The sequence below is a fragment of the Ictidomys tridecemlineatus genome, chromosome 8, assembly GCF_052094955.1.
Source record: "Ictidomys tridecemlineatus isolate mIctTri1 chromosome 8, mIctTri1.hap1, whole genome shotgun sequence".
In the NCBI taxonomy this organism is placed as follows: Eukaryota; Metazoa; Chordata; class Mammalia; order Rodentia; family Sciuridae; genus Ictidomys; species Ictidomys tridecemlineatus.
The window spans coordinates 53,945,444-54,522,159 of NC_135484.1; the positions used below are offsets into that span (position 1 = coordinate 53,945,444).

General features: G+C 39.1%; 8 protein-coding genes, 1 non-coding gene and 2 pseudogenes across 37 annotated transcripts; 6 read left to right on the top strand and 5 right to left on the bottom strand.

Moving 5' to 3' along the window:
• The first annotated feature begins 4,318 nt into the window (after positions 1 to 4,318).
• On the top strand, positions 4,319 to 18,948 carry Mical1 (microtubule associated monooxygenase, calponin and LIM domain containing 1). Of its 3 annotated transcripts, none has more exons than XM_078019508.1 (25): positions 4,319 to 8,156; positions 9,181 to 9,912; positions 10,007 to 10,214; positions 10,496 to 10,600; positions 10,918 to 11,022; positions 11,133 to 11,288; positions 11,868 to 11,968; positions 12,595 to 12,852; positions 13,061 to 13,176; positions 13,378 to 13,504; positions 13,681 to 13,759; positions 14,303 to 14,450; positions 14,869 to 15,059; positions 15,206 to 15,294; positions 15,426 to 15,467; positions 15,683 to 15,766; positions 15,895 to 16,051; positions 16,364 to 16,449; positions 16,715 to 16,988; positions 17,129 to 17,223; positions 17,468 to 17,581; positions 17,684 to 17,777; positions 17,980 to 18,079; positions 18,173 to 18,246; positions 18,673 to 18,948. In XM_078019508.1, exons 2-25 carry the CDS (start codon positions 9,655 to 9,657, stop codon positions 18,819 to 18,821), a joined length of 3,210 nt encoding a protein of 1,069 aa, XP_077875634.1. In that variant the 5' UTR covers positions 4,319 to 8,156; positions 9,181 to 9,654; the 3' UTR covers positions 18,822 to 18,948. The 3 variants fall into 3 exon arrangements, with proteins under 3 accessions (XP_077875634.1, XP_077875635.1, XP_077875636.1); XM_078019509.1 differs by having other exon boundaries at positions 9,600 to 9,912; XM_078019510.1 differs by having other exon boundaries at positions 9,637 to 9,912.
• A 143-nt stretch (positions 18,949 to 19,091) lies between these two features.
• Positions 19,092 to 22,439, bottom strand: Smpd2 (sphingomyelin phosphodiesterase 2). 7 transcript variants are annotated; one of them, XM_005330157.5, is made up of 11 exons: positions 22,299 to 22,439; positions 21,837 to 21,941; positions 21,517 to 21,613; positions 21,321 to 21,397; positions 20,899 to 20,992; positions 20,689 to 20,778; positions 20,368 to 20,450; positions 20,117 to 20,249; positions 19,926 to 20,030; positions 19,588 to 19,741; positions 19,092 to 19,492 (listed from the first exon to the last, which is right to left on the bottom strand). In XM_005330157.5, exons 2-11 carry the CDS (start codon positions 21,884 to 21,886, stop codon positions 19,116 to 19,118), a joined length of 1,260 nt encoding a protein of 419 aa, XP_005330214.1. In that variant the 5' UTR covers positions 21,887 to 21,941; positions 22,299 to 22,439; the 3' UTR covers positions 19,092 to 19,115. The 7 variants fall into 7 exon arrangements, with proteins under 7 accessions (XP_005330214.1, XP_077875639.1, XP_013216161.1 ...); XM_078019513.1 differs by lacking the exon at positions 22,299 to 22,439 and adding an exon at positions 22,183 to 22,285; XM_013360707.4 differs by lacking the exon at positions 22,299 to 22,439 and adding an exon at positions 22,113 to 22,272.
• Positions 22,440 to 22,459: 20 nt separating this feature from the next.
• On the top strand, positions 22,460 to 57,975 carry Ppil6 (peptidylprolyl isomerase like 6). Of its 5 annotated transcripts, none has more exons than XM_040283196.2 (8): positions 22,460 to 22,594; positions 28,215 to 28,310; positions 32,238 to 32,426; positions 35,974 to 36,036; positions 36,141 to 36,288; positions 40,516 to 40,572; positions 48,314 to 48,449; positions 53,903 to 57,975. In XM_040283196.2, exons 1-8 carry the CDS (start codon positions 22,460 to 22,462, stop codon positions 54,012 to 54,014), a joined length of 936 nt encoding a protein of 311 aa, XP_040139130.1. In that variant the 3' UTR covers positions 54,015 to 57,975. The 5 variants fall into 5 exon arrangements, with proteins under 5 accessions (XP_040139130.1, XP_040139133.1, XP_040139131.1 ...); XM_040283199.2 differs by having other exon boundaries at positions 54,189 to 57,975; XM_040283197.2 differs by lacking the exon at positions 40,516 to 40,572.
• A 3,835-nt stretch (positions 57,976 to 61,810) lies between these two features.
• Cd164 (CD164 molecule) lies at positions 61,811 to 76,715 on the top strand. 2 transcript variants are annotated; one of them, XM_078019517.1, is made up of 6 exons: positions 61,811 to 62,204; positions 64,808 to 64,894; positions 66,865 to 66,939; positions 68,484 to 68,519; positions 72,577 to 72,633; positions 74,186 to 76,715. In XM_078019517.1, exons 1-6 carry the CDS (start codon positions 62,027 to 62,029, stop codon positions 74,350 to 74,352), a joined length of 600 nt encoding a protein of 199 aa, XP_077875643.1. In that variant the 5' UTR covers positions 61,811 to 62,026; the 3' UTR covers positions 74,353 to 76,715. The 2 variants fall into 2 exon arrangements, with proteins under 2 accessions (XP_077875643.1, XP_077875642.1); XM_078019516.1 differs by having other exon boundaries at positions 61,855 to 62,204; positions 64,805 to 64,894.
• Positions 76,716 to 83,676: 6,961 nt separating this feature from the next.
• On the bottom strand, positions 83,677 to 255,528 carry LOC101969599 (uncharacterized). Of its 7 annotated transcripts, none has more exons than XM_040283177.2 (47): positions 255,390 to 255,528; positions 221,097 to 221,261; positions 217,364 to 217,436; positions 217,018 to 217,128; positions 212,546 to 212,659; positions 211,493 to 211,687; positions 210,191 to 210,344; positions 208,953 to 209,110; positions 205,327 to 205,473; positions 202,054 to 202,155; positions 200,340 to 200,501; positions 190,927 to 191,039; positions 190,408 to 190,543; positions 189,925 to 190,128; positions 180,096 to 180,288; positions 177,926 to 178,053; positions 170,518 to 170,718; positions 169,529 to 169,650; positions 165,616 to 165,844; positions 162,247 to 162,449; positions 159,948 to 160,103; positions 157,775 to 157,868; positions 156,938 to 157,072; positions 149,252 to 149,400; positions 147,956 to 148,067; positions 146,567 to 146,616; positions 146,045 to 146,221; positions 137,459 to 137,576; positions 136,058 to 136,223; positions 131,644 to 131,782; positions 123,979 to 124,129; positions 122,070 to 122,165; positions 120,385 to 120,537; positions 116,330 to 116,559; positions 115,319 to 115,457; positions 113,699 to 113,819; positions 106,843 to 106,952; positions 99,725 to 99,874; positions 98,683 to 98,736; positions 97,824 to 97,991; positions 95,445 to 95,597; positions 95,082 to 95,213; positions 94,131 to 94,283; positions 92,536 to 92,745; positions 89,329 to 89,449; positions 86,678 to 86,805; positions 83,677 to 83,867 (listed from the first exon to the last, which is right to left on the bottom strand). In XM_040283177.2, coding segments are annotated over exons 1-47 (6,603 nt in total). In that variant the 5' UTR covers positions 255,392 to 255,528; the 3' UTR covers positions 83,677 to 83,741. The 7 variants fall into 7 exon arrangements, with proteins under 7 accessions (XP_040139111.2, XP_021585400.2, XP_077875644.1 ...); XM_021729725.3 differs by having other exon boundaries at positions 123,979 to 124,132; XM_078019518.1 differs by lacking the exon at positions 255,390 to 255,528 and adding an exon at positions 249,540 to 249,629 and having other exon boundaries at positions 123,979 to 124,132.
• Positions 229,620 to 295,491, bottom strand: Cep57l1 (centrosomal protein 57 like 1). 3 transcript variants are annotated; one of them, XM_040283184.2, is made up of 11 exons: positions 294,655 to 294,743; positions 271,135 to 271,321; positions 269,563 to 269,742; positions 268,005 to 268,126; positions 263,105 to 263,221; positions 261,908 to 261,985; positions 261,110 to 261,196; positions 257,847 to 257,924; positions 257,499 to 257,734; positions 255,390 to 255,534; positions 229,620 to 252,644 (listed from the first exon to the last, which is right to left on the bottom strand). In XM_040283184.2, the coding sequence occupies exons 2-11, from the start codon at positions 271,316 to 271,318 to the stop codon at positions 252,420 to 252,422; spliced, it is 1,452 nt and encodes a 483-aa protein (XP_040139118.2). In that variant the 5' UTR covers positions 271,319 to 271,321; positions 294,655 to 294,743; the 3' UTR covers positions 229,620 to 252,419. The 3 variants fall into 3 exon arrangements, with proteins under 3 accessions (XP_040139118.2, XP_077875652.1, XP_013216163.2); XM_078019526.1 differs by lacking the exon at positions 294,655 to 294,743 and adding an exon at positions 294,578 to 294,600; XM_013360709.4 differs by lacking the exons at positions 229,620 to 252,644; positions 255,390 to 255,534; positions 257,499 to 257,734; positions 257,847 to 257,924 and having other exon boundaries at positions 261,098 to 261,196; positions 294,668 to 295,491.
• On the top strand, positions 295,126 to 399,791 carry Sesn1 (sestrin 1). Of its 4 annotated transcripts, none has more exons than XM_078019525.1 (10): positions 295,126 to 295,149; positions 386,366 to 386,431; positions 387,308 to 387,508; positions 388,503 to 388,685; positions 391,087 to 391,329; positions 392,878 to 393,025; positions 394,114 to 394,226; positions 395,791 to 395,981; positions 397,541 to 397,685; positions 398,610 to 399,791. In XM_078019525.1, the coding sequence occupies exons 3-10, from the start codon at positions 387,338 to 387,340 to the stop codon at positions 398,694 to 398,696; spliced, it is 1,281 nt and encodes a 426-aa protein (XP_077875651.1). In that variant the 5' UTR covers positions 295,126 to 295,149; positions 386,366 to 386,431; positions 387,308 to 387,337; the 3' UTR covers positions 398,697 to 399,791. The 4 variants fall into 4 exon arrangements, with proteins under 4 accessions (XP_077875651.1, XP_005330208.1, XP_077875650.1 ...); XM_005330151.5 differs by lacking the exon at positions 295,126 to 295,149 and adding an exon at positions 295,752 to 296,463; XM_005330153.4 differs by lacking the exon at positions 295,126 to 295,149 and adding an exon at positions 378,575 to 378,777.
• Positions 358,038 to 358,898, top strand: LOC101959435 (small ribosomal subunit protein eS1 pseudogene; annotated as a pseudogene).
• An 8,302-nt stretch (positions 399,792 to 408,093) lies between the features above and the next one.
• Armc2 (armadillo repeat containing 2) lies at positions 408,094 to 525,301 on the bottom strand. Of its 5 annotated transcripts, none has more exons than XM_005330148.5 (18): positions 525,152 to 525,301; positions 518,810 to 519,070; positions 516,652 to 516,724; positions 507,058 to 507,226; positions 500,343 to 500,550; positions 486,560 to 486,636; positions 481,136 to 481,234; positions 475,817 to 475,992; positions 471,081 to 471,183; positions 468,298 to 468,521; positions 454,260 to 454,405; positions 442,813 to 442,912; positions 428,191 to 428,509; positions 419,842 to 419,964; positions 419,279 to 419,392; positions 417,118 to 417,250; positions 416,485 to 416,645; positions 408,094 to 409,215 (listed from the first exon to the last, which is right to left on the bottom strand). In XM_005330148.5, exons 2-18 carry the CDS (start codon positions 519,025 to 519,027, stop codon positions 409,058 to 409,060), a joined length of 2,601 nt encoding a protein of 866 aa, XP_005330205.2. In that variant the 5' UTR covers positions 519,028 to 519,070; positions 525,152 to 525,301; the 3' UTR covers positions 408,094 to 409,057. The 5 variants fall into 5 exon arrangements, with proteins under 5 accessions (XP_005330205.2, XP_040139115.2, XP_005330206.2 ...); XM_040283181.2 differs by lacking the exon at positions 525,152 to 525,301 and adding an exon at positions 524,868 to 525,116; XM_005330149.5 differs by lacking the exons at positions 516,652 to 516,724; positions 525,152 to 525,301 and having other exon boundaries at positions 518,810 to 518,941.
• Trnaa-agc (transfer RNA alanine (anticodon AGC)) lies at positions 439,113 to 439,184 on the bottom strand. Its single transcript has one exon. It is a non-coding gene; the product is annotated as a tRNA-Ala (tRNA).
• LOC101958686 (transcription initiation factor TFIID subunit 13 pseudogene) lies at positions 454,871 to 455,235 on the top strand (annotated as a pseudogene).
• Positions 525,302 to 576,716: the final 51,415 nt, after the last annotated feature.

A 576,716-nucleotide genomic window follows, 5' to 3' on the forward strand; every position in this document is an offset into this window, starting at 1 on the left:
TAATAATAATAATTTGATTCATGGACCCTAAGCCAGCTATGTTTATAGTTGTGTGATTTTTAAAGAATTTTTCAAAAGATAATATTATATTTGAATTAGGTTTTCAAGTTCAGTGTATTTAATTGAAGTCTTAACTGCTTTCTGTCACATAAACTGGTAAGGGATTTTTTTAAAAAAGGTTGGGTTTTAGTATCTCTAGGTTAACATAATGATGGTAGAAAGAAGACCCAAAATTAATAAGACTTCACATCAATTGTTTTCTTGTTCTAACATCTTTTATTTTCACCTGAATCCAGTAAGTTCTTTGGAGGTTAAAGTAATTGAGAATTCTTGAAGTTTGAGAGATAATGAAAATATTTTTGTTGCTTACTTGTCAAAGTTATATTTTATTACATATAATTAATAAAAGTTCCAAAATTATATAATATGCTTCAACCAAAATATTAGATTGGGCCTGACTGGAAAAAAGGTATAATTTTTACAAATACTTTCACTACTATTTAAGGTTCTTGATTTCCTCATTTAAACTATTTATTTTGTTCTTAAAGGGGTTTGTTTTGTTTTGTTTTGATGGTTGTGTGGACAGAATACCTTTACTTATTTTTTGTGGTGTTGAGGATTGAACCCAATACCTCACACATGCTAGGCAAATGCTCTGCCACTGAACTACAGTCCCTGCCCTGTTCTTAAAGTTTTTAACCAACTTTTCAAAGTCTCCTCATCCATGTTTTTTCCTGGGAATACATAGTTTTAAAGTAGATGAATGTCTGTTTACTCTGGATAGTTAGGTAATTATTCAGAAAATATGATTACATGATTGTTTATTATTTATTTGGTTTTGGTGCTGAGAATTGAACCTATGCTTGAGAGTGCTAAGTATAAGCCCTGAGTAAATTTACATGTTGTTGAGTTACACCCCAAGCCCAGGATTTATTTATTTAATTTTAAAATTTTTTATAGTGCTGGAGATATTACTTAAGACTTTGCACATACTAGGCAAGGTCTCCACCACTGAGCTACATACCCAGCCTTTTTTGTTTGAAACAGTTGTCTCACTGTTGCTGGGCTAGTCTTGAATTCTTGGGCTCAAGTGATCCTCCTGCCTCAGCCTTTCAAGAAGCTTATGGCTGTTTAGTCAAGTTTAACTAGCTTTATAACCACCTACTTCTGCACTAAGCAAAATATAACTGAGCCACATAGGTAATTTTAAATTTTCTAGTAGTCACACTTAAATACAAAGAAATATGTGGAATTCATTTTAATAAAATTTACTTAATCCAGTATTTGTCAAATATTTCAGCAGACAATATAAAAAGGTATATTAGTGAGATATTTTGCATTCTATTTTTTATGCTGAGTCTTCAAAGTCTGGTATTTTATAATTACTGTACATCTTGATTTGGATGCTAATATTCAGTGGATAGTACTTGATCTGCATTTAGATTTTATATAATTTACAATGGAAACCCTAGACTCACACACCAAGTAGTTCCAGCAAATTTTTTTTAGTAACTGAAACAAGTGTCAGTTTATAATTTTCTGTTAAAATTAATTAAAGTTAAAATCCACTTTTCAGTTACAAGTGCTTGATAGCCACATGTGGCTAGTGGCTCCTATTATGGACAGTACAGGCCTATTTCTAGGTTGGGATTCGGTCTTGGCCATAACTAGATTATCTGACCACCAGTCAAGAAAATGAGAAAGTGACAGCTTTGTCAATCCAACCTCCCTTTGTGTCCCAAATATCCAAATATACATTCTGCCTTTTTGGATGAAATCCCTTTTTTTAAAATTTAGTGACTTCTATACCCAGATTCTATGACCTGTACTACTGTTAATTCAGAAACTGGCAAGGGGCAGTTGGGGGCGGGGGGGGGGCGGGGTGAGAAAAAACACAGAAAAAGCAGGGACCAAGTGTCCTCTGATGGAGAAACAGTGACCCAGAGCTAGCTCAGCATGTAGATTTTATCATCTAGAGGTTATTTGTGGGAAAATTCCAGTAAAACAGATAGACTTGAAGGTCACAGAATTCTCTATATCCTGGAGGTGGTGCCTGAGCTCAAGGTCCAGACTGATATAACTGTGCACCTTTGCATAGAGCCTCCCCAGGCCGGCCATCACCATAGCAACTAGACCATCTTGACCTCACATTTGCACAGGAAGTTCCCAGCACAAACAGCCAGGAGGCAGGCAGAGACCATGGTTCAAGTCATTACTCTCCACACCCAAATAAAATGGGTACACAAAAATGCTTTTCATAAGTCCCTGAGTATATGACTAGCATAATGTTTCGCAATTCATTTTACACTACATGTATACAACTTTTTAAAAATTGTTATAACAAGTATAGAAATATAGCATGCATTTCTTAGAAAAGAGAATGTGTTTGGAGGCCACTGAAACACATCTGGCTTTGAAATGAATCTTTGATTTTCTCTTAAGAGAGTTAGTGTTGGAAAGACTCAAGTGCTTACAATGAAAACAAAATTATTCTTGTGCTTGCCTGATGTTTCTCAAAACTTGTTTCTACTTCTACTCCATATATTTTCCACTAATGATTCTTGTGTTGATGTGACCAACAGGTTAAATGATGCTGAGGGATTAAGAGAGATTTACATTATAGCTGCTTACATATGGTTTTTATGAATTGGAAAAGTATCTGCTACATGTGGAGTCCTTACTACAGGCCAGGAGTGAAGCCAGGTGTGTTAGGTCTAGATCCTATCTTAGTGTTTCTCAAACCTTTTCCATTTTATGACACACAACATTTTTAAGGCACCTTGTGGTTTGAGGACTCCAGTCCTCTCTGGCCATGACTGACGACGTATTAGTTTCCTAGGGCTGCTATAACAAGTACCACAGACTGAGTAGTATCAACAATAATTTATATTCTTACAATTCTGTAGTTCAGAAATTTGAGATTAAGGTGTCATCAGGGTTGGTTTCTGTAAGGACTGATGTCCTTGAAAAGGAAAAAATTTGGACACAGGCCGAAGGATGACTATGTGAAGACATCACATGTCTGTTGGATCAGCCCACCCTGATGACCCCATTTGTGACTTAACCTCTGTAAAGGCCCCATTTCCAAGTATAGTACACTCTGAGGTTCTAGGATTAGAACTTCAGCATGAATTTTGGGCAGATGAAGGCAGAGACATAATTTGGACCTTACACACCAGGTATCTGGGGTAAGAAAGGGAGCCATGACTAGGACACACCTATAACCCCTTAAAGCAGGTCTTAATCTTCATGCCATCCATGTGAAGTAAGTAGTATTGTTATTATTATGCCCATTTTACAGATGACAACATTGAGGCCCAAAGAGATGATGTCTGTTGCTCAAGGTCATATAGTAAGTGGTAAAGCCAGGACTGAGGCACAAGCCTGGCTGTTCCCACGACCCTGCTTCATCAGATGGGTTTAAACTAAAAGTGAGGGTCTGTGTCTAAAATTTTATCATGCAGTTAAACTTAGCTAAAACATGAAAGTTACAGTTAATGGATCAACTACCATTTTAATAATAATCACATTAATATTTCAATACTATTGACTTAATAAAAATTTACCAAGTGAGTGAAAGTTACTACCAAGGTGAAAATGTCTTATCTAACATGAACCACTATAAGTGAGCCCTTCTTTCAAACTCTTAGGAAATTTTAAGTTTAGGACAGATTTGTAAAGTATTAAGGTAGATTTTTATTCTATTTCCAAACTTAAGCCCAAATCCTTATGAACTGAAAACGCTTTGTCTTTCTTTTGAAAATAGGAATGAAGGAATGACCTCTAAAATATCCCTCTTGCCTGCCCTTGGTACATGGCAGTGTAGAGGCGTGACCTCCAAAGAAGCTGGGATATCATTGTGATAATTAATCTTGCTTTCAGGTTGTTTATACATAATTAAGCAGCAAAGATTAACTATAATATTCATGTCCTTCTCCCTGGAAAGTTACATTAAGAAAACATTCAGTCATTTTAAACATAAAATGTAGGAACTTCACCACATGTAAGTAACCTTTAGTAAGGAATCTTAACTTGTAAAAGTTTTCTGAAAAGCGATACTATATTATATGTGAAGTGTGGAAGAGGAAAAAATTGGAGCAGGAATCAGAAGCAGTGAGATTCTTGGATCCTGTATTTATTATTTATTTTGAATTCTTAATATCCATAATAAAACATTTTGAGTACAAATTTGGTCATGATTTCCAAAAGAGTAGTTTGACTTGTTATAGTTAATTCATATTATTATTATCCTTGTTAAATGAAAAACTGAAGTTCCTTAGGCTTAATTAGAGTTAAAACTTTATTTTTTTAAATCCACCTCAGAATTTTCATGTGATTAAGTCGTTTCTGGACAGATGTTTCCTTTATTCTTTGTGTTTGAAGGGCGAAAGCAGTCTCCTAACAAAACATGCAAATATTTAAACTGACCCTCAACCTGTCTTTTGACTCTTTGTAGCCTCTAAAGATAAGGTCCCTTGTGTTATCTTTGAGTCTATTAAATCATATTTTGTTTTTGAAAAAGACATTGAGTAAAAAGCAGCATTCAGGATACAGGATAAGGTTAGAGGGAAGTGAAGGACCCAAATTTGTAGTTCATCCATTCTAAGCTAAGAGAGAAAGCTGGGAGTCACTGAGTCACTCTTGATAGTCCTCCCTCATCCCCCACCATAAATCCATCATCATCCAATTCTGTCAGTTTTCCCTCAAAAGTTTTGAATCCATCCCCTGCTCCTGTCCACATTGTACACTATGTTTCTCCGTCCTCCCAAGGATCCTTACTGATCCTCTCTTCCTATGTCTCCCAGCCCCTACTCTACTGGAGTTGGTGGTCCATTGGAACTCACCTTTGTTCCCTTAGCATCAAACAGGATTCCTTGCCAAAGGAATGGGTATTCATTATTAAGACAAACACTTCTTGACCCTGCTCTGCTTAAAATCCTTCTGTGGTTTCTCACTGCATCTAGAATAAAATCCCCAACCCAGCTTCCCCTTGGGCCCCTCTTGCTCATTCTCACTTCCAGCAAACTCCCTTCCTAGCTATTGCCCAACACATACCCGTCTCTCTCTTGCCTCAGGGTTTTGGGGCAAGTGGTTTCTCAGTCTTGAAAGTTTTCTCCCCTTGCTGTCTGACTCATGACTCATCTCAGAATTAGAGGAGGCTTCTCTTACCCTCTAATCTTAATCAAGCCACCGTATCATAATCTTTCATGGCACAGTCTACACTTTGAATTCAGTTTGTAATTATTTTTACATCAGGAACTGTGTTTCTTCAAGCTCATACTGCTCTTGAGCAAGGACCATTGTTTGGTTGGAGGCACTGACCTGCAGGTACAAGGCTATATTATAAAGTGGATTAGACATGTCATCTGCAGTGCTAGGAACCTAGTTCTGACTCAGCCTAGGACAGAAGAGGTTGGGAGGTGGTGGCATTGTGGGAAGACAGAACATGGTGTGGGACAAAGGAAAGGGATTTTTGTTAGCTTTTCATCGTTGGAACCAAAATCCCTGACATGAGCAACTTAAAGGAGGGAAGATTTATTTTGATTTATCTTGATTTCATGATTGCCTATCCTTTGCTTTGGCCTTGAGGTAAGTGGGCATGGCAGCCAGGAAGCAGAAGGGAGAAGAAAAATCCTTCCAGGGCATCACCTTGCTCCTCAACCCCCCCCCCCAACTCCCCACACACATACTCTTGCTTCCTCATACTAGTTCCTACTTCCCAGTAGTTTATTCAACCATCATTAGATGAGTCCACTGATAAGGTCAGAGTCCTCACAATCCAATCAAAAGCCTACCTCTGAACATAATACTTTGGGGGGGACATTTCAGATCCAAATCATCAGAAATCCTTTTTTTGTTGTTTTTTTTTTACACTGATACATAATAATTACACATAATAGTGGGTTTTGTTACATATTTGTGCACATAATTTGGTCAATTGGGATCCTATTATGATTCAGGCTTTTAATGTAGGACACTGCTGACATAATTATTTGCAAAAAAAAAAAATCAGAATGGGATTCTCTTGAAATCCACATCATATTTAAGCTACTTACTTGATCCACTATGAACTGGCCATTGTGATTGTGCCAGTGTTTTTTTGTTCTATACAAACATAATGTGGATCATGACTGCAACGAGACTTTAAAGAGGGAAATGCTTATAAGTAAGTGCACTCTTTTTTTTAATCTTTTTTTCTTTTGAAGAAGTACTGAAAATAGACCTTGATTTGTTTCTAGTCTACATTTCATAGGGCCAGCAACATTGAATAATAGACTTTCAGAATTGAAATAGGCTGAGGAGGTTGAGTCATTAAAGTGCCTCCATTTGGAGATAAGAAGACTGAAATGTGGTTGTTGACTTTTTCACACTAGGCCTAGTGTGAAGCAAAGCTGGAATCTGACCAGACCTTCTAGATTCCTGACTAGTGTGTTCCCTGTGGCTATATGCTCCAGTGTATGGTATGTCTTTAATTAGCATAAGGAAAAACTCCAAATCAGCAGGATTTTTGGCACCAATGAACACACTATTGTTCTGTGATCTTGTTAAAACAAATTTTACTATTTGTTCAGAGAACCATATAACCCTGGTTGGCTGTAACTGAAAGTCACTGAGTCAAGTCAGACCCTATTGGACCTTTGTAAACAAACAGTTGAAGAAGCTAGCTGCCATTTGCTAATAAAAGTAAAACAAGATCCTTCTAAAAGCTTGGTAACTCACAGTAGGCTTTAGAGTACTTCTATTCTATGTATTTAAATGTGGGTGTGTCTGATATTCTGTAAATTCATTTTAAGCCAAATGATGTGTCACACTCAAGAGCTAGAATGGGCCCAGTTGGGAGGCTGCCCTAGTTTCCAGAGTGACCAAGCTGAATTGGCTAGCCTCTCCTGGCAGGCATTTCCTCCTGCTTCCCTCCAGGGCTTCATCTGGGAACAATAAGGTGTTAGGTCTTTCTGGATCTGAGGGTCTCCCATCTAAATGCAAAGTGTGAATAAACAGAAAGAGCCATATAGCCTCTAGCTCTTTCTGGTCCCTGGATCTCAAGGAGAGGGATTTTGCCATTTATTTCTGTTACGTTAGAGTTTCCAGTGTAGCAGAGTCACTTCCTCTTATATGTCAATCTTTGATTTGTCACGTGTCAACACTGATGATGTGGAGCCCAGAAAGACCTGGATATCAGCTCTGCTGCTTGCTGTGTAACTTGTGCAGGTTATGGAACCTCTGTGACCTTCAGTTCTCTTTTTAATAAAATGGGACTGTTGTGAACACTGAGATTAAGGTAATATTCATAGAATGACATTCAATAAATGAGAATTGATGTTTTATTAATGATAATTAGCTGGATGGTTTTGGACAAGACCCTTTACTTTGGGTGCTGTTGCCTCACGAGAGAGCCCACAGTTTTTTGTCAGCACTGACAGTTTCTAAAGCATTCTTGAGCGCTGAAGATCTAGCCTCTTTCCCATACACCCCTTCCACTGCTTTTCCCCCAACTCCCGATACACACACCCAAGCCCCCCTTGATTCCCTTACTGCCCATTCGGAAGCTGCAGATAGTTCCCAGGAAATTCAATTTGTGCTCTTTGCCTCTGGTCCGGGCCTAAGGAGCAGACTTGTCGCAGGGGAAGTGTATCCCCAAATTAGATCATCTTCTGGTGGGAAAGGTAAAGAAAATGCAGACGTCCTGGTGCCACTCTGAAACTGCCAGCTTCAACAAACTTATTGCAGAGGTGGAGCACCCTCTCGGACAGGGCTTGGCAGAATCAGTGCCGCAGGGGAGCGGGTGGTTCTGGCCTTGCCGGGGTGGAAGGGAGGCCAGGACTGCCGGCCGTGATCTGGCCGGACTGGCCCCGAGGTCCTGGAGCAAAACTGGAGTTTGCAGAGCCACGCCCTTGGGCGCCACCCTGCAGACGTGGGCGGGCCCGGGGCCGTCCCGAGTAGGGGGACCGCGGCCGGCTAGATGCTAATGAGGAGCCGATAAAGCCTCCGCGGGGCGCTGTGCCGCGTGCTGCAGTGGGCTCTGCGCTGGACTCCGGGGTCCGGGGCGCGCGGCATCCCGCGTTCGCCCTCCCCGCTTCTTCCCCCCCCTTTCCTTAATCCAGGCCCCGGGGCACCAGCGGGCAGGAAGCGGCCCCTCTGGGCTCGAGAGCCTCTGGGTAAGTTGGTCCGCGGCGCCAGCGGAGCGCCTCGCTGCCAGAGGTAGGGGTGGGGGAGCGCTTCCGGCGAAATGCCTCCCCGGGCGCTGGGGAACCACGCCTGACTGGTCGGCGAGTCCCCCAGCCACGCCCGCCCTACTCAGTCCCTCTCCAGACAACTGTCCAGAGCCTCGGCCAACCTTCACCCCTGCCGCCTGTGGTCCAGCTCTCATCCCTTAAGGCTGTTCCACCTCTCCCACATCCTTTGTCCCGGCGTTTCCATTCTGGGTCCCCCTTTCTTCCCCTTCGCGGAGGACCTCCTCCCTGCTATCCCCACCCCCAAGAGGGATCTTTGTCCTTTCTGAGGTCCTGTCTACCTTCGTTTGGGTGACTGTGGTGAGCGACTTTAGTCTCTTCCTGCCTTGGGTAGCACCGGAGAGACAGCCGGGAGTGGGACGGGGAACTTGCCCCACTGCTGCACGCAGCCCCCACTCCCTGCAAAGTCCTCTGGGAGCAACCCGTGCCCCACACCCTCTGGTCCTTTTCTGCCTCTGCGTGAGAAAGCCCCTCCGACTTCCACAAGCTGCGTGTGGGCCGGAGCGAGGGAGGGGGTACAAAGGGAGGCCTTGTCTCTGGAGATTCCTGGGGAAGCACAATGGGGCAGGGTGTCCATTGGGCTGAGAGGAACCTGGGAGAGGCCAATGTGGCAGCCGTTACCCTTATTTTCCCATGGCTTACTGAAGCTGCGACAAGACCAAGATCAGAGGGGGAAGTGTTTTGACCGCAGTGAGTCAGAAATGGGTGTCTGTCACATAGTCAGTAGCAATATCCTCCAGCTGTTTGTGGAGGTAGTTTTGGTGGTGGGAAGTGGAACCTAAGCAGGCAGAGGCTCTCTCTCCTGTCAGGAGGCAAGCAACAGTGCTGAGGAGGAAAACTTTGCCCTGGGCGGGAGACATATTCCACACCCAGCGTATGGCTGAGGCTGAGATGGGACAGTATGGGTCAAACAGCTGTGGTTGCCTACTAGGTCTGTCTCTGCCTACAGGAAGGGGAAAACCTTCTTCCTGATAGCCTGCCATCTCCAAATCTGAGAAGTTCCCCCACACCCCGTTTCCAGGGCCTGAGGAAAGCAGGCCAAGTTTCTGGTCCCAGGACTCCCAGGGATCCTGAATGCTTCAAGATCCCAGGACACAGAGACAACTGGAGTCTGTATGGCTTCCCTGTGCCCTCTGTACCCAAGACTGCTGATTTTTCATTTCCAAATTTGGCAAATTTCACTTGGAGTGAAGGATAGCCACTGTTTCTGGAGCAGATCCTGGCAAGGAAGTTGGCTGGGAAGAGCAGAGCCAGTCAGGGGTGGACCCTTGGCTCCCTGTGGACACCAGTCTGCTCTTTCCTTCTCCTCTTCCTTTTCCCTTCCTCCCTTCTCCAGCCTCCCCCCTTCTCTTCCCTCTTTTTCTCCAGCAGCCACTCAGCTCTGCTCAGCTTCTTCCCTCCTCAGGGGCCCCACTGGGATTCTATGGCTTCACCTACCTCCACCAACCCAGCACATGGCCACTTTGAGAGCTTCCTACAGGCCCAGTTTTGCAAGGATGTGCTGAGCAGCTTTCAGGGGCTCTGTGAGGCCCTGGGGCTAGAGCCTGGTGGGGGACTACCCCAGTACCACAAGATCAAAGCCCAGCTCAACTACTGGAGTGCCAAGTCTCTGTGGGCTAAATTGGACAAGCGAGCAGGTCAGCCTGTCTACCAACAGGGCCAGGCTTGTGCCAGCACCAAGGTGAATATATGGAGAAGGGGCAGAGTGGAGAATGGGGGGGCAGTCAGAACAGAAAGGTCAGATGCCAAGCCTACCCTCCCCTATGTGTTGGCAGTGTCTGGTGGTAGGTGCTGGCCCTTGCGGGCTTCGGGCTGCTGTGGAGCTGGCACTACTGGGAGCCTGTGTGGTGCTGGTTGAAAAGCGCACAAAGTTCTCTCGCCACAATGTGCTCCACCTTTGGCCCTTCACCATCCATGACCTGCGAGCACTTGGTGCCAAGAAGTTCTATGGGCGCTTCTGCACTGGCACCCTGGACCACATCAGTGAGTATGATATAGTGTGGCCTGGAGGGGTGGGTGCACCTGGGCCTAGAGACAGGCCAGTTTGGTTGGGGGACGGGGTGCCACTGAGCCAGCAGAGAGGCAGAGTGCACAGGATCCATTTCAGCCAGGTGACCTTGAAGACCTAGGTCATTCATCTGTAAAATGGACAACTGGATGGAATGATTTCTAAGATCATTCTTCAGTTCTGACTAAGCACACACCAGTGCTCCCAGAGACTGAGCAGCCCTGAGTCTCTATACCTGATGTCCTTTCCATTTCAGGCATCCGGCAACTTCAGCTGCTTCTACTAAAGGTGGCATTACTGCTGGGGGTGGAAATTCACTGGGGTGTCACTTTCTCTGGCCTCCAGCCCCCTTCTGGAAAGGGTGAGTACTTCTGTGCTTCCAGAACTCCCACCAAGGAGATCTTGGCCAGTGCATGAGAAAGGGTGGGGCTGGGAGTCAGCTGAGTCTTAAATGGTGAGGCCTGGGCAGACTTCTCAGCCTCAGCTACATTTGCAAAATGGGAACAGCGTTTCCTACCTACCTTCCTTGGCTGCTACAAAGATGTTATATGAGAGACAGTGTGTCACTGGTGCTTTCTAAACCTTGGAGTCCCTTACACATTTATTTCAGCTATTTCACTAGCTTAATAGCAGGAGCCCCTTCTGGCTTCCTTGTGCTTCTCATACACTCTGCCCTAGGGAGTGGCTGGCGTGCCCAGCTCCAGCCCAGTTCCCCAGCCCAACTGGCCAACTATGAATTTGATGTCCTCATCTCAGCTGCAGGAGGTAAATTTGTCCCTGAAGGTGAGTGCTTCCTTCCCTCAGAATAGCCAGCATCTTTGGACTCCTCCTGAGTCTTTCTAGGCAGTTATACTCCTGGTCCTCCTGCCATACCAGCCTACCCTTACTGCTAGGCTTCACTGTTCGAGAAATGCGTGGCAAACTGGCTATTGGCATCACAGCCAACTTTGTGAATGGGCGCACGGTAGAGGAGACACAGGTGCCTGAGATCAGCGGTGTGGCCCGAATCTACAATCAGAAATTTTTCCAGAGCCTGCTCAAAGCCACCGGTAAGGGCCCCCTTTCATTGTCTTTCTTTCCCCTTGCCTGACTGGGCCGCCTCCTGCCCTCTCCCTCAGACCTGTCCTTAGTCCAAGGAAGCCCACACTTGTCCATCTTTGTGATACAGGTATCAAAAGGGGAAAGAACTGCCCCCACAGGGCCTAAGCAGCCATAGCCCCACTTGGCCATCCAGCATGAAAAGTCTTGGAAATTTCTTACAAAATGCCTAAGTTTTATTTGTGCTCCTTCATGCCTTAGTATAAAAATGATATAAATTGAAAACAGAAGTGGCACTTGAAGAGGATGCCTATATTTACTTTGGCTTTATACCACCATGTGGCCATGTAATGCAGGTTTCCCATCTGCTACCCCACCCTAGTTTCCTTCTTTGTCCCAAGCTGTCAGGCCCTCTGAGCCAGGGACAGATGATCCTTTGTGCCACCAGGACTGTTTGGGCTCTGCGTGGAGCATTCACTACATCTAAGCTGTGAGCCCAACTCTCAGAGATTAGCCATGGTTGAGGTGTTTGGAGAGGTGTCAGATAATCAGAAGAGGACTTATCTCCTGCCCCTGCCCTGTCTCCCCAGGCATTGATCTGGAAAACATTGTGTACTACAAGGACGACACCCACTACTTTGTGATGACAGCCAAGAAGCAGTGTTTGTTGCGACTGGGGGTGCTGCGTCAGGTGCGGCCCTGGGAGACTGAGGCCAGGGATGAACACAGTCTACCCCTGGGTGTGAAGGCTCCCCATCCTCTCCTGCCTCTTCTCAGCATTAACTCTACCTCCACAAGCTCTGCTCCCCTAGGATTTATATGACAACAGGAATCATATTCAGGCAGGACTAAACTTTATGCCAGTTGTAAACCTTACACCAGCCATACTGTGACAAATGTGAGCTCCACGAGGACAGGGATTTTTGTCTCTTTGCTTCTTGCTTGCTGCTAATTTTCAGTGCTTAGAATGGTGTCTACCATGTGCTAAGTACTGTGTTGAGAGCTTAATTTGCATTTTCTCATCTAATTTTCATGAATACCTTGTAAGTTAAGTTATGTTGTTTCTAAAAGATGGGCTAACAGGCTCTGACAAGTTAAGGGCAAATGAAATGACAGTAATGATATTGGGCTACATGAACAGAGCAGGGCCGAGGACCCCTGAGGTGGGATGAGTGACAGAAGGCAGGCATTGGAATTCTATGCTACCTTTTCAGCTATTGTGTGGTCTGAGCAGCCCCTTCCTTCTCAAGGGGACAGGGCTGGCCAAATGACCCATCTCTCAGAGATCTCAGAGGTTCTGATCTGTTGTTCATGTAGGACTTGCCGGAGACTGATCGGCTTCTGGGTAGTGCCAATGTGGTACCCGAAGCTCTGCAGCACTTTGCCCGGGCAGCTGCTGACTTCGCCACACATGGCAAACTCGGGAAACTAGAGTTTGCCCAGGATGCCCATGGGCGGCCTGATATCTCTGCCTTTGACTTTACAAGCATGTTGCGGGCAGAGAGTTCTGCTCGTGTGCAGGAGAAGCACGGTGCCCGCCTGCTACTGGGACTGGTGGGGGACTGCCTGGTGGAGGTGAGGACTCCAGAGGCATAGGGATCCCAGGTTGGGTGGGGAGCCTGCCTGATAGGAAGGGAGATGGTAAAAAGAGCTTGTTGATGGAAGGAGCTAATGGCACAGTGGGTGAAAGCTCCTTCCCCAACTTTGACCTTGGGGCATATCTGGGCTTGGGATGCTCCCACTGAATTCTCATTGAGCTGTTTCCTTTTCCTCTGACCTGCAGCCCTTCTGGCCCCTGGGCACTGGAGTGGCCCGGGGCTTCTTGGCAGCCTTCGATGCAGCTTGGATGGTGAAGCGGTGGGCAGAGGGTGCTGAGCCCCTAGAGGTGTTGGCTGAGCGGTGAGGCCTGAGTTGGGAAAGTAGTGAAGGCAGGGTGGAATATGAGACAAGGTCAGAAAAAGGGGCAGGGGGCACTGAGGGAACAATTGAGGGTATGGGCAGAAGGGAATGCAAGAATGGTTGGCAGTTCTTGAGGCTTGGATGCTGACAGATGCCCTCCCCTTCATGCTCTTGCCCCTCCGACCACTCTCACACCCTCAGTGAGAGCCTGTACCAGCTTCTGTCACAGACATCCCCGGAAAACATGCACCGCAATGTGGCCCAATATGGGCTGGACCCAGCCACCCGTTACCCCAACCTGAACCTCCGGGCTGTGATGCCCAACCAGGTCAGACCCCCCGGCACCCCCACCAAACTTCCCAAGTCAGCTTTCTTCTCCCAGGCCAGGCCTTTCCTATCCAGTCATTGTCTCTGGGGGTCTGTCCTACCTCAAGTGGGTCCCTCCCTCCTGGGCTGAGGGGCTGTGTGGTCAGCTGCCTTGATACCTGAGGGGGGCTGCCTTAGGTACGAGACCTGTATGATGTGGTGACCAAGGAGCCTGTGCGGAAAAGTGACAAGACAGATGCAGGGAATCCAGCCATGGGTGAGCAGGCCATCTTCCTGGGGAATGTCAAAAATATGTCCCAGCTAGTGTGGTGCAGCAGCAACCTGAATGCTGCAGCCTCAGGACCAATGAGTGAGATGTGCTGGGATATTCACTGTTGGTGGGGCAGTTTGGGGCCTCTGAAGAGTTAGGCGGGCAGCAGAGCCCTGAGCAACCGTTGTTTGCCAGCTGTCTGGAAGTATTTCAGTATATTATCAAGCTGTACTACACTGCTCTTGGCCCTTCTGCCAGCCCCTCCCAGCCTTGCAAACCCCAAAACACCTTTACTGAGCCTCTGAGATTCCCTACCCACTCAGCTTGCAGATCTCTGTCCTCTATGTGGCCAGCAGTGATTTCACTTTATTCCAATAAGGAATGGGAAGGAGGTGCTGCTGGCAGTGAGTGTTAGGCTGGTGGTGCCCCAGGATGGGTGGGGGAGTCCCTGACTCTAGCTCCTATATAGATTGCCACACTCAGTAACTGGGCTATGTACCAGGTGTAGGGCAGAGGGGGCCTTGAGCACAACATAGTTTTCCCTTCCAGGGTCAGCGGGCACCCAGGAGGACCTGCTACGTTGGTGCCAGGAGCAGACAGCTGGGTACCCAGGAGTCCATGTTACTGACTTGTCTTCCTCCTGGACGGATGGTCTAGCTCTGTGTGCCTTGGTGCACCGGCTGCGGCCTAGTCTGCTGTGAGTTGGGAATTGGCATGCCTCTGCACCTCTCTCTGCCTCTTGATAGGGAGATCACCATGTGGGAGTTAGTAGCTGAGTCCCAGTTCCACTCCTACACATATACACCCCGCTGTGCATACCCTGCCTCCCTGGAGATAGTATTCCTACCTGACCTGCCTCCCTGCCTGACACAGAGCCAAATGTATTAGGTAGAGGTGGGTTTTCAGCGGTAGAGGAGGCCCCCAAGGCCAAAAATGGTTGTCACTGTTGGTGGGAAAGGTAGGTGAGGGAGAAAGTAGAGAGAACCACCTTATGTGCCCTCATCTCCCTTATGGATCCCCTGCCCATCCTGCTGGCCTTAACTCCCCATCCCTCTCCCGCATCAGTGGAACCAGGTTCTTTCCTCCCATTGGCTTCTCTCTTTGACATCCCACAGGGAACCTGAGGAGCTGCAAGGGGTGGGGGCTCTGGAAGCAACTACCTGGGCACTGCACGCAGCAGAGCATGAGCTAGGCATCACACCAGTGTTGTCTGCACAGGCAGTGGTGGCAGGCAGTGATCCACTAGGCCTCATTGCCTACCTTAGCCACTTCCACAGTGCCTTCAAGAGCATGTCCCACAACCCAGGTGAGCTGGAGGGTAGATGGGGTCAGGGAATGTGAAAGGGAGAGAGGAGGGGGTGACCTCTGAGGATCCACCTGGGTGGGAGAGTGACTATTTGGAGGTGCAGTATCAACTCCTCATCTACCCTGACACCCAAATTCTGCCTGCAGGTCCTATTGGCCAAATCTCTCCAGGTACCTCTAGTGCCGTACTATTCCTTGGCAAACTCCAGAGAACCCTGCAACGGACCCGGGCTAAGGTGGAAAACCTGGAGCAGGGTTGGAACTGGCTGGGGGTGTCCAGTGAGATCCCTGGGATAATGGAGAGGATTGGGAGAAGGGGAGACCTGGGACTAAGGCCTCATGTTTATAGCTACAGGATTTGTTGCAGGAAAATGGGGAAGATTCTGGTGGCAAGAAGCCTCGCTTGGAGGTAAATGCAAGCAGGGGTGGGATGGTTCCCTTCCCCATATCCTATTTCCCTTCCCTGACCTGTTCCTCCAGGTCTTGCCTTCCACCCCAGGTCCTGTAGCCCACCCCCCCATCCTGTCTCCCTGCCTAGACTCAGTCCCTTCCCTTCCAGCCCTTTCTCTTTCCATGCACACATCCCCTCCATACCTGATCCTGTCTGAGCACTTAACTCCTTAGGTAGAGGCTGAGGCTCCAAGTACTGAGGAGCTACCTGTCCCTGAACCCAGTGTCCCTCTGACACCCCCATCTCAACCTGAGGAGGTAAGAGCCAGGGTGGTGTCTACAGGCAGAGGCGTGGGGAGGGCAGGGAAGGAGTGTTGCAGGGAAAGGGAAGAACTTTGTAGCTAAGCCTTGGCTCCAGCTGACCTGTGTCCTGGGGATCTTTGCAGGCCAGTGCTGGGGACCTGTGTGCACTCTGTGGGAAACACCTCTACATTCTGGAACGCTTCTGTGTGGATGGCCATTTCTTCCACCGGAGCTGCTTCCGCTGCCATACTTGTGAGGCCACATTGTGGCCAGGTGACTACGGGCAGCATCCAGAAGATGGTGAGTGGGCCTGGGAGACTGCTAGAAGGACTTTGAGCCTGGTGGGGTTGGGGGTGGGGCTGCAGGGGAAGGAGCTTGAGGATGGAGAGGAAAACGGATGGTGGGCAGGAAGTGGAAATAGACTCAACATGGCACTTTCTTCCTCTGAGCTTGGAGACTTCTGTCCTCTCCAAAGCTCCAGATATGGGGTTCTAAGGAATCAGGAGGCTGGCAGAATGGTACCTGCAACTCCTGTAGCCTCTACCTCCCCTGATAAATTTTTGAACATCTGGGCACTGAGCTCTCTATTCCTGATGCCTCTACTCTTTTCAGGACATTTCTACTGTCTCCAGCATCTGCCCCAGCCAGGCCACAAGGAGGATGACAGTGAAATAGGACCTGAGAACCCTGTAAAAACTGTGAGTGTGGGTAAAGGGGGTGTCTCAGCCCAAAACTCTGCTGGGGGTTAAGTGAATGCTGTCCTTCACTGGACTGTAAGCTCCTCCAAAGCAGGAATGTTTGTCTGGTTGTATTTAGTGTTGTATTCCAGTATCCAGAGCACTACCAGACAATGTCTACTGGATGGTGTTAAGTAAATGCCAGGGCACACATTGGCTTAAAAGGAGTGGTTTCAACCTCTACACTATACAGATTCCTAACCAGATCACATGGTGGCTTTTCCAGGAGCTTCCCACACCAAGTGAGGACAACCTGCCAGGCCCGTTGACTCACACAACCCCACAGGAGGACGCCAGTCCTGTCCCAAGCCCCAGCCAGTCTAACCGCCGGCTGATCCGCCTCTCCAGCCTGGAACGCCAGCGGCTCTCCTCTCTTAACATTAACCCTGAACCTGAAACAGAGCCTCCTCCCAAGCCCCCCCGCAGCTGCTCAGCCTTGGCCCGCCAGGCTCTGGAAGGCAGCTTTATGGGCTGGGGTATGCCAGGCCAGAGTCAGCAAGGTGACTGACTGCTCATTCCACAATTGTGGCAACCTGGGGTGTGGATGGGTTAGGAGTACTGGGATTCCTACAAGGGGATTCTAGGGAATATAAGGGAGGTCATGAGGGTACTAAGCCATGTCTCCCTCTCATCTGCTCAGTTCTTAAGGACATAGAGAAGGAGGAAGAGAGTCCTTCCTCCAGTGAAGAGGAAGAGGAAGAGGAAGATGTGCCTTTGGACTCAGACTTGGAGCAGGTGACTGGCAGGAACTTGGCCACCCACTCTGTCCAAGCCAGCATACAGCCACTAATACTCTCCACTCTCACCACAGGAGAAACTACAGCCCGCTTCATCCTCTTGGAATGTCCTCTCACCTAGTCTAACATTTATACCTCTAGGTCTCCATCTTGTCTAGCAGAACTAAGCCCACTTCCAGTATCTTTTCTCCCCTTCCCAGTTTTACGCACTCCTACCCCTGACTGGCCCAACTCTCCCACAGGCTCTGCTGACACTGGCCAAGAACTCGGACACCATGAACAAGTACCCTACATGGCGCCGGACTCTGCTGCGCCGGGCTAAGGAGGAGGAGATGAAGAGATTCTGCAAGGCCCAGGTGAGGCCTAGGGGTTGCTAGAAGTTCTCACAGGGGTCACAGTTCTGTGTTTGGATCAGAGCTCCTCCAGCACTGTTGTTGAGTAATCTTGTATCCTCTCAGACAATCCAGCGGCGACTAAATGAGATTGAGGCTGCCCTGAGGGAGCTGGAAGCTGAAGGCGTAGAGCTGGAGCTTGCCTTAAGGAGCCAGAGCAGTGAGTGAAGCTAGGACGCCACTCTGTCTCCTAGAACTTTGTTTAGTCCCCAGCTGAACCCCAGAACCACCAGGCTCTGGTCCAGTCACACAGCTCTATACACACCAATGCCCTTTTTTTCTTGTCACCTCCCAAGCCCCTGAATCCTGTTTTCCTAGCTAGAGGCCTTGTGACCATCCCAACCCTTCTTCCTTCTTCCTAGGTTCCCCAGAACAGCAAAAGAAACTCTGGTTAGAACAGCTGCTGCATCTTGTCCAAAAGAAAAACAGCCTAGTGGCTGAAGAGGCTGAGCTCATGATCACGTAAGGCACACTGATAGTAACATTGGCACAGAGCTAAGCCCAGTCCTCTGGGCACCCTGTTTAGCTGTGCTTCTTCAATCCCTGACCCCACAGGGTACAGGAGCTGGACCTAGAAGAGAAGCAGTGGCAGCTAGACCAGGAGCTAAGAGGCTATATGAACCGTGAAGGTACGTGGGACCCCTCATGAACTTGGATCAGGCAACTCCTCATGTATCTCTGCAATAATCAGGAGAAAGTCAGGAGATGGGACTTGGAAGCCCCCACACTCTTGAACAATCAGGGCTGCACAGTTGGGTTTTTACAAAATTTCCTTCAAAAACAGTGCTGCTGAGCTGGGGTTATAACTCAGTGGAAGAGCACTTGCCTAGCATGTGTGAGGCACTGGGTTCAATTCTCAGCACCACATACAAATAAATAAAATAAAGGTCCATCACTCAAAAATATCTTTTAAAAAACGGTGCTGCTGCTACTAACACTAGAAAACCACTGGTGTGGCGTAACCTCATTTTGCAGGCTAAGAAGCAAAGCTGAGTTGTAGAAATCACACAGGCTAATTTAATTCCTTGTTCTCTAAGTTTCACCTTCTCTTTCAGAAACCCTGAAGACAGCAGCAGATCGGCAGGCTGAGGAGCAGGTCCTGAAAAAGCTAGTAGATGTGGTGAACCAGCGGGATGCCCTCATCCGCTTTCAGGAGGAACGCAGGCTCAGCGAGCTGGCCTCAGAGACAGGAGCCCAGGGCTAGAAGATGGTGGGCTACCTACCTTCTTCTCTACAAGGAAGACAACCTCATCCCAGGACAGTGCCATCCCTGCTCATCTAGGCTGTTTGGGAGAGGCCTCACTGTTGACAATAAAAATATTTCTGCTACAGACAGGGTTTGGATACATGCTGATGGGAGCAGGGGAGGTGTGCAGGCAGGGAAGATGTGTCAGAGCCCTAACGTCTACATTGTGACAATCAAACTGATCCTAGGTTCTCATCAATGCCACTACAAGGAAAAAGGCAGAGCCACTAAAATGTCAAGCTTTATTAATTCTCAGTTCTGTCCCCTCTCTTGCCCCAGGAGCAGAGCTAACTGAGGCTCTGAGCTCAGGTCCTGGGCTTCCCTTTCCCTTCCAAGCACATGCTGGAGCTCAGTCTGGACCCTACACAAGCCTCTGGCCTCCTGCGTGTGGAAGAGGTAGACTGCACCTGCCCCCAGCACCAGTCCTACATTGGGCGTCCAAAGCAGTATGGCCACTTCCCTGGCCCTTTCTTCTGCTACAAGGAAACAAAGCAACACCAGGAGAAGCAGCCCCACACCAATCACATTGCCAGCGAAGGCAGCCCACCAACGAGCCTGGGCTATACCCAGCCCCAGCTCTGTCCAGGCCTCCCTCAGCACACTGATCAACGGCAACCTCCCTGCTGGTCCTAGAACAAAGCAGGGCAGTGGAGTGAGAAAAGGTCAGAGTGGAGGGGCTGCCTTGAGATAGTGAAGAGCCAAGGGAAAGAGTAGGGTGACTCACCATAGGTAAAGCTGGGATTTTGCTGGAGGGGACTATGTCTCACACAGAGAGTAGCCATGAGGGCCTCATGATCAGAGAGGGGGGTGCCATTGTAGGGGCCATGGCCTGCAGTGGATTTGAGACTCTTACAGGAGATGCAGAATCCAGAAACCGCCTAGGAAAAGTAAGGGTCAAAGAGAATCTTATGTTGGAGGGCCTCCTCTCAGAGAACCAGCTTCTAGTATCCCATTCTCTAGCCATCAGTAATCTAAGACTAGACCAGCTGAACGAAGGATCAGAATAGGCTGGTGACAGTAATAGACACAGTAAGTGAAGGCATGCTGTGGAGAGAGCCTGACCTTGTAAAGCACGTAGTCAATGCGGATGCCACATGGAAATGGCTCCAGATCCTTCTGGCTGACGTAATGGTTCTCAGGTACCATGGTATAGCCTTCTTCAAAGCCCTAGGGAGTAGCTGGTTCATGGTAGGATATGGGGCAGAAAGAGAAACTGGGAGTATAGGTGAGAAAACAGCTAGGTAGTTTCTCACCTTAAAGTCCTGGGTCTCAAGGTAGGCATCATGCAGTCCTGTCCACTCCCTCAGCAGGCAGCAGCCCAGATCTTTTGGGTGCATGTTGAGGTCCCCACACAAAAGAACCACGTCTGCCTTCTTGGATGTGTGGCTGGTGAGCCAGGTCAGTGAGGAAGGAATTCTTCCCTCACCCCCATTGCCCTAATCCTAGCCACACCTCAAACCCTGGGTCCCAACCCACTTCCCCTGTCAAGCCTAGGCTCACACACTGGATGAACTGGGCCAGTTCCCAAGCTTGGGCCACACGATGTGCTAGGTAGATGTCCTTCTGTCGGCTGTACTCGGCATGGAGCTGAGTGAGATAGATGAGATTATAGCAGTAAGATTAAGGGTCCCAGGAGCCTGTGTAAATCAAGCTTGTGTCTGTCACTAGTTAAGGATCTGGTACACAATGGGCAAGTCTTGCCCTATTGCTACCTTAGGAAACCCTTACCCGATAGCTCCTCCTCAGATACATAGCAGAGAAATCCCACCTCAGTCCCAGGATTAGAATGCCTGTCCAAGCCCTAAGCACTGGTAGCTTCACTTACGTGGGTCACATAGGCATTGAGCACAAGTCCACTTAGATGGAACACCAGGAGTCCTACAGCCTTCCCACAGAACCAATCACCATGATGGATCTGCAAGCAGGAGGAGACAGGAACTCATAGCACTGCCATCTTCCATCTGCCCAGCCTCTGTAGCTCCAGGAAGTCTGCCTTCTCTACCTTGTGTTAGTGGGGGTGAGGAGGGAGGCTTACCATGTAGGGGTAGCCATTGAGGGTGTAGACATGCTGGATGATTTCCTGGATTGGGTGTTTGGAGAAGACACAGAGGCCACTGCCAATGATTCCGCTGTAAGCCAAGCCCTGCTTAATAACCAGAAAAGGTGGGAAACACCCAGCCCTCTTCTCTCTCCTTATTTCCCAGCTCTGATGAGCTCCTCTCTCTCTACTGCTGGGACCAGTCTCAGAACAAAGCTCAGGACAACAGCCTCTGCAGGAGGATGAGGGGGCTGCCCGATAATAGGCGGAGATGGGCTGAAAAGATAGGATGTTCCCAGTTCACCCTCTCCTGCTCCTTTACCCAGAGAAGGAGGTAGGCAGGTGCAGGGAAAGGGAAGGGTTGGCAGGGTCAAGAACCCTCTGATCTGAGAACAGGTTCAGGCCTGCAGGTTTCTCACCTCCTGAAGTAGTGTGCAGCTGGATAAGTGAAAGACAGTTTCTCTTTCAGGCACTGGAAGTCCTGCTCACTCCACACCTGAGGGAAGGATGAGCATGCCTGCCTGGCCTTTCCCCCAAGGGGTGGGTGTCTCCTCCAGTACCCCTTCCCAGAGCTCCTCCCAGCCTGGGATCCACATCAGAGATGCACAACCCCACCTCTTCCAGTAGAGCCAAGTCGAAGCTCTCCATATTCAGAAAGTCTCCCAGACGCTTCATGCGGTCAGAACGGTGCTTGCTCACGTAGGGAAGACCCCTAAGGAAGGGAAGAGAAAGGCGGGCCAGGGAAGGTGACTGCTAGTACCACTGGAGTTGGGGCCGATACGGCGCCCTGTCGGTTCGAGTTTCCCCTCCACCCGAGATCCCGGAGGCAGGATGGGGTCGTGATCCAGCTGTGAGGAAGGACTCCCTCCTCCCTCTGGCTGTGCGGGTGCGAATGGGAAGGAGGCCCCCAGGCAGCACTCGGCCGGCGAACTCACCAGCAGTTGAGGTTGAAGACCCTCAGGCGCAGAGAGAAGTTGGGCTTCATGGCGGGGATGTTCCGGGGCGGGAGTCAGGAGTCAGTTTGCTTCCCCGAGACGGTCCTGGCGGGGGCGAGAACAAGAGCAGGCGAGTGGTGCCTTCTCCCCGGGCGATGCGGACAGGTGGCCCGTCGGGACCCCGCAGTCCCCACACCCACGCAGGTCCGGCCTCGGGCTGATTCCCGTGTTACCAGCACCACCCGCCCGCTGGCCTAGATTAGGCTGCGCGCTAACCCGGAAAAGAGATCTGAGAAACCCGGCGTGCGCGGGCTGGAGAAGGATGCGCTCGAGGCCCCTGGGGTACCCGAGAGGGCTCCCGGGCGGGCGGCTCCGTGATCCTTTGCCCGGAGGCTGGTTCCCGGCAGCCGCAGCCCACAAATTCCTCGGTTGGCCCCCTTCCCGGCCCGGGGCCTGGCTCACCAGCAACAGGCTGCAAGTTGAGAGGCCCCGCCCACGCTGCCGGCCCTTGGCTCCACCCTGCCCCGCCCACTGCAGGCGTCGGGGGCGGGGCCGCGCGGTTGCCGTGGCAACGCGTGTGTTGTGTTTTTTTTTTGGCTCGGGGTTAGTCTACTAGCTCCGCCATGGACCGCTTGCAGAGGTTGCGGCCCACTCCCGCCCCATGCAGCTCTAAGTCGCCGCCCGAGCGGCCGCTGCAGGTGAAAGTGGTGGGGATCTTCAAAAGCTCCAGCTTTCAGGTTGCGAAGTCTACTGCTGAGGTAACCGCAGAAAAACCCCCAATGCGGCGACCCTCCAGGCTTCCCGGCCTCGCGGCGTGGATTACGCGCCTCGATGTCTGGTGCAGGCGGGTGGATGTTCTACTGGAGGAAGGACGGGCTGGCTGGGACCACCCCCACCCCTGGAGCGCAGAAAGGACACATTCGGGTCAGGGGCGGGCATTTGGCTTGGAGTAGGGCGACATGTAAAGGGAGATCCCAGTAAAGGAAGTATTCAGAACCTTCCTGGGAAAAATAGTAATTACTACTCCTACATGTTTACACATTTTATTCCACATTAATTTTAAAAATTGAATTACAGATTTACTCATGAAAAAAAAGTTTAAAGTGTTACTCTAACTCGTGGATTTTTACAAACTCCTTCCCCAAGTGATTTTCGAAAACTATTCATTTGGTAAGATTTTTTTTTTTTTAATTGCTATAACAATCACTACATTCCGGCAGAATTAAATGCCTAACGGATTTCTTAACAAATGGCCCCAAGTGTTTGAACAATCCCAAAATTTCTTTGTAAATATGCAAAATGGCATAAAAAGAAACCACTGAAAGAAACTGAAGAATTTGGCCATGTCACTCATATTGCCAATGTATGAAATGTTGAAATGTAATAGTCTACTGGTCTCTGGGGTTTGTTCCAAAAGTACTGTCCAAGCCAAGTTTCTCTTCAAAGCCTCACTAGACCCCACAAACATGTCTTAATAACTTGCAAAATAAGGAAAGTTTAAGTGAAGAAAACAGGTGTTGGGACATCTATGAATATGATACAGATTGATCAGAAGAAGTGGAAATTATGGGCTGATGGGGCCAGTATCATTTTATGTCCAAAATTTTATTTAATAAGAACATTCTTGTTTTTCTTAGCTCCTTTTCTGAAGGCCCATGTTTTCTATGCCTGGTAGTAAATATAAGTGGGCCATAGGGTCTCAGCCACAAGTATTCAACTTTGTCCTGATATTATAAAAGTAGCCACAGATATGTAAATGAATGGTGGTGTTCCAATAAAGCTTTTTTTTTTCATATTTATTTTTTAGTTCTTGGCGGACACAACATCTTCGTTTGTATGTGGTGCTGAGGATGGAACCCGGGCCAAACGCATGCCAGGCAAGAGCGCTACCGCTTGAGCCACATCCCCAGCCCGCATTAAAGCTTTATTATGAACACTAAATTTTCACATGACATGAAATATGACTTATCTTTTGATTTTTTCAATCATTTTCAAATCTAAAAATTAATCTTGGCTTTCAAGCCTTACAAAATAGGCAGTGGACCAACCCCTGCTAAGTCAAGAAAACAATATCTTTGATGTGTTAATAATGTAATTTCCCCTTTCTTAAGCTTTTGCCTACTGTAACATTATCAAATATGAAAACATATCAGTGTAAATTCAGTTAGTACTGTCTTAATAGAGGTTATGTGATTATATTCCTGGCATGATCATTTATGAGCAATCTCAGATCCCTGATTTGCTGTAAAAGATTAAGATTCATAAGGGGTAAGGATAAGTATATATATTTTAATTTGGACGTAGTTGATTCCAGACCAAATACTAAATTATAAAGAAAAGTATGATATGCTTAATTTGAATACTACTGGGTTTGCTGGTTACTCCAGTTAGTTGCTCAGTTAGAAACAGCAGTCATCCCGTAGGAGTTCATCAAATAGAGCACAGAAAGTGGAACTGAGCCACCAGACATTGTTGTTTTTGTTGGATACAGTAGTCTAAGAAGGAAATGGCCCTACCACTGTTTTCCTCTTCTGCTCTCGTGAGTCCCAAAGTAGGACGCACTTATGTCCTAGATTTCTTGCCCTTGGAATACTCACCCCGGATGAAGTGTGCCAAACTAGTGCCCTTTCAGTCCACAACAGGGTCTCTAAGCACCAGCCTCACTTGACAAGGTGCCTACTCCAGCAGCTGTTACTTTTTCCCAGTTGGCCCAACCACTTCTCAGACCTGCTGGGAAAGTGGGACCTAATTGTTGTTGCTTCCACTGCTTTCTCTTGCTTTAGGGGGATACAGTGAAACTAATATCAAGAACAAAACTTTTTTAAATTATTCATTTGTTTATTTTAACTAGGTATATATGACAGCAGAATGCATTTTGACTCATTGTACACAGCTGCAGCACAACTTTTCATTTCTCTGGTTGTACAGGATGTAGCGTTGTCCATATGTGCAGTCATACACGTACCTAGGGTAATGATGTCCATCTCATTCCACCATCTTTCCTGCCTCCATACCCCTGCCTCACTCCCACTTTGCCCAATCATATTTCCTCCATTTTTCCTATGCTCCCTAGCCCCCCTGCTCATTATGGATCAGCATCCACTTATCAGAGAGAACATTTGGCCTTTGGTTTTATACATTAGCTTCTTTCACTTACCGTGATATTCTCCAACTCCATCCGTTTACCTGCAAATGCCATAATTTTCTTTTCTTTTAATGCTGAATAATATTCCATTGTGTATATATACCACAGTTTCTTTATCCATTCATCTATTGAAGGGCATCTAGGTTGGTTTCAGTTTAGCTATTGTGAATTCAGCTGCTATAAATATTGATGTGGCTGCATTACTATAGTATGCTGATTGTAAGACCTTTGGGAAGAGACTGAGGAGTGGGATAGCTGGGTAAAAAGGTGGTTCCATTCCAAGTTTTCCAAGTAATCTCCATACTGCTTTCCAGATTGGTTGTACCAATTTGCAGTCCCACCAGCAATGCATGAGTGTGCCTTTCCCCCCCACATCCTCGCCAACACTTATTGTTGTTTGTATTCTTGATAACTACCATTCTGACTAGAGATGAAATCTCAGCTTAGATTTGCATTTCTATAATTACTAGAGATGTTGAACCTTTTTTCATATATTTGTTGATCAAATATATATCATCATCTGAGAAGTGTCTGTTCAGCTCCTTAGCCCGTTTATTGATTGAATTCTTTGCTTTTTTTGGTGTTTTTTGAGTTCTTTATATATCCTGGAGATTAATGCATGTGGCAAAATTTTGCTCTCAAAATGTAGTCTCTCTCTTCACCTCATTGATTTTTTCTTTTGCTGAGAAGAAGCTTTTTAGTTTGAATCCATTCCACTTATATATCTTGATTTTATTTCTTGTGCTTTAGAAGTCTTGTTAAGGAAGTCAAGGCCTAATCCATCGTGATGAACATTTGGGCCTACTTTTTCCTCTATTAAGTAGAGGGTCTCTGATCTAATTAAAAGTTTTTTTAATTTTCTTTTTTTGTAGTTGTAGATGGACAGAATGCCTTTATTTTATTTGTTTATTTTTATGTGGTGCTGAGGATCGAAACCAGTGCCTCAAGCATGCTAGGCAAGCACTCTGCCATTGAGCTACAGCCCCAGCCCTCCCCCATCTTTTTATGACAGAATTGCTAACCTGTAAGAGTTTTCTTTTTTTAAATTTATATATGACAGCAGAATGCATTACAATTTTTATTACACATATGGAGCATAATTTTTCACATTTCTAGTTATATACAAAGTATATTCACACCAACTCATGTCTTCATACATGTACTTTAGATAATAATGATCATCACATTCCACCATAATTAATTACCCCATGCCCCCTCCCTTCCCCTCTAACCCCTCTGCCCTATCTAGAGTTCATCTATTCCTCCCATGCTCCCGCTCCCCATCCCACTGTGAATCAGCCTTCTTATATCAAAGAAAAACATTCCGCATTTGATTATTTGGGATTGGCTAACTTCACTTAGCATTAGCTTCTCCAACTCCATCCATTTACCTGCAAATGCCATGATTTTGTTCTCTTTTATTGCTGAGTAATATTCCATTGTGTATATATATGCCACATTTTTTTTATACATTCATCTATTGAAGGGCATCTAGGTTGGTTCCACTGTTTAGCTATTGTAAATTGTGCTGGTATAAACATTGATGTGGCTGTGTCCCTGTAGTATGTTGTTTTTAAGTCCTTTGGGTATAGACAGAGGAAAAGGGATAGCTGGTCAAATGGTGGTTCCATTCCCAGATTTCCAAGGAATCTCCATACTGCTTTCCATATTGGCTGCACCAGTTTGAAGTCCCACCAGCAATGTATGAGTGTACCTTTTTCCCCTACATCCTCACCAACACTTATTGTTGTTTGTCTTCATAATACCTGCCATTCTGACTGGAGTGAAATGAAATCTTAGAGTGTTTTTAAAAAAAAATATTTTTATTAATTATAGATGGACACAATACTTCTTTTGTTTATTTTTTTTTAATGTGGTGCTGAGGATCGAACCCAATGCCCCACACATGCTAGGCAAGTGCTCCACCACTAAGCCACAATCTCAGCCTTTGGAGTGGTTTGATTTGCATTTCTCTAATGCTAGCGACGATGAACATTTTTTTCATATATTTGTTGATTGATTGTATATCATCATCTGAGAAGTGTCTGTTCAGTTCCTTGACCCATTTATTGATCTGGTTATTTGTTTCTTTGGTGTTTTACTTTTTGAGTTCTTTTTATACCCTAAAGATTAGTGCTCTATCTGAAGTGTGAGGGGTAAAAATTTGCTCCCAAGATATAGGCTCTCTATTCACCTCATAGATTGTTTCTTTTGCTGAGAAGAAGGTTTTTAGTTTGAGTCCATCCCATTTATTGATTCTTGATTTTAATTCTTGTGCCAAAGGAATCTTATTAAGGAAGTTGGGGCCTAATCCCACATGATGGAGATTAGGGCCTACTTTTTCTTCTAGTTTTATTCCTAAATCCTTGATCCATTTTGAGTTTTGTGCATGGTGAGAGATAGAGGTTTAATTTCATTTTGTTGCATATGGATTTCTAGTTTTCCCAGCACCATTTGTTGAAGAGGATATCTTTTCTCCAATGTATGTTTTTGGCACCTTTGTCTAATATAAGGTAATTATAATTTTGTGGGTTAGTCTCTGTGTCCTCTGTTCTGTACCATTGGTCTGTACCATTTGGTGTCAATACCTGTAAGAATTTTCTATAGCCTAATGTATATAAGGTTCTGAGGATGATCTCCAATTCCATCCAAATAAATAAATAAATTTTTTCTGTGATTCATACAAAAAATTGTATGTTCAACCAAAAAATACTCAATATTATACCTAAATTCTACACCTAGATTTATTTAGTATTTACTTCTCTTTTTCCTAAGGTATATAACCATAGTATCCTTGTGATCTCCTTACATCAATGAATTACAGCAGTAATATTTACTTATTTTCCTTCAAGTAAACTATAGAACCACTGAGATTTAGCAAGAGTTTAATTTAAGGAAAAATTAGTCCTGAAAGAAGCAGATCATAAAACTATTGGCATAAACTCATTTGTTTATTCAGTTGTCAAGAGTGATTGACATACCATGAGCCAGATTCGATAGTAGATGGGCTTACAGACATAGTTCTTGCCCTCAGGAGCTTATATTCTAGAAGTCAGAGACAAATAAGCTCGTGTCCTAGTGTGGAAAGAGAGCAGAACAGCGCATCTCAGTCAGACTGTGGCCTAGGTATGGGCTGCATAAAACTTCCTGGAGACTCCATAAATATTTGGGGAAATGATTTTGACTTTAAAAGAGAACTCACTTTAAACTAATTATTGTATTTTGAAACCTAGAGTCTGAAGATGAATTATCCATCCAAATTTGAAGATCCTATAATGGTTCCTCTTCAAGAATTTGCATGGTATCAATATCTGCAGGAGAAAAAAAGGGTAAAGGATATTTGGGACATGGGGGATGTTGACAACAAGCAAAATTTAGCCTGAATTATTTATCTGTGCATTGTTTTGGGAACAAAATGAAAGTTATTTTTAATGAAACTAGATTTTTAAAAAATATTTATTTTTTAGTTATAGGTAGACACAATATCTTCATGTTATTTTTATGTGGTGCTGAGGATCAAACCCAGTGCCTCACTCATGATAGGCAAGCACTCTACCTCTGAGCCACAGCCCTAGCCCTATGAAACTAGATTTTTTTTCTCTAAATGATTTCAATCATTTTACCAGATGGACTTTTTTTTTTTTTTACTAGAATATTTTCCAAATTTTCCTTTGGAGAACATGTGATAAAGGTAAGTTTAAAATCCTCCATGGTGTTATTTATCCCTGCTGATGTTTAACCCTCTCTTCCTGTGATACCCTGGCATTCAAGTTGCTGTGGCCTGGCTCTTACTCTGGAAGGAGCCGGTGTTGTACATCACACAGATTGCCGAGGGTTTGTGTGACACTGTTACACAGAGGCACTTGTATGACAGCCTGAAGCTCTCACAGGGCATCCTGTCTCAGTTGGTGCTTCTTTTTCCCCATTCTCCCTTCTGCCATTACCCTTGGAAAATCCCAGACTTCGGGGCTAGTGGAGCTTGTCCAGGGATGGTAGATAGGGCTCCTCTTTTGTGCCACCCTGGTCTCTCTATAGTTGTGCCTGGAGCATGTGAAAAAGAGAAAAGAAGGTGGTGATCTGGCTCAGCAATCTCTCATGTTGGGGCGTGTAGAAAGGGTTCTACTTCCTGCTTCTTTTTTCCTGGTTTAGTCCTGCACAGGATTCCCAGTCCTGGTTTCTGTGTTCCACCTCGTTTCTCCAGTAGATGATGAAATTTCCATTTCCCTGATCTGAGCAGTTTCAGTCATTCAATGCTTGGTTGCATAAGGATATCCTGTGATCTTGTAATTAGGTACAATGTAAATAGTGCTGCTTTATAAGACCACTTCACTCTCTCTTCAGTCACATGAATGGTGCAAGACTGAGTCAAGAATACCAAGAATAGGCTGGGCACCATGGCATATGCCTGTAATCCCAGCAGCTCAGGAGGCTGAGCCAGCCTCAGCAAATTATGGAGACCCTAAGCAACTCAGCAAGACCCTGTCTCTAAGTAAAAAATAAAAAAAGGGAGGGGGATGTAACCCAGGGGTTAAATGCCCCTGGGTTCAATCTCTAGTACACCCCCCGCAATAAAAGAATAGCATTTGTTAAGTCTCATCATACTTTTGTAGCCATTTTCATAAGAATTCATGAAGAACAATGGTAAACACATATATATGTGTATGTGTATACATGTGGGTGCGCGCACACATACACACACACACACACACACACACACACACACCCCTATTCCTTACACAACTGGGGTTACCAATGGTCCTAGTTTGCCTGAGACTGAGAGGCTTCCTGGAATGTAGCACAGTCACAGGCAAATTGGAACAGTTCATCACACCTAACATAAACAATACTTTTTCTAAATTTTTATTATCAAACATAATACTGCCTTCCAGTCTCATGCCCTCTCCTATAGGAAAACTGATGTTATGGTCTGTGGATTGCACCTGGTCCTCTTGTACATTCCCATTGTCCTCTTGAAAACCAGTTAGCCGGACACAGTTGTACATGTCTATAATCCCAGTGATTTAGGGGGCTGAGGCAGGAAGATCATAAGTTCAAGGCCAACCTGGGCAACTTAGTAAGATCCTGTCTCAAAATTAAAAAAAAAACAAAAAAACTAAAGAGGGCTGGGGATGTACTCAGTTGTAGAGAACCCCTGGATTCCATCCCATCCCCAGTACTACAAAAAAAAAAAAAAATGTAAATTTTACTCACCAGCCTCCTCCCTCTCCAATCTGGTCTGCCTGGAGGTGATTTGTGCTCTCCTGTTGTCTTTCTCGTTGAGGCTTCCTAGTTAATCCCGGCTGCTTCTTGCCACCTGTACTTTATTCCTTATCTGTACTTTCTTTCCTCTGCCACACTCATCCTCTGGATATCTGTCACCTTAACCTTTTCTTCCTTTTCAAGTCAGTCTTTTGGTCCTTCTTTAATGAGAGCTTTGTGTCTTATGTTATATGAAGTGCTTCTTAGTGCATGTGGTCTTAGTTCATTAGGCCAGCTGGCCTTATGCTTCAGCAGAATTTAATGCCCCTCTCAAGGGATGGCTTCAGGTCTTTGGAAGGGCCTCTCTCTCCCCTCTAAAAAAGGCTGCATCATAGGTCCTGGATGAAAAGTCCTAGAAACTACCAGGTCCAGTCTGCTACCTAGAGGCAAGCAAGGAGTCTCCTTATGTACAGAAGAGACAGAGATAAGGCATTTTCATCTTTAGCCTCTAAATAAAATGTACCATCTACTGCATTTCTCCCATAAGGCTAACTAAAATGTTCATGATTAGATTTTTTTCTCCCTTTTTGGGTTTTAGGTCTAGCAAAATATAATACTGATAAATTGAACATTCCAGGAACTATTGACACATAGTTTCTATCAATGATTTATGGTAGAACATGAAGAAGTTTTTCTCTGCCAGGAAGCAGGTTTTGAGAGGATCATGGGAAACAAGCAGCAGGATATTAAATCTTGTAAGAGAAGCTGGGAATGGCTAAGTTGGCAAGTTGGAGGCAAACTGTTCTCTCAAACTTATTTTTCTAAGTTCAGTCTCCAGACCAGCAGCATCAGCATCTCCTTGGATGTTTAGAAACCCAAATTCTAAGGCCCCATCCCACAATCAGAAAGTCAGATGGGCCTTAGGAATCTATGATTCCAAAGCCCACTACAGTTTGAGAATGGCTGTACAAAGATATTCATGGTTTTCCAGAGCTGGCACTTGGTAATCGGCAGATTTCAGAGGGGATGTAACTCAGTAGCCATGCACTAAGGATTCAAGAGGTTGACCAGCAGCATTTTGTGGATGAAGACACTGACACATTTCATTTTGAGGGGCTTCTTCATTGCCTGACTGGGTTTTGGAAATCCCTGCTGGCCTCCTAGGAGGCATTTTCCTAAAGGTGAGCCCCTCCATTTTTGCCCCCATACAAAAAAAAAAAATTCTCTTAATACTTTGCATTGAAAAATCATCCCTTAGCTGGACATCGTGTAATTCCAGCCTATAATTCCAGCAGCTCGGGAGGCAAGATTACAAGTTCAAAGCTATCTTTAGCAACTTAGTGAGGCCCTAAACAACTTAGCAAGACCCTGTCTCAAAATAAAAAAATTAAACAGTGCTGGGAACAGTGGTAAAATTAAACAGTGGTTAAAGCATCCCTGGGTTCAATCCCTAGTGCTAAAAAAAGAAAAGAAAAGAAAGAAAATCATCCCTTACCCAGAATCCTTAACCTTCCCAAGCATGCACACAGTAAAATGTGTTTGGTAAATGAAGAGACTGCTCTTTTCTTCTTACCCTCTGGTATTTAACCCAGGGACATTCTACCACTGAGCTACTCACATCCCTATCCCTTTACTTCATTTTGAGAGAAGGTCTCACTATAATGCAAAGATCACTCTCAAACTTGTGATCCTCCTGCCTCAGCACCCCAAATTGCTGTGATTATAGGTGTATGTCACGGTGCTTGGCCAGAGTTGCACTTTGTTTCTGAGTTAATAAGTATGCTCAGCATATAATGACTTTTATTACCAGAATTACTATCTATCTTCTATGATTACAACATTTTTAAGATTAGTTTTTTAAATCATTCTGTGCTTTCATGATGTTTGGTTACTTAAAATGTTCTTAAATTCTCTTTCACAGAAGACTTTTGAAAGGTGGTAAAAGCATATTTTTAAAATATTCAATCCTAGAGTTGATTCCAAACTCTGGCTTATGGATAGAAGTTGTTTGTTTGTTTTCTTTCCTTCATTACATTTTTTTTTGTCTTTTCCTATAGGAACTCAGGGATGAAACATGGGAATATTCTTCCAATGTGATGTGTTTTATTAATGATAAATTCCTCGGTGATGTATCTGATCTGCAGAAATGGGCCCACAAGGTGTGGGATATAGTTGATATTAAGCCCCCTGCACTTTATGAGGCACTTACTGTGGATTTTTCCACAAAATTCTTGAGAGACACCAAGGCAAGTTTTATATATGTATGTATATATATATTTTTAAGGCAAGTTATATTGATTTATTTTTTTACAAAGTAAAATAATGAATTTTTTGATCATTTATGTTGATTCAGCATTCATTATTCAAATTCTAACAAAAGGAATATAAAAAGTAGGAGCCATGGGTATAAGCCTTTGGTGACTATTAAGATTCACTTGCAAAATACTGTAGGAAGGCAAAGTTTGGCTTGGTGCTATAGAGAAAGCATTATTTCTCAGTAGGTAAGCTGGTTGGGGAGAACTCTCTGCTCAAACATTTCTCCTCCATTTTATAGATTTATTTGCATGAGTTATCCACTTTAAAATATAAAAACCCCTGTCTGCACTTCTTTTTTATTATTTATTTTTTAGTTGCAGTTGGGCACAATACCTTTATTTTACTTACTTATTTTTATGTGGTGCTGAGGATCGAACCCAGGGCCTCACATGTGCTAGGCGAGCGCTCTACCACTGAGCCACAGCCCCGACCCCCCCCTGTGTGCACTTCTGTAGCCCCATCAGCTATAGAGACTGAAGCAGAAGGATCTCAAGTTCAACACCAACCTGAGCAACTTATCGAAACCTTGTGCCACAGTAAAAAATAAAAGGGACTGGGGATGAAGCTTAATAATAGAATTCCCCTGGGTTCAATCTCCAGCATGCCAGAAAAAAAAAAAAAGAGAGAGAAAAAGAGAGGGATAGGGAAAAAGAAGAGAAAGAAGAAGAAGGAAAGGGAGGAAGAAAAGTAAGGAAGGGAAGAGGAAGGAGAGGAAAGGAAAAGGGGGAAAAGTGTCAGATTTTAAAGCATGACACATAGTTGGTGAGAGCAGACCTCACAGACACTGGCAGTTTCCAGTGACAGGATGGTGAGAAACATGAGGTCCAGGGAGGTGAGAGACAGGCACTAGGATGGTGATACAGGTAAAGATACTTTGTAATTTTGCTCTGAGACTTTGTTGTACTGACAACTATCACCTCCTAGAAATAATTTTAAGCCCATGGTGGCCTGTATACACAAAGTGACACATTGCTAGGATCTGAGGTTTTGCAAAGGCAGAGACCTTGCTTTATGGATCCTCATTTAACTACTACCTTGAACCAAAATAAAACATAGTGAGTGCTCAGTGAATGTTGGGTTGAATAAGCAGTGCAGTTTAAAAATGCTAGAAACTCTGGGGTGTGTGGAGGAATGTTCAAGGGTCAGAAGTCTGAAAGTACATGGTATATTCTGGGAATGATGGGACAACAAGGAAGCCATAATTAGTACGAAATGAGACAAGGAAATGAGATTATCAGCCAAGACCGTTGGTGCCAACAGCACCAAGCTACTTAAGGAAAGGAGGGTATGTATTGAAATTATGTTGGTTATCTGACAGTTGACAGGAAAGCTGGAGAACCTGCTTTGAAAAACAGGTAACCAAGGAAGGCCATATAGGTAAAAACATGGCAAGAGTTATGTGGCAGGAATGTGTCACCAGGATGTTGCTGCAGGCAGATGCTGCTGGCTTTAAATTCACAGAGCCACCATCATTGAGATGTGGACTGCCCTTTTGTCTTTGCACCACTCCTTGGAACTCCAGGGCCCCAGGCAGGAGGACTTGTCTGGCAAGCCCCAGTTTTATTGCCACAACCTGGTTGTCAAAGGCTAGGGTAGAGGGAGAATCTGGCCCCTTTAGGTTCTAGTGAGAGCAGTTGGGCCCTGCAGGGAGTTTCCCACCAGAAAGAGTGTTCAGAAGTTAAGAAAAAGGAGGAAAAAAAGTAATAGATAAAAAAGAAATTATAATTTCTCAGCCAGATTATGATTTACTGTCCATTCTGAACCAAGGAGCCAGATTTTATCCAGAAGGAAACCAAGCCAACAGAACTTTTCATCAAAAGAGTATGACATATTCTTTTTCCTCTTTTAGAAAAAAATTTAGGATCGTGCCAAAGCAGGCCGAGCAGGGTAGGTGTTTGGAAAGTTGCTATAGTAGCATGGGCCAGGAATAATGAAAGCCTGGATTAATTGGTGGCAGTGAGGATGGAAGTCCTTGATTCCAGAGAAGAGCCTGAGAAGTAGACTTTTCTTGCTGAGTCAAACCCAGGAACTTGTTTACTTCCAGGTTAGAACCATATGCTAAACAAGTATGTTTATATGTTTGGTTGCTGGTGACTAGGAAATTACCTGGTGTTGCATTTATTAGATCTCTTCATCAGCGTTTTCAGAATTATATACTCTTGACAATCACCAAAGATAACCTGTTGATGAACGTGGAAGTTTAATCATGCCTGAATGAACTTACTTATTTTCTCAATCAATCATGATTTCCATTATAGCCTTTTATTCCTCTTAAACTGTAAAGTTTACTATGTTTCCTATTCTTCATTTATAATATTCTCTTTTATAATTAAGAACTTGTACAGAAACAGAGAAGCCCTACCAAGTTAATTATAGTGACATAAATAACATATTTTAAGATGATATCATTTACGTTTCCCAGATTCTTAAGAAAGAGGTTAGGGCCTGGGGAAGTGGCTCAAGCAGGAGCGCGCTCGCCTGGCATGCCTGCGGCCCGGGTTCGATCCTCAGCACCACATACCAACAAAGATGTTGTGTCTGCCGAGAACTAAAAAATAAATATTAAAATTCTCTCTCACTCTCTCTTAAAAAAAAAAAAAAAAAAAGGCAGATCCGCACACAGGCTCGGGATCCCTTTTAAAGAAAGAGGTTAGGCCAAGTTATGCACATCATTTAAAAAAAAGTGGCACTTTGGTATATATGAATATGGTATCCAAGATTTAGAGCACTCCATTAGCTGTGCTGTGGCCCCCAAGTGAATGCTTTATTAATGAAGACTAGTGTTTTCAGTTCAGATGCTTCTTTAAAGGATCAGACAAGGTCTCGAAAATAGTCAACTCTACTGGAAAGGGTACTAAGTGAAAACAAGAGCTGGAGGCATTTGTGCATGTAAGAGAATTTTTGAAGATAACTCAACCTCCTTGTCTTCCCTACCCCTAGTGCCACACCTCCTGTAGATATAGAGGCCTCATTTTTTCCACTTGGAAAGCTAATCTGTGCTGTGCTTGGCTCTGGCTAACTAATCTGTGCTCTCTGAAAATCCAGAACACCTGGTAACCAAATCCATGGCACTCAGAACTATTCAGGAAAGAAAACAGAAGTAGAAAAGAATTCCCAGTCTGTTTCTTTTCCCAGGGGAACTGACCAGTTTCCCTTGCCTTGTGGAATTGTGAGGTAGTGGATAGCTAGGCCGTATGGGCCTGTGATCAGTAAACATTTTTCAAAGCCTCACTACTGAAAGGTTTTAAAAATATATAATGAAAAACAAAGTTTTAAAAATATGTCATGTGAGTTGTAAAGACTTGGTAAAAGAAAAGAAAATGAGCTTTGTCATTCATTTGATTTCTCTGTTGTTATTTATTGGTAATGCTATTAAAGTTTTATCACAGAAAACATGTCTGTTATATTTTTGGTCATTTCTATAACTTTCTTACAAGACATTGACCTGCATTATCTTTTTCTCCCTAATTTTAATAGCATGTTTTTGTATTCTTGGACATTAAGATTAATTTTTATCCAATTGGACGGTTGATTTTTGAGGTAAGAGGATGTTGCCTTTCTAAAAAAAAAAAGTTGGGAAGCATCTATGATTGTTAAGATGTTAAAATATTTCATCTTTGAAACCTTTTGTCTTTATTTTGTAGCTATATTGTGATGTATGTCCCAAAACATGTAAAAATTTTCAGTTCCTGTGCACAGGAAGAGCAGGGTTTTCTCAAAGTGGCATAAGGTTACATTACAAAGATTCAATTATTCATCGAGTGGTCCAGAATGGTTGGATACAAGGGGGAGGTGAGTTTAAATTCTTACATACAACTTAATTGCAAACCCAGAATTTTGTTTAGCTACTTTTATAAAATGCATATAGAATTAGATATTCTCTTATTTATTGGTGTATATTAATTACATAAAATAGTGGGTTTCATGGGTCATATTCACATACAAATAACAATAATAGGTATGTGCATATAAAAGAGTTTGGTAACTATTACTCTAATAATTAGATAGTCTTAATTTTAAATATGTACTTAAAGGATGTTTATATGGCTAAATGATAAATTAAGATATTTGTATTGCTTTATACAGATCACTAATTATTTTTTTAAAAACACATTGTCAGGAATATTCTAAATTAAAAAGTATGCTAACTTTTTTTTAAAATAAAAAAATAATTTTAAATGCTCAACTAAATACATGAAAATACCTTGAAACACAGTGCTTTTAAGAAATATGTTAAGGGTAGAAATTTGAAAGTAAAATAAATGGAAAATAATTTATTTTTTGCCAAACACATTACATTGTTACTAGTGAAAAGTATTATCTGAAGGATTTTGGTCTCCTTTTGTGTTTCTTTTCAGGTCAATCCTTTGGCTTTCCTCAGAATAGGTGCTTGATTAACAGTACAAAATTAAATTTTGAAGGGCTTTTGGAAGATATTCCATAAGGAGAAATCAGGCAGCAATTTAAAAATAATTGACTTAGTGTAGAAGGAGATTTGCTTGAACTTGATAACATATGCAGAAGCTTAAATTGATGTTTAATTTTTTAGTATGATCTGTAATATTTTGAGACTGATGAGGGGGGGTTATTTCAAGATTTATTCCAAGTCTTTTGCATGTAAAGCAGGTATTCTTTCCTTAATCTCTGCAAAATGAGATCATATCACAAATACTGTTATCTAACCTTAATTTTTTTCCCACTTTATATGAGGTATTTATCTTCCCAAAGAACATAAACACAGAAAATTTTTGGAGTCTTCCCAGTCTTTTAAATATTGTTAAATAATTTTAATTTTCCTACTGGTAAACATTTTGATTATTTTCCATGTTTTGTCTGTTTTGTTTTGTTAGTATGAAACAATCCTTAAGGGAACCAACATCAGGGTTCCTAACACTTTTTTTTGGGGGGGGGGATACCAGGGATTGAACCCAGGGATGCTTTACCACTGAGGGCTCCTGGTTCTGCGCCTGATAGTGACTCTCCCAGGCCAGGATCTCAGATGCTCAGAAATTTGAAAATAAAATAAATGGAAAATAATTAATTTCTTGCCAAAGACATTACATTGTTACTAGTGAAAAGTATTATCTGAAGGATTTTGGTCTCCATTTGTTTTTGATTAAACTCCCCCAGAGCAAGATTTGGGAAAAGTAGGTCATATTATTTGTTTGGGGTTTTTGCAGTAAAATTTCTTGGGAAAAGTAGGTCATATTATTTGTTTGGGGTTTTTGCAGTAAAATTTCTAAATAGTAAAGTGCACACATTTTGAGAATTAAGAACAGTTTAGGAAAAAATGAGATTGCTAGATTGAAATCTAAACTTTGATACATATAAGTTGTACCACCTTAGATATGCACTTAGCATCTCTGAATCAGTTCCTTAATCATAAAATGGGGATAATTTTAATAATATTAAAGTTTGTGGTAAGTATTCAGTAACATGGAGAACTGAAAGTGTCAAGCTCTGTAACAGTGAATCCTGCTATTACATATAATTATTATGCCCAATAAAAAAATATGGAAAAAAAAGTGCAAAGTCTGGACATTATCTTCTCCCTTCAGATGTTGAATTCCCCTAGAGCAATGTAGAATTGGGGAGCATAAGAGCTAAATTTGGTTTTGTGTCATGCCTTAAAATGCTTCTAGGTATTGTTACTTAAGCTTTGGGACCAACAGGCCTCACATTTCCACACTGCCTTCCCCTCCATCCCCGTCTTTTGACATCTCCCTCTTGCTCATTCGGCTCCACATATGGGCTCCCTTGCTATTTCTTAAGCACATCAATTACAAGTTGGCCTTGAAGTCTTTTGTTTTGACTGGGACATACTCCACCCAGCTATATCTCCAGATATCCCCTTCTTTCACAAACTTATTGGATTTTCCCTACAGTGAATCTCAGCAAGGACACCCTATTTAAAACCACCACTTTCTGGGGCTGAGGTTGTGGCTCAGTGGTAGGGCATTTGCCTAGCATGTGTAAGGCACTGGGTTCGATCCTCAGCTCCACATAGAAATTATATCCATCTACAACTTAAAAAAAAAAAACCCTGCCACTTTCTTTCTTTATAGTGTTTTTCACCATTGGACATATAATAATAGTATGTCCAATATTTCTTGGATATGCAATTATGTGAATTATAAGACATTTGTCTAATGTCTATTTCTCTTCACTAGAATATACATCCCATGAGGGTAGAGATTTTTTATCTACTTAGTTCACTCTTGTATCCCTTGTTCTAGCTAGAACAGTACCTAGCATAGTCTAGGTAGTTAACATTTGCTGAAAGAAAGAAAGAATGAATGAAGAAACACTTGAGTAGGAAGCATACATTGTCTTCATTTCAAAAGTACAAAGTTAAAGAAGATACCAACTCAATATATCACTTTGGTCAGATTCCCCTCTGTGACTCCCACAAAGCCTGACTTTAGAAGGGTCTCGGGATATAATTTAATACATCTTATTATTATCATCATCATGTTGAAAATTATGAAGATGATGATAATAAATGGATGCATTCTATATTCATGGAATTCTACACTGTAGTGGCAGCCACTGATGAATGAGCATACCACCCTGCCAGGTACTGCCCTTCATCATTTCACTTAATCCTAAGAGCCACCTGTGAGGCAGTTACTGGTATCTCTGTTTATACAGGCAAGGAAGAGGCTTGGGAAAAGTAACTAATGTCAAGATTTCAATCATAATCATCTGACTTCAAATTTACTTTTAGCCACTATTTGGCATCTCTAAATTTGTTGTCAGAGTTACAGACATAATATCATATACAAGGCTGAATTCAAGTGAGTGGGTTATGGCCACCAAAAATAGTAGTAAATACTAATTGAAATGGTGTCAACATAAAACATTCATCTGGGACATTTGACGTGGAGGACAAGAGGAACTTTGGGGAGTGTAAGGTAGATGAGGCAAAGGAGTATGACTGATGTTAGGTAAGTTAGAAGGGGAAAGTATCCAGCTGGGCAGACTTTCCTGAACAAAGTAGACTAGGATCCAAAGGATTGGAAATCAGAAACCTTAACTTCCCCATTTCCAGATTTAGCCTTCAGCCATTACATATCCATTTGGAATTTTAAGCCAAGTAGGGTTTTAGATTTAAGACTTATCGATTAACCTCTGAACCAGTTTTACGAATAGTATAACTTAAATGCTACATTTTCTTTTCCAAATAAATTCTCTCCACGTGCTTAATGTTGTATCAGATTTCTTTAAAATTAGCAGACTTTTATTAGAGATAATTGCTCTTACTTGGCTAAAATAGTCCTTCAAAAAAGGTTTATTTAACACTATTAGAAGAGGAGGGTGGATCAGAATACTGAAAGAATACTGATGAGGAGTCTGGGGTATAGAAGACAAACATGTCTTCCTTTCAATATATAAAATAACTTGTACCTGGAGTCTTTTTATAGTAGGAGCATTGCCTAAGCCAAAATATGCATGTCTTATAAATATCTAAGAGAACCTCATTACATTATAAGGAATTTTATTTCCAAAATATTGGGGAAATGAATGTTATCTCTACAGGGGAACCACAGGAATGAAAATTTGAACATGTATTCTTTTTAGAGCACGTATTTTTAGTTACACTCTAAAAAGAACTTACTCTTCCTATTTTATCCTCCTAGCTTAATCTCCCTATTTCTCTGAAAAGCAAGGAGGTCTATGGGATAACTTTTGAAGTAAGCAGAATTTATGTGAACACTTTTTAAAATCATGACCACAATGGTAACTTAATACTTCATTATTTCAAAGGTTTTGCACTGTAGTTTAAGCTACATCAGAGAGTTTTATAAGGATAAAATGGAATCCTGAAAATAAAAATCATTAAAAAATGCACATGAAGTTATTATGGTAAAATTTTCATGGTTTAGATATTAAACAGGTGACTTACTCTAGATATTGGTAAAAGTATAATCATAATTTAAAATATCTTTTCCCACCTATCATTACTACACTCTAACTTTTTTAACCTCAAAATTCTGTTTACTTACTGCTATTTCTTAGACATAGTAGCTGGAAGAGGAGATAATGGAGAGTCTATTTATGGACCAACATTTGAAGGTATGTGTTTTAAACATCTAGTTCTCTTAAATTTGAATAATCCACTAATACATTACTGACACATTTAAAGACACATAAGATTAGATTTTTCACAACTCCAAATAAGATAGTGTTAGGTATATATATATATATATATACACACACACACACACACATATATATCAGTATATATATGTTAATATGTATATATCATATATTCATATATATTATTATATTTATACATGTGCATATATATATACATATAGTTAAAAATTATGGGGATAAGCCTGGTCCAGAACAGTTTGAGCACATATTTTGTTTTACTTGCCTAATTATATTATTTCTTTATCTAGGATAAATCCCAGTTTATTATCTACCTCATGTTCTAACAGATGACAAGAACACTATAAAAGTTACTAAGGTCATGGCAAAAGGCCCCAGAGGTCAATTTGAAGAGGCTGTTATGGCCAAAGATGTAATAATTTGAACTTCAAAAAGAATAGTAATAGCAATTGACCAAAACTCGTCAAATATTTTAATCTATGAGTTCATAATTATATTAAATTATTAAATAAAACCTAATTGGTTACCTTTGGGAGAATGATAGGAAAAGAATTCATTATCCTGAAAACTGCTAAAAACAGAGAAAAAAATCAAACATTTTTCCTGCTTTTCCTATATGAACTGTATGAACTTATAGATAAAGGAAAACATCTATTTTTAAAAATGTTCCAATTAATAAATGAAAAGGAAATAATAGAATAGCACCCCCTTTGCTGCCTGCAGTGATATAATGCATGTAGGCATTTGCCGCATCAATATCTATTAATGTCCCAAATCAAAGACAAAAAAAATCAGAGACATTCTGTGCCTTCTGTTGAAAGAACACATTAGCGAAGGAACAGAACATGAGCCTGATTCTCTGGACCCAGCCAATGTTTAAGAAATACAGTCAGTTCAGTTATAATGTGATATATATTCCAAAGAAATATTTGCACCATATAACACCATGAAGTAAAAACCTCAGGCAAAAATTTATGGTAAAAATGAGGTTACAAAAAGGTCATCAGTGTCACAATAAAAAACAAGACAATAGGGGCTGGGTTGTGGCTCAGTGGTAGAGTGCTTACCTAGCATGTGTGAATGAAGTGCTGGGTTCAGTTCTCAGCACCATATATAAATAAATAATATAAAGGTCCATTGACAGTACACACACACACACACACACACACACACACACACACAGTAATCTAAAAAAAAGTAACACTATTTTACATGTATTAAATGATCAAGAAACAAGTACTATAATAAATTTTACCTTGAAAAAGACTTGAAGTTTGTTGTGGAGGTGGGCATAGGAAGAGTTGATGCTTTGATTTGGTCAAAGTGGAAGGAGAGCTTTTGGAGTTCAGAACACCAAATGTGGGTGGGTGGGTGTTGAGACCACAGCCCACTTGTGCTAGGGCAGTGGGATAGGTTGCTAAGAGACTAAAAAAAAAAAAAAAAAAAAAAAAAGAAAGAAAGAAAAACCTGAAAACAGCATATGAGATACAAGGCTTATTGAAAATGCTTATGCAAAAGATTCAGTGGCAACAGGCTGGACCTTGTCACCTCAGTCTCTCACAGTGCTTCACCAAATAGTGCCTTCATCCCTCAAAAATTACTTCAGAAAGTCCACTTGATAGGCTGGACAGAGATCACCTCCAACCCTCATGGTACTTTGTCAAATAGCACCTCTGCCCCTCGTGACACCTTATCCAGTGTTGGGGGGCTGGATGAATGGTACTAATCCTCTCCACAGTGCCCCCAGTTCTATACCAATTATCTCTGGGAGAGGTGTTTTGTAAGTTAGGCTACAGAAAAAGTGACATGATTAGTTTGCTTTGTTCCTTGTTTGACCAGCATTCCAAGGAATAGTTTCCTGGAATACATGCAAGAAAGCCATTCCTACAGATAACACTAACTTACCCTATTTGCAGTACACATGAGAAAGAGTCATTGTCCTTCAAGATAGTATTTATCTGGACATTCCAGTCCAGGCCCACTTATGTTGTTTTCTTAACTTGGTTAGGTTCTTGGGAATGGAAAGGGGCATTTCAGGGACACAGAGCTTCACCGCTCTCCTTTACTGTTAAGGATGACATAGTGGGGCTCATGATTCGCCCTGAGTTAGCTGGTAGATGATTGAAATGTGTTTGTTCCACCTGGATAGAGTTTTCATTCACCTTGTGTTTCTCAAGGAGGAAGCACAGTAAATGGGTGAAATCAAGTTGAAACAATTTTGCATTTTGAAACAAGTGTTATAGCAGAGGTGATAGGACAGAGGACAGAGGAAACATTCATCTTTCCACCACTATGAGAGAATATCTGAGATAATCAACTTAAAAGAAAGAAAGTTTATTTTGGCTCATGGTATCAAAGATTTCAGTTCATGGTTGGGGGGACCCATTGCTTTGGGGCCTGTGACAAAGCAAAACATTATGGTGGGAGCACATGGTGGTGCAAAGCTGCTCAGCTCATGGCAGCAGGAAGTGTGTATGTGTGTAAGAGAGAAATAGAGATATTGGACCTAAGATTCCACTATCCTTCTCAAGGCCATGCTTTCATATCCCCAACGATCTAAATTTCTCCTTCCTCAAAGATCCCACCACCATGGGGTGGGGGGAGGCGGGGACACTCACGAGGGACATTTGAGTTCCAAACTATAGTAATGGTACATTGCTGCACATGAGTGAAATCAGCAAACTAGAGACTTGAAGACATTCTAGGGGTTAGATAGCTCAGGTTCTTTAATAAAGTATAGAGAAATGACAGGATAGAGGTAAAACCTTCAGGTTAATAGAGATTTAAAAGGCATATCAAGTCTTTTTTTTTTTCTTCTTCTTATTTCAGTGCTGGGGATCAAACCTTGGGCTTTGTGGATGTTAGATAAATACTCTGTCCCGAGCTACATCCCCAAACTGACAAGTCTTTTAAAATGGGAAAGACCAAACTCTAGTGCACAGGGATGCACATTTGGATGATAAAACTTCTATATAAGGAAATGTTATGGGCTGGGATGTAGCTCAGTGGTAGAGTGCTTGCTGAGCATGCATGAAACCCTAAGTTTGATCCTCAGCACTTAAAAAAAAAAAGCGTGGTGTGGGGGACATTATGTTCATGATTTTACAATAGTCAAGGGAATGGTTATTTTAGGGGAGAGAGGGGTTTGACAAGGCAGTTTGGGGGAGGCTAGCAAAGTTCTTTTCTCTGCCAGAGTGGTAATTAAAAGTGTTTCATAAGTACTCTTTAACTAAACATTAGTTTTTCTTTGATCTTTTGTATTTGTATTTTATTAATAAAAAGTTTAAAAAAAATCTTAATGAACCAATGGCCACATTAAAAGGGAAAAATAATAACTAATTTTCTTCAAAATTTGTTCAGAGACACCTTTGTGAAATAAAAACATTCAAGAAACACCATTTATACATTCACACAACATTAGACTCCTAGGCCAGTGCCTGTATGATTCTAGAATTTGAGAAAACAAAGTCTATATGACCAAATTTCTTCCCTGAAATGTCCATGTTTTCATGTAGACAGATGTTTAATCAGATACAAATGCCACCCCCAGGTGCTGTTATGGAGGGTAGAACTGAATGCTGTGAGAAAGGAAAGAATAGCTGCCTGGGACTGTCGGAGGCAGCAGCACAGGGAAGCTGGTGGGTTGGGTCTTAAAATAAGACTGCAGATGGGAAAGGACCCTTTTGGAAGCTTTCCTGGCCTCCTTAATCCCTGATGAGAATTTACCATACCTCCCAACACCATGCCACAATCAGACCGCCCAAACTATGTGCACAGTGGCACAGCCTCAGAATGTGGACCTCTTGCTCCATGGGGAAATGGTCTCTGATAATCTCCTCACCTGGCACTCTAGACACTCCATTCTTAGACTGTTTGGTGTGCAGTCCACCCGTGGAGACCTTGCTGTCTTGCTGGCAGTTATGGAGGCTCAGTGTGCTCAGCAAAGCCTTTGTAACTGCAGCTGGTCTGGCAGCACAGAATTAGAAAATGTTCAATAAGCAACCAAATGAAAGGGAGCCATGTTCCAGAGGGAAAAATGAGTGTGAAAAAGAGAGCAAGGCTAATCATCAAAACAGCTAAAGCTGGGTTTCCTCTCCTTTTACCCCTGAGGAATATTAATATGGTGGACAGCCAGGCTTTCCATTGCTTTTCTCTGATTAGCCCTCTTTCCACAACATGCAGAATTAAGTCCAAAACTTGTTAAAACAACCCCAAGTTTAAAACTTAAGGAGAATTTAAAAACAATGAAATGATATATAATTTCAGTTCATTTTTGTATTAATGGGTTAATCTTTTTAAACTTGGAGAGTCTGTTTGCTTTGTTTGTTTGGTTTTTGTTTTTTGTTTTTTTTTTTTTTTGTGGTGCTAGAGATTGAACCCAGGCCCTTGAGCCTGCTAGGCAAGTGCTTTAGCACTGAACTGCATACCCTGTCAGGGTCACTCCAGGTGAACTGGGATGGCACGAAATAATTACACAAAGACACAGAAATACCATTTTCTTTGGGTTCTGTGATGGCTCCTCTGACCCAGCTCCCACAAAGGAGGCAAGGCAGGCAAGAAAGAGAGAGGGCACACCTCGAACCCAGTTTTACTGGGGAGAAGCCATTCAAATGAAGCAACAGGCAGGATTACAAAGGAACAGGTGAGTGTAACTCAACCCCACTGGGTAACACCTACTCCTGGAGCCTCATTATCCAAGCGGAAGTAAGGCCCAAGTTATAGTGGGGCGCAATTATTGTTCAGTATCTCTTGCTCAGGGGGTGTATTTCCAGAGCAGCTCCCGACAACTTTGTTTTGAAACAAAACTTTAAAGCCCTAAATAAATATCTTTGCTTAGGCAAATTTCATCTATTGGGTTCTCTCTCTCTCTTTTTTTTTTCTATTGGGTTCTCTCTGGTTGTTCCATACATGCTTTATCCTTGGCAGAAACACTCAGGGAGAAAGGACTCAATTCAAACCTATCTAAAGGCCAATGATCTCACTCCTTACCAAATAGAAGGTAAAATCCCTCTACTTGGGCTGCTGCCCTGTTTATTTAGGTAAGCCTAAAGAGGTTCAGCCCCCTTCAGCAGTGCCATTGATTGACATAAGACCTATTTTTCTTTCTTGGGTGTGTAAAGCAACGTTTAAACGATAAATGAAATTAACTATTTATATTAGGAAAAAGCCCAGGAACTTTACATCAATAAATATATTTTTTTAAATGTATGAATTTCAAAGTTTAGAGATTCATGGGAGCTTGTAGAAAATTATAAGGAAGCAGAAGGAAAGAAGAGTGGTTGATAAGATCGAAATATACAGAGAAAAAAATAAAAATAAAAACAAAGGGAAAAAAAAAGAGAAACAGAAAGGTGGGCAGATCAGAGAACCATTAAGAAATGTGGCAAAACAACACTGATCTTTGCATTGTGATACTTGATAGGTCTGTATTTAGGTCTAAACCCTATTTAGAGCAAACAGGATTCTTTCTTATACATAATTTTATTTTTAAAAAACTTTATAAACAAAAAAAATTTTTTTTTTTGAGACAGAGTCCTGCTATGTTGCCCAGGGTGATTTTTATTTTATTTTGTTTTGTTTTTGGCACCAGGGATTGAACTCTGGGATATTTAACCACTGAGCCACATCCCCAGCCCTTTTTAAAATTTTACTTAGAGAACAGTCTCACTGAGTTGCTTATGGTGCCCTAATTTGCTGAGGCTGGCTTTGGACTCTCGATTCTCCTGCCTCAGCCTCTAAAGCTGCTGGGATTATAGGCATGCGCCACCTCATCGGGCCCAGAGTAGTCTTTAACAAATGGGATCCTCCTGCCTCAGCTTCCCAAATAGCTGGGACTGTAGCCATGCATCACCACATCTGACCCTCACACATTATTTCATTTGATTTAGTCATAGTAATATAAAGTAGACCTGGCTGTGACATGACCACTGGGTAGTGCCTGTAAAGAAACAGCATAGCTTTAAGTCCCTAAGATTCATATAAGCATTTTGTATTAATACAACCCATAAAGTAGTCATATAGTTTCTCACTTTTTTTCGATTCTGTACATTTTAACTTTGTAAATCAGGATTTCCCTATATCTTATAAGAACATACTCTCTCTTGTCTCTTTATAGCAGTGGCTTTCGAATTATCCTCTAAAGAGTTCCATGGGGACCTAAGAAAATGTCTTCAGGCAGTGAGAGGGCTCTAGGCCCTTGTTTTTTGTTTTTTTAAATCTGTTTTATGCATGGGCTTCCATACAAGTAGCATTTTTTAAAATATATATTATGATTTACTGCTTTAAAACACCCCATAATCTCAGAATTTTTGATAAAATGTTACATCTCTATAAATTTTCTTTCCTGGTACTTACACAATATAAGGAAGATTAATCATAATTTCTGAGAGCAAATGATAAATACCAGTTTTTAAAAACACTCTGAATCTTTGCATTGGACAGATTTTCCATTCCATCTGATTTTCTATTAATGGATGATTTATTCCATTGAAATTAAAATGAGACATTGATGTAATTATATAGACTCACTTGTAAAAACTGTCTTATTTGCATTTCATAAGATTTCGGAAATCTTTATTCAGTTTAAAATTTAAGAAGCTAAAAGTCACCACCACCAACATTGCTGCTTTGCTTAGTCTGCTTTGTTTGGAACTTAAAAATAATAACAGTCAGCAAATGCAGTGTAATTAAATCATATTGATAATTAATATTCATATCCCTCAATTATCCTCAGAACTCTATGTAGTTATTGAGTGAAAACTCCTGAATTTATTATGTTACGTCTTTTTGTATAATTGAGCTTGGAGGCAAAGCCAGGAATGGTTCTTCCCCAAAATGGTAGCCTGAAGCCACTGTACATTCTTTTTACTTGTTAACATTACACTAAAAAAAAAAAAAAAATCACTTTCCACAAAATCTTATCAATCTATGTAAGGACTGAGATTAAAATTTATTGAAAGAGAAGTAAAAATAAGCCTAAATTAATTTCTGCATCTCAACATTTAGGGTCACACCTAAGCTGATTAATGTGCTAGGGTCCTACAGCAAAAGCTAAATAATGAGACAAAGGTCCTACCTTCCCACAGGAGAGAGGAAACACCTGGAAACTAGTGACTATGCAGAGTGTAGCAGGGCTGTCACAGAGATATGAGCAGGATGCCCAGGAGAGACTTCTCAGAAGTGATTCTTTTTCTAAAGTGATGTTTTTAATGACCACATTGGTCATTTGAATGAAATACTGCTGAGAAAACAATACAAGAAATTTTGTTGACCTGTATTTGTAAGCAAAAATGATTCCTCTTACATTATTAATTTCCTTAGCACACTTGATTTTAGCCATGGTAAAGTTCAAGTAGAACAAGTGCTCAAATAGTTCTAGTAAGATTTTACAGCTTAACTTTATTGTCATTTGCATGTTTGAAAATAATATGAAGGGCTGGGGTTGTGGCTCAATGGTAGAGCACTTGCCTCGAATGTGTGAGGCTCTGGGTTTGACCCTCGGCACCACATTAATAAATAAATAAATAAATAAATAAATAAATAAATAAATAAATAAATAAATAAATAAACTCAAGGTATTGTGTTCATCTACAGCTAAAACAAAACAAAAAAAATAGGAAATCTACAATTAAGATTGTCACCAAGGTTATATTTGTACCTTAATAGAAGTATTTTAATGACTTATTATTTTCTTTCCTAGATGAAAATTTTTCAGTTCCTCATAATAGAAGAGGAGTTCTTGGAATGGTCAACCAAGGCCATCACACCAATGGGTCACAATTCTATATCACCCTACAAGCAGCTCCCTATCTGGATAAAAAATATGTGGCTTTTGGGTATGTACATTATAGATGTCTATATAGTATATTTCACACACATATAAAAATGTCATTCCAAAGATTTTGATGTGTATTGTACATAATCTGTGAGTACCTAATACAGGGCTTAAAAGTAAAAGTAATGCAAAGATAGACAAACATGTTTAAAAGTAAATATTTATAAGAAGCTTCTACCCATAAAAACACAGAAACCCTTTAGACAAGTCATGGTAATATTCTATTTGTGTGTATAAATATATATATGGAAGGACATGGAATGCTAAGATATATATATTTTATACCAGGTATTGAACTATTGAACTCAGGGGCACTCAAGCACTGAGCCATATCCCCAGCCCTATTTTGTATTTTATCTTTTAATAATTTTTTAGATGTTGATGGACCTTTATTTTATTCATTTATTATATATGGTGCTGAGAGTTGAACCCAGTGCCTCACACATGCTAGGCAAATGCTCTGCCACTGAGTCACAACCCCAGAACCCCCTATTTTGTATTTTATTTAGAGACAAGGTCTCATCAAGTTGCTTAGCACCTTACCAGTTGCTGAGGCTGGCTTTGAACTCATAATCCTCCTGCCTCAGCCTCCTGAGCCACTGGGATTACAAGCATATACCACTGCACCTGGCAAGAAAGTATATTTTTATCCAAAAGATATCTTTAAAGATGATTTTACATTCATAAATGCATAACCTAAAATAATGAATTGTCTTCAGTTTTCCTTCACACTAAAAAAGCTGTAGTCTGATTTTGAATACACATTCTTGGATTAGTTTTGAATCCAAATAACCCTCACTTTTTCTTGGACTATTGAAATCTTTCTGTCATCTTGCTGACACTCTCTACCCTTTCTACTTAACGTTCCTTTTTCTCTCATTAAAGAGAGAACACGACTACTTTCTTTCTCAACACAAACACGACTACTCTAAAGCTTTTAATGCCTTCATCACCACCCTTCTCACCAATCCTTGGTACCTACCCACAGTCTAGCTTAGCATTCCATATCCCTCCATCTCTGACCCTATGCCTTTTTCTCAGTCATCACTTCATTACTAGCTTCCTGAATCTTTCAACTAGAATTTTATTAGGCACCTGCCACATGCCAGTCCTGATGCTCAGTGCTGGGCAGAGAGGGATAAGGCACAATTCTTGCTGTTCAGGGAGCTTAGAGTGCATTAGGAAAGACAGATCAAAACACAGGGACTGTATTACAGTGAGACAGGGTTGTACAAGTTCAGTAAAGAGGGCATCGGGAACATTTAAGGCAGGACTGAGACATCACCCCCACTCCTGTAATAAGAGTAAAAGTGATCCTTACAGAATGGCAGTGGAGTGAAATAGTGTTGTTCTTTTCAGGAATTCCTGGTCTTCATGACTGACCTTCCTTTTGGGGAAATCTCTAATTTTGTTGTCATCACCATTCTGGCCTCAGGGAGGCACTGCATCCCTTTTATTGTTCTGGCCCAAGTCTGCTCTCACTTGATCCCTTACATCTCTGAACCATAGTTGAAGCTCAGCTAGAATAGTTAAACCAGAACACTAAAGGAGATGTAGAAAGATAATGATGCAATAGGTAACTGGGTAATCTAGTTAAACTAGATGAAATATGACTCCTCCAGGGACAACTTCCTTCTAAGTCTCTTCTCTAGTGTATCTTAACATCTGGGGTGTACCTCAACTCCTGAAGTCCAGATGTGATTAGCAAAGTTTGGAGAGAGAAAGAAGTTTCTTCTCTATTGGAGACTGGTCTTTCCAAGCTCTAGTTACCCCCCTCCCCTCCCCTCCCCTCCCCTTCCCTTTTTAGTACCGGAGATTGAACCCATGGGCACTTAACCACTGAGCCACATCTTTTTTTTTGAGACAGGCTCTTAGGGCCTCGATAGGTTGCTGAGGCTGGCCTTGAACTTGTAACCCTCCTGCCTCAGCTTCACGAGCTGCTGGGATCACAAGCATGTACCATCATGCCCAGCTCCAAGCTCTAGTTTTTGGTACGTGAATCTGCTCCTTCTTCAGATGGATGGCACTGAGAATATACTCTTTAGGAAAGACTGCCACACTCCATAGAGTATGACCTTGCCTAGTGGCCTCACAGGGAAAGGATAACAAAATGCAAGCTTGTAAGAACTCCATTCATGCATATGGTTGGAAGAAGGGGGATATATCAGGGGGATGGGGTGAGGGGGATTAATTTCATTTTAAGAGGGCATTATGATGGGAAGCGGTCATGGAAAACTCTATGAGAAGGTGAGCTGAGAAGGGAAAGTGAAAGTAATAGAGAAAAATGGAAATCGCAATTAGTCAAATCAGTTTTAGGAAAAATTAAAGAGTCAGGCATGGTGGTGCATGCCTGTAATCCCAGTGGCTCAGTGAAACCCTGTCTCCAAATAAAATATAAAAAAGGGGCTAGGAATGTGGCTCAGTGGTTAAACACCCCTGGATTCAATCTCTGGTATCAAAAAAATTAAAAAAAGAAAAAAGAAAAATGAAGGAGCTCTTGCAGAGACCCTAAGGAGTTTCTCTTAACATCTGGAGTGTACCTAAGGAGTAAGAAGGACATCTTGTCTACAAGTTATCTGGTCTAGCTGGAGCTTCTTGCCCAGGAATGGAGAGGGTGGAGGCTAGAGAAGAGGAATAGCCAGGGCCCAGGGCTCAAGGTGATGGGGAACATAGAAGAATTTCAATTGTGAGCAGCTTCTCATTTTGAAAAGATCTTTTTAGAAGAAGTGAACAAATAATTGCAAAAGATGAAAATGAAGGAAGAGGGGCCAGTTAAGAAGCTCTGGTCATAGCAGACCATAAATGAAGTCCCGATGTAAGGTACTGGCAGTACAGATGAGCAAGGGTAAGTGGACAAATCCAGGCAATACTGAGATTCATAGGTCTGGATGACTGTTAGATGTTGAGGGGGAGAGCCTGGCAGGAATCCAGATCAGTGCTGACCAATAGAACTTTCTGTGTTGATGAAAATAGTTTATAATCTATACTTCCCAGGAGTTAGCCACCAGGCACACATGGTCATTGAGTACTTGAAGTTTGGCTCACGCAAGTAAGGAACCATATTTTGCTTGATTCTAAATAAGTATAAATAGTCACATGAGACTAGAGTCTAATACTGGACAGTGCAGGTCTATAGCAATCCTAGGATTTGCAAATGATGGATGGGGGGGGGCTGGGATTGTGGCTCAGTCAGTGGTAGAACACTTGCCTAGCATGTGTGAGGCACTGGGTTCAATTCTCAGCACCACATACAAATAAATAAATAATATGATATGTCAAAAGCTTTGTAATGTTTTGAACAACCAATAAAAAAAGATAAAAAACAATAAACAAATAAATAAAAGTTCATCAACAGCTAATAAAAATATTTAAAAAAAGAAAACAAAACAAAACCATGAACAGTTAGTACCATTCACTAAGATAGAGTATATGAAGGAGAAGGATTTGGGAGAGAAGATCAGGAATTCAGGCTGGACAAGTTGTGTTTCAGATCAAGATTCCTACATGAAAACCAGTTGGCAACATCACAGAGGTAGATATTCAAATGAGGTCAGGGCTGAAGATGTGTATTGGCAGGTAATCTATAGCCAGACCATAATACCATCATCCTGGGACAGACTCTAAGCTTTGCTCATCTTATTCCGTTTCGTCCCCCCCTTTCATCTTCCAAAATTCTACTCAAGGGTTAGGTCAGAAACCCCCCTAATTAACAAAATCAGATGGCTTTTTTGTGCTCTCTGGCACACTGTGAACAACTTAAAGCAGAGAACACGTCTCACTCTTATCCTACTCTTACATATAGCAAGTTCTCAATAATTGTGAAAAATTGACATGGAGAATACACTTCATGCTCTCTTTGAACAGGTGAATCTGTCCATTTATCCTCTGCTCTTAATTTCAGACTATACCTTGTATTGTCAGTGTCTAGGTCAATTTTCTGTTACTTTAATAGTACACCAAAGACTGGATAGTTTATAAATAACAGATTTTTTTTTTTTTTTGTTTGGAGGCTGGGAAGTCCAAGAGAATGGCATCAGCATCAGCTGAGGGCCTTCACACAATGTCGTAATATGGTGGCGGGCATCCCGTGGAAATGCTTATAAAGCATGAGAGAAACAAGAACAAGCTGGGGACAGAAAGGGGGTAGAATTCATCCTTTTATCAGGAGCTTACTCCAGAGCTAACAACCCATTCCTGTTCACTCATGAAGGCAGAGCCCTGGTGACCTAATCGGCTCTTAAAGATTCCACCTCTTAATATCATCACAATGGCAATGAAATTCCAGCATGAGCTTTGAAAGGGGCATTCAAACGCTAGCATGGACTCTGTTCCAGTTTCTGATTGGGATGGCAAAACAGAGCCTAGAGGCAGACTAAGAGAGGAGTATGGTTGGTATTGACACTGACCCCATCCCAGAAAAGGATCATGAAATGGAAATTGCTCCCTTTCCCTCAGCCACTGTTCCAACCCAAATACTATTAGAAGGCACTGGTTCTATGTCTAGGCCTTTCTCTCTGCTTCATATTGCTCTGTTTTAATTGAAAGAAACATTAAAAGTCTAGGTCTGCTCCTCATGGAGTTCTAGCTCACAGCTGGCAAGTGTCTATAAGAGATGTAAACCAGCATGACTTTAAGCTTTTATTCATGCACTTGATGTTGGTTAGGAGTCTAGAATGTGCCAGGCTTTGTGCTAGGCACTGAGCACTGAGTGAAAGTGGGATCCTTGCCCTTGTGGGAGAATCGGAAGTTAACCAAACAGGATACAAGTCAATAAATGTAATATTTCACCCTGGGAACTCCTCAAAAGGTGAGGGGGAATTTTCTAGAGACCTGGGAAACTTCCCCAAGGAAGTGAGGTCTGAGCTGATCTGAAAGAAGGCCAGGAGATGACCAGGTAAGGGGGTGAGGAGGACAGTTGTAGCAGGAAGGAAACATGGGGCTCTTGCAGTAGTGGAAGCCAATTTGGTTGAAGCAGAGAGCAAGAGAGAGACTTCAGCAAGACATCCTTGAGGGCCAGTGGGTGGCAGGCCACATAGCCCCTGGTAGGAAATAGTGGGAACTTTTGTCTATATCATATGATAATGGGAAATTACTGAAGTGTTTTAAGCAGGAAGATGACATCAGACTTGTATTTATGAAAGATCCCTTTGACTGCAGTGAAAAGGGATGGGACAGGTACCAGACCAGATGCAGGGAAGGCAAGGAGGAGCCTCTAGAGCAGGGCAGCCTATATACAGCGGGGGACTGCAGCCTGGGAGGTGGTGCTGGCTGTAGATGTGGCAAGGTGGACACATCTTAAATACTTAAGATATTTAAGATAAGCCACTTAAGATATTTATGACTGAAGTGAATTTAATTTGTAGGAAATAGCCTTAGCTATTGTTGGGTACATTTGGCAATGTAAGCTAAATGTGGAAATTTATAACTGACGACATTTTTTTTCCTCCTACATAGGCAATTGATTGAAGGAACAGAAGTTCTTCAACAACTAGAATCTGTTCCAACAGAGAATGAAAGACCAATATATATATGTAATATTTCTGACAGTGGAGATGCTTTTGTCTGATTTCCATATCATTATTTTCTATGATGATTTATGTCTTTGCATCTAAACAGCTGTTTCTAGGCTTAATTAAACAGTGCTTGATAACACTTAGTTTAAAAGTTGTGGCAGACACAATAAGTTGGCTCATTTAACACCCTATCCCCTCCATTTTTCCCTTTCTTACCTCTACTGTAGACTGTAAAAGAGAAATAGTTTCTCAGCCTCCTTTGCTGTCAGAAGTGGCCATGAGATAGCATTCTGGCTGTGGAGGCAGGAGCAGAATGCCAGGGGTCCAGTCCCCTTCATCTAGTCTTGACCGCAAACAGGATGGAGCTGGAGCTGTTGTCTTGTGGCCACAAAGCAAAGACCAAGAGAGTTGCTGAGATGTCAGCCCCAACCTTCTGAGCTATGGGACCAATATCAGTAACTACCTATCTACCTCTGAACTTCTTACTAGATGAAACAAATAGACCCCTGGTTTCTCTATGTTATTGACAGTTATGTTGTTACTTGTAACCAAAGACATTCTTAATTTGGTTATGTACCTAATGGACTTTGAACCCTAAAACATTTGTAATAGAATTATGTTGTGATTTATATGAACATTTCTACAATGAAAAACTTGATAAATAACCAGACTGGGTGCCGTGGCGCATGCCTGTAAACCCAGCAGCTCGGGAGGCTGAGGCAGGAGGATCCTGAATTCAAAGCCAGCCACAGCAATGGTGAGGTGCTGAGCAACTCGATGTCTCTAATAAAATACAAAATAGGGCTGGGGATGTGGCTCAGTGGTTTAGTGCCCCTGAGTTCAATCCCCAGTTCAAAAAAAAAAAAAAAAGGCTTGGTAAATAACCAAATAGGGATGATGTAATATAAAAATCAAAAAAAACAATTCAGTGTAACACTTCATTATTTCTAAATAGCAAGGCCTTATGAACTTTGCATGTTCTTATATGATGTCAGTGTAACTCATGGCTCTTTGAGCCATCCAACCATATGAAAATCAAGGGTTTGGTGTTTGACCCACATGATGTTAGTTGGAGAACCACTTTATCAACTGCTCCTTAATCTAACATTCTCAAACCCAAGTCACCTAACAACCTTTTTTTGGTGTGTGAGGGGCACTGGGGATTGAACCTAGGGCCTTGTGCATGTAAGGCAAGCACTCTACCAACTGAGCTATATCCCTAGTCCAGCCTAAGAAGCTTTTTAAATACAGACTATCCTTGAACTACTGAGTCACAGTCTCTAGGTGAGGATCTCTAAGTGTGGGATAGGGATTCTGTGTTTTTTACTTCTTTCCCTAGTGGTTCTTTCTTGGACAGTGGGGCAGTAGTCATTTGGGAATCACAGCAAGACAGAAGTATCTGGTTTTGACTCCTTTGGTAACAAAGGACTTGACTTTGTTATTGGTCATCTTGCTCAGCTCCTGTTAACCCGAACTACCCTTGTGTCCCTGCTCTGCCCAGAGCCTTTCTCCACTGCTTGTCCTAAACAGAAGGTGATTTATCTTTCAAGAATGATATTTGATATTTCTTTAAATCAATCTTTTTCTTTTTTTTTCCCTTTGGTACTGGGGATTGAACCCAGGGGCACTTTACCATTGAGCTACATCCCCAGGCATTTTTGTTTTTTATTTTGAGACAGGGTCTCACTAAGTCACTGAGGGTCTCAATAAATTGTTGAGTCTGGCCCCAAACTTGAGATCCTCCTGCTTCAGCCTCCTGAGTCTGGGGTTATAGGTGTCGGTCATCACGTCCAGCAATTTAAGCCAATCTTAAAGAAGACAGGTCTTTAATTGATTTTGGGGTTGCTAAAGATGGGCATATGTTTTATTTTTATGTATTTATACTTTAGCTGTAATTGGATACAATACCTTTATTTCACTTATTTATTTTTATGTGGTGCTGAGGATCGAACCCACGATCTTGCACGTGCAAGGCGAGCGCTCTCCCACTGAGCCACAACCCCAGTCCTTGTTTTATTTTTAAATAATTATGGATTTGCAGGAAATTACAAAAGTAGTACAGTGCAGTCCCGTGTACCCCCTAGCCAATTTCCCTCACAATGCACACAACTCTAGTGTAAAATCAAAACAAGGCAACTGACAATGGTACAAAAATGTGTGATGCCATTCTTTAAAAAAAATTTAAGATGCTAGTGGACCTTTATTTTATTCATTTATTTACATGTGGTGCTGAGAATTGAATCCAGTGCCTCACATATGCTGAGCAAGTGCTCAACCACTGAGCCACAAGCCCAGTCCTGTATGATGTCATTTTATTATGGGAAGATTTGTGTAACCATGCACGATGAAAATATCAAACTTTTCCAGCACCACAGAGACCTCCCTGTGCTACTCCTTAGTCTCACCCATCCCCTGTCCCCAACATCTCTAAATCCTGATACTTGGCATGTGCCCTTTGTGTGTGTGTGGGGGGGGGTCAGCTTTATTGCTATGTGCCATATGCTTTATACCAAAATTGGTGGTGGATGAGGAGAAAGCATACTGTCTGTTCCATTTTCAACTGAACCAGAAGCAGAAAATGTTAGGCATGTGTGTTTTAGAGCCAGACACCTGGGTTGGAATCCTGGCTCTGCATGAACTCAGGCAAGAGCTTCTCGGCCTGTTTTTGTAAGCTTTTTCACTGCTGTGGCCAAAACACCTGACAAGAACAATTAGAGGAGAAAAAGTTTATTTGGGGGCTCACAATTTTAGAGGTCTCAGTCCATAGACAGCTGGCTCTAAATTCTTGGGGCTCAAGGTAATGCAGAATATCGTGGCAGAGGAAAAGGGTCTAGTCTGCTGTAAGTGCCCATTAGATATTTAGTAAATTAGAAATTATGTATAACCTTTAGGGTGTGGCCTTAGAACCTGTACCTCTTTTTTTTTAAATGTGTGTATGTATTATTCATCAAGAATACTTTTTTTTTTAGAGAGAGAGAGAATTTCAATATTTATTTTTTAGTTATCGGCAGACATCTTTGTTGGTATGTGGTGCTGAGGATCGAACCCAGGCCGCACGCATGCCAGGCGAGCATGCTACCGCTTGAGCCACCTCCCCAGCCCAGAACCTGTACCTCTTAAAAGCTCTCCAATTACTGATCAACAGCCAAATTTGGGAAACACTGAGGCAGAGACATCTCCTCTTCCTATACATCGAGTTTTGGGCAACCTGAGAACTCAGGCTACTATATGAAAGCCTCTAGACCTTTTCTCTGGGCCTTTGGCCAGTTCTGAGGTCACACTGGGGACATCTCAAAGGGAGCAGAGCTTGCCACTGAGACTCAACAACTACCAAAGTAATTGGTAAAAGGAAACCGATACTTTGCAGGGATCCCGATGAAAACACTTTACGAGCGTTGGTCGTGTAGTAACAAGAAGCAGAGCAATTCTTCCTGGTGATGAAGCTGTATATTAAAGGCCTTAAGCATTTTTATCGGATGTTGTGAAAGAACTGGGATGTTTGCATGGGTGTAAGAAACTGGCTCCAGCTCCCTTGGTCTTTTTAGCACCAATGTAGAACTCTGTCAGTCTTCTCAAGGATGACAAGTTCCTGGTTTAGAAATAGGAGAGCAAAGGCATTCTGATAATTTATAGAAAATGTGAATTATGTGGCAAACCTTGTCCTAACTGATGATAGGAAAGTACATATACTGTATCTTACATTGGATCATGCAAATAAAGGAGTGTGGTTTCTAAACGTTTTTCTCATTTTGGGAGATCTGAGATAAACATTTAAAAGTCTGTCTAAGGAATCTGTTTGCCCCAACTGTGGACAGTATCATTTGTTAATAACCGGATAGTCTAGCAACCTTAGGATTCCAGACTTTTTTGAGTTTTTACACTTTGCATATATTTTAAGTTCAGTATATTTGTTTTAGAATTATTATCTAGCAATGTAATGGCTGAATCACTTAACCTGTCACTGTTTTCATTTGTTAAATTAATAGAAATAAATAAGTTTTTAGCTATCTACAAGCTCCAAAACGTTAGTGACTCTCTGGGCAAATTTATAAAATTCATTATAATATTATCATTTACTTTGGGGCTTCAATTTTATTAATAAAATGAGAGCACATTATCTCATAGTGTTTTGAGAGGTTAGATGGCAGATGAAGACATTTCTTTTTCTTCTCGGGGGGGCGGAGTGGTACTGGGATTAAACTCAGGGGCACTCGACCACTGAGCCACATCCCCAGCCCTATTTTGTATTTTATTCAGAGACAGGGTCTCACTGAGTTGCTTAGCGCCTCACTTTTACTAAGGCTGGCTTTGAATGATCCTCCTGCCTCAGCCTCATCATTGGGATTACAGGTGTGTGCCACCACACTGGCTAGGTGCGGACATTTCTAATGATGCCTGAACATAGCAACTGTCCAATAAAAATTAATCTCCCTTTTGAAATGCCTCCCTCAAAAAACCAGTGCAACTGCCACTGACAGATCATTTCAAGAAATATCAAGTCCCTATTATGTTTAGTATTAGCAGTTCTCAGTAACACTGTTTGAACTTTCAATTGACTGAACTAATTCAAAGGTATACCCCCAATGTTAAAATGGGTCTCTGCTATACTCAGCAACACTCTCACCCTTATGGAAACGTTTTTTTTGTTCTTTTATGGTTTTTTTGTGTGTGCGTCTGTGGGTTGTGTGTGTGTGTGTGTGTGTGTGTGTGTGTGTGTGTGTGTGAAGCTAGGGATCAAATCCAGGGTCCTTCACATGCTAGCCATGCTCTTTAAAACTGAGCTGTACATGATTCACAATTAAGAACGGCAGCAAGTTAGGAGGACAAAAAAGGCTTTACCACGAAGCTACATCCCTGGCTCTTTATTTTGAGACAGGGGTCTCACCAGGTTTCCCAGGCTGCCCTCAAATTTGCAATCCTCCAACTTCAGCTGAGGAGTCAGAGTCACTGGGATTATAGTTGTGCACCAGTACAAGATTTTGCAATTCTAACAAACTTCAAGATAATAAAAATGGTATTTATGCATGGGCCACACCCTGAGAATGGTAGGAGTATGGTGGGAGTTTTCAACTAGAGCTACAGATTAGAAACACCAGGAAAAGCTTTTAGCTGGGTATGGTGGCTCATGCCTGTAATCCCAGTGGCTCAGAAGGCTGAGGCACAAGGATTGCAAGTTCAAAGCCAGCCTCAGCAACTGGTGAGGCGCTAAGCAACTCAGTGAGAACCCTGTCTCTAAATAAAGTGCAAAAAATAGGGCCAGGATGTGGTTCAGTAGTTGAGTGCCCCTGAGTTCAATCCCTGGTACCAAAAAAAAAAAAGCTTTTAGAAATCCTTACTCCACTGATGAAGTCAATATGCAAACATCATTAGCTTTCAAACCCTTCAATGTGCAGTCAAGGTTGAAAACTAAGTGTAAGAGTAGTCCTAGCACAGTTAACAAAGAAATACCACAAAGTAGAGATCCTCCAAATATCTCTAGTATTTCATCATCAGTCCTAATATAGTCTGAATAGTTTTAGTTCATTATTAATCTGTTACAATCCTTCTCTACTTTGCCAAAACTGATTTAAATACTCAAGGTTTAATACATATTGTTATAATTGTATTATAGATGCCCATCCTTGCCTCCCACCCATACCTGGCTCTGAATGAATTTGGCCAAACCCACAGCTAAAGAGGGTCTGTTGGTTTGGATGAAGGGAGTTTAGCGGAAACAATTTATTTTTATTTTCTGTTTAAAAAATTAGAGGAAGCTTGTACTACTAGCAGATTCACAAGAGTCAAGCACTTCCTCTCACTGCTTTCAAGAAAAGAATGATAAGATAAAAAAGTAGCTCTAACAAACCAATAATTCAATTTCAGCCAAAATGTACCAGAGGAAATAACCTGGGTGATGGCTGACTTTGCAAACAGAATATGATTCAAACAGATGAGACTCTCAACTGGGGATGATTTTACCCCAATATTATCAGAAAGTGTTTCTGGTTGTCACAAATGATGGATGGGGGTGGGTGCTTCTGTTATTTACTGGGCAGAGGCCAGTAGCATCATAGGTCACTGAACAGGCAAGTTCGTCAGCCTAAAATCTCATAGTGCCAACGCTGAGAAATATGACAATAAAGACTGCTTCTTCGGGAACTGAAAATAAAGTTTTTTTCCAGAACAGTGAAGACTATTTTGGGCTGGATGCAGTTGCATAGGCCTATAATCCCAGCAGTTTGGGAGGCTGAAAGCAACTGAGTGAGATCCTGTCTTAAAATATATAGAAAGGCCTGGGGACATGGCTCAGTAGTAAAGTGCCCTTGGATTCAACCTCTGATACCAAAAAAAAAAAAAAAAAAAAAAAATTACTTTGGAACTCTTCCTTTATCTACTTCTATAGATGCCATGTAAAATAAAATAAGCCATCAGTTTTTGTCTTAAAAAAGAATGTGAAATGTCTCTTTATCAGAACTAATGGAAATCTGAGGACTAGAGCTAAACATCTAGATGACAAATTGTTAACCAATGGCCTCTACAATGGGGCATGTTCACCCTAGGGTGAAGCAAGAATATCCATTGGGTATGAGGAGAAAAACAGGACTTTTATATTTGTAATCATGAAAAAAAAAAAAAAGTTGCCTATGCTTTCATTTAGTCTTGGGTGTAGTCATGTGCCAAACATGATATGTGAATTCTGGGCAAAGATTGGACGTTTATTTGTTTGGAAGTCCTGATGGTGGTTCCTCATTTTCTAAACTGCACTCACACTTCTGGCCTGGCCATAGGTTGGATCAGCTGATGTTAGTTCACTGTTATGAGGGCACACAAGGGCTACACTGATTGAGATTCCAGGCAGGAATAAAAGCTTCTAACCTTAAGCAGAAAAAAAAAAAGATTAAATACTTCTCTGCCATCATCGTTCTGGGTGTTTGTGGCACAGTAAAACATACCTCATAAAAGCAATTAATATTATTTTATTAGAATAAATAGCGGAAACAGCGGCATTAAATACAGCTTTTAAAGTCTTAACTTTACCACTTAATAGAAGCCTATGAAGTACTGCATTTTTTGAGACTCAGCACCAGATGGCGCTCAAGCTTACTGAAAGACCAGCTCCAGAACTGGCACTGCAAAATCCAACTCGGATACCAGGCAACTCTGTTTAGGCACTGCAAAATCCAGCTTTGATGCCAGGCGATTCCTAAATCTCAATTTCCTTACCCATGATGTGCGGGTGGAAACCAACCCAATGGCCTTTCAACTCAGACCGCCTATGTTTCTGACGACAAAGTGGTAAAGTTGAGGCTGACTTGCCACTGCGTTTACTGACAAGCAATCCTAAAGTCAGGCTGCGAAAGCGAGACAAAGGTCGGCAGGAGGCTGTCTTCTGTGCAAAGTGGCTCCCACTACGTGGGCGACAGATTAAAAACTGTTTAACCACGTGATGCCTTCATTACCGCGGAGAGCCCCCAAACTGGGTTCTTCCAGCAAAAATCAATCAAGAAATTAAGCGCGGCTCCTTCTGAGGACACACATTAGCACTCTGGTGACGGGGCAGTACAGAATATAACACAAATTTATCCAAGTTCCACGTGCAAGGGACAAACAACTTCCGCCGGGTAATTCGGATCTCGGAGGCGCGGTCTAGCTGGTCACGTGGGGCCACGGAATGACGCCTCGCAGGACGTTCAGGTGGACGCTGCTCGCCACGTCACGTGGGTTGTTCCATCCAAGCCAGAGTGAAGGACTTCCATATGAGAAACAAACCAATTGCATTCAGTGTGGTAATCTGAAAATAAGGGAGACGATTTTCTGCGCATGACCGTTTTCACCCTTTAGTACGGTCTCACTGACGCTTCCATTGAACATCCCTGCTCCCCCCTAGAATTCCCGTTGGTCTCGCCCGCGCCCCGCCTCCGCTGCGGCTCGCCCCGCACGCCGTGGTCTGAAGCTCCCCACGTGACCCCAGCGCACTCCCGAGGGGGGCGAAGTCTTGGAGGCGGCGCCGCAGGGGACTGAGGGACCGGACCGACTGCGCGTTGTATGCTGCAGCTTTCTCCAGGACGCCACTGCAGAAGACACGATGTTCGGGTTCTCCAGCCGTCTGTTTTGGGCAGCCACCTGCCTGTCTGTGGTCTGCGTGCTGTCTTCGGAGAACTCGTTCGTGACTCCAACAGAGACTCAACCACACTCTTCAGCAACCACCAAGGTGGCCCCGACGCCGGCGACGCCTGCCTCGCCGGTCACCACTCTAGTACCAGGTGAGCGCCAGCCCAGTGGGCTTCCCTCTTTCGTCTGCGGAGTGAGCCCTCTCCGGGACGCACGGAGCCGGGGCCCCGCGGACAGCGCTCCGGGGGCGGCGGCGGCGACTTCGGCAACATGGCGGCCCGCCCAGGTCCGGTCGCGGTCGGGCGCGGTGTGGCCGGGCGGGTAGGGAACGCCCGGCGGGAAGGAGATCGGAGGGCCCTGGCGGCCGTTGGGCTGCTGTGATTCCCAAGCGTCGCAAGGAGAGGTGCTTTTTAAAAGTGCCTTGTAATCCCCATCCTTACCGTAGGCTCGGAAGAGGAAACGTGGCTTCCTTGCGCGGTGGCAACTGTGGGCTTCATGATGATGGGGCGAAGCGACGCGCCTCCGAAGTTGGCTGGGAGACGGAACTTCTCTCTCCTTGGAACTAGTCGTTTAACCCACCCCCACCAGGGCCTCTCTCCGTAGAGAGATTTGTCCAGAAATTGGTGAAAGAGGGAAGAGAAACTTAAAGGTTAATAAGCATTCATGTCTCAGACTTGGATCTGCGAAATTGTCTCCTGAAATTTCATCACCTTGATTTTGAGATAGGTAGGAGACTTAGTTGAGATCTGACCGTGTAACTAATGTAAGTAGGAGATGTAGCTGAGATCTGAGGTAGTAACTTGTGAAAAGTTCACATTCCATACTACGTGCAAAGGAAGAAAAGAACCCCACGAGTACTTCGTGTTTCGCATGGATGTCTTTTATACTTAAGGCGAAGCCAGAAGATGCGTGTTGATACTGAGCTAGATGGAGAAACCGAGATACAGGAACTCTCCGGGACCGAGTTGGATTGGAACCCAATCTGTAGATTTTCTGAAAGCCCCATCAAGGAACAGCTTTCCTTAAAAAGCTGTTTTTGTTAGTGAAGTAGGATTATTTAAGGCATACCCAGAATTTGAACCTGAAGTTGGCATATGCTGTGACTACACAAAAAAGAGGGAGGAGATAAATTTGAGATAAACAAGGCTGAAAAAATACTAGAGTTTAAAAATCTGTAGTCTACTAAATTTGGTTATTCCAGTTAATACGGGAGAAATAGGTAACTTGGCTTCTTAACCGAAGGATTGCTGAAGCAATGACTTACTGTGATGTTGATCATACTGTTCTACATTGTCTTCCCTAGTTTTAATATCTTATAAACTTTAATATAATGAAATATGTGATAATATCAACATCTTTTTTTGTTGTTAAAGTCAGATTTGGTAAAATACAAAGGTTTTTAAATGAGGAAAGTAAATTGCAATGCAGTACTGACAATTCTAACAGCACTATGTTTGAGATGATAGAGCAGATCTTTTTTTTTTCTTATTCTGCCTACTTGGCAGTTTCACTAGTGTGTGGTTTGTTTTTTGTTTTTTTAAAAAGATGCTTCGAAATAAGTTAATTCTTTTGTGTGATTGAGATACATGCAAAGGGGATAATTTGTATTTTCTGGAAATCATAGTTGGATAAGCCATAGTCTGAAAGGTAGCACATTCAGTTCATTATATGAATATCATTCACTCTGTTATTCCCACCATTAACCATAAAAGCTTTTTAAACAGTTGGTAAGCAAGTAGCATAGTTGTGAAGAACTTATTTTTACTTTGTGAACACCCCACACCCAGGGCACCTAGTTTTCAATAAATGCAAATAATGTATTGAAAGGCAGTGCCTCTGCAGAGCTGATTTTTAGACAAGGGGGAAAGTAAAAAGCTTAGAGGCATCTAGTTTCTAGATAATAAAGCCCACTATAATCCATTTGTTTATCCAGACATTAATTGTAATTACCCTTGGAGTTCATTTCTGGACCATTTGACTTAAACTCTTGGCAAACATCTTTCTAACTTCTTGAGCTGTTGTTTCCAGTAGTGAAGAACCCTGTGAACAGCGGATTCACATTTTGAATTGTGAATCTCTGGGAAATTAAGTTGTTTTCAGAATGGCACCAGCAGAGTTTCAGTTTAATCTGTAATAAATAATTTGTTAAAAATTCCTGTGTCATTTGATGTTTCAGGGCAGCAATTTTTTTCTGTTTCCTTAATGTTGGTCTCACAGCCTTTTTCCCACATCCCCAGCCCTATTTTGTATTTAATGTGGAGACAAAGCCTCACTGAGTTGCTTAGTGCCTAACCATTGCTGAGGCTAGCTTTGAACACTCTTTCCTACCTCACCCTCCGAGCAACTGGGATTACAGGCGAGTGCCACCAAAAAATGTTCTGCATTTTTTTTTTCTTATTGACAAAACGGCCTTTTTTTTTTTTTTTTAAACGGCTTCTTAAAATGCCTCAAGAAACCCTGAATAAATGTGGGTATCTTTTAAATAGTAGCCCTGTGAAAAAGAATTGTTTGATAGGTACCTCAATAGTGAGCAGGCCCACTAGATTGTGCTTCTTTTGAGTTAACTTAATGGCTTCATTAATGTAATTGAAATTTTTTAGTATACCAGTTTACAAAGTTTTACCGTTTTTCTGAATTATTAATTTGTGGTACTGTATATAATGTTCATTTGTTTTTTTAAAGATGATAAGGAACTCAAATTAGATACCAGTTCATTGATTTCATACATTTCTTCTCCTTTCCCCACCCCCAGAAGAAATCTGTGAAAGACAGAACAGCTGTGCTTCCTGTGTAAATGTTAGCATTAACAATACCACCTGCTCTTGGATAGAATGTAAAGAAGGTAAGAAAATTGGTGGGGGGTGGGGAGTTGTTGCTGTAATTTTGAGAATGCAAAATTGTTTTTGTTATATAACATTTTTAAAACCACTACAGTATATTCTTGAATATTTGAAGATCCTGTAGATCATTTATTATAATGTGTACTATTTATTTAGCAAATCCAATACTTGAAAATGCCAGTTGCTTAACACTCCTCTGAAAATCTCTTGTTTTCCATACCCCCGTAGATTTCTTCAACTTGATAATTAAAGCTCAATAGCTTTTAAAGGAAGAGAGATTTTAGGTCTTTGTATATGGTGCCTATTTATGCTGGAATTAGCTGTGAAAATTTTGTAATTTTCTTTGAAACCTGAGATGTATCTGTGTATGTCCTGCAAGGTGACTATAAAGAGACCTTATGAAACTTTGTTGGATGCTTAGATATGAGAGAGTAATAGAGAGTTGATTGTTTCTTGTTCTCTTAAGTTAACTTTATGAACATTTGTGGAATAAAGAGCTAGGTAGCAGTACCTTGAAATGTGGATAAAATTTTTGCTAGAATCATGGATTTATCCCATTAATTATTTATTTTATTTTTTAGTATAAATGTGGTTGCCATTTATTGTGTGTGGGGGTACTGGGGATTGAAATCAGCATCACATGACCACTGAGCCATATCCCCAGTCCTATTTTGTATTTTATGTGGAGACAGGGCCTCACTGAGTTGCTTAGTGCCTAACCATTGCTGAGGCTGACTTTGAACTCGAAACCCTCTTTCCTATCTCACCTCTGAGCATCTGGGATTACAGGCAAGTGCCACTGGACCAGCTTGCATATTTTTATCTTATCGACAAAACAGCCATTTTCTTTTTTTTTAATGAAAGATCGCATGTTACGTTGCTTTATTCTTCAGTGGAAATTTCATAGTTGAAGAATTTATGTCACATAAAGTTCAAAAAGCTATCTTAAACTAAGGTATTGATTTGGGGCTAAATTAACTTTTTTGTTACGTAAATCACTTTAGATTATAACATTAAATTCAAGGTTGTACCTGCTCTCTGTGTGTATGTGACACAGAGAGAAAGAGAAATGCTAGGAATTGAACCCAGGGCCTAGAACGTACTAATACGCTCTGATATGCTCTATCACTAAGCTATATCCCCAACATTTAAAAAAAAAATCTATTTTGAGACAGGATCTGGCTAAGTTGCTGAAGCTAGGCCCTGATTTACAATCTTTCTGCATCAGCCTTCCAAGTGGGATTATAGGCATTCACAGTGCAATCAGCCCCCTGTTGCTCCAAGTCTGTCGATACAGGAAAGCTATGTTAGGGAGTACAGAAGTGGGGCCGGGATTGTAGCTCAGTGGTAGATAGAGTGCTTGCCTCCCAAGTGTGAGACCCTGGGTTCAATCCTCAGCACCACATAAAAATGAATAAGCAAAAATAAAAATATTGTGTCCACCTACAATTAAAAAAATATTTTTAAAAAAAGTATAGAAGGGGCTGGGGATGTAACTCACTAAAAGAGCACTTGTCTAGCTTGTCTTGGGCAGGGCCCTTGTTTCAATCTCCAGTACCAGAGAAAGACATTACAAAGGAGTAAAGTGGGGAGGGCTGGAACAGAGGTTCCCTTGCTGCTATGGAGCACCTCCTGTTTACTTAATCCTTTATTAAAAGACCTTGACAACGTCTTACCAACTCCATCCTCTTTCGTAGATTTCTGACTGTCTCTATTGATTGTGTAGTAGTTTGTATCACAATTCTGAGATCTAATTGTTTCAGATTTATCTGTATACTCCTGAAGATTTTTAAAAAGGGTGAAATTTGGAGGGATCCTGTGTCGTATCTCTAAGAAAATTAGAAATGGAAAATAGTATTTATTAGTCTGTGGACTTTTAAAGTATTTATGTCAGGATTTTGATTTCTTACGGAGCTTAGTAGCAAATTCAAAGATGTGAGTAACTGGTGCTTTTTGTCTCTTTTTTCCATAGCAAATAAGAGCTACTGTTCATATAACCCAACAGTTAGTAATTGTAGCGTGGGGAACAGCACTGATTTCTGTTCTGGTAAGTCTTCACGTTGTCTGCTGGGGATAATGGCCACAGCGGGATAAATGATTATCTCAAAGCCTTGTTTCAATGTTTTGTTAGCATTGCTATAATTCTAATATTAGAAATTTGGTTATAAATGGCATATTCATATTGATTGATGAAATGGTACTTTGAAGCTTTAATGACATAACTATACTTTGGAGTGATATAAGTGTATAGATATTTTTACTCTTTTTCTTTTGTCCCCTCTCCCCTGGAATTCACTGAAGTTTAGCCACCCCATCTTTATTTGTATTTTGTAGGCTCTAGTAATGTCACATTTTAGTCTCCAGCATAGTTTGTATTATGATTAAATAAACTTCTGTGTTCATCTTTTTACAGTTTTACTTTGAAGAACTTGATTTTTCTTTGCCCTGCAAATCATTAAAATTCGTAGTTGAAACAGCTGTTTGTTTTGGGGTTTTGTTGTTGTTTTTTTTTTTTTGTATCAGGGGCACTCTGTCATGGAGCCACTCAACCATTGAGCCACAATCTCTAGCCCTATTTTATATTTTATTTAGAGACAGGGTCTCACTAAGTTGCTTAGCAGCTTACTTTTTGCTGAGGCTGGCTTTGAACTCACTATCTTTCTGCCTCAGCCTCCTAGCTGCTAGGATTACAGTTGTGCACCACAGTGCCCAACTGAAACAGCTGTTCTTTTAAAAAGAGTATAAATTAATGGGAAAGATTCCTAATTTGGCACATAGATAATTAATTTTGTGGAGTGTGTCAGTAACCTTCACAGACAGTCTTTGACAGGATTTCCCCATCACAACATGAATTTTATAACTGGGGCTTTCATTAGCATTAGGTGTGTTTTACTCTGTAAAATGTAGATTAGGTGGGATGCGCACATACATACATTTTAATAATTATTTTAATGTGTATTAGAAAAAACGAATTGTCAAGCCTTTGATTTCATAAACTGCTTGGAGACAAGATTAAATAAAGTATTTTTTTTTCTTAAGTAAAATATTTTTTAAACAATCAATTTAAAGAAAAATTGAAAAGGTAACATTTATTTGATAATGTAGTAGTTAGAACTATGTTTTGCTCTCTGGGACATAATCCCATCAAATTATAGTGGTTTAAGCAGGGACAAATTTTTTTCTCTGATGTAAAGGAAGTCTGGACTAGAGTGCAGTTAGAGGTCTAGAGTGACAGCCATTAGGGACCCACATTCATTTTAGTTTTCACTCTGTCATTCCTCAAGGTCAGTGCTCATATTCTAGCTATCATGTTAATTTTTCTGCTACCAGAAAAGGGGAAGGAAAATGAGAGCCTGTATCTACCTTAATTAAAGGTGCTTGGTAGAAGTTGGTTACTTAGTGGCAGGAGAGGCTAAGAAATGGTGGTTCTATTTGTAAAGAAGAGGATAGTGGTATTAGGCGGGGGAAATGGTCATTCTTTTCTAGTTGTATTTATATTGTAAAAACATATTTAAATTGCAGATTGTAAAATTGTGTTAAGATTATAATATTTTAGACAACTTTGAAGTATATTGTTTTTTATTTTTATAGTGCCTACTACGACTCCAGTGCCAACTAATTCTACAGGTAATTCAAGATGATTGATTCTTTTCTGACTTCATCTTTCAGGTTTTTTAAACTCTCTTGATGGGTAACTTTTTAATAATTAAATACCTAAAAGTTGTTAGTATAATTTTAAAGATTTATTTAGTGTTGGACCATAATAACTACATAAATATGTACTGTTTGTGACAGTAACATATTGCTCCAGTGTTCTACATACAGTGAATCTTATTAGATTTGCTATCCATACATTTTATGGATGTTGTAGATATCTTGAAAAATACAGGAATGCAAAGGAAGTTTAAATCTCCACAGTCATCCAGAGATACACCAGAAAATTTTCAGTGATTAATTTCTTCCTATCTTTTCTGTGTGTTTAAGTAAATATACTTGTTATGAAGTGGATGGTATGCTCATATACTTGCAATATAAGCACAGGAAGGAAAATAAGAGGAGACAATTTTCCCCAAAGCACTTGGGTTCATTTAATTTCTCCTATGAATCTGCTCTTAATGTAGTTTCTTTGCAGCTTGCTTCACCCTGGGTCCTCCTGTGAACTACCATGGATGGGCTCTTGTTTTATCTGTCTTTGGTTCTTTAGGCTAGGAGGAGGCCAGAGTTTGCTTACAGAAAATAGCCATCAGTTGGTGCTTACTAATTGAAAATCCTTAGGAGGTCTCTTTCCGTGGTTTTGTGTATATTGCTTCTGCTAAAGGGAGCAAGAGGTAAATTATGAGATAGTTAAGGAAACAGTGCTGCAAAGAAAACTTGATTTTTTTTTGTGTGTGTGTGGAAAGTATGCAGTTGGGTTAATTATAATACCCCTCCAGTACAAATAATATCTATTTTAACAATGGAATGACCAGATTATTTTGGAGATATATCTTCATTGTATTTTCTAAATTCTCTTTATCACCACTATGAAGTTTTTGTTTTATGGTGGTGTTCCCTACCCCAACCCTCCAACTCCAGGTACTGGGATACGAACCCAGGGCAGCTCTACCACTGAGCTATATCCCCAACCCAAATTTTTTATTTGAGACAGGATATTACTGAATTGCCTAAAACAATGTAGAATTTTCAATCCTTTTGCCTCAGCCTCTCAGATTGCTGGAATTACAGGCATGTGCCACTGTGTCCAGCTTTTGTTGTTTTTAAGAATATATAGTAGATCAATAGATGCGTATTCCCTAAGTATTGCCTTATTTTGTAAATATTATCAACATAGTACTGTTCTCAAAATTAAAAATGTGTAAATGTTTTGCTTATATCCAAAAAAGAATGTTTTACCATGTTCGAGAGCAGATCGTGAAAGTCAAATAGCAAATTTGCTGATTTTTTTTTTCCCCTTAACATTGTCAAACAAAATTAGTAAAGGTGTTTTAAGATTGAAAAGAAGTTATAACATCTTTAATTTGTAAAGCCTTTTATTGTTCATTTGTTTTGGTTATATAAAAGACATACAAATTAACAAAAAGCTTGAAGGATATAATAATTAGCCTTAAAATGACCATACCTTCTAATCTAGGAATCCTATATAAGTATCAGCCCTGTCAGAAATAAGACCAGATATTTCTCTCTAAGATGTTCACAGTCAGGAGGCTGACGCAGGAGGATAGCAGGTTCAAAGCCAGCCTCACAACTTAGTGAGGATTTCAACAACTTAATGAGACGCTGTCTCAAAATAAAAAGGGCTTGGGGGAGGGGTTGTAGCCCAGTGGTTAAGCACCCCTGGGTTCAATTCCCAGGTCCCCCCCCCCTCAAAAAAAATGGAGAAATGAGATAATTGTTCAGTTAAGAGCAAGTTGGATAAAAGTGTATACAGCATTGCTCCAGGCAAGAACAGAAAAGCTACAAGTGTGTATGAACATACCCATCCGTGGGACTAGCAATCATCTACTAGTTTCTCTTAGTATCATTACTAGTGAAAGAAACTTGGCTAGAGCTTTCAGAAACATTAATTAAACTCCCTGTTTACTTGTGGTTCTGTAAAAATTAGCACACCTTAACCTTCTAGGATCCTGTTAACCTTGGGATATGAAAAATCTGCCTGTGTGAGAGACCTGGTCTCTCTACTTCTGTACCTTTTAGTGATATTCTTTGTTTTGAAGCTGTCAAGCCCACTCTTGGTTTATAATTACTCTTCAAGTACAGAGCTTCCTCTTATGGGTGGAATTTGGGAGATAATTATTCCTATTGAGAAATTTTTGGTTGTTTTTAAAAGATAATATAATACAATAAAAAATTGCTTCATTTCTGTTTCTTTTTTTTTTACGTACAATCTCTTTCTTTTTTTTTAAAGAGAGAGAGAGAGAGAGAATTTTTTAATATTTATTTTTTAGTTCTCGGTGGACACAACATCTTTGTTGGTATGTGGTGCTGAGGATCGAACCCGGGCCGCACGCATGCTAGGCGAGCGCGCTACCGCTTGAGCCACATCCCCAGCCCTCATTTCTGTTTCATCAACATGTATTTGACACTCCTTTTATGGATTAAGCATATCCCTTTGAAGTCTATTCAGTTATTGTTCTTTTTTAAAAAAAAAAGAACATATTTTTAACCAACTTGAAATGTCCGTATTTGTGGGGTATAGTGTGAAATTTCAATGATTAGATTATGATACCCAAGCATTTGTCAATGAAATATACATGTTGCTATCAGGATGCAGTCTTTATGCCCTGAAAGTGTTAAGTGAGAATCATACTTTCTCAGTGCCAAACAGTAGAATATCAGTACCAAAACCCGTTCCAGTATTTATGAACTTTATTCTCTGAGATGGAGAGGGACACATGAATAAAAGATAGGAAAATTCCAAACTGCCATACATCCCAGTTTGTTTATTTATCTTTTCATCCCAGTTTATATATTTTAAAAGAAGGGAGCATTTTGATGTCATATTTTCTTTAGTTGTGAAATCCTTTTCTGAAACAGTGCAAAAACTATAGTCCCTTACATTTTTAAAAAACATAAGCCTCGTGTAATGGATCTTCCTCATCTGCCCTCCAGATCATCCTTAGCTGCCCAGCATGTAAGCACATCTTCATCTTGAAGCCCCTATATCATGAAGCCTAACAACATTTCTTGGGACATGATAAGGAACTCTTATTCCTGTAGCCTTTGCCTAGAGTTTTACCTTCTTTCCAAAAAAATGAAATTGAACCCTAACTTTTTTTAAAGACAACTTCACAAGTGGTCCAGTGAGCTTTGACAACCTTTCGGAGCTCTTGAGTCATTTGACTCTTAAGAAAATGTTAATTTTCATGAATTATGTTCAGTTCTTCCTTTCTAGTATTGGTATGTGCACCTTTGTTGATGGTACTTGGTAATAGGCATTAGTAGTTTGAAGTTCACTTAATAGGGTACTTAAGTTCCTGAAACAATTTTATATCCGAACTAATTCTTCTCAGTACATTTTTTTAGAGACGTCATCAAGTAGTATTTTGGTCTCCGGCAGTATGATAGACCATAGCTTACCCTTGAGCTCTTTCTAAATTTGGGCAACAAGGGCACCTGTTCTTACAAATAAAGCTTTATTGGATCCCAACATGCTCATTGATTTGCATGTTGTCTTAGGCTGTTTTGTGTTACACGGTGCACAAGGACTCAAATATTTACTATCTGCTCCTTAAGAAAGGTTTGTAAACCCCTGAAGTGAAGAGGCAAATCTTGGTTCCTACATAAGAAATACTAGATTGCGGTTATTTCTTACCATGATTAATAGTTTTTGTCGTAGAAGCAAGATTATTTTCAAAGAACCTCTTAATTCCCTCTCCTAAGTATTCTTGCCCTTTGTCTTTTTGCAAACTTGATGTATTTTATACTCATACATACATAGGTTTTAACTTAAATACAATTTTATGATTACTGGATGTTTTCAAATTCATTTAAATGCTAGTTTTCTTGGATGGATAGATTTGTTAGTAAACCTTTAACTGAAATTAGGCTTCTATTGTCAAAGAATTGAAAGCATTTTGAAATTGGTAGCATTACTTTTAAGAGGTAGATGTTAGACAATTGGGAATTTAGAAAAAAGTTTTTTGGTTTTTGTGTGTTTTTTTAATATGTTTTGTTTTCCTTCCAGCTAAAGTCACAACTCTGCCTTCCTCTTCTACATATTCCACCACAGTTACCACATCAGGTAATTGAAGCTTTTTAAACTAATAGTGATGTTAGGTGTGTATACAATGTTGCTTTTCACTTTTTTTGCCATCAGTTTTCAGTTTTATGGATTGAAACTCATCTCTTAACTAAAGGGCCACAGTAATCAGCTGTTTAAGCAATGATGATAGCTCTACTGGGAATCCTCTTCAAGTTTCTAAATGATTAATCAACATTTGGCCTGACACTGTAAGAATTAATAATAATGTTTTCCAAAACTTTTCAGTATAACTTAAAAAGTTGTGAAATCTGATTTGTAGCTACCAGTTAATTGAAGGGATTGTTTGTGTGCTATATTAGACCATCACAATTTAAGTGATTATACAGCACTATTATTTTTACTAAGAGTGGTCTAAAAAGCCACAATCACTACTGGTTATGCACCTTGCTGTTTTTTCTTAACCACCTTTTAAACTGCTGTTTTGAACTTTTTTTTTGTCCAGGGAATTTAACCTAGAGGCACTTTATTACTGAGCTATATCCCCAGCCCATTTTATTTTTTATTTTGAGGCAGGATCTCACTAAGTTACTTAGGGCCTCAGCCTCCCCAGTTGCTGGGATTATAGGCATGCACCCCTCTATCTGGCCTAAACTGCTGTTTTGGTGCTGAGAAATCTTACCTGTTTTTTGTGATGCCTCAAGCTTCATGCTTATACTTCCTTTCAGTTTCAGTGAGGGCATTCTGTCTTCACAAGAAACAGAAAACAGTTGTAATCAATTTTGGGTTTTGTTTTGTTTTGGTGCGAGGGATCGAATCCAGTATCTTGTGCATGCTAAGCAAGTACTCTATCAATGAGCTGTGTCCCCAGTTGTGATTAATTTTGAAAGTGGCCAACTTACATAACCACAAGAACCAGTTTTCCTATGATATTTTAAGAAAAAATTAAAGTTTATTTCGAGTATGAAATGCTTTTAATGGATGCTACTTTTTTCAGTTTCCTCTTGAAACATTTTATTCCTTTAAAAGAAATTCTGATTTTCATGTTCTTTTTCCTTATGGCTTGGTAATACTTATATTGCAAAACTGTTATTTAAGATGCTTTTATTCATGAATTATTTTGCTTATTGAAATTATAAATTAGGTTTTCATAACTTGAAGAATCAGAACTGAATTTTGTTTACCTTTGTAATAGGTAGTAAAACTCAAATATCATGAATTTTTAACGAAAACATTAGTATTTACTCAAGCAATTAGCCAAAAAATATTGTCTAACAAAAATTATTGTATATTTTGAAAGTATTTAAAGTTACCAGGGCACAATTTATATACCAGAAAAATTAATGATTTTATGTTTTTTCATATTTGAAGCATTATATAGCAGCATAACCGCTTGATATCTATGGACAGAATGAATGGAATTGAAAAGTAGTTGTCTTCCTCAGTTAGAGATAAGTTCTAGTGTACAGATTTGACCTGAAAGAAAATGCTTTATGGAATTTGACATGGCCAAACAGAAGCTCAGGTGGGTCTTGTAATTATGTTAGAGGATCACAAGACTTGCTAAGGATTGTTATTTCTTTTATCATATCAGATGCAACAAATACCACTTTGGCTCCAACCTCACAACCTGCACGGAAGTCTACCTTTGATGCAGCCAGTTTCATCGGAGGAATAGTCCTTGTTTTGGGCGTGCAGGCTGTAATTTTCTTTCTCTATAAGTTCTGCAAATCTAAAGAACGAAATTACCATACTTTGTAAGCAGACCCATTAGATTAACAAGGACTGGCAGTTCATTTGTGTAACTCACTGAAACCAAAATACTATCTTACAAGAAGTCCTCCATGGAAGACACTATTCCAGGATCTTTAAATTTCCAAAGGATGCATATAGGATATTTTGGAACATCATCCCTGAAGAAAAATCAGTTAATGTTTTACTTAACAGGAATATTTAAAAAATATTCTGCATGAATCCTTGTGGCTGTCGTCTTTTATTTTCAATGGCTGCTGCTGTGGGATTATGTTTCTGTTCATGCCAAATGTAACTTTCTATAAGTGATGGAGAATGTTGTCTGGTGCAGACAATCTCCTGACTCTTGGCAGTTTAAGTTTAGTTATCTTAAAGCCTGAAAGCTGCATTATTTTTATGCTAATTCAAGATGTAATTTAGTGGCCAGAATTGAGAAGGTGTGCCAAATGAGCATCAAATCAGTGGATTTTTGGCTATCATTTCAAAGATGGAATAAATTTATTAATTTAGTAGTACTAAACTGTATCCATAGAGTAAAATTTTGTGCTTGATAAGTTATTTTTTTCTACATTAGAAATAACATGCTACATGGGGAATTACATTCCAGATTTAAAGAAATGAATGGAAAGGATACAGACCATTAATGTTTAACAGGATATTATTCATACTTAAAAAAGCACCTTATATCACTGAGAAAATAAAGAACAGTGCCTTAAAAGACAGACTGAAAAGTAGGCTGAACTTAAAATCTGTGATTTGTTCTTTGATATTAAGGAAGATAAAAGTCGGTTTTGAGATTGTAACTGTTGATGTAAGCAGTAGTAAACCTGCTTTTAGATATCATATTGTTAATATTTAAATTAAAAGCATACCTATTTTTTTTCCCCAGAGCTGAGAAACTTAATGCTAATTACTATTTTACAAAGTTTAAAAGCTTCTCATTGAATTTCACAACATTTTTCTTTGGGCTGTTGAAAAGAATTGTGATAAAATTATGTTTCCTTTGTGTTCAAAAAAATATCTTAACACTATGAACCTTGAAAAGATTTATACCAAGCTTACCTGAAAAGTAACTACTTTCATGAAGTAAAAAAGAAAGAATCATTTATTAGCTCTTTAAATAAGACAATCATTTTAAGTTTTCAGATGGCAGATGTGATCAGTATAATTTCGGAAAATCTAAGGATTTTTTATCAGATTACTATAGATTTTTAATGATGCTTGCCCTAGATGTGTAGACTGTACTTCCACTTTTCCCCCTCCTCTTCTCCTTCTTTCTTTGTTTCAACTCCCATAATATAAATAAGCATACATATTTTTTGTTTCTACAGTTTCTTAAGCACTAGTTTTCTTACTTTTAGAGGGTTGCTTATCCCTTTTCTTTGACACATTGGATTAGTTCAGAGGCTTTAATTAGTTTAAAATGGGCTTTTGCTTTTTTAGGTCATTTAAGTGTGTTTCTTTTTAAGCCTTTAGTGGCTGAGTTTAGCACTTGATTTTCAATAGTTTATAGGGAAATGACAAATGCCTTTGTTCATTTCATAAACCAAAACTTGTATTTAGGTCATTATATTAAAGGTTCTTAAAATGAAGAGTTACTGGGCTTTTTTTTTTTTTTTTTTTGGTCACTTGTTGGTACAGCTGAAGTTTGTTTTACTTGCACATTTGTACATATACCTAATATTTTCAAGTGCCTTAATTGTTTAAAATCTCTGGCTTCAAAGATTTTTTGGAAAAAGGTAGATTACCTCACATTTTTGTGTTTCCATTAGTAGTAATATTTAGGTACCTCACAAAATTTATTATGGTGCCATGGCTGTTAGTTTTTAGTGAGTGCTGTAGAATTCATTTGAAAAATTCACAGAATCCCATTCCTCACAAGGTGGCAAAAACTAGCTACGGTGTATAATGATCATTTGCCTGGAATAACCTTGCCACACGTTAATTTCAGCATATGTAGCAACTTTGTGAAAATATGACTTGATTTGAAGCTTCTATAATTTTGAGCACTCCTCTAACAACAAAAGCATAATGTTGTTAGATTTTGCAAGTCTACAGATGAGCTCTAGGAACAGAACTCAGCCTTTTCTGACTCCCCCACCCCCTTCCTTTAGCAATGTAGTATCTTGAGCCATTAATAATTTTTGGGTTTTTTTAATCCAGAAGGTATATTATGAAATCTTCTCAGATTTTTCATCTGATTTGTTCATGCAGATGTAGGTCTATCAAATGCCTTATTTTACTTTATAGATATTTGTTGCACAGGCAGACACTGCTGTATTTAGAAATTTCTATTTCAGTTCATTTTAAACTGCAAAACCAATCTGTATCATGTACCAAACTGATTTAAAATAAATCTACGTGTTTATTGATTTTTGTCTCCTTTTTATTGACTGGAGTGTATTGTTGGATTTTGATTATGAAATTTAATGCTCAGTTAATTTAATTCAATTTAATGCTGTTGGGGATAGTCTAGTCTGTATTGCTTCTGTGGGCCAGCAGATAACTAAAATGTTAATTGGTCATTGGACAGAGCTTTAAAAATGGTAGTTGGAAGATGGGATTGACAGTTAAATTGGTCTTATACAAATAATAGAAATGAAGCTCCAAGTTTACCAGGAAGTTATGACAAGAATACCATTATGTTTTTTATCTCATAGAATGTTTTTCATTTCAGATATTGTCTTTATTTATAGTTCAATTGGTGTCATTTTAAATCTTCCATGTTTCTCGATTGTTCTGGAGTTTTAAAAGGTTATATAAATTGCCAGTAACAATTTTTAGTACCCATATTTGCTAATGTTCACATTTGGGTAAGTTTCTATTAATTGATTTTTCTGCACAGTATGGGTCACTATTTCCTACTGCTTTGCATACTTGGTAATTTTTTATTGGATGCCAAATGTAAGTTTGGTGCTGGATATTTTTGTATTCCTATAAATATTCTTGAGCATTGTTCTGTGACAAATAGCTGAAGACAGTTTGGGTCTTTTATGTTTTGTGAGGTGAGAACAAAACAGTGTTTGTTCTAAGAGTGATTATTGTGGTACTGAGTGAGGAAAGACTCTTCTGAATGTCCAGTGCCTCTTAGATTTTGAACTTTCTAGTATGGACTGGTAGGAACCAGCTCTGATCCCAACCTTGTTGAGCCCTGGTTACCATTTCCTCTGAACTTTTTCCTTGGAGAGTTCCTTGTGGATGTGTTAATTACTATTTGAGAGGCCCCCTCTGCAGATTTCTCCACTTATCTCTGCACCTGCCCTTTGGCCCTCTGCCATGGAACTCTCTACCTTCACCTCCAGTGATTTTCAGCTCCATCTCTTCAACTAAGGAAGACAACTGGGCCCTGCCTGGGCTCCCTGCCTTATTTTATGACTTGGAGATCACTATTATTTGCCTAATATCCATTGTATTGGGGGCGGAGGAGAGGGAACCTTTCATATGTTTAGTTCAGCTTTTTAGTTGCTTCAGAATGAGTCTAGTCTCACTTCATTTTAGCCAGAAGAAAAATTCTCAAGATGGGATTTTAGTTTTGGGTTGGGGATACTGGGAATTGAACCTAGGGGTACTTTGCCACTGAGCTACATCCCCAGTCCTTTTATTTGCAACAGTGTCTTGCTAAGTTGCTGAGGCTGGCATAGAACTTGAGAACCTTCTGCCTCAGCTTTCCAAGTTATGGGATTGCAGGCATGTGCCATTGCACTTGGCTTCAAGACAGGACATTTTTAATGTCTCATTTTCAGTTATCAAGCTATACATAAATACGCTTTAACTTTTTTTCTAAATATTGTAGGTAGTGTAAATCTACTTCAGCCATCCCTGGTCCCATCCACTTGCCCTCCTCCATTCTAAAGGTAACTAACTGATATTAACCCTTCTTCCTCCAAAAATTTGTACATACATAATTATACCTATCTTTACAAAATATATCATGTGAATTTTTATTTTAACATTCTGCAAGTTTTTATTATTTCCAGTAAGATGTTCAACAATTCATTGCCACAATATTATTTTCTCTTAGTTGTTTTCAACTTTTTGCTTTTTATATTTAAATTTATTTTTTAGCGGATACATAAATTTATATATTAATGGGATACTATGTGATGTTTCAAAACATGCATTTTGTGTAGATGTTTAAATCGGGGTAAACATCTATGTGAAACACAGTTCTTGATGGTGAAAACATTTATCTGTCTTTAAGTCATCCTAATATGCAATAGTACACCAGAACTTCTTATTCCTATGTAGCTGAACTTTGTACCATTGATCTCCCCTTCCCCTCCTGTACTCTCCCAGCCTCTTAACCATCATTCCACACCCAGCTTCTGTGAGATCAACCTTTCTAGATCCTTCATATGAGTGAGATCATATATGGTACTTGTCTTTCTATGTCTGGCTTATTTCACTTAACATAATCACTTCCATCCATGTTGCAAATGAAAAAGACTTCATTCCTAAGTGAATCGTATTCCATTGTGCATATGTACTGCATTTTCTTTCTTCATTCCATCAGTTAGACACAGTTGTTTCCATTTCTTGTCTATTGTGAGTCCTCCTACAAGTTTGTTTGTTTGTTCACTATGTGTGTGATGTCAAAATGCATTCTACTGCTGCTACTTGGAGGTCTTTTCAAGTTTCCAAATTAGTGTATGTAGCTGTACCAAATACTTAAATTTCTCTGTTGGTATACTGCTGTGGTTTGGATGACTGTCCCCCATGTGTTAAAAGCTGGATCCCCAACTTGTGGTGCTATAGAGAGGTTGGAACCTTTAAGAGGTGGGCCCTAGTTGGAAATAGTTCATTCATTGGAACATGCTCTTGAAGGGGATGTTGAGATCCCAGCCTTCCTCTTCTTTGCTTTCTGGCTGCCATGAGGTAAGCAGCTACCTTAGTTATATCCTCCTGCCATGATGTGCTATTTGGCCCAAAAGCAGTGTGGCCAACCAGCCATGGACTGAAATCTCTAAAACTGTGAGCAAGAATAAACCTTTCCTCCTTTAAGTTGATTATCTCAGGTATTTTGTCACAGTAACATTTCAACCAACACCCAACATTGGTACCAAGAAGTGGGAGTTTGTATGACTAAACCTGAGAATAATGGAGGAATCTTTGGATTTGGTTTGTGGGGAGTTTGGAGAAGCAGGTTAGAGAAAGCCTAGGATGCTGTATCCAGAACTCAAAGGGCAATTCTGGTGAGGATTAAGACCAGAATGCTGATTAGTAAAGGTTTCTCAAGAGGTTGCAGGTGAAAATAAGGAATTGGACAGGCCATACCTTTTTACACCATGGTAAAGAATTTGATTACATTTTAGACATCCTTGAGACTTGATGGGAAGCTGAACTTAAAGGTGATAGACCAGTTTACCTGGTGAAGGAAATTTCAAGGCAGCTCAATATTCAGGTAGCAGTTCAGGTTTTATTGCTTCCTTTTAGCTAAATTTACTGTGAAAATCAGAAGTGAAGAGGGAAAATTTGGAAAACTTGAGTTTGGCTCTCCAAAAAAGAAACATGTTTAAAGGTGCTGCCAAGGATGGTGCAGTTGCCAAATAGATCTGCGTCATTGAAAAGAAGCCATGTGAGAGCTGGGCATGGTGGCACATGCCTGCAATCCTAGTAACTTGGGAAGCCAAGGCAGGAAGATCACAAGTTTGAGGCCAGCCTCAGCAAATTAGCAAAACCCTGTTTCAAAAAAAAAAAAAAAAAAGGTCTGGGATATAGTTCAGTGGTAAAGTGTCCATGAATTCTATTCCCAGTACCAAAAACTACAACAACAAAACTAGGCAGTGGCCACCACCACTATCTTAAGCTTAATTCCAGGCTTCATCAGAGATGATGCAACCCTGGCTGTCTGCATAGTGAAGTTCATAGTAGCTACAAATCAATCTGAGTGGGTGCCAGGGAAGCCATCCATGGAGAGATGTCACACCAGTGGCAATCTGGGAAGTCATTCAAGGGAGTGTAGGGTAGTGACAGGAACATTGAGAGGTGATAAATGGAAAAGGGTCACAGTCCATCCCTCTGGCTATTAAGCTTCCATATGTGCCCTTCTGCACATTTCAAAACTTTGCAACAATGAGATAGTCCGACATTTCTTCCTGACCTATATTTTCTTACAAATCAACTTCACTTCCCTTTCTCAAAATAAGAAGATGCCCAGTACTGGCAATCATTTTCATTGTTGATTACATTAATGACTCCTCCAATTCTGTCACTGTTTCATCAAATATTCTGTATTCTAAAAACTAAATTGTAAATTTAATCTCCCAAAACTTGTATATAAAATTAAAATGAAAGAAGAAAATGAAAATGGTTAGAACATACAAATAAATAAAAGAGGAAAGTGGAAAATCCTCAAAGCTATTGCGGTCCCTGTTTTTTTTAAACCTGTGACCTCCTTTCTCTACCTCTTTGGTATTTCTTTTGCTCTTGGCCAGAACCTTAGCTGGTTAGGATTCTTTACCTGGTAAAGACCTAAATATTAGAGCCAAAGTTTCTGATTCTTCAAATTGTTCTACCTATTTTGGTTTTATAGTTTTCATTAATCTTTACTATTGACATGGAACTGCTTAGACACCCAGGGCATCCTCTGTGTTGCAAATATAGTCCTTTTTGCCTCCTTTATGTATTAGCAATACAATCTCGTATTGGCAATCAGGATTGATCCTTCCAGCCAGAAGAGATACACCTTTTTCTGCCTATTTGTTAGGAACATAAGGAAGCCCAGGTGGCAGTCTCATCTTACATAAGTGGAACCATTGTTGTGTCCCTGGTTGAAGCATCCCCTGAGGACTAAAACCTCCAATTTTTAGCATTCTCCAGATGCTGGGATAAGAAGTATAATCATGAAGGAACTCGCTACTACTCTGTGATTCTTGGACCCATATACTCTGGTTCAAAGCATGTGCTACACTTTCAGGGTGGTGTCCCCAACTGCTGTCAAAAATGAGTAGTGGATGATCCATTTGACCTTATAATTAGATCAGCTACTTCTCGGTGTTGGACCATGTTGATTTTATGGGCATGAGCTCACTGCAACATATTTTTTGCTGTGAAATTTATTTCTTGCTTAGAAGCAATGCTATGGAAAAATGTCATATAAGACCTTCGGTAAGTATATGGATTGGAGGTGCTGCTGGCAGAAGCATTATGGGAAGGAAGGTAATACATATACAGAATATGGATTCATTCTAATGAAGGTGAATCTCTGGCCCTGTCATGATGAGAGAAGTCCAGTATCATCAACCTGCTACCAAGTAGATAATGATTAATCATGGGGTTGGCATTATATTGTATAATATAATATTATATTGCAATTAATTATATTCATTAGTGGTCTCAGCTCTGGACAGAATAGACACTTGGCAGTAGTGATGTCGGCTTGGAAAAGGGGAAGTCTGTTGCTAAGCTGACATATGAGCTCCATCCCTACTACTGTGGGATGTTCAGAGTCCCATTGAGAAAGCAGGAAGTAGCTGGAAAATGATGCTGATACTCTCAGGGCATATTATTTTGTCAACTTGATTAATAAGAGCCTCCTTTGCTATAGATGCCCTTTGGTGAGTATTAACTTAAGACCCAAATGTGATCATAGTCTGTGTTCAACCAAAAGCTTCGTCCCGAGCCCATAGTGCTCAACCAAATCCACATATTCCATCTTTGTGGGCCTATCTTAGAACACCCCACTCCTGGTACCAGTTCTGTTTCAACCTTTGGACAATAAGGAGACAGAAATCACATAGTAATTCAAACATGGAATGTTTAACATAAATAATCATTAACTATACCCAAGGATCAGCATAATGGGGGATTGTCTGATATGTAATAAATTCTAAAATATATAAGAATTGCAAATTTAGGAGCAGTGACTACCTTCCAAGGCTCAGATCCAGACTTCATTAGAGACTACCTAGACAAGGCTTACAAGAGAACAGAGAATTTCTCTGAGGTGACAAAGTCACCCAAGGAGATGCTGGAGGGATCCCTTCAGAAGAGGTTCTGTGCCAGAGGCACTCCACCCTGAAGGGCATGCAATGCTAGAATCAGACTTGGTACAAGCCACATGTATTGTGAGAACTTGATGCTGCTAAAGCCATACACACTGAAAGGATGTGCTTAGAGGAGCACACCAGAACTTTGAAGAGAAATCCTTCTTCTTCCTACAGATTTGCTCCAATACTCTCTCCTGACAGAGTTTAACATTTGCCAATTGACAAAGAGGAAACATTTACAAGGTCCAGATAAGTTATCGCAGAACAGAAAATGAATCTGAGCTGACTTATAACAAATTGATAACTTGTATGGTATCTTATGCTGAAGCTTGAGTTTAGATATCAAAGTTATCAATCTTCCTCTTGTTCTTGTTTTTTATATTCTGTTTCTGAAATAAGCTTGTGTGTGTGCATTTAAATATTTAATCCATTTTGGCAAAAGATGATAACTTAATTTGCTTTGAATAGACCCAACCTTCTCCATAATTAGAAAAAACTCATATGTCATGTATGTGTTAGAGTTCCGTTGCCATAACAAATATCCTAGATAATTAACTTAAAAAGAAAACGGTTTACTTTGGATCACAATTTTGCAGTTTTCATTCCATGGTCAATAGGCCCCACTGGTTTTAGGCCTATAGTGAGGTAATACTTCACGATTGGAATATGCAGCAGAGGAAGCTGCTTACCTCACAATGCCTTGGAAACAGAAGAGAGAGGAATGACTTCCAATATCTCCTCTGAGGGCATGCCCTCAGTGACATAACTTCCTGCCACTAGGCCTCACTTCTTAAAAATGTTTCACCACCTCTCAATAACACTATGGGCTCTGGACCAGGCCTTTAACACATGGGTCTTTGGGGACATTTAGGATTCAAACTATTGAAATATATATTTTTGGTCTAATAACTAGTAGTAAATAACAATACAAAAATTTATGTATGTAAATATGTTTCTTAGGTCTGTTCTATTTATTTATTGCTTTACTCAGATTTTGAAAAAGAACAAAAAAAAACAGGTTAAGACTTTACTAAGTCTGAGGAGAACTTTGACATTTGTAGGAAGAATAAAAGACTGAAGAGGGATTGTGTTCTTAAGTGAAACAAATAAGATGGTGCTTTCAAGTTTATTTGGATGCAGCTCTATTCAAATACAGTGGTTTCACCTAGTAAAACATAACCCAGCAGCAGGACCTCTGTCTTGGCTATCCCACCTACCTGGTAACTCTCAAAGTCACATTGAGAGGCTACGGTTGGCCAGCAGCAAGGGAGAGCTTATAGGAATGTAAATCAGTGCAAACTATCTTCCAAGATAGTAGATAAGAAAAATGAGATAAAAGGCTTAATGGGGGTAAGAATCATTTTTATTTATTCAAATGCTCATAGAAATAAAATTTGGGAAAAGATGTGATTACCAATCAGATCCAAATGGGATTCTGGATGGAGCTGTTTGGACTTGAAAAGCTGTAAGTTGGACATCTCCTGCCACATTGGGTAGGAAAACCTCATCAGTCCTCTTTTTGGGTTTAATGGGTACCTGTAATATTAAGCACATCGTATTGTTTTTTTTTTTTTAATGATGGTGAATATTGCTTGGTATAGCATAATAAAAGATCACTGTTGTTAATAAGACTAAAATCTTTGGTTCCATCTGGGCTATGCCTTCAGTGTGCCTTCTCATACCTCCTTTGCCACTTGTTATATGGGAAATTTTCAAGAATGAATCCATCAGTGGAAAGCCATTTCCAGCTAAGGACAAAAAGACTTATCTGTCTAAAGCAAACCACAAATTCCTTAATATTTTGTTACTTATGTTAATGCCAAGGTATTTTTTAGAAAATCATTTGTGTCCCTACATTTCAGCCACTTCCTCTTCAGTCAGTATTTATCTGGCCTGACTCAGAGGCCTTGTTTAAGAAGCCAGACCTTAAGTTAGGTCTGAAATGGTTCCAACTAACTTTGTGTCTTTCCTGGCCTTTAGGATTTTTACTTGGGGTCCCTTTATTGTACATACCCTGACCATCACCCACCTAAATCTCTCAAATATTCACTCTCTCCACTTAGGCACTTAGTCAGCTACATGGCAGCCTTTTCTTTTTTTCCCCCCATTTATTTATTTATTTATTTCATACATGACAATAGTGGAATGCATTACATCATAATTATCCATTCACAGCACAATTTTTCATAACTCTCTATATAAAGTATGTTCACACCAAATTATGCCATTATACATGAGCTCTCCTATTGATTTTCTTTTGCATTACAATTCTTAATACACCTTTATACCACAATTTATCATATCTCTGTTTGTATATAAGGTATGTTGACACCAAATTCACATCTTCATACATGTATTTTGTATAATGATGAACACCTCCTTCCACCCCCTCCTATTCCCTATCTAGAGGTAATCTTTCTCCCTTGCTCTCCCTCCCTACCCCACCTTGAGTCACCCCACTTATATCAAAGTAAACATTTAGCATTTGTTTTTTTAGGATTGGCAGCCTTTTCAATCACAAGAGCTGTGATCACCAACACGCCCAAAGTATGCAGAGTCTTCAAGAGTGAAATAGAGACTAACTGAATCTTGAAAGGCCCTGTGGTCACACATACACAAACTGAACTTTGCTTCCTTTTAGAAAAGGCTTTCGCAGCCAGGTACAGTGGCACACACCTTTAATTCCAGCGGGTCACCAAAAAGGAAAGAAAAGGCTTTTGCAAAATGAATAGACATAAAGTTTGCCCTCATGTATCCATCAGCACTACATCCATAGATTCAACTGTGGATCAAAAAAATATTTGAAAAAAATTGCATCCCTTTTGAACATGAACAGACATTTTTGTCATTATTCCATAAACAATACAGTGTAACAAGTATTTCCATAGCGTTTACATTGTGTTAGGTATTATAGTAATCTAGAGGTGATTTGAGGTACATAGGCAAATGTATGTAGAAAATACTATGCTTTTGGGGTGCCTTAAAATCTATAATGTTTATTTCCACTGTTCATTCAAAAAAAGATGTTTAAAAGTGCCATAAGAAAGTTGAAGTAGTAAGACAACCTCTAGCTTCAGAAAGTAATTAAGTTCAATATCAGAAAATATTTTTAAGAATTTTTTTTAATTAGGGACTTCAACATCTATGGATTTTGGTGTCCGTGGGAGTCCTGGAACCAATCCCCATGGGAACTGAAGGTGATTGCACAAAGATTGGTGAGCCAAGCATTGGTAACCATTAACCACAAGGCTCTGACTTGGTTAAGGTGTCAGCTAGTTTGGTCCCAACCTGTTTCTTCACTTTCTTTTCTTTTTCTTTTTCTTTTTTTTTTTTTAATTGTTGATGGACCTTTGTTTTATTTATTTTTATGTGGTACTGAGGATCGAACCCAATGCCTGACGCGTGCTAGGCAAGTGCTCTGCCACTGAGCCACAACCCCAGCCCTCTCCCCTTTCTTAAGTTTAGAAATATCGCAGCAAACTTTTGGACTAATAACTAGACCATCAGTTGAAGAATTACCCAATTTAAACAACTTCTGAGAATGACATAATTTTCTTTGAAGAAATGATTACATCCTTTCTTCCTATTTTTTCTGAAAATAAGGGGAAGAATTCTTAAATGTGTTGATTAGATATGCAAATCTTGGGGCTAGGGCTCTGAAAGATATTGGAGCAAAAAATATACTAAAGAAGTGTAGAGAAGGTAGTAAAAGAGTATGTAAATGTTGTTTTATATCAAGTAAAAGCTAAAATATTTTTTAAAATTCTTTTTTTATTTATTTTTTATTTTTGGTACCAGGGATTGAACTCAAGGGCACTTAACCACTGAGCCAAATCCCTAGTCCTTTTTGTATTTTTTTATTTAGAGACAAGGTCTTGCTGAGTTGCTTAGGGCCTCACTAAGTTGCTGAGGCTAGCTTTGAACTAACAATCCTCCTGACTCAGCCTCCTTCTGGGATTACAGGTGTGTGCCACTGAGCCCAGCTCTCATGTGTTTTAAAATGACTTCTGAAATTCTTTATTTCTGCTCTATTAGGAAAAATCAACTAAGGGAGCCAATGCTGCTAATTAATTATTATGGATGGTTTAAAAAATAAAATCAGAGATAGAACATAGCAAGTTGTTGATACTCATTTTCACACCCAATGATTGACTTGTAATTGAGAAAGTACCATTGGACTTAATGATTTCAACATTAGAATTGTTTTATCCAGATCCAAATTACCTAGATAAAATCTTTGTATACAATTTTTCTAATGTAAGTTTGAAAACTTAAACCTAAAACCATGACATCAGATTTAAAATTTTCATTGTTTCATACATGTAAGTGAACTTATCATTACTTACAGTCTTGGGTCTTTGAATTCTTCTTGTTAATTTATTGCCCATAAGATTAGTCTTTAAAACATGTTGGTGGGAGTATCTGGATAATGTAGAAGCAGAACTTAGGGAGCAGTGAGCCTGGGATATAAGGCCTATAAAGTTCAAAATGTTATAAGTTAGATCTTTGGCTCCTATAGGCCCAGATTTAATTATAAAATTTTAGAGCTTAAAATGGGGATGTAATCCAACTTTATCCATTTTGAGTGACGATGTCAAAATTTGGATGGAGTTTTTTGCCTGAGGGTCACATGATCACGTAAAAGAGGTGAATGACAGGAGACGTGGAAGCCTAAGTAGCTAGACTGCGAGCTGTTCAAACTAACTGACAAAGGCAATGAACTGGATTTGCAGGGTGAGGAAGAACAGCTCACAAATTTCTGACTCAAGCAACTGGATATTCAGCAATACCATTTGCTGGGATGGTGCCTCCTCTACCCCAAAAGGAGTCAGGCCTGTAGGAGGAGAGGAAGATGGATTTCATTTGACCTGCTGAACTTGTGAGCTGGAGACACCTGAATGCAGACATCCAGGAGTCACTGGATATATGGGTCTAGAGCTTGGAGGGGAGTTTCGAGCTGCAGGTGTGGACTTGGCCAACAGTGATTAAGCCGTGGGAACACAAGCAATTATCCAGAAACCATGTGAGGAGAAGAGGCCAGACAGAGCCCTGGATAACTCTGATGTTTAGAGGTTGGATACCGGAGGAGGAATTGGAAAAGGAGATTTAGAAGCAGCAGCCAGAAGAAGAGAAAGAAACCACAAGCCCAGACCCTTGGACATAAAGGGAAACAGAAACTTAGGAGAAGGGTGTGGTCATGTGAGGCAGGAAGTGAGGACCGTGTTCATCCACTGTGTTTGGAGACATGGAAGTCTTGTTGATCCTGACAAGAGCCACTTCAATGAAGAGGTGGAGACAAAAATCAGATTGTTGGTAGTGTGACAGAGAACTGAGTGATCCCCAAGTGCCATTCTCCCCTTTCTTCTTGAGTAATAAAACTCCAAATGTTTTGTTGCACACACAGAATCTTAGAGTAAAAGCTACATTTCTCAGTCTCCTTTGTGTGGTCTTAGTGCTGGCTATGAGACATAAGCAGAAGTGTCCTATGTGCTTCTAGGAACCTTCCTAGAAGGCACACTAAGGGAGAAGTGGTAGTTCACTAGGAAACATTAACCCAAAGGGAATTAAAAAAGATGCTTGGCTAAGCTGGAAGCATCAGATTGGAAAGGAGAGAAAGAAAAATTCCAGAGACTGTGGTGGGCACAGTGTAAGACAGGGAGCTGCTCGGGGTCAGTGGCCAAAACAGGACCCTGAGTGTACTTGATGCTTTGTCTTTGGCTGGGGCAGAAGTGACAGTGGCCAGGCAGGGGACACCAGTGCCCATGGTGAGGGCTGGGTGGCAGGCATAGAGGCAGAGAGTGGGGCCCTGTGGGCTTTACCAGCAAGCCCAGTTCTTCTCTGAGTAAACCCACTGTAACTTGATCTTTGACTTTGTCTACTCCTGAAAGACGGTTTTCCCAGCTATTCACATTGGTAAATAGCCAAATGGAAACACAGATAAAGGACAAACACATGTATGAAACTGTAGTAACCAATATTTGCATGATTACCATCTTGAGACTATTCTAAGTGTCAGATATGCATTAATCCATTTAATTCTCAGAACAAGTTTGAGGTAAGTATTCCCATTTTACTGAGAGGCTAATTAACCTATCTAAGGTCACACCACTAGTAGTGACAACATTCTAGCTATCTTCTCCAAAGCCCACACACTCGTGTGCCCATGCTACAGAACAGGAAGGAAGGGACTTGGCTGGTCCTAAGGATAGGACAAGCAGGGTTAATGATATTTGGTCATATTCATGATAGATCTAGAAGAGTACTTACATGTATTTAGTCCTCCTCTAATGGAAGAGGAAGCTAGGTTAGCATCATCCCGGGGTCTGCTGTTCCATTCTGCCTGCTGCTTGCACTGCCCAGAGAGCTATTTTAGGGAGGGTATTGGGGACTGAACTCCAACCACTCCCCAGCCCTATTTTGTATTTTTTATTTAGAGTCAGGGTTTCTAAGTGTTGCTAACAGAGTTGCTAAGTGCCTCGCTAAATTGCTGAGACTAGCTTTGAACTTGCGATCTTCCTGACTCAGCCTCCCGAGCTGCTGAGCTTACAGGCATGCACTACCACGTCCGGCCAGAGAGCTATTTTGATTGCCATTTTCACTGGACTCCTCGAGCTCTCAGCACCCAAGAAGCATAAAGGACTTCATGAATAATATTTGAGAAATGCGGTCACTGGTGTCCCAACTCATTAGGATGCTTTAAAATCCAATGAAGTACTCAATATTCTTTAAGTGGCATATTCTCCCAGGACCAGTTGTTATCGATTGAAACCTTTTAGATGTCAGTAACAAGGTGGAGTAAATTAGAAAATTCTGACAATAAATGAGAATTAAGATCCATTCATCCATGTGCTGTTCATTCATCCAACAAATATCATGGAGGACCCATGATGACCCATTGATCATAGCCACTGTGTTGTTATTGCTAGTCACTGAGGCCCTCCTGCAGTTCAGACCCCTGAGTCTGGATGACTCTTCCAGCTGGGGAGGGCTTGCTTACCGCCTGGGGAGCTCCTCTGGATGGACAGCTGCTCAGTGTCAGGAAGCTGACTCTGTAACTCTTCTATGCGCTGGAAAGCATCCAGCTTCACGCTGCGCTCCTGGGCGAGTCGGCTTCTCGTCTGAGGGTAAAGGGTTTGGGAAGCAGAGAGGCTTTGTGGCGTTCTCTTTAGTTCCCTCAGTTCACAGTGGGGTCTGAAGGGCCCCGGCTCCCTGATGAGGTGCAACCAGGTCTTCTCAAAGTCCTGGATAGGCTGAACTGAGCCTTCTGAGAACCAGGGTCCAGTTCATACAAGACCTTGGAGACCAAGCAATGACATCTGCACCAAGGACCCGTAAAAACCCTGGATGGTTTGAAACAAGAAAAGAATCGTTCTCCCTCAGTCTCAGCTGGGCATCTGCTGGGAGAGCATGTCTCCTGGGTCTGAGAGAAGAAGGTCCCTCCCCAGGGCTAACCTTTACATTTTCTTGGGTAGCTGTCCCTTCGCGTGGCTGACTCATAGTCCCCCAGCTAAGAGGAGCTAAGGCCAAAGTACACCTCATCTGTATAGATCATAGGATTCTTTTTTTCCTTTTACATGAATTATATCCTAATTGTTTTTAATTATTAAAAAATAATACATGCTGTAGTGGGTTGAATACTGTTCTCAAAATTCACATCTACCTGGAACCTCAGAATGTGACTGTATTGGAAATAGAGTCTTTGTAGGCAGACGTAATGAAGTTAGTATAAGGTCATACTGGAGTGAGACCTTAAGTTATCCCTACATCCAGTGACTATTGTCCTCACAAGAAAATGACAGGGTAAGGATATGGACACACAGAGGAACACATAAAGAAGAAAGACATGGGATGCTGGTGCAGAAACTGGAGTGGTGTAACTACAAACCCCAGAATGCTGAGAATTGCCAGCTGTCACCAGGAGCTGAGAGAGAGAGAGACATGGAACAGAGACTTTCTCAGAGCCTCCTAACAGAACAAATGTTGCCAACACCTCGATTTTAGATTTCCTGCTGCCTGAACCATGATAAAATTAATTTCTATTGTTTTAAGCCATCCAGATTGTGGTAAACCATCCCGTTTGTGGTAACTTATTACGACAACCCTGGGAAACTAAGACACATGCTAATTTAAAAAATTCAGCCACACGTGTTTTAAATCCTACTCCTGCTGTTCTGACCCAATGAGGAGGCCCCTGCATGCTCGCAGCTGTCTGAAAACGGGGAGGGGGCTGGCCTTGTGTGCATCGATACTCTCAACTGGAATTTAAATTTCAGTAGATTATCAGAGCTGCAGAGTTAGGTCCAAAGTCCTTCAATGTATTCCAGATATTTGTGGAGGATCCACAATGGGAAACATGTCAAGATTTCTTGAGCCAGGCCAGGGTTAAATAAATCTGAGGAATAGTAGCAGAGAAAAGAAACATGCCTACTGAGGACATATCTTGTGTCGGCATCTCCAGTCCTACTTCACAGAGAAAGATACGGTGACATCTCAGCATCTCATCAGTCAACATCTATCAACCAGTTAGTAGCAGAGCCAGGCTCTGAGTCTAGGTCTACTACCTGTTTCTGAGGCTTCTCTGCCTTCCTACTCCCCAAATATATAACAGTCAACATTTATTGAGAGCTGCTGGTATAAGTGCTTTGAGCTACCTAACTTAATCTTTACCCAAATCCTGAGAAGTAAATATAGTATCTCATTGCACTGAGAGGCCACACACTTCTCCCAAAGCCACACAGCTGGAGGGCTGGGGGTACAAACCAGGCAGTCTGACCTGTGTTCTTTCTAATTGACCTCTCCAGGCACAGGAGACAGGAAAGGACACTGATGCTCTCTGAGGTCAGATAGTCATTATCTTCCCATAGAGGTGGAGGCTAGAGGTGTGGCAAAGAACCCACAAATGGCCACGAGGGCTCTTGCAGGTCAAGAATTGCTCTTTGCGGTGGGTTAGCCCAGGGGTCTGTGAGCTGTCAGAAGAGCTAGAGGAGGAGTTTAAAAAGGACAAATGGTTTTGACATACATATAGTGAAAATATGTATTTATTGAAACCTCAAAATATCTGTTCTGACTACCTCTAGCATCTCTGCCATTAAATAATTAACAATTAACTCTGGAATTTTGGCAAATGGAATCTATGAATCTATTTTTGAGGTAGCTTATAGAAAAGCATAACATGAAATGCCAACTTTTCTTATAGGTTCAGACATTTATTTATTTATTTATTTGGCACTGGAGAATTGAACTCACATCTGAGCTATATCTCTAGTCCTTTTTATTTTTTTACTTTGAGTCAGGGTCTCACTAAGTTGCCTAGGCTGGCCTCAACCTTGCCATCCTCCTGCCTCAGCCTGCCTAGTTGCTGGGATTACAGGCATGTACTACCACAGCTGGCTTATAGTTCAGTCATTTTAGTGTTCTTTCCAAGAAATAAATGTGAAATTCTAATTTTCTTTTATTCTAAAACTGCTCATTTCCTTTCTTCGTTTCTACACAATTTCTTTAGCAACCCTTGAATTCAGTTTCAACCATAGACTTTTCCTTATTGATCTTTTGAGCCCCTGAAACCCTTGACCAATAATTTAATTTTCCCATTACTTTTCTGACTCCTACTGTCTCTGGTGGATGATTAAGGGCTTTGATCACCCCGTGGGTATATGTGAAACACCTTTCCTGTAAGGTACCATTTCTTTGTCCTCTTCTATTGAATTACATCCTGTGGTCTGCTTTGTCAGAACTTGAATTAATCTACATCTACATTATAATAAACCTCCTCATCTTTTTTCCCTGCGGGATATATTTAACAAAAAATACAATTGTGTCTGCAAGCCATTTTTGCCTTTCATTTTTGTGTCTGCATTTCTAGAAGCACTTGAATAAAATCCTTTTATAATAGCTTCCATAATACTTGCTGCTTTTCCAGGTTACTTCTCAGAATTTTCCAAAGGATGCCAAGTTCAAAGGCTAGAGTTGGGTAGAATGTGCTTTTTAGGTGGTCAGTGGGTGCCGAGATGCTGAGCCTTGGGGCAGTTAGGCCCTCTCTGCTCATCCAAGCAATTATCCCAGTGAAGTCTAGATATGACCATTTCCCCTAATGTGCCTAGAAGTGGCAAAGGTGGCTGCTATGGAGGGCAGGAGAGAGATATGGAAAGGCAGGGGGAGTGAGCTGGCTCTTGGGGTGCCCAGATTGGCTTTCACCGGAGCTCACCTGTCGGAGGTCTCGCTCCATCTTTCTCCGCTGCAGCTGGCCCAGTTTCGAAGCCCTCTCAGCCTCTTCGGTGAGGAGCTGCAATTGCTGTTCTTTGTGGCCCACTTCTTCCAAGAGCTTCTCCATGCTGGATGTTTTTATGACATCTAGCTGCTGCCGGGTGAGAGCTTCCTGGGTCACTCTGTGTTCTAGCTCCTTCAACAGCTGGGCCTGTGGCAGGAAGGGCCAAGCCAGAAGACAGCAGAGGTGGGGCATGGCAACAATCATCCCCGCTACCAGGGCCCGGGGCAGGTCTACATGGTGCTCTGGGTGACATAGCCCAGGCAGCAGCAAGGGCACCAGAATCTAGCCTGGCTCTGAGGCAGCAGTCAGGGAAACAGAACAAACAAGCACGTAACATAATAAGCCAGGTAAGTGATAATGCCACCATCTGGCAATAACAGATCAAGTAACTTGGTCTTCTGAGAGCAACATTTGATGATAATGTGTATGTTAATTAGCTCATTAACCAAATAATCACATCTATCATAAACTATATTTTCATTGCCATGGAGCCTTTATCATGGGGGAAGAGCAGAGGGCTGGTTTAACTGCACAGACAGGAGCAGGCGTGGGATACAAGCAACTAGCTTGGAAGGGAAATTTTGATTTTGAAGGAAGGAAAAGAATAGTGATCATCTGGTTCTGTCCCAAAGTTTTTCAAATCAGCAGCACTTTAAGTACTAGGTGGTCATTCTTAGTTATGACATTAGCAATGATTATTCATATTGGTATGGCCACTTTACAGCTAACCAAGTAACTCACTGAGGCACAATCACAGAGGAAGTAGAATGCAAAATGCACAAGTCATATTTCAGGTTTTAAATATGTCCAACTTTCCCAGGCTGTTAAAACTGTTCTGACTCTAAACCTAAGAAAAATGTGGGGTGCCAATTTTTTCTTAGGAGTTCAGTCATATCTCAGTGTATTTTTCATGATATAAATGAGTGTCAACCTTGTATCTCTGTGCTTCATTCATACTCAGAAGGTTGACACAGTTAGGGAAAGTTTAGAGCTTATACTGCATGCTCCTTTGTTTTGGGGCCAGTCACCATGGAGAAGCAGCCACTCCTGAAAGGAAAACTTTGGATGTATCATCAGAAAGGACCCAAGTCTTTCCACTTGGGGGCTAATACTGAAGCTTGGACAAAACCCCCAGACTTAGGTTGCTGTGTATGAAGAGTGTACACAGACCACAAAAAGCCAAGTTCAAGGCAGAGACATAGGTCCCAAGACACCCTTTGATAAAATGATCCTCAGAGAAACACACACACACACACACACACACACACACAATGATCTTGCTTATGAAAAATATTTTATCATTATAACTAAAGGTTAGTAAGAAAAAAAAAAGTCTCTTGGCTACTGCCCTTGGTTTCTGGACCGAAGAGGAGACAGGAAGCTATCTTTTTCTGTCTAGGCCATCTGCTCAGCTTCACCCTGTGGAGCTCTGGTGATTGCTGCCGAAGCCACAGTGCCAGTTGTAGTGGCCACACTCAGCTTTGCAGAGAAAGTTCCAGGAGGGGGAGGAGGAGGGTCTGAAACTCAGATACCTGGTCATCCTGCCGCTTCCGCATCCTGGCATTGTCAGCCTGAGCGCTGGCCAGGGCCTGCCTGAGAGCCAGCAACTGTTGGCGAAATAAACCTGCTTCCCGCTCTGCCATCAGCTTGATGCGCAAACATTCTTTTTTACTTCGAATAGATTCCTGTAAACATCCCAAACACAGTAAGATAAGGAATAAGTTTCCATATTTTTTGTTTCACAAGTAGTGCCTAAACCATCCATCCTTTAAAACTTCCAGTAGAATGGAGTTCTTGCTGGACACTGCTTCCGTGATTGTAATTAAGAATAGTTCAAGAGCCGGGCGGGGTAGCGCACACCTGTAATCCCAGAGACTCGGGAAGCTGAGACAGGAGAATTGCGAGTTCAAAGCCAGCTTCAGCAACGGCAAGGTGCTAAGCAAATCAGTGAGTAAAATACAAAATAGGGCTGGGGATGTGATTCAGTGGTCAAGTGGCCCTGATTTCAATCCCTGGTGGGTGGAAGGAAGGAAGGAAGGAAGGAAGGAAGGAAGGAAGGAAGGAAGGAAGGAGCAATAGATCAGAGTAAATAGACTTTCAGGAACAGTCAGTGGAAGTTTCCAAACCGCTATCTATCAACATGTGCTTTGGCTTCAATTTGCTTTAAAGCAGATTTTCCATCTACTGGTACTTCATTTTCCTCAGATGCATCAAGCCCAAAGACATACAGTATTTTGACAAAGAGCTTTGAGCCCTTGTTCAGATCTCTCCTTCATCTTTTCACTTTCTTTGTGCTCAATTCTCTAACTGTTCTCCCTGGCCAGTTGCTTCTTTTCTGTTTCCCCCCAAGGCTCTGACGTTGTGGCCAACTGTCAGATTTTTCAGCGTGGCTGTCCCTGCCACATGACACCAGTACATCAGCTGCAGTGAGGCAGGCTGAGGAGGCCCCCTGGGGCTGCGGAGCCTCCCTCCCCAGCACTCACCTTCTCTGCCCTGCTCAGCTGGCCCCGGAAGTGTGTCTGCTGCACAGCCTGCCTCCAGAGGCCTAGGCTCCTCACTTTGCACACCAGGGCTGCCAGGCTGCGGTTGTCCTGCTCCAAGGCCAAAAGCTGCTCCTATCAAGAAGGCTCAGTTTCAGAAAACCCTGCCCCCAACTCTTTTCCCAGGAAGAGCATCAATTCTAACATCAAAAACATGACACAATTGTGCAGTGAACCCTGGTCCCCCTGGAAATGGCTGCCCAAATGCTTTCTCAGGGAAACCAGACTGGAAAGCAAGCCGGGTGAAGGGTGTGGCAGATGCTAGGAAGAAGCACTGACATCCCACTACTAAGTGAACTCATGTACCTTGGCTGCGTTTTCTTTTATTCCTTCATCAGGCCTGGCAGAGCCCCATTTCTTCCTTAGCTCCTTCATATTGGTGATCCCTTCTGTTCTCACTTCACTGATGAGCTCACACACTTTCTGGGTCAAATTAAGCCAATTCTCATCCAGCTTCTCCTACAAATTATAGACTCATGTCAAGAGAGTATAATGGGTTTGGGAGGCGTGAAGGACAGTGGAGAAAGAACTATTTTGCCTTCTGAAACCTAACTTTTGGAAATGATTCCACATTCAAAGATCCTCCACCCAGATAATTTTTCCAATGTGGATTCTATGGAAGTCACAACAGTGGCCCCTTAAGCATTAATCTTTCATCCACAGGGCTTCATCATTTGGACACCTTCATGTCCTAGAGTATGCCTTGCTTGTCAAGACCACGGCAACGTGAGTCAGGAGGACAGTGGGTAGAATGCGAGAGGTCAGAGGTAGAAATCCTACCGACAGAATCGCCCCCTGGGAAGGGTTACTTGGAACAATTGAATTTTGCTGTGAGGTTGACTCAGGGCAGAATCTGACCAGAAAAGACACTACAGATGACCCATCACTGAGGAACTCCATTAAATATGGATAAGTGGAGGAAGGAATCAGGCTGGCTGCCTTCCTATTTAGGTTCTGGCAGAAGCCTCATTATAAAACGTTCTGTTCTAAATGGCTTATGGCTAATGGCTTATGATGAAACAGCTCGATCAATGCTAAGTATAACTGCAGCCTTAGGGTTGTGGACTGAACTGTGTCTCCTCGAAAATTCACCCATTGAACCCTAACGCTCTTTGTGACAGTGTCTGGGGATCTGAGATCTTCAGGAGGGAAGTAAGGTTAAACTGAGGTCATAAGGGTGGTTCCCTATTTCAATAAGACTGTGGTCTGTCAGAAGAGGAAGACAGAAAGATAACTTTCCCTTTTTCTCTGCCATCTAAAGGCACAGCAAGAAGATGGCCAAATGCAAACCAGAAAAGGAGTCCTCACAGAAGCTGCTCTGATTTTGGGCTTCTAGAACCATGAGAAAATAAATTTCTGTTGTTTAAGTTGCCCAGTCTATGGCACTTTGTGATAGCAGCCTGAGCAGACTAAGATACCTAGACTCCTTTAGGATGAAAAGTAAGTGTAGGGGTGTCATCTCACTTCTGACCCACATCTCCAAAGAGGCAGGCAGGAAGGTAGTGCCAGCTGAGAGATATAGCAGGAAATCTGGCTGCTGATCACATGGTAGAAGCCTCACCATCCTCTTGGGACCCTGGAGGAGAACAGGGATTCCCTTCTTTGGGGGGGGGGGTTTCATGGAACTACTTTAGCTTGGGAAGAAGAGATTCCACTTCTTAATCTTGAAATCTGGTAAAAGCTAACAGGATCTGAAGAATTATTTCTCGATGATCTCATACCTGAATGATTACTTAGCAAATTTCAGCCTTCACTGTCTACTCATTCCTCTCCTGCGCACTAGAACCAGCTCATTTGGGTTTTGATCCTCTTATATTTGTAAGTATTTGTACTTTGCAAATTAGAGGAAATCTCTAACCCTCTCTGGAATGACTAGGCTAAGGCAGAGAACCGCAGGATCTCCTGTTAGGACCCTTCTAGAACGCTCAGGGAGAGATAGGGAAGCAAGGACCCACATGGGGCTGGCTCTGGAATTCATCCAATAGTAGAGATGGGGGCAGGGCCGGAGGAAGCTATGGATTTCAGGGTTGTAGGTTGTATTTGTTGGGCAGCTGGACCAGGCTTTCTGATAGTCCATTGTGGGCTGCGTATCTATCTCACAGCTGCTCAGACATAAGAAAGTGACTGGTTTCTGTAGTGCTGGGAGCACATGGGTATCCCATCACTCCTTTTCTGGATGCTTCTTCATTGACAGGTCAGCAGCTCCCTGACACTGGATGTAAGAGAAAGGAAGGTGGGAATACTGAGGATTGGAAAAAAAAATCTGAACGCCAGTTCACATCCCTCATCTGCCCATGAGCTCTCAAGAGGTACCAGCTGCTTCTTCCATTGAAGTCTGGCTGGGCCCAGGGGACTGTGCTGCCCCATTTGGGGAGTTACTCTCCACAGAAACAACAATGGTAGACACTGGTAAGGATTTGAACCAGAATATCCTCCTCTTTTCAACTGCAACAAGATGGCGACTGGCAGTAGAATACAAAAAATAAACATCTAACTTATCCAAAATTCAGTGTCCATCAGGGGAGAATAATGACAACCCATTGCTAACTTTCTCTCTGCAGCAAAAACTTACAGCGGGAAAATTCTTGGGCCCAAGAATGTCTTATTACCTTTAAGTCCATTCTGCCATTGACTCCTTGGTGTACAGCCACAGGGCTGCCCAGAAGACTGACATAGGATACTTACTTTTCTGTGTAAACAGGTCATAAACAAAGCTTGGACCAATGCTTCATATTCTTCTTGGACTTCTTCTCTAATTTGCTTTTTGAGATTTATGTTCTCCTCTTCCAAATCTGTGAGTTGGGCTCTCAGAGCAGTGATTTCCATGATCATATCATGACTGAGCTCTGCAACCTAGCAGCAGAAACACACACACACACACACACACACACACACACACACACACACAATATTTATGGAAAACAACTTAGGAATTCCAAAGTTCTACTATAAAAAAGTTCTTTATAGGTTACTGTAGAATTTGCACTTCTCTTTTGAATCTAAGGAAGAAGGTGAATATCCTGCTGTGTAAAGATGAACAGAAGAATCTCATCTTGATTCAAAGGTTTCACAATAGTGCCAGACACAGAGGACTTGCTCGGTAAATGGTTGCTGAATAAATGGGCCAAAGAACCGCTATTTGAGCAATTTTCAATTAGAGAAAATACCTGACCTATCTTGACCTTCATCTCCAAATTGACCTTTCCTTGATCCCTCAGCCCAAATACTTCTTCGTTTTGGGGATGCACTTTAACTGCCCTCAAAGGAAAACAAACACCCCCCTCCCGTGCCAAATAACAAGACTCCTAAAACAACACAAAGTAACAAAAAATAAATTAAAAACTCAAGAAAAAATAAAACACCCTTAAACCTCATTGCTTACAAAAAGTAAAAACACACTCCTTGGGTGTTTCTGCAGGGACCTTCATTGATGGGCCTTTCACAAGCAACCCATGCAAATGACGCTCAGAAATCTCACTTCTGGCAAACTCTGAGAGTGTAGATGTGAGAATGGAGAAGAGAATCTTTTTAAGAACTGACCTACCTGACCAGCATGGTCTTCAGGTGGCACTTGACGTCTTTGTAGCACATCTAGTTCCTGAGAAGAAAGCAGTGCACAACCAAACACCAATATTTACCCTCCTAACCACAGCTTGGTTCAGGAGGGCACATTCCCGACACCTCCTGTTTGTGTTCATGGAGCCTCATTTTGAGACCCTCAGCCTCATCCTGGAGCCGGGACTGTGCTTGCCATACCATTAGACTTTAGGATTTATAACACGGCATCAAAAGACAACATCCTCTCTCCACCCTGGTACAGGGAACCCAACCATGGGCATAGGCCCAAATGGATGGGAACAGGCCCAAATGGGACAATTCCAAGATTTATTATTTGATATTTTTGTGCTTCATTTTTTTTTTTTTGGCTAGTCTTAGATCTTTTCCTCTTTTTCTCAGATACAAACTAGAATTATACTGAGGCTCTGATGCAATCTATTTCTAAACAGTGTGCTATTTAGGACAGGAGAAGTGACTCTTCGATCCCACCAATGGGATTTCACAATTCTTTTTTTTTTTTTTTTTTTGCAGAGCTGGGGGTTGAACCCAGGGCTTTATGCATGTTAGGCAAGCACTCTGCCACTGAGCTATACCCCCAGCCACCAATGGGATTTCATTTTAAGGAAGTGGCATCAGTGAGATTGACCATGGTATGCATGCTGAAGACAGTTTTTTCAAGAATCTTGGCTTCTCTGCTAGACCAGGAATAGCCTTGTGTTTGCTGAGCCAGGAAAGGTCAGCTATGCACCTTCCAGCTCATGGCTTGGTCACCTCCTGCATTCCCCACTGGACACTCTCAAAGCACACAACTCAGTATTGCGGGGGCCATCACCTATGCAGTGGAGAATATCAGAACCCAAGAAAATAAGTTGATGACAAATTTGGAAAGTTCCTTTCCCCCTCAATTCTGGCATAAGAACTGGTCCCCTCCCCATACCTGTTCAGTTTTACTTTCTTGTTTGAATTACTCCTGGGCCTCCTGCCCATTGCCCTTCCCCCAACTTGTTCTCCTCTCTCTGGATACCTACCTGCTCCTTCTGGCAGAGCTTCTGCCTAGTGTGCTGCAACACATGCTCATAACACATGGAGTAGGTCTCAAAGTTGCTGCGTTCTCTTGTCATCACATCACAACCCAGGGAAAGGAGGCAGGCCTCAAGGTGGTCTTTCCTGAAGGTGATCTGAAAAAACAGGAGCATTATTCCCAGCAGCTCCAGCAGGGTTGAGCAGCCTCACTATGCCAGGGCTGGAGGCACACATTGCCTTGGCTTGCAGAAGGACATGCATATCCGATCCGTACCAAAACTCCAGGCTGGCAAACCTCTCTCACCTCTGAACATGTGCAGTGCCAGGGACAAGACAACAAATGGAGACTGCCTATCATGTGTCTAAGTATTTCAAGGTTATAAATCAAATTAATACACTATTAAAATGCAACGTTTAATTCTCCTACCTTGAAAGATTAGACCTTCAAAATGGTCTGAAAGTCCAGGTTTGAATTTATTATTCATGGACTACTTTGAGTTTTATGCTGAAGGGTGGTGAACTGGGGGCAGCTGGTCCCCAACCCAGAATTTACGGTATGACTCCATTCTCTTCCCACCTTGTGAGGGCCTTCACAGTCCTACTGACTGGACACTGCAGGCTGCAGGTTCAAACTCCACCCACACCCCTACTCAGCTGCCTCTTGGCCACCCCCCAGGCCAAGGGTGTGCACACTGGTGGTCCACTCTTGCTCCAGAGAGGAGCCCCATGTAGACCCCAGACTCAGGGAATTCTGGAAATCCCAGGTTCCTGCAATACAGTCTAGAAGGAAGGCCAGGGCTCTGTGTGGACATGTCCCTGTGGCCCAGAGGATTTATTACCTAGTAGGGAAGAGCAGGGCTTTAGGAGGCAAGAAGGGACCTTGTGAAGCACAAGGCATGGGACAGGGGCCCCTGCAGCTCTGTTCTAAGGACCCACATGGCTCACTTTCTCAGCAATTCCATTCATCCTCTTTCTCCAGGAGACTGGGCATACTCTTTGAAGAGGTGGCCATTAAAGAAGAGAGAAGTCTACCCCTCCAAGGCAGAAATGGGAGTGAATGGAGAGAAATGGGAGTCAATTTATGAAACACAGATCAGATCACCCAGTCAGGACCCACACATCCATGCAGGTGTGGGTGCATGTCCTGCTGTGTGTATCAGTGTGTGTGTGTGTGTGTGTGTGTGTGTGTGTGTGTGTGTGTTGGAGGTCTTATGTCACTAAGTCCAAGAGCCAGCTGGCACTTGAGCTTGATCTGTGATTCTGCCAAGGTGTGGCCAGCTCTTGGCTCCCTGGCAGACTGCTGTAGGTTGTCCTTGGAGACTGCACTGGTCCCCTGGCTCTGATTCACTTGTGTCGGGAGGTCCAAGATACTGTCCCATCAGTGCAACCTCAGGGCCAAACTGACCTTTAGAGAAAGTTCACAGTGGAATTTGCCAAGACAAGTTATTGAAGCAAAGTAGCAGAGGTAGCAAATAGTAAGAAGTCGTAGCATGGAGGAGGGAGTGGGGAGGGCGGCTCCTCCTGCTGCTGTGAGAGCGGGGGCACTTCTACCTCTCTTAAGGAGATCAGGCTGGCAGTATCTATGACAAGAGTGTGATGTGTTTGTGCTCTTTGACCCAGTGACTCCTCTTCTACAAATTTATCTTTAGGGGATAATAAAAGAATGTATGCAGACATTTTTTTTAAAAAATATTTTTTCCAATAGAAAAAAAAATGGAAAACAAAGTGCCTAACAAAGGAGTTAGGTAGAATCCATTTGGTTCATCTACACCAGGAAACACTGACCAGCCTCCAAAAATGGACACACATTTACTGACAAGGGTTTACAACATGTGGTTAAGTGAAAAGAACATGCTAGGAAACGAGTCATGTAGAATAATCCTACTATATAAAAACTTAAAAAGTGCATGAACAGAAAATAGGTTGGAAATAAAGTTTGGAAGGAAACACGCCAAAATAATAATAGAGGTTATTAATGAATCTATTTTCTAAAAAATTATATTTCTATTTTCTAATATAATTTATAATACATATTGTATATTTCTAATATAATATAATCATAATATGTAATTAAGTAATGATATACATATGCACAAAAATAACATAAATATACTAATTAAAAGTTATGCTTTTAAAAAGTCATGCATCAAATCAGCTTGACAGAATGGAATCCAACGTGGACAATGGAACCAGGACATGTCTGTCTGTGTGGAATCGAATGAACAGCCAGGCAGTTGGGCAGGAGCCCTGCCTCCCCTGACTCACTCTCCAGGGCCCTCCTTAAGGGGCCTTTCAGTGGGAGATGAGAGGGCAGGTCACCCTGCCCCTGTTCTGGTCCCACTCAGGTCCTGGAAGGTGAGCAGCAGGACAGCTGTAGTTCAGCAGCTGACACAAGGCAAAGGGAATGTCAGGTTCTTTGCCTAGACCCTGCCTTCTCTGTGGTGAAAGGGCCAGGCTACGTGGGCTTAGAATGACAAAGGAAACTCTTCCGGGGCTGACTGATGAAAACTTGAAGCCATGAGAAGTCATGAGACTGCACAGTGGGCCAGGAAGGTGTGGCCAGTGATCTCATCCAGGCCCAGCACTCAGAGCCAGCCACAGTGACTCACTCCTTACTGTCTGAGCATCACTGCCTGCACGTGGATGTGCCAACAAGGCCTCTGACAGCACTTTAGCAAGGCAGTTGTTTCTCATACTAATGCCGCCATAGCCCCTGCAGAATAGTATTGCAGAATTGAACCCCATGGCCCTCTGGCAGGCTCTGTTAGCCAATGTAGAACATGATCTACCCAGCAAGGATGAGGAGCCCTGTGGTGACACCCAGGAGCTGGGAACGGCCAGGACTCTTCTGTTTGAGCATTCCCAGAGGCCAGAGGAGTTATGTTGTTTCTTTCTCTTGGTGGCTTTGCTGAGGCCTCTGCAGATGAAGGATCAGATTAAGGGCCAGCCCAGAGGGCGTGGGTCTGGGAACAGGGAGAGGGAGTAACTGCGCAGGTAGAGCTTCTTCAGAGAGCCGTGGAAAGAGGGGTGTCCAGGTGGTGCACATAGGATGCTGTGACTGACAGGCAAGGGAGAGAAACAGGCAGACTCCTGGGGTCCTGGCTGTCCCCATTCTTCAGGGGAACTTCAGTCGTGCACTCGACCTTCCAGAGATAGCATTGGATGCTCCTTGAACAGTAATTGCTGGAATACTGCCGCCATGGCTTCTGATGGCACATTCCTGCAGCTCTTAGAGAGTCACTCTACAACCTACGGCTGCCTTCCTGGGTCACTGTAAATGTCACTGCGGCTTGAATGTAGTGTGAACAGGCTTCATCAGCCCACTTCCTTTCTGGGCAGCAGAAGAGCCACAGTCAGCCCTTTGGCCTGGTTCTGCCCAGTGAGCAGCCCTGCTCTCCTTGGGGCTGTCTTTCACCACCATTTAAACCTGAACTGTACCAGGCATGGTGTCACATGCCTGAAATCCCAGCAGCTCGGAAGGCTAAGGCAAGAGGATCACAAGTTCAAAGCCAGTCTCAGCAACATAGAGAATCTCTAAGCAACTTAGGGAGGCTCTGTCTCTAAAAAAATATAAAAGGGGCTGGGGATGTGGTTCAGTGGTTAAGCACCTTTGTGTTTAATCCCTGGTACCTAAATAAATAAAAATAAAAATAAAATAAACCTGAACTGAAATGGATGGTGCTGGCCAGAAGAGCACTGGCTTGCCCCACAGATTCTTCCAGGGAGCCAGCCTATGGGGAAGCATGGCAGGTGCTGGACCTTATGGGGAAAAGTCTGGTCTTATATCCTGCTGGGAGCATATGGTTCAAAAAACACCTCTTCCAGGAAGTCTTCCCTGTCATAAGGGCAGGGATTATTCTTCTCGCCTTTATATTTCTAAAAAAGTGCCTAGAAAAATAGAAATCTCTGTTATATAAATGGAAATGGTTCTGAAATCCACAAAATATGTAACTATAGTTCTGATTTGAAAAATGTCTGGTTTCTTGCTGGGTGAGGTGGCAGACACCTAAAATCCCACAGGGAAGACTGAGGCAGGAGGATCACAAGTTCAAGGCCAGCTTGGCAACTTATCGAGAACCTGTCTCAAAAAAGAGCTGGAGATGTAGTGGTAGAGCACCCCTGGGTTCAACTTCCAGTACCAGAATTTTTTTAAAAAGGTAGTTTCTTGCTTTAGTGTATTTGGTATAAAATTTGTACAAGAAAAGCTGGTTTTCTAGAATTTGGAGAAGGAAGCAAAGATCACAAGAAGCCAACATGGGTTCAAGAAAAAGTGGTCCGATTAATACTATTTTCTCAGGAAACACAATAACCATGGTGTATCTAGGTTCAGCAGGACATCTGAGAGGGAAAGTTGGGAGAACATGGGCTGTATAAAGTACAGCTGGATGGGCTTCTGGCTACTGAGAACCTGCGTCCAAGGAGGACCAGGCTACCCAGGACCTAGAGTGGGCAGTATGGAGCTAGGGGCCTGTCCTGGCATCCACTGCTATTAATTATTTGAATGAGGATACCAGATTTCAGGGTGGTATAAAACTAGGAGAGAGTAGTGGATGACAAAAATCCATATTTTTAAAACTCTCAAGAGGTCCAAAGAGTGAACCAAACTGAACAAGAACGAGGCTGATGATATGGCGGCATCAGGAAGTCTGAGTGCAACATGTGGGCTTCAGATGACAGCTTAATGTGTCAGCTGTGACGTGGCTGCTGAAACCCAACACACTCCGAGGCATTAATCCAAGCAAAATATCCAGGACAAGGTCACTGCTGGCCAGAAAGCCATGAATTTAAAGAAGATGGATCAAGATGGCAAGGGTAGTCTTAGAAAACCGCAGAAGGAACTGGGAACAGCTTCGTCTGAAGGAGAGCAGACAGGCGAAGGTCCTTAAGGCAAGCTCTTGCCATCTGTGCTCTGCCCAGAGGCGTCCAGGTGAAGGGGGAGCCCAGGGACTGCTCCATTTTCCAGTCCATGTTTCCTGGCACGGAGCTGCCCCATCAGAAAGAAAGGGTAATGATTTGTAATCCAACACCCAGAGGGACACCTGTTTTGATTTGTCCTTCCAAAGTTGCCCCTTGCTGTAACCGTCTTCACACATGCTAACCATGGCTCTACTGAACTGGCCCCAGACATCTAAAGGTTCATTGTCAGGGGTCAGAACCATGATCTGTGGCGTCTCAGAAAAGAGAATCCATGGTGGAGATGTGGGGTTGTGGAGCCTGCAGACCAAATCCAGCTCAGGAGGCGCTGACTAAAGCAAGAGCTGCCTAGGATTGGGGGAAGGTTCAGGAGAGACTGAGCTCCCTGTCACTGCAGATGATCTAGAAGAGTCTGGATGCTGGAGGGACCCACGCATCCTGAGGGCCCATGATTCCTAGACACTGGCAGACCAACACCAACCTCTTCCAGAGTTTCTGGAGTTTCAGTTGCACCTGCTATGGGTTCGCGCTGCCTAGCCATGCCCATATTTCTTCCCTACAAGATTTTATCCTGGGTGCTAAGCATACAGAGGAGCATACAGGGAGCAGAAATTGAACCACAAAATTGTCGAGGTTGTTTAATTGGTGCATTAAAATCATACATGATAGTATGTTGTTTGCTCTTATTGTGGTAAAATATTGATAAGGTAACATTTGTCATTTTAACTATCTTCAAGTGTACAGTTCAGTGACATGTTGTTGGGAAACTGTCACTACCAGCCATCTCTGGAAGTCTTTTCATCTTGTAGAACTAAAACTTTGTGGTACAATAACTCCTCTCCTCCTCTCCCTAGCCTCTGGCAACCACCATTCTATTTTTTGAATCTATAAATTTGACTTCTCTAGTTACCTTAAAAAAATGGAGTCAGATAGTATTTTCCTTTCATTTCACTTAGTATACATCCTCAATGTGTCTATATTGTAGCATGGATCTGCACATCCTTCCTTTTTAAGGCGAGCCACAGTTTTAATGCAAATATTTTTCTGAGTATGCCCTGCTCTCTCTATCTGTGTACCCGCTCATCACAGTGTATGGTCCCATGTTTGTGTGTAATGGAAAGCTGAAAAACTACGTCAACCATCAACATCTGAGGAAGAATGTATCGCCGACCAAGCATGTGAGTTCTTTACTTCATAATTAAGAACTGAAGTGTTTATTATAAAATGATGAAGAACACTTTCAGAAACTTCGAAAAATGTGTTTCAAGAAAGCATTGTTTAAAAATGGAGCACATTTTGCCAAAACAGATTTTTAAAATGATTGGATATTGGTGATTCATATCTACCCAAAACATTTATTAATCATCCTAAAAATTTTATGTCCAAACATCCACGTTTACTCTCTTATTCTGCTTTTTCAGTGGATTTTCTTGATTTAGCTAAGCACTTCCTGCCAAGAGTTTGAAATTCCAAGGATAGTGTGTGTGTGTATTAAATACATACTCCTGTTAAGTATAATAATATAGAGTGGTATGGACCCCCATATTTTTCTGGCAGGATGTACACACAAAAATTACTGGTGCCACTTCCCTTTGTGGAGAAGGAACCAGGTGGTGGATGGGATGGGGATGTCACTCAGTGGCAGAGTGCCCAGCATGTTTGAAGACCTGGGTTTGATCCCTGGCACTGACAAAAAAAGGAGGGAGAGGGGGAGGGGGAGGGGGAGGGGGAGGGGGAGGGGAGGAGGAAGAGAAGGAAGATGGAATGGGGAAAGAATGAAGATGTTACCTTTCTGTGCTGTTGGCTTTTTTTTTTTCATATTGTAGATTTTAAAAATGTTTTCTAATTAGTAGTGTTATAGGCTCTTTTGGTTTTTCTCTAAAATTTTCTGTACTAACAGATAAACAACAGGAATGAGGCAAAACATAAAAGTCAACACATAACAAACTCCAAAGTTGCTTTAATCACCTGACTAAATTCAAAATCAGCCAATATATTTTTTCTGTCTACTCAGATCTTTATAGACATCAGACTTTTTCCAATATTCATATTGCAACAAATTATTACAATTTGGGATTCAGATTCAGTTTTCATATCATCATTCTTCAGGAGTAAAGGAAACATTAGGAGCTGTGTTAAATGATGAAGTGTTCCTTTGGGTTTATATTTAAAAAAAAAAAAAACAGAATGACTAATTTTCAATACATACCTCTGGTCCACTATCCTGGTAATTCTCCATTAATTTCTGTATAAATTTCTCAACTATTTGTGGTCTTGCAACTGAAAAATTTTCTTTCATGACTTGATGTTTCCAAAGATCTAGGAGGGAAAACATGTCAACACTGGTATCGCAAAACACCAAGCGTCATTAACAGCTATGAAATGGCACCTCTCAGAGACCACCATGGGCACCACAAGCTGTCATTTCCACATGCACTGGGTGAGGCAGCAGAGGGGAGGTGGTAGTCAAGGACCCAGAACTCTCTGGAACATAGAATAAGGAAGATTCCTAATGAAAAGATTTAGAAAAGCATTTCTGGAATCCAGTAAACAAGGTTCTGTTACCATAACTAAAAAGCCTGAGTGAACCATTACTATTGGTCCTATAAGATGCCTATTTGCACTAATATCCTGTATGTGTCTGAGCAATATTTCTAGTCTAACACAGCTATCAGAAACAAATGAGCGACATGGCTGAGACATGTGCAACGAGGCATGTACTGTTGTCAGGGTAACATTGTTTATGGCAGCAAAAGCTTGGAAACTCCACAGGTGTCCCTCATTCAGGATCTGGTTACTTAAAATATTATAGGTCCTTTTGATAGAGTAGTATACAGCTATTGAAAAAAGAAAGTCTCCCTATACTTATGAGCAAAAACTAATAATAAAAAACAACTATAGATTAAGTTACAATAGCAAAGTGCAGAACAGTAGATATAAAATGCTATCTTTAAAAAAAATTTTTTTTGTACTTGTAGGTGAACAGCATACCATTATTTATTTATTTATTTTTATGTGGTGCTAAGGATTGAATCCAGTGCCTCACATGTGCTAGGTAAGCGCTCTACCATTGAGCTACAGTCCCAGCCCCTAAAATGTCATCTTTAATAAAAAGATATAATAAACACAATTGGAAAGATATGGCCTCAAGACTATTCAGGGTCATTGCTCCAGAAACTTCCTGGTCTTTCTCCTATGTCATCACTTCTCTTCTCTGGCCTGGGTCATTCACAGTGGCACATGCATTTCTCCCATTAAAATAATAAAAATCCTTCTCTTGAAACTACCCCCCACCTGACTCCATCAGCTGTGGCCTCATTTCTTTGTATCCTTTTATAGCAAAATTCCCAGAAAGAGATGTCTACACTGAAACTGTCCTTGGCTTGTCTCAAATTCCTTCTTAAACCCCTTCACCTGGTTTTCATTTCCACCAGTCTGCTGAAACCGATTTTGTCATGAGTGCCAACCATTTCCTCTGGTTAAAGACAGTGGTTTTACTTCCCTACCGGCAGCCTTTCACCCGATGTGTTAACTTCCTAACTGAGAAAGTTCCTTCGCTAGGCATTGGGACGCTACTCTGGCTGGTTTCCCTTGTACTTGGATGTCTGCTCCTTCTAGGTTTCTTTCACTGGTTGTCTTTCTCCCCTCCCAGCTCAGAGTGTCCCAGGGCTCAGGCCTTGGTTCAGCTCCTCACATACCCACTTTCTTCGCCAGCTCGTCTTGACTCACGGCTCAATCTCACATAGTGACAACTCTCAAAGTTAGACCCAATACCCACTGAGCCTCTCTTCTTGCAGTCTAAAAGGCATTTAAAGCCTAACTTAGGAGCAAATTCCCAGTTTTTCCTCCCTAACTTATTTCATCAACAGCCTACTTTGTCTCAGCTCAAGGAAATTCCATTTTCCCATCACTCAGGTCAAAAAAATCTTAGAGTCATAATGAACTCATCTCCTTCTCCCATCTCCAATAGTACCCAATCCGTTAGTGCCTCCTTCAAAATCTACCCAGAATCTGACCACTCACCTTTCCCTCTACTCCCAGCTCTGAGTCACCATCTCCTCTTGTTAGATTATTGCCACAGCCTCCAAACCAACCTCTCCCTTCTTTCATCCTTTCTTCCTTCGTAGTCTACCCTCAATATAGCAGCCAGAGAGAATCCGGTAAAACAGAAACCAGATCACGTCATTCAAAACCAGGGGCATTTTCAAAATAAGTGCTAAAGTCCTTACGAGGCTCTGCATGACCCGTCCTCCTTGCCCCAACCCTCTCTGACTTCATCCCCTCCTCTCTTCCCTCACACCCCTTCCTCCAGTCACACTTGGGGTTGCTGTTCCCACATTAGCAGTACATGCTTTACTTAGGATTTTTGATTGAGTTGTGCCTTCTGTCTGGGATGCTCTTCACTTGAACACCCTCTTACTAACTCAAAGAGGTCTACTCTGATCCAATGCCCCCCCTTCAAGCCTTTTCAAAATCATCCTCCATACTCCATTATTTTTTTTTAAAATGTGGTTTATTGCTTGCTGTCTCTCCTATTCTTGATTATAAACTCCACAAGAGTAAGAATTTTTTGCTTATGAAAGTAAGGATGTATCCCTACATCAGCACCTAATATGTGGTAGCCTAGAACATAGGAGATGCTCAGTACATCATGATCAAATCAAAGAATGAATTAACATGTGCATAAAGAAGTACATGAGATTTATAAAAATAATGAAATTGGTTATGGATATAGGTGGCAGAATGGTCACAAGGGGATCAATAGTGGCAAGGAGAATTCTATCGATTTTTATGTTGTTTGTGTTTTGAGCCCTGTGGATATGTATATTACCTACTAAAAATAAAATCAAAATTAAAAAAAATGATATCATTAGAACAATGTAAAACTATCCAGCCTTCTTAACTTCCATATGGGAGAGCAAGAGCACACGTGTGTGTTAATTACCTTGGTGAGACTGGCCTGGTAGGACTCAATTCCTCAGGCATGGTCTCAGAGGAGCCTTGGAATTGTTCACCAGAGCCAAGTCCCACTCTGCTCCCCTTTCTGTTATGGGGGTGCTGGCCAGCAGCAAGAATGCCCACCAGGCCTCTCCCTGTCCCCAGCTGTTTCTAACTTCAGATGAGATTTCCTACTTGTGCCCTCAAGTTTTCTGAGAGGAGTTTTCTGTGCACAAAAGAGGAGTATCCAGCACAGACTGCCCGGAAACATGGCTATGACAGCTGCAGCCTCTTAGGTTTGCTCATACTGTCCTATTTAATGAGGGGTGTTGGTTTTGAAGATGGGATTCCACATTTCTTTCTATAGTTGGCTGCTTTCCATAATAAACATATAAATCTGAGCTTGCTTTTCCTTTAGGAAATAAAGGTGGTAGACAGACGTATCGCCATCGTCCCAACACAGTTGAAGTAGAAAATTCCAGGGTTCATGTGCCCAGAGTTCATACTTCTTAAGACTTTAGTAAGTGTAAGCTTTGACAAGACAGGGTTCGCGTATATTAAAGAAAATTTTTCAGATAGGAATATGGATAACTTTTCCAGGGTACTGGTATGGCAGGTCTCTCTGGCTTGCTGAGAAGCCTGGTGAGGGACTTCATTTGTCATGCACCTCTAGTTTGGGGACCATCACCAGGGAAACGGCCCACTGAGCCAATGTGGGGTTTAGCTTTGGCTCAGCTGAAGAGGAAGTACTCTAACCAGATGTTGGGAAGGTTTCCCAGCACTCTTCCTGCTTGCAAAGTCAAGTTCAGACATGCACGTGTATCTGCAGGCAGGAGTGGGGGTGGGGGGAGCCAGGGAGAGTGAAATCCATCCAAGAAAACTCAGTCCTGGCAGAGGGGAGTTTGCTGTCTCCAAAAGTGTCTTATTCTCAGTGTGTGTGTGTTTGTGTGTGGTCATGGCTTCTTTAAGATGAAGCAGCAGTTTTTGACAGGGAAGTGGGAGGGCGACAGCACGCTAGAGGTTAAACTGGGATTTTGTTATCCCTTTTCACTCTCTTCCCAGGGTCTTTGATTTCCTGTGGGCCAAACCACTTGCCCTCCCTCCCTCTCTAAACTGCACCCTGGCCTAGCCTCCTCCCTTGACTGGGTAACATTTCACTTCCCTAACACAACTGCTTGTCCTCTGCACCTGAGGGGCCCCTGTGTCTTAACCCAGGGTGGAAGTGAAACTCCTCTCAACTGGCAGCCTCACAACTGCCAGTCAAGTCTGTTCTTCTGACCAGCCAGGGGGCCTGAGAAGTGGGCAAGTCAAAAGGTGTATTGTGTGAACTATACGTATGTGTCTTGTACGCCTGTTTTTCAAAGTGCTCCCCAGAACACTAATTCTTTGAGTTAATAATTAATGCTCCTAAGGGGAGAAAAGGGTTCTGTGGTCAAAGAAATTAAAAACCATTGTATTTTCTCTCTTTCCTGACCATAGGGTAATAATGCATGCTGGGGTAATAAAGGCCCTGAGGTCCAGAGTAGAGGAGACTTTTCAACATGATTTACCCTGATTTTTCCAAACTTATTTTGATAATAAGGAACTAGCACCAGGACCAGATCTGGAAGTCATATCTTCTGAGCATCCCTGACTAACTGGAAACTCATGTAGTCACTGCTTAAAAAGATTAATTTCCAAGACATGGTAGGAAGGAAGGGAGGAGGTAGAGGGAGTGAGGTATTCCAGGGTTCCATTTTGGCAGGTATAAATGTAGACACAAGAGTTGGCCAAGAGAGAAAGCAAAGACCCTGAGAGAAAGAACAAGAGCCTCTGCTTTCTGCCAGTTCTCAATACTCTCCAATACCACCTCCCTCTGGAGAAATCACTGGCCCCAAGCTAAACTTGACCAGTAGCTGGTCTTTGCACAAAATGGCCCCTGTTCGGAAGCTCCACCTTGCTGCTGAGATGAATGGTAGGTGGGTGGGAATTCCAAGGTTTTAGCGCCTTCTTTAGTGATTCCTGAGCCCACAGAGGTCTTGAAAAGACCAAACTGAAGAAATGCATCCAAAGTACCCTTGGCAAACAGTAGGGTGACAGTCACTGGCATTGGAGAAACTCAGTAAAGGAGGAGAGCCGGGTCTCCCTCTAGAGTCATGCCCAACAGACCAAAGGAAAAAATCAAAATAAAACAGAAGCAAAACAACAGCAGCTACAACAAACCCCCTTGTTGGCACTTATTTTAAAAATCTTATAAGTAAGGAATCCAAATAAGGTTTAGAACTGGTCAGGAAACTCCAGTAAAGGTAAGGTTTCCTTAGGTCAACCCGACCACAGTTAAAAATAACTCTACCCTTCTCCTCTACTTGGCCCCACTGACCCCTTATTGAAAGCCTTTTTCCAGTGCAACCACAAGCACCCTGAAAAGGACAGCCCAGCCACAAAGCAGACATGCTGCCCTCACCCCAGGGTGTCTCCTAAGAACAACAGCCGGAAACAAGCAGATGGCTGCACCTGCCCTGTGCTTATGGATTTTCTCCACGGACTCTGAAGGGAGCCGCCCAATGCAGCAAACAGCACAAACAACAGGAGCTTTGTGTCTTGCGAAGTGTTCCGTAACTGGAGCTCAGTCACACTCGGCTCTCCTGTGACATTTAGAGACGCTCAGTGGGGGAGTGGTTTGTCCTCTTATTGCACAGTCTTTTCCCAAAGCCCTGCTTATGAATTTAGTTGCTCAAGCACTGATAAAATGATAAAATGACAACGTCTTTATACAGGTGGGTGGGCGGAGGCAATATCTTAGGTGAGGACTGAGGTTATTATTAACATGGCAATGTCCATAGATTTCCTCTCAAAAGAAAAACCGAATTTGCTTCATGAGTCAGACAGCCCCTCCCTAGATCAAAGGTTATAGATTTTCCTGTAGAATTATAAGGAGCTAAGAGTCAGTAGGTAGTTGTAGTTCGGACAGGACCAGTTATATAATCTACACAGCCTGGTGCAATGAAAATTCTTGTTCCAAAAAAAAAAAAAAAAAAAGGAAAAGAGTAGCTTTAAAAGATATTGATATACCAAATTTTTCCTTTTCTCTGCAGTCCCTCTTGACCTGTCATGGTGTTTTTATTTGCTTTAATCTTGCCCTCCTTTGGAAATCCTAGGAGGACAAGGGAGAACTTCATGAGCAACCCATGGCCCCACCTGTGACTCAGTGCATAAATGCATGTGACCCAGCAGCTATCAGAACGAGGCACAGTGCCCTGATCAGGGTTGGAGAAGTTGAGCCAGGCGTCTCCCCTTCTCGTGGGTCCATTGTGACCTCTGACCTGGGATACTGTAGGTCCCCCTGGTGGGCTAGTGGATCACCTTTACTGGGTTACCCACTGAATACACCGTGATACTGCCTTTCTTGTGCCCAAGACAGTGCCAGCTTTTCAAGCCCGACCTTGGGCACCTGTGCCCAGGTCCCCCTGGGGGTGAAGAGTGGCAGTGATTGAAGGGTGAGGATGGAGGAGGAGGTTAGGGATGCCAGAGGACAGAGGAGCAGGCAGGTCAGGAGCACTCTGTGCACAGTGGGGAGGCAGCAGAAGGAGGTCTGAGCCAAGACTCCACAGGCTCAGTGCATGCTCCATGACTCACTGGACTTAAAAAGCACAAACTAAGCTGAGTTTAGTCCTCAGAGGAAACAATTTTGAATGCCTTCCCACCCTAAGATTTTCACATATATATGTCACGCATATGACACATGCATGTAAGAATGATTTTTGTACTTCTTTATTTCATTTATTCAGCTTAGTTGAGAATAAAGTATGAGCCAGGTTGTAGCTCAGTGGTTGAGCGCTTGCCTCGCACGCATGAGGCACTGGGTTTGATCCTCAGCCCCACATAAAAAAATAAATAAATAAAACAAAGATATTGTTTCCATATACAACTACAAAAAAGTTAAAAAAGAAAAGCTAAAGTACTTTTCCTATTTAAAGCCTTTTAAGTGGAAGAAAAGAAGCCTAGGTGTTAGTAGTATTTCTCTCTGGGTCAAGGTGTAAAAGGTAATTTTTGTATCATTGCAGCTTTTTAAAAAATAATGAATATGGACACATGGATGACTTTTATAATAAGAAAAAAGTTTAAGTAATAAAATAAAGATGCTTTACCTGTTGGGAGAGTAGACTCTTCCTTGGACTTTTCTGATAAAACCAGTGTCATCTCTTTATTAACTTTTCTTAAGACCGCCTGGATCATATGAATTTCAATATTTTCCAGAAGTTTCTGAAGCTAAAGTAAGCATAGGTTGAGAGTCACTCCACATTAAGCTTATCCTCTGGACTCCCAAGTCCAAGTCCTGCAGGGGGGTTTTGAGTTCAGTTCTATCCCACAGTTATTTTCTCCCTGGGAAGAAGGAGGGGTTCTTTTCTTTGGCTTTGGGGGGTAGATACACCTCTGAGGAGACCAACATCTTTTTTTTTCTGGCCCACACCCTGGTTGATAGAACACAACCCTTTTTACCAGTTCTGCTAAATTGCAAAAAGCACCATACCAGAGACGACCTCATGTCTTTTGGGGTCTGTCAAGGTGGCCATAAATGTTGTGAGCTGTCACTTCTTTAAGAGCCACCTTCAGGTTTGAAACTCAACTTAGATACCAAGGAGGATTTCATGAGAAGACTGAATGCTCCACACACCATGAAGAGAAAACTCTGCTCCAATATACATGAGCCCTCACCCTGTCCACTAAGCTCATAAAGCCTGAAGTATATGTAAAACAACAACCCCCAGGGAAAAAGGGGAACAGCAACCCCCAAGGAGAAAGGAGGACAAGGAAAACAATGGGCTCTGGACTTTCACCATTTCCCATTCTGACTGCTCAACATACACGTTCTGCTACGATTAAATCTCTAATGATTAAGTTACACTAAACATTCTGTTATGATTAACTCTCACTAAAATCTGTAAAACTCAGGTACTTATTGTAACCAGTTGCTATTTTCTCTTCTGAAAATGTGCTCCTCAAATGCTTAATAAATCATTGCTGGTCCATCAAAGTCAAAAATAACCATTTCGGTTATTTTTGCTTTCAAAGTCCACCTGTTTCCTTGATAGAAGATTCCAGGTGCTGGAGAGGAACCAAGGTTTAGAAGGATAAGTCATGATGCGCTTGGCCCTGGGACATGTGTGGGGGCTGAATCTACCTTGTGGCTTAGTGAACATCCTTTCTGTGTTGACAGCCAAATAACCAGGGTCTCTGCTTGCCTGTCACAATAAGCCCCACCACAAGGAGCTTGGATCCCAGGATCAGGCCAAGCAAAGACATGGAAAAGACTTTTCCATATAGATCTCCCAACACACAGAGTGGGCTAGTGCACACGTTATATTTTCTTATTTTCAGAAAAAAAAAATTTACAAGGAACTATATTCAATATTTCATTTTTGCATGGACACTTGTGTGCTGGATGTTGTGTTTAAGATAGTACTGATTATGCTATTGACATTTCTTCTGAAGGTGCATCTCAATTGGAGAAAAGTCAAAATAATGAAAATCTAAACATATAGAACTGAGACATTAAGAGGTAGTTCTTTGCCTGATCAAAGCCCCCAGATACATTTATTTATTTACTCCCCTCTTTCCCACACCCTGAAGCCTGCCCAGTGATTTCCAAACTTTCAATTTACCCCGAACTTCTTAGAAAAAATACCATATGGGTATATCTGTAGTTTTACATGCTAATGCCAAAAAAGCAAGCTTTCCAAAGCAAATTTAAAATAGCTCCTGCATACCTGCTGAGTTTTTATTTCAATTTCTGAAGCTCCTTTGAGGGGAAGAATAGACTGGCTATTTATTATAAGTCTTTCAAATTCATCTTCTTTCCCCATCTGCCTAGCTATAGCTTTCATGCTGGGGTAGAGAATGTCAGCTCTATCAAAGAAGAGAGACAGAAATTAGCAAACAAACATTTTTTTTTTCTTATTCTGATTCTCTGGCAATTATTTTCATTCACTTTATATTTCCTGCCATCAGGTACAAACCTCCCAGTCCATTTACAGACACATCAACAACTAAATTCACCACTCCCTCAGTCAATATTAAATCCTGAGGTCTTTTCCCATTTGGGTACATATAATTTCAGTCCTCATTTTTCAAAATATTGACAAGGCTTCTCATCCCTTGGTTACCAGGAATACTGACTGTAATAACATCACCAGATAGATGATTTCCTCCGTGCCAAAGTGAAATCTTCTGAAGCTCAGGAAGGTCTGGGGTAGTGGATGGATGCTTGTTTGGTCATACCTGTGGCAGAAGCACGTGCCTTTCTTGCCTGTTAAGTCATCCCAGCCAAGGCCTACCGCCAAGGCCTGCACCACCTCGCACACCTACAGCTTCATGCTACATATCCATATTACACTCTGCCTTCAATGCCTCAAATGTGCACAGACTCTAATGGGGCCAAGAGAGAGGAGGAGTAACTAGCAGCAGCAGCAGCAGCAGCAGTTGTCCATCTAGGATACTATGAGCTAAAAAACCTAAGAGTCAGCACTGTGGGGTCACTTGATAAATACAATTTCCTAGGGACAGGTAAAAGATAGTGTAGCTCAGTGGAATCCAGCTCCATCCTTGAAGTTAATACAACCCAGCTTTTCCTCTACTGCACTGTCTGTTGAGAGTGTTGCCAGCTGCCATGGGCTCAACAGAGCTGGGTGTACTAGGATTCATGGACCAAATCTCATCTCCCCATCAAGAGGCCCTTGGGCTCTACTCACTGACGTGAATTTCTGCCTCAGCACACTCACTCATAAAGCTCCGAGTACTGTTTGTGGAAGGAGACGGAGCTGATGTCCTGGTCTCCCAGCTTGAGCCGGCCCCAGTGATCCTTCAGTACTTCCAGCTGCTTCCACAGCATCAGAAATGATCTCAGCAGAGCAAATGACGTCACCACATCGCACTGGCCCTCCAGCAGCTTGGAAATCTTTGGGCTGCTTTGAAATTGACTTTTGACTCCTGGCACTTTGGACCACTCTGGCTGAAAGCATTACAGAAATCCTTTGATGATGGTGGACAATACGGCTCAGCTTTTTACATGCAGCCCCATGCAAAACAAAATTTTTGTGGAGACTGTTCTCCTCATTTACAGGTCTGTAGCACATGTCAAGCAGAGTGAGGTTCAGAATCCTTCCTGAGCAGACAGTGTACAGAAAGGATTGAAATGTCTCACTGAGTTTCAGCTTTCAGATTGGGACTTGAACCATTTATTTAAAAAATTCTCTTACTTGCATATTAAGATTTTATTTGGCTTAAATAAAAACAACAGTGTTTCATGTTTAGCCTCTGCATTCTTGAAAGTGTTCACCACATTTGAGATTCAAGTCAACACCATGGTGGAGCAGTAATATAACTAACTTTTCATTGGGAATTTTACCCAAGTTATGAGCATGGAGATGGAAACTTAAGTTTATCCTATCTCCTGTTCCTTTTCCATTCTGTAAAAGAACATTAGATAGAGAATATTTCTTTTCATTTGAACGTATTACTCAATAGGCAATTTTACTTTAAAATGATGATTTGTTCATTTGTTCACAGATGCTTTCCTTCAGTATTTGTTGAAGGGCTGCTGTTGGTCCTGGAGGAAGGGAAGGGGGAAAGGTGTTAGGCCTCTGTTCTCCTGCAGTTAATGGAGTGAGGGGGCAGGGCCACGCCGAGAGGGGCAGATAAAATGGGGACCTCGGTGCAAGTCCTCAGGCTGACCACAATGTCTCAGTCACAGAAAAAGCAGCTTTCTTTCACAGACCAAATGGCAAATCCCATGATTTGAATCAGAGAACATTCAGGTGACAGTATCTTAGACACTCAAGTTTCCTGCCTAGGAACAGAAAGAGCAACCCAGAGTTGTTGGATCCTAGATCAGTGCTGTTCACATATCCAAAGAAAGGTGTGTCTGCCAAAAGAGGGTTGGTCAGAGTACCCAAAGGAGAATTGGCAAGGCAGACCCAGGAGGGACTTGAGCTCCCACAGATAGCTGGCAAGCCCTGAGGCTTGTGGCCTCCTAAGCAACCAGCTTGTCCACGGATTTCCAGATTTGTCTTATGCTCAAAAATCCTTTCACCAAATAAAATCTTGGATAGTCGCCCAAAATATCCAACAGAACAAAGCTACAAACAGGGACACAGAGCGGCAGACTAGAGACCTCATCATTAGCCCCATTTGCTCAAGAAGCCCCAAGGTGTCTCTGAGAAAATCAAGGGCTCCTTGGATTATACTTTAAAAGACCTTGAGCTAATTCATCACCTTTGCTTTGGGGTTTTGGATACTGAAATCTGGAGAGATCACAGCATTGTTATATAGCTGGGCCAGGATTACCCAGGAGTCCTGACTCACAAGGTAATGTGGAGTCCAGTGCTTCTTAGTGTCTATAAATAGTTAAATACTCTTAAATAAAAATATAACATAAAATAAAAACTAATTAAAATTAATAATAATATTAAAGCAAGCCCACTTCTTTTTTTTTGTATTTATTTTTTAGTGGTAGTTGGACACAATACCTTTATTTTATTTATTTATTTTTATGAAATTATATGTACCCATTTGGGCACATATAATTTCAATCCTCATTTTTCAAAATAATGAATAGCCAGGATCAAACCCAGGATCTTGCATGTGCAAGGCAAGCGCTCTACTGCTGAGCCACAACCCCAGCCCCTAAAGCCCACTTCTTATTAAGAGTAAGTCGTTTCTATCTAAATGACTTTAAGGATGGGAGAAGGAAGAAGAGTCAGGATGGATAAAGAATAAAATGGAAAAGAGTAGGGAGTGTTAGGAAATGAAGGTAATCCATCAGAAACAGGGCCAGAAAATGGTAGATAGAGGGAGTGAAGGCCCCTGCATACTTCTTGATCTTGGCCTTAATTTTAGCACTACTTGGTCTACACTCAGGTCTGCAAAGGATCCCTCTTGGTGAAACTTCTATTTCTGTTGTAGAATTTAGATGGCACACAGAAACCCACCTTTCCCCACCCTGAGTGGACAAAGTGGACTTGTGACTCAGTTTTAACTGAAAACGCATAAGAGAAAACAATCTCCTGGGAAGCTTCTAGAAAAGAATTTTCTTCTTGATAAAAGGAGAGCTCCTCAAGGAGAAAGTGTGTTTGCTCCTGTTTTTATCTTGCAAGGCCAAGGGAGACATTTTGAGTCCTTTGGTAGTGGCTGTACCAACCTGAACTGCTTTCTTCTAGTCTCCATTATGGAAGATCAATATTCTCTTATTTAAGTCATGGCTAGTGGGACAGATGCTATTGTGGCAGGGGCACTCTAATTGGCACAGAGGAGCATCAGTTCAAAGGTGGAGGATCAGAAAAAGTTTCCTAAAGAGAGTGGTTTGGAAGTTGAAATCTGAAGAATAGGGGGCTGATTAGGTGATGAGGTCAAAAGTCAGAAGAGAGGAGGTTTTCCACTGGAGAGACCAGGATGCACGAAAGCACAGAAGAGAACATGGTGCATTTGACAAAATATAAGAGGCTAACGGTAGAAATACTGGCAGGAGCCAAGTCATGAAGTTCCAGTTAAGGTATATGGACTCTACTGTCAGGGTATTCAAAAGCCACCAGATGGTTGTAAGGAGAAAAGTGACATAATTAGGTGTTTATTTTAAAATATTACCCTGGTAAGTGGGCATGGTGGTGCACACCTGTAATCCCAGTGGCTCAGGAGGCTGAGGAAGGAGGATGGCAAATTCAAAGCCAGCCTCAGCAACTTAGCGAGGCTCTCAGCAATTTAGCAATATCCTGTCTCAAAATAAAAAAATAATTTAAAAAGTCTAAGGATGTGGCTCATTGGCTAAGCACCCCTGGGAAAATCCGCAGTACCTAACCTCCTCTCCCCACCAAAAAAAAAAAAAAAAAAAAAATATATATATATATATATATATATATATATATCCCCCTGGTAAATGTATTGGAAGGAGGCAAGATAAAGATAAAGTATATGGATTCTAGCAGATGGTTACAATCACAAACATCAACAGATCATGTTGATTTGGAATGGTAGAGATCTTAAAATAATAGGACTGCAAAACTTGGTGTCTGGTTGTGAAGTAGAATATAGAATGAGGATTGAGTTTTAGGAAAGTAAAGTAAGCTCAGCTTTGTACACATTGTCTGTGAGATGGAACAACAGGAGATGTCCAGGAGGCGGGTGAAGATATGAATCTGTGGCTTGAGATTTGGCCTGGACATAAAGATTTCAGAGTTGTTGCAGGAGTATCACCAGTAGATCGTTTGCCTGCAGAGAGAGTGACGAATATGTGAGAGCCCTGAGGTCAGACAGTTAGGTTGGAATCGGTTTTCCAACGGTGCATGCAGAATTGTTTCAAGTCATGGTATGAGGTGGGTAAGTGGCTCTTACCTTGGAGGGGTAAGCCCAAGGGAGGGAGTGCTGGTCTGGGGCCCACAGGTTTAGAGATGAAATAAGAGCACAAGCCTGAGAAGCTCACCTGGGGCTTCTGTTATGACCCTCTGGCTCTTTCTATTCTGGTCCTAAATGAGAGACTCTCAAGGAAAGCACTCAGCTGGAGTGTTTCAATGGATCTTCCATAACCTGGGTTTTATTTTTAAATTTTTTTTAAAAAAAGGAAATACAACTTAGATCATGGAACTAAGTGTGCAAGAATGTGCTTTGGAGTAGCTTTCACAGCTACCCATGCTTCATTGTTGCTTTCATGTGACATCAGCACAGTCCTGGGACAACTGGAAAAGGTTATGGGAATGATGTGGTTCTCTCATCCATTATCTAGACAGGAAATTTCTTCCGTACAACACAGCATGGGTTGATTATGTAGACTGTTCACCAAGAATACCTGTGTATTTTTGTCCAGTATGGCTTGCCATCCAAGGGGATCCTCCATGGTCATGTGACAGCTGCTTAGCACATCTTCCATTAGCAGTTGCACACCCACCAGCTCTCCATGAGCCACCTTGCGGTCACGGTCACTCAGCCCACAAAGGCACAGCTTAAAAAAAACAAAAAAAAACTTCCCATTTTGAAGGCTTCTATATAAACTTCACATGTGGTTTTGGGGAAGAAAAGTAGGTGTTCATAAGCTATCTTTTCAACTATTAGAAAATCCATAAAAAACAAAACACTTGTAGCTTAAAGTCCTGTCCTGCTTGAACATATCAGACATTTGGCTCTGTGCAGAAGTATCAAGTTTCCCAGTCCTTACAGCAGATCTGTATATGGCAAATGCATAGTGTGATACTGATTTTCCTTTAAAACTACACATACAAGAAAAAAGTACTGTGGGGAGGGAAAACCTCAAATTGTGAACTGCAATTGTCTGACTGTTAGAATTATAATTTTTCAACCATTCTTACTTTTGGTGTATTAAAAACCCTTATACTTATTAGGAATTTTGAATGTATAAGCAAAAAAAATAGTTCCCATCACCTGGCCCCACAACCATCGACTTAAAGCCACTCCTGACCCATCTCATTCACTCTCCACACCATATTTTGAAGAAAGGTTATGGTTGAATATACACACACACACACACACACACACACACAAACACATGCTCGGGTTGAATACACACACACACACACACACACACACACACACATCTCCAAGGGTCAAAAGTGTATAGGCTAATATTTTACCATTGAACTACATCCCCAGACTATTTTTCAAATTTTATTTTGGGACATGGTCTCACTAAATTGACCAAGCTGGTCTCAAACTTGCAATCCTCCTCCTGCCTCTACCTCCTGAGTAGCTCTTTTCTATATTTTTAAAACTAAAAATACAGCTGGGCAAGGTGGTGCACGCCTGTAATCCTAGCAGCTTGGGAGGCTGAGGCAGGAGGATCACAAGTTCAAAGCCAGCTTCAGCAACAGTGAGGCACTAAAGCAACTCAGTGAGACCCTGTCTTTAAATAAAATACAAAATAGGGCTGGGGATGTGGCTTAGTGCTCGAGAGCCCCTGAGTTCAATCCCTGATGCCAAAAAAAAAAAAAAAAAAAAAAAAAAAAAAACCCAAACAACTCAATATTTACTTAGATAATGAGAAAATATGCGATGATTAAAGGTAACTAATAATTTAAAATAATTAAAAGAAGTTGACAATGAAAAAACAAAACAATTAAAAGAAATTCTCCATATGACTCCTGCCTAAAAAAATGCCCTTCTCACTAGACAGGTCAGGAGTCACACGCCTCTGAGTTGCCAGCCTGGCAGTTTCTCTAAGAGGCCCAGACAGTGGGTAGTGATAGATGGCCACTCCTCTAGATCATTGCTGCCATGGGAACTTCAGCTGAGTCTACAACCAAGGTCAGTATCTGCTGAGAACATGATTCTCTTCCACAGGAACAAAATATGACTCACCTTGCAGGATCAGGTTTATAGCTTCATAATTAAGCACCTACTTATCTCATAAATTATCCACCACTGGCTAGAATACGGAGGCTCTGACCTGTGGACCTACTGACACCCTGCCTCTCAGTCTGCTTACTGTTCTCTTTCCAACAAGTTGGAAGATATACCTACCTGCATATTATACTCTAGGGTATCTGGGCTACTACTTATAACAGGAAATGGTCCTCCATCTTCCAGAAATGCTCTCCAGGGGAATAGCACAGATGCCTAAAAGAACCAAATAATAGACATGGTAAAGCTGTTCTGTAACTCTAAGTTAAAGACATCTGTTTACGAACAGGATTTCTGCATTTGTACTCCAACACACTGTTGGATGATTCATTTATTATGTAGAAATATTTCTTGGTGGAGAATGTTTGATGATGTAGAGGAGGGAGTAATAATAATTATTTTTAATTATTTTTGCAGCAGATGGTTTCAGTGTAACTAGTCAACACTGCTGTTCAGAAGTTCCATAACAGCATAGCACCAATGGACCTATTTATAATCAACAAAAATAAACTTGCTTAAATGCTCTCAATATTAGGAATCTTAAAAAGTGGGCCTCCTCATTATTGTGCTCTAATTTTGGATACCAACTCAAGACTGATGTCACAACTTATCACACAGGGGTCTCTGTCTTCTCCACATCACAGGACAACAGCCAAGGCATTGCCTATCCCCTATGACATCATGTGTGGCCCTGGATCCAGTGGCCCTACCTATGTAACCCTATTCTACACTTCTAGACCTGCTTCTGACTTCCGTCAATTCCCAGAGCTAGAACTGATTCTGGTAGCAAGGACAGGACACTGCATCCAGTTCATCCTAGATAACACCCAAAGGCAACCAGAGTGGTCCCAGTGGTCAAGGTCTAACTCTGTCTTCTAGATCTAAGTGAGGATCAAAGATTGGACTGAGAATCACTATCTCGTAGCTTAGAAGGATGGTACCTGCTTGGGGATGATGTGGGCATCATTTATGTTTAATGCATATAATGTCAAAACATTAAGTATTAGATTTTTTTCAAGTAAAAATCCTGGGTTTGAGAGGTGATTTTAAAGATATATCCACAAATTCTTTGATAGTTTTCCCAGCAAGAGATGGGCCTTAATTTCTCCTGGGGTGTGATTGGACTTAGTGGCTCACTTTTAGTGAATGGAATATGGGAGAAGTGATAAGATGTCATTTCTGAAATTAGGTAATAAAAAGGCTCTTACTCCCTCTTGGAGGGTTCGCTCTGGGGAAGCTGTCTGCCATATTGTGAGAAAGCCTTGTAGAGAAGTTCACGTGAGTAAGCATGGGAGTGGATCTTCTGATCTGTCTACCAACAGCCATATGAGTGAACTTGGAAGCAGATACTCTTCCAGTTGCACCCTGAGATATTGGCAACATCTCAATGGCAACTTGTAAGAATCTCTGAGCCAGAAGGACCTACCTAAGCTTCTCCCACTTCCTGACCCTCGGAAACTATGTGAGATAATGAATGAATGTTTATGGTTTTAACCTGTTAAACTTGGAGGATGGATTGTTCTGCAGCAATAGATAAGTAATATAGTTTGTAACTTGGTGTTGCCCTGACTCTTCAGTAGTCTAATATCCAGCTTTCCTAAGCCTTGACCCTTTTAGGAGTGGGAGGATACTGTTGTTCCTGTCTAAAAGCAATCCCAGTTGTCAGGGTGACATTTGATAACATTTGTTGTAACAAGAGCTATTCAAAACTCAGCTGTTGACCCAATTAATGTACCATAATTTCTATCGTTTATTTAATGGGTAAGATTATTTATTTTGCTACGAACTATGAGAAGATGAGCTCTTGCTTTTTTTGAGCATTTGCAGAAAAGATCCAGACTGGGAATAACAGCTGGCCACATAGACCCAGACTGCTCCACTGGGCCAGTGAAAGGGCACCAGCAGAGACTGAAGGGCTTTAAAGAATCCAGACTCCTGCAAAATTTAAACCAAACGGAAACAAAGTGACAAAATCCCCAGCTAACAATGTACCTCTTTCTTATAGGTATAAAACACCTCTAAAACATACCTGGAGGCTCCGTGGATCCAGCAGCTGGGGCAGGCCGAGCTGTGAAGCAAAAATGCTCTTCCTGAGAGAGTTGCTCAGAGGTGGCAGCCCATGGCACATGCTATCAGTGACAGACTGGTAGGCGGGAATATTTCCAGCTGCCAAAAATGTTCTTCTAACAAGACATGGGGGGGGGGACATTTCATTGAAAACGATTACCAAATCTCCTAAAGCTCAAAGTTTCTTCAAAGCTACTGTAGCAAGACAAGGTGGGAGACAGTGACAGGTTTCTTCCTCAGCCACATCACCCCCTGCACCCCTTCACACACCACCCTTCATTCACAGAGATCACAGCCTACAGGGAGAGCTTGATGCATCTAGACTGTTGGATAGAACTTTCTACAGTGGTAGAAATGTTCTAGATCTGTACTGTCCAATATACTTCCACAGGTGGCTATTGAACACTTGAAATGTGACTGCTGTGACCGAGGGATTAAATTTTAACTTTTATTTCATTTAAATTAATATTAATTTTAATTAAATAACCACATGCAGCTACCAAATTGGACAGTATACCTGCGGCTCTAGAACAAAAATATCAGTGTGTTTGTTAAACTATTTTAAGACCAATAGCTGAGACAACAGTTCTTGATATGTAAAATCAAATTTTAAACCAGATAAACAAAGCCAGGGGTTATGGAGAGAAAGGTTTTTGTTTTGTTTTAGACAAAACTTGGCTTTGTGTATCAAGAACCACAAACCCTGGAGCCGAGAGCATGAAATTTATACCATAAGTGTAAATCAAATAAAGTAAGGAAGTATGCATGATAAATTAGGATTATTTTCTTGCCCAAAGGAAATAAGAGATAGCAAGGAAGGAAAGACTGTTTCTAGAGTTCTGGTGGATGCCTAAGAAAAGTGCTGACTCAGGGTGGGCTGGGGGAGGGTACCCAGAGCACAAAGGACCTATTGCCTGGATCCTCCATGAGCATGGCCCAAGTCTCACAGACAGCAAACACCAAAAAGAAAAAAAAAAGGAGATTAGCAATTCCCCAGGGAGGTGTCAGTGCTGATGGAAGTGAGGTGGCCTCTAGAGACTACAGACCCTCAGAGTGTGGGGGAAAGAACTTGGGAGTGCCTGAGCCCCCCATAATGGGTGTCCAGGAAGAGCGCTGAACAGTAGGCCAGCAGAAGAGTCTGAGAGCGGACCAGCTCACACACACAGAGACGGCGATGTAGCTCCTTCTCCCCAGCTGCCAGGATGACTTATAAGCAGCCCCAAGAACTCAGATCACCTCTGAGGGGAAATGAAGAAGGAGAAGGGTGTGGCGTGAGGCAGCCTATAATTAAGGTCCAATATTACCTGCTACCTTGACATCTGGCAAATCAGAAGGGCCTCAAATGGCCTAACCACAAGGTCCCCTCCCATTCTGCTCCCAGCAGAAAGTCCCCCTTGTCCAATAGCCCTCCTTATCAAAGGCACCAGGTGCACCTCCTGCTTATCCCCCGAGTTGCAGTTTCGGTTTCCTGCCAGCGTGTGGAATTACTCAAACAAACCAATCAAAGCCTCCTGCGGGAACCAGGGAGCACGGCACCCTCTGGAAGCTCCAGAGCCTGCCTCCCACAGGCCCTGCCCATTCACACTGGCCCTGTGTGGCCTACAGGGCCTCTGTTCCTGGGCGGTGGGTACACATGCCTGATAAACTGCCATCCATCTCCCCTGTCCACTCTTGGGTGTCTCCTGTTCGGCCATCACCACAGGGAAGAAGCTTCCCTCACCAACAAAAGAAGAGGGGAAGAACTTTGAATCAACTGATTTTAAATTTCAAGATGGCCACTTTTAATTTTCAACCATGACTCAATGACATGGTACTGACAAGTTTAATGTTTTTGCCATCAGCAGAAGTAGAGACTTCAAAGGCAAATGAAAGGAGCTCTTTATTTGCACACTTAATTACACTAGTGTAAAAACTCTTTTTATATGTTAATAAGTATTAATAATAAATATCTGAATACTGAGACAATGGATAAAACTACTGATTTGTGATTTTTTTTTGTGGCAGGTTTGCTAGGGATTAAACCCACAGCCTTATGCATGCGAAGGCTGTGTACAGTTCATGTGCTTTGCCACTGAACTATATCCCCAGCCCTAAACCTACTGATTTATCATGATAGCTCAGAGATGGACCTTGGAGTTGCCCAAAGGATATAATAAACATTTTCTTCTGCTTCTTTTCTCATGGTACTCAATGGGCCCTGCTGAGGAACCCATGATTTACTCAACACCCATGTGACTGGTCTATCAAGCACCCGGTGTCAAGGTGCTGTGCTGGGGAGTGTTTGAGATGTAAGCAAGAGTCCCACACAGGCTCTGACCTTCCAGCCCAATAGAACCCAGTGAGGCAGAGATGCTGGTGACCGCCCTCTAAATTCCCAACGCCTTTTGTATATGCACACCTCTCGGTGTGTGTGCTTGCTTAAAATCATGGCATCCAAAAGCAGAACATTCTAACAGAAACAGGCTCACATCAAGAGCACAGAAGCAGAGTATCCTGGCACAACCTCTCCCCACATGGCTCCTCTCCTGTCATTCCTGTCCGTCTCTGCCACCAATCCACAGCCTTCTCTCTGTCCCAGCTTCCTCTGGGTCCTCTGTTCACATCTTACTTGCCTACTCTTTGACGTGCTCTCTTATCCTAGCAAATCTGTTCAGAACTTTTAAATGAACAATTGCCAGAAGTGATCACAATTCTTGGCAGAAATCTAGAGCCTCAGGCACAGCTTTGTGCTCATACGAGCTGAAATGGTTTGGATTTGGTTTAACTGTGTCCCGCAAAGTTTCAGTGTTGGAAGTTTGGGCCCCAGTGTGGCAATGAAAAGAGATGGTAGGACCTTTGAGAAGTGGGCCTAGTGGGAGGTCATTAGGTCATTGCAGTATGTCTTCTGAAGGCATTAACATACTTTTTCTCTGACTTCCTGTCTACTGATGTGATCTCTCCTGCCACTGTGATACCATGTACAACAAGGGCTTCACCAAAACTAAGTAGAAGCTGATGTCATGCCCTTGAGCCTCCAGAACTATAAGCTACATAAACTTTTTTTTTATTTATAAAATATCTAACCTAAGGTATTTCAATATAGCAATAAAAGTGAACTAATTCATTAGGTCTACTAACACATAGATGCTTGGAGATTATTAGAAAAAACTATCAATACAGTTCAGATATGAGTGTGTCTGTCATTCTGAGCTACAGAATCAAGTATGATGCACTCTCTAGAAAGACTCAAGCCAGATTATAGGCAACACTATTGATCAAATAGTGAATTATTCTTCCTTGCTCTCTCAATTCTTATCATGATCCTTCCTAAGATTCAACCCCCACTGTACTAGAACTGCTTATTTGAGAACTGTACAATGTGATGCTACATAAAGGAATAGCAAGATGATAATTAACATCTTTAGTACTACATCCTTTTTGTTGTCTTCCCTCTCTATTGAAAGGTTTTCCACCAAACATCTATTAAGTATTTTCCTACTTTTAAGTCAATTTATGTCAATCTCCAGCCCAAGCTCTGAGCTGCAGGAAGGGATAAAGAAATATGATATGAAGGAAGACACAGGGCTATGGAGTCACACAGACTACAAGAATACAAATTCGACCACAACAAGCTGTGTGTGTGATCCTGGGCAAGTTAGGCAACTTTTCTGAATTTTCTATCTCCTCATCTGTAAAAACAGATAAAATAATTCATTTGTACAAGATTGGCACACAGTAGTAACTAAACTAAAGCCAAGTCCTTGCATTCCCTTATCTCATGATGTTCTTATGATTCCAGTTAAAAATAAATAAAATAAAAAGATTGTGACATTTTCTTTACCCACAGAAGTTTTAGGTAAATATGTCTTTTTCCTTGGGGAAAAAAATGATAATGTTCACAAGACAATGTGATAACCCACTAAGACCCTCAGTTGGTGAACCCTGACCTGCATCTTCTGTGGGTGGGGTCTAACCAGTGCAGTGTGGCGGCAGCACCCAGGATGCTATGGGAAGCCATAGGAATGAAGGGCTGGCTTTCTGCTTGTGCACCTGCCACCGCCAGGCTTTAGTAAAGCCAGGTTTCCCCACAACCCACTAAAATACCTGAATTCCCCATACTGTCCCTAAGCAGTAGAGGGACAACTACCAACTGGCTCCTGTGTGACAGCCCCCCACAGTGTGATCTCAGGCAGGCTGGTTCAGGCCATAGGAACAGCTAACTCATGGGGTACATGCTGGCGTTTTCCTGGAGGCAAAGATGCAGCACAACCTGCAGAATGGTGCTGAGAAAGCCAGGAACAGTTATGGCTCTTTGGTTCTTAGATACTGGAGACTGTGGCCAAGGCCAGGAGCTAGACCTAGCTCCCACGAGGCCTTCTGCATGTCTCCCAGAAACTCCCAGATGACCCAGAGACACAATTTAGCATCCTAAGTGTTTAGAGACACTTCAACTAGGCAAGCATGAAAATAAGAATAAATTTTAAATAAAGAGAGAAACCAGCCAACAGTCCAGGACTGAGAGGTTTGCGCTACTCTGTGGCTTGCCCTTGAGGCCCTCCAGAGCCGGGCTTGCTGCAGGAAGTGAGAACGCCTTCAGGGTTTCTTCAGTTTTTCCTTCTTCCTTTAATCACTCAGAACATCAGCAGTACATTCTGACCAGAGGCACTTTCCATGCCACATATTTAATTCTGTTCTATGGGTAACTTTGAAGGAATTTTCCTCCTCCCTCTATTCCTGAATTGCAAAGGAATTCCATCCTTTATGTCAGAGAATGGCAAATTTTTGTTCAAAGGTCCAAATAATAAATACTTTTGGCTTTGTGGTGGACCCTATGGTCTTCACCGCAAATATTCAACTCTGTGATTGTAGTGGCAAAGTAGAGACAACCCATAGATACATGGGCATGGCTTTATTCCAATAAAAATTCACATATGGACATGGTGTATAAAATCCATATAATTTTCATGTGTCATAAATATAATTTTCTTACTTATTTTTTTTCCAACCATTTAAACATGCCAAAGCCATCTTTAACCTACAGGCCATGCAAAAACAGGCAGGAAACTATGGCACTGGTTTTTTTCAATTCCTGACCTAAATAAATGAGACTGGTTAGAACTGCAGCACTATCCTAGCATTTCCCTTCAACAAGAATGATCGGTTCACCTGGCATCACAGATCAGCTCAACCCTCAGGCATTTCTTGAATTAGCTAATAAATACCCCTGCAGGTTGGTGGTCATGCTCAGAGGTCAGTGATGAGCCCTGGGCAGTGGGATTCCAACCCATTCGTGGATAGGATGAATTTTCATCAGACCTTTGCCCAAGCTGGCAGAGAGCAGGTCCACAGGGGAAGTGTGAAGTGTTTTGTGCTTAGAAACACCTGTCCATTGGGCAACTCATAGAGTTGAGAGAAATGAGAGTCAGATTTTTGGTGACTCTACAGGGCTGTTGTCCTTTTGTCCTTGAGTCATATCCTCTTTCCTCTCCCCCCAATCCATGGAAGCATGTGTTGTTCTCATTCGAGGTAAGAGTTCAGTTCTTTTAAAACTCTAAAGACGTCAGCTTACATAGGCAGAAAGTTCCTCAGGCAAACAGTCTTGTTTGCTCAGTCTTGCTGAGCTCTGGGGAGGGCCAGGGAACTTCCCCAAGCTTCTAATCTTCTTTTGATTATTTAAGGACTTTCCCTTGTTTGCAGGATCAGTGCTAAGTAAAATGACCCAGAGTGATGACATTTATCTTTCTGCTTTTCTTTCTCTTCTGTTTCCTGTCTTCTTTTTGGAGTCCCCTTTTCTACTCAGGCCACTGCTCAGAATCCAGCTTAGTTCTCAGGCTTTGGAGGGAAACACCCTAAGGATCTAATGGTCACCTGCTGCTTCCTGGCTGTGCAATTCCAAACACAACCCCAAGAGCTCTAAAGAAGGAGGTCAGGGAAATGCAACAAATGAGGGCCTACAGGGGTATGTGTGCCGCCTGAGTGGTTCCCTCTGAAAGATGCTGGAAAAAGATACAGGACACAGTGCCCTTCATTTCTGTGGAAGGAGTGTGCCAGGACAGAGCAAGCCCTGGCAAAGCAATGGTACGGGACAGAATGGCTCCCTTGGGAATAGAGGACCAGACTGATTCCTCTGAGACTAGAACCCAAGCAGGACTTCTGGGGGGATATTTCTGTTTCTTCACCATAACTAAATCCCTTACAAAGGTTGACCTTGGCCTATGGAATGGGCTCTCCTTTAGTGAAGTCTACCTGCTTCCCTAAGCTGCAGCTCAGGAGCTGTTTGTTAATACGGAGACATTCATGCGATTTTTTTTTTTTTTTTTTGGTCCTGCTGAATTTACATCCTAAATACAAATTCTCTGACAGAGTAAAAAGAAAAAAAAGAAGCAGCAAAAAAAATATAGTTCATTCAGTATAATTGTCACATTTCCATTCTTGTTGGATGCCCAATGCTAATGACAGGAAAGAGTTATAATCCATGGGCAGAGCCCCTCAATACTCACATGGGGGAATTAATCAAAAGAAATAAATTTTGACGATTTAAAAATAAGCAGAGGGCTGGGGCAGTGGCTCAGCGGTAGCACACTTGCCTGGCATGTGTGAGGCACTGGGTTCAATTCTCAGCACCACAAATAATTAAATGAAATAAAGGTCTATCAACAACTAAAAAAAATATTAAAAAAAAGAAAAGAAAGAATGAGCAGAAATGCTCAGGTCCGAATCTCTTCCCCTCCCATATAAAATTTAACCTAAAAACATTGTAAATCTTTATCTAAACTCAATCCAAATCCAAATCCAAAGTTCATCAGAATTATGATTAAGGAGACATATAAAACATTCTTTTTTTAAATTCATAGTACTTAACAGGATAGTTACTACAAGAACAGAAGTAGATTTATTTACTTATAAATTTAATTCCATTAACTTCAGAAGTGCAGTGAAAATTCTGTCCCTTTGAAAGGTAAATAAAAGTTGGAAAAACTAAATAAGACTCTTAGAAATAATCTTCAGAAGTACAAAAATTTTACTCCCAATAAAACAACCTGAACAGTGAAAGTAGGAGTTGTTATATAAACTGCCTTGGAATTAAGTTTAATAAAATCAAAATACAACACCAGTGAAACTCCACGTCATGTACAACTGCAAGAATTTGAATGAAGTATACTTCATGTATGTATAATATGTCAAAGTACATTCTATAGTCATATATATCTAAAAAGAACAAAGAAAAAAAAAAGATTATTAAGCCTGGCATGGTGGCGCACACCTGTAATCCCAGCAACTCAGGGGGCTGAGGCAGGAGGATTGTGAGTTCAAACCCAGCCTCAGCAACTTAGCAAGGCCATAAGTAACTCAGCGAGACCTTGTCTCTAATAAAAAAAATATTTTAAAAAGGGCTGGGATGTGGCTTGGTGGTTCAATTCCTGGTACCAAAGAAAAAAAGAAGAAGAAGAAGAAAATTAAAACACATTCTGCAGGGACAGCCTTCACAGCAGGACACGTTTTGTAGCAAGCATTCTGGATCTGGTTGCACCCCAGGCTATTTTAAGCTCATTATCTAATCTTGCCAAGTGAATCCTCCCTAGATGGTCACTCGGCAAACACCTGCCCAGCAGAAGTTACTAGGCAAGAAGAGCCCTCCAGCCCTTACCGGATGAGATGCCTCACTGCAGCATCGAATTGCAGAAACATAACATCCCTGCGGAGGAGGAGGGCCTGGGCCACCTGGGTCGGGTCCTGGGGGCTCTTGAGGCTGTCAAGCATTTTCTGCAGCTCTTGAAGCTCAGACCCTAGATGATGGATGTTTGAGTCAGTATGAAATATAGGCTACCACTGCTAACCTAGGGAACCTTCATTTTACTCCCCAAAGTTAACCTGTCACCTGAACAGCCTTCCCTTTCTTTGTTGGTGGATGTACTGATTATATGTTTTGCAAGGTCAGCAAAGCATTGTGCTCTAGAACCTAAGGTCTCATTTATCTTTCCTTCCTTCCTTCCTCCCTTGGAAAGATAAAAACTTGCTTTGCTTTTTAGCACAGTAAGAATGTGCTGTTGAAAGAAAGTTTAAAACTTACTAGTCTATGGTCTCAAAACAGAATGAAAAAGAGAAATTACAAGCAATGGGAAAGTACAGTCCTCAGTATATCCATCAGGAACTTGAAATTATTATAAATTATAAACTAGCTCTTATTTTCATTGACATTTTATCCAGATCAGCCTTCTCAGTCACTAGCTCATGGACTAAAAAAGACTCAAAGCCATTCAAAGCAAGAAAGAAAAATATGCATATATACATATACACATATATACAGACACACCTACATACCTTTCTAGGGGATTCTAGCCATTTTAGGAATAGGTGTGGAAGACCTCTACTTGGCTACTACAAGAGTAGGTTCCATATAAATACGTCCATATATATTTTAGATGGAAGTTTAGCTTAAGGGCCCTTTGGAACACTCAGTGCCAAGTGAGGAACCTGGCCTGCATCCGGGGATTTCTGACATTGGCACAGGGAAAGAGCTGACCAGACAGAATGGGAGAACACAGAAAAAAATAATGAGCTCTTTGGGGGGTCCACACTTGCAGGGCTACCAGAATGTCAGTTGATATAAAATGCTGTCAACTCCCTATGAGGAGAGTGATAGCTCTCTACCCTGACAGGACATCCCTGTAATGGGAAGAAGGACTGAGGAAATTGATCACTACCCCTCAGTAGGCAGCTGAAAGCAGGAGTAATACGGAAGACCCACAGGGCCCTGCTGGAGTTGCCCTACCTTGGCAGCTCATCCAGACCCAAGCCGCCATGTTCCTAACCTGATGGGTACTGGGCCTCTTCCTGCTTTTACCCACTAGGAGAGTGGAGGACTGTGGCTATGAGGAAGCTCTCTATGATGGCTCAATCTGGGCAGATCCAGGGCTGAGAACTGTCATTGAAACTTGCAATGCATTCTCTTGGCTGTAGGAAAAGATGAGCACTATAGATTTCATATCCATTTGGTATTTTACACACAACAGAAAAATGATTTTAGGGTTGTTGTTTTTTTTTCCAGCCACCAAATAATTGAGTCCAAGCATCAGATTTTTCTTATGATTCCTCTAAATCTGATGGTCCTATTGGGCTGAATAGAAGTGTTACCAGAAGAAGAGTGGCATTAGAGAGAATTGTGCAAGAACTTTTGTGGGAGTTGGTGGGAGGAGGGGAGGTCATTTGTTGACCCACTCCTGGTGGTCACTGTTGAGGTGAGCCTCATTTGCTCAGAGCCTAGTGTGTTTAGTTTATAAGAAATATATACTCTTGTCAGGCTAAATGGTGACCAGGGGGAAACAGTTATAATCCTCTAGAGTGACACTGAGAAAAGAAGAATATAAAATTGCACATGCTTTAAAATGCTATAATATGTAAATGTAAAATATATTTGAGCAAGGGCTAGGTGGGAGTGAAGAGAAATAAAAATATTTTGCTTGTGAGATTGGAGGGATGATAGGTGATTTTCCTCTTACCATTTCCACTATTGTGCTGTTTATACCCTTTTGCATGTGATCACTCTCAGCAAAATAGTTATAAAAACTTGCTTTTTATTTTTAGCTGATATGTGGAATTATCATTAAAATACAATTGGGCATGTGGCAATACCTTTCCTTGGTTATATACTGATTTTAAAATATTCACTGTGAGCCAGGTGTGGTGGCACACACCTGTAACCCCTACAACTCAGGAGGCTGAGGCAGGAGGATCTCAAGTTTGAAGCCAGCCTGGGCAATCACAGTATCCCTGTCACTCCATGAAGACTCAGAGTCCAGTGTTCTTTGTTCCTGGTTTATCTTGAGAGTTCCTGAAATTCTAAATTCAGTGTGTCAGTATGTGGGCTCTAATTGGCCTCCTAATCCTTTACAAAGAAATCTCAGTGTCATCTTCCACATTCTGATTACATCCTGTTTCACACTGACTCCAAAAGGAGTTGCTGGCTTTCAGTGAAGGAGAGAATTTGGCAGGATCCACAGTGGTCCACAGCATTTAAGAGTTGCTTCTTTCAGAGGACCAAAAGATAAAATCCTGAGTATCCCTTTAAGAAATATTTTAAAGCATTCATGTCCATAAAAGTCATTTTATCTACCTCCAAATAGCTCTGAAAAGGAACAGATTCTCACTTCATCTTTCACCTTCATTCTCCCTGCCTGGGAATCAGGCCAGGAACTAATTAGCTCAGCCCGTTTAAAAAGATGATTATCTTGGTATGGGATCTCTCTCTCTCTCTCTCTCTCTCTCTCTCTCTCTCTCTCTCTCTCTCTCTAATTCAATTCAATATGCACTTTATCTATTTTTAGCAAATCAGAACATTCACAACTTTGAACGTTTTTCCTGGAGCACGAACACTTTTACTTTGAACATGCCAAGGTGCGCATCTCTAATTGCACATCTTGCAGAGCCTGAGCCCCACATATCTCCATGATTTCCAGGTTTACAGCATGTCAGCACAAGAGAACAATCTCCCTCATCCTGAAGTCCAAACACTGGATACTGGTGGCCCAGAAGGCTCAATTCTCTGGACTGGCCATGAGCAGTTCTGCCTGCCACCTTGGCCTGAGTCCTTTCCTTCTCTAGCCGGGACTGTCCCTCCTGTTTTCTCCTCTGATCCAAGTCAACTCCTCCACAGGTTGGGACAAAGGCCCCCAGATCATCTTCCTACAGGATCTGCTTGGGCACTCCTTGCTCCCAGCTGCTCCAGGACTTCCTGTGCTGGGACTTCACTTGGAAACAAGATCCTGGCTCTCTCTGCTTCTATCTTATCTCCATGTAATTACGGCCTCCCCATCTGCAGGGCAGGAAGGACTTTTTTTTTTTTTTTTTTTGTGGCCCACTTCCTTTCTCCTATCCCTTATGGGAGGCCCAGCCCACACAGCCTCCCAGAAAGTCCCTATGAGGGTAACAGAACCACAGTAGTAGGAAAAGATCTGGAGTGCTTTGGAAACTTTCTAATCTTTTGATGCTTATCTCAAAGACTTGCTAGTTCTTTTGAGAGCTTATCAGTCTGCAACAATTCTGTGTCTTCTGCTGAGGTGACACCAATGCCACCCACCCTTGTTTGCCACCCCTCTTCTTGCTGCCTCTCCTCAGATGGGTGTCCATCTTCTTCTCAGGTCACCACTTATGTCCTTCTCTGTGTCCCACGTGACAATGTTTACAAAGTCTGTTGTCTGTTAGCACAATGCAGATCCACCAGCCACCAGCTCCATGGTTGACCATATTTTTTTGTGTCGCACAAAGGGGAATAAAATCAGATTATATTACACTTGTTTTAAAAACCACTAGGTTTAAATGGGCCTATTACCTCATTTCTTAGGCCTTTCTCTACCTAGACTATGTAATAATATTCTGCTATTAATTGATTACTATTTCTCTGCTTCTGGTAAACCCCACTTACAAGATGCTATTTTGTAATATCTTAACATCCTAGTAAGATACTACATTTTATAACCTGGTGCGGAGTTAGAGTTCACTGATTAGCAGGACATTTGGCACTACAGCCTCAATCATTCTTATCACAGAACTATCAGGTGGTTGTTCACTCTCTGGGGCTGTCAGCAAGCTTCTTAACGATGAGTGCTTGGCTCTGACCTTACACTGTGAGTTCACAAAGAACAGGAAGGAAAAGAGAATGAGACAAAACTCATCTTTACTACAACCTTATACATCCTTCTAGAATGTTATAGACTTCAATCCAGAGAATATCTCTATGAGATAGGCATTATCACCCCATTTTATAGATGGATAAACAGAGACCCAGGGAGTAAAGTAATCATTAGCAAAGGCAGGGTGCAAACCTGAGCCACCAACTGACTTCGTATGCTCTATGGCTTAGCCCATAGATGTGGGCTTCATCAGGTGAATGTGAGTGTGGAGACAGTATATAAGGGGACTTTTCCTTTGCCCTTTCTTATTATTGCTGTTTGTGAGAAAAATGTTATGGTTCTGTATTCTTTCTTGTTCTTTCCAAGTATTAAGAGCATTGCAGAATTCCAACTGAATATTGAAGGTGATTTTAACCATCATTTATCACTTACCAATGTCCTCTGTTCCTCCCCAGTCTCCCCTCAAAGGATCAGGGCTTACAGGAAATTCAAAGCCTGCTGGACAATTGCCGAGTTGAACAAAACTGAAAAGGTAGGCCACAATGTCATGGAAGGAAGCCATCAGCTGTAGTGTTAGTGTTAAGGCTCTAAAAGCTTCCTGTGGGGAAGATCAGCATAAGAAAAGAAGTTTCAGGAAGTTTCTAAGAGGCATATAAAATATTTGAGTATGATGGGAACAGTATCTTTAAACGAGATGCATGCAGTCAACCCCCAGAATCCACAGGGGATTGATTCTAGGGCCCCTCTGGGTACCATAATGTGCAGATGCTCAAGTTCCTTATAAAAATGGAGCAGTTTTCACATATAACCCAAGTACATGCTCCCATAAATTCTAAATCATCTCTAGAATACTTATAGTACCTAATACAATCTAAATGCTATGTAAGTAGTTATGCTGTGTCATCCAGGGAATCAGGATAAGAAAGAAAAACTATATGTCTTAGTACACATGAACAAGAATATTTTTTATTAGTTCTTGGTTGAATTTTTGAATCCACAGATGCAGAACCTGTGGTCCAGAAGGCCCACTGCATTTAAATAAACATTTTCACAGTGTACACAGGATAATATCTGAGAAAGAAAACAATAAACCTATTCATAAGCCAGGATTATATGTTTTGGGACAAGGGCCCTCCTGTGAGGGGTTAAAGAAATTTGTTTCTTTTTGTTTAATGTTACTGGTGGCCATGAATACATCAAAATGTATTTGTATGACCATCAATGAATTATAAGGCTCACAAACAAACTCATAACATTGTCCTGAGTGAATACCTGTAAGCAGGTATTTCTCTAAACAGGGTTTCACTTACAAAGAAAAATCAAAATATTTCTGAAATGCCATTTCCATCATTGCACTTTTATTTGGCAAATGCTTACATGTTCTATGTGTTTCTATATTTACTTCTTTTTTTATATGATTACCAATATTATTATCTTATCAGTAAGTGAGGTATATAGATCAACCCCTCAAAAAACAGTAAGCAGCTGAGTTACTGTGTGAACCCAACCTTTCATTAGCTTCAGGGCATAAAGGTGGGGTTTTACTCAAGGATTTGGGAGGAAATTGAGGATTAATAAGGAATGTCAGAAACCTGAATTAATATTCATTAATGACCAGGGCTAAAGAGAATTCATGAAATAAAAAGGTTCTAGAAAAATTAAAATAAAGTAGTCAGAAGTATTAGTCGTGAAAAGATTTCTATTAGATGTCTTTGAAAAAAAACAAGAAATGTTCTCTCCAATTAATGTGCTTCACACGAGACATTAAAAACAAAACAAAACAAAACAAAAAAAACAGCCAGTTTCCATTCTGGTGCACGAAATAATACAGACCTTTTCTGGCAGAGTTTTGAACATAACCAGCACTTCGGAAGGATGGGGGATGTACCATAAATTGAGGAGGACTTTTCCATCCGCTGACAGCAAACATGGAGGCCGGAGCTGAGAACTCCTGTAGCATTAGAAGAAATCAGCCGAAGCAGAGCATTTCCCTCTAACCCAGAGGCACCCTGAACTGTTCAGACCACCACCCACAGACCACACAGGACTGTCACCACAGGCCCAGCGTCCAAGCCCAAGGCAGCAGCCTCCTTTTCCACTGGCTCCCAAGTGGCCAGAGTTATTTATAAACAACTCAACAGAAGAGGAGCAGTTGGGCTGATTTTAGCCTGAGCTGTGTGGGAGGAAAGCGTGGGTATGGAGGGCGGGAAAGGTGTGGTAAGAAAAGAAAGGAAGGGCAGGCATCAGACCGCAGGCACCATCCTGGGTGTAACACATTTTGTGTCCCTTGATGCTTCTGACAACCTTACGATGGATCTATTTTTGTTCCTATTTCACAGCTGAGGAAATTGAGGTTTTGAGAGGTTAGGGAGGTCCTGCCTCCTAAGAGATGGAGTTAGGATTTAAGTGTGCATCTGTCCATCATGTTTCTTGCCAGGTTTCCCAGCGTCTGGTCTTCTTTTCTTCTTTCTCCTGTCTGGTCTCCTCTAACTACTGAGCACTTGTTAGGCAGCAGTTTTGCTGTCTCTATAGCATTGCAGGCCTACACACAAACACACCATCCATCTATGTCTGGCTTAGGGATTCACACAAGCCCAGCATCCTTGAATACCTCCCTGCTGGTCCCCAGAGCAACCACCTGACATGAACATTAGTGAGTGTCTTGCTGTTCTTTGTAGTTTCACCATAAATGGACACACCAGTAAGAGAGATTTTGCTAGGTTTTGCCTGTCTTACGACTTTCATGCAGATGAAAGCTCTTGAACTGTATACCACAGCCTCAGGATGGAGGTGGTCTCCTGACCTGGTTTTTGTGTCATCTCAGAAGTGAGGCAGCCCCGATAAGCCCACTTGAATGGCTCTGGTGCCATCAAGTCTAAACAAAAAATAAATAGGGCTGGGGATGTGGCTCATTGGTTAAGTAAGCACCCCTGGGTGCAATCCCTGGTACCAAAAAAAAAAAAAAAAAAAAAAAGAGGTAGTGGTGCTTTACAAAGTTTGTTGTTATTATGCTAATGTGGGGTGTCTGGCATCTGTGGCCAGGGGTGAATGGGAGCCAGGGTGGATGGGAGCCAAGGGACGCACATGGAGCTCTCAGAGAAATTGGCTAGGAACTAAGGACCTGAACGCATTGAGAGGATGGCCTAGAATTGAGGAGTATGCAGGAGGACCAGAGACCAGTGCCATCTCAGAGACAGCAACTGAGGCAGGGTGCAGTGAGGGTGGAGGCCCTCCCTCCCACACCGCCCCCACCCAGGGTGCCAGGGGTCAGCAGTGGACATGGCGGGGAATAACAGATGAGCACTTGGTGCAGGGCCCTCAGCTCCAGAGATGCAAGGTGATGCAAGGCCACAGACTGAGTCCAGTCACACTTCTGGGTTGCAGCAGCCAGCCCAAGGCCCGCAAGCCCCTGGGCTGAGACTCAGACCTTTGGGCTTCTTAATTTCGATATTCAATGTTTCTTTTGGATTAAGCTGGATTTGATTTGTTCCAGGACTGGAATAATCTGAATGTCATTATTGAGAAAAGGAATTCTCCAAACTAAGACTGTTCTTTATTTCTGAGCTGAGAGTTAACTGATTAAAACCCTGAGACTTGAAAGGTAGACATAAGGCCAATGCTTTGTTTCAGGATGAGTTTTAATGATCTAACAACTCTCATCTTCAGAACATTTGAAACTGAAAACATTCAGCGCTTAGTTAAAATGAGCTACATTTTGCTTCAATAAGTGAGAAGGATCATCTGAATATCTCCAAGAGACCCAGAAGTAATTTTATTCCTCATAGGCAATTATCAGACAAGGCAACAAATGTCCCTACAATTTCCAAGGTACTCGCTAGAAGGTGAGACCCTCCCATTGAGTCTGGCTATGGACAATGGATATGGAATGGAAATTAAGTACAAATGTGAAAGAGGCTTAAGTAATGGGATCACTAGGGTCTAAGGAATAAGGAAAAGCAAGAATCTACAAACGATGCCCTGACTCTGGCTTTGGGGATGGGGTTAGAAATTGTGTGCTCCTTTAACACAATAGACACAGGATTGGGGCAGAAGAGGTGAGGAGCTCAGTTCTTGCCTTTCTTGACTGAGCTGGTCTGAGGCACTACCAGCTAAGGCGAAGCCAGTTGAAGCTCTGGAGCTGTGGGGATTCAGAAGTCATTGGCAAATGGACCTTAGCTACTGTCAGCAGAGTGAATGAAGTTGCTCAGGACTGTGGGGGAGAGGGAGCAGAGTGCAGATGGCAGAAGATTCAGGAGGTTGGGGCAGGGAAAGTAGCCTGACTCTCAGACCCACAGGGAGCCTTGCCCCTCCCCCTTGTGGATGGCCCATGGACTACCTGGCCTGCTCAACATGGTCCCCTATTACCTTTAGTTACTCTCAGCTGTCCACTCCTGGGCCACATCCTAGACTTTATCATCACCTGGAGCCATTTCACTTCCAAAGCCTTAGCTTTCATTTCTAGCGTTCTCCCTCATACAGTGCCATTAACTCTCCTTGTCCCCATATGCTCCTTGACATCACCCAGTCCTCTGGCCTCCCTTTCCTGTTGTCAGTTCTTTTCTGACTTCAATCCCTTCCCTTCCCAGACTGGATCTGACCGTCCATGAACAACATGAACTACTCTCTTGCCTGCACCTTTGATTCTCTATTTCTTTGTCCTCGTACCCCATCTACCTAGCAAAGCCCCAACTGTGGGTCCTTCCGACTCCTCAGCTGTCTGCTTCTACTTGCACACTGCTAAACACAGCTGGAGGAAATCACACTACTAATTATATTGATGCACCAACAAGAAAATGATTTCCAGCTTGAGCTATGTCACCCTGGGACAAACCTTTTTTTTTTTTTCCCCCTTTGATCAGTTGTCATGCCAATTTCCTTGTTCAATAATTCCAAGTCTTCTTTCAGCCCCATAACCAGTTCCTGCCAGTAAGTGATGGCATAGTTTGGTATTTCACGATTGAACTAAAGGCCACTGGCTAGAACTCCCTTCACTCCCTTCTGACCCATCCCCTCCCCAACTCCCCATCCTCCCTTTGCATCAGGGTCAAAGTCACAGAGGCATACCTGGGCCATAACATGAAAGACCACCTCAAGGATCTTACATTCCAGAGACAGCTGGACGTGCAAACATGACACGATGGTAGAGCTTGGCACAACAGAAATAGACCAAGGAGCAGAGAGCATCCAGAATAGATAGCCCCTGGGACTGTTGGGAGATTGGGGGAAGAAACTGACAGCCGAAGCTTCCGAGCTGTGATTTATTATCTCTTCCACATCTCAGCCCTCCCCTTTGCTTCCCATTTAAAGAAAATAGTGGTAAAATTCATATAGTGCCATTTTACCATTTTCCACTCTTGAGTGTATAGTCCAATGGTACCAAGGACATTCACATCCATACTACATCCATCTCCAGAACTTGAAAAAAAAAATCTTGCCAAACTGAAACTCTGTACCTATTAAACAATGATGGCACTGCTACCCTTTTATTTGCCCAAGCCAGAGTCTCTGGAGGAAATGCTAGACTCCTTCCTCCCTCATCAGTCTGGCTCCTGGCCTCACTGATTTCACCTCCTAAGCCTCCTGGTTAATCCAATTTCAGGAACTTCCTAAGTAGTGCCACTGATAATCATCCTGCTCTCCTTCTTACTGTGACCTGAAGGACAAACACCAGTGTTCTGGATCTTGTCCCACTTCCCATCGCCGTCCTCACACTGAGGTCCACAGACCATCTCACATCTCCGTGCCTTTATCCATGCAGCTCTTCCAGCTTATCATTCCTCAGGCCTCGGGTTAAGCATCCCTCTTCCCTGAAGCTCTCCTAGTTCCCATCCTGTTTCCCCAATCCTTCTGATAATCCTGTTCCCTGGTGATGCTTTCATTAAACATTTACTTTATTCTGTTCTTTATCACAGTGCACTGTTGCTGTCTGTCTCTTTCCCCTTGTTGGACAAGGATCTTGTCTATTACATTGTTCTACAGGACTTGGCACCAACATCGCCATGTGTTGTGCCTCCAGGCAACCAGCAGTGGCCAAGAGCCCAGCCTGTACCTTTCCTGCCAGGCTCTGCACCCTTGTGTGGAGCTACACCTGCCCCCAGAGGAAGGGCTGTCTTCCTCTAATTTGCACAAAGTAGCTGTATGTGATGCCAGCGCCTCTGCTTGTCACATGGCAAGGGTTCAATTAATGGTAGTGTTCTCTCTGGGGGCTCTCTTTGCTCTTTTAGCAGCCAATGCTAAAGCCCCTGGGAATGCGGCTGAGAGTCATCCTAGTCCTCTGATTCTAGCCTCCTCTGAAGTCTTGAAGGGAAAGGAAGCCTCGAGGGACTTCTGAGAACAGAGATCCCTCTGGCTCCTCCTCTACAGGGACTCTGGTTTAGGGCAGAGTCTCTGCTAAACCATATACAGTACATTACAACCTTCCAGGCATTAAGTTGCATCTTAGCATTTTAAATCTACAGAACTTCTGGAGCTCTTCCAGGGATGGCAAACACATACAGGAAGGCTACCTTTCTCCCTTTCCTGGACCATAGCAGACATTGCCAATCAATCACCACACTCTCACAAACATGAAACGTCTCAGAATCCTCAGCAGGGCCACTAAATTGTTGGAACTGACATTTCAAATAAAACTTACTTTTCTTCAATGTAGCCCAATCTGTTATTCTGTGAATGAGATGAGGGCCCCTTTCCTCCATGACCCTTGCTCTCAACTCTGTCCCTTTATCTCTAGTTAACTTCGCTGTAATGATCCCATTTATCACTTTACAAGCTGTCTTGAAACTGGCCCCTTTTGGAAAGTCTTTCCTCAGCAGTCCTATTTCTTGGAATCATCCTTTACATACCTTAGCACTAAGATTCCTAATGTGTTTAACTTCAGAGAGCTGCTTCAATGTCCTCACTTGAAAGAAACCAAAGTCCCAAGTTTGGAGATAAGTGATTTGCCTAAGACCTCAGTTCAACACTAGGGGAAAATCCAAATATTCTAACTCCAGGCTGTGGTTTTCTCTACGAGGACACCTTCTTGTGACTCACAGCTATGATTTGGATATGGTTTGAGCATGTTTCCCTAAGGGTTCATGTGTTGGAGGCCTGGTCCTCAGGGCCGTACTACTGGGAGGTGATGTTTAGTGGGAAGTCCTTAGGTCTGCTGAGGGTATCACCTCTGAAGGGATTATAGGGCCCCAGTCTCTCTCTGTCTTCATTTCCTATTGTGGAGAACTAGGGATTAACCCTGGGGTGCTCTACCGTTGAACTACATTCCCAAATCTTTTTATTTTTCTTTTATCTTGAGATAGGGTCTTGCTAAATTGTTGAAGCTAGCCTCCAACTTGTGATCCTTCTGCCTCACCTCCCAAGCTGCTGGGATTACAGGCATGCACAACCATGCCCTGCTGCTTTTGTGCTTTTTGATGTAAGGTCTTCCTCATACACGTACTCCTGCTATGATGTGGTGCTGCGAGAGGGCCCTCACCAAAACTGTGCTGTTGGTGTCGCGCCCTCCAAAACTTGAGCTAAATAAATTTCTTTAAAAAATAAAGTTAGACTGCCTCAGGTATTTTGTTATAATTACACAATATATTTATTTGTTTGTTTATTTATTTATCTTTAAATCAGTAGGTACCCAGAGCATGAAACCAGACTTTGAAGTTAGAAAGAATCCAATCGTACTTTCACCAAAGTTTCACATAAGAAAGAAGTTCCTTTCTCTATACTCCTATAAATATTCCTATAAATGAGTATATTAAAAGAGAGTTTAATATATCCAGAGAGTTTAGGAAAAGGAGGGGATTCAGTGGAGAAACAGTCTACCAGTCACAGCTCATCCACTGGTCACCCATTTTGCTCACACCTTCCTGGCCCAAGGTTCTACCCTGATGTTATCACACATCAACCAACCAGATAATTCAGGGACCAAGGCTCTCCAGAGTAAATGACTGTTTCCCTTAATCTTTAGAAAACATAGTCTCCTACAAGAAACAATAAAGAAATAGAGCAAGATCTAAAAGATAGATTTTTCCTCCTCTTTACATCCTGACCTTCTTATTTGGTTGCTGCAAATTAAACACATCAAAAACAAAAATAGGCTTCTTAACCCATTTCATCATAATCACAAATGCAGCGGATTAGATTTCTGGAAAGAACTTTAAAAGTTTGATCTCAAATGTAGATTAGCTTTATAAATGGTCAATGAGGTAAGAGGGTGATAAAATAATGGAATTAAGAACACTTAAAGGATTTATCTATGACACTTTGCATGACAAAAATGCTTTTCAACCTTACTGAGCAGCAGATATTCAGGCAAACCCTTTAGAAAAATAGCATCTTTGCCCCACGGTTCTCTCAAATGCATTCTTCCATTAGGTAAATCCTGTAATCTATGCAAATGAAAGCATTGGCTGAGCTCATAGAACAAAACACTGTTATCTACAAACTAATCCGACTTTTAAGTGTGGAGATGGACCTGGCCACTGTTTGGCTGGTCAGCTGTCAGTCAGTCAAGAGCTTGAGGATTTCAACCTCTTTCATTCTAGTCTAGCCTCTACCATTTTGTTTTCTTGGGGAACTCCAACATTCCTGTCCAATCCTCTTTGAATTCCTCCAGAGGCCCTGAGTAGTTAAACATTCCCTCAGAGGTCTTTGTACACACCTCTAATGTGTTATCTCTGGAGTTACTTGTTTGTTTACACAGCTTTTCCCAACTAGATGGAATTTATTGCCAGAACCAATGACTTATCCTGTAAATGCCAGTGCCTGGCATTTAAGTAAACACGGAATAAATGATAGTTGAATAGCACATGCATGCATGAATGAATGAATGAGTGCGTGAGTGAGTGATCTGATACAAATGATCTCTTAAATCCCTTCTATCTGTCCAGTCCATGATCATATTTTTGTATTCCTCTTACTCAAACTCCAGAAGCAGAAACAGAAGCAGAGGTTAAGCTCACCCTATAGGGTGTGTTTGCTTCTCCCTGGAGACTGTATACTATATAATACACACACACACACACACCTTTTTTTTTTTTTTTAAGGAAATGAGGTTACTAACTGCACAGGTATGCTAACTCCTCCATCCAGGAAGGGGGTGGGGGTGAACTCTTAAGCAGGCTGAGTTAAAGTCATTCAGAAAACCAGATAAAGCCTTATAAGAATATATGAAGCAGCTGTGCTCTGTCACTATACCTATATCTACATCTGTATCTGTATGTCTGTCCCAACAGAGGAAAACAGGACACTTAATTTGTCCAAGGCACTGGCATATCATTGTTTTTTCTGCGTATTTCTTCTAGATTATTATTATATAATTATATTATTATTATAGAATATGTAAATCTATGACAGCTCAAAATCAAACTTACTTTTTTGTTGACTTATTTTACATGTAAATGGTTGTGACTAATGAAAATGAGCTCCCCAGGAGAAAGCAAAACTATACTGATTAAAAAAGCAGTCAAACAGCTCATAAACAATGAACTTCTTTTGGATTCAAATACAAAAATGCTTTTTTTTCTTAGCATGCTAAACTTTTTCTTTTGTGCTTCTAGACCAGACTATCAAGGTCAAGTACAGTAAAAGGAGCAAAAGTGTCAGTAAGATTTTCATTACTGTAACAAACACCTAAGATAAACAACTTATAAATAGAAAAGGTTTATTTGGGCTTAACAGTTCTAGAAGTTTTGTTCCATGAACAGTTGGCCCCATTATCTGGGTGAGGCAGTGAGTCTTGTTGGAAGCACCTGGAGGAGAAAAACTATTCACCTCATGACCAGGAAGCAAAAGAAAAAGAGGAAGAGATCAAGATTCCATATTCCTTTCAAGGGCAAATCCCTGTTATAGTTTGGATTTGCAAAGGCTCATATGGTGAAGGCTTGTCCCCAGTGTAGCAAGGTTCAGAGGTGAAGCTCTAGGAAAGTGATTGATCTTGAGGGCTCTGACCTCACTATCGGATTAATCTGTTGATGAACTGATAATTTGAGGTCATTATTGGGAGGCAGTTGGGGAAGCAGGTCACTGGGGGTTGCCCTGGAAAAGAATATCTTATCCCCAGCCCCCTCCTCCCTCCCTCTTTCTATCTCTGCTTCGTAGCTGCCATGAGACAAGAGCCTTCCTCTGCTGTGCCCTCTGCCATGATGTTTATACCTTGGAGCTGGCTGATCATGAACTGAAACCTCAGAAACTGTGAGTCAAAATGATTCTTTCCTTCTAAGTTGTATTTCTCAGGTATTTTGGCTCATACCCCCATGGCCTAGGACCCATGCGACACTGGAAAGCAAGTCTTTATACTTGGATCTTTGGAACACACTGAAGATCCAAACAATAGCAGCAAAATATTTTCATACTAAACACACCTCTTCCTGGAGAAAGGTGGGGCCTTGGATGTAGAAAGACAAACTCTACTTTGTCTCTGATTTTACATACCTGGGGTCAGCCTTGAGGCCCTCCTTGGAGTCACTTGATCCCTTCTTTTCTTGTGGTTGCCCCACCATGAAAAAGGTATCCCTGATAGTAGGAAAATCCTCCAGGAGGGCTCTCAGGCTATTACAGTGTGCCATGATCTGACTCCGAAGAGCATAGTGAGACATGTGGCGGCTCAACCTGAAAGTCAGAAGAGATGATGTCCCAAAGGAAAATCCAAGTTGTTTCCCTTCTCATCAAAGTTTCAGCATCTACTTTCCTGGAGGAATAGAGCATCTGTGTCCAAAAGAAATTTCCATGTGGTGTTGCTTGAAAGCAGAGGTATGAACCTCTTTAAAGTACTTTAAAGTGTTCTCCTGGTCCTTTGCATATGAGAGGTCAGTTTAACTTGATTTTATCCAATAGCCATGTGGTTTGTTCAAACAAAACCAACCTCACTTATTGTCTGAATTTCTGCAAAATACCACTTACCGGTTCTTGCATTCAGAACAAATCAGCGTGTGTTATCACATATACAATACTTACTTTTGACAATATTCAATTATAACATCCCTCTTGAGTTTTCCAATTTCATCCTGTGGTAAAAGAAAATGATAGTTCTTCTATTAGATGGTTGGCTATAAGCACTACCCAACCTGGTACATGTATTCAAACAAACTTCAACTTTAAGCAGGAAAAGGCCACACAACTGAGACATTCTTTCTGGAGGTAAGCTTATTGGGATATCCTCTTCTGTGTGTCTCTTCTGTTCTTACGCATATTTCTAAGTATGTCAAGAATGCAAGGTCCTGATCATTCTACCTGGATCATTTCTCAGGGTTGTGTTTGCAGACAGCCCTCTTAAGGGATGAGTTAATGTCTCCTTCTAGGAAAATGAGCAGGCTTGCTATAAAAGAGGTGGGTTCCCCAAGCTTAGTGTTTTCAACTATGACACAAACCTAGTGGGCACGTGTAGGCTCCTCCTAGTTGTCTCTGTGGGATTTGGGAGGTAAAGACAACTGACACAAATATAGAACTCATGTTACCTGCTCTGCTGTAAGCAATAAAGTTCTTTGCCTCTGACCTGCAAGTCTTATGTCTTCTGCTAGCAGGCTAACTTATGAACATGCAAATAGGCTAAAATCCCAGATCCTAGCAAAACTAACTGATCATTATATTGCATAAATTATTTCTGATCTGTAGGTGTTGGATAAGCTGAAGTTAATGTAATATTTTCACTCTATCACTATTTTTTGAGAATTGCTTATTAGAAGGGGCCCTTTGCCTCCATGATTATTCATCAGTAGTTAAAATGTCTGGCCTTCATCATACCCATTTGCAGAAGTAGGTTAGGCAAATTTAAGTTGTTTTTTTTTTTAGTCACAAGTAAGGACAAAGCCTAGAGATAGACCTCTCATTTCCCATCATAACTATTCATGAGCATAAACATTTCCTCATCAAAATGAATGAATAATAAAATGCTATTCACAAAATGAAGCAATGGTTTTAACTAATTAAAGGTTTGAATTTTATAATATTTTTCAACTGATTAGAGTAGTATGAAAACATGTTGGAAGTATCTCAAAAACCAAGATAATAGGTATCAGAGCCCTGACCCACCTTACCTAAGCCACCCAAACCCAAAACCTACCTCAGGAGTAGCTAAATGTTTCAAAGCAGGTGCTGAAAACAGCCCATTTAGAAAATGACAAAACAAAATGTGGCCTTGAAAAAATGCAAGCATTTTTAAAAACCTGACTATAATAACCTGCTTGAATTTATTCGATTTCTATTGGATTTCCTTTATCAATTCCTTGTATTTTCAATAGTCCCATCCAAATAGGTTGAAAGCCACAGACCCCAAGTTCAGAAATTTTATTTGCTCAAATGCAAAAGGACCAGAACTGTAGGGAGCTCTTATCTCTGCGCACTCACAGGGCTGTTCATTCTGCCGGCCATGGTCTGTTTCCTGAGGTGAAAGGCGGTCAGCATCATGTCCCGCAGCCCCACCTTTTCTAGTTGAATAGACACAAAAGCCTCTGGAGCCCTGAGAAGTGAACAGAGGCATCTGAGCCAGGGTGGGAGGTAAGAGGACTCGTGACACAAGGACAACTCCTGTTCTGGGTGTCACAGCAGGAGGGCTCCATGGTTCTCTCTTGCTCTAGGTGTTTCTGTTTGTTCACCAAAGATGTTGATGTGCTCCAGGCTTCTCGGAGACATATAATGCCTAAACCATACGACAGCTGTCCCTTCTTGATTCCAAACATCAAGCCTGGCCCAATGTGACCTTTACCTGAACTGAAGTGGTCTCCAAGGGTCCCCTTGACTAAACACACTGATCTCAATTTCTACCCACACACTGGGGATGTGGACTGAAGGCACTTGAACTCTGGCCAAGTCAGTGGCATCTTGAGTAGTAGAGTTGCTTTGCCTGTTTTTTTGTGTTTTGTTTTTCATTCTAAATTTGCCAGTGTCTAAATTTGTGAGTGTCCTTGGTATGGCTCCAATAAAATACTCAGAGCAATCACAATTATTACAGAATGTAAGCATCATTCTTTCTTTGTCAGGGTGAAAAGAATTCAAGATATAGCAGGCCATCCCTGATTTATAGACATATCTCTGGAGGCCAGGCCTCTGTGACAAGTTACCATCTTATTGTATAAACAATAGCAAAATCTTGGTTCGAATACGGCGGGAAGTTCTGGGCTTCTCAATTTAAGAGAGATATGGAAAATTTAGAGTGTCCTATTATTATTCTTGCTTGCAAAAAGAGTATAAACAGGGATAAGGTTGTAGCTCAGTGGATGAGCACTTCTCTCACATGCATGAGGCACTGGGTTCGATAATCAGCATCACATTCATAAATAAATAAATATATGAACAAATATATTTTTAAAAAAGAGTATGAACAATTACAGAGAAAGAGGAGAGAGTGAAGGAAGGGAAGAGAAAGAGAAAAGAGGAGAGAGACAGAGAGTTAGAGGGACTGAGAGTAAAGAAGAGGCTTAAATTAAGACCAGGTGACTTTCTTTCATAGACTAGGGTATACTGGAAGGAGCTGAACCTTCCCAGTGTTCACTCAGGTCTTCATATGAGGTTCTTAAGGAAATAAAACACATACTAGTTACTCTGAGAGTTTAGGCTTCTTCAATCCCATAACACAATAGTATCAATTGAATTAAAAGAGGACAATTTTATTATTTTAAACAATCCTCCCATAAGGTACAATACCTTTTGGTCCTTTGAAATTTTTGCATAAGGTTGTCTGGGACTTTTGGAGTTGGGGATAACACAAAGTTTTCTGTGTCATTCACGATTCTGGAATTTCTTCTTCTGGTTGGACTCATTTTGCCATGATTTTCCAGTTCTGCACTTACTTCCTAAAATATTTTAAATCATTGTGAATTAAATTGGTTAGATGTATAAGTGCTCCCTATAAAATTACATCAGAGCCACAACTGACCGCAAGCACAAGTATATGCCTGAGTAAGTGGGAGGAGGAGAAGGGGAGAGGAAGAAGAGGAAAAGAGATACCACTTTGCACAACAAAGGGGCAAGGCACTAAGGAGGGCTATTTTCAGAATAGAGTACTGTTGTCTAAAGCGCTATAAGAAAAATTCTCCATTCTACAAAGTGGTTAGGAGTAGTGTGCTGTGTGGAGTAACCTTTCAAGAAATAATGCTGATGGATTTCACAGCTACAAGATCTGGAAGATTCCCTCAGGGCACCTAAGCAAATGGAGGTGGGATTTAAATGCTGCCATGCCAATCCTCAAGAATACAAGCAACAATAAATGTTGGCAAGGATATGGTGGAAAATGTACACTCATACATTGCCAGTGGGACTGAAAATTAGTGCAACCACTGTGGAAAGCAGTATGGAGAATCCTCAGAAAACTTGGAATAGAACCACCATTTGACCCAGTCATCCCACTCTCAGTTTATATACCCAAAGGACTTAAAATCAGAATATACAATGATGAAGCCACATAGTAGCTCAACTCACAATAGCTAAACTATGGAACCAACCTAGATGCATTTCAACAGATGAATGGATAAAGAAACTGTATATACACAATGGAATATTACTCAGCCTTAAAGAAAAATGAAATTATGGCATTTGCTGGTAAATGGATGGAACTGGAGAATACTATGCTAAGCAAAATAAGCCAATCCCAAAAAACCAAAAGCTGAATGTTTTCTCTGATATGCGGATGATAATTCACAATGGGGATGGGGGAGAATATTGGTGTTTTGGACTAGACAGAGGAGAGTGAAGGGAGGAAGGGGGCATAGGGATAGGAATGATAGTAGAATGAATCAGACATTATGACCCTATGTGTGCACATAAGATTACATGACCTGTGTAACTCCACATCATGTACAACCAGATGAATGAGAAGTTATACTCCATTTATGTATGATGTGTCAAAATGCATTCTACTGTCATGTATAACTAATGAGAACAAATAAAAAATATCTTAAAAATAAATAAATGCTGCCATGCACCCTGTGGTTAAGAAGGAGGGAAAGAGGGAGTGAGGGAGGGAAGCAGAAGGAGGAAGAGGTGAGGAAGGAGGGAAGGAGGAGTGGGAAAGAAAAAAGGAAAATGAGTATCTTCCAATGTTCCAGCTCCATTTGTTATGGAGCTGTGAGGCACAATGAACGGTATATTTTTCTAAACTAAAGAAGGTTAAATCTTCAAAGGAAAGTCCATTCTTCTTCTATGGAAGAATCAAGGAGATCCCTATATCAGAATTACTAAAGGAGATGGAAGAAGAGTGAGGCAAAAAGAAAAGAAAAATCCTAGGTAGAACATCTCAAGAGTTTCCAACCTTATTTTTTTCCTGAAAACCCTTGGAGTCTTCCAGGGTTTAGGAAGTCTCTACTTCCTAAATAGGAGTCTCTACCAGCTCAGGAAACTGGGGAGGTCCTACATGGTTGTGAGTGAGAAGAGAGGGAAGAGTCCTTACTCTGCAGGAGATTCTGATTGCTGGCACTTGGCAGGTGACATTGTCTCTCTTCCTTCCCCTCTCAGAATCTGCTTCCTCATCTGGAACCAAACCCATCCCCTGGGGCTGGAGAGGATTCCCTGAGCCCACGTAGTTCCATCGCTTAGCTTCCTGCCAGCCTGCCCACAGGGGCTCCTGATCGCCTCACGGCACTCTCCCTTCAGTTCCATCTTCAATTCCTTCCTCTTTATTCCAACTCCTTCCTACAAATGTGTCCACCTCTCTCATTGCTCCTTATTTCTCCTACTCCCTCAACTTTCCTCCTCAATTCTGACCAAACTTCTTAAAGAACTGCTATGGGCTGAGTGTTTGTGTCCCTCCAAAATTCACGTGTTCAAGTTTTAACCCCCAAGAGGATGGTGTTTGGAGATGGGGCCTTGGGCAGGTGGGAAATTTAAATGAGGTCATGGAAGTAGGGCCCTAATCCAACAGGGCTAGTGCCCAAATACAAAGGGCAAGAGATCTCAGCACTCTCCCTTCCTTGCTTCCCCCTGAGGCCAGGGGACAAAAAGACAGTCGGTGTAGGGAAGGAATATTTGGGTCAGAAAATTACCTCCAGAACACTTCCCCCTCCTCCTACTGTTGCCAAGGTGACCTGCCTCCAGAGAATTGCGCCTCCCTGCAGGGAGTTGTAGAAGTTGTTAATTAATGCCCCGTGGGCTGCTCCCTTCCTGCCTGGATCAATCCACCTTTGGCCCACCTTCTGGTCACCTGTCAGGTCACTTGTATGCAGGATGGTGGGAGAGAGGCCGTGAAAAGAAAAGAAAGGAATTCCAAAATGTATAAAAGGGGCAGGACACTCCCACTTCCTCAGGCAACCAGCTCAGGGGCCCCTTCTCCGCAGAGAAGTCTACCTTTGTCCCATCCTTTAATAAAACTTGCTTCTACACTTGCCTCTGCATTTTTTGGGTGTTCAGTCTTCACATCTGGGGAAACAGGACTTGACCCTGATGGATTCTCCTCACCCGCATCCCTACCACCTTCTTCACTCCTTAATAAGAGAACACAGCAGAAGGCCACCGTCTGCCAGCCACAAAGTCAGCTCCCACCAGAAACCAACCACGATGGCACTTTGATCTTGAACTTCTCACCCCGGAACTGTGACAAGGTAGATTTCAGTGGTTGAAGTCACCTAGTTTATAGTGTTCTATTGTGGCAGTATGAGCAGACTGATGCAAGAGCCATAAATACACACTCCTTGGACACTTCTGTCAGCTGCTTGCTCCTTAACTCTGGCCCTCTCTGGAGCTTTTACTCCAAAACAATTAGTAGACTTGCTCTGGCGTCAGCAGAGCAAGTTAATGACCTCATTTTAATCCCTAACCATCTGGGTTTTACCACTCTATTCAAACTTACAGAATTCTTTCTTTCTAAAATAATAACTTTATTGAGGAATAATTTACACTTAATAAACATCACATATTTAAAGTGTAAAATCAGATACGTTTGGACAAATTTATTCAACTGTGAAACCATTATCACAATCAAACTAATCACCAAAGCCATCCTTCCCACCTGCTCTCTTCAAGCAACCACTGGTTTGCTTTCTTTTCTTTCTTTCTTTCTTTCTTTCTTTCTTTCTTTCTTTCTTTCTTTCTTTCTTTCTTTCTTTCTTTCTTTCTTTCTTTCTTTCTTTCTTTTTTTAAATTTCGTACTAGGAATTAAACCCAGGGATACCTTACTACAGAGCTGCATCTCCAACCCTATCTATCTATCTATTTATTTTTTAAAATAGTTTTCTCAGTTGTTGAGGCTGGCCTTGAACTTGTGATCTTTTTGCCTCAACCTCCCAAGTTACTGTGATTCTGACACATACCTCTGCACACAGTAGCTGTTCTGCCTTCTGAAACTTTAGGTTAGAATGAATTTCCTACAATTTTGCATAAATAGAGTCATACAGTAATACTCTTTTTGGTTGGACTTCATCCATATTTTTGTACATATCAATGATTTCTTTTTATTGTCTACTAGTAGTCCATTGTAGGATGTATCACAATTTATTTATCCATTCCACCATTCATGGACATTTGAGTTCTTGACTATAATGAATGTAGCGTCTATAAACATTTTTTTTTTTTTTTGTACAGACACATATACTCATTTCTCTTGGTTACATACCTAGGGATGGAATGGCTGGATCACATTGTACGTTTATGTTTAACTTTTTAAGAAATTGCCAAACCATTTTTCAAGGGAGTTGTACCATTTTATTTTCCTACTAACGGTGTACTAGAGTTCCAGATCCTCAACATCCTTGCCAACGTTTGGGATGGTCAGTCGGAAACCTTAACCATTCAAATGGATATGAAATGTTTCTCAGTGGGTTTAATTTGCATTTCTCTAATGACTAATCATGTTGAACATCTTTTCATATTTGTCACCTACATCTTTGGTGACTCATTCTTTCTTGAAATATTTCCTTTGATTTTGTGTTCTCTCTCTCTTTTCTCCTCCTTCCCTTCCTTTTGTCCCCTTTTATTGTATCGAGAATTTATTCCTTCTGGTTTTGTCACCACTCCCCTTCTTGTCCTGTGATTATAAGAGAAGCTACACACATACTACCTGTGTATGTTATGTCTGTGTATGTCTGTGTATGTGTATGTGTGTATACACCCACACACCCACACATACACACACACTCATTCACAGTATACTTTTAAGAAGGAGTCACAAAATTCACTTTAACAGAGTTAAAATAGACATGAACACTTCCTGAAAGAAGTAATAACTGGGTTGAGTTGAATATCGGAGGATGAGTAGCATCCTATAAACAAAAGCAAAAGTGGTGGGCAGGGAAGATAGACTGTTGAAAGGAAAGGAAAAATATTATGGGGAAATCTGAACAGAACCATGGAGATGTGAAACAGCATAAAATATTTAGGGCCCTTAGAGTGCAGGGGAAGTGGCAGGATTGGAAGCCGGGGTTGGGTAGTGAAGACCATGCATACATAGCTAGGGAGGTTGAGCTTTGCTCTTTGGACTATACAGAGTCACTGAAGGCGTGGATTCTTTGGTCACTGTGTGAAAGGGAAATTTGACTGGAGGCAGATGTGGTGGTACAAGGCAAGGGCCCAGGAGGTGGAGGCTAGTTCAAAGGCCATTATAACCATAAAAATGAGATAATGAGGATATAGCTCAGTTGGTCGAGTGCTTGCCTCAAATGCACAAGGAACTGAGTTCAATCCTCAGCACCACACACACACACAAAAAAAAAAAAAAAAAAAAAAAGATAATGAGAGTTTAACCTAAAGCAATGCAGATGGAGAAAAGGGGCATATTCAATCAATATTTACAATATGATATTGGTAAGAGTTAATGATTGAGTGTATGATCCAAGGTAAGGAAACCAGAGACATTAAGGGTGATTGAGGTTTGGGGCCCAAATGACTATTCAGATAAAGATCACTTAACCAAGAATGGAAATACTAGAGAACCATATGGAGAGAAATTAGTTCCCTTTGTACATGCTGAACTGAGATGCCTATGGGATTCACTAAAGTTGTCTAACTAACGGGTACTTGGACACCCAAGTTTGGGGTTTAGTAGAGAGATTCTATGACGTGATGTACTTTTGAAAGTTGATCATGTATTGGTTTCGGATATACAGGTTTTAAATCACAAGAGGTGATGAGAATAGCCATGGAGGACAGATAAGGGAAGAGCCAAGGAGTTCTGAGGCACAATAGAGGGAAACACCAACATCTAAGAGCTGGGAGAGAAGAGAGGTCCCACTCCAAGAGATTGAGAAGGAACAATCAAAGAGACAGAAGAGAGCCAGGAGACAGTGGAGTCAGGCAAGCGGAGGAAGGAGAGCCTCAAGGATAAGGTGGTAGTCAACAGCATTAAATGGAGGAAAGAAGTCAGGTCAAGTTGCTAAACGGCATCTTCTGGGTTAATTAATAAGAAAGTTGGGCTGGGGATGTGGCTCAAGCGGTAGTGCGCTCGCCTGGCATGCGTGCGGCCCGGGTTCGATCCTCAGCACCACATACAAAGATGTTGTGTCCACCAAAAACTAAAAAATAAATATTAAAAAAAATTCTCTCTCTCGCTCTTTAAAAAAAAAAGTCAAGGCTGAATCTAGTGAGAGAGGGGTGATGGAGGAGGGAGTGCAGCTATAGTACCTAGGGTGTTAGGACAGGAAGACAAGGAGTTAAAAACTATCCTTTCAGTAAGCATAAATGTGAAGAAGAGATCCTAATCAGGGTACTGGCGAGAGAGGCACATAGGACAAGGACAACAAGCTTTATGGAGAGAATGAAAACAGTTCAGCCTGTCCATAATTGGAGAGTTGAAAGTGAAGTAGAGAAAGCAGGTAGCTGATTGTAAGGAGCATCTTCCATAGACATTCTGGGACATGCTGGTGGCCATAGGACCAGCAGCCATTGAACTGCTTAGTCCTGTCTGCTTGAAACTGATAAAGAGCTGTGAGGGGCACTGGCCATAGACATGCTTAGCAATGAATGGTTACAATTGATAGGGAGCACAGCTCCGTGGACATGCACAAAGAACATGTCCAGCTGCAATTACATCACCTCACTGGACATAACCAGTGGACACTGACTTTCACTATAACCAATCACCAACATACACCACCAACTTGGAACTGTATTTAAATTGCTGGTCCTGCCACATCAAAGAGTTCTGGCCAAGGACATCAGTGAGGCTGGCTGCTTTGCTGTCCATCTCTGGACTGGCTCCACCCTTCCCTGATGTCCAGCCATTGACTGGAGAGAACCACCAGACAAAGACAACATCTGCTCTTTGGCTAAAAGAAGTTGCATGGCATCAGAGGTATTTTGGGAATCTTGGTTGCCCTGGGATTGTGTGATTTGCTTATAGTGTTTAATTAGTGTGCTTTGAATGCTAGTTGAGGTGCTCCCGCACACCCAACACTTTTTGCATTAATTGTTTATATTTGATGATTGGCGTTATCAAATATATGCTTGCATTTAAAGACAATCCACCTCTGAATAATTATTAATAGCACCACTCGCCATACTTATGAAGCAAGGTCTCGGAAGAGTTGGGAGCAAATGAATCAAGAATATACCCTACAGGTAGGGCCCAGCACATGGTGCATGCCTGTAATCCCAGTGACTTGGGAGCCTGAGGCAGGAGGATCACAAGTTTGAGGCCAGCCTCAGCAACTTAGCAAGGCCATAAGCAACTTAGTGAGACCCTGTCTCAAAATAAACAATTAAAAGGGCTGGGGATGTTGCTCAGTGGTAAAGTCTCCTGGGTTCAATTCCCAGTACAGGAAATAAAAAAGAAAGAAAAAAAAGAATCTAGGTGATAAGGATCCAACTGGCAAAAGAAATACTTGAAACTCAGAAGGTGGAGGGAAGCAGGCATAATGTACTCAAACTTGGGAATGTGGTTGTGGGAACCCCAGTTTGTAGCCAGTCAGCCAGAAGTTCTGTTGGTCCAGACTTGTGACTGGATCTGAAATGGGAGCAGTCTTAGGACTGAGCCCTCACCTGTGGGATCTGATGCTACATTCAGGTAGAAGGTGTCAGAACTGAATTGAATGAGAGGATGCCCAGCTGGCGTCCTCTGCAGAATTCATTGCTTGCTTGCTGGTGGGGAGAAGTCCCCACACCTTTTGAGGTCACAGGGTGATTTGTCTTGTGAGTATATAGGATGAGAAACTGAATCTAAGTTTGTTTGTCCTATACAGAGAGGAAAGAGGAAAAAAGGGACTGAGAGGGGAAAGGGAGGAAAGGAGGAAGGAAAGGAAAGAACATGTCCAGCTGCAATTACATCACCTCACTGGACATAACCAATGGACATTGACTTTCACTATAACCAATCACCAACATACTAAGAAGGAGGGATGGGGGAGGGAAAGAAGGGGGAGCTGGTGATAGCGGCAGCGTGAGTCTGGCTTCTGCATTATGTAGGCTGACCTTGACCTCAGCAGGACAGCCCACTGTCCTGTGATAGAGGGATGCTTGTTGAACTGCCACCATCAAAGCATTTTTCTGAGCGGCTTGACATGCGAGGGTCACTTGCATATTTTCCACTCCAGACTGGGACAAGAGCTGAGGAAGAAAATGTGAAAGGCATTAGGAATTGCTTCCACAAATCGGCGAAGTTAAAGGTTGAGATCATCACTTATTCAACACATAAATTCATGTATGAATTAACTGCAGGATGAGCTGGGATCCTTGTTCCTCAGCCACGAGACTGAATCTGCTCTTTCCCCAACAGCATTTCATCCCAGCAAGGCAGTCCTTAGGCCTGGTTTGCCCTGTACCGGGACACCATGAGGTTTCTCCAGTGGTCAGGAGAGGATGGGCAGGCTCTGATGAAGTACAGTGGTGGGCTCTGGTGAGCCAAGATTAGATCCATGGTAAAAGAAAAGAAAAGAAAAATCCAAAAACACATAGAGAAGCAAAGAAATCCAACTGTTGGGGCGGGGGAAATCCATCCAGTTTAAAAAGGTCGTATAAAAACTCCAAATAATAAGTGTATATTTTAAAAGCCTGATGCAAAGATGGCCCTCTACATGTGTTTCTTTTTTCTATCTAAAGAAGCCATTATACGAGTGTTACAGTCTACATGGTTCAAACCAGGTCAATGCGCACAAGGACAAGGTGATACCATTGTTATTACCATTGAAGTAAAGCATTTCTTAAAAATGGAAGTCAATATATGTGAATTAAATATTGATTTAAAAAACACATAAGCAAATTCTTTATTTTGCTTCAGTTTCTTTTGGAAAAAATAAATAAATAACTGACCTTAAGGATGGCTTCTTTCGTATAAAAACTAAATTTGCCAACTTGGTTATCATCCACCTCAGAGATGGCTAAGGCAAGTGTAGTGGGAGAATATCTGCAAGAAGAAATATGAGGTTGTTTTTTTAAAATTTTTTTTAATAGGTACCATATGGTTTTATTTTTTTAATTTTTAAAAAATTTTTATTGTTGGTTGTTCAAGACATTACATAGTTCTTGACATATCATATTTCACACTTCGATTCAAGTGTTTTGATGTGACATAGTATGTGTCAGGAGATGCCCCTTCGGATGGCACAAATGGCATGAGATCAGATCTGGAACATCAGCAGCACCAGCAATTGCGGGTTTTATATAAGATATTTCAACCTTAAAACTGGAAGGGCTCACCAGGTGCAGTGGTGCACACCTATAAACCCAGTGGCTCAGGAGGCTGAGGGAGGAGGATCGTGAGTTCAAAGCCAGCCTCTGCAACAACGAGGCCCTAAGCAACTCAGTGAGACCCTGTCTCTAAATAAAATACAAAATAGGGCTGGGTGTGTCTCAGTGATTGAGTGTCCCTGAGTTCAATTCCTGGTCCAAAAAACCAAAACAAAAACCTGTAAGGCCTCTGGAGTCTTTTCAGTCCTTACTCTGCAGTTCGGTGGTGGTAACCATTCCATGTTTGAAATTCTTTTCTCCTGATCCCTCCTATTTTGCTCCCACCTTCTTGACCGCACCTGCTCAGGACACCTTGCTGACTTCCTCCTTGGAACACACCCTAAATGTTGTCTAATTCTCACTCTCTTGTGGTTCCAAAAGTCACCCAAATATTCTCTGCAGTCACATTTTCATCTTGGGACATGGTCTATTGTCTATAACTATGAGATTTTGTTGGGTAATTTAATATCAGTCAATTTTTGTTTCCTCCTGTAAATATGAGGATATTGCTCATCTCATAGGGTCATGGAAATACGAAACAGGGTAGTGTGCATAAATGTGCTTTTTAAAACGGAAGTCACTGTTCTCATATCTGGCTTATGCGGTTGTTACAGTGGCCCTCCAAAGTGATGGCTTCAGGGAATTAACATAGATAACATAATACAAACTCAAGACACAAGTGTTCTAGATGCATGCACCTCCCCCCTGGTGATTCAGAAGGCTCCTCTTGTCTTGTAGCATCTCTGGATCATCACTGGAGGACCAATCACCACCTGACCAGAGTACAGCACATTCAGGCAATTTGTGCTGATTGGTGGACTCCAGCTGAACAAAAAGGTCTCCTATTTTCAGAGCAGAAGGCCCTTGAGGAACCGGTAGATAGCCTGGCTTCTGACTTGACTTTTGTCAGTTGGAGACCTGAGTCTGACCACACTTCCTGCCTTGGCTTCCGTGGCATAGCTCTGTATCGTCAGTGCATTCTGGGTTTGGTTTAACTAGTGACAAAATAGAGTCAGGGAGATTTGCCTCCACAGCATTATTTGGCAATGTCTGGAGACATCTTTGATTGTCAGGAAGAGCCAAAGGGTGGGGGTTTGGGGAGGATAGAGTATGTGGTGGGGGTACTACTGTCATCTAGAGGGTGGAAGTCAGGCAGGCTCCTAAACTATCTAAGACACACAGGATGTCTCCCTCCCCCAACGAAGACTTATCCAGTCCAAAATTTCCACAGTGCCTTGGGTAATCTGGGGGTATTGTATTCTACCATCCTAACCCTTTTTGTTCCAGCCACACGCTGAGGAGTCCTTTAGCATGTCAGCATATCAGAGTTATAATTAGAGCAGTGATCCACATTAGCAAAACTAGAGTGATTCCCTCCTGGGAGTCACCTTTGCCTTCCCTGGGGCAGAGCCAATACCATAAACCTCCAGGGAGACAGCTGGGACCCCAGGGGAAAGGGCAGACTAGCAGAGAAGGCAAGAAGAGAGAGGCAGAAGTTTCTCCTCCCCACACATTAAAGGCTGCTTCTGTAGAAGGGAGAAGATTCCTTCCCCCAACTCAGTAGATTCAAGGTCTATAGCTGATAAACGGGGTTTATTTCTGGCAATGTGCTTGACATGGCAGATGGGGCATAAGAAAGAGAACTTAGAAGTGCAATTCATCTTGTTTGTCCATGGGTGAAATAATTTGTTCCCACTGGTTGTTTATTCCACCATTATAGTAATTTTTTTTTTCACTCCGGCCCTCCCAGGCTCACCTGTCTAGCCGACCACTGTGCTCCAGCAGAGATGTTATAAAGGCAGGAGGTGGCCGGTCCACCTTGTCCCTGGGTGATGCACATTCAAAGTGAACGGGCCTCAGATATAAATGGAACTCTTCAAACCCCATCTCCTCAGCCAATTCCTTATAGTGCCTAAAAGCAAAGGAGAGCCAAGGCCATGGGTTAATATTTTCTCCTGAAGGAAAGTAACCATAATAAAACCAAGACACTTAAAAAAGCACAAAAGCAAAAAGTCAAACAAAAGTTGGCCAAATACAGTGTGAGAAGTGAATGAGCCCCAAGGCCTTGCATTCTGCTCTTGCTGTGACCACTGTGGGCTGCAGAACACAGTCAAAGTAGAAGGAGATTCGCTTGGGCACTTCCATCACTCTCATTTCCTCCAGGTTGGTTTCTGTCTCCAGAGCCCTCACGAGGTCACCAATGTCACTCCCCATTCAACATTCACCATTTTCTCGCATGCGGTTCCTGGCTGGCCTCTCTACCCTGTCCTTAAAGAACATCTGTGCTGTCCCAGATCCAAGATCACCGTGCTCCTGCTCCTGCCCAATCTTCCTCATTTTCAAATTCTGGTGTTTCCTGAGTTCAAGACCTGACTCCCTTCTCATTTACTGCATCCCCTCCTTGAGCCGACGATCCAACCCCAGGCCCTAATATCACACCCTTGGATAAGACTCTGTGACTCCCATGTCTAACTTGACTCAACTCTCAGCCCCAGTCCCAGGTTTCCATGGCTTGCAGTGTGGCAGATGCCAGGTGGCCCTCTGGCATCTCAGCCTTACATGTCTACAATGTTCTCCCAGTCTCCATACCCCTGTTCTCACACATTTCTCATCTTGAGAAGTTGATGCCGGAAGTTCAATTGGCACCTGTGTCAGTCTGCTCAGGTTGCTGTAATGAAGTGCCACAGAAACACACAAAGTGCTTAGTAGCTTAAACAACAGAAATATATTGTCTCAGAGTTCTGGAGAATAAGTGTGTGAGATCAAGGGGGACAGTGGAATGAACCTGGCACAACCTTCTGATGTACATATATGAATACACCACAATCAGTCTCCATATTATGTACAACCACAAGACTGGGATTCCAATTAGAATAAGATACACTCCATGTTTACATAAATATGTCTACTGACATGTATATCTAAGACGAACAAATTTTTAAAAAGAAAGAAAAAAATGGAGTTCATATGAGTATATGACCAGCGTAACTCCAAATCATGTACAACCACAAAAATGGGAAGTTATACTCCGTGTATGTATAACATGTCAAAACACACTCTACTGTCATTCACATATATATATATATACATACATATATATATATATATTTTAATTGTTTTAAAAAGATGCCTGGCATGGTGGTGCACGTCTGTAATCCCAGCTGCTTGGGAGGCTGAGGCAGGAGGATCATGATAAGTTGCCAGCCTCAGCAACTTAGCAAGGACCTAAGCAATTCAGTGAGATTCTGTCTCTAAATAAAATATTTTTTAAAAGGGCTGGGGATGTGGTTAGGTGGTTAAACACCCATGGGTTCAATTCCTGGTACCAAAAAAAAAAAAGGCCCTCATCAGATGCAGATGTAGCCTCTCAACTTTGAACTTCCCAACCTCCAGAACCAGGAGAAATAAATCTCCATTCTTTAAAAATTCCCCAGTCTCAGACACTCTGTTATAGCAGCACAAAACAGACTAAGAGACCAGGTAATGGGATATCATGGTAAACAACGTGGACAGGGCTTTTTGCATTCAGGGAACAGATGCTAGCAGAAAAACTAGTAAACCAGTATTAAACATCAATTAAAAAGTCATGTGCTACGGATGGGTACGGCGGCGCATGTCTGTAATCCCAGCAGCTTGGGAAGCTGAGGCAGGAGGATCGTGAGTTCAAAGCCAGCCTCAGCAACTGTGAGGTCCTAAGCAACTCAGTGAGACCCTGTCTTTAAATAAAATACAAAATAGGGCCGAGAGTGTGGTTCAGTAGTCGAATGCCCCTGAGTTCAATTACCAGTACAAAAAAAAAAAAAAAAAAAAAGTCATGTGCTGAATAGAAAGGAAACCTAGGGGCCACTGGGAGGACTTAGCTAGTTGAGTGGTCAGAGATGTACATGCAGGTGAGGTTTAGAACATGCTAAGTGATCACTTTAACCAATTAGAAAACTCACTCTGGGGCAAGGCTTATAGATGGGGAGGCCCGGGGGTCCTGTCATTCATTCCCCTCATTTTGCCGTAATGCTCACGTCTCACCTCTCACCTGGCTCCTTGGCCCCCCTACTAACCGAGCTAGGTGTGCACTCTCAAGACTCATTGCGATCAGACGGTGGCGGAGAGTCAGGAGTTCCAGAAGTTTGGAAAATGTCTCCAGGAGCAGCATGTGAGGCTGTTGGCCCTGTTTCTGTCCTTCGTCTGCTGCGGATGTGAGTGCAAGCAGGCCTGTCTCCTCCACGAGAAAGGGATCTCCCATCACTCTAGCTGAAAACAGCTGAAAGAATGCAAAGTACCTTTCAAAACACACACACACACAAAAGACTTCATATATATATATTTTTTGAAATGCTGTCATTGCATGGACTCTGGGTCCAGATTTCCTGAGCTCAAGTCCCAGCCCTGATACCATCTCTGTAAAGTAGGGATAAAAATAATAACAATATCTACTAGATACTACCAGATAATGACTACCTAATAGGGCTGTGTTAACATACACAAAGACATTTGCTGTTATCATTATTGTAAATGTTTTCAGTCTAAATAAAGACAACAATAATCTAAATAGAAAAATAAGTCCCTGATCTTAAAAATTATTTTGGTGGCCAAGAATTTTTTATAAATCCCTCTAATTGCAGTTTCAAAATTTCAAGTATTTACACACATATTAACTCATTTTTATTTTTGCCAGACACTCTCCCACCCCAGGAATTAGGCACCACAGACACCATTATCCACCTTTGCCAACAAGGAATCAACATTGACGCTTTCCAGAATACGACAGCACTCATACACGTTGGCATCCGATTCTCTAGTTCCATATTTTTCCCATGTATGGAGCCTGTCACTTGATGTCTTACCATAATCTAGTGCTTATAATTAAAACATAACTCAGTAATCTCTCTCTTCTCCTCCCCTCTATACCAAGCCCAGGGGTATCTGGAGGAAACTGAGCTTCCTAATGCCGTGTCCAACGGTTTGACAGGACACCCAACGGTCCTCACAGGACTCCCTCCCCATACTTAGAGCTGGCCCTGGGTAATCTGTGAAGTCACAAAACGTCCTTTAATGCCATGTGGTGCTTCCCTCATGGGTAACTCTGCTCTGACATCTCTGTTGTCCCCTAAAGTACCACCCCCAACAAGGACTAAGTTTGGGGACTCTCTATCTGCCTTTCCTGGTTTGGTCCCCCAAGGTTCACCAGCTTCCTCATCTACCTACTTCTCTGCCAAAGGATGTGTGTACTCAAGGATGCCTTTCCTAGACCCTTGATGTCTTCTAGCAGGATACCTAAGACAGTATTAAATTCTTGCATGTCTTCTGGGAGTAACACTTCCCCCACTTTCTAACCTAATACAAAAAAAATCTGGCTGAATATTTAGCATTTCTAAGTACAGATTTGAACACGTTTCAAAAATGATTATTAAGGGCTGGGGGTGTCACTCAGAAGATAGAGCACTTGCCTATCATTTGCAAGGCCCTAGGTTCAGTTTCTGGTACTACTACTACTACTACTACTACTACTAATAATAATAATAATAATACATCAATAGGAGACTAGACAGATATCCCAGGTATTCATTATGATTTATGAGAAAATTTGAAATATATTAAAAAAACAGCACCATAAGACAATGTAGAAAGAATCTTCAGTAAATGATAGTAGAATAAATGGCTGATAATTTGAAGAAAAACTCAATTTTGATTCATACTTTACACACACACACACACACTTGAGTGAAATATTAAAGGAGTTAAATATTTTAAAAACAAAAGCAAACCTTTAAAATTAGAATAAAATAAGAAAATTTGAAACATCTGGAGGAAGATTTTCTCACTGCGTCTAGAAGGATAGAGGAAATCACAAAGGAAATGATCAACAGATTTGACTAAATGAAAATAAAAATTTTCTGTTAAAAGACAAATGGGGGAAATACTTGCAGAAAATATGATAGACATATGATAGAAAAGCTCATGTAAGTGGATAGGAATGGCATTAGGATTTCAACAGAAAAATCAACAAAGAACAGAAATGTCGCAAAGATTATAACTAATAACCAAACATTTGAAAAAATAATCTCAATAAATTGCAATGTAAATTAAAAGCATATTGCCATTTTACGTTTAGGTTAGATGAGCACATGCATTGTATGTTTTCACCAAATCCGGCCTTGTGAGCTATAGCTGAACTGGCCCTCTGTTGGTAGCAACATAAGTTGGCACAGCTCTTTCAGGAAATAATCTGCCAATTTGCATTTAAAGATTTAAATTTCATTTCAGCAATTCCACTTCCAAGAATCTATCAAAGGAATCAGTTCAAAATTCGGAAAAATCCTTAAGCATAAAGATGTACTTCTTAGTATTTTTAATAATGATGAAAAACTCAAATGCCCATCAGTAGGGAAATGGGTAGAGTGGTTATAATTCATCATGTAAGGGAACGATGTGGTCATAAAAGTGAGTGAAAAGACTAGTTAGTAACACAGGAAAATGTATAGTATAATATTCACTAAGAAAAATAGAAGATAACAGTGTATGAAAGATATGTTTGTAACTATGTCAAACAGGCATGTGAAAAATACATGAACTCAGAAAAATATTGAATGTATTTGAGTGGTTAAATTTTGTTTTCCCTCTTCTGCTAAATTCTCTTTAATTTTATATTATTTTATATTATCTAATCAATTTTAAATCACATCAAGTCTTAGTTTGGGAGGGGGAGGATAAGAAGATAAGACAGAAGCATGGAGCAGATGTTTTTTTCTATCATATAGCAAGTGCCCCACAGAGTAACATCAAATTGGAAACCCAGGCTCAATCTTGATAGACTTAATATAAAAGAAAAGAAAGAAAGAGATTAAAATCCAACTAAGGATACCATATAAATCATTAGGCCACAGTTAGAATCACTGGGCATTAGAAAAAAGGACTTTCAAGGTCATCCAGCTTACCTCTGTTAATTTCTCCCCAAATATACAAACATAAAATTTCAAGAAAAGTAGGGCTCAGAAAGCCTAAAATAGTTGCCCAGATTCAGCAGGTTAATGATAGGACTCAACTGAAGTCCAAAAACTCAGTATTCTCTCTCCTCCACCAGAGTTTGACTCAAGACAAACAGAGCAAATTCTAGGAAGAGTCTTAGAAGAAAATATGTAATTTTTAATAAAAACATGTTTTGTTGTAAATAATAAACCAGAAAATATTTTCCCATACCTACATAATCTCCTTTTTAATTTTAATTGTAGCAGCAGTCTTATAAACTAGAAACTTAGACCAAAAAAAGAAAATCACATAAAATTATTGGCAAGGCCTAGCACTGTGATCCATCTCTGGCCAAAAAGAAGGGTATAGAGCCAAGCAGAAAAACAGAGCTAAACAGTAACATCTGGAAGGAAGTGTTCTCTTGCCAAGAACCCAAACTACCCCCTGCAGAAGGAACCCACATCTTTCTGGAGCTGTTCGCTGTACCAGTTCTCGGGCTTGGTTGGTGCGAGCCACAGGTTCAGAGCCAGTTGCAGGATGTGTTGCTCCAGCGAGGCGAGGCCACTGGGTGATGTGGGCCTGCAGGTGCGGCAGGCCTCACTGAACAGGTGCTCCAGGGCTTTGGGGACCAACCCTGCCAGGCCGAGGGAAGGGTGGAACTCCAACAAATAAACGTTTTTCAAATCTGGGCTGAAAGAAGAGGAAAACTGAATGGTAATCTTATGCAACAAAGATATTTGAATTTTAGATTTTTAAAGACTAATGATATAGCTTCTATAGATCCAGAGCATTATAAAGAACTAGGAATCCAGAGGGACCTCAGAGGCCCATCCAGGGTTACATATATGTTCTTTGCTTTAACAGGTACCCTTTAAAAGGGAAAGAAATAGACATGTATTCTAAAAGCTCTAAAAGAAGAAGATTATGTATGATCCTGGTGCTGTTTCGTGCACGGATAGACCCAGGACTTGGAAGGCTGAGGAAGGAGGATCACTTGAATCCAGGAGTGCAAAACCAGCCTGGGCTACATAGTGAAAGCCATCTCAGAATAAAAGATGTCAAAACTGTCAGCCATTCAGTCATCAATATCTAGTCAGATATCTGAAAACAAAATAAAATTTAAAAATAATTTTCATGGTTATAAGTTTTTCTTTTTCACTTGAATTTTTATCTTCCCCTGCCAAAAATGTTAATGGACAAAGACAATTTTAAACATTTTTATTCAACTGCTGGAATTATTCATACTTGTGGCAAGAATGTTATATTTCAGAAACAGAGGCCAGAAACAATAAAATGCTTATCTGTGAGTTATTATTACTTTGGAAATAAAGGCTCTAGGACAAGACATTTACATAGAACCGAAGGACTTAAATGTTTTCCTTTAAACTCATACAAATGGAATTCTCCTTAGTCCTGGATCTTAAGAAAGAGCCCCAAATCCAGAAAGGATCCTCATCAGACAAGTAGCATTTGCATCTGAGATGATTCTGACAGGTTTTAGTATCCATATAACCTTAGCCAAAAATCATTTCCTGAATGGTAGATTCTCACCATAGCAAGCTGTATACACAGCTGGAGTCTCAAGTTCATTACAGTGAAGATATCAGTCCTGAAAAAGTACTAGGGAGAAAAGGCAGAGTTTTGCATCCGAAGCTCCCAGGGCTGTTTCTGAAGAAACGAGGTTAGAACCTCAGCTATTAATTCCCTCAGTACTGTGCCTGTGCCCAAGATGATACCATAGCCCATTATGGCAATTTCTTACATCAACTCTGTCATTCCTATAGACACCTCCCAGGAGCCTAGGGCTATGCCTGTGCTCACAGCTGTGTCCCCAGGTCCTGGCACACTGCCTGGTGCAACAAGTCTTTGTTGGATGTTGAGAGACGCTAGACAATTTCTCCACCCATTTGAAGGCAGTGGAGAGACTTTGATCTATGGATACACAGGTCAACTTGCAACTTGACACCCACTTCCCAGTTCCCTTTACCCTCAAAGACTGGAGGGCAGGAGGAGAGAGGGAAGAGTCATAGGGAGGAGGAGACAGAATGTGCACCCTCTCTGAGAAGTCTCAGGAAACTGAACTCTGCCTTAGTGAGTTCACAGTAAATGTTGGCAAGGATGTGGTGGGACTGAAAGTTGATGCAACTACTCTGGAAAGCAGTATGGAGATTCCTCAGAAAACTCGGAATGGATTCACCATTTGACCTAGTTATTCCACTCCTTGGTATATACCCAAAGGACTTAAAATCAGCATCCTACAGTGACACAGCCACATCAGTGTTTATAGCAGCTCTATTTATTTATTTATGTATTTATTTATTTATTTATTTATTTGGTCCTCAGTATTGAACTCAGGAGCACTCAACCACTGAGCCACATCCCCAGGGTCTCACTGATTTGCCAAGCACCTCAACATTGCTGAGGCTGGTTTTGAACTTGCGATCCTCCTGACTCAGCTTCCTGAACTGTTGGGATTACAGGCATGCACCACCGCACCCAGCTATAGCAGCTCAATTTATAATAGCCAAACTATGAAACCAACAATCTAGGTGCCCTTCAACAGATGAATGGATTAAGAAAATGTGGTATATATACACAATAGAATATTACTCAGCCATAAAGAGGAATGAAATTATGGCATTTACCAGTAAATGGTTGGAACTGAAGCTATCTTGCTAAATGAAATAAGTCAACCCCCAAAATACAAAGGCCAAATGTTCTCTCTGATATTTAGATGTGCTGACATACAATAAGGGGAGGAGGGAAAGAATACAAGTTCAGTGGATTAGATAGAGGGGAATGAAGGAAAGGGAGGGGGGATGAGAATAGAAAATATGGTAGAATGAATTGGACATAACTTTCCTATGTTAATATATGAATATATGACTAGTGTAACTGCACACCATGTACAACTGCAAGAATGGGGAGTTATACTCCATGTATGTATAATATGTGAAAATACATTCTATTGTCATGTATACCTAAAAAGAAGAAATAATTTTTTTAAAATGGGGTAAGTTCAGAGGTCTCTGCAGTGACACTTGTTAGAAGAGAAAAATTCCTTTTGAAAAACTTTCAAGCACATCCAAGTCAGATATGTAGGCTTATGTGCATTTCAAAAGCAGCTGCCTTTTCCCAAGGACTTTACAAGGGAATGGTGATTCTGCACCCAGTGATCTGCTTAAATCCCAGCTACCTAGTCTTTATTATTTACAAAGCAAAGGGACATTCAATATTCAAGGGAATACCTCTTCTGTGGCTTTTATTTTATTTTATTTTATTTTTTTATTGGTTGTTCAAAACATTACAAAGCTCATGACATATCATCTTTCATACATTTGATTCAAGTGAGTCATGAACTCCCATTTTTACCCCAAATACAAATTGCAGAATCACATCAGTTACACATTCACATTTTTACATAATGCCATATTAGTGACTGTTGTATTCTGCTACCTTTCCTATCCCCTACTATCCCCCCTTCCCTCCCCTCCCTTCCCATCTTCCCTCTCTACCTCATCTGTTGTTGTTCAGTTCTCTCCCTTGTTTCCCCCCCCCTTTCCCCTCACAACCTCTTATATGTGATTTCATATAACGTTGAGGGTTTCCTTCTGTTTCCATGCAATTTCCCTTCTCTCTCCCTTTCCCTCCCACCACTCGCCTCTGTTTTATGTTAATCTTTTCCTCATGCTCTTCCTCCCTGCTCAGTTCTTAGTTGCTCTCCTTAAATCAAAGAAGACATTTGGCATTTGTTTTTTAGGGCTTGGCTAGCTTTACTTAGCATAATCTGCTCTAATGCCATCCATTTCCCTGCAAATTCCATGATTTTGTCATTTTTTAGTGCTGCGTAATACTCCATTGTGTATAAATGCCACATTTTTTTTATCCATTCATCTATTAAAGGGCATCTAGGTTGGTTCCACAGTCTAGCTATTGTGAATTGTGCTGCTATGATCATTGATGTGGCAGTATCCCTATAGTACGCTCTTTTAAGGTCCTCAGGGAATAGTCCGAGAAGGGCAATAGCTGGGTCAAATGGTGGTTCCATTCCCAGCTTTCCCAGGAATCTCCATACTGTTTTCCGTATTGGCTGCACCAATTTGCAGTCCCACCAGCAATGTACAAGTGTACCCTTTTCCCCACATCCTTGCCAGCACTTATTGTTGTTTGACTTCATAATGGCTGCCAATCTTACTGGAGTGAGATGGTATCTTAGGGTGGTTTTGATTTGCATTTCTCTGCTTCTGTGGCTTTTATACATATATTTCTCATCTCTTCAAATACCTGAGAGGTGCTTCCTAGAGGAGTAGATTTAACATTATGCCCTTCATTAATCTACGTTAAATGCAAAATGTAAAGACAACACCAACTTACCAGCTGTTGTTGATGGAAATAAGTTGCTTACAAATGATGTTAAGGGGAAGTCCGAATTTTTTGCGATCATCTGGATGATCATCTCGCCAGAGCCTCTGGACATACTCCCGCTGGCACTCCATCTAAAATGTAGCATAAAGCGCCACAATGAGAAGAGTTAGACTTTCCTGTGGATGTGAGTTATGAGCCTTCACAGGAGAAGAACAACATCCTTTTGTGTCTCTTTATCATTTGACTAATTTTCATTGCAATGAGACATTCTGGTCTCTCCGTCCAAGCCAAGGAAAGCACAGGCAACCATGGTTCAGAGGCAAAAGAAAAACTTCTTTACGTCAAATATTTCACAATTTGGAAAAAATTCTACCCTTTGTTTCCTGCTTGCTTCATGCCCAGCTTTTCCCTAGAGGATGTACAATGGGATCATATCTTTCGGTGTCCTAAAAATAGTCACAAAAATTTTAAAGAGACACCATATTATATGTCTTGAAAAAGATGTATCATTAGTTATTTCTGCATTGATAAGCTCTATGATCTCATGAAAACTGAGGCACCTAATTAACAGTAAATAGGATTGAAGACCACCCTGTAAGACCCTAATTATGCCAGGCATTTTGGATATGCCTATAATCCCAGTGACTAGGGAGGCTGAGGCAGAAGGATGGAAAGTTTGAAGCTAGCCTGGGCAATTTAATGAGGCCTTAAGCAACTTAGCAAGACTGGGTCTCTCCATGCAAAAAAAAAAAAAAAAAAAAAGGCGGGATTGGGAATGAAGCTTAGTGTTAGAGTGCTGCTGGTTTCATCCCTGGTACCGCAAAAACCAAAAAAATTAAAAACCTGAGTTATGCTTGGAATTCAGCAATGCAAATGAGTTTACAAACAAACGTGCTAGAAAGCCCAGATTCTGCAGCAGCAATGAAAGGAAAACATTATCTTCCGGTTCATGTTTTCCATCTTCCCTTTTCATATGCAATATTTAAAACCCTACTCACCTGACGGTTGAGGATGCCCTTTATTAGCTGCAGGTGAAGCCTCAGGCAGGTGCATTCGTCTTGGTAGGCCTTAATGAAATAAGGGTGGCCAAGATCAAATTTGGGGCGCCGATGCATAATGTCAGTCATCGCTTGTGCTAAGGCAAACCTTTCCTCAGGGTCCAACGTGTGCTGGTAGGCTTCAAAGTAACTATCAAGAAGCTAAAAACAGGTGGACAGTCAGGAAAGAGCAGAAGACCCCTATGGGCCAGCAAAAGGGGAATCTCCTCCTGGGGCTTTGGCAAGTCCCAGGGCCTCAGGAGGAGAGACACAGCTCTGAACATAGGAATAGCCTGTGGCCCTGGTGTGGACAGATGCAGCATCAACACAAGCCGATGTAGTGAGTAAATCTGTAAACCAAGTCAGGGAGGAAAGGGAAAGAACATATGCTCCCCTCGCCCTCTGATACCAGGGATTGAACTCAGGGAAGCTTAACCATTGAGCCACATCCCCAAAACTTTTTATTTTTTATTTTGAAACAGGGTCTTTTTAAGTTGCTTAAGGCTTCATTAAGTTGCTGAGTCTGGCTTTGAATTTTCCATCCTCCTGACTCAGCTTCCCAAGTTGCTGGGATTACCAGCATGCACCACCACGCCCGTCAGAACACCTGCTTTGAACCAGCTGAGTTCAACCTTTGGCTTCTGTCCCTTCCTCCCTGATTTCCACAAATAAAAGGGGGCAGGTTATATATTTAACAAAATAATTCTGCAATAATGGTAAGCTCCAACAAGACCATGTGTTCTAAGGTACTTCACCAAAAGTTTACCACTCCTAGAAGCCTACCTGTCTGTCTGTCTTTCTTTTTTTCTTTCTTCTCTTCTTTCCTGTCTGATACTGGGGATTGAACCTGGGGCACTTTACTACTGAGTCACATCTCCAGTCCTTGGTGTTTTTGTTTTGTTTTCTTTTATTTTGAGACAGGGTCTTTCTAAGTTGCTCAGGCTGGCCTCAAACTTATGATCCTCAGGCTTCAGCCTCCCTAGTTGCTGGATGACAGGGGTGCACCATTGCTCCTGGCCTCTTATCTAGTTTCATCTTCATAATTCATTGCTCTTGTTAAAATGGTATAGAAGTCCTCCAGCTGTGTATTTGAATTTTCACTTCTTTTTTCAGAAGGCCTCCATGTGCAGACACAGTGTGATTTTCAGGGCCCAGGCACTGACTATAAGAGGGGAGAGGAGAAAGCGTTTCCTCCACCATGTTGGGGAGTTCAACATTCTGGAATGAACAGCCCACCGGGAATCCAAGCGTTCTCTATTAAGAGATGCCCAGTGTCTGAGGACTCAATGCCAAGGCTCAAGTAGGGACAGCCTGAGGTACTCTATTTAGTGCCTGATTTTTAGGAAATACTTTTTTGGGGAAATATTAATCTAAGGAACTTTGGATCAGCCTTGATATGAAAAGGAAAGCTCCAAAGGAGACTAAAAACCCAGGTCATGGAAGGCACTCCACAGGCTGGAAACCCTCATATCACAAGTGCACAGAAAAAAAAAAAAAAATGAAGGAAAATAATCCCCTTGACTTTAGGTGAGTTTAGGGAAAAATGAATGAAGCAGTGTAACGACCTAAATGACTTTGCTCCATGAACCTCAGATCAACCCTGGAATAATATTCAATTATTAAATAGCAGAAGGAAAAACAGAAATGAAGGGAGAATGACTTGATGGAGTAAGAAGGGTGTCACCCAGTCGCCCCAGGAGAGGATTAGGAAAGAAACAATGACTTGTCTAATTCATTCTGGACTAACCTGAACCCTTCTGGCTGGGTCAGGTCAATCCCAGGAGCTGGTTTAAATAGTATTGATACTTCCTTGACCTGTTTTTGGACAAAGAGCCCAGTTGTTTGGTTATTTGGCAGGAGATGCTCATAAGGAATTGTGGGGAAAGCTCTTGCTGGTGATTTTAATCTGGTGAAACCAGCTTGCTGAGGCCCACACTAATTGCACGCCATTGCTATTGATAAGGTTGTCAGATTTAGTAAATAAAAATATAAGATATACAGTCAAATTTGAATTTCAGATAAATAATAAATACCTTTTTTTAGTATAAGTATGTGCCAAATATTGCAGTATCTCATCTGATAGCCTTAGTTGTTTAAATTGATACGTCTTCAAATTTTGAACAGCCTTGAGAAGTTCTCAGATGGATCCTTGTATAATTTTAGTATGAATTCTTTCCCAACAGGGGTGGGACATGATTTTTTTTTCCTCATAGGTTCTATTTATTATCTGTTTGCTAACTGGCCCATTTCCATTTAAATCTGGGCTGGTATTTGTCTAAGAAGTCTTCCCAGCCTGTCAAATGTCACCTGTGTGTGTCAAGGGCCAACTTACCGGCAAAATAATATGCTGTACACACTGATAGTAGGCATCAAATATTAGAGAAAAATAAGAAATAGACAAAATGAATAAACTGAACCCTTGCTGCATTTATATTATTTTTATTTCAAACTTTTTTTTTTCCTTTGTGAGATTTTAAAAAAAGTTTTAAATGTGTTTTAGGTCAACTGAAAAGTGCCAAAACAGAAAACCAATGCTAGGTTCAACTTATCACATAATTCTTTTTTTTTTTCTTTTCAAAAGAATAATGCATGAAAATCTTTCAAGTGCTGCATATGCTAATTCAAATTATCCTCTGCGTGTATCTTTGGGGGACTATCGAGAGAATTAGCAGAAGATAGCATCACTTAGGAGCTAGTGCAGCATATTTGGCTTCTCTGTGCCTTTTAATCCACTTCAATTGACACCCGTTTTAATATGATGAATCTTAATACATAAAATGGTCATTTTAAGGGTTTTAAATAATCTAATATGTTCAAGCAATTCGTAAGTAGTGACACCAATATACTTAACAATCAAAAACAGCTGGGGAAACTTGGCAGTGGAATCAGTACTGGGGGGAACCAATTGTATTCAAGATAGAAATCTGGCTTAGCCATTGAAAATGGGCCCTTTGGACAGAATCTCTGGCATGGAGGCCATATTTTATAGTGTTGGCACAGATAACTCAGTTTCTATGGTGAACTTATTCTCAGGGTAGAAAGGAGGGAGATATTTTCAACAATTGTTTTAAATTAAAATAGTTTCATTTATTCTAGAAAGAACTAGTGAATAGCCCTGAGAGCTTAGCATAGAATGTACTGTAGGTAAAAGTGTGGACTCTTGTTTTTCTGTCCTCTCTGCCCTTCTATTCTTCTATTGCCTTTGATTTCAATTAGGTCAAAAGGAATAGAAAGGGAAGGTGGGAGAGAAGAGCAAAGGAAGGGGGTGAGGCATTTAAAATGCAGGCCTAGGGCTGGGGATGTGGCTCAAGCGGTAGCGCGCTCGCCTAGCATGTGTGAGGCCCGGGTTCGATCCTCAGCAGCACCACATACCAACAAAGATGTTGTGTCTGCCGAGAACTAGGAAAAAATAAATAAATGTTAAAATTCTCTCTCTCTGTCCCCCTCTCTCTCTCACTCTCTCTTTAAAAAAAAAAAAAAATGCAGGCCTAGACCAGTACACTTGGGGAGGTTAGGAGTTCTGTCCTGTTTACATTTAATACCACCTTTCTCAGTACTGCACTATGAATCTAAATTTCTCATTTACTTAGTTGATCAACATAATGTTCTAATTGGCAGTTAATGGTTGCAAGCTAATCTTACAAAGATAACAAAGTGTTGTCTTTGAAAAGAAGTACATTTTTCCCCCCAAGGCTCAAGACTTGCACCTCTTAAGCCCAGCCAGTTGTTTATAAAATAAAAATAAAAATCTGGTGACTTTCATCTCCACAAGTAACAGAGCAAAAGAGTAGGTGAAATGGTGAACTATTCTACTAGAAAAACAATTCAAAGAAAACACCCCACTTCCCTATCTTCAGACCACATCAAAGTGTACTGCAGTCTGGCTTCCACCCCCATAGCTCTTCCGAAAGAGTCCCACTCAGCTGCCGGTGACCCCCTGAGTGCTGACTCATTGCTGGTTTTGAGGTGCCATCTTTCTCCATGGGCCCCTGGGCTCCACACCAGCAACCATCCCCTCCTAAGTAAAACTCTTTGTTCTGCTGGTTCTCACTCTACCATTTCTTCCCTGCTTTTCTCCAACCTATTTGGCTACTCCTTGTTCCAGGAATTTCCCCTGGAATGGACTACTCAGGGACTCATGCAGACCACTCTAGCTTTTCCTGCTTGTTTGGGTTTATTACTGGGGTTCAGCTGCCACATTCACACCCCCAACTCACAACTGCTATTGAACTTCAAACCTATAGCTCCCCGCAGGGCTGGGGTTGTAACTCAGTGGTAGAGCACTTGCCTAGCATGTGAGAAGCCCTGAGTTAGCTCCCCAGTTCCACAAAAGAAAAAAAAAACAACAGCAGTCTAGTCTATGGCTCCCCACAAAACACTCACACCTGGGATTTAGCAAACCCCTCTCAAATGCCTTGTGTCCTACTCAATATTATCTTCTCCTTTAAAACCATCCTCCTTTCTCCTGTGTCCTGCTTAAGTTAAGAGCCTACTCCCTGACCCCAAGGAAGTCCTAAAACCCACCCTGACTCCTCACTCAGACCCAGTCTTCAAATTCTGCCATTTCCACGTCAAAGTTTTCTCATGTCTGCTGCTCCATTCTGTTCTCACTGCTGCATCCTCAGTAGAGGGCCTCCTCCTAATTCTTTTTTTTTATGTAAAATTTTTTATTTATATATGACAACAGAATGCATTACAATTCTTATTACATATATAGAGCACGATTTTTTTACATCTCTGGTTCTATACATAGTATATTCACACCAATTCATGTCTTCATACATGTTCTTTGGATAGTAATAATCATCACATTCCACCATCATTTCTATCCCTATGCCCACTCCCTTCCCTTCCCACCCCTCTCTGCCCCATCTAGAGTTCCTCTATTCCTCCTATGCTCCCTCTCCCTAACCCACTATGAATCAGCCTCCTTATATCAGAGAAAACAATCGGCATTTGCTTTTTGGGATTGGCTAACTTCACTTAGCATTATCTTCTCCAAGGCCATCCATTTACTTGCAAATGCCATGATTTTATTCTCTTTTATTGCTGAGTAATATTCCATTGTGTATATATGCCACATTTTTTAATCCATTCACCTATTGAAGGGCTTCTATATTGGTTCCACTGTTTAGCTATTGTAAATTGTGCTTCTATAAACATTGATGTGGCTGTGTCCCTGGAGTATGCTGTTTTTAAGTCCTTTGGGTATAGACCGAGGAGAGGGATAGCTGGGCCAAACGGTGGTTCCATTCCCAATTTTCTAAGAAATCTCCATACTGCTTTCCATATTGACTGCAACAATTTGCAGTCCCACCAGCAGTGTATGAGTGTACTTTTTACCCACATCCTCACCAATACTTAATGTTGTTTGTATGTATAATAACTGCCATTCTGACTGGAGTGAGATGAAATCTTAGAGTAGTTTTAATTTGCATTTCTCTAACTGCTAGAGATGATGAACATTTTTTCATGTATTTGTTAATTGATTGTACATCATCTTCTGAGAAGTGTCTCTTCGGGTCCTTGATCCATTTATTGATTGGGTTATTTGTTTTTTTGGTGCTTAGCTTTTTGAGTTCTTTATGTACCCTAGTGATTAGTGCTCTATCCTATGCATGAGGGGTAAAGATTTGCTCCCAAGATGTAGGCTCTCTATTCACCTCACAGATTGTTTCTTTTGCTGAGAAGAAGGTTTTTAGTTTGAGTCCATCCCATTTATTGATTCTTGATTTTAATTCTTGTGCCACACCTCCTCCTAATTCTTTAGGTCACCATTGTAATAACTTTTTCCCCCCAAGGACTTTCTATTCCTGTCATGAACAAAGCATGATCATGCTGTCAGCTTTGGAAGTTCATCATTGATGGTTCTTCTTTGCTTTTATGATAAACTTTTATTTTATTTTTTGTACTGGGGATTGAACCCAGGGGCACATGACCACTGAGCTACATCCCCAGCCCTTTTAATTTTTATTTTGTGACAGGGTCTTGCTAAGTTGCTAGGCTGGCCTCAACTTGCCATCTTCTTGTCTCAGCCTCCTAAATCACTGGGATTAGAGGGGTGGGCCACTATGCCTGCCTTAAACTTTAAAATGGCATGACTCTCAGGCTCTTCACAGTCTGCACCCAAAGCACGTTTAGAAGGTTTGCCAGCATGCCATAGCATTCTACCTTGGGTTCTAATGAGCCAATCCCACGTAATAACTCCGTGGCATTGTAAGTGCTATTTCATCTGCTTAAGAATCTTTTTTATTTTTTCTTCTGCTGGACAACATCTTATTCATAATTTAGTAATAAGGTTAAATGTCTATTCTTCTGGGAAGACTTCCTAGCATTTCCTCCATTCTGACAGCCACCACGTAAGACAGATCTCTCCCTCTAATTGGGGCCCCACTGTTACATGTCCTTAATGCCATGAACAGTATCTGGCAGAGTAAAAACAATGTTTGAAGGATAAACTCCTAACAATTGGTGATTATCAAAAGAACTATTAATTCAAGCTAAGGACACAAATGAAGAGCAGAACATCTTCAGTATTCCATTTATTATTGAGATAGGAGCCATTAATGATATGGTTAATGGTTTAGTAGCTTGCTATTTCACTGCTTTAAACTCCACCCCATAACTTAATGCACTCAGCACTCCTTGCCCAATGGCAGTCACCCACCCTCAAGTGGCATATACTTCTAAAGGCCACGATTGGGTCAGTTAGTTTATCTTGTGTTTAGCAAAGTGAGCTAGTCCCTATGACTAGATAATGAGTGTTAGAGGAATCATCATTCATTCTCACTAAAAATATACATATTACTAGAAAGACCTAAATTATAAAGGCTTCTAACAAATTATGCCTCAAGATAAAGTGCTCTTGCATGGCACAGTGGTGCAGGACTATAATCCCAGAGGTTCAGGAGGCTTATACAGGAGGATTGTGAGTTCAAAGCCAGCCTCAGCAAAATCAAGGCACTAAGCAACTCAATGAGACCCTGTCTCTAAATAGAATAAAAAAGGGCTGGAGATGTGGCTCAGTGGTTGAGTGCCCCTAAATTCAATCCCTGGTACCAAAAAAAAAAAAAAAAAAGATAGTATTCTTCACATTTTATTTTTGTGAGAAAGAACCAAAGAAAATTGTACTACCCATATTTTTATAATTTGCTAAAATTCATAAAAATATTTGCTTTATTGAAAACTTGACTAAAAGTCCCAGTAGGTTCAGAAGAAGAAGGAAAAGGGAGACAAGAGAGAGGAGGAAGGGAAGGAGGAAGGGAGGGAAGAAGGAAGAAAAGAGAGAAAGAGAGAGAGAGGGAGGGAAAAGAAACCTGAGTTTTATAAGAATGATTTTTAACAGATGCTTTATTTTGGGGAAAAATACCTGACATTTGTTTTCTAGGAGAGCTGCTTCCCATGTCCATATGTCATACAGAACAGCAAATCTGTCCACACTTGCATGGGTCCATCTCCAATCCTGGCCACTCTTTGACTTGCTGCCCTCTTTGTGACCTGGGAGAGGGAATGATTAGAACCAGGACTTTCAAAGAATCTGTTTCTATTAGAAGTGCGTTTTTGGATTACCAGCTGCCTCGCAGAACTGGACATACTGAACCAGTCATTGGGATTCTTAAAAATGAGCTAAAGAACCATTGGCAAAGATGAGGCCCTGAAGTCAGACTTGTTGACTTCTAATTTGACAGGAGTTTTGAGTTTTATTTTCTGATTTTAAAGAGTAATTTTAGAAATAGAAAAAAAACACAAAATTTATGATAATGAATTTTTATATTATATATAACTGAGCATATTTAATATATATGCTCAGTTATACATATTAAAGGTAGAACATACATTTTTCCTTTTCTAAAGACTTGGTGATTAACAAATTCAGTTTAATGTGCTGTTCCCGTTAATTAATGTTAGCTAAATCAAAAACTTTCAGGGAGTGTTTTCAAGGTATTCCTTAATTATGTCAACTACTAACTTAGGTCCATAAAGTTAATTATTGTCATTATTTAGCTAAAATATTTACACTATGTCGATGTTAGTTTTCACTACCAGCATTGTTATTGCTTTAAAATTTTAAGTGGCCTCGTTCAGGAGAAATGTTAGAAGGTAAGGAATTTTTAGTGCTGAAGTCTAAATTGAATAGTTATCAAGTATATGATGGGTACTTAGCAAGATAAAGACTTTGATCAGGAATTTTTCTAAGACCTGTTGGGAAATCACTTCATAATTGGTGACTATACACTTCAAAGCTCAGTTGAAAGATACTCATGGGTAAATGACTACTGACTAAGTGTTTCGATCAAATTAAATTTTATCAGCTAGAAACAGTTGCACGGTATTATAAATTCATATGGACAAAAATGATGCATTAATATATAGGATAGCCTGTAAAGTTAAAAGCTGAGCATTGAAATTAAATGCTCTGGAATGTTGGATGATGCTATCACTGCGCCCCATGATTCAGATACCAATGGCTGTGACAAGGACGGGGCATAGAGTTCAACCCTTTGTTAAACTGATTCTATCTGGGATCCGAGAAGTTAGTTGTCAAACATTCTTCAAGCAGCATTTTATAACTATATGAACATGAATTATCCTTAATTACAGTCTGCACACATTACAAAATAACTTAAATCCTTGCTAAATTTCCCTGTAGGTGTTGCAATGTGTCTAGAAACTCTAAGCTCTTTCTTTCCAGATGTAATGCTAGTGCTATCATATTATTCCAAAAGAAATACTCTTACCTCATCTACTTCTAAAATTGGAAAGGAAGAGAGAATGCAGATTATGGGTTACTTGATCACCCTGAGTAATGATTCCTCCCTCTGGAGTGTGTCTGGCATTTTCCTAGCCAGATCTTCTTGCATCCTGGTGGTTTCCTGTTAGGAACCCTGGGATGTCTCTGCTTCTAAATGCAGTTTCCTCAAGGTCAGTTGCTTAGGGGAAAAAAGGCGTTCATTTCACTTGTTTTCATTCTGCTTCCTTCAGGTCTCAGCACCATATCCGGGGCACCCAGTAGGTGACACTGAAATGTCCCTGGGCCACAGAGTCTAAGTAACAGCAAGAGTTACAACTGAGCCCTGAAAGAGGAGGCACAGTCTCTATCAGAAAGGGAGAGAGAGCAGGAAACACTATCTTTTCTAAAGTGGGCATGTGTTGGGTGTAAGGTGGAGGGGTACATGCTTACTGAATGCTTAGACACCATTAGATATGAGTTTATATGTTGGGGTGGAGAGCATTAATTAGGGTCTTTAGGTGTTTTTATTTATTTATTCTATTTGGTCATTTGATTGATTGATTGACTGATTATCAGGGATTGAACACAGGGACTCAACTACTAAAGCCATCATCCCCAGCCCTTTTAATTTTTTTATTTTTTAATTTGAGACAGGTTCTCACTAAGTTGCTCAGGGCCTTGCTGAGTTGCTGAGGCTGGCTAGGAGCTCGATATCCTCCTACCTCAGTCTCCCAAGTTGCTGGGATTATGGGCATGCACCACCATACCTGGCATGGCAGTGGATTTTTTTTTTAATGTGCCTTCTTACCTTTTTCTTTCTCAATGTAATGGCTGGCCACGAGCAGCAGCTCTGCCTCGAGTTCCTCCAGATCCCTTAAGGCTTCATCGTACATAATATGCACCCCTTGCTGGTCCCGGGTGTGGATACTGCCGTCTTCTGTGCTGTAATAGTAATCCTCATACTCCACTTCGGAGAACTCCATGAACTGAACACTGTGGACCTGGGGAAAGAAAGCCAAGCCCAGAAGTTCCTGGAAAAAGGGGGAGCTATATTTTGCCAGCCCAAATGGACCAACCAGAAGGTCTCTACTCCTACACATGGGCTGTTAGCCTGGAGCTGCAAACATTCTGAATGTATAAAAAGCTGTATGCAGATAAAAATGTGTGGACAACAAATGTCTATGGGGAGAGGTGGTTGCTAAGGCAGGAAACTAGCTGTTTAATTCATTTTTTTTTCTGATAAATTTAAGAGCAACTGGACAAGGGCAGCCACTTGAGCCTAGTGTTAGAAGTGGTCTCTAGAGGCTGGGCGCAGTGCTGCATGTCTGTAATTACAGGGACTTGGGAGGCTAAAGTAGGAGGATTGCAAGTTCAAGATCAGCCTGGGCAACTTAGTGAGACCCCCATCTCAAATTTTAAAAAATGGGGGCAGGCGGGGACTGGGAATGTAGCTAAGTGGTAGAATGCTCCAGGTCTGGGGTTCAATTCCGACAAAACACACACACACACACACACACACACACACACACACACACACACACACACACAATCTCTGAAGTCAAAGTGCCTCTTTTAGGTCCTGGCTCTGCCAGGATCATACCCTGGGCCAGTCACTCTGCTTATTTTAGCCCCCACAACTATAGTAGTTGACAACCATAGTGTAGTGACACTACACAGTCAACGTACTCGGAATCTATAAATGCCAGCTGTTAATACATTTTGTTTTAATTGTATAAAAAAACTTTTAAATGAATTAGCACAATCTCATGTCTTAGTGATATACTGGGTAGAATAGTGTCCCTCCAAATTCATGTCCACCTGTGAATGAGACCTTATGTGGAAAAATAGCCTTTGCAAATATAATCGAGTTAAAATGAGGTCATACTGGATTAGGGTGGGATACCAATAGATAGTGTCCTTATAAAACAAGCGACATTTGTTTTATAAGACAGACTTTTAGGGGAGATGACCACATGAAGACATTAGCACTATACACCTAGGTCAAGGAGGGCCAAGGATTGGCAAGCACAGACAGCAACTACCAGAAGCTGGAAGAGATAAGGAAGGAAACTCCAGAGCCTTCCATGAAAGCATGGTCCTGCCTTATTGATATTGATATTTTACACTTATTTGTGCTATTTGGGGCCAATATTTGTCTCACCCACTGGACTATAAAATACTACAAGATTAAGTAACGTGTCTACTTTCATTTATCATTGTATTCCCATTGCTTTAGCAGAGACTACCACATAGTAGGCACTTAAGACAATACTTGTTAAATAAAAGAGTAAATCAATGTACACATTTTAAAAATATTTTTACACATAGGTTTCTTCAAGTCTAGGATTTTTATGATCTCTGCTTGTACTTTAAAAATATATCAGTCAAAAAAATCAATAAAAAATTCTGGGCTTAATTCTTATAAATTCTGACTTTATGCCACTCTACCCTAATACATACATTCTCTATGAGGGTTATCATGGTAAGGGTTCTTCTGAGAACCACCATTCCACTCTGTTTCTATGAATTTGACTACTCAAGCATCTCACTTGTATAAACAGACTTGGCAGTATTTATCCTTGTGATTGGTTTGTTTTACTGAGTACAGTGTTCTCAAGGTTCATTCATGTTGTAGCACATTAGAATTTCGTTCCTGTTTAAGCTGAATTATATTCCATAGTATATATGTTACATATTGTTTATTCATTCATTCATTGATGAATACTTGGAGTATTTCCAATTTTTGGCTATTGTAAATAATGCTGCTATGCAGGGCGTGGTGGTACACGCCTATAATCCCAGCAGCTTGGAGGCTGAGGCAGGAGGATCGTGAGTTCAAAGGCAGCCTCAGCAAAAAGTGAGATGCTAAGCAACTCAGTGAGATCCTGTCTCTAAATAAAATACAAAATAGGGCTGGGGATGTGACTCAGTGGCTGAGTGCTCCTGAGTATTCAATTCCCAGTATTAAAATAATAAGGATATGAATATGAATATAGGTGTACAAATATCTGTTTTAATTCCAGCTTTCAATTCTTTTGAATATATAACCAGAAGTAGAATTTCTGGATCATATTGTAATTCTATTTTTAATTTTTTAAAGAACCTCCAGATTGTTTTCCACAGTAGTTATACCATTTCACATTTTAACCAACAGTGCACAACCTTCTAATTTGTCCACATCCTGGTCATTCTTATTAATTTTAGGGGGTTGGTTGGTTGGTTGGTTGGTTTTGTGTAACTAGAGATCCTTTAAGCCAGGGCCTTGTACATGTTAGCAAGTTCTCTCACTGAGCTATATCCCCAACACTTTTTTTTTTTTATCCCCAGACCTTTATTATTTTGAGACAGAGTCTTAAAACAGATGCTCACCTCCATGTCTGGCTCTTTTCAGGATTTTTTAGTATCCATTTTATATTTTTTTTTAAAAAACTTGAGTTTCTAAGTGTTATTCATGAGTCATTTAAACTATAAAACCAGTTCTCCCAACTTTTGGTCCCAAGCCTATTTATTCTTATGACATAAAAAACTTTGCTAAAGAATCAATTATTGGATATAATATAAGAATCAATACATGTTAAGCAATAATACTTTGGTTTTCCGTAGATCTGTCAATGGATTTATACATATAGTGTTGTCTATTATACAAATACAGGAACCCTTCTGGAAACATCACAAACAGGGCAGATTATTCTTGGCTTAGATGGTTAACTTCCAATATCGGAAAAATGGACAAGGGCTCTGAATCCATATGGTTCTATGGATCTACAATTAGAAATAGTTTTTATGTGCTGCAAAGTTCTAGATTCTCAGTCACTGAAGCAGAAAGTGAGAAACTTTCCAATAAATAAAAATGTGAGCATTTCTAAATAAAAGCTATCATTTGAACTATTTCATCAAGAGGGCATTTCTTAGTTAAGCATTCCTCTAGCAGGTGGTGATTTTTTGTTTTGCTTTGCTTTTTGCTATTCTTTAGTCATTTTTAAATATAATCAGGAGCTCCCTTCGATTAGAATTCAAAAAGTTAAATCACTGATTTTCACAAATCTGATTAGTACCTGAGTATCAGTGGAAAAAAGAAAAAAGTCAAGAAAATGAGATGTTGCATATAAAAATTAACAGTTTTCTTAGGTTTACGAATTACCATGTTGGATTCTATTAGCAATTAGCTCCTGTCTTTTATTATGTAAAGTGGGTTCTCCTTTAGGAAAAAAAAAGTGGGGGGGTGAGGGGGATACAACTTAATATGTTATACTTTACCCACTTTTCTGGAAAAGACCTTTCCCAGTATTCTTGTACAGGGGAAACTGTACGACTTTAAAGAAATCGCTATTGAATTGAGTTCTGAAGCTGATGGAGAGCAATAGTATTGTCCAGATGCCAACTCTAATGCTATCGTCTATTTAAATCCTCATTTTCCTGCTCTCCTCACCAGGCTCCATTGTTCGGACCCTTTAAAAGGCACACGTATTCTTTCTCTTTGGGCTATGCTTTGCTCTTTTTCTCCCCCATCCCCTGTCTTTGAAAAGTGCACTTGTGTCCACAGGAGATCCACTTTGAAGACCAAACAGCCAAATTGCTTCCTGCAGGGTTATGGCTTAGTCACTACAATGTTTCCTTATTTCCTTTTTAACTTTTCCATGGTCCCGTGAAAGACTCTCCTTCTAAAGGTTTTGTGGTCTGGAGAGTTGATCCTTCAATATTATGCTTGGAGGAGTGGCAGGAAGGGGAGGGCAATAATTATCTGAGTAAGAAATAATATGACCTTTGGAATGATTCATATGTGATTTTAAGTCTGAAAATTAACTCACACCAAGATTACTATTTGCTGAAAAAAAAGTAACTACAGGAAAATTGGTGGCCCATCACTGACTTTTCAACCTAGAGACTACTGCCAGCACGCAGTAATGTGTATTGTAGGCCTCTTGGCAGTGTAAACAATGCTTATCTAACTAGTTTTCTTTTCCTTAATCATCTTGTATTAATTTAATAGTAGTTCAACCTAAGAATCCAATCAAAATTGTTTGATAAATGACTCAATTATTTTGCTACAATATTTTTAAAAAATGATCAAAGCTATCTTCTATTTGACTCCCCCTCCCCCACAGTCTATAGAGTATAATATTGTTACTGTAATTAATTGTCCTGCTTTTGGACGACACTTTCATGCATGGTCCTTCTTTCATGCATGGTCCTTCTGTAATCTCACAACCATTCTGTTAGGGGCAGAGTCTTTCTTCTGTCAAATAAATATTTATTAAATACCTACTACATGAAATATACATATCCAACTTTCTATATCTTTTTGCTGATCCATTCAGCAAGCACCTCAGACATTCCATGTTCTAAACTGAGATTCTGATCTTTCCAAAAAATCTGCTTCCATCACCTCTCTGTTGATTGTGACTCCAATGCTTGGGTCAAAACTTTGGAATCAGCGTTGACTTTTCTGCCTAGAAATTGTGCTAGTTGCACCTTTCAAATATAGTCATATGTTACTAATGAGGATGTGTTCTAATGTGTCCTTAGGTGATTTTGTTGTGTGAACATCACAGAATGTACCTACACACTCGTAGATAGTATAGACTGCTGCTATATGTTATAGCTTATTGTTCCTAGGCTCTAAACTTGAACACCATGTTACTGTGCTGAATATCTGTGTATCTAAAAATATAAAAAGAGGTTTGTTCACATTTAAATCACCACAAGCTCATAAATAATGTATTGCACCATGCCATTATAATGACTGTGATGTCACTAGGCAATAGGACCTTTTCCACTTACAGTTATAATTTTATGGGAATACCATTGAATTGCAATTGGTCATTGATCAAAATGTGGTTATGCAGTGCATATAGTCAAGTTTGCTTAATGCAATAGGCTCCTAACTAGTCTCTCTGTGCTAGCTCTAAGTACCTTCTGGCTGTTCCCACTGCAGCAGCATGAATGTTAAAATATAAGTCAAGGCCGGGTGTCATGGCTCACACCTGTAATCCCAGGAGCTAGGGAAGCTGAGGCAGAAGGATCACAAGTTTGAAGCCAGGCTCAGCAACTTAGTGAGGCCCTAAGCAACTTAATAAGATCCTATCTCAAAATAAAAAATAAAAAGGGCTGGGGATGTGGCTCAGTGGCTAAGCACCCCTGGGTTCAATTCCTTGTAACCCCCCCACCCCCAGGAAAAAAAATCACTGTTTCCACTCTTCTGCTTTAAACATTCCCGGGACTCCCCTTCCCACTCAAAGTCAAAGCCAAGTTCTACACAGTGGTCCATAAAGCCCTAGAAAGTCTTCCCGCACTTCCTAGCTTTATCAGTTACTGCTTTGCCCTTCACTTACTCCAGTCACTCTGAACTTCTTTGTTCTTGCAGCCCTGCTGGCCACAGTCCTGCCTTGGGACCTATACACTGGTTTTCCTCTCTGGCACTCTTTTCTCAGACGGTCATGTGGGTTGCTTCCTGAAATTCTCCAGGTCTTAACTCAGGCAGTTCCTTCTCTGTAAGGCCTTTCCTGACCACGCTACCATGGCAACACCCCATCACCCCCTCCACCAGTTTCCACTCTCCTTTTCTACATAGTTTTTCTCCACAGTAGCTATTGCCATCTTTATTTGTCCACAAAGTCCAGGCAATTCTGTGATAAACAACCGCCAAGTTCAGTAGCCTAACACTTAAAATGAATTTCTCACTCATGCAAACCCACTGAAGGACGGAGACTCGAGGCTGCCACCTTCTAGCAGCAATACAGCGATCCAGGATGTTTTCATCTTGTGATTTGATCATCTCAACTTGTGCCTTCCACTGGCTAAAGCAGAAGAGGGCCTGAGGCTATGCACCAGCTTTGGACTGACACTGACATAGGCTGTTTCTGCTCACAGCCCACTGGCCAAAGCTAGTCATAGGCCACATGCAACTGCAAGGGCTAGGAAGTCTGGGCAAGCCTTGGTGTCAAACCCCTGACATTCTGCATCTGTTATAAATATGTTTGTTTCTCTCCACAAGGTAAGTGCCATGATAGCAGGAATTTATACCAGTTATGTTCACTGCTGTATCCCCAGTGCCTAGGACAATTAATAGATAGAATATTTGTGCAAGGAACGGATGGATGAATGATGGACTCACATGGTTTGAGGGAGCAGATAAGCTGATAGTCAAGCCAGCCATATGTTTAGTGCTATGCTGGAAGCAGATTCAGAGAAGAAACAGTGCTGCACAGAGATGGCAAGGAAGGCATCCTTGGAGAGGAGATATTTGAATGCACTCTTGGGTCACAGTAGGCACGTACTAAGGAGAAAGGAAGCAAGGGACAGAGGGGTCCAGAGAAGCAAGTAGTTCTGCCCTTTCCAAGGAAGTCCAGGCCCAGCTTATTGACATGGAAATTTGGGGACAGCCCAGGGAAATGAGGTCTCAGAGGTTCACAGGGGCCAGATTGTGCTCAGCCTTGTAAATGTCACCAAGGAGCCTGGACTTTATCTTGTGAGAAACAGGAAACCCATGTAGGATTTCAAGCAAGGAAATAAGTGGGATTACATTTGGGCAAAGATCCCAGAGAAATTTACAAAGCAATTTGGAGAGACAGTCTCCTATTTAAAATTCTTCTCTGTTCCCTACCAATCTTGGAATTGGTCCCACATCCTAATGAGAGCCTAGGCCTTCATGGTCTGGTCCACTCTTCTGTGCAGGCTCACCTCCCACCACCTCCTCTCAACATCCCCTGCGATCCGCACACAAGTCCCAGCAGACCCTGAACACCACATGGACCGTCAGACCTCACACCTGAGGAGTCAATCTCAAGGCCAGACAGCCAGAGTTTTCTGCTCTTGTTTGGGGCTCTTTCTTCCACATGCCTTTAAGGAGACTCATAAAGCAGCAAGATATCCATGACAGATTTTTAAGTGCCTTCTTTCTTCTGTATTACTGTTGAATGAACAGTCTTTACTATTAGCCCCAAACTTTCCTTGTGGGATCAAGCACACTGGATGAAGGGAAAGGGGCTGGGGAAAGGGTCTTCATCCTAGGAGCTCCTCTCATATCTGGTAAGCTCAGGGGTCTTGCTCCCAGCAACCTTGTCCCAGCCAGTGAGATCAACCCAATGGATTAGCATTTGCCCTGCCTTTTCCCTACATGGGAAAATCACACCAGTCAGGCCTGGATACATGCCACACCCACAGCAAGTAGCTAAACTGCATGGTTCCATTAAAGTCTCTGACAGGTCTTGAGTGTCTCACACTGAAGTAATAGCAGCTGGTAGCTCTTAGGAATGATGTTATCCCTACCATTTATGAGAAAATAGTACGGAAATACTGCATTAACCCGAGAAACTATTCTTCCAATCAATGGGGCAGGATAATATTTGTCTCCCTTTTCCTTTATTTCTACTCCTCACCCTCAACCCAGAATAAACAAAGTGGCACTCTTGGGCAAGAATTTTTAAAAAATCAATTAGCATGATAATATATCACAGCTGTGGTAAGATTAATAATATTAGTAAGAAAAAGATGTGTTTGTCTTACAAGGGTTTGTTTTGGGAATTGCACCCAGGGGTGCTAAACCACTGAACCACATCCTCAGCCCTTTTTTATATTTTATATTTATTTAAACAAGGTCTCAGTGAGTTGCTTAGGGCTGCACCAAGTTGCAGAGGCTGGCTTTGAGCTCATGATCCTTCTGCCTCAGCCTCCTGAGCTGCTGGGATTACTGGAATGTGCCACCAACCTGGCTGTAGGTTTGTTTTAAAGTGTCTTAACCCTCCTCTCTGGTTCCACTGAGGGGTGAGCTCACTGGGCTTGATGAGCTGGGATCAAGAGAGGAGGGCAGAGAGGCAAGGGGTGAGGGAGTGAGGGGAGATTGGAGACATCTGTGTATAGTAGGGGATAGGAATTTGGGATGTTTATTAGGTAAGAAGATAAAAAATGGAAGGCTGTCTTGGGTACAATGGAAGGTAGGACTCTAAATGACTGGGTGGCAAAAATACTTCCCACCATCTAAAGCTTAACTGTTCAGGATCGTAACCTCTAGTCACATGTGACCATTAAGCCTTGAAATGTGACTTGTTGGAGCCAAAATGGGTTTTCCGTATTAAACAGAACCAGATTTTAAAGACAATATCAAAAAAAAAAAATTTAAAAAGGGAGTAGTATCTCATCAGTGATTCCTTAGTGAAATAACTTAGACCCTGTTTCAAAATAAAAAGGTCTGAGAATGTAGCTTAGTGTTAGAGTGCCCGTGGATTCAATCCCCAATACCCAACCCCCCAAATTTAAGTTCATATGTGTCTTTGAATGTTTTTAAATATGACTATTGGAATTTTAAAAATTGTGTGTTGCTTGCATTTTGCTTCTGCATAGGCTGATCTAGCCTGCACCTAGGAGCAACGGTTCACAGAAAGGTTTCACACCCTTACAGATATGACAGGCACATTAGCTTAGAATATGATTTGTTTCGTATTAAAAAAAGTTTTATTTTTCATATTTGTCAATCACTGTCAAACAGTGTCTTTTAAGAGTATTAACTTCATGGGCTAGAGATAGAGCCCAGTTGGTAGAGCACAAGGCCCTGGGTTCAATCCTCAGCACTGAAAAAAAAAAAAAAGTATTAAATTCATATTAAAGCCCATCTTTAGGAATAAACTTTCTAGATTTTGAGATGGAAAATTTGCAAGACTTTACAATAGCCCACCAAACCATAGAAATGCTCAACTTTGTTTCCGAATAAAGGGTCTTTTGTTAGGATTGAAATTTCACTTTTTTTTTTGTTCCAGGGATTGATCTAGGAGCACTTAAACACCGAGCCACATCCCCAGACCTTTTTATTTTTGTTTTGAGACAGGGTCTTGCTAAGTTGCTGAGGGCCTCACTAAGTTGCTGAGGCTGATCTCAAACCTGCAATCCTCCTGCCTCAAGCCTCCTAAGCTGCTGGGATTACAGGCGTGCACCACCATGATCAGCTAAGGGATGGTTTTCAATGCAAAGGATTAAGAGAATGTTTTGTTTTGTTTTTGATACGGGATGGGGGTGGGTAAAGTGGATTACAAGAGTTCACATGCCTGACTCTAGGATTGAAGTTCTAAAGAGGCTATAGAAAAATATGTTCAAGAGACATCAAAAGCACCAGAGGGCAAACAGGCTTTTTGAAAAAATAGAAATTTTTTGTTGTTGTTTCATGTTTTTCTAATTTGTCTCTATCCCCTCCCCCCCCCCCTTTATAAAATTCTATTTTTACATTCAGGGCTTAGAAAACAGCAAAGGGCCAAAATGGTACCGCTAGCAATGTCAAGGGGGAACTTGTAAGAGCTTCCTTGTAAGAACATGTGGTTCTCAGGAGAAGAAAACCCATAAAGCACCATATGCTCTCTGTTCACGATGCATCAACAATTCAGCAGCTCAACCTCTCTTTCCATGGTGGCCTTAGAGCTGCTCTTAGGGTGCTCTCTGTCTGGCTTGTGCCCTCAAGTGGACACTGTATTTTATTGTGGTTAGAAACGTATTTTCCCTTTTACTACAATTTTTAAAAAACAAAACCAAAAACCATAAGCCTAAGAAACACCCTATTACTCCACCATGTTAACTGATTTGAATTGTAAGGAAAAAGTTGACTTGGGAGACAAGATAGTCAAGGAAGAATAACTCACAGCAGAGCACCTCACCTTGTGCTCAGCAGATGTCCCATGGACATAGTGGTGAGTTCCCAGGCCTTGTGAGGTGCCCAAGCCTCCTCGTGTCATATTGACCCAAGAACTATCTTCCATGGTGGGGACCAGTTTCCCTGAAACTAAGGTAAGGCCTGAAGTATTGATTGTCAAAGTTCGCTCGATGGATCTGAAATAGTTCAGAATTCCCAAGCAGGTACGCTGAAACAAAGAGAAGAACAGAATCAAGACCCTGCCCTTTGCCTTGTCCCACACTACAGAGTGAAACTTCAGGAGGTGACGGGGTGGCAGGCCAACCCTACTGTGGAGAAAGGAACACACTGCCTCAGAAAGGGATTGGTTTCATGTTAAAAATAAATAAATAAAAGAATAAAGAGCAAAAGCATAGAAATAAATTACTACTGAAGAGCAGAGAGACCCCTTTCTAGACCATCAGACATTTCTGATACCTGAAACCAGTATGCTGGGCCATCCACATACCTGCAGCGACCTGATTCGCAGGTGGCGCAGACACAGAAAGGACAAGTAGGCCCCTTTCATCGAGACAGGGTTCCCATCACTGAGCTCGGCTTCATCATCCAAGCCCAGCACTTGTAGGGCCATTGCATAGTTGTACCTTTAGTAAGCAAGAGAAATATAATAAATTTTTTCCATCTCACAGGAGTTCAACAATTCACATACAAATCAAAGTCATTTTATTTAACATAAAGAAATTTCACAATAGCTTCCCTTTTAAAAAAAAGCACTGGAGCGGAAATAATTACGCTGTGTATAAATATAAAAAGAAATTTCTCTTAGCAATTACTCTCATTAAAAAGAGTCCTAGGGTGAAACATTACTTTAGTTGTATGACCTTTTTAACATTCTTGCTTTCATTCCAACTCCAAATATTTTTGAGTTAACATGTAAGCGACATATTAATCAATCACTCGATTTTTCCTAAAATTGTTAATCCATTTTCTTGAGTCACCAATAAAATGATTTATGATTTAATTTTACCCTGTCTCATTTTTCTGCTTGAGAGGCCCATCAGCACATTGACTGAGACTTATTCGTGTTAGCACATTTTCATTTTGTTCCACTGAAAGGTCATTCTCCTTCATATTTGCATTCTATCAAAAAAATAAAACATTTGCAACATTATTAACAAAATCATAACAGGTTCTTATAAAATTAAACCTCATGATCCATATTTAGACGCATTAGCGGAAGAGCTCCTTGATCCATTTCAACCTGACATATGAAAATCTGGAGGGTCATTGTTTCAGTAGCTAAGTCTTTGTTTTATGAAAACATTCACAGCTTTTAAATAGTAGCCACCCCCAAAATTATTGCCTTTTGCATGATTCAATTTATAAAAAGCCAATACATTTTTCAAGAATATGTGTGCCTGGAACCTTGGACCTCTGTTCTTAAAGAGAGATCAATGAATTTAAACCCTCCTTCTACCCATTAGCTATATGATCAGTCATTTAAAGTCTTGCACCTGAGGGCTGGGGGATATAGCTCAGTTGGTAGAGTGCTTGCCTCACATGCACAAGGCCCTGGGTCCAATCCCCAGCAAGAAATAAATAAATAAAGTCTTGCACCTGTTTCCTCCACAGTTGTCAAATGACATGAGTGTGGGAAATGGAATATGTGAGAATTGAATGACAGAATTATAGAAAGCCTCCAGCTTAGTGCCAGGTACCTAATAGTTCCTCAGAATGCCATTTCTCTCCTCCATGAATTGTAGTCGTCGGCCAGACCTGTAGGATGTGTCGTGGAATTCGTGGTTTGCATTTCCACAGTCATCTTTCCAGACACCAAGAAAGGTGCTGTCATACACAGGGGCCCCAGGGCAAACTGGGAAGAAGGCGATTTCTGTGGTCCTGCCCCTGGTTCTCTAGACAGCCTCTTCTTGGATGCCCTCTTTACCTGTCCCTGGGCATGCACCCCATTCTTTTACAGTGGCACTGATCCCCACATTAAGTACTGAGTAGCAATGACTGAGGTTCCTCTCTGGGTTCTAACAGTTGATTCTTGGAATTTCAACAAGTCCTTATGGCAGAAACTACTAGTTGTTCCCCAGTAGCAGCTCTTTCTCTCTTTTTCTACAATAAAATATCTATCTTGTCATTTGGCCACTCAGATAAAGATGATATTTCTGTGAGTTAATAAATTAAAAAAAAAAAAAAGCATTCCCAAGCCTCTCTCTCTTGGTGTAGTTACATGACCAATGGACTGGGGAAATGTGCCAGGTTGTATCTTCTAGGAATATCCCTGATGAGGCAGCTTGCCCACCCCATCCTCCATCCTGCTGCTTAAAACATGAAGGTGACAGCTGGAATTCCATCTTGGGCCACGTGTTGATCTCCAATAAGGAGGCCACACTTGTTGGAAATTCTGGGACAGACTGATTTGAGGTGCCTGAGGACTTCATGGAGCAGAGCTGCCATGCCAGCTCTGTACTTCCTACTTCTAGATGTTCATCGGAAGGCAAGAAAGAGAAATTTCCATCTCTCCTGAATGACAGAATGTATAGAAAGCCTCCAGCTTAATCCTTAATCTTTAATCCTCTGCCATTTTGTTTCCCTACAACCAGCAGCCAAACCTAATTTTAACTAATCTGGTCCCCAGGGCTCTGAAGACAGACTACCAGGCTTCATGACTGGCAGTTGGGTGGACAACTTTGATAGGGACCACAGGAAGAATAGGTGAGTGAGAATGCTGGTTATCATTGGGTGGTTGTCCATTCTACCGGTGGGTAGAGTTATTTCCTGTGTATTGCGGGTCAGTGTACCCATCAGTGTATCCTGGGTAAGTATATCACAGCCCTAGGACTATGACATGGTACACTCCCGTTCCTAAAAATGGACACACAAGATCATCATCCCAACATGAAGAAAATCTCTATTAAAAAAAAAACTGCATGAAAATAAAAACTATCTGAGAGAGCTGAAATTCTACAATTCTCTCGAGTGTGGGGGGAGAGGGCTTCTCTGGAGCCTTTCGCCAGCTGGGCCTGTGGTGTGCTCAGGCTGCAGTTCAGCCCTGACCTATGTGGTCTCGGAGGGAAAACTCTGAGCCACATCCTTTCTCGGATGCTATTGTAACTTTTTCAGCTGCTTCTAAAATTACCCAGAATTACACAGAAAAGAGCAGAAAGTGACATCAAGTGACAGCAAAAGACGTTTGAAGGAATGAACAAACCACAAAAGTACTGTCTGGCTAGCGGATTGCCAGGAAGAAAGGAAGGGGGCACAGACAGGCTGGGATGAGGAAGAGGATATAGTCCAACATCCTCTGGGAAGAGGGAATCAACCACAGCCATGAAAGAAAACTGCTTTGGAAATACCAAAAACCAGGAATGTAATCAACAGTGCAGGTAAGCAGGAAGCCACCCAGAATCCAGAATGACAACACCTTCTGTGCGCACACTTGCTTCATGAGTAGATATACCTTTGACTTTTATTGACCTTCACCCTGCCTGTGGCTGGGTCCTTGTTAGCATGACCAAATTTATATATTTTCAGTTCTGAGATTTCACCTGATTGCAGATCTTATTTCCTTTTGGGAAGTTGAAAAACACATGGGATGGGGAAGTTGGATAGGAGGAATGAAAGGAAAAGTAAGTATTATGCATTTCCCCATCCCCAAATGTCTCCACGATTTAATGTGTGTTTATCCATGGACAAAAAGAATAGGATATATACAAAAGGTTCACAATATTGTTGTTATTTTAGGTGATAAAATGATGGTTGATTTTTTTTCTTTCTTTCTTATAATTTTCTGTTTCTCACATTTTCCATGATAAATACATGCCAATATTTTTTTTTAAAAAACCAGTTTTTAAAAAAAGTAAATGCCATTTTGAGCCTGGATATGGTATTTCTGCCACTTTACCACTCACTCCATAAGGTTAAAAAATAGTGACTGATTTAAACCACAAATTTAAAAACACCATGGTTAATAGTAGATTATAATGTCCAAACCTAGCCATTTTAACAAACAAGTACTTTCTTGGTGATATGGTTTGAACATGAGGTGTTCCCCAAAAGCTCACATGAGAGACAACGAGAGAAGGTTCAGAGAAGAAATGATTGGGTTATGAGAGCCTGAACCCAATTAGTGAATTAATCCCCTGCATTAGGGGAGTAGCTTTGCAGTATATTTCGTATCTTGTGAGTGGAGTCTCTCTCTCTCTCTCTGCTTTTTGATCATCATGTGAGCTGCTTCCCTCTGCCACACTCTACTGCCATGATGTCCTGCCTCACCTCCAGCCCCAAGGAATGAAGCCAGCTGTCCATGGACTGAGACCTCTGAAACTGTGAGTCCCCAAATAAACTTTTCCTCCTTTAAAATTGTTCTTGTTGGGTATTTTACTTACAGTGACAAAAAAAAAAAAAAAAATCTGACTAAAATTCTTACAGAATGGCATGGGACCATCTACCTAACAAATTACAGACTCAGCAGAATCCACAAAGACCTCGCTGGTTCATTCCTTGTCCTAACCAGGACAATGACTAAATATATATAATTTTTAATTTTCGAAGGAAAATAAAAGTATTATAGTCCATTTTGACCAGAATTATCTCATTTTAGTTATACCTGATCTTGAATTAATAATTGGACATTAAAAATTTTTTTTCTATATTCCCCAAACCTATATCTTTAAGTAAATATAGAATTAGATTTTGCTAGAAAAGAAGGTCCAACCTTCAATTAAAGCCCAATTTGAAATGTGATAGAAACATTAAAACATTATCAAGTTCAGACAAACATCTCCAGTGTTTGCTCACAATAGTTATAGGAAACAGAAACCCGCATAAGTTGCTGGTGTGGGGAATGGTTTAAACACCTTGGCAAGATTCATGTAAAAGGGCTGGGATGTGGCTCAAGCGGTAGCGCGCTCGCCTAGCATGCGTGCGGCCCAGGTTCGATCCTCAGCAGCACCACATACCAACAAAGATGTTGTGTCCGCCGAGAACTAAGAAAAAATAAATAAAATGTTAAAATTCTCTCTCTCTCTCTCTCTCTGTCCCCCCTCTCACTTTCTCTTAAAAAAAAAAAAAGATTCATGTAAAAGTTTTTGTGCATATTCTTTGACCCAGAAAATCCACCTTTAAATATCTACTCTAAAGAAACACATACACAAGAAAGTTCAGTAGGACTTCTTTTTACTAGAAGAAAAATTGGCAGCTACTTTCCATGAAGACAGCTGTCTAAACTGTGGCCTGCTAGAAAATATCATATAGCCATTAAAAAGAGCAGCAAGGCAGATCTTCAAGACAGATTGTTGTACAAAAAAAGCCAGTTACAGACGGACAGTCTCATGGTGTGACATGTCATTTATACAGAAAACTGAAACAAAATTATTCTCTCTCTCTCTTTTTATGGGAATATACATATGCATGTAAATGCACTGAAAAGGCAGGGAGTAATACTAGTGTTTACCTCTGGGGAGATGGAACGAAGAGCAACACTTGGGAAGAGGGTGGTCAAGGAGGAATTAACTCTTGAGTTATCTTTTCATCTTTTACAAGGCTGAGGGGCATATGGGAACTCTTTGTACTACCTTGGAACATTTCTGTAAATGAAGAATTTATTTACTACTGCCGTAGTTTAAAATTATTAGTTTTTAAATTCCTTAAAAAGAAAAAATGGTAACTATATGGAGAAACCTGGCAAACACCCTCAGCTGAACCTAGTGAACAAAATTAGCTTGACTAGTGATGAATCCTATTGATTTCCCAATCCCTGGTGTGATGTGATGAGAGGGGCCTTTTGTCTCTGTTGTACTCTTTCACTTAAACCCATAACCCCAGCAGAACCATGAGAAAAAAATCAGAAAAAAAATCAAATTAGGGATCTGTCTAGAAGTCACCTGGCCAGAACTCCTAAAGACCGTCAAGGTCACAATAAACAAAGGAAGACTAAGAAACTATCACGGACCAGAGGAAACAAGGGAGATGTGATCAAATGCACTGTCTTAACCTGTACAGAGTCCCAGAGCAGAAAAGAGAATATTAATGGAAAATTTGGTGAAATCCAAATGAAGACTAGTTTAGTTAGGAGTCATGCACCAATGTTTGTTCCTTAGGTGTGACAAATGTACCATAGTGATGTAAGATGTTAATAACAGGCAAAACTGGAGAAGGGCTCTACAGGAACTCTTTGTACCACCTTGACAATGTTTCTGCAAATATCAAACTATAACAAAATAAAACTTTTATTAAAAAAAAAAAAAACTAAGGAAAGGTTACTGGTAAACAGCATTCTCCTGGAATTGATCAGAAGCTGTTTTGTGTTTGCGTAGCAGGAATTACATTCTGCCGTGGCTGTCAAAATGTCAGTCTGATGAGATTTGCTTTCCTTTGTGCAGAAGGCGCTGAAGAAAGTTATTTGTCATGGGATGTTGGTTGCCACTTGCCAGCTTCAGAACCAGAGTGCTGACCAGCATACAGATGCTAAACTTGGTACTTGACTGCTACATGCTTGTAAATCAGTAACTGAGCTTTAAAATTCAGAGCCACATTCCTGTGCTTCCTCCCAGCTGCCACATTTTTTTTTGCTTCATCCTAATCTCATCTGACTAGTATTCAACATTCAGAATGGCAATACGCTACCATTGGGGCTCTGATACAGTGTAAAGTGACAGAAATGCTTGAAGAGGTCACATATTATCACCCACAGGAAAATGGAAAGGAAGGTTGAAAACATTGTTTTTGCCTCAGAGTTTTTTTTGTTTTTTGTTTTTTTTTTGTACCTAGAATTGAAACCAGGGACACTTAACCACGGAGCTACATCCCCACCCCTTCTTATTTTTTACTTTGACCCAGGGTCTCACTAAGTTGCTTACGGTCTTGTTAAATTTGTTGAGGCTAGTCTCCAACTTGTGATCCTCCTGCCTCAGCCTCCTGAGCCACCGGGATTACAGGTAAGCACCCATATACCTGGCTCAAAGCTGCCTTTCTTAAACCCAGTGCTATTTTCTGTTCCCTTCTTGGAAAGCTCTCCTCCAGGCTTTTTTCATGGCAGCTGCTTCTCAACCATTAGATGTCAGCTCAGATGCCACCTCCATCCCTACCAAGAGATCTTGGCTGCCCTCTACCAAAGCGTGCTCCTTTCTGCCCATTGTTCTCTGCCCCTGTGGCTTCTTTGTGGCAATCACAAGTTAAGAAATCTAGATTTACTTCTCTGTTCACTTATTTATTGCATGTTGCTCCAGGGGCAAGGACCCGTCTGTTTCATTTCCTGCACCCAGCGTAATTCCTGGCACAAAGGTAGGATCTGAGTAACAACTGCTGAAGGAATGAATGAGTCAGACTAACATGTAGGGTGACTTGTGTTCCTTATCTGCCTCTCTCGTGCCCCACCTCTGGAATCTAAAAATAAACAGGTATTCTAAGCTCTTTATGGTCTATTAACCATAAAAATCAACTTGAAAATACCCATGTTTTTCTCCCTCTGGTCCAATCCAAGAACAACATTTATGTCAGTAAGTAGTAAGGAGAAGTGGTTTTCTTCTTTCTTCCTCCCTTCCACTTTTTGCTTTTCTTTTCTTTCTTTCTTTTTTTTTTTTTTTTTTAACATTTGGCCATCTCCTTCAGCACAGACATTGGTGACAGCATAGACTGCATCTGTTTTGTACCTGACTTTCCAACCCCTCTGCTGGTGGAAGGAAGCAGAAACGAAGAAAGAAGCATCAGTTCTCCCTCCACTGTGTGGTAGGGAAAGGCAGGCTGGAACCTTCCACTTCAATTCAACCATGGCCCCTCATGCTATTGCCCTATCTGTGAGTTCCTACCACTCGATACCTACCTGAGGCCTCATCTCTGGAAGTCACTGTGAACCCTCTGCTGTTCACTGGCATGGAGATCCCACTAAGTGCCCATGGGAACTACTAAACTTAGTGACCAGTGGCCAGGCAACACCCTGGATCCTATGCTTTCCCACAATTTCAAACATGAAACTCTTTGTACAACTCCATCTTCCTTTGCCTCCCACCTCTTCCTCACTCCTGTTCCCCTCCTTCAGTTCCAATGAGCCCCCTAAGAGTTTGACTCCTCCTGCTGTCCCAGCCAATGAGGAACATAGATTTGTGCTGATGGCCTTCAGACTTAGTATTAAAACATCCTGGATAAAACATGATCATTGCATCAGCATCAGAGGCAAACTGTCCAGGACTCTAGAAGCCGAGAAATTGTTCAGAGTTACCAAGGGCTGACTCTGCCTCCTCCTTTCTTCTCCACTACCCTCCATCCTCACAGTTTAGTTCAATGAGTTGGAGCATAAATGTTTTAAAATACCCCTTGGTTAGTATAAGTTCTTCCTGAATGGTGACATAAACCTCAGTGCAAAAGGCCGAAAGTATAAGGAAAGTGTGACTATTTATTTAACTCTGGCAGGAAGCTAAAAGCATCACTGGTAGTTGCATGCCCCATCAGAGAATTGGGGAGCCAGAGAGATAAATGCTGCCTCTGCTCCTGACCTGTGCAGCCAACTCATTGCTCATTAGATTCTCTAGATCTCATTCAAATAGATTTAAAAGATGCACAAGAGTGTTGTGTTTGTGTGTTCATGTGTGTGCACGTGTGTTTGCTTCCAGCCACTCCACAAGTCACCTGACCACTTCAGGTCTCACTCACCCGCAACCCCGGCCTGGGAAGATAGGCCAGGAGAGGCTCCTCTGTCCAGCAATCTACTCAATCAACTTCCCCACAACTTTGACTTCAGACAATTTTCAGTTACTCTATGATTCCTGCTAAGGTTGAAAGTAATAGAATTTGTGGAAAATGGGTTCACAACAAATTCATGTCCTCTTGCTTTAAGTGGGGCCTCTTGGCTATGTGCTCATCTCTATAGTCTTCTCTCACTGATGGTCCTGTGGCCATCCTCATGGTGACTCACCTCGACACAGGCCACTCTGAACTTCCACCTCAGTAATGTCGACAAATTGTGCCTCCTCTGTCTCTCTCTGTCTCTGTCTCTCTCTCTCTCTCTCCCCCCGCCTCCCTCCCTCCCTCCTTTCCTCTCTGTATTAGCCAGAACCAGGCATCAGTGCCTGCATCTTATTTTTTGCACCTAAAAGTTCTCTATCTTATTCACTTCAAGGCAAGTGATATCATTCTCCCTTTTTCAAAATTATTTCTCTACCTGGTTTCTTCATCCCATCTCCTCCTTCTCCTCCAGAGTCATCTGTCTCTCCATTTACCCCTTTCATTTCCTCCACCTCTTCTTCTCCATTTCCCCTCCCTCACAGACCAGACCATAAACACATCAGGGTCTTCGCATCTTAAAGAAGCAAATGACGTGAAACTCTTCCCTTAAAGTGATAAATAAATTATAGCAGATTATCCTTCAAAAACATGGTGGCATTGTGAAGACAAACGCCCACTAGCTTTGTGCGGAGACTTCCTTTCACTGCCAAACTTCATGTCCATCCTAAACGGCAGCTACCTAACTAGCCTCTTTGCCTTTGGCCTCTCCCTCCAGGAATCCAACTCACACCAGCTGCCATATGAATCTTCCTAAAAATTATGCCTTTGTATATGTCACTTTTCTTACAGGATTAAGCACAAATTCCCTCAGCTGGGATTTATGGGCAAATTCACAACCTACCTCTGTTTCTGCCTCTCCCAGTCCCTCCCCCACAAAAAAAGGTCTCTTCACTGTATTTCCTCATGAATCTTCTACTCGACCAGCTGGACTGCATCATGGGTGGCATTTCCTCTGCATCATCTTTCATGGTGTCCCTCCTCGAATGCACTCCTCACTTTCCCCCCCACCGATTGCCTAAGCTCCTCACTTGCTTCAAGTCTAGCTCATTACCTGCTCCTCCAAGAGGCTTTCCCCACTAGCACCAGGCCAGAGGGGACTGCCTCCCGCCAGACACTCTCAGTAGTTAATAACTGCCCAGCTCACTGGGGGCTGATCACCAGGATGTGCAGTCTTGCACTGATATGCTCAGCTGTAGTCTATGTCCTGGCAGAAATATATTATATTATACCTCTTTATATCCCTCTTTTCTATTGGCACTTAATCTTTCTTATAATGAAAATAAGCCTGGCTAGGTAATAAAGCTTTTCATAAGAGGGTCACAGAAAAACCATCAACGAACATTTCTCAGAACTGCAAACAGGTTGAAAAGGAGGACATATTGATTATTTCTTCTTCTTCTCCTCCTTTTTTTTTTTTTTTTTGATACTGAGGATAGAACCCAGGGGTGCTTAACCAGTGAGCCACAACCCCAGCCCCCACCCTTTTTAAATTTTATTTAGAGACAGGATCTTGCTGAGTTGCTAAGTGCCTTGATAAGTTGCTGAGGCTGGCTTTGAACACACGATCCTCCTGCCTAAGGCTCCTGAGCTGCTGGGATTACAGGTATGTACCACCACACCTGGCATATTGGTTATTTCTTCATCTGGTACCTGGTAGAGGTTGACATTGCTATAAATGTTCTCCCAGATCTGGTCATAGTTGCACTGAGGCGAACTCTGGGAAGACATGAAAGACGGATGGTGCGGAGATAGCATGATTATCTTGGCAGCATGGTCCTGGAGTACTTGCATTACTCGCTTGGGGTTAGAGATCTTAGGTAGAACAGAGAGGAGAAGGAATTGTTAGCAGAAACATTTTCCCCTTCTTCTAAGCTAGCATTTGGTCATACACACACACACACACACACACACACACACACACACGAACAAGAAAGAAACCCAAGATGGGGACTTTATTCAATTAAAAATAACATTGAATTTAAGCATCACGATTACCCAAACATGTTCATTCACTCAACATCATAAATATTCAAATATGCATAGTAACTCAAAATTCTGTGACCACCCCCAAGACAGTATCAGGTAGCATTTGCACAAGTGTTGTGGCACCAATGAAATTATAACATCCATCAGCTCTAGATGAAACTGAAGGAACTGCTATGAGATGGAGGAAGAACAGCAGAGAAGCAGAATGAGAAACCAGACATAGAACTGGGCTTATATCCTTCCTGGAATCGTGGCTTTTCCACCCAGAACAGAGTATGTCGACCTAACAAAAAGACTGGGGATCTCTCTCCCCAGATTCTGGAGGCATGGAATTGAATAATGGCCCCAGAATTGAACATCAACTTCAAGGATACATGTATTACTATATCATTTTAGTATCACCAAGAACCTCAAAAATCCCAGAAAATAACAAATGTTGGTGAGGATGTGGCAAAATCGGAATCTTGCACACTCTTAGTAGGATTATAAAATGGTGTAACAGTATGGAAAGTATTGTGGAGCTTCCTCAAAAAAATCACAAATAGAATTAACGTATGATTCAGCTATTTTACTTCTGGTTATGTATATTCAAAAGAATTGAAAGCAAAACCTCAAAGAGATATTTTTACACCTCTAGCAGCATTATTTACAGTAGCCATGAGGTAAAAGCCACCTAGATGTACATCAATAGATGAGTGGATGAATAAAATGTGGTATATATGAATCTTTAAAAGGAAGGAAATTTTGACACATGTTCTAACATGGACAAATCTTGAAGATATTGTGCTAAATGAAGTAAGTTAGCCATAAAAAGACAAACACTGTATGACTTCATTATATGAAGTATCCAAAGTAGTCAAGTTCAAAAAAACAGAAAGTAAAATGATGGTTGCCAAGAGCTGAGGGAAGATGGGGAATGGGGAGTTGTTCAAAGGGTATAGAGTTTCAGTTCTCTTTGGAGAAAGTTCTGGAGATCTGCTCACAACAATGTCATTACATTTAACTCTACAGAAATGTATACTTAAAATGGTTAAGATGGTAAATTTTACATTAAGCATTTCTACCATAATAAAAAAAGATCATTTAGTCCAATATTTGTATTTCACAGATAAGAAAACTAAGGCTCAAAGAGGTTTCATGACTAGACTAATATCACACAGAGACTTAACAATAAATCTGTGCTAAAGTCTAGCTCCTTTGACAATTTTTATTCTCTACTGAAAGCTAACAGGATTTTAAAAGTTGGATGGATTGGAAAGTTCCAAATACAGCCTTCACTTTGAATCCGTGCTGACATTTTTCAAAAGGGAAAGAAATTTCCTTTTTTTTTTTTTTGAGCATGAATTTTATCTACAAGAGAACATAGTTCTTTTCTTACCTTCAAAAACTTTGCTTGGAGTTGCATTAATACATCTATTCTTCTCCTTTCTTTTAGTTTGGTCAACATCTTCTTCTGCCAAGGATCACATTTTGGTTTGATCTAGTGGACAAACGTATTCACATAAAGTTGCAACATAACAGGATGGTTTTCAGTAAAAGCTGCAAACAAAAAGATTCAAAGACTTTCTGAAGTGGGATCTGGCCTAGGTACTAGGTACTAGGTACTAGGTACTAGGTTTTCTAGAACATGTGAGATCCTGGGAAGGGTCTGCATGGGATCACAAATATGTGGAAGGAGTCTGAAGTACACAATCTATGAGCAGGAGGCACCCTGACTCCATCACGGTTGGGCATTTCATTTTATTCATGAAATAAGAGAAAGAAGTTCACCCATGGACTCCTTTCCAACTCCATTTTAAAACATCATGACTCACATTAACAAATTGTATTTCAAAAACTAGTTCTGTTGTCGGGTGCAATGGCACATGCCTGTAATCCCAGTGGCTTGAGAGGCTGAGGCAGGAGGGTTGCAAGTTCAAAGCCAGCCTCAGCAATTTAGGAGACCCTAAGCAACTCAGTGAGAGCTTCTCTTTCAATAAAATATCAGAAAGGAAGTATATACACAAAGGACTGAAAATCAGCATACTATAGTGTTGTTGCCACATCAATTTATAGCAGATCAGTTTCACAATAGCTAAACTATGGAACCAGCCTCGGTGCCCTTCAACAGATGAATGAATAAAGAAAATGTGGTATATACACACAATGAAATATTACTCAGCCATAAAGAGAAATGAAATTAAGGCTTTTGCCAGTAAGTGGATGCAACAGGAGAATAACATGCTAAGTGAAATAAGCCAATCCCCCAAAAACCAAAGGCTGAATGTTCTCTCTGATATGCAGATGCTAACACACAATGAGTGTGGGGAGTAGGGAAGAATAGAAGTACTTTGGATTAGACAAAGGGAATGAAGAAAAGAGAGGGGAGGATGGGAATAGGAAAAGACAGTAGAATGAATGGAACATTACTTTCTTATGTTCATATAGGAATACACCACCAATGTAATTCCACATCATGGAATTACAACCAGAAGAACAGAAAGTTGTACTCCATGCATGTATAATAAGTCAAAATACATTCTACTGTCATGTATAACTAAAAAGAACAACAACAAATAAAGGGTGGGTATGTGGCTCAGTGATTAAGTGCTTTTTTGTGTGTGGGACTGGGTTTAATCCCCAGTCCCACATACAAAAAAAAGCTCTGTGTTTGTAAATACCATCAGTATGCTAATAACTCTCAAATTCCCATTCTCCCCTCTCTTTCCCTCATTCCCTTTGTCTAATCCAATTCTTCCATACTCCCCACACTTATTGTGAGTTAGCATCTGTGTATCAGAGAGAACATTCAGCCTTTGGTTTTTTTGAGACTGGCTTATTTCACTTAGCATGATATTCTCCAGTTCCATCCATTTACTGGCAACTGCCATAATTTCATTTCTCTTTTGGCTGAGTAATATTTCATTATATCTGGTTTTAGCTTCTTGTCCAACTATCTCCTTGATATCTATATGTCAAGTTTAGCAATCTAAAACAGAAAATTCACCTTCCTTTATGCTGACCACCTGTGTGCAGGTCCCAAACCCAATCTTTGATTTCTCTCCTTTCAGTCCACAGGTCAGAATACTATGCTCAGAATATCTGTGTCCCTCTAAAATTCACTTGTGAAGGTCTGTAGGAAATAATTAGTTTGTGAGTGTGGAACCCTCATGAATATACTTAGTGCCCATACAAATGAAGCCAGAGAAAGTTTGTCCCTTTTATCTTGTGAGGACACAGCAAGAAGTCAGTAATCTACAACCTGGAAGAGGGCCCTCATCAGAGCCCAATCGCAATGCCACTTTGGACTTCTCAGCCTACAGAACTGTGGGAAATATATTTCTGTTGTTAATAAACTACCAAATTTATTTTTATTTTGTTAAAGCAGTCTAAGTGAACAATGAGAATCATATGAAATTTTCTTTCCCTCATAATACAATTAATCCTTATCGTGCATGGATTTCATACTTTCAATTTTACCTACTCACTAAAAATTACTTGTGACCCAAAATTTGACACTGGTAGAACTGTCACAGTCCTTCAAAATCATGCTCAGAGTGGTGAACAATTGGAGTTGCTCACATGAGGCAACATGGTGCCTTCTCCTAATTTTAAAGGATACTAGAGAGAAGAATCCTTTGCATAGTCTATTTAGAGACACACTTTTTGCATTTTTCCATGCTTTTTGTTGGTAATTTCATTGTTAAAATGGTCCCTAAGCAGAGTCCAATATAGCATGTTGTCTAGTGTTCCTAAGCACAAGAACGCTGTGGTGTTCTCTATAGAGAAAATACATTAGATATGCTTCATTAGTAAATGAGCCAGAGTGCTATTGACCTTGAGTTTAATGCTAATGAATCAATAATATATATTAGCTGGGGATGTGGCCTAATGGTAGAGCATATGCCTGGCACATGTGTGTGGCCCCTGGATTTGATTCCCATCACTGAAAAAAAAAAAAAACTAAAAAAAAAAACCAAACCTTTAAATTATATATATATGTATATATAAATAAGGTGTCTTTAAACAGGAACACACACAAAACAAAGTTATGTATTGATTAATGTTGTGAGCAGAGGATCACAGGAACCTAACCCCTGCCTTTCCCCTAGGAAAGATATGATATGGTATCTACTAAAGCAGTATTCCTTTCTAGAACACAACTTCCTAGAATGAGAATTGATTGCTCTTAGCACTACCCAAAATCATCTTATTTAATCTTCTTACTTAGATGTTTCTTATTAATTGTGCTTTTCCAGCACCAGTGATTGTGCCTGACAAAGAATTTACTCAATGCTAGTTTTTAAATAAAAAGTTCGATTTACACGAGTCAATTACACCTTTGGGCATTATTCTTTGTTCTTTCCAAGTACTGGAGATCTTTAACCATAAGAAGGGAGATTGGATCAGGACAGAGGTATCTGGAACTTCCAGAGGAGGCACATCAGCGTGGCTAATATCCACACAGGCAGCCAAAGTGCTGGGAGGCCTGATGCACAAGGCCAAGTTCTCTGTGTGGTCTCCTCTCAGGAATCTTCTGGGGGCACTAAGGAGAAGGGGCAACAGGGACCAGATAGACCTGGTGCTACCATGTTGCCTGGCCTGGTTGGAGGAAAATCTTGTGACACTGCTGACATCACTGACAGGTGATTGTCACCATAGGCCCCCTTACCTTTATAAAGGAGATCCAGTTGGCTCTCTTTTTCAGGGCTATAGGTGGTCCTGACAAATTCTCTGCTTTAGCTATTCCAGCCTCGTAGTCTGGAAACATCTGCATTCTCTGTTGCTCTGTGAAGATGCTTTGAAATTTTTGGAAAACCTATATAAGATTTAGAAGAGAGAAGTGGGGAAAAAAAGTCTTGGATGATATGCAATTTCAAAAACAGCTACTGATTATCTTTGAAATAGCCCTGGAGTCAAATTGATTCATAAAACAGGAATCTGATAGCAATAGGACCTTACATGGACGTAGCTGTGTGGCACATGTGCAGTCAGCTCCTTACCATAACTGTGTTTGTGTCACTTATCCTGAATGTCTGCTCAAAGATTGGAAATACGTTAGCATATTTATTTGTGTGTATTTTGAGCTGGGCCCTAAATGTGAGAAGTACATTGTCCACATCTGGAAACGTTTTGACTTTTTTCTGACCACCTCATAAAATAGAACATCCAAAGGCCAAGTATATCCTACTCTCAGAAGCCTGATTGGGATGTTACTAGAAAGAAGAGTCCAGATGCTAGAACCTCTTAAAACTTTTTAAGGTACCTTGGCCTATTCCCTTCACATCTCACTCCCAGACTGAGGCTGCAAATGCTTTCTATGACATGACTTCCTACTACCAAAGTGCTGAGCATTTCCTCCTTTATTCTCCTGAGTGGCCCCAGGGTCCACTGGCCCTGTGATGGCACCTCCATGATGCAATAGTGTAACGTCCTTAATGACACTGAACCATCTCCTTAAAATGTTCCAAATGGCAAATTTTATGTTATATGTATTTTACTGTACATGTACATACACACGTACAAACACACATGTACATGCACATACAAAGAACCCACCATGCATGGTGCTGGCACATACTAAGATCTCAACAATGGTTTCTGAAGTGAGTGAGCAAGTGTGTGAGTTACAGAGCTGAATATTCTTCCAGTGCATGCTGGTGCTTCTGTGGCTGTCGAATACAGTTGCACCTCGCCACATGTGGCATTTTAACATTTAATTGTGGATTAATTAAAGATTAAGTAAACTGCCAGGCACAGTGGTACACACCTGTAATCCTAGCAGCTCTGGAGGCTGAGGGAGGAGGATCGTGAGTTCAAAGCCAGCTTTAGCAAAAGTGAGGAGCTAAGCAACTCAGTGAGTCCCTGTCTCTAAATAAAATACAAAATAGGGCTGGGGATGTGGCTCAGTGGTCAGGTACCCTCAGTACAAAAAAAAAAAAAAGAAAGAAAGAAAAGAAAAGATTAAGTAAACTTGAAAATTTAGTTTCTCAGTTGTAGTAGCCACATTCCAAGAGCTCAATAGCCATAGGTGACTACTGGTTACTTACAGGTTTCAGAGCAGCCAACATATTCATCACTGGGAAATTCAGCAAGACAGTGCTAGACTAGGACTGAATTGCACATTTTCTTCAAGGGCCAGATAGTAAGTATTTTAGTCTTTACAGACCACAGGGGCTCTGTTGCAACTACCCAAGACTGCTGTTGTAGTGAAAGCAGCCATAGATAATACATAAATGAATAGGCATGATTATGCTATTGTCTGAATATTTATTTATGATCCTACACAATTCGTGTATTGAAATCCTAATCCCCAAGGTGGTGGTATTAGGAGGTGGGGCCTTTGGGATGTGGTGAATAGCATTAGTGTCATATAAAAAAAACCAGAGAGATGCCTTTCTACCATGTGAAGACACAGCAAAAAGGCACCATTTATGAGCCAGAAAACAGGCTCTCACTAGACACTGTATCTACCTTGGTCTTGAACTTCTCAGTCTCCACAAGTATAAAAAATATATTCTTTTCATTTATAAGCCACCGAGTTATAGCCATCTAAATGGGCTGAAGCACTGTATTCCAAACAGTTTGATTTTCGAAAAACTAGTGTTGGGCAGCAGGCTTTGGGTTTGCTGAACTGACTCTGCTCCAGGGACATTAAAGTACCAGAATAAACAGTATCTAAACATAAGAACTCTCCCTACACAAAAATGTTGTTGTAATATGATTGATTAGCTCAGGAGCACAGTTAACGTTGCGCATAATATTATTATAAGAAAATCAAATGGCAACTATCACTACATGGAGGAGACAAGTTGTCCTTTGGAACAAGGCTGCTTTGTTGGAGTGCCCAGCTGGCCTGTGTCCTCTTGTTTATCATTGATAATAGTCTACTGTGCTACAACTTATTATTACTTATTCTGTTCTTTTTAAATACCATCCTATTCCTGTTCTGTGTTTTGCCCTTCATAACACTTGGTGATGATAAGGCTGAGGACACTCCCTAGAAGCCCCGTGAGGACAGCGCTGCTGGGACACAAAAAGAAAAACAAAAGCTAAACATCATCACCTTCAAAGAAACTGGAGAAATGTGATACCACTGGTTTCACTGAACTGTGTTACTAATGGAAATGATGGAAATGATCCCAGTAAAATGATGCAACAACAAGTACAAACACAAGGGCAACTTCAAGGTCAAACAAATGATGATAGAGGAGAGAGTAGCCCTTGTCATATGAAGAGCAATCCAGAACACTCAGATTTGATTTTTGCCCATTTGGATCCGTCCATTTGTTACTTTTATCTAGCAAATATATACATTTGCAAATAATATCAGCTAGAGGTAGAAAACTATTTTTATTGTCAAAACATTTGCTGAAAAATTTTGTTATATCCGATGCTCTTCACCCATACTCCTGTTTTTCCTTTTGCAACAAGTTTTAACACGGCTTTTGATGATGTGAGTTCCTTTTTCAGGTTATACAACACTGTGTTTTCTTGTTTTTGTTTTGTTTTGCTTTGGGAGGGGAGGTACCAGGGATTGAACTCAGGGGTGCTTGACCACTGAGCCACATCCCGAGCCCTATTTTGTATTCTATTTAGAGACAGGGTCTCACTGAATTGCTAAGCACCTCGTTGTTGCTGTAGCTGGCTTTGAACTCATGATCCTCCTGCCTCAGCCTTCTGAGCCACGGGGATTATAGGCATGTGGTACTGCACCCAGCTAACTCTGTGTTACAGCAGAGAAGACTGTGACTCTAAACCTCACGACACAAGGTACACTTTGTTGAATATAAAGCATTCTGTCAGCAAGGAGAGAACTGCCACACATTCTGAGAATCAGAGGGCTTTAGACACTTGATGGCTCTACCATGCAAATTTGCCAGATCTTGGCTACATTTTTAGTTCCTACAGACTGTTGCCCAGTCTTTTCTTTAAATTCTGCAGAGAAAAAAAATCCTTCAGTTCCTCTGTGTTTGCCATTGGAGGGTCACATTCCTCTTAAGGAAAGTAAGTTCTTCCTAACTGCCAACCTAAATGTCACCTATTACTATTTTATCATTCTAGAAACAACCTTGGCCATATAAATATGCATCTTGGTGGAAAATAATGCTGTTTTTCTTCACGGACATCTAGATTTATTAAGAGTACATATAGGGGCTGGGGTTGTGGCTCAGTGGTAGAGCGCTTGCCTAGAATGTGTGAGGCACTGGGTTTGATTCTCAGCACCGCATATAAACAAACAAATAAATAAAGGTCCATCAATAACTAATAAATTTAAAAAAAGAGTACATATAGTACCAAGGAAAAAAGTTCCATTTCCTTAGCAGAGTTCCTTAGCTCCTGCAGGTCGTATGGGATATGGAAGTGTGACAGCAGGAGCCTCAGCTGAGGTTTCAGTTCTCCTGTTTCTGTTGTGTGTTGGGGCAGGATGAAATCAGCATCTGTTCTCATTGGCCCTGAAAAAGATCCAAAATCAAGAGTGTGAAGGCCAAAGAATACAGGAGGGTCTACAGAAAGGCACAACCAGGCGGCCACACATCAACTCAGTTCTCACAGAAGCATCCAGGTTAGGTTCAAGAGCAACACTTTGCTTTGATAGGGAAGGAAAGAGTTAGAGGTAGAACCTCAGAGGGTCCTTGGAGATAACTAAAGGTAGGCCCTCCTCTGCCCCTTGCCCAGCCTTCTCTGCCACATTTATAATCAGCACCACACTTGGCCAGGTGTATCCGACAAGTCCTCGGAGCTAGATTTCTGCAGGAGAGAGACAGGACTCCTCATCCTCTCACAGCCTGCAGGAGGAACCCAACAGATCTTTGGGAAATGACTAAGTGGAAGCATCCCTGCCCAGAGTTCTTTGTGGCAAATGAATTATATCACTTAAACATTAATCAACAAATGAGAAGAAGGTGAGAGCTTTCATCATCTTGTGTCTAATTCCTACTCAACTCTAAGGACCCAGCTGGAACTCCCCTCCTCTCCATCAAGAAAACTTCTGAGATCCCCATCACTGAGGTTGGCTGCCACTCCCAGGTGCTCCTGAGACACTCTGTGCATACCCTAAGCAAGAATGGTACTCTACGTTACATCAGTGACCATCTGTAACACAAAACCAGGAAGACTGTATGAAATTGATTCTGATGAATAATTAGTTTAGAATTGTGTGATCTTAAAACTGAAAGGAACACTAGAGATCACTTAATCTAAAAGGCTTATTATGTAAAAGTAAACTGAGGCCCAAGGAAATGCAGGCCTAGATGAGCAGGGCAGAAACAACCCCAGAACCCAAATCTCCTGATGTCAAGTCCATTTTTTCCCTTTCTCTTAATTTGTGAATTACAAAGATCAAAATGTCTAAGGGAAGTGGTTAGCGATTTTTCTCATCAGAAAACATAAACTTAACATTTGTTCATTAGGAAGATACAACTTTTGATACATAGAAAAATGTTTGCAAGATCATGGTACAAAATAGCACATGCCCCCAAACACAATCTTCTTTTCTCCACATAACCCTAGGGGGAAGAAGACTAATTTCTTACCTGAAATGCTAGTATCCACCAGGCCAGAAGATGCAGGACCCTGGATGTTGGGATCCATGTCATTGACACAGACCTTGTCATTTTCCTGACCAGCCTCGGGGTCTTGGTTGTCAGCTGGACTCAGCATGTTGGAGATGGGCAAATACTGGAGGGCCTACAGAGGAGTACAACCATAAGCCACACATCAACCTGATTCTCAGGGAAGCTTCCAGACTCAGGTTCAGAGCAGCACTTTGCTTTGATAGGAAAGGAGGGAGCTAGAGATGGGACCTTAGGAATCTGCTAATGATGAGGAACTAAATTTGAAAATGGGAAACCAGTATTGTTACCAACTCTGGGTGACCTTAACCTCCAGCCAGTTCTACACCAATCACACAACCAAAACAGACAAAGCCCTGCGAGGTACGAATGATATAAAGAGAGACAAGGGCTGGGGATATAGTTGAGTTGGTAGAGTGCTTGCCTCACATGCATAAGGCCCTGGGTTCAATCCCCAGCGCCACAAAAATAAAGAAATAAATAAAAAGAAACAAGGTGGTTCCCCACCTTGGAATTCATGTTTTGGTGGAGGACCTAAATGGATGAGCAGATATTTATACCACCATGTGAGTGGGGAGAGGTATTAGAGGTGTAGCCCACAGTGACTAGACGTGAGAAAGAAGTCAAGTCAAGTGATGGCCAGGTTTCTGGTTTGAACTCAGTGGTGTCACTGAGATAAGGAAGAAAGGAGTAAGAAAAGATTTAGGTAACCAAAAAATAATCTTTCTAAAATGGAAATGTAATCATGTAACTCGTTTGTGACCCTCCAGCATGAGTTAGGTCCTCTCCTCTGTGCCTTTACCTTATACTTGCTTAGTTTATTTTGTCTTACGCCATTGCATTTCAGTAAAAGTTTACTTGCCCTGCCTGCCTGGGACCTCATTACCTTTCAGCAAAGAACACATTTTGCTGTGTGGCCTAGGACAAGTAGCTGTCAGACCCTCATTAAACATTGCTGACTAACAAAGTGGACTCCGGTTGAAGAACATAAATCTTGAACAGAAAACAGGATGAAAACAGGAAGTTACAGAGTGAATGGGAAATAGTACATCTGAGCCATCTTTGAAAGAGCTGAATTAATGCAGTGATTTCAACGGAGCAAGTTTTTCAAAAAATTCCAGTGACTCATTGCTTTCCTGTCCTTTTTAGAGCAAGTAGAGAACAGAAACCCTGACAAGGTGATGCTAGGTGACAGATGCGAGAAAACAGCATGGTGGCCATTCGTGGAAGTGCACCACAGAGTCACGTGAGCATCTGACATACCTGCAGATAGTGGTGAACAGTCCTGAAAGAGTGTAGGTGACACACTAACCACCTTGTATAAATTGTCACATCTTCCAGCATCACTAAGTTAGGAGGATTCTTTTTTCCCATAAGGAAGTTTTCTCGAGCAATGGATAATCTTTCAGCTCTCTGGACAGCATCACTGTATTCCTGCATAATGTAGCCAACTCGTTTCTGTTTAAGAGAGATAGGAAGACAGAGCTTGGCATTGGTAAGCCTTATTCTCTGTGCCATTGGCTTCCAAGCATAGGAGAATGATGTCTGGGGGCCAAATAAAGTGTGATTCCCAAAGTTCCACTTATATTCTGAATTTGACTGATAAAGGCAGTGTTCATATTCTTAATGAGGACTTTGAAGGAGAAAGACTGCAGTCAGTGCATGAAGAGATTTAGTTACTGCACTCAGCTTTTGAGCTGTCACCTACAGCAGCGGAAGCCAAGTCTAGAGAAAAACACACATATTCTATCATATAAAACTTTCTTCATATCTCATTCTTAAAAATAGGAACCATTATCTTCTGCCACTAGCAGAACAGGCAAGAAGATGCACCAATCGATTCCTTTCCTATCTTTATCAATGATTTAAAAACATGGACAAGCTCATTGACCATTATATTTATCATAAAAAAATAGCCCACAGAAGTTAGCCAATCCCCCCAAAAACAAATGCCGAATGCTTTCTCTGATAGAAGGAGGCTGACTCATAGTGGGGTAGGGAAGGGGAACATGGGAAGAATAGATAAATTCTAGATAGGGAAGAGGGGAGTGAGAGAAAGGGAGGAGGCAGGGGATTAGCAAGGATGGTGGAATGTGATGGACATCATGATCCAAAGTGCATGTATAAAGACACAAATTGGGTGTCAACCTACTTTATATACAAACAGAGATATGAAAGATTGTGGTATATATGTATAAGAAGAATTGTAATGCATTCCGCTGTTGTGTATTAAATATATATATATATATATATATATATATATATATATATATATATGAAAAAAATAGCCCACAGGTACTGTTCATGGTTTCCTACCTTGTAAAGAGGATAAAGTTGCTCCATGGTCTTACTGTGCTGGCAAAACCTCTTCCACCTAGCCATGTGTAAATATTTACACTGGGCCAACTGGGTAATTCTCTCTGTGTAATACTTTAACCAAAAAGAAAAAAAAAAAAGCACTTAGCAGAACACTACTGTAATAGGAAGACTGACTTAATTCTTAAGAACACAAATTTAAAAAGTTGGGAAAGAAAGTACACAAATAATAGGTAACTCAAACGCTGATTGTTTTTAGAAAAATGTACTTTTCTACATGAAGACCATAAAATTAAGAAGTCTGGCTTATGATACCATTCAAACTTAATATGTAGAGACTTCTAAATTTTCCTGATACATTTCCAAGTGAATAGTTTATAAGCTCATTTATAAATTATAGAACAATCTTAGCAGTGATATTAAGGTCTATCAAATTATCCAATATAGGCTTTAATTTTCTATTAAGAACTGAAATTATGATTCAAAATGCAAAGTACAATACAGGTAATATTAAAGCTTTTAACCTCAGATCAGAAGTTTTATTTACACTTAAAAATATTAAATAAGGGCTGGGATTATGGCTCAGTGGCAAAGCGCTTGCCTAGCATGTGTGAGGCACTGGATTCGATCTTCAGTACCACATAAAAATAAAATAAAGGTATTTTGTCTATCTACAACTAAAAAATAAAATAGTTAGGGGCTAGGATTGTGGCCGGCAGTAGAGAGCTTGCCTAGCATGTGCGAAACACTGGGTTCGATCCTCAGCACCACATAAAAATAAATAAAATAATGGTATGTGTCCAACTACAACTAAAACAATATTTTAAAAAAGTAGTTAAATAAGCCAGGCATTGTAGCACATGCCTATAATCCCAGCAACTCAGGAGGCTGAGGCGGGAGGATAACAAGTTTGAGGCCAGCCTTAGCAACTTAGGGAGACCCTTTTTCAAAATAAAAAGGGCTGGGGATGTAGCTCAGTGGTAGAGTACCTCTGGGTTCAATAATCAATCCTCATACTGAAAAGAAAAAAAAAGATTAAATAATCTTTTGAAAATGTTTTATTTCTAATAATAAAAATAATACTGGCTATGATAGAATAACCGGGACTAGCTCTATCATGTCCTTCCATCATAAGCAAGTAGAAAATTGGAAAAAATAGGGGCTGGGATTGTGGCTCAGTGGTAGAGCGCTCATTTAGCACATGCAAGGCCCTGGGTTTGATCCTCAGCATCACATAAAAATAAATAAATAAAATAAAGGTATTGTTTCTAACCCTCCAAAAAATAAAAAAAAATGTTAAAATAAAAAAAGAAAATTGGAAAAAATATACAAGTCAATTGTTTTCTGACTGTGAATAGGACTGTAACACCTACAGGAAGGAAACAAATAATGTCAGACTCCTGTCACCCTGTAGTTTCTGAGACATGGAAAGGAACAGGGAATCCCAAACAGAGTAAGTATTCTCTCTGAGTTAAGAAGGGAGAAAGTGAAATTTGTAAGTGGAGTCAGGAGTTTGCAGAGTGGAATACTAGAGAGGGGAAACTAGGTAGAGAAAGGACTCCAGAAATCCGCAGCGATCCCTTGAAGTCTGTGGCTGAATATCTAGCCAGGGGTGTAGAGGGTGAAACTCCACGTTGCTGCACCAAGGAGAACTGACTGGGTGTTGTAAACTGAACAGATGTTCAAGATCCACCCAGCCAGAGCAAAGGAGCTTCATTGGGTACCGGATCTTCACTGGGACCCAGGACATTCAGTGGACACAACAGGGGCTTCAGTAATAAGGACAAACTATGACTATAGTAAAGTTATTCTAAACCCACTCTAACAAACTTAAAAGCAAAGCTCGAAAGGATTAAACTGATATGTAACTTAAAAGTCTGCTGGAATAAATTCCAACACTCACTCTAAGGAAAATACAAACTCTGGCACCCAGGAATGAAAAGTTGACAATTTTCAGCAATCAAAATTTATTAGAGGGCTAGGATTGTGGCTCAGTAGTAGAGCGCTCACCTAGCATGTGCGGGGCCCTGGGTTCGATCCTCAGCACCACATAAAATAAATATGTAAAACAAAGATTGTGTCCAACTACAACTAAAAAATAAATATTAAAAAAAATTATTAGAGGGCTGGGGTTGTAGCTCAGTGGTAGAGCGCTTGTCTTGCATGCGTGAGGCCCTGGGTTCGATCTTTAGCACCACATTAAAAAAAATAATAAAAATAAAAATAAAGATATTATGTCCATCTAAAACTAAAACTAAAAATTTAAAAAGTTATTAGATATGTGAAGTAGCAGGAAAACATGATCCTTAAGCAGAAGAAAATTAGTGATGAGAAACAGGCCTGGTGAACTTGAATACACAGCAATAGGAAATGTATAAAATGAAACACTAACGGGGAAAAAAAGACTAAAAAATTTAACATAGTCTCAGTGATCTATGGAACAATATGAAGTGGTTTAACAGAGTATAATCACAGTGCCACAAAGTGGTTGCAGACAGACAATATATGTGAAGAAATAATGAATGAAATATAGTTGATTACTACTTGCAATAGTTTTCCCAAACTCATGAAAACAATAAACCCACAATCTAAGGAGTTAAACTAACTACAAGTAAGAGAAATATTATACTTTATAATAAAATAGCTAAAGATCATTAAGAGAAAATCTTAAAAGCAGCCAGAGGACAAAAAGATGCATTATGTTCTGAAATAAAAATTATGCAAAACAAAAGTAAAGAAGAGAAAAAAATCAACCTAGGATTCTATATTGAACAAAAATATCTTTCTAAAATGAAAGGAAATACTCAATGGTAGAGCACATGCCTGACATGTGAAAGGTCTTGGGTTCAAATCCCCAGTATCACATGCACATGCACACACACACACACACAAAAAAAAAAAAAAACATAAAGAAATAAATAAAAGAAGAATAATTTTTTGCAAAACAACAGACTGTGAGAATTTGTCCATAGGAAACCTGCACTAAAGAAATGTTAAAGGATTTTCTTTAAACAGAAGGCAAATGATATATGGAAATTTATAGTGTACTAGAGTTTCTCAACCTTAGCTCTATTGACATTTGGGACTGGATAATTCTTTGCTGTGGGAGGCTGCTCTGGGCATGGCAGAATGTGTAAAAACACCCAGGGCAAAGTATCTCCAGACATTGACAAGTGTCTCAAAGTGAACAAAATGTCTATTATCTTACCCTCTTCATCAACTCTCTCTATGGAGACCAACTGATACATACAAGGGAATTAAGAATGCAAGAAGTGGTAGGTAAAAATAATCCTAAGTAAACAACAGCAGTATGACTTGCAAATAGAGTTTCAGTATCTTTTGTTTCTTTGTGGTTAACTTAATTGCTAACTAGTTGCTAAAGAACTTATTTGTGGCTGGTACACTGTCTCACACCTGTAATTCCAGCTACTTGGGAGGGTGAGGTGGAAGAATCTCAAGTTCAAAGCCAGTCTCAGCAATTTAGCAAGACCCTGACTCAAAATACAAAATACAAAAAACTGAGGCCAGAGGCACTGGCTGGAGAGGTTAAATCAGAGAGATCACAAGTTTGAGGCCAGCCTCAGCAACTTAGTGAGCTCCTGTTTCAAAACAAAAATAAAAAGGACTGGAAACATAGCTCAGTGATAAAGGACCCGTCAGTTCAATCCCAGCACAGAAAAAAAAATTGTCCTGGGCCTAAAAATATCGCTCAGTGGTAGAATGCTTGCCTAGTATGTGCAAAGCCCTGGGTTTGATCCTCAATATCATTTAAAAAAAGAATTTATTCGTAAGCATAGGGGATGTAACTCACAACACGTGAGTAAAGAATGAAGAATTTTAAAAATTAAAAATTATAAACGCTTAGTATAAAAACATTTAGAGGAAATGTATTATCCTGCCATCTAAACATAGTGATTGTTAACTTTCTGGTCTGTATCCACCCAGTTATTCTTCTATACATGATTTGACTGCTATTATCACATACACCTTTATTAATATTATATTAACAATAATTCCTTAGGCTAAAAAAAGGTAAATAGTAGAACAATATTCTAATAAGTACCATACTGCTTTTCTAAGCTCTTTTTCATCCTGGTAGGTAGATATTTAGGTGATTCCAAATTGTTTTACTTTTATTACAATGTTGTAATAATAATCTTTATGGAAAAAAATTTTTTCCATTTTAAGTTATTTTCTTAAGAAAAAATTCTGGTAATGTTTTTCCTAGATTAGCCAACAGTTTCTGGAAGGCTGAAACTGTTTCAATGTTGCATTGCCCCACATAAGCACAGGAAATGTTCAGTAGGAACTTACAGTGTGCTTAAACTGAACTGCGATGTGGTATAACTGCACTCACACTAACCAACTTCCGCAAACTACACATGTGTAGGAAAACCTACCAGAAAGCTGGCTTTGTTCATAAATTTGTACTAAATTCCAGCTGTGTTTTTGAATTGCAAAGGGACCCTTACCTGCAGCAGAAGCAAAGGCAAATTTTCAGGTGTGTACTCTCTTCTTAGGCAGCTCTCTAGCTCCCTCTGCAGGACATCTGCCTGAATAACAAGGGGCTTCGGCTCAGCCACCTAAATCCAAAAACTAATTTTAATATCCCAAATGAAGAACTGTAAAATTTCAAATCTCCAAGAAAACAACGGCCTGCTCTTATTTAGAAGGATATTTTGTTGGGATGTTTTGTTATCGTACACAGTGTCAATAACATCAGCTGTTTGATTGCAAAAATAAACTTTCCTTGCTAAATTTCCAAGTTAGCAAAATCAAATTTATTGTTGTATTGAAAAAGTCCACCATTACCCTCACCTGTAAGGTTTTCTTCAGTGCCAGTTCCCTTTCTCTTCTAAAGTAAGAGATGTCCTTTGGTATTTGAACAGAGCTGCAGAAAGATTTATGCAACAGAGCTGTAATCACAGAAGCTGTAATCAGATTATAGCTGGGCCTTGATTAATCTGTAACTCTTCACAACTGCTCATTCTCAAATATCTACTATCATATTATAGTAGATTATGGAGGGCATGTACAGGCCACATTCTTGTGTCTTAGAATCTTTTTCTCACAGACCTGATATTGGCTAACCCTTTCCCCAGGGTAATTTCTCTCACAAACATGGTCTGTCCTTCTATTCATAATTTGCCTCACTATTTCCTACTCCAGAGTCCAGAGAGGGACATATGGTAAGAATTTTTATTTCCCCTGCCTTTATTCCTCCAGGAATATCTCTGCCTTAATTCTTCCAGGAACTTTATCTCTAACAAGCAATGAGCTTTACCAAATCTCCCTCTTGCCCTAGTTGACACATAGCACTGGTATCTTGTAAAATTTTTTAAATGTTTTTTACTTTTGTGTTCTTGCTGAATTACCTGAGGGTGAAGGTGACCTTAAATATCAAACAGGAAACACTCTAAGAATTATTGTATCCAAGTTTTCTGCCTCAGGAAGACTATTGATCTGTAGGATAAGCAGACTTAGAAGAAATGCCTGCTGGTGCAGCCTGATGGACCCTGGTCAAGCCCCGCCACGATGAGCTGTTCTCATCAGGGACTCTCATGCAGGCAGCATAAGCTGCAGGTCCAGGTAAGCAGATGGGGTCTGGTCAGCAAGAGCAGGGCTCTCCCTATTGGGTTTAAGATGCATCCCAAGGCTTAGCAACATTGAAACACCAGGGGACAGTAACCCTGATGCAGATGCCACTTTCTCAAGATGGGATGTTGTAGACATTGGCAAAGGAGCCACAGCAGGCAGTTCTGGAACACATGAAATGACCTAGAAATTTTGAGGGAGGTAGAAGCAGTGAAATTTAGGCTCCCATTCTTCATACAATCCTACTTGTCCTCACAGATAAGTTGTTTGTTTTTCCAGCACTGGGGATTCAACTCAAGGGTGCTCTAGCACTGAGCTACATCCCCAGAATTTTTATTTATTGTTATTATTACTTTTAAAATTTTGAAACAGAATCTCGCTAAATTGCTGAGGCTGTCTTCAAACTTGCAATCCTCCTGCCTCAGCCTCCCAACTTACTGGAATTTCAGGTGTGGCCCCATCAGCCCGGATCCCACAGACAAGTTTTTAAACTTCATGTTAGTTTGTACACTTGCCAGCAAATGGTTCTGTGAAAAGAACAGGAGGCTGACAGGAGATTGGTCAACCACACGAACCTAAGCAACGCATTTAGACACTTTGTGTCAAATTTCTCCCTCTGAAGCTGAGGGCATTGCCTCCCTTAACTTTCTCCTGGTACCTTGGCTTTGATGGGAAAAGAAAGAAGCAAACTCTGAAAGGGGCTTGAGAGTAAATATGTTAACAAATCAAAGGTGTAACTTGCATCTTGGCCACAGCCTCAAGGAGGTGGAGAGGCAGTGGCCAACCAGAAAGGAGATGGGCTACTGGACAGGGAAAACAGAAGAAAACTTCCTGGCCCTCGTGTCTCCTCATCTTTGGCAAACTGGGAGACTGGGCAGGGTCCCAGGCTTGGCTGCCCCACCCTCTCACTCAGATCACATCGTTCCTCTCAGTAAACCTCAAAGTGCCTGGGAGTGACCTAAAAGTGGCTGGTGAACCTAAGTGACGTGTACACTGACCCACAAATAGAGATTCACGCCTGTATGTCCATTTACCAATCAGCCATACACTTATTCAATCAGCAAGCACATAAGAAACACAACATTGCAAAGTCCAGGGCTTATGAGCTGAAATGAGGAAAAGAATGGGGGTGGGGGAGAAAGAGGAGGGTGGAGAAAAAGAAAGAAAGATGATTTTTTTCAGTGCCCTGGGAATACTTATTGGGAGTGGATATTTCCATTTTCCTTGGACTCTGGAATATAGCACAGTACCTGGCAAAGAGAAGGTGCTCAGCACTTGTTGGAATTAAGTTAGATTCTTACTAACAATCCTGGGTGGTTTGGGGGAATAGAGAAATATGGGTACCCAGGATTTCCCATTGAAACTGGGGAGGAAAAGGCTTTGCTGCTGGTTATGCTTCACTAAAGCTCAGGAGACTGGTTTGCGAGGGAACAGGTTTTACTGAAAGCCGATGAGCAGAGAGAAGACTTTCTTTCTCATAGAGGGTGTGGAAAGCTTTTATAAGAGAGGGACATAGAGGAATGGAAGCCAGGGAATATAATCTGTAGATTTAGCTTGGCTGTGTCTATCTAGCCAGAGAGTCTTGGTCTAATTTCCTTGGTGACTGTCCCCAGCATGAGAAAGTTTTCCGGTCTCTGTAAGGGGATGTTCAGGAGCTATTTCATCTTCAGTGTGCCCTAAAAGGGCTTTCCCAAAGCCTTTACACTTGTCTAACTCTCTTGACATGTAAGTTGTAATAATACCAACATTTTATTTTTGCATATAAAAAACTTGTTTTTTTTTCCTAGTTGTCAAAATGCTTTAACATGCATTATGTCACTTGATCCTCACAACCTAATAAAGGAGGAAAGGTACACTTTTTAAAAATATATGTTTTTAGTCTTTGATGGATCTTTATTTATTTACTTTTTATTTATATGCAGTGCTGAAATCGAACCCTGTGCCTCATACATGCTAGGCAAGTGCTCTACCACTGAGCCACAACCCCAATCCTGGGTACATATTTTTTCTTTTATTTCATTTTTCAAATAAATAAACCAAATTTGAGAGAAATTGTGACTTACATGGGTCACAATCTTTCCATTTCCTCTTAACAATTGCAATAGCTTTAAAGACCTATCACAACACATACCAAGTAATAGTTCTTCAGAATCATCTTTCGAATGAAGCACTAATTCACCTGGTTAGTGTCTCTTCCAATCTCCTCTCCATATTGCTCACCATCCACCTTGTACTTACTCTAACCAACAGAGTTTTCATGTTGTTCCTTTTGATGAATTATAACAGAAACAAAACAAAAAAAATGTGAAGATCCAGGGCCCATGAGACTCTCCACTTAGGGACTGATCTGGCTACCCTGTTTAAAAGAATTTGATAGCTCTCATTGGCAACATTTACCCTATAAAAGAACGCCTAATCCAAAAAGCATTTTGTAGAATTCATTATGAAATATTTAGCATGAAATATTTCAGGTTTTAAATTTCTCATCGAAATCAAGATCAAACTCAGTTAAAATGTTATAAGATGAAATCTCTTTATGGAGTATGATTTCTACAATAGCTTCTGGAACTTTAGGATGGTAGTGTTCGTGAACATGTAGGAACATTTCCCCACTTTCTTCAGTGAGACATTGATTGTTCCAACCTGTCTTAATAAATCTAGAATGTAGGAAAACTTTAGGGGGAGCAGTAGGTTAGAAATGGGCAATTGGTCTGTCTCTACCACCCTGAATGCTCAGATCCTGCCTGAGCTCAAAAGCTATGCAGGTCTGAGCCTGGTTAGTATTTGGGTGAAAGAAAGGGGTGCGGAAACTGCTGCTGCACGTCATTTGTCTGAGTTTGAGATCATGTCCATTGTCCAGGTAAAAAAAAAGAGCGGGGAGGACTGATGGAGATTATGGGGTAAGAGCGGGAGGTTAAAGCCCTGAGGACCACACTTTCTCACTCCTACTATTTACCTGTAAGCTCGATGAGCTGCTCCCTGAAGGATCTCTTGTTCTTCTATTTCAGACTTCAGTTCACTCAATTGCACCGCCAGTTCCTTCTCCAATAGCTGGGTCCTCTCTGTGGAAGTGATCTTATAAATTTCATCCATGTTTTGCATTTGCTCTTTTTCCGTATCCCTGAAAAAGGAGGCATAAAGCTCGTGGCTGACTTCCCCAGCAACCATTATCCAGCCCGTCGGACTTTGTCTCCAAGAAATAATGTCAACTTCATTAAAAAACATGCTTTTGCAATTTGAAGGAACATTCGGGTTAGACTGCTGTTATTTATAATTTATTACCATTATGTAAATAGTAGAGAAAAAGTAGGTTAGACTCTCCACTCACCAAAATCACCTGCTTAAAATTGGCAACTGTTAGGAGAAAACATAGGGTCAACACTCCATAAGATTGGTTGCAGGCACTGACTTCTTCAACCAGATCCCTAAAGCTCAAGAAATGAAACACGAATCAATAAGGGAGATGCTACCAAATTTAAAAGTTTCTGCACAGCAAAGGAAGTGATTGAGAGCACTGGTACCACCAGTGATGAGAACCAATCAGGGCCAAGGTCCATTTCCCCAGATGTGACAATGGAACACTGGAGACTCCGAGATAAGCATAGAAGGCAAGTTTTATTTAAAGGATAGAACAGAGACAGACTTCTCCCCAGAGAAGGGGTCCAGAGCTGGTATCCAAAGATGGATACCAGCTTTTATACATTTTAGATTTTCTTTGTTCTCATGCCCTTTCCCCCCCTTATCTTTTTTTTTTTTTTTTTTTTTTTTAATATTTATTTTTTTAGTTCTCGGCGGACACAACATCTTTGTTGGTATGTGGTGCTGAGGATCGAACCCGGGCCACACGCATGCCAGGCGAGCGCGCTACCGCTTGAGCCACATCCCCAGCCCTCCCCCCCTTATCTTGCTTTTCTCTTCTCCCCATCTTGCTTACGTGACCATTGGTCAGGAGATGAGCCAAAAGGTGAGAAGGAAGCCCTCCAGGTGTAACTTTCTACATCTGCTCAAACAGGCAGCCCTGGAGATGCTTGTTAACAGCTCTTTGGGAGGAACTGTTCCCCATAGGCAGGTCACCTTGGTAATTGGTGGAGGGGGAAGGGCTTTGGAAATGTCAGCTTTGGATTTTCTTTTCTTTCCTTTCCAACCAGCCCCCCATCTTCCCCATCCAACCCAACTGTTCATTAACTATATTGACGGCTATTTGTTCCCCAGCTTCAGCATGAAGAGAGAACCTACAAAATAGAAGAAATTTTTTTTTACCAGTTACTGCTCTGACAGGGGATTAATATCCAGAATATAAAGAGAACTCAAAAAACTTAATACTGATAAATGGTTGGAAATGGAGAACATCATGCTAAATAAAATAACCAGATTCAAAAAATCAAGGGTCGAATGTTTTCCCTCCCGTGGAAGCTAGAGCAAAATAAGGAAAAAAAGAACAGGGATCAGATGTCATGAAGATATAGGGAAGATCGATGGAGTGGAAAAAGGAAATTGAGAGGGAGGAAGGATAGGAAAGAGGAGGAAATGCAATTGAATTTAATAAAATCGCATTGTGTGCATATATAAAGATATCACAGGGAATTCCACCTTTATGTATATACTGTAAATAGTAGGAAAAAAGTAGGTTAGACTCTCCGCTCACCAAGATTACCCTCTAAAAATTGGCAACTGTTAGAAGAAAATATAGGGTCAACACTCCATTAGATTGGTTGCAGGCACTGACTTCTTAAACAAGAACCCTAAAGCTCAAGAAATGAAACAAGAATCAATAAGGGAGATGCTACCAAATTAGAAATAAATAAATGAGTGAAAGGAAGATCAATAAAATAAGGGAGATGCTACCAAATTAAAAATAAATAAATGAGTGAAAGGAAGATCAATAAAATAGAAGAAGGAAAATAGTGGGGGGTTGGGGGAGGGAGTGGGGAAGAAAAGGGAGTAAATCAAATTACATGCATGTATGATTTTGTCAAAATAAACCCAACTATGTATGACTACAATGGCATAACAACAACAAAAAAAATTGTCTGCTGAATTGGTATCATATAATGACAATGAACAACGAGGACTTTCTATTTTAAATGAGACCAATGCAGGGGAAGGACAAGATGATTGGGGACCCAAATAGAGGTCATGCCCTGTGTGAAGAGGTTATCTTCTTTACCCAATGGTACCCATAGCCCGTACTGCCTCTGGAATTACCAAACGCACCAGGTAGGGGACATGTCACCTGAATCCTGCGGGGGGGGGGGGGGGGGGGGAAGCATCTTTCAGTCTGAAAAATCCACAAACTCTAACAGATCCTAGGCAAAGGCAAAGAGAACAGATCTACAAAAGGTACCATTAGCATTTCTTCCCTTCTGGCAAGGCACTGAGGCAACTGAAATTAGTGTGATGTGTAGAAAATGTAGGAATCCTGTATTTCCTGGTGCTTTCTTCCTGGGAGTGGTGGTGCACTCCTGATCCAGACTACTGGGTGATACCACCGGTTATCCGAGCCGAGTTCTGCTCCCTCAAGCACACTGAGTCAAGCATATAAAGCAGGGTTTGCTTTAAAAGGAGTAACACACACCTCTCCCGGAAGGGAGAAGGGAGCCATAGTTGTATCCTGGTATCCCACGAAGTGAGGATGTTTTGCCCCTTTTATACATCCTAGATTTCTTTGTTCTTTTGCCTCCCTCCCACACCTTATCTCTTTCTTTCCTGCATATGTGACTAAGCTCAGGAGATGGCCCTTGTGGGATGGCCAAAAGGTGAGAAGCAGATGGGCAGGGAGAAGAGCCAATGGAGTCATCCAGGCAAGTAGGAGCCTCGAGACAATAATTAACAACTTTTATTACTCCCTGTAGGGAGGGACAATTCCTGGGACAGGTTACCTTAGCAACAGGTTGGGGCAGGGGCAGGTTATCTTTTTTTTTTTTTTTCCTAATGATTTTTTAGTTGTAGGTGGACACAATAACTTTATTTTTATTTAGTTATTTTTATGTGAAGCTGAGGATCAAACCCAGTGCTTCACTTGGGCTAGGCCAACGCTCTCCCACTGAGCCACAACCCCTGCTCCCAGGGGCAGGTTATCTTGATGAGAGTGGAGGAAGGTCTCTGAAGACATTAACATTTCAATCCCTCAGGGATGGTCTCCAAATTGGCCTCCATTCTCTCTACCTGACCTGATTACCTATCTACACTGACTGCCTATCTTTAATTCTGGCTTCCTCAAGAGGCTGCAGCAGGAGGATCTCAAGTTCTTGGCAAATTCAAAGCTGTTCTGGGCAACTTGGCAAGATCCTATCTCAAAAAAGGGTAGGGGAGGGAGGGGTGTCTGGGGTTGTAGCACAGTAGAGTTCAGTGGTAGAGCACTTGCCTGGCATATATGGAGCCCTTGTTTGGACCCCAGTACCACCAATGAAAGAGAGTGAGCCTTTTTTCCCTCCAGTTTCTGAGGATTTGAACTGAAAACTAGCTCAGCATCCATTGATAAAGGAATGAATCAAATCGATAAGGACAGATCCATAATGCTTAGTGTTCTTCCCTTAAATGTGTTTTTTCCCCCTTTGACCATTTAAAATATACAAAAATTACAAGGAAATTAATAGTAACACCATGAGGTTGGGGCTGTAGCTCAGTGGCAGAGCGCTTGCCTTGGATGTGGAAGGTACTGGGTTCGATCCTCAGCACTACATAAAGGCAATGCTGTCCATCAACAGCTACAAAAAATTAAAAAAAAAAAATAGTAACACCATGAAATCACTGGATATGATCTAATTATGTTAATGTCCTCACATTAATATGTTTTCCTATATATTTACCTATATGTGGGTATATGTATGTGGACATGAAATTCCTCGCTTCAGTATAAATAAATTCTGTGAATTTTAAAAATGGTCCCTGTTCCAGTTTTGACTGTGGGGGTTTATCAGGTGAGAATGTGTGCCTCTTGCCCCACCTTCAGGTTTTCAAAGATTTGTGGAGATTATATTCTAAATACTATGAATGGCAGTTATTGCTGACATCTAACCTGCTTCAACTGGAACATGGGTATGTACAATATTCTCTCCACATAGCTAAAGTGTTTATCCATAGGTTTTATTATTATTATTATTATTATTATTATTATTATTTGTTTGAAGACATGAGCTTCTGGCTATGCAAAATATACCAAGGATGGAGAACTGTTTAACATGATCATGAAGCTGGATGCAGTGGTGCATGCCTGAAATCCCAGTGACTGGGGAGGCTGAGGCAGGAGGATTAGGGGTTCAAAGCCAGACTCAGCAACTTAGCGAGGCCCTAATAACTCAGTGAGACCCTGTGTCTAAATAAAATACAAAATAGGACTGGGGATATGGCTCAGAGGTAGAGCGCCACCGGGTTCAATCCCAAGTCCAAAAACAAAAACAGCATGATCATGATCCATGCATATTTGGGTTTGGAAGAAAATTATACTTGTGCATTAAATGTGTTTTCTTCATTTTGGCTGTCTATATTCGACTTCCTGATTTTACCACTGAATAAAAATAGTGGATAATTTCCACCCCACTCCCATCTGGTTCACAGTCAAGACAAATTCAACGTAACTTTTAAGTACTTGGTGTCCAGATTCTAATTTACAATGACCCACAAGTCCAGAGGCCCATGAATTGCAGGGGATTCAGTAGATGATGTGTTTCTGCCTGTACCTGCCCTCCACAAGGAGGAATAAAGTCAGTTAATTCATGTGTCCGAGATTTAAAATATTTAAACCTTTTTCCCTTTTTGACCTTCCTAGATTTTCATTTTTCCTTTCAGAGATATTTCATTTTTTCCAGATAATCTGCTGCTGTTTTAACAATTTAAGCTGTGGAGATGTTTTGTGTAGCAATAAAAGGGACATCTACAGGTCTTAGCATCTACAGGTCTATGTGGAGGCTTCCTTTGAGAGTCCGTTTGTTCTTTCTGTAATTATTAAAAATGGAAACTCGAATCCATGTTCAGTGTAGACCGTGAACCTGCTGAGTAATAAATCTGCCATGTGGGGCTCGCTGCTGGAGCTTATTAAAATGCACTGTATGGCTCTTAGCAAAAGTCAAATGTTGTTATGAAAAATATTTGCCACTTGGCAGTCTCTTTTCAAGTTGGACAAACAGTTAAACAGCTGCCTTAACAGCTGCATTCCAACCGGCTGCCAAGAGCAGCAGCAACAGAAACTGGCTGATTCTTCTCCCAGAGGACAGATATTCTGCCTCCACTTCCTGGTCAGTTTCAACACTTCACAACTCAGAAATGAGAACATTTAATCCTGCACTGTCTAGCTTGCTCTGCTTAAGGACAGTATTCAGAAAATTAACATAAGGAGAGGTTAGTCTTTGACAACTGTCCACAAAATGGATCTGACTCAGAGGAATCCATAGCTGCTGAGCACTAGCTTCAAAGAGACAAGTGTTTATGTGGGGTGGGAGAGAGTGGAGAGAATGGTTCCTTTTATTGAGCACTTACTGTGTGTCAGGCAAACTGGATTCACCTTTAGTTTTGGAAAAGAGCTTCTCATAAATTTCTTCAGTAGCATTTTTTTTAGATAGATAGATAGATAGATAGATAGAGATAGAGAGAGAGAGAGAGAGAGAGAGAGAGAGAGAGAGAGAGAGAATTTTTTAATATTTATTTTTTAGAGAGAGAGAGAGAGAGAATTTTTTAATATTTATTTTTTAGAGAGAGAGAGAGAGAGAATTTTTTAATATTTATTTTTTAGTTTTCGGCGGACACAACATCTTTGTTTGTATATGGTGCTGAGGATCGAACCGGGGCCGCACGCATGCCAGGCGAGCACTCTACCTTGAGCCACATCCCCAGCCCTTCAGTAGCATTTTTATTAAGTACATTTAATTAACTATTTATTACTTTTATATGTTGAAAGTAGTGGTAAAATTTAAACTCTAATAAGACAAAGATAGATTATCTTGAGCAGAGTTAGGAAGTGAGTGGCTGGAATTAACTTGGATGGAGTGGGCATGTTTAGGAGAGTAACAGTGAGTACCTTTACATCCTGCCAGGAAATGGATAATGTGTGTTAAATATTTCAAGGTATCTACTAAAAGAATAGAAATGCAACTTAGAGGTTCCCAGACAAGTGGGAGTGAGGGTGTGGGATAGGACTTTTAAATCCAACAAAAGGCAGGAAAAGAGGTAGGGAGAATTGGTAGAAATAAGTTCAAATATATCAGTAATTATAATAAATGTAAGTGGATTAAGGCTATCTATCAAAAGACATAAATCACAGCTTCAAGTATTCTTAAGGTCCCTCAATTTTGGTGATGTGATGTACCAAAAAACAGTAATGATTTTTATTATAGCAAATGGCAGGATTTAAACTGATAAGCATGCTGACCCTATATCACTGTGGAGAACCTCAACCTTCTTCATGAAGCTTCACGCACAGGTAGATACTCTATGATCTTCCTGATCTATCATATTTTTAATGCATGGTCATCTTGATCATGGAATGTTCTTCCATGCTTGATGAAATTTTTCTATTTTTCCATTGCATGCCAACTTCTTCATTAGTAGGGATATAGCTAAGCCGTTTTAACAAAAAGACACAATCATCAAAGTGGATGAGTCTCTCTGCTATAACAGTGCTAATGTAAGGGACCAGAGCAGGTTTGCTATGACTGGACATTTGAGGACAGAGATTCCAAGTCTGCTCCATCATCCCTTAGACACTGTCCAGACAAACACATTAGGGTAGTTCCTCAGTGTGGCTGTGTAACGTGACCTTTGTAGCAGGCACAAGGTATAGATATATTTGATGGTCTGAACTGAATAACCTGCTTCTATTTCTAGTTTTCGAGAATTCTTTTTTTTTCCTTAAAAGGATATTCAATTGTGTCAAATGCATCTGTTGAGATAATCGTGATCTTCTGTTTATATCTATCTGTTATTGTGGTGAATTCCATGGATTTTGAAGTGTTAATCTAACATTATGTTTTTGAAATAAACTCCATATGGTCATGATTTTTTTTTAATAGAAAAGTAGATCAAATTCTCTACTATGTTATTTTAGGGTTTTTGTATTTAAATTTCTGAAATTAGCCTGTCATTTTCTTCTTATTTTTTTTTTTTTTTGGTCAAATTTTGGTCAAGTTTATGCTGGCCTCATAAAACAATTTGTGAAGTAACTTTCTTCTCTATTTTCTGAAAAAAAGAAAATGATTTGTAATACTTCTTCCTTAAAATGGTTGAAATATTTCACCTGTAAAACATTTTAACATGAAGTTTTCTTTTCAGTACTGAGGATTGAGCCCAGGGGCACTTTACCACTGAGCTATATCCATAGCCCTTTTAAAAACTTGCAAAATTGCCCAGGCTGGCCTCAAACTTGTGATCTTCCTGCTTTCCGAGTAACTGCGATTACTGGTATCAGTTGCTGTGTCCAGCTTCTGAAGTTTTCATTAATAAACTCAATTTCTTTAACAGATATATTTTATACATACACATATTATGCATTCATATTTTGTATTTATTTTTGTATTCATTTTAATAATATTTTTTAAAAAACATTTGCCAGATGTCACCGGTGAAATGTGCATAAACCAAATGGGCATGCAAGCCATTGGGTAGGAAAATCTGTTATCTGGGAACTCAAGCGGCACTCCTGCTGATTTGAGACTGCCCAGTTCATGTGATATCCTACTTAGCTCTGTCAGGTTCAGCACTGCACTGGAGCTGGGGTGACCCACTGGAGCCACACAGACACACAGCCTCTCAGAGATGGGTGTGCCTTCCAAGATGCCAATCAACGTGTTGACTGCAAGAACCCATGAAGCAAGACTCCACCTGCTGAAACCTAAACCCTGCCTTTGTTGTACTCTCCCTTAAATAAAGGACCATTTTCTACTTATTGGGTTCTAGCTCCCGCCAGGGCTGGAGGACCTATCAGATGCTCTGCTTCCTCTTTATCTAATTTCTGGCTCTGTCTCTTATTTCTTTTTTTAAAATTAATTATTTTATTTAGGCATATATGATAGCAGAATGCATTTTGATTCATTGTACACAATCGCAGCACAACTTTACATTTCTATGGTTGTACATGATGTAGTGTAATACTATAAATTAATATGGTAATGATGTCCATCTCTTCCACTATCTTTCCTGCCCCCATGCACCCTCTCTACCTTCTCTACCCTTTGCCCAAAGTTCCTCCATTTTTCCCATGCTTCCCCTAGTCTTTGTTAAGCATCAGCCTCCATTTATCAGAACATTTGGCCTTTGGTTTTGGGGGAATTGGCTTACTTCCCTTAGCATGATTATTCTCCAACTCCATCCATTTACCTGCAAATGCCATGATTTTATTCTCTTTTAATGCTGAGTAATATCCCTTACTAAACATTTCAGATGTTCTTTTTCTCAGGTGGCTCACAACCTTCTGAACCGGAATCTACCCTGGCAGGGTGCTGGCCACCCCGTGATAAACATTCATATATAAAATGTCTAAGTAGACAAATTTGGGGGGTATAAGATTGTTTAATACAGTCTCGTATTTGTAACAGCTTAATTGAGATATAGGTAACACGCAATACAGTTAACCCACATAAAATGTATAATCAATGGTTTTTAGTGTATACATGGATTCATACAACCATCAATCACCACAGTCAATTTTAGAACATCTCATCACTCTCTCTCCCCAAAAGAATCCGTTCCAATTAACAATCACTCCCTGTTTTTCTCTAAGCCACTCCTGCGGCATCCAATAATCTACTTTGTCTCCAAAGATTTGCCCATTCTAGACATTTCATATAAATGGAACTATACAGTATGTGGTCTTTCATGACCATCTTTCATTTAGAATTATGTTTTTAAGATTTGCCCATGTTTTAGCATGTATCAATATTTCATACTTTTTAAAATATTTTTTATTGTTGTCAATGAACTTTTATTTATATGCAGTGCTGAGCATCAAACCCAGTGCTTCACACATGCTAGGCAAGCGCTCTACCACTGAGCCACAAACCCAGCCCCACTTCATTCCTTTTTAATGACTGAATAACATTGCATTGTAACTTGGCTACACAATATTTCGTTTATTTACTCATTGGTTGGTGGACATCTGGGTTGTTTCCATTTGGGGGGCATTGTGAATAATGCTGTAATGAATTTTCAGGTACAAGTTTTCCTGTACATATGTTTTCATTTTCCTTGAGTATACATGCAGGAGTGGGATTGCTGGGTCAAATGATAACTGTCTGACCTACTGAGACACTTCCAGCCATTTTCCAAAGTGGTTGCACCCATTTACATTCTCATCAGCGTTGTTGGAGTATTCTAATTTCTCCATAGCCTTGGCAATACATGTTAGTCTTATTTTCCACATTTTTATTGATACATATTTGTACATGACACAATAATAAAAATTTGACCACTTATCACTCCTCAGCACTTCTTCCTCCCTCCCCACCTCCATTTCCTCTACTGATCTCCCTTTGATGTTCATGAGATCTGCCCCCACCTTTCTTTTCCTTTTTCCTCTCTAGTTTCTATCTATGAGAGAAAACAAATAACATTTGACCTTCTGAGTTTGACTTATTTCACTTAATGTAATGGTCTCCAGTTTCATTTATTTTCCTGCAAATGACACAATTTCTTTTTTTGGGAAGAGGGTACTGGAGAGTGAACCAGGGGCACTTAATCACTGAGCCACATCCCCAGCCTTTTTTATATTTTATTTTGACACAGGGTCTTGCTAAGTTGCTTAGGGCCTCACTAAGTTGCTGAGGCTGACTTTGAACTTATGATCCTCCAGCCTCCCAAGCCAGTGGGATTACAGGCATGTGCAACTAACTGTGCCTGGTTACTTTTATTTTTCTTTATGGCTGAATAAAATTCCATTGTGTATGTGTAGCATATTTACTTTATCCATTCATCCATTGATGATCACCTAAGCTGGTTCCATAGTTTAGCTATTGTAAATTGTGCTGCTATAAACATGGGTATGCATATATCACTGTAGTATGATGACCCAAATTTGTTAGAAAAAATACCTGGGAGTGGTATCACTGAGTCTTATAGTGGTTCTGTGCCTAATCTTTTGAGGATCCTCTATGCGGACTTCTATAATGATTATACTAATCTGCAATGTAAGAATGTAAAAGTGTTCCTTTTTCTCCATATCTTCTCCAGCATTTATTATTTGTGTTTTTGATGACTGCCATTCTGACTGGTATGAGATGAAATCTCTGTTGTTTCGATTTGCATTTCCCTAATTACTAATGATGTTGAACATTTTTTCATATTTGTTGGACATTCATATTTCTTCTTTTGAGAAGTGTCTGTTTAATTCCTTTACCCAGAGATCCTATCTCAAAAAAAAAAAAAAATACAGGGAGCAGGGAATGGTGGCTGGGGTTGTGGCTCAATAGTTAAGTGCTCTTAGGTTCAATCCCTGGTACAAAACAAAAAACAAAAAAACTCCTTTGCCCATTTATTAATTTAGTTATTTTACTTTTTGCTCTAAAGTTCTTTTGAGTTTTTCATATATTCTAGATATTAATCCTCTGACAGAAGAGCAGCTAGCAAAGATTTTCTGATTCTGTAGGTTCTGCACACTCCAAATTGTTTCCTTTGCCATCCCATTGATTAACTTTTAGCATTATTTCCTGAGCTTTAGGGGTCCTATTGAGAAAGTCATTGTTTAATGTCTATATGCTGGAGTGTTGATCCTGCATTTTCTTTTGGGAGTTGCATAGTTTCTGGTCTAATTCCTAAGTCTTTGATCCATTTTAAGTTTTGTGCAGGTGAGAGATAAGCTCCTAGTTTCACTTTTCTACATGTGGATAACTAGTTTTCCCAGCACCATTGTTAAAAAGGCTGTCCCCAATGTATGTTTTTGGCACACCTGTCAAGGATCAGATGACCACAGATGTTTGTCTTCTATTCTATTGGTTTATGTGTCTGCTTTTATGCCAGTATCATGTAGTTTTTGTTGCTATAGCTCTGTAGTATGATTTGAAGTCAGGTATTGTGATGCCTCCAGCATCACTTTTTTGGCTATTCTGTGTGCTTCATTCTTCTAAATGAATTTTAGGATTGTTTTATCCTAGTTCGTGAAAAAATGTCATTAGTATTTTGATAGGGAGATGTTACTGTCTTTTAAGATTTTAAATTTAAACCATTTTAATTGGTGTGAAGTGATATGTCATTGTGGTTTTGGTTTGCATTTTCCAATGGCTAATGATGTCAAATATCTTTTCATGTACTTATTAGCCATTTTTATGTCTTCTTTAGAAAAATGTCTATTGAGATCCTTTACTAGCTTTTAAATTTTGTTCTTTTTTATTGAAAAGTTGTGAGAATTCTTTATATGTTGTTTACATGTCTTTGATCAGATATATGATAAAGATGGGGCATCTTTCCCCTTTCTTGATGTTGTCCTTATAAGCCTCTTATCTTTTTAATGTTTATAAAATGTATAGCAATGTCTACTTTTACATTCCTGCTATTAGAAATTTCTATACTTGCTCTTTTATCTTGATTAGTCTTATTAGAAATTTACTGATTTCATTAATCTTCTCAAAGAACCAATATTTACTTTTATTGAGTTTTCCGTTATTTAGATAAGTTTTCTCTGTGATTTCTGCTTACATCAGTTATGGTCATTGCTTTTAATATCTAGAACTTAATTTGCTCTTCTTTTTCCAGTTGTCAAGATGGAAGCTTAGATCCATAGTTTCAATCCTCCTACAGTTTTATGCATTTAGCACTATAAATTTCCCTCAAAGCATTGTTTTTGCTACCTCAAACAAGTGTGGATTGTTGTATGTCATTATTTCTTATTTAAATAGTTTATAATTTCCACTTGGATTTCTTCTCTAACCTACAGGGCATGGCAATACTGAAGTTCAAACCCAGAAATGCTCTACTACTGGGTACAACCACTGCTACCAAGCTACATCCCCAGCCCTTTTTGTTTTTGAGATAGGCTCTCACTAAATTGCGTAGTTTGGCTTTAAACTTTCAATACTCCTGCCTCAGCCTCCTAAATTGCTGGAATTACAGGCATACACCACCATACCTAGTGTTAATCATTAGTATTATAATAATCCTAGGAATTACAAGTTGCCTATTGCCTTATCCATAAAGATATGACAGTTTCCTTCAAGTGAAAATATATGTATATTCCTATTTTCCAAATCTTTGGTGTCCCCATACCATATGATTATATTTTTTACTTCAAATAATAATAAATCTCCTCAGCATTTGTTCATGGAAGGATTGAGTAACCATAAGGACTAAAGAAGATGACACTCTGCCCCTTATCAATATGTACAACATAGTTAGAAAATAAAATATCTTGTACCTTGAGAAAAGCAGCTAACAAAAACAGGATCACCGTCATTCATTTTCCCCAAATAAAAGAGGCCTTAAATTTCGTAAACTTATCAGTTACTGACTCCTTAATTAAAGCATTTTTATTACCAACTTTTGCAATGCTGATAGATGAAGCTATGCTAGTGATGACTAGGAAGGCAGGTGAGAAAACTGTCTTTTCTACCACTTCCACAGACAGACAACTGCAAACATAGTAATGTTACCGGTTTGTGTTATTTATTTTTTGATGAGCTAGTCCTTTTAAAACTTGGAACTGCCAGGCATGGTGGCACATGCCTCTAATCCCAGCGACTCAGGAGGCTAAGGATTAGAGGTTGTCAGTTCTAGGCTAGGCCAGCCTCAGCAATTTAGTGAAGCCCTAAGGAATTTAGCAACTCTGTCTCAAAATAAAAAAAAAAGGGCTGGGATGTGGCTTAGTGGTTAAGCACTCCTAAATTCAATCCCTGATACCAAAACAAAACCAAAAACCTGTAATTCTAGTTACTCAGAGGCTGAGGCAGAAGTATTACAAGTTCAAGGAGGATCACAAGTTCAAGACCAGCCTGGGCAATTTGACTGTCTCAGAATAAAAAATAAAAAGGACTGTGGATGTAGCTGAGTGGTAGAGCCCCTGAGTTCAAGCTCAGGTATCATAAAACAAAACAACAACAAAACAAACTTGGAGTTGGTGACAAATTTTCCTTGAAAGTAAACGATTCCAAGTGCTTTGAATATTTCTTGAATAATTCTAGATTCCACCAAGATTTTATGTGTTTATTCACCAGAGTGATTCATCAACTACAGCCAAATCAATCACATAGTCTTTGAAGAGCAAGTGATGGGTTGTTTGAGGTACACCCTTTTCCTCCCATAGGGAGGATTCCGTGTGGCAATCGGCTCTCAATTTAGTTGATTGTATTCCCTTTTCTGGTTCTGTTTCTTGGCCACATCTTGTTTTCACACTGGTTCTGATTTGTACACAACTACTTATTTCTCCTTTGGTGGCAACTGTTGAGAATATATTCTCTCTCTGGTCTATGAGGTAACAAATGACAGATATCTGATCGTCCTTTGTTCCTTTTGAAGGCTCTGCCATCTCCTGTTATCTGAGATACATCATAACTTTGTCAAAGGTCTTAAGCCACTGCTTTAGTTGAACTGATGGACCTCACCAGCAAGTGGAGAAGCTGCTCACGTCACTCTCTCAATCTCTGATTTACTGTTTTCTGAGCCTGAGGAAGCCTGTCATGTTTGTATGCCACTGAGTCCAGATAAATGAAAAATGAGAATTTTGTGTCCACGTGGAGATCTAGGGCTGCTAACACCAACCAATAACTCATGCTTTTTGTATTCTGATTACATTTCAACTATCTGAGGCTAATGTTACAAATTAAGGTTGGTGCTTCTGTGTTTTGAAGAACTTTCCTTTTCAAAATCAAAGGCATAATTTCTTTTTTTTATAATAGTTTATGTTCAATGATATATCTGTCACTGTCTAAAGTTGACTTTCTCCTTCAGGAAAATGTTGATTAATCAATTAATCTATATATCTGAAAATTTTAATTTCAGAGAAACTCCAAAGTTTTTGCTTGGTTTGTGTACCCATTCTAAAGTGAGCCTAAAGTTCTTTTATTTTTCATGCTTTCTTTTTTTCTCCCCCTTCAGTACCGAGGATTTAGCCCAGTCCTTTTTAAAATTCCTTATTTTGAGACAGGGTCACAAACAACTGTCCAGGCTAGCTCAACCTTGTGAACCTCCTGCCTCAGCCTCCAGAGTTTCTGGAATTATAGTCATGCACTACTGCACCTGGCCATAGAAACTGTCCTAATTTATAAATTAGAATTAAGTTGATCATTAAATAATATTTGACAATTAACTACAAAGTAAAAAATTATATTTTTAGAGAATTAAAAAAACCCCTCATCCAATATTGATTAAATATACCCTTATTTTGGTTTTCATACATTATAAGTGACCATCAATGAACAGGTAGAAAGGATATATAAACACATGTGGTAATTGGTATACATCTTTTTCTTTTTTATTAAGAAATGTGAAGAAATTTTTGTGCATCTTTCAATGGGATGTGCATACAACATAATGAATTTTTGTTTGTAAAAAATAATGCATTTTTTTGTCATTGAAAAGTAAAAATTTAATTTTGTCTGGTTGTGCCAGAATATGAAAGAAAATATTAAAAGATAAATATGAGGGTGTAACATAGAAGTAGGTGGTCTTGGTTTATTATAAAATTTATTAACTGATTTTATAAAGTTGTCTGGAGGTACATAAATTTGTTTTCATAAGACAAAGACTTATGAATTTTATTCTATGAAATATGGGTAGCATTCTAAAAGAATAAAACTAGATTTGGATTTTTACTGTTAAATCCACAAATTATTGTTTTCTCTGAATAACAAGCAGTTAAAGACGCCCCCACATAGCAGAACAGAAACAAAATACTCGAGAGCCTGCTAATGTGTTTGTCAGAAACTTGAACTATTTAAGTGTTTCATCCTTTAGTTATTTTTTTAGTTATTTTTTTTCTCCTTGTATTGCTTTTTCTGATATTGCCCTTCCCAAGTTCTGCTCCTACCTTTGGAATAAAACTCAATGATTTTTATATTTAAACTGCCTTTGGAGTTTCTCCAACAGCTGCTAGACATTCACAAAGATTTACTTCTCTCAAAGGAGTACCTCTAAAAACAATTAGAAATATTTGATGTACTCCAGATTTTTTTAAATATTTATTTTTTTTAGCTTTAGGTGGACACAATATCTTTATTTTACATTTATATGGTATTGAGAATCGAACCCAGTGCCTCGTGCATGCTAGGCAAGCACTTTATCACTGAACCACAACCCAACCCTACTCCAGATATTTTATTACCCAAAACTACTATAAAAGGTATTCTTCTTAAGTCTTCAATATGAAAATTACTTGCAAATCAGTGAAGAGTTTAATATGTTAAGAGTATGTAAATAAAATATCTTAAACAATTGGGTAACTTTCAGGTTTGATAAACATACTCATGTCCATGTATCAAGATTGATACAATAACTAATTAAAAATAAATTCTTTTAAAGGGAACAGGTGAAAATCCCAAAATATTTTATGGGATAAATTAAGAGAACCAGAAAAATTTCAAATGCTGGCTCTGTTCATATATATTTTCCCTTTCAGTTACATAATTTTTGACTAATCCTTAAAAAAAGGATTGTGTTCTTTAAAAATAAATAATTCTGCCCTCTAAAGTGCAATGAAACATTCTTCCAAAGGTAATCTCTCTGAGCTGGTGTGGTGATACAAGCCTGTAATCCCAGTGATTTGAGAGGCTAAAACAGGAGAATCACAAGTTCAAGGACAGCCTTGGCAATTTTAGCAAGGCCCAAAGTAAGTTGTTGAGATCCTGTCTCAAAAAATACAAAAAGAGCTGGGGATGTGGCTCAGTGATTAAGCACTCATGGGGTTCAATCCCTGGTACCAAAAAAAAAAAAAAAAAAAAAAAAAAAAAGTAATAGTTCTACCAGGAGAGGAGGCCTACGCCTGCTAATCCCAGCTACTTGGGAGGATCTCAAATTTGAGGTCAGCTTTGAGACCCTGTCTAAAAATTAAAAAGGACTCAGTACCCCTGGATCCAATACCCAATACTGGAAGGAAGAAAAGAAAGAGAGAAAGAAAGGGAGAAAGAAGGAAGAGAAGGAAAATAAGAGGATGAAGATGAAGGAAAGAAAAAGGGGAAGAGAGAAGAGAGGAAAGAGAGAGGCACTGGAGTCTGAAGGTCAGTCACATGAGCTATCAGTCATGCCTATATGACTGACCCTTAATAAAAAATCTGGACACCGGAGTTTGAGGGAGCTTCCCTGGTTGACAATACTTTGAGAATGCTGTCACACATGTTGTTGGGAGAATGAAATGCTGTCTGTATGGTGTCACTGGAAGAGGAAGAAAACAATACTACAGTAAAGGATCAAAAAAGCAGTTTTTTTTTTCCTCCCCTTGGCAAAAGCTGGGACTTTTATTAGTTGTAAGATACTTGGGAAAATTTCCACCAGATTATTAGTTGACCACCAAACTACGACTTTCAAGACCAACAACAACAAAATAGGTTTTGTAGAATTAGTTCAAGAAAGTCACAAAACAAATAGCAACAACAGCAAGGACAGATATTGACTATAAAATCTTCATATTCCAAGAAAAGGTTTGGTCCTTGCCCAGCTCCTCCTGGAAGGTAAACTCTAAGTCCTTGGAACATCCTGCCTGATAGGAGTGTTTTTGTTTACCTAGAGCTTTAGGCCATGCCAGACAGTATTAGCCAACAATGTGATTTACGGTGGGAGACTTGGGCCATGTTGCTTCAGGTTGACCTCTGTAGGGGCTGGAGACTGAAGGTCAGCCAGATGGGCTATCAGCCTTGTCTACATGATTAACCCTCAGGAAAAATATCTGGACACCAAGCTTCCCTGGTTGGCAATTCTAGGAGAATGTGATCACACAGTGCTGGGAGAAAGAAAAGTGCTGTCTACATGACTTCATTAGAAAAGGACAACTGGAAGCTTGTGCCTGGTGTCTCTTAGACTTTGCTTTCTATGTCTTCAGATGCTGATATAAACCCATATCCTTTTGCTGTAATATAGCGTACACATGTGCAGAAAAGCTTTTTTGAATTCTGTGAATCCTCTAGTAAATCACTGAACCCAACGTCATCTTTGGGGACCACCTGAGATAAAAAACTCATATGAAGTAGCAATGAGTCACCTTGAGGGCACTTGCCTGGCATATGCAAAGCACTGGATTAGATCCCCAGCATCACACACCCACATAAAGTCACCCTGTCCAGTTCTCATTCCCCAAGTTGGTGGAACTTTGAGTCTTTCCTACAAGTTATTGTCTAATAACTATGTCCACGATTTTGGCAACACTGATGTCTGAAGTTACATGATGACCTTTTTGGATACTTGAGAAAATCATTTTTCTTTTCCAGTACCTTCATGAAACTCATTTGTTAGTAAATCCATTAGATAATTATCAATTCAGAATGCAGAAATAAAGCAGAGGCGATTTTTCTGATTACATTTAGATAAAATATAGAAGGGAAAGGGCAGAGTCGTTAATTCACAAAAGGAGAGACACTTAACCATAGATGTAGTAAACAAAGTATTATCAAAATAAAAGAAAATTAGAAAATCATTTTCTATCATGAAGAAAAATTTCTAGATTTTTTTTCCTTTAAATAATTTTCACGTTTGCTGGTTTTGGTGATAGGGATTGAATCAAGGGGTGCTATTAAGCTACATAGTCCTTTTATTTTTTATTTTGAGACAGCATTTCACTAAGTTGCTTGAGGGTCTTGCTAAGTTGCTCAGGCTGGCCTTGTCAGCCTCCCAAGTCACTGAGATTACCAAGTGTGCCACCAGACCTGTCTACTTTTTATATTTTTTATTTAATAAATCTGTCCTTAGATTCCCTTGTAAATCCTTGCATATAAATTATTTTGTTTCTAAATGCTTTAGTCTCCAAATTGCTTATATTTTTATTCCAGTATATGGTAGTTTGGATCAATATTTCAGTGGAATGGTTTAAGACAATCAAACTCTACTTTTTGTGGCCTATATTGGAACTTGATGAGAATAAAAAAATTCACATGCAAACATGCCACCTAAATACCACAGGCAGGGCTGTCTGTCTACTAGAGAGCTATTCTGTAAAAGAACAAAGAAAAAAGGGCAATATCTGGAAGTTTAGCTTGAGTGTTATCATTTTATTCACACAAGAAAGAACCAAAATATCTAATATGTTATAAATTCTTCCAAGTTTGTCAGAGAAGTTATATGCCTAAAATAACAGAACACTTTTTAAAAAATCAGCTATTTTTTAGATTAAAATAAAAGTAGACATACTTAACCTAGAAATAGCTTTTGAGTCTTACTGCATTTCTTAGCTTTAAATTAGTAGCTTGTTTCATTTTGGGGAGAATGAAGTTAATGCTGCTTTTTATGTGTCTAAGCACTGCAATATATAAAATATTAAGAATGTTACTCCTTTATACATATTACATATTTTGGATTAGCTCTTTCTAAAAATATTTTTAAGGTGTTAAGGAGACTTTTGCTAGAAATTTTAAGTTATAAAACAATAAATGTTCCACAGGATTCTTAGGAGAGTTTTAAAATTCAATTTTAAGTGGGTTTTCTGTGTACCAAAATGGTGTGTGTTTTAAATAACACATACAGTGATGAAGAGTGAAATACTTTGCAATTCAGCCAGAAGATTCTGGACAACTGCCTTGTAAACATCAATCTTGTATTTCAGGCAAATGATTCACATTCTGTACTACTTCACTAATAAGTTTTTCCAAGAAATACTCTACAAGCCAATGTACGTTTAACTTTAAGGTGAACTAATAAAAACCAACCAAACAAAAAAGAGTTTCCAGACCCTTTTCTAAAATTTACTTTACAATAAAATTAAGCAAAGTTAGGTAAAAAGTACATTATTTTAGTTATGATTAGAAATTCTGGCTTACTTTATAATTACCTTCTCATAAAGACTAAGATAAATTAACCACTTATGCAACCTTAGTAATTTATTGTGGTAACTAAACTTTTATAAGTGGGTAGAATCCCATTATAATGAGCAATATTCTTTACTTGCTTTTTTTTTTTGGCGGTGAGGCTGTTGGTGATTGAACCCAGGGGTACTTAATCATTGATTCACAGCCCCAGTCCTTTTTTGTGTTTTACTGGTCCCTTTACTCACTTTTTAAAAAATTTTATCTATTCTAATTATTTATATATGACAGAATGCAATTCAATTCATATTATACAAATAGAGCACAAGTTTTCATGTCTCTGGTTGAATACAAAATAGTCACACCGTGTTTTCACTCATGTACTTAGGGTAATGATGTCCATCTCCTTCCACTGTCTTTCCTACTCCACCCTCCCTTTCCCCTCCCTCTCCTTTGCTCTATCTGAAGTTCGTCTATTCCTCCCATGCTCCCCCTGCCCCATCCCCATTATGAATCAGCATTCTTATATCAGAGAAGACATTTGGCATTTGGTTTCTTGGTATTGGCTAACTTCACTTAGCATTATATTCTCCAACTCCATCCATTTATCTGCAAATGCCATGATTTTATTCTTTTAATGCTGAGAAATATTCCATTGTGTATATATACCAGTTTCTCTATCCTACTCACTTCTTCATAGCATTCCTTCCTATGTATGAACATCACCCAGAACAAAGTAGTTTTGATTATGATGTAATTACAAAGAAATCTGAATAGTATATTAAAAATAAAAAATACAAGTTTCCTTTTAATAACTGTTTCATAAAACTATTTTTAAGGTAAGATATTTATATTATCTACTCATTTAAAAAATATCCTATCAAGCTGATTGCTCAGTGAGTGACATGTTTTTAAAGAGTGCTACATTGATATTATCAAGTTTTTAATTTTGATGGTGCTGCTTTTGATGCTTAGACAAGTACAGTCTGTCAAATAACTCTTTGCTTATTACAGATTGGATACCTACAAATAACAAGTTCATACAGATGTGAGACTTGTGTAACAAGTCTCACATCTGTATGAACTATAAAACTGTCTAAGCACCTGCAGAACAAATTTCTGTCCTAACCATAGTCTAATGCTTGGTTAGATTCTACACAGAGGCAGAATAATAAGGTCATTTGTTTAGGGATTCATGTTAAATATATTTGCCTATATTAGAAAAGCAATTTCTCTCATCTAAGTCACCTAGTACATGAAATGCAAATTCTATAGACCAGAAAATATAATGGCATTGATTTAAATGAGATTTGTATTTGTAAAACATATAAAAAAAAAGATTCATAATAGTATTTCTGGGATAACCAGTAGATTGCCACAAGCCATAGGAGGGAATTTGGAAATATTCCTATTTTTGACTGCCTATCCCACTTTTCTTCACAACATTTTTCAAACTCATTCTCAAAACAAAGTAGTTTTGTTTATGATGTAATTACAAAGAGCCATACTTGGGCTGGGGTTGTGGCTCAGAGGTAGAGAACTCACCTAGCATGCTCCCCTAGTATGCATGAGGCACTCATAAAAATCCTCAGCACCACATAAAATTATTGTGTCCACCTATAACTTAAAAATAATTTTTAAAAAAAGAGTCATATTTTTTTTCCTCTAACATGATTTAGGATTACATATAAAATTATAATATAGGGCTGGGCATGAAGGCACACACCTGTAATCCCAGCAGCTCAGGAGGCTGAGGCAACAGGATTGCAAGTTCAAGCCCAGCCTCGGCAACTTAGTGAGACCTGAATCAACTTAACAAGACCGCATCTCAAAAATAAATAAATAAATAAATAAAAAGTCTGGGAATGTGGCTCAGTGGTTAAGTATCCCTGGTTTCAATCCCAAGTACCCCCCAAAAAAAAAAAAAAAAGTTGAAGGCTGGGTAGCGCTCAGTGGTGGAGTATGTGTTTATTAGCTCGAACAGGTCCAGGATTTAATTTCCAGCACCACATAAAACCAAAAATAAATATTGGATTATGATTTTATTTACAAAGCTTCAAAAAATATTATCTATCTTCACTATCTGTGATGCATTGTGATATTTCCAATGCTATTCTACATCTTTTAAAAATGGTGAAGGTGGCCACTAAATTATTATAAATCACCAACAAGGCATGTTTTGTACTTTGGAAAACATTGACTTGATCCAACCAATGAGGAAGCGGAAATATGAAGAAAATGAACGACTTAAGTTCTTGAAGAAAAGTGAGTAGTAAAATCATTTGCAATAATTCTGTGCATGTCAATAACTGGCTTCTGGAATATAACTTTTCTGTGCACATATTATTTTTCTGCTTCAGTCTAAGTCATTACTGCCTAATTTCTACCCCTCACTTCTCACTTCCCTCAATGTCTCATACCCATTTATGTCTTTGAAAATGAGACTGCTTATGGATTGGGTATAGACAGCAAATTCTTGAAGTTAACTAAATGAGCTGTCATCTTAAAATCAACAAGCCCAATGAAGAGTGAGATCAATACTGCCTAGATCAATATTGCCACCAGGCAAAAAAGCAGGTGAAAGCTACATAAAAAATCATGACACAGAATGAAAAAATTACAAACGGGCCAATTCTCAAAGCACTTTATAATTAGATGAGAACAAACATTTAGTGGGCAAATAAATATTTATTGAGGATCTGTCTTGTGGTGATCACTAATACTTTGATGTTACCTATTTTTTTCCTTTTATTATATTTACATACATGTCTTAGCTCCCCTATCAGACTATAATGCAGCTTGAAGACAGAAGCACTGCCTAGTTTGTCTTAGAATCTCTCATAGCATCTAGCATAGAACCTTAAGATTATGATTATGTAGCAAGCACAGAACCTTAAGATTATTATGTGATTATTCCTATCAAATCTAACTAAAGAGCCCTTGGTGCTCAAAGCTCTTCCTTACAAGAGCCCCTTTGAGCACCAAGGGCTCTTTGGTTTGATATAGTCACATCACGGTATCAAAAAAAAACAAAAAAAAAACCATGATTCTAAGTGCCTGGAGAGCCTTGTGAAAGCTTCTCTACCCTGTCCCAAACAAACAACATTGGGCTACTCAAGTAGTGGTTACGTAAAATAGGGTCACATTTTTGAAAGGGGAAACAGAAGGGCTGAACTGGAGCCTGAAACAGCAATACCCAATTGAATGTCTGGATAAGACCATAAATATGGGTAATATATTTTCGTGAGATGTATCAAAAGGCAAATTACAACAAATCTGAAGATCTTAACTTAGTGATTCTTAAATCAGGCAACATTTCACTCTATAAAACAGAAAAAGTGCTCCAATGAATTGAGCAGACAAGATTGGTTTTATAGTCAGAAAAGAGCTGAATAAAATAGAAACAAAAGAACTGAGAGTGAATTGTCATTTTGGGATAACTGGTTGCCTGAGACAGTAGAGTATACCTATAATCCCAGTGGAAGCTAAGGCAGAAGAATCTCAAGTTCAAGGCCAGCCGCAGTGCAAGGCCCTAAGCAACTTAATGATTCCCTGCCTCAAAATAAAAAATAAGAAGAGCTGGGGATGTAGCTCAGTGGTAAAATGTCCTGGTCTATTTAGAAAATTTGTCTATTTTGTCTCTTCTAATTTCATGGAAGATCAGATTAACAATTCAGTTTTGGTTTGAGGACTTTAGTATGAGTAACTCTAGTTTACTATTTAGTGTGGTCTGCTTGGACTCAGTGAAGGAACTTTGTCCAAAGAAGCAGGCTCATATAATTTTTGCAGTATTGGGGACTGAACCCAGGCAAGCACACAATCACTAAGTTACACCCCAACCCTTAATTTTTATTTAACAAATGTAACTCTCAAATAAATATTTATTGAGAAGCTACTTTTGGACCAAGTACTGTGTTGGCAGGGTACTTTATCTACAATGGTGACCCCATACTCACACAAACAAAAAGAAAGTGTGTTAAGTAAAAGAGAAGGGAAATATCTGGAAGACATAGCCAACTCAGAGGTAGGAGGAAGGGGAGGCTAACAAGGGCTTCTTAGAGGTGAACTAAGACCTAAAGAACGAGAAAAAAACAATACAAACAAAGTCAAAAGAGGAAAAATCTAGGCAAAGTATGGTTAAGGACTCTATCATTATTTAAAAGATTTTTATAGAAAGCGCATTTTATCATTCATAGAACTTTTTATCTATCCTTTGACAGATAATTCATAATGTTATCCTTGACCCCCAACCCCTAGACCAAATCTGTAATCAGACTGTTTTAACTGGTCATTAATAAGTTTTATACTGTCAGTTGCCTCAGTGCAACTACTATTTTGTGCAAAAATTGTTCAACATATTACACACTGGACTATGTACATATAATAAAAAATAAATTTCTTTAGAAGCAGGGTGCTTTCTTATAATTCTGACTGACTATGACATTTAGTAGGATTCTGTGTCAAATGGGAATTTGATGAGTCTATCTCAATAAGGAGAATACTTCCAACCTATCCGAGGAAAAAAAATCCCACAAAATCTGTAAGGAAACAAATTAAGCTACAGCTATAAAAACAAACAAACTGGCTGAGCACAGTAGTGCATGCCTATAACCCCAACTACTTGGAAGACTGAAGCAAAAGAATTGCAAGTTCAAGGACAGCCTAACAACCTTAGTGAGACCCTGTCTCAAAACAAGAAACAAAAAGAGCTGGGGGTGTAGCTCACTCATAAAAGTGCTTGCCTAGCACACACAAGGTCCGAGTTCAATCCTCAATACTGTAAACAAACAATCTCTGGCACAGATGTTATTTTAAAGCTTTAACATTATAATTTTTCTGTCTAATTCTCTTTACATGATAAAATACAAAGAGAACTGAAAAGAGGAAAGTTTCACTGAAATAAGTAGATATGAAGAAAAAGGCTGAGGTAATGATGAGTTCTCTTTAATTACCAAGAAGGAAATCTGTTTTCAGATGAACAAGTCAATATTATTCTTATGTATCTTTACCTCACTTTAATGCAAGGGTGCAAATGCATCATGTCTTAGAGAGGTTTATCTTGTGGATGTTTGGAAGTTAGTTTGTACTTATCTAAACTTCATATACAATGAAATGCTTTCAGCAGCTCAGCTTTAGTGATAGCTGATTAGAGTCCCAGGAAGCCCCATTAGTAGTTCCACTACTACACAAGTAATGGCAGCTGGTACATTTCTGGTCATGATACATACTCCTATCATTTTGTGACCAGTCAGCCTTTTCCTCCTTAGATTGATTTTTTATAACACTTACAAATCAATTTTTTAACTCAAGAGTGCTTAACCACTGAGCTACATCCCCTACCTTTTTTATTATTTTGAGATAGAGTCTCACTAAGTTGCTGAGGCTGGCTTTGAACTTGTGAATCTCTTGCTTAAGCCTCCCAAACTGCTGGGATTACAGGCATGCACCACTGCAACAAGCAATTTGTTGATATTTTATCATGGATTAAGAATACTATTTATAGATGTTTGTGGGTAGATAGGTAATATAGAAGCAACCTACGGAGTGGCAGAGCTGCCCTACGCGCCTGCAGGGTAGGCGGACCTGCGACCCACCAGCAGAACAGGTCCAGCGGCCTGCTGAGGGGCAGAGCTGCCCCTCCCCCGTGCCTGCAAGGTAGGCGGAACTGTGACCACTGGTAGATCAGGCCCAGCGGCCTGCTGAGGGGCAGAGCAGCCCCCTCCCCCCGCACCTGCAAGGTAGGTGGACCTGCGACCCACCGGCAGGTCAGGCCCAGCAACCTGCGGAGTGGTAGAGCTGCTCCACGTGCCTGCAGGGTAGGCGGACCTGCGACCCACCAGCAGAACAGGTCCAGCGGCCTGCTGAGGGGCAGAGCCGCCCCCTCCCCCCGTGCCTGCAAGGTAGGCGGAACTGTGACCACTGGCAGATCAGGCCCAGCGGCCTGCTGAGGGGAAGAGCCGCCCCCTCCCCCCGCACCTGCAAGGTAGGTGGACCTGCGACCCACCAGCAGATCAGGCCCAGCAACCTGCGGAGTGGCAGAGCTGCCCCACGCGCCTGCAGGGTAGGCGGACCTGAGACCCACCAGCAGAACAGGTCCAGCGGGGGAACCCGCGGAGACTGCTTCTTGGAGCCTGCTCCTAGCAGAGCGTGCACCGAGCTCGGAGCGGCCGGGTTCTGGCTCCTGGAGCTGCTTTGGCCCAGGGCTGGGGAACCCGTGGAGACTGCTTCTTGGAGCCTGCTCCTAGCAGAGCATGCACTGAGCTCGGGGCGGCCGGGTTCAGGCTCCCGGAGCTGCTTTGGCCCAGGGCTGGGGATCCCGCAGAAATTGCTTCTCGGTCCAGGTCCTGCTGGGTGCTGTGGGGGCCAGAGGGGCAGAGTGGAGCTGCCGCCTGCGCCCAGAACAGGCCAAGCGACCCGCCAGTGTGGTATCACGTCACCCCAACTGCAGCTGGGGCCGAAGAGAGCAGCCGCCCACGCCTGGAACAGGACCAGCGACCCGACGGCGTGGAGGTCAAGTTACTCCATTTGGAGTAGGGGCCGAGCAGAGCCGCTGCCTGAGTCTGCAAGGTAGGCAGACCTGCGACCCACCGACGGGACAGGCCCGGTGGCCTGCCAGCGTGGTGGACACGTCGCACCGATTGGAGTGGGGGCTGAGCGGGGCCGCTGCCTGTGCCCGGAAAAGGCCCAGCAACCCACTGGCGTGGCAGTCAAGTCACCCCATTCGGAGTGGGGGCTGAGCAGAGCCGCCACCCGCGCCCACAGGGTGGGCAGACCTGCGACTGACCGGCAGAGCAGACCTAGCGGCCTGCCAGCGTGGTAGACAGATCACCCCAATTGGAGGAGGAGCATAGCCACTACCCGCCCTGCAAGGGAGATTTTTCAACTATACAAGAGCAATATAAATAAATAGAGGGAAAATTTCAAAAACACAACAGTTTCACCAAGCAGAAAGAAACGCGAGCAGTATGAAAAGACAAGGAAAGAAAGGACCACAAGCAATGCAGGTCAACTCAACTCTAGAAGAGGTAATAGCTGCAACAGATGGAATGTCAGATAAAGAATTCAGGATATACATGCTTCAGATGATCTGGAGTCTCAAGGAAGACATGAGACAGCAAAATCAGACAATGAAAGATCACTTTGACAATGAATTACATAAACAAATCCAAGAAGCAAAAGATCAATTACACAGGGAGATAGAGGTAATAAAAAACAAATAGAAATCCTAGAAATGCAGGAAGCAATAAACCAACTTAAAAACTCAATTGAGAATACTACCAGCAGAGTAGAACACTTAGAAGATAGAACATCAGATAATGAAGACAAAGTATTTCAACTTGAAAAGAACATAGACAGCTCAGCAAGACTGTTAAGAAACCATGAGCAGAACATCCAAGAAATATGGGATAACATAAAGAGACCAAACTTAAAGAGTCATTGGGATACAGGAAGGCATAGAGGTCCAAACCAAAGGAATAAACAATCTATTCAATGAAATAATACGAGAAAACTTCCCAGACTTGAAGAATAAGACAGAATCCCAAGTCCTAGAAGCCTACAGGACGCCGAATGTGCAAAATCATAAGAGATCCACACCTAGACACATTATAATGAAGATGCCCAACATACAGAATAAGGAGAGAATTTTAAAAGCTACAAAAGAAAAGAAGCAGATTACATTTAGGGGTAAACCAATCAGGATAACAGCTGATCTTTCAACACAGACTCTGAAAGCTAGAAGATCCTGGAATAACATATTTCAAACACTGAAAGAAAATGGGTTCCAACCAAGAATCGTGTATCCAGCGAAATTAAGCTTCAGGATGGAAGATGAAATTAAAACCTTCCACGATAAACAAAAGTTAAAAGAATTTGCAGCTAGAAAACCATCTCTTCAAAAAATCCTTGGCAAAACATTACAGGAAGAAGAAATGGAAAATAACAATGAAAACCAACAGTGGGAGGTAGGACAGTAAAGGGGGGAAAATAATCAAAGAGGAAAACAAATCAGGTTTAGTAACATTAATAAACAAATATGGCTGGAAGATCAAACCATATCTCAATAATAACCCTAAATGTTAATGGCTTAAACTCACCAATTAAGAGACACAGGCTAGTTGAATGGATCACAAAACAAGACCCAACAATATGCTGCCTACAGGAGACGCATTTGATAGGAAAAGATATACATAGACTGAAGGTGAAAGGTTGGGAAAAATCATATTACTCATATGGACTGCGGAAACAACCAGGAGTGTCCATACTCATATCAAATAAAATAGATTTCAAGCCAAAGTTAATCAAAAGGGATAAAGAGGGACACTACATATTGCTCAAGGGAACCATACACCAACAAGACATAACAATCATAAATATATATGCCCCAAACAACGGTGCAGCTATGTTCATCAAGCAAACTCTTCTCAAGTTCAAGAGTCTAATAGACCACCATACAATAATCATGGGAGACTTCAACACACCTCTCTCACCACTGGACAGATCTTCCAAACAAAAGTTGAATAAGGAAACTATAGAACTCAATAATAACACAATTAACAACCTAGACTTAATTGACATATATAGAATATGCCACCCAACATCAAGCAGTTACACTTTTTTCTCAGCAGCACATGGATCCTTCTCAAAAATAGATCATATATTATGTCACAGGGCAACTCTTAGACAATATAAAGGAGTAGAGATAATACCATGCATCTTATCTGATCATAATGGAATTAAACTGAAAATCAACGATAAAAGAAGGAAGGAAAAATCATGCATCACTTGGAGAATGAACAATAGGTTACTGAATGATCAATGGGTTTTAGAAGACATCAAGGAGGAAATTAAAAAATTTTTAGAGTTAAATGAAAACACAGACACAACATATCAGAATCTATGGGACACATTGAAAGCAGTTCTAAGAGGAAAATTCATTGCTTGGAGTTCATTCCTTAAAAAAAGAAAAACCAACAAATAAATGATCTCATACTTCATCTCAAAATCCTAGAAAAAGAAGAGCAAAACAACAGCAAAAGAAGTAGAAGGCAAGAAATAATTAAAATCAGAGCTGAAATTAATGAAATCGAAACAAAAGAAACAATTGGAAAAATTGACAAAACTAAAAGTTGGTTCTTTGAAAAAATAAATAAAATCGACAGACCCTTAGTCATGCTAACGAATAGAAGAAGAGAGAGAACTCAAATTACTAGCATACGGGATGAAAAAGGCAATATCACAACAGACACTTCAGAAATACAGAAGATAATTAGAAATTATTTTGAATCCTTATACTCCAAGAATACTATTTATAGTTGAAATTATACATTTAAAGTAAGAAAATTACCACAACATTGCAAAATTAATTTTCAAGTATAGCCCATATACTTATTTTGATCTTACATTGTTGAAAACTGAGCACTTCCTTCAACACTCCTTTTTCTAGTTGCAATCTGATAAAAATAGCTGGGTTGCCAATGACCCACCTGTGTACAGTTAATTCCAGATTTTAATTCCCATTTCCAGTATCAGAATATTCACAATACCTGATGCTTCAAACAGTGGAACATCTAGTGTCACAGTTTTATCAAAGTTGAGACCTGCCTTGGCTAGAAAGTTCAAATTCCATTTTTTTCAATTTCTAATTAAACAGAAAACAAACAACTCTGTTTTTCACTTAAGTGAACAAAATCAATGAAAACATACCACGGTTCTGCTAAGTAGAGCACAGCTGTGGGGTTGCTACAGCAACCCTTGTACACTGACCATAGAATGCCCCAAGCAGGAAAAAAATCTTTTGCTCCACCCTCTAAAAAGTCAGCCACCCTGCAAGCAGAGGGTCTGTGAGCAAAGACAGGCTTTTAGTTTAGTGGCTGTGGAGCAATAAGAAACCATTCTTTCCTGTTTCCTAGGAATAATTGTCATTTCAATAACCAAAACAAACTCCACACCAAGTTACTATGTGTGATTATGTACTGCTGCACCATGGTAGGACTGGATTCTTTACTCCTCCCTTTAGAAATCTGGCACAGGAAACAAGCCAAACTGATTTCCCTCTAGGCATACAGAAACAAAGAAAATAAATAAATGAACTGGAACATTCCCACTTTTGCTTTCAGACTTTAACCCATACAAACTTGTGTTCTACAACTTCTTCTTTTCTTTTTTCTTTTTACCAGATTCAAAAAACACTCATTGATAAGTTTTACTAAAGGCCAACTCTTCTGCTGGTGCTTTTATGAGTTATTTGTTTACTCCTCACAACAACCCTGTGAAGTAGAATTAGTTTAACTCCTACTTTATAGATGAAAACCTGAAGTTCTAGGAAGCTATTTGACCTCTGCAAATAACTAAAACAGTGCAGTCATAATCTGAACCTGTCTCTTAACTCTGAAGTCATTTTTTTCTACTATATTAATTTTGAGAAAATTTTCAATTTTTAGTTGAAATATTCAAGTTCTTTATAAAATGACTTTTAAATTTTTATGGTAATGTTTTAGCAATACATTTTCATAAGGAATGGCTTTACTGATAAACTATATTTCAGAGGAAACAAAGGCACAGAAATAAAGGGCCATAATATGACGGTGTGGATTTCTACTTCCTGAAAGTTTAAATTAAAGAACTCACATCCTGGAGGAGAAAAGGTAAGGCAGAAAAAAGAATGAGGTGATAAAACGGAGTTTAGAAGTTTAGTTGGACACCCTGTGAAACATCTCCAGGTCTGAGGAGCTGCTGGGGGAGGTGGAGTAAAGCAAGTCAGGGGCACATACACTATTTAAACCAAAGGGAGAGAAACCTTGATCTCTGCCATTAATTACTTTCAAGTATAATTTCAAGTTATCAATTTACCTATTTTCAGATACCTCCTCACTTCTAGGTATGAAAAAGTCTTTCTAATATGGCATTTTTTCCCTCATGATTACAAGGAATATTGGTTCTCTTCCTTGGAAGGTTCACAGTTACACACTTTCCCTACACAGACTTTTTTGGGATTTCCTAGGAAAAGAGAAAGATTGTCTTTTTTAAACATTGCTTTTCTTATCTCCCTGGGATCCTGACCTAAAAATTCTTTCACATTTGTAGTCTGAACAGTCTCCCACCTTTGCTGCGAATTCAGGGAATTTGGTAAGCATACTCCTCCAATTCTGTCCCTCTGGAATCAATATCTCTTAAAAATGGTTACCCTATGTTCTGAGCAGAATTCTGTCTTTCAGCACAGCTTTCCTGTCTATCGTCTACTTCTACCACAGCTGATGACTCCAGTGCTCTAGCTGCCCCAGAAGAGTTGAGAAGCCAAGAGTTCAGAATTGTACTGGTTTCTATAGGTTTCTGGAAAGATAGGTAGACAAGTGTAAGTTTATTATAATGCACGCATATACAAGAAAATCTACTGTGACATCACTGATTTTAAAATATAAAAACATATTTCTTTTTTTTTTCAGAATGAGGTAATTAAATGACTAACTTCCTCTTCTTTTTAAAATAAAAATATACTACTTTTCAGGAGTTCTAGAAATTCATATTCTTAATTAACATTGGTGACTATTATATACAATGAAAAGAAAAATTATAACAAAAGTTATAAAAAATAAGACAAAATTGATCACTGGTATTGAAAAAAACCAGATTTGTAAAAAAAGAGGAATAGCATTAGCTGAGTTTCCATCTTCTACAAATTAAGAAACTATGAGGGGCTGGGGATGTGGCTCAAGCGGTAGCACACTCGCCTGGCATGTGTGCGGCCCGGGTTCGATCCTCGGCACCACATACAAACAAAGATGTTGTGTCCGCTGAAAACTAAAAAAAATAAAATAAAAAAACATTAAAAAATTCTCTCTCTCTCTCTCGCTCTTTAAAAAACAAAACAAAATAAAAAGCACTATGAGTTCTTATTTATAATCATCACATAAAACTTGGGTTAAAGTCTTCTTCACAAAACTGTAACTATTAAGCTTTTCCCTTTCCAAGAAAAAAAATTTTTACAGCTATAAAACATTTTAGGGAGGCACCATCAAGAAACTTAAGAGACCTTCACCAAATCCTCTGCATTTAACATTGGTTTATAAGGTCATAAGAGCAGTAAGTGAAGAAGTAGAACATACTTATATCTCAGATTTAACTCAGTTTTGAATATCTGGTACACATTTTTAGATTCAGCTAAAGATATCTGCAAACTGAACAATATTCTTAAGGCATGATTAGGTTAGGGACTTTGGAAAATAAGAAAGAAAAGGGCAATCATTTATTATTTGGGATTCTTACTAGGTCATTAGGCATTAATTTTAAAGAATACAACAACTTTGTGTTTTATAGAGATCAGAAACATAATTCAAAATTTCACAGTTATTTTAAATTAAAAACACTTTAGACAATTCAAGATCTTACTGACAAAGTTCATTTTAGGTGACAGTTTTGCTACTGTGTTACTGTTCCCACATGATATCATCTCTTCTTAATTTCATTTGAAGATTATGAACTTGTACTGGATGAAAATTGTTGTTTTTCTGAAAAGGGTTAGTTTCATTCAAACATTTTCTGGGGCTATTTTTAATATTCTTTGATCCTTTAAGGTTGCTATCTTCTCGTTGAATAACTGAAGTGTTGCTCAACATCTTTGAGTTTTGAACTTTTTGTTGCAGTTTATAAACCTGGAGAGAAAAAATATCTAGCATTTTAGTCAAAAATATATTTGACTAAATATATTTTTAGTCAAAATAGATGGATCACAAAATAGATGGATTGGATTGATGGTATAAAGATTACATTAAAAAATTCAAATCAGTAAATTTTATATTTTGAACAGTTATTATATGCCTAACACTAAATGAATAAAACAGTCCTTGCTTTCAAGGAGTGTAATGTTATAATGAATGAAAGAAAGACATATGCATGATAACTATGGAATACCTCAAGCCAAGATTACTTTGAGTAAAATAAAAAGTCTATATTTGAGAAGGTCAAAGTAAGACAAGATAAATGTAGGATGCAGCAGTTGAGGGAAAGGTTGTACGGAAGATGTAAAACTGGCAAAAACTAGAACAGAGTACAGAAAGTACAGAAGGAAGAACTTTTCAGGTGATAATTAACAGCAAAGCAAAGAATTGGTGCGATAAACTGAGTTTATAGAGTAGTGTACACACACACACACACACACACACACATACACAAATACGCATGTGTGCACACACACACAATTTATTTCTGAATTTAAAATACTGATATATGCCAGAGATAAAAAGGTCAAGGGAATAACATTATGCCCTTAATGACCATCTATTAATAATGGAGTACATAGAGCCAGGCATAGTGGCACACACACACATAATCCCAGTTACCCAGGACACTGAGGCAGGAGGATTGTAAATTCAAGACCAAATTAGGTAACTTAGTGAGACCCTGTTTCAAAATAAAAATAAAATTTTTGAAAAGGATTGGGGATGTAGCTCAATGGTTAGAGCACACCCGGGTTCAATCCCCAGTACCACAAAACAAAAACAAAAACAGAAAAAACAAAAAACAAAAAAACAAAGAAAACACAAAAACACCAACCCAGGATAGACAGAATTAGACAATACCTATCAAACAACCATAACACATTTCTTCCAAATCCAAATGGTTACTTAGCCATTTCACTTATGCATAGGTATAATCTATAGAGCTAATTCAGGCATTGGCAAATACCTTGTTGTCTACTTGCCAAGAAGGTATTTTTTACTACAGATTAAATTTACCAAGATAATATGCTTGAAAATATTTACTGCTATAGCTATTATGGAATATAACTCAAAATTTCCAAAATAAATATGGTACAGGCTGGGGACATAGCTCAGTGGCAGACTGCTTGCCCAGCAAGTGCAAGGCCTGGGGTTGATTCCCAGCACTGGGGAAAAAAAATTATAGACTGCCTAAGTTCTAAATTGTTATTATTCTCTGGGGCTGGGATTGTGGCTCAGTGGTAGAGTGCTCGCCTAGCATGCATGAAGTGCTGGGTGCAATCCTCAGCACCACATAATGTAAAATAAAGATATTGTGTCTACCTAAAACTAAAAAATAAATAAAATAAATAAAAAATAAATTGTTGTTATTATTCTCATCCTTTCAAGTTTCTCCTATGCAATTCCAAGAAAGTATACAAGCAATATACCTTTCATCCCAAAATAAGCATATAAACATTTTTATTTACTATATGTTTAAAAAGTCAGTAAAATAAAAGTAACCACCTCCAAGGTTTCATTTCTTTCTCTCTTGGTCATAAGCAGAATAAAAGCATAATATTCTGAATCTTTTATTACTGTCCTCTAAAAGTGAGGGGGGTATTTGTGAGGTTAACACATCATCAATTTATATGAATAATGATTATATTTATAAGGAGATAGCTATGTGATGAACATGAAGTTTCCTGGAAAGACTTCCTCTGCCTTCTGTGTGTGTGTGTTGTTGTTGTCATTGTTATTGCTGGGGATCAAACCAAGGGCCTTATGCATGTGAGGCAAGCACTCTACCAACTGAGCTATATCCCCAGCCCTTCCCTCTGCCTTCTGCTCCAGCAGAATAATGGTATCAAAAGTTCAACTATAGAGTCATTGTTTTGGGATAAAACATTATATCTGTAATTCTTCTGTTAAGATATTAAAACAGTTACGCCATTCTTATTAAGACTTCACACACAAGAACAGAGTTAACCTCAATACCCTTGCCATTCTAACTATAGCTAGCTAAGCACAGGTTCTCAGGGAATAGAAGACAGAACAGCTTGTTTAGAGAAAGGGAAAACTGGGATTTTAGGATTGGGGTACTGCTTGAAGATCTAGGCTTACATATGGTACTGTCTAAAAGATCTGTAGACAGAGGGTCATCATTAAGGAATTAGAAGAGAGAGACCAGGGCAAAGAATGCTAAAAGGGTAACATAACAGAAAGGCTGCTAAGGCAATAGCCTAGCTCACAATTTTTTTTTTTTTTTTTGGTGGTATTGGGAGACTGAATTCGAGGTACTATACCACTGAGTTACAGTTTATCTCCACACCTTTTTACTTTTTGAGACAGGATCTTGCTAAACTGCCAAAGCTGGTATCAAACTTGCGATCCTCCTGCTCAACCTCCCCAGTCCTAAGATTACAGGTATGTATAACCACGCCTAGCTTAGCCCATAAATTTCCAAAAGCTTAAGCATATAACTAAACTTTCTTGCTCCTTTTTTAAAATTATTTTTTGGGAGTTATGTTGGAGGCCCATGTGATTTTAACAGGGCAGATGGCTCTATATGATAATAGGACTAAGACTCAAGTCTTTTCACAAGCACACATGCAGACATCAAGTTTGGAAGATCATACAGAGATGAAACACTGATTTTAGATATATTTTTATCAAAAATGTTTACTAAAGTCTTCTTACATTGTCTTGATGCTTCCTCAGTTTGGAAATTTGTTCTCCTTTAATTTCCATTTTCTTTACTAAACGCTCTAGTTCACATTCTATGTCATCACAGACTGAATGGCTTTCAGTTTCTTTCATTTGTTTCAGTAGTTCTTCATGCTCCCTATAAAAGAAAAGCAAATGTTAGGCACCATTGAGGTTTATTTACAGTATATGTCTTGGCCACAATTAGTTTTTTTGCTCAAATTTTAGTCAGAGTTAAATATTAATCTTCAAAAACAATCTCTATCCTGCTGGGCACTTGTAATCCTATTTGTATTCCCAGTTACTTAGGAAGCTGAGGCAGGAGGATTGCAAGTTCAAGGCCAGCCTCAGCAATTTAGTAAGATTCTATCCCAAAATAAAAAGTAAAAAGGCAAAGGATGTAGCACAGTGGTAAAGTGTCCCTGGGTTCAATCTGCAGTACTGCAAACAACAACAACAAATACTATAATCTCTATCTTTAGGACTATCTAATTAAATCTATGTTAAACAAAATCAGGTTCTTGTGATTTGAGATCAGACACATTCAGAAATATCTTAGACTTAGGTTGCTAAACAACCTTATTAAAAAATCTGAATTCTTGATGTTCGTAGCCAAATGTAGTATAACGTTCTGATGTCCCAGGGTAGAGTTATTAAAAGAGCTCTCTTCGGTTTTAGCTATGGAGTTTGAAATATTGTCAACAGAACTAGGTATAAGTCCTATAGAAGTCTCAGTTCAAAATACATAATTCTGCAACTTCTATTGAACATATTTAAGCATGGGGCATAATATATCCCATACACAATTTTCTCTCACTAAGAAGGCTTCAAGTTTGTAATATAAACAAGCCAGTCTAAAACAAGGAATTATTTTCTACTTGTCTAATGAAATCATTCATTTAAATAAAAGATTCCAAAAAACAAAAGGAGAATCTTTCAAAAATAAAAGGCTTTTGTGGCTAGGCATGGTGGTGCATGCCTATAATCCAAGTGGCTTGGGAGGCTAAGGCAGGAGGATTGCAGATTCAAAGCCAGGCTTAGCAACTTAGCGAGACCCTGTCTCAAAACAAAAACAAAAACAAAAACAAAACCAACCAAAAACCCTTTTGTGAGTTAAAATTTAACATCACCAGAGCCTATATGTCAGAATGATACAGGATAACAGTAATATATGTCTGTAAGTATGGGTCTTGAGAATACAGAAACCCCTTAGATTATAATAGTAATTATACATAACTAAAAATATAAATAGTACAATAAATAAAATTTAAAAAAACCAGTGACAATAAATCTGCAAATCAAATAAAAAAGTATGTCCAAATGCCTTTAGGAACTCCTAAATGGCACTGTTCTTAAGCACAAGAAGAAAAGTCAGGTGCCATGGCACATACCTAGAGTCTTGGCAGCTTGGGAGGCTAAGGCAGGAGGATCCCAAGTTCACTCTCAGCAACTTATCAAGGCCCTAAACAATTTATTGAGATTTTGTCTCAAAATAAAAAATAAAAAAAAGGTCTGGGGATGTGATCAGTGGGAAGCATGCCTGAGTTCAATCCTTGGCCCCCCCAAGAAAGAAAGAAAGCGCAAGAAGAAAAAATATGATATCTAAATATCTTGCTGCTGTAGATATTGTTGTAGATCTTGATGGCATATACCTATAATCCCAGTTATTTGGGAGGCTGAGGTATGAGGATCAAAATTTAAGGCTAGCCTAAGCAACTTGGTGAAATCCCATCTTAAAAAATTTGAAAGAATTTTTAAAGGGTATGTATTTCAGTGGTAGAGTGCTTGTCAAGCATGTGTGAGGCCCTTGGATCAATCCCCAGTATTCCTAGCTAATTAAAATAAACAAATCTTACTACTTCTCCTGATAAGCAATAAAAATACTGCCAAGGCATGGTAGTACATGCTTATAATCCCAGTGGCTTGGGAGGCTGAGGCAGGAGGATCGTGAGTTCAAAGCCAGCCTCAGCAACTTGGCGAAGCCCTAAGCAATTCAATGAGATCCTCTAAATAAAATACAAAAAGGGCTGGAGATGAGGCTCAGTGGTTGAGCACACTGGGTTCTATCCCTGGTACCAAAACAAAAACAATAAAAATACTTACATACTCATTTGGTCCAGCTCATCTTGCATTGCCATCAAAAGTTCAGACAAATTGTCACAAATGGAAATGGACTTTTCTGAGTCCTGAGGTACAGCTTTATACCGTGAGGTTTTTCTGGTAGGTCTGTAAAGACATCTAGGCTCAGTCACCTCAGGTTTCTGAAGGCCACACTGGCTACAATGATGCATCATCTTTAAAAGGCTGTACATGCTCCCATTCGCAGAACTGGCTGCAGACTTAAGGGGAAAAGAAATAGCAGAGAACAATTTTAAATGACTGATGTTATTTAATAGCACTCACAAATAAGGTAAAAATTTTTTTAAATCATCTTAATTTTTATCCTCTTACCTTTTCAGCCTCAAAAGGCAGTTCTCTAAGCTTTGAATAAATTTGCTGAGTTGGTCCTCTTTTTAAACTTTTAGTTTTCTAAAGATTGACAAGAAAAAAGTGAGCAAAAAATATTATTATAAAATACATTTATGATATGAAGAACTCAGAACTCAATAGTAAGTAAAAAATATAATTTAAAAATAGAAGACATAATAGACATTTCACTGGAGCAGACAGATAGCAATTGAACATATGAGTAGATAATCAACATCATTAACCATTAGGGAAATGTAAATTAAAATTACAATGAAATATTAAATGACCAAAATAAAAAATAGTAATGACACCAAGTGTTGACAAGGACACAGGGAAATTGGATTACTAACATATTGTTGGTAGGAATACAAAATGGAACAGCCACTTTAGAAGACAGTTTGGCAGATTCTTATGAAGTGAATCATGTACTTATCATGTGACCCAACCATTCACTGTACTCTTGGATATTATGGCAGTGAAATAAAAATTTATATTTTACTCAAAAAACTACCTGTACATAAGTGTTCACAGCAGATTTATCTAAAATAGCCTCAAACTAGAAACAATCCAAATATTCTTAAACACGTGAATGGTTAAACTGGAAATTCATAATATAGAATACTATGCAGAAATAAAACTATGTCTTGATAAATTATGCAACATTTTGGATGGATCTCAAGGATAAAAAGCCAATCTCCAAAGGTTAAATATTATAATGATTCTATTTATGTAATATTTTAAAAATAACAAATCCAAAGATGAAGAACAAATTAGAGACTGTCAGGGGTCAGGGAAGGGGATGTGTAGGTATAAAGGAACAATATAATATTATTAAGTCATGCATGTAAGTAATTTTATCCTCACAATTATTTCCATTTACACATTAGAAAAAGTTATTAAAGACTGAGTGGTAACATAACTTCTCCAACGGTACACAGTAGCCATATAGTGGTGGGATATTTCTACATCTTGATTGTTGTGATGGTAACATGAATCTACATATGTGTTAAAACTACAAAAACTCTTATACAATTAGATTAGTTACCATTAGATTTATATCTCTAATTATGTCCCTATTTTTCTTAGGAACCTTCAATAGTTCCTGTTAATAGCATAAAAGTACAAGTTCTTAACACAGAACCCAAAGGTACAGCCATAATCTCTACCCAAGCTATAATTTCAACTTTAATTTTATTATATATGACCCTGCTTCACACTACTATAGAATTATGGGTCCCTGGAAAAAGCAACAACAATTTCCTCAGACTATAATACATTTCTCTTCATCTCATTCTACTTTAATATTTATAATTCTCCAATGCTGCCTTAAATGCTGATTCTCATTTCACCCTTCACATAGTGCTTTGTCAACACAGCACCACAAGACTGTTTATGCCTCCATTAGCTTTTTATCTCACCCTTTTATATTTGTATATTTACCTGTTTCTCATAAATTCTTCCCTTTATCACACAGAGACCAATCTATATATATATCAAAATGTATAAGTTGTGATATAAGGGAGACCACTAGAGAGGAGACCATGCAAAGAAATGGAGGAGAGGGGGAAAAAGAGGTACTGGGGAATGAAATTGACCAAATTATATTATCTGCATGTATGAACATGCAACAACAATAATACCCCACTGTTATGTGCAATTATAATGTACAAATAAATAAATAAACAAAATTTAAAAATCAAACAAGTGTGAGTTGAATATCCAATTCAGGATATGGAGAAACAGTGTCAGAGACAAGCAGGTCTTTCCTAGAAGGCCTCTTAAAACCTGATCAGCAACATTAGTGCTCCTTCCATTATTAAAGGGAGACATGATTACTTGCAGATTCAGTGAACCTAGGATTTGAACTAAGTACTTTTATAAAGTGATTTTGCTCTCAATTACTCTCTTCTCTTTCAGGAGCCCGTCTTTCTCCAATTTCTTTTACCTTCTCCCTGTACCTTTCACAGTAAATAGGTAAATTTTAAAATATATTCCAATCCACTAATTTATCATATAAATGATGTTATAGGATATAAATATAAGAATAAGCCAACATTTGTTTAATTTGCAAATTACTTATAGCATTTATTTGGTCTGCATTATCAAATCTCAACATACAGAAGGCTGGTGTGTAGCTAAGTGGTTAAACACTTGCCTAGCACGTGAAAGGCCCTGTGTTAAATTCCCTTCACTTCTCCCCTCCAAAAAATCAAAACAAACAAAAACTCAACAAGACATACAACAAATGTTGAAGGAAAGAAAAAAGCAGTGTATATGCGTGTGTATGTATGTGTTTGTGTGTGTACTGGGAAAAAAAATTTTCATTCTTATAGTGGCAAAAAAATGTTCTCCCCTTGAAATATATATATTTTTATGTGTGTGTGTGTGTGTGTGTGTGTGTGTGTGTGTGTGTGTGTGTAGTATTGATCCAAACAAAATATTGGTCCATCTATAAAGTACTAACTTCCCAATTCTTATTTTTAGGCAAATTCAAAGAAAAAAGAGAATAAATAATGATAAATTCCCTATATAATTAACTTAACAAACACCTATAAATTAAGTCTGTAAAAAAAATCCTTATTTTTTATTTTGCATGTACCATATAAAACTGCATTCAGATTTATTGTGCTGTCATCATCTATTACATTGTTTAATGCTCTTTTTAAAAAGTATTACAAAATACACTTCTCTAAGAGCTCAAAATTAGAAAAATGTCTTTCTAGAAAAACTGGACTTATTCCTATTATTTCAGAAAGATACCTACATTGCCCGTTACATGTACTTTTTTGCACTGAGTTTTGTATACAACTGATGTTACTTATTTATTTATTTTGAGAGACTGAGAACCAAACTCAGGCTTTTGTGTATAAGGCAAGCAATCTATCATTAAGCTACAATTCCAGTTATTTATTAATTTATATTCTAAGACAGGGTTTTGCTAAGTTGATGAGGATGACCTCAAACTTGTGATCCTCTTGCCTCAACCTCCCGAGTAGCTGAGAATACAAGTGTATGCCACCATGCACAGTTAGTTACTCTCTTTAACCTAGTTTTTGTGGAATTTTCCTCTGCTTACACTCAAAACCACCATCACTTGACTCATTTCATGGTATTATTGCATGTCTTTTAATGTAAATCTCTTCAAATTCTTTCTGTAAATAGATAGGAATAAAGATTAAAAGGGTGAATAAGTGAGCATTAGCAAATAAGAAAGTGCTGTTTGGGGAAAAGTTTTATATGCATACCTTAGAAGATTTCTTTTTTTCCTTTGAGAGTTTTGATTTTGAAACTGAAGACATTAAAATTTTACTGATTTCAAGTCCAGTTTGAAGCTATAATATTAAAGAAACAATTCATAAAATTGATTGCAACAAGATTCTTTAAATATAATGAAAGATCAGATCTTGGTTTATAAATATTTTAAAAATCTTTTTTGGTAACTGGTGCTATAGAACACATCTGTAGTCTCAGCTACTCAGGAGGCTCAAGGGTAAAAACTGCTTGAGCTAAGGAGTTCAGGGTCAGGTTGGGCAACATACTGTGACTCCCATCTCAAAAGAAAAAAATAGCTTTTTGAGGAAGAAAAGACAAGATACTATTTGTGTGTGAGAAAGTCATTAAATCTACTGGTAATTATAATCATTTTCTGTTTACAAGAGAATAAATTATAACAGACATTAAATTATTATATTATAACATATATGTATCTAAAACTGAAACTAATCTATCCTAGGAGTTATTTCAACTGAGAATTATATATTTGTTAGAATTTCAAGACTAAAAAATCTCTTGGCAATTAATTAAAGCATATGAATATACCAGTTGAAAATTTCATTTTTATAGCAAACAGACAAAACTAACACCCTAAGAAGCAGAAATTAAGAGTCTAGAATATAGGCTTCAGTTAATGAAAATAATATATAATAAAACATATACTGTTTACTGTGATAGCTTTAAATAATGTTATTTACTTCAGTTAATGAAAATAATATATAATAAAACATATACTGTTTACTGTGATAGCTTTAAATAATGTTATTTACCTCTGAAGCCTTGTCTTGAAATAGCTTACGTTGATGCTCTTCTTCTGTAAGTTTTTCTTCTAGATGTTTAATCTTGTCCTGCAAAAGAATAAAAAACTGGGATTGTTCTATAAACAAAAGCCAAATACCCTTTGTTCCTTTTCCAGCCAGAGTACTAGGGGGTCTTGATTTTTAAAAGTTGACAAGTTAAAGCAAAAAATGAGAAAAAGTAATAGCAAAAGATGGTAAGATTTTTTTGAGGGGAGGGTGTGCTTTCTTCCTATGCTTCCTTATCTGCTATTAACCACAAGGAAAATAAAGAGAAAGGAAAGAATGTATACACATATAAGCTTTAGTAACTTCCATTGACCATAACTACAAAACTACTGAGGGTATTAAAGATCTAGAAGGTCAAACAGTCTTGGGTCTCAATATTTCATTCAAAATAGAAAAACATCAATAAATGTCTACCATGCTGCATAAGAAAAAAATGCAGTGTTAGGGGAAGAATAAGGGTAGGAAGATATATAAGAAATATAAGGTGTGGTTCTTGTTACTTAAGAGCATGTGCACTATTATAGTTAGGGAAAAACAAGAAACAATATAATAACAAAGCAATGGATATCATTTGATATGAACCATGTAAACATATAACCATATACATGTAAATATTATATATTCTATCTGTGATGTGGTTCAGAATAGGAAGACAGTACTATTTCCAAGGGAACACATTCCTGAGTGTTGGATAAATCAAGGAAGACATCAAAGAGGAAGAAAAGCTTTGAGAAAATCCCATGAAATACAAGAGATCTGTGCGGGGGGGGGGGGGGGGGGAGAAGAGGAGGAGGAGGAGTGAGGGGAGGAGGAGGAGGAGGAATAAGAAAGGATTTAGAATAGGCTTCACTTGACCACAAGTGGTAAAAGACAATCTTCTCAGTATCCTTTAAGTAAATTATCTGACAAATGAAAATATTCTGTCATTTTAGAAAAAGTCAAAATTACAATTTTACATCAAAATTCAAACTCATTTAGTTGTGACAGAGCACATTAACTTTTATTGCTACAGGCAGGAATTAATGTCTGGATTACTTAAAGTTATAAATGAAGTTTTAAAATGTTAAGATTTACTGTACATTCATATACAATGCTAGTTTTGCTTAACACTCAGGATTTATTCCTGGCATTATCACTTTAAAGACAGAAGCAGAAGCTTACCTCAGCAGTTTTCTGAGTTGTTGTCAATCTAAAACACTCTTTTTCTAAGACATCAAGCTTTTCAAGTTTTGCATGCAGCTTCAACTGATCTTGTTCTTTTTCCCTTTGAAGTTGGGCCTGGAAAGAATTAAAACAAAACAAACAACCAATGCTGAATTTGGCAAGTGATGCCAATGGATCAATAATAATATGATTTCTGAGAATTCAAATACAATATAAATTTACTGTATAAAACACGTACATGCATGTATATACTTTAGGTGCTTACTAGCAAAAACAAGAAAACTAAATACAATGGGCAAAGGAAAGAGTTGTGATACTATATTAGTATCAATGGAATAAGTTCTTCTATGCAACCGTATATAACAATTCTACAAATAAAAATGATTGGCAAAAGAAATAAAGTGTTGCTGGGCACAGTGATGCACACCTGTGATCCTAGTGGCTCAGGGGGCTGAGGCTGGAGGATCACAAATTCTGGGCCAGATTCAGCAACTTAATGAGGCCTTAAGCAACTTAGCCAGACTCTGTCTTGAAATAGTATAAAATGGGCTGGGGATGTGGCTTGGTGGTTAAGCACCTGGTTTAATTCCTAGTGGGGGGGGGGAGGAAGGGATGAGAGTATAACTCAGTGGTAAAGCACTTGCCTAGCATCAGAAAGGCCCTGGGTTTGATCCAGGGGGGAGAACAAATATTAGTTGCTTTGTTGGGGGTTAAAGCAAGAGCTTCGAATAGCTTCGAAGAGAGGTGAGAGAATTTCTAGGATAATGGATATATTCTCTTAGGTATTTGATAGGGGTATGGATTACACAGGTCTATGCATTTACATATAGTGTACAGATCTGTGCATTTTATTCCATGTAAATTATACCTAAAGAAAACATTTTTAATATTGTTAAAAGTCATTAATTATAATATTTACCTAGGAAAGTACTGTGTTTAGATCTTGAGTATGCCCCCATTGGGCCACGTGTTAAGAGTCTTGGTCTGTAGCTTGGCACTATTGGGAGATAGGGAAACTTTAGAAGTGGGCTTATGTGAGGTCTTTGGGGGGCATGATTTGAAGGGGACAGTGGAATCCCAGTTCCTTTCTCTTCTTCTCTTTCATATGCTGGCCATGAGGTGAATGGTTTTGCTCTACCACATGCTCTTGCCAGAATGTGCAGTCACATATTCAAAGCAACAAGGCCAAGCAAAGCATGAACTGAAACTCTGTAAGTAAAATAAACCTTTTTATTTTATAAGTGGATTATTTCAGGTATTTGTTACAGTGACAAAGCTGACTAAAACACATTAGAATTTCTAGATTGTTGGAGAAGCATGCTCAACTTTTTTCATAAGATAAAGTAGTTGCTCTTCTGTTCAATGATTCTGATGTCTAGAATTATCAAAATTAAATTTTTTTCCAATCTGGTAGATGTGAAGTATTATCTTATTGAGCTTTTAATTTGCATTTCCCTGATTACTAATCATATTGATGATGTTTTCCAATAATGTAAGGCTATATGTAATTCCATTTTTCCTGTAAAATGCTTCTTCATAACTCTTGTCCATTTTTGTATTGTTTGTTACTTCTGAGGAGGGGGTCTTTTTTAAAAAGTTCCTCTCCAAAGAGGTCGTAAAAATATTCTACAATTGTTTCTAAATTTTCAAAATTTTTCCTTTTAAGTCTTTAATCCTTCTGGAATTGATTTTATGTATGGTGTGAAATACGGATCCAATTTCAGTTTTTCTAGATCACTTATTGAACTATTATTTCCCCAATGGTCTGCAATTATATATTGAATTTCTGCTAACAGTCCATTCCATTGTTTTGAGATGTTCAGCCATATAAATATTATGTTATCTTGTTATCATAATTTTGATAGCACAATACCTTGTTTCAATGTCTAATAGAGCAAGACCTTCACCTTTTTTGCCTTCAGAATAGTTTGGCTGTTTTGGCTGTTCTTGGACCTTTGTTTTTCTGTATAAATTCTAGAGTTACTCTTTTAAGTTTCTTCAAAACCTATTATATATTTGACCTTTCAAAATCCAGTATTGGGGCTGGGGTTGTGGCTCAGTGGCAGAGTGCTTGTCTCACAAGTATGAGGCACTGGGTTTGATCCTCAGCACCACATAAAAATAAATAAATAAAATAAAGGTATTTAAAAATTTCAGTATTTGGTACTTTTACCCTTTTCAAAGACAATGCAAGGATGTTAGAATTCTGTAAATTATATTTACTCCTTTTTAATTTATAAGCTATCATTCTGATGAATTTTAATCCTCTTTATATTCAAACTACATAAAGCTGTTGTTTTACATAATATTCATTTAGATTTATCCATATATTTACCATCATTTTGCTCTTCATTCCTTCCTGTATCTCTGATCTTCTGTAGAAGAAAGATTTCCTGTCTGAATACATCCTTTATTGTTTCCTTCAGAGCAGATCTACCAGCAACAAATTATCTCCAACTGTTAATTCTGTGTTTGTGGGGTGTGTGAGGGGTACTAGGGATTGAATTAGGGGCGCTCGACCACTGAGGTACTTCTCTAGCCCTATCTATTTATTTTTTGGGTACTGGGGATTGAATTCAGGGGGCACTCGACCACTGAACCACATCCCCAGCCCTATTTTGTGTTTTATTTAGAGACAGGGTCTCACTGAATTGCTTAAAGCCTTGCTTTTGCTGAGGCTGGCTTTGACCTCTCGATCCTCCTGCCTCTGCCTCCCAAACTGCTAGGATTACAGGCATGCGCCACCATGCCCAGCCCTTTTCATTTATTTATTTATTTTTAATTTTTTCTTCTTTTTTTTTTTTAGTTGTAATTGGACACAACACCTTTATTTCACTTATTTATTTTTATATGTGGTGCTGAGGATCAAACCCAGGATCTCCCACGTGCGAGGTGAGCACTCTACCACTGAGCCACAACCACAACCCGCCCCCCTTTTATTTTTTGAAACAGGGTTTCACTAAGTTGCTGAGGCTGGCCTTGAACTTATGATCCTCTTGCTTCAGTTTCCTGTGTGTCTGAGATTACAGGTGTATGCCACTACACCCTGCCAGGCTTTCTTAATCTTAAAATGTCTTTTTTTAAACCTTTATTTCTCAAAGATACTTGCACCAGGCATAAAATTCTAGATCAATAGTTATTTTCTTTTAATACCTTCAGTTTATCAGTCTACTTTCTTTTGGATTCAATATAGTTGAAAAGTTAGCTATTGCTTTAATGATCATTCCTTTGTAATTATCTTTTCTGGCTACTCTGAAGACTTGTTTTTATTATTTACCTTATTATGAGATTTCTGAGTAAAGCTTTATTTAGATTCATTTTGCTTTGATTTTATACAGCTTCTTGAATCATTGGTGGGATTTTTTTTTAGAAAATTCCTAGCCATTATCTCTTCAAATATTGTGTCTGCCCCACTTTCCTTCTGAAACTCCAATTACACGTAAGTTAGACCTTCTCACTCTGCTTTCTGAATTTACTATCATTTTGTCTCTTCATTCATCTGGATGATTTCTACTTTCGTTTTATTAATTCTCTCTTCCATTGCTGAGAAGAATCTTTTTTGTTCGAGTCCATCCCATTTATTAGTTCTTGATTTTATTTCTTATGCTTTAAGAGTCTTGTTAAGGAAGTAGGGGCCTAATCCAACACAATGAAGATTTGGGCCTACTTTTTCCTCTATTAGGTGCAGGGTCTCTGGTCTAATTTGTAAATCTTGATTCACTTTGAATTGAGTTTTGTGCTTGGTGAGGGATCGGGGTTTCATTCATTTTGCTGCATACGGATTTCCAGTTCTCCTAGCACCATTTGTTGAAAGGCTATCTTTTCTCCAATGTATGTTTTTGGCACCTTTATCTAGTATGAGATGATTGCATTTATGTGGATTTGTCTCTATGTCTTCTATTCTGTACCATTGGTCTATATATCTGTTTTGGTGCCAATACCATGCCATTTTTGTTATTTAGTTATTTGTATTAGTTATTGATGGACCTTTATTCACTTATTTGTTTGTATATGGTGCTGAGAATTGAACCCCTCACACATGCTAGGCAATCACTATACCACTGAGCCACAACCCCAGCCCTCTTTTTAAAAATATTCTATCCAGGGGCTGGGGTTGTGGCTCAGTGTTAGAGGGCTTGCCTCACATGTGTGAGGCACTAGGTTCAATTCTCAGCACCACATATAAATAAATGAATAAAATAAAGGTTCATCAACACTAAAACATATTTTAAAATATTCTATCCAGTTTTTCTTTGCAAAAAGGCTGGTTCAAATGACCCAATCTATCTATCATTACTACAAGTGGAAATCTCCTAAATGTAGCTTTATATCTGTGTTAGCCAGTTCTTCATCACTGTGACCAGAGTACCTGACATAAACAAATTAAAGGAGGAAAAATTTAGTGTGGTTCACACTTTCAGTCCACAGTTGGCTGGCTCATTGCTTTGGGCCAGAGGTAAGACTGAACATCATGGCAGAAAGGTGTGGCAGAAGAAAGCTGCTCAGTTCGTGGTAGCTATGAAGAAAAAAGATGAAGGAAGGGTCCAAGGACAAGATATAGTCCCCAAGGGCAAAGCCCCAAGGACCCACTCACTTCAACTAGATTCCAACTCCTACAGCTTCCACTGCCTCCCAGTAGTTCATTCAGCTATCATTGGATTAATCCACTGAAGCCAGAGCCCTCATGATCCAATCACTTCCCAAAGTCCCATTTTCTGAACATTTCTATGTTGGGGAACAAAGCCTTCAATACTTGTGCTTTTTTTTTAGGGGATATTCCATATCCAAACCATAACAATATCCTATTTTACCTAATGTTATGACAATTTTTCTATGTTAAATTTTCTTCAAATACATATTAAATTATATTGTCACCCTTTTTGGAAAACATGCTCACCTGTTGTTCTAAGATCATATTCTTTTCTCGTTCTACATTGAGAACCATTCTCTTTGTATATTCTAGTTGCTTCTCTAGAAGAGTACAGCGTGACTGGGCTGAGCGTAACTGTAAACTTATACCTATGAAAAAGGCAAAACATGAGTCAATTAGTTGATGATCACATAAATCAGAGATTTGTTATCATGAAAAACAATATATAAAAATTGCCTGTCAACAGTTAAATGGTAAAGAAAATATGTACACACACACACACACACACAAAATAGTAATAGTCATAAAGAAGAATGAAATCCTCACATTTGCAGAAAAATGGATGAAACTAGAGAATATCATGTTGAGAAAAATAAGACAGACACAGAAGGACAAGTACATTTTCTCTCATATGTGGAAACTCTACAAAAATAAATAACATGAAAGAAGAAGGATCATTTAGGTGTGGGAAAAGAGGTTGGACAGGGGCAGGGTAGAAGAATAATGGACAGATGTGATGCATCGATCAATGCACAATATAGGCATGTACAGAAATATCACAGTGAATCATATACATTCTGTGATTACCTCATTAATTATAGATAACTGGTTTACATGTTCTCCCCCTGAAAGTCTAGAAAGCATACTTCTTCCTTTTTTTTTTTTCTTTGCTTTGTCTTTTGTTCTTTTCTTTGGTAGTACTGGGGACTGAACTCAGGGCCTTGTATGCATTAGGTGAGTGCTCTACCATTGAGCTACATCCCCAGTCTAGAAGGCATACTTTTGAAAGAGGAGAGATCAGCGTCTTGTGAGAGATAAATACCCTGGTTGTTTTGGAAACAGCACCATCTATGAAAGCAGAGGATGTTAAGTCTTTTAGCTATCAATACATTTCTTGTCTTTCAGGAAAATCAGGAAAATGCACAAATATTGTTCTCATTTTCCTCCTCTCTTGACTACTGACTACACAGTTAACTCTACAGAGGCAAGAAATTTATTTCTAATCCTTTTCTTTTCTCTCTTCCATTTTTGTCCAGTTGCCTCAGAAATTTTTTTTTCCTCTCCATTATTCATTCTGGTGAGGTGTTTTGTTTTTTAATTTTTGGACTGGGAATTGAATCCATGGGGCAATTTACCACTGGGGTATATCCTCAGTCCTTTTTATGTATTTATTTTTATTTTGAGACAGGATCTCATTAAGTTGCTTAGAGCCCTGATAATTTGCTGAGGCTGGCCTTGATTTTGGGATCCTCCAGCCCAGCCTCCAAAGTCTCTGGGATTAAAAGTGTCTGCCACCATGCTTGGCTTCATTCTGTTTTAAAGATGAAACACAAACTTGAGCTTTGTTTATAATTTTTCTTTTAATCTCAACTATTTATGAACTGGGAAAACAGATATAAAGAGATAAATTCAAAGATACAGTCATTTCTCACAAATATCTATATGTCTGAGAATAAGGCCTCAAGGTTTCAATATATATATATATAAACAAAGATATTTGAAAAATCCACTCAGACTGAAATTATTATTTTCAAATTGTAAACTCTAGTAACCCTTCATTTCTGAGAACTATTGTATTTTTTACCTTTTTTCTGCTTTATCAGTTCCTGGTGTGCCAGATTTCTCTCATTTGTTTCATTCTCCAAAGCCTTTTTATACTGCGCTGCTTCTCTAGAAAGAATGTTCAGGTTATCTTCAGCTTGTGTTCTCTCCAGCTCTAAACGATGAATCTTTTCCTGAAGAGTTCTTAAGGCCAAAATAAGAGCTGTTGTGGGGGTGGTAGCAAAAAAAAAAAACGGAAGTTTTTGAAGACTTAAAATCATAGTAACATGGAACAACAACAACAAAAAATGAGGAGTATATTTTTCGTTAGTGGCCAGAAAAATGTAGAAGTAATGTATATTCTTCATAAAAATAAAAAATGACTAAAACTCTAAAGAGGGATAAATTTTCTATAAAATATCTTATAAAAGCAATAATCAACCATTATATTAGTGATTATTAGGACTGAGAAAGCTAAGAACCACAGTTAAATAAAATGAATATTTTCAAGTGAAAGGATGTTGGGAATTTTAGGTTTAAAGTTAAAGGGTTTTTCTAGTTTTCAATGTGTTCAGTTTTAGACAAACTACATTTATTATTGCTATGTCCCAGATATATATCAAGAATCAGGATATAAGAAGTAGAATAGATTTTTTTTCTGTGGCAGGGGGTATAATCTAATAGTTGACTTCAGGCTTATAAGACTGTAAGGAGTACACATATACTACTGTGATGTTTTTATTCAGCTGCATTAATATCGTCATGATTCAGATCAATTCAGAGTTACAAAATTTTCAAATACTATTTTATACTTTGTATTCAATTATAACTTTAAGGTATAAAATTAGAGATGAACAGAATGAAAATGTTAAAGTTAACTTTCCTGTGGTTTATATCCAATTAGATGTCTGTTAGAGATTATCATTTAGTTTTTATGAGTGAGATGAATTATATTTATTACTCTTTATATGGTACCCAGAGCTGAATCAGTGATATAGATTACTGTTTCTTGTGATTTATCCCACAAAGCTAAACTATTTATTAACAGAAGTCATTATTACAGAATATTAAAAATCAAGTGATAATTAGCATTATATAATTTATGACATAGGGTATGCCTGGAGTCATAAATATTTTCCTAATTAAATTTTAAGATCCTCCAATTTATATCCAAAAATTATAATATTCACATTTTGCAGTTATTCAGATATGTCTTCCAAAAAGATTTTCCATATGCAACTTCTGAATCTAATCTTTGAATAAGACTAATTCCATTTAATTCACTAGCATTCTAATCATCTAGTTTAGAAGGATTCCAAATCTGACCTTCCATTCTTCAAAGAGTATTTTATTGTTTTCTAAATGCTTTTATGATAAACCTGTGTTATACACTCATCTGCTTATATTAATCATCATTTTATAGCTGAAGAAGCCAAAATAAAGAGTGTTAAGTTACTTGTTTAGGTTCATAGAAATATAGCAATAGAATTAACATTGGAAGTTTCATTAAAATTAAATATAAAATCATATTATTTTCTACATAAAAAAGGTAGGTTTTCATGATATATTTTGTACCATCCCTCTAATTTTATATAAAATTTTATGTTATCATTACCTTGGCTATTTGGGCTATGAAACATTTTAGGAGAGGTGACTTCTAAGTTCAATTCTGATTGATGGCAATTCTGATTCATCTTGGGTGGCAATTCTGATTCATTTTTGGTGAATGATGAAACAAATACTCTTTCTGGAGGTTTAATGTAGCTTCCTATTACACTAGGTATTAATTCTGAATCCATTATCTGTAGAGAATAAAGGTATAGCATCATTGTCTCCTATTTGAAGGATGAAAACATTATACAAAAATTCAGAGAACCCAACTACAACTAATATATATGTACATATATATATATATACATACATATGTATATACATATATATTAGTTGTAGTTGGACATAGTACCTTTATTTTATTTTTAAAATAATGTTTATATATATATAAACATTATTTTAAAAATATTCATTTTCGAGAAATTTGAGATGCTTATGGGATAACAATACATTGAATTTGTTATGGCACTGGTCAAAGAACTTTGCTTGTACCGATCCACTAAATTGTCAAGGCAATTCTATGAGACATAACTATTAATTTCTTTTTACATGAGGCAACTAAGAAAACTTGCCCAGGGCCAGGCAGGTATTAAGCAGATAAACTGGGATTTGAATGCAGATAACCTGAATCAGTGTTCTGCCCTGAATAGAGCCATATCAATTATATAAATGAATAAGGCATTTAAGAAGAATGGTTTAGAATAAAGATAAGAATTTGGAAGTTATCAATATATAAAGATGGCAGACAAAGCCACAAATATTCACTTAGCTATAGAATCTGCTTATTTCTTAAGTGTGGGCCTTTAATCATTTAGATGGAAATACTTTGAGTATGTTTAATAAAAGTGCAGATTGCTGGGCCTCATCCAGATTGACAGAAACAGAATCTCTGGGAGTAAGGTCCAGAAATACAGAGTTTTAATTAACTACTCAAATCAGTAATTTTATGCAAATGAAAGTCTGAAGATCAACAATGAGGAATCAGCAAAGATATGTATAATATGACAGAGAGTTTATTACAAGGATAAACAATAAGAGTAAACAAATTCTGAAAAGAGATAGTAAGTAAGAGTATAGGCAAGTCTTTGATTTTTTGGTTTTCAAAAACATAATTTCAGCCTACTAATTGGGAACAAATTCTTACCACACACACATAATACAGCACTAATTTCTAGAATATATAAAGAACTCAAAAATCCTTAACACCAAAAAAACCAAATAACCCAATCAATAAATGGGCCAAGGAACTGAACAGACACTTCTCAGAAGATATACAATCAATCAACAAATACATAAAAAAAGTGTTCAACATCTTTAGCAATTGGAGAAATGCAAATCAAAACTACTCTCACCAGTCAGAATGGCAGCTATTAAGAATACAAACAACAATAAGTGTTGGGGTGAAGATATGGGGAAAAAGGTACACTCATACACTGCTGGTAGAATTGCAAATTGGTGCAGCCAATATGGAAAGCAGTATGGAAATTCCTTGGACAACTGGGAGGAACCACCATTTGACCCAGCTATCTCTCTCCTTGCTCTAAACACAAAGAACTTAAAAACAGCATACTACAGGGACACAGTCACATCAATGTTTATACCAGTACAATTCACAGTAGCTAAACTGTGGAACCAACCTAGATGCCCTTCAATAGATGAATGAATAAAAAGATGTGACATATATACCCAATGGAATATTACTCATCAATAAAAGAGAATAAAATCATGGCATTTGCAGGTAAATGGATGGCATTGGAGAATATAATGCTAAATTAGCCAATCCCGAAAAAACCAACTGCCAAATGTTTTCTCTGATGTAAGGAGGCTGATTCATAGTAGGGTAGGGAGGGGGAGCATAGGAAGAACAGAGGAACTCTAGATAGGGCAGAGGAATGGGAGGGAAAGGCAAGGGGCCATGGGGTTAGAAATGATGGTGGAATGTGATGTACATTATTATCCAAAGTACATGTATGAAGACATGAATTGGTGTGAATATACTTTATATACAACCAGAGATATGAAAAATTGTGCTCTATATGTGTAATAAGAATTGTAATGCATTCTGCTATCACATATAAATAAAAACATTAATAAAAAAGTATAATGCTAATGTAAATAACTTGAAGTTTAATGATATTTGCATATGAAAAGTAAAAATGTGAGATCAGGTCCAATTAATTATTTTAAATTTTACACAGAATTCTAAATGTTGTCAAAATTTAAGACACATTTTATTTTTTGTTTCTGTGGCTATGTTTGATCTTCACGTCTACTAATACTAAGCAACTAAAAGGACATGTTTCTTTGGAAAAAAAAAAAAGAATATGAACAACAATAAGTGTTAGTGGGGAGGTGGGGAAAAAGGCACATTGCTTGTGGGACTGCCAATTGGTGTAGCCAAAATGGAAAGCAGTATGGAGAATCCTTGGAAAACTGGAAATGGAACCACCATTTGACCCAGCTATCTCTCTCCTCACTCTATACACAAAGGACTTAAAAACAGCATACCACAGGGACACAGCCACATCAATGTTTATACCAGTACAATTCACAGTAGCTAAACTGTGGAACCAACCTAGATGCCCTTCAGTAGATGAATGAATAAAGAAAATGTGGTGTGTATATATGTACAATGGAATATTATTCAGCATTTAAAAGAGAATAAAATCATGGCATTTGCAGGTAAATGGAGAATATAATGCTAAATGAAATTAGCCAATCCCAAAAAACCAAATGCCGAATGATTTCTCTGATTTAAGGATGCTGATTCATAATATGTGTGTGGGGGGGATTAAATGAACTTTAAATAGGGGGAAAAGGGGAGGGAAGGGATGGGGCACAGGGGTAAGAAAGAAGGTGGAATTCGATGGCCATTATTACCTAAGTATTCAATGGCCATTATTACCCTAAGTACATGTTTGAAGACACGAAGGATGTGACTACTTTATGTACAAGAAGAGAGATGAAAAATTGTGCTCTATATGTGTAATATGAATTGTAATACATTCTGTTGTCATACATAACAAATTAAAATTTAAAAAATTTTAAAAACATAATTTCAGGGCTGGGAATGTGCCTCAGTGGTAGAGCACTTACTTGTCTAGCATGTGCAAAAGCCCCAGATTCAATCCCCAGCTCTGCAAACAACAACAGCAACAAATAAATACATAATACATAGATATTGGTTTGCTTTTTTTTAAGAGAGAGAGAGAGAGAGAGAGAATTTTAATATTTATTTTTTAGTTTTCAGCGGACACAACATCTTTGTTTGTATGTGGTGCTGAGGATCGAACCCGGGCCGCAAGCATGCCAAGTGAGCGCGCTACCGCTTGAGCCATATCCCCAGCCCATATTGGTTTGCTTTTTAAAGTAAGAAATAATAAAACAGACTATATTGGTTTGCTTTTTAAAGTAAGAAATAATAAAACAGACTATTAAAAACTATAAAAATCTTCTCATCAGATTTAACCATTTTTATAATTTCTCTAAGAATAAAAAGTACCATTCGTTAAACAAAGGAAAAAAGAAAAACAAGAACAAGATCAGACCACTCATACTTGTACTCTGGAGTCCACATAAAAGCTTCTAAACTCCTAGAACTTTGAGAAATAGACTGCAAAGACTTCCACAGGCCCTGGTAGCTATCCAGACACAACAGGGTAAAGAACAACTTTGTTCCTGCCAAGGATCACGATTTAAGACCCTACTCTGACACCTGGTATTCCTTCTTTAATTCACACATCACTAACAATTTTTTCATCATATCCACAGTATCCTGGCTCTTTTTATGGAAAATTAATCCCTTCTTTAAAATCCCACAGTGAAAAGAAATAAAATTCCTGTAGCACTTTTATAATTTTCCAGAAAAGTGGTGTATTCCTAATTCAAACATACATTTCTTATATTTTCCAAGGGTAATATAAAACACCTCCCAAATTACACATCATAGTTGCTCTGGGATCCTATAAAACTGAAAATTTCATTGTCTAATAAGCATAACATTCAAATTAATTGCTAAAGGATTAAAATTGTTTTGAAGTAAAAATAAGTACCAAATGACCACTGCCAGGGAGTTCTTAATTCAAATATGTATCTTACAAAACCCAGCTAGTTATACAATCACTGCTAACTTTTCCCTGCTTGTAATGGAATGGAGACCCTCAGAATCCCTACCAGAGGAAAGTCCTGTCTACAGCAATTTAAATAAGAATTCTAATTGGTTGGGTGCAGTGGAGCCCATAATCCCAGCACCTGGGGAGGCTGAGGCAGAGGATTTAACAATTTAAATTGTTCAAATTTAAACAATTTTAATAGTTCAAAACAATTTAGTGAGGCACTAAGCAACACAGAGAGACCCTGTTTCAGAATAAAATATAAAAAAGGTCGGGGGATGTGGCTCACTGATTAAGCACTCATGGGTTCAATCCTGGGTACAAAAAAACATGTAATCAGCTTCCATTCTTGCTACTTACTTCCTGCCAGAGTACCTCTTTCACACAGAAAAGCTGTGTCCTCCCCAGGGGTGAATGTATACTTCTGTATCTATGTATAAGACTAGAAAGTGAATTAATGTTTCTGACATCCTTATATATGTTACAATTTTCTTTCTCACAGAAAGGAATACTGGTTTTATAGTGCTACTGCTTTCCTAACTACATGTAACAACATTGCTTTTATGTGGATCTGTGGAAAATCTATGCAGAGTGTCAACTGTCAATGTCAACCTACTTAATAATTCTTAATATGAAATCTGTTAGTGTAATTTGTACACTATATAATATTTAAGAATTTAAAAATGGCCCATAATCCCATTATATGAAAACCTTTGTTAACATGTGAAAAAAAAATAACGCAATATATCTAAAAATAACAAAACAGCACAGAAATACATAAAACAAAAAGTAAAAAATGTTCTATTCCTGGGGCTGGGGTTGTGGCTCAGCGGTAGAACGCTCGCCTAGCATGTGCAAGGTGCTAGGTTTGGTCCTCAGCACCACATAAAAATAAATAAATAAAATAAAGGTATTGTGTCTAACTCAACATATGTGTGTATGTGTGTGTGTGTGTTCTATTCCTGGGCTGCTAATTCTGAATTACACCCACAGCTTTCCCCTCTCTGAAAATGTCCATTATTGACGATTCATAAGAACATAAAATTATTTATATACCTAAGCAAAACAGCAATTATTTATATACCTAAGCACTTTTCTTTTGGTGACTCTTCTGTCATATATAATCAGAAGGCAATGCAGGAAAAGTTTTTTCAAATTCTAGAATCATGGCAATATTTTCAATTAAGGCACCACTGATTGATTCCTTACCATTACATCTCTTTGGGCTATTGCTAACTCTCTTGGATAAAGGGTTGATGAACTAATTCTTTTCTCATGCATTTTCCTCATCATGTTTATGGATTTGGGAACAGGAATGAATCTGCATGGTTCCAAAAAGGGATATGACATAATGGAAAGGGCTCTGGATTAAATCAGAAGACCTGGGTTCTTTCCTGTTTCTGACACTTCTATGGAATGTAATCTTAAGTCATTTCCTTTCTTTTGGCTCTGAAAATATAAAATATTATATAAATATACAGTGGTAGAAATAGCAGTGATGATAAACTCTTTACCATTCTTTTCTGGGAGTTTCAGTTTCCTTAGAATTTAGTCTTTGCCAATATTAATCTGACATAAATTCTTCTTTTCCTTCCTTAATAATTCAATTTTCTGTATTTCTCCAATTTCCCTAATTCTTCTGAATTTTCAGGTTTCCATTCCCCTAATAAACAATGTAATCCCTCTTTAAAATTATACACATAAAAATTATATGTACATATAATTGTATATGTACATATATGTACATATAATGTATATATATATATCATGTGTGTTGTACATAATATATATGTGTGTGTATATACATACATACATATATGTGTGTGTGTGTGTGAGGCATTATGGAGCACACCTGTAATTCCAATGACTTGTGAGGGTGATGGAGAAGGATTACAAGTTTGAGGTCAGACTCAGCAATTTAGGAAGGCCCTAAGAACCTAGGGATACCCTGTCTCAAAATAAAACATAAAAAGTGGGGGCTGGGGATGTGGCTCAGTTGGCTCAGCAGCCCTGGGTTCAAGATCCCCAGTGCCAATATATATATGTGTGTGTGTGTGTGTGTGTATATATATATATATATATATATACAATTTATATAATATATATATTGTATATAAATATATACACACATACGATATATATATGTATATGTATTTTCTTGACACTAAATTATTCCTGTAGATTTTATAAGTTTACATTTCTAGAAATTACCTTTTGGGCTTTTGTTCATATAATGCTTTTTCTTACTTCCATTTTCCCTAATGAGCAAATGTACCTATAACCTATATTACCTATATTATTTTACAAAGTAGCATAGCATAATGATTAAAGGGCAGGCACTGCAGCAAGACTCCTGGGGAATGAATCCTGGACGATCCTCAGCAAGTTTCCTCCTAAGATAAGAATAAGATTATCGGCCTATTTCAAAGAATTATATATAATGAATGAACATAAAGTAGTGAAATAGAAGTTGGGTGTACTGGTGCCTGGCTGTAATCCTAGCAGCTCAGGAGTTTATGAGGCAGGAGGATCAAAAGTTCCAAACCAGCCTCAGCAACTCAGTGAGGCCCTAAGCAATTTAGAGAAATCCTTTCTCAAAAATAAAATAAAAAGGGGGTGTTGCTGGGGATGTGGCTCAGTGGTTAAGCACCCTTGGCTCAATTCCTGGTACAAAAAAAAAAAAAAAGTATTGGAATAGAGCTTGGTACATGATAGGCACTCAATAAATTTTAGTTATCTATTATAGGTTGAACATTCCAATTCTGAAATGCTTCAAAATATGACAGTTTTTTATGTTGATGCTCAAAATGTTTTGGATTTTTAAATTAAGATTACTGAACTGGTAAAATCTATGCAAACATTCCAAAGCCTGAAAACCTGAAATCTGAAACACAGGTGGTCCCAAACATTTTGGATAAGGGATACTCTACCTGTGTTGATATTTTAAAAAACTGTATAGTTTGGATAGTATATCCAAAGTTTTGTCATTAAAATTACTGACATGCCTAATGATACTGAGAAACCATAACCCCCCTACCCCGCAAAAAACTCTTCTGAATTATCAAAAACTAAATTAGAACTGAGGTTATTTAGCTCAGTGGCAGAGTGCTTGCCTAGTAGGTGTGAGGCCCAGGAACAACAACAACAACAACAACAAAATAAATAAATAAATAAATAAATAAATCAATAAATCTTCCCTGGGTGAAATAAAAACAAAATAAATGCTAAATTAATGCCATTATTAATCTTAATATTATATCATCCTATAATCCTACTAACTCCAACAGGTAAGCAATAAATGGTATATGAGATGGTTTCAAAAAGTAGAGCACTCAATTGCTCACCATATTTAATATTTACCTACTTATGGTAATTTTACACTGTTACTGCACAAACTCAATTTTTTTATGTTCTGGGAACTTGGGATGGAACTCAGAGGTGCTATACTACTGAGATATATCCCCAGCCCCTTTTATTTTTTATTTTGGGACATGGTCTCACTAAGTTGTCCAGGCTAGCCTTGAACTTCTGAGGCCTTCTGCCTCAGCCTCTACAGTTGCTGGAATTACAAGTGTGCACCACCAGACCAGCTTGCAAATTTAATTTTTATACTTAATGCCTTCTCTAGGCCCAGCTCTTCTTAAGTAATAATAACAATTTGTTCTTTCTTTCTGCCCAAGATGGTAATTTATTTTTTATCAAGTACTATCAGAGTTCATATCTAGTTGAATGTCCTAAAGGTGCCTCAAATTTATATCTTTTAAAAAATTTTTTTAAATATTTATTTTTTAGTTTTCAACGGACACAACATCTTTGTTTGGATGTGGTGCTGAGGATCGAACCCGGGCGGCATGCATGCCAGGCGAGCGTGTTACTGCTTGAGCCACATCCCCAGCCCTCAAATTTATATCTTAAATAATATACCATCTTTCCCCTAAAAACTGTTTTGCAGCTGGGCACAGTGGCACATGCCTGTAACCTGAGCAGCTTGGGAGGCTGTGGCAGGAGACTCACAAATTTGAGGTCACCCTTGGCAAATGAGTGAGATTCTGTCTCAGAATACAAAATAAAAAGCACTAGGGGTACAGCTCAGTGGTAGAGTGCCCCTGGGTTCAATCCCCAGTATTAAAAAGCAGCACAACAACAACAAAATAAAATAAAAATAAATAAATAAATAAATGTATATTTTGCTTCTATGATCTTTTTCTTTTTAGTTGTTGATAGACCTTTATTTTATTTATTAATATATGGTGGTGCTGAGAATCGAACCCAGTGCCTCACACATGCCAGGCAAGTAAGCTACCACTGAGCCCCGCTTAGCCTTGCTTCTGCAATCTCAATCTCACCTAACAGCATTAGCTCCCTACTCCTAATCCTCAAATCCTGAGGCTTTCAATGCGTAAAACACTTCTTGAATCACCTGTCCTCTTCCATCCTTACCATCACCGACTAGGCATCCATCATGGATCGCCTGACTATTACAATGGCCTCTGAAAAGATTTTCCTCCTACTAATTGTCTTACAAAACTTTCGATGATTGTACCTCTAGAGTACTCTAATATTGCAATCCAGTTATGTCATTCCAATGCTTAAAACTCTTCAGTGACTGCTCAGTGCCTTCAAAATAAAGTCCAAGTACCTTCTTGGGGGCATATAGATCTATTCTCTATGTATCTATTCTTCTCTCCTTCTCCTACTAAGTGAACACATTTCTAGTGTTCTATTGTTCTCTCCTCCTGTAATATTCTTACCCACCTTGTAAGACACAGTTTATTAGTTAATCTGTTCATGAAGCTTTCCCTTTCCTGGCTCCCTGTGCTGAGCTAACACTCCTCTGTGCAAATCCATATGCTTGCTTAACACACTATATTGAAGTAATCTGTTTATGTCTTTCCCATTAAAGTGCAAGCCCTGAGGACAGGGACCAAGTTTTGCTCATTTTTATAAACTCAGCACCTAATTCGAACCTAAATGCTTGCTTAACTGGATGATTAAAAGCCATGCAAGTTTGGGATTGGGCAGAGGGAAATGAGAGGAGGGGAGGAGGTATAGGGGTGGGAAAGATGGTACAATGAGACAGACATTATTAACCTATGTACACGTATGATTGCATGAATGGTGATTTTGCATGGTGAATTACCAGAGAAATGGAAAGTTGTGCTCCATTTGTGTACAATGAGTCAAAATGCATTCTGCTGCCACATATAACAAATTGGAAAAATAAAAAAATTCAAGATCAAAGTTAAAGTTACTTAAATTAATTATTATTTTTATTATGGCTTGATTAGCAATTTATTATAGAGGTTAATTATTTTGTTTCTCTTGGTATTCAATTTTGTTTTATTTTGTCAATATTGTTGATTTAACCTTATTTTGAGGATGGATAAAAAAATGTGTTTGTGAAATTCAAAATAATAAAACAGCCTACTTATAGAAGAAAAAAAAAAGCCATGCAGAGCTCTAAGATAATCCTACTGAAAAAGGTAAAAGGAGAGATCTGTCATTCAGATCAGAGAGGGTTCTAGCTACTGACAGTAGTATCTGAATTATTCTGTAAAAACAGCAACACAAACACCTAGCTTTGTCTAACATTGCTTTCCTTGGAATTGATAGTTCCAAATTCATAATTCTAGTTCTTTTTTTTCCATATTTTTATTTATTTATTTTTATGTGGTGCTGAGGATCAAACCCAGTGCCTCAATGTGTGAGGCAAGTGCTCTACCACTGAGTTATAGCCCCAGCCCCTCTAGTTCTTATAGTAAGCTGCAGTGTCTTAACAACACTCAATTTTGACCCACATATTTGAGGTAAACAACTGTTCTGAAGGGCTAAAGTAATCTACTGATGGACAGAAATGTTGACAGGCTGATCTGCAAAGAGACACCATTAAGCCCTCACTTTTTTTTTTTTTTTTTCAAACTAGACTTGCTGGCACAGCTGTTAAGGTCTTAGCATGAGAAATAGCATATGTTCTTAAGTAGCACAGAGGGCAAAATGACAAAGCCCAAGTTTTCTGCTCAGTTAAAATGGAAGCTTAATTAAGTTGATCAAAATATACTTTACTTAAATGTACCTACAAAAATTGATATTAATCTTCTCTTAAATGTTCTAGTTCTTCATTGGTTTCTAATGTTCCTACTTTATTTAGAGCTGACTGATGCAGATGCCGAAAGTGCTGCAGTCCTTCCAATGTACACGTTAGTAGACAAAATAGAAAAGGCTCTCTGAGAGCTAGGCACAGTAGTGCACACCTTTAGTCCCAGGTTATTCAGAGGACTGAGGTCAGGAATCGATAAACAGATCACTTTGAGCCAGGAATTCATGGTAGCCTAGGGAAGATAGTAAGAGTCTATCTCAAAACAAATAAACAACAAAAACAAACCTAATGAAGCTCTAGGTTTAGAGCCTATTATAGAAGAATAAGGTATAGCCAAAAAGTATAGCCAAAGGCATTCATAGTGATAAGTTCAATCATAGATAATTCACATATAAATGAATGCTGTCTATAGTTTTTTAAATTATATGACATTTGTTTTTTTCTTGGTTTGTTTTGATAAACAAACCAAGATTTTCTTGGTATTCAATTTTGTTTTATTTTTGTCAACATTGTTGATTTAACCTTATTTTGAGGATGGGTAAAAAAATGTGTTTGTGAAATTCTAAATGTTCTAGCTCTTCATTGGTTTTTAATGTTCCACTGAGCACTTCCATTGGTTAGCCCATCCACTGTCAGTATGTCCACTCAGGGAATGTACATTTTTCTAATTTTGTCTTAAAATAGTATTAAGAAAGTAAATTTGATAACTTTTTTAAAAATGTGAACCCAAAGATAGGGAACATTGGATTGTCCACCACATGTAGTACCTAGGGACTTCAGTCTGAATCCTGGCTTTGGTATTTCTTAGACATGTGACTTTAGATAACTCAATCATTTTGTCTGTTTCTAATAATGGTAGTAATAGTAATGGCACTTTTTAATGTTGTTGATGTGTAAAAGCTTTGTAAATGATAATACTTTTCAAGTGCTAGTGGGAATTTTTAGATTTTGTCTTTTAGGACAGATATGATGAGTAAAGTCCCTAGAATTTCACAAACACATTTTGTACCCATCCTTTTCATTTCTCTGGAGTTGAACCCATGGATGCTTTATTACTGAATTATATCCTTAGCCTTTTTTAAAAAAATTATTTTTATACAGGGTTTCACTAAGTTGCTCAGGGCCTTGCAAAGTTGCCCAGGCTGGTCTTGAACTCGCAATCCCCCTGTCTGAACCTTCCCAGTATCTGTAATTATAAGCATGTCCCACTAAGCCTGGGTTAGAAATAGGTTCAACAACAACAAATATCTATCAATCAAGATATTCATTCCTGATTACAAAAGGAATACAGGCTCCTTCTACAAAATTTGGAAATTGTACAATATAAAAATAAAAACATAAAAATCATTATAAAAATCTATCAATTTGAGGTTATTAAAATATTGTTAATATTTTAATTTATATTAATTCATTCTTTTATTATTTTAACCAAAGTTAGGATTATAAAATGTTTGTCTCAATTGCTTTTGTATTTAACAATACATGATAGATGTTATCATGTATCATTATTCTTTTAAAGTACAAATTTTTAAATGGCAGTACATAATGTTTATGTAAAATTTTCATTAAATTACTTTAGAAATTATATTGTTAGGTCAAACATAGTTTTATTGCTTCTGATATTTATTGTCCAACTATCATAATGTCAGAAACTTTTAAATTAACCCATTACTGAAATTTTTTTTTAAAGAGAGAGAGAGAGAGAGAGAGAGAATTTTTTTTTTAATATTTATTTTTTAGTTTTCGGTGGACACAACATCTTTATTTGTATGTGGTGCTGAGGATTGAACCCAGGTCCGCGCACATGCCAGGCAAGCAAGCTACCGCTTGAGCCACATCCCCAGCCCATTACTGCAATTTTTTAGGACTTAGACAAAAGTCCTAATTCTTACCATGTCCTGGAGACTAATTCTCCCGCCAATAATACTCTCTTTAAACAAATTTCTCTTGGTTACTTGTTCTCAAAAGCTTTATGACAAACCTAGAAAAAGCAAAATGTACAAATAACCCTTCATATCTGTCCTAAAAGACAAAATCTAAAAATTCCCACTAGCACTTGAAAAGTATTATCATTTACAAATAAGCAAAAAAAAAAAAGTATTATCATTTACATCAACAACATTAAAAAGTGCCATTACTGGGGGCTGAGGATGTGGCTCAAGCGGTAGGGCGCTTGCCTGGCATGCGTGCGGCCTAGGTTCGATCCTCAGCACCACATACCAACAAAGATGTTGTGTCTGCCGAGAACTAGAAAATAAATATTTAAAAAAATTCTCTCTCTCTCTCTCTCTCTCTCCCTCCTCTCTCACTCTCTCTTTAAAAAAAAAAAAGTGCCATTACTACCATTATTAGAAACAGACAAAATGACTGAGTTAGCTAAAGTCAGATGTCTAAGAAATACCAAGCCAGGATTCAGACTGAAGTCCCTAGGTACTACATGTGGTGGACAATCCAATGTTCCCTATCTTTGGGTTCACATTTTTAAAAAAGTTATCAAATTTACTTTCTTAATACTATTTTAAGACAAAATTAGAAAAATGTACATTCCCTGAGTGGACATACTGACAGTGGATGGGCTAACCAATACAAGTGCTCAGTGGAAACTGCCAACTGTCCTCACCACCCAGCTTGTGCCCAGTGGGCAATGGCCAGAGCCTGAGTGCCAAGAGAACCTGTACAGGGGAGGTAGAGCCGCTGCCACAGTGTTTCCAGATGGAGAATGGGGAGACAGCAAGTCACCCAGTGCTGGGTAGTACAGGTATAATCTCCAGTGCCTGCAGAGATGCGGCTTATCTCTTAGGATAAGAAGTTGATAGTAGGCACAGGGGCATGGTGGGGTCTGGGGACAGGGTTGGTGGTTTACTCGTGTTCATTTATGGAATCTTCCAGAGCCTTGGTTTGCACAGGGTAGATGCCCACAAAAGAGTTTTTTAACCAGAATAAAACAAAAACAAACAAAAATTGCTCAATAGCAGACAGATGCAGTTTAAAGTTAGCATATTCCACACAGAGAGAAACATGTATGACTGAGCATAATTCAATTTGTAAATTTTCTAAAGAAAATAAACATTACAACTATTAGAACTGCTTTTACCTATAGATAGACCTACTGCAGAGATCACAACTGAGAAAAACATAAAGCACTTAAAAAGAAGAACACTCTGAGGAAACTATTTTCTCCTTAAAAAGAAAAGAAAAAAAAAAAGCAAGCCAGATGTAGCAGCACATGCCTGTAATACTGGTGACTTGGAAGGCTGAAGCAGAAGGATCACAAGTTTGAGGGCAGCCTCAGCTATTTAGCAAGGCCTCAAGTAACTCACTGAGACCCTGACTCAAAATTTTAAAAATAATGCATAAAAAGAGCTGGAGGGGGTGGGGGGGTGCTGGTGCAAGCCTATAATCCCAGTGACTTGGAAGGCTGAGGCAGAGGATCACAAGCTCAAGACTAGAGGCAGGAATGTTAGCAGAGACCCTGTCTCAAACTTTTTTTAAAAAAAAGGCTGGGAATGTGACTCAGTGGTTAAGCAACCGCAAGGGTTCAATCTCTGGTACCAAAAAAAAAAAAAAAAAAAAATGGAACTGGGAATGGAGCTCAGTGGTTTATCCCCCAGAAGTCTCCCCCAAAAGCAAACATCTATTTTCTCCATTTCTCTTTTCCATCCATTAATATCCAGAATTTCCTCTAACAAAAAATAAAACATTAATAGCAGATAGTTTTGATATTGGTAATTTTTAACTTTTAAAAAGCTATCACCTATTGTTAATTTAACATTATTTTAATGTATTTATTAATTAGTTTATCTGATTTAATGTAGTGCTTAACACACACAGATTTATTCTAGAAATTTCTGCACACAATTGCCCTCCCTAAAGTTCCCTACAAGGGCATCTTACTCATTAATATTCAGTAAGCATATGTTATTCTTAATTCAATTAATGTAGTAGAAAGACATTTTTAAAAAGTACATCTAAGTCTACCTATGCATGGTGGTACACATATGTAATCCCAGCACCTTAGGATATTGAGGCAGAAAGACTGTAACTTAGAGGCCAACCTGGGCAATTTAGAGAGACCCTGTCTCAAAAAAAAAAAGAGGGGGAGGGCTGGAGATACAGTTCAGTGATAAAATGTCCCTAGGTTCAATCCCCAATACTTTAGGGGGCGGGAAGGGCAGATGGATATGAAAACTAGGCTAAGGATATAGCTCAGTGGTACAGTGGTTGCCTAGCACATGCAAGCCACCAAGTTTGATATCCAGCACCACAAACAAAAAACCCAATCATTTAATACTTAAAAATTATAGATTTCATTAAGGATTCATACTATTAAATTATATTTACCAAAACTAGAATTCTAGTGTCATAGAATGTTAGAGTTACCTCCTAAATTGATTTCGAGGCAAACAAATTTGGGGAAATGGATAAACAAAATTTAACCAATTTCCTTATTAGCAAGCCTTGTCAGTATCTTTAATATGCTTCTATTACTATGAATTTCTAAAACACAGATAGAACATTCATTTCCTAAACTTATTTGCAACAGAAACCTTTCTTGAGGATCCTGTTGAGATCAGCATTCCACAGAACAGACTTACACTCTTTAGTGCAGCTCTACATAGAAGACTACTATCAAGACAGGGATTGAAAAAAAAAATATATATATATATGTATATATATGATAAAAAAGAAATAACTCTTTATAGTAGAAATAACAAATTGTCTAAGGCATTCTTGTCTGTGGCATACTACATGAAAAATTCCTACTTCGAATAAGGGACTGTCCTATTTTAAAAAGGTTAAAAATTGTATTTTTCAATAATTTAAGCTCACTTTATTTAGTAAATAACATCTCTGGTCTATCTATTTGACTGAATCATGAATCATGATAATATAGTCAAATTATTTGGTAGCTTCTACAACATTTTCAATTAACACACAAAAAAAACCCTTATCACTGGAGGGTTCATAGACGAGACAATAAAACTGAGCAAAAGATTCAAACAAATTGTACAAAATTATTTTGGAGAAAAAAATTGAATTTGTCTCTTAAATTTTCTATATTAATAATGATTTAAATATATATATAAATATATTATTTAATATCATCTATTATTAATACCACCATCTGTTCCACTTAATAACATACCATTTAATAACATTATCTGTTAATAATACCATCATCTGTTCCTTTCTGAAGAGAAGAATTTAAAAAATTGCAATTAGGACAAAGTGAGGAAAATAGAGAACATTAAACACCACAGTCTTTATATGCTCGGTGTCAGAGACTCCTCCCAAACTCTACTGCTCACTGCTAGGACTTTACATTTGGATTCATTGATGTTATGATGAAAACACTAACTTATAACTAGTTATGTGATCTTGTTCTAATTAGTATATTAAACTCTCCATAGCTTCATCTACATTTATAAATTAAAGCGTTAAGTCATCTTGAAGTTCTTGTCCATTTATAAAAGTTCTAACCAAGGCAAACTTTCTAAACCATGCCAATCTAAAAAAGTAAAAACAAAAAAACAAACAAACAAACCAAAAAACCCACACACAATTTCTATAATTTCAACAAGTAGTTGAAATGCTTGCATTTAAGAAAAACTTGTAAATAATTGTTAAATTTACATACAAGAAGGAAAATATTGTATTTTACAATATGAAAAGCTCTATTTGCCCGGGAATAGTGGCTCATTCCTCTGCATCCTAGTGACAGAGGCTGAGTCAGGAGGATCTAAATAAAGTTCAAGGCCAGCCTCAGCAATTTAGTGAATCACTAAGCAACTTAGTCCATCAGGCTAGGGATGAGGCTCAGTGGATTAGCACCCATGGGTTTAATCTCTGGTACCTAAATAAATGAATCCCCAGGCTGGCCTTGAATTTGTGATTCTACTGCCTCAACCTCCCAAATCTATGGGCTTTTAGGCTTGCAGCACCACCAGGTTGGAGTTAGGTTTTCTTACATGTTTAAAATGATTAAGAAAATTAGATTTATTAAATGTAGAAGTCTAATTTACTGAATTCACAAAAGTTACTTACTAAGGAAGACACTGCATATTAAGTTTGCAAATCAGCCCTGATGATTGTTTCAAGTATTGGAGAAAATATGATAGGCTAAACTGAAAAAAAAAAAGTTATTCATTTTAAAATAGTTTGAAATGATTAAGGAATTTACATGTGTATGTACTAGTCCATATTTGAATATTCAAACTTTTAGACTGATAAGTTAACCAAACATGAATCCAAAAGTCAAAATTCTTATTTCCATGGAGAAAGTATTAGACCTAAAAACAGACCTAGTAAAATTTGTAAGTTAAATTCAAAGGCTTAAGAAAAAAATGTTTAAAAAAAAAACAACTTTAATGAATTGAAAACTAAATAAACTAAAAATATTCCTTTTCAAGAATAAAAATCTATCTCAGATAATAAAAACACCAATTGACAATAAGGATGCCCACTATTTAACACTATTAGTACTATTTAATACTGAACTAGAGATTTTGATAAACTGATAAAACATAAAAAACAAAATGTATAAGAGTGTAAACAAGCTTGTAATTCCAGTAATTCAGGAGGCTGAGGTAGGAAGACTGCAAGATGGAGGCCAGCTTGGGCAATTTAGCAAGATCCTGTCTCAAAACAAAAAATAAAAAGGGCTGGGGATCTAGCTATATGGTAGAGTGTCTCTGGATTCTATCCCCAGAACATTATAATGATGATGATAATGTAGTAAAAGGAACTAACAAAAATTTTAACTGGAGGAAATATGACCGTCTAAATACACTGTATAATATAGCATAGACAATCATCTAGAAAATGTAATTTTGAAATGTATATTCACACAATAGGGTCAGAACTATAGGAATCATAGGAATAATGACAAAAATCTTTAAGATCTTTGTGAACAAGAATAAGGACATAGGGCTGAGGATGTGGCTCAAGCGGTAGTGCGCTCGCCTGGCATGCGTGCGGCCCGGGTTCGATCCTTAGCACTACATACAAACAAAGATGTTGTGTCCCCTGAAAACTAAAATAAATAAATAAATATCAAAAATTCTCTCTCTCTCTCTCCCCCTCCTCTATCTATAAAAAAAAAAAGAACAAGGAGACATATTGCTCTACTAGTTATTAAGATTTATTATAGCCCTTTAGAAATTAAAATAGTGGCCCAAAAGGAGAAAAAGATATCCACAGAACAGAAAAGTCAGTTCAGAAATAGACTCTCATAAATGTGGGAATTTGGTATATGAAAAAGAAGGCATTTTAAAAAAATATTTATTTTTTAGTTGTAGTTGAACATGATACCTTTATTTTATTTATTTATTTTTACGTGGTGCTGAGGAGCGAACCAGGGGCTCGCACATGCTAGGCAAGTGCTCAACCGCTGAGCCACAACCTCAGCCCAAGAGGGCATTTTTAAGAGGGAGCAAATTGGCTATTCACAATTTGTGCCAAGATACCAAGTTATCCACATTATAAAAAATAAACATATATCTCTACTTCATGTCAAAAATATATTCCAACTATACTGACCATCTACATGTGATTAACTCTATTAAAGTTTACTATAAAACAACTTATAAAACAAATCCACCACTGACAAAATTTTTAAAAAGCAAAATACACAGCAACGTTTTAGAAATTCGGAAACAACTTTTCTACAAATCATTAAGAAAAACACAACTAATAAAATGATAAAAGGTGTTAAGAGAGAGAAAACATCAACTGATTTTTTTTAAAAAATGTGGCAATGAGGATCGAACCCAATGCCTTACTCAAACGAGGCAAACGCTCAGCCACTGAGCTACAACCCCAGCCCAACATCAACTGATTAAAAACAAAACATAACAAAACACTTCACTAAATCAGAAAAACACAATTAAAACAAACAGGGATGGTGGCTCATGCCATAGCTTCCGTCTAGGAATTCAGAGGCCAGCCTTAGCAACATGGTTAAGACCCCATCTCTAAAAATAAATAACTTAAAAAAAAATAAGGAAGTATTTCACATCCATTAGATTAACAAAATCTTAAAAAGAAGGCTGTTGAAGTGAAGTGGCAAGGAGGTCGCAAAATGAAAATTTCCACTAATTGCTGCTGGGAGTGTAAACTGGTATGAAATTCTGGAAGACTATTTGAAAACTGTGATGCTGTATGTATCCTGTAACTCAGTAATTACACTTTTCAGTATTTATAAGTGAACCGTAGAGAAAATGGCACATGTTCACTGGAGATACGTAGAATGATGTTCATTATAGTACTGGTTACAACTGAAAAAAAAAAAAGTTACCTAAATACACATTAATCAAGACTAAATAAGTAGATTGTTTCATCTTCATACAGTGAAATACCATACAGTAGCTAAAATTTTTAAAAACTAGCTATAAAATAGCAATATAAACTCTGAAAATATACTCGAGTGAGAAAAAGCAAGTTACAGAATGATAAGTATAGTTAGATGTATTCTATGTAAATTTTTTTAAAACATGGAGACATTACTATGCAAAGGATAATTTCATAACACATTATTTTTTTCAATGAAATGAAGCAAAATGTTAAGACCTGTTCATTCCAGAGGTATTATTATGTTATTGTGGGTTTTTGTGGCTTCTGTTGTTGTTTAGAATAATTAATGTTTTTTAATGACAAAATTTTGTTATCCCTATATATGTATATATGTATATAGTTGTTTAGAATAATTAATGATTTTAATGACAAAATTTTGTTATCTATATATATGTGTATATATATATATATATATATGCTTGTATATATACAGTCACATAAAACGTGGATAAGGGAAATAATTAGAAAAACAAGGATAAAATCAGAAGTAAAAGATTTATAAAATTCATGTCATAAATTGTTGAGTTGGCTCAATATATCTTAAAAGAAAGGCAAAATGAATAAGGACTTAGTGATTATTGCTGTCAAAAAATATATCCATTAACATGGCAGAAATACTGGAAGAATTTAGATATTCAAAATACACTATAACATGGAAGCACTAAAGACAAAAAATGGAGAATTATTAGTAAAGTAGATTTAAGTGATTTATTGATTTATTCTGAAGGATAGAAGGAAAACATGAAAAAAAGAGAACTGTATTTTGAGAACAATATGCATGAGTGTTTCAAAAAGTAGGCTTTTGAAAGTCTCAAATGAACATCATTTAATTCAATCTTGTGAAGATCTTATTTTTTAAAGAAAAACTTAAAAATAAAATCTAAAATTTCAAAATTTAAGAGCAAAGCTTTATGATTCACTTGGGCAACACAAAGATATTCATATAATACTTAGTTGACATTGACAAAACATTTTTCAACAAGTCAAAAGAAGAAAAACCAAGGACACATTTGGAGGCAAAGGTACTTGTGTTAATAAATGATAAATAATTAGAATAATTTTCTTAAAAATTGAAGTTAGCCATTATAGAAGGAAATACTTCAAGTTCTGATAGCTTCAGTGTTTTATTATATTTTCTATTAGGGAGAAACAACAGGTAGGTTTTTGCAACCCTGCATGAAGAGGAAAATACTAGCAAATAAATAGCAATGTAGACAAATAACAAGATAATTGACTTGGAGAAAAATACTTCTAAATGAAGGAAGTGTCCTTGACTAATCATTTGCACTTAGAGCACTCAGTACATGTTAACAGTAGATAACAGAAAGGCAGCCCTGAAATGGAACTGTTAGTTCTGTATCCTGATGTGTTCTGGATAAAGACTGTGCCTGGCTTTTTCCCTAGGCAGACTTCAAACCTCTTTCCCAAGGAAAACTTTTAAAGAATGACACTTAATAAACTGTAAAGATTCTGTATACTAGTTTTTTTCTTTTCACAGTTTTTTTAACCTTTTAATATTAGTTATCAAAGCAGTTAATAATTTCAGATCTAGTAAAAAATTCATTAATAAAAATATAAATCTAGGAATTTTAGACCTTATACCGTTACAAAAATTAACTCAAAAAATAGACCACAAACCAATATGTAAATGACAAAAACGTAAAACTTGAAGAAGATAACAAATGAGAAAATCTAGTTGACCCTGGGTATGGAAATGAGTTTTATTTTTTTAGTTAATTAATTTATTTAGATACATTAGATTGAACCCAGAGGCATTTTAGTACTGTACTACATTCCCAGCCATTTATTAATTTTTAATGTTTTGGTACTAGGGATTGAACCTAGAGGTGCTTTACCACTGAGCTACATCTCCAGAATTTTTTTTTTTTTTTGAGACAGGATCTTGCTAAATTGCTGAGGTTGGTCTTGAACTTACAATCCTCCTGCCTCAGCCTCCCTAGTCTCTGGGATTATAAGTGGGTGCTATCACATCTGGCTTATATTTTATTTTGAGACAGGGTCTTACTAAATTGCACAGGCTAGTCTCAAACTTGGGATCCTCCTGCCTTACCCTGCAGAGTTGGGATTATAGGTATGTGCCCTGTCCCACTATAGTGGTGATTTCAGATGCAACAACAAGAAAACATTATCCATGAATGAAGAAAATGATAAATTGGACTTCGTTAAAATTAAAAACTTCTGCTTTACAAAGGACACTGTTATGAGAATGAAAAAACAAGCCACAAATTTGGAGAAAATATTAATAATAAAGGACTTGTGCCAAAAATACAAAAATAACTCTTAAAACTCAACAATAAGAAAACAACCCAAATAAAGTGGGCAAAGGGCAGTTGGGAGTGGTGGTGTACTGTGCACCTGTAATTCTGGAGGCTCAGTCAAGAGGATCCCAAGTTAGAGACCAACCTCAGAAATTTAAAAAAAAAATTTTTTTTTAGTTGTGGTTGGTACAATATCTTTTTTTATTTGTTTTTATGTGGTTCTGAGGATCGAACCTAGTACCTCACATGTGCAAGGCAAGTGCTCTACCACTGAGCTTTGGCTCCAGCACCTAACCTCAGAAATTTAGTGAGGCCCTAAGCAACTTAGCCAAACCTGTCTTAAATAAATAAATAAATAAAGGGTTGGGGATGTGGCTCAATGGTTAAATGCCCCTCAGTTCAAAACCAAACAAAAACAACAACAACAAAAAAGAACAAAAAATAGGTGCCAGGAGCCATCCATGAACTGTGTGTGAACTAAAATCGGGATGGAAGCATTTGGGTAGGAAATTCTGGTGTCTGGGAACTCACAGCAGCACTCCTGCTGGTGAGACTGCCCAATACATGTGAATTCCTATCCAGCACTGCCACAAGTTCCATACAGTAGGGGAGATGGGGTGACCTGCTAGAGCTACAGGGCCACACAGCCTCTCAGAGATGGGTGAGGCTTGCAAAGATGCCAATCAATCTGTTGACTGCAATTCACCATAAAGCAAGGGGAAGGGAAGCAAATTAAAACAATAATGGAATACTATTGCATATCTATCAGAGTGGCTAAAATCCAAAACATTGACAACACCAAATCCTGAAAAAGATGTGGAGCGGGGACTACTCAATGGTACAGGTACTTAGGCAGTTATTCTTTTCCTTTTTTGTGGAACTTGTGATTAAATCCAGGGCCTCAAGCATGCTAGGCAAGTGCTCTACTGCTGAGTCACACTCCCAGTCCCAGTTGAGCTTCTTAACAAACTGAACATAGGTGGGAAGTGGTGGCACATGCCTGTAACCCAGTGGTTCATGAGGCTGAGGCAGGAGGATCCCAAGTTGGAGGGCAGCCTCTGCAACTGAGACCCTGTCTCAAAAAATAAAAAAGGACTGGGAATGTGGCTTGGTGGTTAAGCACCTTAGGGTTCAATCCCCAGCACTGTCCAAAAAATAAAAATAAAAAACTGCTATGAAGACCAAAATTGTACCTATAGTTAGATCTTCTGTCTCATCTGCAGACTCATTTATCCAACTGCTTCTTCCATGCGCCACTTGAATGTTTTAAATGTTTATCAAACTTAGCATGGCCAACCTGAATTATCAATTTCTCTCCTTAAACAAATATGCATACTATCCCATAACAATAAATGGCAATTCTTTCCTTCTAGTTGCTCAGGCTGTAACAAGGACTTACCCGACTTTTCACCTTTGCCTGCAAATGTCCTATGGGTGACCAAAAGCTGGATTAAAGACTAGGCATCACTGCCTTCATTTCATGTCCTTCTCCCTTGCTCTGAGTCCCCTTGGATTCTAGTAATAGCAGGTCTGATAGATAAACATCTTGTGATGAGTGGAAGTTATCCCCAGAAAGCCACCCCCCAGGCAACAACAAATTCCTTATCTCGGAGGAGACTCCTGCAGACCAAACCTGAGATGAAGATTTCCCTGACTTTCCAAGATGGGCTAAGCTATCTCCTTGTAGTCATTCCAGCAATATCAAACAGTACTGTAATTGTATATTTAAGCATTGGTTATTCTAACAATTTAAGACTGTGTCTTTTTCACTGTTGAATAATAGTAACTTTAAATTTTTAGAAATGCACCTATTCTGCCATGTGAAGAATTAAAATCTAATGTGGTTATCAGTCCACTGATAGGGGTGGGAAATGGCCTTTCAAACCTGAATTTTCTCAAGAATGACTTTTAAAAACAAAAATAAATTTTAGAGAGAGAAATACAAATGATTGAATTGCTTGAAGATAATAAATTTGGGGTATATTAGTAAGGTTTATATTTTTCTTGTCATATAGCATCCTTAAAGCCTGCAAGAGAATAGGAGGAACAGTGGAATGAATCTGACATAACTTTTCTATGTTCATATACAAATACACCAACAGTGAAACTCCATATCATGCACAACCACGAGAAATAGAATAAGCTGTACTTCATGTATGAGTAATATGTCAAAATACACTCTACTGTCATGTATATCTTAAAAATAAATTTCATTTTTTTTAATCCTGCAAGAATTTACATCTAGGAGTACTGGGAGTCCTTTGCCCTTTAGTCTCATACAAAATGGACAATTTGCTTTCAGAGCGCTGCTTGGGATTTCATTTGACCGAGCAAAAAAGCACAGAACATTCCTCCACTCAAAGGAAAACAAAGGTGCAAAATGCACAGTGATCCCTAATCAATCCTGCTCGTGAAAAGGTGGAAGCAGAGGCAGCAGAGCGAAGCACTTCACCTGTTCCCACAGCATCCTTCTAGCCTGGCCTTACTTGGGGTCGCTCCCACCGACCCTTGGGATCAATATCCCCAAATCCTGGCCTCACCGCAACTGTACTATTTATTTCCACGCAGGTCAATGGAAAGTCTCTGGAGTAAAGGCGGCAACCCTACCTAGATGGCTTCATCTCCAAAACTTTAGAGGAAGTAGAAGAAGGAAAATTCTATCAAAGGAAAAGTGAAGGCCGAACCTTCAGTGCTTACCAGACGCCCACTCTTGGTCAATTCCATCCTCTCGAACCGTTGGTTGGCAAGCAGCTACACACAACGTCGCGATGGCCCCTGGGAGTTGTAGTTTCTGTCGTAAGCAGAACGCGCCGGCAGCATCAAAACTGCATTTCCCAGCAGTCAATGCGAAGACGCCCTGCCTATTTAAATCTGGTTCGGTATAATAAAGAGGCTGACACTATTTTTTAGGCTATTGTTAAATTTAGTTTCAGTTTCTCCATAGGTGTTGTAGTGCTTTTATTTGACGCGCTTGCCCCGCGTAATAAAATCTCAGTGTACCCTATTTCTTATTTTCCCTTCCCCTTCTCCAGACTAGCTACTCCAAACGCCTGGGAACGAAAAGCAATTGCCAGAACAAGCCGTGTGCCTTTGAGGGTGCACGCGCCCTACTCGCAGTCGCGCATGCGTAGAAACCCGCAGCGGTCGGCGGCCGCGCTCAGTGGACTGGGGGTCTGAAGGTAGCCTGCTGGAGGGCGGGGCTTTTCCCAATGGCTTTGCTTCGGCGGGTCGCGTCTGCCTGGGCGGGGAAGAAGGCGCTGGGGCCGGGGCGGCTCCGGGTTTGTGCCGGGCGGAGAAAGGGGAGGGGCTGAGGGCTAAGGACCCCATCTCCCCTCCTTGCTCCCGCCCTCTGGGCCGATCCCACCGATGGGGCTGGGCAAAGGGGCGGGCTCTGTGCCTCAGGCCCTGCAGCTCTGCCAACTCCGCCGCCCTGCCCGGTGCTGGAGGATTCCCGCGGCTGTTCTGTGCCCTCTGGCTTGGCGGCGGCGGCGGCGGCGGGCTAGGGCACAGGGATAAGAGAAGAAGCGGCGTCTTCCAAGGGGTCCGGAGCCAACGGGGCCGGCGACGCTCTGTGTTGTCGCCGCCCGCCGAGACAGCGACTGCTGGAGACTGCCGTCCCCAGGAGCGCCCAACTCTTGGGCCGCACGGCTAAGGGCCAGGGTTCAGCTAGCCTCCCCTGCCGGCGCCCGTCCCACAGCTGGGGCGCTGGAAGAGCTGAGGAGGGCGGGGACTTGTGTCGGAGGAGGGGCGTGGTGGGAACGCTGGGGGAAACCGGTGGCTGCACAGACAAAAAAACACGAATGGCTGGAGAGTGTTCAACTGTTACCAGCCTTTTTGGGCAGAGCACGGATTTGACAGCTCTACAACGTGAGGATATCCGCTGACTCCGCGAGACAGAGAACACTTATTCGAGAATCCCGGTCCTGCAAGCCAGAGCTGTAAGATTGCAACTTTCCAAGTTTTTTTTTTTTTTCAATCTCTGAGCAGAAGACCGCCCTTTTTGGTGGAAGGAAAGGGTGATCGGTCTTGTAAATAGATTGACCGCACCAACTTAAAAAGACACTTCTACTTCCAAATGTCACCCAGACGTGTTTTCGTGACGGGTCGATTTCCCTGAATTTATTCTTACATCTCTCACTTTAAAAATATAAAGTGCTTTTGGGGCATGCTGAAAGGTAACTGAAGACTGCAAAGGAAAAACTCCGATTGTCATGGCTGAAGGAGAGAATGAAGTGAGATGGGATGGACTGTGCAGTAGAGATTCAACTACTAGGGAGACAGCACTGGAAAACATTAGGCAAATCATTTTGAGAAAAACCGAATATCTTCTTTCCGTGAAAGAGACACCTTATCGTTCATCAGAAGCCGGGCTCCTAAATGCTGTTTCTTTGGATGGGTTGAATAAGCTACTTGCTCATCTGCTTATGCTTTCTAAGAGGTGTCCTTTTAAAGATGTAAGAGAGAAAAGTGAGTTTATTCTGAAGAGCGTTCAGGTAAGGGAGAGCATTATAAGTATCGCTTTACTATGAGATTTTACTTGGCAATTACATTGTGTTTGATTCACATATTAGGTTATTAGGAACTATGAATTGAACTCTACTTTAGGGACTTGTGTAAAACAATCAATTTGCGGCCACAGTGAAACAAGATAAACTAAAAATGATTTCCAAATATAAGTAAGCATGTATTCTTTTTCTACAGAGCTTTAGGCAAAAACTGCACTGCTTCTAGGAAAAAAAACATGAAAGTTACAGTTAATTGCAAGACGTTTCTTTATGTTTCTTTTCGTGTTAAATGTAGCCAGTGTGCTTTTCATATTGTTAAGAGTTGTACGAAGAAAGTTTTTCATTTAAAGATTTAAAGCCTCTAAAATGATAAAGGATATTAAATGTTTCCCAGTCAGCTTGTTCAAGATAATTGACGGAACAATTTTTTCTTGTTCTAAAAAACAAACAAACAAACAAATGCAAAGCAACTTTTTTTTTAAAGAGGGGCTATGTAAAACAATAAAAGATTGCTATAAAGAGGCAAATATCTTTAGGTTGAAAAATTGAACCCAGGGAAGGCATATAGTAGAAACAGTTTGATGGTAAATTACTCAACCACCTTTTCTGTGTTTGCTTAAATAGTTTTTCTTTTTATATGCATACCTATTTAAATTGTGAGTGCAGCAAAATTAAAAATATTATAATCCCTCATTTTTATATAATCAATATATTCTGTTTTATTAGGTTTTTAGAGAAATATTTACAGATAAATAATTTTCAGTGACACTTTATATGTACTTGTCAATCTATAAATTAGTCCACAGGTGTTGTTCAAAGTCATAAATGAGAAATTTTTTAAATTTGTAGTTTACTTGCATATATACATTAAGCTAAGCCTGATCATTTTTCTATACTGGCCTGAGTTTAAAGCAACAGAAAACTCATATCCATAAAATAAAGACTCTAAGATCTTGGAATATTTCTTCTCACAAATAACTTTGTAAACAATTTTTTATACTTAATTTTACCAGAAATAATTTTCTTGGTACCTGAAGTTTGTTCTTTTGAGCACAAAAAGTTTTTCTCTCTTATACTATAGTCACTATGACAACCGTTCTTTTCAAATAGGGGCTCACTATGCATATCAGGTACTATTATGTATTGTATAGGATTATGTAATCCACGTCCATGTTTGTGTGTGTGTGTGTGTCCGATTTTTATAGTTTTCTGTCCCTTCCCTTGCTGTTTGTATATTTCACTTAGGTCTCTTCCTGTCCTTTCATCTTGCTCTTCTTTATATTATAGTGAAAAACTAGATAACCAATTTTGTTAAGAATTATATTGAAAATAAAATTAAGCAGGCTCTGGGGAGTGCTGTGTCAAAGGATTGCAATATAAATGTAAGTAAATGGGCACCTGAATCACACCTAGGCTCAAATTCTCCTCCTTTATTAATGTATTGCCATAACCTTGGGCAAGTTACTTGATCTTCTTTAACTTGGATTTTTCACATCTGTTAAATGAGAATAAGAATATAGGGCTATCATGAGAACTGAGAGGTAAAGTGCCCCAGCATAGTGCATGTTCCTCTCCCTTTTCACAAATGAAATATATGGACTATGTGAAATTTATTTCAGTACTCACTGCACCTGTAAAAGGATTTGAGAATTTTCTTTACTGTGAAGATTTCCCATAAACTTACACATTTGAGGAGCTACTAAAGGTTGGACTAAAGGGTACTCTACCACTGAGCTAGATCCCCAGTCCTTTTCATTTTTTTATTTTGAGACAGGGTATTACTATGTTGCTGAGGTGGCCTTGAACTTGGGATACTCCTACCTCAGCCTCAGTAGTAGTAGTCACTGGGATTACAAGCACACACCCTATGCCCAGCTAGACTTAACACTTATTTTTCATTTCTGCATCTATTGTACTTTATTCCTGTCACTATTCTAAGAGGAACTTATATTGTACTATAATGACATGTTTGTGTGTTTGTCTCCCCCCAGGAGGGCTGTAAGTTCTCAAGAGTATTGGCTGGGAACTGGAAGCTATTAAATAAATACCCAGTGGATGAACAAATTTATATTTGCCTTCTTTCTGTTTCTCATCAATCTAGGTAGATGAAATTTCCATTTTAGGGAGTTTCTACCCCTACGTTATTCATCCATCCATGCGTTCGTGCAATAAATGTTTAGTGAAATCCAGTGGTAACAATTTTGACATTCTACTGAGGCAAGACAGGGCATAAAGAAGTAGTCAAATGAAAACATTAATTTTAGATAGTAAGGGAAGACTTTCCTGAGACAGTGACATTTAAGCAGAGACTAAATAAATAAATCAGATTTTTCTGCGAATCAGGACTTAATAATATATTTGAAGGCCTCAGAGCAAATGAATTCTAGGAACAGAATGTGATTCAGTATGATCAAAGTAGACTGTTTGAGGGGGGTGTGAAAATTTAAGAGCATTTGCTCTGGAGTCAGACCTGGTTTCAGTACTTTATTAGCAGTACAATGTGGGTGTTACATAATCACTCCTTGACTCAGTTTCCTAATCTGCAAAATGAGGAAATGTTAGTTTTTCCTTACAGTGTTGCTGTAAGAATAAAAAGGAATTATGCTTGTAAAGCATAACACCATGCCTAATACATAAGAAATACTCAGTATTGTTAGGTATTCTTGCTATTGTTAGGTAGGATCCAAATAACAGAGAGCTTGTAGGCCATGTTAAGGATTGTGGACTTTATCCAGGAAACAATGAGAAGCCACTCAAGACTTCTGAACAAGGTGGTGACCTGATTGATAATGTGTAAGAAAAATTAATCTGAAAGCAAGGTGGAGATGGGTTTCTAGTGTCAAGAGTGGATGTGCCACAACACTTAGAAGGTTGTTCCACTGATCTGTGGCAAAAATGATGGTAGACTAGATGTAGTGAAAGAAGTGGAAAAGGAAATATATTGGGCTGATAATCAAGGAGTTAGTGTACATAGGATATAGTATTTAACTGGATTTAGAAGAGGAAAATAAAAGCAAGATTCACTCTAGTTTGAACTACTTGGTGAATAATATAATCATTTCCTGATATAGAAGAGTGGCAGGAAGTCCATTTAGGAGAAAAATGACTTCTGTTTTAAACATGTTGAGGTTAAGTTGCCTATGAGATATGTGAGTAGAAATGGCTCAGTGGATTTCTGTCCCTACTACCATTATTGTAGTTTTATTATCTCTCACATCTCCAGACTTAACCTAACCCACTCTCCACCTTTCTATCCTTCACATAGCTGCAGAGCCATTTATCTAAATGAAAATCTGCCCATGTTACTTTCCTGTCTAAAACTTTTATAATAGAAGAGAATCTAATGAATGTCACATAATAATTAGCATCCTCTGGCTTCTACTTGCCTGTCTACCCTCTGCCTCACTGCTCCCACCTTATCATCAATCTCACATAGGAAATTAAATAGTAACTCAAATGTAGTACTCCATAATACTTTCATTAGTAAAGCAAGAAAAACTGAAGTGCATATACAATTCCTGCAGCTGTTCTTGAAGGACCTTAAGTGATTGCTTTAGGTCATCTGCAAGGATTATAAGTGGTGAGGGAGAAATGATAAGGTTGTGGTAGGGTGGATTCGACTCCAAATGTCTAGATCTGTTTTTTAAAAAAAATTGGCACATTGGGAGACCACATCTTCTGTTTATAAAACATGTTCTTGATTTATTGATTTCACATCAACAGCATATTGAAATCTGCTTAACACATTTTTGAAAACCATTCTCTACCGGGCACTGTACTTGAACCAGAAGATCAGTAAGTTTGTTACCCTCTATTGTGGAAAGTCCTCTGTTCCCATGGGATGCTATATTTATTCTGGGATGTCTTTTTGATACTCTTGATACCCTAAACAAAGAAACAGAGGTGTTGACCTCAAGCCCACTTTACTGATATAATCTACTAGTGAACTATAGTCTTTTTGCAGGGGGTGGGAGTGGGGGATGGAAGGAGGTACCTGGGATTGAACCTAGGGTTGCTTAGCCATTGATCCACTTCCCCAGCTCTATTTTGAGAGTCTCTTACTAAATTGCTAGGGCCTCACTAAATGGCTGAGACTGGCTTTGAACTTCCATTCCTCCTGGCTTAGCCTCACAAGTCACTGGGATTACATGCATGCGCCACTGTGCCCAGTGTGAACCATAGTCTCAATGAAGCTTATCAAATTAAGATGAAAAATGTGAGTGCATATATCTATCAAAAGATATGAGGAGTATCCTAAATAACATTTTCAAGACTCTTCATTAATCATTTTTATTTTTGTACTATGAAGAGGAAAAACTAAGTTTTCTCATACCAGCATTTAAAGCAATTTGGCTTAAGGTAGAAAATTTGGACTAAGTAAAATAGTTACTTTGTTAAGTGAGGTAAGGAAGGCTTTCATTTAGTGAACATTCTAGAAGCAGACTTGTTTTTTTAGAGTTGTTTTAATGATTGTTTAAGTTTGATTTCTTTTTTATTGCCAGCCAGTAAAGCCAAAAGTTTAAGGTAGTACATCTCAAACATACACTGCTGACTCTTAGGTATCATAGCAAATACAAGAATCCTCTTTCAATATTTACACTAACTTCCCTCTTCATATCCACTATTTTCTGGCCTTTCTTCTTTTATTGATATAGTAAGAACTCCATCCCTTTTTTTCAGAAAGCCTTTGTTTTGAACTCAGGAAAATACTATTTTACTCTCAGGTTTTCTGGGCTTCTTCTTCTTCTTCTTCTTTTTTTTTTTTAATTCTAAATGGTTTGAGGGCAAATACAGAACGAATTTTTTTTTCCTCCTTGTCTTCTGGCTGATAGGATGAATAGTATCTGTTCTATTTACCTTCAGTTGCCTCTTTATAATACCTAAGTGCATCCTGTCTTCTTCCTTTGTTATGAACTTTCAGAAAGGTTGAAACTAACAAGGAGAACTGTGGGAGATGGGGAGACTGATCCCAAGGTTGATCTACCACTGAGCTAATCCCTAGTCCTTTTTATTTCTTACTTAACACCGTCTCCCTAAATTGTTCAGGCTGGCTTCAAACTTGCGATTCTCCTACCTTAGCTTTTTGAATTGCTGGGATTACAAGTGGGCACTACAACCAAGGATATGTATTTTTTAAGTTTTCAAGATTCATGTATTTTATTCCTGTTAGTGCTTTTAACATGGAAATTTTTTTAATTTTAAAGTTATTTTTCTATCATGGTTATTTTGTGTATAAACTAGAGGTGTATTTTGTTCAAAGATGAGATGTTAAATACTTGAGTATTAAATTTCATTTTAAGGTCATGGGTTGTTCATGATACCACTGAAGATCCTCTGAAATAATAGTTTATCTTAATAAGAATTTATTTTCTCATCTTTAACACTTATTGCCCATAATCCTTTTAGAATAAAAGGATTATGAATAGATGTGGTTGTTTTAGAGTTATATTTATTTTCCTTTCGGTAAGCCATAAGAAATTAGTAAAACATCTTCTTACCATTTGAATGGGTAATAAATTAATAATTCACACAATCAACTTACAGATTTGTTGGAATTTTATCTGATAGAATTTGGATATAGTAAAGGATTCTTAATCACTTAAAATTTTGATGACAGGCATTATTTAGGATTTTGTATTAATCATAAAGAATTTTCATATTTAAAAACAACATTTAGGTTGTAGAAAAGCATGGACTGAAAGAAAGCATCAATATGAGAAATATCTCAGAATTTATGGAAGGACAGAGTTGGTGCTGGGTAAGTAGGGGAAAGCATTGTTTAAGATACATGAAAGGATGAAAATGCTGTTGGAAGGACATCAGCACCAAGCAAGCCTTGCTATCAATTTTAATTGCTTCTTTTGTCAGAATTTCTCAGTTTGTTTTTTCACACCATGGTAAAATATCTAAAAATTTTTTATGGAAGTCAATGGAAAATAGGATTTGCTTTGACCTCACTTTTCTAGGTCTCATTTAGTATATCAGGTGAGAGAAACTAACTGACCTTGAAGAAATTATCTAGTGCTTTAATTATACTGACAAGTATACTCAGAAAATCAGATTGGGAGGATTCATCAGAATATTTGGTGATTATTTCTAAAGTCATCAGGGAACTGGAAATATAAGTATATATTTCATGGTTGGCTTTGTTTTTGTTGGTTACTATACCCAGTCAAACCAGTGTTTATAAAAGAAACTTTTACTGGTAAAGTTAGTATACAGAAAGAAGTATCTTGTAAAAGATATTTGTTTTTATTTTTTTGAATTCAGGGGCATTCTACCACTGAACATCCCCAGTCCTTTTTATTTATTTATTTTTAAAATTTTGACACAGGGTCTTGCTAAGTTGTTGAGAATCTCACTAAATTGCTGTGGCTGTTTTCAAACTTGAGATCCTCCTGCCTTAGCCTCCCCATTCACTGGGATTATAGGCATGTGTCACCATGCCTGGCAAAAGATACTTTTATCTTTTTTCATGAAGGAGATTTCACTCAGGGGCACTTTACCACTGGACCTTTATTTTATTCATTTATTTATAAATAATAATCAAACCCAGTACCTCACACAAGCTAAGTAAGTGTTACCACTGGACCTTTATTTTATTCATTTATTTATAAATAATAATCAAACCTAGTGCCTCACACAAGCTAAGCAAGTGCTCTACCACTGAGCTACAGCCTCAGTCCAAGATTTTTTTTTTTTTCTTTTCTCTTTTTTTTGGTGGTACTGGGGTTTTGAAACCAGGGCCTTGTGCATGCAAGGCCAACTAAGCTATATCCCAACTAAGCTATATCCCAACTAAGCTATATCCGTTGCTTAGGGCCTTGATAAATTGCTGAGGCCAGCCTCAAACTTGTCCTCTTCCTGCCTAAGCTTCCTCAGTCACTGGAATTACAGGCAAGCACCACTATGCCCAACTTGATGCTTTTTTGTAAAAATGCTTTTTTATTGGCAATATTTTAGTAGTTTTTGTAGGCCAACTATTGGGACCATTTATTGAATTTTCCCAGTTGGCATTTTATTGTTAAATGACTATATATTACTTGTAGACTCAACTAGTGGCACACTTTTCAAGTAAATAGATTTAAAGTTTCACTTTTAAAGAAAAAAAATCATAAATTTGGCAACACAAGAATTATCTGTTTTCTCAATCTTTAATGTCTTTTATATAACTATGGAAAATTTTGATAGAATGCGATGAAATATGGAATTACTTTGGAGAAAAATTAGATACTTTAAGCTTTATTTATATTTTTATATTTTACTTAAACACTACTCTATTGTTCAATTAAGAAGTGAAAGATCTTCTAGATTTACAAATTATTACTTACATTATAAAATTGCCTTAAGACAACCTTCTATACTTTTTGGGGGAGGGCACTAAGTATTAAATCCAGGGCCTCAAACATGCAAGGTGAGCCCCCTACTACTGATCTATATTCCCAACCTTTCCTAAGCTTTTAAACCATATTAAAGAGAAATAAAATTTATCATGTGACCTTTGTGAGTTATATTATCCAAATCAACTTTCATATATATTCATTAAATAAATATACATATTCATTTAATGAATAGTGTTCATTTAGTGTTTTAACTAATTAGTTTATTAAACAATTTAAACTTGTTTCAATAGACAAACTGATAAACATATATATAAAACTAAACATATATATAAAACTAAAGGCTAGGATAATTCATTAATTCTATATATTTTTTAAAAATATTTTTGTAATTATAGATAGACAGAATGCCTTTATTTTATTTGTTTATTTTTATGTGTTGCTGAGGATCAAACCCAGTGCCTCACACACCCTAGGCAAGCACTCTGCCACTAAGCTACTGCCCCAGCCCTTAATTCTATGTATTTTAATACTCAGTAAATCTATTTAAGTCTTAGTTTACTAAAAGTGAGCATTTACTGTTTTGATTCTTCATTGTTTGATAAGCTTTGTACAGTTGTCTTTAAATTTTACATGATTTCATTTTCTAGCAAGTTGGCAGGTGTGATGTCTATAATTATAACTGAGTAATTTTTCAAATGCTATTCATAGCCTAAACACAGCAAGAAATTCTTCCATCATGTGATAAAGATCTAGCCTTGCAAAATAGTGGTAGAGTGGTTCAATGGTGCTGAAGGACATTTAAGAGAAGCCTTTCAAAATTAAACAGTGATTTGAATGACAGGTTTTTCTCACAAAATAAAATCTCAAAGTTGTTGATAGTGATCAAAGTAAGATGTATCTATTTTTTACCTAGCAAGTTGATGCTTATATTGACAGTTTTAAAAATATAACCTATATAACCTATAAGTTTTAAAATATAATCTGTATTTCTTTGGGTTTTGTTGATGATGGAGGTTGTGAGTATGAAAAATAATTGAAAATTTTACTGAGCCAGTCTAAATTTTACTAGTGAGACCAATGAATTACTTCATTTCATTTTATTTATTATTTATTGTGTACTTACTATATGCTAAATTCTATACCTATCTATTTTTTGACATGGGAAAGAAAAGGATATAAGTTTCATTAATTTTAATAATGACTCTACTTAAAAAAACTGAAGAAGCGCTGGGCTTGAAGATGCACACCTGTAATTCTGCAACTTGTTGGGCTGAGGTAGAAGGATTGCAAACTTGAGGCCAGCCTATACTGAGATCCTATCTCAAAATAAAATAAAAAGCACTGGAAATGTAGCTCAGTGGTTTATCAACCCTCAGTTCAATCATGAGTATCAGGGGGAAATAAAAAAAGAAGAAGAAGAAGCAAAAAAGAAGATGATGAAGTCTCAGCAGCTCTCAAAAATATTTAGAATGATTTAAAGATCATTTGGGGTTTTCTTTACCAGCTATGTGTTCATGAATGAGTTAACCTCTGTAGTCTTAGTTTCTCATCTAAGAATTGGCATTTTATTATCTACCTTGTGATGTATTGAAAAAATTAAAGGAGGTAATATTGGTAAAGCATTTTGTAAACTTCAATATACTATAGAAATTTTATTATGGATGAGCTTTTTGAGCCTCTGCTTATTTATCTGTAAAATGAGGAAAATAATAACCTTACAAGGTAGTTTTGAGAATTATTGTTCAATAAAATATTTGTAATGATAATGATGAACTTGATCTGTGTCTTCCAGCTAATGAATCAGACTCTGAACTGGCATTCCTTTAGGAATGGACAGTCTCGATTTTTATGTAATTGATTTTTATGCATTGCACATTTTATATCCATGTGTATCAACACTCCTAATTGCCTTTTGTACGTTAAACTCAGTTTTCATACATTATCTGTTTAATGATGATGTTTGATTGTGACATAGTGTATTTGTAACCAGTCACTGCTCCAAAGTAAGTGTTGGACTTTGCCCAGAGATTTATACCAGGACTGAAGGCAGATCTGCCCTGTCAATTGAGTCCAGCATCATTCTGTGATGCTATCATTGTACTAGCAAGAAGGGGCGGCAGTCAGGCAGGCAGGTACAATGTGATCAAGTATACATTGTGAGGCTTGTTTCAGTACCTGCACAGCATTTGAGGATAATGCTCAAGAGCCTAGGCTCTAGAGTTAAACCTGGGTTTAAGTCCTGCTCTGACAAACTCTGAGTTACATAATCTGGTTAAGCCTCAATTCCTTCACAGAGTGGTGAGGTAATGTGTAATGTTTACTAGAACCCAGAAAGCTTTCAATGAATGGTAATTCTTAGTATTCTATTCTGTCTCCACCCTGTGGGTAAGAAGGTGGGCAGTTGAGCCCTCTGGCATAATATGCCCTTATGATCCTTCAAGTCTGGGAAAAATGAAAACATTTTCACTTTCTTACAGTTTTCCTAATCTAGAGGAAGTAGCTACCTTTAGAAACCATAATTATGGATTTAGTAAATATTGTTTTAACTCTCTGGAAACTTATGTTAATCTATTATTCCACTTTGAAACATTTTATTTTCAAATATCTTTAGAGATGCATAATATAGGAAATCAAGTGATGGCTTGTATGCCAGTGTAGTCATTAAACAACCGAATCCTCTATGCCTTGTCTATTCATGTCTAGTTATTCCAAGAAAGTTTTGCTACAGAGACTGCTTGCTTTGAAAGTCCATTAGAACTGTCCTGTCAGTGTTCCTACACTGCTTACCCCAATGGAAGCCTGGCATATTGAACAAAAACTCTTCCAAACAGTTATTTCACTCTTGCCAGATAATTAGGCCAGCCCAGTGAGTTTAATATAATTCAGATAAAGTAACTGCAAAGGTTACATTACCAAAATATATTCCAGAAGAGATACCAGAGTTTGAAGAGATTTTGTTTGATTTCTTGAATTTGTTTAATAGTATATAGCTCCTCCTAACCCCCATGTCTATTCCATTTATGTCTCTTACAAATCAGGATGAATGTTGGGGTGGTAGGAGGTTGGGGGCAGAGGTAGCAGTAGAAACGTGCCATACAGCAGTCTGTATGTTTTTGAATATAGGGAAAACAGACATTCTATATGACAAAGCTTGTTCTTAGTCCTCTTTATATATTCATTTATTCAGTCTTCACAACAACAATATAACAGTATAGGTATTATTATCCCCACTTTATGCATTAATAAAACTTAAGGTACAGATAAGTAACTTGCCCAAGATATCATAGCTTGGAATAGTAGCCAGGTTTCAAACCCAAGCCATGAGACTCAAGAGTCTACATTTTTCACCATTATCCTATATTATCTGAATAAAAACTTAATATAATATCCCTAACAGTGAAAATATCAACTTATTTTACATTGAAGGTGAAACTTAAAACTTTGCTGTTTCTAGAGTAAACTGTTTTCTCAGATGTCATTAAATTGCATATCAAATTCTTTTTTAAATGCTGACCCATCTTGAAATTGCTTTTGAACCCTACTGATTCTTCATATTTCACTGTGATATATAATTTTCATTATATTGTCATTATAAGTTTCATCTGAGAGCCTGACATCTGTGGACTGTGATCTTGGAATTATGGTGCAGAAAAGGCTTATCTTTCCATTGAAAGCCTCCAAGTAAAATGATTTCTTTAATGCATTACCTAAAAGAAAATTTGGTATATTTCCATGAGTAATAGACCCAAGTTTAGCTTTGAATGTTAAAAGAGCATTCTCCTAGCTAGTTCATTGTTGCCATGACAGTGCTGGCAGTGCGAGTGTTGTAGTAACTCCTTGCAATGATCTTATTTTAGACCCTAACGTTTGCAGTGCTGAAAGTCCCTTTCCCCGCCCCACAACCAACTCTAGTGGAAAAGTACTGGTTTTATAGCGAGCTTCTAGTTTTGTAGCTAAAAGACTGCACTATTGTGGGCTTTAAAAAAAAAATGTGTAGGAGTGCTGAGTATTTTTCCTGTGGATTATGAATGTTTGAAATCTCCCAAAATATGGTATTACATTAGAGGCATACAGAAAGTTGTTTACAGCTAAAGGAAAAGGGGCTTCAATTGTCTTTTTAGAACTCTAGCCCAGATTGTATGATTACACTGAGCTTATACAGAAGTGATTTTTCCATTTGTATGTCTCCCATGAATACTTTAACTCTTTGGATTCTTTTTTTCAGTTATTATGGAAAATTGTCATTAGAATCATAAAGGACTGTATTTAAACAGTGTAGAAAAAGTACTCTTTTCCATGTCCTTTCCATAATTTAACATTTATCTGCTTAAATGGAACATTTTAATATTGATTACATTTTTATCTTTTTTTTCCCCTTTCCTTCAGTACTGGGGATTGAACCTAGGGTATTCTATCCCTGAGCTATATCCCAGCCCTTTTTATTTATTTTTGATACAGGGTCTCACTAAATTGTCCAGGCTGGCCTTGTAATCCTCCTGCCTCAGCCTCCCAAGTCACTTATGATCATAGGCATATGCCATTGCACCCTGTTAACATTGATATCTTAAATTGTGAGCTCACTTAAGTTATGAAATGATTTTAAGAAATTACCCAGTTTTGGTATCTGAACCAACATAATTGTTGAAGTCTTTTAAACTGTTGCCTGCATGTTATAAATTAGATTTTAAAATATTTCATTGATTTTTTAAATTGTAGATCCTATTATAATTGTACCATTAAACACAAAATAACTTCAAATTTATAATTCTAACTGCTATTTTATATATTTTTACATACCACTTGTTAGGACAGTTTTTTGGTATTCATGGCACATGCACTAAAAATGTACTATAGAATGATGAAATAATGATTTTGGCAAATGACCCTGTCAAAAAAATATGGGAAATCTAAATATTTTACTTCCTTCATCAATGGCAGTTGCTACCAAATGATTACATTTGATTTTTTTCTAAACATATTCTTCCCTCTGTATCCATGGGTTCCATAATCAATGTATTCAACCAGCTGTAAATAAAAAATATTTGGGAAAAATTTTGCATCTTACTGAACATGTATAGACTTTTTTTCTTATTATTGTTCTATAAACAATATAGTATAATAACTATTTGCATAACATTTACATTAAATTAGTAATATAAGTAACTTTGAAATGATTTATGTGGAAGAATATGCATAGAATTTAGTAAGTACTATACCATTTTATATAAGGGACTTGAAAATTCATGAATGTTGGTATACTTGAGGGAGAGGGTTCTTGGAACCAATCCTTTACAGATACAGAGGGACAGCTGTTCTAAGTTAAAACTGAAGATTAAAACATATCTTCCATGGTTGGATCTGTATTAATTCTTAGAGTATGAGGGTCAGGCAGATCTTTTTGTTTCTTTTTTTAAATTCACATAGAAGAATAATTTTCTAAGGAAAAAAAATTGACCTTGGACTAGAATTTTATTTGGCTTTTCCACCAAGCAATGAGATATCAGAAGTATGTTGTATTATTAGTCCCTCACTAGTAATTATTCAGATAAAGAAGTGTCAAGTTTTCCAACCTACAAATAGTCTTTGGCTCCTTCATCGAATCTGGAAATAGAAATGTGGTAATATATGAAAATTCAAACCTTGAGATAAATACTCTTTCACTTTCATACTACATGTTTATATTATTTTATTGGTTGGAATGAAACCAAATTATGGTTAGTTTCTTTTCCTGTAAAATACTTAATAGCAGGGTTGCTTTTTTCTGAACCCCATAGCACCTGGGCAGCTAACTTCCCTCTTCATCTAAGGCTGAAACAAATGTGCTTTTCAAAATAAGAATTCATTTGAAGCTTTCTTTGTGTTAGACATTTTCTCGCACTATTATATATCATTTTAAAGTAGAAGAAAGTGATTACACTTGTTGTACTGGGAATTGAACCCAGGGGTGCTCTACCACTGAGCTACATTGCTAGCCCTTTTTATTTTTTATTCTGAAACAGAATCACAGAATTTGTGATCCTCTTACCTTAGTCTCCGAAGTCTCCTGGATTACAAACATGTACCACCTAGAGCTAGATGTAATGGCCCACGCCTGTAATCCCAGCAACTCATGGGGCTGGGGCAAGGAACATTGTAAATTCAAGGCCAGCCTGGGCAATTTAGCAAGATTCTGTCTCAAAAAATAAAAAGGATATAGCACAGTTGCCCCTGGGTTCAATCCCCAATATCACACACACACACACACACACACACACACACACACACACACACACCAAAAAAAAAAAAAAAACTTAGAAAAAGTGTTGTAGTGATTTAGAGGGGAAAGAATTTAAGAACAAAGCAAGAATGACAAAAATATAAAGTTTTGTGGTATGCTGATAACAGTGTGACTGCTGGTAGGAGAGTATGTCATACAGCTAGCCTTTCTAGAGGGCAGTATGGATATGTGTCAAAGCCTTAAAAGTGTGTGCACGGTAATTCTTCTAGGAAGTCATCTAAAATTATTTATGCGTATAATCACAATAGCACTATTTGTGATATAAATATTTTATCTACATGTATTTTATATGCATGTAAGTAATAATCTAAATATCCAATAATGGAAGATTAAATTATGTAATTAAAGGATGATTATGTTACAGAAATTTGTTTTTAAATGTACCCTTATGTAAATAAAACTTTTGGGGGGTACTGTGGATTGAACCAAGGTGTGTTCTACAACTGAACTACATCCCAAACTTTTTAATATTATTTTTAGACAGGATCTCCCTAAATTGCTGAGGTCTTTACTAAAGTGTTCAGTCTGGACTTGAACTTGCAACCCTGCTGCCTCAACCTCCTGAGTAGCTGAGATTTCTGTCTTGTACCACCTCACCCAACTAATTAAATACATTTTAAGTAGAAAATAATTCTTAAAATAGTATGCCAAATATATATTTTTGTAGATGGGGGAAGTCAGGAAATTGTGTACACGAAAATATTAACTGTAGTTCTCTTTCGGGGTGGGAATATTGGAATTTTTTATAATAATAATCATTACTTATTTTGAGTGTTTACCATATGCCAGGCATTATGGTAAGCATTTTATATATAACATTTGTACATTTTGGTGGGTTTCATAGGTTTTGAGGAATAGATTTTCCCCAAATAGAACAACTAGACAAATGTACATGCACCCACTCACTGTAAGTTTAGCTTGTTTCTGATTTATTTAGCAAGGGAAATGGGAACTTCTCAGAAGCTGTGCATTTTCATTGAGAAGAAGCACTTGCAGCCTACTTTGGTGCCACTTTCTTTGAACTCCACAGTTCCTAGAGAGGGGTGCAACAGCTGGTGACCCTACACTGTTGCCTTTTTGTATTTAGCATTTATATCTATAGTCTAGAATAATTTACATAATTACCTAAGTACTTTATTTGAATGCCTGTTTTCCCTCCATCTCTAATTTTATACTTACAACAATTCTTCATGCTTTTACGTTTTGTAGATTGTGGAGGAGACCTAGAAAGATTAAGTTATTTAATTCAAATAGTGAACACTGAAGTCTAGAGGCTTGATTCCTAAGTCTATGTTCTTAACCACTAATCTGTTTTCCTATCGATTCTCTTCTTCCTCTCCCTCCCTCCCCTTCCTCTTTCTCCTCCTCCTCCTCTTCCTCTTCCTCTTTCTCCTCTTCTTCCTTAGTGGGCATGTATTACTTTAATATTGGAAAAACAATTTCATATCAATGTGGGAAAAATCATATGATATATACAGTGTTACAGTGATTCAGAGCAAGGAAAGATCAGGATGGTTTGGGATAATATATACAGCTTAATAGAGCAAATAAATGTTAATGTAATAATTAACTTTTCTTCTCAGCTTATCTGTCTGTTTACACAAGCATGCACTGCTTCTATCCCCAACAAGCCCAAACCAAACCTCTGATGACTGGCTGGAAGCAATTAATGCTCTGTTATTCTTGCCTGCAGACTAAGTTTTGGCCCCGTTTTTGTTTCCTTTTGTGGCCCACTTTTATCTTCTTTGCATCATCTGTCAGGGCATGTGTGAACTTGTAGCTGTAACTTTTGTCAAAGCTCCTTCTCACTATAGTGTTATACCATCATAATTTAAATATTGAAATGGCTAAAAGAAGTTGTGATAATTATATTAATTAATTGATATTTCCCTAGAATGTTACTATTCTTGGATTCAAATTCATACACTTATACTATATTTTAAAACTCATTGAGAGGAAGTAGGAGATCTTGAAAATTGTCTAATGAAATAAACTTAAACTAGGACTGATGTATGCCGGTATGAATTGACATAGCAATACTTGTTAAAATACCAAAGTATTTTGATAAATATCAAAATACTTATTTTGGGAAATAGTTGGGAAATAGTAAATAAACTGCAAAAAGCAATAAACTTAATAATACATAGTCAAGGGAAGTGGTTTATGTCAGAAATTACACATGCACTTAGAGTCTAACCTGTTCTGGTCACTGATGATAGATTTGCTTAGTTGTTTTATTATTTATTTCAGATGTTGGAGAAGGTGCAAAGAGTTTTAAATAGGAGAAAGATACTATGCAGGTGGACTGAATCTATAAACCCACTAAACAAGTGCCAGTTGTGCCAAGGAGAAAGGTGGGTTCCAGGCTTGGGTGGTGACAAAGCAGGCTGCCACAAGCCAGGGGCAGAATCCCTTAAGAACATTTTTTTTGTTGGGTTTGAAGAGCTTTTCTTTCTTTTTTTTTTGGGGGGGGGGATGGGGTACCAAGGATTGAACTCAGGGGCACTTGACCACTAAGCCACCTCAGCCCTATTTTGTATTTTATTTAGAGACAGGTTTCACTGAGTTGCTTAGCGCCTTTCTTTTGCTGGGGCTGGCTTTGAACTTGAGATCCTCCTGTTTCAGCATCCTGAGCTGCTGGGATTATAGGAGTCCACCACCATGCCCAGCTCTGAAGACCTTTTCTTTAACAACTGAATTACTATATATTGGTTTATAACAAATTTAATGGTTTTAAACAATGTACTTTTATTATCTTATGGTCACAGCTAGCTATGGCTCAGCTAAGGCTGTGGTCACATTTGAAGCTTTAAATGGGAAGGTTCTGCTTCTATACTCATATTCCTTGAGGGCTGATAGTTTGAGGGCCTCAGTTTCTTCTTGGCAATTGGCCAGAGGCTGCCCTCAGTTTCTTGCCTTGTGGCCCTCTCCATTTGCTTCATCAAAGGAAGAATGTGAGCAGAGCTGTAAAGAGTACAGATGGAAAGTAAAGATGGAAATTAGTCTTTTTTGACCAAGTCTGGGAAGAGACATCATTTTTGCCTTAATCTTTTCATTATAAACACATCATAAGGTCCAGCCCATACTCAAGGGAAATAGACTACACAGGGAGTGAATACCAGGAAGTGAGGAACACGAGGAGCCATTTTTAAAGCTTTTTACCATAACAACCTATCTCCTGAAGCTAGGGATTGGGAGATAGAGGACTTCTTGCATACTGTAAAGAGAGTTGTGATTTAGGGTACATGCTCAGAAACCTAATTAACAAACAGAAAAAAGTGTGGGACAGCAAGTGATAGTGTGAAGCCAGTCTTTGACTCCTTCCTTGCAGTCTCCACATAAAGGAGTCTCATGCCATCCTGGCCAGTGGGTGCCCTTCCCCAGGCCCTGCCCCCTCACTAGTCGGGGCTACCAAACCTCAGTGGGAAGGGCCTGTTAATCTCTAGCAGCTTCTTTATCTTCCTCTATCTTCTTTCCTTTCCCTGGGAATCTCTTCTCTCCCTTACTCCTGTGTGATCTTAGTAAATTTTTACTTTCCATTCTTTGCACTAAAAGTACAGATGCATTTGCCCAAAAGATAGGAAGTGGTAGATACCTTTTATTAACCGTTTGATGATACTCTAGTAAGTTGTGAATCAAAATCTCACCTGAATATGATTTGGGGTGAAAAAGAAATTGCAAACTTTTATGAGTACCCTCAAATGAATAATGATTGAGAATTAAATATTATGTTAGCCCACATTTACGTTCAGATCTCCCAAACTTAAATTGATATACTTTACTATCAATTTAGTGATATCTGAAAAGGAACAGATGAAATAATTTAATCTTTTTTCATTTTATAAGCTCTAATCCTTATGCATCTTGGTTATTGTGGAATCACACAAAAAATGAACACATAATTGATAGCAATTTAAAAACAAGAAATATTATTTATAATTTTCTCATTTCACTTTTGGTATCTTGGCCAAATATTTTAAAATTAAGCAACTTTTATATATACTTTAAATCTTGGAAGGAACTATAGCAGACTTAGATAGAGATACACACAGAGAAACACTAACCATGATTTTCACTCTTGGCCGTGGTTTATGCTTTTCTACATATTTCCAAATGTATTTTTATAACAAGTGCATCAATTTTAATTTCTTTTAAGACCAAATATATGTCATTAAAAAGAAAATAGCTTTAATACAATAATCCCATTTATCCTCAGGGAATATTTTCCAAAGCCCACAGGGGATACCCATAGATAGTACCTATTCTATAATATTATGTTTTTTCCCTTTACATACCTATGATTAAAGTTTATTTTATAGAGATTAACTATTACAAAATAGAACAATTTTAATCATATACTGTAATATAAGGTATATAAATGTGGTGTCTCTCTCATTTGCTCAAAATGTCTTATTGTATTGTACTTAAACTTCTTTTTTTGTGATGAGTCAGATGATATTACAGTGTCTACATGATGAGTTGAAATGAGGTGAATAACATAGCCATTGTGACATACTCTTAGGCTATTATGAATGCATTACTGGAACATAAAGCCCTGCAATTGATCAAAGCCAATAGTTGATCTGATAACTGATATGTCTAAGGAACTAATGGATGGGTAGCCTATATGGTATAGATACACTGGACAAGGGATGATTTACATCCTAGACAGGATGGTGTGAAATTCCATCATGCTACTCAGAAAAGTATGTAATTTAAAATATGAATTGTTTACTTTTGATATTTTCTATTTAATATCTTTGGATCATGGTTCACCATGGGTAACTGAAATTATAGGAAGTAAATTCATGGCAAGGTATAATACTTTGCACCATTTTTATTCATATAAGAATGACCTTTTTGGTAAGTAGAACTTCTGTATAGTCTTTGAAATGTGTCCTATAATATGGTGCATACTAATTTTAAAAGATATGATTCTTTGATTTCCTTCAGAAATACCTTTCTTTCAAAGGCTTTGACTGTTAATGAAGATTTTTTCCTAATGGATTTTGCATTTGTGGTTTTTCCCTCTTCGCACTGGATAAACATTTACTGAATTTTCACCTTGTTGTAACTTTTAAAAGCACTAGATGGCACTCGTGCTCAACCAAAGTCTAGTTTATATTTTTTATTTTGGTGTTATGGAATGCTTATATTTCTATTTTGTTTCAGAGGGAAGGTAGGGGTAAAGGAAAAGCTCCAAGTTCAAATATTCAAGCTTAGCTGGTTGAATTTTTCTATCCAGAAAATGATTATATTAATAATAATATCAATCACTCTACAAATATCTATTGAACACTTATATCTTTGGGGCTTGTTCTAGGTATTCACATACATCAGTGAGAGAAAGAGATGAAAATCACTACCCTATTAGAACTTACATCCTAATGCCTGAATTTTTCTTTCAAATGCTATTCTAAACTCTGTGTACATGCATTCGCTCATTTAACTTGCCCATTTAATAAAAGGAAGCTGAGATACAGAGAGGTTGTCTACTTGCCCCTGTTCATCAAGCTAGTGTAAGTATTCAGAACTATTATCAAACCCAGACGTTTGGTCTCAAGTTTGTTCTATTAACCTCAACATTATACCGATTCTTGAAACTAAGAGTTACATTATTCTATTGCATGAAAAAAATATAAATCCATCTACTAGTAATTGTTCTTAAATTTGTTCAAATATTTTACCATTTTTATTGAAAAATATTGACTAGATAAAATACCTGAATTTTAAAGTGATTCTGTAGTCAACCATATTGTTTTGTTTGCTTTTTAGTACCGGGGAATTGACATCAGGGATGCCCCCACCCTTTTTATTTTTTATTTTGAGAAAGGGTCTCCCTAAGTTGCCTAGGCTAACCTAAATGTGGAATTCTCCTGCCTCATCCTCCTGAGTAGGTGGGATTATAGATGTTTGCCACTATTCCCTGGCTAAGTCATATTTCTTTTAGACTCCTTGTGCTAGCCATTTAATAGTTGGATATATCATATTAACGAGATCTCTACTAGGTTACAATTAAGTTGTTGTATAATAAAATATGAAGCATCAAGTATCAGAAGATACTGTTTTACTTGCATTTTCTCTCCATGTATCATTATACAGTTTAGTAGTACTCATTTTTTTTTTTTAAATAGAGTAAGGTCAACAATTCACTATGAAACTGAAAAATGGCACAGAATCCTAAATCATTTGTTACTTTAATTTCACTAAATCCTATAAAAACAAGTTTTATGTGATTTAGTGAAATTATGTTTGTGTTTCTTAAGGATCGGACTTGTATTTAACAGTATAGCTATCATAAGTCATTGAGTATAACTGGAAATCACCCTACAGAATAAAAATATTTAGAAATAATTCACACATAGATAATTAATGAGTAAAACTCACCTTTAGGAAAGCTGAAATATATTTCTTAACTGCTTGGAAGGCAATTCGTTGCTGCAAAACTATTCAAGATGACAAAACTATGTTTATAATATGCTAATAATTATAATTAACTAAATAAAATTATTAGTAAAAGAGAATCACCTGTGTTCACAATGGAGTAGAAGAAAGTTTTCAGAGCACTGATTTATTTGGGAAGATGCTACAATTAAAGGGTTCTTAAAATGAGGATTATGGGGTTTTGTTTATTCATTTGTTTGTTTTTGTTTTTAAGGAATTTGTGAGTCCCTTCCATTGCATGAAAAACAATGTATATTCGTACATGCATTTTTCTTAGGCAAGAGTCCAATTTTTATCAGATTTTTAAGGAGATTTTGATTTCAAAATAAAGAGCCACTGCTAAAACTTGTGTGATTTGTTACATGTTAAACTAATTTCCTTGACCTTTGGAGAAAATTTTAAGTAATCCAAATTTGGGAGTTTTAAACTAAAAAGGGGAAATTTTGTTGATTAAACATGAGCTCCTCCTTTCAGTCTATTGATACTTCCTTTTCTTTTCTTTCTTTCTTTCTTTTTCCCCTCAATTGATCTCCTGATACTCCTTGCTATGGGTCTGGTGATTATTTGTATTGGGCTTATGATGACGTTAGTTATAAACTAGTTGGCCCAAACATGGCAGTTTATAGATTAAAAGTTCAAGTCTGGCCTCCAGTTTCTGAAGACAGAGTGAGCCCAGCTGAGCACAGGAGTTGGAGCCCTCATGTAACATGAGAAAGACATACATATTAATATGGAAATTGGTACTAGTCAGGTCTGCCAGGGTACATAGTCTTGTTTGTCCAACTGTTTAACCTTAGGCAAGTTATTTAACATCTCTAAGCTACAGTTTATTTGTTTTAATTTTAATTTTAAATGTTTTAACTAATAACATTAAAAACATAAAATTGATATGTATTAGTGGGGTATTATGTAATGTTTTAATTCATGTACAGTGTACAGTGCTTTAACCAGATTAAATTTCTCTGTCTCTTTAAACATTTAACATGTATTTATGGTGAAAACTTTCAAAATCCTTTCTTCTTTTTAAAATGTATAGTACATTATTTTTATCTATAGTTACCATACTATGCAATAGTACCCCAGAACTTCTTGCTCCTAATTGTATCTCAGTACCCATTGATCAACTTTTGCCCATTCCTTCCCCCCCCACCTTAGTAAGCTTCAGTTTTGTGACCAGCAAAATAAAGATAATAGCACCTTGATCTCTTTCATTGTGCCTGCCTTAATAATTAGTGTGGTAAAAATCTTAAATCTGTCCTTATATTTGCCTTAGTTATCTAAAATAGTAACTCTGTGTAGTATCTTGATTTATTTTTCTTCTTTTCCCCAAACACTACCTGACATTGTTATTTATTGGTTCTGCCAGCCCTACGAGACCAAAAGCTCCATGAAGACTTTTTGTTCATTTCTGGACCTTCTAGGCTAATTCTAGTACAAACAATTGTCCAACAAATATTTATTGAATGAATGGCATGTTGGCTATTGTTTTTTTAAATTTTTACATTAATTTGTTAAAATTCATATATGACAGCATTATAATTCATATCACACATATAGAACACAATTTTCCATATCTCTGGTTGTAAACAAAGTATATTCACACCAATTCATGTCTTCATACATGTACTTTGGATAATGATGACCATTACATTCCACCATCATTTCTAATCTCATGTCCCCTCCTTTCCCCTCCCACCCGACTGCCTTATCTAGAGTTTGTCTATTCCTCCCATGCTCCCCCTCCCTATCCCACTATGAATCAGCCTCCTTATATCAGAGGAAACATTTGGCATTTGGTTTTTTGGGATTGGCTAACTTCACTTAGCATTATCTTCTCCAACTTCATCCATTTACTTGAAAATGCCATGATTTTATTCCCTTTTATTGTTGAGTAATATTCCATTGTGTATAAATGCCACATTTCTTTTTATCCATTCATTTATTGAAGGGTATCTAAGTTGGTTCCACAATTAAGCTATTGTGAATTGTGCTGCTATAAATATTGATGTGGCTATTTCCCTGTAGTATTCTGTTTTTAAGTCCTTTGAGTATAGAGGAAGAGAGGGTTAGTTGGCTCAAATGGTGGTTCCAGTTCCAGATTTCCAAGAAGCCTCAATAGTGATATCCATATTGGCTGCACCAATTTGCAGTCCCACCAGCAGTGTGTGTGTACACACCTTTTCCCCACATCCTCGCCAACACTTATTGTTGTCTTTATAATAGCTGCCATTCTGACTAGAGTGAGATGAAATCTTAGAGTAGTTTTGATTTGCATTTTTCTGCTAGAGATGATGAACATTTTTTCATATACTTGTTGATTGATTGTATATCATCTTTTGAGAAATGTCTGTTCGGGTCCTTGGACCATTTATTGGATTATTTGGGTTTTTTGTTGGTTGGTTGGTTGGTGTTTAGCTTTTTGAGTTCTTTATATACCCTAGAGATTAGTGAGTGCTCTATTTGATGTGTGAGGGGTAAAAATTTGCTCCCAAGATGTAGGGTCTCTATTCACTTCGCTGATTGTTTCTTTTGCTGAAAAGAAACTTTTTAGTTTGAATCCATCCCATTTATTGATTCTTGATTTTAATTCTTGTGCTATTGGAGTCTTATTAAGGAAGTTGGGGCCTAATCCCACATGATGGAAATTAGGGCCTACTTTTTTTTTCTATTAGACACAGGGTCACTGGTTTTATTCCTAGTTCCTTGATACATTTTGAGTTGAGTTTTGTACATGGTGAGAGATAGGGGTTTACTTTCATTTTGTTGCATATGGATTTCTAGTTTTCCCAGCACCATTTGTTAAAGAGGCTATCTTTTGTCCAATGCATGTTTTTGGTGACTTTGTTTAATATAAGATAATTGTAATTTTGTGTCTTCTGTACCATTGGTCTACCATCCTGTTTTGGTGCCAATACCATGCTTTTTTTTTTTTTTTTTTTTTACTATTGCTCTGTAGTATAGTTTAAGGTCTGATATAGTGATGCCACCTGCTTCACTCTTCCTGCTAAGGATTACTTTAGCTTTTCTGGGCCTCTTATTTTTACAGATGAATTTCATGACTGCTTTTTCTATTTCTATGAGGAATTGCATTAAATCTGTACAGTGCTTTTGGTGGTATGGTCATTTTGAGAAGCGAGATAGATCTTTCCATCTTCTAAGGTCTTCTTTTATTTCTTTCTTTAGGGTTCTATAGTTTTCATTGTATAGATCTTTCACCTCTTTTGTTAAATTGATTCCCAAGTATTTTATTTGTTTGTTTGTTTGTTTGAGGCTATTGTAAATGGGGTAGTTTTCCTCATTTCTCTTTCTGAGGATTTGTCACTGATATACAGAAATGCCTTTGATTTATGGGTGTTGATTTTATATCCTGCTACTTTGCTGAATTCATTCACTAGTCCTAGAAGTTTGCTGGTGGGAATTTTTTGGTCTTCTAGGTATAAAATCATATCATAGGCAAATAGTGATAATTTGAGTTCTTCTTTTCCTAGGTGTATCCCTTTAATTTCTTTCATCTATCTAATTGCTCTGGCCAGTGTTTTGAGAACTATGTTAAGTAAAAGTGGTGAAAAGGGCATCCCTGCCTTGTTCCAGTTTTTAGAGGGAATGCCTTCAATTTTTTCTACATTTAGAATGATGTTGGCCTGGGGCTTAGCATAGATAGCCTTTATGATGTTGAGATATGTTTCTGTTATCCCTGGTTTTTCTAGTGTTTTGAATACAAAGGGATGCAGTATGTTGTCAAATGCTTTTTCTGTGTCTATTGAGATGATCATATGATTTTTATCTTTAAGTCTGTTGATGTGATGAATTACATTTATTGATTTCCGTTATGTTGAACCATCCTTGCATCCCTGGAATGAATCCTGCTTGGTTGTGGTGCACTATTTTTTTATATGTTTTTGTATTCAATTTGTCAGAATTTTTTGAGAATTTTTGCATCTATGTTCATTAGAGATACTGGTCTGATGTTTTATTTTTTTTTTCATGTGTCTTTGCCTGGTTTTGGAATCAGAGTGATATTGGCCTCATAGAGTGAGTTTGGAAATGCTGCCTGTTTTTCTATTTCCTGAAATAAGTTGAAGAGTATTGGTGTTAGTTCTTTTTTAAAGGTCTTGTAGAACTCAGCTGTGTATCCATCTAGTCCTGGGCTTTTCTTGATTGGAAGGCTTCTGATGGCGTCTTCTATTTCATCACTTGAAATTGATCTGTTTAAATTGTGTATATCATCCTGATTCAATTTGGGCAAATCATATGATTCTAGAAATGTGTCAATGCTTTCAATATTTTCTATTTTTTGGAGTACACATTTTCAAAATCATTTCTAATTATCTTCTGTATTTCTGTAGTGTCTGTTATGATAGTTCCTTTTTCATCACATGTGTTAGTAATTTGAGTTTTTTTTTCTCCTTCTCTTCATTAGCATGGCTAAGGGTCTGTCAATTTTATTTATTTTTTCAAAGAATCAACTTTTTGTTCCGTCAATATTTTCAATTATTTCTTTTGTTTCAATTTCATTGATTTCAGCTCTGATTTTAATTATATCCTGTCTTACTGCTTTTGGTGTAGATTTGTTGTTCTTTTTCTAGGGCTTTGAGATGTAATGTTAAATCATTTATTTGTTGACTTTTTCTTCTTTTAAGGAATGAACTCTATGCAATGAACTTTCCTCTTAGAACTGCCTTCATAGTGTCCCAGAGATTTTGATATATTATATCTGTGTTCTCATTCACCTCTAAATTTTTTTAATCTCCTCCTTGATGTCTTCTGCAACCCATTGTTCATTCAGTAGTATATTATTTAGTTTCCAAGTGTTGGAAGTAGCTTTTATTTCTTATTTTATCATTAATTTCTAATTTCATTTCATTATGATCTGATAGAATGCAGGGTAGTATCTTTACTTTTTTATATTTGCTAAGAGTTGCTTTGTGGCATAATATATGATCTATTTGAGAGAAGGGCCCATATGCTGCTGAGAAGAAGTGTATTATCTTGTTGAAGGATGAAATATTCTGTATATGTCAGTTAAATCTAAGTTATTGATTGTATTATTGAGTTCTATTGTTTCTTTGTTCAGCTTTTGTTTGGAAGATCTCTCCAGTGGTGAAAGGGGTGTGTTAAAGTCACCCAAAATTATTGTGTTTTGGTCTATTTAACTCTTGAACTTGAGAAGAGTTTGTTTGATGAACGTAGATGCTCCTTGTTTGGGGCATATATATTTATAATTGTCAAGTCTTTTTGGTATATGGTTCCCTTGAGCAGTATGTAGCGTCCTTCTTTATACCTTTTGATTAACTTTAGCTTGAAGTCTACTTTATTTGATATGAAGACGGAAACCCCTGCTTGCTTCCGCAGTCCATGTGAGTGGTATGATTTTTCCCAATTCTGTACCTTCAGTCTGTGGATGTCTTTTTCTATGAGATGAGTTTCTTGGAGGCATAGTGTTGGGGTTTTTTGTTTTGTTTTGTTTTGTTTTAATCCAATCTGCTATTCTATGTGTTTTTATTGGTGAGTTTAGGCCATTAATATTCAGGGTTATTATTGAGACATGATTTGTATTCCCAGCCGTTTTTGTTATTTAACATGACTTGGTTTCTCCTCTGATTAGGTTTTCCTTTAGTGTAATACCTCCCTCTGCTGATTTCCAACCTTGTTTTTAATTTCCTCTTCATGGAATATTTTGCTGAGGATATTCTGTAATGCAGGCCTTCTAGCTGTAAATTCTTTTAACCTTTGTTTATCATGGAACGTTTTTATTTCATCATCAAACCTAAAGCTTAGTTTTGCTAGGTATAAGATTCTTGGTTGGCATTCATTTTCTTTTAGAGCTTGGTATATGTTGTTCCATAATCTCCTGGCTTTGAGGTCCTGGATTGAAAAATATGCTGAGATATGAATTGGTCTCTCCTTGTATGTGATCTGATTCCTCTCTCTTGTGGCTTTTAAGATTCTATCCTTATTCTGTATGCTAAGCATTTTCATTATAATGTGCCTTATTGTAGATCTGTTGTAATTTTGTACATTTGGTGTCCTGTAAGCTTCTTGTATTTGGTTTTCCAATTCATTCTTCATGCTTCAAGTTTTCTGATATTATCTCAATGGAGAGATTGTGCATTTTTTTGGTTTGAAACTCTGTGCCTTTCTCTATCCCAATAATTCTTGGATTTGGTCTTTTGATGCTGTCCCATAATTCTTGGATGTTCTGTTCATGGTTTCTTACTGTCTTCACTGTGTGATCAACTTTATTTTCCAGATTGTATATTTTGTCTTCATTATCTGATATTCTTTCTTCCAATTGATCTAATCTGTTGGTTATGCTTTCTATTGAGATTTTTATTTGGTTTATTGTATCCTTCATTTCAAGGATTTCTGAATTTTTTTTTCAGAGTCTCTCATTCTTGAAGTAATCTTTTGCTACCTGTATTTGTTCTCTTATCTACTTGTTGGAATGATCAATTTTTGCATGTATTTTCTCATTTAGGTCATTCTTTAATTCACAGATCATTTTAATTATGAACCTTCTGAACTCCTTCTCTGACATTTCATCAACTTCACTGTCCATGGGTTCTGTTACTGTAGTATTCTGATTTGTTTGGGGTAATTTCCTCCCTTGTTCTTTTATGTTGTCTATGCGTTTTTGTTTTTTGCAGTGTGGATCCTAGACCTGGGTCCTGTGCAAATCAGTGACGGCAGATCTGGTCCAGGCCTGAGCTCCCACAGTAGTCTTCTGTTGAAAGGGGCAGTCCCTAGCCGAGGCTGGGCTCTGGTGGTATCTGCCGGTGTTGGGATGGACCGGGGCCTACTGTGAGTCTGGGTCCCAGGCAGGCAAGTGGGCACATCTGCACATTGGCTATTTTAACTTGGCAATTTCTACCTATCTGCCTCCCTCCCACCTGCCTTGCCAGCTACACCTGCTTCTTTTTAAATGAGATGGGTAGACCAAGAGGAAAGTCTCTCTCCCTAATTGGGTAGCTGAAATCATATCTTTGAAAGGAATATTTATCTGTTATGGGCCTTCTCTACTCAAGATATTGCCCATAGATCTGGGCACAGTGGGTCACACTTATAATCCCAGTGACTCAGAAGGCTGAGGCAGGAGGATTGCACTTTTTTTTTTTTTTTTTACTTTTTAAAAAAACATTTTTAATTGTAGAATGACACAATACATTTATTTTTAAAATTTATTTTGTATGTGATGCTGAGGATCATATGTAGTGCCTCTCCTGTGCTCAGCAAGGACTCTACTACTGAGCTACAGCCCAAGCCCAGGATTGCAAGTTTGAGGCCAGCATCAGCAATTTAGCAAGGTCCTGTACAATTAAGTGAAGCCCTATCTCAAAACAGAAAACAACAACAACAAAAGGGCTGTGGTTGTGGCTCAATGGTAAAGCAATTCTAGGTTCAATACCCAGTACCAAAAAAAAAAAAAAAGGTATGGCCCACAGACCAACAGCATCCATATCACCTAGAAGGTATTAGAAATGCAGAATCTCAGGCCCCAACACTGCCCTACTGAATCAGACTTGAATCCCCAGGTGACTTTAATGCATGTTATATTTTGAGAAATACGATGTTGACCATTTAAAGGATTCTGGATTTTATCTTACCAGTAATAGAGAACCACTAAAATATTTTAGGTTGGAGATTACATTTTTAGATTTGTAATTTAAAATGTTAGAAATGATGTTTGTCTTTGACAGGGAAAACTTTTAGCTGGAGACAGAAATAGGACTGAGACTTTTCACTGTATAACTTTCCACAGGCCCCTATTATATGGTAGTCCCTGGCAGCATGTGGCCTGTGTGCTGCCCTCACACCCTAACCTCACTCTCATTCCTACACTGTGAAGAATGGACACCCTGCCTTCATATTTCAGGACTCTGTGTATACCCCAAAATGTTCTTTGTCTTCTCCCTTGGTTTTGGGGTATATTCATGGGCTCTGTGGCAGTCATAGGGAGGACAACCTTTAAGTAAGCCCTGGTAGCAGGCTTAGACCTTTTGGGCAGAGTCTCCCAGGATTCCTTGAACCTGAAGCATAGTCATGGGTAGGCATATGCCCTTGATTTTGTGGACTTATGTGTTAGAAGGGTACAGTTGGAGGAGGTATATGAAAGGTCCTCTAAAGTGCAAGGGCCCACTGTCTATGTCTTAGAGACATAATGCCCTTTTGCACCTTCTATTTTCAAACCATTTGAATGCATTTTGTTCAATGCGAATATATTATCTACATAGAAAGTTAAGTAAAATGGAACATTGAATCATAATAAATAAAATCATATTGGTTCCTATGTGGTAAGTAGACCATAGGGGCATATTTATGGAAGCTATCCAATTAAAAAGCTATTGCAGGAGCTGGGGACATAGCTCAATTGGTGGAGTGCTTGCCTCACAAAGGCCCTGGGTTCAATCCCCAGCACCATCCGCACACACACACACACACACACACACACACACACACACACACAGAGCTATTGCAGCTCAGGCACAATGGTACTTGCCTCTAACTCCCAGCTATCCAGGAGACTGAGTCAGGAGGATGACAAGTTAAGATTCAGTGTGGTAGACAACTGAGTGAGACCAGTCAACTTAATGAGGTGAAGAACATAGCTGGGTTCAATCCCTAGTACTGACAAAAGAAAAGAAAAAACCAATTTCAGTGTTTTAGCAATAGTTACTGTAATGCTTGGACTAATGTGATAGTAATGAAAAATGCAATTTTGATTAATATTTTTAAATATTTCATTGCTGTATTGTTTAAGTTACATAAACTCAGTACTATCAATTTTTTTTTCTTAAAGAGTTAGTGGAAAATAACCTATTGGCCTGTGTATCTTTGAAAAATTATTTTTTACTTTGCCTTTCAATTCATTATAGGTGATTAATATATTCTGCTAAATCATGTTTAGAACATATGTGAAGACTGTAAAGACATTCCATTATTTTAACATTTAGTGTTTATATTGAGAAATTTCATATCTATCAAAATTCTCATTATTTTTATATAAAAAACTATTTTTGTTTATTTTACTTCTCCCCCAGAAAATTTGTTTTCTTTTTTCTCCAACTGTTTAAAAACCTATTGAAAAGTTCAAAGAGTAGTATAGTAAATACTATAATCCCTTAACCTAGATTCACATATTGTTAGTTAACATTTTACCACAATGACCTTTTCTATTAATCTTCTTTTGCTGAACCTCTTAAAAGTTAGATACTTCAATTTTAAATATTTTATTATGTATGTATCTCCTAAGAATAAAAACAGTTTGGTAGCTTAAGAAGCTTTTATTATTCTTAGCATTTTGAAATTTCATTAGTATATGTCAGAGTATGTGTGTGTCCGTGTCCCTATCCTGGCTCCCCTTTTATTGTGATTCCTTTACACTTGGGTCCTGCCAAAATCAAGATTTGAATCTCAAATTATTCTTCTTTTATTAATTTGATTATTTTTTTTCTATTAGCTCTCTTATGTCTCTTCTTTTTGGCCTATAGTTATACTCGGCATCTCATAATGTTACCTGATGTTATCTTTAAAATTAAAAATTTTAATTTCAGACCACTTCTACTTAAGAATTCATTCTTTGATTTTTCCTTTCTCAGAGCAACCAATTCTTGTATTATGAATATTTTATTCTCTGAGGATGTCAAAATTTTAATTAGTCTCTTTTCCTCTCTGCCGAATCAGTCAAGATCCTGGCATGGATCTCGAGATGACTGAAGAAAGTTTAATGGAAGGAGTATTTACATAGATATGGGCATGATTATGGGAAACCAACATGGATGATGAGCATTTTGAACTGATAACAGCTGAAAGTCTTTGTCATCCCTAAACTTCAGGAGGCAGGGCTGGGAATAATTACTGGAATCTGTAGAGTTATAGGAGAAGGCTACCTGCCTAATAAAAACTATGGCCTTCGGTAGAGGAATATGCCCATTTCTAGCCCTCAGCCTGGCAGGAACAGAATTGGATGAATAAATATCCTGACCTTCTAGCTATCCTTTAGTCTGTTAGTGCCCGTTGGAAGAACCCAACCATCAATTAATGACAAAGGGAGCCCTAATGATACAGTTCACTGTGGAGAAGCAAAAGCCAGGATCCAGTAAGACAGGTATGATTTGGATAGACAAGTAGAAAATATCTGGCATATGGTGTCTATTTCATGCTGTTTAGGAGAACATCTTAATGCATGTGTTGAGACCTAAAGGTGTAACACTTCTGGCTGATCTAGTGCAAGAATGCAGCAGCAAAAATAAATTGATGAGAGCTGTTGAGGGTTTTGAGGGGATTTAAAAAAAAAAAAAGACATTTGAGGACTCGAAAACAAGACATCCAGGTGTGGTGGCAACTCGTGTTACTCAGCCAATTCAGGAGGCTTGAGGCAGGAGGATCACTAGTTTTAACTTAGCCAGACACTGGTTCAAAATAAAAAGGGCTGGGGATATACCTCAGTGGTAGATTGCTGGCCTACCATACTCAAGGCCCTGGGATCAGTCTCTAGTACAACAACAGAAATGGGGAACAGAGATGGAAAAGTATAGAGGGAGGGAGGATAATAAGGTAGAGATATAGCCATAGAAATGAGGCTCTGCCAATAACATGGACCCCTTTGAAGTGCTTACATTATTTTTTTGTTTTCTTTGTGAAAGACCATATTTAGCATCCAGTTTTAGAGGATTTTTTTCTCATCTCCATTCTAATTATATTTTATTTACACTCCTAAACTCTATGCCTACTACATCTTAGTGATGGTTTGGGGAGTGACGTTTGAATGGGCACTGTGCAGGAAGGGTGCCAGGAAAGCTCAGAGAAGTGGTTAATGTAGAGGAGCCTGCAGTGGAAATGACACAATGCCTTTGTGTCCTAATAGATTGAAGATCTGTAGAGGGGGAGGGGAAGTTGGGGAGTAAGAGGGTTATTGGGGCTCAAGCTGTTTGTGAGTGTAATGGGAGGGGAAGGATAATAGGATATCCAGACTGCAGGCTTTTGGGGTTATATAATCTTTCATTCATCACAAAACCAGCCAGATTATGTAGTGTTAAAATGAAAGGTTAAAAAATATACATTCTAAAAGTAAATATGTTGATTTTTAAATATTGCATCAGAGTAACCAGATCCAAATAAATATGAGATGATAATGGCTAAATTTTACATATTTTTCCAGATGTTAATGTTTGTTTTGTATTCTGATATCTTTTCTACTACTTCGCAAGTTAATTTTCTCTGTACAGACTCTCTCAAGCTTTTTTCTTTTTCTTTCTTTTTTTTTGAAGGTGGGTACCACGGATTGAACTCAGGGGCACTTGACCACTGAGCCATATCCCCAGCCCTATTTTGTATTTTATTTAGAGACGGTCTCATTGTGTTGCTTAGTGCCTTGCTTTTGCGGAGGCTGACTTTGAACTTGAGATCCTCTTGCCTCAGACTCCTGAGCTGCTGGGATTACAGGCATATGCCACTGCACTCAGCTCAAGACGCTCTCAGATTTTTAAGTTTAGCACTCTTTCACTATTGCAACATTTTTATTTTGGAGATGGTGATTATCTTTTTATTTTAAAAACAATATTCATTTATATTAGCTGGTTATTTGAATGGTTTAGGAGTTTTCACCATATTGAGTATCTTTGTAGGCCTCCTTTTTCCTGTTCAAGTTAAACATTTCTAAAAAATAGAAGACCATCTAAGTGACTACTTTGACTTCATCTTATTTTTATTAAACTTTAAAATGTCATCAGCTGATTTCAATGCTATGATACTTGTCTGTCTTACTCAAATTTGTCAAAAATTTCCTAAGGGATATAAAGTAGACCCACACAAGATTTCTACCTACTTTGTCATTTTGTCACAGAGGGATTCACTTGCTTCCTTTATTCTCACTGTAGGGGGAAAAAACAGAATGAATAGTGCCTCCACGCCTCAGGTTCCCCCCACCAAAACAACATACCAAACTTTAGTGACTTACAAATAAGCAGTTTATGTTTTGCTTCTCTCTCCATGAGGAAGTTATAGCAGTGGTTTTAGGGAGAGAGAGATTTTGATAGAAACTGTAGATTTGTGTGTTTTTATTATTGTTTTATGGATATTATTAAGCCAAAAATCAAGATATGGATCTAACAATTCTTTTTAGCTGTCAGTATGAATATTAGTTGGATAAAATTAATTTAAATGTGAAGCCAGGATTTCTAAAGTGTTATATTAGTTTCATAATTTTACCTTTCATTGTGTATATAGTAATAATTCTTTTATCCACCCTAAATTTGCTTCTTTCAAGATTTAAGAGGTCATCTCATTCTTTGTTAATTCGGGCTCTAATTGTCTTACATTAGACTAAAAGGAATTCTAATCTTTGGGAAATACCTTCAAAGTGTTGGTTTCAGATTATAATTACAAATGGTATTTTATAATAGAAAAATGCATTACTATATATTAAAGAAAACAAATTATATTTTCATGTTTTGTGTTTTTCAGTCTTTAATAAATTGTCAGTATTTTAATAAGACACCAAGAATATTACAATCACTCTGTCCATAATGTCTAAAAGACAGGTGTGTGATCTAGAGCCTTTTCTATACCTAAGTACACATGTATTTTATTTTGGGGTTTGTAGTGTTGTCTTTAGTAATATTGCATTTCCTTCATTTATTTTTTACTCCTCCAATCCTCCTGAAGGAATTTCAGAAAGATGAATGATTTTGCTTCAGAGTTTCTTTCCCATGTCCCCATAATGGAATAGAAAGGAATATGTGAGGACAACTAAATTAATTTTTTAAAAACCTAACTGCATTTATAGTTTATTTGTTTAAAACAGAGTACATTGCTACTTCTTTTAAAATTGAGCAATAAAAAGAAATAGATCCCTGAAAACTGAATGAGTAAATGGAAACAGGAAAGAGAAAATCCAACAATATTTATTCTTACAAATATGAGAAGCATTATAATTAATAATAGCAATGAGGGAAATAACATTTTTATAAACCTGTAAGAACACTACTAGTTATAATGACTTATATACCTATAGTTAAGTAAATATAAACTTATAAAGACTATGAGTAATAGATGTGAAAATGAGAAGTAATAGAGAATTGAAAAAAGTGAATGAACTATTAAATTCAGGGACTGATGGAGATAAAAGTTGAAAATTACTGTAAAACGTTGGTGAATTAGAAGGTTGATTTAGTGGTAGAATACTTGGTTAGGGTAAATATTGAAGTAAATGCTACCCCAGTCATTTCAGGTATCCAATTTAAATAGTACAATTTCTTATGAGACAAGTAACCTGTAAGACACACTTGAGGAAAAAACAAGAATACACAATACTGTTATTGATAACTTTCTTTTTTCTTGTTTTGTTGGTGCTGTAGATTTTACCCAAGGCCTTGCACAGGCTAAATATGTGTTCTGTCACAGAGCCATATACCCTCCAGCCCCCTATTTCTTTATTTTTAAATTGTCACAATATGTTTGGTAATATGAAGGTTTATAGGCAGATAAATAGGTATAGAAAGTGGGCTGGTTGGTATTGCTGTTGTCCTTGTTTTACCTCTGTTATATGTATAGAGGTTGCTAGTTTTTTCTTTCTTTTTTTTTTTTTTAACAGATTTTACCAACATTTGTTAGTGATGTAGACTGACTGACTTAACATACAATTGGTGCAGCCTTCCTTCCTTTCTAACTTTCTAATATTTAATAGTCCCTATTCTGGTTTTTAAAACCCAGTTGATTATGGCCCATGTTTTGATTTGGTTGGTGACTGATGGTGATCTATGGTTTTTAGATCTTCATTTCATTTTCAAGAACAAATTATCCTAAATCATTTTCTATATGGTATTAATTAGTCTGTCATTAGAACAGAGTATCATATAGCTAGCTGAATACATGATGCTTTGAGGCCAGATACACCATTTCCCATTATAGCCTGATATGTAGCCTAGATCACCATTAGGTTTATTGTCTCTGAGATAACTTTCAAGTCATCTGTAAATGTGTGTGTGTGTGTGTGTGTGTGTGTGTGTGTGCAGTATTGGCACATATTTCAAGAACATAAAGGTATAACTGTTTGAGGATTTAGATGTTAATAGCCTGTAGGAAAAAGGTGTGGGGGGGCAGGGCAAGGATGATGTTTTTTGTCCATGATGATTTTGTCATTCATTGTTAATTTCATTTCATATATTTTTTAATTGGTTGCTCAAAACATTACAATGATCTTGACATGTCATATTTCATACATTTTATATATTTCAATTAATTATTTCAACCCAGACTTATACACATGGCTCAATTTTATTTTTTTATATTTAATTCACCATTAATATGAGTAAAAGGTGGGACGTTAAAATGAAATAAATGAAAACCTAATTTTTTAGGTTTTTAGGTTGTTTTTTTTAAAGTATAACTTTTCAGAAATTTTTAGGTACCAGAAAACTTTTGGAGGGCATTTTTCTCCATGAACACGATTTATTATTTTCACAATATATATCTTTGAATGCAAATGGATAAAACTCCCTGGTAAGGAATGTATCAATTGGATAGAAAGGCAAGTCAAATTAAAAGGTAGAAATGTGACTCATCTGATACAAAGTATCATCAAAAGCTTAAAAGCATAAGGATCAACAAAGGAACACAGGAAATGCAAAGGGAAAGCAACAGTAATCACAGTACTAATCTTGGAGGACACCTGAAGCTTCAAGGATTAAGCAGAACTCATCTTCAGTGGCATGATAGTAAATTCACAGTGAGCAGGGGCAAACAGTTCCTCTGCTATATATAGTTCCTTAAATATTCTCTTATATGCTCTCATCTCCATAAACATTTTCACATGATTTGCATCTTCTCCCACCCCAACATTGTGTATGAACTGCTTTGGAGGTCCTTGGAGAATTCAAGGAAAGCCTTTGGTCTATTACTTCCTCTAGTCCTTGGCCTTCCCCCTGACCATACTACCTGTTTTCCTTTTTACATACACCTCCCTCCTCTGCCACACATGTACACATACAGTTGTATATCTTGACACTTTACTCTTTGGCCCATCCTGGCAATTTCCTTCTTTTCTATCTCATGTACACCTTCATCCTGGCCAACAGACAAAGTCCTGCTCCCTTCTTCAGGCCAGAAGCCTTCTTGACCTCTGTGGGGCAGGCAGGAACTGGGACTCTGGGCAGTAACCACGTGCTCAATAGCTGCTGCTCTCTGAAGAAAAAAAAATTTCTATCCGGTATAATTTCAGATGTCTTGTTCTCCTGAGACTAGCTATGAAGTGTATTTCAGACGTTGGGGATCTCACAGTTATATATTTACCTTCATATTTAAATTCATGTTATAATATTACCTACTCTCTTCTCCCCCCCACACACATACATACCTACATACACACACGACTTCTCATAGTGTTTTGGTTAAAAACAATTATATGGCCTTACAAAATTCAGCCAAACTGGGACATTTTAAGAGGATGGATTATGCAAGGTCAACAGGAGTAACCCAGGATGAATGGTCAACTTCCATTTAAGGCCCTGCATGGACTTGATCACTGTTGATCTGTAGCCTCCTCTTACATGTGCTCTGTGTGTCTCAGATTCATAGGTGCCCTTCACTTCCTTTTTTCTACTATACAAGATGGGGGTCTCACTAAATTCTCCAGGCTAACCTCAAACTCTGCCTCAGCCTGTGGAGTAGCTGGGATTGTAAGTGTGCATAGTGCTTACTTACTCTTGTACATGTTTTACCCTCTATGTGAAAAAAAAGCTGCTCCTCTGCTGTCTTTTTCACCTAATAAACTCCTCATACTTTTAGATTTTACTTGGCCAAAACTTGCACAAGAAAGCCTCCTCAGACTTTCCTGGCTAGATCTGTTTTCTCTTTACTTCTCAGAGCCATACTTGATCACATTTAGATAATTCTTGGGTTAATGTCTGTCTACCACTAGAGTGAGGCTTACTGTAGGTAAGACTTTTTCCACTATCTATTTCTAAATCACTCAGAAGCATATAGTAAAAGCTAAATAAATATTTGTTAGGTTAATTAATTTAAAAGAGGCAAATGAAGATCAAGTTTACTGCAAATCCTAAAATATTAATGTGAAAATATATAGAAATGAACCCCACCATTATGTACAACTGTAACACACCAATAAAAATATGGAAAAAAATTTTAAAAATGTAAAAGTGAAGCTTAATTTTTTTAAAAAAGTAATTTTTGCTGAGGGCTTAATATATCAGTTATCATAAGTATTTTATTAAAAGGTACACATACACACACAAAAAAATGAGTACTTTAAGGCAGAAATCTCAGCATCTGGGAGTTGTGAAAGATCTTGTTCAAGATTTTAAACCCTGGGGGCAAGCTTTTCCCTAAATGCTCTTTTTAAAAATATATTTATTTACTTTATTTTTAACACAATACCTTTATTTTTATGTGGTGCTGAGGATCGAACCTGGGTCCCGCCCGTACTAGGGGGGCGCTCTATCACTGAGCCACAATCCCAGCCCCTCCCTAAATGCTCTTGATAGGTATTTCAATAGAAATTTTTGCTTAAAATAGTACATTTTAAATTTATCATTAAAAGTATTTAAATTTTGAATTTTTAAATTTTTATGTTATACATAAATTTTAAATTCCTACACATTAAATTTGTTGAAGAACATTTTTGGTCAAGGCTTTTTTTTTAATATAACATGCCTTTCAGTTATTTAGGTTTAATCCATGGAATCACATCTGGTTTACAAGTATCTATGTTAGTGCATTGTTCGTTTTTCCTAAGGAATCAGTACAATTTGGAAAAATATGTTATTGCTTTAATTTCCTATTATGACCATTTTAAAGTCATATATACATCTCTGTGTTGTGTGTGAGATATTTCAAATAGTAAGATACATTTTAAAGAAAATGTTAATTCCTGAGGATTAATTTTAATCACAATTAAATAAATGTTCATATATTTTTGTTGAATTAGCTATTTAAATGTATTTAATTTGAAGTTGTATATCCTGATGGGAAAATTGGAAGAAGATAGAGCAGTATAAATTTCCCACTTTTTGAGAAAGTGAGAAGAAAGAAAGAAGAGCATGTGATTATTCCTGGTTTTGGTGATCCTTTGCCTTGGGAGAAAATGTTGCTACCTTCTAGTAACAAATCTTCTAAGGCTTACTTAGCTCCATAAGATAATCAGTATTGATCTCACTTAATCATAATTTAAATGAGATTAAATTATTCTATGTATTTAAAGTAAATTTAAGCATCCTACAGATGCCGTGCTAATTATAGTCATCAGTAGCCTACTTTTTCTGACCTAAAATGGTAAATTGGGGAGGGAATTATCTATGCCTTTGAGGGATTTTCCCTCTAAAAAGAATTCAGTTCATTGTCATTGCTGCTTATTTTCACGAGATACTTTTCTAGAATCTTCACAAAACTCCACAGTAATGAATTAATCTCCCAAAAGAGAAAAGGCGACAAGTCAAATCAGACAGGTCAGATCCCTCTTCCTATTCTAATTAGAACTAGTAAGGTTGTTTAAACCCATACTTTAAACCAAAGAAGAGATTGGTAGATCCAGAATACATACACAAAACATTAGTTTAAAAAGGAGTTACAACATTTCTTAGAATACTTGTCTTTAAAGCCTCCAGTGTCTATTCCAGAAAGGGGCAGGGGAAATGGCTCAGTAAATTATCCTATCTTAATGTTTTATTTATTGGTATAGTTTTTCCTATAGATTAGATGTTTATTCTTTCACATACATATATGTGTGTATACAAACATGAGTTTTATGGGCTTCTTTCTTTCTTTTTCATTTATGGGAGTTGAACCCAGGAGAACTTAATCACTGATCTGAATTCCCAGTCCTTTTTAGTTGCTGAGGCTGGCCTTGAATTAGCAATCCTCCTGCTTCAGCCTCTGGCATTGCTGAAATTACAGGGTGCATCACGATGCCCCGCATGTTTATTGTTTATTATATACTATATTAACAGAGTGACTTTAGTGCTTGCAGGCTGAGAAGTAAAGGGGTGATTTGTAGGAAATCAAAGTAGGTCAAAGAGTACCATGGTGTAGCAAAGGGGAAGTCCCTGAATTTACTCACATTGTCTTGCCTCTGGTGGAATTCACTTTCATTGTTGTGGTCTAGGCCTGTCTTCCTGTGAATGGAAGAAATACTCAAATTACAGAAAAGTCTCAGAAATATTATATGTAACTTTTTAGAACAACATGTTATTGGAAGAGCCAGTAGGGGTAACCAGAGGGGAAAATAAAAATTAGAACTGAATTTATTCTTAAGTTAATTCCACACGGTAAAAATATGCACGAATATGTCAGATGTCAGCTTCTTGAAGTATGATGGAAAGAGTACTGTGTGGGTCTTGTGGGACGGAAATTAGAATTTCAAAGCTTACCCACCTAGTGTGCTTCATATATATGTATATATGTATGTGTGTGTGTATGTATGTGTGTGTGTGTGTGTGTGTGTGTGTTTGTATATGTAAAATAGTCATTGCCAAAGTGACCATGTTTTAGAATGAAGACGCTGTTCCAGACTTGGAAACCTATATCTTAGTTCTGAACATATGCAATTGAATAATCTAGCAATCATTTTGTACTTGCTATTATTAGGATCCAGGAGTGTGCTCTAGCTGACTTCAAAGATCCTAGAGTGTTTTGTTTTGTTTTTTTACATCTCAAAGTTAAAATAACGTCTTCTTAAAATTAAATAAGCTTATAATCCCTGTGGCTCAGGAGGCTGAAACAGGAGTATCTCGAGTTCAAAGCCAGCCTCAGCAAAAGTGAGGCACTAAGCAGCTCAGGGAGACCCTGTCTTTAAATAAAATACAAAATAGGACTGGGGATGGGACTCAGTGGTCAAGTGACCTAGTACCAAAAAAAAAAAAAAAAAATGATAAGAAATGGCTTTCTCAGGATGGCTAAATATTAAGAAGTTATCATATATGGATTTTATATATGTAAAGTGACATATATGGAGTTAACATAAATTTTGGAAAACTATATATTAAATCTAGTATTTTCTCAAATATAGTATACTTGGTATCTTGGATTATGTTATCTCATGGAGCAGGTTTTCCTTTCTTAAGTACCCACCCCTGACCCTTTTTAAGGGCAAGAAACTCTTGAGAATACTAAACCTTTTAGAGCTCAGAGTTTTGCTGAAGTTATTTTCTATTCTTGTATTTGCTGACAACTTAAAAGCTATCATATGAGTGAAATCCAGTTGCCTAGATTGTTTGATGATTTTGGACAAGTGTGGATCAGGATTTCCTGTAATTTTTCTTCCCCTTCTGGGGCTGTGTTGCCTCTATCTCTGAGCAATTGTACACTTGGAAAGAAAAAAAAAAAAGCAAGGTCACTGGATCTAAATTACTTTTACTTCTGTGCCAAATAAAACTTTTCCTTCTGCTATTGTTAACAGTTTTTGGCATCTTTTGGCATCTAGAAAGAGAGTTGCAGTTTGAAGAGGGAATGTGGGCTTTTTAGGGGAAAGATTTTTCTGAGCTGAAGTCTCATTTTTTCTGTACTTTGTTCAGAGACAGCCAGTCCTTGCTCTTTAGCCGAAATATGTTCCTAGGATCCATATGATAAAACAGATTGTCCTTAAGAGACAGCTTAAAATCCATTCCTGAATTCTTTGTGTTTGGGGGTACAGCTGAATGAATTTTTTTGAAAGGATATGTCAAAGGGAAACATGTTTTAAGAAGTATACATTCTGCTAAAAGTACTGTAATTGCTTGCTAAATGAAGGGGATAATCTTTGCCACTGTCTTAAATACCAGAAGTGCCTGCAGAAGAGCCTGGCTATTTTTTCTGGATCAGGAAATGAACAGCTAGGTTCCAGAAGATAAGAGAAGTATGAACTTATGAGCAAAAGCAGATCCTTGAATAAAAGGAACCTTTCTTTGGAAACTGTAATTGGGGTTTAGGGAATTGTTGAGTGTGTCAGTCAGAAATGTGCAAATAACAGAAGACCCTAAGCAGATATTGGGTCTCCCTCCACAAAAAGTCTTAATCTAGGCAGTCCAGAGCTGATACTAATGCTCGGCTATATTCATAGTGACCCTTCTCCAGCCTTAGAATGTAGTTTTCATTCTTAAATTCACAAAATTACTATTATACCTTCAAGCATCACTGTATTGTTAATCTATTAATACATAACAAATTATCCCCCATATTAGTTCCCCTACCCCTCAGTATTGGAGATTGAATCCAGGGGCTTCTGCCACCAAATTATACCCTCAGTCCTTTTTAAACTTTTGGATACAGGTTCGCACTAATTGCCAAGTTTGGCCTTGAATTTGCCATCCTCCTACCTCAACCTCCCAAGTCACTGAGATTATAGCCATGCATCCAGCTAAAAACCTAGCTTTAAATAGTAGACATTCATTACCTCAGAGTTTCTGAGGATTGGGAATTTAAGAGTGGCTTAGCTGGGAGGTTCTGCCTCAGAGTCCCTCATGAGGTTACAGCCAAACTCTCATATGGGGCTACACTACATTTAAGACTTGAATCAGCTGGAGATCTGCTTCCAGACATTCACATGGCTATTGGCAGGAGGATTCAGTTCCTCACCATATGGACTGCTCCATAGGACTCAAGCTATGGCAGCAGGCTTTCCCCAAAATAAATGATCTGAAATAGGTGGCGGGAGAGGAGAGAGAGCATCTTGAGTATACAGATGAGAGGGGAGTATAGAGACAAGAACAAGATGGAAACTAGTGTCTTTTAAAATATAATTTTGGATAGGTCACACAACCCTGATACAATAGGGGAAGAAACTCGGGATGTAGCAGGAGGCAGGGATCACTGGGGTACATCTTAGAGGCCATAGAAATGTTCCAGATGGTAAGGAGGAGGAAAGAAAAGAGGTTGTGCAAGCAGACTTCTGTTTGTATCTCACTGATCAGAACTGTATAATATAGCCTCTCAGGGGATGTTGGGAAGTCAAGTGTTCAATTTTCACAGCCTCTGTAGTAAGGTAAGAGAAGAAAGTTGGAAATGCAGATTGGGTTAGCCAAATGTCCATCATCTACCACTACCTAGGCATTTCATGATGTTGACTACTTTTTTTTTTTTTTTTAGAATTTTAATATTTATTTTTTAGTTTTCGGCGGACACAACATCTTTGTATGTGGTTCTGAGGATCGAACCCGGGCCGCACGCAGGACAGGCGAGCGCACTACCGCTTGAGCCACAACCCCAGCCCCTGTTGACTACTTTTAATTTGCCTTATTCTTAAGAGTTAACAATTAATGTTGGACATGGTGGTACACACCTGTAATCCTAGCAGCTCAGGAGGTTGAGGCAAGAGGATAACAAGTTCAAAGCCAGCCTCAGCAACTTAGTGAGGCCCTAAGCAACTTTTGAAACCCTGTCTCAAAAGAAAAACATTTTAAAAAGGGCTGGGGATGTGGCTCAGTGAACACTCTAGGTCAACAACAATGACAACAGTTAGCTTTCTAGAAGGTGATTTATTTTAAAAAGCGCCATACAAAAGTATCCCATAGGAGAATTGCCCAGGGTCCTTAGCCACAGGTTCTTGTGATCCCACAGAAAGAATTTTAGATGGGTTGCACAGAGTATAGTCAGGAGTTTATTAGAAAAGAGAAATGAAGATAATATACAGTGTGCGTGGGGTGTGTGTGTGTGTGTGTGTGTGTGTGTGTGTGTGTGTGTGTGTGTGTATATATATGCATGGCACAGAGCGCCTCCAGAGAGAATGGAGTGGCTCTTACAGAGTCTGGGTTTTTTGTTTTGTTTTGTTTTGTTTTAAGAGTTTCAGGTTCCTTTGTTCTTGTCTAAGTTTCACATATCTCCCTTAAGTGATTTATTACCCTTTGTATAACCCTCATCGAATTTCCTTTGTGAGGGTCCTGATAACCTGATCACAAGGGGAGGGTCATGAAGAACTGTTCACAAGGAATAGGTGTGACATGATCTTGAGACAGTAGTTTTTTTGGCATACCCATTCCTATTTTCCAGATGTTTGTCTATTTTGATAAGGTTCCCTGTGATTCCTAGTCCTGTGATCTGTGAACTCTGATGTACATGTCAGATATCCTCCCTGTAAGTTACCACCTTTCATTGTCTTTCCCCACCCACCTTCTCATGGCTGACTAACTGCCTAAGGAAAGGAACCCTGAAAATTAATTTTTTATGTGTAGTGATTGTTCAAGTTGTTACAGAAATAAAGCTCTCACCAGAGGCTAGCAGAAAATATCTGAAATTTTCTAAATTTTGAATCATAGTTTGTTTTGAGGAAGTTTTTTTGTTATTTTCTTCTCTGTTCTTTTACTTTTGTTTTCTTAAAATATTTGAGCAGGCTGCATGTGATGACGCAAGCCCATAATCCCAGCTTCTTGAAAAACTGAGGCAAGAGATGAGAGAGAGAGAGGGAGGGAGGGAGGAAGCCAGCCAGCTAGGAATGTAGCTCAGTGGTAAAGTGCTCCTGGGGTTTAATCCCTAGTGCCTCCAAAAAAGCAAAACAAATAAAAACCAAAAAGAAAAGATAGGGGGCTAGGGCTCAGTGGTGGCACAGTTGCCTGGCATGTGTGAGGCACTGGGTTAGATTCTTAGCACCACATATAAAATATATAAGTAAAATAAAGGTCTATCAACAACTAATATTATATATATATATATATATATAAGAAAAGACAGGACATTTAAATTCTTTCACTAATTATAACTCCCAGAGTGTCTTGATTCTATATTTAGGTACATTTGTTGTTTATCATTGGTATAAATAATCAGAAAATTAAATTGACAGTAACTTAGAACTATATATAAGAAATTCTGCACAGACCTCAACCCCCCCAAAAGAAAATTTAAGAAAAAAGTGAAGAGAAACATTTTGCCAATAACATTAAAAATAGAAAGAAAATAATGACAAGGGAAAATTGGAGGGAAAGAAATAATCCAACTGAGGGTGAAAATTACTAAAAATATACAAATTAATTTTAATTACCAATAAAAAATAGAATTTTCTTGCCACATTTGGTGAAATCAGACTTGATGAAAGAATGGCCACAAAAGACAACTTACAATAGCAGAAACTTATAATCAATCAAATTTGATATGGATGATTGAGTTTAATATGGAAAATATTATGATAAAGGAATCAAATCTTATGTGAATAAAATTAATTTCAAAGAAAATTCAGGGAAATTGAATTTTTTAAAATAGCTATAATGTAACCATATTATATAATGATCATAGAATTCATTTCTTCAGAAAATAACTTCTATATGAAATTTATTATTATTGGTATAATTATAATTAATAAAAATGAATAGAAATATGGAGTCAAAGTATCCTGAACCTATGGGATTCAAGAGAGTGTGTGCATAAATGAATATTGCAACTGATCTGCATGTTAACAGGGGTTAAAAAGATTTATTATCCAAGGATCTATTCTATTAAAAATATCAGTTTCTGCTGGGCATGGTGGTGCATATCTATAATCCCAGTTGCTCCGAAGGCTGAGGCTGGACCACAAGTTCAAAGCCAACTCAGCAACATAGTAAGACCCTAAGCAACCTGGTGAGACCCTGTCTCAAAATAAAAAAATTAAAAAGGGCTGGGAATGTGGCTTAGTGGTTGAAAGACCCTGGATTCGATACCTGGTACCAAAAAGGAAAAAGAAAATTAACAGTTTCTACCAAGCATATAACCTTGCCGGATAATGATTGTTGGCATCTAGAGAGTATGTTTCAAGATTATAATTTGAGGAGCTGAGGCTATGGCTCAATAGTAGAGCACTTGCCTAGCACATGTGAGGCACTGGGTTTGATCCTCAGCACCACATTAAAAATAAATAAAATAAAGATATTGTGTCCATCTACAACTAAAAAAAAAAAAGCGTATTTTGAAAATGATTTTTACTGTTTTTTCTTTACTCTAAGCTTTTATAGCCCAATAAATAGCCCTCATTTTCTCAGCTTATTCTCAATAGAATGTTTACTATTTCCATTTTCATAACTCTAATCATCATTTTTGGAAAATATGTTAATCTTCCCTATTTCTAGGCCAGCTATGGAGCTCATTGACTCACTCCTTTCTTTACCCAGGTCAGAGCCATTTATAAAATCCTATTCCGTAGCTGATATATCTTAGACCCTGGAAGAAGAGCCAAACCTCTGTTAAATTTGTCTACATTTGAGTTTATTTTAAAAGCTGTTTAAAAGCTACCACTTTTATTCCTGAGGTATTCAGACTCACTAATACAAATATTCTTTAGGTTCCAGAAAATATTTTCAAAACTATTTGAGGCAGATATTCATCCTCTAGTTCTTATTTCATTAAATGCAGATTATGATTTTTCTTCCCCTTAACTATTTGAATCTCAAATAAAAGATATAAATGCATCTTGTGCTTCTTACTGCATTTAGTAATGCCAACATCTTTAATGTGGTCCAGCTTCATCTTCTAGTCCTATCTCCCCTTGCTTTCTGTATTCTTACTTAGTTCACTGGCTATGTTATGTTCATGCCTTAGTTCATGGCTATTCCTCCTATCCCGGAGGTGTTCTCCCTTTGCTGTCCCCACCTTGTACTTTATTAACACCTACTTATTCTTTATATCTCAGTGTAAGTTAAGTTATGCAGGAAAGAGGGAAATGTAACATATGATTTAGGGCTTTGCTATCCTATTCTCTAGGCTTCCATCCCAATTCATTACTTACTAAGTAATTTGACTTCTTTCTCAGCTTCAATTTCTTTATCTTTAAAATGAGGGGAAATAATTCTTATTCAAAAGATAGTATGATTATTAAGTAATAAAGTGGGTTAATCATGTAAAGGGTGCAACACAAAGCCTGACTAGTGCTGGCTGAAGTACTCAATAAAAATTAAATTATTTGTAACATACCTCGCCAATGCGCGCACGTGCGCGCATGCGCACGCACGCAATCTAAGCAACTCTTTTTTATTATATAGTGACATATAATCATATACTTCTTATTCCTAACATTTAATTGTGATTTTAAGTTGTTCATTGGTTGATTGATATCTGTCTCCCTTGACTAGATTATAACCTCTCTGGGTAGTAATCATATGGTTTTGCTCAAAATATCCTCAGTACTTAACCCATATCTTAGGTCAGCAATAAATACTTGTTGAGTGAATGAACAAATAAAAACTAGAAATATATTCTGTCTCCTCTCAAAACTGCAGACTTGGTGGTAACAGTATTTCCTGTAGGGTAGCTTTGCTTTGAAATTTCAAACTCAATACCAATGGATTAGAGAATGATGTAATACCTGAACCTTGTATGAAATTTATCAATAAAATAGTTTCTAGGTCTTTTGGAATGTTTGAATATAGCATTTTAAAAGTATTAAAGAATGCCTTCATTTTTAAAGACATTGGAAAGGGCTTACACTAAAAATTTAAGTGAACAATGAAGGCTAGATAGATTCTTTTAAGTAATGTTTAATCTCAACTTTGTAAAACTATGTGTTAAAAAAGAACTAAAGTAAATATATCAGTATGATATCTGGCTTTCTCTGAGTAGGATTATGTACTGTTAGTTTTATATTAACAAAAATTATCTTTAAAACTTTCTCAAATATTTCTGGAATTTGTTGAAGGATACTTTTTTATTTATTTGTTTATTCAAGAAGTACTTACTGAGCAGCTTTTAAGTGCCAAGGACTGTATTAAGCCAAGGAGATAAGGCTATAAAATAAAATAGGCAAACATACCCATTTTTGTGGAATTTCCTTTCTAATATATTTGCAGTCACCTGTCTGACTTTGGTTTGATATTTCTCTTCCATGTCTTTCCTAGAAACCAATGATATCTGCTATGTTTTCAATGTGGCCCTTCCAAAATTCAGGTGTTGCCAAAATGATAGTACCAAGAGGTGGAGTCTTCCCACCCCCAATTCCAGTCCTGGGGATTGAATCTAGGGCCTTGCTGTGCTAGGCGCACATTCAATCATTGAGCTGTACCCTCAGCTCCCCAGAGGTGGGGGTCTTTAAGAAGGAAATTACATCATTAAGACTGCTCCTTTAATAGGATTAAGACTCTTTTAGAAGAGGCTTCACATTACATTTAGCTAGCTTACTCTTGCTAGGACTCAGCAGGAAGGCCCTTACCAGACCAAATGTCAGTCTTGATCTTGGATTTCCCAGCCTCCAGAACTGTGAAAAATAAATTTGTTTTTCTTACAAATTATCCAGTCTTTGACATTCACTTATAGCAGCACAAAGCAAGCTAAGACAATGTTACATTAATGATTTATCATTTTTATCTAGTACTCAATTATAGAAAAATTATAGAAGAAAACAAAGAAAATCGGTAACTGTGATGCTCAGACTTTTTGCAGTCCTACAACCTTCTTAATGTTCTTCATACCTGAGATCTTAGAGCTAACAGGAAGCATAAAGGTGATAAGGGACTCAATTTAAACATTCTTTAAATAGTTACATTTTCTCTTTCCAAGAGTTATTTCATGTGGTGTCACTCATTAATATATAATGTTGCAGCTTGTTCAACTCCTTTTACCTTAAAATAATTGATTTGTTACATATTTATTAAGGAAGCAACATTGTAGTCTGACTCAATTCTTTTTTTTTAATTTTTATTTTTTATTAGTTGCTTGAGACAATACAATGATCTTGACATATCATACGTTTGATTCAATGGGGTATGAATTCTCATTTTTCCACATGTACAGATTGCAGGATCACATTGGTTATACAGCCATGTATATACAAACAGCAATACTAGTGTCTGTTGTATTCTGCTGCCTTCCCTATCCCCCTCTCCTTTCCCCTCCCCTCCCATCCCCTTTCTCTACCCAATCTACTGTGACACATTTCTCTCTCTTTTTTTTCCTTCCCCCTCCCATCATATATGTATTTTGTATAACGATGAGGGTCTCCTTCCATCTTCCATGCAATTCCCCTTCTCCCTCCCATCCCCTCCCACCTCTCTTCCCTGTTTAGTGATAATCTTCTTCTCATGCTCTTCCTCCCTACTCTGTTTTGAGTCACCTCCCTTATATCAGAGAGGACATTCGGCATTTGTTTTTTAGGGATTGGCTAACTTCACTTAGCATAATCTGCTCCAATGCCATCCATTTCCCTGCAAATGCCATGATCTTGTTATTTTTTAGAGCTGAGCAATATTCCATTGTCTATAAATGCCACATTTTTTTTTATCCATTCATCTATTGAAGGGCATCTAGGTTGGTTCCACAGTCTAGCTATTGTGAATTGTGCTGCTATGAACATTGATGTGGCTGTGTCCTCGTAGTATGCTCTTTTTAGGTCTTTTGGTTATAGTCCAAGAAGGGGAATAGCTGGGTCAAATAATGGTTCCATTCCCGCCTCCCAAGGAATCTCCATACCGCCCTCCAAATTGGCTGCACCAATTTGCAGCCCCACCAGCAATGTATGAGTGTACCTTTTTCTCCGCATCCTCACCAGCACTTGTTGTTGTTTGACTTCATAATGGCTGCCATTCTTACTGGAGTGAGATAGTCTGGAGTGAGATTGCTCAGCTCTCAATTCTAATGTTTAATAAATAAAAATTTAAAAATTTAACATAAAATATTCTTATCCTCTTTAAAACCTCATTGAAGCCTATTGTTTTTTAAAACTACTGATTCAAAAGAAATTTTAAGTCATTGTGAAGCTGATCTATGAAATGAGTTCCTCTGTTTTCCTAAGAGATTTCCCTTTTGCTCTGGAAGTTAGTTTATAAATCAATTGTTTAGGACTCATTGTATTTCTCTGTATAAGCTGTATTACTGAGTGAGTAGCTTCAGGGATCAACCCACAAACACATACAAAGTATTCAACCCATTCTTATTTGAAAAGTCATGCTAATTGAACAGTTTTCACCATAATATACTCTTACTTAAATGTTCTTTAGGTGGAAGTGTACATTTTGAGGTCCACATTTCTTGTAAGTTTTAGGAACTATGTTTCTTCTTACCTTCCCCTGTTAGAATGAGATCTGAAGACTGGAAAGTGGGTATGAAAGGGGATGGGAGGCTAGTGGTGAATGATTTTATACTTGTTGGCATTTATATGTATTATATTGATTTCTTCTGCATACTAAACGAAGATGGCTCTCTTGGAAAGTCCTATGGTCTGAGTGGAAAACAGGATTTGCCCTTAGGTTGAGAGACCTTGGCTAAGGATTGTATGTCTGTGCTGCAATTTGGGGGATGGGAAAGAACTTCTACATGTCCATTTGTATAGCTAGGTTATTTGAAAGTTGGAGACTTTCATGTGTGCTTGCCTTTTTTCTTTCTTTCTTTTTTTTTTTAGTACTAGGGATTGAACCGAGGGCTCTTAACCACTGAGCCACAATCCCAGCCCTTTTATTTATTTATTTATTTTCTTTCTGAGACAAGTTCTCTTAAAGTTGCTTAGGGCCTCCCTGAGTTACTGAGACTGACTTTGAACTTGCAATTCTCCTGCCTCAGCCTCCTGAGCTGCTGGGATTATAGGTATGTACCACTGGCCTCTTAAAGAAAGCTAATTTCATCAGTCTTTCATACCATTCCAACTAATTATTCCTCTTCCAATATTTTTTATATACTTAAAATCTATTTTAATAGATCAGGCATGGTGGTGCATACCTGTAATCCCAGCTTCTCTGGAAGCTGATTCAGGAGGATCATAACATAAGTTCAAGGTTAGCCTGAGCAATTTAGCAAGTCTCAAAATAAAACAAAAGGGCTGAAAATATAAATCAGTAGAATGCTTACCTACCATGCACAAGTGTCCCAGTACTGCAAAAAAATTAAAATTAATAAAGACTTGCTAATTTGTCTATGTCCTTAGCAAGAAGGTCAAGACGTCTGTGAGTCATTATTGCAATCTGTTTTAGTAACAATTAAAAAAAAATAGTATTGTGTGTCTTTTCTAGGCTGTGAATGTGTTTACTCCAAATATGTTTACTGCTGTTTAATGGTGCTATTGAGACAGATGCCACCCTCAGGCACACAGTTGGTCCGTCTTTGAACAACTCCCAGGATTGCTCTGTTTGGATGTGTTTAGATTTAAAGTTCTTCCTCTCTATTGTAATTAGAGCATGGTTGTGACATACCACAAACTGTTGAAAAGTGAAAAGGTAGTTAAATCAGATGCCTAGTGACATACTCTGCTTTTTTTACTAAATTTCCAAATTTTTAACCTCATATATAGTTTTAAAAAATCAGTTGCTCCTGTATTTACTGCCTTTCCTTTTTTTGTATATTATAATGCAATTTTATTTATGATTCTTCATTTTAAAATTTATTTTAAAGTGTTAGCTTCATGTTCTAATCAAACTCATACATGTAGTTTTATTTACTTCCTCTTTTTCTCATGGTATTTATGTTTGCTTTACTTTTTTTCTTTTTGGTACTGGGGATTGAAAGGAGGGGTACTTACCTGCTTAACCACTGAATCATCCCCCTTTTAAATTTGTTTGTTTGTTTGTTTTGAGACAGGGTCACATTAAGTCCCTGAGACTGGTCTTGAACCTGCAATTCTCCTACCTCCCCTGATTCTGGGATTACAGGTGTGTGCCACCACACCTGGCTGATTTGTCTGTAGTTTTTAAAATAGTATCTTTTGTAAAGATTTTTTTTTTAGTATTTCTCTAGGTTTTACCTTATATATACAGAATTTATTAGTCTACTGATGTCATGATTTTTTAACCCATTTGAATGAAAGCTAAAAATCTTGCCTTCTATTATGTTCTTTTACTCTTTCCCAATTATTATTAAGTATTTCCTATCATTTTAGTGCCACATCAAACAGCAGAACCAGTTTATTTTTGCTTTAATCATCAGACATAATTTAGAAAATATAAGAAAGAAAGCCTGTTGATTTTAAATGTATTTCTTCCTTTCTAATGTTCCAAGGCTTGCTTTTTGTTTCCTTTCTGCTTAAGAACTGTCTTTAGCCATTCCTTGAGGATTGGTCTGCTGGTAACAAATTATCTTTCCCCCCTTTTATCTGAGAATGTCTTGATATCTTTCTTTATTCTTAAAGAATATTTTCACTGAATATAAAATTCTTCTTTTTCTTTCAACTCTTGAAAAATGTACAACTTCTTTCTGGCTTCTCCTGGTTCTAATGAGGAATCTGCTATTCTTCAAATTGTTTTTTTTTCCCTCCTAGGATAAGATGTCATTTCTCTCTTGCTGCTTTCAAGATATTGTAAGGGTCCAGCATAGTGTTGGAGGAAGAGACCACACAAGAGACTGGCTCCATGCAATTGGCAAAAGGGGATTTATTAATTCAGCATGCTGAGGTTCCAGGCTCACTCAGGAAGATAGAGCAGCCCAGAGCCCCGAGCAGAGGTCAAACAGAACTTAAGTACACTTTTTGGAGAGGGCCGGGGGGGGGGGGGGGGGGGGGGGGCTTTGCATACATCAGAACAAATCATCATGAGGCGTGGGAAAATTGAACAACAACTCTGAGACATGATTAGTACATTCATTGGCGGGAACAGTCTGGGCAGGGGTGATTGGTCACTCCTAAGTGGGGTACATATTTAAACTGATTGGTTTTGGGACCTGGATGCTTACGTGCCGAGCTACTTGGAGCCCTTAGCTATTAAACAACCAGGGAACCAGGAGAAATATTTACTGGGCAGTCCAGGTATTGTCCTAACAGCTACAGGGATTACAGGTTCCGGGGGTAGCAGAGGAATTTTAACAATACCTGGTCTTTTACTCTTTAGCCCAGGCCTTGCAATTTAGAGACTTTACAATGCCCAGTCTTTTACACTTTAACTCAGGTTAAAATGTAAAAGACTGGGCATTGTAAAGTCTCTAAATTGCACTTTTGCAGCTTAGAATCAGCTTAGAAATTTTATCTTTACAATATTTTTCTCTGCCTTTATTTTTCATAAATGAGTATGCTATGTCTTTTGCATTGGTTTTTAGCTTTCATTTCACTCAGCTTCTTTAATTTGTGTCTTTTGTCAAATTTGGAAAGAATTCAGCTATTATTTCTTAAAGCATATTTTCAGTCTTGGCATCTTTCTCCTTTCCTGGAACTCTGATGACAAAAGTGTTATATTTTTGTCTTAGTCCCATTGGTACCTGAAGCTTTGTTCATTTTTTTGTCTATGTTCTCTCTGTTGTTCAGATTGGGTAAGTTTTTTAATTTACCTTCTAGTTCTTGGATTATTTCCTCTGTCCCCTCCACTTTGTGGTTATGACCATCTCTTTAATTTTGTATTCTGATTATTGAATTTTTAAAGTTCCAAAACTTCCATTTGGTTCTCCTTTGTATGTCCTCTTTCTTTCCTGAGACTATATTTTAAAAATTTCTTTCAGTTGTTTGTAAATGCTTACTGAAGAATTTTATGATAGATGCTTTAAAACAATTCTAGCATCTCCTGAACCTAAAATATTAGAAAAATATTTTTCAAATGGGTCTAATTTAAATGGCTATATTATTTCACCTTTTGCTTTGTGGCATCTGATGACAATGATGATGACTTTTGATGGGGAGTGGTACTGGGATTTAAACCCAGGAGCTACATCCCCAGCCACCCCCCACCTTTAAAAAAAACTTTTTTTGTAGTTGTAGATGAACAGAATGCCTTTATTTTGTTTATTTTTATGTGGTGCTAAAGATTGAACCCAGTGCCTTACACATGCAAGGCAAGTGCTCTGCCACTGAGCTACAACCCACGCCCATCCCCAGCCCTTTTTATTTTTGAGACAGAGTCTCCATAAGTTGCCCAGGCTGGTTTAGAATTTTCCATCCTCCTGCCTTTCAGCCTTTCCTAGCTAAGATTATAGGCATGCACTCCCACACCCAGCTGATTATCTCCCCTCCCCCAATAAAAAGATCTCCTGGTTCTTGAAATGATGAGTAATTTTCATTTGACACCTGTACATGTTCAGTATTATGTTAAGAAACTCTGGATCTTATTTAATATTCTGTTTTAGTTTACTTTTTTCTAACACCTTTCCAGCAGAGGAAGGAAAAAGCACTCTCTTGTTGCTGCAGGTGGAGATAGAAGTTTCCCCACTTGACCTTCACAGATGGGGAAACTCTTTGAACAGAGTACACATTACAGCTTTCCAGTAGGCCTCCAATGATACCTCCTTGTCTGGAAGGCATAGGAGTGCCTTTTAATTGTTCCCATGACATCACAGGATAGGGGTGGCCTTTTTACCACTGAGTGATATGGAAGGTCCTGACTCTTTCTTAGGCCTTCTTGACACCACCCAGGCAGAGGATGAGAGGGATTTTTATTACTTACAGGTGTTAGTTAAAGGCCAGGCTTCCCATATGGTCTCTACGATCAGTGGTAGAAGTAGGGAATGTTATTGCCCAGCAAGGAATGGTAGTCCTGGCTTCTTACTAAGCCATTTCTGATACCACTCTCTGGCAGGGGGTTGTATTTGTTACATGCTAAGAAAGGGTGGAAGCCTTGGCTATCCACTTCCCCATTTAGCCTTTGCTAGTATGGGTAGGGCCAGTTTTTTGTTTTTATGGTGATGGTATTTGGGTTTTGTCTAAAAGTGTTCCATCTTTCAAAGCAGTTCCCTTCTTGGTCCTTTGGCTAGAGAGAGTAAGCTTTTATACTTTCTGTTCTGTAGTAATCAACCTAAAATATTATTAGAAAAATATTTTTCAAATGGGTCTAATTTAAATGGCTATATTATTTCACCTTTTGCTTTGTGGTATGAAGACATAGACAAGCAAAATATTTGCAAATATACAACTAGACTTATTTACTATGTATGTATATTTAATAAAATATATATCAGGAATCTTCCCATTTTCAATGACATTTAGCACAAAACAAGAAATCTATGTATTCATCTAGGCATTCACACATACATTCATCATCAGTACTCTAAGTGACTTGCATAAACTCTTAGCTATAAGGACATTATATGTTTAGAAAATTACTTCCTAGATTGATTAACTTATACCAGAAGTTTATTGTCTTTGTCTTACTGTTACTACTTAAACGATTGTTTCTAAATACTATATTGGAATATTTTATTAAGAAATTTAATATTTAAGGAATTAAGATGTGGCTTAAGAAAGAGGAGATCCCAGGAATCGAAGTTATCAATTCTGAACTGATCATTGCTACATTATTAAATATTTATTATTAACACATTGACTATGGGCCCTAATCCTAATATTGCCTATTGAGAAATAGCTATAAATGTTATTTATTTATTTACTGGGGAATTGAACCACTAAATACTACTGAGCCATATCCCCAGCCCTTTCTATTTTTGATTTTTAGAGAGGGCCTCACCATGCTACTTAGGGCCTTGCTAAATTCCTGAGGCTGGCCTTGAACTTTTTCAGTGCTGCCTCAGCTTCCCCAGTCACTGCCTCAGCTTCCCATATGCTACTGCACCTGGCTGACCTAAGGAATTTTTAATTCAACTTTGACTCCTTATGTTCTAGATACTTCTATCCTTTTAGTGACACAAGTGTTTGTTTTAGAGTGTTTGGCAGATTTACTAAATTCCTGGAGAATTTAAAATGATGAATACTCTAAATGGAAGATATGTTATTTTAAAATTCATACTAGTTTGTTACATAGATGGTTCACAATTCATTCATTATTAAAAGTTAAAATATAATCAAGGAAGTGATACCAATGACTCCTCTGTTTTAATTTAATCATTGTAGCAAAACACCTGATGTCATTTGATGGCACTGTCCCAAGAGTCCTTGGACAAATGTTTACATAAAGAATGAGAGAAGCATAACTAAGATAAATTCATAATGACTTTCCCATATTGAACAACTAAGGTGACAGAGAAATCAAATGCCCATTTATTATCTACGTTTTCATCCTTTCTCTATCCTATTGCCCTCCTAATCATCAGTCTACTACTTTTGTACCTAATTAATTCCAAGTATATGAAAGATAATAAAAGAAATATATAAATGAGAGACGTGCTAAATGAAATTATTTCTTTGGTGTAAGAGGGAGAGGTGTTTATTGTTACTTAAATAACTTTCATTGCTATAGTTGAAGACTAGCAATTCAGATAATAATCTCTAATCCCATGACTGAGCTTTCCTTGCTAAAGATAAGTTAGTATCAGTAGGTCATGTGTTTCTAGTTAGTTGTTTTCCCAGTCATAGCTTCTTAGTGAGCTCAGCTATCTACTTTCTTCACAGTGCTCCATTTCATTGATGGTACCTACACACTTGAAATCCCAGCCACAGCTGTCATGTAGTCTGTGGTCATGAAATAATCTCTCTACACTGTGCTTATTCCTCTATTCATCCCTGCTTCCTTTTCAGGTTCAAGCTACAATAATTCATTTGACTTATTTATCTTCTGCATAAACAAGACTCTACTTAGAAAAAAAGAAAAAATGAACAAAACTTTTGAAAAACTGGCAGCCAAAATAGCTCTTTATTTATTTGGTACCAGGGATTGAACCCTGGGATTCTTAACCGCTAAGCCATATCCCAGCCTTTTTTATTTATTTATTTATTTAGTTGTAGATGGACACAATACTTTTATTTTACTTATTTATATGATGTTGAGAATAGAACCCAGTGCATCACGTATGCTGGGTAAGCACTGTGCCACTGAGCCACAACCCCAGCCCTTTCCTAGATTTTAAATTTTAAATTTTGAAACAGGGTCTCACTAAGTTTCTGAGTCTGGCCTCAAACTTGCAATCCTCCTGCCTCAGACTCCCAAATCACTGGGATTGTAGATATATGCCACACAAAATAACTCTTTAACAGAAACTTCATTTGTGCCTGGTGCAGTGGCACATGCCTGTAATCCTAGTTACTCAGGAGGCTGAGGCAGGAGGATCACAAGTTTGAAGCTCAGCAACTTATCAGGACCCTGTCTCAAAGTAAAACTAAAAAGGGCTGGGGAGGTAGTTCATTGTCAAGAGTACTCGTAGATTCAGTTTCTGGTACAAAAAAAAAAAAAAAAAAAACCTTAAGTCTGTTAATTCATGAAAATACTTGTTCCCATTTCAAGTAACTCATTTTCTATTTGTGTATACCAGTTTAAAATCTACAGATGTAAATCATCTTTTTATAATTTTGTGACTTCGAGTTTTTAATACCAGTGACCCCTCCACTTGAGAAGCTTTAGCCATACTTCTCAAGAAAAAGATAGCTGGTGCTTCCTGGCAGTACTCAAGAAGAAATGTTACAAGATAGCTCTGTGATTTGCAGATTTGATGTTCTTGCCTCCAGCTGCTTTAAATTGGACCTCATCTTGAACTAGAAGTAGTAAAATATAATGATGACACTTGGACACTAGTGGTTATATTTGCAAAGTTGAAGGGAAATGAAAGTTTCAGTTATTTGTCGCTTTTCAGCATATAGGATGGTAAGTAAGGTTAATAAAGCTATCATGGTCAGACACAGTGGTGTACTCCTGCAATCTCAGCTATTCAGAGGCTGAAGCAGGAGAATCTTAAATTCCAAGCCTGCCTTAGCAATTTGAAGAGACCCAGTTTCAAAATAAAAAGGGCTAAAAGGCTGGAAGGTATAGCTTAGTGGTAGTATTGGTTTCAATCCCCAGTACCTGGAGAAAAAAAAAAGTATGCTTTGGACATACTAAGAAGGGGTTCTCCAGTATTATGGTATCTTCTGGGATTTTCAAGATGATTAATTTTGATTTTAATCTTACATGCTTCCATAAGGTTTGAATCCATTATATAGCTTAATGAGTATCTTGATCCATTTTGTGTTGCTTTAACAAAATACCTGAGGCTAGAAAACTTACAAAGAGCTCATGATTAGCTCATGAGTTTAGTGCCTGGAAGGTCCAAAAAGCATGACGCAGTGTCTTGGCAAGGGCTCCCTGGTTGTAGGAGAGCTGAAAGGATACCAGCCGTTGCAAAATGGGCTAAGTGTGGAATAGAGTCATTTAAAAAAATATATTTTTTTAAGTTGTAATTGGACACAATACCTTTATTTTATTTATTTGTTTTTATGTGGTGCTGAGGATCGAACCCAGCGCCTTGCACATGCTAGGTGAGTGTTCTACCATTGAGCCATAACCCCAGCCCAATACCTTTATTTTAATTATTTATTTTTATATGGTTCTGAGGATCTAACCCAGAGCCTCACATGTGCTAGGTGAGCACTGTACCCCTGAGCCACAACTCCAGGCCCTGGAGTCTTTTTTTTTCTTTTTTTCTTTTTTCCTGGAGTCATTTTCAACAAGCTTTTCTTTCAAGAATTGATCCAGTCACTGGAGACCTGGCCCATTCTGCCAGATAGTATGAATCCATTCATGAGGATGGATCACCCATGAGCTAATTACCTAAGTACCTCCCACTAGAACCCACCTCTTAAAGGCTCCACTACCTCTTTTTTTTGTTTTTTTTTTATAATTTCTATAATTTTATTATTATTATTATTTTTTTTTATTGTTGGTCGTTCAAAACATTACACAGTTCTTAAATACATCATCTTTCACAGTCCACTACCTCTTAACACTGCCACTTTGGGGACCAAGTTTTCAGCATAAATCCTTGGGAGACAAACCACATCCAAACCTTGGCCATGGTTGTCTATTTTTTGCAATATTTATTCTTTAACAGAAGAAAATGGAATAAATCTGCTTGTAGAATTGTAGGCATTACTGAATCTCAAATGAATGTGGAAAGGTAAGGAAAGAGGATTGGATGTCATTTCACCATTTTTACTCCTAAGGAAGAATTTGGGTGAGAGGTTTTTATGGGTTTCTGTTTATTTTTTGTTTGTTTTTATAATAGTACTTCTGAAATAGTACCAAGCACAAGCACACAGCTATTTACTCTAGTAAAATTTAAGGCTAGTCCTAATTTTACATAGTTGTTTAAGTTTCTAAAAAAAAAACATATGAGGGGCTGGGGCTGTAGCTCAGTGGCAGAGCACTTGCCTAGCATATGAGAGGCACTGGGTTCGATCTTCAGCACCATATAAAAATAAACAAATAGAATAAAGGTATATGTCCATCTACAACTATAAATTTTTAAAAAAAATATATGGTAAGTATATTATATTAAAACTATTTTATCTTTGGTTTTCACTTTCATCTACATCAATGGAATGAGAGTATCAGTATTTAGATACTCCAAATTCCTATTCTAGCGCCACCCAATTATTTTATGATTATTTAAGCTCTAAAATTCTGATTATTAAATTGGATATAGACTAGATGCTGAATATAATTTCACTGTTTAATCTGAGGGGACTTTACTTTTATGGAGTACTTCAAAGTCATCCCTATGAATTAAGGTTGTCCTAACTGTTGCTACAAAGATACTAATTAGCAGGAATTTATGGTTTCTAGGACTTAAAATGTTGACTAAATGAAATGGATGCCTTGACTCAAATTTAAAAGGATAAGAGAAATATAAAAGATATTTAGAATCTTGCTGGATGACATTTGAGCTATGATTTTGACTGAAAAAGTAAATGTTTTTAAATAGAAGACAGTAGTGTGATGTTGCATCATAGAGTTACATAGCATGGCTCATAAATGAGGTAATTTGTTTTTCTGGACTTATGGCCCATTGGGGAGGAAAGATTGTCTTCACTACTTAGAATATTTTGTGCCTTTTTATTTTGTATCAAGAATATAATAAGAGTTATATTTTGGCTGTATGCTATGTACAGGAGATCCTGTAGAAAAAAGACAAGGGAAAAAAATCAGTAAGTTTCTTGATTCAGGTACTGAATCAAAACCAAAGAAAGTTTTAAGCATCTATAAACCTTTTTATTAGTAATAATGGGGTAATGTGCCTCTTTTCTTCAGATTTATGATTACTTTACTTTTTTACTATGATCATTTCAAGAGCATTTTTATCAGGTTAGAGAACTCTAAGTGAACATATCATACTTTACTAATAAAAACGAAAAAATCAAAACCCTGAGAATAATAGCTCAACTGGAAATAAGAAAAATACAATTGTGCTAGCACTTCCTTCAGGTATTTAGCTCAAGCTTCAGCAAAATTATCTGAAACTTAGTAGGAAAAGAAACTACTTGTCAAGTGTTAAAACCACAATTTAAGAAAAAAAGCTCATAATGTCATAGAGTATCAAGAACTACATGTTTCAGCCAAACTAGTTTAATAACATTGAATAAAATCACTTTCTTTCAAACCTAAGATAAAAATAAAACCTAAAAGCACCATATCCCAACATCAGTAACTGATGTTTTTCTCTTTCATTCTTCTGGAGCCCAGTATCTGACAATAGCTGTGTTCACTTTATATTAGGCTGAGGCTGATGGTTACACTTTTTGTCTCACAAAAGGATTACAGTCCAAAGTTAAATAAAATTCATGTTAATCATTTGAAACTCTGGACTTCTTACTAACTTAGGCAATCCAAAAGCCAACCCATAAAAGTTGGTTTTAATTGCATGGGGTTATAGACCTGTAGAAATGGTAATAAAAATGATGTTTTGATTATATTTTAGTTGTGTTTCTATGAAAAAAAATAAAGCTAAGTTTTAACTAGGAATTTCAACAAAACTCCCTCCCTCCCTATTAGCTGAATATCCTCTTCTCTCAGGCTATACTGGTAGAAGTTTCCAGTGAGAGGTAGGAATGGCTAGAAATTCTGAATGGGGGCTAGAACTGGGAAAGAATGAGGGGGGAGTTTTTTCAGGGTTTTTGAAGATTTTTTTTTTATTTTAGCAAAATGTAAAGGGAAAATATAAGGAGGGCAATTATTAAGGTGTAGGAGTTTTAGAAGCTTAACAGTGTTTGTCCTTATTCATCACTAATGTGAAAGAGGTTGTAAGGACAAAGAAACCAATATAAAGTACAATTAAGTCAATATGTGCTCCTTTCCTTTCTCCTTTTTTCCTTTAGTCACATTTTTGTCTTTTCCCCTGAAGGTTCTCCTTTACACCTTATTTTCTGTACTGAGACTCTTCCTACCTCTCCATATGTCAGCTTTCTTCTAATCCTTTAAACTCATTCTTCACTTTGTTTCTATGGGAAAACTCAAAACCACAGAGGTATAGGGAACAAATTAACAGAACAAAATCCAGTCTACATTTTCAAAGAATACCTGATTGAGCTTTCTGAAGTCAGGGTCTATTTTATTCATCTAACAATGCCTAACACACAGCACTCACCAGAAATTTTTTGAGTGGTGAACAAATGAGTGCTGTTTTGAGAGTAGTTTGTTTTTGGAATTAAACTAGGATAAAGAACAAAATGGATCCCAGAGTAGGTGAAGGTAGAAGATAGGTTAGGAATATGATATGAGCTATAGCAGTGGTAGGGCAGCTGAATGAATTCACTTGCCCCTTTGACTCCCTTAACACCATGGAAATGAATCAACGGGAAGAGTATTTAAAGGAATCCAGAAGTATGCAGGGAAAATGAGAAGAAATGAAACATAAAAAAAAGAGTATGTATCAGTTGAGGGGGGGGAACTTATTAAGAAAATAAACGAACTTGGAATTTGGATTTCATTTTGTCTGTATTAGTTAGGACTAGATTAGCCTCCAGGGATAGAAACCCCAATGTAAGATTTCCTAAACAGGAAAGCTTATTTATCTCTTATGTAAAAAGACAGCCCAGAACTGATTTAAAAGCTCCATGATAGCGACTGGGGTTGTGGCTCAGTGGTAGAACATTTGCCTAGGATGTGTGAGACACTGGGTTCGATTCTCAGCACCAATGTAAATGAATAAAATAAAGTCCATGGACAACTAAAAACTTTAGGGAAAAAAAAAACTCCATGATCATCAGAAACTCAAATCTTCTATTCCGATAGCCTCATGATGTGATTTCCATCTTTAAGATAGATGCCAAGATAACTCTTGCCATTGCATCCTCATTTAAGACAGAGGAAGAATTTACTAGGAAAATAAGCATATGCTTTCTCATTTTAGTGACATTTGCTATACATATTCTATTTCCTTTTTTATCTTATTGACAAAGATTAGTGACTTGGTTACTATTAACTTCAAAAAAAGCTGGATAATACAGTCTTTATTCTGAGTTGCAGTGTGCACAGCTAAAAATTTGGGGTTTTATTAACAAAAGAAAAAGGAGAGAATTCGAGGGACAACTAACCATCTCTAACTTGTTAACCAGTAGATTTTGGGGGAAATATGTTTAAAAAAGTCAAAAAATGTTAAGAGAAAATATTCAATATTGTTTTAAAAATCTACTGTTGTATAAATTATTCGAGTCTAGGCTGTGCTTAACATTATTTATTACAAACAGTAAATATTGTTAAGTAGGAGAAGTAATATACCTTTACAAATGCCAAATTTTTAAAAGAATATCAATATCTAATAATCTGTATCTTATATTCATATTGTTAAAGCCCAAAACACTAAAAGGAAGAGTAAAATTATGAGTATTTCCCAAATCCTGTGCTAAAGAGCTTTATAATTTATATTCCAAATAAGACAGGGCTGCTGGTCCAATCTGCTATAGCTCCCACAGCTAGTATTCACTGACCACTTGGTATTATCGAGTCACTGTGTATGATTTCATGTAATCCTGTGGCTCTCTATGAACTCGCCATATTATAATTCTCCTTGTTCAGGTGAGGACATTAAGGCTAAGAGAGTTTTAATCTATCCTTGGAACCTGAATTGTTGGACTCTAATGCTAATATTTTTAGTCATCATTCTTTATAAATGATTAATAGTATGTAGTCCATCTGATTGTCATCTTTTTCTGTACAGAAATGTAGTTAGAATCAATTATGAGAGGCAATATTAAGTTAATGCTTTTACTTAATTTATTACAAATTTATTTTCTGTCCAGATGGTAACCTGATAGTTTGAAGATGCCAAGATTTGGGCACTATCACATAGTAATTTCATTGTTTTTAGCAGTTTTCATATTATCAGATTTTGTTCTTAGAGCCACCCTATGAAGTACTACCAATGCCATTTTGCAAATGAAAAGTCTAAGGCATGAAGAGATAAAATAATATGCTGGGGTTGGAATCCAGATTTTCTCATTTTAAAATCAGATTAATTGTACTGTCTTAAACTCTGAAGATAACTGCATAGAGACATTATGGAATAAAAGCAGATGGACACATCTGTTCACAAGTGAACAGTTACAAATAAAAATAACCTTATTATCCCATTCATAAGCATTCCACCAAAACCACCTTTGGCAATGCCATCTTTGCCTTATATTTGGCTTAGGTATAAAGTGGAGAGAAAAATAGGGCTTTTGGGAAAATAATATTTCTTTCATTAACTAAAATGTTTTCCTCAGTCTTCTAAAATCACAGCTCAATCAATCACCTTGTTTTTTGATTGAAACATTTTAAATAATCCCTTTACTCTTTGCATTCTTATGAATCCATAATACTGATTGTACCTGTAGCATAATTCTACCTTACATGATTCTTTATTGGGTTATAAGTCTCCTTAGAGCTGAAATTGTGATTTGTATTTGTATATTCTGAAATACCTGTGTAGGTTCTTGCAAAGTGCTGTGCTCTCTATAGAGGGTGGTTAAATGACAGTTGAATTCTTGGCTGCTTCTTAGCCAAAATATGGTTTTTAAAAAATTGTAACTTGGTCCTTTTGGCTCTCTGAGCAGCACCATGGCGGTAGGCAAGAACAAGCGCCTTACAAAAGGCGGTAAGAAGGGAGCCAAGAAGAAAGTGGTTGATCCATTTTCTAAGAAAGATTGGTATGATGTGAAAGCACCAGCAATGTTCAATATAAGAAATATTGGAAAAACATTAGTCACCAGGACCCAGGGAACCAAAATTGCTTCTGATGGCCTCAAGGGTCGGGTGTTTGAAGTGAGTCTTGCTGATCTGCAGAATGATGAAGTTGCATTTAGGAAGTTCAAACTAATTACTGAGGATGTTCAAAGAAAAAAATGCCTGACCAACTTCCATGGCATGGATCTTACCCGTGACAAAATGTGTTCCATGGTCAAAAAATGGCAGACGATGATCGAGGCTCATGTTGATGTCAAGACTACCGATGGTTATTTGCTGCGTCTATTCTGTGTTGGTTTTACTAAAAAACGCAACAATCAGATACGGAAGACTTCCTACGCTCAGCACCAGCAGGTCCGCCAAATCCGGAAGAAGATGATGGAAATTATGACCCAGGAAGTGCAGACAAATGACTTGAAAGAAGTTGTCAATAAACTGATTCCAGACAGCACTGGGAAAGATATAGAGAAGGCTTATCAATCAATTTATCCTCTTCATGATGTCTTTGTTAGAAAAGTAAAAATGCTGAAGAAGCCCAAGTTTGAATTGGGAAAACTCATGGAGCTTCATGGTGAAGGTAGTAGCTCTGGAAAAGCTAAAGGAGATGAGACGGGTGCTAAAGTTGAACGAGCTGATGGATATGAACCACCAGTTCAAGAATCTGTTTAAAATCCATATTTTTAATAGTGACCAATAAAAAGTCCTATTTGTGAAAAAAAATTATAACTTATGTCCTCAAATAATGGTTCATAAAATGAGTATCTTCTTCCTACCTCAATCATGATTCTAATCCAACCTTTCCCTTCATTAAGGGCTTTGGATAGACAAAAGAAGTTTTGGAATGTCTCCTTCATTGAGATTGAGGTTGTCTTATCATCTATATTCCATTTTATTTTAGCATGTCTGTATATGCATTTGCCTTTTTACCTGTTCCTATAATCCTAGGGAAAGTTAACCTCTAAATCTGTTTCCCTGATCATGTATCTTTTCTTACTTCATCTGATTCACCCAATTTGTACCAAGGGATTCAGTGATGGAAAAGATGAACCATTTCTTACCTTGGAGCTTTCAGTCTAATATGGGATACTGACCAGCCCACTGGGAGTTACAGTCCCTAGAGATAAGTACTACGGCAGGGCAATTTTTTTTTCCTTTTTTCCCCCACATTTTTTAATTGGTGCATTATACTTGTACATACTGATGGGATTTTTTTGTTGCATATTCATACATGCATACAGTATACAATATAACAATATAATTTGGTCAGTATCACTCCCCTGCACTTCCCTTCCTTCTCCATCTCCCACATCTTTGGTCCCTTTTAGCTGGGAAAATTTACAAAGGGGGATATCTAACCCAGATGGAGAGGGGAGGGAAGGGTTCTCCAAGGTAGTGCCTTCTCACTTCAGGCTGAAGATGAGGAGTGGGCCAGGATTAGAGTGGGAAACTTAAAAGTCACAGGAAGTAGCATGTACTCAAGTCCAGGAGTGATTCTTTTGGGTAGACCATGAAATTCTGTTGAGTCTAGAGAAGAGGGAAATAGTAAGTCTTGCTACTTTTTCCTTAGATGCTTATAGATTTCCTTTGCTCTGAGCTCAGTATGTACAGTCACTGCTTCCACCACTTTATATCACTGCTCAAAAATCTTTTAGGGCTCCTTTATTGCCCACTACAGTATACAGCCTATCACTGGTTTTCTTTTTTTTTTTTTTTTTTTTTTTTGATACTAGGGACTGAAACCAGGGGCACTTTACCACTGAGGTATATCGCCAGCACCCTTCCCCCTTTATTTTGAGGTAGGGTATCACTAAATGGCTTAGGGCTTCACTGATTGCCGTGGTTGTCCCCAAATTGTGATTGTCCTACCTCAGCCTCCCAAGCTGCTGGGATTATAAGCATACACCACCATACCAGCCGTCTCACTGGTTTTCTAAGCTCCATAAATTGACCCTTGTTTCTACTACATATTTACTAACTCATATCTTCGGCCAGAGCCAAGGCAGTCTCCTTAGTGGCTCTTGAGTTTATTTAGCTTTTTCTGTCCTCTGTGCCATTCCCCTCTATGCATCTTTTAAGTTATTATTGACTCTACTCCTGGGTATTTGCACTTTGTGGTGTGCATATTGTTGTTCTCTAATTATTTGAGTCTTTCATAATGAACTGGATTATAAACTCCCTAAGAGGTGGCTCTGAAGCTGCATTTTAAACTGTTGAGTAGTGGAAAGGAAGAAGTACTGGACCTGAAGCCAGAACCTGCATTTGACTTATACTTTTGTATGACAGTTTTCTTCACAGTAATACCAGGATGAGATTTATTTCACAGTTTGTTGATATTATATATATAGTCCACTTTATCAAATTAATTTGTAGATCATAAATCTCTCCGTATTTTACATTTTGTTCCACAGTTCCTACTTAAAAACATATTCATTAAGAGTCTATGATTCCTTCCAAGACATTATTTTTTCTTTGTCACATATTTCTCTCTAGCCAGGTCTTGCTTAGTTTTATTCTTCCTGTTTCACTATTCCAATTATGTTTTTAGATTTATTGATGAAATCATTTTTAGATAATTGAGACTAGAATATTTAAGATATGAAAGAGTTCAGCTGCATCATCTATTGATACATTGGTGAATTCTATCCTTCCTCCTTCCTATACTCTGCATGCATGGGAAGGAACGTATTACTATCAATCTACACCCAGTACAAATGCTCTGAACATATAGCATTGATCATGCCTTTTGGGAATTTACAGGCTTAAGGATTTTTTCTGATATTTTTGCTTCTTCAAATTGTGTTCTTATTCTCCCCCACCCCTGTGTTCTTTTTTAAAATATTTTTTTAGATATTGATAGACCTTTATTTTATTCATTTATTTATATGTGGTGCTAAGAATTGAACCCAGTACCTCACACTTGCTAGGCAAGTACTCTACCACTGAGCCACAACTCTAGCAAACCCTTGCCTCATATTCTTTTTATTCTTTATAGCCATAACTCTCCTGAGATCAGATCAAGTTGAAGGTCCTAGCAGTGATTTTCTTGTTAGGTACCTTGGCTCAGATTCTGAAGGTTTCAGCACTAGATATCTTTCTTATGTTATTGTAGGACTAGAGAATAGAGAATCAGAAAAAAAAGAAACATGCCTCTAAGACTCAAGTGTCTGGAAAAGCTTAGGCCAAGGTAGAAGACCATGTTATTTTTACCTGCTACTTATAGCTGGAGGGGAATACCCATCATTTTGAGGGTGGTTACCTTAATATCTTTAGAACCTATATGCTATGCCATTTGGACTTTTAGTCTCCAAACCATTAAACTAAATAAACCCCTTTACTTCATATGTAGCTGTCTTAGGTGTTTTGTTATTGAAGTAAAAAGTTGACTAGTACATTTCCCTAAACCAAATTATATTATTTGAGAGTATGACTATATCTAAAAATCTTACTGAGAGGTTGAAACTCACCAAAATAAACTTTAATTGGATAAAAAGTTATATAAGAAAATAACTTACACATCTCCTTCCTCACTAAGAAAAACAGAAAGAGTAGATAAATCTTCTTGTTAGTGGGGGAAAGTAGTGAATCATGGGGAAGAGGATATGGCAGCATTTTGAAATTCAGCATTCACAGCATTTTAAGCAATAATTCACTTTTAAGAAAAAGATTTGATAAGTAAATCATCCTTGCTTCTCATAAGAATCATTCTGAATAGTACAATTGGCAGGAGTCAATTGCATTTAGTGTGGAGACCCAACTTTTGGGTTCAATTATTATATTCTAAATCATGGTTTCCATTGTTCTTCGTGGAGTCTCTTAGTCATTAGTGGCTAAGAAAAGTTTGTCTAGGACATGAAGCTCCATAATACTTAGAAATTGGAGGTCTTTGAAATTCCTTGTAAAATTTAGGGTCATTATTCCTCCTTTAGTCCCCCATTTACTGCTTAGATTATTGCAAATCTTTCATAGTAAATAATTTCCTTAAGCAGAGAGGGAAGTATCCTAAAATCATCTTCATACACTAAATCTCTGATTCAGAGTAGGCATTAAACTAAGAATTTTAGACTATTAGGTGAACCATTTAGACTCTAAATCTACATTTAGATTTAGTATATTTTAAATGTACTCTAAATGTACATTTTAAAGGTACTCTTCAAACTTAGTTCAAAGACATCTTCTATGTCAGTCACTACATACATCATTGTGCAATTCGAGTACCATTTTTTTCCCATTTCTTCGAATGCAGATTTACTGGAGAGTTTTGAGGGTAGTTGTTTTCTGATAGAAGTAACCACATATTACAGGGCTTTTAAAAGCTATTTCCATCTAACACACTGCTACCATGGCTTAGTCTTTCTTGTGATCCAGGTACTAAGATTGGAGTGGATTCTCTTTGCCTTTATGGTATATACTGTCCAATTTTCCATGTGGTACTAGTTAGTATTCCTCTTAAGAGATACTTTTTTTTTTTAACGACCCTGAGCATGGTAGACAGTATTCTTTAACATGTTCTTACCCCTGTTTTTGCCTTCTCTACACTTGATCTTAGCCAAAAGGCCGAGAAGCGACATGCCTGCTCTAATATCTGGAAGATAGACCACTTTTGCTGCATGGAATTAATAGAAGAATCATTAGAGATGACTTAATTTAACCTGCATACATGCAACAATTTCAGAAGATTTTAAGATCAGATTTGGTCCCTACAAACAAAACAAAACAAAATTGTCCTGTTCAAGATATAGTTCTCCTTCCCATCCTTCTCTGCTATAGTTGGCATATGGTTTGGGTGTCCCCCAAGGGTTCGTGTGATTGGAGGGTTGATCCCTAGGATGGCAGTATTGGGAGGTGTTGTGGAACTTTTAGGAGGTGGGGCTTAGTAGGAAGACCTTAGATAGTGTAAAGATATAATGGTTCTCCTGAGAGGGTTGTTATAAATGGAACAAGCCTGGCCCTACCTAGCTCTCTCTGCTTCCTGGTTTGAGTTATAATCTGCTTGCTTCTGCCTGTGCTGCTGCCATTGCTTTCTGCCATGAGGAGATGCAGCCAAGGGGAAGCCCCACCAGAGCTATGCCATTTGGATTTTTAGTCTCCAAATCTTTAAACTAAATAAACCCCTTTACTTCATATGTAGCTGTCTTAGGTGTTTTGTGATTGAAGTAAAAAAGTTGAGTAGTACATTTCCCTAAACCAAAAAGTTATCTGTTACAGAATTCTTGATAACTAAGGTAGGAAGATTGATATAATAAATATACTTAAAAATTGAATATCATCTATCCATAATTCTATTCTCTGGAGAGAAACACTTTAGTAGTTTAGTTTTTAAATGGAATAAAATTTATTTGACTAATTAAAAGCTCAAACTATTAAACTTATGGAAGAAAACAGGAAAAATCTTGGAGGAAAAGATTTCCCAAACAGAATATAACAAGCATGAGACATTAAATAAAAAAATAATAAACTGGATCATATCAAAATGAAAAACTTGCCAAGTATGATGGCACACACCTGTAATCCCAGCGACTCAGGAAGCTGAGGCAGGAGAATCACAAGTTCAAGGCCAACCTCAATAACTTAGCAAGGCCCTAAGCAACTTAGACACAGTCTCAAAATAAAAAATAAAAAGGGAGGGCTGGGGCTGTAGCCCAGTGGCAAAGTACTTGCCTAGCATGTGTAAGGCATTGGGTTTGATTCTTAGCACCACATAAAAATAAACAAATAAAATAAAGGCATGCTATCCATCTACAACTCCGAAAAAAAAATTAAGAATAAAGATAAAAAGGGCTGTGGATATGGTTTAGTGGTTATGAACCACTGAACCCCTGGGTTCAGTCTCTGGTATTAAAAAAAAAAACTTATAATCTTCAAAAGATGTCATTAGGAAAATGAAAAACCATAGATTGGAAGAAAAGACTTGCAACACATAATGAAGCAAAATATTTGTATTTAGAATACATAAAGAATACTTACAACTCAATTACAAGAAGAAGCCAATCCAATTTTTAAAATATGGCAAAAGATTAGAACTAACGGGGCTGGGGTTGTGGCCCAGTGGTAGAACGCTTGCCTCGCATGTGCAAGACCCTGGGTTTGATCCTTAGCACTACATAAAAATAAATAAAAATAAAATAAAGGTATTGTGTCCAACTACAACTAAAAATAAAAATATTTTTAAAAAAAGATTAAAACTGACATCATAAATGACTTATAAATATATTTATTAAAAGATGCTTATTGTCAAGGAAATGCAAATTCAAACCACGAGATATTACTGTGTCAGGATTTCTCAATGTCAGTACTTAGCATTTTGGGCCATATAATTTTTTTGTTGTGGAGACTATCATATGCTTTGTTAAGATGTTTAACAGCATTTCTGATCTCTGCTTGCTCTATCTAGCACCTCCCCACCACCAGTTGTAAAAACCAAAAATGTGTGCAGACATTGTCAAATGTCCTGGGAAGGAGGGTGGGAAGCAAAATCACTTCTAGTTGAAAAACCACTGTACCGTACCAATAAGATTGTCTAAATCTTTTACAACTACAACACCATGTGTTGATGAAATTTTGGCACAACTGGAACTCTCACATATATTGCTGTTAAAAATGTAAAATGGAGCCAGGTGTGGTGGCACATACCTGTAGTCTCAGCTACTAGGAGGCTGAGGCAGGAAGATCACAAGTTTGAAGCCAACCTCTGAAACTTAGCAAGACTCTGCTTCAAAATAAAAAAAAAAAAATACAATGGATTGGGGATGTACTCGGTGGTAGAACACTTGCCTAGCATGTGGAGGCTCCACGCTCAACATCCAGTATGAAGAAAAATAAAATAAAAAAAGAACGTAAAATGGTATAACCACTTTGGAAAACAGTTTAACTTGCTTAAAAAGTTAAATCTATACCTACTTTGTGATCTAATCATTCTGATCCAAGCCAAGGGATATGCAATCATATAGTCACACAAAACTTCAGAAGTCTTAGGGAATGGACTGTTCTGGGTAAAAATTTTCCCCATGAAATGAAAATCTTAGGTATGTCCATCCCCTTTTTTCCTTTTATCAGTTTGACAGTAGTCACTACTCCCTTCTAAATTACCATGGACTTAGAAACCAGCTAAAGAAACTTATCATAGTTTTATACCAAATAAAAATAAATTGTTTTAAGAGGCAAGCCACATGTTCTGAGCACAGTACATATGCTCTGGTATATTAATTCAGTGGCATCTATTTTATGGCTTTTTGTTTTGTCTTTTTTCACTTATTTACTAGGTTTTGGTGATGGGATCATAAAAAAAGTCAATTCAGGTATAATGAGATATTAACTATATCAATGGTCAACAGCTATTAATGTTGGCTAACATTAGTGATCTTCATAGGTACAAGAAAACATTGCAAGGTGTGTGTGGGGGTGGAGAGAGAGAGAGAGAGAGAGAGAGAGAGAGAGAGAGAGGTGCACATGAGTGGTCATCGGATTTAATTCTACCCAAAAAAAAAACTGAACTCTGAATTCTTTCATTTTTTCAATAGGTGACACCATATTTTGACACTAAAAAAAAATTATTGTGGTAATTCCAATATTTTCTCATGACTTTTTTTTTTTGTTGTTGTTGTTGTTGCTTTATTCTGTTGTTGTGGTTGTTATTGTTTTGCTGTACTGGGAATCAAAGCCAGAGTCTTACACATGCTTTGTAAACCCTCTACAACTGAGCTGGCCTCAAACTTCTGATCCTCCTGCCTCAGCATTCTGAATAGCTGGGATTATAGGTGTGCTCTATCACGCCCATCTTTTTCAGTGTTTTAGATCTGTGAAAATTACTTTATTATTTGCTAATTCATCTTCATCTGTTTTCATTTTCCCTTTTACATAAAATGTTATTTTGTTTTCACTTAAAGATAATTTTACTCATTTGTTTTTGTTGATTCAAACCTGTTGCTTTCTCTTTAGTGTTTGATGTGCAAAGCCTATAATAAAATGAAAATATATTTTAAGTACCTACTTATATGAGATGTGCTAGTAGTTTTAATTTCAAAGCAAGATTAACATGTCCACAAACATACTTTGCCAAAACCTTGCATCTGAAACAGAATGTGCTCTTAACATAGACCAAAAGGGACTTTAAATATCCTGTGTTTATACCTAGAAACTGAACACAATATAGGTGCTTCCACATATATTACTAGTAACTATATCTAAAACATACTGGATGGTATTTTGGAGATTAAAAGCCGATATTATTGTGGTAACTCAAGTGGTAGAAGATATTGCTCATTCAGCATGACAAAATTTACAAACTTTTGTTCAGAAGGTGAAATTTTAGTAGTCCTTTGAAAGAAGATTTTGTGTGTGTGTGTGTGTGTGTGTGTGTGTGTGTGTGTATGTGTGTGAACTCTGAAGAGGAATATTTTTAAGTGAAGTGTTAGGGAGAGATGTATAATGGTTCATTGGGGAACCACAAGTGGGTAAATAGAATAAAAGAAATTGGAATGGGGATAGAATTAACATACATGAGGAGAACAGTAACCAAGGAGAAAGGATATTGAGAGGTTATGGAGCACTTTATTTTGGTAACAAACTGAGGTGGGAAGCCAATTCATATTTCCTGGAGAGAAGGGGTGTTCTAATAGTTTGGGTGGGATGAGCAGGCATACAAAAAAAATTAAAAGGAAAATACTGCAGGAAAAATTGGAAAGGATGATAAGAAGAGTTTATGATCCTTTGTCTCTTTCTTGGGACAGATACAATCGCTGGAACACTAACCATGAGGAAGAAAACTCAAACATCAGGCAACATTATAATGTAATAAAAAGAACAGACCTTTGGAGCCAAACATGCTTGAGTTATTACCTTTATTCAGACCTCTTACTGGCTCTATTGACTAGGGTTAGCTACTTAATCTTTCTATCTCACAGTTTCCCATTTTAAAATGAAGATAGCATTTACCTGAAGGATTGTTTTGAGTTAAATGAGTTGAAATATATGTAAAACGCCAAAGAATGCCTACTAACCACAATATGTCTTAGCTATTCTATTGTCAAATCTGAAAACATGAAGTGTAGCATCTATTTACTTCTGAAATGAAACTTTAGACTAAAAATCTGAGTTATTTAAAGCTCTGTATCAACTTTCATTTATTTACCTAACTGCTACAATAATAATCAGCTTTTCAGCATAACATGAAATCCTATTCTCCAAACTTGTGTACCTGTTTGCCTTTGTAACTCAAAGCATTCCTCAGTCCAGGTGCCCCACTAGGAGCAAAAACACTTCAAAGGATGGATCACCATAGGAAATTGTAAGAAGGAGAAGGTACTGATAGTTTTCTCAAAGAATGGAAACTGGGTAGAAAAAATGTCTGTTACACACTAGGTACTTAATTAACATCCACTGAATGAATGGTTAAAAAAGTGGACCAATAAATCCAAACATATAGAGATTTGTAAATTTAATCAATCCTTCATATATAAGTATTCTTGTGTTGATGAAAATTCCAGCAATATTTGAATTAATACAGTTCTAAGTCATTAAGGTTTAATATTCCAAAGGAAATAAGAGCTTGATGTAGAATATCTCTAATGATATAATAAAAGCTTTCTTGTTTTCTTTATTTAACGTAGCCTAATTATCTGTGACAACTGAAGGTAGAAACAAATGATATTAGGATATCTCTTGTAAACAAAACTGATAACTAGTTTCCAAATATTATTTTATTTTATTATTTTAATTCTAGTACTGAGAATTGAACTAAGGGTCACTGTACCACAGAACTATATTCCCAGACTTTCTTTTTCTTTTTTTTTTTAGTACTGGGTATTGAACCCAGACTGGCTGTACCACCAAGTCACATTTCCTGTCCTTTTTTTTTTTTTTTACTTTGAGATAGGGTCTTACTAAGTTGCCTAGAGCCTCACTAGGTTGTTGAGACCAGCCTTGAACTTGTAGTTCTCCTATCTCAGCCTTCTGAGTTGCTGGGATTACAGGCATGTGCCACACAGCACCAGACTCCAAATGTTATTTAATGTTCTCCCATCCTCTCAGAATGTGTAGGATATAATAAAACATTGAGGGGAAAATATGCATTTTTATACTGAATTCTATAGTATTATTAATAAATCTATTTTTTAAAATATGTGATAAATTTAGAAGATAATTGATAATAATAACAAATAAACTTGGCCTACTGAAATTAATTATTTTTTAGGGAACTAAATCTAGCAAATGGTTTAAGCAGTACTCAAAGAGAAAATTAAAGATGGTTATTGAAGATTGTCACAGGAAATATTAGAAATTGCTTTAGAATACTTTATAATTTTGGCAAGACAAAGCAAAATGAAGAAAACTATTAACTATTTTTTTCAGTGTTTTCCAGTATTACAAAGCATTCTGTCCATTTGAGCAAATGCAAGGTCTACAATGATGACATCTTTGAAACTCTTTGAAAACCCCTTTAAATCCTAAGATAACAAAAGAGGAGGATATATATTGAGTGATAGAAATGAAGTGGGAAAATTATATAGAATTGTACTGTGCAGGTTCAGTTTGCTTGATCCTATGTTTAAGGTTGTATTTGTATATGGTTGTTTTTACTCATGTTTTATATTTTTTGATTTAGATAGTAGCATTTCATTTTGGGGGTTCCCCCCATAAAGATTTTAGAAATTGAATTGAGTGTTAGAGAATTTTAAAAGACCAGAATCTTTTCTTATGGACATTCTTGTTCTTCCTTATTTTCTTCTGCAACAAGCAAGAAAAATTTCCACAGAATTCTATATTTTTAGTTAAAATATGTTTTAATGGTAACTTTAATGTATATAGTATCTGACATGATAAAGGTGAAATAAATTATTACTATATTATTGAAATCAGATATGTTTTGTCAAGGACTGGTAAAGAGATTTTATCTCTATCAGTTACTTTTAACCTGGGACAGTATGTTCTGTTTTATAACTTGTTGTGTTCTGCTCTGACACTATATAATTTAAAAAAAAAAAATTGAAGGTTGGACCTTATTGGTATCTGGGTGGTTGAGTCCTTACTTGTTTGTCTGCTTTGTGATTGGCTGAACACTGTTGCTAAGCTTGTTTTTTTGTTCCTAGAGAAAGTTAAAAGTTGAGGGTGACCTATTTGAACTTCATCCTGCTACTTTTGACTCTGCTTTGCTCTTTCCTCTGATCTACATTTTTTTTTCCTGACATCTTCTGAGGTTTACTTTTTTAACTTACATATTCATAAATCTAATGCATAACATTTTAAAATTTTAGTTGTATGTTCATGGTACACACATTAAAGTACTATTGTTTAATTTAAAAAGTGTGGTTGAAAATTTGAAAGTTGAACTTAGACCAAAGCAAGTTCCAAATGGTACCTAGCAAATGCTTTTTTGAAAAAAAGCCTGCCTATTATAAACACTAAAGATTATCTGGATATCAATAATATCCTTATTATTTAGAACAAATTCAAAGTATTTCAGTTAAAATTTGTTTTCAGTCTAAATGTAATGTGAAATATAATGGAATAGCTATTAGGTCAAATATTTGTGATTTAGGATAAAGGCTATTATTGATCATATTGACATTTTTGCCTAAAGGATAAGATTAGTTTTATTTGTGTTTTTTTTTCAATAAGGAATAGAAATATTGATAATCCTTTCAGTTATAGTCCCAGATCTAGGACAAGGATAGAGGAAAGTTCTGTTGGAAGATGAGTTTGGTTTGTATTTAGTAGTACTGTTGTGATTCCCAGTTCCTTTTCTCCTTGAGGTTCTATATGCATTGATGGGAATAAGAATCTGAACTAAATTTCCTCCCAGCACTCTGCTAAAACCAGTAGAATTCCTTGGAGCATTCATTCTTGGAACATAAAAGTTCAGTCCAAGCCATAGGTGAGTAATATAGAGAGCTACAAAGTAGCTTGGATCCTCCAAACCTACTGTGAGTTTTAGGGTATAGCTCATGAGATGTGGTATGTATGTATATAAGTGATATTCAAATACATTTAAAATCATTAGCACAGAGCCAGATGTGGTGACATACACTTATAATCCTAGTGACTCAGAAGCCTAAGGCAGGAGAATTACAATTCAAGGCCAGTCTGGGCAACTATTGAGACCTTGTCTCAAAATAAAATTTAAAACTGGGCTGGGGATCTAGTTCAGTGGTAGAATGGGTTCAATCCCCAGTAACAAACACACACACACACACACACACACACACACACACACACACACACACACATAGTTAGCATAGTCTTTAATCAAATAATATTATCAGAATTCTGACACATATATTATCTAAAAATGGGGCTTTATTAACACTTTAATGATAATTTAACAAATAATGTTTAATTATCAAATCAGGACAGTGAGGTTAATTTATGTTTTAAATAAATTTGAAATTAAGAGGTTATGGGTGATAGTGGCAATATTCCTGTATTTTCTTGTATTTGTAGTATCAGAAAAAATGGATTCACATAGATAAGTAGTTTTGAATTAAACATTTTTTGTTTTTTTCTTTGAGGGCTGGGAAATCAACCCCAGGACTTGGTGCATGCTAGTGGCAGGCTCTCTACCATTGAATTATATTCTTCTAACCCCTAAAAACTTTTAAAATAGCTCCCCTTGCATTTTAATACACTGCATAGTTAAATTGATTCAAAAGCTTGAACAAAGATGTTAAAATAATTATTGATTTCAGATTACTACTTCCGTTCTTTCTTAGATGTAGAAGACAAGAATCACCAAAATTTTCAATATGCACTAAAACTAAAGAATCATGATGGGATATAAAATCCTTTCTTTTGACATTGCAAAATAGACTTTGATATCCTTTCAGGAGCATGTATCTGGCAAATGTGCTTGAGCTTCTCTTGACATTTTTAAAGTAAAGCACCCACTTGTTGTATTGGTCCATTCACTATTCACTCACTACTGTGATTTTACTCAAGAGATGTAGACAAGTATAACTTTTTAAACAAGACTAGAACTGATTATTTATCTATCCCTATCCTAATCACTGACACATTGGCAAAAATGTTCAAAATTAAAAGATGACAGAAGAAGCTTTATTTAGTTCAGTAACTGAATTATTGATGCAACATATTAGAGCACTCTCAAATTAAATTTTATTTTTTACAGTTCTGGTGATTGAACCTGGGGTACAATTCTTTTTAAATTTTAAGACAGGTTCTCACTAAGTTGCCTAGGCTGGCATTGAATTTTTGTTCCTCCTGTCACAGCCTCCCAAGTTACTGGAATAATAGACATGTGCCAACATGCTCAGCTTCTCTAATTAATTTAATGTCAATATACATTCATAGATTACTTTAAAAGGAAATAAAAATCTAATATTTCATAATATCTTCAAAGTACTTATAAGGAATGAATTCTAAGAAATAAAATTTGGGGTTGGAGATATAGCTTAGTGGTAGAGTACTTGAATAACAACATGCAGGTAATCTCCAGATGTGGTCCTGTACTTTGTGCCCAGGTTAAGAAATAATAACTTAATACCCTCTTGGAAAACAAGAGACTTCAGAAGGAGGTAAATAAAAGAAGGTGATTTCAAGCATTAAAGGACCTACAAGAAAAGATACTCTCAAAGGACCTGAACAGAGGTTCTTTGAGCTGTGCAAGTAAAGCATATATTCCAAAATTCTATTTACATTGGTAATAATCACTGGGGGAATGAGAGGAGGTTATATAGATAGGAAGGGCAGGAAAGCTGTTAGAAACAAAAGACAATTTGGTTTTAAATTTTTAGAGTGTTGTCATTAGTATATTGTTTCATTGAATCAAAATTATCTGTAGTATGAACAAATTATTTAAAATTCAATTATGATTAAGCTAATAACTTGTTAATATGCATTTAACCATGCTAAAATGTAATCTGCAAAAGAAATAGAACTTGAGAGTTTGGCTCTTTCAAATATGTGAGCTCAGGATAAGTTAATTATAATTAGGTTTGGTTTAAACTCTTTTGAAAAGATAATTTTGAAATATTATACCTGGATAGTTGCTTGTATTTAAAATTACAGGTTATAAGCTGGGTGTGGTGGCACATGCCTGTATCTCAGCTACTCAGGATGCCCAAAAAGAAGGATCACAAGTGTGAGTCTAACCTTGGCAACTTAGAGAGACCCTTCTCAAAATAAAATAAAAAGGACTCAGTGATAGAGCACCCCTAGATTCAATCTCCAGTACTGAAAATTTTACAGTTCTAAGTTTAGTTCTATAAGAACTAAACCAGTTCTTATATCTTATATCTCTACCAACAGAGGCACTATGAAAAATTTTAAAATATTTTTCCTATGTTTACATTTTAAGGCATAAATGAAATTCAGCCCTCAAAAACTGTCTTAAAGCTTATATTATATAGAACATATACTTAGTCTGAGAAGTATTCTCTACTTTCATGTCATAAATTTAGCATCTTCAGTTACCTTTTATTGACTTTGTATCAGGATTTCCTTATTCTCCTTTAAAGACTTCAGTAATTGTTAAGAAATTTAGAATAAAGCCTTCTCAATTTCCCACCACACTCACCTTTTCCTAAGCTTCCCAGTATTCCAAATTAAACCTATTCCTTATTATTTAACTCAGTAATTATGCTGAAGAGTAATTAGCCTCTAAAAGTTATATATCTGAATAAAGTTTCTTATTTATTTCAGTAGACATTCTTTCCTATCATTTCATCTGAGATAGCCCTCAGGATAATTAAAGATAAACTTGGTTACAAAATGTTCTGTGAGTCTTGTTCCTGTTCTATGAAACAATGGCATGTATACATGCAGTGGCTGACTTGTATGTACCTGCCTGATTTAACAAGTGATCCATACAGGCTGTTGCCAGAATACTTATAGCTGCCATCCTGGTGGTGCAGGAAAACAGGCACACACACAAAATAAATAAATAAATAAACAAAATGCAAAGAAGCTTGGGGAGTATCTGTGGTTTTCTAGGAGAAAAGGGGCAGAGATGCTGAAAAACAGAATTTATTTAGTAGAGCTGAACCCTGGGACAAGTTGATTCCCAAGCAGAGCCCACCTGAGCATATAATGACCCAAACTTCCAAAAATCTGTAGACTTCCCAAATATTAAAAAAATAATATTGGACTTGAAATTTATTATTAAGATTTTAGTTGAGTTAAAATTTTATTTTTAAATGGAAATATTTCTTTGAAGTTCATTTTACACACACACACACACACACACACACACACACACACCTATATGTTAGGCCATAAAGCATTGAAAATACAACAATAAACAAAAAACAAAACAAAAATCTGATTTTTAGTAGAGCTTACATTCTATTGAGACAGACTAAATAAATAAATATCACTCACAATAAGCAGGGTAGTTTAGTGTAAGAAGTTTTCTTTCTTCCTAAAACCTATCACTTATTTTAAGAGGAATGGGAATGTGAGGAACATTTAGAAGATTGGGTAAATTCATATGAGATATGTAGTGAAGGAGTTTTGAATAGCATGAGGTCACCAGAGGCCTGGAAAGAGACAATGAGAGGAGTGACAGATATGAGGAAATAAGAGAAGCTCTCTAAGACCAAGATGACCCACACCATCCATGACTGATTTTCTCTATCTCCCTTCCTCCCTCACTTCCTTTATTCCTTCCATCTCACCCTGAGTATAAGCAAGGGAAATACATTTTTCTATCTTTCTGCCTTCTTTTCTTACCTCCAAAATCAAGAACTCAAGCCAATATACAATCATCAAATTTTTAGAAATATATATTCATTTAAAAAAGCAGTCTCCTAGAGTAACTGCTGGTTTAGATTCAGACAGCCTGGATTCTAATCCCAGGCTACATTTTACTAGTTTTATAACTTTAGATAAGTTATCCATGTTTTATGAATTTGTTTCACTAATTTGTAAAATAAAAATAATTAAATCTCTTTTGTACACGTAAAATGCTTAATGTTTGATACATAGGAGTTGATTTGTTACTAATCTTTTTATCATTTACCTGAAAAACCTGACCACTCACTGTAACACACTGAATCTTTGGGTGTAGAAGTAACTTTCTAATTTAAAACCACTGACACTTTTTGGAATACTGCTTACTGCTAAGTATGGGTAATGGCCCATATTTCTGAATCCTTGCACTGTGCATTTCTAAAACAAAACAAAATAAACAAATACCTGAAACAAGAGGAAAAGAACAAAGGTTTGTCAGCATTCTTGCTTCTTTAAAATAACGATTCTGAAAATTAGATTGAAGAAGTAGAAAGCAAAAATGAACAACATAAAATTAAAGATCAGTGCTAAAAGGATTTGCATGTACCACAAATATGATGTTGAAATGGAAAAAAGTGCTTAACAGACAAGCTATATATATATATATATATATATATATATATATATATATGAAAACAGGAAGATAAGAGCTGGAAGAGAAAAATCTTGACAAAATTAGTTAGCAGAAGTAATCTTATAAACCAGCATTTATTTTAAGTGAAATAGTTTAAATGACAAAGGGGTTTTGAAGAATGCTTAGATCACATAAATCTAACAAATCTTCCTCCCATTCTTTTTTTTTTTTTTTTTTTTGGTACTAGGGATTGAACCCAGGGGTATTTTACCACTGAGCTACATCCCTAGTCCCCTCCCCTCCGCCTTTTTTTTTAAAGAAGTTCTTTGGTTTAAAGGCTGAAACCATTATTGTGTGTTTTCTAACCAGTTGTTAAATATAACTGATCCAATAAATGTGCAAATCTATATTACTTTAGTGTATCTTTATTGGTTAGGGAGAAACTTTAAGGTTTAACATAGCCCAGAAGAACATGATTATGCCTTTTACCCTGATAATTATTCTTTCTACTAGAATATACTTGTTCCTTTTCTTGAATCTGTTATAATTTTTTAAAGACCTGTGGTTTCAGGGAAGACAAATGGTCAAGGAACAGATGATTTGAGAGTTGTCTCCTAAATTTCAAGAACTAGAGTACAATGAGGCATGAATACCTCCATAAGGGAATTTATTACCTTGTTGCAGAGACCATGTTATCATATTGCTGCAAACTGAATGACAGTAATTACTAAGTTTGGTTTGTTTGTGGCTGAGTGGGCATTTGGTTATACTTTTTGTGGGGAGTGGGGGTGGGGCAGCTGTCTCAGTGGAAGAGCCTTTTCTGTGGAGCTTCTGTAGCCTTTTCTTCTGTTAGCATGAACTCAAGGAACCTATTACCTTGTTGCTGGTCATTGTTGCTTTAGACCCAATGAACTCCTTTTGTTGGGTTTCCTTAAAGTACCCATCAGTCCTGCTTCTGTGTCTTTGTTAAGACCTGTCTCTATTCTCCCCAATCCTCTCAAACTTGCTTATCTAGTCTTATTCAATCATCTCTATAAACGCTCTAAGTTCCATTACAAATGTCTCTTTCTTCAGGAAGCTTATCTTGAACCACCACTCCAAGTCTGGACTCTATAAGTATTTCATCCTTCTATGCTAAAATCAAGTCATTTGGCATTACTTTGCTCTTATATAGGTATATCAGCTTGTTCTTAAGGAAAATGAAGATGAAACTATTCCTGCTAAAGATACAGAGGCACTTAGGAAAGAAACTATGTCAGTATTACTATTACTATTACTTCTTTGAGTAGATGTCAGGATTCTTCCTAAAAGGAAGAAAATGTTGAAATGAATTGTTTAAATAGCAGACTTTGTAAAATACTGCTGTCCTATATTGATTACCTGTATTAAATATCCTTTAGTAAAACTGTATTAAAGACCTTTCTAATCACTGTTCTATTCTCAGGATGTTCATCTTTTCAGCAGATGTTTATTATATGCCTGTATGAGTCCACTACCAGATACCTTCAGTAGGAAATTTGGCCTACTCAATAATTAAATCCTTAGGGAAAAAATACAAACTTTTTATTGAATGTTTTGGAACAAAACATCTCCAGAAGTGAAATCTACACAATGATGTTCGATAGTCAATTAATACATTTGTTGCAATGTTTGGTCACTGTAGATTTATAAGAAGGCATCTTTTTTTTTAATGTTAAATAGACTGACTAATTCACAGTACTTCTCTATATAAGAAAGCAGAAATTAGTACTCTTTAAAATATTTAGGTCAGTCTTTGTAAAGACCATAAGGAAATCTTAACATTTAATGGCTTGAAGTTTCTCTGTAAACCACTGAATTAGAATGTGTTAAAATTATTTTTCTTTTCATGTAAGTCAGCATTAACATAAATACTTTCTTGAAAAAGGAATCCTAATTGGAGTTACCTATTCAATTTCAGTACATCTAAAATATTTTTAATAAATAATTATCAAGTTCTAAACATCAGACACTACTATATGTATGCTGTTTTCAGTTTTAATCTGCATTTAATTATTTTAAACCATTTTGGGGTCAGCTGAATAGGTACTTTTCCTGGGTTTCTCATTAGAAAACAGAAAGGTAAGCTTTTTCCATTTTGCAATATATAATAATTTTAATGTCCCAAATAAGGTGATACCCTGCTAGATAACTCAAATTCTGTTTCCTTCAGAGAACAGAATCACAGCTGAACTCTTCTGGTACCAGAGTTGTCATTTTTCATGTACTTCTTTCATTTTCTAACTTTTATAGCTCACAAGTCCATATATCAGGTGCTTTTATGTTCCCAAGTTATTCATTTACGACCAGTTTATCTTAGAGGGCATATCATATTGCTGCAAACTGAATGACTTACTAGGTTTGGTTTGTTTGTTTTCGGCAAAGTGGGCATTTTCTGTAGCGCCTCTGTACCCTTTTCTTCTGTTAACATGAACTTAAAAAGTTTTCTAGGCCAGTAAAAAATATTTTGGGTACTTTTCTTTTTGTTTTTTAAAATTTTGTTGTTTTTTATTTTTTAATTTTTTGATGGGTGCTGTAGTGATTTTAAAAGCAGTTTATGAGAACACATAGCACCTATCTTATTTATCTGGAGGAGATAAATAAGAAATTACCTTTTTAAAACTGCCATTTTCAAATTTTGTTCTAATTAGTTATGCGCAAAAGTAGAATGCACTTTCACATCTCAAACATAAATGGAGTATAACTTCTCATTCTTCTGGTTGTAAATGATGTAGAATCGCACCAATTGTGTAGTCAATATTCACATAAGGCAATAATGTCCTATTCATTCTACTATCCTTCCTGCCCCCCATACCCGCTTCCCTCCCTTTACTCCCCTCTGCCTAATCCAAAGTAACTTTATGACTGCTCAAGAGCTAAAAGAGTAACTTAGTCTCCTCTGAGATATTGTAACCTTACTCCTAAGATTGAAACTCATTTTCATTTGTGACTTCTATTCTGTGGACACATCACAGAATCACATCACTCCATCAGTACTTGTTGATATAATTCCTTTTGGGAAACTCTGTTGTGGTGGGGCGGGGGGTATTTTTTTTTTTAATTGGTGGCAGGGATGGTATTTAGGGCCTTCTGCACAATAGGGGAGCACTTTACCACTGAGCCACACTCCCAGCTCTCTGCTTGTTTGCTTTCGCCCTTCCCAACATCATTTTTTCCTTAATCTGAGAGTGTAAGCTTTTGAAAACACAAGAGCAAATATGGAAAAAGAGATCTAATTTAGAAGTTGAGTTTTTTTTTTTTTTTTAAAGAAGTTAATATGTAAGGAAGGAAATACTGTTGTCAGAGGACTCTGGCTATTTGGGTTGTGGATCCAACAATGTCCGTTATTTGTGTTCTTTCATAACTTATATTTTCTTAAGTTCCTCATCAGATTTCAGAGAAAGAAATTCTTTCTTCAAAACCCAGGGTACTTATGAGGGAATATTAGAACATTTAAAGCCTTTCAATATACTTTGAAAAGAAAAGACAACTGAGGTCTGCTACCAAGGCTTAATGTCTGTGGAAGAGAGTAATATTTATAGATTCTACACTGTTTGCCAAAAATAAACTTTACATTGAATATAGGCCATGATCTCATCATACTTGTTCATGCATTCTGTGACCCATTCGGCGTTGTTTGGAAATATCGGAAAAGAAGAAGGGAAATTTCAATAGTTTATAAATTTAAAGAGAACTTGATTCCTCCTGGAGCTGTCAGGGTCAGTCTAGAGGTTGGCAGCTGTTTGGCTCTAGATTTGTGGACGAGCGAAGTGGGGGGGCGGGGGGGGGGATAGATCCCCGAGGCCCGAGGGCTCCAGCAGCACCTTCAAGCCTCAGTGCACGCTCGCACCGCACTGCTTCTGAACCTGAGAAAGCTCGTCGCCAGACTCCTGGCCTTCCAAGTTGTTTTTCGCCTGGCCGCGTCAGGTCGCCCGCCGCCTGCCCATCGGCGCTGATGGGACGGGGTTATGCAGAACCGGAGCCCCCCATTGGTGGGCTCGACCTCCAGAGCAGCGGAGTGACAGGCGTGGGGCGGGGCCGCGCGGCTTGTTTGTCGGTGCCGCCCCGCCCCCGACGTCCGCGCTGACTGAATCGCTGCATCCCAGAGCTGCGGCTGGCCTCCCTGCTCTCGCCTAGTTTGTCCGCAGTCGTCCCTGCGCCGACATGCGCCTGGCCACCGCGGCGAACGAGGCGTACACGACCTCGTTGACCGTCTCGGAGCTGCTGGGCTGCAAGCAGTGCGGCGGGGGCCGTGTCCAGGACGAGGTACCCGGGCGAGGGGCTGGATAGGGGGGGGGGGGTTACCTGGCCGGGTTGCTTGTGCTGTGCGGAGTCGAGTCGCTTTGCGTCTCTTCCTTGGTACCTAACAGCATCGGAAACCGCTCAGCAGGGGCGCGGGAGCTCACGGAGCAGCCACAGGCTGACCTCCCTGTTCCAAGGCGTGTGTCTTGGCCATCTGGCAGAGCCCAGGTGAAGGGGCGGCCTGTGTTTGGCAGGGAGACCTTTTCTATCCAGAGTCGACCCCGGGCTAAAAAATGCTGAGCTGGGAGAGACAGCTGACTGGGTCATTTAAATGGAAGTCTCCTAAACATAAATAACGTTGTTTTCTGTACAAGTCTCCACAAGTCCGAAACCCAACAAAGCTCTAGTCTTAGCGTAAAACAGCCTGTGGATTTTTACCTCCTGGTATTGTCAAAACAGATTATTCAGCCACCCTCACCCCCTCTGCCTCCTACTTTAAGAAAAAAGGGAAAGATACAGTTTGAGTCCCTGGAAAGAATGTTGCCTAGAATAAATATGTTCTGCAAGCTCAATGACGTTATGCACAGGGTTTACCCGTGTTTATTAAACCATCTCTGTTGGGTCTGAATTGGCCTTCAAAAAGAGATGTTTAATTGTATTTTTTCTCAATTGATGGAAATAGGACATTTGAAAGTTACTAATGTAATCTTAGCCAAACTTTGAAGCTTTAAAAGGCTTTGATTCAATATGCAATTAGTGAGAAAGTGGAGAATTTTTAATTGAGATATGAATTGTTATTGTTTTAGCTCAAGATATTTAAATGTGAATAATTTCTCTGCAGCTTTGCCCATTAAAATGGCTCAGGTTTAGTAATTAAATTTTATTTATTTTGTTGGCGAATGGAATCTGTCTTATCAACACAGCATGTATATTATGAAAACTTAAATAAACCTCATGAAGGGTATAGAACAAATTTTGTTTTTAGATTTTAATACTGATGGATATATTATATATATTATATTCTCCTTGTTTAAAGACAACAGAACAACCTTTTAAAAATCTCATCACATTGTTTTGGAAACTTTACCAAAGTGAGAAAACAATATGAAAGTGTTGAATTACCATTTACAGTTTCTGTTTTCAGGCCATAACAGATCTTTTCTCGTTTTGAGTAGAAATGAGTCCCAATCATCATGCCTGAATAGATATGTTATTTCTGATTCTTGTCCAGATCTCGAATTTCTAAATATAGCCATGTACATTTTAGCTTGCCCATTGATTGTAGTGCTTGTGGGATTGTGTTCAGGAAACTGCGAAGCTTTGTATAGTTGTATTTCATTTTTAAAACTTCCAGCATGTGGGAAGTTAAATTAGGAAGTAGTGCTTTATAGGAAAACTAATCACTTTCTGAGAGAATTAATGACACAATTCTTTCAAATAGTAAGCTTCCATAGTGCTTTTAAATTAAATACTTTCCAGGAATGGAACTCCTCAGAGAAGTATAGGCCACACATAAGGCCAAAATCAGATTTCCAATGAAATATTTAGTGTGTGTGTGTGTGTGTGTGTGTGTGTGTGTGTGTGTGGTGTTTTAATAGGCAAGCACTCTACTGTTGAGCCACATCCCCAGCCCCACATGTCAGTAAGTTTTGATTTCACTTTTCTAAAATGTAGTTCATAGGATACTCACAAAAGAGAGGAGCCTGTAGTCTCCATATTTCTTTGTTTTGTTTTGCAATACCGCGGATTGAACCCAGGAATACTCTATCACCAAACTATACCCCAATGCCCCCTCCCTTTTTGGGGGGAGACAGGTTGCTAAGTTACCCAGGTTGGCCTTGACTTTCAGTTCTCCTGCCTCAGCTTCCTGAGTCACTGGGATTACAGGCATGCTACTATACCCTGCTTCCATACTTACAAATACCATAGTAATGTTAATGACAATTTTAGAAGAAATACTAGTATGATGTACTATAGTAGGGATATTTCTTTGTAATGCTTCTAGATCTTTTCATTTGTTTAAATATTTTGACTGTCAGAAAGCCAGCAGCCAGCTATAGGCAATAATTCTTCCAGAGAAGGGTGAGTGGGATTGGGACTTTCACTTTTTATACAATAAATCTTTACCCTTGTTTAAATGTGTTTCAAAAAAACAGTTAACTAGCCAGGCACACTGGTGCACACCTAAAATCAAAGCAGCTTGGGAGGCTGAGGCAGGAGGATCATAAGTTCAAAGCTATGATCTCAGCAACTTAGCGAGACCCTGTCTCGAAATAAAAATAAAAAGGGCTGGGGATGTGGATAAGTGGTCAAGTGCCCCTGGGTTCAATCCTGAGTACAAAAAACAAACAAACAAACAAAAAAAACCACTTAACTGCTTTTTTAATTTTTAAAATGAGATTAGTATTGATATTTTGATTATCAGTTATATGCTATAATATCTAGACATGTCTTTTTGTTTTGAACACTTTTTCAAGACATGTTTTGAAAAATAAGCAACAAGTACAGAAAGAAAAATAATGATATGCTTACTTTACTTCTCAACTATTTTTTCAAGTTTCATACTCTAAGTCAATAACTTCTTTTATTTTGTATTTGTAGCAAATCAATCATTCTTTTACTTATGGATATTGGTATAGATTCATAAGTGAATCATTAACAAATTTGAAACACCTGATTAGAACTGTATTTTCAGTCCTCAAACACTGATTCATATAGCAACACAATACAAACATTGTCTTTCTCTGATACTATCAAGAAGGCACTAAGAATTTTCATACTCTGAAAATGTGTTAGTATTAGACATTATGAGGAAATTGGTTTGAAGCAATAGTGTGATGGTAGAAGTTGTTGCCACCTCTTTCAAAGATGATTATAGCATTGTTGAGGGGAGGGGATCTAAGTTCTTATATTAGTTTTTCCAACCACACCTTCACAGACAAATCTGTGAGGTTTGTGCTGTAATTAGCATCTACATCTGCTTTTCAGGAAGGCTATTTGCTGTTGGCAGTTCTGCCTTCTAGAATCTGGATTGGCCAAAATTTGCTTAGAGTCCATTTCTCACAGCTAAGATGGACAAATAATCCTACCAATCATTTGGAAGTGTAGTATACCAATTTAAAAATGGAAAGAAACAAAACAACAACAAAAGGTGGAGAAATATTGAAGTAACCTAAATAGGAAGTTACAAAATGCATATAGTTTGGCATAATCACCCCTTATTGAACACCTGCAGTGCTTTTTTGATAAAATACCTGCTAGAAAATAGAGTATGACTATTTTGCCATAGGACAAATGTTTCAAAAGTGGAAAATCAAAACTTTTAGAAACCAAGAATGTATCATACAATAAGAGTGATATCTAAAAGGATCTCCAAAATGTCAAAAACTCAGAGAGGCTTGAAAGAGTAATAATTAAAGATGCCAGCTCTAGAACCAGACTTCCTATATTCAGCCCTCAATTCCACTATTCATTAATACTGGCTCTGGGCTGAATTTGACTTGTTATTATTTAGCTGTACAAAATGGAGATTATAGTAGTACCTGTCTCATAGACTGATTTTTAAAAAGTCTAAGACATTGATTTTTTTTTTTTTAAAAAATGAAGTTTGGAGAATACTAAATACCTCTTCCAGGCCTTAATCATAAATTACATGCTCCTTACAAGGCTAGTATCTCATCAAGGAATGAGTACAATCACAACACCAAGAATTATTGTATAATTGTATATAATCCATCCCAAAGAGTGCTTGTTTTTCTTAACATCCTATTTTTTTATGATTCTTTGGATTTTTCTTGAGTTTTTAAAAATATATGACAGTGGAATGCATTACAATTCATATTACACATATAGAGCACAATTTTTCATATCTCTGGTTGTATATAAAGTATATTCACACCAATTTGTGTCTTCATACATGTACTTTGGATAAGGACTTAACATCCTACTTTAAAACATACAGAAATAATGTCATTTCTAAAGGAATCAGACAAGGGTGGGGGGGCTTGGCCATTGAAGACTAAAGGAAAAAGGGAGGCAGTGGTATCAGTTGGGCCACTAAATTTGGCTGAAGGGATGAACTGATTTTAAAAGGCTCAAAAATGACTTATGACCACTGGAAAAGACACTTGTCATACCTGTAAGAAAATAACTCATTTCTGAAATACTCATAGCCATCTTCTTAGAATTGTAAAATAATTGTTTTATAATAGTTTCGTACGAAAAGAATATGTTAATATTGAAACAAGACCAGAATAATATAATTTAACCTCTTTGTTTTGATGCCTATGTGATATCAATTTGCTATCATTTAAAAAAATATTACCATATGCTGCTAATGTAATTTGTAGGATAAAGTTCTAGAAATGGAATTTCTGAGGCTTTTTATTTCTCTTTACAAATAATAAGATATACATATTATGCCCTTTGTTTACTGCCCCCTTCAAATATATTATATATATTAATATATCTTAAGATCTTTTAAAGTTAACCCAATGGAACTGCTTCATTTTTTTGTAAGTACTGCCGGCTAATTCTATTAATTATACTGAATTTGACTAAAACAGTTCTCTATTGATGAACTCTTAGGTTGTTTTTGGTCTTATACTATTGGAAACAATGTTTCAGTGATTATCCTTTTACATGTGACATTTCATAAATGTGAGTATATCTGTAGGTTAACACTTATGATGGAGTTGTTCATTTAAAGTATATGTGACTTTGTTATTTTGATCAATATTGCAAGTTGCCTTCCCTAGAGGTTGTAGTAATTTATATACTACTTGTACTGTGTGATATTTCCCCCTCATACTTCAGAACATTCCTATCAGTAATATATAAGAACCAAATGATTGTTTCTCTATTCCCTCTCAAACACAACCTGTTAAAGACTTTTTAATCGTAAGCTTTTTGAAGAAAAATGGTATTTCCTATTTACAGGTTTGTGTGTGTGTGTGCGCGTGTGTGCGCATGTTGAGCAGTTTTTCAGCCATTTTTCTTTTATTTTATTTGAACTGTCGATGACCTTTACTTGTTTCCTGTAAGATTTTTGTTAATTAATTACATATTTTTAAAAAATTAGCCAGGTATGGTGGCACCCACCTGTAATCCCAGTTATTTATAACAGGGATATTATATAATATAGTAAGGCAGGAGGATCACAAATTTGAAGGCAGTCTCAGCAAAATTTAGAAAAAAAAAAAAAAGACTAGGTATCTCAGTGGTAGAGCATCCCTGAGTTCAATCTGCAGTCCAAAAATTGTTTTAGTTCTTTTCTGTGTGACTTGCAAATATCTTTCCCAGCTTTCTGTTCATGTTTGACTTTGTGTATATATATATTTTGCATGTGAAGCAAAATGACATTAAATGGTATTATATACTATCTTTAGTTTAAATGTTAAATAACCCAGGTAAGAAACCCCTGGATTTATGTCAATGAATATTTTATTGATACATTATAATTTTACAAAGTAAGATTCATTTTGCTATATTCGAACATACACATTACATAATTTGGTCAATTTCATTGTTCATATGTCATCACACTTACATTTTATGACTTATGGGTTTTGTGGCATTCTTAGACCCACTCCACTGTTTTCTTCTAGTACTGTAATGTTTTGTTTTTGTGTTTTCACATTTAACTTTGATTTATTGTGAAATAAAATATGATTTAGGATGTCAACTTCACTTTTTTCTGAGAGGCTAACCACTTGTCCCAATATTATTTGGAAAATAATATATTTCTTCTCTTTTTGAAATGACACATTTTCATATGCTAATATTCCAAGTCTCTTAGTTATAAAATGAGTAATAAACCCTTGAAGCAGGTATTTTCCTAAAATACTTTTTATTCAAATAAGATAATTTTTAAAGATTCATGAGAAGGGTTAAATGTTGATTTTAGCCTTATAGTTTTACCCAGTAAATTTGGTTTAAAATGTATATAGTAGGATCAGAGATTTAGCTTAGAAAGGCTAGTGGAGTCATCATTTTATATAAATGTCTGCCTTTATGCCAGGATAATGTATTGAACAATAGGATGTGGGGGTTTCTGGCAATTATTAAAGAATATTAAAACTGAGACATACCTGGCCAGACTAATGAATTAAATGTCTCCTCTAATGAATGGTATTATATACTATCTTTAGTTTAAATGTTAAATAACCAGGGTAAGAAACCCCTGACTTCCAGTGTAAGATTTGACTTATATAGTGTTTTAAAGGATTCATTGACAAGATAGCCTACTTTGAATCTAAATCTTGATTTCTCATAATATTCTCTTAAATTTTGTCCTTGCCTAATTTTTTTAATCCATTCTGCTCAAAGATTTTTCATTCACCTAGACCATATTTCTTGAATTGCTAGCATATGTCCTCTCTCTGCCTACTCCCATTTTTCTTTAAGATTAAAGTATCTGGATGGATCTGGAGGCTGACACCTATAATTCCAGCTCCTTGAGAGGCTTCAGGAAGATCCAAAGTTTAATGACAGTCTAGGCAATTTAAAGAGACCTGTCCCAAAAGAAAACAAAATACAGAGTTGGGGAGTAACTCTGTAGAGTACTTGCCTAGCATGCACAAAGCCCTGGGTTCAATCCCCAGTATTGAAAAAAATAATAATAATAAGAAGAAAGTATTTGGTTTATATCATGAATCTTTGGAAGTAGTAAAGAGAATATAGAAATAATATTGTTGATTTTTATAAGCAAGGGTTAATCTTTAGTTGTATAAATTCTAAAACATTTTTAATGACACTAGATTGACTAGACATAGTTTTTTCCCCCACCAAAAAAAAAAAAAGAAAATTTTTATTATTTTGTTTTTGTAAGTACACCATATTGGAAAAATAAAAGAAGTCCTAATAGTAAGATTGTCAGTTTTTGTAGCCACTCTACACTGTCAATAGAAAGTATAGAATTTAGATTGACTATGTAAAAAGGTAGAAAACCATTTATTTATGATTAGTTGAGCTGTTCTACAATACAAGTGAAATTGATAACATCCTATAAATAAAAATCAATTTTAAAGGAAACTGAGAAACAAAATAAAGTTCTCTGAAATTGTTTATTCAACCACAAAGAAAACATGGCTGATAGTACTTTCTATTTTGCGAATTTAACTGGTTTTTATTTCTTATAATATTTCTATCCTTATTGTGAGGTGTTATTATAGACTAATGATTACACATCTTCCTGTTTAAGACATCTGTCTGAAGGTATTACTTTTACGTTTCCTGACAAGATGTGTAGGGATTGACATTTTGGTTGAGTTTTGGATGTACAAACACATTGGTCTTATTTTGTATCACTGACAGCCCACAGGGTTGGCTGCTATGTGCTGAACTTTCTGTTCTAGACTTTCTGCCAAGTACTTTATGCAAAACTCTGGTTTTAGCGAAACAGGTTTTATTGTTTTTAGTCAAGAGTCATATTATAGGTTGTTGCTAGCTATGTGATGCGAACAGAAGAGTTGGTGTGTATATATAGACAGGAAAACAAACCACCACGACAAGCCTGTCTCTGTTCAGCTGGTTGTTTTCCCTCCCATTCCTGCGTCCTTAGTTCATGTTGTTTACTGCTAGAAGCCTGAGATGGTGTAATTTTCTTTTCTAGGAACTTGGAATTAAAATTCCTCGACCACTAGGACACGGACCAAGCAGATTCATCCCAGAAAAGGAGGTATGTTGTTTGTGAAAGTAAGTAGTGAATTGTGTGCTTTTAAGGAATGTTTTTATGACCTTCTTCTTGGCATCTGAACAACTGTTGGTCAACAACATGTTTTAAACAGCATTGATAACAGTTAATCATGCTTTGGCAGTGAATCTATGGGATTAGAAAAAGCTGATATAGGGCTGGAGTTGTGGCTTAGTGGTGGAGCACTTGCCTAGCACTCAGGAGGCACTGAGTTCGATCCCCAGCATCACATTAAAAAAATAAAGGTATTGTGTCCATCTACATCTAAAAATAATTTTTAAATAAGAAGCTGATGTAGTCATACTGATTTCTAATATATCATGATGCTTTTTTAATACCCATATTTAATCAAACAAAGCCAAAACTTGTTAGGTTTTGTTTTTGTTTTTAAAACTAATAATACTTCACCTGCTTATATGTAGATCTTGCTTAGGTTTGCCTATAAACTGAGTTACTTGATCCTGACCATCTCCATAGGCTGGTATGACCACTAGATTGGGTCTTTAATTCTATGTATGTAAAAACAACTGTGCTTTATTTTCATAATAATTGTTTGCTATTGGTTAATTGTGGTTCTCCTTAAATTGAGTGAGAGTAGGTGGTGTATTTGCAAGTTCTGCAACTTTGATAATAAAAATACACTTCTTGGTTTGGATTCTGGCCAGGTCTGCAAGCAGCCAATCTAGATGGCCTTTAATGTTCAGCCTTTGTTGTTTATCCCCTACTGTATAATGTGACAGTTTATTCTTCTGTTTTTTGCTACCAATTGAGTTTAAATTATTAATCCCCCTCTTAAGTCAAATTTTAATATGAAATTTACGATTTATGTAACCATGGTATTCCTCTCATTTATTTATACAGATTCTCCAAGTGGGGAGTGAAGACACACAAATGCATGCTTTATTTGCAGATTCTTTTGCTGCTTTGGGTCGTTTGGATAACATTACATTAGTGATGGTTTTCCACCCACAATATTTAGAAAGTTTCTTAAAAACTCAACACTATCTACTGCAAATGGATGGGCCATTACCCCTACATTATCGGCACTACATTGGAATAATGGTATGTAAAAATTAGGTGAAAATTTTTCTGCCTGCTTTTATTAATCTCTTTAAGAGATAGTTAATGCTTTAAACACGGGGATAAATACTTATATTTTGACTTATGATAGGATTCCTATTAGGTAGTTTCTGGTTGTTTTTGTTTTTAAATAAGTATGGTCCCAAGTATAACAAAAATTATGCCATTTATTTATATGATACTGAAAGCTATTCTTACTTAAAGAATAAAATAGAACCCAAGATCTATTTTATTATTATATACAGTTCTGATTGGCATAAGTGGTGATAATCCTGTTTAGTTTGTAAATACCATTGTGTCATTTTATGGTTGACAACTTAATTGAAGTTTCTTATTATTTTGTGGTTCTGAAAGTTGATATATAGGTAAAATTTTTACAGTTCAGATATTTTTATCAGATATTTTGTTCTTAGACTATTCTTGAGGTATTTTTTGTGGTGTATTTGAAATTTTTAAATGTTTATGTGAAAACTTTTCTAGTTCATGAAAAGTTGTGAAACCATACTAATCAAAAACTTAAACCGGGCTTGGTGGTGCACGCCTATAATCTCAGTGGCTCCGGAGGCTGAGGCAGGTGGATTGAGAGTTCAAAACCAGCCTCAGCAACTTTGAGGTGCTAAGCAACTCAATGAGACCCTTTCTCTAAATAAAATACAAAATAGGGCTGGGGATGTGGCTCAGTGGCTGAGCGTTCCTGAGTTCAATCCCCAATACAAAAAAAAAAAAAATTAGCTATTTTGCATGTTCTAAGGAAAATAGATTGGTACTAGTTCAAGGTTTTAACTTTTGGGACTGGGATGGTGGCTCAGCGGTAGAGCGCTCATTTAGCACATGTGAAGCCCTGGGTTCGATCCTCAGCACCACATAAAAATAAAAAAATAAAGGTATTGTTTCCAACTACTTCCAAAAAATTAAAAATGTTTTTAAAAAAGGTTTTAACATCTGTAATTAGAGTATCTTTTCATTTTTTCTTAAGGCTGCAGCAAGACATCAGTGCTCCTACTTAGTGAACCTGCATGTAAATGATTTTCTTCATGTTGGTGGAGACCCCAAGTGGCTCAATGGTTTAGAAAATGCTCCTCAAAAACTACAGAATTTAGGAGAACTCAACAAAGTATTAGCCCACAGACCTTGGCTTATTACCAAAGAACACATTGAGGTATGTAGTGAAGTAATAAATCTTCAGCATCATTTATATATTTTTTTAAAGATTTTATTTTTCAGAGCAGTTTTAGTTTCCAGTAAAATTGCCCAGGAGTTCTCATTTTCTACCTCCTTAACCCCCTCCCACAGACATGCATTTTTCTCCTATTATTAACATCTAGGATTTATGTGATGCATTTTTTTAATTTGTTTGGTGCTGGGGATTGAACCCAGGGATACATAACACATCCCTAGCTTTTTTTTTCTCCTAATATTTTAGTTTCAGATAGGGTCTCATAAAGTTGCTTAGCATATTGCTAAGTTGCTGAGGCTAGCTTTGAACTTGCAACCCTCCTGCCTCAGCCTCTTGAGCCACTAGGATTATAGGCATGAGTCACCATGCCCAGTGTGTGGTACATTTTTTGTGACTGATGAACCATCTGATATATTGTTATTAGCTAAAATCCATAGTTCACACTAGTCTAGCGTTCACTCTTGATGTTGAACACTTCTGTGGATTTTCACAAATGGATAATGTCACGATACCATTACTATATAATACAGAATAATAAATAGCATTTCCCTGTGCTGCTGCTATTCATCCTTTTCCCCTTCCCCTTGACATAATTAAAAATTTTAATCTTTTGATAAGAGTAGGAGTTACTGAAAATTGAAAGACATCTATAACTGTTATAGTATATGACATCAAAATATTTCAAACACGAACTGGGCGTAATGGTGCATGCCTGTAATTCCAGCTACTCGGGAGGCTAAGGTAGGAGTATCACAAATTCAGAGCCAGCCTGGGCAATTTAGGGAGACCCTATCTCAAAAAAATAAAAAGGATATAAAAAAAGCAAAAAACTTAACACCAAAAAACCAAATAACCCAATTAATAAATTGGCAAAGGAACTGAATAGACACATCACAGAAGAAGAAATATGGTCAACAAATATATGAAAAAAATGTTCAACATCTCTAGCAATTGGAGAAATACAAATGAAAACTAATTGAGATTTCATGTTACTCCAGTCAGAATGGCAACAATCAGGAATACAAGTAATAATAAATGTTGGCAAGGATGTGGGAAAGGGTTCACTCACACATTGCTGATGGGACAGCAAATTGGTGCAACTACTTTGGAAAGCAGTATGGAGATTCCTTAGAAAATTTGCAATAGAACCACCATTTGACCCAGTGAGACTTAAAACAGCATACTACAGTGACACAACAACATCAATATTTAAAGCAGCTCAGTTCTCAACAGCTAAGCTATGGAACCAACCTAGGTGCCCTACAGCAGATGAATGGAAAGAAAATGTAGTGTTTACACAATGGAATATTACTTGCCCATAAAAAGAATGGCTTAATGACATTTGCCAGAAAATGAGTGGATCTGGAGACTATTACGCTAAGCTAAATAAGCCAATCCCAAAAAACCAAAGGTTGAATGTTCTCTCTCATATGTGAATGCTAATGCACAACAAGGTGGGGAGGGGAAGAATAGAAGTTTAATAGATTAAACAAAGGGGAATGAAGGAAAGGGAAGGAGGAAAGGAAAAGGAAATACAGTGGCATAACTTTCTGACATAACTTTCCTGTGTACATATATGAATACACCACAGTGAATCTCCACATCAAGTACAACCACAAGACCGAGATCCTAATTAGAATAAGATGTATTCCATATTTGTATAAATAAGTCAAATTATACTGTACTATCATCCATAACTAAAACCAAAAATGTTTTAAATAATAAAATTAAAAGTTAGAGATGTAGCTCAATGGTAAATCACCCCTGGGTTCAATCCTATGTACTATATATAATAAGTAAGTAAATAAATAAATATAACTTGATGATTTAGGAATATTAAGAGTCTAGTTGTTCAAGCTGCTATCCTAAAAATTCTTTGAGAAGGCCTGATAATAAACAAAAAGACGTTCAGACAGTAGCTTCTATTCTAAACTCAGATTTATTACATTTGAAGTAAAAACACAGTAATTCATTCATAATCTTACACTTAAAGTACAGCAACTTGGGCTGGGGTTGTAGCTCAGTGGTAGAGCACTTGTCTAGCATGTGTGAGGTTTATTTATTTAAAAATAAATATATTGTGTCCATCTACAACTAAAAAATTGAAAAAAGAAATATAGCAGTTACTTTTAAGCAAAATGTATTTGATTACCTTTTAAAGTCAGTATTTCAAAAAATCAAAATAATGAACATGTTATTAACAAACACATGAAGCTGTATTCATGGATACATTTTCATAAAAATTATCAAATCATGGGTTTTACATGTTTACTAGATTTTGTGTAATCCTGTTTTCAATAGATTAAATACTAAGGTGAACTATATATCTTCATCAATACCACACCCAGGTATAAAAATATGTTCTCTCTTTTTTCCGCCCAAGGGGCTTTTAAAAGCTGAAGAGCACAGCTGGTCTCTTGCGGAACTGGTCCATGCAGTTGTTCTTCTTACACACTATCATTCTCTTGCTTCATTCACATTTGGCTGTGGAATCAGTCCAGAAATTCATTGTGATGGTGGCCACACATTCAGACCTCCTTCTGTTAGTAACTATTGCATCTGTGACATTACAAATGGCAATCACAATGTGGATGAAATGCAGGTCAACTCAGCAGGAAATATTTCAGTAAGTGTCTATTATTTGTTATGAGGTTGTAATAATACTAATAATCACTGTAATTGTTATTTTTATTTGGTTCCTTGGACAATCCATCCTGTTAAGTCTATAAAGATATTAGACCCCTCTACTTATTCATTCAGTAAGTATGAATTTATTTACTGCCTCCAAATGTCCACCACTAGTCAGAGCTCTAAGGGATATGTCAAAACTAAACACCTCTAGGAGATGACACTCAAATAATTTTAGTGTCAGGAGCAAATAGTTTTTACCCCTGTAGGGTCAGCTAATGTCAAACGGCTACAGCAGTGAGATGAGGGGAGTCTGAAAATAGTGTGGCCTGGTGGTGGAGATTTGCTGGTGCCAATCAGATCCTTTTCTTCCCTTTTCTGTAACAGAAACCAACCAGCTTTTTAAAATGTTCATCTTTTAGAAGATTTAATCATCTTTGATTTGGAAATTTCTCCCTTTAAAATTCCTTTTCATGTTTAGTTTTGCATAGATACAGAAGGTGGTATCCAATGAATATAAATTTCTTAAAATGCTTTCACTCTTTTCCTTCTCTTCTGTCATATTTTGCTTTCTTATTCCTTTGAAACAAAATAAGTTTAATTTTCTATAAGTAAATTTTAGTTTTTATATACAGTTGGTCAAAATTCTCTCTGCATTCTTTAGCCATAATTAAAAAGCAAGGTTTTACTTTATGCTTCAAAAGAGAAATCACAGAAGTAGCATCACAGTTATCTGAACCCACTGCACACATATTCTCAGTTGTTTTATTCTTTTAAAGAAATTTAGGTATGTTAAACTGCCTGTGACTTACATATTTGACTTTGGGAAAATTATCAAATCTCTCTGAGCCTCAGTTCTTTCATATTTAAATAAAGGTTAAAAAAATAAATGTGAGGTTTAGATTAAATATCTCTAAGGAAGTAAAGTAGCTAGTAGAGAGTGCTTGGTATTTATCAGAGTGAAATTAGCACATGAAGGAATATAATTTTCCTAAGATTGATCACAGTTCTATTCTAATAAGGTCCAAGACAGTCAGTTTCACTCTCCATTGAGCTAACTGAATCCATGCTGTAGGTGTGTATACGGTCACTGACTGTTTATCACAGCTTGGAAGTTATAAAAGGATCCAAGAGAGTATTTCAGTTTCTAGATGTGACACTGCTGTAGTCATCTCATCAAGTGACAACTGCTAGCCCCATTTGCAAGTCATTAGGCCAACTCCAGCCATGGGAGGACATGTTTCATTTTAATAGATAAATTGTATACAAAGAACAGTTATTATTTTAAAGATGATAGACATGTTGACAACATATACAGTATACAGTTGATAGGAAACCACTTTAACATTTAACTGACTTAGCAAGTAGAAGTTAACTATAAAATATTCATTGTTTTAAATTGACAAGTAGTGTTAAATTTTCATTTTTACAGGAATATAAATAGTAGGGACATTATTTTAAGAATATATTTTCCTATATTTTGATGGTCTTTTGAAGCAGACTTAATAAAATACATGATATATATAACATTGTGTTCTCTTTTCAGGTAAGTGAATCCTTCTTTGAGGTTGAAGCCCTCATGGAAAAGATGAAGCAGTTACAGGAATGTAGAGATGAAGAAGAGGCCAGTCAGGAAGAGATGGCTTCACGATTTGAAATAGAGAAGAGAGAGAGCATGTGTGTCTTCTCCTCAGGTAAGAGCAACTACTACACAATATTGCAAACCCACCTTTTTTATTTAAAGAATTTAGGTTAGTTTTAAAACATCAATCCAAATATATTTTTGTCATTTTGGAGTGGATATTGTATATGTAGTCCTACTTAGAATTTTTAAAGCAGGCAACTTAAAAAAAATTTATAAGTGAAAAACAGCAGTATTTCTAACATAGGTCATCTGAAAAAGAATATGTCCAAAAACTGTCTCAAATATATTTGACAATCAAAGAGTGGGGGGAAAGAGTGTGTCTTTGTATAAAGGGAGGTTGGGTACTGGCTTGTTTTTCCTTGAGGGTATATTTTTGTTTCTATTTGTGCCTAAAGGTGTAGAGTTGTCATTGTCATAAAATACTGTTTTGTTAAAACTAATCTCATCAACTCCTTAACATGATGATTGAAAAAGAACTTAGGGGCAGTGCGGGAAGCATTATAAAAATGTCAACTCACAGGACCTTTAGTTTCATCATTTTCATCATATTGTATAGCGTTAATGTTTAATAAAAATAGTCAAGTACTAAATTTTAGAGCATAGCTTATCTTCATAGTCGTTATTATCACCTTAAAGATCATCCAAAACAGCATTCTACCTTGAACACATTTGGGGGAGGGGTGGATACCAGGGATTGAATCAAGGGGTGCTGAAACACTGCACCCTAGCCCTTTTTATTTTGAGATAGGGTCAAGTTGCTAAGGGCCTGGCCTAGTTGCTGAGGCTAGCTTTGAACTCATGATCTTCCTGTCTCAGCCTCCCAAGTCTAAACACATATTAAGGAGAACCTAAAGTCTATAAATTGGGGTGGGGACACAGGGAAAGTGAGGTCTATTAAAGAAAGAATAAAAAGCATACAGAATTCAACTATGAATATTTACTTTGTAATGGAGTATCCTCTTATATTCAGTTTACTGGTAAGTAAGGTACTTCTTTTTATTAAGATTCCATTTTGGTTGATATAGGTTACTCAGTGACATAGAACTGATTTTATTATTTTCACTTTTGTTATGGGAAATATGAATTTCAAGTATCCTGTTTCTGAAAAGCTTTCCATGACTTTAAAAATCATTTCAGATGATGAAGAAGTTACACCAGCAAGAGATGTCTCTCGTCATTTTGAGGATACTAGTTATGGCTATAAGGATTTCTCTAGACATGGGATGCATGTCCCAACATTTCGTGTCCAGGTAAAATTATAGCTTGTATGCATGTGAGTGGTTAGAAATATCTTAGCATGACTTAAAAGAAAAAGCAACCTAGATTTGAGAAGTATGCTAAGTGCCGTGCAAGCAGTATCTCACGAACAACAGAAGCTATATCCTCTAATTCCAGAATAAAAGTTGAGAATCATCAATTAGTAAATTCTGTACTCTAATTTTATAAGATTACTTCTAATTCATCAATAGAGTCATATGTAGTTTAAGTGTATATCATATAGTATTGCTTAAATATTTAGTTTACATAAGTAAATATTTAATTCAGATGAGTTGATACAACTTTCCCAAATATCATTAGGGGCCAGTGTTAATTAAATAATAGATATTTTGCCAGAATTATGAAAGAACTATTATTTTTTCACATTTGGTTAAAGGGACAAAACTTAGGCACAAAGAAGAGTTAAAGAATTTGTACTTGATAGTTAAACTGTGTCATGAAATATAATAGGTTAGAAATTGAAGAAATAATTTCAGGCTGAAAATTTTTGTGGGGAGGGAGATGAGCATTTGAAGGATTTGTGTGGCCAAAAAACAAGGGCAGCACTTAGTGATAGAGTTCTCTCTTAGCATGCACAACGCCCTGGATTCAGTCCCCAGCACCAAAAAATAAAAATAAAAAAGCATTGTAATCAGAGAAGAGTAGGAAAGAACTGAGCTTAGATTTCAATATATAGAGTAAGGAAAGGAATCATAAGGGGACTGAACTACTGTGAGCTTCAGCAATAATTCAAACTTCTATATTAGTGAGAAGTTAAAATTAACCAGGTGTGTCTTAAATGCCAAAACAGTTTATAGTAGATTAAATGGGGGTTGTAGGTTTTGACCAAAGTGATGGCATAATGTCAACATAGAATAGTGGGGGCTTACTAAGTTTTGTTTGAGGTAGAAATAAAGGCAAGGAGATTTTATGTAGGAAAACTAAGAGACTCAGTTAATAAAGCTAAAAGACTAAAAGGTAGAGAAGGAATCAGTGATGGACATATTAAATTAGAAGTTCACAAAATTAGCCAGGCATGGTAGCACATGTCTGTAATCCCAGCTACCAAGAGATTGAGGCAGAAGGATCACAAATTTGAGGCCAGCCTGGACAACTTAGATCCTGTCTCAAAATTAAAAGGGCTAGGGATATAGCTCAGTGATAGAGCACTTGCCTAGCTGGGTTAAATCCCCAATGTTACAAAAGAAAGAAAGAAATTCCTAAACTTTGAAAACCAGTTGGATGGCTGTAGTGATAAGAAATGAAAGAAAACTCTCAAGCTGGGCTGTGTCTGGGGCTCAATGAAAAGTCAGAAAGAGAAAATTGGAAATCAGTGCTTGTGTGTAAGGGGACAAGACTTCCTTGGTTCTTACCTTGCTAAGTTAGAAAACATAACCTCTTGCGTGTTATAGTATGAAAATTGAAAACCTTGGACTGGAGTACAAGTGAAGCTCAGAGTGAGGGATGAAGGTAGTAGATTCCAGCTACCAGTGATCTCACAGAGCTGTATTTGGCCACATTTTAATTATTCATGTTAATTCTATTCCCTATGTTTAGGACTATTGCTGGGAAGACCATGGTTATTCATTGGTAAATCGCCTTTATCCAGATGTGGGACAGTTGATCGATGAAAAATTTCACATTGCTTACAATCTTACTTATAATACAATGGCAATGCACAAAGACGTTGATACCTCAATGCTTAGACGGGCTATTTGGAACTATATTCACTGCATGTTTGGAATACGGTTAGTCTGTTTTCTTGTGTTTATAAAGAGGTATTTCCCTCTAGGCTAAATTATTCAGGTGCTTAGAGCACACACAGGCACATATACTCAAGATCATCCCCTCGTCTGGGAACTTTTTTTTTTTTTTTTTTTTTTTTAACATCTGTGCTTCAGGGAACCCCATTATTGCAGCTTAGTTTTTCCCCTCTCTTCTAGTAAGGCAAGGGGGAGAGTTTAGAGACATTGACAAGAGTTAAATGACTGCTGCCTCCAAGAAAGGGGAAGGCAAACAAGTTGATTCCAGAACATAAATGAAAAGAGGCAATTTGTCACTGAGCATCTTTGTCTTTCTGTGTCATCTTTTATCTTCTACCACACTCATATTGTTACCTTCTGGCAACTCGGTACCTTTGTATTGCCCCTCCAGCTGTTCTCAAGTGCCTTCTGAAGAGTACCTGTTCCCGTAAAACTTCATCACAATGGAAAATTCACGTCCTCACTGTTAGGTTTTTAGCATATTGTGGTGTGTACAAAAGGCAGCCATTATTTACTACCTTCCCTCACTCGCACACTCCTTGTTGCATTGCTTTCTGGTTATTTTAGCAAAAAACAAAAAACAAAAACAGCTTTCTGTTGCTATTCATTTTATCAGAGATTCTGGTCAAAAACCTTTTAATTTATTTTAAACTACTTGGGCATTTAAGACACGTATGATGAGTTTTAAACTAACTTCCACTAATCAGTGGCCAGATTTGACTTTGGTTTCCTGAATGGCTGTAGGACAGGCTTTGCCAAGAACTTTCTCCCTTTTCCACTGAAAACCCAATAGGCAAGTTCAGTACTTTTGTGATCTGGACTCCGAATAGGGAAAAGCAGACAGCAGTGCATGCAACAACCATCTTGCCTTAAAGTAAGCCAGCCTCTCCTAAATGTAGACACTGTGAGACCATATATAGACCACCCACCCCCACTGCCTTTTTTTCTCATCTAATCCCAAAAACTGCAGTTTTTATAAAATATAATTGTGCCAACAATGGCCTAATTGATTAATTTTTTAAATTTCAGTTTTTCTAAGCTGTGTTCTCAGAATTGGTTACCCATAGTGTAATTGCTTGTTCATGATTGTAAATATACCCTTTTATTTGGACCCAGTGCTACAGTGTTAATATTCTTAAATTTTAGGAATGCTTTGCTTGGGCAATAAGTTCTTCACTTTTTACCTTCATACTCACCCATTGACCCCCAAGTAAACATTGTAAAGCTATCTCATTTAAGGGAACTGCTGCCTGAAGAAAGAAGGGAAAAGAATATACCATGTAACTGGGCATGCTGGCTCACCCTGTAATCTCAGCTACTTCAGGGGCTGAGGCAGGAAATTGTAAGTTTGAGACCAGACTTGGCAACTTAGTGAGACTATCTCAAAATAAATAAATAAATAAATGGAATTAAATTAAAGGGCTCTGTATGTAGCTCAGTAGTAAAGCACCCTTGTACCACACAAAATAAAGAATATAACATTTATTTTCTGTAAAAAGAAAATAGACTATATGTTGAAAATATTGTTAACTCTTTTTTAACAGATATGATGACTATGACTATGGTGAAATTAACCAGCTGTTGGATCGTAGCTTTAAAGTTTATATCAAAACTGTTGTTTGCACTCCTGAAAAGGTTACCAAAAGAATGTATGATAGCTTCTGGAGGCAGTTCAAGCACTCTGAGAAGGTATGTGCCTGTTGTGGCTTATTACTCTGTAACTTATCAGTATTCTTACACTCTTTCACATAACCTAATAGCTCTCAAACCCTCTCCCTTGGTTCTACCAACTCAAAGAACAGCATTCTAGGACAGCTGTCTCAGGTTCCCCTTGCAAGGGAAACCCATGATGGTGAGAGATAAAAGAAAGACAACAGGTGGGCTGCCCATTCTCAGAAGCAATGGAATAACTGTCAAAACTTAGGAGAAAGGAGACTATTTTGCATGAGCTCTTTTTAATTGTGTATAGGTAGAAATGTCTTGTGTTTTTTTTTAAACATCTTTATAGAAATTAATGATGTGGCAGGGAATAGTGGTATTCTGATAGAGCAGTATCTAGAGAGTTTCTGAACTACAACAAACATTCAAGAAGAGGTATGATCAAATATAGATGAAAGCTCAAAACATCTATCTAAAAAGAATATCAGATAGCTTTTGTTTTGAGAGATTGATATTCTGTTCAATAAACAAGGCTTCAAAGTTATTTGGTACTGTATAGAAAATGTACAGTTAGCCCAGCACATCTATAGGTTCCAATCTGTGGATTCAACACATATTTAAAATAAAACAAAAAACCTTGCATTGTATTGAATATGTACATATTTTTTATTATTTCCTAGAAGATATAGTGTAAACTATTTACATAGCATTTACATTTTATTATAAGCTATATAGAGATGATTCGAAGTATATGGGAGGTTATATGCAAATACTGTGCCATTTCATATGAGAAACTTGAGTATCTAAGGATTTTGGTATCCAAGGGAAGTTCTGAAACCAATACCTCATGGGTACCAAGGGACAATTGTACTTACTTTTGGTATTTGATTATTAGTCACTGAAAATCTGAATGTTTATAATCCTCTCTTATATGATTTTGTATTTTATATTCAGGTTCATGTTAATCTGCTTCTTATAGAAGCTAGGATGCAAGCAGAACTCCTGTACGCTCTGAGAGCCATTACCCGCTATATGACCTGATGCCTTTGCTCCATTAAAGATGATTCTGGAATAATCAGCAGATATATAGTCTACAAGGGGAAGGTACCAAGCCCCAGGACCAATGGTAGAAAAGAATTCAGAAATCCATTGTGCCATAATTTTTTAGTTTCTGCTATTTTACTGTGGAAATACCACTGCTGACACAAGCAGTGAATGCTTGGCAGCTTCAGGGTTAGAGCTGTGAAGAAGGCTGCTGTTTACAGTATTTTGCTTTTTGACAGTACAAGACGCTGTATAACTGTTTTAATACAGCAAAAAGTAACTCTCCAAATCCTGTTGCTTTTATGTTAAATAATGAGAATTGGAGCATGCAAAGAATGGAACTTGGATAATAACTTAAGATTTATACATAAAGAATTTTAGAAGACTTTGGTGCTGCTATCCCAGCTGGTGGAATAAATAGGTGGCTGTTCCAGTTAAGCTATTAGTGATTAAAGTGAACACTGCTACTATCTGAGCCTACATACATAATTTGTGTGGTTTCAAATTAAACTTGCATATATGTTAATTTTTTGCATCTAAAAAGCCTAGAATTATTACAGCTCAGCAAAGACCGTTTTGATGGTAACAGTTCATTTCGTTCATTATAGTTTTTTAATTCAATTATTGGATGATGTTAAATCACTATGGCATTCTTAAAATTTTTTCTTAAAAAGCAATCTTAAATGAAAGTCTGTGAATTTTAAGAAAACCTGGCTGTCTTTTGACGTGCTGTCTTGCGACCCTCTGACCCTGGAGGGCAGCTGTCTCGTGCAATATTTTTGTTTCCAGCAGCAAAGTTGTGGAAATATCGCTGTAGACGGCTGTGAAGTCCCAGGTGCGTTCTATCCCTGTGCTCCTGCCCACCTGATAGCCCCTACTATAAAGATGTGCAGCTCCTTTAATAATAAAGCTGGAAAATATTTTTTAGTCAGTTTATCAAATTTGATTTACAAAAATGTTAACTTTGTTTGAAATACAAACAGGTTTGAAAAAAATGTATTAAGTACTTTGTATTCTGGAAGCGTGAATTGCTTTTGAAGTCTGTCAGTATTATTGGTATTTTTCAATAAAGAATAATTTTCTCCAATCTAATTTGCTATTTCAATCTCCTAAATTATAATTTCACAATTAGTAACAGTTGTTTCTATTTACTGTCATAAATCAAGTACATTCATACTTAATGCTATAATCAGACGAGAGATTGCTTTAAATAACAAAAGTCTTGAAGTGATTTTGAAGATACAAAGAGGAGTGGACCTTCTGTCAGGGCTTATATATGGCTATTTTATCTTGAAAATGACTAGATATGATACCATGCCTGTTGTTCATCAAAACATTTATTAAGCACCATCTAGGGTCTACAAATGTACAGGGTCAGGTGGAAGTAGCGGATGGGGAAAAATTTTGAATAGAGGCATATTTATCCCGTTTGCTGTTACTATAGCAGAATACTCGATTGGGTAGGGTTTTTTGTGGGTTTTTTTAATTCTTATTTTTTAGGGATTCAACCCAAGGATGCTTTACCACTGAGCTATATATCCCCAGCCTTTTTTATTTTGAGACAAAGTCTCAAAGTTGCTGAGACTGACCTTCAACTTGTGATCCTCCAGTTGCTGGTATTATGAGTGTGCACCTTCAGGCCCAGCTGACACTGGGTAATTTATGAAGGAAAAGTGTTATTTTGCCTCATGGTTCTAGAGGCTGGAAAAACCACAGGGGTGGCTACATCTAGTTAGGGTCATATGCTGCTTTATCTCATTAGAGAAAAACAAGAGGAAGCAGGCACCTGTGAAAGAGAAAAGGGGACTAAACTTCTGTGTTAGCTAAAAAATTCCTGCATAGAAAGCATTAATCTGGGGGCTGGGGTTGAGCATTCACCTCGCACGTGCAAGGCCCTAGGTTCAATCCTCAGCACCACATATTAAAAAAAAAAAAAAAAGTTATTGTGTCCAACTACAACTACAAAAAATAAATATTAAAAAAAAGAGAAAGCATTAATCTGTTCACATGGCTCTGCCCCAGCGAACCAAAATCCTCCCACTAAGCCCCCTCCAACACGGCTGCGTTGAAAAATAAGATTACAACACAAACTTTCAGAGGACACACTCAATAGGCATTCCCTTGTGAGAAGACAAGACTATCACCATAGGAAAATATTTTATATTTAGAGAAATGTATAAGTCTGTTTCTAGTTAGCTAACCATATATTATATATACATGGTTCTAAATTTGCATCATAACTTTACCCTTCCCTGCTGTTTTATCACACCATAGCCATATTAGGTAGCCCAACAAGTAGGGTTGCACTAAATATAGTTCAAATTTCATTCATCCACTGTTACTTGTTATTCACATCCTGTCTTGAAAATATAAAATTTCTAGTATATTCTAATTAACAGAGTTATCACAAAGATCAACTAGAATACATTAACTGAGCATAATGAAGTTTATAATTGCTTAGAAATAAGAAATTGAAATTAAAATTTTAATAAGTAAAAATATATTTATACCTAAAGTAATAAAAATACATGTGATACAGAGTTGATGTTTCAATGTTTCCCATCTAACAGTTGCTTCTTGTTATTTCAGATGTTCTCTCAAAACTATAAACACACAATTTCTAATGTTAATATGTAATTTCTGAAATAGCTTCCAAAATAATTGGGGAAAGTAAAACATACAAGGGATACAAGAAAACTTCTTCCACCAGAAGGGGAAAAAAAAAATCTTTTTTCTAAAATTATCATGAAAAGACTTCTGATTGAGGTTCCTAGGATTCAATTTTTTTTTTTTAACCAGGGATTGAACCCAGAGGTTCTTAACCACTGAGCTACATTCCCCAGCCTTTTTTATTTTTTGAGACAGGGTTTCACCAGGTTGCTTAGGGCCTTGCTAAATTGCTGAGACTGATCCTCCTGCCTCAGCCTCCCAACTTGCTGTGGTTGCAGGTGTGCACCACCACATCTGGCCCCAGTTAAAATCAGTTTTTGGTAGAATTTGAGGAATTCTTGTTATTAAGCAAAATTCAGTTAAGTATATCATACTTTAAAAATGGAAACTAAATTCAGAACATTTCTGCATTCACAACTATTTATGTTTAACTACATATACAAGGTGGTAGTACTTTAAAAATTAAAGGTCAATTTGTCTAACAGCTTATCTATTCATTAGTTTTGATACAGACCATGTATAAATAAGTAGATAAAATTTGCTGGGTAAGAATGTTTTCTATCAAGATACTATTCTGTAAAGTGTTGAATATCAATGGATAACAAAAGTTAGGGTAGATGGAGAGTGATATCAGCAAGATGGTAGACTAGGGATCTCCTTGTCTTTCTTCATTCTTCCACAGAAGCATTGAATTAACAATATATGGATCAAAGTATTTTTGTGAAAATTCTAGACACTAGTTAGGAAAATGCATCATTCCAGCAAATGCAAACCCAGGAGGAGGCTGCACTGCAAAGGGTATGAAACCTCATACCATTTTGCTCACCTTTCCCTGTCACAGAACAGCATGATATGATTACCAAGAAACCTCCCAAGTCTCAGCAAGTCCTTCAGGACAAAAAGAAAATAAATTTCTGCCCAACTCTCTGGTTTATCTGAGGGGCTGAGGGACTGCTTTCTGTTTCATCTGATCCAGAGCATAGATAGAAGTTGATGGCATGGTTTGGATGCTGACTGGAGGCCATTGAAAGGAGTGCAGCAGTGCTCTATAGTAGCAAGAAGTGTGCAGATCTACAGGCAAGCTCTGGGGAGCAAAAGAGTACAGAGGAATTTAATAGGAATTGATAATAGCTCCTGAGAAACAGAGGATATCCTATTAGGGAAATTCAGACCAGTGGAAATCAGTCGTATGTACTGGAATGAAAGCACACACACAAGGCCAGAGAAGATATAGAGCCCCAAGAAAAGTTTGAGAGGTTCCAGAATTTCCAGGCAGGTTATCTTCCCCTGCACAAAGCCAGTCTGTAAAAACTGGGAAAAGTGGCTGTTTTATCAAATGCTCCAATTACAATATCACAAAGCATACAAAAGTACAGGGAAACATGGTTCAATCAAAGAAACAATCTCCAGAAATGAACCCTAAAGAAATGTAGATCTCTGAATTGTCTGACAAGGAATTTTAAACAACTGTCTTAAGAGATGATCAATGATCTGAAAGAACAGAGACAATTAAATAAAGTCAGGAGAACAATGAACACAATGAGAATACTAATAAACTGCGAAAAAAAAGAAAAAGCAAATTCTGGAATTGAAAAATTCAATAACTTAAATTTTTAAAAATCACAAGAAGGGTTCAGCAGTCGATTTTATCAGACACAAAGAACAAAACAGGACAGGTCACTTGATACCAAGACAGAGAAACAAAAAGAATAATGAAGAAAAGTGAAGAAGTCTAAGAGACTTATGGAACCACCATCAAGCCAATACACACATTATGGAAGAGAGAGGGGCAGAAAGCTTATTTAAAGAAATAATGCCCATTCTCTAAATGTTCCAAACAATATAAATTTGAGGAAAGAAACAAGCATACTAATTCAAGAAGCTCAATGAACTACCAGTAAGATAAAGCCAGAATACTAAGACATAACCACAAACTATTGTAAGTTAAAAAAAAAAAAAATTAAAAAGCAACTCATCATTTACCAGGGAGCACTATAAGATTTTAGATTTCTCAGCAGAACAGAACACAGAGCAATGATATATTCAAGGTGCTAAAATTAAAAAACCAAGAATATATTCAAGGTGCTGAAATTAAAAAAACAAAATCAGGCAAAAACAATTCTTCAAAAATGAAGGAAAAGTTAGGACTTTGTCTCCATGCTGAGGGAGTTCATTACCATTAGACCAACCCTAGGAGAAATGCCAAAAGGAATCTTACATGTTAAAGAAAAGGGACACTACATAGCAATACAAGACCAATGAAAATATAACGTTCTCCGGTAAAAGTAAATATGTAAACAAAGATAGAAACTACAATAATATATGTTTATTGTAGTTTTTGCATTTACATTCACTTTTATTTAATCTTGCATAGAATTTAAATAGCAAAAGCATAGAAATAAATCTATATTAATGGCATACAATATATATAGATATAATATGTAAACTGAGGTACATGCAAAGCTATAAAGGAGTTTTTATGTGGTTCAAGTTGTTACCAGTTGAAAATAGATTGTTGTAACACATTAAAATTTTTTGTATAATTACCCATGATAATCACAAGGAAAATATCTCAAAATATACACAAGGAAATGAAAAAGGAATCAAAGCACGTAACACATACATGTAAGTAAAAAAAAAAAAAATGCAAACACAAAGGCAGTAAAAGAGGAAATGAGGGACAAAAGGCTATGAGACACAGAAAATAATTATTAAAACAGCAATAGTAAGTTCTTTCCATTCAGAAATTGTGTCATATGGAAATAGACTGAACTCCCCAATCAAAAGACTTATATTGGCTGAATAGATTTTTTTTTAAAGATTCACCTATATGCTATTTATAGGAGACTCACTTAGATCTAAGGACACACACTGGTTATCATTTGCATAGAATTTTAGCCTGAGAGAGCAGAAATGGCCACACTCATATCAGGCAAAATAGATTTTAAGTCAAAAACTGCTACAAAAACCAAAGACAGACTCATTAGCATCACTGAATGATAAAAGGTCAATTCACCAGGAAGTTATAATAATATATGCACCAAATATCAGAGTTCCTAACTATATGACACAAACATTGACAAAACTGAAGAAATAACATCGTACAATAGAAGGAGACTTTAATACCTCACTTTCAATAATGGACAGAACCACCAGACAGAAGTTCAAAGAAAAGAGAACTAGAATAACACTATAGACCAGTTGCACTGTAAAAACTGTAAACAGAATACTCCATCCAATGACAGACAGATACACATTCCTGTCTAGTGTACATGCAACATTCTCTAGGATTGAATAAAATAGGCCATGTTCTTTTTTCTTTCTTTCTTTCTTTCTTTTTTTTTTTTAAAGCAGGTTGGGGTTTGGAGATTGGATCCAGGGACCTTTTACCACTGAATTACAGAACTTTTTATTTTATTTTGACACAGGGTCTTGCTAAGTTGCTGAGGCTGGCCTCAAAAACTTGTGAAATCTCCTACCTCAGCCTACTGAGTCAGTGGGATTGCACGCATGTGCCACCATGTCTGGCTAAAATAGGCCTCAAATCTTAAGTTTTAAAAGACTAAAATGATGTAAAGAATGTTTTCCGATCACAATGGAGTGAAACCAGAAATCAATTGCAAAAGGAAAACTGGAAAATCCACAAATATGTAGAAATTAAATAACATACTGTTAGTCAAAAAATAAATCACAAGGGAAAGTGGGACATATCTCCAAAGAAAAGAAAATATGCCAAATCAAAACGGATGCTGCAAATGCAGTGCTAAGAGAGAAGCTGGTAGCTACAAAACCTTACATTAAAAAAGATCTCAAGTCAACAATCTCACCTCTCTATACCTCAAGGAACTAGAGAACGGACAAACTAAACTCAAAACTAGCAGAAGGAAAGGAAGATTAGGGCAGAGACAAATGAAATGGAGAGCAGAAAAACAATAGGGGAAAAAAAAATCAACCAAACTAAGAATTGAATTTTTGAATCAACAAAATTGGCAAACCTTTAACTAGATAAAAAGGGAAAGAGATTCAAATAACTAAAATTAGAAATGAAAGAGGAGCGGGTATGGTGGCCACATCTGTAATCCCATCTACTCTGCAGGCTGAGGAAGGAGGATTTCAGGTTTAAGGCCAACCTAGGCAATTTAACAAGACCCACAGTCTCAAAAATAAAAAGTGGGCTGGGGATATAACTCACTGGTAGAGCACCACTGGGCTCAATCCCTAGTACTGCAAAAGTAAACAAAGCAAAAGTGACATACCTAAATTTATAAAACTCTTAGAAGAAAATGGGGGAAATTTTTCACAACACTGGATTTGGCAATGATTCTTCTTGGACATGACACCAAAAGCACATGCAACAAAACAAGAAACAAACAAATGTGCCGCAGTCTGGCTGGGCACAAATCATGAGCCACTGAAGCAGGAACTCCACCAGCACACTCCACACACGCTCCTCTACCGAATACAGCTCCTCCCGGAACCACCAACCGGAAATCCTTCCTCCGGAAATCCCTCCTCCGGAAATCCCTCCTCCCACACTTCCCCAACCAATGGGAACTCTCTGGGAAGGGTGGGGGACAGGGACGAACTCCAAAGTAGCAGGGTGGACAGCAGGGGTCTAATATACAATTGAATACACAGCTTAACATAACCATTACCATCATCTCAATGGCTTGCTGGCATCACCTCTCAACCACTCCGTTCTGGCAAAAATGCCATGCGCCATTCCGACTCGGCTTTGGCTCTCAGCACAAATGGAATTATATTACACTTAAAAACTTCTGACTTCTATGCAAAGGACACAATTAACAGAGTAAAAAACACAACGTATGGAATGGGAGAAAATACTTGCAAATAATATATCTAAGTTAACACCCTGAATATATAGGACTACAACTCATCAACAACAAAAATAATCCAATATAAAAATGGGCAAAGGTTTGAATAGACACTTCTCCAAAGATAATACCTAAATGGCCAGAAAACAAAAAAAAAATATGAAAAGATGCTGAATGTGATTAATTATAAGAGAAACACAAATCAATACCAGAATGAGCTATCACATCATACCCATTAAGACGGCTGCTATAAAAAAAAAAGAAAAGGAAAAGTAACCCATTGATGTAGATGGAGAGAAACCAGAAGCCCTGTACACTCTTGGTGAAAATGTAAAATAGTATTGCCACTATGACAGCAGTATGGAGCTTCCTCAAAAATTAAAAATGGAATTACTATATGATCCAGCAATTCTACTCACTAGGGACTGAACGTTTGTATCACATCAAAATTCATATGTTGAAACCCTAAGGAGTCTTTGGGAAGTAATTATGTCATGAAGGCAGAGCCCTCATGAATGAGATTTGTGTCAGAGAGAGAGAGAGAGAGAGAGAGAGAGAGAGAGATTATACCTACTACATGAGGATTCAGCTAGAAGGCATATATACAAGAGAACTGAAAGCAAAATCTCAAAGAAATATTCATAGCTACATTATTCACATTAGCCAGGATATGGAAGCAACCCAAATTTCCACTGACAGATGGATGGGTGAACAAAATGTGATATATACATACAATGAAATAATATTCAGCCTTAATTAAAAAGGAAGGAAATGCTGTCATACACCTGTAATCCCAGCTACTTGGAAGGCTGAGGCAGGAGGATCACAAGCTCAAATTTAGCCTGGGCAACTTAACAAGACCCTGTCTCAAAATCAACAAAAATAAATGGGGACGTAACTCAGCAATAAAGTGCTGCGCAGCCTGTTTCAGTCCCCAGTACCCAATTTTTTTTTTTTTTTTTAGAAAGCAGGGGATCAGGATGGTGGATCCTATTACATACAATAACATGGATGAACCTTGAGGACATTATAGTGAGTGAAATAATCTAGTCACAAAAAGACGAATTCCATATGGTTCCACTATATGAGATAACTAAAGTAGTCGAATTCATAGACTCAGAAAGCAGAATGGTGGGTGCTAGGAGAAGAAGTAGTACAGGGAGTTTAATGGGTGGAGAGTTGCGCTTTATGAAATGAAAAAATTCTAAAGATCTGTTGCAGAACAACATGAATCTACTTCACACAACTGAATTGTACACTTCAAAGTACTCTGATGCTTTACTTAAGATGGTAAATTCTACATTACATGTTTTGTTTTTAACCACATTTTTCTTAAAAAAAAAAAAAAAAAGCAAGTAAGTAGTTCCAAATGGCCCAACTTGCATAAGTCTGATGGGGATGGGTTTAGTGTGGAGGAGAACAAGTATAATGATCTCCCACCGTGATGTTATGCATACTGAAGAAGGAGTAGTTTTTCGGTGGGGAGGAGTTTGGTTTTTTCTCACTGAAAGTAGACTACATAGCTTGCTATGAATAACACAAGACAAATCCTTAGACATTTTTGGAGAGAGAGAGAAAAAAAAAGCTGATTTCATCTATCAAACTGGATCTTTTAGCATGTCCTAATGGATTATGGACAAAGTGAATGTCCCTGCATGATCTTGCTGTGCCCTAACCAGGGATGAGTCTCAGATAACTCACCCTTGCAAAGTCTATTTGCTTCTGAATATCCTAATAGACTTGACAGCCCATCCCCCCTGGAATGGCTGCCCTTCATCCCGTGGTTACTTTTAAAGTGAGAGATGATATGTTTTGTCCAATAGTAGTAACCTTATTTTTATTTCCATATCTTCATTTTGCTAGTACAGGATAACAATAGTAATCTCAACTTGTCTTTTAGTCATTTATTCAAAGGTCAAATTTATCATACAAAGAATGGCAGACTAATTGCCATGATAATGTTGTAACTTAGTGAGCACCTACTGCAAATTGTGCACTGGACTGGGCAATTGTCCCACTTGATGGTCTATTCTAAACTGTACTTTAAATAGATATTGTTCTTAATTTAGAATGTAAACCCAAGAAATTAACTTACTTGCCCAAGGTCCACACAGCTAGCCTGGGAGTGCTAGGATTCAAATAGGACTGTCATAAACCTAAGCCTGCACTCATTCTAATGCATTCTATCCACTCTCTAGACACAGAGTTACAAGTAGTGTCTAATCAAATCATTTTATTTCAAATGAAAAGAGAAAAATATTCTTTTTTCCTCTAGTTTACTTATTTACTAAAGAGTAGATGGTTCAAAGCAATATTCTCTGCTTTTCCTATTTATTCCTTCTCTTAATATGAGGACAGAAAAATACTGGTACCTAATCAGAAAATTTATTTTTAGACATACTAAAAATTAGTACAGATGCTTTCTATGATAACATGTTCCATTCATGTTGACCACTATTCTTTTCATAGACAAAATTTAACAATCTCCATTGCCTAGTCCATTTAACTTAATGAACTGGTGAGCACTGGAATTCCAAAATTGTTAAATTGGGATCTTAAGACTAGCACTAAATTTTTTAATAGAGAAGAAAAAATTATTTACTTAAAAATGCATATATTTTTCATCTCACATTTCTCATAGCAGAAAATATAACATGTATATGAATTTTTTTTATAATACCTAACAAGAGGAAATGCTTATTTCTTTCTAAAATGTTCAGGCTACTCATTAAAATTGGTATTTGAAAAAACATTCGATATTTGTTAATACTGAAAAATGTTCACAGTTGTTACCACTTCTTAAGAATGAGGGAGACCTGACTTCCTGTTTTTCTCTTGTTAATCTGTGTCGTGTTAGAAAGAGGGAACAGGCAAGGGCTCCAGGAAGGTGTGGTGACTCTGAATTCGGTTTAGAAGCTGCTGTGCCACGGGTTTGAATTCTGTTTCCCAGTGGAGTTTGTGATAGTTTTTTAGGTCTTGGTCAAAACTGCCATCCAGTGCTAGTTCTTCATCTGTATCAGAAAAATGAGAATTAAAGCAATTATTTGAAAATGTAATCCTCTTGAAAAGAGTTGAATTTTTGATGACATGAATTAAACTCATCTTGGGTCACCATTAATAACAACATGACACTAGATAAGATTTTTTGTTTGTACTTTTTTTCAATTTTTTTTTAGTTATAGTTGGGCACAATATACCTTTATTTTATTTGTTTATTTTTATGTGGTGCTGAGGGTTGAATCCAGTCCCTCGCACATGCTAGGCAAGCACTCTACTGCTGAGCCACAACTTCAGCCCTGTTTGTCTCTTTTTTAAGACAGGGTCTTGTTCTGTTGCCCAAGCTGGTATGGCACTCCTGGGCTCAAGTGCTCTCCCATCTTAGCCTGTAGAGCAGCTAGAACCACAGGTGTGTACCACTGCACTCAGCAGAAAAGGCTTTTTTTTTAAACAGGAAAAGTTCTTTACTCTCCATTGTTCTTTACAAATATTTAAAAACAAGTATATTTTAGTCTTTTAATTTAAATGGGCAACAATTTTCTAAAAAAAAAAGATTAAACTGAGCTCTTTTCTCAACTAAATTTTTTTTACATAAATTTGCATCCAAAAGTCAGATCACAATTTATCAGAATAAACAAAGTAAGATTTCTTCCTTACATGCACATTAGAAAGTTAATTATTTCAATAATTGATAGATATAAAATGAGTCAGGAAATGTTAGGAAAGTAGGCCAGTTGAAATTGACACTTTAAATTTTTATGAAGGCCGTGGAGCACACCCATAATCAAAATTACTCAGGAGGCTGATGCAGGAGGATCACAAGTTCAACAAGGCCAGCCTTGGCAACTTAGCAAGACTCTGTCTCAAAAAAATAAAAAGGATTGGGGTATAGCTCAGTAGTAAAAGTGCCCCTGGGTTCAGTCGCTGGTATAAAATAACAACAACAACAACAACTTTCCTGAAGGGTTTGAAATGGAAGTCAGTAATAGAGCATTTGCCTAGCCATCTGTGAGACCCAGGTCATAGCAAAAATAAACTTTACAGAAAATTAGAACTTTGCTGACTTCAAAGCAGCTGGGATATATTTCTTTGAAAAAACAATCCATCCTCACACTCCCCAATAACTGAAAATTGGGGTACTTTAAGAAAGAATATCATACCCAAGCAAAACCATGGATAATGTGGAAAAGCACTAGTAAAAATAAAATGCAAAATTACAACTTTATTCTTAATGCAAAGGCACCCTGAATTCGATGAACATCATAAATATATCCAACCCAAGGAGGAAAGTGAATGACCATTCAAGATTCTATGCTGGCTTGCAGTCAGAAGATGGGCAGACTTCTTAAATAGCAACCACAAAGTTCCAAAAAAAACCATAAATGTTGCTACTTGCACAGTTTGCAAACATTTTTTTCCATAGGGCCAATTAAAACTGTATTTTAAAAATCCTTCATTACTATTTACATCAGATTTTCTACACTGGATATTTGTGTATGCTCAGTGTGTACTTTGGCACTAAGAGATTATTGCCACCACCCAGCATAAGATAAGGGACTGTAGAATCCCAGTATGTACCTTCCCCTCCTCCCCTGCTACAAGTGGACAGCTATGCAGCTCTGAGATAAGCTCCGAGCAGGCATAAACACTTCAGCAAGGCACTCCATGGAGACCCTGTAAGCAAACCTGACTCTCCCCACCCATGAGATAACTAGGGCCTTGATGGGAAGAAAAAACAGTGATGTCTTCAAAGCCCTTCCTGTTCTGCTCTTTCCCAGTGAGAAGAGCCTGCTAGATGCAACGTGACTTTGGGTATCTAGATCAGCTTCTGTGCATTCTTTTCTAGATTTTCTGAGCACTAAATATTTGTTAAGAAAATAATACTCTTGTTTTGTGCCCTTCTTTCCCAGGCTGTTTAGGGGTGAGCACTGTGGCCCAAGAATTTGGTAGTCCCTTCCTCTGCCCAAGGCTTTGCTTGGATTTGATAGTTTTGGTGAAATCTGTTAATTTTTGGATTGTTGTTGTTTGTTTCGTTTTTTATTTGTTTTGCAGTGCTAGGGATGAACCCAGGGGTTCTCTACCACTGAGTGACACCCCTCAGCCCTTTTTATTCCTTAATTTAAGACAGGCTTTCACTCAATTGCCCAGGCTGGAATCCTTCTGTCTTCGATTCCTGAAGCTGGATCACAGGTGTGTGTGTATATGTGTGTGCATCTAGCAATTTCTTTTCTTTTTCTTTAAATTTTTTTTTAGCTGTTGATGGGCTTTTAATTAATTTATTTATATGCTGTGCTGAGAATTGAATACAGTGCTTCACACGTGCTAGGCAAGCGCTCTACCGCTGAACCACAACCCAACCCTCTTTTTTTCCCCTTTTAATCTAATGTTAAGACTGTTACTTTCCTTAAGGTCCAGCCTATACAGAAATCAGTTACTCCATACTCAGATCATCTTTATTACAATTTGGGTTAGACAAGATAATACATTTAGCCAATAGCTACAAGCAAGAGAAACACAGTCTGAAGTTTCAAATACTAGCAAATATATAAAAAAGTATCATATTATCCTGGGTATTAAAATTTTGAACTTGTACTATAAAGAGCAGCAAAGTGATGATTAAAATGTAGATCTATGATTTTCAAACTTACTGTGATTCACAGTTAAGAAATAACATTTTACATCATGACTATATATATACATTTGGACATTCACATATAAATAAACAAATGATAAGACTACTTACCCTTACTACATAGAATAAATTCTAATATTTTCTTTCTTTACTACTTCATTGTTTAGGTTGGTTACAACCAACTAAGTTAATTTCATAACTCACAATGTGAAGAAGCACTGATTCAGATAGACAATGATTCTTAAGCTTTCTTTGTGTACTGAACATTTCAAAATATTAAAATTTGGGAAAAGGTATTAGAAAGTATCAAAAGACTCAAAGAAGCTATGCTCAGTGGTGCACATATGTAATCCCAGCAACTTGGGAAGTTGAGGCAAGAGGATTGCAAGTTCGAGGCCAGCAACTTAGTGAGACCCTAAACAACTTAGGGAGAGCCTGTCTCAAAAAAAAATTTTTTTTTTAATTGAAAAGAGCTGAGGATGTAGTTCAGTGATAAAGCACCCCTGGATTCAATCCCCAGTACTCAAAACAATAAAGCTGCTAGTAATCATTATAACACAAGTATCATTACAGTTCAAGTGTCCTATAGCATAAATGAAATTCCCCTACTCCTCATCTGCTTTTTAGCACAGCTAGTTGTTTGCGGGATCTGTCACTGCCCTGCTCAATCTCTCTTAAGGCACAGTCCTCACCGTTCTAGAAGCACCTACTGGGTCTTTGGCATAGGCCCAGCAATATGATCCTCCAATTGGAAGGTTGGGTCCCATTCCACGATTGTCACAAAACCTGAGTGCCAGGTTCCATGCACCTTATAAGGAGCACACAATGACCCAGTGTTCTGTACATTTGCAACAATAATCCCATCTCCACCTGTCAACTTCCTGAGGAGTTTGTTATGTTCTAGAGAGCCAGGGCCTATCATTGAGATGGCCCAGATAAACACCAACAATGAGTTTAGAAGAAGTGACTGTGATTTACCAGGAATTTTTAGATGATACATTTTTAAGCTTCTTTTCAGAACTGCTATCAACATTTCAACCGCTGTGGAAGACTATTACTCTTTTTCCTAGTCCCACAGCAAGAAAGTTAGGTAACTTTGATGACTGTGTCAGTTGCCTGGCCATTCTTTTCAAAAACAGCACTTTTACCTCAACATGGCTTTTGTGATTTAACAGTTCATCCTGTTTTCAATAGGTGGACACGATAACCTTTATTTTATGTGGTGCTGAGGATTGAACCCAGTGCTTCAGGCGTGCTAGGCAAGTGCTCTACACTGAGTCACAAACCCAGCCCCCAAATAGCCTGTTTTTGAAACTATCTTTGCAAAAGAATTGAATTCAAGTATGCTTTCACCCCATCACATTTCACTTGCTGATGCCCAACTAGCCAGACACAGCCATGACCCTGTCAGAAGTAATGGCTTACAAAAAAAAGCCAAGAAGCAGCATAAACTACATAGCCCCCAGGGCTCAGGCCTCATAATTCATAAGAAGAGCTCTTGGTCACCCTGAGAACTGTCATGCTTTGTCCGGTGACTTGGCTCCCTGATCAAACTGTGTTTATTTTTGTTATCCATATGCAATCTCCTTCCATGGGATGGGGTGGAGTCGGGGTGTACTATATAATGGGACGGCAGAAAAACAAGGCCACATGTTTAATGTCTCAGGAAAAGTCCTAGCTTCACTCCAATATAATCTTAGGTAAGTCACCTAAGCCTTCTAGACCGACTTCCCTCATCTGTCAGTAAACCTCAGAAACATCTTGTGAGGACAAATGAGCATGCTTTTAAAAGTATACAGCACTCTGAGTGCTGGGGGCACAGCCCAGGGGTGGAGCTCTTGCCTAGTGTGCACAAGGTCCTGGGTTCCATCCCCAGTACATCAAATAGAACCCCAACCCTCTCCACCAAACCCGAAAGCCAAGATCGCTATTACAACAAAGATATACCACTACCGCTAGCCAGTCCACAAGCATGTACCTAGCACCTACTTCATAGGAGGGACTATCCTTTCCCAAAGTGGTTCAGTTGGAATGAGGAAACAAACACAAAAACGAGAATACAGGAGAAACCACAGGGCTCATTAACTGCTCTGAAAGGAATGCAGATTCCCATGGGGAGACTATGGCCCTGGGCCTCATAAGCTATTAGGGCCTGCAAGGGCAGCAGCGTCTGCACAGCCATGCAGGGTATAGGGCATGCACAGAGGCCAGAGGCTGAAGAAACGCGTTCAAGCCCAATGTGGCCGCAAGACAAAGTTGAGAAGGGATGGGAGGCAGCAGGCCAGCTACAGGGAAGCCTCCAGGTTACTGCCTCCTCCGGAGAAGCTGGCCACACCCACGCCCTCTTCTGATGGGTCTTCATGCCCTGTGGTCTCATCCTCTGCTTTTCATAGCTGATCACCCAGGCTGAAGTAACAAAGGAAGTCATGATAGCCTGTCACAGAGGCAGCAGCCTTTACACCACAGGAGAATGACTCACTGAGCCAGTCACATCTCCCGGAGTGGGAGACAGAAAAGCGTGCAAACCACAGGGGAGACACGGGAGATGCATACAAGTATGGCCTGGGGAAGCTTGAGGTGCCAGCCGTGACCAAGCAGGAGTCTGGAGGGATTGAGAGGCGGGGAAGGGAGAGAGCAGAGCTGGGTCTCCAGAAAGGGGGCACTGCCACTGCAGGGCCTCTGGGGACTCTGGCTCCTGAGAGCTTCTCCTGGAGGCTTAGGCAGTATTTGTTTCCTGCTTCCTTCTCCCTGTGCATCATTTCCTTAACCTCCTCACTAACCTGGCTGCATATCAGACTCACCTATGGAATTTTATTTTATTTTATTTTTGTACTGAGGATTGAACCTAGGGGCAATGAACCACTGAGACACAGCCCCAGCCCTTTTTATTTATTTATTTTTATTTTGAGACAGGGTCTTACTGAATTGTTTGGGGCCTAGCTAAATTGCTGAGGCTGGCTTCCAACTTGTGATCCTTGCTTCAGCCTCCCGAGTGCCTGGGATTACGGGGGAGCACCATCACATTGGCTCACCTGTAGAACTTTATAAACCACAGATTCTCAGCCTCCCCCCAGAGTTCCTGAAGCAGAATTGCCATGCATGGGCCCAGCGGGTGTTTTCTTTAACTCCACAGCTGATTTCAATATTCTGTCCTTATTGAGAACTGAATTAAGGCAACCTGAGCATGCACTTCTACTTCCTGCACCCTTCACAAAGCAGACTGTGAATCTCAATCATTTAAAATCTTATATTGGTCTTAATCAGTATTTTAAAAACATGCAAAATTGTATTTACCTGGAAAAGCAAACTTCACAACAGCCTAGCAAAACTGTTTATTTGAACAACACCTAGGTCTTGGTTCCTGTTCAGTAATATATCATTACAACACTTAGCATTTATAAAGCACTTTAGCCATCTTTTGAAGACTTGCTAGGTGTCAGACATGGTATTAGGCTCTTGGTACACATCTGCTCATTTACAACCCTAATGACTCTCCATGGATCACCCCCATGTTAGTGGTGATAAAATATAAATTCAGAAAGGCAAAACCAAGGTTTAAAAATTTGTGAGGACAAGGACTTAAACTCAGAACTGTCTGACTACAGGCCTTCACTGTACTCTCAGGATATTTGTTTGAGTCTCACAACTAACTCCCTGGGGCAGGCAGGTATTATCATCTCCTCCATTTTAGGGATATAAAGACAGGCCAGGGGAGGTCCTCTTGTCCAGTCATCCCCAAACCAGACAGGAGGATTTGAACCTGCTGCTCTGACTCATTCCACACAGCCTCACAGATCCAGCAGAGAGGCTGGGCAAGAATGGGCATGGTTCCTGCAAATGGGGAAAAGGATCACTCGTTTACTGACCCAAATCATTTATTCCAGATCAAACTCAGGTTGAAAAAAAAAATTATCCTAAAAATAAAAAAGGTTTAAATATAAGAAATGAACCTCTTTGATTTGACAAATTTCAGTATCTGCCTTTTATGGCCCTGGACCCCACTGTACCCCCAAATAGTTTCACAGACCCTTCTCCACATGACATTTTTAGCATAGTTTCTAATTAAAATGTATAGATTCATTTAAAATCTTGACAATTCAGAGTAGCTTTTTAATCACATTTTCTCAATTACAACATTGTTTGCATACTTTTAAACAACAGATACATTTAGGCTGAGATCATAAATATATATAATATATATTGGGGGAAGGATGCTGGGGAATGGACCCAGAAGTGCTTTACCATTGAGCCACATCCCTAGCCCTTTTAATTTTTTGAGATAGGGCCTCGCTATGTTGCTGAGGCTGGCCTTGAACTTTCAATTCTCCTGCCTCAGCCTTGAAAGCTGCTGGGATAATAGAATAGGGATGCACCACCATGCCCGGATTATGCTGAGATCTGATATTTATGCAGCCTATAGAAAAAAAATTTAAGTCCACAGAATAAATCATGGCAGGATCCAAGGAGTTAAAATCCTTCTGTAACACTTGTAAATAACTTCTTCCAGATATTTCCAAATTATAATAATCTTTAACATTCTCTGGTTGTTTATAGAAAAACAGCCACCCAAATGCAGACCAATCTTTGCCCGTAAAGGTCACAGAAAACATTTTTCTTATCTCACGTTGATAAAACTCACATACTCACTTACTTAAAAATGATGACAACAGGACTAGGAGTGTGTTGGTGTCTTCATCTCCAAAGCACGATGAAGCCTTTGTGATATTCTCACTGAAGTTCCATAAAGTTTTGCAAACCAAGCAGGCCAGCTGCCAATCAGTAGGACCAAAATCTCTTAAACAATCCACCAACCTGAATTAATGAAAAGTCAAATTGAGAAGTTAGTAAGTCAGAAGTTATTACATATTTAAGTAGCCACAAAGTAACAATATCCTTTTTTCTTTTTTTTCCCTTTTTTATCAGGGGTGATGGAATCCAGGGCCTCACACATGCTAGGAAAAAACTGAGCTACATCCCCAGTGCTTTTTATTTTTAATTTTGACACAGGGTCTCACCAAATTGCCTAGGCTAACCTTGAATTTGAAACTCTCATGCCTCAACTCCCCAGGGTACTGGGATTACAGGTGTGCACCACTGTGTCTGACGATAACCCACTTTGGAATTATTTCAAATGTCCAATGGAACCAAAATCTCTCGTTAGCTCCAGCTTGGGGCTTCCAAATGTGAAATACCTTTGCCCCAAATGAATGACAGGAGGTACTTACGCCTCTAGGAAAACTATGTCTTCGGAATCTGAGTCAGGATTCCATGCCTTAAAACTTACTTTTTAATGCCGCCTCCCTCTTTGAGGATGACCCGCTTGTCTTTATCCACAGTGAGATTGAGGAGAACACCACAGGCAGAAAAGCAAATGTCCTGATGCTTAGCATCCAGCAGCGCAATCATGAATTTATGTACTGGGAAGGCAGAGAACAAACGCAGATGGGAGAGAGCTCAGGGGTCCCAGCTGTATCTTGTTTTAGCACAGCACAGGGCAGGCATGGAGCGCAGTGGGATGGCTTAAGAAACCAGAACCCCTGTGAGTGGGCTTATGGGCTTAACCCATTCTTCCTGTTGGTCTTTTAGTCTTCTGTTTTTTTTTTTTAATGATGCTGAGGATCAAAGTCAGGCCTTGTGCATGCATGCTGGGCAAGTGCCCTACCACTGAGCCAGATCCCCTCATTCTTCCTAAGTCTGTATTCATCTTCCAGCAGTGGGTTCCCCAACACTCACCACCCTGAAGCCTGCTCCCCAGCTTCCCTGGACCTAAACCACTAGAACTGACCCAGGTAGCAGCTCCCTGTCCCAGTTGTGATAGGTTCCCTTCTGGTGAAAAAGAGGGAACCTGTGACATCATTTCTACTTTGGGTTATTCTGAAGATACTTTTTTTTTTTTTTTTTGATACCGGGGATTGAACCCAGGGGCGCTTATGCACTAAGCCACATCCCCAGCCCTTTTTGTATTTTATTTAGAGACAGGGTGTCTCTGAGCTGCTTAAGGTCTCCATAAATTGCGCTGGCTTTGAACTCCCAATCTTCCTGCCTTGGCCTCCCAAGCCGCTGGGATTACAGGCATGCGCCCAACCTGAACAGAATTTTGAACCTCCAGGAGCAACTCTTTAAACAGAGTCCGTTTCTGACCAGAAGTTCCCTGATGCGTCCCCAGGGCCACGTATAAGAAAAGATGCTTCGACTACTGGAAACCCACCTATGACAAGGCAGGGCTTTCACTGTAGGGACATCTTAGGGCAGGACAGGCTCTGGCCCTGGTGGATTTGTGTTCCCGTCTTCCTAGGAAATGAAACTGGGAACTGCTTGTCCTGCGTTCTGGTCCCCTGTGGGGATTAGCAAAGATTTCGGGGGGAGTGGATACGTGGTGTGCTCCACCTGCTCCTACTTTACAGTACACCTGTGAGGTTCTGCTTTGTTCTGGCCTCAGCCCTACTGACTGGGTGGAGCAATGAGCGTGTCAAAGGCTACATCACATACACGAGGGTCCCAAAGAACGCACACCAAAATGTTAGCAGTTATCTGTGGGGCAGTGATATATGGCGATGGGTGACAGTTTGAGGCGGCTGCTGCTGATGCTTTTTATAAAATTTGCATTATCTAAATTTTCTATCATGAATATGGATAATTAGATTTTTTAAATTATTCTTGCATGGAGTATGTGAGATATACAAAGAAGACGGTTAGTATAAACACTTGGGTACATGCCACCCACCTAGTTTAAGAAATAGAACATTACATTTGAAACATGTTGTACACCATAAGTATATACAACTCTTATTTGTCAACTAAAATAAATAAATAAAACATTATACAGATCCAGCTTTATGTCTTTGGACATCTCATCCCCTCTCCAAAGGTAAATTCTGTCTTAAATATGGAATTTGTCATTTCCAAACACCATTTATGCTTTATATCATTATTACATGAATACATATACATAAGCAATACCCAAGAGAGTTTTGCATGTTTAAAACTTATATCGGTGGCATTATTCTCTGTATATCCTATTATCACTAGCTTTTTGCTCCTGTTTAAGTGTTTAAGTGATCTATATTGTATTTATCCTCTTGGCTGCTGGTGGACATTTGGGTTGTTTCCATTTTTTTTTTCAATTATAAGCAAAATGTAATAGACATTCTAGTGCATTAAGGAAAATGTCTCTTGAACCTGTCCCTATGGGAAGAAATGGTGAGTGTGGCTGATTTATTTTCATTAAACACATTGCCCTTCCCATGTCAGCACTTGAAGGCTACTCACAAGGGAGAGGGGAACACTGCCTAGGTCCATCCCAGCTTCCTGAGCTGAGCACCTCACATGCCGGACAGGATTTAGAGCTTTACATGTCTCAAAGCAGAAACATGTATCCCATTGAAACCATTTAGCTGCTAATTGGCAGAAGTGTGTGCTTATGAATTGACGTGTCATTAACTTACCATTGTTCTGCACAATGAAATCACAGATGTCGTGGTCTTGGGAGAGATTTCCAAAAACACGCACAGCTTCCAGGATTCCATCCATGTTGTTACTCACAAGAAGGTTTAAGAGCACTGGATTTGGTGACCAGAAAAATAAAATCAATTCATTTAAGTTTTAATGTAAAGGCTAATGGAGACCAATCTCATACTAAATACTGAGAACTTAAAAATGATAATAAAAGGGGCTGGGGATGTGGCTCAAGTGGTAACGCACTTGCCTGGCATGCGCGGGGCACTGGGTTTGATCCTCAGCACCACATAAAATAAAAATAAAGATGTTATGTCCACCGAAAACTGAAAAATAAATATTAAAACAATGCTCTCTCTTTAAAAAAATGATAATAAAATACAAACTTTAAGAGATTTCAGCAAGAACTAAGAAACTAATTTCCCCCCACATTTTAATTTTTTAAGAGTCAAATCAAGCTCTAAGACATTTGGACGTCAGAAAATAGTAATGCCTCCAGTTCTGTGTTTAGTTAATAAAATCAAAACCATCCAAAAACAACTCTGAACCTTACATTGAGCAATAGATAGCTTTTTGTCTTGGATTATGGAATTCTTCACTTGGTAGAAAGACAAATTGTTGATTGTTGCTGTAGTATTGATCACCAGCTCCTCACACTCATCGAGGGACTTGTATTCTGAAACAATGTGGGGAGAGAGGAGTCAGAGACACTGTGCTCTGTGCGCTGTGCGTGGGTAGAGGCAATGCCACAGAACCGCAGCAGCAGCAGAGCTGGGGACAGACTGCAGCCCAGGCAAGGTCTGTGCACAGGAAACACTGTTTGACACTTTATTTCCCATGACTCTTCCTGCAGGGAAAGGCATCAAATGCAAGGGGCCACTCCTGGTCATGGCGGGCAGGGCACTCAGCTCCATCCTGCATCCAGGGTATCTGGGAGGGTCAGCCAGTCTAAACCCTGTGTCTGAAGTAAAGCACAGGAAAAGAAACCTCAGTTGAACTGTCTCCGATGCCAGCAGTGTGCCCCTGGCCTCAGGTCCCTCAGGGACTCCACCAGGGAATCTACACTGTTCCCCATGCCCCCACTTCCCTATAAAATAGTCCTTAGGTCATGATCCACCCATAACCATCATGCTGCTTCTAAACACACAAAATCAATCACATCCCCTCTCCACTATCACCCCAGGCCATCCATCTTCCACCTCTACTAGCTTCTCTTCTTCCACTTTTGCATCTAAATCTTTTTTGGTACCAGGGATTCAACTCAGAAGCTCTTGACCACTGAGCTACATACCCACCACCCACATCCCCTTTTAAATTTTGAGACAGGGTGTCACTAAGTTGCTTAGGGCCTTGCTAAGTTGCTGAGAATGGCTTATGAACTTGCAATGCTCCTGCCTCAGACTCCCAAGCTGCTGAGATTACAGGCATGTGCCACTGCGCCTGGCTCGGAACCTATTCTTCACTCAGTGATCTTTTGAAAGTAAGTTAGGGGCTGGGTGTGGCAAGACCCTGCTAGGTGCAATGATCCTTTAGAAGTAACTCAGCGATACCCTGACTCTAAATAAAATACAAAAAAAAAGGCTGGGAATGTGGCTTAGAGTGGTTGAGTGCCCCTGAGTTCAATCCCCTAGTACTAAACCAAAAAATAAAAAATAAAATAAAAATAAAGAAAGTCAGCCAGGGGCTGGAGATGTAGCTGAGTGGTAGAGCCCCTGGGCTGCCCTTTCCTCACCTCCCAGGGCTCCAGGGCCAACCACACCAGTCTCTTTGCTCTTTTGAACTCATTATCAAGACCCTGCCTGAGAACCTTCGAACCACTGACCCTTCTGTTGGGAACACTCTCCTTCTAGGTGTTAAGCATCCTCTATGAAACAGCATCTACTATTCTCTTCCCCTCAAACTGCTTTAATTTTCTCCACAGCATGTTTGACTACCTGTCATTAGGTGTGCTAAATGTTTGTCTTCCTGCCCTAAATTATTGGGTCCAAGAGAGCTAGATATTTATTTATCTTATTCACTGTTGCATTCCCAGCACCTAGAATAGTGTCTGGCACACAGTGGGTGCTCAATAAGTTGCCGAATGTGAGAATGAAGGAACAAATCAGTGAACGAAACTTCAATACTCAAGTCCTGAGATGATTTTGCCCCTTCACCACTGAATCACATCCCTAGACATTTTTATAGTTTTATTTTGGACAGGGTCTTCCAGGTTTCCGTGGGGTCACTGGATTGCAGAGGCTGACCTCAAACCAACCCTAACCCCTGGCTTCAATTCCCAGTGCCAAAACTAAGTAGCCAACTAAATACACCTTTTCTCTTATTAAGCCAATTGTCTCAGGTATTCAGTGATATAAAACTGACTAATACAGATGTCAAACACATTCTCTGAATTAAGTGAAATAATGTGCAAGAAAAGGGAACCAATTTGTGGGACAGGTCATGAGTTTAGCTTCAGATCTTTTTTCTTTTCTTTTCTTTTCTTTTTTTGTACTGGAGATTAAACCCAGAGGCACATTACCACTGAGCCACATCCCCAGACCTTTTTATTTTTTATTTTGAGACAGAGTCTAGTCTCACTAAGTTGCTTAGGGCCTCACTAAGTTGCTGATGTTGGTCTTGAACTTGTGATCCTCTTGCCTCAGCCTCCTGAATCACTGGGATTAAAGATGTGCACCACTTTGCCCAGCTCAGTTTTGAAATATCTTAAGGACCTCTTGAAGCACTGTCCAAGAGAAGAGGGACAGGCAGTTGGCTGTAAGGGTTGGAAGTCACAGGAAGTGTCTGAGCCTGGTAATACTAAGCTAGTTATAGCAACTTGAACAGCCCTCTACCTCCCACCCCACACATGTCCACCTAGGGCCTGGATGCCCTCTCCAACTTGCCACCACCTCCTCCAGAAGCCCTGCCCAGCCAGAGGAAGCCACCTCAGCACCTGAGCACACCTTTGGCCATAACCAGCCCTCAATGTTTTATTGGATAGGAAGTGATTTTTACCTCTTGGATGAAACCAATGTTCCTCAGGGAACAAGGAGGGGGACGGTGAGCTGAGTCAGAGGACTGCTAGCCCTTAAACTTTCTGATTTAATGGTTGCCCTTTGGCCTTCTCCTCCTTTTCATTAAAGAGAACAGCCTTTTAATAACTTACTACATTCAAAGCAAAATGCAGTCATCTTTTACGCTACAGGAGGTGCATTCTGGCCTTCAGCCAGCGCTCCCTCCACCCAGAGCAGTCAGCACAGGGCAAGTACACAGGAGACATTTCATAAATACTAGGAAAAATTTTCAAAAATGAGGCCCTAACTGCCTTCTTTTTGGATTAAATACTTGGAAGCAGATAAACCAAAAACAAATTATCTTGGGCTTCCGAATGGATTCTTGAACTTGCAAGTTGGAAGTCCAAGATCAAGGTACCAGCATGGTTAGGTTCTAGTGAGGGCTCTTTTCCTGGCTTATAGAAATATCCTAGTGGCTCTAGGATTTTAGGAGACCTACACAAGAATCTCAATGGTTTTTTGAGCAAAGAGAGGTAAAAGAAGGTGCACAGAACCCCCTGCTTATTTTTACCATGATTCACACGTCTCAGTCATTTTGAGATGCCATAATGAAATATACATGGCTTAAGCCAACAGAATTTGATTTTCTCACAGTCTGGAATCCAAGATCAGGGTTACAGTGTGGTCAGGTTCTAGTGAGGGTCTCTTTCAGACTTGGAAATGGGGCACTCTGGTATCTCATGAGGGCACGAATCCCATCATGAGGGCCCCACCTCATAACCTCATCTAAACTAGTTATCTCTCAAAAGCCCCGTCTCCAAACATCACTACATTAGGGATTAGGTCTTCAACAGGTGAATTTGATGGTGGTGATGGAAGAACATAATAAAGTCTGTAGCAGCATCCTAATACCCTATTTTATAGATAAGAACACCAAGCTTAGAGAAGTCACATGCCTTGCCAGAATTCACAGAGCAGATATCTGAATCCAGGTCTCTCTGACTGTCCGACACTCTCCATAGCACCCTACTGAGGCTAAGGACCTATTAAAGCTGGCTGGGGTAATACTCCGCTTCCCATAAGCCAGCGAGTACCAGGCTACCTCTGTCACTGATTCATGAATGTAAGGGGATCTGGAATTTGGAGTTTATACCTAAGGCAGCAAATCTCTGAGTCTAGGGGCCTCTTGAGAGAGATGGCTCCTACCAGAAATATTTGATTTTTTTTTAATTAAAGAAACATTTGATTTTTTTTTCTCTTGGCACTGGGAATTGGACCCAGGGGAGCTCCTCCCACTTCACCCCAGGCTCTTTTTATTTTTTACATTGAGGCAGCATCTAGCTAAGTTGCTTGGGGCCTTACTTAAGTTTCTGAGGCCAGCCTCAGTCATTTAGCAAGATCCTATCTCAAAAAAGAAAAGGAAGAAAGAAGGAAAAAGTGCTGGGGATGTAGCTCAATGGTAAAGCACCCCTGGGCTCAATCCCAGTATTGAGGAAAAAAGAAAGACCCTCTGTGGTGAGATTGGCTGCTAGAGATGAGTCTTGGGGTATAAGCAACTCCTCTGGGAGAGGAGCAGGGCTGGGGTAAGGTGGAAGGAGTGCCTATCCTGGGTTTAAGCAGAGCAGCAACTGCCCCAACTCTGGGTAAGTGGGCAGTCCCTTTCCATGGTCACAATCTGGTGCTCACGTGGGGTTGCCCTAAATTACCCATCAGAGAGGACAGGAACTTGGAAGCTGGCTTCCTTCTCTGGGAACCTGATCACCGTTCCATATTGATATGGATAATTCAGGTTGGAAACCAGCAGAGACCTTCCTTCTAAGATGGATTAGGATGGGGACTCAGAAAGTAATTTAGTCTTTGGGCCAGGCACAGCGAAGGTGGAGGTGGGTGATCCAGGCAAGTGTGACTTCTGCCCTCTTATAAGGTTTTTGGGAAACAAAAATCTTTCAGGAGATAAACTAGACAAGGGTTCACCTGCTTGCCAATTGCCCCAACTTGTTGGAGAACCCCAACTAATCCCGAGAGTCTGCCCAAACTCGCACGAGGGCAGACACTGCAGACCGAAGCATTTCTCAAGGAAGGTCTTCCGCCACCTGCATCAGGACCAGCCAGGGAGCTTTTGAAAATGCAAATTCCTCGGCCCCACAACTAAGGAGGTGAATCACAACCTCTGAGGGTGAGGCCAAGAATCTGTCTCTTTAATAAACTCGCCAGATGAGTCTCATGTGTATAGAATTTTGAAAACCATCGAATAAGAGTTCCATTGGTCACTTAAGAAGACAAGTAGGCCATTTGTGAGCTCCATTCCACAAGGGGGTACAATGGAGAGACCTCACTGGGGATGCTCTAAATGACCAAGGCAGACCACCCCACTCCCAGAGAAACTTGTGATGGAAGCATGGAGTAAACAGGCCCAACTAAGGATGCAGCCAGGGGACACATGCTCAGCCCCCTGGGTCAACACTTTTTCTTGGGTCAAATCTGCTTCCTGGACTCTTTTTTCTGTCCCAAAGCATAATCTTCTTTTGAGTCAAAAGCAAGTTATTAGCTGAGTATGGTGGTACATGCCAGCAACCCAGGAGGCTGAGGCAGGAGGAGGGCAATTTAGTCTCAGCAACTTGGCAAGACCCCGTCTCAAAAGAAAAAAAAAAGGGGGGAGGTGGGGAGCAGAGGGTGCTGGGAATGCAGATGTAGCTCAGTGACAGAGTGCCCCTCTACCAAAAAAAAAAAAAAAAAAAGCAAGTTATTCACTCTACCTTTAGCTTATAGGCAGAAATTAGAAATGTAACCATCATAAAATATATGATGCCAGCAATTCCTCCACATTATATGTGAAGATTAACAATTGTGGGACAGTGAATCATGCCTAACTCTACTCCTTAACTTGGCTACTCACAGCACATATCCCCAGTCCAAGTGTCTGAGGTCTGGACCAGGGAGATGGGAACTACTGGATGAGTTTTCCTGTGTTGCAGGTTCAGCTTCTTTACCTGGCCAAATTACAGTCTGGGAAAAGGGTTGGGTCTGCAACAGAGGAGAACTCACCGGGTGGGTTGTGGGCTTCTGCTAGTTCGTCAGGAGCCAGACAGGCTAATGGTAATAATTCCCTGAAGCAACTTGGAAAGACCCTGTCTCAAAAGAAAAAAAAAGGGGGGGGGAGGTGGGGAGCAGTGGTAGAGTGCCCCTCTACCAAAAAAAAAAAAAAAAACATTTAGTGAGCATCCTAGAGTCAGTTTCTGTTTTGTTGTTTTGTTGTTGTTGTTGTTGGTGGTGGTGGTAGTGCTGTTGTTTGTTTTAGTACCAAGGATTAAACACACAGGCACTTAGCCCCTGAGAGACATCCCCATCCCTTTTTATTTTTTATTTTGAGACAGGGTTTCACTAAGTTACTTAGGGTCTCACTAAATTGCTGAGGCTGGCTTTGAACTTGTGATCCTCCTGCCTCAGCCTCCTGATTTGCTCAGATTATAGGCATGCGCCACCATGCCTGGTTTAGAGTCAGTTCTGGTATAAAATTGGGGAAGGGTATTTTAATAGTCCCACAACTGACTCTGAAGCAGCGTATCTCTCATCCTGAGATGAGACACACCCCCAGGGTGACTGATCCTCTGGAAGATGAAGGAGTGTCAGCAGACAGGGACAAGTTTCATCCAAATGCTGAAAGGCTTGAGGTTGTAACAGAAACTGAATTTCTGTAACAGCTAGATGCATCTTCTCCCAGACGGCTTTATGTGTAGTCAGCAGCTTGGAAGAGAGTTCAAGACTAAATATGTAGATTTTTAAATTATTACATGGAAGTGGTAAGGCACGGGGGCAGATCTCTGACAGAATTTAAGAATCCTTTCTTGAGCTAGGCTCAGTGGTGCACACTTACAAGCCCAGCACCTCAGGGGGACTGCAAATTGGAGGCCACTCTGAGCAACTTAAGACCCTGTCTCAAAATAAAAAATAAAAGCTCAGTGGAAAAGCACCTCTAGGTTTAAACCCCAGTAATAACAACAAAAAAATATGTGTGTGTATGTGTGTGTGTGTGTGTGTGTGTGTGTGTGTGCATGTTTTCCTTTTTTTTTTTTTTTTTGAGACAGGTAACATTTAGGACTCAGTGACTCGCACTTAGCAACTTTGTGACCCATGAAGTCATTATATTCACAGAGCCAATTTCCTCATCTGTTCAATGACAATAATAAAAACATATCCTCACAGTGTTGGGAGGTAGTAGGTACAAAAGTGCTTTATAAACCATAAAGCTCTATTATAAAGTAAGGCATTGTCACTTACACAAGGTGTAAACTACACACCCATCATTGTGCTCAGGGCTCAGCCGCTCAGCCGACCTGCCCTCATCTGCGCCTTGCTGCTGGAACTTCTCATTAGTGGTGTGGTGCCGCCCACACAGCTGACACTCCTCCACTACAGAACCTGAGTCCCAGGAAAGCAGATGCCAGCCTACATATATAATTTTTTTAAAATATTTGGACACAATACCTTCATTTTATTATTTTTTTTTTCATGTGGTGCCGGGTATCGAACCCAGTGTTTCACGCATGCTAGGCAAGTGCTTTACCGCTAAGCCACAACCCCTGCCCCACCAGCCTACATTTTTTAAGGCTTGTTATGGACTGAATGTCTGTCTTCTCCCCCTCCCCAAATTCCTATGTTGAAGTCCTAATCTCTAATGGAACTTTACTTGGAGATAGGTCCTGTGAGGAGGTGGAACTGAGGTCATAAGGATGGACCCCAATCACATAGAGTTGGTGCCCTAATTAGAAAAGGAAGAGACTCCAGAGCATGTTCTCTGCATTCTGTGAAGACTCAGCAAGAAGGCAGCCAAGTGTAAACCAGAAGAGCTTTCCAAAATGCCAACTCTGCTGGCAACTTGATCCTGGATTTCTAGTCTTCAGAACTCTTCTGTTGTTTCAGTGGCTACCCAGTCTATGGTGCTTTGTTACAGCAGTCTGAGAAGACTAAACCCAACCTGCAACACATAGCATAGGACTGCTTATACAGCAAGGACTCAATAAACAGATAATAAGTTGAACAGCTGGGGTGGGGTTGTGTTCATATGTTACCCTAAAACATCATATCTGTCAAACATTAAACTTTTTCCACAGCAACAAAATCTTTCATGAGTCTGGTTAGTATTGGTTAAACTGATTACCCAGGATTGCAGTTAATTTCCCTAGTGGAAACAGAAGATGGGCCTGATTACATGCCTGAAATCTCAGCTACTTGGAAGGCTGAGGTAGGAGAATCACAAGTTGCACAAGTTGAAGGCCAGCCTGGGCAAACCTAGTGAGACTCAGTCTTAAAATTTAAAAAGGGCTTGGGAGGGTGGGGGGTGGGGCGTGTAGCACAGTGATAGAGTACTTTCCTAGCATGTAATTATGAGGCCCAGGGTTCAATCCCCAGAATCAATAAACAGATAGATAGAGAGAGAGATAAAATGGTGCCTAGCATGCACAAGGCCCTGAGTTTGATATTCAGGACCACAAAATATTTTTTTTTTTGTAAGTGGAAATGGGATGCTTATGGACTGAATTGTGTTCCCCTAAAAGTCATATGCTGAAGCCCTACCCTCAATGTGACTATATTTGAAGACGGGGCTTTTAGGAGTATACCAGGGCGAAAGTAAACTCTGGTTAGTTTGGCCAATTTTTGTTCATTTGATTGATACAATTGCTTTAAATTGTGATATAATTCACCAACCATAAAATTCACCCTTTAAAAGTTCACGATTCGGTGAATTTCAGCCATGATCTACATTACTATTTCTTAAAATCTGGATTATATTTAAGGCAGTTCTGACCAGAAAATGAATTTTCCTTCACACAGCTAAGAGGGTTTGTTAAACTGAGCCAAGCCATCACCACACCCTGGCCACAGAAGCATCTTAGGGTCTTGGCTCTTACCCAGTATGGTCAGCAGCAGGCCCACGACTTGTGGATTGGTGGCCAGAGCTGGGCCAATGCACGGGTGAATGGCTATGTTGGCCAGCACACGGGTCAGCTTGATGAGTATGTCCTCCACCTCTGATTGTGGCCTCTGAGCGACAGGCCGATCGGCTCCTGGAGGTGCCTGCCTCTGCGAATGCAGATCGAGTTGGTAGAAGGTCTGGAATAATGAGAGCAGTGTCTCCATGCTCCCTTTCTCTTTGTAAAAGTGTTCCCGAGCCTGGTTATTCTTTGCTGTCAGGTTGCCAAGAATAAAAACAATACGAATAACTAGATCCTGAAATAAATGAAGGACAAAGAGTTATAAGAACAAAGTGATTAGAAAGAAAAGTCATACTTAATTTACTCTTAATTTAATTAACAGTAAAATGTAACACGTCTGGCTGTTACTAACTTATGCGGTATTTGATTCCCAAGATGAGTGCAAATTGACAGGAGAGTAAAAGGATTTGGTGGCAACAAAAGAATACAAGCTGATTGATGTGATCAGCGAGGCCTATTAACTTCACATCCTTCATCCTTCGGAATTTCAATTCTGGGTGGCCTTTTTCTCCCTAGAGAACAATAAGTTGAGTGGGACAATGTGTCATGGAATTCTAAGTTTTGACACTAACAGACTTCTTGAGCATCCAAATCTTTTTCTAAGAATTAACCTCCTGCCGAAGCACTCCATTTCCAAAAGTCAGGCATTTCCCAAAAGTGGACTGTGTCAAAACAGGATTCTTAATTTCGGCATTATTGATATTTGGGACTGGATAATTACTTGTTATTGGGGTCAGGGGGTTCCTGTGCATTGTAGGGTGTTTAAAAGCATCTATCTTCTTGTTAGATGCCAGTAGCACCTCTCCAGAAGTGACCACCAAAATGTCTAATTGTCTCCCAGAGCAACATCATCCCCATTTGAGAGCCACTGCATGAATGGCACTGAAGCAGTACTAAAACAGACCGAAATGAAGGGCCCCTCAGACACTGAGCACTTCTTTATGCTCAGAGTAAAAGTCTTACCCACCAGTAGATCATCTGGGAGGATGAGACTCTTATTTCATTTTTTGTGGGGCTGGGGCTCAAACCCAGGGCCTCCCACAGGCTAGGCAAGTTCTCCACATTAAAGTAATGCTTATTGAGGGCTACCACTGGCCTGGGGGACAACTTTTATTATTATGCACTGCATCGTGCCCTTTTATAGGCAAGAAACTGGGTCCTGAAGAAACTGCAGGTCACATGACCCGTGAGGGGTGGAGAAGGATTTGAACCCAAGATTACCCAGACTTGGAGTCCTTTCTCTATCTGCTCCCTGCCTCCCACTTAGGGTGTCATTTAGTTATCTCTTCTTTGGCGTTGCCAGCCTGCGGACAGTTATGGGATTATCTCTTTTTAAAATGCAAATATGTGGCCAGAAGGGATTACCATAAACCTGACTTTGTGGATCAGACTGGTACTTATCAGCTGATTGAAGCAGACAAATATGACCGGCTGGGTACATTTTCATCAAGGCTCACAGAACCACGTGGGACTCCAGGGGCCCAGCGCAGGGTATTGGGTGGGGCAAAGAGACTGGGAGGACTAAGGGCAGAGGACAACTTTTAGATTTGCCTACGACTACTCTGCCAATACTAACTTGTTCCTTCTTGTTCTTGAAAGATTAAAAAAAAAAAAAGGAAAAAAGAAAAAGAAAAAAAAGTTTCCCCTGACACTCACTGGCAGAGAATCAGCAAGGCTCTGCTGTGCAGCTGGGAGCCATTTGCCAACATTCAGACAGGACAGAGCCTAACACTATGGCAAGAACTGGAGCTGATCCAGGACAGCATTCATTTTTGGAAATGGTTCAACTCACAGCAGTCAACCAATCACAGCCACCATCCAATTAGGAGGATCTGCTGTTTGCTCCACCCTGGGAAAGAGAATGTCAGTTCTTAGATAATGTCGCTATGGGGCGGGGCCTAGAGGAACACACAACATCGTAAACAAGGATGAGATACAGTGCTCTGACGAATTTATAATCTATTTGAGAAGGTAAGGCTAACCTGTGCGGGGAAACAGCTAAGACCAAAATGGCCAAGCAAGGAGCCGGACAGCAAAGGGGATTATGAATTCCAGCCCTACAGCCAGGGGGTCTAGGTTCAGACAGGAACTTGACTCAACCTCAGAGTCCCTGGGAACTCATTTGCAAAATGGGGAAAATATTGCATTGTGATAGTAAACGAGATAAAATAGGCAAAGCACAAGTTAAATTGAGTAACAATTCAGGTATTACATGGAAACCTTCTCACTGTCTTATCAGTAAAATGTTAGTTAATGGCTATAAACTGTGGGACAGACCCAACATTCTTAGAAGAGTTTACAAAAGAGGACATTATGGAGGGATCAGCAGAGTTATCAAGAAAGAACTTGAGCTCAACCTTGAAAAGTCAACAGAGCGTGGTAGTATGCGTAGGAAGGGCAGGGTGGGCAAAAGGAGTCTTAAGAAGGTATAGATGGGGGCCGGGCACTGTGTGCACACCTGTAATCCAGCAGCTCTGGAGGCTGGAGCAGGAGGATCACAAAGCCAGCCTCAGCAATTTAGCAAAGCCCAGCCTCTAAACACAATACAAAAAGAGCTGGGGTCATGGCTCAGGGGTTAAGTGACCCTGAGTTCAATCCACTGTAACAAAAATAAATAGGTCCCACCACAGTATTAGGGATTGAACTCAGGGGAGATCTACTACTGAGGTAGTAGTAGATCCTCAGCCCTTTTTATTTTTTTGAGATAGCTTCTTGCTAAGTTGTTCAGGCTGGCCTTGAACTTGTGATCCTCTTGTCTTGGCCTCCCCAGTTACTGAAATTATAGGCCTGCATCCCCATGTCGTTCTTTGATCACCTAGCCATTCCCCAAAGAAGCTGGAGCCTGTGGGACTTGAACCTAGAACAAGCACACACAATCTGATTGTTATCCTGGAATCCCATAAACCCAACAGTCCTTTCAAGTAATTCCTGAATGCCTCCTGTGCTCTGGAAGGAGAGTACCAAGGTGGAAGCTTCTCCTAGGGCCAGACCCAACAGAAAAAGTAGCTTTCCCACAAGAAACAGAGAGCATTCTCAAGAATTGAGCTCCTTGGTGGAAAATTTCTGTTTTATATTTTCTAAGCTGAGCACCGTGAGCAAAATTTTTGTGAATGCTTCACTGTTTTCTGATGAGACACTCTATAGTCCTACTTCCAAAAAATCATCATAATTAATAATAATAATAATAGCAATAGTAACAGCAACTAACACAGAATTTATGATGTGCCAGGCCCTGATGTGAGGCTTTACATACACAAATTAACTAATCCACTAAAAGTGATGACCCACTTCTGTCATCTGAACAAAGCTATTCAGAGACTCTCACAGCAGGACAGCAATCTCCCTCACACATTTGATGGCAGTGACAGTGACATTAACCATTTGGACTTAGCCATGTTCCCTGGATTGTGCTCTTCTTTCATTTCCACAAATGTATATTAAATAAAACCGGGAGGACATGATGAGTGATAATAAATGCTTTTTAAGGAATTAATAGCCAGTTCATTCTGATTGCTATAAATCATTACTAGGACTAATCAGTTCACCCCCAAAATGTCACCGCCATATTCTGAAGGATGCTCAGATGTACTGCACCCCCCCCCGCCCCCTTTCCCTCTTCTTAGAACTTGCTGCTTCACCTCCATGTAATGGGCTTGTTTTTCTCTTAATCTAACCCAGCAGGCTACTCTGCCTTGAATCACCGCCACCTATCACTGCTGATCTGTGCAGAGTATTTAGAACCGATCCTGGCTGTAGATAAAGCAGGTTTTCTTAGTGACCATCCTTCTTCAAAATTCAAATTACTTCTACCCACTGTCACATGACCTAATCTGGGTAAGTTAGATGCTGCTTTTCTTTTCCTGGAAATTCCCCTGGGCCCTTTCCACTTCTAAAATTCTCTGACTCTAACATCTCGGTGGGTCCTAACATGATGTGGGTTAAGCCCGATGTGGGGAAAAAGAAAGTCTAGGCTGCAGGGCAGGAAGAGTTAATACTGCCACGCTATCTCTTTCCCTGCCTCAGAGGGAAGAAGGAGGGGGCGGCTCCTGGCAGCAGCCGTGCCAACTGGAGGATGGCATGCAAGATCAACAAATGGGGATGGCAGATTGTGCCGTTCACAGCACCCAACTTCCAGAAACTGCTGTGCTCGCTGCTTCTGTCCTCTTCCTCAGGGTTGGCTAAGGAATCTTTTCTTTTTACCTTTTCAAATGTTCTCCTCGAATCTAGGGAGCAGGGAATAGGCCAAAATAGACTCAGTCTCACGACAGGTTGGCAGAGCTAGTGTTCGCTTGCTCCCACACCAGGGCTTGCCTTGGCTAACCTGCAATCCTGAAGCAGCAGGCTGAGCAAGAGGGCTCTGCACAGCCTGTACCCCGCCAGGATCACGAGTGGCTTCAGCTCCACTCCAGAAGTCTCTCCCACTGAACTGAGTCTGCCCTGAGCAGTACTATGGAGAGATTATGTGTTGCTCAGCAGCCCAATCCACCTCAGATCTATAAAGTATCACTTGATTAAATAGCCTGCAAAGATTTGTAGAAATTAAACTAAGGCCCCAATCATTGATTTGTAATTCCTCTGTGTACATCTTCCATTCCTTTATTCTTACGCAATATCTGAGAACCATCCATAAATCAACACTCCTCTTTTATTACATTTTTATTAAATTTAACACAAAGCTGCATTTTCACACCATAACTATGTGTTTTTGAAACAGCACACTGAAGATGAATCAGGAGAGAGAATGTTTTTTTCCTAAAGAAGGCAGTCTAGTATAACCAGTTCACATTGACTTTCTAATTTTGCTTAAAATGGAATCAGCCCAGCAACTGCTTCAGCCAACTAGAGCTTAGACACATGGGTCCACCTACTGTAGGAGGCCTGGCCTCCACTGAGCATTCCAGTTATAGCCCAGGATCTTTCCCTAGTTCAGCTTATGTTGTGCCCTAATGAGCAAGCATGTTACTTGGACTAAAGGGGCCCTCTAGGCCTGTAGATAAAATTACTTTAACTGGAACAAAATAAGGGGCAAAACTGTGCTGAACAGAATGGCCTATGTCCAGTTTCAATGACAGCCCTTTGTTTTATTTCATTTTACTTTATCTTGAGGCAGGGTTTCACTAAGTTGCTGAGGCTGGTCTTGAACTTTCTATCCACCTGCCTCAGCCTCTCAGTAGCTGGGTTCCAGGCATCAACTACTGTGCCTGTCCAAAACACCACTTCTTTTTTTTGTTTGTTTGTTTTTAATATTTATTTACTTTTTAGTTGTGGTTGGACACAATATCTTTATTTTATTTATTTAATTTTATATGGTGCTGAGGATCAAACCCAGGGTCTCACACGTGCTAAGCAAGTGCTCTACAGCTGAGCCACAACCCCAGCCCCCAAAACACCACTTCTTGAAGTACAACTATTACATCATCCCCCTGCCCGGCATCTAATGCTCCATCTGATCTGGTGAGACCACTTCTGCATTACTTCACCTTGCTCCCCAAAGTGAACACAGTCCTCCCCAATTCCCACACCCTTCCTACAGTACCTTAAAATAGCTCATGTGCATAATATTGGCCATGGGAAAGGACCAACATCAAGCTGTCACAGAAAGGATGAACTATGTTCAGCAGACTCCACTTATTTAGGCGAGGACTATTTCTACTGAGCAAAGGAAAACATTTTTAAAAGATTTTCAAGAATAGGTTAAAAACTGAAGGGAGTGCAAATGGCCTTAAACTCTGTATTCTCTCTAAACCAGAAAATTAAATTACTTAAATGCCCTCTTAAACTCTGGTTGGAAACTTCTCACACCTGAGGGTTGAATCAAGATTTGCAATTTGCATCATTTAATCCAACTTCCTCACCCTTAAACAAATGGTACTTGAGCTGATAGGTGGCTTGAAGAACAGAAAAATGTTACCAAATTGTAAGACAGATTGTGCACTGCTATAAAAAATGCTCATTAATCCCAGGGCATGGAAGGCAGGTTAACAGTTTGCCTGAGTGTTTAACTATATAAAATGGAAGAATCTGAGATGTTGGAGGCTCAAACCCTACAATCTTAACAGAAAATAATTTAAAACAACAAGAGATAATACTTGATTTCTTCATCCATCTACTCATTCCCCCACTACATGCCTCTAAATGTGGCTATCATTCAGAAGTATCAGGGCAATGCTAGAATTTCACTGTGTTCGGTTCTTTTTTAAGCCAGCAGACATAAATCAGGCATTTGGTTCCATGCTGAGTGGGGGAAGAGCCAGTTCCACAAGGGCAAAACAGCAGGACTGGAAAAAATGAACAAACTCAGGGCTTATTGTGCCGCCTGCCCTGTCAGGGGTGCAGGCCAAGGCCAAGGCTGAAAAAGGGAGCAGCTCAGCCAAGTGTTCTGGGCACCCACTGGGAATGTGCCGGCAGCCGGGCTGGGAAGACAGCCACAGGGCACCTCCTGCCAGGGAGGAGGCAGAGGGCCTGTGGAGCCAAGTTGCCATACAAAGGCGCCAGGGGAAGGGGTGGAGGAGTCTTCAGAACCAATCCTCTGCGGCCCCAAAGAGAATGGAGGCGAAAGAGAGGTCACTGGTTATCTCTGGGCTGCCAATGGGATAGGATTGCGTTAGAAATAAGGAGCTACAAAAGTGGGGGAGGTTTTGCTTTCAGCCCACACTGTCCAGACATTCCAGGTCTCATTTCTGACACCACAATGCCTAAGAATTGCAAATCACTGTCCACTGCACAGCGTGGCTGCAAACAACCACTTACCCTAAAAGAAGTCTGACTTCTTGCACAAGCAAGGACGAGCCTGGCAACTCCCAGACAGTGTTTGCAAAGACTCTGACAATGACTCCCCAGCATCTGGAAGTTCTGTTTTTTTTTTTTTTTTTTTTTAAAAACCAAGGAACTCATCATATCTACAAGTGCAGAATGTTAAATAGACAGTGGATTGATAGGCACAAGTCATGAGAATGCAGATAAAGGTTGTTCTCTTTGGACAGTGAGTGACCATTGCAAAATATTGCATCTTGTCTGATTTGAGGCATTTTACCAGATCTCTTTCCCTGTAGATATTTACAGAAGAAATGGGGGAAAATCCCTTCATGTTCTTCCAAAAAACAAACCCACATGTATTTTGCTGAGCTGCTAAATGTAGCAACACTGACGTCAGAGGCACCTCCTAAGGCAGGCTCTGCTTCACAAAGCTGAGAGCAGCCCTGCTTCTTCCTTCGTTATTAAGCCCATCTGTTTGCACATTTGGTTTGCACCAAATGTAGTTTACACCATAAAGCAGACAATATGTGCATAGTTCTTAAACGAGATTTGTCATTTAATTGAATTTTGGTCAGCATTTTTACCTAACTCTAAAGTTTAGCTTTCAAACTGCATCAAGCTGACTAAAATGCTGTTTTTGTGTCTATGGGAACTGGAGTTATTAGTTGGGTCATGGATCTTGGACAAATTAACTGCATAGATATGAGCCAACAAAGTTTCCCCTGTTGTCCCTGCAGAAGTCTGTCATGAGAGCTGGGAGGAGTGGATTCCTTTTCATTGAGACAGTTGATGAAGCAGAACTCCCTGGCTATATAACACAACCATCTCATGCAGCCTGAGGCCCGTTCACAGAGGGCTACTATGGTGGTAAAATCTGGACTAATGGACCAATCACTCTCAAATTTATCTGTTGCAAACTTAACAAAGTTTAGATATGGGTATTTACTGAACTCTCAAACAGGACATCTGCAGGAACACTTGGTGATTGTTTTAATAAAAAAATCTTGGTGGCTTTTTCACAAAACAAATGAACCAACAACTCTAGCTTATCTAGCTAACTGCAATCAATGTATCTCTTGGGTAGGCAGTTCTGAGAGTCTGAGGGTCCTGTTCTCATCCGTCCTGAATGGTTTACTTTGACCCTATGCTTGAGGCTTTATCCACACAATGGCCACCTTGTCAAACTAGCTTTGGTCCCAGGACAACTTGTGTCGACAGTCTGGCAGAGCACGCTTAGGGAAGAGTCTTATGTACCATCCTGTTTTCTCTAAGAAACTGTCCCTCAGCTGTTGTTGTAAGGGGTAAAAGGCAAATGGGTGTCACCACTTCCAGGGGACGCTTACTTACATCAGTGCCTGGAGGCTATAGTCAATTTGGTTTTTACTGTCAGGAAGGTCTGCTGTCAGCCAAGCAACAGTAGAGAAAGACTGACCCTTTGTGGCTGATTTGATTAATCACTTTAAAATCTCTTGCATTTTGGGGGGCAACTCAATGCTGTCAATATTGGAGAAAAGCATTTTAAGGAACCACCTTAAAAATGTATAGGTTCCCAAATCTGCTGCTCATCAGAATTCCTTGCTGGAGTCTCTCAAAATTAGTTTCTTGGGTCCCACCCCAGGCCTGAATCAGACTCTCCCAGGGTGGGGCCTGGGAACCTGTATTTTTAAAGCTCTTCTGGTGCTGGTGACTCTGATGATAAGGAAAGTTTGGGAGCCACTGATTTAAGACAGGAAAGAACTCACCACAGTCTGTTTCTATAAAACTGCTTTTTTAAAAATAATAAATCTATGTTTCTCGCAAATAATTTTCACAACACAGATGTGTAGAAAACAAAAGTGAAACCTGCCTACCCCCCCTTATTACCGATAGACTATAACAGACAGATGAAGTATATTCATAAAGACCTGTTCTTGTATATAGAAATCAGACTTGACCTTGATAAGAGATAAAGAAAGATAAAGAATAGTGGGAAATTAAAAATAATGTAATTTTTTTTTTTTACTTTTGATAATGGTTTCTCACATAATTTCCATCCTCCTCCTTTAAAATAGAAAACAACAACAGACAAGGAGGAAGTATTTTACTTGTCCCAACAGCAGTTGGCCCTGGTACTACCTGGATTACTAGCAGGATTTCCCCTGGATGGGCTGTGGAAGCCCTAGTTACAGCTTCCTGTGGAGCTCATCAGCCTGATGAGATCACATTCAGAGGTGTGAGTGACATTTATGACACTTATCAATGTATAGGTCTTTCTTTCTCCCTTCCTTTCTCCCTTTCTTCTTTTTTTCTTTCCTTCTTTTTCTTTCTTCCTTTCTATTTCTGTTTCTATGTTCTTTAAAACACAGCCATAAAAGTGATATAATTTTGAAATGAGTCTTAGTGACAAGCAGGGCTCTGTGAGGAAGAGCCAGGTTCTGTTTGACAGCAGGGGTATGAAGTAAGCATGAGGACTAACAATGGACACCCAGAAGGACGGTCATTCTTCTAAAACAGTAGCCAATGATATCCACTTGTGGAGAGTTCACACAGAAAAATGAAATAAATCCAGGGAACCAGTCCGACACAGAGAATGCAGGTACAGAACAATGTACACGAAATGGAATAAAAGATTGGTGATTTTTCATGTTCCATGAAACATAGGAATTCAGAGAATGTCTTCATTTGTACTTGAATTTTCCCTGTTAATGTTTCTTATTGTTGAGTAGATTTTGATTTAGCATACTTATTTTAGGATTGTAACTATATAGACAATTTCATTTTCACAACCACATTATATTACTTTATAAAGAAATTCTCTCATTCAATTACATGACTTTAAATTTACTTTTACTATCTACGTAATCTGACATAATGAAGTTTCAAAACGCTCCTCTAAACCACACTTTAATGTAAGATCTAGAATCATCTGGGGTCCTTGTTAAAAATGCAGGTTTCTAGAGCACTCTGGAAGTTGATTAAATAAATTCCTTAGAAACCACACACACACACACAAGCAAAAATAAAGGTCTTAGATACATGAAACCTATGCTGATTCTAAACATTAGGCTTTTAAAACAGAGGCTCACCTAACCTCTCAGTACAAAGGTAAAGTATGCGAGCTCTTACTGATTGTTTAAGCACTCAGTGATAGCTGTGTACAAATCTCTGTACAAGCTACAAATCTCCCAAAGTATATTTCTACAACCCAAGTTACTCTTCAGAAACATTTCCTAGGGTTGAAACAAAAATAATTATAGGAAGTAGTAATTCTATTTAAGTTGCTGGAGGGCCAAATTACTTTTCAAAGATCAGCTCTAAACCTCAATCCCAGCGAACCTCAGGTGTAGCAAAGTTTTAACCACTTCAAATCAATACACTCACATCAGACTATGGTGTGGGGTTTCTGGAAATTAATTTTATTTCTAGAAAAAGAGTGAAAACAAATCAGATTCAATTGGCCACCTGAGCCAAGAGGAACATGAACCTAAGTTGCTTTGCTGGTTTGAAGTCATTTAAAATTCATCATTTCTTTTCTGCTCTTGTTTGTGGAAGGCCACCAATAGGAAAAATATGGGAAAAAAATCCTTATTATTTCCTCCTCCAAACTAGGAAGAAAAAAGTAAATATTTAAGGAAGAAGTAATTGAGTATTAGAAAAAATATTTTATAGCACTTTACAGATTCCAAAATGTTCCACATAGTCAAAATCATTCTTTTAGTACTTATCATGAGCCTACTCTACCGGCGACATTCCAGGTTTATCGAGAGAAGTCTGCTTCTCTTGGGAACTCTCAGTAGTGGGTGAGGCAGCTACACTAATGAAAACCATTTGAAGAACAACAAGAGAAATATTTTTACAAAGATTTATGGGAGCTTTTGGTTAATGATTTTTGGAAGTAGTTGGGACACATAATCACTTCCTTGACATATGACCTCTTTCCCTGTGCTTCCAAAATATTTTGGTTTTGAGGAAAATATAAATTAAGTATCTCTCTTACTAGATAAAAATCAAAGCCATGGCTCAAAACTGTAACATTTCAATCTTTTTTTTAATATTTATTTTTTAGTTGTAGTTGGACATAATACCTTTATTTATTTATTTTTATATGGTGCTGAGGATTGAACCCAGGGCCTCGCACGTGCTAGGTGAGTGCTCTACCACTGAGCCACACCCCAGTCCCCATTTCAATCTTTAAGTAAAGGGAAATAGAGACATTGAGAATATGACTCAGGGGCTGGGCCTGGGGCTCAGTGGTAGCACATTTGCCTGGCATATGTGAGGCACTGGGTTCATGAGGCACTGGGTTCAATCCTCAGCACCACATAAAAATAAAATAAAGGTATTGTATCCATCTACAACTAAAAAAAATTTTAGAAAAAAATAATATGATATAAATAAAGATAAAATCAACACATTTAAATATTTGTGTCCTACAGGAGAGATCCTATATAATGACAAAGTTGATCTCAAGAATAATTAAAGAATGGGGAGTTTACAAGCATTTAGAGGAATATTAAAGTAAGGGCTGAGCATGTAGTGCAGTGGCACAGAACTTTCCTAATGTGTGCAAGGCTCTGAGGTTTTTTAATTGCCAGAAATTTTTAAAAATAAGGAACATTAGAATAAGATTTCTAGCTTGGAGGGAGGGAAGAGCAGAAGTTCACTAGATTAGACAAAGGGGAATGAAAGGAAGGGAGAAAGGATGGGAATGGGAAAGACAGTAGAATGAATCGGACATAACTTTCCTATATTCATATACGAATACATGACCAGTGAAACTCCACACCAGGTACAACCACAGGGATGGGATCTAATAATAAGTTACACTCCATGTGGTATAATGTATCAAAATACATTCTACTGCCATGTATATCTAAACAGAACTACCATAAAAAATGATATCTAGCTTAGCCATACACCTGGCTAATAGCCTACAAAGTAGTAAAAACATAACTTTTGTGGTGATTCTGTCTACCAGACAGAAATCTACAAATTAATGTGTAACTTCATACTATCCGGATTCTAATCACACAGTAGATAGCCAATTCAAACACCTGTAGATTGTCCCGAGACTGAAATCATGGGCGGGCCACTGCACAAAGGCCCAGCATGACTTTGTCAGGACACGTCTCCTCCCCCATGACACCTTATTTCTAAGTTTTGGATTTTCCTTTCTTTTTGTTTTTTGTTTTTGTTTTTAATCACAGTGGCATGGTTATGACCCTAGACATACTGGTTGGGTTCCTGGTTCTGGGCCTAGGAGCCAGATGTACCAGCTACACTGAAGTCTTTAAAATGATGTACTGATGAGGGAGGAATTGAGTGATCTTGGGAAGCTTCATGGAGCAGAGGATCAGAGAGCTATATCTTTAAATATGAATTGTTTTTTTAAAGATGAGAGGTCATTAGAGAAATCTGATCAAAGAATTATTTGGACTGGGCATGGTGGAGCACACCTGTAATCCTATCAGCCCAGGAGGCTGAGGCAAGAGGAGTACAAGTTCAAAGCCAGCCTCAGCAATTTAGTGAGGCCCTGAGAATAATGTCTCAAAATAAAAATATAAAAAGGCCTGGGGATGTAGCTCAGTGGTAAAGCACCCTGGGCTCAATCCCCAGAAAGAATAATAATGATAGTTCAAAAGTCATTATTCTAAGGTCCAGTTATTGCTCTAGAGGCTCTTAGTCCCCCACTTCCAGTACCCAAGTCTACTGATGAGTTTCCTTAACTGTCTGTGTCTTCCTTCTATAGCTTTTCTCTCTCTCTTTTCTACTGCTTGCTTACCTCTGCCTTTGGTTATAATTTCTGCTTTGCTCTTATTTGCTGGCAATTAGGAACATCATAACAGGCTCTTGGTGAGAGGACCCAAAGGACTCTTCCCTTCCACCCCCAGCACTGGGGATTAAACTCAGGGGTGCTTAGTTGGTGAGACTAGCCTGGAACTTTCGATCCTCCTGCCTCAGCTTCTGGAGTTGCTCAGAATACAGGTGTGCCCCAGCATATCCAGCTGAGGTTAAATTATTTTTAATATCTTCTAAGATGGAAAGGAAATATGTAATACATTTTAATGTGATTTTCACCACAGTGATTAAAATAAGTTTCGTGATTAAAATAATAAATTATGCTTTTCTTTGGTGGTTCTATATGAAATATGCTCTTCATTCTTCTTTGGAAATTAATTTTAATAGGAAAACAAAATTATAAATTAATAGAGACATGTGACTTTTAAACCAAGTGGAAAGCAGTTTAGTGAGAAGGGTGACAAAACTTTATGTCACTTGTTAGGCTACTTAGTCCCTTAAACCAGAAAAAGCATCCCCTGACCAATACTGACATCTCCAGTCTGTCAGGTTGGCAAGATACTAGGATTTTTGTTAGCTTAGTAACAATGGCTATCAGATAAGCTATAATCATAGACAAAACAGTATCTACTAGCAATGCCACAAAACAACAGGGCTCTTTGCCTATACTCTTCCTTTTAAAAAAATAAACTAAGTTTTGACATAGCTTGAAATCAAACATTAAACAGAAATATTTTCTTTCACCTCACTTGAAAATCGTAGAGTAAGGCACAAAGTGGTCTCCTCTAGTTAAAAGTAATCTAATTTACTCAAGACCAAACTACCAAAGTAGAAAAAACAATGATGGTAAAGTAAAATTATCTCAACTCCATGAAATTATAGTATATAAATAAATCTCTTTTAACAGCTAAAAGATTTCTTTTCTGACTATAATATATTCTCTTTTCTGTCATTTAACTTTTTTTTCCCTTAAAAAAGAAATTCAGGAAGAAGAGTACCTAAGCTTTTCATTGGGTTAATTCGTTTGTCCAAAGATTACAGTTCTAATGATATATTGCCCTAAATTTAAATTAAATGTTTCATGGACACTTAAATAAATATGTTAAGGTAGATTAATCAAATTCATTCTTCACTTGACATGGTGAATTACTACACCTTGAAATCTTTCAAAATATGTAATTTATAGAAAATAAAAAATATATAGGTATAGGCATTTGTAAGCCAAATATCCAGAATTCAAATTCAAGTGCATATTTGTAAATCAGTTTTTAAAAAACAAAAAACTTACTGGCACTTTAACCAAGATTTTATCACCTTTAATTAATTTATTTATTTTTTTGGTACTGGAGATTAAACACAGGGTGCTTAACCACTAAGCCACATCCCCTAGGTTCAATCCCCAGTACTACAAAAATAAATAAATAAATAACCCCGAACAAAAACAACACCCCAAATTATCTCATTTATATCCTTTACCTAGAAATTCCATCTTCTAAATACAACACAGTCAAAAAAATTAGAGAATTTAAGAACTATAAGAATCTTCCAGGGACAGCCAGTATAGAGGGATCCTAAACTTTAATTTGCATCAGAAGTTGTCATGATCTTTGTTAAAATGCAGGTGGACAGGTCTAATTCCACCCCTCTGACTCCACAGGCCTGGGATGGAGCCTACTGAGCTTCCTACTGAAATAGCTAGTGCAAGATGACTGTCATGTAGGTCGTCTATGGGTCATTGGGAGGACCAACACTCCTGTAGTCCACCCTACCTCCTCCATAAGCCAGGAGTCCCCTTGAACTATATCCCATTGAGACATTTTCTGCCTCAAATTATTCCTTATCTAATACCTGGAGGTAGCTCACTGCCTCCTAGGGCAGTACATTATACATCTAATGGAAGCTTCTAATAGGAATCTATTAGAAGTCATTCATCATGGGCATGCACAAATATGACAGTACAAAAACACAGAAGACACTGAAGAATCAAATGCATGAAGAACTGACCTGCTTATTCTGGTATTTGTTTATCAGATTCAAAAATAAGGCATAACATCTGGAATAGTTGGCCAAGGCTGCACAGCCGTCACGATAAGTAGTTAGTTTGCTGCAGAAATGCCAAATGGGAAAATAAAAATTAAATGTTTTCCTATAAAATTCAGGAAGACATAATATCACATTAACCTTAGCCCTTCACAGTTGCCCAGTTCATTAAAAGGAGTCTACAAATACTACATGCACCAGCCTAGAGAAGCTGTAAAGAAACTTGATGTCCACTCTATATTCTGGGGATATGGAGCAAGGAAATTAAAAAATAAATAAATAATCAAACAAATAAACAAACAAATAAAAAGGTCCTTTGAAAAACAGAAGAAGACTGAAGACTGTAACACATCTACATGAACAATGTACAATTGCTCTAATATACCAGGCTAGTAGTGCTCTGCTATCAGGAAAAGTAGACTTTAAGGTAAAAGATCTTTAAAATGGCTTTAAAATTTCTACAGCAAGCAAGTGAGCAAACAAAATCCACAAGGCAATACCAACAAACCCACATCAAATTGGGAGATGTTCATAAATTTCTTACTAATTGATAGATCAATAGAACAATGTCAGTCATACTTTCAAAATTTGACCATGTAGTAGGCTATAAACAAATCTCAGTAAATTTTCAGAGAACTAGTATCTTAAAGATACTCTCTGGTCATAGTACACTTAGGTTACAAAGCAATTTTCAAAATATATTTTAAAAATATTTTTAGAAACATATAACTAATGGATCAAAGAAATAAGAATACCTAAAATATATCTGAATAATAACAAAAATATTACAAGTCAAAATTTATAGAATGTAGTTAAAGCAGTGTTCAAAGGATATATATAGTCTTAAGAAGACTAAAAAGAAAGATGAGTTTTTAATACAGAAGAAAAATATACCCATAGAAGTTAGAAGAAAGGGATTCATAAGGATAAGAGCTTAAGGAATAAGACAGAAAACATACAATAAATGGATCAATAAATCTACTGATTCTCTGTAAAAACTAATAAAACTAACGAAGATGGCGACGAATAGAGTGCATCACACCCCGTGTACCGCGCCACTGCGCAGGTGAATAACAAGTTAGAACGACAAAAAACTATCTTGTTAGGAACTTACACCAAAATGGGGGTGCACTGAAACCTAGAGGAAGGATTCCCAGCACCGAGGTCTGGTAATTGAGTCTCATACACGAGCCAACTGTGTGACTGGAGATCCGGGCTGACTAATCCACGAGGCCCGCCCCGTGGCTACAGACGGCGGGGAGCTGCCCAGAAGTGACCAGCAAGCAGGGAGATTGCTGCAGATTCTGTGGAATCCTGCCGCCTGAGCACTCACGGAGCCCCGGGCTGATTTCGGGATTTCAGACAGGGAAGAAAGCGGGACAGTTCTATCCCCCACAACGGAAACTCCACCAAGGAAACCAGCGGCCACCATCTTAGAGAGCTGAAGTAACCACCGCCACTCTCCGACAGATTGCAACAATAAAACAGGTGCATGTTACTCAGCTCATCTCCCATACAGCGGGGAATTCGTATAAAATCTCTCCTAGGCTATCTGGGGGAGGGACTATCAGAGCAAACCTGCATAAAGATGCAGAGAAAACTAGAGACACCCGACCTTCAACTCCCCCTCCCATCAGCGGGGAAAACAAAACCTGTATTGCCAGCGGGTGGGGGGGGGGCAAGCGGAAAAAATCAAAACAATAGAGTGCGAGGGGGGGGGAGGGGGGTTCTCAATAGCCACCCTCCACGCCCAACAAATGGCAGGCCCAGAGTACAGTTTGAACTGCCGAGAGGCATCACTCAGGGGAAATCTGGTGTAGCAGGAGAAACCAGGACTAGCAGGAGAAACCAGGGGACTAGAGGCCAGGCCCTTGCGACTGGGCAGCCGGAGAATGCACGCCAGCCGGCAAAACTCTACCTGCTACCTGCGCAACTGGGCGGCTGGAGATTGCCCGCCCACCAGCAACAGCCGGCCCATTGCCCCTGCAACTGGGTGGCTGGAGACCGAATGCCCGACGGTGACCAATCGCCAGCCAGCTGCCAGCGTGACTGGGCGGCTGGAGACCGCCCGGCTGCCGGCGTCCAGGAGCCGAAACCAACCAGAGACAGTCCAGTCCCACCCCTCCATTCAGACACCCCAGTAAGGAGCCTGGGGCCCGCCATAGCAGAGAGATGACGTCCCTGGAACTCGGCCGTCAGAATTCCTTCCCAGCAGAATCCACTTTAGCAGGCATAGTCTACCAACAGAAAGGAGAGACAACAGAGATATACAAAACCAAAACAAATTTACAGAAGAGAGCAGAAACACAGCAATCAAATAGAGCTGGAAAGCAGCATGAACATCATGAAAAAACAAGGGAAAAAAGGAGTACAAACAATGCAGGACAACTTAAATCTACAGGAGGACCTGAAGCATCAGAAACAGGGATAGGGAAAGAACTCAAGGCATACCTAACTTAGATGGAAAGGAATGTTAGAGAAGACATGAGACAGCAAGTCCAAGCAATAAAAGTATATTTTGAAAATGAAGTAAACAAACAAATTCAAATGGCAAAGAACGAGCTTTACCAGGAGATAGAGATTAAAAAAAAATCAAACAGTAATCCTAGAAATGCAGGAAACTATAAACCAAATTAAGAACTCAAACGAGAATATTACAAATAGACTAGATCAAGTAGAAGTCAGAACATCAGATAATGAAGACAAAGTTTATCAACTTGAAAAGAACATAGTCAACACAGAAAAGATGCTTAAATCCCACGAGCAATCTATTCAAGAAATATGGGATGTCATAAAAAAACCAAATTTGAGAGTCATCAGAATAGAAGAAGGCATAGAGAATCAAACCAAAGGAATGGAAAACTTATTAAATGAAATAATTCTAGAAAACTTCCCAGAGATGAAAGATGGAATGGATTGCCAAATCCTGGAAGCCTACAGGACCCCAAACATTCAAAACCGTAATAGACCAACTCCAAGACATATAATTATGAAGACAGCCAACATACAGAACAAGGAGAGAATATTAAAAGCTATGAGAGAAAGGAGGCAGATTACATTCAGGGGTAAACCAATTAGGTTAACGACTGATTTTTTCATCACAGACTTTAAAAGTGAGAAGATCCTGGAACAATGTATTTCAAATGCTGAAAAATAATGGTTTCCAACCAAGAATACTGTATCCAGCAAAATTAAGCTTCAGATTTGACAATGAAATTAAAATCTTTCACGATAAACAAAAGCTAAAAGAATTCACAGCCAGAAAACCAGCACTGCAAAGCATTTTGAGCAAAATACTACAAGAAGAGGAATTGAAAAATAGTGCCCAAAACTAACAGCAGGAGGTATCTCAGTAAAGGGGGAGGAAAATAACCAAAAAGTAAAAACTAGCCAAACTAAAATAAATAAATAAATAAACATGACTGGAAGTACAAATCATATTTCAATTGTAACCTTAAATGTTAATGGCCTAAACTCACCAATCAAGAGACATAGGCTAGTAACCTGGATCAAAAAAACAAATCCAACAATATGCTGCCTTCAGGAGACTCATATGATAGGAAAAGACATACACAGGCTGAAGGTAAAAGGTTGGGAAACATCATATCACTCACATGGCCCTCAGAAGCAAGCAGGAGTGGCCATACTCATATTGAATAAAATCAACTTCAAACCTAAGTTAATCAAAAGGGATGAAGAAGGACACTATATACTGTTAAAAGGAACCATCCACCAACAAGACATAACAATTATCAATTTGTATGCACCAAACAATGGAGCTGCAACGTTCATAAAACAAACGCTCCTCAAGTTCAAGAGTCAAATAGGCTACAACACAATAATTATGGGTAACTTCAACACACCGCTCTCACCATTAGATAGATCCTCTAGACAAAAGCTGAATAAAGGAACTATTGAACTCAATAGCACAATCAATAACCTAGACTTAACTGACATATATAAAATATATCAACCATCATCAAGTGGATACACATTCTTCTCAGCAGCACATGGATCCTACTCAAAGATAGACCATATATTATGCCATAGGACAACTCTTAGTAAATATAAAGGCATGGAGATAATACCATGCACCATATCTGATCATAATGGAATGAAACTGGAAATCAATGATAAAAGAAGGAAGGAAAAATTCTACATCAAATGGAAAATGAACAATATGTTACTGAATGATCAATGGGTTACAGAAGACATAAAGGAGGAGATAAAAAAATTCATAGAGACAAATGACAATACAGACACAACATACCGGAATCTATGGGACACAATGAAAGCAGTTTTAAGAGGTAAATTCATTTCTTGGAGTTCTTTCCTCAAAAAAAGAAAAAACCAACAAATAAATGAACTCACACTACACCTCAAAAACCTAGAAAAGGAAGAGCAAAACAACAGCAAATGTAGTAGAAGACAAGAAATAATTAAAATCAGAGCAGAAATCAACGAAATTGAAACAAAAAAAAAACCATTGAAAAAATTAAAAAAACTAAAAGTTGGTTCCTTGAAAAAATAAATAAGATCGACAGGCCCTTAGCCATGCTAACGAAGATAAGAAGAGAGAGAACTCAAATTACTAACATACGGGATGAAAAAGGCACTATCACAACAGACACTACAGATATACAGAAGATAATTAGAAAGTATTTTGAAACCCTATATTCCAATAAAATAGAAGATAGTGAAGATATCGATAAATTTCTTAAGTCATACGATCTGCCCAGATTGAGTCAGGAAGACACACACAATTTAAACAGACCAATAACAAAGGAAGAAATTGAAGAAGCCATCTAAAGACTACCAACCAAGAAAAGCCCTGGACCGGTTGGCTATACAGCAGAGTTTTACAAAACCTTCAAAGAAGAATTAATACCAATACTTTTCAAGCTATTTCAAGAAACAGAAAAAGAAGGAGCGCTTCCAAATTCATTCTATGAGGCCAACATCACCCTGATCCCAAAACCAGACAAAGACACTTCAAAGAAAGAAAACTACAGACCAATATCTCTAATGAACTTGGATGCAAAAATTCTCAATAAAATCCTGGCAAATCGAATACATATCAAAAAAATTGTGCACCATGATCAAGTAGGATTCATCCCTGGGATGCAAGGCTGGTTCAATATATGGAAATCAATAAATACTATTCACCACATCAATAGACTTAAAGACAAGAACCATATGATCATCTATATAGACGCAGAAAAAGCATTTGACAAAGTACAGCATCCCTTTATGTTCAAAACACTAGAAAAACTAGGGATAACAGGAACTTACCTCAACATTGTAAAAGCTATATATGCTAAACCTCAGGCTAGCATCATCCTAAATGGAGAAAAACTGAAGGCATTCCCTCTAAAATCTGGAACAAGACAGGGATGCCCTCTATCACCACTTCTATTCAATTTAGTTCTTGAAACACTAGCCAGAGCAATTAGACAGACAAAAGAAATTAAAGGCATAAAAATAGGAAAAGAAGAACTTAAATTATCGCTATTTGCGGATGACATGATAATATATTTAACAGACCCAAAAGGGTCTACAAAGAAACTGCTAGAGTTAATAAATGAATTCAGCAAAGTGGCAGGATATAAAATCAACATGCATAAATCAAAGGCATTCCTGTATATCAGCAACAAAACTTCTGAAATGGAAATGAGGAAAATCACTCCATTCTCAATATCCTCAAAGAAAATAAAATACTTGGGAATCAACCTAACAAAAGAAGTGAAAGATTTATACAATGAAAACTACAGAACCCTAAAGAGAGAGATAGAAGAAGATCTTAGAAGATGGAAAAATGTACCCTGTTCATGGATAGGCAGAACTAACATCATCAAAATGGCGATACTACCCAAAGTTCTCTACAGGTTTAATGTGATGCCAATTAAAGTCCCAATGGCATTTCTTGTAGAAATAGATAAAGCAATCATGAAATTCATATGGAAAAACAAAAGACCCAGAATAGCAAAAGCAATTCTAAGCAGGAAGTGTGAATCTGGAGGTATAGCGATACCAGATTTCAAACTGTACTACAAAGCAATAGTAACAAAAACAGCGTGGTACTGGTACCAAAACAGGCAGGTGGACCAATGGTACAGAATAGAGGACACAGAGACCAATCCACAAAATTACAACTTTCTTATATTTGATAAAGGGGCTAAAAGCATGCAATGGAGGAAAGATAGCATCTTCAACAAATGGTGCTGGGAAAATTGAAAATCCATATGCAACAAAATGAAACTGAATCCCTTTCTCTTGCCATGCACAAAAGTTAACTCAAAATGGATCAAGGAGCTAGATATCAAATCAGAGACACTGGGTCTGATAGAAGAAAAAGTTGGCTACGATCTACATACTGTGGGGTCGGGCTCCAAATTCCTTAATAGGATGCCCATAGCCCAAGAGTTAATAACAAGAATAAATAAATGGGACTTACTTAAACTAAAAAGTTTTTTCTCAGCAAGAGAAACAATAAGATAGGTGAATAGAGAGCCTACATCCTGAGAACAAATTTTTACCCCTCACACTTCAGATAGAGCCCTAATATCCAGAATATACAAAGAACTCAAAAAATTAAACAATAAGATAACAAATAACTCAATCAACAAATGGGCCAAGGACCTGAACAGACACTTCACAGAGGAGGACATACAATCAATTAACAAGTACATGAAAAAAATGCTCACCATCTCTAGCAGTCAGAGAAATGCAAATCAAAACCACCCTAAGATACCATCTCACTCCAGTAAGATTGGCAGCCATTATGAAGTCAAACAACAATAAGTGTTGGTGAGGATGTGGGGAAAAGGGTACACTTGTACACTGCTGGTGGGACTGCAAATTGGTAAGGCCAATTTGGAAAGCAGTATGGAGATACCTGGGAAAGCTGGGAATGGATCCACCATTTGACCCAGCTATCGCCCTCCTCGGACTATTCCCTGAGGATCTTAGAAGAGCATACTATAGGGATACAGCCACATCAATGATCAGAGCAGCACAATTCTCAATAGTTAGACTGTGGAACCAACCTAGATGCCCTTCAGTAGATGAATGGATTAAAAAAAATGTGGCATCTATACACAATGGAGTACTACGCAGCAATAAATATGTCAAAATCATAGAATTTGCAGGGAAATGGATGGCATTAGAGCAGATTATGCTAAGTGAAGCTAGCCAATCCTTAAAAAACAAATGCCAAATGTCTTCTTTGATATAAAGAGAGCAACTAAGAACAGAACAGGGAGGAAGAGCATGAGGAAAAGATTAATATTAAACAAAGACGAGTGGGGGGAGAGAAAGGGAGAGAGAAGGGAAAGCATATGGAAATGGTAGGAGACCCTAATGTTACACAAAATTACATAGAAGAGGATATGAGGGGAAAGGGGGGGAAACAAGGGAGAGAACTGAACAACAGCAGATGAGGTAGAGAGGGATGATGGGTGGGGAGGGGAGGGGGGATAGTAGGGGATAGGAAAGGTAGCAGAATACGACAGTCACTAATATGCCATTATGTAAAAATGTGAGTGTGTAACGGATGTGATTCTGCAATTTGTATTTGGGGTAAAAATGGGAGTTCATAACCCAATTGAGTCAAATGTATGAAAGATGATATATCATGAGCTTTGTAATGTTTTGAACAACTAATAAAAAAATAAAAAAAATTAAATTCAAGTCTACTAAAGGAAAAAAACCTTACTTTTGAACTTGAAATGATTATTCTAAAATTAATCTGTAGTACAAGAAATAACCAATAAAAAATTGAAAAAAGAAAAAAAAACTAATAAAACTGACAAACTTTTTCAAGGCTTATCAAGAAAAAAAGATAAAAATCAAAATTAGAAATAAAATCAATATTAATAATGAATAGGCAGTATAACATATTTGTTAAAAGTATGAATTCTAGAGCCAGAATAACCGGTTTGATTTGTTGTCCTACAACTCACTGTGTGATTTTTAGAAAAACTACTGATCTTTTCTGTGCCTCAGTTTCATCATATGTCAAATGAAGATGACAATATCTTCTCTATACTTCCCTCCAGTCCTGGATTTGAACCAGGACCTCACACATGCTAGGCAAGTACTCTACCATTGAGCTGCACCCCCAGGTCTTTTTTAGTTTGTTCTGAGACAGAGATGCACTAGTTTGCACAGCCGGGCCTCAAACTTGAAATCCTCCTGCTGCAGTCTCCCCAATAGCCAGAATTACAGGCCTACCCCAACACACCTGCTTATAATGGAACCTATCTTTAAAAGTTGATATAAGGCCAGGTGCAGAAGCAATGCCTGTCATTCCAGTGACTGTAGAGGCTGAGACCGAAGAATCATAGGAAATTTAGAAATTTAGCAAGATCCACTATGGAACCAACCTAGATGCCCTTCAGTAGATGAGTGGATAAAAAAAAATGTGACATATATACACACAATGGAATATTACTCAGCAATAAAAGAGAATAAAATCATGGCACTTTCAGGTAAATGGATGGCATTGGAGAAGATAATGCTAAATGAAGTTAGCCAATCCCAATAAATCAAATGCTGAATGTTTTCTCTGATATAAGGAGGCTGATTCATAGTGGGGTAGACAGGGGGAGCATGGGAGGAATAGATGAACTCTAGATAGGGCAGAGAGGTGGGAGAGGAAGGGAGTGGGCAGAGGGTTAGCAATGATGGTGAAATGTGATGGACATCATTATCCAAAGTACATGTATGAAGAGACGAATTGGACTCAACATACTTTATTTACAACCAGAGATATGAAAATTGTGCTGTATATGTGTAATAAGAATTGTAATGCATTCTGCTGTTATTTTTTTAAATCAATTTAAAAATTAAAAAATAGAATATATATTTGTTATTTGAATGGAAGATACTAAAAATAATGAAGTAAATTAAAAAAAAAAAGAAATTTAGCAAAATCCTTAACAACTTAGGAAGACCCTGTCTCAAAATTTTTTAAAAATACTAAAGGATTGGAGATGTAGCTCAGTGCTAAAGTGACCCTAGGTTCAATTCTTAGTACCAAAAAAATAGAAACAAACAAATAAAAAACCAAGTTGATGTAAGGATAAAATGAATTAGTATTTGGAAAATTCTTTTAAAGTATCGCCTATCATGTACTAAGTATCCAAGTATCAAATATGTAAAGTAAATGAACGATGCAACAGACACTAAAATGATGATAAGTAGAGTATTTTTGAACTCTATATTGTTTGAAAACTTAGAAAATTGTACAAAATCGTATAAAATTTTAACTATTTATTTATTTTGATACTGAGGATTGGACGCATGGGCACTCTGCCATTGAACTACATCCCCATCCCTATTTATTTTGAGACAGAGTCTTGCTAAATTGTCCAGGCTGTCCTTGAACTATAATTCTCCTGCCTCAGCCTCCTGAGTTGCTGGGATTACAGACATGTGCTACCATGCCATGCTAAAAAATATGACTTTTTAAACTGAGCCAAGGAGAAATAAAAATATCACTAGATATGCAGAAACTGAATTAGCCAGCTGCAGTGGCACATGCCTCTAGTCTGTACATGCTTTTCAAAAAATAGATAAATTTAAAGGGGCATGGTGGTGCATGCCTATAATCCCAATGGCTTGGGAGACTGAGGCAGAAGGATTATAAATTCATAGCCAGCCTCACGATTTAGCAAGGCCTGGATGGGGATATAGCTCAGTGGTTAAGCACCTCTGGTTCAATCCCAGGTACAAATACATAAATAAGTATAATTTTCATAAATTCTTCTAGAAAAGAGAAATTAGAATACTTCCCACTATGAGGCAAGTATAAACTTGACACTAAAAACAAACAATAATCTAGGAAAGGAAAAGAAAAGATCAACTTGACTCATGACCAGAGATGAAAAATCTCTGGTTAAAACATTAGTTAACCAGACCCATCAATATATAATGGCCTACTAATATGAGAAAATCTTAATGTAATTTACTAGATTAATAGATTGAAAAAAGTAAATCTATGTATCCAAAATAGAATCAGGGCAAGCATTTGAAAAAACCTTGCTTAATGAGAAAGAATCTTTCCAGAACTTTCTAAAAAGTATCTATAAAAATCTACAAGAAACATCATTTTTCACTGGTGAGACCATAAAAATAATTCATTTAAAGACAGGAAAACCTGCTGTGGTAGCTCAGGCCTATTAACCCACTATCAAACAGACTGAGGCAGTAGGATTATAAGTCGCCCAGTCTCAGCAACTGTCTTAAAATAAGAGACCCTGTCTTAAAATAAAAATAATAAAAAGGGCTGGAGATGTAGCTCAGTGGTAGAGAATCCCTGGGTTCAAATAAAAGAAAAAATATCCTAAAGTTCTTATCATAGACTTACTGATTTCTCAGTTCATAAGGAAGAAAAAAGAACGAGTCTGGATCTTAAAAGAAAAAAAAGTGAGAGATTCATCTTTTAGCAAGATTAAAATTAAATCTATAATAGTAAAAGCAATGTAGCACTTACTGGTCTGAGGATGGACCAGATAGAATGCCCAGAAACAGTCCTGCAGTAATTTGGAAACATATAAATGACTGAAAGTCCATGAGAAAAGGACAGCATATTCAAAAAGATGCTGGACAACGGACCATCCATCCACATGGAAAAAAAAATTAACTTGGACTCCCTATATGCCACCATCCACAAAACATAAACTCTTTGCAATTTTACAATGCTTCAAAATGGGAGTAATTAAAGATCCAGAACAAAGTTCAGGAAAGAAATAAAATCTGGACTCAATAGCCTCATACTGGGGTCAATTACCAATCTGGTCTTCAGGAAATTTAATAGTTAAAGATAGTACCAGGTTTCTTGAGAAAAATCATTATATTAAAATGCTGGCAAATAAAAGTAAGGGAAAAAATACAAATTTGTAATTTAAAGACAGCTCTGAAATTCAACAACATCTTGTTTTGAGACAACCTGGATATAAATGACCATCCTGTCTGGAGTAAAGTGCAGACATGATTAGTGGATGTGTGAACCAAAGTTCAAACCATTGGAATAAAATACAAAATCAGATCACACTTGTAACAGATGAACTGAGAAATATTATTTCCAGGTATACTAGGAAGTTCGCCATCTATCGTGGGACACAGAAATAAACAAGATCATTAGGGATAGCTCACAATTCACCAAAGATCTAAAATGACCTACATTTAGCGAATACAGGGTGGCAAGACAATCACACAGGAAACAGAATCCATAAATCAAGTATTCTAAATTTGGACCCACCAGATTTACTTTTTCTGCTAGGGGAAATAAAAAGCAAAAAAAGACAAAAAAGAATTCCCTGACAGTCACACACTCAAACATTGCAAATAATCCGAAACCCACGCATTAGCATTTTTGTAAGGCTACTTCATTCTCTTAGTCTACCTACCTGAATATTCTGGCAATATTGGTACAGACGTCCTTGTCATCCATGTACTGCTCCATCACTGTGCAGAGCTGGGGAAGGGTGCAGATGCTCAAGAACTTACTTCTTGCTAGCGGTGAATCAACCAAGTTTCTCAATGTGGCAGTTGCCTAGGATAAAAGTATGTTTGCACTATTTTTTATTTTTTGTAGTGGGGACTGAACCCAAGAACACTTAGCACTGAGCCACATCCCCAGTCCTTTTTTATTTTTTAGTTTATTTTGAAACAGGATCTCTCTGAGTTGTTTAGGGGCTCTTGAAACTTTGTGAGGCTGGCCTTTAAGTTGAGATCCTCCTGCCTCAACCTCCTGAGTAACTGGGATTACAGACGTGTGCCAGGTGGCTGTGCCATTTTTTAAAACTGGAAAATACAGCCATGCTAATTATCTAACAAGGCACAATCCACTCCATAAATTTCATTATATCAATCAGTAGGTAAACCAAGTCTCTGTTATGATTCTCCCATTAGAGAATATGGGTCTAGGCACAATAGCATGAAATGAAAACAAAGCAAGCCTAATTGGGTTTAAAGGTAAAAAATGGAATAATAGGCTGTGGGCTGGTGGGCTAGAGGGATGGTCGATGAGGAAGAAGACCGGATGTTTGAGGAGGAAAAAGAAGAAATTGGGGGAGGTGCAGAAGGTAGACAGACTAAAAGATATTTTTTTCTAAAGAATTACGATGTGTGATGTATGGGTTTCGGGATGACCAGAATCCTTACACGGAGTCAGTGGATATTCTTGAAGACCTTGTTATAGAGTTCATCACTGAAATGATTCACAAGGCAATGTCAACTGGAAGACAAGGTCGAGTACAAGATATCGTCTTTTTGATTCAGAAGGACCCAAGGAAGTTTGCTAGTGTTAAAGACTTGCTTACCATGAATGAAGAATTGAAACAAGCTAGAAAAGCATTCGATGAAACAAACTACGGATCTTGATAATTTTTGTACTTCATGGAATTTCATTATCTTCTGTGGAAATCATATATAATAATTGTGTATTTTGTACAGTAATATCCTAATATCTAGGCATGTAAATGAAAGATGGAGGAACAAAGTTTTCAGCCTTTAATTTCATGTCTTTGATTTTAGAGTGATCCTTGAGCCTTTAATTGCCTGCCTTTACATGACCATACTTGAATTACTTACTGAGTTTTAATGACTACATGTAAGTTAAACTACCTTACAAATTATGCGGTTCCTTCTGACTTTTGACTATCTAAAGGATGAAGTAGTATTTGTTACATATATTTGTGCCATTATAAGCTATACTATAGCTGTTTAATATATGAAATCTAAATGTCATTTGACTATGACTGCTGAGACATATGCCTTACATACATATTCTGAAGTTTTTAGACAACAGTGGTCTGAGATGTTATTAAAGGTAGTGAACTGGTTTTTCTTTTAAGGAGATGATATTTGAAACTACAAGTTTTTGTAAGAATGTTTATGTGTCTTAAATGATAATTTGTTTTAATATTTTCTAAATAGTGATTTTTTATTTTTATTTTTCTAGAAACTTAAAGTTTCATGTTGATGCTTCCATGTTGAAAGACTTTTTTGATTTAAAACCTTTTGGGACTTAGGTTACTTTTTAAGTTTTAGAACTCATTTTCCTGATCATTTACTTTCAGTAGCAGGAATGACAATGTTTAATGAGCTAATGGTAGGATAAGCATTTGGGGTAGTATTTTTTAAACATATATATAAGTATTTGTGGAAATATGTAGTTGACTAAAACCACATGTAGCTACAAAAACCACTTTTGTAGTTCAGAGTTAAGAGGTTTTGTGTGAATTTAGCTTATTGCATTAAATTATTGCCCTTAGCTTAAAATAAGGATTAAATTTGCATTTAAAGAGATCACTGAATGCTATTGTTTGTGAAACTGAACTTTTTGATTCTACTTATAAATAATATCTATAAATCAGTACCTGGGAAAAATTCACTTTCTTAACCTATTGATATAAGGAATAAAGTCTAAAAAATTAAACAGAAAAAAGAGAATGGAATAGGGAATTAGCATAACAAAAATCAGGGTGAAGCAAATCATTATCTGGGTTAATAGTCACAAGATCTTCAATTGATCCTGTGACAGCCATATCAGTTCCACAGATTAGAAATTTCTTGCCCTATTGTTTTTATAAATACCGTCAAAAATGATGTGACCAAAGAATATTTAAGACTATCAGACTTATTCTCTTCTAAGTATTGAGTTTTTTTGCAAATTGGTCTTATTTTGTAGAACAATTTAAGAAAAACTGTGTTTTCCTTTGTCTAAGAGTAGAGAACAATTTAGTAAATCTGAAAATTGGTGTTGCTGTTATCTAATAATTTTCATACGTGGTGTGATCTTTCCTTGTGAGACGGTACAGGAAAGCTATTAGTGAAAGAAGTCAGATCAGTGCCACCATTTTCAAGCCTGGGTTGGTTACTTAACCTCTCAGAGCAAATTTTTCTCATCAATAAAGTGGACATGGTGATAACTTCCCTGTAGTTGTGAGGATTCAATGAGATGAGATGTGTACTGGCACTGCTAGAGCCCATTACCTAATGGTGTTCAAATATCATAGACTCATCTCCACCTTAATTGAGGAACTTCTCACTCAGGATGCAGGAGAACACTGGCCTTAGAGTCAACTAACAGGATTCAATTCCAAATCTCCTTCAAGTTATGTGGGGCAGCCACTCATTTTTCCACTTCCCCATTTCCATATCTATAAAAACAGGGTTACTATTCTGTTCACTTGCAGAGTGGTTGTATGTAGCAAATAGAAAAGATGTGACAATATATTTGTATACTAGAAATATTTACCTAAAAATTTCTAGTATACAAATACATTGTCACATATATAATATACATTAGGTAAATATACATTAGGTAAATATAAAGCATCATTATAATCATAACAAAAAGATTTTGAAAGTTAAAATATAACTATCTTGAAAATGATTTAAAAATATCTCAATGTAGTGATTCAATTATACATGACTTAGTCAATTCTTCCTTGAAAGGTACAGGATCACAAACATTGGCAGGAAACTAAACCATACAAGTATTTGATCTGACCAGGAATCTACAATACAGTCTTCTAAGCTAAGGATTAGGTCTTTTGTGAAGACTAATAACCTGTTCTAGGAATCCCAGGCCATTGCTGCCATAAAATGGAAAATTCCCATCATCTGACTAGACTCTACCTGTTCTGAGACAGCCCAGGCCCTTGGGCACTACTGGTTTATCTCAATCCAAAGAATGACTCACACTTTCCTCAACAGAGACCAAAGAACACAGATGCCCAAGTGAATCAGACCTGAACTGGTACTTGCAGAGACCATGGGGAACCAGTTCCACTCATGTGCACATGAAGTTTCTTTTCCCTGGTTCCCAGGGCTTAGGAGATTGAGCACTCGGATCCAGTCATCTTCTTGCCCCCCTCATCTGACCTCTGGCAAGGGATGTTGTTAGCAGAAGGAATCACAGTTTTCCTAGGAACTTTTATTTTCTTGTTTCAACCTAAATTTTTTTTCCCCTCTCAATCCTTCTCACCTCATTAGAAAAAGTTAAGACAGCTCAAGGTTCTTGGGCCCCAATGTACTACCTTTTATAAATGGCTCAGATAAATATGTCATATATCATCTTGGCTCAAATCCCTACCCATTTGCTACACATATCAATCATGTTATGTGCATAACACATAATTAATACACTGAATATTTCCAAATTTGTCCATATGGGGCTAGTAGAAAATATATGTGTGAAACTTGTACCACACATTACCTCTAATACCTCAATCTACAACACCACCATACTTAGCTGCTAAAATCTCCAAAGTCCCATAATCCTGTCTTGTTGCTTTAGTCACCATAGGCCCTGCTGGCTTTTCGCCATTGCTCCTAGGATAAGGTTCAGTGCCCTGCCCATGGTCTATAAGGACATACACGATCTGGTTCTTACCAACCCCTCAAACTTTATCTCATACCATAAACTCCCCGGCAAACTCTATTTAAGGTTATGTCTTCCTGTCTGTCTACTCCTGTGGATTAGAGGCTTTTGTGGGGGCATATACCTTGTTTCTCTTCCCATCACTGTGCCCCCAGGTTGGAGACTAGTGCCTGTCATGAACATCTATCTACAAAGGAAAGACTGGGTACAAATAGCAAGGTTAGGATATGAGGAAACCACGAATGAAGCAGACAGTATCTCTGAGACAGACTGATTATAAGACGATTTTAAAGGGGTAGAATAATTAAAAAATACTGGATGAAAAAATGGATTTTGTGGAGGGGGAGTGGTTCCCTATGGATTTATTCCCTCTTCATCTCAATCAAATAGGCTCTGAAACTCCCCTGCTCCTGTCCCTTCCCACACATGACTGGTCACCTGTTCTACCTCTTCTCCCCCTCACCAGGTCACCATAGCTTCATCTCTTACCCACACTCCATAGTCCCCTGAACCAGGTCCTTCCACAGCCTCTCCCCATCTGGCTCATCTTCCCATAGTGTTCACTGAAGCCTGAGGGGACTTCTCAAAACCCAACCTTCCCTTTTGGGAAGATGTCCAGGGTCTAGTGGGCAACATCCAGATTCACTTTATAAAGCACAGTCCACTCCTCTGAGATGTCCTTGGAGCTCACTTCTTGCACCTCTCTTCCTCATCACGCAGCCATTTTTCAGTCTCTGCACCATAAAACATCAGATTCCACACCTCTGAATAGACCCCTTCTTCCACTTGGAACGCCCTCCTAGACTAACCCTTCCCTGCTCCTCCCACCAGCAATCTTCTGCTCATTTCCCAGGGCCCAGCTCAGGCTCACTTGTCCTCCATGAAGACTGTCCAGTGGTTCTGTCAATGCCTCTTCATGCCCCACCACAGAGTCATAATCACTTGTCCCTGCACCTCTCTCCCATGGTGAACTCCTCCAGTGTATAAACCATCTCTTCCTACTCAGAACAATAAAATGTGCCCATGAAAAGCTCTTTCTGTTTAGGTGTTGCCTGGCTGGTTGAAACATAGAAGGAGAAGGGGAAGGAGGAGAGAAACAGAGGGGGAAGCCAGAAAGGAGAGGGGTCGAGGAGGTTTTTCCCTTTAAGAAGCCTCTGGCAAGAAAGTGCAGAGGATTATCAAAGGCCTGGGTGGCACAGAGCTAAAATCCCTGAGGTAGAAGGTCCTGGAAGAGGCCACCAGACATATGCAGCAATGCAGGTCCCCACTGTGAGAACTGCCTCAATCTCTGTGAGCGCTACTCTCAATACGAGGGTGGGGGGTGGGGGGTGGGGGGTGGGCGTGGGAAGGTGTTAATTGTTCAGACCCAGAGGCTTTTTTCTGGGGGAAATGGAGAAGGGTGGGTGGGAAGAGAGCCTAGTTAAATAGCATGGTATGGTGAAGGCGAGTTTCTATCCTAATTTATATTGCTTCAAATTGTACTTTGATATATATTTATCTTTTTATTGTACATAATCTTTTTTTAAATTAGAGCTTTATAGATATACATAGTGGTTGAGTTCATCCTGATAAACTCATACCTGCACAGAAATCGATTTCAGTCCATGATCCCCCCTTTCCAGCCCCCTCTTCCCCCCTTTTCTCCTCCCCTCTCCCATTCTCCTTCCACTATTAGACTTCCTTTCATTTTATATTTGATTGTTTCTTTCTACCTATGCATAAAGGTGAACTTCCTTATTGTACATTTATATACGCACATAAAATGATTTTTTAAGAATTCTTTCTTATTCGTCCTTCCACTCTGCTGCTTGATTCCCTTTTCTACATTACTGATCTTCCCTATATGTTATCCTATCCTTCCCTTCCCTTTCCTTCATTTTACTCTAGCTTCTGCATATGAGAGGGAATGTTCAACCTTTGAGTTTCTGAGTCTAGCTTTTTGCACTTAGCATGATATTCTCCATTTCCAACCACTTACTGGCAAATGCCATGATTTCATTCTTTTTTTTAATAGATGAGTAGATCTTTCTCTCTCTCAATGTATATATTTATATATAAATATGTAATGTACATGTATGTGCATATATAATATATATGTACACATATATATTATATACATAGATACATAATATATACATTATACATCATATATAGATATCTACTCAGCTCTAAAAAATAAAATTATGGCATATATTATGTATATATGTATATATACATATGTATTGAAATTTTAATATATGCATATATGTATACATAAGATGTGATAAGACACATCACAGTTTCTTAATCCATTCATCTATTGATAGGCACCTAGGTTGATTCCATAATCTAGCTTTGTGAATTGTGCTGCTATAAATTTTGAGGTGGCTGTATTGTTACAGTATTCTGATTTTTGATCTTTTGGGAAAATACCAAGGAATGGGTTATCTGGGCCATGTGGTGGTTTCATTCCCAGTTTTTTGAGAACTCTCCAAACTGCTCTCCAGAGTGCTGTACTAGTTTGTAGTCCCACCAACAATTGCACATATTTTTAAAAATCATCTCAAAATCCTTTCTTAAAAAAAATAGCGCAAGTTACATGTATACATAGATACTTGTTTAACTTTTTAAGGACTTACTGGGACAGTTGTCAACCTTAACAGTGTCATTTCACTAAGAAAGTATGAAAATAGCAAATTACAAAATAAAAGCTTTCATTCTTATTTTTCCCATCTTGTAATCTGCAACTGTGTGGGACAGACATATGGAATTGGAAGGCAACCAGTGGGAAGAAGAAAAAAAGAGAAAACTAGACCTGATGGTGCATATCTGTAATCCCAGCTACCTGGAATGGCTGAGGCAGGAGGATCCTACGTTCAAGGTCAGCTTTAGCAACTTAGTGAGGCCCTAAGAATCTTAGTGAAATCTTATCTCAAAATAAAAAATAAAAAGGGCTGGGGACCTAGCTCAGTGCTTAAGCACCCCTAGATTCAATCCCTGGTACCAAACAAACAAAAAACCCCAGCATTTCAATACAGTAAAACTGAACCCAAAAGATTTAGCTTCTATTTTTCCAAGTTAATTGTCAGTACTTACCAGCTTCAAAATATGTTTCCAACTATTAGCTGGGGATCTAACCCAGGGCCTTGAATAACCTTAGCAAACACCAGTAAACTTTGTCTTAAACTATGGAGACACCTGACTAGGTCATGACACTCCTGTATTCTCTGCTGCAGTGGGGGAGGGTGTAAAGTGGAGAAGGCTGCTTGTAGTCCTTGTCCTCCCCCAGAGTCCTCCGTCCTCTGGGAACTCACTGGATTCCCCCCCAGAAGGTGATCAGCTCCTTCTCCAAGAACCCACCATGAAACTCTCATTTTATAGAGAGAGAAGAAGGGAGGGGAGGGGAGGGGAGGGGGGATAGTAGGGGATAGGAAAGGTAGCAGAATACAACAATTACTAATTGGGCATTATGTAAAATTGTGGATGTATAACCGACGTGATTCTGCAATCTGCATTTGGGGTAAAATTGGGAGTTCATAACCCACTTCAATCTAATGTATGAAATATGATATGTCAAGAGCTTTGTAATGTTGTGAACAACCAATAAAAAAAATTAAAAATTTAAAAAAAAAAAAAGAAACTCTCATTTTAGGTGCATCAGAAGTTTCCCCATTTTAAAAAAAGTTTTCAAAGAAATCTTTGGGACATAAAACACTTGGAAATTGTACCATTCATTGTCTGGAAGTTACCATGCTTCCTCAACCTAATGTAGGATCAAGATTCAGTTTTATTCAGTTTTATATATCAAATGATATTTATGCAAAGGATCTGAGCAGCTACTTCCTGGCCTATCTCATGAGCTTCACTTCACGTGCTCCTTAAAACAATCCCCTGAGCTGTAACGTGTCCTATTTTCGAGATGAGGAAACTGGGGCTCAGAAATTCTACCCCTTTCCAGGTAGGCTGGTGGCCTGGGCTTCTCCTTGTCCACTGCCTCCCCTGCTCTATCTGGCATTTGTCTCGAAACACATTTATTTTATTTCTCAATGATCTGGAATATCCATAACCCAAATCCCTAGAGCTTTATCTCAGCTGCCAACTACAAAATGGTTCACTTTCCACTGATGATGTGAAAGAATAAATACAGCCGCCAGAGACCACAAACAGTGTCAAATGATTTAAAACCAAAGCCACACCATTTTCCAACCTCAGCTAAACCATCTCCCTCTATTAATAAAAGCACATTCATTTTTTGGATTTGTGCCCAACTGAGACCACATATATGCCCAAATCAGAGCCTATGTGGTAATCCAAGAAGTTTCATATTGTCTCACATATGATTAGTACAATTCCGACTGAGATAAAAGAAACCAATGATGAGATGCTGCTCTACACGTGAAACCATGGGTACCGACAGTTTCTAAGCATTTGTTAGAGCTTGTTAAGATATATGCATATGTGGGAGGGTAGACAAACTCTAGGTAGGACAGAGGGGTTGGAGGGGTAGGGAGGGGGCATGGGGTTAGAAATGATGGTGAAATGTGAGGATCATTACTATCCAAAGTATATGTATAAAGACACAAATTGGTGTGAATTTACTATGTATACAACCAGAGATATGAAAAATTGTGCTCTATATGTGTAATAATTGTAATGCATTCTGTTGTCATATATAAATAAACAATTTACATAAAAATGATATATGCATATGAAAGTATTTTATTAACTTAATTATTATAGGCTATAGCCAAAAGAAAAATTTCACCTAATTTCAGCAACATTATGCTAAGCAAAATAAGCTAGACACAGTACTCTTGTTAACTGTATTATATTCATCCCAATTTTCTGATTACAACATTCTGAAGTTATGTAAGATGTTGCCATTGGGAGAAGCTGGTGGTGGGTACATAGGACCTCACTGTGCTGTTTTAGGGCTTCTTGTGAATTTATACTTAGTTCAAAATAAAAGTTAAAAAGGAGTCCAGACAACAATGGAGTTCTGGAGATTCCCTTTAGAAAAAGGAAGGACATGATACCATGGGGTAGCAGGTGAGGGAGGGAAAGAATCTGAATTGGGGGAGTCTTGGGAGGAGCCCTCAGGCTTACAGGCCAAAGACACAGAACAGGTGGGGGTGGGAAGACAAAGCAAACCATGCAACCCGGGGTGCTACAGAACAGGCCTAATGTTCAAAGCAGGAGAAGTACACCTTTCTCTACAGATTACATTCCAATGAGCTGAGCTAAGGGTATGGCTCAGTGGTAGAGCATTTGCCTATCTTGCATGGGCCCTGGATTCCATTCCCAGCACTGCAAAGAAAAAAAAACAAAAACAATTTCACCAAATTAAATGAGTTATCTATGAAGGGGTATATGATGGCGGGGAGGGAGGGCTGGAAATACTAATGAACTAAAAAAATAGGAATATAAATTCAAGTCAGTCTGGGATTATTATTATTTGTTAGGTACCAGGGTTGAACCTAGGGGTGCTTAACCACTGAGCCACATCCCCAGCCCCTTTTAATTTTTTTTTATTTTTCGAAAGGGTCTCTTCTAAATTTCAGAGACTGGCCCTGAACTTGTGATCCTCCTGCCTCAGGCTCTTGAGTCGATGGGATTATGCCCCCACTGCCACTGGCCCAGCATCAGTCTAGTTTTAGTAGTTACATTGTAAACCCAAAATTGCCTAGCTATAAATGCAAGTATGTTGGGATTTTTGATTACAGCAAAGCAACTCTGCACACATTGTTCTCAATGGAGGACAAATGAGACATCAGGAGAACTTGGGCTGGGCTGTGATTATGATATCCCAGGAAGGAGGCGGGATGGAGGTCAGGCTCCCTAAGGCAGATAAGTCCAGCTCTTGTGTTAGGCCTTCCGCACTGTTGGCCTTTAAAGGTCAAAGAAGAACCCTATACCTCCTGATAATCCATTCTAGCTCAACATTGACAAATGCCTATTTCTGTCTGTGTCACCTCTCTGGGTGTTATAATTTCCTGATGACCTTTAGGAGCCTGTCTGCTAACTGCCCTATATTTCCCTTCTTTCAAGTTTCAGCAAGTTCTCCTTAAATTCTAGTATTTGAAATTAGCCAGCATGCACAGTTTAACCTGCTTTACTCCCAAGATTTTATATGCAAGCTTGGGTCTCCCATTTTGCCAGCTGGGAGTACTAATGCTTTGACTTGGTGCTCGGGTAGAGGACCCGGAGTTCCCCTGGGCATCTCTTGTTCTCAAAATGTTATTACCTGTCCCCTGTACAAACTGGGTGCACACTGATCACGTGGAAGTACCATGGTCTTACAGAAGAATGAGACATAGGAATACTATTATCTTGTTTCAAAAAGTAGTCCCCTTCAGGTGGCTACCTTGTTGACCACTGTAGAACTTGCCACCAGAGCACGCCTGGCACACAGCGGCCATTCACAAACAATTGTGAAGTGAATGTCTCTTTTCAGCTTCATGGGGACATATAAGCATGTGTATACATATACAGGCATATACATAAGAAATAGCACAAAGAAAGCCTTCAGAATCGACACTTCAGTATTTTTCCCTCTAAAGGAGGCTTTGACACTGGTTCTTTCATATTGGTTATAATCACTTTAAAATATAACTACAGCAGCACCTCTTAATTGGTGCTCCTGCATTTAAGATCTTAACCCTCCAATCTGTCACCTGGACATATTCTTCTGCCATTATTTCCAGCATTTTTGATGTTCATTGGCTTGACAGCTTATGATTCACGTTCATCTTTCTGCTACTCTGATCTCATCTGGCCTTCCCCATGCACAGACCTGTTCCAGCTATCCCAGGGCCATTTTGCAGTCTGGCATTTGAGACCCATGGCTGTACCCTGTGAATCTTGCCTCCTGTGACTCACCCCACCGACTCCCTGTTCTGTACAGCTTTGCCTCCTTGGCATCCCCCAAACACATCTGCCTGCATATTCATCATCCTTTCCCCTTTGTTCCCGTTTCCACACAACTGTCAGGGTTCGGCTGCAGGAGATGTTTTCCATCCGTTTGGTGGGCTCCAACACTGTGGCTTTAGAGAAACAGGATGACTCTAGCCCTGTGCCAGAGGCTAAGATATGAAAACTTTGAAAACACAAGGTTCCCAGAAAGTGGGAAAACTATCAAGGCCTCCTAGCGGCCAGCTGCAAAGGACAGGCAGTCACACGGCAGCTCTTGTCATGTTCTTATTCTCTCTGGCTTACAGACATTATCTGATTAATATTACAACCTCAGATAATTTATTTATAGCCCAATTGAACATATTTGCTTTTAAAAATGTCTCACGATCTGGAGCCATGAAAGCAATGTGTGACACTGGCTTTTCACTAGCCAGATCATGTGCAGATTCAGCCCTGGGCAGATTTAGCCACCAGTGGAAGTATTTGCCCAGGGCTGAATCTTGCTAAGTTGCTGAGGCTGGCCTTGAACTGGGGATCCTCCTGCCTTAGCCTCCTGTGTCACTGGGATTATAGGCATGTGCCACCACATCCAGGGCTCTTCTTGGTTTTAACTAAATATAAGGGAATGTCCATTGTAGGGGATTCTGCAAATGACAAAGCCTAAAACAATGTTTCCTTCCTCTCCAAATCTGTAAAGACACTGGGATACAGTAGACCCAAATGTCATTTGGCAATCACAGCAGAAGCATGTTCTCAGGTGGTAGCAAAAACAGGCTCCGCTTTCTCCTATTAGACAGGCTGTGGGGTGCTGACTGTGGTCCAGGCAGAGGCCCCAGCCATGCCAGATCTTCACTGGGTTCAAAGGAAAGGTTTGGATGTAGCAGGCAGCAAGAAGGTACTATAGTATCCCCTAGAGGGAAAGGAAAGGGGGAGCTGAACTGCTGAGCCAATTGGCACCTCGGGATGTCAAATCCAGGGAAAAGGGAAAGAAAAGCAAAGAGGAACAGAGAGAATACACTCTGAACTTACTGGCACACTAGAGCCCTGTTTCTTGATTTGATATATTTCTGATTGCAAGAGCACTCAATGATAGAGAGAGAGAGAAAGAGAGAGACACACACACACACACACACACACGCACACACATATATATGTGATATAAAATGATATCATATATATATAATGGGTTGGAAAGACGTTTTTCAACTAGACAAGAATTCCACAAGCTCTTGCATAAAAATTTAAAATGGCATAACATCTCAATATGGAGATGATGGACAATTTGAGATATATCCTTATCACAGAATGTTATGTAGTCATAAAAAAAATAATATAAGTTTATAGAATTGAGGCAAGAGATTTTTACCAAGTATTATTATATGAAAAATGAGGAATGCCCTGGATGTGGTGGCACATGCCTGTAATCCCAGTGACATAGGAGGCTAAGGCAGGAGGATCCCCAGTTCGAGGCCTGCCTCAGCAACTTAGCAAGACCCTGCATCAAAATAAAATTTAAAAAAATAAAAAATAAAAAAGTTTTGGGGATGTGGCTCAGTGATTAAGTGCTCTGGGTTCAATCCCTGGCACAAAACAAAAATTTTTAAAAATCCATTATTTAAAACCTATGTGTATATTAAAAGCAAACACACACATCAGTGTAATCAACATTAGAAACTGAATGGACCAGAATGAGAAACAGGAGAGGAAGAGGGTGACAGGAAATAAAACAAAACAAAAACAATTAAAAATAACAGGCTCTCCAATAAAAACAGTAATTATATAAAGTTATATATATATATGAACATATTTAAAATCCAAATTAGAGGTGTGTTAGTGCATCTCAGGGTAAATATTTCACGTATTTTTATACTTTTTCTTATACTTGCCTACATTTTAATGTGATTATAAACATTATGTAATCAGAATTATTTTTAGTAAGGAAAAAACGTAAGTGATTAAAACATTGACAGCATAAAAATGTTTCTTAAGTCTTCCTGGTCAAAACACAATCCACTAGTAGAATTTTGCAACATTCATGACCAAAAAAGGTTTTTGCAATCATCTTCAAAATGGAGAAAAACTGAAGTTCAAAATTAATAATAGTCATATGTATTTTAAGCATCTTGAAATTAGGGTCTAAAATCTAATTTTTAATGCTTTTCCAACAGCTTAGAACATACACAGTGCTCAATCAACTTCTCGTTAATTGACAAGCACATGTCAAATCACATGAATTATTATATCAAAGATATTATTATTTGATACACAAATTCTATTAAGAGTAAAATCTCATCTAAAAAATAATATGAGAGCCAGAGCAGGTTTGATGAAAATAACTTAAATATGAAATTTAATCTGTCACAAAATAGTAATAAAACTAACACATAACAATTTTTTTCCTCCTGCTCTGGGTATGTTAAATGCACCTAGCTGGGTGCAGTGGTGCACATTTTTAATCAGCGCAACTTGGGAGGTTGAGGAAGAAGGATTGCAAGTTCAAGACCAACCTTAGCAACTTGGCCAGACTGTCTCAAAATAAAACAAAAAAAATAGCTGGGGATGTAGCTCAGTGGTAAAGTACCCCTAGGTTCAATCCCTAGCACTATAAAAAAAAAATGGAAAAAGAAAAAGAAATATGTAGTATTCGGCTTTGTTACCTGTGTTTCTGTAGTCTCAGGGCTGTATGTTATCTACATACACCATAACAACTGAATACCACTAATTTCTGCTTATTATTGTGGATATGAGAGTTATGACATTAGCTACCAAGCATAAACAATCATAAACAATTTCTAGGCCAGGCCCATCGTCAAAACACTAAACTGCCGTTACAGTTCTGACTATAAGATGCAACTGTCTTGCAGAAAAGTGCAGCTTTTCATTCTTCCAGGGCTGCTCTCTTTGCAGGGCAGTAGAAATGGATGTCCCCCAGCTGGATGGAGAGCTGCCTTGTGAAAAGCTACGGAGTACCCTCAACAGGGCAATTTGGCACCAAGATCACCCAGGGCAGAGGTGGAGCAGGGGCTATTGCCCTTGATCCTTGAGGCCTGGGACACCCCACCTGGTGTAGGAACTTCTCATCTGCCATTCTGTGAAATGGCAAGTACTATTAGGCAGCACAAAACTAATTTTATACATCTAATCTTTTCAAGTAAAATACTTACCTGGACTAACAAGTGGCCTGAATTAGGCAAACATGTCTCACATTTCTTGATGTTCTCCTTTATTTGCTTTACCAAATTTGTCAATATTTCCACGGCACCTTTGCTGATCATTTCATTAAGAAATCTTGGATTCCCGGAAATAAATTTAATAGTCCCCATACAGTATAAAAAAGCTTCACTGTTAGTTTGCAGATCTTCACTTCTCAGTACCTCTAATAATGATTCTGCCAAAAAGATGAATTATTATAAATGTCTGAGTATAAGCGCTTGAGAGAAATACATTAAAGCACTTGTTTGAGAACATCAAATACAATTTGTGAGCTATATTTGTCCAAAGGTACATGTAAATGCTTGTTTAGAGTCACTCAAGTAAGAAGAGCTTACTTTTAGCTACAACAGATCTCTGTAATAGTAATGATGGCAAAAGGGTAGATTTACTAAAACATAAATAAGAAGCTATTCTTTTGGGCTGGGGTTGTGGCTCAGTGTTAGAGTGCTTGCCTTGCACATGTAAGGCCCTGGGTTCAATCCTCAGTACCACATAAAAAAAATAAATAAGGACATTTTTTTAAAAAAAGCTATTCTTTTAATCAAATGCCACTCCTTACCTCTTACTAGTATTTACCAGTCTTAATTTTTAGTTACAAAAATTTCAAGTTATTATAGAATACTAATAATCAAAGTATTTTATTTATTTACTTGGGTACTAGAGATTGAAACAGGAGGTGGGAGGCTTTACCACTGAGCTATATCCCCAACCCTTTTAAAAAAAACTTTTAAATTTTGAGACAGGGTCTTGATAAATTTCTGAGGCTGGTCTCAAACTTGTGATCATCCAGCCTCAGACTCAGAAATTGCTGGGATTATATGCCAGTGCCATCACACCCAGCATTAACTCTTAAAGCATTTTAAGAGTTTGACTGTCAAGAGCTTTGTAATGTTGTGAACAACCAATAAAAAATAAAAAAATAAAAAAAAAGAGTTTGACTGTGTTGGGTACAGTGTAATCCCAGTGACTTGGGAAGCTGAGGCAGGAGGATTGCAAGTTCAAGGCCAGCCTCAGCAACTTAATGAGACCCTGTCTCAAAATAAGAAATAGAAAGAGCTGGGGATGCACCCCTGGGTTTAATCCCCATTACCAAGAGTTAGATATCAACAAATCTTAAAGGATTTTTTTTTTTTTTGCTGTATTAAGGGAAAATAAGTCAAGAGAGGAGCTTAAACTCAATCACACTAGAAAGGAATAAGTTGAATATAACATCCACGCTTTCCCAAAACAATTAAAGAACCTTCATCCAAATGACATATAACTATGGGTTTTATGAGAAATCCAGGAACTCTAGTAAGGGTAATTATGCATATCTCATATTTAAATTGCTAAGGCTGGCCATGAACTTGCAGTCCTCCTCATAGTTACATTTCTTAATGTCTGTGTGATCATTTGTCATATTTATTTTCATCTGACACTTCTCAGTTAGATGATTCAGTGCTAGACATTTCTTTCCGCACTGGTTATGTCCCAGTCCTCTTGGGCTAAAAAAGATATTAAGATCATTTATCCTGTGTTACCAAAAGAGGACTGAGAGTGTTTTCCATGTTACTGCCTTCTCCTATAGCAGCAACATTAATTCATAAAATATTTCCATTTTTTTATTGGTTGTTCACAACATTACAAAGCTCTTGACATATCATATTTCATACATTAGATTGAGTGGGTTATGAACTCCCAATTTTACCCCAATTGCAGATTGCAGAATCACGTGGGTTACACATCCACAATTTTACATAATGCCCTATTAGTGTCTGTTGTATTCTGCTACCTTTCCTATCCCCTACTATCCCCCCTCCCCTTCCCTCACATCTTCTCTCTCTACCCCATCTACTGTAATTCATTTCTCTCGTTTATTTTCCCATTCCCCTCACAACCTCTTATATGTAATTTTGTATAGCAATGAGGGTCTCCTTCCATTTCCATGCAATTTCTCTTTTCTCTCTTTCCCTCCCATCTCATGTCTCTGTTTAATGATAATCTTTTCTTCCTGCTCTTCCTCCCTGCTCTGTCCACTTATATAACTAAACATCTTAATTATTTAGAGGCGTGTCAAGAATTAGGCATTATTAGTTTGGTAGTTAGAATGTAATAAAACTCCAACTACATATTTGATTTTTTTTTTCAATACCGGGGATTGAATCCAGAAGCAACTCTATCACTGAGCTACATCCCCAACTCTTTTTATTTTTAATTTTGAGACAGGATCTCATTAAATTGTTGAGGCTGGCCTTAAACTTGCAATCCTCCTACCTCAGCCTCCCAAATTACTGGGATTACAGGTGTGCACCATCACACCTGGCTCACATTTGAAACATTTTGATGCCAGATTTCTATAACACTTACAGATGTGTCTTTTAATTTTAGCCATTTCTACTAGATCAAAAGACTAAATTTTTCAATTTTGAAAAAAATTAAAATTTTTTAATTATGCCAAAAACTATTGTGTTTTCTCTAATAGTGAATCCATGTCCCAGAGATGGATTTTCAAATGCTTCTTTGTAAACTCACATTGTATTACTATAAGCATTTATAAAACAAAAACAAAAACCAGTCTGTCATACTAGACTCCAAATGATACATTAAACAGAATGTGGAAAACCCAGAGAAGGAGGAGCAAAAATAAACATTATATAACTTCTGCATGTTACAAGAAGACACAATATTCTTGCCACCATTAATTATAACCTTTGTGCTGTTCATTTGCTTAACTGTGGCACTGAATGATACTCACCTAGGATGTTGTCATTTTGAATCAGTGAATCATTCTTCTCATTCCTGCTAATTTTAAATATAAGTTTGCAGACATTAAGTAGATTCTTTCTACTCACTTTTAGCTGCAGAGAAATAAAAACACTTCCGTTTCTATTGTGGAGAGAAATAAAGATCTGGCATATTCTTAAAAACACAAACTTCTCTATTAAAAGCCTAGCAAGATTATTTTTAAACATAAACATTCTGAAGAAATCAAGCTTTAAAAAGATTAAATATTTGCCAGCTATGGTATCTAATTAACTTAGTTATACTAAATACAATACAAATGATCTTTTGAGTAAGAACATTTCAATAACAAGCATTTCTTTCTTACCTCATAATGTCAAATTTATATCTAAAGTTATTACTTACTTTTAAAAGAATATAGGAAAAAGAAAGCAGGCATGATAATTTAACAAATTTAATTAAATGGCATAATTAATTTAAAACACAAAAGCAAAGGATGATGAATGCCAAAATTTCAGATTAAACTATTTTTGAAAAGAATCTATAGTGGAAATGAAGGAAAAAAATAAAGGGAAAAATATGTCCTCTCCATAAATTGCATAAAAGAAAATTTAAAAACTAGTAGTATTTGATTAGATTGTATATATATATTTAATTTTGATGCTATTTCTGGAATGCTTTGAGATAATTACTGATAAATGAGTTTAAAGATTATTTCTAAATAAAACAAAAATATGTAAATGAAACACAAGGCAATACAAAAATATATTTCCTTTTTAAAAACATACACACAATAGGGTGACTTGCTGAACCAAATAGTCTAAATCATCTGTGTATTTATCTTAAGTAGTAAGAAATAGTAAATATCAAATATGAAAATCATTAATATTATCAATAATTATTAATATTATAATTATTATATTTCCATATATTATGAATTATAAATATTCATATATTATAAATATAAATATAATATAATGTATTACTTTATAAATATATAATTTTATAATATTATAATTATATAATATTATAATTGTTATAATTATTAATATTAATATTAAAATCCTAAATGTTCAATATTAGGGAAGAGTCTGATGAACTGTGGAACTATAATATTATTCTTATTAGGCAGTTGCAAAACAGTGTAACCATGAATGTTATGCTTAAAAAAGAAAAGCATCTAGAACCCACTATTAGATGGGAATATCATGTACCCTCATTGCAACAAAGTAAAAATGTAGGAACCAGGTCATCTAAAAAAAAAAAATTTCTATGTGAAAAGGATACATAAAGGTCATTATTTTACTATTAAAAGCTATCTTTAATATTGTTAATAAGTTCCAGTTAGTTTTTTTAAATAATAGAATTTTCCAGAAATATTTGTTAAGGATTTGTTCTGTTTGGCCACCAAGTGTCTCCTGAGTGCTTTCTGTGTGCCAGGTGCTGTACTGTTTGCTAATGGAGACGGCAAAAAGCATACTGTCAGTCTCAGGCCAGAGGAGCAAAGGGAGTGGAGCATGGCCCACCTGTCACTGGCCCCTGCCCCTCCAACCCTAGGCTCTTTTCATAAGTTACCTCACAGATATTCTGCATGGGAGGTGTTGCCATTCCCATTTTCCAGCTGAAGAGTGTGCGCTTGGACAGGCCACAGGACCTGGGCATGCACTAGGAAAATAGGCTCTCAGGTCCCACCAGCCCTACTGAGTCAGAATCTGCATTCTCAAGGGATTCACATGTGCCCTAAAGTCTGAGAGACACCATTTAGGAAGCCTTAGAAACTCCAACACATAGAGCCTTCTGCTCTCAGGCAGAAAAGGAAATGGAAACTTTAAAAAGTATCTATTAGAGCTGGGGATATAGCTCAGGGGTTAAGTGTTTGCCTAGCCTTTGTAAAGTCCTGGGCTCAATGCCTGGCACAGGGGGAAGAGTTATTGAGTAGGCAGGTGTTTAGAACAACATTATTTAAAAACTTAGAAAATAAGCTGACTTAAGAAAACAGAAAAATGTTTCTATATTAATGGAAAAATAGTATATATAAGATTTGGGAATATATTTAAATCAGTTGACTATCTTCTACTAAATTGTGTGTCCTTAAGGACAAAACTATGATTTATTTCCTAAGTATGGTATGTAGCATGAATTCCATGCTTAACAAAACTTGTTCAATGAATAGAATCACCCCCTATCCACTGTGAGTCTTACATTTTTAGTGAAAAGTGATAAGGAAAAAAAAACTGGTTTCAGGGTTTTCATCAAAATAACAACAGGAAGAAGAAGAAGGAGAAGAGGAAGAAGAGGAAGGAGAAGGAGGAGAGGGAAGGGGAGAGGGAGGAGAAAAGAAAAGATAAAGCCAGTGCGGTGGTGCTTGCCTGTAATCCCAGTGGCCTGGGAGGGTAAGGCAGGAGGATCCAGAGTTCAAAGCCAGCCTCAGCAACTTATTGAGGCCCAAACAACTCAGTGAGACCCTGTCTCTAAAAAAAAAAAAAAGACAAAAAAAAAAGGGCTGCAGGTGTTGCTCAGTGATTAAGCACCCCTGGGTTCAATCCCAAGTGCCAAAAAAAAAAAAAAAAAAAAAAAAGAAAGAAAGGAAAGGAAAGAAAGATACACATAATTTCCAGGCCTAGTATATAGCTTAGGTCAATTTAGATGCAAAGCAAATTCTTACAACTTCTCTATTGATAACTGTAAAATTATGACTTTAAGACATGAAAAGGTAATAAAATATGTCATTATATGCAAGAATTATAGACTGCCCCATAACAATCACCACTTTCCATGCCCCTTACTCCCTGTGCTTTGGGGTGTTTTCTCCCCACAGTACTTGCTGTGCTTTGCACTTGATGCTTCTGCTATTTCCCCTGCTACAGTGCCCACAGGAGTGGGGAAGGCTATTTTATTCAAATGCTCCAAGTTTTAGGAAGAATTCCTGACAATATAGGTTCTAGTGGTAGGATAATTTTCTTTTTAAGTTAAAAATAGTAATTTTATTCTATTTAAAGCAAAAGTTGGCAAACTAAACAAAAGTAAGAGAAGTTTAAAATCATCATACTACCACTATATGTAATCACAGTTGACACACTGGTATTTCTTTTTTGTTTGCCTAAGGTGCTAGATTCTACCCTCAGAATAGAGCTGCATTCATACTGTGTATATATTTGTATACTTTAAAGCAATCTTAATATAGACTGACATATTTTTGTAAGCTGTTTTGATATAAAGGTTAAAATTAAAGTGGCTGTCTGGCAAATCTCCATTGAACCAAAGAATGCAAGAAAACAGAACTAACATTATGCTTGCTCAGTGTTTTTAACTATAAATAATTTTAAATGTCTGAATTATAATACTAAACTAGTAGAGGGAATAAATATTGGCAGGAAGAAAAGAAGCAGTGAAAACTTCATGTTTCATGTATCTTTAGTCTTTGCTGATTTATCTTTTGACATTTCTTATGATGTGGTCCTTTAAAAATTTACGTAGAACTCCATCACTAAGTCTAATCAGAACAGGATCTTGACTGTAATGTCATAAAGGTTCAGAAAGTAGATGGGCTGGATGGAAGTTGGACTGGATGGTTTCACAGGTCCCTTCTCACCTGGTAATTCTGTAGTTAAATGGAGGCAAAAGCCACCCAACTCTGGAGTTTGAAATACAGAGTCTTGCCTTCAACCAGCAAGGTGGCCACTGTCACCAGGAGGACCTTACCTAATCATATGCCCAGTTCAGAACGTGTTCTCTGCCTGTCAGATCATTTAGCCTTTTGCCCTTAGAGAGTTAAATTGTGCCCTGTATGTAATCAATTTGAATGACTCATTAATAACCAAGATCAATTTTCTCCAAAGTATTAATGCCTATTTCTTTTCTTTTTTTGACCTGGTGTAGAACAAGATATCTAGGAACCAGATGAAAAAGGAAAGGCGAATTCTTGGGCACTGGCAGCCTGGGTCCTTCATAATTTCACATTATGTGAATAACTCAGCATTAACAGAAAGCTTTTACTTTTATGAAACCAGGTTAACAAAGCTTCATTCATTTGTTTTTGCGGCTCTCTTAGAACATTCTATAATAATTGTGGCTTATCTTTTGGTTCCAACTGTTTATGGCTGTGACAACAAAGCACTCCCCTCAAACAATGATAGCATTTTGTTCTAGACAGACTTCTACAGACTTTTATTTGGTGTCTGGCCTTTTCTTCTAACACTTTACAGGAGCCTTCGATGACCACTGAAGGACCTTCCTGTGACCACACGCAGCTGTTTTCCTCTTTCACACGGTTCATAAAGCACCTGGCCATTATGTCTGTGACCCAAATTACTTTATTTCCTAATCATATGACAGAATCGAGCAGCCAGTCGAAACCACAGGACAGAGGCCACAGCCTACATGGCTTGATGCTGATCTCCAGTCGTTACTTGAGCAACTGTTTTGAATATATTTGCCTATTGTTGCTTTTTTCTTTTCTTTCTCGATTTTCCTTTTGATTTCTTTCTTTTTTTAAAAAAATATATATATATAGTCATATTCCAAATATAAGAGATCTTCGTTTGAACATTTTCTATGTACTCAGCCTTAGTTCCTTAGATAATACTTCCTAGTCAAATTCTGGGATGCCAGTTTATCACTTTTATTTTTTAAGACTCTAAACAAATACACATCATTTCTAATATTCTTTGTAATATTTACCAAATAAAAATCATTTCATAAAGTTTGCATGTGCTACAGTCTAGTAGACCAGAAGAAAGAACAACTTACTGCAAGGATAATTTTTGCAAGTTTAAGGCTGAGCAAGTCTGAACCAACATCAACTAGTTTATACAGAGTCTTCAGGAGAATACTTCTTCTCTTAAATTTATTTCCAAGCATGTTTCCTTCTTCTAAAGCATGATGAAGTTCTGTGCAAGCAGCACAAACTGTTTCAATGTTCTCTTCTGTCAGAGCAAAAGAGAGTAAAGCAACACTTACTAATTAAGATCAAGTTTTCAGGTACATCACACACAGCATAAGTGAAAGCCCCTCAGTTATTTCCCCAGACATCTTCAAGTTCATGAGCTCTATTTCTCCTTTCTTGCCTCACCTCCATTGACTTGATTTTTTTCCATCTCTTTGATCTAGCTCCTACCTTGCTGACTCACTAATCAGTCAATTAACTTATCTAGAATACACAATCTCTCAAAAAGGGTATTAAAGAATGGGATTGCCACCTATTTTAGTCTCCTTTATTCCAAATGCCCTCCATTGGACCTGTGCTCTGTTCAGTCCCGCAGAGGCATGTCACTTGCGTCTCTATCTTCAACCCTTTCTGGCATAGCTTCACTGGCCTAGAATATTCTTCTTATCCTTGTTCTTATCCATTTTGTCCTTCAAGTCTTTGTGTTTCGGCTCCTCCAGAAACAGTGCCCAATTCCACATTCAACCAACATTACCTGAGGCTTTTATTGATTTTTTTACTTATGTTGAGGGGGGGGGTCATGTTATGTACCGAATGTCCTCAAACAGATGTCATACCAAGTAAGTAGGAACACTGTCTTACGTATCTCTGTATCAAGAGCACTTGGTACCATGAGAATACTGTACAATCTGCAACAATTTCATACATATTCACTTGATAATATATCATTGATAAAAAAATGATCAATATTTTCCTGTAAGAAAATTGTCATTTGAGAAAGAGAGGCTCTTATAGAACAAAACTTCAAAATGTCACCAAATTTACCATTATTTGAAGAGAATAAAAAGATTTCGGTTAGAAAACAGGGAGATCTAGGAACATTTTATTTTATTTTTTAAAGCAGAACAGATGGTTTTATTTTAGACCTTCAGTGAAAGTGGATTAATGTTGTCCCAAGAAAACACGGATCTGAGAATTTCAGATGAATATCTGCTTTACTGCCTGGTATCAAATCCTGTTTGTTTGTTTGTTTTTAACCCTGTCTCTGCAGATTTACCCCCTTTGGTCAAACACACACTCATTACTGTGGGTCTGATCCTCATGTCCATTGCTGGGTTGAACAGCAAAGGAACATTTTATTTTATTTTATAATTATGATTCTGAGGAAAGTAATTTTTGAAAGTGGCAGCCGTAAAAGAGGCCTATGAGGAAGAAAAGTATCATACAAAAGGGAACATAAGGAAAAATAAAAGATTGCAAGACATACTAAGGTAGTCAATTGAAAAATATTCTCTCTGATAGATTCCATCACAAAATTTAAAAGTGAGAAACCAATCTTAAATAAATACCATAATGTGCTCTTAGAAGCCCACATAGAGGAAGTGTGTGCCTGCAGAAGGAAATGACTCAGGCCATTTTTAGCTCTTTTCAACAATAACATCTAAGAAAAAATTTTAAACCTCAATAGCTAAGTAACCTTCAATGCCTTTCAGTTATGCACTTAAATAAATGAATTGATGGGAAATGACTGAGACAGACTTTAAATAAAGGGGAAAATCTGAACTCCATTGTGTGAATACTTTTGTCGAGTTGTTTTATTGTTCGGTGCCTGGCAGTTTCTTCATAAGCCCCAAGTCCAGTGCTGGGTCACTTAGGGGCAATGAGGGGTCCTCAATGTATTTATCTAGCACTTCCCCTTAAATGCTTCGGTCTGCTGGGTTCTAGTCAAGATGACTTGTTTCAGTTTATTTAAAAATAAATTTAAAAGGAAGGCCCGGGGGCCAAAATTTAAACCACTCTGTTACCAATTAGTTATAATAGTCACAAATGTCATGCAGCTGCCAAAGACAACTTGAAACTGAGAGCTGAGACTTTCAATGCGCTAAAGGTAGAGGGTGAGAGCTGGACACACAATAGAGGGGAAAATGATCTGAGTTACTTCTCCCCACAAGATACTTATTAATTACCAAGGGGAAAAGAGCAAGTTACTGAGGATCAACCTGGCAGTCCCCACCTGACTCAGGTGATCAAAATTCTTATCTCCAGAACAGGAGCAAATCAGTCTTGAAAAGGATGCAGCACCTTCCTGTGCAATTAGCCTGCCAACAAAGCCCAACCTGGATCTCACTGTGAGAAAACACCAGTCAAACCCGATTCATGGGACTGTCTATAAAATAAATGGCCTCCATTCCTCAAGTATGTCAAGATGATGAAAGAGACACAACAAATGATTGGAACTTGTGATCCAAGATTTTCTTCTTCTATAAAGGAAATTAGCAAGACAAATGACAAGATCTAGTAAGATTTGTACAGTATTACATGGTAATTTTCAGTTATGTAAGAGAACACCCTTATGTCTAAAAACACACGTCAAAGTACTGAGGGACACAGGACATCAGGTTGACAGCTTGTTCTCAAAAGAAAAAAATTGATGTGTGTGTGGAAGGGGTATAGAAAGAGAAAGGGAAGGAAGGAGAGAGTGATAAAGTAAATGTGATAAAATATTAATATTGGGGGACTCTAAGTGAAGAACACATAGAATTTTTTTCTTTTTGGTACTGGGGATTAAACCCAGAGGTACTTTACCACAGAAATACTTCTCCATCCATTTTTAAATTTTTTTTTTAATTTTGAGACAGGGTATCACTGAATTTGATGAGGCTGACCTTGAACTTGTGACCCTCTTGCCTCATTCTCCCAGGTAGCTGGGATTACAAGTGGGTGCCACCGTACTTGGCCATTTTTTCCCCCTACTACTCTTGCAATTTTTCTTTAAGACTGAAATTATGCCAAAAAAAGTTTTAAAAAACCCAAGGGGTCATCATTTGGTGTTATTAAGAATTGTCTAATTATCAAAAATACAAGTAACAATAAATTTGTTTATTAACAAAATATTGGCTTGGATGTGTGGGAAAAGGTTCACTCACACATTGCTGGTGGGACTGCAAACTAGTGCAACCACTCTGGAAACCAATATGGAGATTCCTCAAAAAGCTTGGCATAGAACCACCATTTGAAGTAGTTATCCCACTCCTTGGTATATACCCAAAGGACTTATATCCGAAGACTGTAGTGACACAGTCACATAAATGTTTATAGCAGCTCAATTAAAAATAGCTAAGCTATGGAACCAATTTAGGTGCCTTCAACAGATGAATGGATTAAGAAAATGTGGTATGTATACACAATGGAATATAACTCAGCTATAAAGAAGAATGAAATTATAAGAATTAAATTTGCCAGTAAGTGGATAGAACTGGATACTATAATGCTAAGTGAAATAAGCCACTCCCCCAAAACCAAAGGTTGAATGTTTTCTCTGGTATGTGGATGCTAACACACAATGGGGGTGGTCAGGAAGAATAGAAGTACTTTGGTTTAGACAAAAGGGGATGAAGGGAAGGGAGGTAGGGATGGGAATAGGAAAGACAGTAGAATGAATTGGACAGAACTCTCCTATGTTCACATGTGAATACACAACCAATGAAACTCCACATCACGTACAACTGCAAGAATGGAATCCTACTAGAATAAGTTATACTCCATGTATATATAATATGTCAAAATATACTGTCATATATATCTAAAAAGAACTTAAAAAGTTGTCTAGGGAGAGAGATGACATATTTCAGTGTTTAATGATCCATCTGAGAAGGGAGACTTGTCAACATGTCCAAGTCCTAACTCCTCAGTTGGCATGCTAAATTCTCTCTGTTGGTGGCAGTGGTAAACAGATCCCTTGGCATCCTTTTAAAATCCTGCAGGCTGACAACCTCCTCCAAGCCAGGTCTTAGTGGTGCTCTTTCCCCAAATGAGTGTTTCTTTTTTAATCCTTACCCAGACCTACTGATCTTCTCACTAGGTTTTGCAATCTCTCAAAAAGGGCCCAAAGTTCACATGTGCAGTAATAGGATGGTGAAAGTTAATAAGTCTAGAACAGAAAAAGTTGTCACATTCATAAGTTTAGGACTTGGGGCTGCAGAGCACTTGAAGACACTACTGCATCTGGAGTTGAGATGAGTCCCTGCAGTGGTAACCTAGTTAGAGGCAACACCAAGGACAGGAACCTGTGCAGGGCTCTCCTATTGCTATCAACACAGCCTAGCACCCAAAGGGAGCCAGGGAGGGGAGAGTCATTCGAATGTGTAGGCAGCAGGCCTTTGCAGGCCTTCCCTGTCTGTCTGCAGGGGGATCATACACCCTGCTTCTAGCGCATCTTCCTGTGGCTGCCAATGCTGGCATCCAAGGAGCTTTCAGCCAACAATTCCTACTAGGAGCCTATGGAGTACTGGGTGCCAAACACTGGGCTTGGCTGGCTCTAGACTATGACCACAGCTCCACAGGAATCTTGTTCACCATCAGAAATGGAATCCCTGAGGAGCTGCAAGAGGGAGGCAATGGGAAGCCAAACCCAGACAAGCTTCTCATCGCCTTTTCAGGGACCCATCAAGTGAAGGCCTTCACTCCAGAATGCCAGGGCTGGGGCATCCCAGGTTACTTCCTGTGCCATGAATGGCATCTCTGATGTGTGTACTTAACCTCAGGAGAGAGGATGTGTGCACAGCCAAGAAAACCACGGGCACCACTTGCAGGATGCCAGTCTGAGACTCAAATCAGTTTCAGAGGCCTGAAATCTGTTTTAATCTTTCACTTTCTAGAATATGAACAGTGTCCCTAGAGAGATTAAGCCAGCATTTCCTTGGGCAGAAGTGATCCTAAATTTGTATTATAAGAGGAATTTTGAAGTCAATTCTCTTGGTGCATTTAAAGTATAATTTGCTCACTAACAATTTGGTTTACATGTAGTATTTAATAACCACATTACTGAGGATGACTTCCTTTTTGGGGAGGGGGGTTGTTTGTTTGTTTTAGGTACCAGGAATTGAACTCAGGGGCACTCAACCACTAAGCCACTTCTCTAGCCCTATTTTGTATTTTATTAGGGACAGGGTCTCACTGAGTTGCTTAGCGCCTCACTTTCGCTGAGGCTGGCTTTGAACTTGGATCCTTCTCCCTCAACCACCCCAGCTGCTGGGATTACAGGCATGCGCTACTGCACCTGGAACTTCATTTGTTTTTGAACAGGTTCACAGAAGATGGTCAGAGTACACTAAAAAATCAGGGTAACAGGGAACATACACATAACCACAGATAATTTTTATTTAAAACAAGAATTTTTTTACCCTTTTCTAATTCATGCAAAATTGGTACGATCCTTGTATTCCAAAAGACTTCATCTACTTCTATTTCGGTATCCTTTTCTTGCAAGTTGGCTTTTGAGACTGCAAAAGAAATGCAGAGCGTGAGAAAGGAGCTGTAATGGAGCACAGTCAAAAGCCTTTCCTATTTATCACTCCAGTTAAAAAGCTACAGAATTAGCTTTTTAACTTTGCCCCCAACCCAATTAATTCTAATTAGAACTGTAAAGTCTTCAATCAAATCACCTCAAATTAAACTCAGATAATATAAAAAAGAATGTTAAAATATGATTGGGATAATTCATAAAGCATTAAATTTTGTGAATGATGGTGACTGGTAAGGCAAACTGTTTTGAGTTTTTGTTGTTGTTGCTGTTTAGACATACCCCTCTGCAATACAGAATAGACAAGGATAAATATGTAAAGAACACAATTTCAAGCATATTTCTTCACATGCCTAAAATTCCAGCAATTCAGGAGGCTAAGGCAGGAGGATCGCAAGTTTGAGGCAAGCCTGGGTAATTTAGTGAGACCTTGTTTCTAAAAAAGAAAAAAAATAAAAAAAGCTGGGATGTTGCTCAGTGGTAGAGCTCTATTGAAAAATAACAACAAAACTGAATAAAGTCTCCAAAAATGCTCAATGAAAAAATTTCTAAAAGGAAGATCTGGAAGGACTTTCTTTTCTGTAGAAATTGTATGCTGGTTACCTTCTAAGAAATGGTATGGGGTCATCAGCATTATGGACTTCCCCCTACCCTAATTCCATCATTCATGCATAGGGTGAATGGGGTCTAGTTTGAGCCCCAGTTTCCTCTTCAGCAAAACAGAGGTTAGAATATTTAAGTTCAGGGTTATGAAAACTAAAAGACATGATGATAGGTAAAGCTCTCGGCCCAATGTCATGTATCCACACTCAATATCTAAGAATTTAATTTCCTTGATTAAATAAACAGGAATTGCTATCTGAATGTGTCACAGGTATGTCCTCAAGAACAGATGCTGACTTGCATATAGGCTCTGGAGAATGATGCTACCCTTGGCTGTGCACTTGGCCTGTTTCATTTTTGTAACCACACCATGAAGAGGCCCCAATTTTTCTCCATCATGCAGATGAAGAAAGTAGAACCCAGGGGTAGTACGTTATCAGCCTAAGGTCAAAAGGTCCTTGCACTTGATCTCTAAGATATTCTGCCCCATAGCAGATTAAACTAGACTGCAACCCAACAGACTAAAGGAGGTGACACGGCAGGGGGGAGGGGTGTAAACCATGTTAAAAACTGCAAGTCATGATTATATTTCACACATCGTTATCTCAAGATCTGAAACACTAACTATCTAGCTGGAAGGGGCACAGCTGCCCAGAGGCCTTCCTGAGCAGGGCTGGAGAACATTACTTAGCCTCTTCTCTGAAGGCTACCCACTAAGCCCATTATGTGGCATCCAGTTTATATTGGGGTCAGGGAGCCCAAACACCCTCAGAGTGGACCTGGCAGCAATTAGGTGTCCAGTCCACACAATGAATGCCTGAACCCTAAAAATATCACATGAATGTTAGAAATCAGAGGAGCAATAAGGAGGTTCACACACACACACACACACACACACACACACACACACACGTTATTTGTTGGTTAGTTTGTACTAGAGATTGAACCCAAGGGCTCTTAACCACTGAGCCACCTTCCCAGACCTTTTTGTTTTGTTTTTTTATTTTGAGACAGGATTTTGCTATGTTGCTTAGGGTCTCACTAAAGTTGCTGAAGCTGGCTTTGAACTTGCAATCCTCCTGCCTCAGCCTTCCAAGTCACTGGGATTACATGTTTATACCTCTACTCCTGGTTTCAGGTTGTTTTAACTTTTAAAAAAGAAAAGTGGACCAATGTAGACGTAAGAACACAGGTTTAAAGCCAGTGTCTGGGTTGGAATCCTAGCTCTCCCACCTACTCGCTGGTTGACTTTAGGCAAGTTGCTTCACCTTTCCTCTTTAAGATGGGGTAATGATGGTCACCTCTAAGCATTGGGACTATGGATTATTAATTTCTTTATATGTGCTCTTCTGTATTTTCTAAAACCTCTACTGCCCTTGTATCACTCTTAGAGAGAGACAAATAAACAACACATAGTAAATATACATGTATATGTCATAGTAAATGACATATACATGTATTGTGATTTTCTTAAGAGTTAAAATGAAATTTTCTGAAATAAGACATCCAAAAATAAAGTCCTTTCTCAATTATCTATATATAAACAGTAGAAAAATGCATGGATAACCCATGATGGCATGTATTTAAAAAGTTATTTGAATTCAGAGATGTCTAAAATGAATCAAACCATCAAATGAAAAATTTTCCAAGCATATAACACTGATAGGAGAAGCAGAGAAGCTGTACACTCCCCTCCTGCACTGTGTGACAGAAGTAACCATTCCCAGTTACAAGTCCAACTTGCTTTTTATAGACCTTCCCAGTACCAAGAGAGGCCCACACACACTGGGCCCTGAGGAGCACTGGGAGCAAAAGTAAATAGAAAGGGCCTCTCAACAAAGCTGTAATTACACAGTTAAGGTCCTGTGAATGGTCTATCTAAATCATAAGCAAGACTTCACCATAAAATACAAAGTTGAATTGTCTTTAGGACAAAAATCAGTCCACATCAGTACAGGTTCAGAGTCCTTTATCCAAGACCTTTGGGACCAGGTGTGGTTTGAGAATCAGAAGTGTTTGGATTTTAGAAAGGCAGTACTAGCTGTGTACGGCGGCACATGCCTGTAATCCCAGAAATGTGGGAGACTGAGGCAGGAGGATCACAAGTTCAAGGCCAGCCTCGTCAATTTAGTGAAAATCAGTCTTTTAAAATATTTATTTATTTATTTTAGTTATAGGTGGACACAATACCTTTTAATTTTTATGTGCTGCTGAGGATCGAACCCAGTGCCTCACATATGCTAGGTGAGCGTGCTACCACTGAGCCACAACCCCAGCCCGTGAAACTCAAGTCTTAAAAAAAATAAATAAATAAAAATGGCTGGAGATGTAGTTTATTGGTAGAGGGTCAATGGGTTCAATGTTCAGTACTAAAAAGAAAAAAGAAAAGGAAAGGAGGGAGAGCAGAAAGGAAGGAGAGAAAAGGAAGGAAGGAAGAAAAGGGAAGGGAAGAAAAGAAGAGAAGAGAGAGGGGGAAATTAACTGGGCATGGTAGCACAGGCCTGTGATCCCAGCTACCTGGAAGGCCTTCCAGCTTCAGATAAAGTATAATAGACCAATCTTTTGGATCATTATTTCTATGAGTCTGTCTTAACTTTAATAAGTTCTGCATATGGATTCTTAAAGTAAATATGAATATTCAAAGAGTATAAAAAATACAGTCACTCATAGTCTCAGGTAACTAACTTATTTGAAATCCAAAGTACATCAATAAAACCAACATTTATCAAGGCAAGAGAAAAGGCAGAAGACAAATCAATAATAATTAATTTAATACAAATTCATGACATACTTAAGTTTACTAGAAATATATAGTCTTAAAGCCAAATAAATTCAAATCCCCATTTTTACCTGCTATACAGTATGCCTTTTATTTTTGTTGTTTTGTTTGTTTTTGTGGTATTGGGGACTGAACCCACAGGTGCTTTACCAGCTTTTTGAACTACATCCCTAGCTTTTTTCAATGAAGTTCCTGGTCTGGCCTCGAATTTGTGATCCTCCTACTTCAGCCTCCCAAGTCACTAGGATTACTGGCATGTGCCACTGCAATAAGTTTCTTAGTACAACAGTGCCATCAGAAACCATGATCATCAACTTGATTCTCAGAACAGATGAACCTGGTAACATTTTAGCAGATACTGTGGTATAAAGATTCCTTTTCCCCTTTCCTAAGAATCCCTTGTGTATAGCTGTGTCTGGCTGGGGTCCTTTCACCTCTTCATCCCATGCACCTCCACTCCACACACTATCCCCGAGCCACTCTAGAAACTAAGGCATGATTAGTTTAATCATGATTAAGGCATAATCATGATTGCTTTCTAAGACACACATATACAGAAACACACACACATAAAGTTTGTCTCAGTCTTGGGGAACAACTTCATATTTTAGAATGTACTTTTATCTAGGTTCACAGTTTGCTAAATATAAAAATTATGATTCAACAGGAAATTGGGTAAGTCAAGCAAAAATTGCAGCATGTGTTCAAAGATTTTGCTGTCTCAGTGGTTAGAGTTGTTAACCACCACTTTGAGCTCTGGGCACAATAACCTGACACAAAGCTAGGATTGGCTGATTTTTTTAGCATGTAAATGTAAAATCCTTAGCAACAATGTTGTCTCAGCAATCAGATGATTTAAGATCTTCCTGAGTACTAGAGAAATAAATTCCCAATGGCCACAAAAGTCACTGTATTGATAAATTGGTTTTGAAGATAATTTTTAACCCTATATTAGTTTTATGTCATATTCATGTATACAAAAAAATATTTTAAAATATCTGAGGGTTGGGGTTGTGGCTCAGTGGTAGAGTGCTTGCCTGGCATACTTGAGGCACTGAGTTCGATCCTCAGCACCATATAAATGTAAAATAAAGATACTGTGTTCACTTAAAACTAAAAAATAAATATTTTTTTTAAATACCCGAGTACACACAACTTGTTTGGTTGTATATTAGCATTGTGGCAAATTTTCTTCTTTCCTCTTATTAAAGAAGTGACACATTTTGAGCATAGTTGAATCCCTCTGTATGCCTCCCCTAGACCACGCCCCCCCTCCCCTCTGGGGCCCCCCCCACCGTTCTAAATTGGTGGCTACGTTATCATGATAGGCTTGTCAGGTCTACCACACAGATCTGCAACCCACAATGTATGCCCTTGTTTTTGTACTTTAATTTTTCATCTAATATTATGTTTGTATTCATTTCACTTGATGCTATAAACATACTTTTTTCTAACTGTTATATTCCATTACCTGAATACATTTTGTATCATTTGTATTTTTACTATTTAGCTTATATGGTTATATATTTTCTCAATTAAATAGTTTAAAAGTCCTCAAGGACTGTCTTAGCACAGCTAATATTTCCTTTAAATGAGCAGTGATTTCAAATTCAAGTTTTAAACCCAAGAACTATGTTGGGTTTAAAGTTTTACAATCATGTTATCAGAAACCATGATTATCAACTTGATTCTCAGGACAAATGAAGCCAATAATATGTTAGCTATTTACATTTTTATAAAATTCTTAGGACCATGAAATGGTAAGGCTGTCATGAAAACAATGAAGCCTTATAAATGTTGCTCTGTGACCAAGCCTCATCCAGTGGACCATCTCAGACATCTTCAGTGCCCACATTTTCCCTTCCAATGGAGATGCCGCAGAATGCAGGGTGCCGATGACCCCTAGCCACAGAAGTACCTCACCTGCTTTGGTTTCCAGCCTGCTCAGGTCGGAGCTGCTGGGGCAAGAGGAAGCCCTGGCGCGCCTCTTCCCCTGGTCCCTAGGAGGAAGCAGAGCACACAAAACACTCAGCTCAAATAGCAAGGCATTTCTATTTTTGTAAACTGGCTTTGCACAGTTTCTAAAGAAACCACAGAGATTTGTTTATAAGATAGGTCTTCATGCTTCATGACCTGTTAACTTTGACCTTTGATTCCCAACTAAGATTTACCTTGGAAAAACAAGTCAATTTGCTTAACACTATGAAATTCAGTTACTAGAAAGAACCAAAAAATAAATCCAGAGTTTACTTTGCAAATGAAAAAGAATTGATTAAGGATATGGACCACAAGAGGTCACTGTTACAATAAGAAAGAACTCCCTGTGGCTTGGTTCAAAAGCCTAGCTAGGCTTTGGGAGCCAGGAGAGAACTTGTCCCTCTCTATAGACAAGGAAACTGTGTCTCAAACCAGCCCAATGCCCAAGGTCACAGAGCAGGGTCAGTTCTGGAATGTGGGTCTCATAATTTCCAATTCACTCTTCTTTCCACTACATCACAGTATGTCCTGTTTCCTTTTTTAAAAATAATTAATGTTGCCTAAAAATGTTTTCTTAGAAATATTTTAAATGTTAAAAAACTGAAGGTATATCCAGGCAGTCCCCAGATGACAGATATTTGAGGTTTCAAATATGAGTGGTGGCTGGTCAATGGGACAATAAGCTCAGGTTTTTAAAAGTTATATTTAATGTATGTACTGTCTCTGAAAGATACAACTTCCCTTGACAGCTGATAGCTAAATGTACTTTTTAATATCTGTATAAAAGTCCAAGGTAAAACACACCCATAGACCAAGTTCAGATTCTATAACAAAATTTCTTTTGGTTGACTCAGTATGATATTTTCTCCAAAAAAATGCATCTACATATGGCCATGGTCACCTGTGAACACCTGTGTGTGTGTGTCTGATGCTCCTGCTTCCTGTGTAGTGAGATCCCAGGGAACACTCAAGACATGTCGTGGCCCTTAACCTTTATTACTGTCCTGAAGATTGTTCTCCAAATATCATTTTTTCCTTAAACATGTCCTTTTAAAATTATATAACACTTTCTTTTATCATAAAATGGAAAAAAATCAAGCTAATTTTAAAAAAACCCTAATTAATCCATACACTGCAATAGTTATTTTTGTACACCATAAAAACAGATCTGGTAGCAAGATGGTCCTAGCCAATCAAATAACATGGGGAATGAATGGAGTACTTTCAAAGAAGGCAGAAATAAAGGAATGCAATCCAATGAAAAGGTAAAATAAATGAGAGTTCAACAGTTGTAATGTCAAGAAAGCATCCCTGTTTATCACTCCTAGAAATAATAAGAAAGTTGGAGAATAAAGGCAAGGCTGCCTCCTTCTTCTTTATAAAATGTATGCCTGCCTTAAACAATTTTTGAAGTCAACCAAGATCATTTTCTACTAATGGACTTTCAAAGTCACCGGTCCACTCTCCCTGAGGTCATGGCCAGTGGGAAGGTGCTTCCATTAAGTATCACATCTGTGTATCCTCATTTCTAGAAAAGGCAAAATAAAGAAGGGTCCTTATTATGTACGAGAACTTGGCAGCACGGTGTCCTATCAGTTCTCAAGAAGAACACAGAATTGGGATGAACTGTCTGATTACCATGGTAGAGTATTCTGTCTGGTTTTATATCCTTGGTCTAATTTTTTTTTAAAAAACTGGGGATTGAACCCAGGGGCACTTTACCACTTAGCCACATCCCCAACCCTTTTTATTTTTTATTTTGAGACAGGATCTCTCTAAATTGCTTAGGGCCTCGCTAAATTGCTGAGGCTAGTCTCAGATTTGCAATCCTCCTGCTTCAGCCTCTCAAATTGCTGGGATTACAGGTAGGTCCAACTTTATCAGCATTGTGACCTAGGGAAATGTAGAGAAAGTTTTTTTCATCTGAAAACAAGGGCAATGTCTCCATGTGGTACAGTGACTAGCATGCTGGAAGAACTTAATAAATTGTTGATATTATTTTTCTTTTTCCCTCAGAGTTAATAACCTGTCTGAATAGTCCAGTGCTGGATAAAAACACACAAGACATTTCCCTGAGGAAGTTTAAAATCTACTTTGAGAAACTAAGGAATACATTTTAACACAGAGGTATGCTGAGAGAAAAATGATTAGTAATTGGGAGAAGTAGAATATAAGGTGGACCTTAAAAGAATTAAAACTGGCCGGGTACAATATATACTTGTAATCCCACCCATTTAGGAGGCTGAGGCAGGAAGATTCAAAATTTGAGGCCAGTCTGGGCAATTTAGCAAAATCCTGTCTCAGAATAACATATAAAGGGCTTGAAATATAGCTTTGTGGTAGACCACTTGCCTAGTATGCATGAGGTCCTGGATTAAATTCCCAGTGGTGAAAAAAAAAAATCAGGGGCTAGGGATATAGCTCAGTTGATAGAGTATCTGCCTCGAATGCACAAGGCCCTGGGTTCAATCCCCAGCACCAAAAAAAAAAAAAAAAAAAAATCAAACTAGCAAATGACAACACTACTCTCAAAACAGGAGAAAAGCATGAGTAAATATGAAGAGGGGCAGGGGAACCCATACTCAGGGTAGGGGACAACTACACAGAGACAGCATGGTGGCTACAGAGGTTTCCAATTTTCCATCTGCTGGACGAATTGAAAACAGCTTCCTGAAACTTTGTCTTGGGTAATGGACCTAATTTAATGGGCAATATAGAACTGTTAAAATAAGAAACACTGTTAAAATAAGAAAGAACTCTGGTGGCTTAGTTCAAAAGCTTTGGGAGCTGGGAGAGAACTTCATCCCTCTCTATAGACAAGGAAGCGATGGGACCTTGGTTAAGCATGACAAGAGTACTGAGAGGCTTGGAGAGAGGCAACAAGGTCTATTCTTTTGACAGTGGGCCTGAAAAAGAAGGAACATAGCTAAGAGATCCCATAAATGAAGAGTTGATAGATGTGACGATTTCAGGCACTGGAAGAATAGAATAGAGATCTAGCAGAACAGGATGGCAGGGCTACCGTCAACAGAAAAGGAGATTAGGGAGTAGAATGGTTTGGGGATCAGGCAAGTCTGGGTTTTACCTTGTTGAGTTTCTAATGATACATGGAACATCTGCAAAGGGAATGTGGAAATTAGAAGGAGGGCTTCAATAAAGTTCAAAATGGCATAAAGGGACCAGAGTCATCACAAGAGTGGTTTAAAGACCAGAGACTGGGGACAAGACCTCATTAGACACTCATGAATAAAGGACAGAAACGGGGGGAAAAGTCCAGAAGGAGGGAAATGGCTGGGTGTGGTGGCACCCACTTGTAATCCCAACTACTCAGGAGGTTAAGGCAAGAGGATCACAAGTTGGCAATTTGGAAGGATCCTGTCTGAAAATAAAATAAAAACAGCTGGGGATGTGGCTCAGTGGTAAAGAGCTTGCTTAGCAAGCATGGGGCCCTAGACCACATGTCCTCATGTGGTCTAAGCCTGTGAGAAAGAGAAATAATTGACAGGTCACAGAATCTTAGAACTAGGAGACAAGGTCCAGTCTGGCCACGGTAAGCCTTCCAAGGTTTCCATGGAGCACCACGGCTGCAGACCTGCAGTGAGTGAGTAAGGAAGAGAGGCATCAAGAAAAGAAAACTCTCCTTCCCTGAAGAAAGACAGATGGCCTTAAGTCCCCCCACAGAAATCTATCTCCCTCTTGGTACTACTAATGGGAAACAAATCTTCCCCCTACTTTCTCCTGACAATCCTTCAAATATTTAGAATGTTGCACTCAACATTTAAAGCCACTTCCTGTGGTTTACACCCCATGGTTCCACCATGTATAGCTCAGTGACCTTGGGTAAGATTTTGAGCTAAGCTTGGTTTCCTCATCTGTGTATGAAGGGGTAGTAAATAACAGTCCCCTCCAACTCAAACTCCTTATGAGGATTCAATGATATAATATGCAATTCCTTAGCACATGGAAAGTACCCAGTAAATGTTTACTATTCTCATTATTGTCATCACTGTTAACAGACTCCTCCAGCCCTTCAGCTGTCCCCTATAGGATCTGATTACAAATCTCTGCCAGCCTGTTCTTGAGTGTCTTACTGTGCTTGAGTGTCAGTCTGTCTCTATCTTTTTAAATGTCTGGAACCCAGCTGAGCTAATGATAAGGCATAAGGGGGAAAAAAAGGAGATATTTGAAATAATGCAGCCTAAAATCCCATTAGCAGTTTTGGTGGTCCCATTGCAGTATCGGTCAATTCTTATCTCTTGTGCAGCGAAGGCAGATGTTCCCCATCCGTGTTGGATCTTTACTCATTCTTATTAAATTCCACAATGTTGTACTTGGCAATGGGTTCCTGCCTATCAGATGTTTTTAGATCTTGATTCAGTCATCCAGTATAATTGTTCTTCCCAGCTTCCTGTTCCATGTTATTAAAGATCATAATTAGATTGTACAATGATTTTTTTGATGTACCCAAAATATAACAATTCCAGAAATTAGTCCTTAAATTTCTTCTGTGCAATTCTTCTTAGAGGCAAAACAACACTATTTCATTAGTTAGGATATCTTCATCTACATATAACAAAAACCTAATTCAACTGACTTCAAAAGTAAGGGAAATTTACTGGTTCACATAACACAAAAATGGACAGGTGGGGTGGGTTTTAGGCATGATGTGATCAGGGCTTTGATCAGGGCCTCTGCAATTCTGTTAGTTCTGCCGCTCCCTTAGTTCAGTCCATAATCAGGTTGGAGTCCTAATGGAAGCAACATGTGGATTTTATATGACGTTCTCAGGCCTCTCCTCTGCTGCCCCTACGTTTCAAGGCACAAGCAAGGTCTTCTCCCCCTGGTCGTTAACAAGAATCTGACATGTTTTGCTTTGAACAACCAGAACAAAGCTCTGTAGCCAAAACAATGCTATGCATGGGGCCACAGAGTTACTACTGCCCAACCGTCAATCAATCATATCGGCAACATCCGCTCCTAGACCACATATATACACCAGAAATAAAACTTGTCTTTAAAGTATCTTTAAAAATATTTAAAAATTCAGATTTTGCTATAATTCATATATAGTTCTTCCAATTATTATGAATATAATTCTTTAGTTAGGAATCAGCAAATTTTTTCTCAAAGGATCAGATAACATATTTTATAATTTGTGAACCAAGTAGCAAAGGTTAGGTTATTAGGTACGTTTTTTTCAATATTTATTTTTTAGTTTAGTTGGATACAATACCTTTATTTATTTGTTTTTATGTGGTGCTCAAGATTCAATCCAGGGCCTCCTGCGTGCTAGGCTAGAGATCTACTGCTGAGCCACAATCCCAGCCCTATTAGATACTTTTTGTAACCACCTAAAAAGTAATAATTTTAAAATGTTTAAACCATTGCTAACTTGAAAGCTGTAAAAAACAACAACAAAAAACAGAGATAGCCAGATTTGGCTGCTGGGTTATAGTTTATCGACTTCTGCTTTAAAGAAATAGCTAAAAATATAACAATAATAAAAAGCAGATAAGTGACTTGGGAGCCTGAGACAGGAGGATCACAAGTTTGAGGCCAAAAAAAAAAAAAAGACACAAGTTTGAGGCCAACCTCAGCAACTTAGGAAGACTCTCAGCAATTTAGTGATACCCTGTCTCAAAATAAAAAAGGGCTGGGGATATAGCTTACTGGTAAAGTGCCCTTGGGTTAGATCCCCAGTACATTAAAAAAACGTGTAGATAAAAAGAAAGATTTAGAATTAAGAAAAAAAATATTTTTAAAAGAAAAGGAAAGTGTAAAGAATGCTTATGATAAAATTTAGCAAATTTTGAGATGAATTTTTCTTTGCCCTAAGAAAAGACACTGCATTTTTAAAATGTTTTTATTAGTTATTGATGGACCTTTATTTATTTTTTTGTTTATAAGTGGTGCTGAGAATCGAACCCTGTGCCTCACACATGCTAGGCAAGCACTCTACCACTGAGCCACAAACCCCAGCCCCAAGACAATGCATTTTTAGAATTGGCTTAAGTTTTGTAGACTCAAGGCAGGTTGAGGGGAGCCACTATGAATGATTTACATCCATCCTGGAGCAGAGAGGCTCTGACCATCACTACATCTTGTAGTAAACTAGACATTGCCCCAGTCCCAGAAGTTTAAGGACGTGTCTTCAGACGTATGTGTGTCGCCCTATAGCTCCTGGGGTTAAATTACACTCACCTGTCCTCTGTAACCCTGACCCTTCTGACCTTTTTTGGATGACTTTCTAAGAAATAGGGTCGTCCCCCCCCCCAATAAAAGCTCACTTCTGAACCTGCTAGCTGTCTCTCACCTGCCTCTCGTGACTTTCTCTTGCTCTCCCATTTGGGGAGCCTGAGGCCAAGAGTGGAGAAGGTAAAGTTTAAATTTTGTTTAAAGGTAAAGTGTGTGTCTGTGTTTTATTTGATGTCCCTGGAAATTCACACAAGAGACCTTAAGTTTGGCTACCCACGCGGGTCGGGGGCAGCAGCAGATAGTGAATATATCAGGCTTTGAAGACACATAATCTCTATGACAATGACTCAACTCCCAAGCTACTTAATTTACAAAAGCAAGTCATGGGTTGGATCTAGCCCAGGGACTTAGTTTGCTGACCTTTGCTTTACAGTCTCTTTGATACTTTTTGACTGCAATTTGGAAATGTTACCACCAGGGGGTGGTCATTCCTTCAACATGTCTTCATGGCTCAAAGAGCCAGATACATTTTCCAGACAAGATTAGCACTCTTTCTTTTCTTTTTTAAAAAAATATTTATTTAGTTGTAGATGAACATACAGTATCTTTATTTGTTTTTATGTGGTGCTGAGGATCGAACCTAGTGCCTCACACTTTTGAGGCAAGCACTTTACCACTGAGCTACAGCCCCAGCCCCAGCACTCTTTCTTAATAACTAACCTTAAAAGCAGAATTCTACTTCAACACAAACACAATGTCAAAGAATGTGATTTTAAAGGGATTTTCACAAAAATTTAAGAAAGGCCTCCAAGGTACTTATAGCATTGGCCTATGGCCTAAGATAAAACATACATACATGCTAGTGCCTTTTTCGATAATCATTACTAGCTATCATTCAAGGTTATTTATATAAACTTGATTAAATATAGCTAACCATGCTAACTCAGTTAACTGTAAATTTCCTTACTTAGAGTAAAGGCACAGTTTATGCTTCCCTGAACGTTTAAGGCTCCATATTTTCAGGGCATCCCGTGTGAAAAGGGGAGCCATGAGGACTTCAGTACAGGGAATAGTCACTGTGGAGACTGAGGCGTTAGCAACTTCCATCTCAGCTTTCCAACCTCAGTGGCCGAGCATGTGCTCCCCACACATGACCCTCTGCCACCAGTGGTCTCCCTGCCCAGGCTCCTGGCTCCCTAGTTGTCCTTTACATTGCAGCTGTCCTGCTGAAAACCTCTCAGTGGTGATCCTTATTTTAAAAATGGACTCATGTGCCTGGGAGTGGCATAAGAGGCCATCAATCACATATCTGTAAGTTCCCTCTGTTCAATTCTATAGCTATCGCCTCAGGTTGCCTCCTGCCACCACCATGTCAATTCCCATCTCTAGTTTATTCTGCTCCTGATAAAAACCATCCTTTGAGAGGCAATACCCTCAGAATTTGGCCTCAGACCTCTAAACTCCCCAAACATTTTCTTCCAGGTCTCTTTTCATTCCTGTAGCATTAGAGCTAATCACTGAACAGTACTTCCAAACCTCTTGTGTGCATTCAGATCACCTGGAGATCTCATAAAAATGCAGATTCTAATTCAGCAGGTCTGGGGCCTGACGTTCTGCATTTCCAGCAAGTGCCCAGAGGATGCTGATGCTACTGGTCTAGGGACCACACATGTGTAGCAAGGACTGATACACTGTAAGCTCCCTGGGAACAGAGTCCATTCCTGTATCTCCCTACCCCCCAGCACAGGGCTTTGCTCATCAGGAAGACTTGAACGGAAACTGTCCAGTAAAGTGGGCTGCAAAAATCACTCTAGCCAATGCCTGTCTTTCTCAAATGGAATGTTTTGCACCTACGTCACCATTAATTTCTTAAAGGAATCATGACTTCATTGTTTATGAGAAAAATGACATATTTATTATTTTTTAAAGGCCAGGCAATATAAGAAAGTACAAAGATTTTAAAAAGTCATCCTGGATCCCATCACCCAGAAATAAACATTATTAATATGCAATAAACATAATTTCAAACATACTTTTGCATATATCCAGATAAAAAGACAGACTGAAAGAAGGGTGGGAGGGAGGGTAGGTGAATGGATACATATAGATGAAATCAGACCATACATATTATTTAAGAAAAAGGTATTAAGTATAAAGTTTGTTTGAATTTAACAAAGAAACAGAAATTGAGGTGAGACTGAAGGAATTGAAGAGCTTCAGATGAATGGGTCTTCACAAGAGATATTAGATTCTAAAAGATCTCTCTAAAGTTAAGAAAAAAAATAATGAAAGAATTAGGATGCTAAAATCATCATTTAAAAACTAACTTTCAATTCCAGACTATAATTACTTTAACAATCCATTCCATATTATGAAAGTGAAGGGATGAGTATTCACACTTCCTCTCCAGCACTGGTTTTGGCTAATTATATTACCACTAAGCCATCAAGGTTTCGGCTCCATCATTTTCGGAGTTGTTCGGTCTAAATATGGAAATAAACTGAATACTCACCACAAATGCTTTCACCATAGCTTCTTCATTTCTGAGTTCTGAATTCTGACTCATCATTTTGTTTCTAAGATTTTTCTAGAAAGTGCATGAGTAGTATATTTCCCAAGTTCATTCATATTTGAAAGTGTCACACTAGACAGCTGTCATTTTCCTGAAGGAAACTTGGCTTGTGACACAATTGTTGGGTTAACTCTTAGACATTTCTTAGACATTTCTCCACTATCTTCTGGCACTGGGTGATGCTCTAATAAAGCCAAAGACCAGCTTGCCTTTTTATTCTTTCATGTGGCTTGCCTGTTCACAGAACCATAGGATACCTTCTTCCATCCTCTTACCCAATTAACAACTGAGTATGTACTATATACTGGGTAGTGCTTTTAGGGTTGAGCATTGTTGGAAATGGCTTTCTGTGAATCATTCAATACCAAATTTTGTTGGGACACCATGTATCCATTTGAGCTTCAGATTTTTAAGTCTGTATTCTAGAAAGTTGTGTTTTGTCTTAATTTTTGTCCATTTGTTCTTCATTCTCAAAGGTAATTGTGAATATTAAATTAATTAATACACATAAATCTCCTCATGTGGGCATGTAATCGATAAGAAGAGCTCTTCTTTCTTTTTTAAAAAAGAGAATGGTTGCTTATCTATAATTTCTGTGAGATAATGGGAAACTCTCTGAACACTTTCCATGGTTGGGGAAGATACTACCTTTTGTGATGTGTTTTCTTCAGCCTCTCATTATGTCCTTTACATATCTGAGTTCTTGTCCAAGGTTGGTTCTTATCCTAATATAATCTGTCTTTATTTGTTGAAGCCAAACAGGATCCACCAAACTAAGGTACTCAGTACTTTGTTTTCTTGAACATCCAATCACCAGCTCTATTCTTTTGGTTGACTTGGGACTGTGTGTCCCTCCGTGTGTGTGGAACAGACTGACGTGACTCACAGAAAAGCCCCTTTACATGACAGGCCCCTTCAGTTCTAATCCAAACCTCTTCCCTCAAACACACACCAACCCCGCAGCTCACAGACACTGAGGAGAGCATGTCACCTCTGCCCCAGTAACTTCATGATCTCTATCTTGAATGGCATCCCTAGGGGGGTGTTCTCTCTCTTCCTGCGGCCTGCCCACATCCTTACAAGAGAAACCTGGTTTTTGCTCAAGATCTGAGGAGTCATCTTTACCCTCAAATTACCCCCTGTGTCCATCTAGATTTCATAGAATGTGGATGATCAGCTAGATTTCTTGGTTGCAATGTTCTAAGTATAAAAATCTAATTAAGATTTGCCACACACTGTCCTTGTCCAAAAAATGAAACACAAAACAAACAGAGCACTCTATAATGTGGATGTGGTGGCTTCAGGAACAGCTGGATCTAGGAATTTAAATTTATCATCCTTGTGCTTGATCGCTATCTCCATTCTTTGGTTCTGCTTGTTTACATTCCATTTCCCTCTCAGAGTCTCTCTCCAAAAGGCAGTGAAAAATGACAGTGTTGGCTTCAAGGCCATATCGTCTTTACAAGTTTGTGAATCTGGAGAAAGACCACTTTCCTCTAAGGCCTCTGAGTGATTTATGTGTATTGATTCATTTAATATTCACAATAACCGCTGGAGAACAGAAGAGATCAGAGAGGAATAAAAGCCCAGGGAGAAATATAGTGGGTCTGGCTTGGATTGTGTGCCCATCTCTGAACCAACTGCCATAGCTGGGAGAAGCTGCAGCACTCTGATAGCCAGCCCTGGGTGACACAGCTACCCCTGGGAAGGGAGTTAGGGAAGGCCGTGTGCGTCCTCATCCAAACGCGGACAGAGCAGGATTTACTGTATAATGTCAGGGGGCTTGCTCCCAGAGGGAAGCTTGCCAGGGCAGACAAAAATTTCAAGCCTGTACTACATTGTAAAGTTTGCTCCCTGTTTTATACCTTTTTTTTTTTCTTTTTTGCAGACATTTATTTCTCTATTTTTCATTCTTTGCTACTTTCATTGGGTTTCTGCAGAATGTTTTTGCTTTACCATATTTAACCTGAAGCCCACTTTATTTTTTATTCCAACAATACTAAGGGCATTTGGTAGTTTTAAAGAAGACTTTCAAGTCCTAGCAATCATTCCTCAATCTACAGTGAGGGCTAGGAGGGGATGGGAGTGGAGGAGCAATTATTTTCATTTAATAGACTAAAAATTGAGCCCCTAGAAGTGTTAGGAAACTGACATTAAACCGTTCAGCTATATCAAGAGGTTGAGAGGGAACCAAACCTAACTTCAGAGATCCTGGCTCCTAGAGAAGACTTCCACACTCTCCACAACAACTGATTGCCTTTGAGCTCTCCCAATGGGTCACATTTCCAAATCATGACAGTTTGAACAGCATTTATACAGAAAGTCTGAAGAGGCACTTAAGCAGATATATAAAGGAGCTCATCAGATCAGACCACAGAATGGACGGAGAAATGGATGGACGGAGAAATGGATGGACGGAGAAATGGATGGACGGAGGCTGGAGATGTGCACACATACTTTTTCTTAATGGCAGCTTTATTATTTGTAATTCATATGGAAATACAAAGTAAGAAGTAATGGAGTATTGCTGTGGAGCAGGCCTTCCATGCCTTAAATGAATCCCTAAATGGATACAAGGAAATTGTCATTAACTGGTGCACAGATTGAGGATGACAGTTCCATAAGTGTTTGAGTGTCTTCTCTTTTGGAAAGTTACATCACCTCCAATATCTTGTTTCCAGCAATACCTGGCTTTGGCAAATCCATTTTTCATCATAATGAGCATGAAGTCAAAATCCAGGCCATCCCGTGTCTAAATTATCCATATTGTAAATTAAGCGTGTACAGATCAGTGTAGTTTCACTGAAATAAACTGTTCCGCCCTCTCCTGAGTGAGAAAACCACTCAACACAAAGGACAAACAAGCCCAGAAGGACCCCATGCTGGGAGCAAGCATGTCCTCACTTGCTCTGTCCCCTCTGCACCATCTAGCTGTTCACGGTCCTTTTAACTCACTGTAATCTCCATTCTCTTCCCTCCTTTCTGCCAGCCCAGCTCACTGAGACGACTCTTCATTTCCCACTTTATGGTCTCAAGATGAAAAAATGTTAATTGAGGGTAGGGTTTGCACATCAAAACTGGGAATACTCCGTTGCATAGCGAAGATCATTTCTTGGAATTATTCACTTAAATGTTTACAAGAAACAATTATCAAGTGTCCCAGACTGATTCATAAATGTAATTAATGAGAGAATTGCTAAGAGTTTCCATTTTCTGGTTTGTTTTAATCCTACTGTATAAATTTTTTTTTGGTTGGCACTACTTCAACAAAATTCCACCCCAGGATGAAAGGAGGTAAAGATTCATAGAGTAGAAATGTTATTGGAAGTTGAACTTGCCAGGGTGTACTGCAAAGCCAGACACACTCATTATCCGACACAAGGGCTGTCCTCACAAAACAAAAAAAAAAAAGAAAAACAATTAGCGTTGCTGCCAACGCCTCATAATTTTGGACAGTCAGGAAGAAGTGCTTCCAGTTCCTAATGGATTTGTCCTTTGCTGTTTGTGGGATAAAATATGTAACTGAAAATGCCCTTGCTGTCCCAGACTGAGGAAGACATAATGAACTCTGGCTTGCCAGATTGTTCTGCAACATCTGAAGGTTTGCAAAAATAAATAAACAAATCAGACGGCTCTTGTCTGGTTTTTCTCGTCAGCTTTCATTACTGTAAGGATGGATGCAGCCAGATAAACGTTTCCTTTTTACTTTAGTACTGAAAGGAACACAAGTTCTCCCACTGCCTTTTATGTTGAAGCGCTGAGGTCCACAGCCTATTCTTATTCACCAACTGGAAAAGATTGGTCTGCAATGGCCAGTTGGATGTTTTGTGCTCCAACTCCCAGAGTCCCAATTTGAAGTTGTTCTCTTCCACTTAAGGAGACATTTCATTTTCCCCTTAATTTAAAAAAATGTTCTGAATGCAGAGCGACATCACGAGGACTACTAGGTTGCCTAATATAAATTCCGTGTGTGTGACATTCTTTAGGCTGTGTTAGCAGACAAGGTCAGCTCAGCTCAACTAACAAGCTGACAAGCAGACACTTTGGGGAACAGTTTTTAGTCGTACAAGTGTGTGAGCCAAAGTCAGACCCAAAATCTAAAGTGAGAGCAACATACGCTTGGTCTTAAAATGGCCCGTGGAATTTTATCTTGTTAAGCAAATTTGCACTGGGCAATTGTCCATGATGACCCAATGGAAAGTCCTAGAAGAAAATATCTTTAACTGAGTGACCCTGCCCAGCTCAAGACCTTCTGCCTATCTTAGCATCACTCTGCCTGGGACTGGGAAACAGCCTGCTCTCCCTCTTCAGCCTCCAATAATTCAGCCTTTTTTAGTAACACACCAGGGTAAAAATACACGGTCTATACAGAGAACACCAGTTTCTCCATAAGTCCTAAATATGATAGGGAAAGCACTTCTCATGGATGCTCTATCTAGGAATGTGGTATGAAATGAAGTAATTTCTAATCATTCGATTATGAGAGGCTAACAGAGGGATAGCACATCACAGGACTCTCCTGCTTTAACCACTAAATATTTAGTCCAAGTTTCTACTGGAGAATAAAATAAGTGTTCATGTCTGTGGTGTTAAAAACCGCAGACTAATCCAAAGGGAAGTAACGGGGCATTCTAGGCCAGTCAAAAATCCCAGATCATTCACAAAGAGAATGCCAGCTGTCACTCAGGGGGCTGGCTGGAACCGTCCAACCAAACCTTGTTCTGAAAACCCATGGAAGAAGAGTCGTGGCACCGATGAATAAAAGGGTTCCTAAGGATTAAAAAGGGAATGCTCTGCAACCAGTTCCATTCAGGTTTGAGAAGAAATCTCTCCTGCGCACACATTAACTTACAATGTGTTCATATAAAAGGAAAAGATTAAATTAATCATCTTTATAAGATAGAGAACAAATTGGTATTTAGTTATCTTGATCTGAAAATTAAATTAAAAGAGAATACTGACCCTCCACTTCCGAGACGAGATGGTAAGGATGTTGTTCCTTTGAACCCTTCTTGCTGTTTGATTTCTCTGAAGCCTCCATCATAAGTTAGTTGAAAAGGGTGGCTCTTCAAATGGCCAATGGTGTTTGAGTCTCTTAAATAAGTCCCATTTATTTCCACCATAGAGTTCCCCATCATGACCATTTCTTTGGATACCACGGTCTTCTTTGCTGCAATAACCAAGGAAACATTTTGTTAAGTATTCCCTTTTCCAGGAGTCACTACCTTTCAACATTGGGGCTTTTTGGTCGTCATTTGTTTGTTTGTTTTTTGGTACCAGGGATTAAACTCAGGGGCACTCAACAACTGAGTCACATCTCCAGCCCTATTTTTGTATTTTATTTAGAGACTGGGTCTCACTGAGTTGCTTGGCACCTTGCCATGGCTGAGGCTAACTTTGATCCTCCTGCCTCAGCATCGAAAGCTGCTGGGATTACCGTGTGCCACGGCACCTGGCTCAACATTGTTTTTCAGTTGAAGAATTTATAGAATTTTAAAGTTATACATTACTTGACCAAATCTAGACTTTTATGGTCAACGCCTTTCTGAACATACATAAGACTTCACCATGATTTTAGGTTTGACATCAATTCTGCAGGCAAAAATGAATAGGATGCTAACTCTGTTGGCTTAAGGTCTACCTGAAGGTAAACACTAGAGTTTAGATTTATGAACTACCTAATCCATTGATGTACTTCCATATGCCATAAAAATAACTCTTCTTCCTGAATTTGGCTTGTATTTTTTCATTTACAAAATACTTATTGAGTGCTTCCCTGCTATCAAGCACTGTTTTAGATACTTGGGTGCATCAGTGACAAAAACGAGATCCCTGACCTCACAAGGCTTACATCCTAGTAGGTATAAACAGACAATAAGCCATACACCACAATAAGATAAGTACACACACCTGCCCCCCCCCCAAAAAAAAAGAAGCTAAAGTGGAAAAGTGAAGAAAGATAAAGGGAAGTGGGGGTGTGGTGGAAGCAGAGAGCACTTTTGTTAGAGGGTCTGGTAGAGTGGGGACGGCAAGACCCTCAGGGCCATCAGAGGAGGAGGCACAGTGTTTCCACAGGGGACCAGCCAGTGTGGAGGCCTGAGAGCAGGATCCTGTCTGGGAATGGAGTGTGAGGGCAGAGGAGGAGGGAGCCAGCAGAGGGTGAGGCCTGGGCAGGGCCCAGGAATGGAGGCCCAGCAGGGTGCTGTCATGCCACAGAAAGGGGAGGCAGCCACACCTCCACAGGGCTTCAGAAAGGAATGAGCAGTGCAAGAAGGCATCCTGACTCTGAAGCGAAACACATATTGTGTTTTTGGATGCAGGTGCTTAGACTTCAGACACACTTCCTATCAGCAAACTGTCCCTAGGGATTGCTTATTGTCTATGCTGCTACTAGACTTGAGCCTGTGAGAAAACATTTGTCAAAGAGGAAGAAAAGCAAGTCTCCCACAGCACAGAGGGAGGCGTCGGTGAAATGAGCTTTGCATAGAAAAAAAAATAGTGTTTAACAAGTTTTTCCAAAGTAACTCAAGGTTCTTCTTCTGCACCTAATTAGTAACCAGTAAACCAATAAAAATTAATCATAACAAAACCACCTATTCTACCACTCTGACCAAGCTCCCTGATTTCAAAACTCAGAATTTGAAAAGCTTGAAAGGAACTTGAGAAATTGGCCATTCTAACCTTTGTTTTTCAGATGAGAAAACTGAAAACCCAAAGGGTTAAATGAACTTTAAGGGCACCAAGAAGGCCAGAAGGGGTGGAGGTGGGCTGAGCACAGGCTATTGGATTCCACCAGACCAGGGTTCAAGTGAAGGCACCCAAGAACCATCTCTGCCATGGGGAGGGGGCTGCTCTCTCACCTCTTCAGTGGATGCCGTATCTTGGGGATGTGGTAAGAATTCAATGATGTGACTTATATAATGCTAGCAAAACTCAAAACTTAGGACTTATTGTCATCGTTATTCTTCGAACCTAAGCATCCTGACTTCTAGTCCAAGGCTCTCTTCTTGGCACCATGCCACTTTAAATAACTTTACTAGTAAATTATAAAGCACACATCCTGTTTTAGATTGCAAGGGATTTTCAGCCTATTGTTATATTTTAGCATTTCTTTCCTGCATCCATTCACTCCATAAATGTTTATTAAAACTACTATATGCTAGGGTTCCATGCACAAGTGAGCCTGTGGTAACACAGAAGTCCTAGGCATCACAGAGTTTCTAGAAGCGGGGAGGTATCCAACTGTACTTACAAGTAGAGAAGCTGCACCCTCTATCTTCACAGTCTACCAGGGTGAGCTTGTCAGTTGTTACTACAATGTGTAGTGGAGAGCTGCCCTGGGGCTCACACTGACTCCTGATGGAGGTCCACCATCAAACTGAGCATTGTAGGACACTCAGTGTCTCCCTGGCAAATATTGTATCATATTGTTCTAATTCTCTAACAGGCCATGGGCAAGCTTAAACAAACAAACAAAAAGTCACCTGCAGCATCACCATGAAGGCAAAGCTCCCTTTACAGACGTTTCTTGCATACCTGCTACACACCACAACCTGTTAGGTTCTTGGGCTACAAATGGAGAAAACTGCTTTTCTTATTGGAGTTGCTCAATATAGTAGAGGAGACAGAGAGGCGGATCTGTAAGGAGATCAGTGTAGTACAGTGTGTGGCACCAGCCAGGTAATGAGGAGGCACAGAGAATGGAGAGGATTTGAGGGGTGGGAAATTGGTCAGGGCAAAATTCTAGAGGTGGTGAAGTATCTGGAAGGATGAGGAGGAGGCAAACAGAAGAAAAAGAAGCAAAACACTGGAGTCAAAGGCAGTTTCATGTGTGTACAACCCGTACAAGCAGGGAGTAGGGGCACCCTGGCTTAATGCTCTGCTGCTGCCATCTTGAAATTCTTTATTTTATAAAAAAAAAGAGTCTCCCATTTTCATTTTGCACTGAGCCAAAAAAATTAAACAGTGGGTCCTGCCCAAGGCTTGAAATAGCAGGCCAGATGTGGGAAATGTAAGGGGCGGGGGGTGTCTGTGTTTCTGGTGCACTGACTTCTAAAGGGCACAAGGAGAAGAGAGAGAAGGGCCTAGAACATTAGGTTGGGGCCAGATCACAACAGAGCTGTGCATGCAAAGGAGCTGGGACTTTATCTGCTAGACCAAATTACAATTCCACCAAACGTGGTCTGCCTCTGGTTCTTGTATAACCTATGAACCAAGAATGGTCTTTATAATTTTGAATGGCTAAGTGGTGGGGAGGATCAAAGGAAGAATACTTTATGATAAGTGAAAATTATATGAAGTTCAAATTTCAGTGGTTATAAATCAGGCCATGGCTGCTTCCACACTCTAATGGCAGAACTGAATAGGTTGTACAGAGACCACATGGACAACAGGGTTGAAGATATTTACTATCCAGTCCTTGACAGAAAAAGTTTGCTCACTTCTGTGGAAGGCTGGCATTTCCCAAACTGTGTTCCCAAGAGAGAGATTTCAAAGTCAGGCAGGTTTGGGTTGAATTAAAATCAAACAGATGTCTTTACTGGATGGCTTTTCCCAGTCCATCCAACAGGCAAGGATTAGGTAGCACTTCCCTGACTTACTTGAATACTAGGCTCCTTTTCCAAGGAAAAGCTATAAACATTTTTCTAGAAATGTTCCCTGGAATTCCTGGAACTCAGTTTGGCCAATCCTCCTGGAGGCACAGGGGGGCTCTGAATAGATTTCAGCCTGGGGATGATGCAATCGGATTCCTTTGCTTCCTGACCTCTGTGCTTTATGGAAGACATAGAATGCCATCATTTTCCGTGGGTCATGGGGATAAAAGGATAAGGCTACTGCTGCTCACAGTCACATCCTGCTGGGAGCTTGGCTTCCCCAGGCTCTGCTGGCAGTTCCAAAGGCTAAGGGTCATTGTGTCCACCCTCCTGCATCCTAACTGCAGAACCCTGGTGGGCTGAGGGCAAATAAGGGGGAAAGACAGGGAGGAGGCAAGAGGTGATGAAGTTGACAGGGCAGTGGCAGAAAAGGAGCACGGACTGAGCAGTCTTTAGGAAGTCATGAAGCTTCATGAAGGAAAGAGGGACAGGCGCTGGTAAGAAGGTGGTGTCTACACGAAGTCTCTGGTCTGAGTAACTGGGGAGGCATTAGCCACAGCATCAGGTCCTGCCTAAAACCCTCTCTGAACACAAAGCAATTAAACTACTGGCCCTATGGGGATGCCTACCTACACCTCGTCCCCTTTCATTTTCTTAAATTAGGAACTCCAAACCTGCCACCACACCCCAGCCCTGACTGCCAGATTGTGTCAGCTACAAATGACTTCACACCAGGGAGAGGCCTCACGCTCTATCTCCAGGCACAGTTGTCTCTCTGGCCTGTTACCCAACAAAGCCTAACTTTTCTAAAAAACAGACAGCCTCCAAAATAAAACTTAGGCAGCTCTGATACAAATGACAGGCACTCTGAGACAGGAGAGCCCAAGTATCTTTTTTTTTTTTTTTAATTGATGTGTGCTTTTAAAATGACCGTGACTTTTTACTGCCATTATTTCCTGAGTGCTGACACAGGCTGCAGGGATGCAATCCACTGCCAACAGGGTGGATAAAAGAACTGTAACAAAGACTGGCTTCAGAGTATCTGGGAGGTGCGGCGTCCTGCTGGGAAATGAAGGTGCTGTGGTCACAAAAACAAGGGCAGGGCCCTGAGGATGAGGACGGTGCACCAGGCACGCTTTGCATCCCGAAGTCATCTTCACATCAAGATGGACAGGTCAGCAAGCAGCAGGGGTTTCAAAAGTGAGCAACTGGGAGTTCAATGCATCATAGCAATATTTACGCTCAGAACCAAAAAAACATTTTGCTCACCAGAAGTGATCGGGGGCTCCAGAGCTTGTCCCCTCTCGTCTTGGCAAGCACTACCAGTTCTCTCTGATCTAAATGGTCTGGATGGGACTCCAGTGCTAGAACATTGGGAAATCTCCCCAGGTGACTACAGCTACAGATGAGAAGCACTACTGAACTAGAAGCAGAAATTGTGTTGTCTCTGCCTCACTCAAACCCTGGCTTTTCACTGGAATAAAGAATAAAGCCCAGTCCGTGGTCTATGTCCCAAGGCCTTATGTAGCCCTCTAGTCCCAGTTCCTTTCACCTTTTCTTATCTAGCTGCCTCCTGCCATGCTAGCCATTGCAACCTCCACCAGAGATGGTGCCCACCAGGGCCTTGGTACTTGGTTCAACCTGGGCACTTTAACCACAGATGTTTCCATGGCTGCTTCCTCCTATCATTCACAGGTCAACTCAGATGTCACCTCCTCTAACAGACCTTACAGAGTCCCCTCAGCAACAGCAGACTATCACCCCTGCCACAGTGCTCCCTATGTAGTCATCTCCTTTATCTTCTTCAACTGTCCTATTTGTTCTCTGGTTACCATCCCTCTCCCCTCCCTAGACGGAAGGCTTCCTGGCGGTGGGACTCTTAGGGCCTAGGATGGTACTGGCACTTAGTAGAGGCCTGATGGTTTGCTTGGTCATAGCGCCATGGTGTGATGCGCGCGCCTGCACCTCCCTTTGTTTTTCCTTGCTCCTTGATTCTACCTCTTCCTCTATGTCAGGGATCACACAGGCAAATAAGTGAAGCAGACTGGGGCACATGTGAACTGCAGGCCATCTTCTAGGCGACAGGATGGGCACTACTCAGCTCCAATCATTCTCCATTGGAATGGGGACCCAGTTTCTCCAGATCTTGATTTTTCATAAGAGGTCATGAATCTGGATTCTTCTATGAGAGTCTTCTACTTTTTATATGTTGGCAACTAAAAAAGAGAAAATGCTTATATGTCTAATAAGCACGAAGCTCAGGTGGAGGATTGTGCCCACCAGGTCCATCTTCAGACTGTCTGTGACTGTACCTGCCGCTCTTCAGCAATGCTTGATGATGCAGGGAGGCCTGGTTCTGCCAGCTCCTGGTAGTTTTCCACAGTGAGAGCCAGTTTCTAATATGACCCTGAGCACACACTCACCACTAAAGAGAAGCCTCCTGAAGCAATACCTCCCTACTGTAGAGTGCTGCCTATTATTTCTATTCTACTTCCTTTTTAAAAGTGTGATCTACCACACTGATTATTGTCCTACTAATGGATTCCTCCCTGTACTTTGGAAAACCCTCAGTGTGCCCTGGAGTGGGGGTTATTTCCTGAGAATGTGAGGTCCTTGCCTCTTTGCTCCAGGTCTAGTTACCTGCCAGCACTTCTGTGACAGGAACAAGAGTCTCATTCAAGACTTTGCTTATATTCACAGGGAATCAGAATGATATTAAAACCTAAGCTTAGTACTCTTTGTAAAATTCTTAAATTTCTCATTAATTTTGAATGAAATTAACAACTTTTTGAACGCTAACTTTAAAATCATTTCTTTTCACCACTGTGAACCATCCATTTGGAAACCCTTATCCTAACATTCTTTTCCTACCAAGTGATATTTTTTAAGAACTGTGATATTTTTAGAAATTCTTTAAAAACATCTAGAAAAATGTATGTTTCTTAGCCAGCTTTTGCCCAGTATTCTCAGTTTAGATAAAAATCACCTGGGGGGTCAGGAAAAATTATATAAAAATATTTTTTTGGTGCACACTTTCAAGAAGCATGCCTGTCCCAGGGTTTAAAGAGGTTATATAGCCTTACACTCGGCGGGAAAGGATCTGTCCGGCAGAAGAGCCCCCTGGGAGGCTGCCCTGAATAAGCGCGCCCGGGCACTGCTTATTCTTCTAATCTTCACAGGGTCCACGGGGGGTTTAGGAAAGGAAAAGCAAGGATCCTCCTCTGCGCTGGGAGATGCCGGAGCTTTCGGTTTCTGGAAAGAGATTTTTTAAATGATTGGTATGAGTTTCTGTGTCTCAAATAAGGCTCACTACCCTGGAGCTGGCCCCAACCCTTCCAGAAGAAAACCAGGGCTTTCTGCTTGGCTTCATTCATCTTGGCCCCCTAATTCTACTGTCTCATTGGCCCACCTTACTCAACATGAGATATGTGTGTGTGTGTGTGTGTGTACATACTAATTAAAATGTGTTAAATATATAACATGATATATTTACATGTATATGTGGGTGTGGGTGTGTGTGTGTGTGTGTGTGTGTGTGTGTGTGTGTGTGTGTGTGTATATATAGTGTTTTAACTGTTTTTGTCAATTGTATTAACCATTCTGCTGTACTGCTTAGCATATTTGAAAAAACAAGTTACCCATGCTGGCAAACAGATATTACTTGTACGTAAAATTATGTATAATACATTCAACATGCCTTGCAAAGTTTTGTGTTCAATTTAGCTCAGAAAACACTTATTGGACCCTTTATTTGCCAAGACTTATGTGGTCTATAAATGCTACCTTTACATATCCTGGACAAGAGTATTTTTTAAATAATGCCAAAATTTTAAAATGATTTGGATTAAAAAGTCACAAAACACAAAAGCAGGAAGCTAGCTTGGACATAAGATATAGAAATGTTTTATTTTTTACATCTCAAGAATTTTGTATGGATGATCCTTTGGAAAGGAACAGTACTGACAAATTTCTAATCGCTTAACAACATTTTTGTGTGTGTATGTATGTGGTACTGGGGATTGAACTCAGTGGTGCTTTACTCCTAAGCTACATCCCCAACCCTTTTTATATTTTTATTTTGAGACAAGTTCTCACTAAGTTACCCAGGTTAGCCATGAACCTGTGAGCCTCCTGCCTCAGACTCCTGAGGAGCTAGGATTACAGGTTCGCAAAACCATGCCTAGCTCCTTAAAAATTTTTTTTAAAAAACCTGCACCAAACTCTGTGACAGCCAGAGCTCCAGCTGGTCTAACCTCCAGATGGCCTCCAGCTCCATGTCAGAGCCTCACAGGAGACTAAGCTTCCAGTTTCAATATGACCAGGTGGTCCTGTCCTTCTTACCTCTAACTTTAGCATAAGTATTTGCCTATGAAAGATAAGCCATATGGCAGCAAGCGCTTCTAGTGCTCTAACCAGGAATAATTAAGTTAAAGTTCCTCAAGTCACTTACATAACATGATACGACTCACTGTCCAATAAGTTAATTAACACATCTTTGAAAAATCCAGTGTGAAAATCATGTCAGATAATTTGGAAAAATCATCTACTATGTATGATGCATCCTCTCAAAATACTTGGTTTTCTCAGATATACTACTAGAACATAGACATAGACATTAGAGTTTTCCCGCCAAGAATTTGCTTACTTCAATAATGATGCCATTCTGCAACAATATTTTTTATTCCTTCTTATTTGCATCTGGTTTACAAAGCAGACTCCCCAAATTAGTTTTATGATTTTAGAGATACATTTTAGAGACAGTTAAAAAAAGGTTAATAATATAATCAGCAGAACATAGAAGAAAGAGTAAATCACTTTGGGATCCAACAGAACCAGATTGGAATCCATTTCTGGTTATGTGAACCTGCCATTTGCTTCTTGAACTTGGTCAGCTACGATATGGAAAGAAGAAACCCATTTTATAAGGATGCTGACATAAATACATTTCCTGTTATGAAAGCTCCATGAATCCTAGCTCCCTTCCCTGTACACACTGCATATTCCTTATTTATAAAATTTGGTTCCCATTTGTTTGTTTGTTTTGAAGTGCTGGGGACTGAACCCAGTTCCTCACACATACTAGCCAAGTGCTCTATCACTGGGCTACATTTCACCCAAAGTCTCAGTAGATATGGTTAACCTGATTTTTTTTTTTTTTTTTTTTTTTGTGGTAGGGACAGGGAGGGTTCCCAGTTAATTTGAACTCTTCCTAAAAGTTTTCCTTGACACAATACAATTACAACCTGATACAATCAAGCTGGAATTAAATCTCAGATTCTTTTTTTTTTTTCCTCTTTTGGTACTGGGGATTGAGCCCAGGGGTTACGTCCCCAGTTCTTTTCATTTTTTAGTTTGAGACAAGATCTTGCTAAGTTGCTTAGGGCTGCGCCAAAGTTGCTGAGGCTGACCTTAAACTTGAGATCTTCCTGTCCCAGCCTTTTAAGTCATTGGAATTACAGTTGTGTGCCACCACACTCAGACTGAAGACACGGATGCTTCAGGGGTCTGTTCTGAAGGAGGTAACACTTATTTGTCTGCATAAATTGTGCTATACTTGTTCAATTCATAGTTGCTTTACCTTTTAGTCTCCCCAGTTTGTTGCAAAATAATCATAAGAATGTGACTTAGGCTATGAAACTAAATAGTAACAGAAAAGCAAAGAATATAATAGGGGAAAATAAGTGCATTATACATAATTAGGAAAGACAAAATACATAAGGATAACCTCAATACTGAAGGTTGATATAAGGTTTCCTTATCTCAATATGTCTATTTTCTATAGGTACCTTGAAACTGAAATAAAGATCAAGAAGTTGGCCAAATAATAATGATACAGATCAAACAAATGGCCCCTTTTACAGACCCTCTACCCCTGTTATAAACATTTTGGGTACTAAATACAGGAGCTTATTACAAATGGAAAAAATAGTCTGGAAAGCCAATTTTTCCCCCAAAGAGAGTAACCAAATTATCTCTGGCAGCAAGATAAAGTGCTATAACTGCTCCTTGATAGAAGGCACTATTTTCCTAGTATAAAATTAGTAATAGTTGTATGATAAAAATTTAGTTCCATTTTCCTCCTGTCCCACCCCTTTTTTCTTATACTGGGGTTTGAACCCAGGGATACTCTCCAAGCTACATCTCCAATTCCTTTTTATTTTGTGAGAGGATCTCACCAAGTTGCTGAGGCCGGCCTCAAACTTCCAATCCTCCTGCCTCAGTCTCCCAAGCCGCTGGGATTACAGATATGTGGCACTGTGCAAGGTTACTACTGACCTTTAAAAATTGTTTATCTCATTTAAACACACATCTTACTGGACTGTTTAGAAAATAAAGAAATACAAGTAAAGCATTTTTAATTCTTCAAGAGAAAACTACTACATGAGTCCAGAATTCTTTCTTTCTTTCTTTTGCAGTGCTGGGTATTGAAGCCATGGTCTCACGAACACCAGGCAAACACTACCACTGAGATACATCTTCAGCCTAGTAATTTCTTTCATGCTGGGTTCTGTAAAACATTCTTCCATTTGTGGAGCAAAATAACTTTTATGAAGAAAATCAGTTTTAAAAAAAACTTTTTTCTGATAAAATTCAAATAATTTAGCACAGAATGGTGCACGTTTAAATCTTTGCCTGAGAGCCTTACCTCCCTCAGGCTTTGTTTTATGACACTAACTGGGAACTTGAGAATAATCAAGGACACTGGAGAAGCCCGAGTTTATGATTTGTTCCAGCTGATGAAACTGCAAGAGTTCACTGAAAACAGACTGTTCTCACAGAGCAACCCAGTCCAGGAAGACGCGATCCAGGTGGCCAAGGCTCACCCAACACTATGGACCTTGGCCATTTATTGCCCTTGACTCTTCAGAGCCCCAGAGAGGGGGCAGAGTCTCTCTTAGCCCTGGAAGGGGGCAGTGACATCCCACATCAGAAAGCCTCTCAAGATATAACAACTTGTAAAGCAACTCACACATGAATACATGCATGTTCTCAAAACCATGCCTGATGCAAGAACTCTAGGAAGGCAGAGAGCAAGTATCAAAAATTCTCCCAAGCCCTGGACCTTTGAGACATGGCTGCTCTGAGTGCATTTCTGTTACTGCAATCTTATCCACAGGTCCTCCAGACTACTTTGTCACTCACAGTGTGTGACCTGCTGCTGTAATGTCACCATGCACTTCAGATGTAAAGAAAAAACTGCTTTGACTTCTCACTCTTCTTTTTCTAACCCTGGATCACCCTGCCCCAAGGTATATATGAGTTCCAAAGTCCCTTTCATTTTAAAACATATTACATTTTGTTTCACATGTCAAATATTAGAAGCTTGGATCATGTAGAATACTGAAAATGGCTCCAAATTCTCTATGCTGTTGGAGGTCAACATAGTTGCTGCCCTGGGGAGGCAGTGGCCAAGAGGTGGGCATTCCTGACCCCACAAAAGATCTCTTTGAGATTCTGATGATGTCACTTTTTCTTTTTGAACACTGCTAAGTTTAGTTTGTGCAAATGTATCAAGTTGCACTCTGTGTGATCTGTGTCTTTTCTGTATGGCAATAAAAAGTTGCATAAAAATATTTGGGACTATAAATAAATGTGCTTTGTAAGGTTAGGAAACTGAAGGAGAATGCTGTTTTGACAATAATAATGTTAGGAGACAAAATTTCCTGTTTATTCACGTTTACATTTCTTTTGACTTTATTAAGTTCAAAGTTAAAGAGCAGTTGTTGTTTTTCTTTTTTGGTACTGGGGGTCAAACCCAGGGGTACTTTACCAAAAAGACTGGGAATGAGCTACATTCCCAGTCTTTTTTACTTTTTATTTTGAGACAGAGTCTTGCTAAGTTGTTGAGGCTGACCTCAAACTCACAATCTTTCTCCTTGAGTCTCCCAAGTCACTGGAATTACAGGTGTGAACCACTGTGCCTGGCTGAAAGTAACCTGTGTTTACAAATTTGAATGCCAGTCAATAGAGTAGCAGAAGAGAAATAGGAATAACTACCACCTAACTGCTCTATGTCTCAGGACTGTTGTGAGATGGCAGGGAGCAGCTAAGAAAGAAAAAAGATGTACCCCATGTACCTACACAGCAGGTAGATGTAAACATTCACGGAAGGCTACAAATTACAGTGCTCTTCTTCTGTCTTCCAAGGTCACAGGTGCCAAAGGGAACCCTGTGAGCCAATCAGGCCAGCAGCCAAGGCCTGAGCAACCAGGAAGCAGGAACATCAGCTTTTCCATGGTTCTCAGAAGCCCTGGGCATTCCTGAGTGTGGGCAGCCCACAGTCTGCTGGAGGAGATGGGAGGACAGGCAGGGGAGCAACAGAAAGAAGGTAAATATCTGGGAACAAAGAGTTTGGGTCGTTTGGTTAATGCAGGAGCTGAAATGGGCTGTGTCTGGGTTTCTCTTTCCTGACTGATTGTTGGTTGAGGAATTATTAAAAGGCAAAGTCATCTAAGAAAGGGTCCTAGATCCAAAAAGTGATTGGTGAGATCTTCACAAACTCTTTCAGCAAATGTGTCCTTTAACTATGAGATGCTCCCCTCCCTTCTGCCCTCCTCCTCCTCCTTCTTTCTTTTCTGTCTATCTCTCTCCAGTTTTCTCCTTTTCTCCACTTCTCCTTCCTCCACTCCAATTCCTCCTTATTCCCTGCCTTTGTCAATTCAGTGGGTACCAGAGTCAAAGGGTTCTTTAGAAGTGTAGTGAAAAGGGGAAAAGAAGGCAGAAGGGCAGATAGCAGAGGCCATATTCAAAATACTTTCATTGAGAACCTCAGATTTTCATTACTGAAATGAAATATATGGGACTAGGAATATACCCCAGTGGTAAAGCATTTGCCTAGCAGGCAAGATGCCTTAGGTTCACTCCCCAAAACAGAAAAAAAAAAACAATTAAAATGAATAATATACTTAGTTGGGTGCGGTGGTGGTGGTGCACGCCTATAATCCCTCTGGCTCAGGAGGCTATGACAGGAGGATCAAAGCCAGCCTCAGCAACTGTGAGGTGCTAAGCAACTCAGTGAGGCCCGTCTCTAAATAAAATACAAAATAGGGCTGGGGATGTGGCTCAGCGGTTGAGTGCCTGAGTTCAGTCCCCAGACTCCCCACACAAAAAGCAAATATACTTAAGATCCTTAAGTAATCTACTGAAACAAAAGAATTTCAAACTACAGCAGTTATTTTACTTAACATAATTTTTTTTTTGTACCAGGGACTGAACCCAGAGTCACTTAATTACTGAGCCATATCCCCAGTCCTTTTTATATTTTATTTAGAGACAGGGTCTTACTAAGTTGCTTAGGGCCTCACTAAGTTGCTGGCTTTGAACTTATGATCCTCCTGTCTCAGCCTCCTAAGCCACTGGGATTACATGAGTGTGCTACCACACCTGGTGTTAACATAGAATTTTTTAGACTACTTTTTTCTTTGAATACAGCACCCAATCATTCTGCAATAAAGAAATTTATTACTCATGGTCCCAAACAGAGGTAAATGCCAATACTGTCTAACACCTAATCCTACAATCTAAGAATTACTTGTGTTTGACAAGGACCACATGAACTCTAGAAATACAGATGTTTAGGAACATTGAGTGAGTTCCCCGAATCAACAGTAATATGCCACAGCTTCCTCAAAACCCAAGTGGTTTCCAAGGTTGCAGATGCAAAAAGCCATATGATCAATAACAGCTGGCAAATTACTTCTTGCATATTAGTTTATTCTTAATATTTTGGGGATCTTATTTTTATCATTTGCAATATAAGGACAAGTGCAATTTTCCACAGAGGCATTATGATAAGTATTTTAAAAATATAAGATCCATTTTGAGACAAGTGGGGTCATTTGACTATACATTACTAAGGATATTACTAAGAAATGCTGATTATCTGAACTGGGATGATACTATTGTGGTTATGCAGGAAACTGTCCTTGTTCATATGAGATGCACTCTCATGAATCTTCATAGATGAAGTATCATAATGTCTATAACTCCCAAATAGTTCATCAAAAACAAACACACACACATAAATACATGGTAATATAAGCTGAGAAGAAGCATGGCTAAGATACCATCTCTACGAACATTTAAGAAATTGGTAACAAGAAGTAACTTTTCTAAAAAAAAAAAATCTTAATTGTATTTTATTTATTTATGTGGTATTGAGGATCGAACCCAGTGCCCCACACATGTGAGGCAAGTGCTCTACCACTGTGCCACAACCCCAAGCCCAAGAAGTACTTTTTTTTAATTTTAATTTTTGTGGTCCTAGGGATAGAACCCAGGGGTACTTCGCCAAATTTACTACATCCCCAGCCCATTTTAGTTTTTATTTTGAGGCAGGGTCTCACTAAATTTCCCAGGCCTGCTTTGAACATGCGATCCTCCTGCCTCAGCCTCCTGAGTAGCTGGGATTACAGGTATGTGCCACCACGCCTGGCCCAAGTACTTTTGATAGCAGAGGACTAAGGGGAGTGTGGCTGGAATAAGGAGGGCTGGCTGAGATTTTCTGTAACTCTTCCCTCTCAGTTCTAAGCAGTTAGGCTCCTGAACCCAGGAGAAGATGAGGGTAAAAGATGAGATTCTTCAGAGAGGGTAAAACAGAATATCTCTAATTGGGGGTCAATAAGTAAGGTACCTTATAATAACTGTCTTTATTGTTGAGTGTCAGGGTAGTTATTATAAACGTGACTATTAGTTGAATATTTACGTACTGAATGCCAGGTACTCCTGCTTTCTTTCCTCACATGGCTCCTGAAAGCTAGCACCTAGACTTTGTCCCTCAAGAAACAGCTGGGAAGCACCTCTTCTACAGGAAATCTGAAATCGATAAGGGAAGGCCTAGGATAAGCCATTGGGGGTGCTGGCAACAACTCTGCCAGGCCAGATCCCCTAACTGCAAGTGTGTGGTACAGATCACTGATAGGTTGGCCAACCCCATGCACAAGCTAACAAGCAGCATGAGGCATCAAAAGTGTGCTCACAGTATGCAAAACAGAGACCAAAACATAGAAATGCTACAGAGGCTATGCAGGGAGAAGAAAACTTAGTTTAAAAATATGAAAACTATCACTAATATTTTCAGATAAGATGCTGCAACCATGAAACAAGAACAGAATACTACTCAAAAATACAATTTAGAGGGAAAAGAAAACTTTGGAATATTAAATGTAGGATAACAGAAATGAAAAGAACTCAAGAAAGGGATAAGAACCTGAATTCTTCAATAAGATGTACAACAAAAGAGAAAATAAAAAAATGAAAAGACTGGTCCAACAGATCCTACATCCAAATAAATCGATCAGTGCATACTATATGCATGTACACTGAATTCCATTAGTATGTACAATTAATATGTTGATAAAAAAAACTTTTAAGTGGGAAAGATACAATCAAAACTATTCAAGGATACTTCCCAGAGCTAAAGGACGTGAAATTTCATGTTAAAAGGGCATTTCAAGTGCCAGCATAATGGATGAAAAGAAGCCACCAAAGGGCCATTATGAAATTTCAGAACACTAGAAGCAAAGAGAAAAAATCCTTCGAACTTCAGAGAGGTCAAACAGGAATCAAGGTCTCAATTTATTTCCTAGGCACACTTTCTAAAGAAGCTATAGGAGGAAAGCTTCACTAAAATCAGAGTGAATAAAAAAGAGAAAGTCATGGGATTCAGGAAACAGGTAAAAGCCCACAGAGAGGGAGGGGCTGCCTCTCAGGATAATAGCGAATGGTGCTTGAAGAAATCTGTGCACAGGGCACTCAGGGAAGTGGCTGGCCAGGCATCTGAAGAGCTCCCTAAGGAGGTGCACTGATAGGACACCTCATGTGCCTGATCATACAAAAGCAATTTAGATTTGTGAGGCAGAGTTTGGGGTTGAAACAGTAAAACTGAGAGGCAAGGCATTATTAACACCAGAGAAGACAAACAGTGGTGCATGCAAGGCAAAGGTGTCACCATTGGTCCTCACTAATCCAAGGCCCAGCTATGAACAGGGTTTACATAACCACAATCCAAGAAAACTAACTTTGATTAGAATATAATTGAAGTTATGAGACAGCTATATTGGAGCAGCAGTGAGAACAGAAAGCGTGGGACATGCTGTGACTTGGAGGTGAAGGGACAGACCTGAATTTTCACTGTCCTTAGTGAGAAGTCATTAGCTGATTCCTCAAGCTTCCTGAGTCAGACAGCAACAAGGCAATGTGTGTGTTTAGAAACATGGATATAAATACCAAAAGAATGTGTTACAGGGAGGTCTGGGGAAGGAATAATGAGGAGTAAGAGAATAGGAGACCACTATGTTTTTGCTGCTGCTGTTGTTTTTAGTAACAAATCTTTGTCTCTCTCTGAATATATAAAGAGCATGCATAATTTTTAAACATGAATTTCATATACAATTTTTATTTAAAAACTGTTAAAAAGAACACAATATCTATAACTATTTTTAGGAAACAAAAATATAAAACATGTTTGCTGAAATTACTATACATTTAAAATGTTCTTCATTATCAAACTATAGGTAAATTATAGAAGAGTTTCGTTGGGTATTGATCATTATGTTTGGAAAAATATAAAGGAATTTGCTTTCACATTAGATTACTATACATTTAGGTCTCTGTGATAATTTCCTTAGCACATGTAAGTGACGATTCCAAGTGTTTTTGGCCAAGTAAGTACTCACCAGTTCTAGTGGACTGAGACGAGTGCCAGATATAGGCCTGGAGTCAGATAACTCAAAACTGGACGCATGGAGGCTAACATAAGAGACGGTGGAGAGTTTTAGTCTATAGATAATTATTGCTTCTATTTTTAGTATTTGTTAGTTAAGTCTAGCTGAAAAACAAGTAAAAGCAGTCAATGCATAAACCATGAGAAACAGGCATTTAAAAAATGTCATAGTACTTAAAACATTTTATTAGCAAGTCTTTTGCTACTTTCAGGAGGATTAAGTAACAAAAAGAATAAATGTATGTAGTTGGTAGAACAATCACTATGAACCACTCCATTCCAAAGTAACTTCCTGAACCCAAAGTCTAGAATTACCTTTAAGATCTTGAACAAAGTCAAACTTAAAAAAATAACTACTTTGAAAATCAGTTAGCATAACCCAGAGTATGCAGAAGCTAAAGAAGAAAAGTCATATGATCATGTCAATAGATGCAGAAAAGCATGTGACAAAACCTAACCCCACTTAGGATAAAATCTCTCAGTAAAAGTAGGTATAAAAGCAACTTCCTCAACTTGACAAAGAATATCTACAAAAACCTATAGCTAACATCTAACTGATGAAAACTAGAAGCTTTCCCACTGAGATCAGGAACAAGGCAAAGATGTCCCCTTTCACCACTGCTTTTCAAGATCATACTGGAAGTCCTAGCTAGACAAGAAAAGGAAATGAAAGGCAGATGGATAGGGAGTGAAGAAATAAAATTTTGTTTTTGCAGATGACAAGATCATCTATGTAGCAAATCCTAAAGAACTAACAAAAAACTCCTGGAAAAAATAAGGGATGACAGCTTATTTAATGCACCTAACCTACCAGTATCGCAGCTTAGCAACCCACTACACATTCTAGAGTATTCATGTCTACATGTGGGATCCTGTGGCTGACAGGGAGCTACGACTCACTGTTGCTGCCCAGCATCACAGTGAGCATCCAACTGCATATGGTTAGCCCAGAAAAAGATCAAAATTCAAAGTCCAGTTGCTATGAATGCATGTCACTTTGCATCATTGTAGAGTGAAAAAAAAAAATCTCAAGTAGAACCAACATAAATCAGGGCCTGTGCAATGCAGAAAGATAACATTTTCAACAGATGGTGCTGAGATAATTAGATATCTACACACACACACACACACGAAACCAGACACAGACTTTATACCTGTCATGAAAATTAACTCAAATTCAATCATGGACCTAAATATGAGACACAAGACTATACAACTTCTAAAAGATAACAGGATAACCGGAGAATGTCTAGATGACCATGGATAAGATGACTTTTTTTTTTTTTATAACACCAGAGGCATGATCCATGAAAAAAAGAACTACTCTAGTAATATTAAAAATGTCTGCTCTGCAAAAGATGGTCAAGTGAGTAAGAAGACAAGACACAGACTGGTAGAAAATATTTGTGAAAGACATATAGGATGAAAGATTGTTATCCAAAATACTCAAAGAATTATTGAAGCCCAACAGTAAATTAGAAAAAGAAATACCACTACAACTCTTTTAAAATGGCCAAAATCCATTGACAACACCAAATGCTGGTGAGGGGATATGGAGGAACAGAAACTCTCATTCATTGTTGATAGAAGATCAACATGGTATAGTCACTATGGAAGACAGTTTGGCAGTTTCTTACAGAACCCAACATATTCTTACCATATGATCCAGCAACTGTGCTCCTTAGTATTTACCCAAAGGAACTGAAAACTTATGGTCCACATAAAAACTTGCACCTGGATGTTTATAGCAGCTTTATTTGTAATTGCCAAAACACTGAAGCAACTGAAATGTCCTTCAGTAGGTGAATGGTAAACTGAGGTACTTCCAGACAATGGAATATGAGAAGGTATCAAGAAGGAATTTGCTATAATACCATGAAAAGCCAGGAAGGAAATTTAAATGCCAATCAGTGAGTGAAAGAAGCCAGTTTGAAGAGGCTTTCCACTGTATGATTCCTATTATATGACATTCTGAAAAAGGCAAAACTATGGGTATAGTAAAACCATCAGTGGTTGGGGGAAGGGAGAGATAAATAAGCAGAGACAATTAGGGGAAATGTAATCTGGTGGCCTAACTAGCTGAGTGTACACAAAAGTAAAATGTCATATACCTGAAGGAGGAAGGAGGCCTGTTTTCTGGTGTTCTTGACGATGCAGGTCCAAATAGCTTCCTTTGGTCTTCCCGAGGTGTAAATGGTCTTTGGGTTCTAACTGTTCTTAATGCATTTCGTGCTTCACTTATGATTTCTGCACTGGTCTTCGGCTTGGATACCAAAGATGGATAAAATGGATCCAGTTTTCCTAACTTTTTATCATTTGAAGACAGCATCTTTTCTTTTAAAATACAGTGTTCTTCAGATAGACACCACACCCTGAAAATATACAGTACAATAAACATCAAGTACTTTTATCCAGTACTTTAGAGAAAACAGTGCTTACTACAAGCCCATCCATATATTAAACCATTCCTGTATATTAGGTTTGAAAAAAAATCACAAACAATTTCCAATTTAAAAATCCAAGCAAGTTGGGCATGGTATGCATGCCCATAATCCAAGTTACTCTGAAAGTTTGAGGCCAGCCTGGAGAATTTAGTGAGACTCTGTCTCAAAATAAAAATTAAAAAGGTCTGGAGATAGAGCAGTGGGAGAGCATTTGCCTGGCATGTGCGAGATCCTGGGTTTAATCCACAGGGGAAAAAATCCAAGTGGTGTAGAGAGTAAAGACAGGAGACCAGCTCTCAAAAATATGGGTTCCATATGAGTTTGAGATATAGCTCTATGTATGCCACCTGCCTACTGTTCAGGAGGCCCTGGTTTGGATCCCCAGCAGCACACACACACACACACACACACACACAAAATGCTGTATAGTTGTGCCAAAATGCAATCATCAATGGAAAGATGCAGGGAAGAGACAATCACCTCATGTTCTCCCCCTGCCCATCAATGGGGGGGGGATCAAACCCAGGCCCTCCCACATGTTAGGCAAGTGCTTTACCACTGAGCTCCACACCCAGCTCTCATCTCACATTTTTCAACCAACAAGAAAACAATGGGGTTCAGTTAAAAATTTTCACTAAAGTCCCCTTTTCATCCAAGTCGCTGTCAACATAAAATGCTAATAAAAGATTAAATATTAAACAGATAGAGCCTTTATGTACTGGGGGCTTAATCCAGGGGTGCTTTACCAATGAACTACATCCCACTCCTTTTATAAAATTTTTATTTTGAGACAGGCTCTTGCTAAGTTGCTGAGGCTAGCCTCAAACCAGCAATCCTCCTGCCCCAATCTCCCAAACTGCTGGGATTACAGGTATGCAGCACCATTCCCAGCCTATTGCTTTTGTAATAAATCTGAGAATAGTTTGGTCTCATATTTGTCCATAATATTTTTGAATGAACTGATTCAAATCACCTTCAATTTGAGATAGTTCCAGAGATGAACAAATACCAAATATCTATATCAAATGTTCCTTTCCCAGCTCATATTACTCAGGTAACAAAATAAAGTCACATACAAGGGCCATGAGAATGCAGATCCTTCTCAAATGCTGGGGTGTCTGTCCCATGAAGACTGATCTGACTTTAAAATAGTACAGACTGTTCAAAATTTAATCCTAATTAGTATATGGTATTAGGTATTTATTTCTTTAAAAAATCTTTAACCCAAAAAAAGAATTTAGCAACCTCTAACCCTATTAAAATGTCACATCTCTACGGCACTTGCCTAGTGCAGCTCTAGAGTGACGGGCCACACTATTTACATACTGTTCACATAATTTACGTAATTATTCACATATTTCAGCTGCTCAGTTTTAGAATGATTTCTGCAAAAAAGAAAATGCTTTTGTGACATATGCTCAAATAAACTAAAAAGATTCCATTTCTATAATCAGGACAAACAAGTGCTTCTTTAGACAAATGAAGAGTTACTATATTATGACTCTATATGTTAAGTTTTTACATAACAACAGACAACAATAACATTTGTTTAGTTCTACCCACGCCCCACCCCAAGAGTTTCTCAGGAAAAAACTGAGATGAAAACTACAAACAATATGTCATTCTTCTCATATGAAAAGGCCAGGTGTTACTTGAAACAGTAAAAAGCTACTGGATAATACTTTCAAGAATTTTTGATATAGGATTTTGAATTTAAGTAAGGTCTATAGAATTATATACATAGACACAACTACAAAAAACTATGCAGGCTAGTACATTTTATTTCTAACTTATCTGCCACACTGGCTAATCATTTACAATATACATAAAACGTTCTAGATATGTCCATGTACATTTACATATACTATTTTTGAATGCATAATATGAATTCAGCACCACAATATGTAATTTAAATGGACATGACAGGCTTATTGGTTTGTTTTCACAAGATCTATTGCAGGGTTGGGGGTGTAGCTCAGAGGGAAAGCATGTGCCTAGCATGTCCATGGCCCTGGGTTTGATCCCCAGCAATAAACACAACAACAACAACAGACCCATTGCAGTAAGAAATCATACCATATACGAAGAAGTTTCTAAACAACCAGAGCTTTCTTTCAGAGTCTAAATCAGGTTTTCTATTCCTTTGGCCTCACATGGCACTAATAAGTCTAAACTGTCCAAAGATAATCTGGCAAACCTAATAAAAATTAGAGAAAGCATTTTGGAGAGGAAAAATGTATGAGTCCTGACCCAAGGCTCTCCCCAACTATCTTTTAGTTTTCATTGAAAAGGACAGTCTTTCATAGAGTAATAAAGCAAGAACATTTACTCATGTCACATGAAGGATTCTGTAAATTATTTGGGCATATAGGAGTTAGACTGACCAAATGCTGGTGGAAAAATGTAAACAATGGACTTGAAAATCTTTTTATCTGTAAAAGTTTGCCACAAATTCTAGCACTTTATCCCTCTTCTTTCCTCTTCTTCCCAAATCTCACTTTCATTTACAATGATGTAAGATCTGCACAATCTTTCTTTTTTTTTTAAAGAGAGAGTGAGAGAGGAGAGAGAGAGAGAGAATTTTTTTTTAATATTTATTTTTTAGTTCTCGGCGGACACAACATCTTTGTTGGTATGTGGTGCTGAGGATCGAACCCGGGGCCGCACGCATGGCAGGCGAGCGTGCTACCGCTTGAGCCACATCCCCAGCCCCTGCACAATCTTTCATTATTCTATTATTATAATATTATTATTAGCTCAAATCTGGAAATGTTTACTAATGCAAGTGAACTGGTTAGAAGTGGTGCTTTTTGAGGGGTTGAATTTTTTTTTCTTTATGTTGGTTAAGTAGATGGCTTTTGCCAAGTTGAAAAATAATCACTTAGTTGGAAAGCTTGTCTACTTACATAGTAAAGCATCTTCAAACCATAGCACAATAATACCACGAAAACTTTAACTTTACAAAATTTTCCTGACGATGGAACAGATCCATTCCACTAAGACTAATCAACTGTTTCCCATGTACAAGTTCTTTACCTGGCTCTCTGGGGACACAGAGAGGAATAAAGCATGGTATTCACTCTCAGCAATGCACTCTAATGCTAATTAAACATTTACTTTAAGGCCACACACTGGGCTAAGTACTCTTGAGCATAGCATCTCAATTAATCCCCATAACAATTCTTTTAGACAGAGTCTTAAGCAATAATAAAAGAAAAGCCATGGCATGAGTCCAGAGGTGATATTCAAACTACTACCCACTAGATGGGGTGGTAGAAGGCAGGGCATTTGGAAGCCATGGGCTACAATGATTTCCCCATCAACATAGATACACCCCAATATTTTTACAAGAGCTGGTGGGTACAAGCTGAATTTTAACCCTACTTGTACTCAAATGATTTTAATACATGGAAGAAATTGATTTGGCAATAAAAATAAAGATGAATTACCACGTGATTATAAAGAAGGGAAAGATTTCTGATCTTGCAAAAGCATCTGGTAGAGGTAGTACTTGAGTTAGGTTCTGAAAAATGGATTGAATTGGAGCAAGTGGCAGGGCTGGCATTGGGGCTGGAGTAGAGAAAGAAGTTCCAGCAAAGTCAATGAGTGAGGTGAGCACATGACGAACATCAAGAATACATGTTCATATATGGACAAGAGTGAACTGCAAAAACCATGACTAGAGCTGACCACAGAAAGCACTAAATGGCAGGTAAAAAAAAATTAAAGCTGGGCTGGGGTTGTAGCTCATTTGTAAGAGTGTCCACCTTGAATGAATGAAGCACTAGGTTCGATCCTCAGCACCTACAGATACCAACAAAATAAAGGTTATATGTTCATCTACAATTAAAATATATATTTTTTAAAAAAAGAAATTAAAGCTGATGACCACATAAAATTTTTAAAGAGATAATGAGATCTGGCAAGGATAGGCAGGCAGGAAGAAAAGACTAGAAGTGGTGAAATCAGGCAATTCTGATATAAGTTATATAGACTTACTTCTTACCTAACTCTACTCTTAGGGGGCACTTCCTCAAGGAACTTTTCATCCTCCTCACCTGAGTTTTCTGTCCCTCATCTCGACTCCACAAGGTCCTCAGCTGCTCTTTGTTGGTTTTTTGTTTGTGGTCCTGGGGATGGAACCCAGGGCCTCACATCTGCTAGGCAAGGCTCCACTCCTGACTACATTCCAAGCATTCCCAGTATCATGAACTTTTTTTTTTTTTTTTTTTTGGTAGTACCAGGGACTGAACCCAGAGTCTCACACATGCTAGGCAAGTACTCTGTCATTGAACTATATTCCCAGCCCAGAACTTTTTTTAAACAAACTATTTCTTACTGCTTTTGGAGAAAGTTAAGAGTCATCATTTATAGAAGTTTACACCTAATTATAAAACTTTCCCTTTAGCTTTGCTAATAGCTTCCTGAGTCAGAGCCTCCTTGCTAAATGAAATCAGGGGATCTATAACAGGGAAAAGGCTGGTCATCTGCACACTCTTTTTTTTTATTTATTTATTTTTGTACCAGGGATTGAATCTAAGGGTGCTTAACCACTGAGCCACATCCCCAGCCCTTTTTATATTTTATTTAGAGACAGATCTGGCTGAGTTAGTTAGGGCCTCGCTAAATTGCCGAGGCTACATTTGAATTTGAGTCCTCCTGCTTCAACTTCCCAAGCCAGTGGGATTATAGGCATGCACAACCCCGCCCGTTGATCTGCACACTCTTTTCCCTGCAAAAACTCCGAACTCTTTTCCTGACTTTAAATTACTTTGGGGTTAATATGAGCATCCAAAGAGGCAATAGTAGAGCTTAGGTGTTGAAATAAGGGCTTAAATCCTCTGAAAATTCAGTGTTATGCGACTTTGGGTAAGGCCTTAAACATCTCTAAGGCTGTTTCCTCTTATGTAAAATATAGATAATAATTGTCTTACAGGATTGTTTTAAGAATTAAATTAAGTGATCTATGTCAAGTACTTTAGCAGGTGCCTGGCCTTTAGAAAACAACAATTTAGCAACAATTGTCCTGCTGCTAGGTGATAAAGGGATACAGAAAAAAAATTCTCCCATAAATGTAAAACTACAAAAGAAATAGAATGACAAAAAAACAAACTGCAAAAGAAATAGAATGACATTTGCTCAGCATTTTCATGTATTTTTATAAGCTCTAAATTCTAAATGGAGGTGCTTTCCTTTATGAAAGCAGAGAACTGATATTATTTATTGAATATCAGCTATGCAAAATCAACTAATCAGAATCTTACAGATTCCCAAAATAGGATACCAATAAAGAGTGTAGCTTGCTTTTCTACCAAGTTAAAAAAAAAAAAAAAAAGAATTCCTAAGAGACGGAAGACCTGCTGATACTCCATTGTAATGGATCATAAAAAGCATGAAATTATTTGAATGGATGGTAAATACTGTTACATATACATGTTATCTATTTGTTAAGACCCTGCCTGCAGCCTAGACTAGCCCAGGTACAATCTGTCCGACCTTAGCTAGGTCACCTGCTTAGACACAGCCCCTCTTTCTCCCACCCTGTCATTGGACAAATATTACTGAGCTTCTATTAAGTACCAGGCAATTGGTAAATGCTCCGTGTATAGAAATAGCTGCACCCGACCCCAGACAGCACGCTCATAATTCTTCTCCCTCCATCAGAGGAGAGAAAGGCAGACGACTGCAGGAGGAATCCCCAGTGAACCGGGGTTGGACGCCTCACCTCCCGCGCAGGCACCGGCTCCCCCATTTCGGGCAATGCCCGCTCCCCCATCGGCCCAAGCCAGGACACACTGCGACAGCATCCTCATCCCGCCAGCCACCCCCCAGCACCGTGGCTTTGCCGGGCGAGCCAATGTCTCCATGGTAACCGTACACAAACCACCTCCCGCCGCCGCGGGGGCCGCCAGCCTGCAGAGTCAGGCCGCTGCTGGGCGAGCCCAGAGGGCCGGGGAAGGAGCTAGGAGGAGGCAGAGGGAAGGTGGCTCTCGGCCTGACCCAAAGCACCTGTGATGAGCGCTGGAGACAGTGAGCCCGGCGGAGTTTAGCGCAACCTCGGCTTTCTACAGCAGCCGCCGCCGGGTCGGAGCGGGCAGGTGGGGGCGGAGCCGGGCGGCCCCCGGCGCCGCTCAGCCACTGGGCCTGCGCGGGTCCCGCCAACGCATGCGTAGAAATGCCGAGGCGCTGCCGCTGCAGGTGCGGGAGCGAGAGGGCTGGAGCGGAACGGCCCCGTGGGTGCTGGGCTCCCTCCTAGAGCGCATCGTGGGGAGGAGACTTCTTTTAAGTTAGCAATTTACTGAACCACATTTATCGAGCCCGCCTCTGTTAAACAACTAGGTAGGACGGCAGCTTCGTGTTTAGGGTAAGAGGATTTACTGGTCCCGATTGCGGCTGTTTGTGTCCTGGAACCAGCTCCTTAACCTCTCAGTTTCCTCCTATGTAAAGTGGAGGGTAATAGGCAGATCGGGCTGTAAGACAGATTGGATGAGTAAATAGATATAAAGTGGGATGCACACGGCAATTAATGAACATTAAACTTGGCTATCGTCCGGGTTTACAAAGGGTATTCACATATCTCTTTTGAGAGTCTTTGAGACTCCTGAGCTGGTAACCTGGTGACTCCATTCATAGAAGAGGAACTGGGGGCCCCAGGCCTGGCGAATGGCAGAGTGAGATTAGAGCCTAGGTTCCCCGTGTCGAGTCATTTTTTGCCCCTTTTTGCCCCCTACTGCATCAACACAGTTGAATAGTAAAAAGAACCCCATTTGTTTAAATTCTGTTCTCTCCTATTAGATCATTCAGTAACACTTTACAGTGTTAAATACAAGTGAGACCATAATCACTTTCCATTCAGGTTTGCACCACATTTTATAAATATAGGGACTTTTCAGCTGAAGTGTTGTTGTCAACATTGGGAAAAATACGCCACATGCCTTAGTGCTAAGTACCTTGTAAAGAATAATTAAATTGAAAACATATTTGAACACATACTATGTGCTTGGTGAGAAATTATTCCAACCTGAATTGAAAGAATGTAAATACTCTTCAAGTGTCCATTAAGATTTCTCACATAATAGACAATAAATATGTCCTTGTTGATTCATTTTAGCACCTGAAACAAAATATTTGTGTTCTTCAAGGTTGAAATCTTTTCCATTGACTCAGCATAAATTATCATATCAAGTCCCATTTACTGGTCACTGGACTTCATTGTGCAAAGGAAGCTTTACCTGTTTTATATAAAACCATAACTAGTTTTAAACGCACAACTTGTGTGATAAAATGCAATTTTATTTTGGTCTCTCATTATCATTTTAGAATGTATTCTATGCTGTTTATCTTCTGTCCCTGAATAGAAAGTTAGCAGAGACCTTGAATTTTCTGCGCATTCTTAGATTAAGGGCAGTCTGATCTTAAGTTTCAACCTCAGCTTTGTTTCAGATTATGTTGGGTACAAGACATAAATGTATCAAACTTCAGATGAAATTGTCTTCATGTCCCTGTCCCCATCCCAGGCTTAAGGTCTACTGTTGGCCTTCTCGGAACAGATGCAGTTGGCTTTGTTGGCTCCTCCTCTGTTGCCTAGAGGTCCTGTAGGGTGGGAGAGGAAAGAAGTGGAGTAAGGGGAGAAGTAAGAACTTCTCCCTTGGATGACTGAGCTTGCTGTAAGGGCCTAGGGTTAAGTTGACTCATAAGGGTCTTGCCTAGGCTTTTTGGAGTTTCTCATGGGGACCCCTGTTCTGAGACTCCTGACTCAGGTGGATGCAGTACTGTTCAATTGGTTGTTTTTGACCCTTTTCCTGCACCCAGCAATCCATTGTTCACTTCAGTTTCCTCTGTCCCTTTAGATGAATCCTAAGAGAAACCCACATATCTCTTGCCCCAGGGACTCTGAGCATGCAAGCTTATCTCAAAGCCACCCTATGCTCCTTGTTGCTACAGGATAACAGGCCTGGGAAAACCCTCTCACTGGTTTGAAATCAAAGAGGTAGCTCTCCACATTCCTTTCTCCAAAGAAATTTCCTTACACATCACCCGCCTCCACTCTCTGATTTCTTATTTTCAGCCTCAGCCTGGGCAAAGGGTCCCGAATTAAGATGGGGTTGATATGCTTTTCTTGTACCCTACCCTCTGGACTCTGTCTAGCCTCCACTTGGAATTGATGATTATACATGTACGTCTTGGTTGAAACATCAGCTGAAAAACGTGCTGTATGGTTAATGACTAGCTATGGCCTTGCAACTGGGATCTTAGTCTAAAATAGACCTCATGAACACACTATTGAAATCTGAAGCTAGCCAGCACAGCAGGACAGGAGATGACTGCCAGGCAAGTTAGAAAAGAATGACAAGTTAAACAATTAAAAAGAATGACAAAGCAAATTATAGGAAATAATTATTTGAAGCAATAAAGTCATGGATTTTATCTCTTCAAAGGCCACTGTTTGGAATTTACTGCAGTAGCCTGATATACTGAGCTGGCTGTTCCTAACAAAATTTTACATATCAGCTTTGTAAACACACTTACTTCAGAGACAAGACTGTCAGCATGTTTCATATACCTAAGATCAAAGAAGACAAAATATTAATTATATGTATCTGACACTTATAAAGTACTTTATAGTTTCCAAATTGCTTTCATTTGGATTTTTTTTCCCCCTGGTGCTGGGGATCAAACTCAGGGCCTCAGATAAACACTCTATCCTAAGCTACATGTCCAACCTAGAACATTTTATTTCTGTTGTCTTTTTTTTATTGTTTTTTTTTTAATTTTTAATTTGTTATATATAACAGTAGAATGCATTACAATTCATACTACACATATAGAGCACAATTTTTCGTATCTCTGGTTGGACACTATTTCTGTTGTCTTATTTGGAGTCTATATGATAAGCCAGAAAAGTTAATTCCAAAGATTATTATCCCATTTTGAGAGTGGAAAATGTGGAAGTTCAGAGAGGTTAAGTGATCTGCCCACAAGCACACAGTTTTTGCTAAAAAGTCTCTGAGACATGATATTCTTTTTTAAAAAATGTTTATTTATTTTTTAGTTTTCGGTGGACACAACATCTTTATTTTATTTTTATTTGGTGCCAAGGATCGAACCCAGTGCCCCACGCATGCCAGGCAAGCTTGCTACCACTTGAGCCACATCCCCCGAGACCTGATATTCTTAATGCCCAAATCCAGTGTGCTGTCTTGCCATTGTCCATGAATAAATATAATTTTTCAGGCCAAGGCCTCTCATCTGCCATAATAAGAGGTACTTCCTAGGCTGAGTGGAGTTTCAGGGATCAAGAGGAACTTTCTGTACGTTCTTTTGAAAATGTCTTCTGGCTTTGGGGTTTTAAGAAGAGAATTAGATATAGATGGTAGACTGGGTAATAATATGATCTTATACACTATCTAGTGCAAAAATGCAACCAAATACTAAGCTCATGATGCTTTTTTATCTGTAGTCTCTCTTAGTGGATTTTGTAGTTTATATTGTTTATATCACACATACCCCACATCTCATATCTGTTTAATATATAAATTAAGCTTATCTTAATTTATATATTAGATGTATTCTTTAAAAGACACAAGTCAAATAAACACCTCATTAATGCTCACAATCTCCCCTTGATTTTTATGGCCATATCAAGAGATGTGACTTACAGGAAAGACTGTTCTGTGATAGAATAATAAACTCACCAATTTAGAATTCTAATATTCACCTTAAGACATTCTGTTTGTGTCAATGTGGAATTTCAGCGATTAAGTGATATTTATTAGGTAATCCCTGTGAGGAGTTGATCAGATTGATAGCCGATGTGATCTGTGCATAAAATTTTAAAGGACAAGTACATTAAAATGCAACTCGGTGGAAATTAACAATGTAGTGAAAATTAACTAACTTCATGGAGCTAGATAGGAATGCAGAATTGAACTAAAATTTATCAGCTGAAAAGCTACATGAAAATCGTTTACTTAATGTGGCTCAGCTAGTACCTGCTCACCTTAAGAAGGACTTGACCTTCAAGTGCTTTCTCCCTACCACATCTTCTCCACCATCACAGGCCACTGTGCAACACAGAACTCAAGCTGTTGACAAGGATACTAATGAATAAGGTTCCATTTAATTACCAATTGATTATAAAGAGTTCTAACTACTTAGCCTTTCATTGAAGGGGAAGGAGTTCCAGTGTTCAGGGAGTGAGTCAGTAGGAATCCTTTCACACTAAATATCTGCTGCAATACCTGTCCTAGATTAAAAGAGACCAAGAATCAGAAACCTCCTATTTGACTAGCTCATATATGACATGTCACTGAACATGCCTGTATCTTTTGAAAGTTTTTAGCTGCAAATTACAGAAGATTTCATCAAAAGAAACTTAAATACTAAGGACATTTATTGTATTAACAGTATTTTTTTTTTCCAGATTTCTTAATTCCACCCATGGCCAGGAAGCCCTGGCTTTTAGCTCCTCAAGTTTCTTCTGTTCCTTTTCCTTTTTGTTTGTTTCTGCTTGAAAGCCTTATCTTCCTGTTCCATCTCCTTGGCCTGTTTCTTGAGCTGTTTCAGGGGCTTCTTCTTGCCACCTTCACAACTGGACATGTCACCTCCTGTCCCATCCCCCCGTTAGGGGCACATTTTACCCACTGGCCCCAAGACTACCCTATACTCAACCAAAGTGAGAGCCGTAAACCATGGTCTTGAATGCGCTCTGCTCAGGAGCTCTCGATGTCAGCCCATTGACCACCAAATTAAATCTCAGATCCTGCACCATCTGCAGGACAGCCTGCATTTCTATTTTATCGTAATGACATGGATTTTGTTGGGGTCATATGTGATAGACCCTGTGCTAAGTGCTTTGCTTATTTTAAATCAGTGACTCTTCTAACCTTAAACTAATATTATCTCTACTTTACAGGCATGGAAATTGAAGTTTGGTTTCTTTGCTTACCCAGGCCACACAGGTGGTAAAAGCAGGAGATCTAGGATTCAAACTCAGCTTGTTGGAGGCCATAGTCCTATAGACACCACAGGCTCAGCCAAACCAGACCACTGCCATCCCTGGAACACTCCTGTATCTTCCTACCTTTGTCCTGTGGCTTTGAATGGTCCCTCTCCCCAGACACTCAGCAAGGGTATCTGCTCAGAAGAGGCACTTATCCCCATGTAGTCCACAGAAGAAACAGAGAAACAGTTGTATCTGCTATTCCTTCCTATCTCCTGTTTGTGGTGGATCCAGATGCCATCTACCTCCTTTTGTGGCTTCCTTAGCAATGAATGCCCCATGACCCAGGAGAAGGAGTGGTGGGAGGGGCTGACCAGAACTGGGAACAGCCCAAGCAGGGGGTCTGAAGGGGAAGGCTACAGGGCTGGGCTGGTTAGGGAAGGAAGGGGAGAGGAAGTGATAGCCTAAAGCGTTATGGGGAACTTGGAGGAGACAGGTCACGTGAAGGTACAGGACAGACAAGGCAGAGTGGTAAAGGGAAGTGGGAAGTGTGCTTAGCGGGAAAGAGCCCTGATTTGGAATTCAGGAGATCTTAATTTAAATGTTGCTCCTTTTACCTTCCATCGTGTGTCTGTGGGCACTGAATAGCTGTGACTCTCCTCTGAATCATGAAGTTGAATTAAATGACCCTTAAGTTACACTGAGCTCTGGAAGGCCCCTGGGAGGAGGTCATAGTCGGAGAAGAGGCTGAGGATCCTGGGTTTGGAAGGTGGCTCAGGTGTGAGAGCCAGATAATGAAGTTCAAAGTGTAGTTGGGCTGGTTCCTCTCTTGGAGAAAGTCAGGGTGGTTGGAGGTCCAAGGTGGCCAGAGGAGGCACTGAGGAGGAGGGGACAGAGGGTAGGAAAGCCTGACCTGTTAGTACATTGTGCCTCAAGATCCTTGTGCTGTGCAAATAACCCCTGTGTACAGAGTGATCCATGTGTGCCACCTCCCAGAATCGGCAGCCACAGAGAAAGATGCAGCCCCTAGGGCTTAAGGCCTTAAAGGAAAATTGTGTCTCTCCATTCCCTTGGGTGATGAGAACATTGAATTTCCCAAGGTCATCCAGGACACTTACTTTGGACCATCTTGGCATTCTCAAATTCAGGGTTTTTTTTTTTTTCTTTCCTTTCTCCTCGTCTTCCTTCTTCTTTCTTCTTTTGTGCTTTAGCCTCCTGAGTACCTGGGATTGTATGCATGCATCATCACACCTTAGTTTTTTTCTCCAAAAAAAAAATTGTACTTATGTTCTTGAGTTTCTAGCTCCAAGAATACAGTACCTTGGCAATATGATGAAAAAAAAGGAGGAAAATTTAAACAGAGAAAATAAAGTTTTAATTTAAATGTACACTCAGGGAAGAGTCCAGCTTCAGGTTTAAATACTCAGACAGAAAGAATCCTTTCAGGTCCCAGATCTGGCTGAATATATCTGGGCCTCTATTAGCAAGATGAGAAAAAGAGCTAAGCACACATGTTCATTGATATGAGAACAGACATACAATTCTTTGTATTATTTGGATAAAGGTTATTACAAAAATAGGGTATACAAAATTATCTGCCAAGAATGCAGAATAGCCACAAAAAAATTAAAACTTCCTGCTAATCACTATACACTTGCAAGGCAGTTTTCTTCACCAGAGCTCAAAACACTTCAGATCTCATAGAACTAAACAACATGCATGATACATGTGAAACAGGGACTATCCACACATGATAATGGATGGCATCCACCAACATTCTGGTGTGACACTGCACTATAGCCCTGAGAGATTTTGCCAGTGGGGGAACTAGGCAGACATTACCCAAGGCCTCTTGCGATTTCTATATATCATTTTTTACAACTACACGTGAATCTACAGTGATATCAAAAGAAAAAGTTTAAAACAAACCACTTGCTCTCTCACTTCCTCTTATCACATCTGCAAGGCTTGTGGGTGAAAAGTTGCAATGCAAACACAGAGGAAATGTTACCTCAGAAACAAAGAGAATGATTATCCATGATGCAGTGTGGATAAAACAATACCTGGCCTTAACTGCCCAGGAAAACTGAATTTCAGTGCAGACAGTCATTCTGTGAAATTATTCTTTCTGGGGCTTTTTCTACTAGTTCAATCACTGTTTTTAGGGCATGGAAAGAAGCAAATTTTTCTGTTTTCATTTTGGTTTTGAGGACTCAAATTCAAATTTAGAAAAAGAATTCTTGGCATTGCAGTGTCTAGAGTAGCTCATTTTCTCTCCAGAACGCAGACCCCTGGTTCATCTGGAATCCCACCACTCTCTGTCCACTGGCTGCAGCTGCCTCAGACCCCCCCATGGGTCCTGCCTTCCCCTGCCCTTTAATTAAGCGGTAGGGACCAAGTTCCTAGTGACCTGCTTGCCCATCATGTAATGTGCCCTCCCTCCCATTGCAGTCCATCCCCCAATGTAGGAGCTTGCCAGACTGGGTGGCTTAATGTTCTTAGAAAGCTGTGTGATTGTATTGTGAGCCAGCTGGTCTCCTATAGCAGCTCCAGACAGAAGCACACTGCAGGTCGCCTGCCAGAAACCACCCTAAGGTCACCGTCAGCAGTGAGGCAAGCTCCTCCTGAACAGGACAGCATCCTTTCCTGTACACTAAGCACTCAATGTGGGAAGGCCTTCACAGAGTATAGGAAGGCCCTTACAGAGATACAGACCTTGCTTTCAAGATCCTTGCCCCAAAGAAAGAGTAATATCTCTGCAGGAAGCTTCCAAAACTGCCCCCACACCTTCTCTTTTAGGTCATTGTTTTTTTTCACTCCATGTTATACTTCTTGTTCATAGGGATCACAGAGAGGAGAGTTCAAGAAGAGAATGGAAATGCACAACTCAGTTTGTTGAATAAAGGAACAAGGGAGTGTGTCCTCAAGAGTATGATATTCCAAGCGAGAGTCATAATGTGTAACTGTGTGCAGGGATACAGTTCCACCATCTCGCCCACCGGCTAACCTTTCCTGCTCCCATAGTAATAGTTATTTCTGGGTGTGCCCATGGCTGTGAACCCCACAGGTGCATACCTGTGCTCAGGAGCCAGTCCGCTCCCAACTCCTACTCCCATCTCAAGGGCCCTTCAGTGCCCCCACTGCTGGTGCCCTTCCTTTACGTTAGAACATCTCTACTGTCCTTCCCTGTCTGCCCAGCGGTAGGAGTGGTTGGGGGCTGTCCTGAGTGTGTGCACACAACCTCTCCCCGCCTGAGGCCGCCCTGCTTCTGCCCAGTCTTACAAAGCCATCCACAAGCGGAGCCCTCAGCATCGTGCCCCACCCCCCCAGACTAAGGACAGACAGACCTTCCTCCACCCCTTGCATTTTCTTTTCTCTCCATTTCTTCCTCATAGCCCCAATAAACTCCTTCCTTTTCTCTCAGCTGTAACCAAAATCTCTCCTGCAAACAGGCACCTGCAGGGGTCCCCAGCCTCCCAGATGTAAAGGCTGCAAGCCCAGAGTGAATTAAGTTGGCCAGGGGCCACAGCAGGCCTGGAGGGCAGGGGAGCTCCTCATCTCTGCGCTTAGCCACGGTGACACGGACAACCCCAGAGAGCTCCCGGGGCTCAGAGGCGGATCTGTGGAACGGAGAGATGTTTGAAAGAAAAAAAGCAAAGGCAAGAAGCACGGAAGGAAGCCGGGGTGGCGAGATCAATGATCAGCCAGGAGAGGCAGCAAGGGCACAGAGCTCTGCGCAGGGAGGAAACCAACGGCCTCCAACCCAAGCCACGGGGACTGAGCAGCCAGCGCAGGGCCCAAGAACATCTTTTAGGCAGGGCTGGCCACACTGCAGCCGATTCTAAAGACAGTACTCTTTAGTCTCCACAATGTTAATGCAGAAGTTTCTGCATTGTCTTCAAACTTTAACCTAGAATTGGAATGGGCTGCATTTGCATGGGGTGGAAGAGAAAACTAAGTTGGGGATGACCCCGCACTGTGAGACAGAGGAAGTAGACAGGACTGTTAAGCCTTGGGGTTTGAAAGGAAGACTTGAATTCTTGCTTCTTCTCTTTTCCTTCCCCTCCTCTCCTCTTTTTCAAATCTTTCCTTCATTGCATCATTTCTTTTCTTCCTTCTCTCCCTCCCTCCCCTGTCTGTTTCTCTTTTGCCCTCCCTCTCTTGCTTTCCTCTCCTCCTCAATCAACAGGACAAACCCCAAACCATTGACTTTCTGTTCTGACCATTCATTCTTACTCTTTTCCCTGGTTACATAAATTCTCCATTTTGGCTAATTTGGGAATCATTTCTTCCATTATGTGGTGAGACCTGAGTGACCCAAGGGGCATTTTCCCTCCCACTTCCAAGTTCCATTCACCCAGTGAGACTTCTAAAAAAACATGAAAGATGGCCTCTGGGGCTGATGTTCAGGCTTTGGGAGACCAGACACTGGATGGGCTGTGTTCTGGGAAAGATGCATCAGTGTTGGGCTGGGATCAGGTCCGAGAATAAAGAAAAAAAAAAATTCAGTTTCTTCTCCTATGTGCTTCTAGTGTGTAGATGGGATCTTATTCACCTTCCTGCAAGCCTCCATGTGCTCAGTTATCCAGTAGCTCATGAAACCCCATCCTTTGGGAGTTTTATGGAGGTGCCATTCATAAACACAACTGAAGCATGGACCACTGTGTAGAAATGTAACTGGACAGAAAGGGTCTGATCCAAGGATAAGAGGCCAAGTGGGAAAACCCAGAGAAATCTCTGTTCAGAGTGTTCTTGGCCTCTCTGTGACCTTTTGTGTTTGGCCCTACCCCTTGAGGGTATGGATGGGACCCCTTTTGCAACAGAGGCCTGAGATCTATTATCAGACAGGATAGGTCCCAGAATTTCTTTACAGCCAGCTCTGAGGCAGGGGAAGATTAGAATATATTTTTAGTTTCTGTGATCTGCCTGAGGGAGAAAAGGAGCAGGTGAAAGGAGAAGGGAGAAGGTCAGAGAAATTTCTTTCTCTGATAATTCTTTGCTTAACATTTTGAAGAATATCAAATTGTTTTCCACAGTGGCTACATGTTTTACACTGCCATCAGCAATGTGTGAGGGGTCCAATTTCTCTAGATCCTACTAATACTTGTTTTCTGTGGTTTTGATTATAGTCATCCTAGTGAGTGGGAAGTGATATCTCAATGTGGTTTTAGTTTGCATTTCCCTAGTGACTAATGATAACTGAGCATCTTTTCATGTGTGTTGCCCATTTGTGTAGTTTCTTTGGAGAAATGTCAACTCAAGTTCTTTGGTCATTTTTAAGTTGGGATGTTTGTCTTTTTTTGTTGTTAAGTCATAAAACTTCTTTATGTATTCTGGAACATTAGACCACTTTCATATGATTTGTAAACATTTTCTCCCATTCGGTAGTCATTAATTTCATTTTATTAGTAGTGTCCTTTGATGTATGTAACAAGAATTTTGAATTTGGAGGAAGCCTCATTTTTCTCCCAGGAATACATGTGCTTGTGCTTTCATATTAAGGAATTCACTGTCAATCCAAGGTCATGAAGATTTTCTCCTGATTTCTTCTAAAGTTTTATAACTTTAACTCTTAAATTTAAGTCTTGGATCCACTTTGATTTAAAGTTTAGGTAATGGTTAAACTTCATTATTTTGCTTGAACTATCCAGTTGTCCCAGCTGTTGAAAAGGGGAGAAGCTTTTTTGAGGCAACAATACAAAAAGAAAAAAAAATCCTCTAAACCAGTACCAGTACCAGGGAAACTAGCATAGAATTGTTCAGGAAAAGGAGTCAGAAGATCCCAAGTGTGTGGGCTTCTTACAAAGTAGCTGCACAGTGGTTCTGTAATGGGGTGAGGAGGAAAGCCCTCTTCTCTTCAGCAGAGCAGTTTCAGCAGATACCTGAGGCAAGGCACAAGGGTGGGAGAGTGACCAGAGAAATGGCTCTTGACAGTATCAGGGTCAGACTACGCTGAGGCAGCAGCAATAATGGCGTATGGCCACCAGGGGGCAGAGCAGAGATGTGTACCAAGTGGGAGTATGTTAACTGGCCACTTGGGTACAGGTTGAAACTAGAGGAGTCACTTCTCTGCTAGAAGAAAAGGACTAAGAGGTCTTGGGTGTCACTTTTCCATGGGTGGTGCTTGGGAGCCCTAAATTATTTTTGCTACTTTTTTCTTGTCCTCCTCCAGGATCACACAGCCTGGAAAGGCAAGAGTTACTCTTAATTTCCCTTTTCAAAATGCAGTTGAAAAAAGAACATTCTGTTTCCAGGTCCACAGCTTTCTGTTGAAAATTCTATACCAGCATTTAAAATTAAGCCACGATTGCCAAAATGTAAATTTTTCAGTGACTTTTTTTTTCCAAAAAGTGATGCTTATATTTGTAGTAGAGGAAATAAGAGGGAAAAAAGGAAAAGTAATTTATTTGAAAAATAGCCATTTTATTTTAGCAAAGAGATGTCATAAAGAACCGATGTAGTTTTGTAATATTAATCTATTTCAAATTTTTCAAGTGTCAAGACTACGGTTTACATTTACTACCGCAAATTTGGTGGACATTTTTCATTATGCACTAAGTAGAAAATTTGAAATTAAATGTTCAGCAATGTTCAGACAAATGAAGAAATCCCCTCCCCCAGGCCCTCCTTTGACATAACTAGGACAATCCAATATAATAACCCTCTAACAGGATTAATTCTGCCTAAAACCAGCTCCCGAAGAAAACCACATGGCGCTTTCTGAAACATTCTTGATAACGTGCATGTCTTTATTATATTTACAACCCATGAGCCTGGTGCTGACTCTGAAAGCAGAGGAAGACTGACAATCCTGTACTCAGGAGTCTTCACAGTCAAAATCACTGGTAACCCTCGGTAATAATTAAAATCTACAAAAAGAACCAGCAATAAGGCTCATTTTCCTTCCACTAAATCAACATATCATTGCTGTCTGTGGCATAGTGAAACTTGTCCACATGTACATTGCACATAGCAGTGCAAAACAGCCAGGCAAAGACATTGGAAATACTTATGTGATTTAGTGATCTAAATTATCCAAAAAAAGGATATGCTTGTTTAATACAAAATTAATATAAGAATATTTGTAAGCCAGAAGCCTCCTAAATATCTAGCAAGGGTGATAGTTAGGCAAAACATTGTGCCCATTTAAATAAGATAAAGGCAAGCAGAGACGTTGAGATATACAAATAATACCATGTTAAGAGGCACAGCACAAGTAGCTGTGCAGAGGCAGGATAGTTTTTTCTTCCATTGTTTAAAGTATCATTAATGTTTCCATAATATTTTTTGTTTAATAACAATGTTAAATCAGTTGCAGGGAAGATCCATTCCCTTTTAGTGACATGTAAGAGGATATGAAATCACACATCTATAGCATCTCACTTTTGAAACTTTTAACATTTAGGCTTGACTTGGCTACACTGGTCTGTGATTGCTTCCACATATTATTAAATGATATTTTACCCATGGGGTGGTTGAAGGCTGCCAAGCTCTTCAGTGGAAATAACTTAAGAGAGACAGGAAGAGCAGACTTCCAGAGAAAGTTCCTTGAGCCACCACAAGGAAGGTAGAGGCTGAGAGGAAACTGAGTCTGACAGCAGGGAACAACTTCTGGGGTAACTTTCATATTTTGTTCTCTGTAAGAGGGTCATTGAGATGTACCATAGACAACATGTCACATTTGCTGTGACAAAACATCTACTGATCATCTACTATAGGAGACTGCAATTCTTCAATTCTTCTTTGCAGAATTCCTGGTAATGAATAACAGGACACATTCAGGCTAGTTTAAGCCTGAAAGGGATTTATTCAGGGACATAATGAGCTTAAAATTCCCTGGAAGGCTGGAAAATAAAGATTGATGGCCACAGAACCTGGAAGAATACCTCAAGTGCTCCAGGGGACACCTAGGATCACTACCACTTTCAATGGAGAGGCAATACACACAATGTTACCTCTCAGCTGTTTCTGGAAACTCTCCAGTGTTTCACCTTCACCAGGAAGTGAGTTCTGCCTAGCATCTAATTGCTCACTTGCTTGGTTCTGAACTCAAGTCTTATACAGGTGTGTCTGATTGAGGGAGTGTAGATCACCTGTACCCCAAAACACCTGCCAACTGGGAATGTAGGTTCTGCTTCTATCTTTGGACTCAATGTGGGAAATTCCTTAAATATGGGGAGTCACAAATGTCCACTATTTGCTAACAAAACCTCACCAAACTTTGTCCAGTTGTCCAATTTACTATTTGGGAAAGCTGGCCCCATTCCCAGCTATCTTGATGAAACCAATTGTGGAAATTCCCTTTGCCTTGATGGTAACTCACCAAAGAGGCATGTGATCCAATTGTAATCAATGACTCATGAAGACACATCATGGAGGGATTTCCCCCAAAAAAGTTTCTTTGTTCTTAAAAAGAGACATAAAGACATAATAACTCCTTTGTTCTGTCTCCGGATGGTGGTATACGGGGACTTAAGCCTGGAGCTGGGGCAGCCCTTCAGTGACGAGCGCACTTGGAATGTGGCAAGGCAAAGAGATGGAATTAATCAGAATCCTTAATGATTTTACTTGGCCACTGAATCAACCAATCTGTGCCCATCCTGTCTTGGCATTACTTCTTATGTGAAATCATACATTCGTGTATTGTTCAAGCAAGCCAAATTTGAGTTTTTCTGGTTACTTGCAGCCCAAAACATCCCGATCTACTCATACTGGGTTCAGAATTGCAAAGACAATTGTGACAGACAGGAACATAATATATGGACCTCTCCTTGGGCCTAAGCAGTCTTATTTATTATCAGTGAAAATAAAATGGACCATATTCACAAAGTCCCTTCTAAACAGCTTTCCCTCTCAGAAGTGAACCCAACATCTGTTCTCCCTCTACAACAGCACCCTATTTCTTTATTTCCTTTCCTACATTGTATTGAGCAGTTGAAAACAAAGTGCCCTATCACTGACAAGGCTGAGGAGCTCCTGGAAGTTCTTCTGGCAGATACTTCCTGTCAACTATGAACAGCCAAGAGCAGGCTCAAGACCTGAGGTCAATTGGCCAGACTTTCTTTCAAAACTTTACAACTCTAGCCAAGTGATTCAAGGATAGAAAAAAGGAGAGCAAATAGTGGTGGGGAACTGGGGGGCGTGGCTACAGCACATACTTAGTATGCGTGAGGTCCTGGGTCCCCAGGACCCTGGATGCATACCCCCCTTTCCAAAACAAAGAAAAAAAAATAGTTGTGGATGTCCATTCATTCTAGAATGTTCCCTTTGTGCCTTAATACCTGACTGAGACTGCTGAGTTGTTCCAGCTGCCTGCTTGCCCAAAGCTGCCCTGGAGGGATATCTGCTACTCCTAAAACCACTATGTTCTCAGGAGATAGAGATTTCAAAACCTTTTCCAGTAGCCCCGCCAGAGTCATTCCAGTGTGGAAGCTTACACACTTGAAGAAAATCCAAATTAGAACCTTATGAAAACTCTGCTTTACAATTCCATCTCTTTCTCTAAGGATTGTTTCAGTGAATTTATATTGAAGCATTCCTTATATGTAAACTCCATCCTATTTCTTCTTCTTGGACACCCCCCCATTTTTATTGGGGTGTTTAAATTATAAAAGAGGCTGATATAAAACAAGCTGCTCAAGTGAAACAAACCAAGAAGCGTACAGATGAACCAACTGTTCATGAAACATTTATATTTATAAATTTCAGGGAATATTGATATTCCAGATTGCTGCTTGTTGGGAACTTGAGGACAATTATTTGAAATATTTTTTAAAAGTCTTTTATTCCCAGGAAGTGTACTAATGAATACCATGTGACATCCAAGGGCAAGAAAAATAAATATTGAGGATGTGGAAGAAAAACAAAAGCTATTTCATCCCTTTATCAGGATTTTTTTTTCACTTATTTAATTATTAAAAATTGTGGTAAAAATATACATAACATAAAATGTACCATCTTATCCATTTCTAAATGAACAGTGTAGTGGAATTTTTTTTAATTAGGCCGTTTAATATTTTGAATTTATCAAATATATTCTTGTATAATTTGCTAACATGAGAATTTGTGAATTTTCAAATAAAACCGAATTTCTTTGGTCTGTTCTTTGAGGAAATGTTTATGAAGCTCAAAGCTAAAACTGCCTTACAGGAATGGGATCCTCTCTTCTGTTTTGAACATTGAAACAAATGAAAGTTATTCAATAAATAGAGACCAATCCATGGTGCAAGTCACTTAGCTTTTCATTTTTAACTTCCAGCCAATTAATATATTAAGTAATGTTCAGTGGGTCTTGTATTCAAAAGGAATTATATGTTGACTATTATATTTTAAGACATTTATTATGGAAAATTATTCATGCATACAAAAAAAAATAGTACAATGGGCACCCCTGGACAGAATCTTCAGCTTCAGCAATTATAAATATTCTGCCATTTTTGTTTCATCTATAGCTATGTACACTTCTCATTTTTTAAATTGTTATTTCTTTTAGGTAAAATTTCTACCCTTTAGGATGTATATAATTCTTTTTTAAAAAATTTATATGCAGTGCTGAGAATCAAACCCAGTACTTCACACATTCGAGGCAAGTGCTCTACCAATGAGCCACAACCCCAGCCCCAAGATGTATGATTCTTAACTGTACAATTTTGGCAATTGAATACTATCATGTAACCAACACTTCTCCCATGGTATAGAACATTTCTATCTCTCCAGAAAATTCCTTCTTGTCTTTTTCTACAGTTTTTTTTTATTGCCTTATAACAATTTCTGCTTGATAACAATAGTGAAGAACACCAGCATAATGTTAGGTAGAAGTGGAGAACAGATATTCCTTAGAGGAAAGTGTTCATCTTTACAACAATAGATGTGGTATTAATTGGGTTTTTCAGAAGTGCACTTTACCAGATTGAGGAAGTTCTCTTCTATTTCAATTTTTAGAGCTTTGAGTTGGTTGGTTGGTTGGTTGATTTCAACCATGAATGAGTTAAATGTTTTTTTCTGCATCTACTGTGATAATCTGTGTGGTTATCCCATTACTCTAGTGGAATATATTTGTTGAATTTTTGAATGTTAAACCAACCTTGCATAATTGGGTTATAACCTCCCTTGTCATGATAATTTTAAGAATTTTTATATCAAATTCATGATGTATATTGATTAATTTCTTTTAGTGCCTGTGTCAGATTTTGGTATCAGGGTTATGTTGGCCTCATAAATGTGTGGTATTTCTTCTTCCTGTTTCCTCTTTCCTTCTATTGAAGAATTTTGCATAAAGAAGATACTATTACTTCATTCAATGTTTGATGGACTTCAGTGAATTTTTTTTTATTCCTTTAAATATGTTATTCTATTGTCTTCTGGCCTCTGTTGCTTCTTGTTTAAAGATTTCATCTGTATAATTGTTTCTCTCTGTGATACATATTGTTTTACTCTGGAAGCTTTTGAAATCTTTTTCGTTCTCTTTGGACTATAGAGCTTTGGTATTATGCACTGTGTTAGCTTTCTGTCACTGTGACAAAATACCCGACATAAACAACTTAAAAAGAGGAAATATTTATTTTAGCTCATGGTTTCAGAGATTTCAGCCTATGATTCTGTTGTTTATGGAACTGTGTGAGGCAGAACAACATGGAAGGGAGTACATGTTGAAACAAAGATGCTCAGCTAAGTGGCCAGGAAGTAGGCAGGGGACAAAATACACCCTTCAAGGTTATATCCCCCAATCACCTACTTCTTCCAACTAGGCCCCACCTCCTAAAGTGTCCACCACTTCCCAATAAATAGTCCATTAAGTTAAAAATCCATAAGTGGATTCACCCATTGATAAGGTCAGAGCCCCGTGATCCCATCAGCTCCCACAGGCCCACCTAGGAAGACTGCTGCACTGAGGATAAAGACTTTGACACACGAGCTCTGTGGGAGTATTTTCAACCCAAACCATAGCTAGTGTATGGCTATGGTTTTCTATGACGCTTCAAGTTTTTTCAGCTTTCTGGATCTGTGAAATGACGTCCCTAACTAAATTGGGAAGTATTTAACCTTTATGTCTTCAAATATTTTTTATGTTCCACACTCTCTTTCTTCTGTAATTTCAATTACATATATGTTAGATATTGATATTATTCCTTAAGTCTCTGATTGGGACTATTTTTTTTCCCAATGTTTTCTCTCTGTTCTTCAGATTGGGTTTCTATTGAATTAGCTTCAAGTTATTGGCCCTTTTTCTGACGACTTCAATCTACTATTAATTTAATAATAATGAATTTTTATTTCAGTTGCTAGAATTTTCTACGTACAAATTTTCACTTGTTTTGTTTTTATAGTTTATTTCCCTGATGAGTTTTCCCATCTGTTCTTTTGTATATATACATTTTTTTCTTTCAATATTTGAACATACAAATAAAAATAATATATAAATGAATAAAAATACTTTGAACATACTTAAAATAATTGCTTTAAAGTCTTTGGCTGCTATTGCAACATTGGGCTCTTCTTAGTATCAGAACAGATTAACTTTCTCTTCTTAGGTATGGGTCACATATTTCTGTTTCTTTCATATTTAGTGATGTTTTAATTGAATATGGAACATTGCAAATGATTCATTTCGGAGCCTCTGGATTTTGTTATGCTACTCTGAAGAGTGGCTTTTTTGAAAGGAGATAGTTAACATAACTGGACTCAAATTTCAAACTTTATTTTTCCTGCAGTGGCAGCCACGGAAATTCAAGCTGTCTAAAAAGAGAGGAGAGAGAGAGAGAGAGAGAAGAGAGAGAGAGAGAGAGAGAGAGAGAGAGAGAAGAAATAACCTAAATTTCAGCATTCAGCTGCTGTTTTTGTCACCAGGGCCGTGGGATCTCCCTTAGGTACCACCTCTGGGTCTCCTTCCCTTGCTAAATCTTGGCTCCTCACAAATTCCAGCATCTGACTCCTCAACTCAGCAAGGCCCTGGGTTTCTACTGGCCCTAAATTGCTCACACAAAGGGAAGTTATCTAAAGCAAAAACCCCCTGCAAACTATTGAATCTCGTTGAGGTAGATTCCTACCTCGTTTTTCTTCAGATTTGGGGGTTTTGTTTATAGCTTTGTAATAATCATCTCTATATATTCTTTTTTAAAAATATTTATTCTTAAGTTTTAGGTGGACACAATATCTTTAATTTACATTTATGTGTGCTGAGGATCAAACCCAGTGCCTCATGCATGCTAGGCAAGCATTCTACCACTGAGCCACAATCCCAGACCTATATATTCTTTTCAGATATCATATTATTATTTGGAAAGATTTGTCTAACACAGTAGTCTACTGCTACCATCTATTATGTTAAAGTATTTTTTTTCTTTATACTTTTATTGTATTTATTTATTTATTTTTATGTGGTGCTGAGGATTGAACCCAGGACCTCACATATGCTAGGCAACCACTAAGCTACAGCCCCAGCCCAAAGTATGGTGGTTTTTTTTTTTTTTAGTTGTATTTGGACACAATACCTTTATTTTATTTATTTATTTTTATGTGGTGCTGAGGATCGAACCCAGTGCCTTGCATGTGCTAGGCGAGCACTCTGAGCTACCACCCCAGCCCCAAAGTATGTTTTTCAATATTGGAGAATTTCTTATTGAAAAGCTCAAAGTTACCCAGATGTTTACATCTGGAATCCACCTGTATATAAGACAAAGTAGAGCATAATTTGGGCAACAGTACAAAAAAGCATGCAGACTATATATGCTCACAGACACTTTCTCTCAAGGGTTGCTGCTAACAAATTAGTGGCCCATGGGATGGTGATAGGTCAAAGCAGACTGGGTTAGGTGGCATGTGCCATTTACTCTCTCTTTAAAAAATAATAATAATAATTTTAGTTGTAGACAGACATAATGCTTTTTTAATTTTAAAAAAATTATTTAAATGAAATTTACATGACATAAAAAGAACCATTTAAAAGTGAACAATTCAGTGGCATTTGTGACCTTCCCAATGTTATTCAACCATCACCTTTATCTACTTCCAAAACATTTATATTACTCTAAAATAAAACCCACTTTCTGTGAGTTTTGTGTTCCCTCCGGACTCTGGCAACTACCAATCTGCTTTTTATCTCTTAGAATTTATCTGCTCTGGGAATTTTACATAAATGAAATAATACAAGGTGTGATCTTTTGTGTTTAGTTTCTAATCCATTAGCACAATGTTTCAAGGTTCATCCAAGTTGTAGCACATATCAGTATTCCATTCCTTTCAATGATTGGATAATAATCAATGGTATGAATATACCGAAGTTTATTTATCCATTCCTCAGTTAATGGGGCATTTTGGTTGTTTTGCTACGAATAGGTGTGAACAAGTATTTATGTGAGCATCTGTTTTCAGTGATTTGGGGTACAAACTAAGGAGTTGAATTCCTAGATCACATGGTAATTCTATATTCAACTTTTTGAGGAACTGCCAAATTGTATTCCATTGAAGACACAAAACTTTATTTTGTTTATTTATATGTAGTGATGAGGATAGAACCCAGTGCCTCACATGTGCTAGGCAAACACTCTACCACTGAGCTACAGCCCCAGCCCTGCCATTTACTCCAGAGTGATGACCAAGAGTGAGTAGTCTACTTCTTGTCATAACCAGTCTATCAGCAGGTGGATAGCCTTAATTATGAGACAGAATCAATAGAAAATATTTGTGTGGAAGGTGGACAGTGGAAGGACACAGGGGCAGATACACTGTCCGGAAAAACAGAGCAACCACAGGCAGGGGGAGAAGAAAAGTCCTTTTAAAAACCTAGGCCCTTGGGGCTTAGAGTTGTGGCTCAGTGGTTGAGCACTCACCTAGCACTTTGGAGGCACTGGGTTTGATCTTCAGCACCACATTAAATACACAAATAAATAAAATAAAGGTTAAAAAAAGCATATGATCCCAAGCATAGAACAAGTTGTTACACTTGACAGAAGGTTGGAAGGGAAGTGGTGAATGACAGGAAAAAGGAAGGAAGAGAAATTTTTTTTCTATATGTCAACTAACTACCTTCACATCCAAATGTCCTAACATAACTCCTATCATTATTTCTCTTTATCAACTGAGATTGAGCCTCAGAGAGGTACCTGGCCTAAGTGACTCCAGTATGCTTCACATCTTAGCAGGGCAATGGCTGTACATTTTTCCAAGTTAGAGGTCAAATTGCTAAGTCTTTTGCCTCTGATGGATGGCAAAGGGGTCACTAAAGGCTTTCAAGAGACAAAGTGCCATGGTTTAAAGATCTCTAACTCTGTTCTATACTCAATCTATTAATCAATCAATCCTCTAGTCAGTTAATTAGAGTTTTAAGTGAGTTCAAAAGCCACTCTTAAAAAATAAAATCTATTCCTGGGAGGGTTGTACATCAGTCATGCACATCAGGGTCGTAAGGATTTTGCTTATATGGCTTTCCTCTAACAGCCCAGCCAGGGGGATCCAGGGCCACTTGGTAAAAGACCCTGGAGGAAGCAGAAGGGGGCTGTAGGCACTGGAGAATAGTTTGGTTTCTGGAGGGCACAAAGGGAAGATATCGACCGTGAAGAAGGTGCTAGGGACTATTTTGCCACTTTGGACTTCTCTGGGGTCTTTGTGGTGGCAACCCTCACTGTCATGACCACTGCTGGAAAGCTGGCTGGGGGTGCGGCCATGCACAATGGTCCTTCTTCTGGTCTTCTAACAAAGCTAGCCCTGTGTGGTGACTCAGGCAGAGAACAGGCATTGTGCCTACAGAGAGCTGGACCTCAGGTGGACACCAGATTCACTAACCCTTTGACAAGGGAATCATTGGTGGTCCAGCCTGTGGCACACAGGCATGGAGGAACTAGGCTTTAATCTCAACACACTGTGGAATTTGTAGTGGAATTTCTCTCCCTTCCTTCCTTCCTTCCTCCCTCCCTCCCTCCCTCCCTCCCTCCCTTCCTTCCTTCCTTCCTTCCTTCCTTTCTTTCTTTCTTTCTCTTCCAATCATGATTTCTTCTTTGCCTTGGAAACTCGGCACTGAACTGAGGAGTTCAAGAACTGCTCACATGCCAGGTGGTGGTGCACACCTGTAATCCCAGTGGCTCAGGGGCCTGAGGCAGGAGAATGGTGAGTTTAAAGCCAGCCTCACCAACTTAGAGAGGCCCTAAGCAACTTAGCGAGACCTTGTCTTTAAATGAAATATAAAAAGGGCTGGGGACGTGACTCAGTGGTTAAGTACCCCTGGGTTCAATCCTCGGCATCAAAAAAAAAAAATTGCTTACATGTATTTCTATATACTAACTTTGTCTTGTCTTCACTATTCCACCCTTACTTTCCATTTGCCCTCTTTCTTTGTCTGTATTCAGTTTGATACATCATGTGTATTTATATAAAGCAAACTCAAGTCCTTTGGGGCATAAGGTGGGGGAAATAAATTAAGTTCTCTTTAGATAGTCTTTTAATACCCCGAGTACACATATTTATTTGGCAAGAAGAACTGGAGATCTTAAAGAGTGTTTATAGACAACTTCCATAAATGGTTTGGGCTCATGTTTCTTGATATTCTCATAAAAATTATTATTATTATTAATTATTTTGGGGCACCAGGGATTTAACCAAGGGGCGCTTTACCAATGAGTCACATACTTGGCCCTTTTTATTTTTGAGACAGATTCTTGATAAATTGCTTAGGGCCTCACTAAATTGCTGAGGCTGACTTTGAACTTGGGATCCTCCTGCCTTAGCCTCCCACGTCACTGCAAAAGTTACTTTCTTAACCTCACATCAATCAACACATAGTATTTATCAAGTGTAAACTGTGTAGAATGGACTATTCTAAGCACTCTGAGGATTGAAAAGATATGTAACCCCAGTTCTTGCCCTTCAACAGCCTACAATATGGGAGGTGGAAGATGGTGGATGTGGGGAGGTGAACAGAAAAGTAAGAAAATACAAATGTTTCAAGTTAAAGTGAGAAGGATGCCATGAAATCAGACAAGCACTGTGAAGAGGAGGTGACTTGGTTTGGCTTTAGCTTGATTTTATTTAGACACCATGTATTCCCAATTAGAATTTGAGATGGTTTGTGACAAAACCATAAAAAAAAGTACAAATCCCAACTTCCACTGCAGCAAACTGAGAATGAGCCAGTCTATTCTTGAGCCATCATGGCCTTGTTTTGATTCTACAAGGCACATAAATAACTTGAATCCTAGAGAGAAGTAACCAGAAGTCAAATAGCATGCTTGGGAGGGCAGTCCCCTTAGCTCAGCTATGTGACATCTTCACCTCCCTGCCTTCGTTTGATTGCCTGGGTCCACCTCCAAGAAGGGTGCTGACATTTTAATAGTATTGTTACACAATAAGCTTCCTTTTATTTTATTGAATTTCCCCCTCTGACTTGTAGCTTTTCTGACATGACCAGATTCCCCATCAGGAATAGCCCTTCAATTAAATTGTTTCCTTGACTTCTTCAGAGTCTGAAGTTAAGGAAACCAATGTTTCTAATTCTCTTTTGAATGCCTATTCTCAAGCCAAACAGTTTGCCCTGATTATATTATCAATGCTACACTTTAGGTACCCCAAATGCCTGCTGTGACTTCCTGTAAAATAACACCTCTGTTAATTTTTTTTTTTAAAAAGGAGGTGATTTTTAAATGACACCTTTTCTTTTCAGACATTTTTATTAGACAAGGTGAAAATAACATAGGGGTGGAGAGGAAACATGGGATAGGAAATAGAGCCAGGATGTTTTTGCTACCAGGAAAGAATGATCTAAACAAATGTTACGTATATGATATATGCATCTTGGGGTCTTGAGTTAGACAGAGACAGGGCATGGACCAGTGAAGGAGATGGCTGCATCTTTAGGTGGGGAAGAGACATAATGAGTCAGGAGTCTCCTTGCACTAGCTCTTTTGGTACAAGGTCCCCTTCTTGCTGGGTCACACTCAGAGTGGGACCATCAGGCTTCTAACACCCCAGTCCAAGGTTCCCTGAGGGCCACAAGGTCAGCACCTGGGCCTGGAACACCTCTAGGAACACTTACAGACCCAGAGCCATTGCCCCAACCATGGAACACATCCACCTCTTCCTACTGAGTCATCGAACTCTTTTGAAGAGAGAAAAATCCTTTCATTCTAGTTAATGATAAAATACACAAGCATGGCAGAGTGGCACTTTGGGGAATGAGGTGGTTATCTTATGGCAGCACAGTAAATCACAGCACAATGCATGGAGAAGGAGGCCAGTTCACCTCGGGATATCCAGGAAGCAAAATAACCAGGAAATAAACTGCTTACCTTATCCCCCTACTTGAATATAACATATGGCTAAAGGGTCAAGAGCTCACCTGGGGTAGTCAAGAGAAATGAAAGGGGTTGGAAAGTGGAGAGTTTAGCCAGGCCTGGTGGCACATGCCTGTAATCCCAGTGGCTCAGGAGGCTGAGGCAGGAGGATCATGAGTTCAAAGAGAGCCTCTAAGCCATTCAGTGAGACTCTGTCTCCAAATTAAATGTAAGAAAGGGCTGGGGGTGTGACTTAGTGGTTGAGTGCCCCTGATTCAATCCCCAGAACAACAACAACAACAAAAAAAAAACCAAGGGATGAGTTTGTGATAGAGGAGGGACATCACAGATAGGGAGCTACCAGGTCCACTTTCAGAGGACTGAGGACAGAACAGGTATGCCTTGGGGCCTTTGGCCCAAGGAAGACAAAGTTAGGTCACTGGCAGCCCCTCCCCAGGTTCTTTGGTATATAAACTAACCCACTTCCTCTAGGCCAATGTTTCAAACGTTCCTTTAGTTTACCCCAGACTCTCTGGCACACTGTGCTCTGCTGGTGTAGGTCCAGGGTCCACCAGTCCTCTTCACATGGAAGCCACTGTGCCAGTCACCTTCCATCTGGTATGGCCACAGAAGGAGCAAGGGTCCTGGGCTGCAGGTTGATTTTCATTTTCTTCCCCATTTTCCTGAGAGGGACACTATACCCCGTCCTGTATTTAGTGACGATTCCAATCTTCTTGGTGCACGTAGCTCGTCTCTGTATACTACCTCGGATCCCAGGAGGAGGGCACCCTCTTTATTTTAATGCTGATCAATCACTGTATAAATCTACTTCATCTCCAGGAAAAGTTGTTAATTGAAGTAACATAAAGTGTGCTCTATTTAAAAATGACATACTGATCAAATCAGAGAGTGGTATTTCAACCATGGAAACATTAATAAAGGACTCAGAAAAGTCAAAACTGGGACACGCCCCAAGTGCAGGGTGCTGCACAGAGGTGGGTTAAGGTCAAGATGATAATTCTTGTGTGTGTGTGTGTGTGTGTGTGTGGTGCTGGGAATAGAGCCCAGGCCCTTGTACACATGAGGCAAGTGCTCTACCACTGAATGACATCCCCAGCCTGAGACGGGAATTCTTAGGGAGCAATCCCACAGTTCCCTGCTTAGCTAGCAAAAGACGTTGCTTTCTTTTACACACCAGTTTTCTGCCTCAGAACAGAAGCTCTGAGCTTTGCAGAAATGTCTCATTTACTACTACTGTATCTCCTGCTATGAGATCTGGATTATTCTCCTCCTTAGGCAACAACAGTTAAGGTCCTTGCTTGAAGCCATACCCAAAGCTGGGGTAGAAGCCAGGTCTGTGATACTGTGGACTCACACCCCGAAGCACAGTCTAAAGGCCCCTCTGTGGCCTCTCCTGTTCATTCAAGGCTGAAGGAGGATGTCTTTTTCTGGGGAAAGTCTGCTCTATGAATCTCATTCCCAAAATAACCAGGACCCAGGCAAAACCCTTCAAAATCATGGACTTTGGGCTAATATTTCTGAAAAGGATTCTTAGGTCATCGGAGACTCATTAGAATGAAGAAAGGGGCTTCCTGCCCTGCCTTGTACCCACCCATATTGCCTCAGATTGGAAAGACTGTGTCAGGAGAAAATCCTCCTGATGGAGGGCTTTACTCAGAGCATCTAGCTTGATGATTTTTATCCTTCTTCCAGAGATACAGTGACCACTTCCTTGACTCTGTGTTAGTCAGCTTTCTGTCACTATGACAAAATACGGGAGATAATCATCCTGAAGGAAGAAAGATTTATTTTGGTTCATGGTTTCACAGGTTTCAGTCCTAGGTCACTTGACCCTGTGGGTTTGGAATGGTAGCATAGTAAATCATGGCAGAGTGCATGAAAGAGACTGTTTACCTCATGGTGGCCAGGAACTGGGGAAAAAAAAAAAAAGGAAGAGGAAGAGGAGGAGGAGCTAATATCCCCTTCAAGGGCTTGGCCCCTAAGACCTAACTTCCCTCCACTAGGCCCCCTTTCGAAAGGTTCCAATAGCACCATGGGCTTGGGGGCCATCCTTCCATACATGAACCTTTGGGGGACACTCCAGATCCAAGTCCCAGCACTGTCTTATTCTCTTTTCAGAATGTGTAAGGCAAGTGACTGCCCTTCCTTGTCAGAATGGAATCTTAAAGTAACTCTGGCAGCTCCCACTAACCCTTGTGGCTACCTGTCGGCTCTGTCTTGGTCTCCATTCTATTTTCGTTAGGACAGGGCCACCCAAATGGGAGGGCAGGGGCCATCACCCCCCTCTTTACCTGGGAGTTTGTTACAAACACAGTCTTGGGTCCCATCTCTGACTTGCTGAATCAGAAACTGGGGGTAGAGCCAAAGAATGTGCATCTCTGCAAGACCTCAGGGTGACTTTGGCCCAGGTAAGACTGAGAAGTCCTGCCTCAGGAGCTGATAAATGACAAGCTAACCAGTGTTCTACTTGCACCCTTAACCAGGGGGAGTCATAGCCTCTGCTAAAGTTTTAATGAGTTTGGGACTCCTTCAGAGAGAAACCTAAGTATATCATCAGCTACCAGCTCCACCGTCTCCCAACCAACTGCTATAGCCTGGAATTTCCCCTTGTTAGACTTACCTTCCCCACATTCCTTACGATTCCAATATTTTAGGCCAATTTACTAAAGTTTTGCCTCTCAGTAACGTGCTTTTTAACAGGGCAGATGTTGGTTAAATAAGCACATAAAAATTCTATGCAGAATAATATTTCAAAAGTTATTAGTGTGCTTTATAAGTTTCTTTTTTTTTTCTTTTAATGAAAAAAAAGAAAACACTTTCTTAGTCTGGAGTAGGGGGTTAAGAATTTTTAGAAAGAATACAAACAGGGGGGAAAAAAAGTTAATATCTAGCTTCTGGTATCCAAAATAAGATTTGAAACCAAACAACAGGCTTGAAAGTCAGACTTTTAAAAAGAAAGAAAGAAAGAGATTTCCTAAAAAGCTAGCTCCTGTTTAACATATTGAGGGCAATGTGTGTTGAGCATTCAGTTATGAACTCTCACATAATAGAAATTACAGGTAGACAGGAATGGGGATTTTAAGAAAATCTCTTCCCTCTGGCCCTGAGGAAAAGGCTGGAGGTGGAAGGGCTGTCCCTGTGGGTTCCACTCACCACTCTCGGCTTAGATCAATCAGAAGGAAAGAATCATGGAGGGTGGCAGGGCTATGCCCTAATCCCCATCTGGGCCTTCGGAGAAGCTGTTGGGAAGGTCCAAGTAAGGCAGCCCTTTACTCTCAGGAGGGTAGGAAGAGGTCTTCTGTGAACTCCGGAGCATCCTTCTGTGTTCATGAGCCAGAAGCCATAATGTGGCTGGGAGTCAAATACCCCTGTTCGGGGGCAGCCTGGCTCAGGACCCAGAGGGACAGTGAGACAGAGACTCAGATGTGCCTGTGATGACAGAGGCAAGGGGAAGTCAGACCACAGGGAGGCCCAGTGGGCCCCCAAATAGACTGAGGAAGACCACATCAGGAGCCCACAGACAGAACGGCAAACCAGCCCCACCACAGCCTGGGGTCACCAAGCACACTCATACACAGTCACAGGCATAAGGCAAGGAGGCCCTTCCCTGCTCAGCCACCATGACATCCTGTAAAGCCCCTGCCCTCCTCCAAGCACCTTCTCAGAGAGGTGCAGAGGAAGGAGGAGAGGAAACTGTGTGTGAGACTGAGCAGTTCAACCACAGAGGCTGAAGTAATGCTAAAGACATGGCATTCCAACATGGCACCCGATTAAGTCTTCAACTGGTTGGACTCAGCTTAGTTTCTCATGATTACTACCCAGGGCATGGGGGCTCATGAGGACCATGACAGGCACTTTCTTTGCGTGTGTGAGTGTAGTGAATTAGAAGTCCTGCTATTCCCTGGGTACCACTTAAGCTAAATATGGCATCCTCATCCTGTTTATTCTCCATAAACGACAAGGCATGGTTCTCTGGGAGAAGCCCAGGTTACACCTGACATGATGCGTGGGTTGTCAGGTTGTCCCTGGTGTTGTCTTTGGGATCAGGGAAGTTGCCAGACTCAGGTTTCTCATGTCCCTCCCTTACCAAATTATATTTTTAACTATGGTCTCTCCTGGAGGCACTCATAGCCCCTGGGTGGGAGAGGGCTAGAGTGGGCATGTGGAGAACTGCAGGTTACAGGTAGTTGCAGGAGACACAGAGTAGCAAGGATAGGAGATCTGGAGCCTGGGGACCAGAGGGCATCTAATGCAACCCTATCCCTTCAAAAAAACCAGGAAACTGAGGCTGACCAAATCATGCAGTCAAGACTTGAGCCCATGTTTGGGGACTCCATGTCTTTGGCAGTCCTCCCCTGAGGGAGAGGGTTCTCAGTAGGTCACCTAGTAAGAGACCATTTCTGTCTGTGTTTTTTTGTTTGTTTGTTTGTTCAGGACAGAACCCACCTCTACATTCAATTTATTCCATCCTCTTTTTAAAAATCAAAATGAAAACTCAACATTACTATTTCCTTAAACTAGTCCCTCAGTTCTGCATTCCCTGAACAACAAATCATAATGTTTGCCTATCGATCGGCTGTAAATCAAACCTTTTACAGCCTATTAAATCACATCGGATTGACTAGACTGTTTTCACAAAACCAGTGTTTCAAGCAAATATTGTCATTCCTCTTGTCTTCCAACTTGGGAAGTGGGGCAGAATTCTTCACGTGGAGGTTGCAGACCTCAGAATTGACCGCATTTAAGGCTCCAGGCTAAATTTAGCCCTCCCAACTGCTTGTTATTCCAGAAACTGAGTGTGGGCCTGCCCAGTTGTATTTTAAGCAGAGCCCCAAATTTCCCTCTGGTTTTGTTGTGTTCTGCAGGATTTTTGCTTTAGCTACCAAAAACTATAAAAGAGTTATCTGGTGGATTTTTAAACAAGCAAGTTCAACTATAGTGAGCGAGAACTGTCTAGCATTGACATGGGAATCTGTGATTTGAAGGGACTTGTTCAGCCAGAGGAGGACATTGTCTGACCACCCTGAGTTAATTATCTGAGACCGTGGACAAAAGAAAGGCCTTGATTATGAATCTGTACATTCAGAAAGCTTGCTGTTCAGAAGCACTTTGAAAATGTTCGAAATTCTATAAGGACAAAACCATATATATCATATGCTACCATCTGTGTAGGAAGATAGAAAATATGTGTTTGTATATGCAAATAATATTTCTGGAAACATTTGTGGGAATTAGCAATGCTAGTTGTCTCTAGAGAGAAAAACTGAAAGACTGAAGGCCAGAGGGTCATGTTAGAATTTTTTTTTTATTGTGTCTATGCATTACTTACAGTTTTTATGCTTTCAAAGTATATTCTTTGATTAGCACATCTGTACATTGGCGTGTAAAATCACGGCTTCATGATTCCATTATTACCACAGCAGTTTGTAATGTAGTAACTTTAAGCAGCACAGAAACCCTCGTGAAGGGTAAACAGGAAGCCATAGATGGGGGAGCATGTATTTGTGAGTTCACAAGTTAATACATGTGTATGCACAAGCACTGATATGCTTTATAATTTTCAGCCCATAACTACACTGTAATAGGCTTTAAAAACAGAATATGGAATAAAAAAAGCTGGAAGCAAACGTGCCAAAATGTTAATAGAAGTTAATGCTACATGATGGGAATATGGGTAATATCTATTTTCTTCTCTATATTTGTATACATTTAAAACATTTCAATCCAAAGTGTGGTCTTAAAAATAGCTCCTGATGTGTTTTCAAAAAGCGATTTCTTATATAGAAATACTGTAAAGAAATCCACCTAGGAGCCAGGCTCCTGTGTGTTAATATTTGGTTTCTTATTAGAAGCACCTGGAATTCTTCTCATTTTCCGTTGACATTATTCAGGGATGACTCAGATTTTCTAATGTCCCACCCTTAGATCAGCTCATTTCAGTTCAACAAATGCTCATCGAACGAATATAATATTATTGGCACACAGTGGGATGGAGCTCAGGGTGTACCAAGATGAATGGAATACGACATAGCTCTATCCGTGTGGGAATTACTGATGGTTTCTCTATGAATTTTCTAAAGCAAGAAACATTTATTTTTATGCTAAGCTTTAAATAAAATACTTCTCACTCATCAGAGTTACTTGCAGCCACAGGCTTATCTCCTCCTCTGAAATCTTCCCACATAGGATTATTATTATAAGTACCATCCTCGCTCAAAGGAAGGAGGCCCAAGAGACTGACCTTCAAAGGCCATTGGACAGTTCTCTTCTCTTGGTCTAGTGCTATTCAACAGCACAAGAACCAGACCCAAACGGCAGCATGGTCAAGAAAAAGTCAAAGGTCAATCCTACAAACAGGAGAATCAAATTTCGTAACAAATGAAGTCTGGTATATCTTCTACTTACTTCAGCATTTTAACTTCCTTGATGAGTTGTGAATTCAAGGTCAGTGAATTGACCGGGTCAAGAACTCACCCTAAGAGCCTGGCGTGTTGGCTCACACCTGTCATCCCAGTGAGGCTGAGGCAGGAGGATCGCAAATTTGGGGTCAGTCTCAGTAACTTAGCGACTTAGTGAGACTCTGCCTCAAAATAAAAAAAGCAAAAAGGATGGGGGTTGGGGGAGGGGGTATGCAGCTCAGTGGTAAAGGGCCCCAGGTTAAATTTCCAGTACCAAAAACAAAACAAAAACTCTCCCTAAACTGTGTCCTGTAGAAAGGGCCTGCGGGACGCTGTGGCTGAAGAAGAGGATGAGGGTGGTGAGGCCTAGGTGAAGTAGGCCTCAGTACCAGAGAGCTGGCTGACCAGGGCCAAAGGAAGCACCAGGAAACACTGGGGAGGCAGGAGGGAGACCCTGAGGCTCCAAGGGACTTCTGGCTCCACAGAAGGAGCTTCTGTTTTGCAATGTCCCCAGAGGAGGGCGTCCAAAAACTCCTCCAGAATCTGTCAGCATCACGACCGACTGCTGTCCTTCACAGAGCCAGGATGACCCAGGCTCGGACTTCTTCACACCATTTGGTGAGGTAGGACTGTGGACGTAGGAAGTAGAAAAATGACTCAGAGTCACTCGAGCTTTTGGTTTTGTTTTCCGACTAACATCGGGGCACCGTCTATTGCTGGAGCAAATTACTTCCCTGCCAATTGGCTCCACAGCGAACCCACCCCTCCTAACCCGTGAGGGCCCTCAGTGCAGAAATCTCCTACCTCTCCTGTGGACTCCTCGTCAGGCTCCCCCTCCACCCCTCCAGTGGGGTTCTTACTCTCTAGGAGTGAGTCACCCACTCTCCTGTACCTTCAGGCAAGGGGACCATGTGCTGTGTTTTTTTTTTTTTTAATGAGAGATTTTTTTTTTTAAGAGAGAGTGAGAGAGGAGAGAGAGAGAGAGAGAGAGAGAGAGAATTTTTAATATTTATTTTTTAGTTCTCGGCAGACACAACATCTTTGTTGGTATGTGGTGCTGAGGATCGAACCCGGGCCACACGCATGCCAGGCGAGCGCTCTACCGCTTGAGCCACATCCCCAGCCCATGTGCTGTGTTTTTTTGTTTTTTTTTTTTTCCCTAAGCTTCCTTTCCTTCTCAAAATCTGTTATTTCATCAATCTCTCCTTGGGACAGACTCCAAAATGGCCCCCAACGATCCCTGCCTCCTGGTTTTTGCACCTCGGTGGAATCTCCTCCACTCTGTGTGTTGTGTGGGGACCAACCAACCATGAACTGAAACCTCACAACAGCGATCCAGAATAAACTTTTTTCCCTTTACAAGTTGATTTATCTCAGACATTTGTTACAATAATGGAAGACTGACTAACACATGCTATCCCTGCAATTATGCTACATAAAAGTGGGGTTCCCTTCTTATTAGAAGACTATTGATTCTCTTCTTTGCTCCTTTGATGAAACGACCTACCTGTTATGGTTTAGATGGGAGGTGTCCCCCGACACTTCATGTGAACCATGCAAGAATGTTCAGAGGTGAAAAGATTAGATCATGAAAGTTTCTAACCTCATCAGTGAATTGATTCACAGGTAAGGATTAACTGGGCACTAACTATAGACGGATAGGGTGTGACTGGAGAAGGAGGTCACGAGAAGCATGACTTTGCGGGTTTATGTTTTGTGCCTGGTGAGCAGAGCTTTCTCTCCTGTCCTGAGCTGCTTTCCTCTGCCCCACCTTTCTGCTCCACCTTTCTGCCTCACCTCAAGCCCTGAGCTAGACCATCCCCCTCTCCCTTTCCTGGGATCACTAGTTCATGCCTTTTCCTCCCTGCTCAAATCTCCAATACCCCTTTCCTCATCCTACCTTTTCAGCCGCTGACCTTCCTTGCTTCCTATTTCCCAGAGGAAAAAGCGGTGGTCAGTAGACAACAGGCACCCTCACCTCCCACACACTCCCCCCGCTGCATCTGTGTCCAGTCCCCCCGACTCCCTCTTCTGTTTCTCTGAACTGTAAGCTGGAACCTCCATAAGTTCGCTCTCCTGTTTTGTGCAGTAGATCCTCTTTCCTTTCACCTGTCCAAGTCTGTAGCACCAGAACATCCTCTTTATTCTCCTGCATCATTCACTTGCCCCTTTCAAATGGATTCTTTCCATCCGTATACAGACCACTGAAATTTATCTCATCTTGAACAAAGAAAAGATACTTTCTTGACCTCCTACCTCTCTCTTTAGCTACCACTTTCCTCCTTTCCTTAGCAGCAAAATTCCTTGAAAAGGTTAAGTTCACTGTCCATTCTATACCCACAGTTTTGGCCAATCACCTCTGTTTGGATGATATTCATGTCTCTATTTCTGATCTCCAAATTCATATTTCTAGCTACCCACTTAAAATATATGAGTGCCTCATGTAGCAGTCTTTTTGTATTTCTTATCTTAGAAATACTAGGTCATTACCGACCATTCACCCAGTCATCCAGATCAATCAACCCCCATGAACCTAAAACCTCAAAACAGTGATCCAGAATAACCAGATAAATAAGGCGGATGCTATCCCATTTGGTGGACCAGATGTGAGCATCCTGGGGCAACACACAGTCCCTTCCTTCAAGGAGCCAAGTTTGGTGTGATGGGCATTATGATGGCAAAATGAGCTATTGTTTGTTTTTCCAAAGTGGAAATATCTACTTTTTATGATTATTAAAAGAGCATATGCTCTTTATAAATAACTCAATTAAAGAAATTGTAAAATAGAGAGTGAGTCACCTATAATCTCACATTCAAGGGAGATCTGTTGTTAATAGGTTGGCAAACATTCCTCTAGACATTTTCCCATGCATATTTTTTCAAAAATGTTTTTCAGTTGTAAATGGACACAATACCTTTATTTTGTTTATTTATTTTTATATGGTGCTGAGGATCGAACCCAGAGCCTCACACATGTGAGGCAAGCACACTACTGCTGAGCCACAACCCCAGCCCCATCCTATGCCTATTTAAAGGCAGTTCTAACATTGAGTTCTTGGTGTGGACTACATCCTTTATGCTATGAAATTAACTCATTTTAACCTCACATGGATCCTGTGAAGTAAGTGCTATTATTATCCCCATTTTATAGGCAAGGAAACTGAGGTTTAACATGGTTAAGTCACGGGTTGTAAGGCATCTGTCTGTCCACTTCACCTGAGTTGTGCTATGAGAACAAGCATCTTAGAAATCTCAGTGGCTTACAACAAAGGTTTAGTGCTTGCTTATGCTAATGAGCCATGTGGACTGTGAGTCAGCGCTGGCTCTACACCAAGTTGTCTTTGTTCCAGTGCCCAGGCAGAAGCTGAAAGAGCACCCTGCATCTTGGACTTTGCTAATCATCATAAAACAGGGAAAAGAGAACATGGAAGGAGCAAATGGTGGCTCTTAAAGTGTCTTTGTGGAAGGGACATATATCACTTTTACTCTCATTTCATTAGCAGAAGCAGGTCAAATGGCCAGCCTGGTATTAATGAACAGGAAAGAATAACCTTCCCCCAGGGAAAGACAGTAAATATTTTTCAACAATAACACAATCCATTGAAAGTACTGAGCTGGGATTTTAACCCTGTCTTTAGAGCTTAAAAGCTTAACTACATATGACTGGTATGCACAGTTTAACCCTATCAGTAGGAATTCCCTGCGTATTCTAGGAAATCTCCTTTTAATGCAATCTATATTGGATCTCTTGCTATATTTGTTCAAATAGACTTAGAGTGCTCTTGTTTTAAGGCTACTGAGTTTCCTGTGGAGTATCCCCCATTCTGCCTATTGAGATCCTCTGCATCTTCTGGGTCCAACCCAGATGCCTTGCCCCCAGAATGAACCAGGCTTCTTCAGCACCTCCGTAGCATTGGGTTTACACCTCAACTTGTCATTGAAGTGCCTTGTTTGAGAGTTTTTTGTATGTATGTTGGTTTCCTTCACTAGGTGTTGATCACTTTGAAGCAGGGATCCTATCTATCTACAGATGAGTTTTTCACTTCCCTGTGCCTAGGAGTACTCCACAAGAGATGGGACACGTCGGTTGTGCAATATTGTGGTCTTGTCCCCTTTGCTCCCTCTGCCACTGCATTGCCTGCATTAGTCCTTTTGTGTCATTGAAATCTGATGACCTCTTCAAAAATTCACGCAGAACTTGTTGGTCCAAAGAATCTTTGAATAGTCCTGTTTTCCTATGCTCATTATAATTACAACTGCAATAATGAAGGGAACAAAATGGCAAGTAGGTATTAATTGCTTCCTTCTGACTCCTTCAAGGAAGATTATCGCAGGAGAAACACCAACCAAATGTCATGATTGCTCTAAATCCATATCCTCAACAAGTTTCCCCTCCCCTCTCTATGGCAAAAGTTACTAAATGAAAGGTGGTTAATCTTCTAGAACAGAGCTGTTGGAACAATGCTGGAGCCGGAAGGCTGGAGTACTGCCACAGTGCCAGGAGGTCTTGCTAATTATCCAAGAGAGGGTCTTGCCATATGTACTCAAACACGCGCAGAACGCTCTCAGGGTTGAACAGCTCCTTTTCATGTGCTCGGAATGTTTATTTATTTTTTTTTTTAAGAGAGGCAAATAAAAACAGATTTCTAATCTGCATGACAACGTAGGAGTACGACATATTGAAGGGCTGCCACAAAGGCCAGGGCCATCTGTACCGGCCCTCCTAAGCCGATCGACTGCAGGTTCCACCCCACCGAGGCAGATTTGCCTAGAAGCAGGCATCTTGGCTTTATTAACTTACCCGGCTATTAACTGAAATCAGCACTGTCCTCTCCATCTGATTCTTACTGAGAGACTCCGAGGACAAATGCTGCGTCCTCTCTTGTCCCAAAGCCAGCTCTGTCCCCAGGAGATGTTTTGGAAAACTAGGGGTGAAGAGGGGCAAAACCAACCAAGCGGGATGGGCCTGTTTTCATACAAGTGGTGCAGGTGCGTGGGTCAGGGACAGTGCGTGGGTCAGGCTCCTGTCAAGTCCCAGCTGGGGAGAAGGTGCTCTTGGAGGGTTAGGGTAGGAGGGTTCCCCCCTCCTTCCTCGTGGCCTGTTCCTCTCAGGAGCACCGCCAGATTTCCGCTCTCACCCTGCAGAGAGACAAGGCTGTCACCTCAGTGTCCTGAGCCCACTCCTGCTGCGGGGACCCAAGCTGGGTGTGAAACTCGCTCTCAGCCTGGCCACGGGACCGTTATCACCACTCACCACGCTGCTTCCCGTCACGCATCCTGTGCCAATGCTGTGTCAAACCCATCTTGCATTTTTTCGGAGTGTCTTTAGCATCATTTCCTGAGCTAGAACATTTGCTCGTGCTGTGAAACAGCCTCCAAGCTGAGAACTCTTTTGCAAAGTTTCTTTTGGGGGGTTATGGGGACCACAGACTTCCAGAGGAGGAAGCAAACATGATTCTCTTATCAGTGCTGGAGAGACAGCCCAGCTTTCCTGTGACACTCTAGTAAGTTGCCAACCAGAGCAGGTTTGCCTTTGTTGATCGAAGTAAGAGACCTTCTCGGCCAGTAAACACACACACACACACACACAATATATATATAAATGAGGACCGATGCTTTCCTGTGGCCATTGCTCCTTTCTCGAGGACCAGGGGAGAGCAGCAGGGAGGCTCTAGGACTTTGGCTCCATGCACAGGTGGTGTGTGTGTGAGTCTCTACTTAGCCTCAGCCCAGCTCACCGTAAATAATGCAGCTTGACAAGAGTCCTCCTCTCCTTTTGCCTTCCTCCTAACCCTTTCAGCCTTGCTTGCTTACATCATCCGAGTTGGATTTAAATAGCAAACTGGGCCATGTTCTCCTGGATACAAACCACCTGATCAGCCACCTCCCCAGCCAGTCTCTACCGACCGAGAGGCAGGAGATAGGGTTTTGGGGCCAATGCCTGCCAGGGCTCAGCTGTTGCTGGAGTCCAGTGGGTTTTCTGTCACTAAGGGAGGGAAAAACATAGAGGCACAAGAGGTCTGGCCCTGCGTGGCCATCCTGGCCTGCCTGCGTTATGAAGGGCGTTGTGCTCATCTCACTATATCCGGGGCATCAAGGGAAGACTGAATAGCCTTCATTCCGTCCTGTTCAACAAGCAGATTATACAATCAGACTGAGTGGTTAACTGATGGAATCATTCCAGCTCAAGGAGAAAAACTGAGATCAAAAATGGAGAGGAAATCTCTGGAAACTGCAGGCTTTCCCTTCTCGTTTCAAAAATAAGTGAGCTGCATCCTCGAGGCAGTGAAATGTGGCATAAATATCAAGCTGAGTTTAATTCCATTGTGCCCGGCGATGAGCACTTTTAATTATTTTAGCATTTTTAAAGTAATGAATTATGAGTTCATCTGTCTGCTAAGATGTCGTTGTCTTCACTAGAAAAAAAAAAAAGAGAGAAAACTGATGGAGGAAAGTAGGAGTGGGGCTAAATGTAAATTGCCAGAAACATCATTCTAGAATTTTAACTAGGTAAATTTAAAAGCACTGGAGAGCCACGTACACAAATGGGCTTGAAGAACAGGCTGTGTTAAATACTGCAATCACTGTTCCAAGGAAAACCTTAATGGTATCTGCAACTTGCAAAGACAGTGCCCAGGACAGGAGTGGGAGAGGGGCACAGGGAACCAACCCCTGGCTTCCAGTTCAGAAAAGCAGTATCCTGATCCTTGCAGAAGGTCTGAGGTGTGAGAGGCAGTTGAATGGAAATTATACATAGGCATATGCCTTTACAAAGAAATTAAGCCACAGATGATTTAAAAGATAAGAATAAATTTGAAAGCTCATTCATTTTTCTAAGAACTAAAACTAATCCCTGTAAGGCCACATACTTGTATGACTGAATCCCTGGGGTAGACTCTACCTGATCCTAGCAGTCTCCTTATTGATAATTCAGGTCTTTCCCAGACCCCACAGCGTTACCAGACTGGGCCTGGGTACTTTTATTGATTAGAGTCAAGGACACCAAAGAGCTACATTCAGAATCACACGGATGATGGGTTAGGAAAAAACCAAAAAACAGTTCATTTTGGACATAACTGAGGCCACTGGATGAAATATATAATCCTAGCAATATCTGAATGCAGGCTACCCAATCTTAAATAAAAAAATCACATAACTCCTTTGCTCAATTAATACATAAGCCGTGTGTTAGTGCCTTGATGCTTCAGTGCTTTCTAAATAAAATGTGATTTTTCTTTATTGAGAAGTAATAATGCTGGGTACATCAATAGTATTAGTTACATTATTTCTAATACTTTTTATATATTTAAACTATTTCACAGTTTTAAAAGTGTACATACCATTTGATTCAATAATTTCACTTACAGGAATTGATTCTATAGATAAGCTTAGGCCTAAGCATTGTTTATTAACGACAAAAAAGAGCAAATGACTGAAACGTTCATTAAAAGGAGCTGGTGAGAACATTATGCTGTGTCCTTTCAGGGGGAACCATACTGACCATCCCAAGAACAGGGTGGCACTGACTGTGTTGATAATGTAACTGTCTCTGCAATGTTTTGTTTTGCTTTCGGTACTAGGGATTGAACCCAGGGCTTTGTGCGTGCGACTCAGCCTCATGACGCATCATTTAGAGGCAAAAGCAGCGAAATAGAACAGAGTATACAAAATGCTGCCATGTGTCTTTAAAATAAAGGATTATCAATGCATGGATGAAGGGAATATCTCTAGAAGGCCATACCCTGCTCCACCCTCCACCCCTCATAAAAATGGTAACAGTGGACGTCTCCAGGGAGGGTTAGGGTAGCTAGGAGACTGGAAATGAGAGAAACTTGCTTCTAATGTCATAACTAGGATTTGTTTATCCAGCTTAAAATTGACTTTGATGAGTTTTGACGAATAAATGCTACACTCTTTTTTACTCTACTTTTGTGCATATATTACAAAAACAGTTTGGGGGAGGAGGGTAACAGGGATCGAATCCAGAGGCATTTAACCACTGAGTCACATCTCCCACCCCTTTTTATTTTTTATTTTAAGACAGAGTCTTGATGAGTTGCTGAGGGCCTACCTAAGTTGCTGAGGCTGGCCTCAAACTTGTCATCCTCGAATCTCAGCCTTCTGAGTGGCTGGAATTATAGGCATGCACCATCATGCAGGGCTACAAAAACAATTCTAAGGAAGAAAAATACTTGTTTGAACTAGATTCTTTAGAAGTTCTATAGAATCAAATATTTAATGTAGAAACTTCTTTTGACCTATGAACTAATCCTATTAGATGGTCACTTTGGGAAAACCAGCTATTCTGATCTTAAAGGTGAGTGTCCCATATGGCAGTGAATCACCTGGCAAAGGTAGTGGGTGGAGGAGAAGGGAGGTGACCAGATGAGAGAGCTCTGGTTTCTAAGAGCTAAAAGCATCTCTACTTACTACAGAGGATGAGACTAGAAATCTCTTTATTTTATAATCACCATATCAAAAAGTAAGGAGGCCTTTCTGAAATGCTTGCTTTTAGACCATTGATTTTAGTTCCCCTAAAATAAGTAAGCATTAGTTTGTGTGCTAAATAAAGGTGGTCTAATGTTCCCGTTATACCTTCTGTCAGCCAAGGAGGTAGAATTGCATTTCACCTCAGGGTAGTTTGAAACTCACTGTGTTGGCCTGGCCAGAGGGCTTTGGCCCCTGCTGTAGGCTCGGGGTACTAGCTGCAGGCTAAGGAGGGAGGTGGAGGAGTTCGGGTAATGGGCTGGCAAGATCGCAGAGCAGGGACATGGTGAATTGACTCCACCAGAGAGAGGGGAGGCTAGAGGCCAAATATGTGACGAAGAGGCTGGAGATATTAAAGTCGAGACCAACTTGTGACTGAACACTGTCATGACCTTCTCTAGTTGTTTCACATTTACGGAGCCTGTTTCCTGACCTAGAATATAAGCTGTGCAAGCAGAGAGAATATTTTCTCTTTGCTATAGTTTGGACCTTGAATATCTCCCTAAGGTCCATATTTTAAAGACTTGATCCCCAGGATGGTGCTGTTGGGAGGTGGGGGAAATTTTAAGAGGCGGGGCCTACTAGGTCTTTAGCACTTTGCCCTGGTAGGGGATTATGGGACTCCAGTCTCTTCATCTCTCTCCTTTGCATTCTAGCCATGAGGTGAATAACTTTTTACACTCCCATGCACCTTTCACCGTGATGTGCTGCCTTACAACAGGCTCAAAGCAATGGGGCCAATTAGTCACAGATTGAAGCCTCCAAAACTGTGAGTGCAAATTAACCTTGTCTCTTTATAAGTTAATCATCTCAGGCATTTTGTTACAGTAACAGAAACCTGACCAATGCATTCTTCTTTCTCCTCCTCCTCTTCCTTTTATCCTTAAAGCATTCAGCAAATACAAAGAAAGAGAAAAAAAATGGAGGGAAGGCCAGGCAGGGAAAACCTTTTGCCTAAGTACCAGTGGAGTTATGTATATTCAATTTAAACTAAGAGCTAAATTTTCTGAATTTTAGCCCTTTGGACAATATGTCTAGAGGACTTAAACACTACACTGGTGGTAAAAGCATAATTTCCATGCATCAGGTTCACTCTGGGAATCAGTGAATGTAAGATGGCAGTCCTCTGGACCTTCCTGGACTCCACATGCTCACCTGGTGAAAGTAGGAGCCAAAGCAGGGATCCAGCTGCCCCCATGCATAGCTGAGTGACCTTGAGCCAGGAACTTAACTCCTTGTGCTTCATTTTCCTCATTTAGAAAATGAGGCTAACAACAGTATCTCCCTCACAAAGTTATCGTGAGGACTAAATTTAACATATATAAATACACACAACAAGTATGTGTGACTGTGAGTATGTGTTTAGCATAATGTCAGGCACACAGACACTGTGTACTAAATATTAACTATTAGGATTACTGATATTACTAAATTCTTTTAAGTTTTTCCCCACCTTAAATTCACAGTGGGCTGACCATTCTGCGCATGGCTGAGCATCCTCTGTGTCCCGGTTAATATGGCACATTACAGGAAACAGGCTGAGTGGTGGTGTTTCATAAAGATGGGATTTATTCTAGGTTCTGGTGGCTGTACAATCAAGATGACCCTCCAAGGAAAATCCCTGAATGTACTGCACATATAGGAATGATAGTCACTAAATGTGCTTCCAGGAAAACCCCATTTCCTGTCATAAATATCACAAGAGAAAGACTTCGTGAGGACAACAAATATTTGCCATTATACCCCATGCAAGAGGTAGCTTCACCTTTTGGAGACATTGACTGCCCTCACCATAGGCAGAATAATTCCTGCATCAGTGTATTATGCCCTTTCAATGTGCTCATCTATCTAATGTGAATTCAATTTAGAGGATGCTGCCAGACAGAATTAAATATATTAGTTTGAAAAATTACAGGGAACGTGTGTTTATAACAGTTCCATTTTGATCGAATCAATTTTCTAAACGTTTATCTTTTAAGAGTCCTAAAGGTCCTTCTTAAAGGGTGTGTCTCCCAGATGCATTACATCATATGCTGCAAAAAAAGGATCCCCAGAATATTTTTTTTTTTTTTGTATTTTAGTAGCTGTCCAGGATGGGGGTGAGGGAAGATGTGGCTCCATGGTAGAGCCCTTGCTGGGCATGCACCAGGCCCTGGGTTTAATCCCCAGCACCACATGCACACATACACACCCACAAGCTGTCCAAGGGGACCGCTGCAGAAGAAAAGTGCATGAAATATCTCTTACCACAGACATTTCCACAAACCATTATCCCATCACTTACCTAGATTAATTATTCATCTGTGCATCCTAGGGAGGTCGGATCACAGTGAAAGGGTTATGTTGGGACATAACTAGTGAGAAGATCTCGAATGCTCAGCAAGGAAAACTATGTGATGTCACCAGAGCTGATGAAGACTCTTATACTAGAAATAATGGCAATGTTTTGGGAAGCAATGGCTGTTGTCTAGGCTTTGCACGATTCACTTTATATACCAGGTATCTTTGCTTCTTCATCACAACACTGATGGGTTTATTTTATATATGATAAAATTAAGACTAGAAAAACTCAGTGAGATTAACATAAGTTGCCCAAGTCCCATAATAGGGTAATTAGAAAGGCAGACACAGAAACCCCAGTTTGGTTGACCCCCAAGCCCATGCTGTTTTGTGTTCTACTGACTTGTGAGGTTAAACAGGTAAAACTGGAGTAGCAAATTATAATCATGAAACACATGGTCTTTTTCCATGACCACATTTAGAATTATTCCCTTTGCATAAAACTAATCATATAGCAAATATTAGTGTTAAAACATCACAGCCACCTTGGGGGCTTTGTTTTTAAAAGATATGACTTGGGGGGCGTATGGTATCTTTTTTTTTTAATGGAAATGACATTTCCCCCTTGGTTGAAACTCCAATCTTTCTTTAAAAATTTTTTTTAAGTATTTATTTTTTAGTTTTAGATGTGGTGCTGAGGATTGAACCCAGTGCCTCACACATACTAGGCGAGCACTCTACCACTGAGTCACAACCCCAGCCCCCTTTTGAAATTTAACATTCTTGTTGAGGAGAGCTAACTCCCTTACTTTGTATTACATTTAAAAGCCATTAAAAGAACTATAATATATTACTAAAAATGATTCAAAATACTGTTCAGAATGAGATTTTTTTAATGGAAAAAATAATGATATTAGGAGAATAAGATGAGAAAGAATAATATTTACAGGAATTCTAGGAAGAGACTGCAATATTCAAAAAGTTAATAGCTCAAAATGTTTTAGAATTGAAACACAAATCCTCAGTTTGAAGAAGCATAAAAATATTGAAAAGTAAACAAAATAATCCCCATTTAGAGACAGTGAAAGTGTAGAACCTAAAAATAAATCTTAAGACAACAGTGTCTACAAAAGAACAGTTACTCTGAGAATTCACATCTCAGAAGCAAGAATTAAATCCAAAATGTAATAGGAAAATATATTTGGAACTACTGACCTAGAATTCCATACTTAACTGAGCATCATTCAAGTTGAGAGTGAAATAAAGACATTTTCAGACAGGGATGAAGAGACTTTTTCATTCACGGATCCTTTTTTGAAAAAGTGACTTCAGGAATTTGAAAAAAATGAACCTAGGAGGTAAGAGTCAAGAAGCCTTAAATTAGCCATGAACAACCTGAAAATGGCATGGTGGTGCAGGCCTCTAATCCCAGTGCCTCAGGAGGCTGAGACAGGAGGGTTGCAAGTTCAAAGCCAGCTTCAGCAATGGCCAGGTACTAAGCAAGTCAGTGAGACCCTGTCTCTAAATAAAAATACAAAATAGGGTTGGGGATGTGGCTCAGTGGTTGAGTGCTCCTGTGTTCAATCCCTATACCCCCCCAAAAAAAAAGAAAGAAAGAAAACTATAATATTATCACTATCACTAGAATAAGGTTTTATTTTTGTTTTGGGTACTGGGGATTGAACTCAGGATCACTTGATCATTGAACCACATCCCCAGCCCTTTTTGTACTTTAAAATTTAGAGACAGGATCTCACTGACTTGCTTAGTGCCTCACTAAATTGCTGAAGCTGGCTTTGAACTCGAGATCCTCCTGCCTCAGCCTACTGAGCTGCTGGGATTACAGGTTTGCACCACTGTACCCAGGTTATATTATCACTAGAATAAAGAAAAACTATTTAGGAATGAATTTAATGAAAGAGGTATGAAACTTGTACTCAGAAAACCATAAGCCATTGATGAAAGAAATAAAAGAATTCCTAAATAAATGGAAAGACACCCTATATTCATGGATTGAAAGACTTGATATTGTTGAATAGCAATACTCCCACATTCATCTACAGAATAATCCCCATCAAAATGCCAGATGATATTGAAATTCAAATGTAAATGTAGGCCGGCACAGTGACACTTGCCTGTAATCCCAGTGGGTTGGGAGGCTAAGGCAGGGAATAGCAAGTTCAAAGCCAGCCTCAGCAACAGTGAGGCACTAAAAAACTCAGTGAGACCCTGTCTATAAATAAAATACAAAATAGGGCTGGAGATGTGGCTCAGTGGTCGAATGCCCGAGTTCAATCCCTAGTACCCACCCCTGCAAAAAATGTAAACGTAAGGGATGCAGAATAGCCAGAAAAATCTTTTAAAAGAAGAAATAAGTTGGAGGATTCATACTTCCATATTTCAAAACTTATTACAAAGTTACAGTAATGAAGACAGTGTGGTACCATCTTAAGAACAGACATAAAGATCAATGAAATAGAGTCCACAGTATTTTATTTTTAAAATACCTTACACAAAAAAACCCATAAAAGTATTTTACTTTTGATATTCTTAATAATTTTATTTAAATAAAATAATTTATTTTTAAAAAGCTAATTTTTATTCAATATATTTTATTTACCCTACATTTACTGTCAATTGCATTTTGACAATGGTACAAGACATTGAATTGGGAAAAATAATTTTTTCAAAAAATAGCCCTGAGATAACTGGATAGCCATATGCAAAAGAAAGAATTTGGGTCTCTTCTCTAGTACAGATACAAAAGTTAATTAAAAATAGATTATAGACCTAAATGCAAGAACTACAACTATATTTACAAAAAACATAGGAATAAATCTATATTACTTCAGGTTAGGTAGGTCTTAGATATGAAAAGTGTAAGTGACTAAAGAAAAACATACAAAATTAAAAATGTTTATTCTTCAAAAAAACTATTAAAAAAGTGAAAAGACAACTTAAAGAACAGGAAAAAATATTTGTGATCACATGTCAAATAAGGGATTTATATCCATAATATATAAAGAACTCCTACAACTCAATAATAAACCCAATTTTAAAATGTTCTGAGGATCTGAATCTTCAAAGATGATATACAAATGCCCAATAGACATATGAAAAGATACTCTATGTCTTTAGTCACTAGGGAAATGGAAACCAAAAGAGATACCACTTCCCACACACAAAGACTGAAATAGAAAACACCTAGTCTTGTTGGCAAGAGTGTGAGGAAACTAGAACACTCATACATTGCTGTTGGAATTGTAAAATGATACTGTCACTTCAAAAACAATTTGATAGTTTTTCAAAAGGCTAAATTGAGAGTCACCATTTAACCTAGTAATTCCACTTCTAGATATACACCCTCCAAAAGCGAGATAAGTACGTCCACACAAAACAGCGATGTGAGTGTTCCTAGGGGCATTATTCACAGTAGCTAAAAAGTGGAAACAACCCAAATGTCTGACAGCTGATGAATAGATAAATAAAATGTGGTCTGTGCCTACAATGGAATATTACTTAGCTATAAAAGGACCGAGCACTGATACATGCTACAATATGGACAAACTTTGAAGACATGATGCTAGATGAAAGAAGGCAGTCACAAAAGACCAAATGCAGGGCTGGGGCTGGGTCAGTGGCAGAGCACCTGCCTTGCACATGTGAGGCACTGGGTTCGATCCTCAGCACCACATAAAAATAAATAAACAAAATAAAGATATTGTGTCCATCTGTAACTAAAAACTATTTTTAAAAAAGACCAAATGTAGTATGATTCCATTTCTCTGGAATATCTAGAATAGGTAAATGTATGGAGACAAAACAGATTAGTGGTTGCCTAGAGCAAGGAGGGTTGTGGGAATGGTGGTGTGTGACTGCGAGTAAGTATGATGTTTCTTTTTAGGCTCATGAAAATGCTCTAAAGTTGATTATGCTGATGGAGGCACAACTATGAATATACTAAAAACCACTGTATTTTACCTTTAAATTGGCATTGTATATGAATTATATATATATATATATATATATATATATATATAACCCAGGAACACTTAACCACTGATCCACATCCCCAGTCCCTTTTTATTTGTTTTCTCACTAAATTGCTGAGGCTGGCTTTGAACTTGTGATCTTCCTGCCTTTAGCCTCCCAGTTGCTGGGATAACAGGCGTGGGCTGCCCACCACACTCAGCTCAATAAAAATGTTCTAAAAAGAGGCAACGGAGAATAAAAATGTTGATAAGTGTAAAAACACATCTAAAGCATTGACCAAATGAAACCATAGTAACAAAAACACTAATAAAGTTATTAGAAGTGGAACTGAAATACTAGAAACAATAGTTTGTCAGAGAAGGATGCTTAGTGATAACACACCGTAAGGTCCTTATTTTGTTTGAAAGGACAGCAAAGGGTATCGTTTAACCTGCAAGATTACTGAACAGGAGGCTTGTTAAATTTTAAAATAACTATGAAAACATAGAAATATAATCACTTGAAGCACAACATTGGTCAGTTGCTTAGACGACAGAAAAGGAAAAAAATAAACAGAATGCACAAAATAAGATTAAAGAATAAATCCATCACAGTGTGTAATAGCAATAATGTAAATGGACTAAATTAAAGGCTGAGACTCAGATTTAAATCAATTAAAAAAGATTGATTTTTAAAAATATTTTTTTAGTTGTTGATAGATCTTTATTTCATTCATTTATTTATGTGCGATGCTGAGAATTGAACCCAATGCCTCACACATGCTAGGCAGGTGCTCTACCTACCACTGAGCCACAACCCCAGCCCCATGATTGATTTAATAAATTTAACTATATGTTGTGTTTTTTAAAATTATATTTTCTGGGCTGGAGATGTGGCTCAACTGGTAGCGCGCTCACCTGTCGTGCGTGCGGCCTGGGTTCGATCCTCAGCACCACATACCAACAAAGATGTTGTGTCCGCCGAGAACTAAAAAATAAATATTAAAAAAAAAAAAGAAATTCTAAAACAAAAAAATTATATTTTCTGCTTGTTCTTATAATTAGGATAAAATTGCATTTGAATATATTTCCTTTGTTTTGTTCCTTATTTTAAATGAGATGCTTTTAGTCTTTTCACCACGAATGACAATGTTTGCTTAGAGTGTTGGTTCATGCCCTGTTTTAGATTAAGGATTTTTCTTCTATTCCTAGTCCTTTAAGGGAAATTATATCCAAAGGTTGGAGGGAAATAATTGCTAGAGTTCTCTAAGAGTTAAACTACACTTCAGGAGTGAGGATGAAATAAAAAGATATGCCATTTACAACACCATTCTTTTTAAAACTCTAAGGTACCTAGAAATAAATCTAACCAAATATGTGAAAGACTTTTATAGGAAAAGCTCTAAAACTTCACTGAAATGTATAAAGAAAACCAACAAAAACAGAGAGAAACACCCTGTTCATGTAGGGGAAGACAGCAATGTAACAGTACCAGTTTTTCTAAATTCATACTATGCATTTAATAAATTCTATTGCCTGGGGAATTTTTTCACTGACCTTCATAAGCAGATCAGAAAAAATCCATTTAAGAAGAACAATAAGCCCAAGAATAACCAAAATAATTTTGAAACAGTGCAAAGAGAAAGGTCTTCACCCTAACAAATATGGCAAAATTACAGTAATTAAGATACTCCGATATCAGCATGTGGATAAGTAGATCAATGGGACAGATTTTCTGAAAAACTTAGAAAAACTGACATAGAAAAAGGAACTTGGAACATGACAGGGATAACATTATGAATCAGAGGGGCTAATAAATAATAAATGGCACTGGGACTTCCGGCTAATAATATTTTCAAAAGGAAAATTAGATTCATGTGTCACTCACTGTGTGAACAAAAATTAATTTCAGATGTATTAAGGGAAAGCGGTAAACATTTAAACAGAACTATAAAAAAAATATTTGCATGACCTCCAGTAAGGGCAGGATCTCTTGAACAAGACAAAAGCAAAAATCATCATGGAAAAGTAATAAATTGAGCTAAATAATTTAGAAAAAAATATTAATGATACGTGACACTAAAATCAAAACAGAAAGACAAACATGGGTTTGAAGAAAACAGCTGCATCCTGCATTTCTGACCAAAAATAAAAAAGGAGGGCTGGGGGCAAAGGATATGATCAAACAATTAACAGGGGAGTATATTTAAAGATATCTGTAGATACATAAAGATGTATTCGACCTCTTTAGTAGTCAAGGAGATATTAATTAAAACAGATGATATTTCATGCCTATTAGGGTGGGGATTTGAAAAATTTGAGAACAACCAAACCACTAATGACAATATCGAAAGTTGGTGAGAATGAAGAAATGAAAACTTTCCTCCACTGTGAATGGAGTATAGGATGATATGAACACCAGACAGAACAATTTGGCCACTCGTGGTAAGGTTAATGCATAGCTCTGATGAGCACCTGGCAGCCTCTGTGTATCTAGAAGTCCCCAAGTGACACACAGGCTCAGGAAGATCCAAACAAAAGATTGCTTCTTTCAGGTAGGAACAAGCTGACCTGCAGTGGTAAAGTATATATATTTTGTTTTTTTGGATATTTTGCTGTGCTGGGGATTGAAGGCAGGCCCTCATGCACACTGGGTAGCAGCTGTACCACTGCACTACATCCCAGCCCATGCAGTGGTCGAGTGGGCCAAGAAAATGTGGATCATGCACATAGCTCAACCCTGCACAGTCTTTCAAATGAGTGAGCCAGGTCTGCATCATCTACATGGATAAAAATAAAATACATAGTGGTAAGATGATCAGAGTAAATATTTATAGATGATATAACTCACAGAAAATCTGAATATGTGAAACAACAGTACCTATTGTTTACTAATACAGTAAAGATGCCAAAATCTTCCTGGTTATGACTCACACCTATGAAGGGGAGAGAGGGCCTCTTAATCCAGGTGTCCTAATACTACATCTAGAGGCCCCTGGACTTGCACTCCATTAAAGGTAAAAAGATAATCTTCTTGAGAACAACCAAACCACTAAAGAGAATGGACCACTATTTATGGGCTTATGTACAAGGAATCCTGAAGGACCTTTGGTGGGTTCTGGTATTAATCGCTAATTCCTCTCCGCTAAGGAACTGATGGCAACTCTCGGCTAGTGGGGCTATAAGAACAGTTCTGGCACAGCTTCTGCCTTCTGCAAGCCCTGGGGTATTCTCCCTCACCCAGCCTGGCTTGCACCGGAATTCCCCCCTTTCTTTGAATGGATTCATTCTCGAGTCTCTTTTGGCATTAAGCAGGAGTACAAGACTGGCACCCCACGTTTTGCCTGTTGATTCCTGTAAGAGGCTTCAGAACCCAGATTTGCCTCTCTAATCAGTGCTGGGTCCTGTTCCTGGGTGCCGAGTCTTTAGGCAGCATTAAGCTTTCTTTTGCGTGCTGCAGTGCTGGGTAGAGGGTCTCTACATCCCCCTTTGGCTTGGAGGGATAGAACCATAATCTCTCCATTAAATGTGCACGTATGCATACGCACACACACCTACACAAACACATGTGCATGCATTGCACACACTCATATACACAAAACACACAAATACCTACACCACTCCCTCCGCTGCAATGGGAGTTGGGACTGCTGAATCACTCCGAACCCAATACTGTGTCGATATTGTGTGGCAGATCTGATTTTATAATGGAAGACAATGGGAATAATAGCATTTGCTATCTGCAAACACACTGATCTCAAATATCAAAGGATAACTGCATGACATCACGCTGGAACCACTATAATACATTAGCCCTCCTCTGCCCACAGAGCTCAAACTATGAATTTTCTTTTTCATTTTGGGAGCAGAGTTGATGTCATTATACTTTTCCCCCTCTTATCCCATTACCCGTATGGGATGGGAGGCCCCGCTCTGTGCCTGATTCCACTCTCATTTCCCATCCCTCCCCCATAGGAGTCCTCCATAGTGGACTCCTGTTATTTCTCCTGTTTTTCCACTGAGAAGGGGCAGCAAGGTGATGTTTGTCTCTGACTCATGACACTGATTCTCTTTTATTAAGCAGCCTTCAAGCAAAGATGTTGCACAGGGGTAGGGTCTGTGGGGGCACCTCAAAGCCAAGTGATGTGAACATCATCTGTTCAGTTTGCTGGTGGGTCCAGAGGTGTCTGTTATATTATTTTCTTTATATGCAAAACTTAACTCACAAGATGATTTGCTTAGGGTTGGGGTGGGGACCCAGTTCTTTACCTGGGAAATTGCTCATTTGTCCTTCATACCTTAAGAGCTTCTCCGTCTGTGAGCAGAGGGAGCGAAGATGAACTGTCCCTTGAAGAACCCCACAAGCAGGCTTCCTGGAACCTGGCCCATAGGTGGCAGTCTCCCTTCATCGTTCCTGGGCCACAGACCTTGGAAGGGCAGCCTGTGGCGCTGGTTTCTTTTGCTCTTTTCTTGGGGTTTCTAACACTTAATATTCTGTCCCCTCAACTTTCCCCTTCTCCCCCCGGACAGAGTACACAGCTGATGACTGGAGGACTGCCAACGACAAAAGAAACGTCACCCGGCATCCACCGGAGTCAGAAGAGCTGGGTAGAGCCTCATCTCAGCGTGTTGGGGTTCCACGGAACCCCTCCTTCTGAATTGCTCTGCGAAGGGCAAGGATGTCTTTCACCGTCAACCAAAAATAAAGCCTCTGCAAACTGTCAGGTTTATAAAAAGCAATCATGTGGATATAAATCTTTATCCTCTCTGTTCTGTCTGCCTCCCCTCCCCGCCAATAGTAGTCACACAGAATTTGGGATGACAGTTAGGCAGTGGAGTGTCATGGGGTACTTACCCCTAAGTCTGCCCCACCCCTCATCCAGACCCTCCCAGTGCCTATCAGCAAGATATAGAAGGAAGAAAGAAAGAGATAGAGTGTGTGTGTGTGTGTGTGTGTGTGTGTGTGTGTTGTAAAAGAATGCTCCTGCCCTCCAATCCCTGCACTGCGAGAATTCTAGATGGGGGAGGAGTGGTGGTGAGAGGGAAACTGAGAGGTCAAGAAAAGGGGTGATTATGAATTGCTGTATCACATCAGTTACCCTTCCATCGATTGACATATTGCCGTTCTAGTGTCTGATGTATTCTGCTGTCAGTCCTATTCTCTACTATCCCCCCTCCCCTCCCCTCCCCTTCCCTTTTCTCTCTCTACCCCCTCTTCTGTAAATCATTTCTTCCATTTATATTATCTTGTCTTACCCCTCCTTTCCTCTTATATGTGATTTTGTATAACCCTGAGGATCACCTTCCATTTCCATGCGATTTCCCTTCTCACTCCCTTTCCCTCCCGCCTCTCATCCCTGTTTAATGTTAATCATCTTCTCAAACTCTTCATCCCTACCCTGTCCTTGGTTACTCCCCTTATATCAAAGGAGTCATTTGGCATTTGTTTTTTAAAGATTGACTAGCTTCATTTAGCATAATCTGCTCTAATGCCATCCATTTCCCTCCAAATTCTATGATTTTGTCATTTTTTAATGCAGAGTAATACTCCATTGTGTATAAATGCCACATTTTTTTTATCCATTCATCTACTGAAGGGCATCTAGGAATCAAACTGTGAAATATGATGTATTAAGAACTATGTAATGTTTTGAACGACCAACAATAAAAAAAAAAAGAAAAGAAAAGAAAAGAAAAGGGGTGAAACCTTCTCACCTTCCTTCTAACTACTCACCTGGTGCCAGGTGGAGCATGAACCCAGCCCCAGGCTCTTTGGGGCAAACCTGCCCAATGGGTTTCTAATCAGCCAGCACTGCAGTCTGTCCCCCACTGTTTCTGGAGCCAAAGGGAGATTAAATCATTAGCCAGTGTCAAAATGCCTAAGGATCCTGCTTGTCGAGGAAGCCAAATGGAGTGGCTCATTAGCATTTGTAAAAACCCTCCTCAACAACACACACAAAAAGGTTGAACAATGCTGCATAGATTGTGTGTATTTCCACTTGAATCAGCCAGTAGAATGCCTTTTGCATCTCATCAACACCTGGGTTCTGAAAAAGATATGGAAAGGGCTTCCTTGTCTGCTTAGAGGTACATCTTCTTCCCAGAATAGGCCCCTCAGGAGATGTGTGTTCCTCTTCTTGCCCTAAATGAGGGAGGACAAAGCAAATACAGGATGCCTCAAGTATTGCTGAATCAGAGGGTAGAGCAGTTGGCCTGCTCCAAACTGCTGCTCCTCTGAAGGGCTAAAGCCAGGGGTAGGTGCAGTATGAAGTGAGGAGTTGGGTGCAGTATGAAGGGAGGAAGGAGAAGGGAAGAGACCTGGCAGAAACCTGGGTGGAGCAGCCACGGTCACAACCTGCGGGCCTCTGACACAGTAGAGCATTCTTTGGCACCATCTTCCTGTCTTAGTTGTTCAGCCTCTGATCACATCTGGACACCCAGGTGTGTTTCTAAAGGACCAAAGCTGACCTTTCCCTCAGGGGACACAGTCCCTTCTGCCCAGCTGGGTGTTCTGCCTCTCCTGGTGGCCAGAAGCCTGCGGGGTAGACTGGCTGTTCCGGAATGCCACAGGGGAGCTGAGGTCACCCCACTTTGGGCCCTGGTTATTTGTGAGATGGAGAGAGGGGGTTGTGTATGAGATCAGGAAGGTCCTGTGCCTCGTTGGCTGTGTTAATTTATGTCAAAGGAAGTCATTACTTAAAAACTATACGGCAAAGCTGCTGTGGATGGGAGAGTCTTTAAGAAACAAAGAAACAGGATTTCTATTTAGTTTCTATCTGAGTTAGGTCCTAGTCATCTAAATCACGTCTTTCACTGACCTTGGGTGCCTGCAAACATGGGGAAGGAACAGACCACCTTTCCTCTCCTCAGGCCCTTTTCCCTTGAAAACCTCTGGAAGTTCAGGTTTTCTTTTCTCTCATTGTAAAAAGAACTGCTTAAAAGCACCACCCAGTCCTCCAAATGCACAAAGCCTTGGCGTGGTACTTAAGCTCTGCCAAAACACAAGCTCAGCAGACCTTCCTGCTTTATCTCCCACCACTGATGTTTCACCACACTCCTTGTCCCAGTTCTTGGAAAACCAGGTGTGTTTCCACACCTCCATGGTTTCCGCCCCACCCTACCCCGGGTGCTCCTCTCGTCCAGATCCTTCTCATTCCCCAAAGTCTAATTCCATTCTCACCTCCTCCATGAAACCTGGCCCCACCAGAGTAAGCT

What these genes read in the sequence shown, in the direction of transcription:
- Cd164 (XM_078019516.1), top strand. Translation starts at nt 62,027, where the DNA reads ATGTTCGGGTTCTCCAGCCGTCTGTTTTGGGCAGCCACCTGCCTGTCT. An exon ending in TTGGATAGAATGTAAAGAAG is followed by an intron (nt 64,895 to 66,864) that starts GTAAGAAAATTG and finishes TTTTTTCCATAG; the next exon opens with CAAATAAGAGCTACTGTTCA. An exon ending in AGTGCCAACTAATTCTACAG is followed by an intron (nt 68,520 to 72,576) that starts GTAATTCAAGAT and finishes TTTTCCTTCCAG; the next exon opens with CTAAAGTCACAACTCTGCCT.
- Cep57l1 (XM_040283184.2), bottom strand. Translation starts at nt 271,318, where the DNA reads ATGGATTCAGAATTAATACCTAGTGTAATAGGAAGCTACATTAAACCT. An exon ending in ACTGATAAAGCAGAAAAAAG is followed by an intron (nt 268,127 to 269,562) that starts GTAAAAAATACA and finishes CCTTTTTCATAG; the next exon opens with GTATAAGTTTACAGTTACGC. An exon ending in AAAAAAAGAAATCTTCTAAG is followed by an intron (nt 257,925 to 261,109) that starts GTATGCATATAA and finishes GTCAATCTTTAG; the next exon opens with AAAACTAAAAGTTTAAAAAG.
- Mical1 (XM_078019508.1), top strand. Translation starts at nt 9,655, where the DNA reads ATGGCTTCACCTACCTCCACCAACCCAGCACATGGCCACTTTGAGAGC. An exon ending in TGGGGGACTGCCTGGTGGAG is followed by an intron (nt 12,853 to 13,060) that starts GTGAGGACTCCA and finishes TCTGACCTGCAG; the next exon opens with CCCTTCTGGCCCCTGGGCAC. An exon ending in GCAAGAAGCCTCGCTTGGAG is followed by an intron (nt 15,468 to 15,682) that starts GTAAATGCAAGC and finishes TTAACTCCTTAG; the next exon opens with GTAGAGGCTGAGGCTCCAAG.
- LOC101969599 (XM_021729725.3), bottom strand. An exon ending in GCAGTGAGGCATCTCATCCG is followed by an intron (nt 124,133 to 131,643) that starts GTAAGGGCTGGA and finishes ATGTCTTGTTAG; the next exon opens with AAGAACATTTTTGGCAGCTG. An exon ending in TACTGGACAAAAATACACAG is followed by an intron (nt 116,560 to 120,384) that starts GTATTCTTGGTG and finishes TAATGCTTTCAG; the next exon opens with CCAGAGTGGTCCAAAGTGCC.
- Ppil6 (XM_040283196.2), top strand. Translation starts at nt 22,460, where the DNA reads ATGGACCGCTTGCAGAGGTTGCGGCCCACTCCCGCCCCATGCAGCTCT. An exon ending in TTGCGAAGTCTACTGCTGAG is followed by an intron (nt 22,595 to 28,214) that starts GTAACCGCAGAA and finishes TTTGAAACCTAG; the next exon opens with AGTCTGAAGATGAATTATCC. An exon ending in AAAAAATATGTGGCTTTTGG is followed by an intron (nt 48,450 to 53,902) that starts GTATGTACATTA and finishes CCTCCTACATAG; the next exon opens with GCAATTGATTGAAGGAACAG.
- Armc2 (XM_005330148.5), bottom strand. Translation starts at nt 519,027, where the DNA reads ATGCTGTCTTCAAATGATAAAAAGTTAGGAAAACTGGATCCATTTTAT. An exon ending in CAGGCTGGAAACCAAAGCAG is followed by an intron (nt 481,235 to 486,559) that starts GTGAGGTACTTC and finishes TTTCTTTTGCAG; the next exon opens with TCTCAAAAGCCAACTTGCAA. An exon ending in CCTGCTGCTGACCATACTGG is followed by an intron (nt 419,965 to 428,190) that starts GTAAGAGCCAAG and finishes ACATTGTTTCAG; the next exon opens with AATACAAGTCCCTCGATGAG.
- Smpd2 (XM_005330157.5), bottom strand. Translation starts at nt 21,886, where the DNA reads ATGAAGCCCAACTTCTCTCTGCGCCTGAGGGTCTTCAACCTCAACTGC. An exon ending in TCAATGGCTACCCCTACATG is followed by an intron (nt 20,779 to 20,898) that starts GTAAGCCTCCCT and finishes TCCTGCTTGCAG; the next exon opens with ATCCATCATGGTGATTGGTT. An exon ending in AAATCCCAGCTTTACCTATG is followed by an intron (nt 19,493 to 19,587) that starts GTGAGTCACCCT and finishes GCTTTGTTCTAG; the next exon opens with GACCAGCAGGGAGGTTGCCG.
- Sesn1 (XM_005330151.5), top strand. Translation starts at nt 296,182, where the DNA reads ATGGCTGAAGGAGAGAATGAAGTGAGATGGGATGGACTGTGCAGTAGA. An exon ending in TTACCAAAGAACACATTGAG is followed by an intron (nt 388,686 to 391,086) that starts GTATGTAGTGAA and finishes TTTCCGCCCAAG; the next exon opens with GGGCTTTTAAAAGCTGAAGA. An exon ending in TCCCAACATTTCGTGTCCAG is followed by an intron (nt 394,227 to 395,790) that starts GTAAAATTATAG and finishes CCCTATGTTTAG; the next exon opens with GACTATTGCTGGGAAGACCA.